At 38.0% G+C, this 525,589-nt stretch overlaps 2 protein-coding genes and 1 long non-coding RNA gene across 4 annotated transcripts; 2 read left to right on the top strand and 1 right to left on the bottom strand.

Moving 5' to 3' along the window:
- Positions 1-39,021: 39,021 nt before the first annotated feature.
- On the bottom strand, positions 39,022-517,103 carry CACNA2D3 (calcium voltage-gated channel auxiliary subunit alpha2delta 3). Of its 2 annotated transcripts, XM_026096289.2 has the most exons (38): positions 516,912-517,103; positions 516,193-516,274; positions 416,767-416,883; positions 374,870-374,929; positions 340,600-340,762; positions 318,974-319,105; positions 317,200-317,260; positions 316,952-317,102; positions 308,324-308,398; positions 293,034-293,123; positions 285,427-285,540; positions 216,349-216,427; positions 207,626-207,759; positions 180,430-180,447; positions 169,627-169,698; positions 168,767-168,847; positions 164,142-164,216; positions 150,102-150,185; positions 144,069-144,140; positions 143,771-143,832; positions 141,892-141,959; positions 139,887-139,932; positions 139,644-139,741; positions 138,733-138,826; positions 136,884-136,979; positions 135,477-135,598; positions 134,805-134,885; positions 89,513-89,574; positions 88,072-88,116; positions 81,723-81,785; positions 77,892-77,962; positions 68,683-68,758; positions 64,824-64,876; positions 63,164-63,219; positions 59,189-59,300; positions 41,380-41,492; positions 40,469-40,551; positions 39,022-39,436 (listed from the first exon to the last, which is right to left on the bottom strand). In XM_026096289.2, exons 1-38 carry the CDS (start codon positions 517,028-517,030, stop codon positions 39,344-39,346), a joined length of 3,273 nt encoding a protein of 1,090 aa, XP_025952074.1. In that variant the 5' UTR covers positions 517,031-517,103; the 3' UTR covers positions 39,022-39,343. The 2 variants fall into 2 exon arrangements, with proteins under 2 accessions (XP_025952074.1, XP_064374981.1); XM_064518911.1 differs by lacking the exon at positions 180,430-180,447.
- LRTM1 (leucine rich repeats and transmembrane domains 1) lies at positions 115,422-122,324 on the top strand. Its single transcript, XM_026096243.2, has 3 exons — positions 115,422-115,497; positions 118,313-118,909; positions 121,873-122,324. Exons 1-3 carry the CDS (start codon positions 115,422-115,424, stop codon positions 122,304-122,306), a joined length of 1,107 nt encoding a protein of 368 aa, XP_025952028.2. The 3' UTR covers positions 122,307-122,324.
- Positions 517,104-517,762: 659 nt separating the features above from the next.
- Positions 517,763-521,577, top strand: LOC112980992 (uncharacterized). The gene is made up of 3 exons (XR_003258571.2): positions 517,763-518,071; positions 519,857-520,003; positions 520,690-521,577. It is a non-coding gene; the product is annotated as an uncharacterized LOC112980992 (long non-coding RNA).
- Positions 521,578-525,589: the final 4,012 nt, after the last annotated feature.

Genomic DNA, 525,589 nt, shown 5'->3' with positions numbered 1-525,589 from the left:
CATGGCTACAGATGGCTTATATTATTTGATAATTACTTTAAGAATTGAAATGAATGGATATTTTTTTCACTTCCTTTTTGCTAAATATGTTTTCCTGGGGGGAAACATATTTAACATGAGATGCTGTGCGGGAAAGATAAGAACAGCAAAGAAGTGGTGATCGCCTTGGCTCTTTCTGGCAGTAATGCTACTCCATCTCTATAGCTTCTCCTTACAGAGGGTTCTTGGTACCGACTGCAAACTCTGGGGGTGTAAACTGTTTAATAAAGCAAAATTGTGGTACTTACCCATTGACAATACTGAGATTATTGTGCTGATCTACTGCTTTGGGGGAAAAAAACATGGGGAAGCATTTGTTTTCAGAGAGCTTCCCATCCTCCCCAAGGTCCTATGCTTGCCCTGCAAGATGTTAAAGACATGGTTTCTTATGGACCTTTAGTAGCAGTGCGAACTACCACTGTAACCTGTGGCTGCTTCGGTGCCCAGCACCGTGTCTCTGGCCACAGCCAGCCCAGCCCAGTCGCTGCCTGGAGAGCTGCTCCAGAGGGAGGAGAGTGGGACTGGGACAGCAGGAGCCTTGCTAGGGCCCATAAGAAGAAAGAGGGACCAGGACCAGGAGAGACAAATTTCATGTACATATAACTGCTAATATTCTGCAGCTGTTAGAAGAAATCCCATAGAAGATTAAGAAATCACTGTACTGTTACAAACCAGTTCTGAATTCTGTCCATGTGCACTGCACTCGGTACTGTCCATTTGAAATGAGAAGAGTCCTGAAAAATTGATATATAAAATAACACTTTATGGTTTCAGTCATATTAATGTTACTACCAAAACTAACAAAAGCCAAAGGTTCCTGACACATCACCCATATAACTCCTAGCACAGTGGAAATAAATTCACCCTAGTATAAAGTTATATGGATTGCCAGCTGTAAGCCCAGCTTTTTGTGGGCTAATACTATTCAAATGTGATATTTCTTCTTAATTATCATGCCAAGAATAATATTTCTTCCATTATATAACACGCTGTTGCCCAGAGAAGGAAGAACTCTTTGTTACATGTATATTTACTTTCTCACACATACTGAAGACATTTAAGCTCAGCAAAATTCCTATGAAAGTGCTTAGTAGGATATGCATTTTGAAATCTACTCTGTTTGCTTGGTGGATTTTACTGGGAAGGACACACTTCAGTGAGTGAATAAAGCATGTTATAAAAGCACTACCTGAAAACCACAAATAGATGGTCATTCCTTGGAAACAAAATAAAGGGGAAGTTTAAAGAGGATTATATGCAAATTCCTCTGTTGAAATGAAGCTCGTGTGTGTCAGAAATTACAAAACATTAAAACTAGACCTTCACAAATTATCTGTAGCTGATATTTCATACGACAGTCACAACCCCTTTTTCATCAGCAAACTATTTCCAAGTCAACTTTAACATTTTTTCACATTAATTTCTTTAAAATTCTCCCCTGTTGGTTCAGTCAGGGTACAACTCCCCTGAATGACTGCTGAAAAGCCATGTTTAATGGGCAGTGTTTCAAATTAATTGTGTGACATCATTGTCCACCTGAGTCACAGGCTATCACTGCCTTCCCAGACTAGATAGTACATAATTCATACACAGTGTCCAAGACAAGCAGACACAGAATTACAGTGTAAATATTTGTGCCTGTACATATTTACAGCCTTTATTCTTCCTAGCACTATACCTGCAAATGATAATAATTTAAAAATTCCTTTTATGAAAGCTTCAAGAAAGCAAATGAAATGGTTGCAAATACCAAAAGAAAACAAAGGAAGGATGGTTCCGGGAACAGCGAAGGCACCTATGAAGAGCAATGAGCAAGCCAGGAAGACCAGGAACGGTTTCAGATCCCTTCCAAGCTCCTGGGTTGTGCCAGGGTCTAAGGAAAATGCCATTGCCAGTAGTCGTTAGGGTATCACAATGGTTTGGAGGACAGCATTGCTATTTAAAAGGGTAGATTTTAAACTGTAGATTGAAAGAAATCACACATTTAGACTTCAATTTCCATTGCAAAGGTGCTGGGAACACTTAGCAATGGGTAGCCCACGGACAATGGAACACCTGTAGCGGCATGGCTTCAGAAAATAGTGTCTTTAGTATTTCTGCTTGTGGGTAGCAAGTATCACTTTTTGTCAGAAGTATCTTGATGAGTGGTGGTAGGACAAAAGGACTCCACTACAAGGAAAAAGCCTAGCTTTCTTTTTAATGTTGAAACTATCTATATTCTTTCTATAGCAATGGCAGAACAGAGCCACTTACATCATTCAAGGACATTTACAGGTACAGAACAAGCTCTGTCTAAGGCAGTCCCTGCATTATCAGCATTAGCTTATACTGTATAACTCCAGGATTTCCTCAGAATACTTCTAACGGTTCCTGCTGCTCCACTCAGTGGACAAGTGGCATATTAACTTGTCTGCAATATGTATGCGTTACTCTTGGTTAACTGAATATTATTGCACGTTGACTTCCTTCCCAAGTGCCTGTTTCTGTTGTATGTTCTTCTCCTAGCAGTAACTGATGACTCTGAAAGTTATCCTCATTTTAAAACTTAGAAAAATATACAGTTGCAAGTAATATATGTTTTTGTTTGTTGTTTGGGTTTTTTTCAGGCTTGTTCAGGAAACACTGAAATAAGTAGAAGTTAAAGGGTTTTGATCCTGATAAAATTTGAAAACAGCACATCGTCTTCCACAGTGCCTGTAAAAGTAAGCAGAAATTTGAAAAGTGTTAACATTCTTTAAAGATATTATTTCTTTTTTATAACCTTATACATTTCAGGGGTGATCCCAAAAAGTTAAGGAAAAACAAGTGACAACATAATCCTACAGTGTAAAATAAAAATGTAGATTCATACCAGGAAACTACAGACTATTCTATTTAACATTGTGTGGGGAAGCCTCAGAGACTCCAGCTTTTTTATTTATGGGAAGTACTTGGATGTTGATGCTGAAAACAAGTTTTGTGAATTTCCAAATAATACAGAATCTCCAAGAAGAGTAAATAAAGAACAAAGTTGTGAGATTAAAATCAACAACAAATCTCCCAAACTTTTCATCTTTAACATACAAGGACTAATGGATGAGAAAGTGTCTTTTAGTTTAGATAAGAAGGGCTGGCTCTTGGGATCAAATAAATGCACAAATGAAAAACCAGATTCCAGTCCCTAGCCTCTGAGAGGCAACAATAAAACTCTATTGACTGCAGAGGAGATAGAAAGGTGCCTTGAAGTAGTAATTGCCGAATAACAAAGGCATCTACTGAAAAAACAGGAATTCGACTCCTGGGTTGCATTGCTGTCAAAACACGGTGTATTAAGAGAAATAAGAACTGACAATACCCCTGCAGGAAAAATCACAATTGTCATAATGGGTCTTGAGTAGCAAGAAGAGAGTCAGTTCCTAAATTTCCAAAAAGATATTCAATATAAAATCAGAACTCTTTTAAATCATGAAAAGCTCAATCAATCTGCTTTGCAATTTTAAAACTCCTCTTAACAGTGAATTAAAAGATTGGCTGACTTGAGCGGAGGGCTTATATTAATCCCATCAATAATAATATGCACCAAAAGAAATACCTATTTGCCTTTTTGATTTTAGCTCGGCTTCATTATTCTAAGCTTTTTTTTTTTTTTTTTTTCTTCAAGAAAATAAGTGTTGGGTGCTCTCTTCCTTTGTTCACATTATTCATGGTATCTTTCTGTTGCCAAAACCAGCATGGATTTTTAAGGCCAAAAAGTGCCATTACAATAATTTCATTCATACTTCTATAACACAGGCCATATATTTCACACAGTGGCTCATGTCTCTAGGCCAGCATCTTGGAGATGGAACCCAAGCATAACTGTTCGAAAAATATACAACTTTGATGGTGAAACTCACAGTGGTAGAAAAACCTACTACATCCTTTGCTAATCTGCTTCAAATGCCAATTGTTGTTACTATTCCATGTGAGTCATCCTTACAATTGCAAAGAATGTTTTAAAACACTCTAAAGATAATTATATGGTTAAATTCTTACACCTAATACAGAAAAATGCCTGTTTATTTGCAGTAAGAGTACCTCTTCCCATTAGCATATTAAACTTGAGGTTACAGGTCTAAGAAACTTCTTCACAGAGATAAATGAACACCTGAAAAAACATGGGTTTGTTAAAAAATGAAGGTGTACAGCTCTGCTATGTGGCCCTGTGCCAATAATATGAAAAAGCAACTCGCAAAGCCTCCACGTGCATGTACAAGTTTTGATTTTAGCAGATAAGTGAGGGTGCATGCCACCTATTAAAGTTTTGGAGAAAAGCTTTGATCCCATTGACATATTATATGTGTGTTTGTATGTGCGTGTGCATAGGTGTATCTATTATATATATTAAAAAGAATTTTAATTATTCATGTAGGAGCCTTTTTAAAGATGCCATTCTGTTTCCTCAAGATTTTCATGTGTATCATTTAGTGATACCTAGGATGACTGAGAACTTGAGAAAGAGTAAAGGTCTATGGTTTGTAATTTTATATGCTTTACTGAGCAAAGCACCTGGAATGAAACATTTGTTCTATCAAAATCAGTGCCAAAATTTCCACTAATTTCAGCAGTGCCAGAATTTCAAGCCCAAGTCAAAAGGTCAGCTTAGGTGCTGAAAAGTTAAACATGTATTTAAGAAGAAAGGAAAATTCCCTTATTTTGGCTCAGATGCACAGACAAGACAAAGCAAGACACGGCAGATGAGGCTAAATAGCAGGCTGAACCTTCACTTGTCTCTCTTAGAAATACAACCATGATATACAATATCTAGGGCATGAATATATGGTTATAAGAAATACCAGAATCCCAAATCATTATTTCAGAAATAATGTGATGAGAAATTTACATAAATGCAGCCAATGGATCCAAACATCTTCATCTCCTGTCCAAAGCCCACCAGCTCCTGACCTGTTGGTCTTCTGCTGTGACTCAGGGCCAAGCAGCCCCAAGAGCTGCAGTGGACCTATCTCCTGGGTGTCACAACACAGGCCTTTTGTACTATGGCATATTTAGCAAATACTCTTTGCATTTTAGCGTCCCTTCCCTTCTGTGCTAAGATGATTAAAAAAAAGACACAATTTTAACCAGTCTTGACAGAGCTGGCCTTTTCTGGCTTCTGCTACTTCAGATACTTAAATCTTCAAAGCTCAATTGCACCCTTTAGTGGTTAGATTGCTGGTCTCTGCTGATCACTCCCATCCCAGGAACCAACTGAGCTACCTCCTTAAGTGAGTTATGACCCGTAAGATCTTCTGTTTGCCTCTTTTACAGTCAGTTCTTGCCAGGGGACTGCTGCAGGAACAAGAACAAAGTCAATTTACGTGGGCACGGTTCAGCCAAATCCCTCCGTTAGTAACCAGAGAATGGCAGAACTTCGCAACTGAAAAACGAGTCTTAGGCAATCTGTTTTATTTACCTATTAGTCAAGTGTTGATCCTCTACACTACACTTCTGAAAGCTTCAGTCATTTCATTTTGAACTGTCTCAAGCAAGAAGGCTTCCACGATGCTTTTAATGCTCTCAGTCCTCCTCTTATTCATAATGCCCGAAGTGCTAATACAACTCCACAGTTTCAAATGGTCTGCCAGAACAGTAGAAAAACAGAATTTCTTGCTAGAGAAGCCTTAATACTCAGAGTAAGATGCAGAAATATTTTCTTCTTATAGGATGATTCCTTTTATCTCCTCCTATGTAGTTAATGGCAGGGATTAGCAAACTGTATCTACAAGTAGACACACACACAAAAAAGCAAGAAATAGAGTCAGCTTTTCCTGCATACCCTCCTGGGTCAGATACTCAGATCTGAGCAGTAAAGCATTTAAGCATATGCTCCCCTCTATAAGTCTAGCTCCCTAATATCCAATAAACTTAGAGATGTTAGAGTGGAAATAGCCCTGGTGATGCTGCTTTGTTGGACAGCTTCTAAAAAACTGTATTTGAGTCTTACTGTGACAGATTCTTGTTTTCTCAGGCTCTGTTTGATCTGAACAGGCAACAATGATACTTCTGGCTTTCTTACCTCTGGCATATTTTCTTGGCACAGGTTCTCTGTAGCCCCTTTGGGAAAGGGGATCTTTTCGTCTACCTGCTGCCCTGTATCTCAGGGGCGGGCTGACACTCTCTTTAAACCCAGACTTCTCCCTAGCTAATGAATACCTGGTGATTCTGGTATCTTAAGACTTAAACTCAAGGTAAAACAATTCTCCTTTTCAGGGACACTAAATAGTAGAGGAAAATGGAGATAACCGATTTTGCAAAGAAATATGAGATTTCAACTCAGCAGCAGAAATCATAGGTATACATTTGCCTCCTTCAAGTTTCCTCATCATTTCCAAGCAATCTTTGCTTAAGCTAGAGTTTTAGTCCCTTTCCCTTCCTGCATTTTGCTTTTTCATCAGACCATTGTGGAAAATCAAACCCAACTTCCTCCTCTCAGACCAATGTCCTTATTTTTTGTTTGATCCCATGACTAAAAAAAAATCTCCTGTCCAAGATACCAGGCTTTCTTTCAGCCTTCCAAACTCATCTTGAATTTCTTAAAATTCTCAGTATTTCAGACGGTCCTTGATGTTTTCCTCTGCCTCTTCAGAGATTTTTCCATTCTTCAGATTTGCTGCAAACAACTCACTTGAGAGGTGGCCATCCCCTTGTTCCAAAGAGTGCACATCTGGATGGAATTCAGGAAGGTTTAATGGCATTTCATCATCCCCAGTGTGGGAGGCCAGGGCACAGCCCAGACAGCAGAGGGCCAATTCCATTCAAATAGGCATTCCCTGATCTACCAGTTCAATTAATCAGACTCATCAAAGTGTCATGGAGCCTTTCCTACAGTCACTCAACTTGTGTCATTCAATTTGAGGGCCAAATGCTATCATTTCAAACATTGAAGATGACTGTGGCTTAGGACAACATTCTCAGGACAGTAGTAGACAAAGCCACCTACGTGATGCTGTGAGAATCGTCAGGACACAGTCTTCCAGATGATAAGGACAAAACTATAATTCTGCCTATGTTAAAGCTAATGAAAAGATGTATCATCGGACAGGTTTTGCTGTTCTCTAAGAGGAAGATAAGAATTCCTTTGATGTACATAAATTCTTTGAGATTTGAAAGCAATGGTTTTGAGGAGTGCACAACACTTCTCAACCTTGATTTCAGAGGGGCATAGGACAGTATTTTTTCAGAGAATTAAGGCAAACTGTTCAACGACATTATTCACTGTGAATATTGCTTCTGAGCTGACTCGTATGTCAGTGGGGCTTACAAATTTATATCCTAGGGACTGGAAGAAACATTCATAACCAAACGGGCAGTTAAGTCAAAAGAACTTCCTTTTGACCTCATTAAACTAGGTCAAAAATATCTAGATTATAAACAATAGATTCTGGCTTCAGGAAAAACAATGGGAATTTTATTACTGGCTTCCATGGGTCAGGTTTTCACTACTTTTAAATATGCTTGCTGCACCTTCGTAGTTTTAAGCTTGAGGAAAGATGGGAAAGTGCTGTCATCTGAAAGTAGTTAAAGTGCTGTTTTGTTCCAATTACAAGTTGACTTTTTCCACACAAAAGAACCTTACATAAAAAGTCTCATTCAATGTACGTTCAAGGTCAGCTTATAATAGGAGCAATACAGTACATTTCAGTATTGGGATGTTAGATTTGGAATATCTCAGTATTTAACTTCCTGCTTCTGTGCTTTTGAACTAGTAGTTTTTTAAAACCAGAAATTTAAGTTACATGAAAACCAAAGGAACTCTTTGGCCTTTTCCTTCTTTTTAAGATACTGCTTTTTTCTATGCCCTTCAATCATTTCTGTCTACAGTTTCTTTAACTATCTCTTGAATGAATTGATTTTGCCAGTATTAGTAGTCCTTTCTTTATAATCTGTTCAATATGTGTATTTCCCTTTGGATGAAATACAGTAGTTTTGCATTAAGTCCTATCTGCTCCTAATTTCCTGGGATGTGCATTATGTCATCTTGTTTTTGGTTTTTTTGCCAGTGGGAAAAGTTTGTCTAGGTCAATTTTATCAGTCTTCTGCATAAAAGGAAAAGCATTAATTAGATCACCACAATGTGTCCTCTTCCCTAGTAAGAACAACCCTGTTTTCCTCAACCACTGCTCATTACTTAAATCTTCAATTTTAGCACGTGCCATGGGTTTTGATATCTGATACAGAGATTTAGATCCTGTCACCAAGTCACATGGAAAATTTGTGTTTTACATGGCTGCAAGAAGGACAATCAAAACTGAATCAAAGAACATACAATTCTTTGGCAATAACTCATAACTTTTGCTCCAAAAATAGAATTCCTAATTTTCACTATCTCGAATCTCATGGAAATATCACAAAGAGATTCTTGAGGCAAACACAGTTAAAGTATGGTTGCACTGTACTCTGAAAACTAACACGTTAAAAGTGGCAACAGGGGGTACCATGTTTATTGTCTCTCGGTGGCTTCCAGACTACGTTTGGGCTGTCAATGAGGCTTACATCATGCTTCCTAACCACATTTATTGCAATTTTTCTCAGTGAACCTAAGGCTCTAGTTTTAATAGAGTTCTCATCATTATCAATATATATATAACATAAAAAGGTATAAAATATACCAAAGGAAAAGGGGCAGTTCCATGATTCTTTTCAGTGATATGAGCAGTGAGCAGAGCACCATTCAGCATCTCTTTGAATAAGACAAATCAGGAGAAAGAGACCCTGAAAAACCTGAAAAGGGCAAGACAGGCAATACAGGATGAATTTTAGCAAGCAGAAAAGATTTCTTTTTCTCTTCCCCTGGCCAGCCAAAGAGAGAAGGGAGAGCTGATATGTTTGTCATTCTTTACCATCAGTAATTACAATGTTTGCCTGGGTGTTTTGCCTCTCTTCAGGTACATCTTACATGGAGGGGTGCGTTCTCCTTAGCTGCTTTCCAAGCAGGTAGGACCTGAGCTGGCGGGTACAAAAGCTGTGTAGCTCCATTACCCTGGCACTGATCCAAGCCTAGTCAACCCTGCTGTTTGCACTTCCCAAGTGTGTTAAATTTCTACCAGGGCTCTGCAGAAAGAGTTTCTGCGCAGAAATATTTGCTGATACAGCTTTTAGAAATGACTACTGCAATCCTGAACATTAATGATGGACTCACAAGTATTCCTAACAGCACTTGCATCCCAAATGCTATGCTCACCCACCTCACCAGAAGGAAAAAACTGTGTCCCCGATATCATGGACTGTGCATGATTTAACTATGACCAAATCAACAATTTATGTGCGTATTTATTTTAAATGACAAATATATTTGATCAGATCAGCTGTCCAGTAAGTTAATGGTATTGTTTCTAATTAACAACAGGAGGTAGGAAGCTAGAAAATGAGTCAGGAAAATAACGATGAATGTGTTGTTATTTACTGACTACATCCAGAACTGCCCCATTTTCAGATTCAATCTGTACCTGCCTTGGAGCTAAATTCTTCCTGGAGATCAATATCATGTAATTTTCATCTGCTTATGAGGGGTTCACTCACTATTGGCATATTCCTTTGTCTTTGATAAATGCACGTGTGCTGTCATGTATATTTTACCTACCATGGGTGTTGTTTTAATCTACCATGATAGCATCCGCAAACTAAAGTCAACTGATACATTGCCTCTTTTCTAATTTTCTTTGCCTATGGTTCATGGATTTTCACTTATCTGAATGTTTCCCCTACTCTTCTAAAGCTGCCCATTATAGATGTGAAACACATTGGTTTGTAATGCCCCTGTGTTCTCAGATGGGCTTTAAAAACTGAATAGCAATAGTCACTTTGTAGACTGCATGCACTTCTCTCCAGATAAGCAACAGTGAGTGTAGAATTACAATTCTTTTAAAGCTTTTGTAGTGTACAAATAGCGCACTGGGGGAACACAAAGCTCCCCATTCACATTTATTGCCTTCTCTGTGTCATTTCTCACTTACCAGGGCACTTTTTGGTGCGTTTTGACAAGCCCTGTGGATTTAAGCATTTTAAAAAATTCATTCATCTGCAAAGTAGCAGTTTATCTCTTATTTTCATTCTCTCAATTTGAATTTTCATTAATCTCTCTCATTTTTCTAGGTAAATGCTTATATTATATTCAGAGGCACAAATTCCAGGGTTTGTTTGATGAGTTAAATAGCCTCACTGCATGACAGATTTGCTTGATGAAAGTCACCTTCCTTCCTGCCCATGCAATACTTTTCCATATTCAGGAAGCATTTTTAAGAGGAGACAGCATTGAGGTAATTCTGCCCCTGCTTAAATCCCGTGACACCCATATCCGATACTTAATACATGTAGAGCTGAAAATAGGAGCTCTTTAAAAGCCTTGGAGTGAGGAATTACACACAGGCAGCATTTACGCCTTTTGCTTGCATTCTTGTCCTTCTTCTACCAGATGCAGCAGACAATTCTTTTCTCTTTACGCTGAGCAATGGAGTGAATGATATAGCACTGGAAGTATGCATAACACTTTTTCACTTTTTTTTGGTCAGAAAACAGACAGTAACCCTGACACATACAAATAGAAAGCTGTAATTTTGACCTGTACAGACAATAGCCTGCCAGATAGCTGTAATACAAATATCAAGCACAAATGAAAAAAGGCAGATATACAGTGAAATCCTGGCTCCATTGAAGTGGATGGGAATCTTGCCATTGATTTGGATGGAGCCAGGATTTCATTGCGAAAGCATCATTCAGCTGTAAAAGTTGTCACTTCTAGGTCTGTACACCCTCCTGCAATCAGTCCCAAACTCCTGATGAAAGGATTTGCAATTTTTCATATTGCCCAAATATTTTTTTTAACAGCTGACCCCTTCTCTTACTTAAACACAACCTCCTTTTCCAAGACATGTATTGAATGCTTTTGTTGATTTTAATATGACTTCTAGCAACTTTCCCACATTCCAGTAAAGCCTACTCGAGCTATTTGCTTCCACTCCATTCTTCTTCTTGCTCTTTTCACTTTTGTTAAAATCGCTATGAATACAATTGAAGCTAAAGGAAAATAATATGGAACCTTGTTGACTGTGACACTTTCTGGTTTCCTGACAGCAGTAATACTTCATCATTCTGTCTGCTTTTGTCCTTGGCAAGACATTTAGTTGGACTACTTATCTACTTCTATTATCTTTATTATCCCAAATGTTTAAGTTACAAATGTAGGAGAGGACATTTCGGGAACTTTCATGGGCTTGTTTTCATTGGAGAACCTTCTTGCTAGATGTCTATATGCTCAGTGTGTCTGTTGCCCTCACATCTGACTTTTGGAAAAGTAACGGTGTGTTTCAAAGAGGAAGAAGTAGTAGGTAGAGTGCAAAGTTATGCTTAACATAAAACATTCAATAATGTAACCTGCCATGACATAACATGATGTGACTAAAACAATTACAATAAGTTCACAGAAGAAAACGCTATTAAATTTTTCAGGACAGTTAATCTAAACTGCTAAAAACAAATAAATCCCCTAAACCAAACAAAAATAACTTCAAACAAAATAGCAAAGGTACAAGCAAAATATTTCAGAAACTCTATTCTAACAGAAGTTTTACTATCAATAAAGTTCTACACAGCATTATGCTTATTATAGATAACCTCCTAAGAATAGGAGACATCAGGGGTGATTGTTTCAGACCTGAGTCTTTGAAAATGGACACTCAATGTCCTGATCCAGGTTTTTCTCTGCTGAAATACAAAATTAGCAGGTGCAAGTAATCAGATTGTGTCGACACACAAAAGGGTCCCTGGCGGTCAGGTAGTCTGCATCTGCATTCGTTAGCCCCAAACGGTTGCTTATGGTACCTCTCTGACAAGCAATAGCCATCTGCAACCAACCCACTAGCAGAGGGAGGGCAGAAAGAATGAATTTTAAATGAAAGAAATTTAAAATGTGGATAGTAAGGCAGAACAGGTCAGGCGATAATAATTTGTAATAAAACAATCATTTGCCCCACCAAGCCTCTGAGCCAGGACATACTGGCAGAGCGATGGCCTGAAAGCAGGACGGAAGCAAACAGGAGGGCTCTGTTTTTGCTGCAGCCAGAACAGGTACAGTGGCTTTTCACCAGCTGCAGCAACCAGCACTGGGCAAAGGCCAGACGGTGTCTCATGAGCCAAAGGGTATTTTCTGGACAGTCTCCAACCCCCCACACATAACCAAACCGAACAGCAAGAGCCTGCTTCTGGCCCTACCTGAGTTTCTCGAATCTGAGCCTGCATTTTGCTGTAGCTGAACACTGTGGCAGTAGTTTGCTCATGCAAAGCCTTGAGCGATCCCAGATCCCGTTGAAAGCAGGCAAATGCCCTTGCCCAGGTGCTCTTCTTAAAGGAGATGCGGGCATGGGGCTCCTGCCAGCTTGACACCGTGATTGAAAGCTGGTGGTGGTTTTGTCAGTGTGACACAAGTAAGCCTGCGAAAGCATGCTTCTTAAGTTATATCCAAGAGAAACCTACAGTGAGAACAAGTCACGTGAGTTTAATAAACACATCCTTAAAATAGTTAACACTTTTACTGAAAAATCTTTGAGTGATCCTCACCCCTGATGGAAGTCTCATTGGGGGTACACCTACAGCTGTCAGAATTGACATATGAAATCAAGTTAATCTGCTTCAAATTAAATTTGAAGACAAAGAGAGTAAAAATTAAGCACAATTGGTTTAGAATGAAATGGTTACTTTGTAGTTCTTGACCCTTTTATTTATAGTAAATACTTGGCTTGCCTTGCAGTAATTTTTATTTTGAATGTCTGTAAATAATGACATGGTTCATTAGTTACAGGGAAGCTAATCTGGTTCTGCAATACAGTAGTTCACATAATTGTGGGAGGTAACTCATTCCACATGCTCAAACATTGTAATTTCAAAATATTTTCCTAATAGGTCTCAAATAGAAATATTTCTAAGTGTACATCGAAAACTGCCTATATCCAAGTAACATTAACAGAACATAGTTTAAGCATAACATGCCAAAAAGTATTATTTTTGGCTGTAACGTAATTGGTATCACATGTTGCTGCTATTTTATATGCCCTTTTCCTTTTTGCCTTAGCTTTCATTATTTTATTTGGGCACAGGTATTACCTGAGGGTGACTTTGCATTACAAGATATAGGTGTATGCTTGGTGCTGGAATTTTAGACATTTAGTTTTTATGTTTCAAGCCGCAACAAATATATGAAGCAGTTAATGACAATAATATAGCAAATATTTCCCCCTATACTTGGCAGAATGAAAATATTTCTATTAAGGCATTTTAAAAATCAATTTAGATAGCAAAGTGAAGCACAAGACTTAGAATAAGACTGTATCTGGAAGAAATGAACACAGCAAATAGAGCTATAAATTTCATTTTTATGTGGAGGTACTTCATTCTGATCCTGCAATACTTAGGCATATGCTTAAGTAGTTTAGCTCTTTGGTCCCCCTTACCTATAAGATCTTTAAAGACCTCATAACTTGTCATTGGTGTCCTAGCGCTGGGTGGGTCCTTACCCAATCTTTAGGGTGAATCATCTTCCACTCTATAAAAGTCTTTATATGTCTGCCCAGTCAAGATTTATCCCACTTACTCCATAGGAAGTTCCTCAATATTTGCACCCAAGCTGAAATGCAACTAGAAATCCCAGTAGGGAAACAGCTGCAAGGGATTATTCCCATCCCCTCTTGGAGCTGTTTAAGGGAACACCCTAGGGGGGAGTAGCCATGGCACAGTTAAGAATGTAAAATATTTATCTGTGTTTACTTTCAACAGCATTACTGTAGTGAAGAGATCTTTTGTAATCACATTGTTGTGGTGATAGTGGACATTACTGGTTTCCTAGGTACACAAGTAGGACTTGCTATGTATTTGCTAGCAAAAGTTTTTATAGACTTTTGGGCTGTACTTCCAAGTATAAAAAGGCTCTTTAGTGACTGGAACAAATGAACTTGCTTCCAATCCTGCAAAATAAATTAAATCATTATGTGACCCAGTTAGTTTATGTTTGAGTCTTCCATGACCATACAGTAAATGCAGTAATAGCCCAGCTTGACTCAAGACCTGTTTGTTATCAGTGCTATCATACTTTCAATACCTAACGTTTGTATCAGTAGCCAAGCCTGAGCTCTACACTTTGGATATCTCATTTAAGTCTATAGGAGTCTATCCATGGACCTGAAGACCAAGACACTCTGTGGCTGCTGGTAGAGTGGGTTGAGTGAATCTTGCCCTGAGGCGGGCACCTGGTGGGGTCGCAGGTCCCCAGCTGGGTACAGCAGTCCTGACCTGAGGTGGGCACCCTGGCCGTGCTTCAGGTTCCCAGGTGGGCACAGCTAGCGTGCTGGGACAGGAGCCAGGCATGAATCAGGAGGGCAGCCTGGGCACTCCCAGGAGCTCAGGATCAGGGCAGCAGTGCCAGGACCAAGAGCAGGACCTCAGGGGTGACCTGTCCTGCCAGGTACAGGTGGTCTCTGGAATCAAAAGCAAAGTTATAGACCTGGGAAACTACCAGTATGTTCAAATACTTTAAACATATACTTTTTGCACACAGCTGCAAATTTGCTTCCGTTCTGGAAAACTTAACAGCAGGAAAGTGATGATAAGTGTTGCTTATGATGATAAGCAGCTGCATTATTTAGGCAATACGATTTTTCCACAAAACAGGACTGGGATAAAACCATCAACAGCAAGAAAAAACTAAATGCTTGCACTCCTGTGATGATGTATTAAAAAAATCTGTAAGAACAACTAGTTTTTTTCCATTGATTTGAGAAGTGTTTGTTTGCTTGAGGAAAACACCATATTTGGTTATTTTCAGGTTTCACTGAACTGTCTTATTTAATACTGAGGATCTGGAGTGATCCTTCCTGTGGAGCTCTGTTTCTACTTATTTCTTTGCATATTCCTATTATGCTCAACATAATATATTTTGGCATATTTTTCACAGTGGGGTTTAATTTCAGTAAGTATTCAGAGACAAATTAAATGCTGTAAAAGGGAAAATATTTATTTTTGAAGTAGTTTGATGCAAAAAAGTTATTTCTGCAATGCAAATGTTATCAATTAGAAAATTAGTTTAAATGATTTTTTTTTTGAAAAAATCAGAACTGGTGTATATCGAATTTTATTTTCATATTGGTGTAAAGTACAAATTTATTCCTAAGGGCTTTTTAAAGTAAGTATAACTAACAAGAAAGATACTAAAATTAGGACCTATTTTTATAGCTGCAAACCAGTAATATTTACATTAAAAAATAGTAGGGAAATGTAAATTATAGAAAAAATATTACTGATGGCCTGCTCTCCAAAAGCTTATTAATTATGTGATAAGATTTGCTGCGATTATTACTTCTTTATGTTATTTCATGGATTCGAATGTCATTAGGTCTGTCTCATTACAAACAAAACAAAAAGACAATCCTTAACCAAAAAAGCTGATCTCGTACAATGATGTAACGGAGAAGTTAAAAAAAGGACCAGTCAAACTAGAACATGTGACATGAGTTTTGCCATTGCCATATGTGCAGCAGGATATGTTAATTCCTGGGAAATACCCGCAAATGTCACCCCTGTAACAGCAAAGCAATGAAGAGCATAATTCACCGTAAATATTCAGATAGTTCTAAAAAGTCTGACTAATTGTAAGAACAACATGATTACGTATTTTGCTGACTGGGAGGTTTCTTGAGAACCCATAACACCATCTGAAGTTAGCAGCATATAAAAATCTAGTCTGAGGTACAATTAGTTATGTGACTTGTTCCAGTCAACATTAATAAATCAGGCGTGTTTGAAGCAAAACAATTCTGATTATATCACTCAAAACAATAGGATATATTAGTTGTAAAAGCTTACAAAATGCCAACATGTATAAAATTAAAAAACTCTCATGTTGACTTCATACTGACTTAGTAGGGACCTCCTACACAGCTTTTAAAGCCACACAGATTTTTTCCTTTTTCACATATTTTCAATGTAATCCATCTATCTCTTATTTGAAGTAATAACAATCTGTACTTCAAACAGAGGTAGTGTTGTTAATTCATAAAGAGCTCTGGCAAGCAATATCCTCAAATATATTTTAAGCTACCATTCTGAGTTCAGAAACTATTTTAGAATGTCTAACAGCAACATCAACAACAAAAAAGCTATTTTGTGCGTGCCCACATTAGCATTTTTTTTTGGATCAGATATGTACCTGCTGAAGCAAATCTCCCCCACTTGCTGTGCTTTGGTTCATGCCATGAAGCTGTCGAGGGACGCACCGTCTGGATCCTTTTTGGATGAGGCTAAATGGGAAGATGTGCTTCAAAAGCCAGGCTAAACCTCATCCAGAGCTAAACTCCTGAATTTATGTGTAGGTTGGGATGTCAAATCCTCTGTGCCAACAGTTTCATGTCACAGATCTTCTGCCGAGCATGCTGCTTGCTAATGTAGATGCAGTCTATGTTTTTCACACATAAAAGATATAATTTTACTAATTACCAGTGATCTGTTTCCAGAAAGTCATGTAGTTCAACAGGCAATGGATATCCTCCTACAGTGGATGGACTGTGTTTTTCAGAAGGAGACCTAGTGGGTTTTTTGCCGTTGCAAGGTCCTAATAATTCAGAATTGATTTGTTCTACGGAAGAACAAAAACTTTGCCAGAAAGCACTTTTAGGTATCACAAACAATATAATTTACTAAAACCAAATAAAAAAATTAAATAGAGATGGAAAGAGAGCCTTTACAACGAAGGAAAGAGAAGCATAGCTAGATTATGCCTAATTCGCCATGATTTGCGGTTGCAACCAAAACCCTTTGATATCAGTAACACAAGTTGTTCTACTTATGTCAGTTTGTTTTGGATTGGGACTTTTATTGCTTAGGAGGGGAGTGCTAAACCATGGTGTTTCCTAACTCGTTTAAATCAGTGTTTTTACAGCTTCTCATGTTTGATTCGCTAGTGCTGAAGTTAATGGAACTCTGTCCTTGGGTTCCATGGGAGCTGATTCAATGGTTACCATTAAAAATGTCAGTATAAACCCACAGATACTTCATAAGAAGTACCTGGGATTTGGTAGTTATGTCCTAAGGCATGTATAAAATAAGATTTAAAATTCAGAGATAGCATTGTTTAACTGTTGGGAAAATATATATATATTTTTTTTTTTTAATGGAAGTCACTGTGTATAAAATCCAAAGAGTTGCCTTCTTCTTATCCATATTTATGAAGGAAATTCTCCATTTTAAATTTCCTGGTGGAATCCAACCATTTGAACTGATTTTAATTTCAGAATGGATTAGGCCTGAAAACTCAGCTGGCTATACCAAGAGAACAGACTTCCTTGTATTTTTTTCCCCCCTAATTTTGGACATATTGAACATAAAGCAAGACAGACAGACAGTCATATTTACTTACAGCAGAGACATTGCCAAGTTTATAGAAACAACCTTTATCAAAAGTTTTTTTGTATGTTATATTTCTCTTCCAGATACATTTTGAATTTTCATTTCTTTTCATATTCCCTTAGATACTTTGTTGATTTTTCTGTCTTGGCAACATAGTCTATCATTATATCTTGTTTTAAAATGTGTTGAGTGATTAGAGAGGAGTCAGCACAAAAACAGCAACAGCCGTGACTGCCTGTGTCTGACAGCAAATACCCAAGCCCGGCGTGCTTTCAGACACACTGAGCTGGTGAGGCCACTGTACACTAATTTCAGTGCAGAATTAGTCTTACCAAAAAGCAGTAGAGCAATGATAACAGAGCATTAGCCAAATTAGGTACTCTATCTCTCCTTATTCATTTCTGTTGGGACATGTCTAGTCAAGAAAAAAATCCAGTTATCCATCCTGGGTAAATTACAGGTGAGAAGCTCAGGTCTTCTTGCCACTCTCTTCTGCTAAGCATCTATTCCCAAGTGGGGGGAAAAAAAAAAAAGACGGATAAAACACTTTTTGTAACTAACTTTTTCTTTATCATGGATATTTGCTGGCAGTGTGTGTATCTGCTACCCTTCATCTGTTTTTTGCTTCTGTCCTTCAGAGCAGAGATGATGTATTTCTGTTTTTGACTGAATGGCCCACCATCTAGAGACTTACTCTCTGTCTTAATGCTTTACCATAATATTTAATAAACAGCTGGCGACATGCACTTCAATGATGCTTTGACAATTTACATCAGGTGATAATCTTTTGCCCCCCCACCCTCCCAAAAAAAAGGAAAAAATCACAATTGGGCTTTTCCCACCAAATCCACCGTGAGGTAAAGAACATGTTTCCTTGACATGTGCATAAGCTATCAGTCATAACCTCATTTCCCCCTCGCCCAAATCTATTAGCTTTTCTGCCTTTAAATGTAATTGCAGATTAATTTTGTTTTATTAATCATTTTGGATCCCTTTCTCATAATGGAATTCCCGTCATGGGCTTTCTAAAGGTTTCAGGATAAAAGGAAACCAACTACCACATTTTCTTGTAGACGAAGCTTTGTATCTTGGCCAAAAGCCATTTATAGAAGGAACACATCAGTTGGAGGCCTTCCTCTGCAGTCTAAATGAGAAATTGCTCCTTATGTTGTCTTTCATCTTTTAAATATGTTCCGATCTGATCTGAGCAGCTGTCTATGTTAGATTTATTCCTCTCCTTGTTCACTGATGTTTTCATCTATGCTAATCACTCTTCCTTTGTACATCTTAAGCATTATCTTCTTAATCAAGTTTATTTTCAAACCCCATTTCTTGGCTTTCATGGTCCAGTTCCTGCATTAATTCTTGTAGATTATTTGAGGTTTCTGACCATCATGATAGCAGAAAATCTGATTTATTTAACTGTTTTTCGTTAATATCGAGCATTCATTTCTCTCATTCTAGACATTCCTGTTACAGCTTTAAAATACTAATATCACATCATTTTAATTTTTTCTCTCTCTCCTCCTCTCTCACTATAAATACATACACACGCACATACACATATAAATAATCCTACATGATTTAAAAATGTGGTGGATGTTTCACATTACTGTATGCTTCCCGGAGGCACAAAACAGTGTAACATTTTTACGTGCTTAAGCTTTTCAAAGCTCTGCCTTTTGAGTTTTTTTCCAGTTGAATAGCTGTGTTCATGCAGTTCACGACTGCCATACAGAATAATCAGTTAGGTCTATACTTGTTCTCCAGTAACTCATTAATCATTTGAGTTTTATCCATTACAAAGCACATAGAAAAAAAGCCGATCTGTTTAATGAGTCACTGGACTGTGGCAATTACTACAAAAAGTATCTTTACACATTTGACTTCTGCAAGGATTCAACCCCGCCAAAATTTTCCTTAAAAGCTTCTGTTCTGGAGCATCACTGAAACAGACTGCAGTCAAAAAAACCCAGCTTTCAGCAGTAGGGTTTCTTTTTGCTATGCAAATGATTCCTGATTCAGCTTTGTCATTGTGATTATAGAAAAAACCTGTATAGAATGAAAAGGGATAGATAGGCATCGATATCACGAGGCATCGACACTCACCCGAGCCCATCCATAGCGATCCCTACCCAGCCTCATGAAAAACAAACAGCATCGATTCCTCCCCACAGACACCACCCTCGACACCAATGGCCGTATCGCTCGAGAGGCCGGTGGGCTTTGAGAGCTATCACCGGAGAGCGGCCGGGAGGGCCGGCAAGGCTTATCGATGCCTCTCGATCCCTCGGGAGAGCAAACCCCATCAAGAGCCTCAAGAGCTAGGGCAACTGATAGCATCGATACCTGTCAGGATGCGGAGCTATCGATGCAGACCGAGAGGGCTCCACATCTCTGGATGGCGTTCCCAAGCGACACGTAGGGAAATCCATCCTCAGCAAGGGCCTGCGACCCCAACAACGGTCAATGTTGACAGGCCTCGGGGCCTGCCCAGAGCAACACGGGGCACAGACTAAAAGCTCTGCATGCCTCAGGAGATCGGCAGCGATCGACGCCTATCGATAGGCGTCGATATCGATCGGCATCGATAATTACCCATGCTGTTTTGTTTTTTACTTGTTCTCCCCAAGAGAAATCACGCCAAACAGGGCTAGGTGGCCGTTTGGAATGAACCCTCATTACTAAAGAAGCAGATGGTTGCCCTGGTTAGTAGCTTTCAGGAGACAAAAGCTGTACTACTGGGGTACACTGGACTCCTCCTAAGAAGGCAGGGAGAGTGCTATAAAGATGTTGATTGTTATAATCCCAGGCCGGCCATGCCTTTTGCAGCAGGGACATCAGGAACATTACAATTGGGTATAGGTAGTGGGCCAGAGACCATCTTTTTACCTAAATCAGGGTAATCACCAATGCGATACAGATACGGAGTATGTGGCATTGAACAGTTAAAACACACTCGACCTTGGAATATAGGCTGCGCAATTGGAGGATAACGTAGAAGGTAATGGTCTTGGGGTGAAGTGGTGTCAAAATTAATTAAACAGTTCCAGGTATGAGTTTTCTTTGGGAATGTCCACGAGGTCAGGGGTTTCCATGGGGTCCTCTGGGATTGTTAGAGACAACCATGCACAGGAACGAAATGCACATCCAAACCCATTTCCCCAGGTGCAATCGGTACCACAGTTTTTGTTGAAGTTCACTGTTCGAGGGTCTCTGGGGTAGTCTTCGGTAGGTATCATTATTATACTGGTAATGGCATGCACTTTCACAATTCGAGCCAAACCTGGAAGGTCGCTCTGTACACCAAGGTTTGCTATCTGGCATTGTTGACCCCAGTACAGATGATCCCCTCTGTCCCAATCACTAGTGTCAGCTGCTAACCCCCAAGGGAGGGAAGAACAAGGTCTAGAAACCTTAGTACTAAGATAATCGTCAGTACAAATGGCAGTGTCATTCCAGCGGTGTGCAGGCCAGGAATATTTACTGTTAGCTTATGAGCTGTAAAGGTAAATGAGCCAGCCTTCTTCCAGAGGCTGAGGTGGCATTCTCCCCAGTCAGAAGGTGGATATGCATGGATTTTCAGTGCTGCCTCATCCACTGACCCAGGTGTATGCAGGCAGGCTCCTTGGCAGTTTCATTAATTAGTTGGCCAAATTTATCAATTTGTTGTAAGATTAAATTATTTTCAAGATGTTGGGTGGTAGATTCACTGACATGGCTGGTTGTGTTTGACAACACACACCCCAGACACATCACTGTGTTAATTTTGAGAAACAGTATTCGAGGCCCAGCACACACATTGCTAGAATTACCAGAGCAACTGTTAGTACCCATTCCCATCCTAGCATCAGCATTCGGAGTCCTAATTACGTTTGTGAGGGGGATGGTGCCAGTGACCTTTCTTCTTGTGCTCGAACATGAGACCTGAAAAACAAAAGAAACTAGGTCTTGGGGAGGCACATCCAAGCCTGTAGAACATGAATTTCCTTCCCTCCTTCGAGGGCTATTATCCAGGATTGAGGACTCTTAGGTCTCTCTAAAATACCTTCAGCAGTCCCCACAGTCAGGAGTTGGACTTGTACTTTGGCACTCGGTGCTAAGCAGGTGGCAAGTTCCAACGAGTTTCTTTGGGGAAGAAGCTGTTCTGTCACAGGTGGAAAAGCCAGCTACCAGCAGGCCCAAGTCGCTGGTTCAGGATTCTAACAGATGTCCAGAGCCTATCACCCCAACAGACATTCTTTAAATGAAGCTGCCGCCTTAGCAATCCGTTTGCTCGCTCTACCATTCCACTGGCCTGAGGGTACTCCGGAGCATGGAAGACCCATTGCACTCCATTCATTTTGGTCCATTCTTTAACTAGCTCATTACGGAAGTGAGTGCCATTATTGCTTTGTATGGCCTCTGGTGTAGGCAGACTAGCAAACCATCAGGTTAGGCCTTGACTGGTTTCTCATCCAGTGGCATGGGGACAAGGATGTACACATATTAGGCCTGAGCAGACTTCCACTTCTACCAAAATATATTTCCACCTCTGGACTGTTCAAAGGAGAGGTCCAATGTAATCTACCTGCCAGGTAGACCACAACCCTTTTCTGTCCTTAAGCTTTAGTGGCTGAGCAAGCAATTTAATACGATCTTGAGTCTTAACTTCACATTCTGGGCAATTGGCTACAATATCCCGTGCTGCTAACTTACTTAAAGGCCATCCTCAAGCAGTTGCTGCTCGCCAGAGGTCTTCTGCCCCAGAATGTCCCCTCTTATTATGGAGCCACTCACCGAATCTCCAGAATTCTGTATCTATTGTTCTGATTCGAGCTAAATGATCAGCTTTGGCATGCCATCTAATAGTAGGAGTCTCACCTGACTGATGTGCTGGAACTTGACCTATTTGAAGGGTTCTCTGATGTGCAATTTTAAGTAATTCCTCCCAGTCTGATTCTCTCCACACTTCTCGTCCCCCAATTATCCAATTCTGATGTTCCCATTCCTCTAGCCATTGGGTGGCCTGTAATGATCACACAAAGAAAATAAGGCACTAAAGGGGTTCCTAAAGCAGCAGGCAACAAGTTCATTCATTCAGCTGCAGGGCTGAAGGGTGGCTAAGCAACCAGATCTCCCTGAGCCTCACACAAGCTGGAAGAACTTCAGCCAAATAATCAAGACCTTGGCATGTCCTTGCTTCATCGTACTTCCAACATCTTCTGCCCTCTCCACGGCAGAAGAGAAATGTATATCCCTTCCTCTGAGGCAGGTTATCTCCCCATCCTCCCAATATTGCTGATGAAAGCCCTTAGCAGTCATGCAAAATCAGGTGGGTGCAGTACAAACAAGTTCAGACATGCAGGAAAGGGTAGGGCAGCAAGATGGCTGTTAAATGCACACAAGAATGGTATTCACAAGCCTTGAGACTTGGCCACAGTCTTTCCTTTCTCTATATCCCAGCAAATGAGCAGCAGGAGTAGAAGAAATTCCCATCCTTCTGTCTGCCTTCTCTCTCTCAGGCCATGTTTCCACAGGACTGCAGGCAGGAGCAAGGATGGGAAAACCCCATAAAAAACAGTTTCACACTCACCTCCTCTTCAATTCCTGCATTTAGGTTCTCTATTCTTGCAATCTGATGGACAAATTCCCTGCTAAGGGGAGGAAGGTTATAGCATGGCAAATGGCTTCCTATAGTAGGCTGCATTTTTGCTGTTAAGACTCTCCAGGTTCTGAGCACAAGTATTTACCTACTGTGCAGCTCTACTGCAGTGCTGTTTGGTACGTATGCTCTCTGAGCTGTTCCTCTCGTGCCACCATTCACTGTCTCATCCATACCTTTTTCTTCATTCAGGCAGTCTGCTTCTTTCCCCCGATTCTCTGTTTCAATGGAAATTGTGAGGGAAATTTGTCTCCATGCCCAGGATCCACAAAGATCCCATAAACCATTTCAGTTTTATTACCTAATCCTGATTACTAAGCGTTTTGCCACTTACCTATAGTTTGCCGGGGCTTTGGTCCCAAACATGAGGCTTAAATAATGCATCAGACCTTGGAATGGAAATGAGCTTCTCCCTTTCTTTATTGAAAGGAAAGTCCTGACTGCTGCCTTTAGCGCCTGTCATTCCTCTGACGTAAATGTGTATTTCCTCATAAACTCTAGTCTCCTAGTAAAGATCATGCAAGTCACTGCTTTTATGAGATTACCATACTACACAGCACTATAATGAAGACCTACAAGGCAGCTTAAACAAAGATGAAAAATGAACAGGCTTTCTAAAGTCCAAAGTGGCAGCTACAAGTCAAACGCAGTGGGTGGCTCTCACCTATCCTGCTCAAGTGCCACAACAGAATTTATTGCAGATTCACTTAGGGTTGCAGCTCAAGATGCTGTTCTCCGCTTTCACAGTCTGGGAGCTGTGTGCTTTGAGATTACTGGCATGCATTTTCCTTTGATGTGTGATTTGAGGTCAGGTAGGATATATGGTCCACTGGGGTGTCTGTTTGACGAGGTGAGCAGAAAGCATGCTCTCAGCAGCTAGACCTCAGTGCCAGCACTCTGTGCCCTACCTGAACCTACATTGCATCAGGTAAAGTGTGGTGCATGCTCACTTGCTTCCCTTATAGAGGAAGGAGAGCTTAAGAGATGATTTAAAAGAGGACTTTGTTTGCCTGCATGGAACAACATGGGGCAAACAGATGTTAATACTGAAGTCCCATTGTAATTTATTGTAGGCTTGCCTAGATAGTGTTCAGTTACATACATGTGAAAAATAAATAAAACCACATAAGCACACGTCTGTTACAGCTCAGGCCAGTTAGTGTCAGGTCCTTTGTTTATTTTTTTTAATTAAAGATGCTTAGGCATTTAATAATTTCAGACAGAAAGAGATCCCTCCATTGGCTTGTGTTCAGGCTCATTTGTATTCAAATCCACATTTTGGAACAAAGAATCCAAAATGAGCACATACTGAAGTCAAATAATGCATCAGTCACTGAGCACAGCTCTGGAACATATTGTGCATAGGATTTCTACATAACCGGGTTTGTAAAGAACTGTGCTTCAAGGGGGTAAAGTCTCTTGCTAAATTAGGCCCTGCTCCAGAACACATTTATGCACATGCTTAATTTTTAGCAAAAAAGCTGTTCTAGAAAAGCAGATGGAGCTGTGCATGAATCTGAACAAACCTCCTAGTTTAGTGCACATTGGTTCAGGGTCACTGACTGTTACACTGCAATGTGAAGGTGAAAACTTCTTGATTAGAGAGAACATTTTGTTTTAGGGAAGTGTCTCATTCTTTTTCTGCTTTTCCCAATGTTAATTATCAGACAGATCTGAATTATATTTCCTTATTCAAACATACTACTCATCATATACACTTAAAATTTCATGTAGTTCTAGAATTTTCTGCTTGGAAAAAAATGAACAGGCAGTAAGCAAAAAAGCAAAATTTTTCATTCTAATAAAAATTTTCACATGAAATTCAAAATAACACACTTTTAGTGCAAAGGAAACTTCTTTTTGTTTCATAACATCTGTTCAAAGTGAACATTTTTGCATTTTACACAATTTTTTTTTTCTGCTAAAGAAATAGTATTTTCCATTGGGGGAAAAAGGTTACAACAAAACCATACTAAAATTTTCTAACCAAAAATGTTGACCACAACTTAACACAATTTAACAGCTATCCATATTGCTGTACAACTGCCATCAGTGTTATTTCTGTGGCAAGCATTCTTTCCTCAAACTCTATTGAGTCTTTTATCTGTTATGTGCATAAATAATTTTAAAGCAGTAATGCACAGTGACAATAGCCAAAATACGAGCACATTTATTATGCCTTGACACTTAAAAAGACCAACAGCTTCTTAGAGAGGTACTATAACTGTTTTTCAGAATTAAACAGGAAATAAAAAGCTAAAATGTACAGCGTATTAAACATAATTGGCCAATCATCAAAATCACCAGGTAAGTTCAGGCCTCAGTTTATGCGTCAAACAGAGGTAAGGAAGTGGCATAAATTAATTAAACTTCTGTATTTTATTTTCATTTCAAAACATATAACTAGAGCTGTAAGAGCTTGGGAAAAAACAGCCTGGCAATACAGACTTTCCTAAGAAACTCTTCAAGCAGCAGAGCCTAGGGAGAACTTCATTAAAGCTACTTTCTATGGCTTTTACATATGCCTCCAACTTTGGTTCAAGAAGTCCTGCCTCTGTGTGCCAAAAGCCTAAGCAGGCATTTTTAAACAAACAGTTTAAAATATAAAAAGAGAAGGTTAGAGAGCAGTTCTCATCCCAAAGGATCCTGAAGCACTTTACAGAGCTATCAGCTCCACAACTGTCTCACACCAGCCACGTTTGTGTTACCTCCAGCGGGAGTTTGGCCTGTGCAGAGACAGTTAGACTGAGGCCTCACAAACAGGCAAGGAAAGAGGAAAGTTTGAGACAGTAAACAAACTTGTGGCTGCAGAATGAAATAAAATGCATTGCTGCCCACAGAACAAAATTTAACCCAGTTGTATATTACAGGCACTTCTGACAGGAGTGGAAAATTTCCCATTGCAGAAGTGACAGGCAGATACCGATCATCAACCACCAGACACAGAAATTGTCTCATTTCAAGATGTTACTGAGAGAAGCGATAGGAAGGTGAATTAAAGCATTAGCATCAATCTCTGTGATTCATCGACTGCATGTTTCTCCTCTCTTTGAATCAGCAGAAGATATGGGCCTGATTTATCTGCTCTAGATCTTATCCATAAATGTTGCTACAGTTTTTATCTGGTTTCCCCAATTCATTACTTACTGTCTGCAGCACTGGCTGAATGTGATTAGAAGTCCCTCTCTTCTGAACGTGTAAAATAATGTAGAAGCTTTATTCACTTTTTTTGGTCTCTATTTCTGAGAGCTACAAAGCTCTATTGATCTTTCACACTTGTTCAGGGACCAAAGTCTAATATTAGAAAACCAGGGTTAGAGTCCTAAAAATATACAGTCCTCCAGCAATTTTCTTCTGTGCTTAGTACAACGCTTATTCCTGAACACAAATCAATTTGTAACTAGGAAATACTTCTCAAAAATCAAAGGGTCTGCCATAACAGCTAGCTCTGTAAGTGTATTATAATCTCTATATACAATTTATTATACTATTCTATCCACAACTAAAATATAACCACTTTTGAGGTAAAAGGTTACAAGTGCATCTGACACAGTATATGTTTAAATATTTATATAAATTGTCATAATCAAAAAATGAGCACTTACCCAAAACCTTTATGTACCTCTTAAAATATCCAAGCAAAATTTAAACATCCACATCCTTCCTTACAACCATCAGAATTAACCCTATGCGAAACTCCCCCACCTTTCATCCCTTACAGAGCTCTACTTTCCATTAAAACCCATTTGCTCCAAAATTCACGGAAGTGTATGCATTTTGCAGCGTGCCCTGAAGATCAATATTCTAAAGCTCTTTTAGGTAATGGATGGCATTAACAAAAAATGTGTAGACGCCTGCCTCCCCTCTTCAAAGCGAAAGGGGAGATGCCTTTGCTCATGGCAATTATGACAGTACAGCACAAGAAAGTCATGCTTTCATATAGGGACATCCAAAGCTGTTTGGAGCTTTGTAATCCAATTCAGTATCTTACATTCAGTCTGGGAGCTAATATCTGTAGACGATGAAGCAGCAGGACCTCATGCTGTAACAACAGCATCTATTAAGTAGGTGACAGCCGTCTTTATCAGGCTCCTCTGCCGGCACTACGGTCTAACAGAAGGTGCCCTGCAGCAGCCCTGTCTGCAAGGGGCAAAGACTCCTGGGCCCCATCAGGAGGAAGCAGTTAATCTCTTTGCCAGGCACAAATGAGACCCATAGAGGAATCCTGACCAAGCACCCGTAAAAAAGGTGGGAAACACCAGACTGGCCACATCATCTGCTTTTTCCCCCCACACTACAACTATACTTTCAGTTATGTCAGGAACAGGTTTCCACCAGTAAAGGTCTCCCTCTGACCTCAAACTTACCCCACACTGAACTAGGCACAAAATGCTACTGCTGAACTGGACATGGTGTGGTTTTAGAGCTGGGTGGCATTAGCCAACTGAAAACCTTTCAGACTCTACCTCCTAATTAAGGGCTTGTCTACCCTGGGAGATTTACCAGTAGAGCTAGAGTGGCTTAATTATAACTGCTGTAATTGGGATGTAGATATAACTCTCTATTTGGGCATTCATATAAGGAATATGAGCGCTTATCTCTGGTTTAGCTCATGTCACTTTGCAAGCTGTCTAAGGAGAAAAAGTTATCTTTATTCCATCCTAAATATATCCAAAGGAGGAGTTTTATTGGGCAAACTGGTGTAATTACAACTGGTATAATTATATCAGTATAACCAAGCCAGAGAGTTTTCCCTGCAGACAATCCTTCCTAGCAGACTCACGCACATGTTAACAGGATGAGAAAGCCGAGGGAAGACTGTGGGGTCCTTGGGAAGGAAATGTTCTTTATCACTTACTGAGATTGTGCAGCAAGGGACAAAGGCTGACAAATAAGATAATACTTAAAATTACACTGAGTGATATAGGTAGCACCAGCTACAAATACTTTGAGTTGGCAGTCATACTTGTGCAAAGTGCCAGCATGCAATGATCACAAGCGATCAAGAACTCAAGTCACTTCTTGGTGAAACAGCAGCACTTGGAATAGCTCAGCAGCCCCGGCGCAGAGCAGGGACGCATTCCAGCGAGTCCGTACTCCTAGAGAGACCTCAGAGCAAAAATATAATGTTACACAGTATACTTAGGAAGCCACTCTAATATGCCACTTCCTTTACTTAGGAAGCACCTATAGTGTGAATCCAACATCTTTATCATTCATTTATTTCCTTCACTTTTAAGTTCCTGGCATGTCAGCTTCTCCTGTACAGATATGATGCCATATAAGATTAATGCTGTGTTTCATCATATTGACAGATGTACACAGAAATTGGAATCTTTTCAAACACACGGAATATTGAAAAGCTTATGAGAACATTCATTCAGATTTTTAAATAAATTTGTTTAGACTGACATTTCACTGTGCATTTTCCATTCATATTTTTCTCAACAGACACATAGTTGTGGTAGCAGTTTTAAGTGAATAATGAAGAATAATGAATGTATGCAATACCCTGTAATCCTTTCACAGACAATTAAAAAAATTTCAGGATGTGATTTGCTGTCAATTATTTATGCAGCTTTAGCTCTTTGAATGTTTATTTTTATCTCGTTGGACCAAATAGATCTCACCTGGTAGGGAACTCTTACTTACAGAAACAAAATTTACTAGACTACATTTCAAAAACAGTAGGGTTTCTGAATCACTTTCTATTCTGAAGCCATTTGCTTATTTTTGCATGATCTCAGTTGCTTTTGATTGTTAAAATTTAAGAACTCCAACTTAAAGCAAATGAATTTCAACCAGGCAGAAACCAGTTCCACATGGAATGGGGATAGAGAGCCCATGCCATGGGTGAAGATAGAATGACATATTACTAACTTTGGAAATCCAGGAAATCATCTCCTGAAAACTCAGGAAGATTTACGCCTTTCTAATCCAATCATAATTCACTTCCACAAAATATGGAATGAAATCCACAGAGAATCATCCAAGGAAATTCTTCGAGCAGACATATGGGAAAATTCCTCAGTAAAGGTAAAAGGTTATATATTATCTTGAGACAACTGAATAAAAAAAAGAATAATCAGGGTCTCCAATACTATAAGAATGGTCATTTTATAAGAACTCTGCAGGTGAAAGGAAAGGGAGAAAACATAGAAGCAACCACAGATATAAATAGTATTTCTGGCAATCATATGCTAGCTAATAGGTTAAATTCACTGAAGTCAAAAGGGTTATCATGAGAATAAGCTTGAACCAGCAGACCATAAGAAGAGACAGGAGGCCAACACATAATTTGAAATTGTGCTGAGAAAAGGAAAGCTCTAAATTGCAAGAAACCCAGAAACAGCGAGTGTCCAGCCTCCACTGGCCACTCCAAACTCCCACTACCGTCAGCGGAAATCAGGATCAGGCCGATGTGTTCTTTTTTGCATGCTGAAATTCCTTTAAGTGGGAGCCATTGGCCTTTTCCAATACAGGTTCAAGAAAACTCAGTGGAAACAGAAGGAAAAAGAGCGTCTTTGTTATTGTCAAGCCTCGAGATAAATCCAATTTCTTTTCTTTCCCTGAAACTAAATGGAAGTTGAGTTGACAGGTAAATCTTGAAGTGCTATTCTCTATATTGTGTTAAGAACATAATTTTAAAGTGCACCATGAAATTCAATTACCTTTGAATGCTCCTGCCAAGCCACTCGAAGTGGGGCATGAATGGTTACACCTCTAAACAGCCCATTATGTGAACATATAAATAAGAACTGAAGCTAAATTTCTCCAAAATATCCTTGAAAATTATAAAATTAAAACAAACAGAAGTGGGAAAAATACTGTCATTTCAGGCTTCTCAGTAGATGCTCTTTCCTGGTGCTCTCCCCGGCCCATACATTAGATGCTTTAGAGGCAGTCCGTGTAGGGAGGACAGATGTAACGAAGCGTCAGGCTCCTTGTTGTAGAGTGCATGGGTGGAAGGAATGCTGCCGCACTCCCAAAATTCATCGGGGAGGGAAAGGAGACAAGGATTTACATTCTCTGCTGAAGACTGGACCAGGAGATTGTGAGAGAGTTATGCTGTCACTTGAGAAGCCAGCTTGAAATATATGTGGCCCATAATATTCCATGAGTTATTGCACTCCAGTGCATAGGTATAGACTAGGTTAAGAGGGTGTAATCAGAACCAGAAAGTAAGGATGTTCTAGGATGACATGCTGCTTATCAATATCTGAGTAAGTAAAAGAATGCTCTCTACAACATAACCTTTTTCCTGAATTAAAATGTATGTGTGCGTGTGTGCATGTGTGTATTTATCCCCTGTAGTACTATGAAACTGATCTTTTTAATTCTCATTGTAGCAGATTATATTTAAAATTCTAAAAAGATTCATCAAGGTCTTTATCTTCTTGGATCTGATGCTACGGTTTGGGGGATTTGGGGGGGAAATGCATGGAAAAAAGTTAGTAGGGATAGAAACACAAAATGGAAGAGTTTAAAAGGACCTAGAGCCCTGTAAGCTGTAGCAGAAAAGATCCATCATGATAAAACTATGGAGAAGAAACAGATGTGGAGCACAGCAGTCTCTAAAGACTGGAACAAAGAATGATATGTCAATTTTACATCCATTTGCTTTCTCTTTTCCTCTTCATGAATGCTGTGATTGTATTTCTTCAATGATTATTCACCTACTAAAGAAAAGGAAAAACTAGTCTACTGGAAAGTCAGAGCACTGTCTGATTGAGGAGTACCTGTTTTTTTCATTTATGTGAGACACAAAATCTTTTCCAGAAGACTGTGGAGGTGACATAAATTCATGTTTGCAGAAGTTCAGAAACAAACGGGCCAATAAGTTTGTGGGAGTATTTCGTAACGTCACTGTGTTACTTAACTATGTTAAGGCTTGTAACGTAGTTTAACATTCTCTTCTTCCAGGAAGCAGATCTTTAGGATATTCTGTCAGGTTCAGATGACAATCTTATATCATTTGCAACACATAGGAGATTTGATAATCAATTTCTTTTTACATGTGCATTTCAAGATCAGCCTACCATACCTCAGGATGCCATAATTTAATAAACTGAGTGTGAAACTGGTAAATAAAAATTTTGGAGCCATATCTTTACATCAGTTGTGCACAGCTGATTGAATGACTAGGCTCCTGAATTTAGATTCTCAATTTGATCAGCGTAGCATATTTGTGGGAAAGTATTTATAGCCCAGGCAGATGAAGTGCTAGACTACTTTTATTTCCCGATTTAAATATGCATGCAGTATCTCCTGGGAGTCATGTCCTGAGCTCTCTGCATTTCCATCTCCCCAACTGTCAGATGAAGACAATATGGGAGAAGAATTCCAGTAGAAGCCTCTGCCGAGCCAGGACCAAACCTAGTTCAGGGGGTTGCTTGTCTTTTTGGTTTTGTATTTTTCAGAATTTAATTAGAGCCAACTTCTCTTCCTCCCTCCCCTTCTCCTCAACTTCTTCCTCTTTGAGCCTGTGCTGTGCTTAGCTGTGCTCACTCTTGGATGGCAAATGAAGCTTCTCATAAGATGCCTTGCTTGTCACAAAAAAAGCATGTACCAAATTGCTTTTTCTCCAGTGTGGCACCATGACACTGCATCCGTGTTTTTCAGTTGTGTCCTGTGTGAAAGCTGCTAATTTATACTAAAGTCATGAAAATGCTGCCCAAGCAAAAGCCCTTTTCACTCTCTAACACCTAAAAAAGTCGAATCTTATATGCTTTACATATTCATAGGTAGTTTATTAGAAGGTCTACATCAAAGCGAGGATATTTCCAAGAACATGGGATGGATACCTCTCCTGACTGAGACAGGAGGGAAGGAAAAATGTGTCATTCTTCCCTTTCAAGAGGCCATAATCTCTTTCCAATCACGCTATGTTACAGGGAGTTCATTTCCCGTGTATAGGATGGAGGCAAAAGCTGCAAGGGCAGGGAAAGGTGTGTAAAGTTTGTGTCCGGGGGTTCCTGTTTATTTTCCTGATAGAGTACTTCAATTTTTACATAGGGCATCCAATCTATACTAATCTTAAATCTGTCAGAGCTAATGAAGAGAGGACTGCTGTATATGGAAAGGAATGGGCAAGACAAATTTCCAGATTTTCTGCCATGAATATCAGAAAGATAAAGCCTTCTTCTCTCAAGTGAAACAGTTAAGAAATTCATGCTTTGTCCTAATCTGAAACAGCATTGCCTAGAGGTCCCAAATGCAGAGCTGAAAATATGCAACAATCTTTGGTGCATTAGGAGTTGTAGATCATTTACATGCTTGGTGAGGCAGTTTAAGATCATTGTTTACTGTTAAGAAGTTCTCAAGTGATTATTGAAAAATATGTCAAACGTAAAACTTCTAAGTATCTTCTATTAGAAAAAAAAATCTTTCAAGATAGGCAGATGCAAACACATAATGATTGCCATATGTCAAAAGGATTTCATGGTTAAAAAATGGACTTAAACAATGCCTTTCTAAGTTCCCATAAAACCAAGTTTTTAGTTTTTTTAATAAATTCTGGAGGTTTTCTGCCAAGAGAGGCTTTATCAGTGGAAAATAACAATCCTTGACCTTATATCTCACAGAATATTTATCTTCCTAAAGCGATCTCTGCTTATATCATTATTAATGGAGCTAAAGGATATTAATTAAATACCCCTTATTGAATCCATACTTATATGAATTCAAGTGCATTACACTAACTTCAGGTTTTAAGCTGAACCCAAAATAATCTTTGTTCACCACTTCTCCAGAGGATAGATTTCCTGGGAGTTCTTGAATTATCTGCGCTGGGACTCTGAAAGACCGAAGAACAAAAAGCAGAAAGAATGTCTGCTTTAAAACAAAATGTCTTTCTGAAAACCACAAAGATCTAACAATGGGAAATCACAAGTCTCCATCACAGTCTTTATCACTAGGTTTTGTGTTCTGCTTTTTAAAGTCTGTTAGAGATAATGAAATTACAAATTAATTGCGGCTCTGTTTTGTTTTTGATGCTTGGGAACTAACAATATAATCACATTTTTTTACCCAAGATATTTCACTCACATCTGTAGACATGAAACAGATGTACCTACACAGCTTCATTAACTATAACTGATAATAAAATATTGACAGGAACTTGGGATTCTATCTTAACTATTGTACATATCACATTCATGTCTCAGAGGTGGTATTAGAAGATCCAGGAGTGCAGCTGGCTGCTCACAAATTAATTTTGCCATTTTTTTTCACAAACAATCTTGGTAAATGAAAAATAATCTTTCATTTTCTAGTTAAACTGAACTGACCAGTGCCAAAATACTAACAAAGTACTGAAACAAAACAACGCTTTATTTCCTGTCTCAGGAGCCATCTGCACATTTGCATGTTTGCCAAAAGCATTCTTGATTAGTTCAGCTATCCCAACTAGTCTCAACTAGCTATTCTCTATTAAACATTTAGCACTCTTCATAACACATTTAAATAGTTCATTCAAAACACTTCTTGCTGTGAACTGAAATCTGATCTTCCTTTCTCCTTTAAGTGGAATACCCAGCGTGTTAAAGCTGCAAACTAAATCCTAACATAGTCAAACAAACCCAGCATTAACCACTTGAACTTCTGGTGTTAAGGTTCAAATTTAACTCAGAATTGTCAAGCGTAAACCTTTCTTTCAGGGCTGCTTTAAACATATATAAGTGCAGTTCAAGACCACATCTGGAGCAAAAAAGCCAGCTTTAGAGCTTGGTCCTGCTAGCTGTCAACTCCTTATAACCCTTTGATAAAGGAATTCAGTAACAGATAACCAGAACTCTACACTACTTAAATGAGCTGAAGCTCAACTCTTCAACACCAATCTTGGATTCAGCAGCACTCCGGCATAACAAATGGGAAATTCAGGCTCAATTCCAAGAACGGGCTTCCAATTAATTATGCAAGTATTATCACCATGAATACGGGAGCATTAGTATCCCTTATTCTGATACTGCATTGATTTTTTTTATACTATTTTGTCAATTTGGGGGTGAAATGGCTACCAATCTGCACAGACAAGTCACCCCCATATGCTGCCAGGAACTGTTAGCAGCAGAGCAGAGAAAAGTGAGCTTTTGACACTTGCTGAGGTGTTAGAGAGTAGCTTGGCATACCTGGTTGTTTCTGTCAAAATGATGAGCAATCAAAACAGTTAACACTGGTGAAATAAAAATTGCCTTCTTCAGGTTTCAGCATCTCATCATTTGAATGGCTCGATCAGTTCACACCTCTACTGGCTACTCCCAAGTAAGGCCACCTACAGACTTAGGAAAAAAACATTTAAAAATTCAACTACCATCCTCTAATTATTTTTCCCTACTTACTTAACGGTTCCTTTTTAAAACTAAGCAATTAAAGGAAGTCTCAGTAATTACACATTTAACATATACACATGTGGGAATGCAACACCTTTGCAGTGAAAGAGTATGCCTTGTTTACACTCACCTCAATTAGATCTAATTCAGCAAGAAAAGTTTCAAGTTCTTAAAATGGATGATTAATCAGCCCTGTAGCATTTAACAAATATTATGAAAGGTGTAATTTTGGGGTTTAATTTATTACACAGATTTTGTTAATACTATCTAGTTACTGAAGAGTAATATGGCTTTGTTTTATTGTCTTTAACCTGGATCTAACTCAACTATAATGCAAAAATGCCTCTTGTTCTAACTCTGATCCAATGAAACTCAATGGAAAAGTCAACTTATTCTTCCAAGATTAACAGTGTGGTTTTAAATTCTTCAAAGTGTCTGTTAGGTAGAACCGTGCACTTATAAATAATTTAGACTATAATTACAAAATAAAAAATAGCATTTGCTTAGTTGACCACAGTTAATATGGGAAGAAAGAAAAAAAAAGTCTAAAAGAGATGGAAACATATCCTCTCACTCAGGGCATCATGAGAATACCACATTGCTTTGTGCATCCAAGTTATAACATCAGCTCCAGAAGTATCATGGGGAAGAAATGTAGCACCAGCCTTTGAGGATGAGGTAAATCCTCCTACAAGGAGCTAAAGTAAGAAAATTAATATATTGGCAGAAATAGGATCTGAGCCTAATGACCAAAGCCTAAAGAGGAGAGAGAAGAAAATTGCCCTCAGACTGCATTGTAATTGATAGCCTCCAGTGAGATCTTCTGAAGATGATGTACATGGAAAGTATATCTCTCTCTTTTAGAAGATATATTGGAGCTAGGCCTGTCGGAAAGGGAACATTGTCATAAAACCGGTAAACGGCAAGTCAGATACTTGAAAACTTCAGAACCATGTGCAAGAACTTGGACCAAACAGAAAAAAAAAACCCCACTAATGGAAGCATTTTGGAAAGTTCAGAGAATAAAATTTAGGGTAGGAAAATTAGGTAGAAGTTCTGCAGAACAACTTTCAAATGTGAATGCCTATTTATATTAAAGAAGCATGAGTGGACATTTGTAAGGCATGGAAAATGCTGAGATCTAAAAGTCGTCGGAGGCCCTACAGGGCTCAGGAGGCCAGGGGAAACAACCCGGCTGTTCTAGCCTCAAACCTGCTGAGCCAAGCTTCTGTCCTGCCTCATGAACCCAAGGGGCTAAACAGGCCAGTGCCTTGTTCTGGGGCTCTCACTACCAGGCGAAAACTGGAATAGTCTCTTGAAGCCATTTACACAATGAAACAATCACTGCTGCTTTTAATATCTTCTTGCCCTAGGCAACCACCTGTTTTGCCTAGCACATACATTGCAGAATTGGCCCTGGCAGCAAAAACCAGTGGGTCAGGCAGTCCCGGTGTCACAGAAACAATGAGAGGAGATAGCACAGCTGCAGAAACCTGCCCGAGGCTCTCCGGCTTACAGGATTTTAAAAGAGTGTTTGCAGCACAGACAGTTACGCGCAGACAGTTTTCCCACACAAAGCCATTAGAAAATGGTGCGTCCGCGTCTGGTCCTGAGCCCTGAAACAGCTTTTTCTGTATCAAGATTAAAGGAACACTAGGCAGCTGGGGTTAATAAGTTGCAAATCAATGCCATTGCCAGAGAGAGGAAAAAAGAAAAAAGAACCCAAGCCCTGCAGAAGCAGAAACTTTCAGCTCTGCCTCTTGCTGTGTAGAAATGTACTGTACAGTTGTCAGAGTTCAGCTTGGATTTGGCCTCAGATTTAGGAAGATTAAAAATATGGATGATATCTGAATTTCCTGTTTATTAAAAATGCATATAGTTTTTGTATATGCAGCTGTATATATGCTCATGCACACATTTGTCTGTCTGTCAACTACACCAGACTTTCGATAAGATCTTGCATGATATTTTCAGGATTTGAGAGGAGTGGTACCTAGGATTAGTAGGGATATGAAATTTAATTCCACCCTCTATGACCTGCCCCAGTGTATGACAGTGCAGACTCTCTTCACTGTCTCTTCCCACTTTCTCAGGGTTTCAGAGCTAATGGCTACAGGTTATTAAATTTAACAGTAGTTAGGAACATTCCTATGCACTAGGCTGAGATTAGCTTTTCTGCGAAACTGTTTTGAATAGCTCTTGGCATGCTTTCAGCCTGTGTCAGCTACCTCTGTCCCAAAAAACTCACAGTCATGGCTTGGGTGTCAGGACCTAGGCAGTTTGTATGCAGCTACTCTGTCTCACTAGCATATACACATGCCACTCTGAGCCAGCTGGCCTCAATGCCCAGAAATGTTTCCAGATACACTTAATTTACTCGTATAGATGCAGCCAATAAGTTTCAATAATTAGAGATCTCACAGTATTATCACCAGCCTATTGTTGAGCTGTTTCATGTACTCTTGATTGATGGACAGAGTTCAGAAAAAGCAGCCAGAATGCAATCTAATGAACCTACTCAACCGAGTATGAGGACCTGCACAGGCAAGAATCCAGATTTCTGAAGACAAGGCAACATCTCAGCTTCTCCTAAACCACCGACTTTACAAAACTGAAACCCTGCAGCAGAAAACAAGTTCAAAAGGAATTAATACAAAATTAAAAAGCAGTCCTCATTAGCAAAGAAATAACAACTCAGGTGAAATATGGTTTTACACTTAGCAACCTCTTCTTTTGATTATTCTGTTTTACACACTAACTAGTTTGTATACACCAATACATTCTGCCTTTATAACTTTGTCTGAATGTGTAAAAATGGACTGTCTCATTTTTCTGAGCAATATTAATTTATACATTCATATTTTAATGTCTTTAACAATATTAATTTAGACTGCCATATTTTAATCTTTCCTGTTACTCCCTTACTCTTTTCTAATTACAGAACTACTTCTTTCCAAAATTAACAGTGAATTATTACTAGCCATATTCATCTGGATTCAGTAGAAAACAATTTTCTCCTTTAATGTATTTCTTTCCTTTGTAAGAGCAATAATGATTTACACATCAGACAGGATAGGTGTTTGTATGCAGAGATTTTCATTGCTGCTAATGAGAAAGATTTTTCTTTTCTTTTTCTACTAACAATGAAAAATCACCTGGTCTGTGTTGGTTTATGAATATTTCACATTTAAGTCCTACTGAGAAAAAACAAGCTTCAGACATACAGGAGCATTATGGGGCCTGCAGGTTGTAGAACTATGCATTCTGGAAACTCAGAAAAAAAATCAGAATCCCAAATACTCTATTTATAAAATATTGAGACTAATTTTGGAGAGAATGATGGAGGGTAAGGGGGAACAGTGCTCAGAGAAAACCCCAGCAAAGAGCTGCAGGCTGTCTGTATAGGCCCAAGTGTAGAAAATGCCATGAATTCCCAATTACCTCAGTGAGCAGAGCATGTCACTAGGACAACAGATTGACCTGGCATCAGCTAGAAAATTATTCCGCTACTGAGTGATTGAGAGACCAAAGAGGAAGGACAGGGAGGTCTGCAGGGAAACACTCTTAAAAAGAGGTGAGAAAAAATTATGAGTACAAAGACCTGTGTGATTTCAGAACCAGAGGAAGTAGCAGTGCATCTGAACCCATTAAAGCATTGAACTAGAAATTTTATTTTACCAGTCTTCCACTTACAAGCTGGATAGTCTTGCTTAAGACAAAGCCCCTCTCTCATGGGTTTAGCTTCCTGTTCTCACCTAGGATATACAGGAAATTTGCTCAACATTTATCTAATGTTAAAGCATTCTTTTTCCCAGTTAGGAAAATTCATTCCCACAGGTAGGAAACTCTACTTTTTATAAAAACTCCAAAGATCTATCACAAGATTATCATATTTCAAAGAGTCCTCAGCAAACACATCCACAATAAGGACATCACCACTAATTGCAAGAGGAAACTCATTCTACTAAGGGAATATCCCTTAGTGTATAAATCCCTTTTTGTTTAGAGTTCTAAAAAAAATCCAAAATATTATTTTCTTCATCTTCTTCTTTCCCTTTCACAGGGGAACGTAAGGACTAGCATTAAGGAGTACTGGCATTAATCTACGCCCCCGGAGGGTCAGGAACTTGCCCTCACTGACGCACAGTCTGTAGGGCAGAACATGAACAGAACACTATCATCCTTTTATATCAGTTATTTTATGGATCTTCCCATAAATTGTAAAAGATGAAAAGTATTTAATTTTGCCATCTGCAACCAAAGCAACCGACTTGATCTAAGGCTTGCCCAAGTTAGGGAAAAGGCTTTAATGCCGCTCACTTTCTAAATGTGGTTCAAATGCTTTATGGCTATTTCCAGAAAGAAAAACTTTACTATAAATCAGCAATGCATATTACCTGTTCAGCTTCATACATGTGCTTTCTTGATTTAATTGTTAATAAGAGCTACTCTGCCTTGTTATAAAAGCTAGCTGCGTATTTTATCCTCTGAATCTTTTAGAAATAGGCCAAGAGTATAAACAAACATCTTCCACTTATTTTACTCCCTTCCCGTTATTAATTAATGGAACAAATACATTACCATACTTAGAATACGCTCTGAAACTGTGATTTTAATATACTTTATTGAAAAAAAGTACACAGTTTTAAATTATTTTCAATGGGACAAAGCAATGGTCACCTCTGTCTACCTACCAAGTCCTTTTCTTATGAATCATGACTACCAAATGCCAAATTCACATCTGCATGACTTGCAAAGTAAAAAGATCAATCTTTTTTCAACATGTCTTTAAGAATTTACATCACCAACAGTTTAAAATCATGAAATGCTGATGCTCTGACTATATTTCATGTCCTTAATGTTGCACCATTTCCCAGTTCACAGTTTATCCATGTATTAGCATGCCAATTGTACACATCAGTCAACGTCACCTTGAGAAAATTGTCAAAAACAGAGGAAGAAGAACAAGAGGAGGTTTAGCACTAAGGCCTAGGACACCACCACATTCTCTTGCATTTTCCTAAAGACAAAAACAAAGGAAAATAAAGACAAACCATTACTCTCAATTATGATATATGAACGTTTAGCAAAGTACACAGGCAGGAGAAGATCATGCAAAGAACCAAAACCATAAAATAAAGACAGAAGTAATACAGGTACTCATCTTCATTTGAACAAAATTAGACTGTAAACTGAAAGTCGACAGGATCAATCAGCATTACACAATCCCCTCCTCTTCCTCCTATTTTAGGTCTCATTCTCCATTGTGTTACAAAACCAAAGGCACTAAATGAAGTTATTCTGGAGTAAAATTTTGTCTTTAAGAACACATGCCATACAAGCTACTGTAATCATGTCCAGGTCTCTACCAGGTCTCCTTGGCACTATACAAATAAGAGTACTATGCAGAACACGGAGTATTTAACATGCCCCACGTAGTGATTCCTCCCAAGCAAATCTGTGTGTAAACATAATGACTATAGTATGACAGTTAAGATACTGAAGCTAGTTACTGCTTCAGGAGCTAAGTTTTGCCCCTATCCTATGGACATCTCTCTTGTCTGCCGCAAGGAAATAAATATTAGTTTCCCAAATCCTTGGTATGTTACATTGGCCTCAACCTATAGGCTATGTTCTGTGGGGTCTCTTTCTCCTCTCTCTCATTTCAATTTTGACAAATGGATCTTTTCCAGTGAAAAAAAGCATTACAGCACAAAGTTCCTGACCATCTCTAATGAGGAATCTTGTGGCCAGTGCCACTGCCAGAGCAAACTCTCCGATGCTCCTGGCTGCTGGTCTGTGCTCACATCCTATCACACTCTCTTGTATGACACAAACCGCCTACAAAAGCAGCAAGACAAAACACTGTCTACAGGAATACTAGAAAAGATTTGCAGCACTTGCTCCCCTTACTACTGTCTTCTAAGCGTTAAAAATATTTCCTGATCTTTCATCTTAGAAGATACCTTTCCTTTTTTTTTTTTTTTAATAACACAGCTACTAGCATCCAAAAGGAGGGAAAAAAAAAAAAAAAAAGTAGATAGAAACTTACTTCAGGGTGAAATCCATGACAAGATTCTGGGCGTCTTCTAATCTTCTGAGATTTTAGACGTTCACATTTAAGGGATTCATTATGTACAAGGTAGTTAAGGAGAGATCTCCTGAGCATTACATTTAAATGTCCTGAGCTCATCTGAGTGCTTTGAAATGAAGATACAGCATATCTTTCAGCACCTTCCTTTTCCCAGTCCTTCAAAAACCCAAGGTGTTGTGCGTTGTCAACACGAGAAAAGGAAGGTAATTCTAGTACTTACTTCCTAGTGATCTTTACTTTAGACCATCTCATTTGCACTTACAGTGCTAACCTGGCCTTTGAATAAGAAGTCTACAATAAAAACACACTCCAGGCTACTTTTGATAAATTCTAACCTATGCAAGGAAATAAATCCTGAACTACTGTACAGAATAGAATAAAAAGTGCTGCAACTAAAAGTCAAGTGCTATATGTACTTTGCCACACACTATATTTTAACATTTTTTGAAAGCAGGATTCTGAAACATTTTCAACACCCCAGTCCAGCCCTAAAATATAAAGATGTTTGTATTGTAGGAAGTTCTAATGTTAGGAGCTCCATTTTCAGAATGAATTTACATACTTAGGGCCCAGTTTGAAAGATTTCAACTATCTAAAGATGGGCATAGTGACATTAAGGTACTTAAAGATGCATATAATTGTGTTTACTTAATTTGTATTGGCTGTTCTGAACACCTAAAAATGTGAGGTCTCCTTGTAAATAAGTAAGAATGCATTCTCAGCTGGCTCAATTTCAAATAGCAAAGCCATCTATAATGGCTGATGTGTGCCCTTTGAATTCTTGAGTCAAGTCATATGAGGTAAGTTTTTACATATTCAGTATTTGCATCTTAAGTCTCTTTCTGGCAATTTTACCAATAAAAGGATATACCTTATCTCTATAGGTGCCATGGTAATTGGTGGAACAGAATCACAGAAGCATTCATTGTCTACTACCACCATGAAGAGATTGCTGCTTGGGATTTGCTGAATAACGAAGGACCTGCAAATTAAAGAGAGAACAATCAATGGTGATATTTACAGTATTTCTCAGCAACAGACTTTGTTTGGCTTGTTCAAACATGTCAACAACACCCGTGTTACATTCACAAACCTTACTGGCTCTAAGTCATACTCTATGTCTACAACTTGCAGAAGCAGAGAGTCTTAGGCAATGCTCCGTCAGCTCATAAAATATTGGTGTCCATTTTGAGATGTACATGACGCTGAAAAGTACATAGGTGTAGCAGCATACTGCTGATACGCTAAAGCCTGTCATCTGGAACTGGGACTTAAGTGATTTTTTTTTTTTTATTTCAGTACTGAATCTTTGCTCCATAATGAACGCCTAGCTATGTAATTATGATCTGCAATTTTTAAGTAAACAGGAAACATCTGAAAAATAATGAAGATTCTTTCGCAGCCAGATACTGCTAACTCATGCTCCCCAGCTTTTGCCTCCAAATCACATTAGGGGCTTTATTCACCCTGGATTTTGCATGAAACAACATGAACTACTGGAAAAGATCTCAGCTTTCATCTGGCCTCTAGAGAGTCATTACATTACTGAGCCAACAAAACAGAGATTAAGCCTCAAAATCTTCCTAAGTGGGAGGAGATTTATTTTAGAGTAATGACAATTATATGGTACTAATATGGTGATAACTCTGCACCACATTTAAATTAAGACAAAGTAGGCAACTCAGAAGGAGACGGAGGAACAAGGACATTGCCCATAAGAAGGAGAGCACCCGAGGGAGACCAGGGAATGAACCCGCAGGCACAATCCAATGAACCTCACAGTTTCAATGAACTGGACTCTTAAGTGCATGCAAGAAGGAAAAGCGGGTGGAGCTAGAGCCAAATAGACACTATTTAGCCCTTTCTTTGAAATTCAGGATGCAACAGAAAAAAAGGCTTTACCGCTCAGACCCCACCCTTGATAATTTTTTCAGACTTTATATCAGGATTTATACATATCAACAGTAGAGAATATCACTGAAATCTGACACTTCCAGGAATGAGGTGTTTTTACCAGCATACCACATGGAAATGTACAGAACGTTAAGTGAGGGTTTGAGCACCAATAAGATGTGGAGAGAAAAATATTTTCCTTCAGACATCTTTTTTTAAAATACATATTGTCTTACTAAAATAACTCCCCACTTTTTCCAAAAATCACAGAAGATGAAATACTGAAGGGGGTGGCGAATATTTGAACCTAGCTTGTAAAAAAAATAATTGGAAAACCCGCTGTAAAAATGTTGCCAACGGAAAGATTAAACACTTTTCAGTATTTTTTAAACTTACTGAACCTCCATTAAAATTACACTTAGAGTGATCTGCAATATGTTAGCTTTATGTTTATACATGAAATATACATTTATGGCATAATGTAAAAGGCTGAACTTTATAAATGTACCTACAAACAGCTGGAGCATGTAGCAAGACTGACATCATTGTAATGGAGCATCTGTGGCTTTGTGGATTTGTGTGTGGAAGAAATGGGGCCAATAAAAGGAAAGGAGGGAAAATCTTTAACAAAGAATAACATCAAAATTGTACTGCATGAATTTTCCCCCAAAAAGTTATGAAAAAAATGAAACCCCAGAGGACAGAAAAAAACTATTTCATTTTATTCTCAGAAATTGCCACAACTCGGATTTTATACGTTCTGAAACTTATATTTATTGTATCTTTAAAACTAGCTCAGAAAAGGACCTGAAAGACAAAAACTGTTGACACAGTTACTGGTTGCTAAATGATTCGTTCCTCTTTTTGGGGAGCAGGGAGCAACCATTCTTCTCTCATACCTAAGGTCTGCCTGACCAAAAGTCCTTTTGTGGCCCCCAGGGGAACACTGAAGCCTGTGAGAAAGCATGCACCAGATAACCAGGCTTAAAGGTGATATTTCATGAAAGGTGGACACATTTGCCATTTAATTCCTTTTTTTTTTCTATTTTTCTGGTATGGCATACAGGCTGTGCAGTGCAGGATATTACTTCCCCAAAGAAGAGAGAAAGGAAGGATTTGGGAGTTTCTCCTACCATTTCACCCAGCTGGGTTGAAAAAAAGAAAGCGCTTTAAACCAGAAGAAAGTTTTCACTAAAGAGCTACGACGTTGAGTAGATGCCTGCCTGGCTTCTTTGACTATATAGTCAGAAGCTACAAAGGTCAGTGGGAACGAGGTGCCCTAGAAAATATTGCTAGACTTAACAATTTGGAGTATTCTCTACGTGCCTGGATTTATGGAAATTATGAACTAAAGGAACTGCAAGGAGCCATATATTCAGTTAAAAGTTTAAAAAAACCTTTCCATGTTTGTAATTATATGATGAACATCTACCAGTTACACTGGTTCAGTTTACCAAAAAGTGAATATTCATATAAATCTACAGTCTGTCTGTCTATCTACTATGTTTCTAAGGTGCCTAGCCTTATGGTAACTGCCATACATGACTGTCATCTAAAGGGCCATAAAAAGATAAAACTTCTAGCTCACTGCAGCAGTATTTTCCAGAGACATAATAATATATTGACAAATGTCTTGCAAAAAGGAACAACTAGCTTCTCATCCACCATATTAAGGGTAAACTCAATAGGAAATGTTATCTGCCACAAGCAGTAAATGAATGTAAAACAGACTTTTAGAAAATTAGTAAAGCAGTTAAGAATTTAATAGGAAAACTTTAATTTATCTTATTTAACCCTTTTTTTTCATAGATATGCTTCAAAAAACGTTTTCCCTTTTACAGGTCTCAGACCTGATCTTGAAATTAAGTTGTGAAGCCAAGTGCATGCCTTCACCAGTCATTGACTTGGGAGATCACAGGCAAAGGATTAAGATGTCATCATCAAGTGAAGGCAAAGGATTGAGGACAGAGATTGAATTGAGGAAAAAAATGGGGAAAAATTCATGTCCAATTTCATTTTCTTTTCTAGTAGTAGAATGTACACAAGCAAATTATACTTCCTTCAGCTGTTGTAACTTAAGATCATTTCATAGACACTAGGTATTCTTGCCCTCACTGGATCAACTGCAAACATGTTTCTGCCAGTCATTAAGTAGCCCAGTTGCTCTGTGACTAGTTGGATAATTCACACGGCACTGTTTCCATGCCCAAACTCAATAAAGTACACCACTATCCCAGCAGCAGGGCTTCTGTTTGGGTTTAAAATTCAGTTTCCATGGTCACATGTACATGCATCTTTCAAACTCACTTTGAGAGAACGTTCATGTCAGCAAGTCTCAGCAACTGAACATTCACAGAAGACAAAAGGTGCATAAACACAGTCGGAACAGTCTTTGAAATATTGAAATATTCAACCAAAATGTTCCGTTGCATGCGCCAAGACTTAGCTGTGAGGGAGAAAAACCTCTAGCAAAACAGCTTGCATGGCTGCAGTAGGAAATAAGAAAGTTGCTGACAAAGTAACAAAAATGGTCTTGTCCTTTAAGTAAGCTCCACTCTGAGTCAATAAAGTTTGTATTAAAATAAGCATTTCTGAACTACCTGCTGGCTTCAGCTGTCATTTGTGTCACCGGCGATATGGGAGCAACTATCAGTGATAGTGTAAGGGTTTTTATTGAACTCTATTATCGGTTTAACAATCAAAAGAAAGCCTATGTTTAATCAGATATGTTTAATATTTATGGAGAATGTTTCATGTTTAAAGGGTAAAACTCTTTTTAAGTCAAGTAATGTAAATCTTTCGATCTGAACCTTTTCCTTTACAGCAATATCATCATCATCATTTGATAATGACAGCATAGAGAGCGCCTTGCATACTTCTCCATATATAAAATGTAATAAACTGCTGTGGTTCCTGCTATATTGAAGCCACATTGAATCAATAAGAACCTTATTAATAATTTCTACTCCATCTTTCATCCATTCCTCAACTGGTTTGGTTTATTTAAAGTGCAGGTCCAAAGGCTCAGAACAGACTTGGACACAAACTGCCTCTTCACTTTGCTTTCAAAGAGAAGGTGAGGAAGGAAGAAATTTAACACTTGAAGGGGGCAGAGAGAGGAGAAAGAAAATCTAGTCATGCCAAACTATTTTGTTAATCAAGAGAAAATTAGAATAGAGAGGAAACCTGCAAGAAAATCTGCGCTTTGAGTCACAGCATTAGACAAGAGTGTTCTCAGATTGCACACCCTTTATCTGTTCCTTTCTAGCCTATTTCTGTATCAGCCCATATTAAAACATTTGCACAAATTCCATACAAATAGGTTTGAAATAAACCGCTTCATGTTTTATTTGAAAATAGTAAAAAATTGCTCAAAAATGCAAGTATTTAGTAAACTATCCCTTGAAAATTAACTTTTCATTGTGGAATGAGACAGGAAAAAAGTCAGAATTCAAGTACAGCTGCATTCGTAATTATATTTGCTAAAGCAGTGCTTATGAAGGCATGATAGTAAAGCACACTTTTAATAAGTGAGTTATTATTGCATTCACTAAGGTTTCAACAGCCCGTATGTCTGGCAGCCAAATGAGTCTTCCCACAGAGAACCAGTTCTTTCTAATTTCTTAGAATAACACAGAATTTGGCAGGTATCATAACAGGGCTGTAATACACATCTTGGAGGGCAGTCACACCAACTACCTTTATGCATGTAACATAGGTGCCTCATCATCTCCAGCTCTGAACAGGCCACATGCAGAGGTGCAGGCTGCTCGAGGATAACTCAGAGCATGAGCCTGGCTTAGGTGAGCTGAATCCTCCTCTGCAGGAGTCTCTCCTCCTCTCTGTTTAATGGCTGTATAATGGCCCTGCAGAGAAAAGCATCCTAAACTGGGCTAACTTCAGTGCCTAAAGTTAAGTGCAGACTACAACACCTGTTATAAAAGTCTAGTTTCAAGACTTTTAGACATTTAAACCTGAAATTTTAACATTTGAATCTCTTCCTTTTGCTTGTATATAGCAAAGTTTTCATACAGTTATATTATATGTTATTACATTATATTATAATAATAATAATTCCTTCCACAAACTATGGTTTAAGACAAACTCATTTCAAGCTTGTCAACTCTTTCTTTGGGTGTAAGATTACTTCCTCGCCTACGGAGGAATGGTTAGCACATAGCCTCAGGGCAGTACAGGAGCAGGGAGGGAGCCAACACTGCCCCTGCAGCTCCGTCCTCTCTCTGCACCAACTGCTTCTCTCTCTTCCCTTCATCTTCTGGCTTTTGAACCTCTGGGTGACAAAGTGTCAATAAGGCACTGTCAAGAACATGGATGGGCCTCCCTGGAAAGGGGGAAAGGGGCAGGGAAGGAAGGAAGTTATTAGCTCCAGCAAAGGGAGTTTGGCTCTGTTGGTGGGCCTCCGCAGCCTGTCCCCGCAGGGATTATGGAACATCTCCCACACCAACGAGAACGGGCACAGCGGTAGCAAGGCAGAGCTTTTTCATCCTGGCTGCTCTAGTCATGAGGTTGTCACATGGCCTGAAGTAAGACAAATTTATCGGACAACTTAAATATCACACACTTCTGTAAGTCCCTTATTTCCATCAGTCTTTAATGCAGGTTAGTGCTTCCCTGTAACTACCTGAGTCACAAGGGGCAAAATCAGTATAGGCTAGGTTCAGTGTGGTGTCTCTGAAACGCTGCTGGCTTCAGATTTGCTTTGCTAACACAGCTGGATCCACAACAGACAAAGCTGAGGTAATTCAATTCCAAGCATGCAAGAGATGTGTCTTATTCAGCTAAACTAACCTAACCTTTAAGCTCTTTACCCTCTGTTGTTTAACTACAACATCTCTTATCAAAGGAAATCAATATTACTGTCAAGCAACTTATTCTTTGCATTTCCATGCAGGAAAGGTAATCCATTTCTTTGTCCCTTGGTATTAATTTTGGACAGGACACAAACTGAATACACAGACCTGAGGTTTCCCTACTTCATAAGAAGCCAGTTACACAGCCACAGGCGTACCCGCACCCGGTTTTAAGGAAACATGCTGAATGCAGCATATTTTTATGGGACTGAAAGTGTGCCAGACGGCTGTAGGAGGATAGTGTCATGTCAGACTACTGAAACCGGGGATCCCAAATGCCATCATTTCTTGGTCACCTGCACGAAACAGTTTTCCTTTCCCTGGCTTACAACCATGCTGCCACTAGCTGGTGGCCAGTAACATGACTCCTTTCAACCATGAAGAATGGTAACACACCTCCAAATAGCATTCAGTATTGTCTGATTTTCAGATCCATTTTCTCCTTCTTGTTTTTCAGGCAATAAAGGCTGAAAAGTGTTTGAGGGAACAAAATGAAGGACAAGCAATGAGGAATGCTGAAAGTACTTCTGGGATAAGTCCACACCTGAGGAGCTAAAAGTTTGGAGGAAATGCCTTCCCCTGATCTGGCAGAATAGAAGATATTTCTACGTAATTTTGGAAGGACTTGAGTATGGCAGAAGCATTAAAACCATCTCAACTTATTTTAAAACACTGCTGAGCATTTCTAGTTAAAAATCAGTCTTGTTTTGTGACAGAAATACTGCACTCTTGTGCATTGTTTTAAAGTACACACTTTCAGGAGTAAGAATTACTGATCTATATGGGGTATTTTACAAGCAACTGATACTTTTTTAAATTTTACAAAACATGCTTCCATTATATCTGCGCTAATAATGGCACATGCTAAGCAGTAGAGTATGTGGTCACAATGAACACATGGCTTAGGTAGGATTTTAATCCTATAAACTTTTAAATGGCTAGTCAGATTCATATTTAATTTTATGTTTGTGAGCTTTAACAGCCTGATTCAAGAAAAAAGAAATCCAGATGTGTATTCTTTTTTTTTCCTCTAATGACTGTAGGAACTCTTTTACACTACTGCTTACTGCAGCAGTGATGACTGTTGGACTTGGACTCAAATTATTAGAATAATATCCTGTTGTGGTGTTAGCATATGTCTCTGCTGCACATATACAATCATATCAATCATTATTTGTAGGAGGCAATAAAACCAAGTTTTTAGCTACCAGTTGCTTTGCCCAAGCAGATAAATCCTACTGGCAAAAGCAACAGTATTACCATTGCAATAGCATTATTTACAAAGCATGAAAGAATTTCATTGTCACTAGTTGAACTGAAAAAAACTAAGGGCAATATTTTCCAATTGGCAACCTAATTTCAAGACTGCAAAGACTTCAAAAAATAGCCTGAATTTCCACAGAACTGAACACAGATGACCCTCACTGAGAGCTCTGACACTTGAGCATCTGTGTAAATTCAGTCGTTTCCTTCCAGGCACTTCAGTGTGTTTTTGAGTGCAAACCTGAATTAACCAAGTTTGAACATTTTAGGTTAAGATTAGTCGTTACTTTGGGATTACATTTCATATCTGTCAGTTTTGATCGTTCCCATTTTTTAAAGAAAAAAAGAAACATACCAGCATCAGGACACAGTAAATGGAAAATGTTGTGCACGCTACACTCAAATATGTTACTCACATAACTACTGGTTGCAAACGTTCAACCCTAACAGTCTGGAACAAACTTCCCCCATTCAACTGAAGTGCAGATATCCGCTGTGCTGTTTCCCAACTCCTATCATGTGCTTTCCAGGCTGCTGGCTATGTTTCCAACCCACATTTCTCTCACTTATCACATTTTTTAAATGAATGAATGAAATGTTTATATCACAGTCATAAATTGGGCTACTTGGGGTTTTTTCAAATAAATGGGGATGGAGAATGGAATATCTTTAATGCAATTTGTAAAAATAACACATATGCCAATAACAACATTTTTGAGAGTTAGAACAGTTAAAGCCTCAGAAAAAAGCAGCTAGCGGTTCTCCCCTATAAAAGGGACAGATAAGCTCTGGGCCTCAGGCCTGTAACCCGACCCCACACCGGCAGGATCTCGCTGCCACTACAGCCTCACTGACTTGAGCACAGCTCTGCCTCGGTATAAACATACCTGCCCAAAGCAGAGGGCAGAAGGAGGGGTTTAAACGGGCCGTATCCTCTGCACCATTCCCGAGCACGCGGAAGGCCTGATACCCAGGAGAGGGCCGCGGCAGCATCGCCCACTGCTTTGTTTCGCATAGGAAACCCCAGAAGCGCCTTTACTCTTTCCTTAACTACCAGGGAATGCTTTCTCTCAAATAACCGTCGCTCAGATAAAAGTACTTTACCCCCTGCATATTAGAAATGTTACATAGCATCTAAAAGCTTTGAGTATGCAGAATTTGGGATGAAGAAAGTACTTTATGTAATGAGGAATTTATCCACCTTCCTAAGCTTTGTGGTCTCGTCACCCACCCTTACGAGGACAGGAGATAGGTTTAAAGTGGGCTGCAAAAGTTTTGCAAAGAAGCCAAGCTCAGTAATGCCACAAACTTTAAATATCAGTCAAGTTTCATAGCCCGAAACAAACACGAGCTCACTTCCGAGAGCGCAGCGTCGCCGGGTCTCCAGAGGCAGAGCGCCTATCTGATTACCTGACAAACCGCTTTGTACCAGAGGGCGACAGAGGAGGTACAGTAACTGGCACAAAACAGATCACATCAGAGGTCTTTCTTTGTACAGAAAGCCATTTTGCAAGTATAAACAACAACCTGCCAAAATGGCCTGAGAGTAATTTGCCAGTGTAGTTCTACTAGAGAGTAATTTAGATTGCAGTATAAAGATTAGAAAGCTACAAATGCACGAATGGTACTTCTTTGGTTTAGTTTAGTCTTATCTTGACAAATCTGTATCCGTTTTTTAATATTCCTAATCAATATAACGATGCCAACAAAACTATGATGACAACGGGATTGCATAGTTTCTCAGTTATTTTAAAGAAAAAAATGCAACAATTGTAGAGATTTCTGGAAGTGCTTTTGGGCAGAGACTTTTTGCGCAGCAACTGTGAAAATGGGATTCTAGGCATTATGTACAGACTATAATGATAGCAATGATAGATAAATAATAAATACTATTTTTTTCACAGGTATTTAAATATTTGTTCATAGATCATTTCCACCTGTATTCTACAGAAGCGAGAAATCCTGATACTATCATTTAGTAGGACTACAACCATCCGCAGACTACGATGCTGATCAGTGCCAGCCAGTCCGCGTTAGCAACTAAGGTGGCACAATAAGAACAGATCTGAAAAGCAAAAGAGTTGGTACTGAAGATCCAGTGACCACACTGGTCACACTTTTGGGTGCATCTCCGACTAGCTCTTGTCTGGCCTCCTGAACTGAATAACCTTTAGTGGTAAGAGTACATTCAAATTTTGATTTAATTTCATCCAAAAGGAGTCCAGCTAGCAAGCTGCAAGACTGCTATGCAAAGCAAACCAAGATATGAAAAGCAGAGGTGATCAGGTGATTCACATCAAAAGCATATTTAATGTTAGAAGTAAAATGCTCAGTTGATGTGTCCACAGAGTGCTTTGCAAGGATGTTATTAATTTATTTGTGTAAATATAAATTTCAGCAATGATTGAGAAGACCACATCTGAAATAATTAAGTATACTGCATGTCATCATCTCCATAGCTAGTCAAAACTCTATTTTAAGTAATACATAAATTTTCTCTACATGGCACTCAAATTTCTTAAGATTCATATTGTTTTTCCAAGTTAAAGGCTATCAAATAGCTATTCAACTCTGAAATCCTTTATAAAGAGAAGTGTGAAATGAACTTCCTTGCATTAACAATTCTTCACAAGTGTGCCTGGCTTTAAAAATTCACTGCCATGTTTTCCAATTTTAATAAGTTTTCCTATTCCAAGACATCTTTGATATGTATATTACTACTCAGCTGAATATATTATGACACTCATACAACATTTTAAATCTGTCATTACAAAGCATCCTTTAACTTTGTCAGCTACTATCTATCATTTGCTTAATATTTATTGCTGCCTGTTCAAAATGGAATATTATGTTAACTTTTAAGTAGTGGTATATTTACATTTTATAGCACTACTGAACTGCACTGTGCACAGTGAATGGATGGAAATCACCACCTTCCCATGCATCGTTTCTCTATTTACACTTCTCAAGCAGTTCAGCTCTGGGCTATTTGGAAGACATGAGAAGGGAAGTGGGGAGTTAAGAAAGACTGTCCATTGCACACCACTTGTCAGGAAAATAAAAATAAGACCGTGAAAGCTATGAAAACATCAATGAACTGAGTTTCCAGGAAGCCACACACATGCATTTCCTAGGCCTTCGAGTACTTACAGGTGCACTACATGCTCAGTGCTATGAGGTCTTCTAATGAAAGAGTTGCACACATCTGCAAGAAGAGACCACTGTGCATTTCCTCATCTTTCTCTTCCTTCTATAGAATTCCCTGTCTGGATCCCCTGTCTCTTCCTCCTACAGCATCCTCCTTTCTCATTTGACAAATATAACACAAAAGTGAAAAGGCCCACTCTCACGAATGTGTTCTGCACAAAGTTTTCTTTAGATTTGATTAGGGCAGAGTAGTTGTGGACTTTGTTGCCGCAGAGATAGGTAAAGTCTGCCCACAGACTGACGGTGCTGTAGTGAGTTTCCAAGGATCTTTTCCTTTTGGAGCATAGTTTGATACCTCCAGCCTACCTAACCAGAGAGTCTCTCTCCCCCCCCCCCCATTATATATGCGCAGATTATGCATGAAATAACAATTTGCACATGAAGAGTCTTAGCTCAGAAGAATAAGAAACCCACTGCTTTAGATAAAATTATTTCTTCAGAGACAGCCCCCCAAAGAAACTCACTCCAGAACTAAAAAAAAGAGAAAAGCAAGCTTAGGCATGGGCACTGCAAATACATTTAGTAATATGTATGGTATTAAGCCTCTAAGGTATAGGGTGAAAGAGTATACATGATTTACACTGAGTTAAAAGCAGTTTCCTTGGTATTATTTTATTTTCCACCAAGACAATCTCATTACAATGTTTGTCATATCCTTGCCTAGCTAAATAATATAAGAGATAGGGCACGTTCCATGTTGCAAATTTGTAGCCTTCAGGGTACTATTGGCAACTAAACACATTCCTGTAAGGCTTCTTTCCCTCACTTGGAAAAAAAACAATTAAGCAAAGACCATCTTCCCTGCCATTAAAAACGCCTTTTGAAAAAGATTACTATAGTCATAATTTTTTTTGACTTTTAATATACTTGTCATTCTCCGATCTATAGTGATTCTTTGGTTCTCTAGCTTTTTTATGACCCTTGCAATGCCAAGCAAATGGAGAGAGAGAATCTGAATTATGAAATACAGATTTGCAGGGCTTTGTCAGCTAAGTAAAGAAACTCCAATGAAAGATACACGCAGGGGATAAAAAGATGGCTCGCCAAGGTTTAGATGTCTTTTGGCAAGTTTTGACATAAATGGAAACTCAGAATAACGATGGAAAACTATTTTCAATGTAGGTTGGTATTCTTTGCATAAGTAGCTACAGCGCTTCTGAACCCAGCACACCAGGAAGGTTCCAAAGCAACCAAGGAACGCTGCAATTCTTTTGCCATTAAAACAAACAAGCAAACAAACAAAAACCACACTTGAAAACTGTCCAAAGGATTGTAAAACTAATGACTGGTGGGAGACCTGCCTGGTATCTGTTGCTGTATTATTTCATATATCTACGTTCTTGAACAAAAACAGTAACTTACCATGCTTCCGGAACTAGCCATTCAAAATATAACTTTATCTAAGGGTAGAGATAAAATTACGTATATAGTGACTTTACACTGCACCTGTGTAACACACTATAATCACTGTTGCTTTTGGAGAACAGAGGAAGTTACTTCAGCATACAATTAGAGAAACTTGGGTAGCACATGGTATAGGAATTTACAGTAGTACAAAGACCTTTAACAAATGGTTCTAGCAGTTTGGATTGTGTACTTGGATACTTTTTAAGTGGAAAGTATAAGAAGAGAATTATTTGGGTGTTTTGTAGAGTTTTTGGTTTTGGCTACGATAAGTTTCTACCAATATTGCTGTTGCTCCAAGCATAAACACTCTCTAAAGCTCATAAGTATTCTGCAAGTCTGGAAGATTTGATTTTCAAAACAGAGATGCCAGAAGAATACATGGACTCTAACAGTAACTGTGATTCTGACTCCTTGAGACCTCAACGACTAACTACTAAGGTATGCAAAATGCTAAGTTTCTCCTGGAAGATGCTGCCTGACTTCAACGCACATCTAAGTAAAGCTCCCGAAGATTAAGATCTGTTCAACATTGCCAAGATCAGCAGTGAGCAGTGTGACTATAGCACACCTGTGGCTCAGTATGGGCACAGGTCAAAACCATTTATGTGCGTGGTATCACATATGTACTTGGCATGGTTGCTGAAAAAGCAACCATGTAAAAATACACAGTCTAAACAAAGTATGGCAAAATATAGAGAACATTTGCTTTTCCTCAGGGTCCTATAAGATGGATACAGTAAAATGAATACAGCCCCAAATGTCTTCTAGAAGACTGACTATAATTTACTGCTCAAACTACTCCAGGAAATCTATAGGGATATTCTGATATATGTACATAGAGCTCCAAATGAGAAGAAATTGGCCCTTGATGCTTTGCTTGTTTTATGTGGCAAACTGATTTGTTTAGGAGTAAACTAACTACATCTGAAAAGGCAAATGATTATTTATTTCATGGGAAATTGAACTGCATATTTATTTACACATTTTAAACACGATCAAGTACAGCAATTTGGCAAGCTTCTACTGAGCAACAAATGCAGAAACATCTTAGCAAATGATGGTATGTCTTCTGATTAAGTGGTTTTTAAAACCATCACCATTTTAATGTCTATACAGATTGCACTATTCCTGACACTAATATACTCATGCCCTGAACAGTCTGAAACTAATTTGCGTTGTTATTTATCTGTTACTGCCAAATAAGCACACTCAGTGGACAAGTCTTAAATTTGCCATCATAAATCCACATGAAGGGTTCAGTGTCATCCTGAACTATAATTCCATTGCCATTTACCTCTTTTTATTGACAAAGAACAGTACACAACACACGGTGTATAAGAAAGCAAGAGAAGGCATCTGGTTTATAGATGATTTTCCCAGTTAGATAATTGTCCACTTCTCTCACGGCTGGAAAATAGTGGTACTTTCTAGCAGTGCAATAGGCCAAATAGATAATACATTGGACAGTGTTTAATCAGCATAAGCAATTCCTATCAATTTAACAGGTAATTGTACATGTGATACACAACAAAGTAGAGGGAACACTTACATTTCATCTTGTGTAATTAAAAGACATGCCTGTCAGTCTCTCCCTGATTTAGAATGACTGTAGCTACATTCTTCCTTGCTTCCCTAGCGAGACTATAGCTTTCTGGTATTTACATTTCTCTTTATTTTGTGTCTTAAGACTGGGCACAAAGAATTAACTGAGAACAAAACAGTTTCTTCAGGTTTTTGCCGTTGACCTTATGGACCCATAAGTGCTGTAATTAAAACAGAAGGGGTTTTTTTGCCTTTCAGGTCACTGGAAGTAAAGCCAGACTTTTGATCTGAATCCAAACCCAGTATGTCATCATACATGAACAGGAGAGGTTAAAAGGGCAGCTTTTAAAATATTTGACTATGCAACTGCTGCCCCATTTGTATACCCATAGTTTCTACAGTTGTGTGCGCAAAATTGGGCAACTATGCATTCAAATGGTTCCCTGCAACTTTGAAAATTCAAAATATATACTTAATATTTCAGTAATGACTAGATGAGTAAGTTCCAGTGTCTACAGAAAATGATATATGCCCACCTTTATAGAAGTCTGAGTTAATGCCTCATTTAATTGTATTTTCCTAAATGAACTTAAAAATGTACTAGAAAAAGTCAGGCAACTTTCTCTGATCTAATACCATACCAACCATTGCTCTTCCCAATTTATAACAACTTTGTGTTTCTACAGATACTTTCCTTAACAGAATTCTTGATGCTTTTTAAGCATCAGCAATTAACCTGTACGACGAAAAGAGCAGCAGAAGGCAAAAACTGGTAATGTAACCAGTGAGAACTGCTGAAGAATTTTGGTTAACACACGTCCATTAAAATTTGGCTAACACATTGGCGCAATACCTCATAAAACCTGCAAACAGCAATGAGATGCTTATTTAGCCAAAGACTCCAAGTTAATGTCTAATCAAAAACACATCTCCAAGCAGAAGTATGCCTTTAAAACCAGTAACCAAGTGCCTTTGGCATTAGTGTCATCCTGACCCAACAGACAGAGTGACACTCGACATTGATAGGAAACTATTTCTCTTAAGTAATTAACTATTTCCAGTACTGAAGCTGCCACGGATTATTTAACAATCTATCATCTGAGTTTTCAAAGACAGTTTTTTATTTTTTTTTTCTTTGCTATAAAAAGGGATAGCTTACTGGAAAATATGAAAGCATTTCATATTTAAAAAAACCAGTTTTTCTGTCTTGTTGACAGTACTTAGAAAATGTGGGTTTACTTGTTTTTGATTCCTGTTTAAATAACAGATTAATTTAATAATCATTGGGATATTGAATGACAACAAATTATGGGGTTGGATAGCCAAACCCTGACCCTAATGACATTCTTATGTTAATTCTTATTTTCTTTCAGGCTCCTGCTTTCTTAATAAAACCTATATTTTTGAAAATCATTTTTAAACATTGCAAATTATCCCAAAGTAGCATTTATTTTTTGTTAGTAAGAGATAAGTTTACATATACAAAATATATTCTATATGTCTGTATACATTTAGTGCTTAACTCTAAGTCCACTCCAGTTGATAGCTGCCCTTCCATTGATTGAATAAGTTTTCAGAGACAGCTGAAAAGGTAAGTCAACTATCTATAAAGTAATTAGCATGTAGTCCTTCCTACTGACCGTGATTTATTTGTGAAGATACTTTGATTTAAATCCAAGCACCCATCATTAAAAATTATGCTTGGAAAGTTTTGTAAGAACGAGGCTCCGTTTTCATAGCTATAAGTCGGTCACTGTTTCCTTTGGATTCAGCACTGTGAAGTGCTGAGTATTCCTGTAAGATCAATAACAGCACCTCCAGCCCTGAACAGGACTGAGCCTTTGACCTTGTTGATTATGACTGTGACTTTGTTAGCAATAACACAGTATTTGTGCTCCAAAATGTCTTATCTAAGTAACATTATATGGTTTGTATTAATATCAGTCATCATTTTGACTTCTACTGTGAGACTGCTTTTAATTCCCCTTTTCAGACAAGGACTCTACAGTGCCCTACACTGTATAAAAGACAGACAGTGACTTGAATGAGTAACTTGTATCACAAGATTTCTTGCAGCATAGTATTTGTACCATTTGTGTTTGCAAATATATTCACAGTATATTGACTTTTCCAGAGTGTCCTTGAAAAGAAATGGTAAGTTTGACATATTAGAGTGAATATACAGCTAAATATTTACAAATATGTTTTTCCATTTGTAATCCAGATTTACATGGATGTATCATAAACAGATTTGTTTATAACATGTTCCAACAAATATCGGAGGGCATCAAAAATAACCCTACTAACTCAAAGGGATTGAGTTGAGACCATAGTACGCAACAGGCAATGTTTAACCATTAACCATTGAAAACAGCACTGGTTAAAGACTCTCACTGCATATGTGGTTGAACCCTACTTTTGAGTGATTGAGACCATCATTCTTAAATTACAAGTATTAAGCAATACACGTGCTTGTAAAAATATTTATTGGTACTGAGGCCATGAAACAAAAAACTGGGTCATAAGATGTAGGTCTACAAAGGACTTTGGGTCAAATTCCTTAGCTGTTTTGCGGGAAAGTGTCCTGGGTTATAACAAAAATATTTGGAATCCAATGCAGCCTGCAATCTTAGATGCAATTTGTAGATTGTTAATGACAGTGGGTAAACGGTATAATGAAGAACTTTCCCATGAGAATCTAAGAGTTCTTCTGGATTATTTCTTTAGGTTTTGCCATTGCTTGTGGAGAAAAATAATGGGTGCCTTGAGATCAGTTTGTAACTTACAGGGCTTTCTTGTATTTTTTTGTTCCACTGTGGAACACAAAATGTTTTTCTATGAAAAAGATCTTAGCGCATTATTTTTGAAATACTATAATTTTCACTAAATTCAGTTTCCAACTTACTGCTGTCCAAGCATTGCAGAATTGTGTTATTTTTGAAAGTTATTTCCTTTGACCTGAAGTTACCTAAGAAGACAGACTGGAATCTGCATTCCTTTGAGAAAACCTGGTCCTGTTAAATTAATCTTCTTTTCATAGAATCATGTCTGTTTGGAATATTTAAACATAAGAGATTCATGATAATTTGTTATATAACTTCTCAGTAATCCTCTGCTAAATAATCATAAAATAAGGCTGTTTGAATTCTACAAAGCTGGCATTAAGCATCCATAGCAGTGTAACATACATTGTATTTGGTATATCAAGTGGAAAAGTCATGGTTTGATTTTGTTGCGTCTGTGCCTTTCAGGCAGTGGGACCTATTGTTACACTTAAAGAGTTCCCTAGGATTGGTTTACAAAGCACTTGGGTATTTCTAGCTCACAAAGCCATATAAAAACAATACTTCATACTAGACAACAATTATTTCCTTACAATTAAATTTCCTTATATGTAAAAGTTGGTCAGAAGCAAACTAAAAGTGAATATTAGCACTTAAAATGCATCTCTAACATACTTACTCGTATTTCCTGTTTAAAACAATGAAGATGTTGGAAAGAAAGTTTAGGAGCAAGTTCAGAAGCATACCTATTGACTTCAAAGGGAGGCATTTTTCACCTTTATTTGCTAATTTTGCACATTGATTTCTTCTGGAAGGGGAGAGTTGTCACAACTTTTGTTTGACTTAAGCAATTCTTCTTGACATTTATATGATAGATAAAGCCCTGCTGTAAATACTGATCTCCTTTGTGATGATGAGCTCTCAGCACAAGGAAAATCTAATTAAAAGAGACATACTAAAGTACAGAAATTTGCATAAACTATATTCATGTTCAAAACCTATGCAGTTTTTCCGTTACAGTATACCATAACAATAGTAAAAACATCACTGAAAGCAGAGAGGAGGCATTTTCATTTTGAAGGAGGAAAACTAGACTGAATTCATTCCTTTCTTTTAACCCTATGAGGGACAACTTCCCAGTGGCAATGGTAGAACTGACGAGGTTATACCACTGACATGGTAATTTGTTGTTATTAACTCAGCTTCCCAGCACTGAAAGTTTGGAGGATAGACTTAATCCTCTCCCACTCTTTCAGCCTAACAGTTCACAGCAGGAAACACTGCTTGGCACGCAAGTCAAACAACAGCTCACCGTACCACAGGGGAACTTCGAACCTATCCAGCAGGGTTTCCCATGGGTACAGCAGAGCTAGCGGCACTAACTTTTTTTCACATCTAAACCTTTACACAATTCCCTCTTCAAATGCTGCCTGCACCCAGGAGAAGACTTAAAACATTCACTATTCTTTGGAATTAGCAGAAGCCTTCTACTGGTTTTAGATTTTTTTTTTTTTTGAGGAAAATAATATGTACTGCTTTAATTTAACAATATCAAACTTCAGATGACCCCTGTAATAAGAGAAATGACACCCTGACAGGGTCATTGTATAAGACAGAACGTAACAGACTTCTACATTCTTCAGCATAAACTTGAATAATTCAGTTTTACTGCTTTGTCACAAACAGTTGTATAAAAAATTGAAAGGGCTTACTTGAAACAGTCATCGCAAGCAATATTCCCCATGGTCTCCTTTATAGTGCGTTCAGAAACAAAAGCTGGATATTCAGTATCACAGGGCTCTAGGGTTTGTTTCAACCTTTGCGCTATAGGCACAGGAAAAAATATCTCGATGTTAACATGGGAAGAACAGCATACAAAATTCTGAACAACACAAGATGCTGTATTACAGAGCTCACAGAACAGAAATGTTACTCAGCTTCTGCCACCCTGTGAGATTTCCTAGGCAGTGCATAACACTTTACATTTCAATTAAAAAAAAAAAAAAAAGTTTATCCATGGAATGAAATTTTGTAAGACATAACCATTAAACCAGTTATTCATGTTTTAGCCTTTGCCAATCAATTTACACTTACGCATGAGATTTTATTCTTTCTCTGTAGATTCAAGATGGACTTACTTCAGTGCTGCTGTGCATCACTAACTCATTAAGTATGGGTGTTTACATTTATTTGCTAATTAATTTGTGGCACATTTTGCTGAAGCCAGAATACTTTTTTGCATTATGATTTGGCATCTTTGCAGTGTTTCACCGCGTAAAATAAACTCTGTGGATAGGAGGCAGAAGTGTTACCTTGCTTATAAATATTGCTTGTCATCTGCTTCCCTAAATAGTAATAATGAAGACTTTATAACACTCTTCCTCTGAAACCCTGGCACTGTCGTGGTGCAAGGGAAAAGAACATGACACTACTCGCACCTTAAAGATGGGGAAATTGAGGCACAAGGAAGCAATGTGCCTGGTGCAAGGTCAAACTACAGGACAGCAGCAGAGCTGGGAACTGACTCTCATGCTGAAGTATCTATTGGGCAGTGCTCTCCCTAGTTCCCTTTCTTTTTCCTCCCCACCCCTTCATTCTTCCTCAACACAGAGATACACTTGCACATCAGCACAAATGTTAAGCCTATCTTAAACTAATTGCTAAGTGAGAAAACAAGATCAAGTATGACAAAAATAGATTACACTAAACAGGCTCCTGGATTCCACAGATCTTACATTCAAGATAGTCTTTTTTAGAAGCAGTGGTGCATCTACTGCGCAGTGCCAAGGAATGACCAAAACTGCATTTGCAATCAGACAGTAGGATGTGTTCCTGAATTGTCTTAATTTTTTTATATAATTCAAAGATAAATATTCCCCCAAGTGCACTGAACTTAAGGAAGGTACTAAAGTTAGTCAGAAAAGTTTTGTTATGTCTGACATGTTTCCACTATGCTCACGCCCTATTTAACAATTTGGCATTTTCCTAAAAATTGTCCGGCTAGCTCTATTGCACCTTCTCTCTTTCTCTTCTCTTCTCCTCATCTGTTGTCAAGAATGACTGAAAATTATCTCATCTGTAATTTGGGGGTCTACCCTCACTTGTTGATACATATGGTCCATGTAATAGAGAGGCTGCCAGAGATTCAAGGGTCTCAGATTTCCAGCACCTCCTCAGAGTCAAGAAGATTACTGGGTTGCCCAAGGCTTAGGAAGCCAGTTTCTTCTCTCTCATTTACAAACATGACTGAGATCACAAGACCTTGTGTAGGAGTATTTTTCCTAGCAGGGTTTGTAAATTGGCAGGTGTGCAGGGAAGTTCTAGTATCTTCAGCAATGCATGCTGCCCTATTACTGCCACAATTTGAGCAGGAAGAAATTTCCCTATTAGAGAAACTGAAAAAAATTCTGAGGTTTAATAGGCATTGTTAAGAAAAGTGAAAAAACCCTGCAAATTCATTCATTTTAATTTCAGGAGGTGTAGTCATGATTATTACAATGTTTAGTAGCAATGTAACATCAACATAAGAGCACACCTAAGCATGTGCTTCTCTGGCTGAAATCTCTATGTGAATTGTCTCTTGCTTTTGCCTTGCTCATACCTGATGATTTACAAACAATCATCACTTGCCACCTGATCATATTTGAACAGTGCAAGCAGTACCACAAAAGTGATGCTATTCCAATGAGCATGATGAGGGAGTATTTTCAATGTTCTTACTCATCAAGGGAATGGAGCAATGAACTGTGTAACTAAAACCTCACTTTCAACTAAAACATGAATGGAAATCTCTCAGTCCCACTGTCTATCAAAGTGATGTAATGATAATGTTTTGTATTTAAGAAAAGAAGAGGCTGCAAGCTAATAATGCCTGTCTTCTGTAGTTAGTATGTGCCTAAAAACTAAACAAACGATAATTTCCATGACACAAAGACAGATGCTGTCTTTAAAGGACATTTTCCCAAACTTATAACACAAGTGCCATTGGATGTCCCATGTCAACAAATATTAAAACATATTTGTACAGTACACTTGAAAAAACTTTGGAAGTTCCCCATTCCCAACTCTGGCTGCTCTGCGCTGTTTCACAAACGCAAAGCACAGTAAGACTGCTGTAGTTTATCTGGCATTCCTCTTCAGATGTAGGGAATGGTATTGCATTTCCTGGGGCTGGCACAGCAAACCCTACCATCCTTCATAGCCATCAGTATAAGAGAGACTTTCCATCGTGGTTAGAGACATCACTGAAGAGTTAGTCTCGGTTTTTAGAAGACCCATTTGGCCTCTTCTGACTACAGCAGCTCTAAAAGCAAACGGTGCTTGGCTCGTTCTTATGAAGCTCCATTTATGCACGTGCCTGACATCCACACACCGCTCATAGCTGACGGAGCAGAAGAACTGGCCTTAAGTGTTGCAATGCAGTATGTGATTTACATCAGAACAGGAAAGGCTCTAATATGTTGACGCACCTAAATTTCCAGAAGACACTTCTCGGTGTCTACCCCCTGCAGACATCCATCTCGGCCTTCCCTTTGCCTGCACTTGCATCGCACCTGGCAGCCGTCTACTCGGGCTCGGCCGCTCATTGCCACACTGCCTGCTGGGTCCAGGAGACAGCCTTTGCTGGAAGAGCTCCTCCATCTTTTTACTACAGGGGACACTGGAACAGTCCAGGGCATCAGTATGTTCTGTTTTCCCCATACTTTAACTTTTGCCAGGATCTTATTCCGGCATAAAGGCAGTCATTAGACTGCCAGGCAATGCAAAGATGAATTAAAGCCTAAAGTAGTACTTTTATCCCCTGCTTTACTGTGGAATATGCAAATCAGGAACGTCGGCTGAAGAATTCAATTTAAATTACTACACCAATAACTGGCATGGTCTACAATTTGCCTATAAAATAACCAATTGAAGAGCAATCTTCCTGAAAATTATCCTTTTACTTTTGAGCAATACTTCTGAAATGTCGTAAGAAGTCTGGTAAAATATAAGACAAGAGTTGAAATGCAAAACTTCTAATTCTTATGTGAACTGTTGAAATTTGCTTTCATTATTATTTCTGATGAAGCCTCCACATTTCAGAATTTATTTTGAGTAAATTTATTTTTCATTCATCTAGGATTTATTTTTAAATGTCTGTTTCAAATTTTAAGATAGAACAAAATACACCTTAAACTTGTTTAAAAATAAAAACATGAGATTTATCATCTAAGCCTTAAAAATCTTTTTCTATGAACTTATATAGAGATGATCAAGCTCCTCTGGAATTATGATTAAATGGCATTTTCCAGCACAATAATCCCCTAAACACGACAGCAGCTCTGGAAAAAAAATAGTATTAGCAGAAAAAGGCTAGTATAATTGTTTTACTCATAAAGATTATTTTAGAATGAAGGGAAAATTTTCAAAAAAAAATAATCTACTATTTTAATTTTTCCTTCATACAAGTACACTGTACTCTCTAGAGTATACACAAGCACTTTCTGATTATTCATAGAAGGTGATCTTAATTCTCTCCTATTTTGGGAATGACTGAAAAAGCAGAGGATGATGATATAGAAGATAAACCTATTATTACCAGAAGTTTATTAATTAATCTAAAACATTTTACCTACATCTGAATTTTAAAAATCCAATTTAATCTAGCCATTTCTGCCACTACAGCCAGGAACAAAATTTACACTTACCTTTTGCTGTTAGATCAGAATGCCACCAACTGCATAGATTAAACTCCACAAGGAACCTAAACAAATGATTTTTCATATTATCTCACAATGTTTTCAAAACACTAAACTCTCAGTACTCCAGTACCATTAATCTTATTTTAAATAAAAGCTAACACAAAATTGACACTCATATTGCTGGTATGACTCAAGGGTTATTATCTTTTGCTGTGGTCACATTTTTACCGGGTTGTATCTTACCACAGAGAAGTTATTCTGAAATTAACCCTATCAATAAATCATAGATTTACCTATTATTAATCAGAAGCTCTTAATTAAAGTGTCCATTAAAATTTTCAGTGCATGGCAGCCTGCAGTGTTTTCACTGTTTACCATTATTTATAGCTATTTCCCATTATGCAGTATATTCTGACTCTAATATTTTAATATTTTATTATATTAATATAATAACATATTTTTAGTATTTTTGTATTTTTAAAATGCAACCTTTCCTGGCCATAGTACAGAAGTACAAAATATTTTCTTATGTTACTTCTGGATCTAAAATAATAAATAATATTTTATTTCTATTAGCAGCAAAGGTTTGATTAACCAGTGTCTAATCAATTCTAACCAGTTGCGTAGCAAATGCATGTTCCCACTGAAATACACTGCAAATTCCCACTGAAATACACTGCAATTTACTTTAAAGAATGGACTGAAACATATCAGTCAATCAGTTATCACTGTAAGTAGAAAGAATGTGAATTGAACATCCAGTTTATCACATGGACATGAAACTACAATATATTTAAACACAAAAGGTTTATTACAATTTTGAAACTGTTATGGACAGCAACAAAGTCTCATTTTAACATGATTTCTTTTCCTGATATATATTTTGAAAGTTCAATTTCAGATCAATCTCTGCACACTTGCAATAGCCATCCAGTTAATTTTCCTTAAATCTTATTCCAGCCTTTCTGATGAAAGGTCATATAATTTGCAACTAAAACAAAATGGCTACAAGAAAAGACTAGTTCTATTTCTGGTGATAAAATTCACTTAAATCTACAATTCTACTGTCTGATAAGAACAATAATAAAATGTATAGATTAATAACACAAAATACATTTTAAGGCTTCCTTCTCATTGTATGATCTTTCTCAGGCAATCTGTCTTAAAGGTAACGCTCATTACCTGTTAACTTAAATTATTTGAACTATTAGAGAAGGTAAAAAATCCAACAGCATACACAGAGTGCACCTTGATCTGGCACACGCTGTAAAGGGTCCATCTTGCAGAAATTTATGAAATCACAAACACCACAATGAGTCACTGTGACGGTTTGCTATATTGACAACAGCCCACCCAAGCAGCATTACAAACAGCCAGACATTTATGTTAAATTTAACGGTAACCGCAATAATAAATTTGGTTTGTATATAGCAAGCTGCTAGACTTACTAAGCAAAGACATACGGATAGAAGTGATGACCATGAATAACATAATAAAAGTTGCAATTGTGCATTCATACAGTCAAAATTTTCTCAGATTTTAGCAATGCTAAATTGGAAAGGAAAAAATGGAAAAAATATTACTAAATTTAAAATAGTATAACAGAACAGCACAGTGTAGGAGAAAAGAACAAATACTCATTAAGTTTTTAATAAAATTTACTTACAAGACAAGCTCAGTCATTATCCATTTTACTGCAGCAAAGAAGGCATTATAAGGCTGAAGAGAAGCAACTTATTTAATAAAAAGGCAAAACATGCAGTATCTATACCTTAATTGAATTCTCCATGTAAAGACAATGTTATGGATATTCAAATGCATGGAAAGCATGAGAAAAAGAACAGCAGCTTTTTCTTAGAGAGTAAAAGAAGGAAAAAAATCATAATTATTGTACTGAATAATAAAACACATTGTCATGAAATTTCCTTTACATATGGTCCTCTACACGGATTATCATTATAAAAAGGAAAGTTTTGCAAATGATTCTTAAATATTTAACCTCTAGGGGTTCCTATTTCCCAGGCTATTGCCGGAGGAACAGTTCTGGTAGATAATTTAGGCTGCAGTTCACAGACTTGCCTCTCTATAATGTAAATCTATATTCATTACCTCAGTCTAATTAAGCTAGGAAAAGCTCCTGAAGTTTTAATTTACCTAAATGAAGCTATCAGTGTCATACTGAAGGCCCAGCTGTAAGCAGTGTAAGTAGTTTTTAAGATTCTTCTCCCTTCCCTCTGATTTTCCAAATAATACCAAATAAAGCAAATACTTTAAAAAATCTGTGTTTGGAGAATTTCTAACGTATGTGGAATATTTTATCTTTTAAAAGAATACCAATCGGATTATTCGTTTTGAAAGAATCTCAGGCAGAAAAGTCAGCCTCCATAAATCTGAAAAGAAAAACCTATTCTTGTTTCCCTTACTTGTGGTAGGGTCTTTTGGCTGCCTAAAATTTGCAAGTTTATCTTTCAGATCCTGCATCAACACAGTATTTTAGTGCGTAAAAGCAGTCGTATTGACTTTAACAGAACCACTCCGAGGTTTAACATCACGTAAGGAGGGGGTGAATCAGCACCTCGCTGAGGCAGAGCGACTTCACGCCGCAGCAGCCGGCCGTGCGCGGTTTTCGGAGGCCCGGGGGCTCACCGGCTCGCAGAGCCGACGCGCTGCCACCGCTCAGCGGCACGGGCGGCTGAAGCAGCACACCGGCAGGACGCGTGAAACCTGAGACGGTCCCGTTCTCTCCTATTAAGGACCGTCTTACAGGAAAAGATAAGCCACGTTATTATACCCATTAGAAAAAGGTATGGCAAGTCTTTCCTAGAGATGAAAAGAGAAAATTTCAGCTCTTTGGGACATTTTGTTTATTTTCTTTCCAAATCAGAAAACTTGAAATCTTCCATACAAGTAACTGAAAAATTTGTTCTGAAATATCCAGAATTACCTACTTTGAAGATGTTGCATACTTTTGTTTTGGTAATGGCAAATGATATAGTAAAATAATATATATTTAATGTAAAATATACTACATTTTATAAAACTAATGCTTTTAATATGAGAGCTAAAACAAAATGAAACAAACTCTTTCAACAAAACTGAAACAAAAGATTTCAATATTATAGGACACAAAGTGAGAAAAAGAGTTAGTTTTGAAATTTTAGTGGAAAAACTTTTCATGACATTGAAATCAATGGATCCTTATGAAATGTGATTTTACTGAGACAGCATTTCCCACTCAAAGACTGTTCCCTCAAAAACTGTGACCAGTTTTATTCTCTGTATATACTTAAAACAACCCAGCCAAAGGAATTGACCTGGGTGACTCTATGGCACTAATATATTTGTAACAAGGTAGTTAGTAGATTTTAGACTAATTTTAGTAGATGTTAGCAGATTTCATGGAAAGTAATCTAGGACTTGAATAAATTAAAATGAGAAAATATGCTAAGTAGCAAAGTATCCAGATATCTTTTAAGAAGCAATATCATAAGGTAAAAAAAAGGGACCAGATTATCTACAACTCTTGTCCATGTCTAACTTATCTTTTTAGTCCCACAGCCTAAAACTCTGTGATAGAAACAGGAGTCAAGCCCTGACTCCTGCTTTGCACAATTTTAGCAGAATGTTGTGAGATCCCCTCTAAAAGTCCTAGTCTTTGATGCCTATGCTCCACTTCTAGACTGTTTAAAATGAGAAACAAAATATTAGTTTCTTAACTTTTTAAGGGGTCTCAGTTGTGTCCCTATATCTATATCTGTATTTGTACAGCCATAATTCTGAAATGGAAGGATAAACGTCTCTGAACGAATATGGTGCTTATGCAGAAAATGTGCTGAAAGCTGCCTAATAACCTGATCTACACATGTAAAACATGGAATAAAACACAGAAACGAATTACTTTTGAGGAATCTAGCCCTACCTGTTTTTATTGCAAGTTGTCTTTGTACTTTCTCTGTAGTCATGATTAGTAGAAGTGAAGGAATCAATGGAAAATAATAAACTATAGCTCTCCCCACCTTTCAAGCTGAACCTGACAAAAACTCACTTGAGGTTTAAAAGGAAAGTTTTGCTATCTTCAAAAATATAAATAAAGAACATGTTCACCACGTCTCAGGGTATCCCACAATCACTCCAGAGTTTTTTTTCCCAGTAAACAGAGCGTGGGCAAAAACTGAAATGGTGAAAATCTCTTGGATAAAAGCCCACTTGTAAGAGAGGGGTACTTCAGCTCTGCGTGCTGGGTGCTGCAGACTGAGCTGAAGTCCCAAGCCTTGGGCTGGAAGGCTGTTACTAACAGTTTTAATATATTTTAAAATTTTCCATGCAAATGTGATTCACAGCATCCTGTATTATTTCACTGAGAGTTAAAGACCCATTGCACAGCCTGGAACTTACAATACCGAGATAGTCAGTCTTTTTTTCAGGTTCAGGCCTTAGCAGATAACAGACAGATACATGCAGTAAATCCATATTTGCAGCTATTTCAAAAACACATCGGATCATGTAAATGAAAACATCCCAAAATGCACATGGTTATTAAACAAACCATAGAAGCTCTGTATTTATATATAAGTATAGACCATAGAAGTTACATATTTATAGATATTTGGAAGTTGCCAGAACTAAGATATTTATCTAACAATTTACATAACTATGTGTAGACTTAGTTTTTCTAGCTGGAGCCTTGTGCATTTAAAAATATCAAATGCTAGATAACTTTTCTGACTTGGTAAAATTGTTTGAGTATTTTGGTGCTGCCTTTACCTACAAATTTTTCATGCTAAAACAGTCATATATTTGTTAAAACAGTTTCTTTTTAATATGCAAGAACTATAGTTTATCTAACATTTTATCAGTTAAAACTGATACAGTAGTCTGTACAAGGTATAAGTGATTATAAAATGCCCTTAGAGTTAACAAGTCCAAGTTATTAACTTAATATATGATCTGGCAACAAGCAAGTGCTACCCTTGCCAAACCCAGCTTGACTCTAATCAGGCCTTGCAGAGGGACAGGGTTTGTATTCAGAGCTAACTAGAAGACAAGGGACTAAAAGATCGCTGAAATTCTACTTTAAACTATGTCTTCTTTAAATACTTGGGAAAATGTGTTAAAAACATTGACTTGTGTTTGCTCTGTAAATGAACCAATCCTTTCATATAACGAAACCCTCAGTTTTTAATTTGAATTGCGTATTTCCATGTACATATGTGTTTACATACTGAAAATGTATATTTGGTTCCAGCCTCCCAAACATGAGCATCTGTGTGGGACAAAGGACATTCTGACACTGCCTCCGAAATGGTGGTCCAGCGTTAAAAATGACTGTATAAAGATTTGAACTTGTAAATGCTTAACACTTTGCATTTATTTATAATAAACCATTCCTCTTATGCACTATGATAAACGCAAGAGCTGTAAGCATTCCAAATTAAAATTATGGGCTTACAATGGCCATGATATATTTGCAACAATTTTCTTTGATGATTGCATGGAAAGGTGCTCAGAAAATTAACTATACTTACGTCCAGTAAGCTATGGGCACTGTCGCTACTCTCTTTGTTTGTTCTACACATGGCCTGGTAGTCATAAAGTGTAATTCTACAGAGAAGAACAGAAAACTGCTTGACTAAAAGAAGAAAACACACTGGAATAAAAATGATGTTATGGAATAGTCTGCCTACAAAGTAGACAGGCAAATAAAAACTGTAAGGGTGGTAGGGAAGAGAGGGAAAGGGATCATTAAAATGCTTTATACACAAAGGAGAATAAAGGTAGGAAACAGTGTGGAAACTTTGTAAGGATTTTATCGGACTGTGGAACAAAGCAAAGGCGTAACTGGGAAAGAGAAAACAGGGAGGATACACATACAGTGTAACACACAATGAGATAAACAATGCAAGGAGGAAGAGAATATACATTCAACATGATGCTCAAACAATTGGTTCTGGACTGAGAGCAGCACATTTAGCCCCAGAAAGTGAATGAACCTATGCATTTGAGGGGCTTCTCCAAGAGACCACACTTGAACTCCAAAAATGCAAGAAGACACTTCCACTGTTCTAGCATCTCAGTGCATAACTGATTCGTAAACACGGCGTTTCTTCCAAAGAAGAAAGAGTGTGAATGTCAGCATATTCATTATACAGACAATTGAAACAGGATGGGTTTCCTTTTGCTTCTTTTCGTGAGGGCAAAATATTCCACATCAGATAGCTGCTATAACTAACATATGCTAGAAGCCTCCTCAGATGCATAGTCAACGGGGAAATTTCTTTCTGCTATTGATTTTACTCATCATTGACACACTTTAGAGATCTAAATGTAAAATCCAGAACTCAGAGATAGTATATGGAAATGTGATTATTTCTCTAAATCTGTCTGTCCATAGAACAATTAATTGATTATATCCATCCACAGAAAAAGCATTTAACATCTGTAATAGATGTAGAATAGAATCTTTATCTGATAAGTTGCAACAAGTCTAAATATATAAAAGTTACTAGTATCATTTGAACATATCCATTTGACTTTTGCATCATCAAGGACAAGGAAACACAACTAGACAGAAATGGTTTTAAATGTATGAGATGGGACTTCAATGTTTTGTGATGTGTGCCTTGCTTCTAAGTGAAAAGGAAAGGAGAGCACACAAATTCGGCTATGGAAAGGATGTCCCAGAAGCTGCCAAAAACAGGTCATGAAATGCATTCAGCATCACCAAGAGGCATTCTGCACTGCATGCCATGAAACGTTGCAACCTGTACCAATAAAATGTTGTAATCCATACCGGTAGAAACTGTATATTATTTTTCTGCTCTAATTTTGTGACAGCAGCCATCCCTAAAAGCTTCTTTATTATGCACTACATTTTATTTTTGGCTCACAGGCACAACATCTAAATATATCGGCTCTTGCAGCTTCAACTAACCATTTAGTACATGGTCATACTGCTTACATTATTGACTTTATCTTATATTCAGAACAGAAATGGCTAAGAAGCCATTGTTTTCTGGACTGGCAGAGAGAGGCACATGGTAGACAAACGCATAACTAGAGACCTAAACATGGGTGTAAGTTGAACACTGACCATATTTGGCAGAATCACGCCCACAGCCAGATCCGCGCACACAGATCTGCCAAGACAAACAGAGCAGTACATGGTGTAAGCTGTGCTGCCCATATGGCATGCAGTAATACACCACTTTCTCTAGCTTTTTTTTTTTTCCTCCCCTTAACCATGGTCAGAATCCAGCCCCTGAAAGGTAATCTCTCCACCTCAGCCTTTCCACTCTTGGTTTTAGCTCCACTATTTTATTCCTCTAGATCCAAGGACCATGTTGTATGTCCACAGGACCTCCTAGCGATGGCAGCAATTGGTTAGTGCATGGGCAAGGACAGTTCAAAGATTTTAACTTGCTCTCTGCAGAACAATCAGGAAAAATCTATGTTGCTTGAATGGTCCCATCCTGCTTGATTCACTATCTAGCGTTCAGAGTAGAACAGCATTTGGTTTAGTCCTTATTCTTCACAAAAGATTTTTCAGTAGAATAAGTTTGGTGACTATTCACTTGGTATCTGGAAGTGCAATCATTTTCTCAACTTTCAGTTCCATACACAAGAACAGCTCAGTTAATCTGTGGGCTTCTTTATTCTATTAAGAGGTATTAATCAAATACCATTATAGTGTGTCATTTGGAACATCTGTTATAATTTCAAAATCACTTTTACATATTGGAAAAAGGCTTTTCCCCCTCAGTATTATTATTTGTTAGTATTACATTTATTGAGATACAATAAATAGTTTCTTTAAATGCTCAAAGATAAAAAGTCATAAAAAGACTGAAATATGTACTCACACAAATAATCATGAACACAACTAATACTGCACCCAGACATGCTATATTATATTCTTGAGGATTGTCTTATTGTATCGTAGGTGGTATACAACAATCTAAGATTGCATTGTGAATAAGACGAACAAAAATATCAAAACATGTAGTTAAATACAATTTCATTTAACAAGGAAAGAAATACTAAGCTTTAAAGTGATGGCAGAGGGGAGGAGTTATAATAAAAAACTCAAAATCATGGTGGAACACTGCACATTTGTTGTTGTTTGGCTACTTATGAATGTCAGCAGATGACAGTACAATGAATTTAAAGTTTTAGTAAATATATCTAAAGGTTTTGCCAGTGTGAAGATTCTGTTTCAGGAACAAACCAGAAAATAGATAACACATCTGCGTAGAAGAAAAATGGAGTGAATGTTTAGGAAGGTTCATGCCAGGCATGCATTTCTTCATAACAAAAGTCTGGAATAAGTTCTGCTTTTTGAACAATGTATTCATCATCTTAGTGATTTTCGAAGTGGGTAGGTTCAACACTTATCTGAAACTTTCTGAAGACGATTCAAACAAGTACAACACAGGATGTGCAAATTATATCAGCAAAAGCATTACTGCCAAACATTCCTACAAAGACCTGATTCTTCCCCACTCAAAGCAAACAGGAATTTTGCAACACACTTTCAAGATCAGTGGATGAAACCCATAACCGTGCTGAAATCTGAACACTGCAACATATTGAATCAATTTTGGACTCTCTGTCGCTATGAACAATATTAAAGCTCTGTATAAATGGGTTCCATGGCATTTACAAATTCAAATACGGTTTTGTTTTGGTTTTATTCTTGGAAATGTAATAGAAAGGTAAAATCCTTCCAGTCCTATTCCTTCTTAAGGCTACTGCAGTATTGGTAGTCAAAACACTGGCCTCGGATACTGTGGTGCTTCTGTGTCCAGGTGTCATTTCTAGAGTGCTATTTTATTGCTAATGTCTTTCTGAGATGTTATAAAATAAGCTTTCCTATCATTCAGACAGATTTAACTAACTGTTGCAGAAAGAAAGGCTTCCAGATGACCCTTTTTGAAGTGACTGCATTACAGTTTTAAATACCTGTTTGCTGCTACCTGTATCCTGTTCAGCTGACTCTCGTTAGTAAACACGATAATGCCTGCTTCCCATGATCTAAATTTAAGGCCATCTACACGCCCTAGTCCACGCTGTGCATTACAGCACTTCACAGGAGTGCTTTACTCCCGCTACAGATAACACGCTCGAGACTTTCTGACATCCCCATGCTGTTAACTGCCCCTTTTTACATACCTCATCACTTGCTTTCAAAAGCAGTCATAAGACAGATAGGGACTATTTGCAATAATCTTGAAGTAATGGGAAAAAATGGAAGAAAAACTTTCCAACAATTAAATGCACACCTCCATTGTATGCAACTTCAGGGGCCAAATACATTTTAGTGAAAATCTTTTTATAGCCAGTTTCCTGATACAGTAAATTCCAGTCTTGTACTTTGCAATGTACTTACAACTGAGTACAAATCTGGTTCAAGAAAATTAAACTTCTAAGAACTACTGGCAGCACAGCCTATATTAACAGATGTACTCTTCTGCTTTCAGCTAGATTTTCAGCATACATATGAATTTCTAGTTGGTGGCGTAAAATGTCATAACTGACAATTATAATAGCAAAAAGATCTTCAGTGCATAAATTTCAAATATTTTTTCATCAGTTCAAGATATTTGGGGAAATTCATAAAATTTGTAGGAATATCGAGCTTAATATTGTTCTGTCTTATCATGGAAGAAAACCTCAATAACATAAAAAAGTAAGAAGGGCTCAGGAAAACAAGCATAGGAAGCTGATAATAAAGGAAATCTTGCCCTAATTATTGACACTATCCTTTACTCGTTAGCCTAAGCAAAAATGGTGAGTATAGCTAACTTCTGATACACAGATGTTCATTAACTCAAACACGGATGGGCAACCTGTCGCACATTCTCGCAGTGGGAGAGGAGGAGGAGCAGGAGGGACAGTATTGAATGGTATCAAGAGTAAACTAGTGTCTTAAATCTTGAGAGGGTCCTTGTGGGGAGATAGCAGGACACTGTAAGAAAACCCACGCTGTTGCTGCCCTGGTTCTCCCACCTTCACTGACAGATAGATTATTACAGTGTCCAGAAGCTGTCAGTCTAATACCTTTCACCACCACTAAGATCAAGGAAAAGAATAAAAGTAAATTACAGCATTTGACAAAACAGATTTGTCATCACTTTTCTTTGACTTTAACATTCAACTATTCCTAATTGCCAAGATGCTGCAAAGCATCATTTATAAATCATTTATAAAAATGACAACTCAACCTGTTATTTTCAGCATATAGAAGGACGAACCGTTTATACAGCACACATCTGGGGTCCTCTTTAAATGGGTAAAAGTATTCCCACATAGCTAATACACTGCATGAAATTGGTAGTAAAATTTACAGAGACATAACCTTTAACCTTCAGTTCTGTAACAGCTAATTTTAGATGTCACATGGACAAAACACGAGCAGAGAACATGCCACATAGCAGTGCCACAGTTTCAGAGCATAGGTACAAGATGTGCATCTGGTAAACGCAAAAAATCAGAACAGGGCTCTTGTAATTGGTAGCGTCAACAGGGAAGCGACAGCCTCTATTCTGTTCTTCAGTACCTGCAGGCAGTGTGCAGTTAGCAAGGAGGTCTACTTGTGCTAGACAGTCTGCTGCCATCCTTTCCAATACTTATTCCATTGATGAGAACGGAACATCATTCTTTAGGGCAGTACAATAAAATATTATTCATTTAGAGATTAAAAATCAAGGGCACAGGCCTCATACATGCTCTGCAGTGCATATGATGATTCATATAGCAGACAATTATTGGAAAGAGTCTGCTCATTTTCCTAACTTGAAAGTCTTCTGCTCACCCATGCCAAAAATAAAATGCAAATTCCTGTTCATCTACCTGACATATTTTTGTGATATTTATGTCATAACCAGTGGGTATATCTTGGGCCTACTTTTTCTTTTACTAAGTAAATCACCACTAAAGATAAGGAAATGTTGTATTGTCTAAGAACTGCGACATCACAGTTGGATTTATATAGCTGAAAACAAATCCACTAACTCCATTCTGAATTGCCCCTTCACTCAGAGCACCGATCTTCTGCAGAGAACACATCTACATTCATAAATATTACCAAATTAAGGGAAAACAAAGGTCATTAGATTTTTTAAAGATCAAAACAATGACTGGAAAAATCCACAGCAAAAGAAACAGAGCTTCTAAATATAGCAGTGTCCATTTAATACCTTGAAAAAGATTCAAGAACATTTACTTAAGAATTTATGCTTAAATACAAGGAAGCGACCTAAGTGACCACAGAAAAATATCCTTCATTTGAAGGCTGTGCTGCCTCAGTGGAAATTAGGAAGTTGTTGGTGATCACACAGTTACCGTTTTCATGATCTGGCTTTAATAACGTGTTGCTATATGCAAGTAGCTTAGCAAAGAGTTGAGAATTTTTTTTATAATCTTCTTATAACCTAGAGGCGAAACACTTGTTAGGTTTTGCTTCTAAAGCAAATCAAGACAGAGAGATGAAAGTCTGCCCCTGCGTGTGCTTATTTTTAGAAAACAGGTGAGGGATTTGGGATGCTGTAAGGGGGCAGCCGGCATGGGACGTTCGCTAGGAAGCGTGTGAGCAAAGGTAAAGGAACAGAGCGAGGAAAAGCAAGAAGCAAGGGAAGCTCTCAAAGCGACCAGAGCTTATTTGAGTGAGCCTTAGAGGGAGGAAAAGCTGGGATCAAGGTGCCCACCACTGAGGTCATATATCCCGACAACATGATTAAATATCAAAGCACAGATCCTTCTACGGGGGCCCAACGATGATGCCTGGTGGAAACAAAACTGGTGAGAGGAAATGCTGCTGCTTCCATATTTGCCTTGTATACTTACTTAGTCTTCCTCCTTGTAGAAAGTATGGAGGTGTATTTAGGTCAAGGTACATTCAATTTTCTCCAGATTTATTCAGTTCATTTCTTTTGGGATCCCATTGATCCTATAGCCCTTAATTTTCTGATGTTAATGTTTTTCTTTTGATTTTCATACTTCCAGCAATTGAATAATTTTTATGTGCTAGTAAAACTACAAAGAACTACAATGAAAAGGTCCTTTTTTCTAAGCTACTATGTGCAGCAGATACTTTCCTTAATTAATAAATGAATCTTAATTTATTTAACAATGAATTTAAATCATATTTTAATTACTGGACAGTGGGCTATTCAGGATATAGGATAAACGTTATTTTGCTAAATGAAATTCCAAAACATGTCACTTTGCTCCGGAGGAACTGGTATCATGTAATTTTTTCCCTAAATATGAAGCCCCTAAAGTAACAAAATATGCATACACAAACATATGTACATATCATTCAAAAGAAGCAAAGTAGTGAGCTTAAAGAAATTAAGGGGGGAAGGAGGTATTTTAAGTTCACTTTAAAAGATAAACAGCAAACATGAAAATTGAATTTCAGCCTTGCAGGATGAAAAGCAATATAGTCAGGAGCAAACAACCCCCTTTTGTTTAACACTTCCAGCTCGATCCTAAAAAGAACTTCTGTATCACTGCAAATTAATAGTAGCTGAGAGAACTCATAAAGGAGTTATTTCATTCTTCTTGTGGACAGAGAGCCTGAAAGCTGGCATGAATCAGGGAGATGGCAGAACGTATCTGTACAGCTACCGAGATTTGGGGTCCGAAAGGAAGAAATGTCTCCCAACCCCGTGGTTACCGGGGACGGCAGTAAACTCCTCTGCAGTGAAGATACAGGCACCATGCAACCTGCTACTGCTCAACTAAATGACAAAAGAGCAAAGCCAGATCAAACAGGACAATGCTACATAATTCACCTGCTGGAATGTAGATGCCATGTAAGAAGCAAATTGCAAGAAAGGATGGCTCTGGAAATCGTCAGAATAAAAGCCTAAAGATCAGAGCTTGCTTGCTGGTTTGGTCTCTGTAGTAAGAGAAGCAATGACAAGTATAATGCGCACAGTATCTATAGTAACTGCTTTGTTGTGCTCTCAGGGAAACGGTATTGGTAACACAGATTTTGTCACTGCACCATTCACTGCTTTTTTTTCTTATTCCATATAAAATAAATTTTGGAGAAATGAACAAAAAAAACCTAAAAAAAATTAATAATCTTTAAAATACAGTACATATGTCTGATTATTTTTCGTTAGCCACTAAAGATTTCTTCATATGAGTGAAAGAATTTATTTTAAAGGCCGCATCTAGCACAGATCAAAGAACGCCTGTTTGCTGCTGCACTGAGCTATCTGCTGTGCAGCCGGAAAAGCAGGTGGCTCATTTAGTGCAATTACAGCAGTTTGATTCTCTCCCATTTTTAACTGATTGGCAATGGCCACTTCATTGTGTTTAAATAATTGGCTCACTGTGTTTACATTTTCTTTCGCGTGCCGCTCCGTTGCACGGAGCTAGCAGCTTCGTTCTCTGTGAGTGCCCCAGAGCTCCTGCCCAGTGGAAGCACGAGCCAATGAGCCTTTCCAAATTGGCACCCCCATAGCCTAGAAGGACTACTTGGGCAACGCATCCTTTGCTTTCTCAACTGTGGTGCCTACCATGATCAGTTGTCCAGCAGATACTCTGCTTAGGATGCCTTGCTAGGCAGGACAGGCAGGAAAGCGGGACAAATTAATGTGCTATCCCTTGATTTTAACTGCATGTTTTTGTTTGCATTAAATAAAATGCTTCATCTCTTGTATAAACAAGATCTTTTCACTACAAAACCCATCTTATAAATAGGTATTACTTCATGTCCTTTAACAGTGTATGTGAAGAACACAGTGCTAAATGCAAAAAGATTGCCACCCTCAGAGAACGAAGATTTTGGATGGTTCGCTGAGTGCTAGATCTTTCCACTTCAGGCCAGTCATTTATTGGGAATGGTATTCAGCTACAATGCACAGAGGCAGCACAAAAAGCTTTCTGCCTTTGAGAGACTGAGCTTGTTTGTAAAGGAAGCACACAAACCATCTCTCTGGAGAGCAGCTGAACACACCCTCACATGCAATAACTAAATTCAGTGATGGATGGGAACAGCGATGTGTCATCTTTATATACTAGAAATGCACAGAAAAATAAAAGGGAAAAGTATTAAGTGTAGGTACTGCAATTCTCTCATGCTGTTACACAAGCTGTCAGAGGATGGAGGGGTAAGGAAAGGTACTTAGGACTGTGTGAAAGCCATGAAAACTCCAGTACTGAATTAGAGGTTAAAGGGAAGAGTCCTTTCTTACTTCCCCAGGATGCATAATTCATTTTGATAGACACACAAAATCATCATCAGTTTTTATTGCCATCATGATAACACCAGGTCAATAGTCACAGCAATGTTCAGATGTGAGTTAACATGTGAGGGAAAATGAATTAGTGACAGATCATTCTTTCCTTTTAACAGTAGGACATTTTGCACTGCCTGGTTTGAGCAATCTCCAGCTTTTACAGGTCAAAATATTAAATATCGCATAAATGACTTGCTTTAGAGCCATTTAAAAAAACTCAATAGTACACATGGCCCAATCCCATTTCCACCTGAGCACAGGGGGAACAGGAGAAGCATGCAGTTTTAGCATCATACACCAATAAACTCTTCTTTTACCAAGAAACGCACTGCAGGCTGAGCCGCCAATACCCTTGACATTCAATGTGCATGGCATCAAGTTACACTAAGATCATACGGAAGAGATGTTTTGATGTGACTTTGGTTTTATTTATTTTATTTCAGTAAACTTTTTAAGGGCTAGAGAGTATAATTAATTCTTACCTCTTGAAGGAGCCCATGGTTAGTAACTTGTTCATCACAGCCCCTTCAACCTCACCAAAAAAGTAGCCAGTCTGCAAGGAAAGAATGCAAGAAATTACCAGAAGTGCGGAGAAATGGCAAAACAACACTGGATGCAATTTAAACTGGCGTATTTTCGGATCTGACAAGAGTGGCTTTGACAGTTACATAGATAGGTTTTCAGGACTACTGCTATATAAAAACTGAAGAGGACTTCTCAGTCATAGCAAGTTATGGAGATTACATTACTACCACTGAGCAGATGTGAGAGCTTATACAATAGATTGAGGTACATTATATAACATCTAATATCAGACATAAAAGCCATCCAAACCTAAATCTCGTAAAGGAAACACACTAATCTGATCACAAACCCTTGTGATTAAAATGTTACTCAAAAAAGATATAAACAGGTTTTGAAAGGATTTCATAAACAGTCATAAAAAAGCATTGTTTATAATTCCTGCATGACCTGTTTAAGGAGCTGGAATAGTATATTTCATCAATCCTATAAATTTTAACTCCATTCAGAGTCATTTCATACTTAAAACCACTCAGCCTGATGAATTACCCATTTTGTCCTTGTTCAGTAAATGTGGACTAATAAAAATAAATCTCTGTTGAGAAAACAAACATTCATGTTATGAGTTTGGTATGTAATGTTGAAGAGACTCCATTATCTGCAGTCATTCATATGACATTCAAAAATATTGCATGTACAGCGTTTTTTCTAGTTTGGGAAGACATTTTTTATTCTAGGGCCTCAACTCCCAGAAGGATTGGGCATGTTCTCTGCATTGTTTAAAGGGAGAAATCCCGCAATTTATGGGGGGAAAGGGCACCACGCTCTCAGACTGCACGGATTCCATAGGCTTGGTATGAACTAAACCCCAATTCCATTACGAGGAACTTAGCTGACCTCAAGTATGCACCTGGGACTTCGCAGGCAGCGAAGCTGCTGCTCTAGCCAGAAAAAGGCATTCCTCCATCTCAAGAGCAAGTATTCTCTTTTTTACTCAGGGGAAACTTGGAACATTCTCCAAAACATGCGGGTGTGTAAAGTTTCCTAGAAGCAAGAGGAACATTTGTAGTTTATATGACTAAAAATACTAACTTCAATAGCCCTAACTGACTGATGAAGAAAGATTATCCTAACTATGGGATAAGCAGTCAGTTAATGTCAAAAAGCCCAAACCATAAAAGACTAGTATAACTTTAGATAGTAATAAACCTGATTTATCAAGTTGTGCTTCAGTCTTATAAGGATATTTCAGTGACAGTTCTCTCCACAGAAGCTCCATTTGTAAATACTAGTTCTCTCCAAAACCATTAGTACTCAAATTGTTATTAGTTTTCTTACTACATCAGGATTTAGTTATAATTCAGATGAAGAATTACATTGCCCATTTTCAGGAAAAAAATTCCTAGAATGGTTCAGGTCATTTTTGGCATTTCCACAGAAATGCAGTCCAGAAACCACCCTAGACAGGTGAGTAATGAATAATGTTTCATCCTGCTTCCCCACCCCTTCCTCTGTTCTGAATAAATATACAGTGTAATACATACATACATGACTCTGTGTGTGTATATATACACACACATATATATATGTATGCCTACATATATGTATGTACATAAGTATATACACACACACATATATAAATGAACACATAATTATAAAAATATTAGTATAATGTTTTATAAGCATAATTACAGAGTTAACTTTAATGACCATCTGAGGCTTAGAGACCTCATAATTAATTGCTGAGTTCAGCAGCAGTTAAGGAGATAAATGTTTTTAAGGAGCTACCAGTGCTGGACATGGCAGAACCAGGAAACAGGATCTAACTGTCTCATTCTGGGAAATGCCAGGGAGGTTTTCTCACTAAATATGTGCTTTGGGAAGCACTGACATACAACCCGGAGTCTGCAGATCTCGCCAGTGGGGCTACTGTAAAACAGACATCGCCTGTTCCTTGTCCATCCACCAGCATTGGGTGATTCTCAGCTGTTTTCCCCTTAGCCCAGAAATCAGATACAAGCACGGCTTTTTTTCTGGACTCACGTGCGCTCGATGCTGTACGAGCCCATGGGCAGGAATAGACATTGCTCCAAATAACTCAAAATCTACGTCATGACACATTTCTAGGCTAGTTCTGGTCCAACAGTTGTCCATACTATGTTCTTCACAGGAATATGTAATGGCTAGTATCAGGTAACCTACCAAAAGAAAAATTTCTTCCTAATCCTGTTTATTACCTAAATCCAACTACCAATTAGCAAATCAGTTACCCAGTCAGAATTAACTAATTGTGAAAATTAGTTAAAAAAAGGGGGAGAGGGGGTGACCAGACAAAATGTTTAAAAAGGATCAAAATTATTTTACAATGAGAGTTATTTCCAGGTCATTGCTCACCTATGTAGAAAATACAGGTTTGTTATAGAAAAAAACAAAAAAACAAAAAAAACAAACAAAACCACAGCTGTTTCTAACATAGTGCAGTTAATGTTTAAGCAATGTTACATTTTCAGTTCATATTATTTTATGGGTACATCCTAGAATTACATTCACAGCGTGCCTGATGTTCTGCAGGGACGGAAGCAATAAATTTAATAAAGTAAAACAAAATAATCAGTTTCAGTCCTCAGTTATGAAAATAAAAAGACTTAAATTGTGAAGAAAGATTACTGTATGACACGGTGCAGCATTTGTTTAGCAGTTAACGTTCTGGTACGGCATTGGAAGCATAACAGTTTCAGAAAAATTGTACTTGCCTTGTTTATTGCTTGCTAATAGACTTTTTAAAGTCTTGACAAAAATGTAATATTTGCAGCAAAGGAGAATGGGAGCATGAGGAAAGGTTATCCAGATATTTTTCAGCTATGCAAATCTGAAAAATATCTGTATTTTACCTTCAGAAGTATCAGATTTCAAGTTGCATTAATTCAGGCTTTTAATTTAAGTGAAATGCTCAGTGTGGCTTATTTTTTGACATTCGCTTAGTTTTTTACTTCCTCTCTGATCACTCGTTTAAGTCACCCAGAGCTCTTTTTGATAGTTATGTTTCTCAGTAACCAACCCAGTCATAACAAATTTAATCCACCTAAGGCTTAAGCAGGAGTATGGATATTCCTGTTCATAACCCCACAACACAGAAGTTCAACTTCAGTCAATTCTGGCACAACTGGGGCACAATCTCAACAGTTCGCAGGGAAAAGCTAATGAGGATGGTGGCGGTTTCTTCATAAGGTTTGTGGGGTTGAGCAATTATACGTTCACGTTTCACTCGTTTGTCTATGTTGTCAAAGCAAATTCACGTTTTGAATGACCTCCACTTTAATCGCAAACCCTACTGTAGTGCTGAGTGCTTAGTTTTAACCTCTCCATGACTGTAATCCTTTGCAGAAAAAGAAACTCATCAGCAAACAGTTCTGTCAAATGTCATTATTACAAGTCTGAATGTAAGAGCTCTCTGTCCCCGGCCGCCGCCTCCTCTCTCCCAACCTTTCCATGTGGTAAAAAGGCCACCGGGAATTTTTCTTCTTGGGGTAAAGATTTCTTAAGGAAGACAGACACTTCTGCAGCAAAAAAGCCCTTCAAACAGAACATTTACGAGTTCCAGAGCTGACCCTGCCCACAGGGAGAAAGAAACTGAGCTGCTCTGAGACACAGCTTAAATTCCTCGTTGAAAGAATATTTTGAATCTTATGTTACTAATTCCTTAACATTTTAAGACAACAGCCCATTTAAAAAACAAGTAACTTTATATAAATGTGTTACATGACACAGTTAAATAAAAATCTTTCACTTACCTGTCTATAGTCTTCAGACACTAAAATAAATCCATTGTTATCTATCAGGTAACAATTGATTGCCTGAAAAATAATAAAAATATAATTTCAATTTTTAGTCTTAAGATGCAACAATTTCATTACATCTAGGTTACTTCAATCCCAAGTGCCTTCTAAATGGATAAACTTTTAGCCTTCAAGTTCTTTTAATGGCTCGCATAACTTCTAAGTGAATGTACTCTCAAATGACATGTTATTTCATTTAATGTTTATGCATTTAATACATGCAAAACAAAACAAATATGTGTATAGAAAAAGAGGATATAAGATAACCATAAACAAGTATAAAAAGAACCAGGTCAGTGTTTTTATAATCCATTCTTAAAAGTATTTCCTTATAACAAAGTTTGGAAAGGTAGAGACCCTTGTTGCTCCTGATGGCTTATTCTGTGTTTGGAGAAAAGCATCAGTACAATGTCATTACACTAATGATGTATTAATGAAAACACAGTGTCAGCCTGGAGGACCAACAGGGGACCAGGAAATATTTTTTAATTTGTTCATAGGGGGAGGGGACCAGAAACTTCTGTAAAAGAGGCCCCATAGGTCTCCTAAAGCTTTTCAAATTGTGTTTTTAATTGGGAACTGGCTTCAGAGGTAGGACTGTTAGCTTTTCATAGGTCAGACTTATAAATTGTATAAAACAAGGCAAACCCAAATCAGTGCTTCCCTCCATACATGCATGCACTATTTAAACCTCAAGTGAATTACTTGCTACAGGCAGAGTTTTAATTACAGCACTTCAGAGTTTGAACATAAGGTTCAACTCAGACCTTGATATTACGCAGTTTCTCTTCATTATTGCTAAATACCTACCTCAGTCTTGAATCTCTAATGCATTTCTATCATTGGTCTAAATCAGCAAATATTTTACGTTTCTTAAATTTTCTGTGACATTAGTGAAAAAAATTCTGGGCTTTCAGCATAGCAATTCTCATGGTTTTGCTTTTAATTTAAAACCATTCTTGGCACAAATGAACTGAACAGAGACAGGAAGATATTGTTTTCTACTGTATTCTGCATGTCCAGTAAAATATCTCTGCAGTTTTAGAGAGGAAAGCAGTTCCATTGCAGTAGTAACTGGGCAGGACGTTGTGAAAATGCAGCCTGATTGCTCAGGCGACGTTTAGATGTGTCTGATTCCCATTCTGGCCACCTATTAGTGCTGCGCTGTGTGACCAAAGAGGGAGTTGAGGAAATGCTGGCTTGAAGTTTAGCTTTTTTAAAAAAAACAAAGAAACCCAAACCAGGCAGAAGTTTGGAATGGATATTATTCCCCGATGGAAACGCAGAAAATTCATTCTCATATGGGAACCTAAGCTACAGACACTCCCAGTGGCAGAAAACCTGTTGAAAAGGTAGTTCAAACAGCTCATTATTTCCAACCTTTGATCTTCTTGAAAGTCAGAAACTGGCAAATGCAACCTGAAAAGCTGAAGATGCTGTCTAAAGCTCGAGCAGAGCTAGCACATTCAGAAGAGGCAGAGATCTGACCCGGGTGGTGTGTGAGGGGTGGCATTTCAGGAGGACGCTGTAGCATCAGGATGCTGCTCTCCTGAAGTCCACCATAAACCTCCCACTGTCTTTAATAGGAGAGGAGCTAAGTCAACAAGGAGCTCCATGGAAACTCTCCTCCTCAACTGTTTCTTTGCTATTAATTAACAGGTAAGTGTGGTACAACTTAGGGGATGCATATTCGCAATCTTCATGCATGAGAAGTCAACCAAACAACAGTGCTTTAGAAACAGTATTTCTCCACAGCTTGTAACAAATAAGAGCAGTTATGCCGGACAAGAGAGAGACTAGGCTTCATTTCATAGCTTATGGACTACATGCAGTTGGGAAGACTGCCAGGGTTCAATAATTAGTAGTCGTGTTTCAAATCTCTAAGCCATAGTTATTTGTTAGCATTGTTCAAAATTTAAATAGATATTAATGGTTTGACATTACTATTGGAGAGGGGTATAAAGCAATGAGTGGGATCTATAGCTTGCTGGAGGTGTGTGAAGATAACAGGATTCGTATTTCAACTCATTTTAGAAACATTAACACAAGGAAAATGTTCATTCAGGACTACATTTATCCACCTACTTGCCAGTAAGATAAATAACTTTCTTTATGCAGCACTACATTAAAGAAACATTTTGTAAATGAAATTTAGCATTGACAAGGGACAGCAGGGTGCATTTACTTGTTCAATACCTTAGCATGAATATTTCAAATATGAGATTAATTCATGGCATAATAGCATTTGCATAGGGTAGAGCAGTGTGAAAGAGGTTTAACTCCCAATGATTCACAGGTGTCGGAGGTGAACTAAGCGCTGCAGGTTTGCCCAAAGGTTCAAGTCCAGTGAACTTGAGATATCAAGGGGAACACTCCATAGGTGGAGAGTCCCTGAGATTGTAAAATAGAGTAGGCATGAAGTCCAGAATAAACAGAGCAAGAATGTTGACTGAGGCCTCAGAACACATTTGGATTACAGTAACTTTGATCAAGTTCAAGTCCTCTACGTATTTTTCGGAACTCTGGTATATAAGAGCAGTAATGGAATATAATAGGAATTAAAAAACCAAAAATGAAAAAGAAAACAGAAAATTAAACTGTGAAAAATCAGGAAAACGAGAAGAAATGAGCAAACACAAAGCTGTCCAAAAAGAGAAAAAATGAGATTTGCAAGGAATTTTAAGTCTGCCATACCACTGCATTTTGGAATTAATTAATTCTCTGCATGACTACTGTGCTATTCCATTTTCATTATTTTCATTTCCTAATACCTGTAAATTTGTACAGTAACCATTCAGCAGATATCTTCTTGCCATTGAAAAAAGATAGCTTTGAAAGTTAATAGATTCAGCATGAGGATCTGTGACATCTGATAGAATCCTATCAAAATACAGCATGTTTTGTCATTAAAAACAAAATTTTTAGATGTTCTAAATCATCAAGGTTCACACTACTGCTAAATTTCTCCTATGCATATGTGGCTCCTGTTAGTGTCAAGTGAAAATAGCTGAAAAGCCTTTAAACAGTTTGTGTTTTGTTTGCATATGCATGTAATACCAACAAAACTTCTGCCTGAACATTTAGGAAAACACATGCCTATTCTTATTAACTATCAATGTGATTAAAAAAAAAAAAAAAAGGATCATGTTTCTGGCTGCTGCCTTGTGGAAACTTTAACAGTGTCTACTCCCTTCTTAGTGAGGACAGACTAAAAGCATTTTTGCAGTAACAGTAATATGCCTATAATTCCTGTTTTGATGAAGCAGATGAAGCCCTTGCAGCAGAAGCATGCTTAATGCAAGAAATTAGGTACCACTGTTACTCCGCCACAAATGCTGTTGCAAGCGAAGGAATTAATCCCTGCTCAATCTTTATTCCCTAATGCATGGTGGTTTATGCTAAATGATGCCGAGATTGTACACAGCACTCCAACTTTACTCAGGCTACCTGTGGTTATACTTCGCAAGCTGGTTGGCTGTGAGTGGAAACCCACTGATGAGAAAATTTCAAGGTGCTGGAAACAATTCAAGGTAAAGTTTGCACATTAAGTCTACAGTAAGCTGGCACAAATCTAAGAGTGAGGAAAGGCCAGGAAACATATGAAATTTACACTTCTACAGACCTCGATTTTCAACAGATGCTGGCATGCTCTTAGGAGGACGGGGCAATAAACATTGTGAGCTCAACTTAAAATTCATTGAAATGCAAATGACAGCGTGGAATTAGACCTAAACAAATGAGCTTGAAGCCCTAGCAGGAACTCATAATACATGCATGGAATCTCCTTTATTTTTTAAATGCTTTAGATTTGGAAAATGAAAGCTCACTGAACGGTTAAAAATGATACAAGCTTTAAATGGAAGAATCTTTATATCTGGAAATGCAAAAGATTCGTTGGTTCAAAAGGTCCATTTCATTGCCAAAGATGGCATAATCATTGGACTTTCATGTTTTGGCTTTCTACAAATACCCTTTTCTTCTTTTTATTGCTATCTCTATCCTCCATCTGTTGGATCCCAAGGTCCTGGTAAATGAATTATAGCTTGCTGTATGATTTGCTAATTTGCTATACTGAAGAAATTAATGGTGCTCCATTCTTCTAACTGCTCGTGTTTTAAGTTCTGTCTTTGTCCCCAGGATGGTTTTTGTGGTCTAATCTCATATGGAATAGTCACATATTATAAAAACCTCTATCACTGCACCTATATACTGGATGCATATTTCAATAAAGCATATACGCTTCGATGTCACAATAGATGGGGATACGAAATAGAAGCCTTGAGGTAGTATTGCTACGATCGATGATGTACCTTTTAAACTTTTTATAAATTAATTAAGAGAAAAGTAATCCAAAAATTAAAATAACATTGTTTGCTTTAAAGAACTAAATACCTAACATAATAATGGCAAATATTAGAAAACACTCCTCAAACACATTCATGATCTTTTCTGGTTAACTACCACAATTCTTTGTATTTTTGAATTACATATCCTCAGGAAAGCCTCAACACAGCTTAATTGGCCCTGCACAAAATATCACAGAATAAACTATTATTGTCCAAGTCTGCTGTCCTGAATAACCCTGGATGAACTTAGTGCTACACAACACACAGCAGACTCCAAATGAATTACTGTTGAACAAGCAGAGATACAGCCAGCGCCGCAGTGCAAGGGGTGGCCGGCGCGACATTTCCTTGGCAAACGCATGAATACAGGGCACGCCGCACCTTCTCCATGAGAAGTGGGAGTCTATTTCAAATGCTGGGGACAGTCAAAACCAGACTGCAAGGCAGGACTGGAAGGAAGATATGACAAGACAGCAAAGAAGGAAAATGAAGACTTATGGCATACCACAAATCTGTGTTGGCTGCGACTGTAAAAAGCAGTGACAGAAACTTGTGAGAATTTGAAGATGATCTGAGGAAACGGCTTCAGAGAGCAAGCCGAGAAGCAGTTGTCCGACCAGTGCCGGCGAAGGGGGCGGGGGGCAGCCGCTGCCTCGCTCGCCTCGCTGCGAGCACCCTGTCTCTTACGCTGTGTTGGAAAGCACGTAACCGGCAGCAAAACCACGTTTGGGCTGACTGCTGCTGCCGGGTGACGCGGGCTTTTCAGGGAGGTGCAGGGAGCAGCTTCCCTGGGAACGACTGAGCACTTGTGAAAAACTGAGTAAAACTGTATAAAAAATTGTTATCCCGCTTTAAAAAAAGATTGCAAAATACTGCATTAGCATTAACTACAGAGGGAAACAACCTCTAGCTCCTACTATATATTTCCTATAATGTATGTTTGGTACTAGTCATTCTGGCCACTGTATGAAAAGGGGATCTCCCGTCCACCTGATTCTCTACTACGGTTTTCAAGCCTTATTAAAATCACTGCTTTCCAGGCTGGTGTCCTTGAATCACGTGAATATGGCCTACAATTTTTGTTTCCAGATGTATGAATTTACATTTGATCATACTTAAATGCATATAGTTTATTCAAGCAGTTTATCAGGTGATCCACATCTGCTTGCACTATTCCCTCAGTTTGGAGGAGACAGATGTTGTCAGTAATTGCTTTACGTTTTCTTCCACATCACTGATAAAAACTATATGCAATACAACATCTCAAACCCAACTCTGTCCGACTTTTCTAGAATCTTGTAGCATCTTTCTAGACTCATGCCTAATGCCTCCCTGGTTATCCTTGAATGTGCTATGTTGGCCACTTTTTAATCCATCTGATTTGTGATACATTGATTGCTTAACCAAAATATCATGTGGTATAAAGTCGAATACTTTGTAAAAAACTATGCATAGAATATTCAAATTACTGTTTTTCTCTACCAAATTAATCACATCATGAAAAGCTATCAAGCTACTTCCAGAAGCTCAGCAAGCCACACCGACTCAGGTTACTTCTTTTTTCGTCCTTAACTGTTATTGGGGAATTAATTCTACACAATTGCAGGCCCAAACTCACCTTTAATTCTAGTGTGAACATAAGAGATTAGCGTCTAAGACGAACAATAAACAAGTAAAATTGCCTTAGAATACCTTCACACCATTTCCAAAACTTGATTCATAAAGCACATTATTATAATGCTTATTTGAGATAATGCTGCTGTTCTCATAATTAAATAAATGTTGGTAATCAGTCATAAAAACATGCCTCGCTATATAAACTGCATAATACTTAGAAGGTGACTCCAAATTACATCAGGATTAATTTAGTCTCAACATCTCATTGTACACTATAATCTACTTTAGGTTCTACCGCAGTGGAGGTATAAATGAAAAAAAATAATCTGTTACATACTTACATCATCATCACAACTTATAGAACATCTGCCATCAAGAGATGCACACTGGAGGGGACACCAAAAATCAATAAGGTATTTTCATTTCTAGTGTAATGATTACAAAAAATGGCATTTTAAAACAAAGATGAACACAGTCGTACAGAAGTTGGTATCGATTACGTTTTAATCAAAGACAGCAATTGCTCTAAGAACGGCAACAGTAGGAAAGCAATAAATCTGCTCCCTAAGCCCATTCTGCTACTGTTCGCAGACAAAGGGTGCATTCACACTGCATCAGTTTCAATTGCTTTAAACACCATCCTCTCCCTCACGTGTCAGAAGCTTGGAGATCTTCCACAGGCACAAATACAAGATTTTCCAATAGGGGTGGGGTATGACCAGCATTTTAGCAGTGCTTATTCTCCAAATAGTGCAGTCCCAGATAATTCTCAAAATAGGGATGAAATCTCCTAATCTTTAGAAATGATACTATTCTGTTCCATAAGTAAAAATTCTATAAATTTTATAAAAAATATATTTTAGATACAGTTTGTTAGAGACTATAAATGCCAAGCATGATTCAGTAACCTGGTTCAGCTCATCAGTCAAACTGATACTTCAGTCACTGAGTGTTAGAAGATAGATCCTAAGGCAGAAAGCATGATTCTGCTATCACTGAAAACGCCACAGAATTTGGTCAGCAGTTTCCCCTTTTTCTTAGGGAGAAAGTTCACGTGTCAGGCCAACGCACTAACTTCTTTCTTTACATTAGTTTTGAGTTTTAAAGGGGACAAAGTTTCCCCTAATTCTTCTCAAACTGTTCTAGACTGAGCAAAGCCACCCGCTCTAGGCTGTTCCTGTTTTCTCCCAGTTGCAACTGGCAGTGCAGGCAGCCTGTGCACGTGGTGCCCAATCCCACAGCAATGGCAGGGGCCGGAGCAAACAGCCACGGTCATCCCCTTAAAGAAATGCCTTGGAAGCAACTGAGCAAAAATGGTGTCCTTTGAAATTACCTATTATAAGAACTTTAAGTAAAGTCATTTTTGTATTAAAAATATTGCATCTCATCATTATCAAAAAGTGTTGATCAGCGTAATAAAAGCACCAGCATTAAGGAAACATGTTTTTATATTTTTCATGTCATTACTTTGGGGATATAGAAAGTTAAATGGACCTATAGTAATTTTTCAGGGTTTTAGTGTACATTGGCGGTCTAAAATTAACAATCTTTCTCTTTGCTTCCACAAATGCCGGATCTACCCCCTGTTTTTGACCAAGGAATACTCTTTTTGTAATAATGAACTGAAAGGCAAATAAGAAGAGCTTGCCATTATACACGTATAATAGCTTGTTTGATTACAATAGTTTTGTTTGTTACAAAAAATTGCAGATCATTATCATCTGCACAGTTAGAAAGTTGTTGTGGATTCAATGGCAAATTAAACAGGAAACTAAAATATACCTGTCTGCTTGCAGTCCAAAATTTCCTTTGGAAAAATTCAAGCTTCATCTGGATACCTACAGCTGGGAATATATAAATGGAAACAGTGTGTTAAAATTTTAACAATGTGTTAAAATTCCTTTAAAATGATTATTTAAAACTATTCAGAAGGAAAAATGATGATAATACCTATAATAAAAAGGCAATAGTAATTAAATTGAAGAGACCACACAGTCACATTTTAAGTCATTTACAGTTTAAAACATGAACATATTGCTAACATAACATGTGATAACAAGGCAAACATTATTCAAATTACATGCATCTCCACACTTAACATAAAAACCCAAAACCTAAACATATTTTTATGCATGTCTAGCTCAAATTTGTATTTTACTGGAAGCAATGTAACAGCTGTAGGAACATGCACTACATGTTTTGTGCAGAAAACTACTGTTGGTTACCATTTCAAATAATCATTTGTCATTGGGCCATTTGATCCATGAATTATGAGTAGAATACAAGAAGTCTATTTCAAACATAAGCACCTGTTAAAAATTTTTGAAATTAAGAGCATTACATGCAATTATGTCAAATGAAATTATCAGTTAAACATTACTAGTTCTGTTTTTTTAATTTCCAGAAAAGATTGATAATGACAATAACTTGCATTTTTTTTTTAAAAAAAAGGAAAAGATTCATCAAGATATTACCGGTTTAAACAATGTATTTCCCATAGCTTCGGGTGGGAGTTTGCTTTTCCTTGTATCAGTAAACCTTTCTTCTTGCCTAGTCTAGGGTTTATATCAGACCTAGGATTAGCATTATACTGCTGTTCAATAGGACATGGCTGTCTGCACTGCACTGTATTGCTGTTCAGCAGGAACCCCATGGCTCACATAAGCTCCTAAAGCAGATGATTCTTCTGATTACGCATGGCCAGACTAAGAGAATGACAATGTCTTCACCTCTTTGCGCCGGAAAGGTCTGGATTAGCTTCATTAAGAAAATAACATGATGAAAAATAAGTCACTAAGAGAGGGACGGAGCTGCTGCTCTCACTGCTGTTGCTGCCTCCCTGCACAGGACCTGCAATACTCTCGCCCACTCCAAGAGCCCTCCTTGTGCCAGGCTTTTCGGCTGAGGTTCTTCAGTGCTGGCCCTGTACCAAGCGATACTCTGGCTGTTCAGCACAACGTATCAACAGGTTCCAGCTGAGTACCCTGCAACCCTTTTATATAGCTTAGAGCATATATAATGGCTAGGGTAGAAAGAATGAACTGGGCCGTAATAACTAATCTATAGCCTTAGTATAATGTTCCCTGCTAGATCTTCCTAAAAGCTACAGTTTTTAAAGCTTTGCAAGACTGAAACCCTAACTTCTAGAAAATTCACTACAATAACCCTTTGTTTAAAACAAGCAATGACTTAAAAAAAAAAATCAGTTGTTTTGGAAATTTGGAGGAAATTTCATTCATTTATTTCATTCCTCTAGGGTCCACAGCAGGCATCATTTTAAATCATATTTACATTTTTTGTGATATCTTAGACTACCGGTACTGGTTTTTGCAAATGTACACATACTGCTGTCATGCATATATTTTATTTTGTGTTAGCAGGTAGGAAAAAGTATGTGGTATGAAATCCATAATGAACTGATACAATGTGATGTGAAATTACATAAGGAATTTTCATATTATAGCAGTTTATAAATAGTTTTTTGCTATCTGCATCTCACGGACATTATTGCTTAGGAGACTAAGTAGAGAAATTCATTTCTCCTTTCAAATAAACTCCAGAGGAAACTCTCTCCAGCTACATTTTATTATCTAGTAATTTATTTTATGGCCAACGAGGAGATGCTATCTGACAGCCGTGCAGCACATGTTTTCTTCATCTGTTGTTTGCCTTTAGGTTTATGCCTAGCACACAGGTGATCTGCACATTCTACCCCCTTTTTTTCTGAAATAGAGGCAAAACACACACATTACCAGGAACTTTCCACAAGGAAATCACTTTGCTTCCCTATCCTGTATCAGTATTTGAAATTTCAATCCCATATTCCATTTGTATCGATCCATTTACTCATATACGAATTAATACAAGAGGATTTATATCAGTGGAAGTCTTCTTCATCTCAGCAAATTATTTGTGTGCCTTGCTTTCACCATGTGAACATGCCTACTGAATTCACCAAACAAAGCTGTGTGATCTGTATTAGATACATAGATAGGTACCTTGCTGAATAAAGGCCTAGATTTGCCTCTAAAAGCCAGATCCTCCAGCCTGCAGAGAATGTCATCTTTTGCAGACTTCAAGTGAAACTGATAGCTTCTACCATCATGCAGGATCAGACCTGTTTTGCAACTGATAGGGAATAGACATGCTTTTCTGAGCATTATAACGTGATGTGTAAGGGAAACTGGAGTGAGGAACAGTTGTCCTTACCCTGCACTGAATAAATGTACATTTTTAATTGTTATACATCTCTAAATGTTTCTGAGCTCTCAACTTAAAAATAACTTTGCAGGAGCTAGTGGAATGAATCTCACTTCTTAGCTGACTCATAGCTGTAAGCCAGTAGGCATATAGCCCTAGGGAAGAGAGGAATGAAGACATATAGACCCATGGAGCTGCTTCTTTCCCCAAATGATTTTATAATGGCATCTTTGGGATAATCTGTGTCAAACTGCTGAGTTTCTGAAAACCAGATTTTCAAAAGTATTTAGATTTTTCAAGAGTTAGATTTTCAAAAGTGCTTAAGCAGAGTTGGCATTTACTCCTACTGATTTCAGTGGGAGTTAGGTTCCTAACCTGCTTAACTTTCTATAAACCATTCAAAATGCTTGTCTCCACCTCTGAACTCCCAGATGCCTTTAATATTCTGTTCCTCAGTCATTTATAAACACTAACAACTTTAACAGCCTACACTTACTACAGAGTACCTCTCAACAAAGAATCTCAAAATACTCAATAAACGTGGTTAAGTCTTAATATCCTCATTTTATTGCTGGGAAAATGATGCATAAAGGAAATGAATATCAGAGTTCACACAACAGATCTGATACAGAGAATCACAATAGCGGGGTTTAGAGCAAAACAGATCTGTGATCTCCAAAGCTTTGTTCTAACAGTTGGAAATATTGCTATTTTTATACAGCACAGATAAATGGGTTGTGGTTAGATATAGTTCAGTTAGCGTCCTCATAGAGGTCAACTCTAGGAGCTCAAGCTCTTATTAACAGACACCATTGCCCAGAGTAAAGAATGAGCTGCCAAAGTAAAATGGGCTAAATTATCAAGTTCATTATCTTGATGATGTGAAAGAACAGAGCTGTTATCAAACATCAATTTAAGGTTTAAACCTGTAAGAAACATTTATTAGGTTTCAAAGAATGAATGTAACCATCTCTTCCATTATGTGCTTTACTATGGCTAATAAAGTTGTTGCTTCATTTGAATTCAGCTTATGGAAGTTCTCCCATCTTTGTTTATCTATCCAAGACACACAAACCTATAGCATGTCTAAATTGTAAAATATCAGTACAGGTTTGTTAAAGTGATACTAGAATAAAAATATTCTGAAATATTTCATTACATGTTAGCAGTAAAATAGATCTCTGTAATTTAGAGATTATTTTATTTGCTGTGGCTGGCCTGTTTAAGATACTTGGCAAAGCAACCTTTGTTTAAATTCCATTTTTGTTCTTGTAAACTATTACTGAAAGTATAGTAAATGCAAAGGAACAATTTAAAATATTACTCTCCTGCACTAATATTTAATGTATACTCAAATTTGAGCAGGAGAGGTTGGACTAGATGGCCTCGCAAGGTCCCTCCCAGTCTGAATTATTTTACCATTCTATGATTTGAGTGTAAATCTTTTGCAAAGAAGTGCTAAATAGACAGCATACAATCCTGCTTAAATAAAATGAGTATGTACTGAAGGTTTGCTAGTATCCGGTAGAAATTACTTACCACATAAGAGGGAACCTGAACGAGTAACAAGGTAATGATGACAAAGCCCACGTGTAAAACCTTCCATGTGCCCATTTCAATGAGTTGCACAGTGCAGTGCTATAATGTAAAGACAATTGAAATCCTGGGACTAATTTCTATGAAACACAGAACATCCCTCTTCATGAAGCTGAGAAGAGGCAAGCAGCTGCAGTTCTGTTTTTATTAGTATTAGCTCTATGAATGTCGATGCTTTCTTGGACAGACTGCAAGGGGAAATGAAGGATCAGGCAGAAACACTAGGTTTGCTCCTACTCAGGCAAAATCCCATGATTTCAACAAAAGTGTAGTTTGCGTAAAAACTGCAGGGCCAGGCATTACCAGTTTAGTTACTATATTTCTTACTGTTTTCAAAAGTGATTCAGGTCCTTTCTCTGCCTTTTAGCAGAGCTTTATCACTTCTCTCTGAGGTACAATACTATTGAAGAAGGTAAAACAGAAATATATCTTAAACTTTAGTCTACTCTGGCCAAGGTCATAGAGCGTTATAATGGCAACATTTTAAGTATAACACATAATAGATTACATATTTCCCTTGTGAAGTATTTCCTCAATTAGAGTTTTGTAATCCTTTTACTTGTTTTTAAATAATGAAGTGCTACATGATGTATATCTATGTTGCAAGATAAGAGAAGAAAACACAGCTCCCATAAACACTGTATGGTGAAAGCAGTAATAGGCAATTTTAATAGATTTTAATCTCACCCTTTTAGTTTCTTTACATTTTGTTCCATGCAATGTCTTGAAGCATTCTATATAGGAACTTCCATGTCACTGAATGAATAAGTTCTAAATATTCTATATCCTATGTGATATACAGTAAGTGGCAATTATGAATATTTCCTACTTTTCATATTATAATCATTTGAAAGAACCCATATTTGAAAGAATTAATAGTGCTAGTGGATGGAATAATAATTTTCTTTTCTACCCCTGAGGTAGTACTAAAGCATTTTTGCAGGCTTTTCCCTGTGCTTTTCAGTAACACTGTTACTACCACAGGATATTTTTTTGGTCAGGTCATTTAATGCCTTAAGAACTATTCAGATATACTTCAAAAGGTTTTAGAGTCAATATGTTCTTCTGAGCAATTCGTAGCCCTTCAACATTCAGAATGAAATATTCATGCTCCAAGCCACTTTATATTTAAATCTGTGTTTTACAAATTGCCTAGATGTTTTTTTTAAAAAAGGTATAAACTTCAAAATTATAGCTCCCATGTCACTAATTCCTTATTTAGCCTCCTTGATGTAACAACTACAGCAGAGAATAGAGAAAAGAGCATAACTGCACTGCAGTTTTGTCCAGATAACATCCACATTTTTACAAAACCCCTATAACTGATCTTCATATGGAATATAAATATGAATATAAATTTACTTCCACATTTGCTGATTGAAACAAAATGGCCAAGGGATACAAATTATTTTTCTTCAGGCAGGAAAGAATGAGTGTGTGAAGACAAGAAGAGAAGGTCTTGTGTCCACTGCTGCCTTTTGGTTGTAATGCCCTCGGGGAGGGTGAGCTGAAGCTGGAGTTGGAGGTGCATAGGAGCCCTGCTAACAGGAGCTGATGGGGGGAAAGTCAACCTCTTTCTCCATGCACCTACCTCCATCTTCTGTGCCACAAATGTGCCATTTCAAATGAATATTACAAATCCAAGTGCTTATGTAAACCACATTAGCAAACTTACTTAAGTGATCCCCATAAATAGCTTTCATGCTGCCTATGGAAAGCAGACATTAACCCCCTGAGACTTTTTTTCTTCATTTAATAAAGTGGTTGCCATTCTGTAGCACATAACTTGTGAAATAACAGGTGGTTGAGAATTACAAAGTTAAATTCTTGGCTCAGTGATAATTTTTGTTAAATAACTCATTTCCTTGTGTGTTGATACCACAATTGAGGGTAATATTTCACTGTTTTACTGGGATGCTGTGAGTATAAAATCATTAGTAAGTGCTTAATGTCTACAGAGCCAAGGGCCTTTAGTATCAAGGCAAAAATGAAGGAAAAAAAATAACAACTCCAGATAGAGCTGCGGCTTGTGTTAATTTCAAGATCTACATGGTTAAGCAAGTGGACAGATAAGCAAATCCTTTTCTCTGCTTTTGTGTGCAGAATTACAAAAGATCCTAAACTTTCAGTAAAAAGGACCAACTCCTACTTAAAATAAGTGAGGAAAATAGATTAAACTGATTTATTTCAGGCAAAAGAAATGTTGAATCCTCCTATAAGCCTGGCAGAGCGATTCCAAATATAGAATTTAGGAAATGTAGTAAAACCTAGAAGGGTTTCCATTCTGTGGAATATCCATTAACACTATATAAAAGCACTGATTCAGGAGGGCTAGAGAAATATCTAAGGGTCTCCATTCCCTTTTCCCACAGAGAATACACTGCAGCCCAAGATTCTCTCTCATACATAAAAGATCCTCAACATTTTGAAATGGAAGATACTTTTCTTCTGGTGCTCTGGACTGCCTACCTCTGATGGAATTATCTTAAATGAGGTTTAACTTGGCTTCAAGATAAGAGACCTTGGAGACAGATTTGTACCAGGACTAATTTTTATATCTACATTGCCTTCCTGTATTAAGCTTAGGTTCCTTCTTAAGATTCCCTTTCTGCCAACTCCTGTTCCTTCGTATTACTATCTTTTAAAATATCTAATAACCAAATGTGAAATATTCCAGAACACCCTCAAATACTTGCAAAAAGTTGATTACACTACTTCTGTTTATACTCTAAATCTCTGTTTCAGTTCAAAATCTCACTCTTTGGTTTTTAGCTTAGCCAAAGAATGAGCAGCTGAATATTACCCCAAAGCATAATACTGAGCAATGAGCAATATACGTGCCAAAAAGTACATCTAGTACAGATTAATGGAAGACTCCCACCTCCAAAGCTGATGACCTTCAAAGTATTTATAAAACGTATGTTATGTACTGTAATTAAAAGAAATTTACAGACATTTTCTCTCAATTCCAAGAAGTCTTAGCTAATAAATAAGAGGTATTTCAACAGGCACTGTCTTATAGCAACATAATTATGCTCCAATTTCATCTAACATAGCTATATTCCCAGAGATAGTCATTTTTTCATCACTGCAGGATATATGAAAAATACGAAGGAGGACTCATCAAATACGCACTTCCCACAGTGCTTCTAATCCCAGTTTCAGTCTACTTGCACAGTAAAATGCAGTTTCATCCTTCCAGACTTCACACATCATTCAGTTTCCTTCTTGATCTAAGTGAGCTTTTCCGTTCTACCCATATCTTCCTCTTCTCACCCCACCCCTGAAATGAAAGATCACCAGAATTTTCTTTTCACATGAAAAATATTAGTTTTATTCTCAGGAATGCCTAGACCTGGGTCAGACACCCAACATAGAAAATATCAGCCATATAATTTAAGTCTGGCAAATTCTTAATATACTGAAAACAAGAGCTTATAACTGGAAATGCTGGGCAACCTCAATAATTCATGGTGACACCAGCCATCTTTACAACGAACTATTATATTTGTAAGTAGCCTGTGACAAAAGAGTATAACTAGCAAAAAGCTGTACCAAACCACTGAGTTCTTCCTTTTGTTTTTCTTATAACAAAGAACACTTTCTACCCTAGTGAGAACAGAATACCACTATCAGAATATGCATTTAGATAGGATCTTGTTGGTATTCACAAACTCTGTCCTCCAAAATGTGTGTTATTTATCTACTTATTTAACTCAGTGAAGATTTTTAAAGTGCTTTACATCTTTTCTGGTGGCTTCTCCAACATGAAGCCTTCTTGCCTGACCCTACAAATATGGAGCTCTATTTAGGGGCCTGGTATTAATGTTGTTGCATAGGTGAACTCGCCAAACCATGTTAAGATCACAAATAGGCATGAATCACAGAGCGAAACTCTCCCTCTGGACAAGGAATATTGTTTTATTATGCAGATACGATCACTCTAACTTCTATCGTTACAGTACTATATGCATCTGCATAGTCCATACTACACAAGAAATTCAAGGATTACAAACCATTGCTTAAAAATGCTTAGCAAAAGTATACCAGATCTGAAGAGCACACCAAGTTCCAACACTATGAAAGACTTTCTCATCCTTTACTTTTTTTACCAAATTTTTTCATGTTTACTCACACTTCCTTTTCACTGATAAACAACATAAGAAAGACTTTTTTCTCAACTGAAAAATATCAAATGATAACATTACATAACTGAAGGGAAGCTTTGAATCTCTCTTGGGCTCCAAATGTAGTGAAAAATACACGTTATCATTTAGGTGTCTACTGCATATTTAGATACCTTATATTATTTTAATATTAAATCCACGTAAAATTCATGTAAACCTGCATCTACCTTTTCTATCTAAATCTGAACCTCAATAACACTTAGAGATTCCTTTTCCAGATATGAGTCTCTTATTAACTAGAAACAAAAGTAAAATACAAGTAATTTCAAAGTCTGAGTTATCACATAGCTTTGACTTCTAAACAACATTCAGAAAAAAACTTGGTATCATGACCAGCATCCTAACTTTATTTTTGTGTGTTCAAGTAAGTGGAATGATCACACATACATCTAATTTGTAAGTGCTATATAAAGTCAGCATCAAATTTAGATATAATAATATCTATACATATTTACATACATATATTTAAAATTCAGTTTCAAAGCTTTTTTATTTGAGACAACACAGTTTTCTTAATACGTCATAAGTTTTTAGCTAACTTTCTTCATTAGAACTATTAGGATGCTACGTGTAAATGTGTGAATTCTTCTTACAGGGATAAGAGAAAGCTGAAGTTCTGCTGCTTTATTCACAGACCTTAAACCTACTATTTTCTCCCAAAAGATTTTTAGAATTAGTGGTGGAAGCAGTTGTCTGGATGAAGACTCCCAAGATGCGGGGAAGGCAGTGGCAACTGGTATTTCCTGGAGGCCAAGCTCAAACAGAAAGGGAGGAGATATTGGGAACCTGATGTGAGGCCAAGCTGAAAGGGCAGCAGGATGATGACTGCTTAGAGGCCTAAGTTCATCCAAACTCAAACCACCAGGGAAAGCTGAAGGACTTGGTCTGCAGCCAACCCCTGACAACCTGAACAGTGGAGGGCAGTCTGTGAACATCATCATAAACCAGATTCCCTTTGAATCCCTGACACATATCTTCCTTCTGGAGGACTAATGAAGTAGCAGCAGGAGCAGGAGGAAGCACAAAAAGGATATAAATTGAGTGAAAGCATAAAAAATTATAGAGGTTGTTGACTGAAAGTACACTACCTTTTCAAGAGGCTTCATTGAGGAGGCTGGAGGGAAACAGGTTATCTGTAAATTATCATTCAGTCATGCTGTATTTCAAACTTTACAAGTTACTAGTGGATGTGCTGCCAATACTGCAACAAAGAGCTCCCACAAAAATCTACTCTTTTACCCCATGATAAACTTTGTGTACCAGGAGCACAGCTCAAGGAGCTACTTGGGAATCCATCTGTAATTTTTCCAATAAGAAGAAAAAAAAAACACTCCCATAAGCCCAGAGGGAGGTAACCACTTGGCATGTAAAATTACGCTAAGTGCACTATGCTGGAAAGATACATACCTTGCTCCTGAGAAATACAAGGAGTACATTGATAGTACAAAATAGTCATTTTGGCTGTACAAGTTGAAGGGGTGAGGTGGGGCACAGTTAAGCCGTGTCTGGTGTCTGCAGTATCCTCCCTGTGATTTTCAGAAAATCCCTGACACCTGGTTCATTCCATTAGCATTAAAGCAAGCAAAAATAAAAAGTGGGTTGGGTAGTATTTTTATTAGCCTCAGGAATGCTTCAGCAGCATGCAGAGAGAAGGCAAACTCTATCAACAGCATGAAAACTGCATTGGTGGCAGAATTTTTATAAGGAGATCCTGTGAGCCTTCAGGCACCTTCTTCCAGCATCTCCCTGCATGGCCACTAGTCTGACAAATATTCCTGAATTCTGATGGTACCAAAAGCATGCAAAGATGGAAATCTGACCACAGTATGACTAAAATAATGAAACTGTGATTGTATTTTAATAACTCCCAAACGATTTCCTAGTTTTATAGGGTTTGCTCTCTCATTTTTTGGCAATATTCAAGTACATCCCACGACTGGAACAAAATGTAAGAGTATATATTTGTAAGTACATTTATAAATCTTAAGGGAGGATTCATGACATGCACTGTTCTCAAGAAAAGTTCCATTAGTTTTACTTACAACCAGGTCCTAATCTCGGTAGTTAGTGTAGCTTAGCTGGTATTCCTTTCACATCTCAGTCAAAGGGCTGTGGTTTCAAGTTTGCGATTAATGAATCTCAAGAGGCACAGAGTTCAGACAAACATCCAGAAATTAGGATCCTTATCTGAACTCTTAGAGGCTGTGATCAGATTCTCTTAGGAGACATCGGACACTCTGCTTCCAGCTGTAACTAAAATACAATGTGTGCAAACTTCCTGATAGTGTTTTTTCAGATTTGATCCTGGCTACCAACTGGGTTGACAAAAAAATTGCTGTTCAACATTTTTCAGCATCATGAGAAAGGCGGATTTCAGAAATGGGTGAAACGTTAATTGCTCTAATTTCTGAAGAGGTTTATTCCTCCCAATTTGAAATCCTAACACAGCAGAAGGGCTACAAGGTATCATATTGTTAGATACAGAATTCTTTAGATAAGACATTAAAAGTAAAATTTATGGCATCCACTGCAAAATGAACCTGTGATGTCTCCATCCAGTTTCTGCCATATACAACTTACTTCTCTTGCTTTTCCTCACCCATTCCACATGTTTAAACGTTTTTTTCCCCTAACCTGCAACTTACCTTCAGTTCAATGCCTTTTATCAATGCCTTTTATCTTTTATCTGCGTTGATCTAGAAGCCAAGACGCAGAGCTACTACTACTACCTACCTTAGCCAGGAGGGAGTAAAAAAGACTCACAGAACTCAGTTCCCCCTGCCTCCAGGACACACTGACTACCAGCTGCTTGCTCTACTCAGTTGGTATCATAGGTACTTACTTGCATACAAAGTCTGTGAATACAGGAAATCCTATTAGTCAAAAAGACTTGGGACCCTGAGTGAAAAAACACCAGCATTTTATCAAATCATATCATTTGGAAACAGTTGTGGATCTCTTATTCAATAATAATAATAATAATTAGTGACACTTTGTGTTATATTGCAGTTAGCAAATTGCTCTAAATTACTACAAATATAGGCAATATTATTTGAAGACAAATAATACATTAGGCATATCTGATCATGAATATAAATTGCGATCCTTTCAACAGGGTTTCTATTGGTTATTTTGTAAGTCAAATACATATTTATTTTAATGTTCCAGATTAATTTTCCTGTTCTTATTTTTCTAAGACCACTAATTTGTTTAACCATATTTTTGATGTTTAATCACATGGTGATAATCTACAGATGTAGAAGGGTACATAAAAATGTATGTAACCAAAATACTTGGAACAAACACCTCTGTGTGTTTGAAAATGACTTGAATAGCTCCATTAGATATTTTGTATTTGCAAATATAAAAAAACCCAGAACTGATGGACTTGCAATCGCCTTATACAAATCATCTTGTTTGTGGTTTTACTGAACTTTTGAAAGAGACAGTGGCAGCAAAAGATACACATCAATTTTCCATGAATACTGATATCCACAAAAGCAGGTTTGCTTATTTTTTTTTTTTTTTTGAATCAAAAATGCATTTTCATTTGATCTCTATGCAGAAAAGAGCAGAGTTGACTATTTGTTCAACAAAGATATGAGCTACCTACAAGCTAGTGATCCTGGAATATCCTAAACGAGATTTAAGTTATATCATAATAAAAGATAATCTTTATAATTAATAACACTAGAAGATTCCCCTGTACACTAAAATGCAAATTCTTCTTTTTCATATTCTCTTACTTCTCCTTGCTTGAAGTTCAGATGTGTGAACTGCAAAAAATAGGTAATGTGCAACTAACAGATCAGGTATTATGGGGTAGACTAATAGCTTTCTATTTGATTTGTCTACTTATGACATTTCAGGAGAAAGAACAAGGTAACAGCTCCAGAATTGTTACATAAGCCTACACAACCTTTAGCAGAAATGTTTGCTTAAGTCTGATCTTGTGCATATTCATGAACTGATAGAGACCTTCATACTACTGAAAATTAGGCAAAAGCTTATTTACTTCATTCGACGAAGCTCACTTGTGATGCCACAAAATACAAAGAACAATCTATTGACAAATTTTATGGCCAAATACATATTTAATAAGTGTTTTGAATGGCTACTCCAAAAAAACAACAAAGGAAGAAAATGCTTAAAAAATATTGAGACTGATAAAATTAAAAGGCCCTGGCAGAATTTAAAAATTTCTTAATAAAATACAATCATTGCCTGAGACCTGTGTGCCAAGTTATGACTATGAGTGAAACTCTGTGCGAGTTTTTAACTTCTGGAAACAGTATAAGCACTGACATGACTGCCACAATAGCCCTGCAAATGTGCTATACTTAAATCATATAAGCCGTTATCCAGATGCTTCAACAAGTAGTACGTTACAATTTATACCCTAATGATTAGTAGGATTTAGCTGTCAATACAGCAGTAAAGCATATTTTAGAAGTATACATTAATATTTTGTTCGAGGGAAATCAATATCATGGATACCAGCTGTAATCCTCTCTAATGGAATTGCTTTGAAATAAATCAGGAAGGTTTGCTGAAAGGTAGCTGTCTTTGACATTCCATTAAAATACAGATTTATCATACCAAATAGCTTCTGCTTCTACTAAGTCGCAAGATAGGTGCAAATTCATCTGGGCCTTCCGCCTAGAAGGTGTTGAGCACTGCTAGTGCTCCTAAGTCTGTGAGAGTTAAGGGATGCTCAGCATCTGATAAGAACACTTAGCACCTTCCAGAACGGAGCCCTGGAGGATGCAAAAAGCCCTCAAACCTACACGCAAAAGGACTTCTGGCAAGAACTTTCAGAAATGACGTAGTCATTTAGAGGCCAACCTATTACTGCCTTATAAAGAAAGCTAGGCTTCCAAAGGCCAGATTTTTGTAGCTGTTATGGCTTGTACCGAAAGTAGATGGACAGTGATTGAATTTCCAGAAGCCTTTATCTCATATGGCAATCAGTAAAAGTTAGGTTTTTTTTCTGAAGTCTCTACTGTGTTCCTTCCAATAGCACTAGGCAACAAGATATCTTTGAAATATCGCTTTGCAAAATGCCAGTTCTAACTGACAGAGGTCCTCTTGGAAATGCTACTATATTGCATTTTATAAAACATTTTTAATTTTCTAATGGGGTCAAATTCAATAAACTCTGCATTTTACTGCTATCTCTCAAACAAGGATGCCAGAATCCTTTTCAGAATTTACAAATCTTCTCAGCTTGTCTGTAAGGGAAGCAATGATTATCTTCTTTTTTATAGTATAGAGCTGATATGCATTACCCCAAGGGAAAATCCCACTTTCATTAAGAAAGGAAACCATATACAAACATTAAAGATTCAGTTAGCTATTACCAACTTCAGTAAAGTATTGTTGATAGATTTATTTTAAATTCTGATCTTAAATAAATTTTGCATTAAAAATGGTTAAACTAACCACAGTAAAAAGAGAAGAGTTCCACTCAAAATTCCCTGCTTTATCCAAAATGCAGTTAGAAAGCATCTATAAGGACAGAAGACATATGACTTCTCCATGTGTAGAGATACTCTTATAGCATGCTGACTTCATGACTAAGATTCTTTTTCATTTAATTCAATCAGATTAGATTATGGTACTGATTATGATCATATCCACAAACCAGCATTTTAACTGAGTTTCCATGGAAACACTATATGTCCCTGTTTTCTTTTTAGACAAGGCCATGCCTGTTTAACAACTTGAACAAGTTTGACGAGGACAACATGTTTTGTTTAAGTTACATTAGCTGGGGCCAATATTTCCTAATTGCATTACCAGGAGAAACATTTACAGCAGTACTTTTACCATGGAAAACTTTCCGTAGTTCAGTCCATTTTAATCTCTGAAAAACAGGAAATAGCATTGCCATTGCTTATCAAACTTCAAATGTGTTAACTGGCCTTATATCTGTAAAATAATCTCCTTGATTAAACGACAACCGTGGTCTTGCTTTGTAGCCTTCTTATATATGTGCATTACCCTACAGCATCTGGATTCCTGAGAAACTCCCACCAGAGAACACGTGCCGAGGAAGACAGGGTGGTCCAGTGGCTAAAGCACTGAGCAGGAGTCACAAGGGTCAGGCTCTGCTCCTGGCTGCACTGTTTAGCTGCACTGTGACCTTGAGTAAATCACCTTACTTTTCTGCACCCCATTTCCCTGTCTGCAAAACTGGAGGATCCTATGAAAAGTGATCTGAATTTTATGAATGAAAGCAGCAATATTTAAGTATTCTTACAATCATATGTATCGACTGGGGTGTGACTCAGGAGCAAGCATGACAACTTGCATGAAGCAGTCTTGGGTGAGAGAAATATGGCAGGATCTGATCTTTAAAACTGTAAAACAGAATGAGGAGCCTTTCATCCAGAAGCCAAAGCCCCTCTTCCTAAAACATTGGGCCTACTGTCCTATACAAATTTAGAAAATAAGAATTTTACCAAAAGATATCCTCATCAATTTTCAGTCTAAAACTACAACTAGCAGAAGTAGCCGCTAGCAAGCTTCTGCCCTTCTTCCCCATCCCCCCAGTACTGTACCTTCTAAAATCACACAGTGGGAGCTTACTGACTCTAGCAGAAGTTACCCATGCAAGCATATAAAATTTATAGCAAAAAATACTATGAGGTCTGTACATGTGAAACACTAGTGGAAGCTTGCAAAAAATCGGCAAAGACTAGTTTAATTTTACAGCATTAGGCACCGCAGCAGTAATCCAAGTGGAGCAATATGGGTTTCTGCACACTGAAGTAGACTGTACTGTAGGAAAGAAGTTTTTGTTTAAGATACTAGTCTCCGTTCACAAACCCGTCTTCTAAGTAGTTCTCTATTGTGAATTACGATAAAATACAGGATATATTTGGAAGACAGCACAGGGATCCCTTTAAAAGGCATCTTTCTCAAAGCTGGTTGAAACAAGACAGTTCTGTGTCACAGGAGATTGCAAATTCATTTTCCTTCTGAATTGATATCAAAGTAGAACAATTTCTACATAATAAATATTTGTTGTAAAATTTAATTAAAATTGATAAGGCTATGGGAAAAAACAAGTTTCACATGGGAACCATTTTTACAGAAAGCTTGCAACTCTGATCTGATTTACTGAATTTACTTAATTGGTTCTAATAACTCACAAAAAATTTTCTCTCAGATCATTTAGTTCTTAGTTTTATTTTATAAATAGTCTGCTTAAAATAGCAAAATGCAGATGCGTAGAACTGTTGTTCAGAAGGAAATTCTGGAGATCATCCACCCATCTCCCATTCGAAGCAGGACTATCAGCAATGCTAGCTCAAGTCAGCTGTGGCTTTGTCAAGTTAAGTCTTGAAAACTTCCAAGAACAGCAATTATACATGGTAACCAGATTACAATCTCTTCCATCACTGCACTGCCTTCCTGGTGAAGTTTTCTTGATGTTCAAAGTAGATGACCTAATGGCCAATGTCCTACCGCACGGTGCGCTTAGGATTGCTGCATTTCTGCCTGGGACTTTGGGACGTGTATGGATATGGGTAAATGAGCTGGAGTTACTGTACATTTGTAGGCCACTAGTACAACACACACACACACAGTAGGCCCATGCACCTAGAAAGGATCATATCCGCTGTGCATGCTTGTATGCAATCCACGTATCTCAGACTTATAGCTTCCTTTATGAGCAGTCAGAATTACTGCTCCTAGGGAAAACATCTCAAATACTCAAATTTACCCCAGGTTAAATGTCTAGGTGGAAGAAAAGAGGATGTGCACAGGGGACTCAGGAACACAGTAACACTCAAAATGATACCTAAACAGAGGAATAAAAAAGAAATGGGCAGATCAGAGAAACACAAAGAGAAATCTAGAATAGCTGAGCTAATGAAACTTTTATAAACTACCTCTCACTTAACAGATCTGGTTCTTTGGGTGAATCTGTGATTGACCAGGTGAACTGGAAGACAGAGGCAGACTGTGACTGCTGAAGCACAGTACAGCTTCATAGCACCCCATTGCAAGGTGGTTATGAAACTATCTCAAACTACCAGACACTAGATGAGTCTAATGCCATGTTAAATAGCCTTATGCCACACCAGGAAAAGTATTGCCTTTATTGAGCTAAACTGGAACTCGTCCTACTCCAATATTTTAGTGTGAGCTCCATCATATACGGTGTCTTTTTTGCAGCTTCCGGACCTGGATTCTGTTTAGTTCAGAAGAATTTCAGATCACAAACAGAAAGGTTATTTTCTTATTTGTGGTTCCAGAGAAAAGCTTGAAGGTATGAATCGTAAAGGTCTGAAAAAAGGGACAACCCAGCATATACTTTTTTTCAGAACACTACAACTTTAAGGTCCAATTTGCTAATTTTGAAGCTTCCCATGCACACTGCCGGCAGATATAGAAGAAGTACACTCCGTAAATGCTTTCCTTAATCTAAAGGCAAACATCACCCACTTCAATCTTCTCTCTAGCTGTCTCTTGCCCTCAGTGGAGAAGTGTCATATTGATTACAATATTTAATAAAATTTCTTGTCCACCACAATTACGTTTGCATCCCAATTTATCCTAATTATCAACCTTCAAGACACTGTAAGGAGACCAGCAATAAAAAAAAAAACCCACAACCACCCTCTTAATTCAGAATCAAACATTTTTCTTCACATGCTTAGCTTCACAAGAACTTTAGGAATCTAGTTTTGACAAGCACCATCATCTGTAGGACAGAAGAGGGCAAGGAGGAAGTTTTCCAAATGAAAAATGAATGGAGAGTCACTTTCTCACCCCTTCATTGGGTGAAGAGTGGAGACACTGCTATTGCTCATATATAATTACTGCGCTGTAAGAAAAAAGTCTGCCCTTGATAACTTAGTCTGGCGCTCATCTTTAATGCAGTGAAAGATCTTCAGAAAGGATAGGAAATTCTCATTAAGAGGCAAGATTCACATTTCCAAAAAGTTTGGAATCTGAGTGGTCCATTTTATTCACTGCTTCACACTATTCTTATTCAGAAAAACAGAAAGGTCATACCATGCCTACACTTGCAGTTCAAACCAATATGTTTGTGAAACTGTACACTTCATCTTATTTCTGCTGAGCTCAAAGTTTGCCCTAAGATTTTAGGAGGGGAACAAGGCCCAAACTCTTCATTAGGAATGCTTAAAGCTGCAACACATGCTTTAGGAACAGTACTGTGATACTACACTGAAGGGGGCTGCAAACTGGAGAAAAACAGATTTTTGATTTTTGCCATTTAAATCTGCACTGTACTGTAATGTGCCTGAAATGGCATTCAGAGGGACCAGTTTCAGCCAGGTTCCACTCGTATGAAGCATCACACACAGAATCAAGAATTACATGACTCTTTCAGACAGGTTGTTGTCTACTTCTCTCTCAAAACTGCCTTCAACTTCAATTTGAGAAAGTTTGCAGAACTGTTCTTCATAAACAGGTACCCCTTACCTCCAAAATTAAGAGAGCAGCAGCATGTGAAAGTATGACTAACTAAAGGCATATATTAAACTAGGTGTTTACCTTCCACTGAAAAGCCTGTATTGCACACTACTGCTTCTTTCAATTGCCCCCAAAATAAATTTTTACTTAAGTGCCTATGTTTGGAACACAAACCTGCCCAAATCATCTCTGCTTTTTCTTCTCCCTACTGGGTTTAGAGAAAGCAAACTCACAGCAGTAACTAATGAAAAGCTATCTAAGATCTCACTGATGCTACAAAACAGAGGTATGGAAAAGATTAGTTCGCTAAGCTAACAACATGATGCTTAACTGCTTCACCTTCTAAAAGCAGTAGCCTACTTTTTCCCAATAAATACTTTCAGAAACAGAGAAGCCAGTAATACAGTTCTTTGAACTCATCTACTCCAACTCTGCTGAAACATAGGGGTGGAGAGAAAATGGACACTGAGCAACGTACTGTCATTTTGAAAAGGGAAAAGGATAAAAGGTCTCAGCCGAAATATGAGTAACCAAGATCAGCCCTGCCATTATGTTCAAAAATAACATACTACAGAAGGAAATGAAAGCAAATAAAGATGATCAAAATATGTCCTTTTTGACCAAGATAGTTATAGCTATTCGAACAGAAGAAGCCCAGCTAGGTAGGGAACTTTTGAGATCATGTCCTAAATTAAAAAGTAGTAAAATAGAAGCAGCTTTGTATGAAATCCAAAGGGGAAACTGGAGGGCATTAAAATGTAATATGCATTACCTGAACACTTTAGTATCATTCACTGGTGATGAAGCAGAATTCTGATATAAATGTTGAAGACAAAAAGATGAGATTGACATTTAAGTGTTGCCTCAATTTTAGGGGAAATAACTTGCTTTTATCCAGCATTATTCGTTATGCTTGCCCACAGGCATTCCAACTGCTGTCATAAATTTGTTATCCTCTCAACTGATGCATTTGCTTGCCCCAGAAAGTTCATCCCTTCAGCACACTAATAGCATCTTAGGTGACAGTAAAATAGAAACTACAGTTAAAAGCTTGCAAATAGCTTTGATTAGCACAAACAAAAACTACACATGGCTCAATATTATGACTGGCAGCACTTCATCATTTATGCCAATCATACTAAAACATTTTCTTTCTTATCTAGCAGACAGCATGTCAGCCATTTGGTAAAATCCTGCTAATAGCTGTACGAAATCTCTGTAAACTGTTTTCATTTTTACTGAAGTCAATAAAAGGAAAGTACTATACACTGTAGGTATTTTAGAAATTGTAATTACGATTGGAAAATTATATTCTAGTAATGAGAAAGGGAAACACAGAATGAGGCCCTTTTGTAATCCTGCGCATAAAAATAGGAAACCAAACCAGACATATGGAAGAACATATAGTCTAAACAGACAAGAGAGACATGAACAGGTACTACAAGAGAATAAGAATAGCAAAAAACATGATCTTCCTTAAAGATTTCAATCTCAGTGTCCTTTATTTGCCATCGGGTTATCACAGTCAACTTGCTCTGTTAATGCTGGTATAAACTGCAACCCTGTATAAACAGACTTTTATTAAAGCTTCTTTCTGTATTTCATAGATATAACTTTTTGCTTTATTTAAGTGCCTATTGTTTTACTCCTGCATAAATCTCCTCCCAGGGTATCTGAAATCCTTAATCATCATCCAAATTCTCTCCCACATTACACTTTTAGAATCAAGTTCCATGACTGTTAAGAGTTATGCTTACGTCAGTGGGATCAAGCGGTTTAAATTTCAGTACCTATTAAAGGAATTTAATTATCCTACCAGTTCCATTTGGATACACTGTTACTGTTCTTTGCTAATCTGTACCAGATTTTCCTGTATTGTAATTCTCATTAATAAAATGTGCTCCATAAGAGTTTGAATTTTTTCTTTTCCTCTTTTGTTTTAAACAAAAAAGATCTCTCAGTGGCCTATTTTAGAAATTCTGAACAGAAGCATCATTATCATTTATATTAGCTAAGTTTCCCAAGGATTTATCATATCAGAAAACAGCACAACTGCATAAACTTCAAGGGAGACAAGTTTACCCATATACCTTGCTTACCCTGTCACTTCATTTAAAACATTAGGTGGGGAAAAAAGAAATTTAAAAAACCTGCTTGGTGTTTCAAATCTGCTTACAGGGTAATAATAATAATAATAAAGGATAGCAGCGTCCCATGTGATCTCTAACATGCTGTAGTGTACAGAAGACTTTCTGTGCCTGCTGCGACATCAGTTAAAGCAGTTGGCATGACCGAAATTCAGAGAGAACAGAAAAACAAGAAAAGCAGCAAACTATGCACTGCCTTGTAACACAGGTCTGCTCTTGAAATGAAGAACATCAGCAGCATGTATAGGTATCAGGCTCATTCTTGTTCATTGGAATCATATGGAAAACGTTTACAACATCCTTACTCTATTTGTGAAATGGTCCCATTAGTAATGAACACTGATGTTCCAGTTTCTATTCATCCATCATATTCAGAGGCCTGCCAGTTATAACTGCTACGTAACAGTATTGAAGAGAATTATTGTCTGATATTATAAATGCTACAATATAGTAGATGGTATATCATACTTTACCTGCTGCAATACACGTAAGATTCATTCTGGAGCTATACAGGCTTCAAGCTTTTCTCTTGCAGAAAAGGGATACTCCACCAAAGTTTGAACCTGAAGTTATTGCGCATATTGTTCCTGATCCAACGGAGTACTTAAGTATTTGCTTAACTTTAAATGCACTGACAGTGCTGGGAGACAGTCAGGCTGTTTAGTACCTTGCTTAACTTAATCACAAGAACTCCCATTTCCAAATAGTAAATTTTCCAATTAGGAAAAATACAGAAGTGTAGTTATTTGAATTTAACTACAAGAAATATCATCCCTACTGCAAGTTCTTGCATTCATGTGACTATTATATAGATACCAGGGCAAAGAGAAAAAGCTTCCTTTTGCTGTAATGTACCCCTGTAAATACAGGGTTGCCAACACTTATCAAAATTTTACTTAACTATAGAGATAACTGCTTGTAGCAAAAGTGGGAAAGGAATTAATGAAGTATGAATTTTATTTTGTAGCACAATTGGTGAGCAGCAGCTCAAGAGAGAAAAAGTAACATTTACTGTATTTTACAACCTTTCTTCATGAACCGAGAATGCCTCAAAATCCTTTTACAGTAAATTGTTCAGGAAAAATCCTTCCCATTCTTACGAGAACTGACATAGTAAATCAACCATTCAGAATCCACAGGAAATTTATATTTTGTTCCCAAGTTGGAATCTAGGGTCAGCTATAACCATAAAAATAAATTCTTGTTAAATATAAAAATATGAGAAGAAAAACACAAAATAAAAGCTTAGAAAAGGAACTTTTTCTTTGGTGAAACATGAACAAGCAATCTAGAATGATAGTGAAAATGATCTCATTTTAAAGTGTTTGAGAGAGGACAAAAAGGATATAAGATGGCTAAATAAAACAACATGTACACCCTGTTCTTGATTTTAGACATAATTTTCCAGTTCCTAGTTTTTGATCCTTTTGTTTCTATCACCTTATGTCAAGCAGCATATGTTTCTATTTACAGTAACAGCAAAATGAACTCACTAATTAATTCTAATCATACTTATTGGAGATACATTTTATCTATATATACAAAGATGTTCGGCATACACAACAGGCCATTGTCACAAGTCAGGAACTGATTCAGTGTTGAAGGGTTTTTTTTTTAATCACTGCTGTTTGAGATGGTAACAATATAGCTGCACACACATAACATTTGATTTAAAGGCCCCTAGCTGCAACTTTATCTAACTTGCAATTAAGGTAAAGTAATCCAGCATTTCTATTCCCTGTGCTTATGCTCATTCTGAAGGCTTTGCATCACATGTAATAAATTTTCTATCTAGTAGAATATACTGTAATGCTGGTGTCTGACCATTTTCCAAGTAACCCCTTCCCATCTTCATATATCCCTGCTCCCTTAGTTATGGGAAAACAGGTTACGAGCCAAACCAACTCCTAACTACAGTACTCTAGACTTATAACATCACGACAAATTGCTGACTGATTTTCCTACTGAACTGAAAATATTGCATCACCTTAGTGAGGTAGAAAACTGAAAAATCTGCAGGCAAAGGACTGACCCAAACAGCCATCTCCAGACTACTAGCAAAGACTGGATATCAGCGTTAGGAGAATTTTCCAGTCCTAACCAGGAGAACGGTCTGGGGATGAGCACAGTTCTGACCCAAACTGAGAGGGCCTCAGCTAGGCCGCCCCGAAGCTGCTGCCCGACACCGCAGCTCACGCCTCACCAGCCCGAGTCTGCTGCAAAGAGCAGGGCGCGAGTGCCCCCAGCTACGCAGCTTCCTGCCCCGGCTGCAGCCGCGCACCGGGAGTGCTCGTCCGCGCCGCCACTGCATCTCACACACCGGCCTCTTCTGGAGGTGTCAGAGGAAGGAGTAAAAATTCCCATAAATAATAATTATGGAAAAACACTGCCCACAGGGAAAGGTTTTTCTCCATAACTGCTGTCATTAGTGGTTGATTAAAGCCCATAAGTGTGAAAGTTTATATCCCTTCTAAATGATTTTTTTGTCCCATGAGGTAACCACGGCTCCAGATTATATATGAATCCTACTAATCTTCTGGCCCAAGGATAACTTCCAGCAACGCGTTTCAGAGATTAATTACGCATTGTATAAACAAGTACCAGATGTATCTAAGCAAGGCAAAACAAGCCACTGAAAAGAAAAGAAAACCGTGCTCTTGCCCTCAAAGTGAGTGATCCAAAATACAAAAATCACAACTGCCTGTTTGCGTCCTCATTTCTAGAGTTACAAAATATTTTTTCTCACCTTAAAGGGTTACGACCAAACAATCTGTAATGACCGCCAAGGGCAGACATGAGCAACCTTTCAGACAGACTGGTGTCGCCTTACGCTGTGTGATGACCGAGATTTGACGTCTTTAATCTCCGGCTGGTATAATTCTCCCTTTATCCCACCTAACCGCTGAAGTGTCTGAAGAAAGAAACCCACACTCGCACCTCTCCTGGGAAATACGGCCAGCTATTTCAGGTTAAAATGTACCTCAAGCCAAATTTGGCTAAGTTCTTAGACTTCTCTCCTGAAAGGCAGGCAGGAATAGGCTCCTTGGCCTTACTCTAATTCTTGTCCACTTTGGAAAATCTAGTTGCCTGCTAGGCACAAGCTGAATGGGTCCAGAGCTCTTTAAGCACAAAGATTGTCTTTGTAGAAAGAAAAACATGAGGAATTCAAGAGTTTCTTGTGTCTTCTCATCTTTATTTGTGTTACATCCTGACTCATAGCTGGGAAAAAAACAAAATCTTTTTCCATGATGCAGTACGGCATTTTCTTAAGTGCCAGTTGGGGGGAGGGAGGGTTAACAATAGAGGCATGGGCTACTTCACATAAATTATTTTGTTTCCTAATCCTAAATGAAGAGGAGTCTGCATTGCCTGGAGTAGCATCTAGAGTCTCCAGCAAGAGTTTAGCTGTTTTACTAATCAGGAGACATACATTAGTAAGGCTAACACTCATGCAATTTCCCTGTAACTTGCATCTTTAACACCTTCCCCCTCGAAAGCAGAAGGAAAATAAATCTAATAGAAAGCATGTACAGGAATTGTCTGTTATGGTTTTAGGAACTTTTTTTTTTTTTTTTTTTTTAAACTAAATGATGCCTGCCTGGACTTGATATACAACACAGTGGAAGAAGAATGCTATAGCTTTTATGTATTTGAATTATTTTTTTAAATTGCTTCCTTTCTGCTAGTTTGTTTAGTTCAGGTGATGTTCTCCCATAAAAGAGATGACTGTAGTACATACTTTACCTTCAAAATAGAAGGCAATAAACTGCTGTAACAAAATGTATGCTGGCAAAGCAGACACTGAACCGTCCCCACCAGCAAACAGGGATAGGATATTAGTTCACTGGGCTGTCTTGCCTATTGCAATGGGAAACATATCTTGTTACAAGAAGACACAAGTTAATTTAAGCAGTCACAATAACACAGTTGCTGCACCACATTAGACAACTGAAAAGAATTCTGCTGGTTGTTTAAGAGGCCAGAAGTAGAGTAGATTTCATGGTTATTCTGTTTCTGGCAAATCTCTACCTGTGTCACAACTATAATTTTCACCACATCAGACTTCTCGGTCATAACCAAAGTATTATTACTAATAGATGGGAATAGGACATGGATTATAGGCTGGGCAAAATTCTGTTTACAGAATATGTGTATTCAGAGATCTCAATACAAGGAAAAAATAGCCACATCTACATGAAAAGCAAATCGACAGATTTAATCACACGTTTCCAAGTTCGAACTCAGCATGAAGACTAAAAAAAAAAAAAAGAAGAAGTAATAATTTCTTATACCACAATTCAGAGCACATAAAACAACCTCTGCATTATTGTTGGAAATGAACCTCACACAGTGCTTAACTTTCAATGACCTTGTCCTATGAACATCTATTTAATATGGTGAGTGCTAAAAATAATACAATTGTAGCAGCGAAGGATTACCCAAAATAAGAAAGGCGGTTGAGGGACATTCTTTAAGGCTTCCATTCGATGACACAAAGTGCTGTGAGAGCTTGCAAACCCACCTGGTCAGCAAAACTTCTTTAAAAAGGAACAACAACTTAAAAAAGAAACCCTTTGAATCCATGAGCCAAAATACAATTTTAAGTCCATGGAGAACACGGAAGTGTGAGAAAAAATTACCACAGCAGAAAACAACAATAGAAAAGCTAGTACATCCTATAATGTTGCCAAAAGTCATGAAAAGGCTTATTATTGATGCAAAGGATGAGTCCTTATTACATTTAGTTCTATCTTCATTAAAATGATTCACTGGTACTATTTAAGATAGGTGTGTTCATATGTTTGTATGTGTGCACACATACGTAGGTTAGGAAGGGAAATGTCAGATAAATACATTGTGCAACAAAGAGAGTGTTTTGCTTTAACCTGATATTAATATAAAGTATTTCACAAGTGATCTTTAAACTCATGTCTCTTTCCCTTGGAAAGTTGGAGCTATTTAACATGGTGCTGGTACTGAGCAATGCATGTTTATGGGATTCCTCTGTACTAAATTGCAGCCTTTCACCTGGTATCAAGACGATGTGCCACTCATCAAGAGTGTGACGAACAATATGGACTGCCATTGGCAGCAATAATCCCGGTGGCCTCCAGATGAACAGTCATGTTTACTTTCCACAATGTCACTTGTTTCATGGTCTCAGTCCCTGTTCAGCTCTGCTCACTGTTCCTTTAGGTGTCCTGACTCGTGTCAGAAACAATTCAGCAAAGCATACAATAACAACAGTTCGTTACAGCACACAGTTGCTTTTACAACGTGCTCCCTGAGCAGCAGCTGCAGCACGCTTGGCTCCTCCGGCAGCCAAGGAAAGGGGATTAAAGATGCCCACTGGAGTGGGCTAGGGAGCAGGCTGAGGGACAGAGCAGTCACCAGGGACAAAGGGACAGAGGGGAAGGGACTGCACGTTGAAGAAGTGATGGGGTGAAAAAGGGAAAACAGGTAGATGAGATCACTGGTGTGGGCACAACTCATGTAAGGGACAAAAGGGCCAACCAGAAGGTTAGGGAAAGGACTAAGTCTGGCAGGAAATAGTAGATGTAAGAGCTCCTCAGGTGCCAAAGGGCCAAACCCAACTCTCTCAGTAAACCTAGCAGAGTGCAGGTTTAACTGTCATAAATCTGCACTGCAGTTAGCACAGGGAAGCCAGCTATGATCACATAGATCTAAAATGCATTACAGCCCCCTTTTTAAAGGAAAGTCTGATTATTTTAGGAAGCAGTGTCAGGTATTGGAGATGTAAAGATCCCCATCTTTTATCTTGTGATGTTGGCAGCATAACTTTAAGAATTACAGTTTGGGGAGCAGAAGGAGGTGGACGGCATTGCTATTCCTCCTTTAGCAATAATCCTTGTATTGCACATACCTACATAGGAGAAATTGCAGAACACATGACAGTATTTTAGTAGATATTAAATACATAGCAAATTATGTGAGGGCAGGGTTGGCTTTTAATCTCTTGGGAGCTCAACTAATGAAATTACTAATCGAAAAGCAAACTGAGAATCATTTGGAATGGGTTTGTTTAGGCTAGAGAAGAGAAGGCTCAGGGGTAGGGGCAGGACCTAATCGTCGTCCTTCTGTACCTAAATGGTAGCTACAGAGAAGATGGAGGCACTGTCTTCAAAAGGAGGCATGATGACAGGACAAGAGGTGATGGGCACAGGTCAGGGGAAACTCCATCAGGATATAAGAAATAATTACTCACTCTGAGAATAACTACACATCGGAACAGGGTGCCCACAGAAGTGGTGGAATCTCCCTCACTGGAAACATCCAAGTCTCAGCTTGACAGGGCCCTGAATAAGCTAATCTAAGTCCCTGCTTTTGAAAGCAGACCACAAAATCTCCAAGGGACCCTTTTAGGCTTTTCTGGGATTCCTTCCATAGCATTTTATATAACATAAAAATTTTGCCCTAGAAAGTCAGCTCATCATCATCTTTCCATAAGCATCTAAAAGCAGAATTTGGACCCAAGAAAAGCTACATTATAGGTAAGAAAGCTAAAAGCTTTTAATTACATGACTTCCTCCCTCATTGTAAAGCTAACAGATGAAGTGATCATATGACCTTGAAAGACCCTATTATAGTAGATCACGTTTCTTTAAACACCTATGAGTTCCTTCATAGTCGCAGGTCAACAATCCCTTTATCGTTGTAACTGCTACAGTATGAATGGTTTAAACTGAAGAAGTAACAAAGAGACAAGTCAAAGCACCATAAGAATTCACAGAGTACTAGTTTAATACCACCTGCCAGTTATTTCCAACAAGTTTGGAAAGAAATAGGTTTGTTCATTACTCTTGATGACTACACAAGTGTGCATGCCATTTTTACTGAGGCACCAGTTTTGTGTTCCCATGCAAGAAAATCCTGTCAGCACACCTAATCCTTTTGGATGTCAGAAGAATAAGCTTAGAAGAGCAAACAAGTGCACTGTCAAAACCATGTCATCAACATACAGGCCTATTCGTAGTGATATTACACACTCTGTTGCCTCCAGTCACAGCCCAGGATAATCAGAATCCATGGCCTGAGTCATCTGATCTTGCAGAAATCGACACAGCATGGCTAATAATCCCCCCCGAATTCAGAAACTATACTGGATTTAAGAAGGGAGCTTTACTTTTGTGCCTTGCATTTGAGGCAGATTAAATGATCGAAAAGGCAGGGCTATCAGGTCATGATTTGTATGTTACAGCTGTCCAGTTAGAGTTGACAGACACTCCTTGCATGGACATTTGACTGATTAAAAGAGGCAGAGTAAGCATCTGGGAGTCATAGATGGACAGTGGAAAAAAAGATCACAATTGAGAAAAACATTGAAGGCTGATGGAGTAACCCACAAGAAATAGCTACACTTCTATGCCAGCCACAGATACTGTCTAAAAAAAAAGACACAAAGGAAACCGGATGGGCACGTTACAGATTTGACGTGGGAATTGGAACAAAGTGTACGTTACTCTTCTGCTTCAGAAAATTGGACTGAACTTTCTGCAAGGTGGAGAGCAAACAAACAAGCATGAAAGGTGAGATATTGATGCATTTACATTAACAGTGAAATTATTCTGTGCTCTAATATTGCCTTACCAGCCAGTGTTTATTTTTAAGTCTACAGTGAAAGTTGTGTCTCAGTTTCTGGAGCCAACTGTTGCAGAGCAATATAATGAACTGAATGTATTGCTTATCTTGCTTGTATGGATATTGAATTCTTTCAAGTGAATTCTACAAAAGAGGATTGAGGAATTTCAGATTATGTATAATTTTCATTTAAATACAATTTCTTTTTAAGGTGAAAATTAATGAGTAGTTTGTAAGTTAAATTGTAGTCTTAAAATAACTTTCATTTATACATTCGTCATATTCAATGTTATACTCATACATGGTTGTTCCTCAAGAGGCTGATCCCTCTTACTCATTAATGTTTGATCTGTGTAAGTCAATAAGCTGTTTATCCTTTAATTTCTAAAAGGTTTTAAGTAGTAACTGAGAGTGTTTTTTACTTTAAATTAGTAAATAGTAGCCACAATTTGAGGCATCTGAAAAACAATGTTGCAAAAGGATTTATCTGTCTGATTCTCAATCAGCTCTGATTTTCGTTAGCAAAAGAAACTCAAATTGAATCATTCAACATCTGATTTTTTAAACTTTTATTTTATGCTATGCATATGAACATAGCTTTAAGCAGCACTTTGTTTTCAATGTAAGATTGTTAGCAATATATGAAGGTAAAAACTATTATTTCTTCAATTAAAGCTGACTTGAATACCAAGGAGCAGACAATAATTGTAAATACTAAATTTTACTAAGTACTCCTGTGACCTCATTTATCTTTTTAACAGCTTCTTGACAAACGTTTTTTTAGTGTTTAGAAACTCATATCTGTGGGAAATACAGTTGGCATTCAGATAAGAGAATTCCAGCAAAAAGTATAAACACAGATATTTTAAAGAACAAACCTACAGAATCTACATTGCCGAAAAGTGCTCTTATCTGTTTTTATAGCAAGGTCTTTGAAGCTTGTTATTCTTTTGACAGCACATTAACTTAATTTTCTAGGTAGCACAACTAATAAAAAGGCAGCAACTCTTCTGGCATAAGATGCCTCAAAGTTATTATTGCTATAGAGAGCGAAACACTACAATGTAATAGCTTTAGAAACTTGGTAGAAACATTTTCTTCAAGCTTCATGGCTTTGCTGATAGCAAAACCTGATGAAAGCTATTTGTACTTAAGATAAGTAGGAAGTACTTCACTTTAAGACCATGGAAGCACTGACTTAATTCTGCATTATAAAATAATTTTGGTATCATATAGGATTTACTAATGTAAATTAAAAATGAACTTTCTTTTTGCTATCTACATTAATGTTTATTATCAGACTGTACATCCTTTGCTTATTTTACTGATCTGTGTATTAAAAAAGACACAAATTTTAAAAGGATTTCACAGCATTATTGCTTCTTTCACTTGTGACACAGGTAACTGGCTTTTGCTTTTGAGCATCATCTTATTAATACATGTGGCTCATGGATGCCCTGAAAAATGTCTCTGCTATCCAGCATCAAAGACTGCAGACTGCAAGAATAGAGGACTTACTGAAATTCCTGCCCATTTACCTCCTGAAATTCAGATACTACAGCTGCAGAACAACCGTATTTGGAAAATCAATCAAAATGCATTCACTGGAACACCGTTGCTCAAAATCCTAGACTTGTCTAATAATTCCCTCTCAAGTTTGGCACCAGGTGCTTTCCAAAAATTAAAATACCTACAGGTTCTAAATCTAACCAGGAACTTGATCCATTATATAGAAAACAAGACTTTCAGTTTCCTCCCACACTTAAAAGAACTGGACTTGTCATCCAACAGCATAATACGTTTGCCTGAGACTTTGGGAAACAGTACAGGGAATATAACACTATTGTCTGTGAAGCACAACAAACTTCAGAAAATGGACAGAGTTCTGCTGGAGTCACTTCCAAACCTGAAAGTGGTTCTCTTCAAAGACAATCCCTGGCAATGTAATTGTAATGTCTTTGGCCTTAAACTTTGGCTGGAGAGCTTTTTATACAGAGGTAAGGAACTCTTCTCATTAGATACGATGCACGTGAGGAGAACACACAGCTAGCATCTAACCGATCTTCACTGCTATGGCTACCACGAGTCACCTCACACTTGAGAACATCCCCTCTAACAAGTATACTAAAATCTATTCATATGTATATTTTGGAGTACAGCTGCTTTCATAATTACAGGTGGCAAATGAGAATTATAGAGGAACTTTACATAAAAAGAGTGAAAGGAAGTATATACATATACACGCACATAGATAGATAAAGTGTGTGTAGATATGTTATGGAAATACATGTATGTGTATATATCCATATCCATAATAAGCACACATGCACAAACACACGCACTTGCTTTAATTCTGCCAATACATTTTTGCTAGAAATCAACACTAACTGTCCAGAAGCTTTTTACCTGGTATATGAGGGTTAATATCAATCCTGACATCAACATTGATTTAACTTTAGAGAACAAAGAATTGTGATTTCTCTTTAAGTCATGATACATATCACACAACATTAATATTTTAAGAATATATTCTCTGAGAATATATGTTGCACCTTGGGCATGTTTACACTTGTATAGTACTGTTGCTTAATTTGTTGTTAACTGAAAGGTACCAAATTCATTGACCATTTCCTGACAGAAATGTGCAATACCATCACATGGGAAAAAGTGAAATTTATTTTAAAAAGTAGCCTCATTTTTTGGTCACGCCTGCTTTTAAACATATTCATGAGTTGCTCCATGTAAAAGAGAGTATGATTCAATTCTATTTTTGAGTATTTCAGAAGTTGTCTTTTTTCTTGCATTCAGAGAAGCTTTATAATCAAATGTGATTTAAAAAAAGTAAACAAGCATTCATCATCCCCAAACATTCTTTCTCGTATCTATTTCATCTATAGACAATGTAGGAAGAGAAATGATTTAAGCATTAAAGGAAATTTCTTTCTTTCTGCTGGGAGATATATTCAGACTTCAAGAATTCAAAAGAGGGGCAATCTGCTCTTCTCTAAATCAGGCTTTGATGCTTGAATGTGATACAAATTACCGACTTCCTATCCGTATACCAAAGCGACACAGAGCGTGTTACAACACAGCACATGTGAAGAGGGCCCCTCTCGCCTGCATCTCGAAAGGGCTACCGTGATCAGGCATCAGAACTCTACAGGCCAGCTGCAAAACACTTACTGGCTGTGCAGGGACGCAGTCAGTACAAGAACAGTCTCTGCGTTAGGTAAAGCCACTGCCAGGGAGCACCTTTTCCAAACAAAATCTTAATACTTCAGATTGGTAGAATATTACGTTGTCCTGGGGCTTTTGTTGCATTCTTCCCTACAACCAATTCCAGCAGGGTTTCTGACTTCTCTGTGCAGAAGGAGGTAATGATCCAAGGTAAGCAGATAATTTTAATTACTCTGCCAGTAGCACAGGTTCTGTAGCTTATTTCAAAAAAAAAACCAACATTGTTTAGAAATTCAGTGGTGCCCTTCCATCTTTCTGATCTTTTCACAGATTAATAAAATGTAGTGATATGGAAATCACAGATTCATTTTGGCAACAAGTTTTAAAAGAAGCCTCTAAATTATGTGCTCTTCTAAGTTTATGTTCCTCTAAAATTACTCATGGGAAATCACATGAAGAAAAATTAGTTACACTACACTTTAATCTTTCCTATTACTTATATCATATATATACTTACGGCAAAACAGTACAGTGGCTCTACAGATTTCTTGCAAGCCCTAACAAAACATTGCTAGAGACAGAGTATTGTCTGAGTTTAAAATAAGTGTTCAATGTCATGTCCAATATGACTCTAAAAGGTTTCAATAGTTCTTACCTGAATTCAGGCCAGGCAATTGATGCATATTCTTAAATAATTACAGAGAATGCTTCAGTTCAGGCAGAGCTCCAATTTTCTATTCCAAGCACAGGTTTTTTAGTTACTCATAACCATAGAAGGGCCAGAGTTGCAGGATTTGGAGCTTTATCCATATCTACACTCAAACTTCCAAGTTGGGGATATCAGGATCCAGACTTTGCGTTTGGCTACTAAAGACCAAGAGACTAGCTGCTATGCTATTACATATCTTGGAATATCAGCAATATTTGTAATGAAGGTAGTCTCGAGATTTTGTTTGGGGCCCATCTGTGCTCACTACTTTCCCAAACAAATTCTCTTCAAAATGAAAATCTCTCTGTTTGCCTTTAGCTAAAAGGTACTTTATTTCAGATAGAAGAGAGGGAGAAAATTGAGCTGACTCAATTAAGATGACTTTTTAAATTACATAAACATTGGTTTTGGCCTTGTTGACTCCTTGACAGGCTATGACCCGAAAGCTGTGGCGTACTCTCAGCATGTCCCTCTACATGCTGAGGACCAACTGCATGCTTTAGCAAGACTGAGGTTTCCTACTTCACTTTCCTTCACACTAAATACATCCTTTGGGAGACAGCAGAAGCTGGTTCTCAACAGTTATGAATTCTACCATTTGAATGAGCTATTAGTAACCTTAACTCCTTTAAACCTGTGAATATCATGAGCCTTGTTTTAAAAACTGATTCATGTATGCAACTTCTTGAACTTTCTCTTTGCATCATGACAAATATTAGCATATGGTGTCAGAACAATGACTACTATTAGCATATGGTGTCAGAACAATGACTACTTCACGAAATATTTCTGTCAAGTCCAATGGGATATATTTACTAAGTATATTGCTTCCATTTTTGTGTATGAAAACAAGTAATGGTATTTGCTTATTTTTATACCAGTGGTTTTTTTTTTTACTTTGATAGGCAAATAATTGTTTACATGATTATTAAAGTGTAATCATCTTACCTTTGATCTAACTGGAAAAAGTACAAATTCAAAACTGACTCCAAATTTCCTTAAGTTTTCTGTTACTTTTACATGAAGCTAACTCAGAAAACCCCAAAGCTCAAGACCATAACGTGTTCTTTTCAGGAGGAATAAGCGATGGCATCATCTGCTCAACACCAGGGATTCGGAAGGGAAAAGACCTCCTCAAAGTTCCTTACGAGCTGTTTGGGGCATGCCCTCTTACGACAGCTCACGTGCATCTGGCCAGCGTTCATCACCACAGCTTTGAGCACAGAAGCTCTCTGAAGCACACTTATCACAGCGAACATGGGGAAAGCAGCCGTTCAAACTGTGAACCTAAACCAAAGCCAAGGCCTGTTAGCTTGCGTCATGCGATTGCCACTGTAGTAATAACTGGAGTTGTCTGTGGAATCGTGTGTCTAATGATGTTGGCAGCTGCTGTTTATGGTTGTGCCTATGCTGCAATTACTGCTAAATACCACAGAGAACACTTGGCCCCAGCAAGACAGCATGGGACTCCTGAGGAAAAAGAGCCATTCGATAGTTCCCTGGCTTGAGTTACTTTTGTCTTTGGTTTCTTGAAAATAGAGTCCTCCCTTCAGTTAAAAAGCCTGGAATCTAAACAGGATTGGCTTATTAGTTCCTACTGCTTTTCTTTGCTTTTTCATATTAAAGAAGTTTTATGTAAATATATGTGTGTGTGTGTGTGTGTGTGTGTGTGTGTGTGTGTGTGTGTGTGTGTGTGTGTGCGCGCGCGCGTATTTCCTCCTTGGAATGGTGTTACATTAAGATTTTAAGTAGACAAATTAAGTTTACTTGTATTTTGTACACATATATTCTGAAGCCACTATGGAAGGCTGAGCATATGGCATAATTTAATCTTGAGGTAGCCACTTTCAAGTATTCCATTCTCCATTACCAGCCATTTATGCAATATTAGTACAACATAGGAACTATGGTGTAGCTACAGCCAGTAGCCAACATGAGTGAGCTTTCTGCAAAGAAAAATGCAGAATAATTATAAATGACTGTATTATAAGTTCTTAAAACATGCGGTACATATCCAGAAATACAATTCACAACCAGTTTTAGAATGGGCCAATCCATACACTTCTGCTGATCACTTGGAAATCCTGCCAAAAACATTTGAAAATATTTTTTCCACCTTCCAATCTGCCCTACAAGACAATAATAAAGCATTTCTAGCTTCAAAGACATGAAGCACCTTGTTAGCTATCACATTTCATTTCTAAATTACTTACTAGGGAAGAAGGAAGACAGCTGAGAAAACATGCAAGAAGGAAGAAAGGTTACACTGTGCTTCAGGTACAAGCACTGAAATAAGCATACATAGGGCATACGAAGAGACGCGACCCGTTCTCCTACGAGTACCCATGCTTGCTAAGGCATTCCTGAAGCTTCTTATTCACAAATCCACACAAACGCTCCATTCTGCAGATCGCGTGGCAGACGCAGCTCTCATCACAATGCTGCCTTCAGTACGGAGGATAATATAGTTGCATGTTTACATGCTCTCCTACTCACAGAGAAAACATTCAGCTAAATTAATCCAAGGATCCACCCTAAACTTTCTATGGCACAATTTTACTATCAGAAGAGATCAGAGCCAAATCCATTTGAGCACCATAAATTTTGAACAGAAAGAATGTTTTGAAAGTGCAGAAGTATTTTTCAAATTACTCCTAGAAATGATAGTTTTAAGAGAACCAACAGAGGCAGCTACTCCATCTCTCTTTCTGAGACCCGATTAAGAACATCTAGACTATTCCAAACAGATGTTTGTGTAATGTATTTTTGAAACCTCTCCAGTGATGGGGACAACAGACTTGTCTAGGTAGCTGATGCAGAGACCAACTATGCTTACAGTCTGTAGATTTTTTTCCTAACATCTCTGCTAAACCTGCTCTGCTGCAAATATTGCGAGTGTATTCCTTCAGGCAGAAGGTTTGTGAGGGCGATGGCTGAGAAACAGTCTGCTATAGGGGCAGAAGGAAGCCATCCCATGGCATTCGGAGACCTCCACTCTCCTTGCAGTAGATGGAGTCCAAGACTGAGCTCTGCAACTATTCTAAAAACAGCCTCAACTGAGTAATGGGCTACATGGCAGGAGTCACGTAACCCTTGCTCTTATCTACTTAGTAATAATTGCAACTCGACTTTTAAAACTCATTCCTGCATCTGGAGTTACTTTCATGTCAAGAAAAAAATAAGCATCTCAGTCTTAACCTGTATCTAGCAGATATGAAACACAATCAATTACTGTCTTTTTTTTTTTTTTGCCTTTATTTTTTTTTAAGTAACTAAGTACTTTAAAATTGTTATTAGGATCTCTACATTCTTCTCTGTCCCAGACTAAACAAACTAAGCTGTTTGAAATTTTCCTCTACAGCAGAATTTTCCAAACTTATTTTTTTCCTTGCATTCTCTGGAACCCTTTTCAGTTTGTCTACACTGTATTTGAAGTGTAGTACCCAAGACTGGGCACATTACCTCAGACGAGACGTCATCAACACAGAATGTTACAGAATATTCATATTCAGGCTCTTAAATCTGATCTCTTGAATATGTATTTCAGATGGGAGTTTGATTTTTTTCTCTTGAAATATTTAGTAAAGTTTAATGAATAATTTATTTTCAAAATTAAATCACTAGAGTGTGGAGATCTAAATTTTCTATTCTTTTTTTCCCCCATTTACTGTAATAACATATTTCAAAGCAAAAGATAGGACCTTTTGCTGGATATACTGGATAGGATCTTTCTGTGCATGGTCCCAAAGATGAGTTCAGAGCCAAGCCAAATTGCAGTGCTTTCTTTAGGTGACCACCTAAAATGAGCACACTTGTACTCACACTGCAGATCCTAAGATGAAAGCTAATAAACCTCCAACCTCCATGGGGATTTCAGCTACAGTGTTTCTAAGAAGCTCAGCTGCAGCACTGCAGCTTTCATTATAAATAAGTTCACACTTCTGATGTCTTCAAGCAGAGGAGAAACAAGAATTGACTCGATATTTTCTAGTAAGAAATAAACAGAATATCTTTCCAGTCTTTAAAAAAAAAATCCAACCAACAAAAACCTTTTAGACTTCTCTTATTGTAAGAAAGCAAAAAAAAAAAAAAAAAAAAAAGAGGAAAAAAAGTGAGAAAGGGGCAACAAAGGGCACAAAAACATTTAAAGAAACTCTTTCCAAGTCACATTTAAGATGCTTTGGGGATTTTCATGCACACATAAGGCTGTAAGCTGATACAGAGTTCTGCCAGAAAGGAAAGTATTTCATACTTCCATTAGTTCACTCTGCTATGGGAGCAGAGCAAGCCAATCCATGAAAAATTTGATTTACACTTTATAATTTGCTGTTTGCCACAAAAAAATAAAAAGAGAAACATCACATTCAACTTTGATAAGACTATATATCTTTACAAATTTGTTTGCATTTACAAATTCTAGTAATTTATGATGATAAGCTTACACGAGACAGTGAATAGAGAAAAATATTGATTCACCTGCTTAAATTAACAAATACAAAATTTTTTATTTTGCAGTACAGGAAATAGAACGTTGAACTATTGTAAAACAGAAATAAAAGGCACAATTTGCGGTATATTCCTTTACAAGTGGAAGACTGGATCTAGGGATTCCCCACAGATGTGCCCTTAATTTGTAGAGCTTAGCAATGGACATCTGCTGCTGAAATAAGAAGTTGTCTCTAGAGATTTATTTTTCAGATAAAGGTTGCTGAGAAAGCTTTGTTGTTTTTCAGCAATCCAGTGAGAGGTATTACAGTAAATACAGTATTTTTCTCCTAATCTCTGTGAAAAGCATCCCTTCCCACAAAGTCAACAAAACATCGGGACATGTATTCTGTAAGCTATTTGCAAAGACAGAGAAAGTATGTTGTGTATTCCTATATTTCAAATATAGGCTTACCATCCTACTTTGTTTTCAGAAACTAATGTGGAAAATGGAGATGGAGAAAGTGGTCCTCTAAAATTTCAGTTTAGAACAGAGATTAAAAACTGTGATACGCCAATGTTCTTTTCAGAATATGTCCTTAGTATCCATATTGAAGGAAACAAAGCTGAACAAACTAAACCATACTACTTTGCTGTATGTGCCTCTCCATCCAAAACTCGAAAAAGGACAATCAAAATACAGCCTCATTATCCCTTGGTAATCTAACGTCCAGCCAGAAGCAGGATCCCTCTTCTTGAATATCAAAGCAGACAGTTTAGTTATATTACGCATTGCTCATCTATCATTTAAAACGTTAACAAAAAAAAGACCAACTGTTGCCTACTAATAACTATCTATCTTTGCTGGCTGGAAGACGAAGATACACAGGCTTTAGTTAAGCATCCAGAAAGTATGCCCACTTCAACAACTTCGATCTTCAAACCTGGCTGGAAGTGTCATAGTACTAAAAATCATAAACAATTCTTGATAATTCCTAGGTTTATATTACCTGAAATATGACTGTGTGCTCCCCAGGTAACACAGCCAGCAACATCAATCATCTAGATGCGGGAGTAACCCCCCCGCCCCCGGGGGAAAAGAAGCTGGAATTAGAAACCCCTAACACACAAACCAATGACTATACACTACATAGCTATCTCCAAAGAAAGTAGCAGTTGTTATCTCTCATCGGCTACAGAGCAATCCCCCAGTTTTGGGGCTACGCACACTGCAGGTTGAACTTTTCGCAGGAGACTTTCAAGGAGACAGTAAGCTACGAGAAAACTGTCAGTGTTTGGAAATACAGTGTTCCGGGGAGAGGAATTAATTAATCCATGGCACTTAATCTGAGATTAATGTATTCACATCCTACATAACTGCAGTGAATCACTCAACAAAGTGCTTTTCAGCTTTGTATATGCGCAGTATTACTTGAAATTTAAAAAGAATCCGACGGTTTCTCTGCTGCCTTGTTCTGCAGTCAAGGATTTATTTTGTTAGCAGCAGAATTATTTGCAAACTAGCCCTAGAATTTGATTGCTCTTAATCACAAGACCCATTCTCCTACCAAAGCTCTTGCCCCTACCCAAATTAGATAGCACTCAAAAAAAGAAAAAGCTTAAGTGAAAAATAGAACGCTTTAAGAAATTTACTACAGGATCAGGATACCGATCTAATCTATCCATCAGAGCCCTGGATTCCCTGACAATAGGTGCTGAGGAAAACACAAGAATACATAGGTAAAAAGGGGTTAAATTCTCCAAAGGACACTAGCAGAGAAATATCTCCAAGTGCCACATCATTTAATTTCTGTAAGCACTAACTCTATATGGTAAAATGAATCGAGAACAAATGCAAACGAATGCAAACCTGTGAATGGTGGCAAATATACCCTCTAAGTTGAGATTCCGTGTTCAGGCACTGCAGAGGGGCAGGATTTTACCACGTGTTCGGAAGCATTTTGCGGAGGATCCTGCCCCTCTCCATGCATTACCTGCAAAGCATGTTTCCTGACCAAGTCGTGGCTCCTAACCTAAGTCAGTCAGTCAGTTGTTTAAAGCTAGACTGTGCAAACATACTGATTTCCCTGAAACCGAAAGCATTAGTTTATATACCAATATTAGATTTATGAATACAAAGATAATATTCAAAATGTACAAGAAGCTCTGGAAAAATATAAACTAGTGGTTTTCCACCAAAGCATGCAAGGCATTTTGAGGGATTTACTAAACACTACTGCTGAATATAATCTTCTGTGGCTTACAAAGGGGAGTAAAGATTAAGTAAATCACTGTCTTGCCTGACAAGGAAAACATCTATTTTAGAAAGCTTCAAACATTTGCCTGGTGTGTCATTATGATGGCATATTCATTTTCCCTTAGGCCTTCATACTAAAATGCAATTTTATAGATGGTGTCATATTTTTCAGGACTTTGCAGGAATGCAGTGACATTTGCTTGAATGTCTTTGATAATATAGTAATACCAAAACAGTTCATGTGGCAAAAAACAAACAAAAAAACCTATAAGCAGTACAGAGCAGTTTACAATAGATATATTTACTCTGAGTGCTGTTGTAACCATAAAAGACTTAACTGTTTGTTAACATTCACAATATCTGTCATTCCTAGAAATAGCAGTACTTCAAACTACTTTTTTTCCTTTTTGGAAGATAATCAAATTATTGGACTTGACTTTTTTAAAGCATGTCCTGGGATCTGGCTCAAAGAGATCTGTGCATGAGAACTTCATTCAAATTCTCTCCCCAAAAATCTAAACAGTGTTAAGGTAACACAATACAATTACTAACATACCAAAAAAATAAAAAGGAGAATGAAGAATATATTTTTAATAATATAAAGGCAGTTAGTTTCAGATAAAATGTGCACATTTTCCTCCACAAAACTATAAAAGAATCCTGCCTGCTTAGAGCCTCGATCACCAAAAGTCTCAGTTACTGGAAACTGGTATAGCCACAATTTTTTCTTTTAAACAACAGTTCTACAAACACTAATTCAAACAGGAAGTTAAAAAAAAAAAAAAAGTATGACCAGCCTCAAAAGACAGAAATTTATATTTCAAAAGCAAAATGAGATTATGAGTGATTTCTTTTTTCAAGGCACAATTTGAAATATCTTCAACAGCAGGATTTTCAGGGTTAGCTTCCTGTGGCCAAAAGAGAAGAGTCATTTTTAACAAGCTAGTGATGAAATTAAATTTTTGCCATATCTTCCTTATCTTACAGATGGGAAATAAAAACCAGAACCTGAATCTTCCAATTCTGTCATCCAAAGTACCTAAAGATTTTTAGCAGTTTAATGGGGAACTTTTAACACTGAATAACTGAACTTCTTGTTATATTCATGCTTGTTCTTAAAATGATACAAAACTGACAACTATTTAGGTGATGAAAGAAAAGATTTCTAGAGAAAAATCCCTCTTTAACCAGGGCTTGGAGACAGAACCCTTGAACTGGATGTGGGCTGGCTATAAAAATAAAGGATCAGGTTTGAAAAATTAGATACTAGAAGGGGAAAATATCCTGGTTTTATTTGGGACAATTGGTTTACAAGTATAAAATACAGTACTCTGCCTTTGCATAATAAAAATTTTAATAAGAGAATTTAAAACCAGTCAGTGAGTAGAAGAGGGATAGACTGTCTTTTCTTATATGTAATTATACTTCTTACATCTGATTACAAACGTCCACTTATTATATATTTTAAATATATATTTTAATGTACATATAAAAATTAAAAATAGGTATGTAAAACAACACTTAAAGATGATCCACAGTTTTAGTTTTTTAGCAGAAATTAACAGTACTATTTTAAAAGGTATTTCTTTCATTGTGATAAGCTGTGTAAAAATGTTTCTTTCTAAGAAATCTCTTATGCAAAATATTATTTCTATCACTCTCACATATCTGCGTGGCTGAGGAGAGGGAGTAACCTAACACTCACTGTGCCCTTGTGTTATGACACCATCCACTACAGGATTAAATGCACCTGCCATGTGCTTGAAGGACAAATTCCAGGGACCCTTGTGTGTCACGTACCTATGGAAAGACAATATGCTATCTAAAGATATGAATCACGGAAAGCACCTCCCATCTTCTTTTCAGCTTTTACTACTTGGCAGCAGAAAATAATGCCTATGCAAAAAAAACAGGCCATTCTTAATCATTCTGAAAAGTAGCAGTAAGTCTCTTCTCTTGGAAGGACTACTTACAAAGCGTAACTACTATTCAACATGCTCATGAATGGCAGAATCTGACCCTTATGGGTCTATTATTCTCACAAGAGCTATCAGCTTCTTGGTAACCTTCACCACAAAAGACTCAGTGGTTGATCTTTAGGCCCTCTGTATGAGGAATACTTAATGTACAGAAGAAAAACAAAACAAAAAAAAAAACAACAAAGCAAATATCTTGGAATAGTGAAGGAAACCAGGGTTCTTCCACCAATGATTTTTCTCTTCTGTCCAAACAGGAATTACTGTAATCTTTTTTTTAACGTATATTGGGCAAAAAAAGAGAGTGGATCAGGGAAAGAAGAATATAAGAACACATTTATTTTCTTTACACAACCACTCTGAATAAGAGAAATGTTCAGAATACTTTCATTTTCCTCTAATTTAGCTACACTGACCTTCCATTAATCTAGTATTCCAGTTAAGTTGACACAGAGCAATCAGAGCTTGCCTCTATTCAGAGACTGAAAGTCTGACTTTACTGGTAAAGCTCTTGAGCTTTTAAAAATGAACAGACTAAAATACTACTTGATTTTGATGAAGAGACCTCGGAAAATTGCGCATGCAGTGACGACTCATTTAGCATTTTTAATGTCATAATTTTGATTTTGATAAATAGAAATTCCAATCCAGAATTGATTATATTTAAAATATTTTGGTAGAAAATGATTAAATAAAAACAATCCTTTTAGGCATTCCTCCCTCATGCTTTGGTACCATGGAAACTAACAAAACTTATTTGCAATTCTACATTTTTATCAATAGGTGGCAACAGTAATAAATAAAAACACCTGTTGTTCATATAAGTTACATCTAATAATTATAAACTATTCTCTACTGCAAGCTTTCCTTTCTGGAAAGAACGCACTGATGACATTCAAACCAGGTTTTAGAGTAGTATCATCTTTCTATATGCTTGCCATTCAAATTTATGGACTTAGAAAGGTCCTTTGCCACTGACAGCACTGCTGTTTGTTAAAATGTTAAAATAAGACTGTGATATACAGACATTCAGTTATCTTTTTGATCTTTAAGATGACTCATGTGAACAAGGTATCATGCTGCTCCTGCAATATTAGAAATGCAAACATATTTCATGGTCTTTCTGTGACTAGATTTGTATACCTTTTTGCAGCATGGACAGCATTCATGTATACAACTAGTTCATACATAAATATAACGAATAGGAACAAAAGAATTAAAGAAAATTTGTACTTTATTTGCAAATTTTTCAGTAGCCCTGTATTAAACAAAAAATAAGACTACTACTCCTCGTCTCCCCCTAACTCTAAATTTCAAATGCCTACAAAGACTGAGGGTGTGGACAGTTTGATGTTTCACCCTTCTGACTAGGTGTCCAGAGCTTTTTACTAAGTACTGCTATGGCTTCTTTTCAGTGAGGTGTGAAGTCCAATATTCTGTTTGCTCTGTGGAGAACCCTAAGAGACCTTTATCATTTCTGAAATCATCAGAAGTTTTCTTCAATGTTCTTTGATACAATTTCGCACTAAAGAAGACTGCATCAGTTCTAATATCTTTAGTCATACACTGCAAACAGCTAATGTTCATGTTATCTGAGAACAGCGTTCCCCTCTTTTAGTATGAAGGGCTTTATAAATTCCTATATCATACTATAGTTTTTGAGCCAAAATGTGTCTATGGAGAAATATGTATCACAAGGTCCAAATCACAACTCTCAGAATCTTTAGACAGATGCTTAGTAAAGTGGGCTCTATTCTGAATATTTGTAATTGCATAGAGTCTGTGTTATTCAATGATGGCTCAGTTTTGCTTTGCTTGGTTCCTCTTCATCTCTTGCCCAGAACCATCTAGGTGAGCAATAACTTTAAAATTTGATTTTAAACAAAATTATAATAAAGATACTGATGAAAGTAACACTTTTCCAGAAATAAATTGGAAATAAAAAGAAACATGTACATAGCATACACAAATCCTGTGTTGCACTAATCCAGATGCCCATGCATTCACGTGGAGGTAGAGGTTCACATCAAGGACCTGTACTGAGTTCACTCATCAAGCAATATCAAAGAATACAAAAATATAATACTAAACTCTATCACAATTAATATGAAATCATGAAACACACAGCCTTTCCTACAAGCCGCAGAAGATGAAACTCAGTCCAAATCTGATTCATTTGTAACAACTAGATTGCTACCTAGTTCAAAATTCCTATATTGACACTCTTCATCTGGGTTACTGAAAGAAACATTGGTCTTACATGGCATCTCATGGAACTTCAAGACTGAGGGTGATTCCACAATTTTTAGATGAAGCTGAGAATAACAAAAAATAAAGCTCCACCTCCATTCATTCCCCTTCACATTGTAACATGGGCAGTTTGAGGAGCCTGACTGTTAAAACGTACACTTAATATAGTAGGCATGATAATAAAGAACACTAAGACAAAGCAACTGTGAGCATAAATGTACTTTAATTTCAAGAAATCTGCTATCATCCCTGTCTCTCCTGCAAAAAAATTAAACTCTCAATGCATGAATAGTGATAAATATGCTGATACTACACTTAAATATTTTAGACTTATCTCCTGCTTACACACTTGCTACAGAAATTTGTATTCACTTAAGTGAAAAAAAAAAATCACACTCTCAGTTGAAAGAGACAGAAGTGAATTAAATTTTTTTTTTTTTTTTTTTTTTTTTTTTGCAAATAAGGAAACACATTCTCACAGTGAACTAGCATTAATAGATACAGATGGTAAAACAGCAGCAGTGGCACTTAAATTCTCTGTCTGGAGATTCACTGATTTTAAGATTCCCTGCCTAGATTCAAGGGCTGAGTCTTCCCTACTTGCAGTAAGCCTTAGTGTGGATTTTAATATGAAGTCTGTTATGACCATTTTTCTAAATACTACTACTAATAATAATTTAAAAAGAAAATAGAAGAGACTGCAGATTTCGTAGTAAGGGTTGGTTTCTGTTCTTTTTTTCCCCCTTGACGACAGGTCTAACTCAGCTTTACATTTTATAATCATGTTCTAGTTTCTCTCTGCCTATTTTAAACTCTTTTATTCATCTGTAAAAAGCAGCATTCCGGTGCAGCTTTATTTTCAGCTAAATCTCTCTTAGGAAGAGAATGGTATTACAGCAAACGTGTATCCAAGCCTGCTGTTTTCTGTAATCCACTCACACCAAATGTGAAAGTGCAATACTTACTTCACAAATTAAAATGATATGCTTTGGCCAAATTTGAACTTTGATTTAGGTATGTGAAAGTGTTACCCATAATTCTATGTTAGCCTCCCAAATCTGGCTAACGAAACTTCAAATTCTCATCATTTGCCACTGCTCCAGTTTCTGCCTCCAAATATGTTTTGCTTAAAACAGAATAATGCCAACTTTAAAATAAAACCTAAAAAGTTAACTAGATGTTGAGTACTTTGTTTCAAGTTTTCTGATGGAAAAAGAAAGACTGACGAGGCATATTTATGATCTCCAGCTGAAAGAGGACAAGAATAATGCATATACTTGTTTGCCTCTGAATGGCTGTGGCTGACTGAGTAATACTTTCATGCAAAACAGTCCTCACAGATGCAGAGAAGAAAAAAAAAAACCAACTCCAAATCATGCATGGAGGATGAAAAAAATTATTCAAAGCAAGTTCTTTCAGAATGCTTTGTATTGAAAAAATCTCCATCACACAGTTTCTAAAGGTTACAGACAGAAAAGTAAAAAGCCCCTGGTATGCGTAGGTATGTTAATACACTGCTCAGATTTTTCATGGCATTATGTATTTACAAATACTATGAAAAACTGTTACGCAATTCAATATCAAAAAGCTCTGAAGACCCAATCTTTATTTTAGATAGAAAGTATGGGATGCAAGTAATTTTCAATGCTTGATATTAAACATAGTCACTAGGTAATTGGGAGCAGGAACATCTGCCTCTCTATTTTACAATTACTCCAAAATACAAAGCTTGTTGATAAAGTCCTAGAGTTGTTTACGTGTGATACCTCCCTCAAGCAAACACTAAAGTACAAACACTACCAAGGAAAGAACAAATTTTAAGATCTCTATTAACCTTATGCATTTTCACAGACGATGATAAACTGCACTTCATGAGAAGCTTTTTTCTAACTCCATCTGTCAAAGAAGTACTCTAGAAATAACATGTCAATCTTCTGCATTGTACTACGAAAACTCTTAATTACATCTTCAGCAATTTGCAGATATCTAGGTTGACATTTGTGTATAAATGCTGTTTTATGGTTTAATAGGAGGAGTATGAAGTCATAATTAAGATTTCCTGTTATATTATAGAAGGGTTCAATGAGCTATGTATAATGTTATTCACATAAATTGGAGTCAGAGTCAGAAGGGTACTTTTCTGTTGACTTTGTAAAATCTGCTATTATCAGTGGAGATATTCTGTGCTTGAGGAAACATTAGAGGTTTCTCAATTATTTGGCATATTCTTGCTCTTTCAGGATTATGTTAACTAGTCTTACTGCATTTTAAGTCATATTTTAAACATGAGAAAAATAGGATGGCTGCTGTTTCATGTGGTAGCTACCTAATTTTCCCTGAGATAAGAGAGCTTGGTTTCCTGCATAGTAAGCCATGAAGCTTCTCTGAATTATTTCCTTCTTCAAGGTCAGTAACTATTGGAAACTAAAGCAAATTGTTCAGAGAAGCAGCTGAGGGAGAAATATCCAACAATTTAACAATTAATTACTCTAATTTTAAAAAATATATGTTTTGTATCTAATCTGTGTTTGCCAAACTTCACTTCTTAGTCATTAGATACTGTTATATTCTCATATATATGCTCATAGACTTCAGACCTTAGTTATCCAATTTATATTCTCTGATCAAATCACAGTTCCGATAACCTAGACAAACCGAATGCTTTGAATCATTTGTTATATGACAGGATTTTCAAACCTGACGCTTGTGAGGAACTGTTGCACATCAGACAGTCCTTTCTTATATTTCCTTCTGCTTAACATAATATATTCTGATTTATGATGATACAGAATGAGCTTCTACTAAAGAAAGCTTCACTGATAATGGCTGCTATTTCTATTAAGTCAAACTCCACAGCTTACAGAAAGTTGGATAGCCAACTAATAAAGGATCAAATTCTTAGGCAGAGGAGGCATTAAGTGTTTTCCACATGAAGGCATTCAATTACATCTTATAGGCACAACTGCATCCTTCTCTCCTCCTCTGCCCTCAAAAGATTTATTTCGATGTAAAATTTTTGCTAACCTAAAAGAGAAAGTGAAGAACTGATACACTGCTTCTAAAAAATGAAGAAAATAAATAAACCACAACTATTTTACCTGCAACCACTGGAGATTTTCTGTCATCCAAAAGCTGAATAGCAGTACTAGCTGTCACGACATTGCTTTTGTTTGCTGTTTCTGCAGGGTGTATTAAAGGAAAAAAATATTCAAATTGAAATAACATAGAATGATGAATTCAGCTGTATTTTCCAGTTTGAAATACAGTCAAATGTCCACATGAATTTAGTGCTCAGAAAATATGCTAATATGACAACCAACACCATAGACCATGTATGCACAGAACATATAGGCGCCAGGCACTGGCATTTCAAACTTCCCCAGTATCCCAACAAGCTTAAAACACTGACATAAGCAATCAATTCTTGGTTTCTCTGCTAAAAATGGTAACAACGGTGAGAACCAGTAGGACTTCTCAGTGATGTGGACACTTGCTCTGTTGGACTTTACTTATTTAAAATTCTAGGCTGTAAGTTCAACCTATGCAAACATTCACTGAAAATTGTTGTGCCACATCTTGGGATTTTACTTGGAGACCTGTAAAAGAAGCACCTGGACACAGGACCAGTGAACTAGCTGAAAATGTCAATGCATATTTTAGATTAACATTTGAGATTAAGTTCAGAGCCTACTGCTGCTCTGACTGACATATCTGGAATCTTTTCAGTATTATATATGGCTCAGCATTTAGAGAATGACGAAATTACAGACCTGTACTAAAGGGGATCGAATAGACAAAGCTCCCAGGTATTTGCTCAGCAGCTCTTCTGTACCAGAGTGGAAAATGATCAGCGTTAAAAATGTTCTCCTTGTCTTCAGCTGTCAGAAAATCTCTTGAAAAAGAAGAGAGAAAGAAAATACTTATTGTTTGGTGCATACCATACAGTAGTTTCTAGCTGGAAAGACAAGGCAAAACAAAATTCAATCCTTTGGGAAAGAAAATGACTTTGGATGATTTTTCTATATCATTTGTACAACAAAAGGGTTAAGCACCTAATAATTATTCGTTACACACTTGCGATTGCTTTTTGTGTGAAGGATGGAAAAGTAGTAAAAAAAACCGTCCCTCTAATTACGTATCACTAAGCACATTTGTACTGATGTGTGAAGTAAAAATGCTTAGTCTAAAAAAGTTTTCTTTCCTGCAGCATAATGTAAGAACTGTGAACTGTACAATGTGGAAAACATACTGGAGGAATGGTAGTCTGCTGTCATTGGCTTCCATTGTTAAGAAAAATGTAATTAACAGTCTACTTTCCAAATAATACGTAAGGGGAGGCAGTAGACAACATATTTTATTCTCCAATAATTTCAGGGAAAGTTGAGAGAAGAAGGTTAACGTGAGGGAAAAGATCAAATATGGTCTCCATGCTATTGCTCTGGTTTACTGTTTGATTATAACAAATTTTAATGCTCTTGATCTCATTTCTTAGGCTACTCATAATTACTACAATATTTCGTGGTCAGATAAGCACCATATAATTGTATATTCCATAAACTTAATTTATCATAAATATCCAGAGCAGGTTTTTGTTTACACAGAACGCATATAGATTTGCCGTACACTATATAACTGCTGCCTGAAGAAAGCGTTGTTAATGAGGGGACCTTGTTTCATATCTCTCCATTTTAAGAAACATGTATCCGCACTACACTGCATCTTCAACTTTTGAAAGGTGGTATCTCCTGACCAAACTTTCACCGAGTCCTCTTCTGTCATTTTCTTTTATTTCTATATCAAAATATTCCATAACAATAAAGTAAAAATCACTGAAAAAATGTCCCAAATATTTGTTTTTACATAGGATATTAAAAGAAATTTGTGCAGCCCCTGCAGATGCAGTACCTCCTGAATTTTACTCAGGAGAATAAATATGTGGGACTAACTCCAGAAAGGTGAGGGAAAAGTAAACGTATGGGCTACAAGTATAAAATAGCTCACTGTTACATGACGTACAGTTGAAGAAAGAATCTAAAGGATCTTGTAAAATACTTCTAATTTGTTCTATATATTTCACTGCACAAGTGTAAAACCTGTAAAAAAGTAGATGTGCTTCCTAAAGTAATATTTTTTTCTTGCTTTCATGCATGCCTGCCAAGCATAGCTTTGTTACTTACTGATTAGTAAGCTGTTCTGGCCCCACAAACAGGTTGATACGAGATAGGCCCGTCCGTGTCCCGAGGAAGGCAACTTCCACTCCCTTGTCAGAGTTTCTGAAATAGAGCAGAACACAAGCAAAGATAACGTGTGCAGACAGTAAACAGATAAAGCTATTTTACTGGTCACAGAAAGTACAAATATACACGTTTTGGAGAAAGATTATCTTGGAGCATAGTTCTCTTATTCTTCACATTTTTAAAAAGTTGGTTTTTAAGTTAAACCCATGTAGGCTTTGGCAAACATGCAGTGTAAGTGCTATTTAGACTGAGATACTAAAAAGCCAAAGATGGTAAATTTGGTAGAATTTGTGTGGCAAAATTACACTGAAGCCATTGCATAAAAAGGCGTGGCGTAGCTATATACCAAGCATTTAATGGCCACTGGCACCCAGGGGTCCAAGACAGGGGCAGGAATTCCAGATCTTATTCCATGACCATTACATTTCTATGGTGCATTCACACTTGGATTCATAGGTGCAAAATCCATAGGTCCAAATTCATAGAAGCAAAACTAAGCTAGATTTAAACCACCTAGCTCAGAATCAAACATAGTTGCCATCAAGGTAGGCTTTAGCCTCAAGACTCTACGACAAAAATGTGGCAGGTATCCCAAGCTGACCTCTGTTGCTGCACTGTTATCAGTACCAAGCTAGCTGCTTTAAAACTGGTCCTGGTATGGCTACAGGAACTGTGACTATATTTTCACAAACCCAGGGACCACAGTCTTAGCCCGCTTATACTTCAAGTCTTCAACATTCTTCAATAAATGGCCTCTCTTGCTAGTGGAAAACAGGATATGAAAGGGGCCCAAAAGTCTCCCACTAATATCTCTCCATAGCTGTCTTCCTTGTATTTACTGGCTCTGTTATTGTTTCATTGTGTACGATTCCAAGAAACCTTATACTTCTATATAAATTCATCAATGCCTAGAATACATTAACATGCAATAATTTCTCATCTCCTAAGAGGAGACTGGGTAATCCTTAGTTTGATGAATCAGATTTTATCACATTTGATTTCGCTTATTCGGTATGTGTTTTTACAACAACTTATTTTTTAGTTTAACCTTTAAAAAATTGGTTCCAATTTAACAAAATCTAATCTGGACAACCTCCAGAACTGCCTTTCAACAATAGTATCACATAAAAACTCCACTAATCAGATAACCTGTTTTCCCTAACACATATAACATCTTGATTAATGTTGCTTTATGTTTTAGTATATCATAACATAAACGAATTAGGTGAAACATATCTACTCTAATAAAGACCAGCTAATCTCCTGTTAATTTGCAATGGGAAACTAGATCCTAGTTAGTACTGGAAAACCAAAGAAAGATTAAAAATTATTTTACCAGTGCAACTTTTTCTGCATGTAACTTTTTCTTGCACAAATTACATACTCCATCAACTTTTTTTGTGTGAATCATGCATTAAATTCCCCAATTATTCTGAACTGTTTGTTAGAAGTACTCACAACCGTATGCTGTGGTTAATGTATAGTTTCATTAGCTATACATTGGATAACCTTACAACTAATCAACATGATGTTCACTGCAACATAAATACTCAATATTGAATTCAAAATTAACAGTATTTAGGATGAAATGGTTAATAGTTCTTTTCATGCATTTTAATACAGTTAGAAGTTAAAACTAGCAAATGAACTGAATATGTCACAAAATTTATTCAAATATATCTTGATAATTTGACAAAATGTTAGAATTTGTTAGGTATTTCCTCAGTTCTCGAACATAACTATTAAAAATTCATCCATGATTATAATGACTGATGCAAAGTTTACTTACTCTGATTTATTTAATGCTAGACTGGTCCAATAAGCTTCAATTGGTGCACTCACCACTGCATCAAACAGAACTTCCTGGATTAATTCTTTATCACCTATTATAATATATTAAAATCAATATACATGTGTGCATACAGAGAGAAAAAATGTGTTAGCTGAATAAATATTCATTATTTTTACTGTACTAATTTTATCTGTTATATGCATTCAGAATTTCCACAGAATTAAACATTTACTATGCAATATTATATAGTACTTTACTACAACTGTAATTTTCACATATCATCTTATTGCACTAGCAAAAATTTAGATTAAAGAATGAAGAATGCATATAACATGTCGGTTTAGGCATTATTTCATGCTTGCATTTACACGTGATATAAGGTTAAAACAATTAGGTCTACTAACAATCACGAAGGTCTGTATTTCTATTTATATCTCAAACAAAATATGCACTTATCCACATGCACTTTTTTATTCTTCACTCTTCAGAAATGCTACTATCATACATATTCTTCCTAAAACAGTCACAAAATATCCAGTACATTCTTTAGAGGCCTAACCCAAGGCCTGATTCAGAGCAACCCCACTTAACTTATAAAACCTGATAAAACTATAACATTACATTGTATAGCTACAGTATCTGAACAGAAACTTAAATGTTTGGTTCAGGCATATTATCTACAGTAAAATTTAGAAATTTGCAAGCATCAGTATCTTGTTTGATATTCTGAAAAAAACTCAAAACCAAAAGAAATTCCAAAGTGATACCAGCCAATAAGCCAATCTCAAGTCTACCGCTGGTAAAACTAAGTAGCTTTTCATTTTGTAGAAGGTTCCATATAAGGACTGCTTAGCTGGGGTAACGTTTACTACTTGTATCTCTAGAAATATATTTAATGAGATACTTGCATTGGAGCAATGGCTCTTTTCCTGTAAGGTAGCGTTTAATCGCTTCTAACTGAGTCATTTGACGGTGTTCAGGATGTAAGTCAGTGTTGCAATAGGACCTGTGAACACGATGCCAAAACATTAAAACGTTAATATTTATAAGCATGATGTCTTTGAACATAAAGAGTAGGGCTCAATAAGCACAAACAATATGAAACCAAGAAGGGTAACAGACACCAATTTCATGCTTTGTTTAAGGCTTACCATTCATCTGCTAAAGATACATCAGGGTGTTCTAAATCATGTAAACCTGTAACAGGAAAAATAATGGGTTATTTAGGGAGCAGTCTGGGTAACAGATGGTTATTTACAAATACTTCATAACATAAACTCTTCCGTCTTGGAAAGTGTGTTATTACCACAATATAATAAATAACACTGCAAACTATGTTCAAATACGTTTTAAGGAAAGCCAACTAAATCAGATCTAAAAATGAAAAGGTAGAAAAAAAACCTTTTGTTTATGCTGGTATGTTTAGCTCATATAAATAGCTCATGTGACACTTGGAGTTTTGAGGAAAACTTGAGCAAAGAGAAACAGTCAAAGGTATGAGAGTCCTCTTTGTATTCTCTTGCTGTCGTCAGCTAATAAAGTTCTTATGCTAAAACACAGACTTCTCATTTGATGGGAATTGTTCTCTTTTTGCTTCAAAAATTATTTCTTTAAGAAGTACAGCTCCCCCCAAAACCTAAGCACACAGTCCATGAACACAAACAGCAGTTTACAGCATTGTTCAGAATAGCTTTATTGTACTAACAGGTCAAGCAGATGCTTGTAAATAAGAACTGTATCATTAGTTATATAGCACAATAAAAATGTACTTTGGCAATCTTAAAAACTCTTAAAACACATATCAATAGACAATAAGCAAGCAGGGTTCAGAATGGAGGCCCTGGTTTTAACCCCTGAGTACACAATAAACAATAATAGAGCTATGGTGGATAAGAAAAACAAGGGAGTCACAACTAGTGCTACGATTACAGTTCTTAGTGATAGGCAGGACAGTGATGTGGCAGTGACAGAGATCAGTGAAGGAAAGAGTGGGAGAAAAGGAACAGTTGGTGATGGCTATGTTGACATTTATGGTGACACTGAAATATCCAGGAGGAAACATCAGATAGACAGGCTGAGATGTGTGGCTGGATTAAAAAAATAGGGCAGAGGTATGTAGGGAACGGTTTGGAGAGAGAGCAGCTCCAAGTCTCCTGCTGTGCTCTCTTTCTACCTAGACACATATTTGTTGTGCAAATGACTCATAAACCTTAAAGCATTTCTTTTTACATCTCCCCTTGGAATTGGAAAGTATTCTTATCCCCAACTTACAGCTGAGGAACGAACACCTGAAGAAATTAACTAACTTAACATCACTGATAAACCAAGAAATAGAACTGGGAACAGTGCCTTAACCATAAAATCAGAAAGCATTCCTCTTCTGAAGCTTTTTTTTTCCTTTTCTTTTCTTTTTTTTTTTTTTTTTTTTTTTGCTTGGTGCCTTCTATTTTTGGCAACTGCTAAAACTTCTCAACCTCACAGCACAGCGCTCCTCCACGGGGGAAGTCCACCATGCACACATTGCAGTCCTGGCTGCCACCGAGCTGCTCCTGTGGATCCTTCTGCCTGGCCACCTTCTGAAATGTCTCTCATCTTCCTTCATCTTCTGGACCCTTTGCTTTAAACTTCTTGTTAAACAACTTTATCTATTAACACTCAGTTGACTCCACTCATTTTATTACTGGACTTCCAAAAACTAAAGCCATAAAGAAGAGGTTTCCCCTGCTTACTTTATACTATCATTACAAAAATTCAAAATGTAAATCACTCTAAACCATGCCATAGGTAGTTATAGCTCTGAAAGACTATAATATGTAGCCTGTGAACAAAAAAGCCATAGCTATTACCAAGCTCTCAGTGTTTCCTTCATTCAGAAAACACCACAAGTTATAAACTCCGGGCTTCGAGTGATTCTCACCACTCGAACACGGAGGGAGAATGAGGGGAGATGATGTCCCTGTAAACAAGATTCACAGACTGTTTGACTATGCTTAATATTAATGAGGAAACAAATCCCATGAAGTAGAAGGTCTAGAAAAGATCTAATTCCCTTATGGAACCTGCAGAAAAACATACAAGCTTTTGGTGCACAAAAATCTACACCACCACCACCACCACCACTGCGTAAGCAACACAAGAAGCAAGAGAATACCCTACCTTCCTCTACAGTTACATTCCCTCTGAAGAAATATTTTCCATGTCCTCTGGAGAGAGCCACACCTAAACTGTGCGGAGAAATAAAGGAGACCTTGAAATCTGTGCTACAAACAATAACAGACATTCAGACTTATTTTCATTCCTAACTTTTCCACCTAGTGTACTATGATTAACTTTAAAGCTGTTTCCAAAGCCTCACTGATCGTATTTATTGTTCAACTTGCTACTTCAATGCTGTTTCAGTTCTGATGTGCCTGCGACAAATGGCTGTGTTTCTGCGTGCTGAGAGGTGCAGCAAACCATTATTCTCGAGCAAACTGCCAGGCGAGCCCTCCTGCGCTCACTGCTGTTCACCCAGCATGAGATCCCTTCAGCCGCGCCTTGCACATGCCCGTGGCCTTACAATGGAGGAGACGATTTCTTTTAAATCAGACTGATTTTTCGAGAAACTCTATAAATGTGGGAATCAATGAAGCTATTGAGAGGAAAAGAATTTCATATGTGACAATAGCATCATGGCTCCACTTGGGAGTAATTTTTCTGCTATTCATATCTCCAGCCAGTTTAACTTCCTTGCATTGACTTCAGCGCTGTAAACCTTTAACAGCTAAGCACTTGTTTGGGTCTGTTTTTTTAATCTACCATTTAAACTATTCAAGTGTAATGAACTGCCTGGGGGAATCCCTACCTCTTTCTCTCTCTGTTGAATTCGCACACAGGACACCTTCTAGCAGTCACTCACTTAAGGGGATGGCATTGAGTTAGGAAATTGCCAGTAATCCGTAAGACTGACAACGTAAAGGTTGGTATTTTAAGGACATGAACAGGCACAAAATCCAACAGCATGCATGCTGCAATCCAACAGTTCAGTCTGGAAATGGGATGTACAGTAAATATCTTTGACATTACAGTGTATATTTTTAAAAACATTGCCTCTGCTGTCTGAAACTATACTTCTGTCCCATCAAAATAAGATACAGACCACGCTGAAAAAGGCAGGACAGATTTCCTGCAGTATTTACTTCTGCCCTAAAGATCTGAACTCATGCCACATACATATATGTTGCCCCATATCTATTTATTACATAGGACAAGAATGATACCACCACAAAAAACACTGAGTTTTGTTACCCAGGTGTGAATTTTAACAAGAATAAATACATGCATCAGAGATCAGAGAGAAACGTGCCTATATTTTCTCTGTCTGGAAATGTGATTCAAGTTCTGTGAAATGGTTCCATTGAAGAAAATTTCAGTTGAGTATTGCAGCTATCAGCTTCCTGCTTTAAGCATAAGGTACAGTTAATATTCTTTTACTAATGGAATATTTCTAATTCAAATATGAGCATTTTAAAGTGATTGCTTTTCAATTATTATACTAAGATACATGCCAGAATAACATGGCTGACTTACTCAGCTTTAGTTATACAAATACACTGAAGGTAGTTCAGAGAAACAAAATATCCAAACCTCAAATTGGAAGTGAAATACTATCTCATTTTATATTACATTTTTGTTGTGGAAAAAAATCAAAATGGGGCTCAATATGTAGTTACTTAAACGGATTATAGTATTTATAGCTCTCCAAGTACATGCGAAAGCCTTTCGTTCAATGTAAACCTCAACTGAATATTTTTTTAATGAAACGTAAGCCATGACAAACACAGCGAGTTTGCCTGTATGAGCTTGCACAAACTTTCCATCCCTGGAAAAGCTGAAAGGAATGCTCGTAAGCTCCTTTTCCTTGCTATTTTCAGCATTGTCCAGGGATATTTTATTGTGAGCTTTTGCTGATGAGCTTTTAATGGGTTCGCAAGCTCTGTACAAATGCAAGTCCAATGAGTCTGATGAAATGCCCATTTATTATGGTCAGCTCTACCTGAATGGAGTACCCTTGATGTCTGTATAATAGTAGTCATTTGTCATCACCAATACCCGTTTCTAGATTCAGAACAAGAAAGTCAGAAGAGGAGGGGGGAAAAAAGTTTGTTATAAGAAATGCATAAAAGATCAAGTGATTAATCAATGATAAAATTACAAGTGATGTATAACTTCAGTGCACGAAAAAGACAAATATCATAATGAATCATACTTACGGCAAACAATCTTAAAAGTTAAATTAAAAAGATTAACTGCTTGCTGTATACATAGTGGGAAGAATATTTTATATGTTGTACCCCTTTGTCCACGGTCTTCTTCACCTCCATGGAGAATTTTCCTGTTTTCCGATTGACCATTGCATTTCGGAGCTGAAATGAAGAAAATACATGCCAGTTTCTTTATTTGCATTTTCTAGGATTCTTTCACCTGATAATTTCGTTTGGCCTCAGCAGTCCTGTGTTTTCACTTTTCACTAGTTCTTGCTACATGCTAAGCTACCCTCTTACAGATTTGACTACAGAGCCTGCATAGGCCAAGACGCCTGCCACCCAACTTCAGGCAAATTGCTGTGGTAAATAAAGTAGGAGCTCTGAGCACCCTTCACAGCAAGAAAGTTCCTCCACATAGCAATCTGTATCTTATGTGGGCTAAACTGAGTAATTGCCTACTACTCTCCACTTTTTGTAGAGGAAGCTAAAGGAAGTCTAGGTTTCCAGATGGACTTTGTACCTAAAGTTAGCCCGGGACACAGTGTTTAAATACATAAGCAATCATATATATAACAATGAAGTGACAAAGAGAAAACCCCACCTATTTTACTCTTCCTTCTGCTTCAGCTTGGTACCCTACATTGGGCTGCATCCTGGACTAGCATCAGCGACTGCATCCTAGCTGCATCGGAAACTAGAACGAGCATAAAGCTTGGCAGGCCGTTTGATCAGCAACCTGTTTCACTGGGAACACACAGCTGCGGCGCTCTGCGAACCACTCGGGCTGTGCATCGGTGGCTGGGTGCCCCTTGACCGGCAGTGACTTTTACCTGTTTCTTCCTGTCCTCTCTGAGGCCTGAAAGGCTTCTCCCTACTCCTTTCAGTAACTTTGTCCCAGTCTCTGTGTGAGCTGCAGGCTCCCAAATCTGCACTGCAAGTCCCTTACCCGTCACCTCGGACATGCCTTTCCTTAGCATGCCTATCTGCTCCCTGGCAAAGGGGCAGTCCCTCTTTTCTTTCCAGAGGACTGCAGCTCACGTAGCCACTCTTCTAGGGGAAAACATCATGATCGTGAAAAGAAGAGTAAAAAATGACAACCGTTCATCGGAACTACGAACCAAAATGCCCTGAGGTCTCTCTAGCAGTGAAGCAAGCTCTACACTGCCACAGCTCTCCTCAGCAGAGGGGCTCTGGGCTCAAAATGATGAACGACAAGACATGCTTTCTGAGAAATCCTCAGACTTTATACCTTGCACTTGCCCATCTGTCCATTCAACACTTTTGGGAAGAGATGAGAAGACCTACTGCTTAGCATTTATACCAGTAATATGTGAAAGAATTTTGGAATTTAGGACTGGAGGAAGCAACTTCTTTTGTTTATATTTTTAATTAATGTTAGCGGTGCAGAAGATTTAGAGATGGTTGTTTCAGGATGCCTCCAATTACAAAGTGAAACTGCTATGCTTGTGGGATTTTGGGGTGTAAGCAGCATCTGTAAATGTCTCTCAGCCATAATTCTCATTAGAATCGAAGCGTTCCACTATTGCTAATAAATTCACACCCCTTCTTCAGAGATATCCAAAATGCAGAATAATATTGACAAAACAAGCACTTTTATGTCTCTTCTATCACTTATCTATCTGAACACAACGTTGGACATAGTGTTCTTGCAGCATAAATATCCCCTGCTCTCCAGTACACCTTATGCCAGATTGGGCAATTCAGTCAGATTTTCATTAAAACTTGTGAAGATAGTCATATCAACAAACTCTGCAGGCTTTTTGAGTTAGCTAGGACTGAAAAGGGAATGCAAAAACTTGTCAGTGAAATATCTGGTTTTATTTTCATGAAGTTGAGCATGGCTGACCTATCAAAAACTGCAAAGTTTGCAGCTCTTTAAATTTAATTCTGGGGCATCCAGATTTGAATTAACAGTCTTACTCTTCTGTCAGTGAGTGTAAAAGAATAATTTTTAGCTGGAGGCATGTATAAAATAAAGCATATATTTTACTGTAGATTTTTTTTAACAATACATAATAGGCAATTCTGGAAATATTTTCCCATTTTAAGTTTTGTGGTTTTGGACTTGGAGAGCTGGTCTTAATTAACCATCTACTTTCTAACATTTACAGAACAGTTCCATTTATCTTTAACATGGTTTTCATTTTTCTCCTATTGGTGCCTGGAGTTGTCTAAGACCCATTCCTCCCACAAGCCTCAGGCAAGTCATAGATTTACTGAAAGGGCCTCCAAACTCTCAGTAGTGTTTAAGATCAAGTCTGCATGTGGGATTTGGAGTTTTACTTTTCTTCATTTTTTTGCTTGCTGTGATTACATTTCTTGGCTTTATAATCTGGTTTCTCAGCTCTTCTGCAGTTTCATCTCCCTTCTCAAATGTATAAGTACTGCCTCATTTGGCTTCAAGCCCCAAAACATTCATTCATGGTCTCTTTTTTTATTTGAGAAAGAAAAAAAACCCCTTCATTCAGCTAGAAATTATAGTAACAGAATTTTAAGAAGTGACTTAATGAGAAAAAGGTTTCTGTCCAAATTGAAACTTCTTGTCTTTCGTACTGTGTATTCCCAAATTTTGCTGGAAGTCACTTTTTTCCTGTTAGTGTAATAAGCTGATGCCAGGATTTCTATTTCTAATAAAATGCAGTGAGATGAAGATAGCAGCTACTGTAACCTAGGAAATGAATTGGTGAATATATATTTCATGGTGAAAAAAAATTCCAACCAATTCTGCCACCTTTTCTTTATTGGGTCACTAGAGAAAATTATTTCTTCTCTACTTCAGTGATTTGCATTACTTTTTCAACCAAATGTCTTCCAATCTATTGCTAACAACCCAGTTTCAATGCTACAGCATGAGACCATTCTATATCCTTGGAAAACTATGTAGCCATTAAATTGATGTGGTAACAAGTGAGAAACTATCTTTATCAGCTTCAACAGAAGTGTTTCATGGGAGAAAAATATACCAATGGTACTCCATGTTATTAAAAGCACCTATATGAATACACTAATTCTTTTCCTCTACAGTTGAACAAGCAACACTCTCCTACCCAAGTTGGAAAGAAACAAGAGCATAAAATCCGAGGCTTTGGGTGAAACAGAGTGGCTTGTAGCTCTCAAGTCAACAAGTTTCTCTGCAAATTTTTAAATATCCAACACAGTATCTACCATTTTCACTCAAAATTAATGTTAGCCAGGAATTACCTACTGCAAAAGATTTACAAAAATAACGCATACTTTTTGAACACTCATTTAGATCCTCACATCAAAACAGTTGAATAGAAGGACAGACTCCATTACAGTAACCCACAGAACTCCTTCAAATCAAGAAACTCCATTCTCTCTCCAGATCTATTGCTAATAATGACTCTCTCTGTAGCTCTAATATTCCTTTATATCAAGTTTCCTTCTTTTTTATTCTTTTGTTAATATTTCTGATCATCAGCTGTTCTGAAGGTCTTCGTAACACAGTATGAATGACTCACATATATCTCATTTCACACAAACAAACAAACAAAAAAAAACTTGCAATGGTACCAGGCTCACTTCTGAAAAAACCTGTAAAAATACTATTTAACATGGTATATTTTCTTATTTAGGCATTCATATGCAGGTCGCATTAGGAACTTTAATACATTTTTCTACAATATTTAACATGCTGTCTTTTCAGAAAACACTCATTAACTAATCATCAAATAGTACATATGTATGCTGTTTTACAAAAAAGTACCTTTTGAGGGGATTATCTATGACAGAGTACCTGCTTATTCAGACATGCACCCATGAATTTCAAGCAGTGATAGATGGGGCTCCTTCAAGAAGCCCCACATCTCTATTACACATGAGTACTGAAAATTGTGATTATTATTGCTCCAGAGTTACAATACAATAACTATATATTTTTAGTATGTGTTATATATTTATAAAAATTAGTTTCATTTATCATTCATCTATTTTTTATTCTTACATATTGGGCAATGGGCCTGGATCTTTACTACAAATGTAATGTTCAATTTAGTCTATAAGTAACGCAGATTAACCTTTTTCTCTCCTTCAAAAGATGAAAAAATTGGAAAATTGTTTGTTTCTAGGTTAAAATTTAAAAATATTTTTTAAAAATCCTTTTTATTGGTGAAAGAGTGGAAGAAAATGTATGTGTGTATCTTTCCTCAAAATGTGAAACAACCCTTTTTGCTCTGGATAGACGCAAGTTAGATTTTGGCTAGAAATCTCCAGAAAATTTTGTGATGGATCTTAGGGGTCTGAAAGAAAGGAAGAAACTTAGAAACAGCTGTATTTGGATTTTTCACTTTCACGTGCATTCAGAGAGAACCACAATTATAAATAAAGCTTAATTTTCAACATCAAAGAAACAGTTCAATGCTACAGTAACCAAACAACTGAATTTCTATTAAGATTAAAAATGAAGGACTAAACTATATAAATTAAGAAGGAAATGTTGGAAGAAATCAAAAGGGAAAAAGCAAAGAGAAATAAAAACAAATTTATGAAGGTTTAAAAGCTGCACTTAACAACAGCAATAACATTTGAAAGGAGAGAGTAAATTTTTAAAGCTCAATTGCAGATGAACTGATAGAGTAATATGTGCTTAAAGATAACAGAAAAGGCAAAGTATAAAACATGTAGTCAACCTGACTGCCAAGACTGCAAAAGGCAGCTAGAGAATATGAAAATGTAATGAGGAAGTCTTAGATGGTGCTAGCGTAGAAAACAGCACAAAGCTATGGAAGAAACAGCTTAAAAAAAAAAAAAAAAAAAAAAAAAAAGTTGAATGTGCACTCCAGCACAAAAGTTTAAATAAGGAGGTAAGATGGCCTCTTAGGAGGGTATGAGGACAATCTATCACCAGATAAAACAGACCTTGCTAAAAACATAAATGAATTGTTTCGCTGTTCACAAAGGGGGCGGGGAGAGGGAGGGAGGGTAGATATATATTTTTCAAGGGAGAAAGAAAATACAGACTTATGTCAGAACAGGGATCAAGAAATTAGTACATCTGAAGACTGACAAGACTCTAGGGGCAGTTGTACGTGATCCATCCCAGATTTTGGAAGGACATGACAAAGTAAATATGGGAACCTTCAGTGGATATACTCAAAACCTCTCTGGAAAAGCAGAGGTATGAGGGACTCAAGAGAACCTAATGCAGTACTGATATTTGAGAAGGGATCTAGGAAACATCTATGAAAAATACAGACATGCAGTCGTGACTTTGGCAGTGGGGAACTTATGGGAAAAACTAAATTACAGGACAGAAAGGGGAACACCTGGAAAGTTACGATTTAATTAAGGACGGTCAGCATGGATTCACACAAAACGAATCATGCCTAACAAATCAGATTTATTGAGGAAGTAACAGAAAGACCAGGCAAAGGTTAAGCCATGGACATACGGAAAGCTTTTGATACAGTACTGCAGAGAAGGCGAAGCCTGCAAGGTATGAAAGAATAAGACAAGTGAACTACAGAGTAGATGGAGCACTGAAAAATGAGTTTAGCGGGAAGGATATTGTGCATAACAGCTAATAGAGACAGAATGAGTGGTTTTGCAGTTACCCATATGTCTGAAATTAGGAGTTGGGAGTGAATCTTTGATATGTGTGAGCTGAACCAGAGGTTAGAGTATCCAATTCATTTATTCATCTGATGTTTTTTGATTTTGTTCAATAGGGAAAACAGGTCTCATTATTTCCATTAAGAGAAGAGGGATCTCATAGAGAGAAGTTAAACTCACTCCTTAATTTCTGAGTTTCAGCAGATGTGCGGACCAGCCCTCTCTAGCACTGTCTTTGCTATCCGGCAAAGATATCAAATGGGATGCACAGAGAATGCAAGTTGGGCGATGAGTTTTACTGATGATACAAAGAGCCTGTGTGCGTGCGTGTATGTGCATGCTTGTGTAAGGGAGAATCAATACAAAACAGGAGGGTAATAAAATTCTGAATAAGGTAGAAAGGGCCTATTGTCTTTCCCTTCCTGTGAGCGGTCAGGTTACCTCTCTGCTGACTACTTGAACAGTTTCCAGGTACAGTAGTGGGATACAAGACAGTCTTCTGACAGCGTTTTAAAACACATCACTTACCACGTCATCTCTGTCTTCCCACTCAACCTCAGAAAGATCTACACTGCTGTAGTTGGGCTTTCTTCGTTTCTTCCCTTCTTCATACTGGCATAAGAAAAGGTGAAATGTTTAGCATATCCTGTTTTATCTGCACAAAGATTGTGTCTCAGAAGATTTTTAGGACTTGCTGGATGGCTGTTGATTGCACGCAATACACATAACAGTAGGTAGCTTAATTTACATAAAGTGAACCATATTGCTGCATAAATATTTTCTCTGAACTAAAAACCTACTTCATACATGAGTATTTGCATGATCTTTTGCCATGAGACAAAGATTTTCTTGAAGGGCACGTTGAGAAGTCAGACTCAGCAGTTGTACCTTCTTTTCCCAATATGGAAACTACAGGAGGCCTTCATCGTGTAGTTTATGTTAAATGTCTCAAACTAGCTCTTTCAGCTGTACAGGAAGTTATATTTACTACAATCTTATCATCAAAATGTTTACACATTTCTCTTCAAACAAGATAAGATGCAAGTCCTGGGAAGTGTGGTGTTAACATTTGCTGATACTATATTTTATCTACAATTTCATGGGAAAAGTAATATACTAATAATGATAATTTATAGTTTTTTATCACGAGTCACCATTACACTGTAAATCTCACATTTTAAATAAACATCACTAATGACAAATGGATTCTACATTGGGGTGTTTATAATGTGGGAAATTCTGCCCTCTGCTGAACATTCAAAACCAGAGAGCCTATTACTGTACGAACAAAACTCTTGATTTGTGGAAGATGACAACGTATTTGGGAAGATCTGAGAATAAATAAATTAATCCAAATGGTTAACCAAATTTATGGGAATATATTTGAAAGATTCACATTTGGTGAGGTCAGCGCATTGTGAAATTTGGCCTTTTAACTTCTATGATACATATGGGGGGGGGGAAGTCTTTCTGTGAAATGTGACAGGATATTGTGAAAATTCTCAAAATCACCTTTGTAACTCACCAGCATAGCATCATAGAAGTATAGAAAACGTACCTTTAAGGCAGTATATATAATTGATTCTCCTCCCCCAGGGTAGGACCAACTATACATAAACCAAACCTGTCAGTGCTTGAGACAGCCCATTCATCACTGGGGCTAGTGCTGCAGGAACTTTCAGCTGCATTCTGCAGATTGCAGAGGGATCAGACCGGCCAAAGAGAAATCTTGCTTTCTGAACATTAAGAGGTTATCCCTATCCTGACTTTTTCCTCTTTAAATTAAAAGACTCGCATGTGAATCCCACAGTTGCTCTCGCAGGGTCACAGTATTTAAAAACAGATATGACAAAATCTTCCTGAAGAACAGCAAACTGTTTTAGAAGACTGACTGCTGGATCCTAATCACAAAGAGAGTTTGAGATGCTGGCAGCATTGTCATGTTTCTTCTAGCACAGGCTTCACTGAGCCTCCTTAATTTTAATCCATGATGATTCAGATACTCCAGTCATTTCTATGGATGCTCCTTCTGGGCATCTATGTGGGATAATGTCCTGAATCAATTCTCATTCTTCTTTTTGAATAAGAAAAATTCTCACCACCTCTGCAGGTGTAACCCTTAGACTGGGTTCTGACAACTTCTGGAGATACTATTGAAGAGTACATTTGTGCACTTTTCCTGCCCTGCTGCTAGAGGTTACCATTCTCAGAGCAACTGAGGTATCTACTTCTGGGCTGATGCTATTCACAGATGGGTAGAGAGATGTAAAGAATTTCTGCTTTCAGCACATGCTCATATACCAGATTGTGAATTCAAACAGCTCAGTGCTCTGATTCATTCTTCCTACATGACTCAGCTGTGATAGCTGAAGAGATAACTATACCAAAGTATGGAAGTACAAAACTTTGCAACCACTATAGTTAAATCTCACAGGAATAAAAAGGAGAGGATAATGTCCAGTTTACTAGCAGGGCTTGATTTTTGTAGTTTTCGACATTTTGCAAAGGTCCCATTGTAGCTGCTGCTACAATACTATTAAGATATTTATATGGATGCATCAGGCATATAATCTTTAATCTTTACAAGGAGTAACTATGTCTACTCTCAGTGAGCACCAATTAACCAAGCACAGCTTTGATTCAGTCATACTGGTATAGACAGAGTTGCAGTCAAGCTCTGAAATACTGAGAGCTGAAAAGTGTTATACAGAAGTTTACTGGGATCGTTTGAGTAGAGCAAATGTGAAGTAACTCCTGTACTGGTTCCAATCTTTAATTATATCCTCACTCACAGATGTTGAAGAGCTTCTGGGCTATATCGCATTTTCAAACACACGCAAATCTTTACTTATGACAATAGGAGTTGATGTTGTGTATCTGACAGCAGAAGTGGGCTACAAACAAATAAAACCGTTTGCATCTTTTTTTAATTTTAATCATGTAGAATACATATCTGACACTAAAAGAGCCCAAACCAAAATCCAATAACAACCAAAAAGAGAGCTAGATAAAATATTCAAAGTTCTGCCACAAAGCCAGAATCAGAAGTATTTGTGTGTTAAAAATTCAGACAGGCAGGAAGAAAACCAAAATCCCAATGCTAAAGCAAAGGGTAGACTTCATAAGACCCCAAAAGAACTCAAAATGCAGAACCATTAGGACAGGAACAGGTAAAGTATTGAGATGCCTAACCGCTCGTTACATTCTTACACTTTACGGGCCAGTGTTTAGTCACCTACAAAGGAATTTGGTATGTGAAGAGTGGACTTAGGATATATTTCAGGGAAGGATGGCAGAGAAAACATAAAAACCAACTTCCAGCAGTGACTGGATTTCTTCTGACACCAAAACTAGCAATTATTTGTATACCTAACTTTTGTATAGGTAATATTTGTATATTGTATAGGTATTGTATTTTGTATAGGTAATATTTGTATAGGTAACTTTGCTTATACATCTAACCTTCATGAAGATACTAACTTATTCCTAGCAGTAAATTTACACATTCATATACTTATGTAACTAAGGCCTGAAACATAAAGACAAGTAGATCAATTATCAAATATTTCACAACACTAGTGTTCAACTGGCTATTCTTCTCTAGTTTCTTTCTAGCTTTATTGCTTCTCTAAGTTTCTTTCTAGCTTTATTGCTTAGCTAATTTCCATGGACATGGAAGCAATTCATTAGCTTTTAAAAATGGCATTCACCTATGCCTTTTTCTCTGGTAGCAAACTGAATCTAACTTCACTGTTATGTCTATCTGAGACTCCTGGATGAAGTACAAAACACTGATTGAAGGCTGAAGCCAAATCCATTTGCAAGATTACTATAAAGCACCAAAACAAATTAGAAAGACCCACTGGGAAAGATAGAAACTAGGAGCCCTACCAAATTACTCTGATTTAAGTGTATGAGGAAAAGAGGTAGATATAAACTGTGTGCTGTTAATCTACTTTGGCCAATATAAAATGTGTGGTGATATTATATAGTAGTTAACCCCTGCAAAATAAATAATGGGCACAAAATATTTTAAATATCTGGACTGGGATACAAGAATCTTTGGGTTTGCTCAAAATTAGCTGATAGCTCCAATGTACTATTGTTTGTGGAAAAAAACAAGGGCAATGATTTCCTTTGGTAATCCAAATGACTTTTATCGTATTCAGTATCTTTTATTTGAGGTTTGGCCAAACTGATAACAGCACTGGCTGATTCAAACAACATGTGACGTGTACTGTTTAAAGACTGAATCACATTTTTTCACCACCCCCTATACAACCATTTACATGTGCCGTTATTAAACTCTTCACTTTGATTTTTTTTTTTTTAACATACGCAGTCCCAAACCATCTGCATTGAATATGACCTGCCACGTGTTTATAAAGTCAGAGTGTGGCAATCTGATCATGGAGGGAGCAAGCTACATCTTAACAGCTGCAAGCCTCGGGTCTAAGGTGATTGGAATTTCTCAGACATGTGCTTCATGTGGATAACAGGGTGGGGGGGTAGGAGAGAGTGAGTTGCTGTGATAGCAGTTCTTGAAAGTGTCAATAGATTTCGGTGAACTAGCTTAGGCACATTTGTGAATCCCCTGTGAGAAACCGTGAGAGCAAAAACGTATCTCTCAAGCAACAACCAAAGGCTGGAGAGGTAAAATAATGTCATGGGCAAGCTCCTCCTGGCCATACCACTACCCTAAGTACCAAAACAGGCAATCAGGAACAACAATAACAGCAAAAAACTCTTCCAATTTAAAAACATAGCATCAGTTGATTAAGTCTCATCTTTATGGATTAGTACTTCAGAATTAGGACAATGTATTAACCTAAATAGAACTTCAGCATGATCCTATTTTTTTTGCTTAAAGGAGACAAACGTTAACATACACAAATATGCTTTGCTGAGCTTGAATTCTGTGTAATAAAATACGCAGTAAGATTCCATGTATAACTACAACTTCTATAATTATATCAAGCATATTAAGCCAGCCTTTAAAGATACACCTGTCTACAAAGTTTGATAGGATAGGTTGAAAAAACAAGTACTCTAGCAAAAGAATCATCAACCAAAATTACACACTTCTCCATATTGTTTTAAATAACTAAACACTCGGACTGAACAGAGTGTCATTACTGCAATTCTCCAGGCTAGGCGGTTATTCAGTGACCTCCCTTCTTGCAGATTCATTATCACCTACTTATCGTCTTGTGCAGTCCTAACTGGCACAATGCAAAGACTGCAGCTGTTTGAATGGCAGCTGCATTGAACCTGACTTTACCTATATTTGGTCAATATAAGGTCAGAGAGACAGACCTTTGTCAGCAATCAATCCCCGTATAAATCGCTAGAGTCACACTACTCCTGTAGAGGTTACTGTGCCTGAGGCATGCCTGGGGAGCAAGTGATACGCTTCTGCAAAAAGAGACACACCACTCTGCCATACGGACTTGCGCAGAAAGGAAGCGGGGGGAGGCATGTCCTTCCTACTTCACAGTTTGGAATTATTACAACCCCTGCCAAAAATATCTGCAAATATGTAGTAAGTCCTTCAGCATTAGCCCATTGATAAGATAATGCTTCTATCCTAAAATGATTAGAGTTTAAATACTATGGGACAAAGACAAGTGCAAATATAGGCGAAGATGGTGAGAAGACAGGGGAAAAGATTGCTTCAGTAGACTGATTCACACTCTGAGGTCTAAAAAAGCAAAGAAAAACTCTCTTCTCTGCTTCACCTGTTTAGATATAACCACCCACAGTGACTAAGCTATCATTCACCATGGACTACACAGCTCCAAAACATTCTGCCTGGCAATGTGTGTGAAGCTGCATCCTATCTCAGTGTTAACCACTACTGCTTGGCTTTTAAGCTCTTTATTTCATTTAAAATTATTCCTGCTCACATGATCCTGATTTGATTCTTGTGATACTTTTATTTCATGACTTGCATTTATTTTGTGACCTCAAATGCTCTTTTATTGCTCTGCATTTAGTCTCGAGTCTGTACAACACTCGGAGGTGTCCAAACTTGTTTGCTGCACAAAGCTCCTCACGTTATTGTTAAGAAAGATGTAACATCTTGATTTTCTTAGGAAGAGAGGAAGAAGAACTTCCCTTTTCAAAGACAGACTTTCATGATAAGCCTATTATTTAAGACTTTAATCCAGAAGTTCCTAGGTTATGGTTGGCAGTGAAAACCAGTTATTTTGGACTGATTTTTCATGCCAGATGGGAGTGAAAAACTGCCACACTATAAAATTTCCAGCAATATTGCAGAGAAAAGCTGACAACAGGAGACATGTCATTTGCTGGGGAGGAGAGAAGAAGGCAATTCTAAGTTTTCAGGCAGAGAAAAAGTAGATGTACCACGTATACAGCAAGAACCATCTAGCAAAGTAATAGAAGAAAACAGTTTTCATGCCACATCTGTACTTCAATGGCGCTTTCTCCTTACAATCATAACATATGTGTTTGCATTACAAATAACACAGTATCATTTAAAGTAATGACACAGACAGCATGGAAATATTCACTTCACAGGGTGAAGTGAAAGCCAAGGAACAGAACATAGCGTTAGGTCACATGCCTACAGACTGGACAAAAGCACATTGGCTGCGCTCACGTTTTCAGGTGGATTGCAGTTGATTAGCAGTGTGACATGCATGCGATTTACTCCACTGAAGAAAACAACCCCTCCATTTAGGATTTTATCTGCATTCTCAGAACCTTATCTTTTGGGATTATGTAAAACTGGCAGCTGCTTATAATTATTTGGGGTTTGAGTAGAAATAATTAAAAACATCTGCCTTTATCTTAATACTACCAGACTTAAACCCATGAGCTCGGGTATACCTAACTTCAAAGCTGAAAGCAAAGAATAAAAGAAAGCCTCACATATTGCTAACAAATTTTCAGTGATTCATTTATATGTACAACCAGTTATTCAACAGCCTTCAAACCTTTAATTATCTTTTAAATATATGTAATTTTGCACTTCTAATTAGATAGCAATTTAATGCTCTCACAGGGATTCAGATGGGCTGTCTTTTTTAAAATGTAAACTCCAATAGGAATAATCATTGGCATTCAAGTGATTGAATTCTTCAGTTATTTAAATGAACGTGAGGCATTTACACTGTTCAAATCATTTAAATATTCTGCTGTCAGCTACAGCTGTAGAGTTTTATGGAGTCGCTGAATAAAGCAAGGGTAAGTGTAGGTTATCTTACGTTCCAGGCGGGACTCCCCAGAGAGAAATGAGATTTGCTGCTTATGAAAGGCTAACACTGCTTAAGTGGGGCACTAATGTTTCCCCCGAGACTTGAATTTCTCTGTTTTTCTATATTAGGAGAAACAAATTTTCCCAGAATTTACCGCTACAAAAGACTCAATACTGGTCTAGCAATCTTTAAACACAGCAGGTCCTTTAGCTATATGAAATATCCCGTGACAGTCAGCATTCTAAATTTACATTGGTGACTTACTCTGGCAGCTAAACCTCCCAAATATTGCATGTACAGTATTATGATATATGCATGTGATTTGTTTTCTGTGTATAACTTTCCCTATTAAGACTGTCCAATTACAGGAAGATGTGCATCATTTAAAAAAAATTATCAATTGAAGTACAGTTTATAGTGAGAAAAGGAATATTCACATATAGCCATTCAAAATATCACCATTACTAGCCTTCCAGAGCTTAAACTGAGAGCATGAACATATGCCACAGTTTCCTCAGGGAGAGAGAGGAGCTTGATTTAAACTTAGAAATACTATAAAATCCTCAGTCATCATTGATATTATTCATCTATAAGTTATAACACATTCCTAATCTTATGTTTATCAAAAAATGGTTGAATCTGAATAAAAGATACTTCTGACTGCATAACAAATGCATTTAAGTACATATTTTCTTCAGTTAAGGAACCTGAGCTCCCTGGTCAGGAACTTGGAGCATTCTACCCTACACGAACCTAATAATTACTGAAAACAAAATCCCTCTTTATTCTGTGAACAAAAATACAAATTCCATTGCCAGCAATGAATCAAAAAAGCCACAGACCTTACAAAATCCACCAGGAACCTTCCTGTTATTCATTGAAAGTATGTGAAAAGCACCTAATATTATGACTGAGGGGCAACAGTACAAACCCCTAAAACTAGGTAAGATTCACAAAGGTGTCAATCAGTGACAATTGCAGGCACTACTCATTCAGTGGCATTCCCTAATTTCTCTCTAATCCTACCACTCTTTCTTCATAAAGCAGTTTTCTTTTGACATCTAGATATAATAAACTATATGATGACAGTTACAGCAAGGAGAAACGAGCCACAACTGATATGGTGATCGTTATTAAATGCATGTAAGAAGTACACAGTATTAGTTTATTAGCCTTCCTTTGCATTCATTGCACTCATTTTCTTGGCAAACTATGACATTGTCATGATATATTCTGCATCTTGACATTTAACGGGGTAATACCTAGCACCCTGCAAGTGCTAAGACAATATTGAAAAATATGCACTAAAATCTGACATAACTGAGAAAAACTTTGTCCTTATATGCACATTTCAAGTATGCATGCATTTCAGAAAACAGGAGCCGTTTCCTTGAAGAAATCTAAAAATTCACTTTTTTGAATTCCCAAACAATTCATTTTTTCTTAACAATAAGTTGTGGTTTTTAATTAGATATAAAATTCAAAATGACATCATACAACTGAAAAGATCCTCTCATGCAGAATCAGATATTGTGTTCTGTAAAATATAGGGACTTCTAATCAAAATGCAGCATAGAGGAGCACTCGGACATAGATGCCCAGAACAAAAAAAACAAATGAATTTAGGGAGAAAACCGTAAGGAGCACATTTTTCACCCCATTTATCATTGTGCATTATGAAAACAGCAATGAATTACCCCCAACTTACAGTAGTAAAATTGGACTCAGGTCTAAGAACTTTCCTAATGAAAAACATTGCAAAGATGCTATCAGTAGCTTATTACCTATATCTGTAGGGGGTTTTGTTTGTTTTTGTTTTGTTTTGATTTTTACCTAGGGGATTCCCAAAAGGTTTTACCAGTTACGGCTACATGTGCCTACAAGTGAAATGATAAAACCTTGCAGTGTTAACAAAATCATGTAGCCTGACTCATGGAAGAAAATAGGTTATTTCATCTGATCAGACTTTAAATTACTTATTTACAAAACTTTTGGTATTTAATTTTGGACACCTATCAAATGTTATTAATGCACTTTGAGTTTTAAAGACATTTCAGAAGGGGCAGGTTTTTTTGCTTAGTGTTGTACCACATCTGATAGCTTATGCACAAATAAAAACCGATCATACAGCAGAATCTGCCACAGCTGGATGAAACTTCAAATATAAATCAAAGTAATAAATGTAAATTATAATAAGAAAATCAAAAATAATTACTGAAGAAAGCCATGAACAGAATATTACTTTCCAAGGAAAACAGATGATACAAATCGCTGCATCTTATAAGCTTGCTTGTTAAAGCCTTTGGTTTGGAGGCTGAAGTTCCCTCTTTGGGACAAGGGAATTTAAGTAAGAAAATGAGGTTGTTCTCAACACACTACACTTGTACAGTACAATGCAAAGTACATTATGTTATCTAAATTAAACTTGCAGAGGGTGCAAGAGTATCTTTCTTACCCCCCTGCTATACAAAGCTCTGGTGCATGGATTTGGTTCCCCCTTTACCCTTGATGAGGTATGCTATTAGCTGTCCTGTCGTGGCAGAGAGGAGATTTTCGTATACGTGTAGCTATAGCACAGTACTCTGCATCAATATTAAAAAATCCGGACGTGTCATTACCGTCAGCTACAGCATCTCGAATTACCACTGCAGTTTTTAACGGGAATTCCCCCTAAAATAGGCGTAACGTGTAAAAACAACATGCTAAACCTACGAAAGGCCCCGAAGCGCACCAGAAAGGGGACAGAGGGCGATTTTCTTATTCAGGACTTGAAATAAAGAAAAAAATCCCCGCTGAGGGTCCCGCCCTGCCGCCCGCACCGCGGGAAAAGCCCCCGCGCCGCGGCGCCCCGCAGCTGCCCGCGCTCCGCGCTCCCCCGCGCCGCCGCGGTGCTGGGGCGCCACCGCCCGGCCGCGCAGTCGCGCCGCAGCCCCCCCCGGCGGAGGCCGGATTCAAGAGGGGACCTCGGGGAACATTTCCCTCCCGCTCACGCAACTGGTAATGCCTCCCAAGGTGGTTTTTTTTTAATTCTCCAGAAGGCATTTCCAAGCGCTCCCTTGTTCCCCCGTTATCATGATTAAGCTGTTTCTCCAGACTCTTCCCTCTCCTAATGTCTTTTGGAGAAAAGCCTAACTAGAAGATCTTTTAGATCCCGCCACGGCAACAGTAACTGATGAAAACTTCCACCAGACCCTGAGCTGGGAGGGCTGGTGGCCACGGAGCAACTGTGACAAAGTGCCACCTGGACCTGCAGCTCAGCGAAAGCACCTCCCTGCCCTGCCCTCTGCAACTTCTCCCACCAGCTGCACAGACGCAGCCGGCCACCCTAACTGAAAGCCAAGTTTATTCCAGAAACGGTAGAAGAAACAAGAGAGGAAATCTCCAAGAAAAACATTTTAAAATATAAACCCAATAGGATAATCAGCACATGAAACATAGCTAGCTTAATGATTAAATATGCTGCTCAGGATGAGATAAAAATCTCGTGCAAGAGGAAGCACTCTTCCTCAGCAAGCGTTTGCTATCCTGCCTGTCTTTGCAGAGTCCCATAAGACAATTTCTTAGAAAGCAGTATGTCAGCTGCAGAACTAACAGATATGGCCACTGGGGATAGCAGCGCAGAAGCCTAGTAATATTCCAGCTTCACATCACCGCAGGAAAACATAATGACAACATAAGCCAGTTTGGAGCACGTCAGTAATCAGTGCACTTGAATGTAAACCCCAACGCATCTAAATAATTTTAGGTAGTATCTTTGGTGAACTTCAGTTTCAGTCCTGCATGTCTATTTGCACATACGTCTTACCACAAATTTCAGGGAAGTTTTGCCCCTGGTTATAATGGTATCAGGATTCAGCCTGTAAGAGTAATCCGAAGGCGCAGGCCAGCAATCACTTCACTCTCAAAACCTGCGCTGAAGTCCACCGGAGCCTCCCATCGTGCACAGCTGACAGAACCCAGAGGTGGACGCGACTCTTCCAAGCTGAGCTCAACTGAGCACACCATGAATATATCACAGCGAGTTCCCTGCCGTCGACAGCTTATGGGCTGCTGCCCAGCGTTTTGATTCTAAAGACAGAGACTGTTGTATAAGGTAATGAAATAAGTGTCTTCAAGATGTACGCTGGGGCTAGGGATCGTAACATAAAACCACCTTTTCCCTCATAAAAACATGCCACCACAACAGAAATAAGGAAAGCAGATAACACCCTTTGTCAGTCTAACTTAAATTATGCGCTATTCCTGGATTTCATTACTTTCTGTTTATTAAAGTACTATTTTTTGGAACAATCCTTGAGGTAAGTAATTTGCCAAAAGAAAAAGGGACGGTATGGTAAATGCATGTATTGTAAAACTCCTGCTATGTAAATAGGGAACTTTCAAATATATATTCCTATAGCTTCCAAATATAGGCTGTTAGAGGTACCTATGAAGAATGAGAGAGAGATCTTCAAAAGCCCTTTTAGGAATCAAGACAAGGTGATGATTTTAGTATTACTAAGAGTGGGGAATGCTATAAAAAGCCAGTGCCTTTATACCTAACCTAGAATAGGATATCAAAGAAACATGAATTTTAATACATACGAAGAGAAGAAAAAATGTTGTGAGGGTAGTGGCTGATCATGGACTAAAAAAACAGTGCCATCACATTTCCCTTAGCAACAGCTGAAGGATTTTGAAGGTAAGCCCACACTGGCATTTCCCACAAAACACAAAAAGCTAATATACAAGCTTACATAACAGCAGAATAACATTTAAATTCAACATTTTAACAACTGAGGATAATTAGCATTACTAAACCAGCATAAATGCTTAAATAGCAAACTGTACGACAAGACAAGAAATGCTATGACAGTCAACTCTCTTATCTAGTCAGTGTGCTCATAGCGTTGACTCTTTCCAGAGATTTTTAGGATATGTCCACGCTGCAGCTGGATGTACAATAAAAGCAAAATTAGACAAATACTCACATGATCTAGTCTAGCCAGCTGAGGTAACAAAGCAGTGAAGATGCAGCAAAAGAGACCTCAAGGTGCATTGATAATCTATGTATGTAATCCACTTTCTCTCCGGTGGTTTGGACAGTCCCTATTGCTGCCTCTTCTCTGCTACGGTTACCAAATACAGCTCAGTAAGCAACTTCAGTCAGAAAAGCAGAGAACATGGATGAAAAGCTAAATAAGAGGTCAGAAAAATGCAGAGAATATGAAACAAAGTGCAGAAATGCAGAAAAGTAGGAGTTGAAAAACATTACTGCAACATTGAAACAATCATTGATAACAATCACAAATTATTACAGAAAGTAAGAAATGAAAAGGAAATATAGGTCAGGAGCTTCTGCTTTCTATATTCATAATATAAGAATTACTTTTAATGAAACTTAAAAATTGAAATCACAACTCTTCTTCATAAAATGGTTACAATATGGAAATCATTGCTATGAGAACTCAAGTAGGTGGAAGAGTTAAAAAAAAAATGAGTAAGATGTTACTATGGATGACATAAGCGTCTACCTTAACGTCGGTCTGAATGGTAACGTACCAGAACAAGACATGTAGAAGACAAGCAGACAAGAAGACAAGCAGAATCCTATCTGAAAATATTAAGAGTTGCCCTGAGTGCTGCAAGGACAGACGTTTTCCACATTCTGTTCTTGTTCAGTTCCTGAGTCCGCCTCAGGAACACCTAGTGCCGGAGGCTCTGGACTAGATGGGTCTGGGTGAGGTGAATCAGTCTTGTAAATCCTATACTTAGATACTTCAGAAGCCTGTACTCTCTTGTAGAGACAAGACACACTTTGGCTGACAGATGAAATGTTGAGGTACCAACACAGAGCTTGCTATCTTGCTTAGGAGTAAGATGCATCTACTGAGGCTGGAAGTTTTTCATTCCCTAATCTCTCTGTATTTGGGTAACAGAGGTCCTACTTTCCATAAAACAAGAGGTTACAAATTCATCATTACGGGAAATCATCTGTGGAGAGTGCAGAGCTGAAAAAAACATTTTAGGAAAAAATAAAGGTCACAGCAGCATGTGAATTTAACTGACTGAGATCTGAGCTAAATATACCTAGACATAAAGCTTTAATGACTCATCACTGGGATGGTGAAAAACAATGGGTTCATTCGCAAGAGCCATTTCTGAGAACAGTATTGCTTATTGCTCAATAATATGCCAAATTCTCTCCAGGTCTTGCTTTCCATGTCTGTGGAAGTTTCCACCATCCAGAAACATGCGTTATATTTATACAAGAAAAATAATAATCAAGCTATTTATTTTAAAATTCTTTCAAAGATACTGTAACATCCATTTTGCCATTTGATTGGCTGTCTATTTCTACAGTGATGTTACTGAGAAAAAGTTTTCCCATTCACCCATGAAAGTCCCCCTGCTGAACTTTTCATTTACTCTACTCTAGTTAAATAATAAATAAGGAAACAATAAGCGCAAATACAAATGTTAATTAAGTGTGTAATTCCTAGCCCAAATCTTAGAAAGCCAAAATGCCTTTGCTGACTGAAAATGTCAGATACGCTAATGAGTTCATAAATCATGCTTTTCAATAATTTTATTTTTATATGAAATTATCCATCCAATTAATATTTCTGTTTTCTACTAAAATATTGTTGAAATCAGACGTTACTTAAAGTGGCTGCATGAGAAATACATATGGCAACCATGTGTGTATGGCAGTGAAATCATTAATACGGATGCTTTGCTATGAGTTGATAGTGATGGAACGCTTGCAAGTGCTGTTCCTAAACAATGATGCAATGAGGAATGTACCCGATCTCTGGGGTGTTAAGTTGATAAACATTCGGGTAACAGGCACTTCTATTTTTCCTACTCTGATTAATGCAAACAGGACGATAAGGGAAATAAACGTAAATTTGCTGTTATTTCTCTTTTAGTGAGAAAATCCCTTGTGCCCCTATTCTGCTTAAAAATATGCTTTACTGAAATTTCTGCACATATTTTAAATTAGCTTTAACACTTTAACATGACAAATAGGGGTTATTACATAGCAATAGAGCATTCCGTTTCAATGTAAAATGAACATAATTATAGCAATTTTTGGCTTTGCTATTCTGCAGCAATGGAGGTCTGCATCTTTTGCAGAACAACATGTATATTTTATTTTTTCTTGGATATTTTCATGCTAACCTTTGTTTTCAGAGGAAAATAGTATTATACTCAGTAATGTGTTCAAAGAGTTGTTCCTGAAAAAAAAACACTGCTCTGTTGTATTTACATTTCTTAACAAATATTACATTTTTAACAGCAAAAGAAAAACAAATGCAACACATATAGCTAGATAAAATAGACTAGTAAACAGAATTCTTACCAAAGGCCTAAGTTCCGGATGAGTCAAAATATATCCATTGTTTGTAATTGCAAAAGCATATCCATGAATACCTAACTGTAAGAGTAAATGAGAAAGAAATACTAATTAGCATGGTCTCCAGTGATTTCTGAAAGAAAAAACCCAGCCAAACATTTAGTCATCTATGGCTTAAAGCTGGCATTCATAAGCCTTATCAACACCGCATTTCATTATAATGTATGCAAAGCACTGATCCTTGGCATTTTGTGAAAATGAGAACCTGTCATTGCGATGAATTCAGCATATAGCACAATTTTAAAATGTCACACACCCTTTGCTATCTAGGGCACTTATTTCTATGTGCTTTAGAGTGAATTAAATATATATATGAGACACCAGAGCACATACCATATGATATGTGCCAAAGCAAAGGGATACTGGAATTTAGTACATTCACATATTCGCAGGAGTGGCTAGGTTCAGCTTACGTCACTTGTGCAAGTGACGTTGTGAAAGATTCGTTTAAATCAATGCTACTGAGTGTATAGTTACGCTGAGCAAGCAGTGGCCTGTCATCTCTGGTATTTGCATCTACCAGTCTTAAAGATATTCTACCTCTCTGTTAATTCAAGCTTATTTGGATACACAGAACAAGGCTTATTTCTACTCAAGAAACTCATGCAATTCACATATTTGTAGCAAGTATAACTATGGGAGATCATGAGAGCAATGAAATGCTTTATGAGGCCTAACGGTGTACATAATCAAATTTAGCACTGTACTTATTTAAATAACAACACTACCATTTTAACAATATGCCTCTTGCACAGCTGAGTGCACCCACTGACTGCAATAATGGTACCTTCCATTCATTCGTGTGGTCACTCAAACATCCCCCAGCAGAAACTTGCTGCTAACAGAGACTCCTTCTGCAGCTTCAGTACATAACTGACTTTTACCATGCAAAGAGTGAATTTATGTATCTCACTATATTTTTTCACTCAGTTCTTTCAATTCTGAAGCAACATAATATTCCATATGTGTGAAACTGCTCACTGAAAATGTGATTCTGTTCCAAGAGCTATACTTTTATTTGAGCATCTTGATATGCTGAGGTATTCAAAAAAATAAAAGCATCTTGCTTTGATATTTGTTTCACATTTTTTGCTATTAACAAACTAAGTTTTATAAAAATATTTTTTCTTATTAAGGATCTGATTGAGCAAACTGTCCTTATTCAACAATGTGCTTAACCAAATGGTTTAAATTTAAGCAAATGATTAAATTTTTATCAAAGACGGATGGAACTTCAGTACATTCTTAGTACTTTGCTGAAGCAGGTCCTCAGGAATTTGTCTGACATAAAGCAATGGGAGCAAGGTTAACAAGACAGAATCATTTCTAAAATATAAGTAGGACAGCAAGTCTGTTAGCTTCTGTAATTTTCTGGAAATATAAAATACAATGTGATATTATAGCAAGGTGACAGAGAAAACGTAACCAGGTGAGATTTATGACGGCTCTCTCCTGTGAATGATTGGATATCATTAACTATATCTGCCACGTAGAAGATTGTTTCATAAATTAGCAGCTTTCCTAAAGCAATAAACTTTAGTGAAAATAATAGAAGGTGATATGTTCTTGGCATCTCTTCATAAAGGAAGGAGAACCAAAATAATAACAGTGGAAATATTTTACCTATTAGATTAGGAGAAGTGAACCAGTTGTTGGCTAAATATCAGATTGCAAACGTAATTGTTGATAACTGCAGAATGACATCCAAACAACAGAAGTCAGGTAAGGGAACAAACGTGGGTGGTAGACTTCTTAAGAAAAAATATTTGCCTTTTTGAAGTGTACCCACACTCCAAGTGTAGCATTTTATTGTGTTTTCATTTGTTGTACTTGAAACAGTACACTGTCTGTACCAAAAATGTTTTGGTTTGAAAGATACTACTGCTTACAGCAGTATTGCCGTTTTAAACCTTGAACTCTCTGTCCAAATGATAGACCAATTCACAAAGGGAAAAACTTTTCATGAGGGCTGTAAAATGCCATGTGAAAACTAAATATTACTGTATCCAACCCTACTTTATTCAGGACAAACTCCCACTGACATCTGGGGAAGTTTAGTCTGGATAATGACTGCTGAAAATAGCTCATTGTTATTATTCATCTTCCTCTGCATAAAACCCATCTCATGCAAGCTGAGAGAATTCCAGGTCAGCAGAATTTGATTTCCAACCAATCATTTTATATCCTTGTGCGAATTTTATTTCACATGCTGCCTCTACAGGAATGGGTCCCAAGGGTGATTATGCTCTTGCAATTGCACGGTATTTTTACTGTTCAGAAATGTTTATAGTACGTGAGACTGGAAGTTATAACTTCAGTGATTTTGCTAACCTAACTGTATTGCATGATATTGATGCCTCTTGCAATAATCTTCTCTTGCATTACATCCTGTGATATAAAATGTACCTTCAAATAAAAAGTCTCATATTCAGAAAGATGATCATATATTACTTGCACCAAATCAAACTAAGTCTTTAAAATATAGTAATACCATATGACAAAACCAGAATTTTAAATCTGCCTGCCTATCTTCTGCTTTTCTGAATCACTCTAAATGAGTCTGCTGTGATACCTATTGTTCGGGCCCCGCACTCTCTCTAGGTTCTCTTATTCGGACTATGTCCAGACCTTACAGATACCTTCCAAATAACATCTCTATGATTTGGCCTTTTCTATCCAGCCATGCACAGCCCGACTTTCACTGGTCATATCTTCAGTTACTACGACATCATTCTTCCTTCTCATTACAAATGAAACTTGCTCTGCCCGTAGCTCCTTAAGAGTGCTGTTCCAACAACTGTTTCTCTAGACCCAAATTTGGCCCAGATAACCCTTTTCTCTGCCACCTTGCACTGGTTCTGCATTTCTGCATACACAAAAGCACAATTTAATTGTCTGTCTTTTCAAAGATTTTCAGACCCCATCACACCCTGCTTAACATGTTCCTCACTACCATCAGCTCTCATCTCCAATCGGTTGGGCCAGCCTCCCACTGCCTTGGTTTCAAATAAGCACTCTCTGCAAATATCTAAAAAGGCTCCTTTATCTTCTTCCTTCAAAATTCTCACAGCTCATAATGTCCAAAAACAACTGCTTTGATGGTTGTTGCATCAAGACTATTTTTTGTTGTTTATCCTGACCAGTAACGTCTCAGGGTTCACTATCTTCTGATATCAGTGTATATTCATCTGCTGCCTCTTGCCTTAGTCTGTCAATGTTTCCCAGCTGGTACAGCCTTTCTGCCCTGTGTTTGTGCAGCATCTAGCCCAGTGAGATCCTAGTCCCGGGGAATTATTGCAATACACTTTATCAATATTACTGACAGCATTTCACATCAATTTTCATCAAATTCTCATTTAATTTAAACCTACCAGTTATTGCATATTGATCTGCAAAATTATGTGGTAAATGCTAATGCATTCAAATTATAATTAAAATGGATAAGGGGATTTTTCTTCCTAGCTAGAATTACCTACAACAGTATCAAAGAATATTCAAAGATAACTCACAAGTCAGCTCATTCCTCCACCCTCTTAGAAATCAGTAAATAAGAGCATGACAGCCAATTAAGAGGCAAGCGTGACATACAAATTTATCAGTACAGTTACATGTCAAAATGCAGCTAGTCCAATAGTTGGCCTCTTTAGTGAAGGCTGCCTACAGTGTCATATTATGTGCTTGTTTGTCTTACAAATAAATTTCCACTAGAAATTAACTGGAAGTCATTCCTTTAATTTTCATTTGTGACTGAAATGGGACTACAGTAAAGCATTTAGAGATAGAGAAGTAGTGAAATACTAATGTACTGTATCGTACTTAAATGAAAAGTAATTATATCTTTGCATTTGCCTGAGATTTACTGAGTTACAAACATTTCAGAATAGATCAAGTGTGACAAATTTTGCAAACTTTTTTCATAGATATTTTTGAAGAATTTTATAGTACAGTTGTCTCTGACTTGAGAAAACTATGTGGAGGAGGAAATCTAGCATATATTGTGTAGCAGAGATGGAACTAGTAGTCTGGTTGGTCAGGAACTTGTCGAAGTTCCTGAAATGTGCCACTCGCTTTAATTCAAGGAACCTACTTTGGGATGTGAAATTGGGGAAGGAAGTGCTACACACAGGAAGGAAGCCTCAAGCCATGGTAAGGACAGATCTTTGTATGGTTTCAAGGACAGATATTTGTATGGTATTCTGTTGAATGGGTTCACTTTTATTTTATTTATATGATTTTATTTATATGATTTTATTTAAGATAATACTTCATGTATAATACCTGATAGAATACATTGTGAAATCTGAAAAAAACAGAAGATCAGGCCAGTCATTAATTTGGATATTGGAAACCTGGGCTTGATCTCCGGACTAATGGCATTTTGCCATGAGAGACTACAGAGCTAAGATTCCCAAAGAAAATGAGTGAAATAATGGAGCTACATCAGTACAAATATGGACTTTGCCCTCTAGGTTCCATTATTTTAATAAATGTGCATATGTAAGTTAATATGCTAAATAAATGTAAGATATTATACTGAATATAATGGAATATAATCATCATTTTTAAATTACCTTGTATTTTGGAATAGTTTTTAGAAGTTCTTTAACTGGGACATCTGTGCCGACTACTCCCAGAAGAATCCCTTTTGATCTCTGAAAAGAACAACAAAACATGCACTCAGAACCACTGTGGAAATAATAATCAATGGTCTAGCTAATTTCACCTTGTAGCTACTCTACAGAAACGAACAGATAACAGACAAACTATTAAAAAGGTGTGGGAAACAGAGTCTGGTACAGCTCATCTGATCAAACAGTCATTTAATCAATAACATTGCTTCTTTTTCCTTAATCTGCAATTCAAAACAAAAAGGCATGCAACCTTTCCATAGTTATGGAGTCCCTCAACAGAGAACTTCTACATGCAAAGTAGTTTTCAAAGGAAAAACTACTGATCAAAATATGTTATCCTCCCACTTCCCAATTTCCCTGCCATTTGGTACACAAGACAGAAAGATAAAGCAGAAAGGGAAAAGTACATGTCATTTTCTTTAATAACCTGTTAAATTATTAAAGGTAAACAGATATATGCATAATATACACATATGACTATATGGGGGAGAAAATAGATATAGATTATTTGCTGTAAGAAAGATAATCTAGAATAAAGAAAACACTAAGGCCTAGCATCATCTGGCATTTTTCTCTTAGACATCGGGTTTTCTTATTTTATTAGTTAGAGTAGAGCATAGTTATTCAGGCTTATTTGTCAGCCACATTTTTATGCTAACAAAGGGATACCAACTGCAAACAAAGTAAGAAGGAAAAAGGAGGAAAAGTTTTAGGGTAGGCTAAAACCTTATTAGGCCCCTGAAAGTGGCTTCAGTGCAGTCACCTCATTATCGCATAATAAAAATAGTCTGAGTACTTACAGTCTCATTTTGCTTACTAAATACTGGCATGGCAACAGTTGTCATCAGCACCAATCCCTGATCATCAGCAAGCTACGTTTGAAAAAGAAATATTGTCTCTAAGAACTAAGGCACAATTACAGATGTGATTACAGTTTTCAATTACATTTTCTTCTTTTTAAATGAGATAAGGCAATTTATCTAAATGATGCTAATGTACTTAGAACTGCAGTCAGTCCAACCCAGTCCAGCCCGGTCCCATCTCAATTATATCAGCTCTGCCCACCCCAACAGCTGCATTGGCAGGAAAGATGCCTCATCTTCATTTCTATTGCAGTCTCCCATGAGAGATACCAAGGAGTTGAAATGTGGGTTGTGGAAGCAGCATGTGCAGTAGCGAAGCAGCTGGAGCTCCGTTCTACATCTTTCCCAGTGTCAGTTCTGCCAAGATTGCCTCAGGCTGTTTTCTCCCAGCAAGGAACAAGAGGTCATGAGTGCATGCACTTTGTTTCTGGTCCAGACTGAGATCTCATCAGCTAATGCTGCAGCAGAAAGGATGACAGCCAGTTAGGATCCCAGGAGCATCTTTGCTCCATCTGGTTTCAGTTTGCTGGACTAGGTGGTGGCATAAAGCATTAGCTGATTCTGCACATCAGTTTTTAATATATTTCTTCAATTTAGGGAGAAAACAGATCTCCTGACCTTGGTTCCATTCAAAAGAAACACGTAGGCCGCTTTATCATTGACCACAGAAGAGCGACATTGCTCAGACAATTGTCTCCTCGCTCTTCACGCCCTCTGGCCAGACTACATCTTTGCCACGAGGCAAATGCTAGCAGGGCAGGCCAGCTGCGGTGCTCGGGGAACGACGAGCACTGCCCTGTGTGCCAGTGGCTCTTCATCATGTACGTATGAAAGATAACTCAAGCCAGCAGTTGCGAGTTACTGTTAAATTCTTTTTTCCCCTATAATTTTGGAAGATATTTAAAGTTGACGAGGCTCATGCAACTGTTAAAAGCATGAAGTATCCAGCTATAATTACAACTACAGATTTCTAAGCATGATTAACGTCTTCTAAGTTACATCTTTGTTTAGCCAAAAGGAGAGAGCAAGAGGCTGATCTTCCTGAGGAATTTTCTAGGTGAGTTTCATGCCCAGTTGCGACTGTGACATTGTCTTACAACCCCTCCATCAGTATCACATCTTCTGTACTCAGGCACTATTTCCAATACATTTTTGGAGAATCACTGGAATTTTGATTTTTGCTAACAATGCTTTTGTTATGAATTAAGCAACAACTATCAGCTGCCCAAATTCTCAGAACACAAGAGTCATATTATGATCAGGACATTTTATGAAGCGTAACTCACATTAACAAATCAAGCTAAATCTAGAACGTTACATGTCCTGCAGCTCCCATTCTGTTTCAGGGGTGTTTCAGTTTCCCAAACAAGCATACTTCGCGAAGCATGGCCTTATCCCAGGGGGAGGAGGAACATTTGCAAACATCAGACAGGAAGACAAATGGGTTTTAGCATCAAAAAAGTTTGTATATGATAAGGAATTGATAAAGACATGAGGTGGAACCAGCTCATGATCGTTTGCTTTTTTGTTTTCTTTTTTAAAAAGAACAGATGTTTCCAACCCTGATACGATCCTTCATTTATTAAGCAATAATGAGTCTAAAAAACAAAACAAAAACAAAAACACTGGGTATCTAGGGCTTGTAGTTAAAGTTAACTGTGGCTGAACTAGCTTAAGAACTTACTCTCCTTGGCCAGAGTAGTACAGTCAAGCACGCTGATACGATTTGTATGGAGAGAAGCCTTCTATGGTCCCAAATACATGTACATCAGGAAGTGAAAAAGCATTTGCCGATTATGGGGTGACAACTTGGAGAGTTCAGAGATCTTATATGATTGCCCAGGGTTGTTCATCTCTGACATTATGCAATTGTCAAGTATCGGTATGATACTGTTTTATAACCAGTGCTGTCTTAAGAGATGACTGGAAACAATTTATTGGGTAGGATGCCAACCAAGTGACTGTTAAAATCTTAGGGTGTTTTACATTTTTTTAAATGGGGGAAAAAGCAGTTTAGAGTTTCTGGGAAACTCTGAGAGAACAGATCATTAACTCTCAAAATTAACTACGGAGCATGCAGAGAGTGATTACCTTGTAAACTGTGATATCTGCAAGTACCACCAAGGGCTGGCTGCTGTATTCATTTTTATAGAAATGTGAGCTTATAGTTCAACCTGTTGTTTTTCTGGTAGATGAACAGATTGTTGGCCACTTCTTAAGTGCAGTCAGCAAATAACTGGCTGATAGATGACTCATATTTGGGATGTTTCACTGAGTTATCCACCCAAGCTGCAGTTTTATTTGCATCATAAAAATTGTTAAGACTGTGAGGAATGATCTTTTTTGGGAGGAGGAGAGGTTAATTCCCTGGGCAATGACATTTTAGAAGAAATACTTTGAAATAGTAGAATGGCAGCCACTGGGTATTTCCATTGAAACGATAAACACCAGAGCCTGTGAATAAACTGCAAAGGAAGCCATGAACTAGGAATTTTGCAATGTTGCTTGTTAAGTCTGACAATTTCTACATATAACAGAACTCTGATAGCTCAAGCATTTGAAAAAAATGTAGTGGATTCTGAGGAAAAAAAAAAAACAAATATGCTGTCTAATCACTGATAAAACTTCAGCTTATATTTGTTGTATTCAGCACCAGCACACATCACTGATATCTATGGAACTTGCTTAATTAGAAGTTAATGTTTAATGAAAAATGTTAAATATCACAAACTCAGAATAACATAATCAATATATAATCATGAAGCCTCTGAAAGTCTGGACTTATTTTCAATGTTCATAGTATTGTGCAATCAGTAATAGACACTTTGGTTACTCAAATTTTGATTTTTTCTTTTTTTTTTAAACAAAAAAAAATACAGACAATCCTTATTATTCCCAAACTCATCAACTAGACATCACATAGTCATAGGCTCTGAAAAGACCTATGTAGGCATCTAAAAAAGGAAATACTGAATCAAACATTTCTTACAAGAAACTCCTTGAAATGTGAACAACTTTTTTTTTTCCTTCCCTCCATAATCATGATACGCGTGCTTTTAAACAGGTAATAAGTAAGAACTTAGGTAACATGTAAGAATTAGGATTTTTTGGTGCTATTGGCAAAGAAATAGAATTATACACATCCTAATATAATGTAATAACGTCACCGGATGGGTGGTTATTAGTTGCATACGGTGGAGCATCCTTGGGTATGACGGAAACGTGAAGCTGCATGAATTTCATCTCAGTCTCTCAGTAGGCTGTGCCTTCTCCAATTTTGCTGTTCTAGTCTCTTAGGAGTAACTAATACTAATAGCTATTGGCCATTTTTATGAAAGTATGCTTTATGTGACATAATAATTACCCATATACTGTGCGGTAATTCAACACTGTTTAAAGACACATGCTAAACTTGCTTGGTTCATCTTTACTAACCCCTCCGTGTTCAGGAGGAGGTTCATAGGAAACAAAGAGTTAGCTCTGACAAAAATGTATTCACACAATATCTTTTATGTACTTGGTTTCTGCTGAAGCAAAATGTTGCTGTTGACCAATTTTGTTTACAAATAAGGATTAATTTGGACCAAGGCTCACCCAAAATTTGGAACTTCATCTAAATTAATATGCAGATGCACTAATAACTCTTCTTTCCTTCCAGCATTGTGTTTTAAAACTTTGTTCTGTTCTCAAAGAAAACCCTATACTTCTTTTCTTCCCCTCTATTACTTCTATTGCTATACTTTTCAATACTTAATCAAACTTCTTTACACATCAGAGTCTAAGTATTAACAAATCAAGCTCCTTTCTGTTTCTTCAATCTTTATATCCCTGATAAAAGTCTATGCTTATTCTCTACCTGGGGCACCATATTAGTCAACACACACAAGGTGATGTTAGAGCCCTGCCTTTTCTTATTTAGCAGCATATCAGTTACCACATTTTGATTTCCTTCAAGTGGTTACATAACATCAAGAAAAAGATAAGGAAACAGAAACTGCTTCACCCCAAACCCTCCAGGAAAACACAAATTCCACTGGCAATCTCCGATACTTGATGTTACTAACAGATGTGCACTAAGGAAAAGATACGTGTTTTAAAGTGCTTTTCGAAACATTTTTTTGCACAGTATCTTTTGCTATAAAATTAAGCAATGTAAGATGCAGAACTCAAATGCACCTAAACACTTCTCAGATTCAGCACATCTATCATGGCACGAGATGGAATACGGAACGTCAAAGCAGAAAAAACGGATTCAAGAAACAAAAACCACAGTAAAACTCAATTCAAAATTGGTGGCATAGTACAAAAATAGTATCAAATAATGTTTTTTTCAGGATAATGCTGCCATTTCTTAGGGATGAAATTTTCACAGGAGTTTCAGGAAGTTTGGTTTCCAAATCCCACTGACCTCTGCTAGGAGATGGGCATCTAATTTCATTAAGCCTCTGAAAATTCTGGACAGCTAATAATTGTTGTTCCATTTTAAAGGAATAATGGCAAGATAAAAAAATAAAGTAACCAGTGAATAACAGTTTAACAGTTTTAAGCCAGTGATGGCAGCTATGTGCTAATTAGCTTAGAATTTTGCTCTATCTGTATGTATCCGTGTAGGCACGCATGTCAAGCATGCCTACATTAATTTCCAAAGAATGTATTTGCAGGTTTCAGGAGTGGATGTGGACTCTAGTTTTTTCAACTTCTTGGTTTTGGATTACTGGAAACAGGAGGAAACTGGCACAAATAAAAGATGGGCATTCCAGAGCCATGCTTAAGGCACTGTCATATGCTTCAGTTAGCAATGGACTCATTATTAGCCAAATGAAAATAAAATGACAAAATAAATGGAAGGATCCAAAAACATTGGATAGAAAAATAAAAATGGAAAAAATGGAAAGACATACAATAAATTACTCAAGGCTTTTTTTTAAAGGTTTTATAGGTATAATCACTTTCTTAGTGGAGAGTAATTTTATTAAAGATGACAAATAGGAGCAGGCCTGTACTATATATATATATAAATATATATAAAGATACTGTACTGTATTACTTATGTTTATTTATAGAAGAAATATTTATTGATATTTATCTATATTTACTTATATTAAATTTAGACATACATTTATAAAAGGACTATTTTACTCTTTTTGATGTCTGACATCAGCAAGTCTCCACAGTTGCAGAACAAGGCATCTTCAAGCTACACAATAGAGAGTCCTGAATATATGCATATCCTTCATTTCCTCCCTTACACAATGCTTAGCTAAACAAAATAAGGAATGTTTCTTACAATTTGTTTTGTTTTTTTTAATATATTCATCTATTTTGCATTTACTTTGGACTGCAGTAACTAGAAAATTTCTGCAGAACAGAGTATCTGTTGCTGCAGAAATATATAAAATGATATAGCCATTTAATTGATTTTATTTTGAAGATGGACAGTGTGTATGCAACAAAAGAATCCCAAACATCAAAAGCAATGACAAAGAAACAACTGCTTGTTAAATAAGCTTATTGCATTCAAATGCAGCGCCTATCCATATTTTAATTAAAAAAAAAAAAAAATCAGGATATCGTCAAGTCAGATTCATCTCCATCCAACTCTGGCTCATAGAAATATCAAATATCAAATAACCACAACAGTGCCAAAAAATCTTCACAGACTAATCTCTCAAAAATGTTTCTTTGAATTGCAATCTATCTCGATCTACGGCGTTCCCATTTGATTTTCGCCCTCCACCAACAGGGGCTTTGATTTCCACAAAATTTAATTAAATTACCCACAGGTTCAAATGCAGAAAAATTCCAGACACTGTTGCCTCTAGAGGACAGAGGACAAGATTGGAGTTAACGTTCCGAACCAAAACTGACGCAAGGTTAGCAGATAGGACGGGGCCAGGCAGAAGCGCTGGAGCGAGCGTTGGAGGAGCACCATGCAGCTATGCCGGCGCAGAAAACTTTGGTCTGTGGTCTGGAAGGAAATATGGCTCGAGGGAGCTGGAAGAGGAAGGAGGCCTGCTGGTATTGCCCGTCCGGCTGCACGGCCTTGTGCAGAGGGAACTGAAAGGCTGAGGTGAGCACGTTGCTGCATCCAGGGGGCTGAGAGCGGGGTGAAACTGCGGGGCATGGGAATGCCGCAAACCCCTGGACAAGGCGCCAGTGTTGAAAGCGGTTGCCACAACGCTGCTGCTGCAACTTTAGCCACAGCAGACTGCAATTCCTTAGGGACATACTGAATCTGAGGGTTTCGTGCAGAGGCTTTTGGTTTTTCTTCACCACCCTGTATAACCTTCCCAGCCCACCCCTTCTTCCCTTCCGCGCTCAGCACAGCCTTGCTTCACCCTCACTCCTCCTCGCCCTGTGACAACCTTGCCTTCACGTGCTGAGCAGAGTCCGTGAGGCAGGCTGGAAGCACCAGAGAATTGCCGTTTGGCTATTTAATTGTGTTTTATATAGACTACGAGACTAAGGAATAGCTATTCTTTTGTTTTAAATTCAAACTATCGCTTGGGACAATATAGGAAGTTAGAGGGACATTTCTGCATTTAGCCACGCGGAAACGAAACATCACAAAAATCCTTATTTTAGCAAGTTTACTTAGTCAAAGTTGGCAGATCACTGGCCCCAAAATACTAAAAATTAACTTGCTTGTTGATGAGGGTGTGTGATAAATTTGGAAACTAAATTTAAGATTGCAATTAACATGTAAATGAAAATTTTAATGCAGTTTTCTTAGAGTCGCTCCACTTTGCATACATTATAAAGGTAAAATTTCCTCTCCTGACCAGGAAACAGAAAGAAACAAAGGAATGGTAAATCAGGGTCAAATGCAAATGTTTACTACATGATTATTTTGTACTTCATTAGATTCAATTTAACAACTTCTATAATTTTATAAAAATGTTAAAATTACCAGTCATGCACTTCAGTGAAATAGCACCTTTGCAAATTTTCTATTTTCTACTCCCAGTGACAGTTAATTCAACACTTCAAAGTATAAGAAGGTAAATGATGCGAGGAATGATAAATGATGCTCCCAAATGGCTGAAAGATGATAGCGTTAAGATAAAAGGAGAGCAAAGCACTACTTACAGGAGTTAAAGGATAACACAGAAAGAAAGAAAGAGAGCTGTCAGGAACTTTGGGGTAACAAACATTATCAAAACATTTCTATATGGACAAAATATGATTCTCTTCAAGAGAAAGTCATTTAGAAAAGCCTATATTCCTACACACAACTATCTGCCTCTGATTTGTCTGTCTAACGTACTCACTTCCACCTCCTCACACAGGCTAAGTAGAACAAAACATCGCAGCAGGAGTAGGACAACAGCTCTTGAACCCTGCTGCGTTTGTTCAAGAAAGCAAGGAAAGCTTTCCTACTAAGAAGCAAAACACCCTTTTGGGCTATTAAAGGGTAATAGCTTTTATTCATCTATGAATATATAAGCTGCTTTTGAAAAGTTTTTGAAAGATAAAAGTCATTCTGGAAGCCAAAGAGAAAAAGTTGGAAATTTTGCAAATCCGAGTTATCAGTTTATTTTATTATTATTCTGTCAATTCTTTGGAATGGTTACCTAAAAATGTGCAGAAAATCAACATATATAACATGAAAGTCACATGAATTTTTTCCATTTTTCTGGATAGTAGCTCTTTCTTTTAGACACATTAGCTTCATATTTTCTCCTGAAAGCTATATAACCATATTAAAAACAGCATCTTTATCATCTGCAACTAATTTTAATTTTTTGGTTTTGAAGTGTTTTCTATTTTAAGTATAGCGAATACTACAAACATCTTTTCGAGACATGTGTCATGGTGCAACAGACATCAAACTCAAACCTCTCACACTTCATTTCATCTGCATTCCAATTCTGAATTTGCAATAATTTGACTTATAGTAGACAGCATAACACCCTAAAGAGGTTTTAATTGGTATTTAACTGCCTCAGACTAAAATCTAAGAGTCTTCAGGGTGGATAGCTAATGACTGTGACCAAACTGAAAAGACTGTACCCAGAATGTTTCATACAAAAAAACCTCACATTTCATCAAGATGACCAAGTATTTATAATGGATAGAAAATAGTAAAGGTAAATGCGGGATGCCACATTTTTCTTTCAGATCATTCAGAGATTAAAGAGAATATGTTTAGAGAGACATGCCTGTTTGAAATGTTTATAGAGAAAACATTTGCAAGATGACACACAGACTCCAACAAAAATACAGTACAAGTTCAGACACCATATGGCAAAACATGTACACTAGTGACTAAGTCATTCATAAAGGCATATATCAGCCCTATGCTGCTGCCCTTCACCCTGCAGGTAGCAAGGGATTCGCTGGTCTGGAGGTGTTTGCCGTGTTCTAGTTTGCTGGAAGAATGTCTGGATATCAGGCATTTTCTTGTGTATCATGTAATGGGGAAAAAACCCTGACCAGTCACTGAGAAAGCCCTATTTACGTCTGAAATTTCACATTGTGACTCATGTTAACCAACAAGCAGATTTTCATTGCTTGATGTAGAGCTGTGGCAAACTGTTGGCCAGTCAAACACTGATCAGCAAGCCCTTATAGCTGGAGGCTGACCTTAAATCCAGATGCACTCAGCTGAACTGTCAGGCTTGTACTCGTGTCACAAGAAACTCAGACAGGGTATAAGACGACGACAGATAAGAAACATCTGCTTAGGGTTAGTTCATAGAAGAGAGGGAAGAAGATTGGGGGTAGCTTTAAACATAAGTTTTGAGCCCAAAACATAGCTTTTATGAGCACACTGCCAGAAACTGAGGATCTGCAAGAGAATCCAGGAAAAAAGCACAGAGATCCAAATCAGGTGGAAGTGGAGGCAAGGAAGAAAAGAACTCCTAGAGAGGGGTAAGGCTTTGACAGTCATGTGTAAGGTGGCCTCACAAACATCAATGCATTAGGGAATAAGAAAAGTCTGTCAGTTAGGAATAACAAACAGTCTATCCTGCACCAAAGTCTACAGTCTTTATAAAGCAACCAGGCTATGCTTAAAAAAGGTTTCTTTTACCTGAGTTATTAAAAGCCCTCATGGACTACTTGTATCTGCCCTCTTTCTCCCTCCCATTCATCCTTCCCACCCCTCCCCTCCTTCTCTACCTGAAGGTAGCACATAGTTTAGTAGACATAAGCACACACACACAAAATATGTGGCTTTAGATCTGCATTAGTTTTCTCAATACACTGAAAAAATGGCTTTTGTGGCCTCCCATGTAAACTGCGTGCTTTTTCACTGACCTAGAACTAGTAATTTATCCCAGACTGTTATTTAATAGCTCAGCATCACAAACATCAGAACATATGACACAACATCGCGTGGCACAATCTGCTAAACAGCCTGATGGGTTAAACATTTCTGCACCAGCATATTATAACCTCGCCCTGTCTCCTCTTTCTGCAGACTGTTAAAGAAGCATTTGGCATAAACTCTTAGACAAGTGAGTTAGCATGAAAAAGCCAAAGCTAGCCAATCTGGCCAGCTTTTTATTCCTTGCACATATCCAGGAAGCTATAAGAAAAGAGTTCTTTAAACCGTATATTTCCAGAAAAAGAACAATTTTTCTTACCATAACATCGCATTTGGTACACTGTGCAACCATCGGAACACAAGAACAAAACTATAGACCATAGTCTAGTGTCATAGGATAGCATGTTACCTGCAGATTAGAAACAGGATTTTCCAAGCTCCATGAGCAAGGAAATCTAAAATATACAGCATCATAAAAATAAAGGCTCTCATGCTCAGGTTTCTTGCTTTTTAAACCAAAGAGCGCATGGGATACATTAATTACCCCTTTTAAAGTATTGAGGTCTGTGGATGCCCCAACCATTCCACAAAAGCTATTCATTGAAGAGCACTTAACCTATAGCTTTCATTAAAAACTGTACTTTTATCATTGTCCAAGACTGTTATTAACAGTGATACTTAATTGCTATGCATAGCTTTCCATACTAAAGGTTCTTTACATGGCACAATAAGAACAAATCAGAGGAGTGGGTATTGCTGTTTCCCAGTATATCCAATTAAATTTTTCATTCTGATATTTTGCACTGCAAATCACAAAAGCATCTACATTTTCTGTTTTTTGGAAGCTTTAATTATATTTGTGAAACACACAAGAATGATGCAACAAACATCAGGCAATTCTTTGAGTTTGCCACAATCATTGCAATACCATGATGTGCAATGGTGACTCTGGTAACATACCAAATCAATGCGGAAGCTGTTCAAAGACAAAAGCATATTATGTGAAACTGTAGGCAAGCTATTAGAAGTCAAATGTTGGATGTATTCAAAGGTGTTTCGACAGACACAGTGGGGATCAGTGAAAGGGCACCAGCCATACCCTGGGTTCCACAAAGACAAGAGGATCCAGAGAGGTTTCCCACGGACTAATGGGGAGAATTTCTTTTTTTCTTATTACTATCTTCAAATTGTTGATGGAATGGCTTTCCTGGTCTTTTCAAGTTGTAGGCCAATATATGTCCATTATGTGCAAAAAGCTGATACGTTTGACTAGCAGCCCTTAGGACGCTCCTCAGCTGGCCACAAGGCACTGCTTTGATGTCAGCTTTGTTTCTTTTGATGCTCCACTCCAGAGCTCTGACACAGTGAACTGTTTCACTGATCACTACTGCGCCATGCTCACAACACCATGGACACATGAAGCACTGGTGACTACTGCGAATGACTGAAATTTGATTAAAACAGTTTACCTTTTGAGCCTGAGGGAGCTGGAAAACAACAAAATAGAACAAGCAATCATTATACAGCTACTTTAGCTGTTGAATTAATAAAATCACAAATATAATTAAAATACTGTAAAAGAAAGAAACTAGAGAAACTAAGTTTACATTGCCAATTGATTCGACTTACTGAAGGCTTATACTAACTTAGTTTGGTTTGACAGCTTCTCTGCTAGGTATCACAGAAGCACCATGCAATTTGTTAAATACCACAGTGCTAAGAGGGGGACTGTTTTGTCATCAGATATGGTATCACCCTTGAACTGTGAAGCAGTTCCATCTTCCTGTACACAAATATAATTCAACATAGAGATAGTTTTAGTTTTAAAATCAGCTATTTTTGCTTCGTAAACGTCAATCACACACTTATTATGAACGCATATTGCGTTCAGAATGCATATTAAGGGAGGTCTGTCATTTTTAAACTGAAGATTGTGTTCTCTATGACACAAGAAAGTAAAAGAAAATGGTAAGTACGAGGAAGTTACAGTGATTATGCAAACATCTTACATATGTATAATATACAACAAAGTATGCATAAAAGGTATGTCTGTACTCTAAACACGTAAGTACGATTACGTGTGCATTTATGCAAATACAAGATGTGTTTTTACGAATACATGCACACTTGCATCACACAGATGTTCTTACGCAAGATCACTCATGCTTGGTTGTATGCACAGTATTTACTGTGAACAATAACTCACATAAAAAGGCATGGGGAGCAGGCAGTAGGCTCCATTACATATCAAACATCTTATTTATCAGAGTTGGAAAAATGGGTTCTGTTTTCACTTTAGGAAAAAGAAAACCCATTGTAAGTAGTGAAAAGGAACTCACAAAAATAAACTACTAAAAGGCACAATAAAATGTTCGTTTTTTCTAATTGCATCTCCTTTACTTTCAAACTCTTAGAGAAACTCACCATTCATAGCAATCTAACCTTGCGCTAAATCTACCTTTCTGAGAAAATTTCTTTTTCCAATAGAAATTGCGTCTTTACTGGAACAAGCAGGTGAGCCAACACCAAACGCAGAGAGACCTTCAAAATCTCAAGCAAGTAAACAGACCTTTTCTCACTGCTCAGAATTAGAACAGATAACAAAACAACTTCCATATAGTATTCTGCTACAAGTTGATGTCTACATTAGCTAAATATCATGAAAGGAAAATGTCACGCATGATCGCTAACTCACAAATCATGAAAGCAACCAGCCACCATCTTTCTCTGTTTTCACAATATAAAATGTAACAAAATTGGGTGCAGGGTGAATTGGTGTCAGTAAAAATCTGCCATTCTAAAATCTGATTGCTTCAATAGCAAAATACAAGAGATGATGACATTCAAGTATGATCTATGTATGTTTGCTTAGAAGCCTGTTGTTTAAATAATAGATTATATTGAATGGTATACAAGGGCTGCTGCAAAAATTACATATGTTTTATAAATTGTGAATATTAGAGCTAAATCCTGCATAAAGGGATGGAGCACTAGTTAGAGAAGTTTCAAGCTTTTCTGAAGATTTATCTACTTACTAGTCTTGGACTCAGCTAACTATGTCAACTGTGAGAAGTAGAAGCTTTCTTTCATTCAGAAAAAAAAAGAGAAAGTTGAAATACGAATTTTTGAATTTCCTATTGTAGCACTGAAATTGGTTTTCTAACTCTGCTTTATTTAAAAAAAAAACTAACTTGTATTATGCTTGTAGCAACGACAAGCATTTGTTCATTGGTATCTCAGATAAAGACAGATGCCATAAAGAATGGTGCCCAAATTTCCACCTTCAGTGTAAAGACTGAAGAACTCCACAATTTGCCCAAGCCGCTACATATAGCCAAATTATCTGTTTTTCATAATCAGCTAATCTGTATGTCACATCCTCCAAAACAGTACTTAAAGTACTGTCAAGGCATCCAAGGCAACAGATGCAATGCAGGTATACAAGTATCATTGCAGAAATGCTTACTTCCAGATAACATTCAAACTAAGTTAGAAAACTTATAGCCAATATACAGTGGAGAAAGGTTCAAGTGGAAAAAAAAAAAAAAAGAGAAGATTTCACAAAAAGGTCGAAAAAAGAGCCCCCACAAATTCTCACACACACACACACACACACACTGCCCTGTTGGAACTTTACATATAAACCTGACATGAATGTCAGCAGTCTTTGACAACATTTTTACTAATTGTGTTCAGAACTTGAATTTAATCCTATTTGAGCACATTGATTAAGAATAAGAGCGTCAGCAGATGAGATTTAATTCCATCAACCTTCTTCCTGGGCTGGTACTCTTGTCACTTTTCACCTAGAACTTCTAAGTCCAAGTTCACCGTCTTTTCCTCAAAAAATCTGTCTTTGTTACAGCCAGAAAAATCTTCATTCTGCTGCTGGTTTGAGACTTGACTGCTACGAGATCTTATATGTCAGCGATTCAGTATAATAATTGCTACAAATTCCTTTGAAATAAACTGTGGAGGCTCGCCTGACATTACTCCTTCTGGGAGGCCATAGGAAACAAATAATTTTCCTAACAATAAAAGTAATAGTCCTCTGGTCTGACCCATTATTGCAGAGCCTAAAAACTGGCTGACTTTGTGTAAAACCCAGCGGGTGCCTCTGATTCCTGTGGTTTGCTTTATACACTGCCAAGAGGCAGCTTTTCAGTAAACTATGTGATCTTTTCCCGACCCTCAAAAAACACTGCAGAACTTTCTATTCTGCTTGCACCTACAGCAAGCAGCACCGTTTGGGTATCTTCTTTCAGCCCTAACTATAGCAAAGTACCTGCTGTTTCTATTTGTTTTCGTTGTTAGTAGCTCTTCCTCCCTCTGGTGATTGTGTCTGAAAGAAGATACGTGATAAGGCACATGTATGTTTTACTTGGTCCTCAGCTTACCGTCTGGGAAATACATATGTCTTTAAAATGGCCGTGGCTGAGGCGCCGGGAGGCCGTGCGCCCATCCGCTGCCTTCGGGCTGTTTCGGGCTGGGGTGGGGGAGCCCCCCAGGAAGGGCAGAGCCCCCCTCCAGCCACACAACTGCTCAGGGAGAAGGAGCTGTGGCAGCACTGGGTGGCGGGGCCGGGGCCTGCAGACCCAGGAGCAGCCAGGCAGCCCCGGGCGGATTCCCTCATGGGAAAAGGCAGACTACCAGAGGGATCCTGACAGAACTGTGACAATTTCCCTGGGACCCAAGATAACTGATAAAGGGCAAAATTAGAGCACAGGGCCTTGCAAGGACACAGTGAAGAAAAAGAAAGGGAATTTGTTTTCAAACCCTTTTCTTTTTATCTGTCTTTCCCAGAAAACCCCAATCCTCTTTGGTAAAGAAATTTTCTCATTCTATTTTGTGTTCTAAAAACTGTCCTTCCGAGAGTGCGAGCCCTTTGAGGCTCTCCGTATGCCCGGCTCCAAGAAGGCTTGTTGAGAACTCCACCTCCAAACCCGGGCCAACTTGTGGTCTTCTCACACTATATAACACAGAACAAATAACTGTTGGAGGTTTTTCAATACTGCTATCACACACTGTCATGCTTTACACATTTGCAAAAAATCAAGCCCTTCAGGGAAATGTGTTCAGTATTATCAAAAAAGAAAAATTACAGGCACTACACTAAGGTGGTAAAACAAACCAAGAGATGCAAAGGAGTTCAACATTAAGGATGTTGTACTGTTTCTTGGATCAGACACCTGTGATGCCAACATGAGGAAAACAAACAGAATCAAAGTCAGATATATGTGAAATAGCGTGTTGAGAAGCAGGAGGTACATGTGAGGGGACCAGTAGTTCTGCTGAACACTCCTTCGTGCCAGACCTCATAAAAACCTGTCTCTTCTCACCATTAAGGGAAGATGCTCAGAAAGACAAGGAGCAAAGAGTTAGCAGCAGCTTTGCTTTCCTCAAAATCCTGCAAACCTATTATAGAAGAGTTCGCAGTTCTTTAAAGAGATTCATGCATGTGTTAAGAAAGGAGAAATGGGCAGCAGGATTGTGGATCTAAATGTACAGAGCTGGAAGTCCATAAAAAAAAGTGGTCCTAACTTCCTAAATCTTGTAGTATATGAAAAGGAGACAAATATCTCTGTTACAATTAACAAACTTTTAGCTCTTCTGCCCAATAGCATGCCAGTCTGAGAAAGCACTTCTGAAGAAGGCACATATGGTGAAGCATCAAAAACAACTGCTAGCAGTGTTGAAGCAAACTCGAATGAGTTTCTTTTGGGAAGTTTCTTTGTGTCCCAGATACTATAGCATGACTGTGAGTTTAATATTTTTCTTCAAAACCCTGGAATAATGACCTTTTATTGATTAAAATGCAAAATAAAGATCAATCACTTAAGTATACATGCACAATATGCATATTGCCACAATGATTTTGTCAAATTAATCTTCAAACTGACAAAGTGCAATTTGTCACATGAGCAGCACTCAGAGCTCTGCTTTACAATCATGGAAAATAAAAATCCTTTTTTCAAAAATCAAGGACTCCTGCCATCAAGAAACCCAAAACTCCAAAAGACAAGACAGCACAAGTGAATAAGAAAAGGAAGAAAGGAAGTGATTGTATAAACGAAGTGTCGAATATAGCTGAACCGCCCACCAGGAATGGCAACCACCGCTGACCCCTTGCCTCAGATGGCTGTTTCCTGTAATGCATTAAAACAGTCAGACTCGAGTTTTACAGAGGAATTTTAAACTTGTTAACATAACAGAATCATGTTCCCCAAAATATTACCTCATATGGAATAGGGGACACCTATGGCATTTAAAATCTCAAAACATTTCAGTCTTTAGATTGACTCTAAAGTTTATTATCAATATTTTAAGGCAGCATTTAAGAACATCCTAGTAGATTTTCTCGTGATGCAACTATTTGCAATATTTGCAACGCAATTTTATTTGTACGAAAAGTGAAATATGAGTTAAGTGTTTACGGTTTAGGCATGTGTTAATTGACTTCAGCACTCAGGGTCTGTGTAGATAAAGTAATCCATTTCATGACATTTGTTTGAAAACCTAATTAATAGCTGAAATACATATTTCTGCTTTTACTTTATCAAAGGCTTCTCTGCAAAATGAGATCGTTTAACATGCTGGAGATTTCAACCAGACAGATTGCAGCAAGTTCATCTGCTTACTCATATAGTCTGTAGTATGATGGCTTCCATTAGTCCAATATGCTGTCAGTGAATCAGTTTGTTTGTAACTATCTATTTATGCTGCCAGAACCTGAGCCAGACTTTTCCTTACATCTGTTTTCAGGTAGAAAGTAGGCCGGCAACCTACACATCATTATGGTCTTCTCTTTGGGTTACTACAAATCCTTCATCAACATGAGTAGGCGGTCAGAAAGTGAAAATGTTGTTAAATACCTTGCACGACAAAGCTGCCGCTCTCTCTGAAAAGGAGTTCAAAGATTTAGGGGGTGACTCATCAAGATCCACTACTTTACCAAAGGTTACTATTTTTACTCCTTTGATTCTAAATCCTATTTCGTCTGTGTTTTTCTTTTCTAAAAGGAAATATTTTTGACTGGTCAAGCCATACAAAAATTGAAGACAAGAGTTTATTTCTGACATTATTTTTTTTTCAGAATGCTACATAGTCAATAAAACCTCAACAGTTAAGAATGCAATTACTTTAGTGGGTACAGATGTCGATTGATCCTTGGAGAATTTTAGTTTCCTTGACATCTTTCCTAATAGCCAGTATAAAACTTTATCAGATGAATTAACATTTTCTTACTAAGCTCTCTCTCTGCAAGTGCAATTGCATATTCTTGATCTTTTCATTTTATTTACATTTTTTCTTCATTTGTGTGACTTCTCCTTACAACTTTATGACAACAATCATTACTCTCTCTTTTTTTTTTTTTTTAACTCAGCTTGAAATGTCTCATTTGCTAATTGTTTATTCTCCAGCTACAGATTTGCTCCTTATCATTTTTTGACAGAGTCCACAGTAAGTGCAGTAACATCACAGGGCATCAGTTACTGGGAAGGTGCTAATCAGTGATATCTTTCAGACTGCTCAGAACCTTTCAAGAAAAACATGTTCAGAGAACCCCTAGGTTTTGGATCTTTTAGTTGTAATGCAAAAGAGCCTTGATTTACAGTGGCTATGAATTCAATCACATTAGCAACTATGAGAAATCAAGAATAATCTCATCACAAACATGTCTCAGGTCTCCTGCAGAACACGAAGTGATTTCTTTTAAGCGGTGGAGAAACTATTAACGATCAAACTGTACTCATATTTTGTAAAGGTGGCAAATATTTGACCCGCTGATTAAATAAGGGGGAGGGAAAGAATCTCAATTACCTTGACAATCCTGATTTATAGTAAATTTATACTAGAGTATGAATTCCTTGAGTATTCTTTGAGCAAGAAGAATCTCAGGGTCTGATACTTGACTGCACCTTTACTTGAGAATATAAATTTTCCAAATGGATTTCCAACATAGGCTGACTTTAGCACTCTACAACTCTTCCAATATGAATGTGATAGATGGTAATGACATTAGCCTTACAATTTTCTTTCAAAGCTACAGTATATTCTTTTTTCACATGAAACATATTTCTATTTCAACTACATCTCACTTATTTTCATTATCGCAAAGCTAATTATCCTCAGGGTCTATAAGTTGCTCATAACTTAACTATTCAGATTATTTTTAATTCTAGTATATTTTCCAATAGAAGAGCCAACACTCTTGTACTCCATTCCTGAAAAATAAGTAAACTAGCTTGGACACTTCAAAATATTCAAATATAGTAACTGAATTCTAGCAGAACAGCTTGGATTTAGGCAAATACCAACACCGATGATTTTGCAAATGACTCCGTGCTAATTCCGAAACAAAAAGACCATACATTTCTACAGCCACCTCAACAATGTATTCAAAACGCTATATAGCTAAATTCAGTAAATTTTCCAGAAACCAAGAAGCCTAGAAGTCTTAAAGGAGAATGTACTAGAATTATATAAGTTACTGTTCAGTTCGATCAGAAGTCAATCTTATGTTTGTATGAAAAATATAAAGGACCCTATTGCCTGCAAGACTAAATTACACTCAGAATTTTCTCGCTATACTAGCAAACTGTGATTTCTATCAGAGACACAAAAAATAGTATGTCACTATGAAATTAATGCTTAGTTTTTTATTTTTCTAAGCGTAACATGAAATTCTGATCATCTTTGTCCAAAAATTATACCAACTACAGCAAAGTATTTAGGTTAAAGTATTCATAAATAAAGCAACAATTCTGATTTTATATTCAGAGATCTCATTTCCATAAGCCTGTTTTCCTGTCAAACATTTCAATGTGATCAGTCTCAGAAAAAGGCTAATATTCCTAGTGACATGATTGCTCCACAATCATATATAATACAGATCAACTGAAATTAGGTACAAATATGCTGGTAAATATTCAACAATTATAAATATAGTTTTGATGGTACAGTCATTTCTGTAAGTAGAGTTTCTGTGCTGAACCAAGCTTAACACATGCATATTCTATGGTGGTTTGACTGCAGTGTTCAGACTCTTCCTGCACAAGTCACATACTGACCCAGAACTTAGCATTGAATGTTTGTATCAGAACTTCTACTTTTTGGAAATACACTTTCAGAAAAGATGTGAAATATTGTGGCAAACGTAGGTTCTATACTATAACAGCACAGCACAGGAAGAAATGGCACGTTATCAGTGAAGCTCTTCAGAAAAGAATGAGACAAAAAAAGAACAAACTACTTAATACATGCAAGTGCCAGGTAATCTACAACACAGGTCACTTGTTTATGGTACCAGATAATATAATTAAATGTGGTGATTGGAAAATGGTTTATCTACTTATATGAAGAACTGCAAAGCATGTTGTACGTTGCTACACAGGCTTCCACAGCTCTTCCCCAAAAATTATAGCAAAAGCTTGAGAGATCACAGAAGGAACAATCAAATTGTCTCTCAGATATTAGCAGAAAACATGGATTTTCTGCTTCAGAGTTTACTTACTTGGTTGCTATAAGATATAGCATTTAATTATCACAATTCTGGCTTTTTTTTTCTTTTTGTAATCTATACATTTATTCTAGTCTTCTTAGGCCCATGTAACCACTAGAGACATCATGGAGAATTACATGTATACAGAGAGGAAGAAATAAAATTCAGCCTCCTCCTGGGATATGTTCCTGATGTCAAGATTTCGGTGTAATATTAAGAGGGTGACATTATCCTGCAGCTTAGAAGGCTAACATCTGTGAGGAACATGCACTTGATATTTCAAGCAAATCTTTGTTCACACAATTCTTTTACTGTGCTACCACCTATTTTGCAGCAACTACAGCATTTCAGTCAAGGACAGAATGTAAATGTTGCTATGTAGAAAAGAGTCATAAAATATAGATGAAAACTATAATTCAAGTTTTCTCTTTAAAAATAATTCTATAAAGATAACAGGAAGAAAAGTTAGCTCTTCTGAATATGCAAAAGAGAAAACTCAAGAGCTACAAAGGTAGCTCTTGATTGGTATTATGAAATAGCAAAGCACACTAAAAAAATGACATATTTATTCCAAACATCTTTGTCATAAAATGGCTCAACCTTTGGAAGATTTTACACATTTTCTAAAGTACCTGTTTAACAACGTAAATGGATGAATAATGTTTAATGTACTCTCTAGCAATCTTTTTCTTTTCCAAAGAAAATCACTAACAAAAAAAAGAAACATCTAAGTATGCTCAATTTTTTACATGGTTACTTAAGTCACAGGTATGCATCTGCTCATTGTCCTTCAAGTTGAAGTAAAAAGAAAATAAATTCATAGTGGCAGTAAAATTCTTTTCAACTGTGAGAGTGACTGGGCAAAACTGGAACAGGTTGCCCGGAGAGGTTATGGAGTCTCCATCCTTGGAGATATTCAAAAACAAACTAGTTGCACAACGTCCTGGGCAACCTGCTCTAGGTGATCAGGTTGGACTAGATCTCCAGAGGCCCCTTCCAGCCTACACCATTCTGTGACTGATCCTTTTAATTGCATAAAATGACCATTCTCTCCTTGTAATGAATGCAAAATGTTTATAGAAAGACTGTATTTAAATTACCCAGAGTGGTTACTTTAAATGCAGAGTTTGGTTAGAAACTTTAGTCATAAATGATTATCCTTTTAAAAAGAATTACGCTAATTTTACAAATAAGCCACAAGGTTAAAGGTGGAAGTAGCAGAACTGACTCATGAAATGAGACTAATTCCATACTCCATGAACAAGATTTTGGATTCATGCATATGCGTTTAAAGGGAGTGCATTCTCTTTTCATTATTACATTAATAATGAAAAACTTGTTACTGCAAAATAGATGTTCATGATTAATGCTATTATATATGCATGTATATGTAGTTATTACTATATTTAGATTCCCATATAGAAATTATTTTTACAGTCATTCTCTTAGCTGTTATACAGTAGATATCTCTTTCCTAATAAAAAACTGTGTAGATATTCATGTGTGGAAGAAGAATATTTTTCGTAATAAAGCCAATCTGAAATAAAATCTGATGGTTGAGATACAGATCATGTAATGTCGACTGTCAAAAGAGATACTGAAATCTGGTATTTTAGCTCATATAGAAATAATTGAAAATTAGCAACACAGTTTATAAAAATAGAATCAGCAATATTTAAGTCTAACAGCTAGAGTTCTACTAACAGTAGAATAATTAACGACAGTCTTTTCAGAATTTTAACAATCCAACTATGAAATAGTCTCAAGTTTTATATTTTGAAGGTGACCTTCTTCAGGTTATGGAGAGAATTATTTCAATCGCACTTTGACTGTTGACAACATGAGAAAGAGAACTGAAATATACACTGTACATTTTAATTCCACCTAAAGAAGCGTCACGCTGTTTTGCGAGACTGTAAGTTTTCTTTAAAACTTACTGTATTAGGTTGTGCTATCAGGGAAGAGACAGACCCAGCTTGCACAAAGTGAGATGATGTTTATCTTGGTGGCTGGGGGTTTTGATAGCTCTTATTATGTATATTATGTAGGTCTTGTGAACTGACTTTACATTTCTCCAAGTTATAGTTCAAGATGTTGCAAATATTCTGGGCTACAAGCACACAAAGGGGCTGAAGCTAACCCATATCTTCTGTAAAGTCCTCATGAAAGAGGAGGTCTATCTACAACTGACTGTAAAGGGTGGATAAACAGATGGGCACCAGTGCTGGAAGAGCTTTCCTCCAGGATGGTTTCCTATGTTTATTTAAACTTTGTGCCTGTATTTCACTGTTTACTGACACTTGAACTGCAGAGGCATTCTGGCAGTGAGTGGTTTATTAGTAGGTTTTTCAAATTCATACAGTGCTTGAAATGTTTCCATCTCAGATCACAGCTTCAGAACTAATTGCTGGATCCAACAGCACTGCACAGGTCACCGTATGTTCCTGGCCCTGAAAATCATCAGAAACTCAGAACCTGCTTAAAACTGTGTCATTATAGAATCTGAAACTTTTACACAACTTAAAAGACATGACTGGTGATAATTTCTGTAGTTCCACTAATATATTTTATTTTAATTTTAGTGAGATAATAGATTTTTTATCAATGCTACTGGTCAGTCTGTTGCTTTATATTACCAGCAGAGAAATGACTATAGCAATAGAGACTCATTCTGAAGTGTTACCCTAATTCGTGTTCATACTGAGAAAATCTATAGATATGCACAGACATTATGTAAAATTTTATTAAAGATCATATTTTACACTGTACATCAAGTTAAACTGAAAATTAATAAAGGAGGTTTTCTTCTGGTAATAGAATCAAAATTATTACAGACAAAAACCATCATGTGTCTTCTGCTGCCCCCAAATTATTTTATTTGTGCTGCATGTTATTTATTATATATTCTTAACTACTGTTTTCTTTCTCTATTATATAAGTAATATGGCTGTATGATGATTTAAGCAGACAATAAGAATTGCCTGAAATCAAGCATTTAAACTTATATTATACCATCTGTGTTTAGTACACAGACGATAGTATGAGCTTACTTACAGTAAAGATCTCATTTAAGGAACATGTTGAAGATACAGGATAAATGGTATGTAAATATTTTTCTCTTAATAATATAGCTCCTTTAAAGTATTTACTATGCAGCTTCCTTTACTGTGTTTGATTCTAGCATTAGCTGATTTGGTAAAACACTATAAACAGTTTAGAAAGCTCACATTCTAAATCACTTAAATTTGTATACAAAGAATGAAAAATTATTTGAATCCCTGGATATTGAAAAGGTGTAGGTAAGTAGATTAAGAACTGGATATGGATTGTCAAATGCTATCAGTCCTTTATCCTTTTTGTAGGAATTTTTCAACTCCAATTTATAGGCACATTTATCTTGAATATTTAAATAATAGCCATCAAAAAGCTTTTAGAATACACAGAGAATAGCCAGGGAAGACTGAGGAGGGTGCAGAATTGGACTAAGGCAGAAATTGAGAAAGCTTCTGATTGTATCTCCAAAGTCCAGTAAAAAGACTCAGGCTACACTACCATTCATCATTATTCCCCTTAAGAGCATTCAAGAGGTATCACATTGTCTAACACAATAATCCAATGTCCATTTTGTCTACACATGCAAGAGAAAACTGATAACAATATGTATGCTCTGACTATATTCTAGAATATGGACATTTTGCTTCAGGACTGCCCTTGCTCATAATTTCTCAAGGAAAAGCAAATGTCTGTAATTAAATGTCATTCAACATGAGATGACATCCAACATATTTTTAAGATTTATAAGACTGGTTCTCCTCCATGTAAAATGGCATCAGATTATATGGTTAGGCTCTTTCTCCTCGTTTACTGTTTTCCTGTTAGTATTTGTTAGCTATTGTACCATCACTAGAAGGAGAGATAGCGTAATTTGAATTACTACTGATTTTAATTATTTCTAAATGAGACATTCCAAAAGACTGATGGGAAGGTGAAAGATAATAGTATGAGAAGAGAAGTCATTCTGGCAAGAGGAAAAAAAACTCCCATACAGTAAAAAAAGAGTAAAAAAAACATACTTGTATTCAAAGAAAAAGCAAAAGCAAGGTCTTTGAACTGGAAAGATTTGTTCTAAACTACCAGGAGGAAGGGCAGGTGGAAGGGGAAGAAAAAAAAAACACCTCCAGAAGGTAGGTACATATATACATATTCATTGAATCACACATATGTATCCTTCCATATTTGGAAAGAGGTCAAATTCTCTGACAGTCCTCCTAGAAATAAAATATCATTTTTTAATCACGAAATCTCTTAGAAGCTAGACAAACATCCTCTTTCTCTCATGAAAGAATCCACTCTGATCTCAAAGCAAAATCAAACAAGGGCCTTATCCGATACCTATTATAGTCAATGAGATTCCTTCTGAGTTCAGTGGGCTTTTGATCTCACTCTAGATTAAATCTTATTTGCTCCATATATCACTGTAGGATCAACATCTAAAGGTAATCACTTTCTGAGGAGGGATGAAAGGGTATTTGCCTTAATGAATCTGTAAAGGCAAGTCAGAGTCCCTTATAAAACTTATATTTACTAATTGTATTTGGGATTTTTAATATATTACTCTGATTGCATTAAATAGGATTATACTTCTAAAATAGTGTGTTTTTCTATAGGCTATTTTGTCCATCTGGCTACTGTCCAACACGCTCTAAAAGGGGAGTATCTGTGCCAAGAACTTCTCCATCTCTTTTTATATAGTACTATTTCTTCTGTATGTCCAGAGAGCTGCTCTGCCAGAAGTGGTGGTGGCTGTAGCAAGACTCTGCTTCCATTCACTGACCCTCTCCCTTACTCTCACAATCACGGCAGGCATGCTGGGGGAGCAGCGCAGAAGGGAAGCCCCTTCACCTCGCTGTAGTCAGTATTCACCACCTGACAGGGCTGAAGGAATCGTACTGTCACCGAGGGAATATTACTACCCGACATGACAAAAGGCTGTTATGACCTAGCCTTGAAAGTTTGCATTAAGCACAACTCATACCAGACGTTCAGTTTAACCTTGTGGAACGTGGATTTAATAAGGAAAAGGAATCTTTTGGTGACATTTAATCTATTACATGTAAACAGCATCATTTCAAGATCAGTATAGCTTAGACTGTGAACACTAAACATGCAGTGAAGAAACACATTCTAAATTACTTGATGTCTAGCAGCTTTCTGCAGAAATCAGCATTTCCTTATCTCAGCTGCAGGGGATCCTACTTCCAGGTATGATGGGAAAAGTGACCTATTGAAAGGTTTATATATCATTTTGCATCAAAAAGACTAGGTCTAAACAAAAAAAAAGATTATATGCTGGGTAAAAACATGCTCTGACATCAACAGACTGACAGAACACATCCACAATGCTTAATGCAACATGATTTTGCTTTCTCTTATCTTTATATAAGTTTCTTCTGTTGCAGTTGTTGTCTTTTCATTTATAATGAAATAACAAACAATTGAGAAGGGAAAATTTTGGCCAATGACACCAGGACAAAGCCAGGCACTGGCAAAACTACCATGCAATGTTTAACATCCAAACACATGGGGGAAAATGGCAAAGTCTTGACTTCAAATGCCTGGAGTTCAATATGCAAGAACAAAACCAGAAGAATCAGGCACAGGGAAGAATTCAGCACTGAAGATCTCATCGGTAAGACTACACACTCAATAAAAGTAATATAGCTATCACAAAATACCTTAAAGTTTAAGTCAGGAAGCCACTGGCTCAGAACTGCTCCGAATGGAGCAGTGTGCTGGAGGGCATAGTGAGGTAGCTACCATATACTCGTAAGGTTATTTGAGCTGATAAACGATGGGGGATACATTTGAAAGGAAAATGTAGGCACAAAATCGTTAGCACGATCTCATTTCATGAGAAGAAATCCACAGATACGATGCAGATCAAGGACACTAGGAAGCAGGCATCTTATGCACAACTAAGAAATGAAAAGCTCCAGTTTTACAAAGGAAATCACCTTTTCTCCCTTTTGTCAATTTACCTCTGGACGGGCAAAACACCAAGGGATCCACCTCAAGACATATCTAAGAAAGTTCAGATGAAGCATACAGAAAAAGGAGTAAACTGTGTGTGAAAATACTGCATAAGTGCAGCAGTCAGAAGACCAGAAACTGAGCTTAGATAGAGGTGTAAATGTACTGTTTTGCTTTCTGAGGAAAGGTGCCATACTCCCTAAACCCAGCAAATCTCTTCCATACACATTCCGTGCAGGCTTTGTATGAATGTTTGACAATCAGATATCCAATGCATATTTTGGAAACAATTTCACAATATGATGAAGACCTCTAATCGCAAGGTGGCCATTATGCATCCCCAAATGAGAAACGTGTGGTTCAGGTTTGCATGCATAAGCAAAACAGCTGATTTCATTAGCTAACAGACATGTACAAGATCAGAGGGCAAGTTTAAGTCTCTGTGACGAGCATCATTTTAAAAACATATCATAAAACAAAAGAACTAAAAAATGAACCTTAATAAAAAGCTCCATCATCTAGTATCATGAAATCTCTTTGCGGGGTAAACCCCTAATTTAATATTATGTTCTTTCTTTTGTCTAATATATTTATACCAGTTTCTGGGAAGGCTGGTATTACAGATCTGGTTAGGGCAAAACCTTAACTGATAAAATGGCACAATCAATGCTGCTTCTTGTTCATTAGCTCTGTTCTGAGCAACAAGATCATGTCTCCATACCCTTCTGATGAGTATGTAGCTAATGTATCTCACCTTTCTAGTTTTACACTGAGATTTTATAGCTACACTTTATCAAAAAAGCCATGGAGCATTTTATGGACTCTTCACACTGCAGGTCAAATTCATCAAGCTGTATAAAGATTCACTCAATGCCTAGGAAGAGCTATATTTCTCATACTTTTTTAATTTAGAAGAAGCTTTCTGTTGTTACTTTGCCCAACTTGAGACTTCAAAGCTTACTAAAAAAAAGCCAATTTAATCTGATGGTCAACAGCTAGGACTCTGCTATGCTAGAAGACAAAGAATTTAAGAGCATTTTAAAATGTTCTAAGCTAATTTTAAAAGTGTAGTTTCCCATTGTTTAAGACAATCCTTGTGAAATCTAGTTCCCTAACAGAAGACAGAATGGTTTTGGCCTGAGGCAAATTTCTTCATCTCCTGCTGCTGCCTTCCCCTCACTGCATTATCCAGTTGGTCAAGAAAATTTTACCCCTACTCCATTCCTTCAGTTCCAGAACTCACAAAGGCGGCACTCAAAATTGTTTCAGCTATCTCAGAGTTAGAACTGTTTGCAGATGTTAAGGTCATTTGTAGGTATGTCAGGACCTAAAATGTGATAAATCTCACTATCTTGAAGTTGGCTATGTAACAAAAATTTCATAAACGTAAAAAGCTGATTATTCCAAAATCATCTTTCACTGTATCTCCATTTTCTCAAACTGAACTGTAACACAAAAAAGATGAGGTGAGGGAGGGAAGAAAAATTAAACCTTTTTTCCCTAAAAAGACAACTTGCTGTTCACTATAACTCCTGAATTTTTGAGGCTTTGAGGCCTTAATCCAAGAAAGAAAATGCTGGAATTGTTCTATCTGTCAATAGAAGTATAATCCAAACCCATTAAACTGAGATTTAATACAATGAATCTGTCTTCTATTTTATATCAGTGTAACTCCAGGTACGTAAATGGAGATACTACTGATTTACTGCAGAGTAAATTGAAGAAGAAGAAAAATCAACAAATGTAACCCATATGGAATGCAAGCATACAGCAGACTTAAGTAGTTTACTTTCTTTTCTTTTTTTTTTTTTTTCCTTTTTTTTTGGACAGTTCTCTGGAATAAATCTAACATTATTGAAAACTGAGGCCTTTATTATTATACAGAGGTCACTGCAACAGAACGGAATAGCATTAAAAAGCACAATAAGTAGGACTGTGTCTTGGTATTGGTATACTGTTTCTAATACATATTTCCTTGTAGCATTTATGTGCCACTAAATAAACACTATTGTAAAATGTATAAAGAGATGATAATGTTAGGCTCCATTTAAAAGGAGTCCTTAAATCAAATGGCCACGTACGCTCCTTTAGTCAATGCTCAGTGCCACAATCCTTGGGGACTTCAGTGGTTTACCTAGAATTAGGCAATGTAAAATCATATTTAGGGCGATTAAATTTTCCTCCTGAAAAATCTGACATTGGTGCAGGTGAAATGGCTCTTACAAACTCCAAAGAAAACACTTAGAGGTGCTCTAAGTTTCCTCCTGCTGCTGTTGCTGTTGCCGAAGATCAGGCATCAGTTTTACCGATTGGATGGATCATCTTTGAACTAAACACCAAGGTAAATGCTTCTTCTGGATGATCTGATTTGACAGAAAAAAATGGTGAAGAGAAATGTTCAACATCTTGTTTTCAAACAGCAAGGTCATCAGTAGGAAACTCTACTGGAATAATAACTACCTAAGTGCACATGCAATGTGTGTTTTTCTTCATGCATAGAATATCTAACTATGCTTTCTCTAACAACAGAGTTTATAGCTACACATCAGAATTGCCAACTACACTGTGCCTTATACAGAAAGCTATATTTCTGAATAATTTCTTCAGAAATTAACTTCAAAGTAAATATTAGTCATAATGAATGTGACAAACATTAACTTTAATGTGTATACTGTATTGTGTGCATGACTGAGCTGTACGTGAAATCTCCTGCTTATACAAAGAGGAGGGAGCTATAACTAACAACTTCAACCTCTACAGAACAATAGACAAAAGAGAACATTACTTCCCTTTATTCTCACTCTTCCTCTGTTCCTTTTTGCATTTAATTCTGCTACTGCAGCAAAACTCAAATGAACCAATAATTTAATAAGTCTTTTCTTATTATTTCAGGTTTTTACTCCAGTAGTGCAGATAAAGTATATTTTATCTTCACTGCCCTCTTTCTTCCATAAAGTCAAAGAATGACACATATGAGATCAAAGGATGGAATTCAGTACATTATACTAAATTCATTGCTTTCCTACATTATCATTTACCCTAAATAATCCGTTGTGTAAAAACCAAAGGCAAAATAGAGGGGAAAAAAGGTTATATATCTGACAGGATAAATGCAATTTCCTTATAATTAACTCAATTTCACTCAGAATGGATGTAATAAGATCAAAGACAGACAAACAGTTATCAGCTGTGAATGTCTTGAAGTAGCTATTTTCACTAAGGATAGTCATATCTTTCCTAAATGTTGGCTTGAACATGATACACAGAGATCTAGAAACAAGTTCTCCCTCTAGTTAGTGACTTGTCACCTTTTATCTCCAATTCTGTCTCATAACAAAAACAGAAAATTCCCTGTGAAACAAGCTGGAAATGAAAAGCATTTTCTGTCCCCTCACCTACAGGAACTGTGTGTCGTTGGCACACTGCAGCTGGAAATGGTCCCGAGCTGCTCTATCTCTAGTGTGCAGGTGTCTGCAAATGAGACCGGTACCCTCTGGGCGTGAATATGCCTGTTAATCAAATTCAACAGCAGAGCAATTCTCTGTAATTTGGTGTAGTAACTGGTGGACAACATCCAGCAGGTGAAATGCTGCAGACATTTGTAACTCTATGAATCCTTTTTAACATGCATCCAATCAGTTTTCATATAAGAAGAAGGAGTATTTCCCTGTAAAGCAATCGAGCCACAAGACATGCTATGCATACAATAAAAGCAACAAATAAAAACATAACAATTCATGACAAAGTCCTAAAATAAGGCTTTACAGCTCTCAAAACAGCAAAATGTGTTCATTTAACATTTGAATCTAACTGAATTTTCTGATTCCTAAAATCTAATCACAGAACGTGTTTCAGGAATGTAACTTCTTTGAAACATCATTACAGCTGTAAATGGTAAACCATACTGGGCTGCCAAAATACTTCCATGAAATTAAACTTACGAAGCACAGGGAAGGACTCCATGACTTTTAAGACGCAGACAAACAGCATTAGTGTGGCAACACTGTAGAGGAGAACACCACGTTTGAAAGCTGAGAACCTGCATTTGTGCATGGCCCTCCCCTTGAGAGGAGATCTCACAGACAGATCCGTGCTTATTGTGTTGACCCATACTGTCTTACTGCATCCTTGTACTCCTCTCTATATCCTTCCTAAACACCTGGTGACTCTTACCTAATACTTTGAATATAAAATATATGTGGAAGGTATATCTATCTAATCCTGCCTTCACACATCATCTACCACAGCAAGATTTTAGTGGCCTTTTTTTTTTAATAGTTTCTAAATCTTGGTAACAAAAATCAACAAAAGCAATGGAGAGTGAAAATACCGGAGTTGAAGTTAGCAACAGGAAAGGGGAAATTCAGAGTAAAAAGGTCAGAACAATCTAAAAAGCAAAAGAGACCTTAGAAAACAGAAAAAGATGGCATGGATGAACACAGAATTCAGTAGCGAAGGAAACAGAAACAGAGGACCATTACTGAGTGCTACATTGTAGGAGAACAATCTCATATGGTTAGTTGTGAAACTGAGATACTCTTTGAAAAAATTGTGATCAAATATGACATGAAGTTAATAAAAAGAGTATTTTGGTTTAAACATTAGAATTTATGCTTGTAGAGATGAAAGAATGCTAGAAAGTTGCCAAAGCACTACAGCATCTACAAAGGTAAATTTACCCTGCTCTCATTTGAAATACTATTTAAACCCAAAAAGTAAACAGTACTAAAACATTCCTTTAGCTATCAAATTCTGAGAATATTTCAAAAAGAGGTGAGGTTTTACTCTGTGTAAAGCAATGTTTCCCGAGGAAATACTCTGTTTTAAAATTAGATATATAATCTCTCGGTGCTCCCGTGATGAAAGATGAGCAGGTCAAACAGTAGTTACCCTATCATATAAAATACTAGAAAAGAGAATCAATGTAAAGCTAAAAGTGAATACTTAACACTGCTCTTATATCCTTTCTGTGGTTTAATATGGTGCTTGTCTTATTTGGGCCACGTCAGAAGCGACGTTGCTTAAGACCTAGCTTTGTTGCGGCGTTGCAGCTGCTTGCTGATGTCGCAAGATAAAAATAAGATCTGCATCAAAGCCCCGAAGTCCAACGAATTGTAAAATACATTTGAAGAAATCTACCACATCTCTGAAAGTTTGAGAAAGTAGGATTTGCATTCTGCATTCCTCATGTAAATGTACACTAGCAAAAATAATTATAATAGTAATCCATTTCAATGGAAATAAAGTACTGTAATATTTATAGTCTGTGCCAGAGTTATAATGACTGTGGGGCGAGAAGTGAAGTGTCTCAGCATGTTCCACATGTTTTTAACACTGTTTCTAAAGGCTCTGGAGGCTATTAAATTTAATGAACCCATCTGCTATGAAATAGAGGTCCAAACATAATCAGTTTTCTCAGTGCCATATAATACAGATGGCATTCCATGTTCCACATCCCCAGCAGGAAATTTTATGTTCCTCTTTAAGTGCAAGACTTTTGTTTTTGTTTTTTTAGATGTTTTAAACATCTTTTTGATGTACAGCATATAGCATTTTATAGTGTAAATACCATATAAAGTGATACACATGAAAAGTGTTAATTCATTAAAATAAATATTGCTATTTCCTTACAACATTTTTCCTAGTGGCTTTGACAACTAGCAATTAGCTCTATGTAGTAGTATTCTGTGCTTAATGCAATCGCTGAAAATTGCCCTAACAGCGTAAGTTCCAGCAGGAGCAGTGGAGCAAAGCAAATGTGTAATTTATCAAACATGAAGGAACTGACTTCAAGAGCTGAAGGGTGCACATGTGCACACATACATGTGCATAAGTGCAACCTAGGCTTATCCGTGTCTTTATTTTTGTATGATCTGTTTCATGCAAACACAACATTCTTATTATTTAAAATATCCACATTCCCATTAGATCATTGTGGACTTTATTTTCCTGTGCATGTTCCCACTTTTATTTCAGGGGTCTCAACTTGTCTGTTTTATTGGGACATGCTGCACAACGACTCTTGTACCTGCATTGCGTGAGCAAGGGCTCTAAGCTCAAATTTAAGTGGCACAGCGTTCCTTGCACTGATTAGCACCCTGCTGCCTAGCATAAGTAAATGAGATGTGCATTTGCTTTCAGAAAAGAACACCATTCATTGTTATTTTGAGCTGCATCTAAAAGATAATGAATGTGCATTAATTCTATTCAGTAGAGAGGTTTATTCATTCACTATCTTGAGCATTCATTATGTTTTGACAGTTGACACTGATCTTACTGAATTTTAAAAAGTTAATATTGTTAATGGTAATTCATTTATTCTAGATTCAGCAGTAAAACAAACAGATTAGAACTGTTTAGTAGAAAACTAGAATGCTTAATTATGGTGACTGGAAATTTTGAGCCAGAGAACTCATAAAAGTCATGGCTCACAGCTTTTTTTATTGGAGTGTCAGTGAAGATTTTCACAGATGGCCCGCTAATCATCAGCCTAAAGTAATGTTTGTTTCTGCACCTACATATGAGTATGTGAAGCTCTTTTTTTGTTTTTCTGTTGTTTGTTTTAAACCTTTGCAGGTAGCTGGGTTGATCACCATTGTAAACGTTTTAAGCACCATCCCAAATCTATCAGATCCCAGTGTAAATACAGCAGACCATAACTATTGGAGCAGAAGATCTGCATCCTCAAACTGAAATCATTCTCTTACAGAAGCTTTTGAAAAGATAAGGTAGTTGGAGCAAGTATATATTTCCAGGAAAATTAATCTAAACTGAAGAGCTGATGAGAGGCATTCCCTGAGCTACTCATTTTTTCACATATCACCATTGTGAAAAGACCTCTGCAGATCTGTAGGAGACAAAACAGTGCTGAAGAACCTTATTCTAAGCACAAATCTACCTGATGGAAGCCCTGAAATTCATGCATGGAATTTTCCCTCCCTGACTGAAGTCACTCCAATATAGTTGGAGTAAGAAAAGGAAATTCTCATGGGAACCTCTGAGTCAGTCAGTGGTGATGACCTGCTCTGATAAAGGGCAGTAAATTATTAGAGATTAAGAGATGCTGGCCACAGAGAGAGGGTAAGAGCATACAATCCAGTCCAAAGTGGAGCTGGAAAGAAAACAGCATAGATTTAAGAGTTTTAAAAACTGACATTAAAAAACCATTTGTTGCCTATATATAAATTTTCTTCTCACAGCTGCTGATTAGCGATATTTCCTGACATTCAGTTCTGCAGTGATTACCAATATTTACTTGCTGTGGACATTCATGGGCGTTTGGACCCTCTGAGGCAGTTTAATGGATTCCAGTGCTGCAATCTATAAGTTAGTTTTCAAATAGAGGCCCTGGGAACCTTTTATCATGATAAAAATGCTAATTACACCCACTTCTTATAATAGCACAATTAACTTGTGCCACCAAAAGTGTTTGAAGATATCTCTGGGAATAGAAGCTAGTGGAAATAGGGTACTATTTAATTTTTGTTACTCCATAAAAGCTCTTACATGCACTGAGCACAAAGAAAATTGAGTGAACAGGAGAAGCATTGAGGAGTGTTTTAATGATACCTCCCCCTAAACTCTTGAAAGGGAAAAATTTCCAGAACAATAGCTTTGAGCCTGTAGGAGTTTCCACTGTACCTCTGCACATTACATACACCACTTCATGTATACAGTTTCACTGGAATTGCCCCAAAATTCATCCTTTGACATACTTTGACATTTAAAACAGGTTGATTCTGGTGTGACAGATATCTCAGAAGTGTGAACTTCCTGTACTTCCCACTTCATTTCTGCAAAGACTGAACCAGAATGAGAATATTCCTATATACTGCTTGATTTCTTTTTTAAGCATGAAGGTAAAACAGTTGAAATTGATTGTCCGTACGAAATAATATAATTGGTATTATCCATTGTAAGCATTTAAGAAATATTTGTTCCAGGCTTTAGCTCAATAAAGCTACCTCAATTCCTGCCCCTATAAGAGGAAATAAGGTTCTCAAACAGGTTGCCTTGCCAGCAGGGTATCAGCCTCTTGGTTGGAAAATATTTCAGAAAAATCCCTGCTTAAAAAAAGAAGAAAAAGACAGAGAGCCATTCTTTTAACAGCTATTATAGAATTAAACTAAAATCCATAATTTGATGCGTCTGTGAGAAGGTGAGAACAATGTGAATGAAGGATGAACACACAGTACTTTAACATGAAGCACAGTATAAAGAATAAAAAACACTCACTATTCATGATCCTTGGAATCATATTGAGATGACCTATAACAACTTAGAAAATTTTCTGTTTTTTAATGAACTCTCAAATTCAGAAGCACTAGATAGTCATCTCCAAACATTAAATGAAACAATAATTCGCCCTTTTCAATGCAAAGGAAGCTTCCAGTTGGAAGCTGAACATAGCCACCATGGTAATGTATGCCTGAATCTGCTCACAGCTTGAAACTAATAGCCTGAAGGCGATGAACTCAATAGTGCATCAGATCCACAGAATATCTTAAGGTACATTTGTAAGAAATAAATTTCATCAGGAAGAGGCAACAAAGGTCCAAGTTGGTCAAATTACACACTCCAATAAATAAATTCTCAGCTGCAAGCAAGCATTTAAACAGTGAAAACTTAGGTGCCAGTCCGGGCTTTCTTTTTTCATTTCCCACAGCTAAAAGCAATGTTTCTCCACATTCCAGATGCTATCCAGAAAAGGATTTAAGGGCTTCTGTACTTCATAGGTAAGTATCCAGATCCCAAAGATCCAGTTAGTTTACTAGAATATCACAATGCCCAGGCACTTTTCCCACATATGTCCCCTTGAAGTGACTTGCTAGAGCTGCACTTATGTTTAAAATAGTCACTGACCATTTAAAAATTGTTCCCTCCCTCAGATACTTCCATATTTTTATAAACCATATCTACTCAGGAAAGAGTAGCTTTCAAAGCTTGCAATTAGACAACCAATTCTATTTTTAAGCACCCACTAAGATATTCTGTTTTCTGAAGTACAAAGTACTCTTAGGTCCTAGTGAGGTTGAAGCAGCAACATCAGACCCAAAATCTGACACCTAGCTTTGAGGCAGAAAGCTTATATTGAGACTGGTCTACTGGAGTGCTGTCCACGCCTCACCATCTAGGGCCCATCAAATGGATGGCCCATCTACATCCCTGCAGCAGGCCCTTCCAGCTATCTGTCTGACTGTGGAGCAAGACAGACTCTCCTCCTGTTAGATTCTGGAGTCGAGAAACATCTGCCCATCCCCTCACTCTTGACAACCCACTCTTTCCCTTAGACCTGCACAGATTCAACAGAGCTCATGCACCTTTAGCACACATCTAACTGCTGACTGGACAGGCACAAACTGAAGAGAGACCAACCTTCGGTGAAAGTGTGAAATTTGTAACCACAAGACCCTGAATCAGGAGACTAGACACTGGTTGCCATGTATCACATACTTCAATCCCAACATCTCAATCTAAAGGTATAGGTAGCACTTAAGCTACTAGTCTATTATAGGAATAGCACTACAACTATTGTGAAACTGCTTTTGCAGTTAGCCCAAGATAAGCCTGTAAAGACTATTTCTCAAACAAATGACTGTACTGAGCTGAGTCTTCCCCAGACCTTATAACATCAAATGATTTTGAAAAGAAAGTCTTTGGTGGACTTAAGAGGTGAGTAACACCTCTTAAGATTATATCCCTTCTTGAGTCTAACGACACGCTTGAAAGACGCAGGGCTCTGAAGCATTGATAACAGCCTGTTTCCAACATGACATTCTGGGTTTAAGGGAAGAAGCAGAAGGTATTTTGAGATGGAAAGTCACTAAAACTGACCCAGGAGTTGGCTGGTTACGTCTTTAAAAAGGCAGGAAACACTGAGGAGAAAAAGGGACAGGCCAGTTCAGCTGCCTGCCAAGCTAGCAGTCACTCACACAGCCCTAGTCTCAGTTGCTTTATAGTCCCTTCAGCTATCAAAGCTGAGACCAGTATGTTAATTCTGACATTACCAAAGAAGCGGCAGACCTAACAAACATACAGATTTCTCCAAGTTACACCTTCTGCATGTGATATCCTGCCAGGTCTTTCCAACTCTGGAAATGCCTTACCTTTTTCAAACAGTATATGAAGCCTTTTGTCTTTCCTCTGAGTGTCAAGGCTAGGCTGAAAAGGCTGCTGCTTGGACATTTTGCAGACATCCTCATATGGGAAAGGTGAAGAGTTGCAGGAATTAAATGCTTTGTTCTAGTAGCAAAATTCTCCTGTGGATGTTCCTAAAGGAAATGGTATCAAAAACTTAAATGACCTGACTTCTGGTTTTCATAGATGACTTTGTCCTAAACAAAAATGGGATAAGAACAGGCTGGGGCACCAGGGAAAATGTTTTGTATCCTAAGACTATTCCTGTCCAGTTTGTCCCTGTCTGGGTCCTTGTGTATTCCAGCATACTGTTAACTGTTCAAAAACAGCACAGCTGGCCAACTAGCCTCTGGTATTTGGTGAGAAGGGAGAGAAGGAAAGTATACTCCATGCTGTTAAGGCATAATGATACCAATTACACCCATGTATATGACCCTGGGAATCTAGCCATGCTGTTCTGACACAGCTGGATGATAAGAACATTTAAGTTGTCTGGCAACACATGCCTCGCTCTTAGCTGGCAATGTCCAAGCAGCAGCCCCAGCGGGCTTTCACATCTCATCAGCAGGGAAGATAAACTGTCTGTGAAAATCCACAAGCTATGCGATGGAAAGGATCATTTAGGTGGCACTTCCAATGCCAAGACACTAAAGATGGCCAGGGAATCTGAAAGTATCTGTCTTTGAAAGTAGCACTGAGGCAGATTTAGCAGAGGTAAAGGCACATCTGGTTTGTTATAATGTTTTCTTCACTGCTTTTTCTAGAGTTTTACATATGATTCCCTTAATGTATCCTGTTCCTTTGTCTATGATTTTTGGGGGGGGGAGGGGGTAGGGGAGGATGGGGGAATGAGTAGAAAGATAGTTTGCAACTAAACAGATCACTGTATTCTATTTTTAAACCTTTATTTAAAGCATCTAATCCATTAGGGCCCCAACTGCTGAGTGGAGCTTTCACACACTTCCAAATAGAGGGGTGTGTGTGTGTGTGTGTGTGTGTGTACTGACATTAGTCTTAGGAGAGTGAAAAGAGAAGAGAGAAAACTGAATAAAAGCTGTTTTACTACAGTCAAAGTACTTCTAACTTCTGATTTAAGCAATTCCTTTATTCAAGAATGTAACAGCTCCATTGTTTTTTATTTTTCCTGTTTTCTCGAGATTCCTTCCCTACACTCCCTCTAGCGTTCTTCAGTGTGCATTGGCATTTACTCACCCCTGCTGTATTCAGTTAGCATTTCACACAATATTAAGTTGTTCATTTTGCTTTGACTTTCCATCACCCAGGGGAGAATTACTGAAAGTTAGACCAACTTTTCTGAATGTTTTTCTCCCTGCAGTGATCCAAGAAATACAGACTAACAGAGAGGAAAGAGAGTAAAGCGCAAAATTAATTCTGAAACAACATTTTGAACGTTGTTGATATGGGAGGGGGAGGATTGGTGCTAAGAGAGGCAAAAGGAGCAAGGTTTCATTTGCGAGGACACTTTTAATCCAAGATTGAGAGGCCAAAGACAAGAAGGAGAGTTACACTAAGATGCCACTTACATAGATCTCTCCCTGCTACTCTCTCTAGGAGATAGATGAACTCCCCTCAAACACACATACACACACCGATTACTTCAAGCAGAAGAAGACAGAAATGAGTGAGAGCTAGATTTTCCTATTTTGTCTTCCCATTTCATGAGATACCCTGAAGAGACAGTGAAAAGAGGTAGTTACTGTTCTTCTCGCCATTAGGTTTCAATAAAAGAAAGAACGAAGAAGAATATATATATATTTTTTTAAAGCGGGAAATAAAAATAAGTAAATTCCCTTCAAACCAATATTTCCAAGCAAATTTTTGTTTCTCCTTGGTAAGTGCAGTTTTAGCATTTATTTTACATTGCTGTACCCTTGACCACAACTGAAGTATAGAAAGGAAACACTTAAGGAAACATGAAACTGAAGCAAAACTACATTCTCAATTGTTTTTTTCTAGAACATTTTTGTGTTGATTTAAAACTAAACTTCCTAGAAGTATTACAGCCTTTCAAAACTAAAAAGAACTTTAAAAAAGGAAAGCGAAGTTGATGCAGTTTTCCTACCTTGCCTCATTTTCATGAAGGTAGAAAGTTAAAATGCAAGAGAAGTAAACAACTTTGCCACTAGTGATTTGTGATCTATTCATTAGATTAATACAAGTGGTGCTAAGTATTTAAAAGACAGACATGGCTGCAACCTCTAGTTCTATAGATAATACACAAAACAAAATATTTTAATCTGATAACAACAAAAATAGTTAAAAAGCTATTTTAAATCAACCAACCAAAATGAACAGTCTTTATCTGCAACACTGACTATTTACCACAAATGGTTAAAAAAAAAAAAAAAAAAGGAAAGGAAATAAAAAGGTATTCTCAGCCACTGCAGAACAGATAATTCTGCACCAACTGTCACGTTTCACAGATATCAACTTAATATTGGACATTTATGGCAATTTTGTTAACAGATCACCAACTCAACGCAATTTAAAATACAGAATCTTCTCACTACTATTCACACTAAGACATCGTAGTGGCCCCCTAGCTTTTATATACTAAAAATATTGTTGTCAACCTATGCTTTCATATTGACAGATTCATCAACATGTTTTAAAATACTTAGAAAAAAATTACTCAGTCTAATCAATTTCTGTCTACTGTCCATTCTTGACAAAGAAGGATGCACACTTGGAGGTCATAAATTCAAAAATTATGCTGTTAGTCATCATGTTTGCCTTATTAATTTGTACTAATTTGTATGTTTTCACAGCATATAAATAGCTGCTAAAATTCAGTCATCTTGAATTATTTACTTATAACATATACTTATAACATATAGATATCGACTCCTGAATTCCGCATTCCAGTGATACAAATCAGACACACACCTACTGCTGTTAACACAACAACAGTTTTGATCCTGCTTCCCCATTATATGCAGTAAGCCTATATTAATTGCTTTCTCATGCAGACTTACAGTGCTGTCAATATACGCTTCAGTCCATACTACATCGTGCTCTTGGTCAATAACCTTTGGTCGGCTAAGAACGTGGAGATATTCCATGACATTCTCTTGAACATCAGCTAAGGTAGAGATCTGAGTAAAAAACCCTGCGAAAACACACAATTCCAAGTTATAAACCAGAGAGAATAAATGAAGGAAGATTGCAACAAGGACTATAATGTGTGCTGTATCTTTTAAGTTTTCTGCTTATTTATTTCCAGAGAAATGTAAGGAGGGAACATTTGATAAGAAGCAGTCTCAAACAGTACTAGCTGGTGAAAGCACAAGTCTGAAACCGTGTGTCAGTCTTGAAGGACTGAGTTCTCAAGACTGCTATAGACAGCAGCACTGCTAGGTCTAGAAACTTTTGATGTTTAATGGTAAAGAATTAGTTTGGGGATATTTTTTTTAAAACGGTACATACTTCAGAAATAAGAGCTGGTATTAAATGTGTATAATGTCTCACACAAAGCCTGTCCAGCTTCAAGGAACATTACAGATTTGAACTACAGTCACAAAACAGTAGTTGCATCAGAACAGTAGTTGCATATGCTCTAAATTGCCCATTCTTGTAGAACACGGCTAAACTTCAGATAACAGCAACATGTTATTTACAAACGGCAGGTCACTGAGGATGGAGGCTACACCTAGAATTGCCTGGCTAAGTGATCACAACTTTGTTAATCCTTTAAACCATATCTCCTACAACCTGACAGCAGTGAGAATGGGAAAAGCCAGAAAGGCCATTTCAGCTGTCACCACCTCCTTTTCAGTGCTCAAATGTCAAGTACCTTTATACATCATGACCTTGGTGCCTGGAACCCACGTCACGCAAGGGTGAGTAAGGACTGACAAATTGCAAGGCTATATCAGGCCTTATTTAAATACATCATTCCCCCTTCATATGCATTCTTCTTTAACAAGAAAAGACCAATGTGCAATTTTCGTGAAAGAGACCTTCCTACAATTTTTTAACATGATCACATCTTCTACAGGGCTGGAATATCAACCTTTAGCAGAAAAAGTGGAAGCTGGGAAGAACTTCTGAGCTGTGTTTATTATAGAGAGATAAAACAACTAAGCTGACTTAAATCTTCCATCAAGATTCTAAATAAACCTTTCTGACTTTCCACAAACCCAGCTACCTTTCTTCCCCCTTAATGGCTTTTACTAACTCTTTATGTTTCTTAATTTATTGCAAAACCAGAAATATAAGGCTGGAAACTGTGAATATGTGTTTCTTTGTGGAAATCACCTAGGTATGAGTAGTATATTCAAATTAATGGGTGTTTCTCATTTCTGTAGGCCTGGGCCTTAGTCTAAAGTTTCAACTTCATGTACATATACTGGAATTTCCTTATCTCACAGAATGCCTGTAAGCATATACCTAGTAAAGCTCAGATGACACATTGTGTCTACATGGTGAAAGGCTGTGGCACGCTGATAATATGATACCATGTGTCCCAAAACAAGACACTCAGGTAGCACTGTGCCTAATACTGTCCCAGCCCAGGGCGGGGGTTGAACTTCTGTAGCTTTATTGCACTGCGCTATGTTATATAGAAACGTGCTTAGAGAGCACAGTAAGGGTCCACAAGAGTACTATACACAGTTGTCCCAAAAACCTGAAACATTCAGTTTCGCTATCCAGAACATTATCCCAGTGTTAATCATAAAAAAACTAGAACAGATTATTCTTGTATGGAAAATAATGAACAAGCACACGAGGGAAAGGCTGCAGATAATGCACTAAAGCAGAAAGGAAGTGGAGGCAACCAGAGTCCCTCTAATCCTTCACACTTGGAAGGCAGGGGAAAACTACTCTGCTGTCCTAAAAGAAAGATGGACAGAATTATATTTCTTCTTGCAGTCTGGTGGCTGATTTTTGAATTTAGCTTATTTTAGTCCTAAACTTCCAGTTTATTTAGTTTACCGTACAATGAAGTACTACATTGCCCTTTGCTCCAGGTTTACTACGGGTTAGTGGTACTACACGTGAACCGGTCCACTGTGAGGAGTTAAATTCCCATCACATTTACCTGCACAGACGGAGCAGGAAGACAATGCAGAAGGGATCCTAGTCCTTACTCTCCTTTTCTCTTTGTAAAGGGCCAAACTTTGCAATATGGCCAGGGTGCTCAGTGGTCTGAACGCTAGACCATCCTGATTCAATACACCAGCCTATTACTTATGCAATACAAAACCAGATGTTTCTACATACACTCCATCTTAACCCAGCCATAGCCTTACCTGTATGAAGTAAGTCTTAGTATAATGATAGATTTTATAGTAGCAGTCTACAAAATGAAGAAAGTCATAGAAGTAGTTTAATGCACGTTTTCAACATCAGAAAAAGCAGGGTTTTTTCTACAAAATTAATTTGATTATACTATTAATTTTTATCCCTTCAAATATTCAGTATTCTGAAAATGGACACTGTAATTTTACTACCTAAGGAGTTTCACTTATTTAAAATTTTATTTTTATTTATTAAGTTCAGTATCGTGTGATGAGGTTAACTTGCTATTATATATAATATTATGGATTAACCCTCACTTCCTAGAAGTATTTTTGTCTGAGTTTTTAAAAGCTTTTTCAGCCATAGAGTAAAATGATTGACATAAGTTTGGGAAACTTGTACTTGAGAAAGCTACATTCTGTGTATATGGTGGAAAGAAAGAAAATGATAATGTGCTCTCATGAATTATTGGCTTAGAAGACTTTTGAGGAAAAAAAGCAATATATACATTAGTCTTTCTGAAATGCTTCCTGCTCTAGTTTTATGGCTGCTGAGTCTCACAAGTCAAAATGTGGGTTTTCCCCTCCTGTCGGGACTAAGAGATATTTCACCATGTGGTCCTTTTCATTTGGTGCAAATACCAGTGCATAGTCAAAATACAATTATTTGCCAATATGAGCTATTCATTTACACACAGTGCATAGTCAAAATACAATTATTTGCCAATATGAGCTATTCATTTACACACTGTGGTTTATAATGCTTCTAATCAAGTATTCAAAACATTTCAGAACTGTGTAGATCACTTTCATTTTTCAGGAGGTGATCTACATTTTCTTAAAGCCGTTCAGAGCACCTGAATCTTGGGATGCCTTATGAGAACTTAAAAAAGAACCAATATTCAGAGGCAATGTGTTCAGCACTGTTCACGTTTCAAGTTACATACTCGAAAACACAGGACACTCACAGAAATTTAGAAACGTGAAACAGAAGCATAAATAGACTAATAGACCTTTTGCCCTTCTTCCTCCATCTTAGACTCGTGTGTAGCAGCTACCAGTGAGGACTGAGACCACTAAAAGCAAAGAGCACACAAAATCTGCTCTTTTCTCGGTAGGAGATTCAAAGCAGGGAGTCTCCGTGCACGTCCACATCCCCTTTTCTCCTCTGTTCTCAAACCTATCCTTTCAATTGTCCTCATGGACAATTTTCTTAATTGCCTTTAAGGAGCAGGCTTCGGTATATTTTTGTGTCAGTGTTTTCTACGCAATCTTAAATCATTACTCACATTTTATCTTTTCTGTTGAGCTCATACACATTTCAGTGCATATCATGCCAGTACTTACACTTCTAACAGTGTGCAAAATTATAGTTGGAGCTGAGATCCTGCTTGCACTAAGCAGTGTACAGAGAACAAAGGGACAACCCCTGCACTTAAACACTTTTAATATATCTATATCAGATTATTACATAATGGCTAAAATTCAGAGGAATTTAACTACTAGGAAAAAAATACTATTGAATTTAAGGTGATGGACAGGTCATTTTTACCAAATAGTGTTTTCTTACCAAATAGGTTGAAATCACGATTAGTTAACACTTACCAATGTCATACCTCAGTTAAAATCAAAAGTTTAAAGATTCATTTAAGAAGCTCCTGCATGTTTACGCCGAGAGAATTCTATTATCACAGCCTATACGCTACCTTTGAGACAGAAAATACTTTGCTGTAAAATGAGCATAAACTCTGATTGCCTTCTGAAAGGTTTTTATGTCAGTCTTTCAAGTGAAAATACTTAGCTTGATTACTCAAGAAAAAAAAGAATTAAAAAAGAAAAAATAATGAAACAGAAAATGAGACACAATCTGAAACAATTCAATGTTTATGCCATACAGGTTGTTACCTGTACAAGATACTGGTAATGGCAAACATTTTTCTGTTATTTTTTATTTAGAAGAGATCCATTTGAACCATATGTACAGACAACACAGGGAGAGACACCTACTTGAACAAGTTATTTGTAACTACTTTTCATGTGGATGTGCACTACATTAGGTATTTCTCTTTGTAGCATTTTTAAAATGCATACTGTCATATCTCATATAATAGCCTACATAATATCACAGAACTCTCCAGACACCATATTACATGCAAAGCATTCACTTCTTGTTGTGGTACTTGGTGATATTGCAAATCATATCCCTAAATGTTGCAATAGAGCAAATAATTTCTAGCCTGATTTTCTAAAACTAAGAGAGACTGCGCTTAGCCTGTTTGATTCAGAAAAACAATTTCAAACAAAGTTAGTAAAGAAATAAAGGTCTCAAAGACAACTGAGTTCTGTGAAAACCTGTGGCGACCCCCAGATTGGAAGAAGTGACAGTGAGAATCCTGTTTGGAAGGCACTAGATGGTTAATTCAGCACGTGAATACTGGCAGGCATGTGCTTCCAGGCTGGCCATGCAATGCTCCTTACCCCGTGAGCAGGGCAGCTAAAGAAGCCAAGGCTAGCAAGTGGAAGAAAAAGGGATTAATATGAAAAAAAAAAAAACTGTATTTTTTATTAGTTCTGTGTTTCACAGATTTAGTCATATGACAGGCTGCAAGGGATGGAAAATTGAAAGAAAGAGTGTATTAGAGAGATTACAAATTTTAATCAGGTAGCTTCAAATTAGTGAGTTTACTAAAATATCTTTAGAAGCAATTTTTACAAGACTTAGATGAGGATGGTGTCATAGGGCACAACCATATGCATTCTCTTTGCATTTTTTTAATGTATTCTCAGAGGTGGGTTTGATTTGTAATTTTTTGGAGAAGTTCATTTATTGCATTGAAGACCTTTCATCTATTTGATCTCCTTATAAGTATGGCTTGTGCTTTTGAAGCTCATATTAGAAAACTTACAATGACTTTATCATTTCCATGACTCATAATTAACATGAGAAATTAGCTCTCTTCTGTGAATTTATGGTTCATCTCTCCTAAACAGTATTGATTTATTTAATTTGCTTCTATAAGAAGTTGTTTCTCTTAAATTTTAGATTCCCACTACAATAAAGTGAAAGAAATTGCAAAAGCTACTCAAATGATCTTTCCCATATTTTGGATACCTGCTATAATGTTTATTTTTACATTTACTTCTGTTGGGAAGCCTCTACCATAAGTTACAATATTGTAGCTAGGGACAGCATTAGGTGACAATCTCTTGGTTCATTTCACTGAATAGCTAGACTTTTTGATGATTCCTGTGTTCATAGCTACATGTAACAAATGTCAAACCTCATAGGAATTAGCTTCCTGCAGTGTTAAATTAAACTCTCGTATCCAGGGATCAGAGGTACCCCTTTGATTTCAAAATCTTACTCTTCATACATCAAGGTTTAACCATCAGGAAAAGACGTGCTCTGAAGTTCTTGAGCGCAGCTGCCGAGGCCATGTAAGCAGCAGCAGCAAACCCATGCCTTAACTTTCACAGTCTAACACCTGCTTCTCCATTCCCAGGCACGTGAATTACGGCACTTCGGAGCCCCTTACAGTCTGCGCTGCTTTTTCTCTCCCCAACGGGAAGAATTTGTGAAGGAAACAGGTAAGATCTGGTAATGCCAAGCATAAGATACATACAATAATGTGGTTAATCATGAACACATGTGCTCTGCAAGTTAGCTGCCCTTCCATGTTACACAGTCATTGCAAACCCGTGTTTTCAGATTGCTTGTTTTTCTGTAAATGTGCACCATTAGACACAGAACTCCTCAAAATGGCTCCATCGGATTTCTAAACAGAGCGCAGTGCGTCTCATTTTCCGGACACTATGCAAAATGGATGCAATACTCTTGCAACTAATAAAATACCAGAATTAAAAAAATCCTCTCTGGGTAGGAACGAAGGAGGGAATTCATTGTTTCCCTGCAGCTGTAAAGCTCCCGTGGAGAATACCCCCTGCCGCAGAGGCCTCTCGAGCAGGTGAGCAGTATCCGTCACTGGCCGGCTGCCACTCCCCACAAGAGCCCGCAGCGCTGGAGGTGCCGGGGTCATGCTGTTAACGGGGATGGATGTGACTGCGCTTCCTGTACGCAGCTCCTCTCCCCTAGTACAATAGGCTATAAGCCGCTACAGCTGGGGCACAGTTTGCCTCGGGGCCGATCTGTCCTCTGCTGGCAGTCAGAGCCCACGCTGCGCCCTCCGCTACGCAAAGCCTTCTCCCCTCCCTCCCCGCCTCTGCCCCTCGGCGGGGATGAATCCCCTCCTTTGTCCATTCTGCAAGGTGCCAGCCACACTGATGCCGCGTAATTAATAAAAATAAACAAACATTCGAAAGGGAGGCTGTCATAATGCGATAGAGACTTTTACTGAAAAAAAAAATGTTTAATACTGGCTGTTTTGTGAGTAACTAAAGCATAAACTCCCACCTTTATTTTTACAGCTTTCTGATGGAAGTGACCACTGAGGGAAAGGTAGTAGTGCCTGCTTACTTTAAAATCTGGCACAGTGAGCATTAGGAAACTTTTACCTTTGTTCTTTTGAGGATCTTAGTGAATTTTTTTTCCCCTTCATGTGCACTTGCTTATGATAAAGAATAAATCACTGCAAATTTCACAAACCACTCTAGAGGGACTTTGGGGTTCTTCCACATTTTAATGTATTTAAAATGGTTTGCTGTTTTGCTTCATTAAGCCCAACTCCCTCTAGATATGCCCTACTTACACACAAAAATGTAACAGAAAAGCATGCTTGGGGGAGTTTCATGGTTTCACCATTGGAACCTAGAAGCTAAAGGAGTTTTGCAAGGTGGTATGAATTTCCCCTGTGACCCATTTTGAAGGAAAGGACTGCTGTCCACCATCCAGTCAGCTGGAAACCCTGCACACAGCCTTCATCTATGTTGTGCTTCCAAGGGGAAAATCACTGCAAGGAAAATTGATTTTAGAGCCATTGACCCTCAGTGACAACAACATACTTTGGCCCACCCAAGCAAGAAGTAAACTGCAGTCCAGTCATTCAGCCAATCTTTAGACCAGCTTTACTACACTGCTCAACTGTCTGTGCTGTAATCCTTCATTTCACTAAAGGACAAGGCTGGGCTGTGGCTGAAAACTGTAAGGAAAAGTTCTAAATCCATACTGCCTGAGATGATGACTTACGCTGCTTCCAATTGTGATTATAAAGACTATAAAACAAGTATTTAATTACCAATCAGAGATAAAAGCTTTTTTCATTGTAAAATATCAGAAAGCAAGTATTATTACTGTTAAACCAGAGATAAAATTGCATAGAAAAAACAGTCATTAAACTTTTTAATTAGGATCTTACTCATATGAGTAAGATTCTGGGCAAAAAAAACCCCAAAATAGATTAGCCAGGTCCGATTGATTCAAACCCTATTTACCTGCTGCTAAATCAAATGCCCTTCACCACTATCCTCAGTTTCAGACACTAGAAATACTATAATTCTTCATTAGGCTTATACAACAGCAATGTGCTTCTTAAAAGAACAAAGTAGTCCTGAAGAATGACAAAGGTGACCACTGTTCTCCCTCTGGGAATGAGGAAGACGTGGACCAGATGATCTACTGAGGCAGATTTTATTGCCTGGTCCTAATTTCTGAGCTGCTGTACTTAGATCTTTATGAATCTGTAGTGCTGGACTAAAAAGCTAAAAGATTTTGTTGATTAAATTGTCTTCAAAAAGATGCTTCAAAGGATTCTTATACTATTACTAAAACTAAATTATGGTGTAATATTAGCTGATTAAGACAAGACTTCAAACTGAGTAATTTCCATCAGCTGGACACAACAGTAGTTAAGCAATAATGACTAAATGGATAGCACCTGATGCAATTCATCATAACATAATCTGGAACAAAGGAAAAGAAGCAAGAACTTTTTCTTTTTCCAAGAGTAAAGTTAAAGGAAAACCTGAAGATTAATCTTTTCTTTTTTCTGAATCATTCTTACTTACATTAGCCAATCCTTTTACTGTAGCATCTCAGCATCTTACACGTTTTAATGCTCCTTCCTTACAGAAATAAATCTGTTTTTTCAATTACACTGTCAGTTCCTCAAGGGACAGGATGTCTGGTGTTACATACTGTGCCTAACTCAACAGGACTCGTACCTGGGGTTCTTAGGAAACAAACTAATTCTGACTGAGTAATAACAACTATAATAGCACAAATGGTTTGAAATTACAACTTGCTCTCTGAACAAAAATTGAAGATCACATCATTAAAAAGCTTCATGCATGTTTTAAGGAAAACAAAATACATTTCAAACAGTTTTTTTGCATTTTAAACTCATATGCTACAGATAAATATGTCTTTTCCTTCCCTGGAAAAAACAACCCATGGTCTCTGCTTAGTTGTCAATGACACCATATGTGCAGATGTCAGATGTGCAGGAAGATGTGCTCAGTAATATACTTTTGAAAGCAAAGTTTTCAGTTGAAGATTAACCAACCTTTGTTAGCACAGGCCATCCACTTCAGGTTATCAGCAAAAGCAGCTTCCCTTCCAATCAGATAGGTAAAAATACGAACCTGAAAGTCCAATGCAAGAGATCAAGTCAATTAACACCACAGTCATTTAAAACATGCACAGGGGAACTTCAGATACAGATGTGCAGTTCATATGGATAGACTCTCTCTCAAGAAGTGTGACTGGATAAACAGCATGGAAAGTTTAAAAAAAAAAAAAAATCTCTCTGCCAGGCAGGTCTTCATCGTAAAATACAGCTTTGTTCTATTTAACAAAATGGCTTATCTCTTCAGATGTTTTTAAAATCTGGCATTTAACCTAAGCCATGGTTAACAATAACTGAGAATAAGCTAAAACAATCAGGCCACAAGAAAAGCTATATGTTTCAGACAAATCTGTTCTGCACTCATAAATTCAGAAAATTGCTTTGGTTTGGAGGAAGAGGCACTTAATTAGTAAATCCTTAATGTCTGTGAAACGACTGCGCAGTTTTCTGTGCATGTATGCGCACGCACACGCACAGGGACTTTTGTCCAGAAATCCCAGAAAAATGATCACCTTTCTTAAACTCTGCTCAGATAAAGTTTCTTGGCAGAGAAGAAGGGCATACTTTGAAAAACTTGGATGCAGGATAGCCCTTGCTATATGCTAAATGCAAAGACTTGTTTCTCTGCACTCCGCAGTTCCATTTTATAACACTTATACCCAAAATTGTCTTTTTTAACAGCCTCAGACTGCTGCCATTTAAAAAGCAAAGGAAAGTTTCCAGTGAAATGTTTCACTCTTTTGTATACCCTTTTCTCAGCTCCTCCCCATCTAATAGAGCTAGGTGCAAGGTTCCATTATTTTACAAGCCTTGGAAACAACCGCAAATTTATCCTCACAGTACACTGACGAGGCAGAAAATGCTACGAACCCTGTTCTATACACGGGAAACGACAGCAAAGAGAGAGGACTGGTTTACAGACAGGTGAGCAGGAATGGGAAAGGAACATGCTGCCCGGAGGTTTCCCGAGCTCGCTAACAGACGCCAGCGCGGCACACGTCAGCGCACTCCCGGCCTCTGCTGGGGCGGGGGCTGCAGCCTCCCATGCATGGGAGCAAAAAACTCCCTAGCCCACGTCCCAGGATGTGCCATCTAGAAATCCCACCCAGTTCCTCACCTTCATCTACCCTCTGACGTAGCTACCCCACTTCACAGCTGTGTAACCTGGAGCACGGCAAGCCGAGCTGATGTGACCAAGCTCCCAGCTTAGTCGCACTGGGAATAGCCCAAGGGCCCCGCTAAAGCCCGTCTCCCACCCACCAGGGGACGGCCCTTGCCGTGCTGAGCCTCACGTCTCTCTTTCCATGCGCCCAACCTCCCACAACAGTTTGCCTAGTCCCTAACACTTTGCGGTCGCGTCTCCTCAGCAGACGGGTATAGAGCCTTTTGTACTCAATCCGAGTTCAGTCGTAACAGCAACGTTTTTTGCAGGTGCTCAGATTTGTGACCACCAGAAAAATTCACACAGGGAAGACGACACCAGAGCACTGCTTGCTGCTTAGGAATATGAAACTGGAATGGATCTCGTGGGGATATCCCGTCACCTCCCACACCAGGATACCATCCTTTTCATGTCAAATAGTCTTTTCTGGAAAACCAAGGGACTACACTGTAAAACGAGATGTGTTTTGACTCCGCTGCTTCTGCTGGAAGGTTGCTCTGGAACCTTCTCTCCTAATGACTAGAAAGCTGCTTCTTATTTTCTGCCTATCTTTACTTGTGAACATTTTTGCTACATCTATCATTTGTAAGCACTTTTCTCAACTTCCTATCAAGCCAAAAAAAACTGGACTTAAAACAGTTTCCCAGGAACAAATGTTATATATTATACTTTTACTTCACAGCATTTTTAGGCAGAAATCAAACAATATTGAAATGTTGGTTTTCACAGCCTTAAAGCACTTTCATGGATTTTAAATTATAATTATCAAAGAAAACATTTTACAAATATTGGTTTAAAACAAGGTGAAATAACTCCACCCCTCAAATCCTGACTGGCAACTGTCAGGATTTTCTGAACGCATTTTTTTCAGAACAATCAACTACACGGACCTCCAAAAAGCTGCTATTACAGCAGCACATGAAAAGCATTCAAAATACTTGCCTAATAAAGCCATTTTCACTTCAAATAGAAATATATTAAGGAATCCTTCAAATCCAGCAGACCAACCACACCTTTGGCATATTCACCACCGGGCAGCACCTGTCTTATCTGCGTGGTCCAACTTCCTGCTATTTGCCTTTAAGACGACCGGGGGAACTAGATGTCCCCGCAGGGAGAAAGGCTGCACCCCCTCCAGAGCGGCCGAGCCTGCTCGGTGGAGGGAAGGACTCAGCACCTGAAAGGTGACGCAGCAGCTAAGGCCAAAACAGTCCCATCGCACAGAGCATCCCTGCAGACACAGGTCTAGGACAGACACCTAAGCAATAAACCTATACCACTCTAGTTAGTGGGACTGTTTAATTCACCCCAGTAAAACTAGTATACAGGGGCAATCAATAATTATTTTAAAAATACAAATATAAGAACATCTCTACTGCAGATAGTCTCCTTCCTTTCCTTATTTCACTTTTGTTATGCTTTTGTGCATTTTTGATTGAATTTTGCACTCACAAAAACAACCATGTTAGCATGAACAGGATGTAGTATAGTCATCAGTAAGTATTGCTAAAATGTCTGTGCATTGACTTGCGTTATCTCGGCTATATAGTTTTCATTAACACAGAGCACTGATACCAAATTGCATGATGGTTTTTGCAATCTGATGCTCCCCACATACCCCTGAAGTACACTAGTTTAAGTAACTAAATCCAAGATTAGTGTTAGGGGTTTTTCTTTTTGAGGTTTGATCCCACCTCAGATTTAGCATTTGGTCACCTGAAGGTTTACTTTATAACACCACCATACTTATTTCTTCTCAAAGTGTCACAGCTGTCAAATTTGTCCAACATGCAACATAAAAGTACATGGAGTTAACATTTAGGAGGAAACAGTCCAGCACTGTCTTTCTCTCTCTCTCTCTCTCTCTCTTTTTTTTTTTTTTTTGGCATTATTATTAAATTTTGTCATTATTATTTAATTTTGGCATTATTACTGCTTCTTGGCTTTTTCATGAAGCTCAAGGGCAGCAAAAGTTTTGTAGCTGAGGTGTTGCTAACTGGAGGACTCTGTTGTGCACTTCCAGGGCAAAGGAGCTGATCGAACAGAACTCAGCTGCACCTTCTACGGTCTACTGCTGTAACTTCTTATAACCAAGTAAAACCATGTCAACACACACTACAAGAGAAAATTATTTTTCCAGAACACATTACAAAAACTTCTATGCAAGTGAAGTAAAATAATGGGATTTGGTGTATAAGACTTAAACCTTTGACATTTTTTATGGTATTGTATTTTTCCTTATTTTTTATTGATGCATTTCTTTACACCATTCTGTGGAGACATTAAACATTTTTAAGGGATGAAAAAAGTATAGTTAGTACATTGCAGATGATCTCCTTCAAATCTTCATTCTGGCCTGCAAGTTTCAGAGGAAATTAGATTTATATAATTAAGGCCATGACTTCCAAGATGTTAGCAGTGTCAGAATGGATGCAGGAAGAAATTAGAGATAATTTTAAAGAATGTTTTTTTAAGAAAAGTTATTTAGCTCTGCCCAACACAGAAGATTTGCACTTAGCTAAATAGTGAGAGAAATAAACACTTCTTTCTAGAGCTATAGGAGAATTTCTGAGGAGGGCATTATTGTTTCACAGCCAGTCATTAAACTGTTTGTGTGTCTGCTGCAAAATGCAAAAGCAAGTTTCATGTTTTAGAAATGAAGAAAAGCAACATTGTGCTCTTCAAGCCTCCAACAAGAAAAAAGAGCTTTGATTCCAAGGTGTGCAAAGAACGTAGTCAGATAAAAATAAATAGGAAAGACAAACATTTCCAGTAACAGGCTCATTTCAGAGCAACGGTTGTTTCATTTTTACGTATAAGTATATTCACACAGACCTACACACCTCTAATCTGGAAGGCTCAGTAGCAAAAAGCTTATACAATGTCAAAAGACTGTTCTTCTAGAGTTACTCATTACAACAATCAGTAGTTTGCTCACAAATTGCCTGAAAGTAGGAAGGGGCATACCCACTTGTTACCATTAGAGGGAATACTATTATGAAGAAAAACTGAAGTCTAACCTAGACATTATGGTACAGAACAGATGCACAAGTTCCTGGGTGATACCAAACTGGGAGGAGTGGGTGACATTACAGGACAGGACTGCTATTCAGAGACACCTTGACACGCTGGAGAAATGGGTTGACAGAAACCTCAGGAGGTTCGACAGAAGTGTATACAAAGTCCTTTATCTGGCATGAAATGACCCCACACAACAGTACAGGCTACAAGGCCAACAAGAAGTGAGCGCATGAGGTGAAAGAGGCCAACTGCATGTGAGGCTGTACTAGCAAGGGCAGGAGAAGTGATTATTTCCCTCCGTTCTAACGTAATGCCACATCTGGAGCGCTGAGTACAGTTTGGGTCTCCCCAGCGCAGGACTGATGTCGACATACTGGAGTGAGTCCGGCAGGTGACCACCAGGATGGTCGGGGAGTGGAGCACAGGATGTGCTAGGAAAGGCTGAGACCTGGGCTTGTAGAGCCTTAATAAGAGCAGACCAATGGGAGACAGTATTGCTGTATACAGCTATAAATGGGAAGGTATGAAAAAAGAGAGATAGACTCTTCTTGAAGTTGCACAGTAGTAGGACAAGATGCAATGGACAAAAGTTGAAGCACGGGAAGCTCTGATTAGATAATAATAATAAAAAAAAACCTTTTCATTATGAGGTTGATAAAATATTAGAAAACATTGCCAAGAGAGGTTGCAGAATATGCATCCTGGGAGATACTCAAAATTTGACTAGACAAGTCCCTGAGCAGCCTGATCAAACTGCACCTGCTTTAAGCAGGGGGATGGACAAGATGATTTTCAATGGTCCCTTCCAACCTCAACGATTCTATGAAATCAGCAATGTTTTACACAACAGGCTCAAAATTTCATTCATTTCATAATAGACATAACTGCTTCTACATTTTGTGGAGTTTGAAAATAAAATAGATTAAGTTCACGAACAGAAATTGACATTTTGTAGCTGAATTATGAATTCCATACTGTAATACTAGGAATTCCAACTATACCCCGTATCACATCCCTTTATCTTTTTGTCAGTACTCTTAATAGGACTTTCCAAACTTTTCTACAGGTACTCTATCATAATCATTAAAAAGCTACACAAAACAAAAAATGTTCCAGAACATTTTATTCAATCACTAATTTGGTCTCACATGTGTCTTTACAAAGCAGATACACTTAAATTATACATAAAACTAATTAAACTCAAAGGAATGTCAAGATGTGAGGAATTTGTGAACTCCAATTTAATTCATTTGCAATTAAAAAAAATCAAAGAATTCAATTTCATACATTTTTTCAATTAGCAATTCCTTCTCATTTGCAGTGAGGCAAAAAATGATTTGTAGAATATCCCAGCTTTATGTTAACTTCACATAGGGTTTTTTGTTTGTTTGTTTGTTTTCACAAAAGTTTTAAAGTGTTTTTGGAGGGTTTCTCTCTTTACTCTCAATTGTGATACTTTATTCCTTTTGGCCAATTTCTTAATGGCCAAATCCTGTTTCTGGTCATACATAGTATCTTGCATTATTATCACACCTAGAGACAAGATCTAAATCACAAAATGTTGTCCATTCTTTCAGAGATAAACTGTACACAGAAAGCAATCATGCTTTATATCATTTAAAAAGTATACACACTGATTGTTTAGTGTTGTTAATTAGTTTCAATCAGCATGCATAATCCTATTCTAAGACTCTATAGAATGTAGCATTAAAAAAAAGGTACTTCCATGCTTTGTTGATGGCTACCAAAAGCATTAATAAACAAAATCTTTACTCTCTAAACAGAAGTGAAAGGACGCAGTAAGATTTATACCCTCAAAATACAACATAAATCACTGTCACAGTTTATCTTCATGAAAACAATGCTAGAATACAACCTATGAAGAGACTGAATCCATCTGAGAGATTTATATCTAATGATTTGCTTTAATCTATAAAGAATCAAACTACAGTGTGTTCCTAATAAAAGGAGAACAGTCTTATCTGAAAGAATGAGTGGTAAATATGATAATAGGCTTAGTCAGCAACCAAACTCCATTAAACCTACAAATAATAAAATTTCAACAAATAGGTATCATAGATCATCATGAGGAATGGACTGTCTTTGGTACTGTTGCAAGGATTTTAATGATTTTTCTCTGAGTGTATTTTATACATAGAGTTTATGTGGTGTTTGCAGTTTCTCTAGAAAATATTTCAAGCATCAGCAAAAATGCTGTTAATTGGCTGATGCTACTTGAAAAAATAAAAATAAAAGCAATACTATAGAAGGTTTGCACTGAAGAAGAGTGATCAGAGTTCATTTAAGTGCTGCTTTCTTTCCTTTCCTAATGAGTGGTGTGTTTTTCTTTACAGTCGCAACGTATATTGTATAAAAGATGTTTACTAGTTTCACCGTGAAGTATAAAAGCAAAAATCATTTCTGTCTTTTATAAAATGAAATATAAGGTAACCTATAATTTTAAAATATCACTTTCCGTAATGTCCATTACTCAATATAATTGACTTATTACTTACAATAGCTGGATAAGAAAATAATCATACGACGTCACAGAACGTTACTTTAGTTAAAAAATAAAAACATCACTGAGAAATTAGTCTTTCATTTTGATTTTAAAGATATATGTATAGATTTTATGAATATTGTATAATACTCCATTCAGAATACTAAAAACAATCCTCAAAATCAGCTCTGACAGCAAACAATTCTAATTATCGCATTGCTTCTGAAAGTTTTCATCTTATCTTAACTTACCGTTAATCCACTTAACCCACTGGTGTAAATTTAATTTACCATGAGCTTGCAGTGGGAAACGCTCATTAGTGCCTAACCATTTAGTGCAGAAGTAATTTTAGAAAACAAATGCTTGCCATGTTATTTTTTGCTGTCAGAGATCACAGCAATGGCTTAAGTAACAAATGATTAAAATTGAAACTTCAATACATGCCTGAATAATTCTATAGTCTAAATCCCATTTTTCAAAACCAACTTGGATCCACATACCTCTTTTATGCTAGTTTTATTCTTCTTGATAGGTATATGGTTAAATTTTATGTAATACTTTTAGATGTATCGGTGTAATCGATGGCATGATACCAATACACTGGGATAAGGCAATCTTGGTTATCTAGGTGTTTTCTACATCTACTTAATTCAGCCAACATTACAGAAATACTGCATTATCTCTGCAGAATAAATTCAAATTAGTTCAACATCTGCACATGTGCACAAGACCTATGCACCAATGCCCTTATGTATGCTGTTAAAACAGCACATAGTGCCTGTATTACCTCTGAGAGTGTCACTGCAGATAGACTAGACATTTGGCACCAGATTTAACGTCTGTATCCTTAGATGTCACGTAAGATAAATGTTGTGAGGCACAAACTATTAATAGTGACCACTGTACTTTCTTCTTTGCATACCTAAAGAGGAGTAACTTAATAGTGAGCGGTCCATGGAGAGTGTGTCCATGCACAGTTCTCTGAAGAATGAACATATGAAATGTCTGTTTTGTACGTCTGGTATGTAGTACATTGACAAATATATACAGTATTGAGGCATATGACTGAAATCTCTATCATTTATAATAGACAAGGAAGGAAGAGAAACTGCAATGTCTTAGATAAAGTGTCTTGTTCTGAGATCTGTACTGTTAGTATGTATGGACTCTACATAAAATATCAATAGAAAGTATGAGTTCAGGTATGTATGCACGCATGCCGATACATCTGTATTGGTACAACACTTAATATTAGACACTAAAAGTTCATGTGACTCCATATGAAGAGAACATTTTAATTAAGGCAAACTCAATAAAATCAAAGTTGTTATGGGTTAGTCCCAGAAGATCCAGTAACAACATTTACATAGTCTATGTATGCCCAGGCTAATTGAGTATGAGCCAAATGAGAAGAATACCTTTCAATATCCAATAGCCCTGACTGAATCAAGGGACCGTTTCCATCTGAGGAGGAGTTTTCTTCGTCAGACAGAAATAAGTACCTCTCTGGCAAGAAGCATATGACAGAAAGACAATTTTCCAGTTCTGAGAAAAATTGCAAGCTTTTTAGGATGTTTGAGAATCAAATAATCAAATAAAAATTTTCAGTTTCTGACCTGCAAAATATAGTATCAACCACACCAAGGCTTAACATAAATTGTCAGCTGTGGATGAAGGAAAATATTCTTGGGCAGAAACACTAGTTTTTAACCGTTACAGTCTATCTGCAAAACTGAAAACTGTAGATGTTATCAAACTCACTGAATGTAAATATTGTTCCAGGAGCAAAAATTTTTGTCTTTGAAACTTTGCTATTTCTGCACAGTATGTAACTCCTACAGATGTGCCATAATTATTTCTTTACGCCAATGTTAACAGAAAATGGGAGGAGAGCTCTACAGAAATGCTACAGAAACTGAGGAGACAGTAGGATTAGAATCTTTAATAGAGCTTGTGACTTTCTCACTCTGTATTTTTCAATATTTTTCTAAAGTGGGTGTTGAATGACAAAGAATATCATTTGAGATTGATGTATTTTAATTATCTTTAAAACAGCAGCCGTAGAAACTTCCCATATATTACCTTGTTATTACGTCTCATTCCTGACCTAGAAGGATCAGTTCTGGGATAGAACATTCTCCATTCAGTTACTATTCTTACTAGAAGATTGCTGCATAAGCCCAAGTGATTCTGAACCATATAATCGTATTTCTATTCAGAAACAGACTAGTTCCAACAGTGCATTTTATGAAGGTCAGCTTCTGTGTGCGAGATTGTGGTCCAAACCAGCAGCCCATGGTAGTGAGGAAGCACAATATATGAACAGTTGTAGCAACAAGTTGTGCTGGTAACTACTCTCATTAACACAGCAGAATTAAATAATATTAAGGTGTCGAATCACCAAGTTCAGTAGTTCAGACAAAAATAAAAACTTCTAGCAACAGAATAAATATATAAATAAGAGTATATATTTAACTGCATATATTCTCATTGTTTTTAACCTATTTTCTCTCTGGTTTTCCCCTCTTTGTTTTACACTCTTGTTGCTTTACTGGGCACAGATCATCTATTCTTTACTGCATCCCCTCCCGTTTTGAAAAATAAGAGAGTATGGTTAATAAAATTTCTTGCTCTTACAGCTGGGGAAAATTCTGAGGCTGAACCTTTAAACTCTGGACAGGCAGTTTATATATAATCTCAGGGCCGCATACACTCAACCATTAGTAAGGAAAACTAAGAATGATGATTTAAATGACAGCTATTTCAGTGCTAACCACTTCATCTGAAACATCCACTTAACAATCTCATCCATTATGCATGGAGTAATCTGCAGTCCCTGAACTGTCCTCACCTCTACAGCTTCATTCAACTAGCAACATAGAGAGGAGAACAGGGACCTCTTTTTATCTGTGTTAAGCAAGACAAGTCAATCTGCAAGATTCTACTCACTGGAATTGTGAAGCCATATCATGATGCCAAACAGCTGGTAAAATAGTATTTCCAGAAATTTAAAATACTGTGTGGAAGGGGAAATGGGACTTCTGCTCGCAGCTGACAGTAGAGACCTCTGTTTGCAGCTGCAAACTATTTCATGGACACCTTTAGCAAAGTAGCCTTTCCTTTCTGGCTCACCAAGAAATAACAAGTCTTGCTGCAAGACCTGTTGAATTTAAGTTATAAATGGAATATAAGGATAAAATCCAAGCTTGTTCCTTAGTTATAATTTACGGTGGTCCAGGAACTTCCCAGCTAGTCTCTGCATAGATTAGCAAATGGACTGATCAGAGACAACGGACCAACATGAGACTAGATGACTGACTGAACACCTAGCTAGCCTCACCAGGGAGAATTGGCTTAACTGTTACAGTTTTCCAGGTGGAAGTTCTGGACGGTCCTGTAGATCCCCCCAGGCAACTTCTGCTGTGTCTAGACCATCTGATAGGCACTACTTGTATACTTCAATGTGTTGACTGACAACCTGGATGGAGAATCTGGCCACCCCACACATTCCTGCAGGCAATCCTTACTGTCAAACTGACCAAACTGTACATAGATAAGACACTTGTAAGTAGTAGAAAGTGTCAGAAAGAGTCACATAGGACAGTCTTTTGAACATACTTAAGATAGGAGACGATTTGTACCTAATTTAAGATAATCAATAGCAATGAATGCATGTACTGGAGTGGTCACATATACCACAGCTGGAAATAAGAATTCAGCAGAACAAGTTTGGGTGTCTCACCCAACTCAGCTGAAGACACCACTGCAAGGACCCTTCCAACAGAGACTCATGTCATCATCTGGACAGCAACTGACTATCCAGTTCAAGATGTTTGATTTCCCACAAGAGCATTATCCTACACCAAGATCCCAATAGACTGGTTTAACACTCTATGTGCAACAGTCTCAATGGTGGACCAATCAACATTTTCATATGATCAGCAGCTAAGAAAATGGCATTAGGAGCAACCGAGACCACAGCCAGCCTGGATCTGATTTACAGGCTAAAATTCAAGATTCATAAAAGCTATTCTATAATTGCCTGAATTTTGTAAACCTAAAAATGAAAAAGGTTGCCATTTATGTATTTGTGAATAGAACTTCAAGAAGGAAAGAAAATCACTGGTCTCCCTTAAGCATATTTTAACCTGGGCTGCATACTGTCATCTGAAAAGTGAAGATGGACATCCAGGAAAAAGATGACTAATTTTTACATAGACACTTCTTTTCCTACTCTGCTTAAAATATATTCTTGTGTTATCTAAGAGGCACTAAACACACACACACATCAGAAAATAAAAAACATATTGCAATGTTTATCTTTGATTAAAAGCAGAGCAGAATGATTAATAATTTTCATTAAGGAGCTGGTCTATTGCCACTCCTGTAAATACAACCCCCAGAACTACATTCTCAGTCTGTTGCAAACAAAAAGCCAGTTCTGGTTCACTCTTTTTGAATACGACTAAGAGCAGATAAGAAGAAGGCAGGGAAGAGTAACAGAGCTTAAGGCAAAAAAAGAAAATAAGAAGAATGTTCATTTTTGAAATTCTCATGTGCATTTCTTCCAGGCAGATCAATTTTTCTATTCAAAACAATATCATGAGGCAGGTTCCCTATTCTGTAGAAAATCTAACCAGAGGTACAAAATATAAGTGCAAGTTAACTTCATTGCAAGTTTACCAGGGTTAGCTTCTGATTCTATTCTTTTGCTATTTCAGTTTTATATTGTAAATTGCTTGTCTCTTCATAACCAGTATCTCTTTCTGCTGATTATGAATTATTCATGTTCCATTTCTTCTTCTCCCTTGTTATAGTGTGAATATTTTTAAAATTAGTTATACAGCAGCTTTTCTCTTTTTCATAAGCTCTTCATCCTTTAAGCATTAGGAACTGACATTTCTTCTTCGGGGTCCTGCTGCTTTATAATTTTCTGAGCTGTTTTTCTGGTTCAAACTCCAAAAGTACGTAACCTACACTATTTTTCAAATTAGAAAGAGCTTGAGGTTTTATTTATGCTTCTACCGCAGAGAATATTCCCCCTCCCAAAATTACACCGTACTAATTGCTACTTCAAGATTAGGCTTCAATATCTCTCTTTCTTACCTAATCACATCCTCCTACTCCTTTCCATTCAGCAGCCCTTTATATAGTTCTACCTCAGAAGACACCATCAGGCAAAGAGGCAATTGAGGCTGCAGTTAGCCCCTGGTGGTAAGAAGACAGCATTACTGTGTCGCACTTGTCTGAGAGGAGCAGGTCTGGATGCAGTTATTAAGCTTGTTGAGACCCATTCTGGATCCATTTAGAACTGCTGAGATTCACATTCAAAAAATTTTAGCAGGCTACAGGTCTTTGTATGAGAATCTTTTTCATATCCCAAAAGGCAACAATGGTGACTTTGTAAAACATGCATTTTTGCAACGTATTACGGCTTCTAACTTTAGCCTATACACATAAAGCAATCCAAAAATAATACAGGAATTCCAAGAGTGTATTTCAGTGCATCTGGTGGTTGTAAAGGGTACCACATATAGGCAATAAACAGGCATGCGAAAAGAGCAGTAGAAATATAGTGCAACTCTAGAGATATCATCTTATCTCTAAATTTCTTTCTTGTCTTTTTATTTTAGTTCACTTCTAATACAAGGGGGTGGAAAAAGAAGTTAAAATAAGGATATATTTGCATTGATAAATCATCAGGAAATAACACAAAATTCTAATGCTGAGGGTCACGAAACACTGATACAATGCAAGATAACATTACCACAGTGTCTTCTATCCTATTATAGACCTTTACCCTATAGGGTGCTGAAAGACTCAGCTTATGCTGTAGTCAGTGGGAGGAATCCATTACTTCATGAGAATGAATCCTGAAACCTTAAATTAGTCAAGTAAAAGGTTCTGCGCTGTTAATTTTTTCCTTTAATATTAAAAATGTCCCTTTTGGAAAAGTCTACATTGATACATTTCTTTATATTTTCACCTTCCTGTAATTACACGCTGTATCCAGACAATAATTTTATAGCCATGTTTTCTATTTCCTTGATACCCCAAATACTCTGTAAACCAATGGGATAGTGCAACAGAAACAAACCCAAATAATTAATAGGTCTATTTAACTGGAAAACAAGATGCTGTAAGCAAAAACCAGCAACAAAACAGAGCACTTCCTTGGCCTGGGGATCATCAAGCAGCTGAGCCCTGCTTTCCCAAACATCCGCCTCTCTCTCCCCCCAACAGCTCTTTGTACAGATCTACCTCAGCAAATATGTGCAGCAAAGAGGAAATTGATGCTGCAGCTAATCCCTTGTGCTGGGGAGACAGCATTACTATGTCACACGTGCCTGCGAGGAGCATTTCTGGATCCAGACAACAGCACTGTTGAGTCACTTTCAGAAAATTCAGACAAACTACAGGTTCTACACGAGAACGTCTTTGGGGGGTGATGGCGTGGGGGGTGTTTGTAGACTCCCAACAGAACGCTTACACGGAAAAGTTACAAAAAGTTTCAAAAACCTGAAGCACCGAGACAGACTGTTGACATCTTCTGTGGATTCACAGAAAATTGTAAGGCAACTCCAGATTTATGAAGAAGGATTTCTCACTGTCAAAATCCCCCCGCTATGTTTGAGAAAAGTCTTGGCAAAGCAATACGAGATTATGTTGTAATTTTATACTGTGCAAGGATATATATCTTGTGATCAGAAACTGTCCAAAACCGCATTAGCACAGGCTTATCACTTCCCTAACAGTTTGATGCTCGATACGATTTTGAAAGGAACAGGACACCTGAGGCTTTTTACACGGGACACTAGTTCTCGCTGCATTATACGCCTTAAATTACCGGTCTCAGAGAACTGGGCAAGATCCATTCCCTAGCAGGCTGGTGAACTGCCTATTTTGAATAGCACAGCAAGAGCTTAGCACTGATGAATTCCTTGTAAAGATTAGATAGACAGGGCAAATAAGGTATATTAAATAACCTGTTACGTTTTGTCATTTAAAAACAAAATAAAAAATGCACAATATGTCTAAGGAGCATGAATATTTTCTAGTTTGTCTTTCCTCCCCAGTGTGCAGTATGTGTTAATGCTGTTACATATGCAATCAATAATGTACAAGGTGTAACACAACCACAACAGTGTATTTTCAATGTACTGAATTCTTCTTAGCAATTTAAGAGTTAATTTGGTAAAGGAAATTTCCACAGATGTCTGGAAAATTTCATCCCACAGTCTCCTTTTCAAAAACTTATGATTATTTGGGGAAAAGAAATACCAAAATTCACTGGTTATCTTCACTAAAAACTTTCAACTTTCAGCAAAAGCTGCAACATTTCTACCATCTTTAGAAATTACTTTGAGATCAATGGGTTAAATGTGCTAAAAATATTTTACATCTATAGAGTGCGAATAAAATCTTTATACAACACCATCAAATGCTGCATATATATGACACATTTTTTACTGCAGAACTATTTTAGAAATATTTTACTGAGTTTTAATAAATTTTACTCATTTTATTCTTTATGTCCATCCATGGGTATAGCCAGCCATGGTATGACAAGTTCAACTATATGGGGCACAAAGGGATAGAAAAATTTAAACTCACACTTTTATAACTTCGAGACATTACCTAACATAGGTTTTCTATGATAACAGTGTCACCATTTTAAAGTAAAATATACTATTTATTAGAGCTAGGAACAAGTTCTGTGCCCTCATCTGAAAAGCTAAAGACATTTCTGTTTTTAGTCCTGATGGGTCCTGAAATACGAGATTCCACATCTGTCGTCACAAACCATTAACAGCCATCTCTAGATAAACTACTTAAACCTAATTCAACCATCCCTATTATTGCCATTCTTCAGAATGTTGCTGGATTTGCTGAAATGTAGAACAGATATTTTCTTCCTTAAATGCAAAACACAAGCCTAAACAAATTAAATTGTCTGAATGGAGAGGAGGGGAAAGGGATTGCAGCAGAAACCATGACATAACCAAGTCTTTTGGATTTAGCTGAAGCTTCTGTGGAAAGAACAGACTCTTCAATTTCTGCTACTATGCTACTTAACTTTCTTGTATATCAATTAATTTCTTTGCAAGAATCCATGAGAAAAGATCAAAATCAGACTAAATTCTAAGTAACCAAACACTGCCAACTTCTCCACTTAATTTCTGTTATTACACAGTTCCAGGATGTAAGGTAGAACAACGGTAACACATTCGCAGCGCACTTCACTGCGCACAGTGCAGACACAGATTAGAGGATGACATAATGGATAAAGCACTGCTCTTCCCCCCCGGGAGTTTGTCCAGCCTACAGTCCTATCAGATAATGAGTTTGGCAATCTCTGCTAGTCTCTTTTGGACACTAATCCCCATTACAGAATCTCTATAATTCATCATATAATTTAATACACCTGGCAGCCTTACCACCAGCTCATTCTTTTGTTACGTAATAGCCCAGAGTGAAGTCAAGGGTGGTTAATGCTCTGACAACCAGCTATTATCTCCCGTAACAGCTGATTTTGAGGGGATTATTGCAGCCATAAACCATTTTATAAAAACTGGCAACTGGGAAACCAGTGTAACAAAATAAGGTGACATTTAGAAGTTTTATCACTGATTTTCTACCAATCTATAATGGAGTTCCTAGCATCCAAAAAATGCTGGAGAGGAAACTTGAGATTAAAGGCACAGCTCATGAGCCAAGAATCTGAGGCCTGACTAAGCTTATAGCCAGAAAAGTTTGACTATTTTGAGGTTACAGCTGCTTTTTTTGTCTTTTTCTGTCAACTATCCAGTCTATTTCTTACTTAGTCTTTAATTAAAATAGAAAACAGTTTTTCTCTGCCATTTATCACCATTCTTTCCTCTTTCCTTTGAAGTATTTCATCACTCTTATTACTCCAGTTTTAGATCCACAGTCTTGTTCACACACAAGCAAGGGACTCCACTGCTGTCAGGACCAGTTCCTGAGGATATTAATTGAACCTTCAGGCAAGACAAAAGGAGCTGTACTCAGTTTATGGGAGAAGGAGTCAGCTCACGGGAACTGTGGGAAGGGTTAGGAAGAAGAGCTGATGAGACTCCAGTCTAGACTAGAATATCGTTAACATACAGACAGAAAAAACAGTACTACGATACTCACAGCCTAAGGAATTAGTATGCATAACTCTCACTGGAAATAAGAATCAGTTCTATAAAATTTGTAAAAAGCCTTTAAAAAAAATCTCACCAGGAGTCCAGCTAAAATTTAACAGAATTTAAAGTTTGCAAAAGCACTCAATTCCGTTATCAAAGACAGAATGATTTGGTAGATATCAAACTGTAAAAGGATACTTGCAAAGGACATCAGATGCAAGGTTATTTATGCTTTCTGATATGCCCACCCAGTTACACTTGTGTTATACCATTTTATATATATGCATATGCTGCTGGATAAATATTTAGCATCCAACTAATGCTGTTAACTAACAAATAGAATAAAATTTACACAACAACAAAAACAAATCAGTAAAACAAAGGCAGGAAGATAGATCCGAGCCATAGTCACTCCTGCTAATTCAGGAGCGTTACTAAAAATGTCCAGTTGCTTAAAATATGATCAGGAGATACTTTCACATGTGGTGCTTTAAGATACGTACATATCTATTCCATGGAAGCTTTAAAAAACTCTGTTTAAGTAGGCTTCTGTATTTAATGACCCGGGTATGCCTACATGTCTTTTTTTCAGGCAGATTTGACTTGAGCAATTTCTCCTTTATTAGGATTAGATGCAAATCACTCTGCCTGTGTTAGAACCAACCATTTGTAGGTACAACTTAGCATGGTGCTGGGCTCAACTTTGCGAGCCCATATTTGATCCTGAAAACAACTGAAATATGAGTTTTCAATCTCAAGCTCTAGAAACCCAACCAGCAACAGCAAGGGTTTTATAATCTAGCACAGAAAACTGTAGTGAAATCTTCACACTGAAAGCAAGTATTTTGAAAGTTACAGGCATAACAGAATAGAACCGAAGACTTTAGTTACAGGAACAGGAAAACATTTGCCCACCAAACATTAAGATGACCTCATTAATTAATTGAAAACAAAAGTCAGACAAAGCGAAAGAGTTGCAAATGTAGAGACTTTTCTGATGGAACAGCACAACCACTGTTTGGCAGACTCTGGTAGGAACGTGTGCTTACTGCTGGACAGCCTAAGAGTGGTTAATCAAAAGCTTCTACATCAAGAAGCACTACTGTTTCTTTAAGGAAATATTTCCAAAATTGCTGAGTTGGCAGATGGAAAAATAAATGAGATTTTAAATAAAAACTGTCTGCCAGGCTGAAAATCATATAATTCTTCAGATACAGTGCATATAAACCATGAATTGTTTGAACCGTCAAAGTGTTACAGCAAGGACATTAAATAGACATTGTATTCCTTTATCTTGACATTTCAGCCAACTGGAGGCAATTGCTGCTCAGACTGTCAAAGTATACTAGTCAGTACTAAAATTACTATACTGCCTCTATGTTTACCTTTGGTTAAAAATTAAATTTAGCTCTCCTTTATCAGTTTATGTAGCCCCACAGCATCCGTGTGTTCTCAGAGTTAAATCGAGTCAAACTAAATATTTAATACTCTGTTCTAATTAGCTACAAACTATTACCTGATTTAAGTCTGTAAATGAATGTGAAAAGACTCTGGAGGCCTAACGTTAACCTTCATCCACTCTGGTTATATGAGAGAAATTACAGGCTCTAATTAGACTCTTCAAATTGCTAAGAAATAGAATTTTCATAACCAGCTTATTAAAAACCGAAGGCTCCCTTGGGACAGGGCAAATTGCTTCTACCCTGATCCGCTTATCCTTGTACAACACCATACAGAAGACTCATGTTGTCTGACTTACACAGCTCATATTTCTCCCAAATTAATGAGCACACAAATTATTCCAGCTGCCCCCTTGGCACAGAGAAAAATTGAAAATCCATGGCTGCCAAGTGACGTGTATAACCCAGCTGCTAAATAAAATGTGCTTAAGGGGACACAGCTGTTGAGGTGCCTATTTACATTAAAATAACTGAGTCCATGAATACAGAACAAATGCCTAAAGACAGCAAACAGTGTAAAACATTTTATTTAACCCTTTCATTAAACCAGGTCACAAAAATTTGCAGCATCATTTATAGTCTAGATGTAAAAGCATGGCCTTCTAACCTTCTAATTTGTCTAATCCTGGAAAGTTTCTGATTTTCTTTTGCAGTACTGGTAAATTCAGAGGAATCACTTTAAATATTTCAGTTCACATGTCAACAAGGGTAGCAGATTTTTCAAAATGAATGTACTTGGGAAAAACACAGAAAATTTAGCTCCATTCCTTACTCTCCAAAAACGTGTGCAATGAAATGAGAAGCATTATCTTCTAGACATCAGAAATTCTGAAAATGATATTTGCTGACGTTATACACAGACTTACAGAGTCAGACCAAAAGGAGACTATTATATTTTTGTGCCTTAACCTAAGCAGGCTGATGACTTATTTCCGCATGAAATTGAAAGTACTAGATTTTATCTTTAAAATGATAGATGGTGTAGGACCTCTGTTCCCTTAGGATTAAACAATCTTCCAAGCAAATTCATGATGCTGTTATCCATAAAACACATTTTTAAAATGTTTTATAAAACACGATTTTAATACATGACTTGAAAATTACTATGCCCATTGAGAAGCCATGGAAATAATAGGGCCCATATAGTGTTTCTCTTTACTATCCAAGAACACTTAGCCAGCAGATGCCTTAAATCTAGCACCAAAATAGAGTTTTTAATTCTCATGATCCAAAATGTTTATTTTATTCAGTAAGTATGTATGAGATCCAAGTCATAAAAGAAGTGTGTATGCAAGAGAAGTTTAACAAGAAGTGTATAAAAAACAGCAGATAATGTAAGGATGGTTCAAGTAGTCAATGGTTTATTTGTTTCAGCCTTCACCGGAAAGCTTAACTGCGAGCAGTCACTTGACACAAGTATTTTTAACAATGGGATTAGGAGCTGAGATCATATTTGGAAAAGAAGAGTAAATAAGTCTGATGTGTTCAAATCAATGAAGCTTGTCAAAATTTCCCATAAAGTATTCAAGGAACTAATGAAATGAATCTTTAAACTATTAGAGTATTTTTTTTGAGGATCTGTGGGCAACAGGGGAAGTGCCAAGGACTAGAAAAAAAGCAAGCGTACCACTAAATATTTAAAAAATAATAAAAAAAACCTTGTAGAATTATTTCCTAGACTTTGCTACATAGACAGGCACTAGAAGAAGTGATTAACAGCCAGTCCACAAGCATGCACAAGATAAGGTAAAAAGAATCAGCCAACATCAATGTAAGATGCCATTTTGCCAAACCAATCTGATAACCTTTTATGAAATGTATCTTTTGTAGTATGTAAGAGAAAGGGGAAGATACACACTTTGGCTAAGTTCTGTAAGTATTTTTATGCAAAGCATGGTCATCAACAGAAACCTGTGGCTCATGGCCATGACAGCTTCCATCCTGTTTATTGTCAGAGTAAAGCAGAAGTTTTTAATGGGGACTGACAGAAAAACAAGCCACAGCATGTTATCTGCTCAGTGATGTTGCCTACCTCTAAGGACTACTAGCCTAATGTAATCAACATAAGGTGGATGCACTCTTCAGGCAGCTGTGCTCTCAAAGTGTGTTTATTATTGTCATATTAGGAAGGCGGTTTGGGGGGCGGGGGTGGAATCTGGCCTGGATCGAGTGTAATTTAGCAATCTGATCCAGGATTTGGATGACACACTAGAGAGGACACTTCAAAATTTGTCAAATGGTGAAGCTGGAAGGTTTCTAAGCACTTTGGAACAGAATTAGAATTCAAAATAATATCTGTGAGCAAGACTAAACAGTATGAAATCAACATAAATAAATTCCATTCGAACATGTACAAAATTAGGAAGAAAAGTTCTAATGCACTGACAAAAAATGAGGCAAATGGCTTTGCCAGCAGAGCACCAGAAAAGGATCTAGGTGACAGAAAGAACCACAGATTGCTTATGGGTCAACCACGTGAAGCTACTGAAATAAAAGCAAGCACCAACCACCATGTGGCTGCAAGAAATGGCAATACGTACATGGCACGAGTGTAAGATAAAGGAGGTAGTTACTCAGCTTTACCTGGGGAAAAGAAAAATGGAAAAAGGCTTTGGCTAGAGTGTGTTCAGCTTTGGGCCTGAGACTGTTAGAAAGGTCTGGGACAAAGCGAGAACCTTGCATGTCCCTGAGAACTTGCTTTAGTTCTCACTAGCTAACTGAGTTAATTTTGTAGGCACTCTAAATTAGAATGTCATCCAATATAACACACACACTTAACACAAGCCCAGTTTCATTATAACATAATGATCACCTTAATTAATAAAACATGAAATACAAAAAGCAGATTTGCTTCATCAGACCTGATAATTCTTTACTAACTGCATATTGAAGCAGTCATTTAATGATTTTACCTGTGGCTGACATCAGCTATTGCGGTTACTGAGCTACAGGCACCTATGTCTTATTAACCCCCTTATAAAGTTGACAGTACATTAGCTTTTTACTTGCCAGTTTGAATTCACTCATGCTCCAACACTTCTTAAATATCAGCAATAGCAACTGAGGCGTTCGGAAGGAACTACTTTGACTATCTGTTTTAAATTTGATACTAGAAAGAACGAGGAGCAGAAATTCTCTGAACACTAAATACGACAAACGGCTTAGTGAGGTTCATCCTTCGCGTTCAGAACTGCAATGAGCCTTTTCTTTAACGTGACTGGCGAGCTATACCCTAAGTTCTGTAGTTAATTATAAAAACACGCTGTTTGCTCTGTCCATTTTTACCACTGGTTTTGCATTGTCCAAAGCATATAAAAAAATATGCGGTGATGTCACCATGTGTATCACGGACAAGAAATACAGACGAATACTCTATAAACACTCTTTGCTCCTAGAACGTGTAGCCTAAACAAAGGGCTTCCTCCTCCTCTCAGAGGAGCATGGGAAGGATGAGAACGGAGAAACAAAATGAGGACACCCGAGCGTCAGCACGCTTACATTTGACACTGATTAAGAAATATAGGAAAGTTAAGTTAGCGGTGAAAGATGTGGAACTCCACAGCGAGAAGATAAAAATAATTGGTTTTGCTGAAGAAGTCTTGTCACTGAGCGACCGACTTCTTTGAAAAGCTCCTGGCACACTACATCACTGTATACATTTTCCCTTGTGGAAATAATTGAATCTACCCAAATAGCATGGCTTTTTACTGCTTTTTACTGCCTCCATCACTACCTCAATTACAAGGTTTAAAATCATATCAGTGAATCAGAACTGCGGGACATTTTAATAGGTAGCACAGTTTTAAGCACCTATAAAGCTTCTGAACCTTCCGGATTTTTCTAACACAGTCACCTGGTGCTGCCCTTGGGGCCCAAACACAAATAAAAACATTTTACTCACAAGTCGAACGACAAAGGCCTGCACAGAAGAAATATTTTCAGAAAGTGACTCCCTTCAGCACACAGCAATACCTACATATGAGCAGCAATAAATCTGTCAAGAGGGGCGATGTCGTAACGCAGCTAGCGGAGGAGAAAGTCAGCCTGAACTGGTGCCTGGCTTTCGGCGGAGGACGAGGCGCGGAGGAGAGGGGGCTCCTCGCGTGCCAGCCGCCCCGGGCGCAGCGCGGCGCGGAAACCATCTCCCTGCCGGGGCGCGGAGGGGAAGGAGACTCCGCACCCTCCGCATTCACACGCCGTGGGGGCTAATAACGCTTTTACGCTGCGGAGTAACATCAGCTAATGACGAAGGAAATACTACTGAAATTCAGAAGGGCTTTCAGCGTGTGAAATGAAAACACAGGCATATCACATCTTGCATGATTTCCTTAATTAAGTTAATTTCAGCCGATCATTACAGATGAGCCAGAACAAACCACCCACAACCCTGCCGTCTCCAGAGGCATTACAGGAGTGCCTTTTTGGTGAGGCAGCTGTCCGCAGAGCACAAATTTGTCCCTAGAATCAATTATCTGGAGTTAAGTACAAAATAAGCCCTTAGCCTTTAGTATCCCTACAATCACATAAAAAGAATACCTCAGAAATAAAAAACGGAGATGAAAAAATAAAGAAGCTGAACAGAAAAAGAAGAGGCGATTGGAGCAGGGAAGTGAAGACAGAAGAACATAAAGTAAAACTCCTCAGTGTCAAGAAGAAAAGAGAAGCTATAATGAGAGCCAAAAAGCAGGAAAAAAAAAAAGGCTCAGCATTAAAGGAGAGAATAACTTACACCAACAGGAAGACATAACACTTTCTAGAAATGAAATACAAAACCAAGGGCACTAGAGTAAACTGCTGAGTTTTCACCGAAACAGGGAGTAACAAACTAAGGAACTGCCGCGACGATCGGCACCGAAAGCTCCTACTGTCCTGAAACAGATCTCATGCTCTCCTTAATGCAAAAATGTCAGGCGACACAGGAAAAAAATGCCAGATCCAGAAACAAGTGAAAATAACAATACTACTAATAATACATATATATTAGAAAGACAAAATACGAGCCTAGTATCGTTGCATCCAGTGATCTAGTAAAAGGAAAACTATGACCACATAGAAACATAATAGCAATAAGACATGCAAAAATATATTACGCTCTCTAAGGAAAGAGGTTGTGCACGTGTTTACGCACGCATGCGTACGTGCTTGTGTGTCTGAGTATAAAGTGATAGGTCCCTCTGTAAAAGTATGCTTCAGGAAAGGGAAATCTAACATGCAGCAAATTAAGACAGAGATTTTATTCAATCTTTAAATGAGACAGCCCAGAGAGAAGCAGGGGTTATTCAAAGGCAGAAGTAGGTTAATTGAGGCAGACAGCATGTGACCCATGGAGTTAAATCCCTGCCCAGCAGGGCCCGAGGGCGCAGCAGTCCCGCGGACCCCGCGGGCAGGGGCAGCTGTGGCGGAGGGCTCAGTCCCAGGGGCTGCGCCTTCATCCCCACGGCGGCAGGAAAGGACAGCGGGGGGTAGCGAGGGCAAGGGGAATGGCCAGCTGGGGACAACGAAGCTCCAGGAACCTTAGCTTATGCCAGAGAGCAATAAAACAAATAAACGTAGCCCTCCGAAATGGCTTGCCTAGATGTCCGTAACTCCCTTCCTGCCCTCGTGCCTGACCCCGCAACACCTCTGGGTTAGCCACTGCCTTCCCCTTTGGCAGGAGAAACACTTGGAGGCTGTACTATTTCCTTTCACCACCACACACAGCGTCTAAGGCCTGGCTGTGCTGAACCACGGATTTGGAGCAAGGCTGAGTGACCTGGAACACCGCATCTGTTCTGGGAGCTCCACGGGCGGGCGCTGCAGCCAGGGCAGGCATGCCGGTGTCCTTTCCCCTTTAATCTCTTTGCAAGACCCAAGGATGGAAATACCTACATGCAACATTCAAATACTCATTCAGATTCTTAAGAGCTTTTTCTCAATAATGCCGTCTGTGGGTTAAAATATATGGTACTCCCTGTGCAATGCATAATCCCAGATATGTCAGCTGCAGGGAGAAGAGTGAGGAAGAGGAGGCTCTCCTCCTTCTTGGACAGAACAGAACCTGTCTTATTTAGCCTTTCCTTTTGGCACATTTTACCCTGATACCAGCCATTTTGTTGAAGTAAAGCACACAGTTTATGCTACTACCAGAGTCACTGAAACTAGAATCTGGACTGACCTTTTCCTAAGTTTCCAAGATATAGGAAGGTCCTAGAAAATTCTTTTTCATTTATTCATAGTAAAATACTGTTTTTCTTGAACATTATCCACATTAATAAACCTTTTATTTCCTTAATCTATGTACAATAGGCCCAGCATGCTGAAATCTAATCAATGACATGCAGATAAGGTTAATTTTTCCTCAGTAATAACATACATATATATATATATATATAAAACTAGTTCTAAAATCTTATAGAAGAATAAATACAACATTTAAATGACAATGCATTCATCTGAAAGAAATAACACAAAGTTATCATCATTTCTTGGTTCATAGCTATCAGCTCTGCCCATTCAATTTTCATTCTCAGATCAACTCAACAGCCATATAGATAAAGTTTAGAACAGATATGAACTGCAACCTCTGTATTCAAGTGACACCTGCTTTAAATACAATCTACACACGTCTGCAACATTCTTTGGCTTTTCCCTAGTCCTTTTTTTGCTAGAAGGCTATTTATGAGCCTTTACTCCCAAACTCCTACAACATTTCTGTTCCTACCTCTGAACTTCATTTTTCATTGTTATTTGGTGAATCTTTTATTCACTGCCAGACATTTTCTTTTTTAAGTCAAGGTAACTTTTTGGAATTATATAATTTCCCATAATAGCATAGCTCCCTTCAGAAACCTTTTTCTGAAAGTGCAGTGATAAATTGTACCAAGATTCTTATTTTAAATCATCACTAGAAGTAGTTAACATATATAAACATAAAAAATAGTTCAAGGTATTCCTTAGACAAGAAGATGTTCAGAAAGGCTCTAAGTGTCTGGAAAATGTTAGTACTTCAGACGCAGGGAACTTTACTCTCATGTGGAGTTCTGAAGTGCTCTTTGATTTTTTTTCCTCATTTACTGTGCACATGGAGCTGTTAGAAGAGTTCATGAGTAGATACAGGCTGCAGTGATCTCAGCCTCTCCAGATCCAGCCAGTGCTATTGATTATCTGGGCCACTGTCAGAGGGAGATTAGGATAAGGCTGACAGTTAGCTGGCTGATGTTGAATCAGGAGAAAACTCAAATGATACCGGCATAGCTGAAAGAAGCAGTCAGCTGATACAGTGAAAATGATATCCTTCAACAAATTCACACAGGCCGGAAAAGAGTTTGTTGTTTTGCTGGTAGCTTAATATTGTTTTAGCTATTTATGCAAGGTTGCCTAAAGCCTTATACTATTATTTATAAAATAAAAAGTAATGCCAAATTGATAGAAGGCCAAATAATTGGATGGGTGAATTCATTAATATTTTGCCTCAGGAGATAGTGGTTTAGCTTTTAATGTAAGTCACTAAGGAAACAGTGTTTGTGTCTGCCACACAGACAACAGTGAATAATGCAGGTAGACATTCAAAGCCCTGAAGTCTATTCCTTTCTCTGCCAGTGACACAAAGTGATTTTTTTCTGTGCTTGCCTAATATTCCATTTGTAGTCTGACTTCAATAGTTAAAGTATAATTTTTCCAAGTCAAGGATTATCTTTTCCTATGCATATGCATCGTGATTAATAACACAGAACAAAAAAATAATATGAAAGAACCAGAACTTGCTGATTTCTACCAGGAATGTTTTGCACCACAATAGCAACCACAATGACATTACTATCAAAATGAATGTATACTAGTCTGACATTACAGCCGAAGGAGAACCAGTGGTCCTTGGTGTTATGTCTGCTCATCCCCATGTTATCAGTTGCTCCACTTTCATGCACACTAAATACATCCAAAATAATAACTATCGAGATTTGTAAATAACTGTCACTTCAAAATTAAGCCGCTCATATTCTTCATGGAATAATTAAAGAACACAGTTTCACTCGAAACAATTTAAGGAAATGACAATAGTCAAAGAAAAAAGCTCCTCAGAGTCCAAATCTTTATAAGACTGTTTACATCCAGATCCTGCTACTGATCTCAGTATTGTAGACCTATATATGAAATGCTACATAACAGTTCACATTCTTTTGTATTGTATTACTGTGCCAGCTATTTAATGTAAAGAGTCATGGATACATGTTATTTTCTCACCGAGACTTTGTTACGCTACCAATCAATAATTTTGTAAATCTGAGTTCCATTGAATTTAATAGAGCTACTTTTGATTTCAAACTATGTAATAAAGCAGAATTGAGCTTACTATCTGATTGTATTTTGGGTATATCTATTCCTGAGCCTTAAAAGGAATTCTTCCATTTATTCTACTTTTCCATATCTCACCGCCTTTTGTTCATTTGCAGAATCTCGCAGCAGACTTTTTAACCTCATCTTTTGTTACCTCTTTACAACTTTGCCTCTGTCCAGTCCATTCTATATAAAACTACTACCTCTAATTTTACCAACAGAGAAAGACTTTACAATTACTATACTTCTTAATCTATCTGCTGCTTTTATTAGGACAGATCATTTTCCTCACCTATGTATTTTTGCTCTAGCTCTGCCATTCCACTTGTTGAAACCCTTTTTTCAGAATCTTCTCAGATGATTCTTCTCTGTCAGCAGTCATAGTTCTGTCAAGGACCAAGCCAGGTGGGCTACTTATTTGCTTAAGTGTTTGCTGTGCCAGCCTGGGCAGCACTCTATAGTACTTCACAAAATCAAGTCCTAAATGGGAAAATCACAACAGTACAATATGTCTCACAGTGTAAAACTATGGACAAATATCTTAAGGTCTTTTAGGAATAAAATTCACAGTCAAAATTATACTTCTCAACAATATTTTAGATTCTGAAAGAAAACCACAGCAGGATTATCAAAAATCAAACAATGCTGATAGCATAAAGCAAAACAAGTGATAATTTTTCAAGTATGCATTTTCATGTCAAATTTTGTCTTCTGGATTAAAAGCATCATTACTGTTCCCGGCAAACAACTTCTCCCCTCTAGTGAGCTATGTAATATTTCCATAGTGAAAATATCCTCTGGTCCAAACTATCAGTGCTTTTAACTTACCCCCCCCCCCCCAAAAAAAAAAAAACAACAAACAAAAAACCCTCACATACTATAGAGCCATTTTATACTCAAAATGTGTAACAGATTTCACTCAAGGTTTTACTGTTGATAAAACAACTAAAACGGGGGAATTCTTTGTGTGTAAGGGCTAGAGAAAAGAATGGTGAATGCACTAGATTTTTCCTCTGTCAGTGTGTTGTCTATTCCTTTTAATAAATCCACACTTTTTAATCTTTGAATTTTATTTAGAAGTGTGGGATCTATAAAGGTAAAATTGTATTCCTAGTTAAGACTACCACCTAATCATGACATTTCGCCAAGATTTATTTTATTAAAATAATTCAAAATGTGTTTGAGTAAATCGAACTGTGTCTGATCTGAAACTGAAAGAAAGGCTACATCACCACATCTCCTTACAGTCTATAATTAGCACCGAAGAATAATGAATTTTAAATGCTCGACCAATTCAAAAGCTACATGGTTAAAAAGAAATGAATTGCTGAAGACTTAGGAGAGTCTGTTAAAACGCTGATTCCCCAAAAAGAACTCAGTGGGTGGATAAAACTTCAGAATCTCTTGTGATTAAAATGTTTAGGTTACGTCTTACCTTACAAAGATGCATTTTAAAGCATCCTGTCCTAAAAGATTTAATTGATCTATCCCCTGCTCAAACAGCAGTCCTCACTTTCTTGCATACTTTGGCATAGGTTGGGGGTGCTAAAACTGTACCTTTCATGCTCCTCTCCTCAATCAACACACAACCCATTATAAACATCCCAAAGTCCAGCCTGGCAGTTATCCCAAATGCTCCAATCAAAGAGATTTTGTTCAGGTTTATCCATTCAAAGTCATGTTTATTTTTTTTTTATTATTTTTTCAGTCATTTTTGTCTTTAGTAGCAGTAGAGGTCCCAGAATCAAGTGGCCACCAGTCTAAACCTTAAAGCTATCTATTTATGAGTTTTCCTATTACATTAGGACTCATATGCAAAACTTTGCCTACACTGAAGCAGACTACATATACCATTACTTTTATAACAGGACAGACCCTCCAGATATTTCCCATTCAAGCAGGATACAACGCAGTTAAATAGAATGAATTTATGCAGACAGAATTCAAAAAAGATGGAAACTTGCTGGATTTATTAATCCCTCTATTTGAAAAAGCCAAGATATGCAAAGCTCCAGGGATCTAAGCAGACTCCTAACTGTTGGCTTTAAAACAAGGAAGGAATAGAATTCAGAACACCTCATTCTTAAGCCATGATCTTTCATACCTTTTTTAAAAAAAACAAAAAACAAAACAGTATTTTAAATCTAGAGCAGATTTCATGTACAGGAATATAAATTGAGAGATTCACATGTGAAAATCTAGGTTGCAATCAACAGTATCTGGGTCAAATGCAAGTGAGCTATGTGAACAGAAGTTAGTTTTCCATGGAAAAAAAATAGTTCCTCAAAACTAACTCTCCTGGTAAATTTTAGTGCAGTTTACTCCAGTCAAAGCAGATCACAGTAATGCTGCATCACAGACGAACTTTAAAGAGAATTCTCTCTAAAAATCTACCAGTTGTGGTTCCTGGCTCCTGAATAATATTTATGATATCAATATGAAATTATTGGGTACCACCACTGTCATACTACATGGGATGTCAGTCTAGTGCCATACTCTATATACCTGCTGTGTTTTCGACCCTCTTTTTGCTTTCTCTACCTAAAAATTGGACAGAACTATTACATGTCCTTTCTGAAGAGCTGCTACTCATTAATGATCTCAGGTGAAGAATAAGCAAAGAAAGGACATTAGCTGGCCTAGACAGTCTATATTCCAGGGAGCTGGTGGGGGGCGGGGGGAGAGATCCCACCACCTACATCAATTTACGATGCAATCTCCATGCTGGGGGGAGTCCTGTAGAGATGGCTAGCAAGTGCCCTTGTCCTGTCAAGGGGCTAGGGAGGCGTAGGTTGTAGAGGGAGTGAGAAACTTTAGCCTTCATTCATAGTTCCCTGACACACACAAACTTCTGTCCAAAAAGCTTCACTAGTGTCAGAATATTTGTTTTTTCTGTAATGTGGAAGATTCAAGTGGTTTCACCAATAGGTATCCTCCGTGCACTGAATATGTGAAGCCAGATTTGATCTGTAGGCATCTGGAGCCCAAATAAAATTTAGGCTGCTTGTGAGGACAGTGAGAACACAAGGTGTCGGGTCCTAGGGAGTTCTGCTTATGGAAGTGGCAAACTCAAATACAAGTATATAGGCATGATCCCTGAGATCCAAATGCTTTTCAAAGACAACTCTATATTAAGATATTCCCAGGGCATAAAGTCAAACACATACTTAAGTCCTTTCAGGAACATGGCTGCATCTTGGCAAAAATCAGAAAGCAATGTCAAAAGATAGGAGAATTAAAATAAAGTTGAAACTACCACAATCACACTTACTTTAGCATTTAATATATGCCTCAGAGTGGTTGTTAATGATCATTTGTAGTTAATGTGTAATGGCATTTCTCCTTAAATTACTTGCTAATTGAATTTACAGTGGACATATTAATACCTCGGTATTTGGTAATCTTCACTGTGTGCAGCATTGTTGTGCCTTTAAAGACAGAGATATTTTTACCACATCTTGGATTAGTGAATCATGAGTTTTTAATGGCATCCACCATAAAGAGTTCTTGATTACTATATCTCTGAATAAGGCCTTCTAAGCAAAACAAATATATAAATATTTAATAACTGCTTAAAGTACATACCAATTCTGGTAGAAGAAAAAACTTTTAAAGACCAAATATGTAAAAGTCATATGAAAGATAAAGAAGGAAAGACACCCGTTATTTTCTTGTTCTTGCCCACTCTAGCACAGGAAGAGATTTTCCAGTAAGTGAGAAGGAAGAAAAGAATTTGGAGGCTGAGCTAAGATTTAGTGCCTACCAGCATGAGTGCAATCTGCAAATGTCAAAAATGACCTGCCTTTAAACTCTAGAACCCTTTTCACTACTCTGCAAATCCCCTTCACTTCTTTCACATTTATTATGTAACAAAATACTATTTGTTCCACAGACAGTATTTACATGATGACAGACTTGTAGATTAAAGAATTAGCAGAATCATTTTGTATCCAATCACAGCAACATTATTTTGAGAAAAATTCCTGCCAACTGCGTTTTTCATTGTCACATAAATCTTCTGCAGTTAAAGCTTTTAGGCAGAGAGGATACCGTTCGCTTAGTTTAGGGAGCCACTATAAAAATGCAGTTCTCCCTCCACCCCACAGTATTTAACAAGTTAAATCTTAGCAGGTTTTCTGAACAAAGCTCTTCGAGGATGCAGCTTCCCATCAATGCCTGCTAAGTACTCACCAGGTCACTTCCTTCTGCCCTCTTATTCCTTCAAAGTGCCAAATGTGTGATGTAAAGCTTGAGCTTCACTTTAGTAGTACAACAGTAAAAAATGATATAACATTATATTCAGTTTGGGGAATCTCCTTTGCTCTGCTCAACAGGCTGTATTATCCTCGTTCATTATCAGGGGAGTGCAATGACACCTATCAATTTTCACTTGTTGTGATGGCATCATTGCCATACACTGTATATATACTTTTTAGATTACAGCCATTTTCAAAGGTTTTCTCCACCAGAAGAGAAATAAACTGTGCAATGGAGCAGCAGACCATAAAACCCCAATCTGGACTATATGCAGTTTTCTAAAATGTGGCAGAAAAACAGCAGCCAGAAAAGATGTGGAGCGGTATCACAGGGCTTACAGTAGCTTGTGGAAACTACCCAGTCAATATCTGGACAGTTGGCGTGCTCAGGGCTGCTCATGAAATGCAGTGTGCTGACTGTAGTGCATGTGAGTAATAAGACGGCATTAAAAAGTATTCCTACATTGATCATCAAATGCATGACAGTTTCCCCTTGAGTCTTGATTGCTAGAGCTTACACAGTTCACTGATGTCAACTCAAATTGGACTGAGGCACTGCATGGGAATGGACTGTAAATCTGTTAGAGAGAACAAAAAACCTGTCCTCTGGCTGCAGCAGAGAAAAATCTGAGCTTAGGCCACAAGTTTAAAATACTGACACACTGCATGCTGTACTGTAGGAGTAGTAAGAAAGAAATTATTGCTAATAAATAAACAACCCTTCCCCCAAACCTACAAATGAAATAAATGTAAATCAAGATTTTCAGAACATTCAAAATACTGCAAACTCACAGAAAGTAACTCTTAAAGCCTTTGGGCCCAATCAGATTTACAGATATAGCTGCCCTGTGTTTTTAATAGAAGTAAACATAGAAAAATACCTGTCTACCAGTCATCTGCCCCTCTGACATCTCTCTGCTATAGCTATCTTCTACTAAATTAAAAAGTCATCACAAGAATCAAGAGAGGAAGAAAAACTTTCCCAGAGTGTTTTTATGCTGCAGGCACAGGAGAGAGCTGCACATTGACAAAAATACTCAAGTACTTTCCAAGCTAAAAAGATCAATGCACAACGATAGCAAAGACTGGTAGAGGCATGCATGCAGACCAGCTACGTGAGCCACCCCCAGCCTCCACATGGGATCCGTACCGCCCCACTTCGCTCCACGTTTCAAACCCCTGCTGCACACACAGGCATAACTGTGCCGGGGGAAGGAGGCTCCTCACCTGCCTTTCGCTGCCAGGCTGCAACGCTGCCACTGCTTGCGTCCCTTGCACAGCGTCACACCTCCCCTCCCGGTCAGCAAGGATGCCATGGCCATGACACAAGGACCGTCGGTGACATCAGCGTCACAGCAGGGAAGCAAGTGATGGAAGTTAAGCCTTCCCTTGTCACTGTGGCAGGTACTGTCGCACCCTCTCAGGAGTTAGGTGAATATTTGGGGTAGCTTTGCTTGCTCCGGCAGGACAGCTCCTAGCTGTGCATGACTCACCTGTAAGCAAGTTGTTGCAAGGGAATGGCATGCCTCATCATTCATCTCTCCACTGGTTCTGCATTTTTGCTGTAGGCACTATACAAACATCTTTGTGCATATATATGCTTATTTACTTAGCACTTATAAATGGTGGCGGTTGCAGGAGGAAAGATGAAGCATGGCCTGTGGCAAGGCAAGTTTCTTCATGTTGCTTTGCCAACGTGGTCCATGCGGAGAATCCCTATTTATCAATAGGAGCAGAGGATATTTTAAAAGTGTGTAGAGAGAGGGAAAGCAACTTGAATGTTAAGGAGTATTGTAGGTACAGCTCAATAAGGATATAAATTGCCACGCTTCAGTATTTTTTCCTGTATATTGTCTTCAAGTTATAAAAACTTAAATGTAGTCTAATCTGCAATCAACCAGTCAACACAATACGCTAAGTATGCTCTAGAAACAGCAACATGTAGAGAGAAAATAAACAGAAAGAATAAAGTAATTTAGAAAACCTTGCAAAAGCATTGCATTAGTTAGCAGTAGAGAGAAAATATACTTTAAAAAGTAAAGCTGAGACACAGCAAGGTCAATGAGAACTAAGAGTTTATTCTCTGCATCTGACTAGAGCGCTCAGGATTGTCCATCCACATCAAAGCATAAGATTAAGGGGAAAAAAAAAGTCTTAGCACCATCCTGACATGGGCACAGTGCAGCTGTAACAGATTCCCCGTGTTAATGGGGTTTCATTAGTCTGCAGGGCCTAGTGAGCTGGAGGACTGAAGCCACACAGTGCACGTGGAAACAAGAAGTTACGTAGAAGTAATGCATTTACTTATACAGCTACCCTACATTCAGGACTATTTTCTCTGTTCTTTAATTTAAACTGTAGTCACATTGTATAATTATCTGTATTATCGTTGAATGATAAGTACATATGAGATGTGACCCTGGCTCTCTTAGTGACCTGTGAATTTTGAACAGAAATTATTCCACCTCTCTGCAGTTTGTTTTCTCTGTCTATAAACCAGGGATAGCAACGCATTTTGAGGGCTACAGATGCAAAGCTTTCTGTAAAGGTGAACTGTTATTCATTACTGCCACCTTCACCTGGTCAATTGTAAAAGTTTCAAAAGCAATCAAACATTTAGAAAATGTATTTTGTGAAATTTCTCGTAAAAGCCTACAGTGAAACAAAAATGTTTCTAATACAAAGGTATAGTGATGCACAAAACTTCAGTTGTACTCAGAATATAATTTCAATCACTGCATTTCAGTGTTCTTTTAAAAGAACGCTGTTCTATGACAAATGGGATGACACTCGACCAAAGAATTTCATTTTAACATCCCTATTAAAATTTGAAGCATTTGACTTTTATCGCTGATAGGCCTCTTACAATATGTTTCTCTTTTAATGAAAGTGTATATATCAAACATGGACAAAATCAGAAACATGGCAAAGAATGATGGTGAGCCAAATAAAACATATGTTGGTACTGAATATAATTGTAACATTATGAACTAATGAAAAACAAATATGAACTGGAAAATTCTTTGACAGTGAGCAATGTTTCAACTGTCATACAAAAACGCGGTATGCATCCAGAAATAATGAGGAGGCCTGTCCCTACAACTTTGACCACTTCCCTCATGAATTTAAATTTGTTTCCAGCCTAAGCAAATGCAGAACTAGCTCTAAGGTGGCACCTCACACCAGTTTACTGACACAGACGTGCTACCTGTGGCTAGTTGCAAACCTTGTGCTATCCTTTTGCTCTATACCACAATACAACAAAATCCACTGCAAGAATTAAAAGCATGATTTTAATTTAGGAACAACAAGAGCATACAAAAGAAACAAATCAGTGCTTTCTTCTACTGTGCAGAGAACTAGAAAAGTTTAGCATTCACCAAGTAAAACTGTTTTGAACATACATATATATATATATATTTATGTGGATATAAAAATTACAGGAGTAAAAGATACTCTTCAATCTTGTAAATTACAGGATTTTATAGACTTGCAGCCTGATCTACCAGAAGTTATTCCAGTTATATGCTAGTGTAACTCAGCTGATTCAATCGGTTTCTAGCCAGCAAGAATGGACAAGCAATTAATTATGACAAATGACGATTTGTCACCTCTCTCGACCACCCACTATGCTCACTAGTCTGTTCATTTTAAGTAGGAGCATTTCTAAGTTATAAAAAATAAAAATCTGACTTATTGACTTTATTAGTGACTGCATGGTTGCATTGGTGCAAAAAGAGGCATCTCTCTCTCAGGATTTCCCTTGATAGCTTTCTTGAGTTAACATTTTCTGCACACTACCTCATCCTCGCCCCTCATATTCATTCGGAATAACAGGAACTTCTCGTAAAGAAGACATTTGCTTTTCTGTAAAAATGTTTGTCAGGAAAAGATGGAATCTATTTTTTAAATCCTGATTTTCCTACAGTTACTTCTGCTTTTGCTAGTGTATTTTCAAAATCTAGAAGGAAGGAAACATATCACACTGAACATCAGATTCCTCTAAGCAGAATCCTCAGCATATTACTAGCAGGGTGCAGGGATTTTTAACCAACCTTTCTCCAGCAGACCTAGCAACAAAGTAAATGGAAAGATTATGAAAACAGATACCTTCTGCTGCACTCTACTTCTTTGTGTCAGATAGCCATTCCTTTCAACATCTTCAAAGACGAAGTGAATTGTGACTTATCCTTAAATCTACCCCCAAGCCCCCTCTCCCTCATGTTGTAAAGCAACCCATGTATGTCAAACGTTAACTCCTCCTTTTGCGGATTTTTAATATTAGAAGTTATTGCAAATAATTTAGATATTGCCTCTGGCGCTCCATTTGTTGAGTTTCTGGTACCTTATTATTTATTTATTTAGCTTATATCCACACCCCAGTCTCCAGTGAGGGCCAGAATCAACAGATAGATAAATTCTGATTTGCAACTTATTGCTATAGTATAGTTCGTCATGGTAAAATTATACCATAAAATCCGTGATATTACATATACGGTTGCTCACTTTACTACACTTTACTTCACTTTACAGCGAAGAAGTATGATCTGCCGAACAGAAAAATATTATTCTCCTATTCACTTAAGCGCAAAGAAAAAGGCTGCTTAAGAACATGAAAATATCTGAATCTGCAAGTTAGCTGCTACAATTTCAAAGCATTTAAGAAAATACTCTCCTCTCTCTACTTGTCTTCCAACAGTAGTTTACATATCTTTTAGAACGTGTCACTTGAACAGACTGACAATAGCTCTCATATACTCAAAATTAATTGGCCACAACCATCTTTCTTCCCAGGAATGCATGAAAAATGAGTAAAGTCTGTGCTATTTATGTTCTTGAAATCAAGGGCAAACAAACACACATGCATGCATGCACACGCACAAAGTGTTTTTAGCTCAACTCCAAAATATTTATTTTAAGAAATATCCATGACAATGGGTCAAAGATATTGGAGGTGCTGGGAAAACTAGCCATATGCTAAGTGACTATTATCCATTACCTAAAGTTGGTAATGACAAGTGACTATGATGCTTGACAAAAATTATTTTGCTATTGGACTGAAAATTCTTATTAAATTTTACATGTAGACATGAAAATAACACCAGAAAAATATCCTCCTTCAACAAAATACCTAATTGCTTCAAGTTGGAAAATCTATAGTTTTTTTTTTTTTAAAGTTCATATTCTCCTTGGCTTTTAAAAACTCAGTTTAAATTAGAAGCATAAGATATACAGCTAGGTCTTGAGATGCAGCTGAGACACAAAGAATGGTGCTTAGGTATGACTGTGCAAGGGTAGAATAAGTCACTGCTCTGGCCAAAATTAATCCCTAGTCTCAAATCAGAGTTCCATAAAGGAATAAAATCATTTTGGTGTGTTCACAAACACATATAAGGAACCAATCCTTTGCCACCATTGGCTCAACATAGGGTTGTACTGCCTATATCTTTTCCACATCAACTAAGGTCAGTTTTCTCTATTTTTGTCAAAAAGAGGAAGAGTGCTGTAATAAAATCCCTTCCAATTCTATGACACACTGATACTCCAACAAACTTTGTTAGACTAAGGTAAATAGGCAGGTAGATTTTCTTAGTAGTACTACCAATTTGTGCTATGACACAGAAAAAAATTCCTTTAGAGGTTATCAATGCTTTACCTGTTCACAGTTCTTTAAAAATAGTAACGATTTGCTCATACAAATACTAACAATTACTATGTAGTAATTTCTAAAGAATTCCTACAAATAGTAACTTAGCAATGGCCAATTAAAGCCATTTTCTTGAAATAATTCTCTAATATACAGATGAAAAAATGGACACAGATGCCCTGCTTTTGTATCAGGACTAAAATGAAGTTTGGCCATAATAAAATAGAAAATAGAAAGGAGCTATTTTAAGCTGGTGGCACTGCTAGTATCACCATCACAAACCCTCAGGCTTGTTAAGAAGGTTATGAAGAGGAGCTGTACTCTGACACATCCCTTTCACCAAACCCTCAAAACAAAAAGCAACAAAAAAAAAGTTACTTTCATCCACCACTTTTGCACTGCTGGTCTCAGTGCAGTAGCAGTCCACAGAGTCCAACCCAGAAGGACATAGTGCAAGTGATTTTTGGAAAAACACACACAGAGACATCTAAGTAAAAATGACGGTCCCTTTCTTAATGCATCTTCCTCCAGGTTTCTTGCTTTTTCTCTTGTTAATACTGCACAGATGTGGCAGCTTGAGTGGAATTCTTCCTGTATCTCTCATAATTAATAAAGTAATGAATACATGCCCAATCCTTCTCCCTTTACAGTCATCATGAATCTTTTCTTCCCATTTTTGGATTCTGCTCTCTTTTTCCTATCTCCACACTTCTCTTCCAACTTTTGCATAGCCCCTCCTGTCAGTTTCTAGCACGTTTAATGCACATATTTGCTACTTGTTTTAATACCTAGCTTCCTATTACCACACAGTAGACTTAGATAAACCCCAAACCAAAACAGAACTCAAAGAAACCTTGAATATTCAAACTCATTTTTTAAATAGCATGTGGTGAGGTATGGGATTTTCCTCTATATTATGATACTTTCAGAAGAGGAGTAGAAATAAGCTGCTGTCAATTAATACATTATGATGTTACTATAAACAATTCTAAAGTACGTTACAGAAAATCAAAACATTGGCAGAGTTAAAAATATGCGAGTGTCTTAATCCTATGAGAGGAAATGAAAGGTTTTTTTTCACTTAAATTAGAAGAGAAAAATGCAAGAGAATAAAGATTTTCCACTCTGAATTAAGAACCACTTTTCAAAAGGCACCTGAGCATGCAGGTAGGCGACTTCTGTGACTTTAAAAAAACACATCTACTGAGTGAAATTCCTAGGAACTTTTGAAAATGCCACTAAATGCTCACCAGAGGACTAATCAGTCACTGAGTAGAACTGTGAACATGTTAAGCATTTGCAGTTCCTAGAGACTGTAATCTCTGCATCAACATAGCTGGTCTGCATAGTGCTGCTGGGAAAGTCTGTCCACAGGCTTAGTTAGGCCGGGCAGGTTAGCCCCCGCTTCTAGCAGGCCATAGAGGAGTACTTCTGTCACTACTGCTCTTTCCTGATGTAGCAGAGGGAAGGGAGCTTAATTAGGAAGAAGGAATAGGGGCAGGACAGCTCTGCCTCACAGCCTTATTTGGTGTACTTTTGGCTTCTGACATCTCAACGGACACTGAGATGCCTGAATCATGCTGCAAATCTGACCCTGGCTTAAAACTGTATCAGCTGCAGCTGTTGACGTTCCCATTATATGATCACAGTTATATGACAAAGCATCGTCCTACAGCTTGGAGTATGGTTTTGTGAACTCAAAAACAAAATTATTATTCACTTTCCTTCAGGACCCTTGCACATTGGGATTGCACTTTATGGTTAATCTGGGCTCTGCATTTAAAAGGAAAGCGCCTGCCAAACAAAATGGAAATCAGTAAAAAAATGTAAGATAAGACTACATGCTGAGAACTAGCAACCTGTCAGACTAATTTCCTAGACTTCCAGACATTTACTGCACAGCAGTGCTCTTACAGAAATGTGCTTGACAGCCACATTGAAGATTTTCGTCGTGCACAGTGGCACTTCAGCATGCTGACATCTGAGTCTGTTACCACTTCTGTAAGCATCCTCCACTCCAAAAGTTAAGGAAAATGGGAAAAGCTTGAGGACTTCCCTATTTAGGCAATTCTTTACAAGTCTCACAGATGGGAGATAAGAGATAACATTCTTACGTGAAGATATCTGATAAAATTACGATGCTGTCGTCATGTGTATTATCTGACAGTCAGTGTACTATATTTGAAACCCTTGGCATTGGTTCTTGCTCTATTTTGTTTTATGAGCTAGTCCCAATGTTGAATTAATGCCTGTCTCTTACAGAGGACATAATGCAAAAGAAAAAGGAGTGAAATCACTGATTTATAACAAAAACTGGCTGAAGGACAAGGTTTTTTGTGCACAAAACTTTCCCCAAACTTGGATAATATGAGAGGGTACCATTTAAAGAGAAGTACTGGCTTTACAAGTGTTCACCTGAGCCAACAGGAAAAGGAGGTGGCAAATCTTTCCCGTTTAATATGATATAATCCAATAATGTTTTCGATGTACTCTGAAGTGGGAGGAGAAATAACAGAACTTGTACATATGTTTTGACAGTCAGTTTTGTGTTCTTGGGAAGACTTGCCTTGGCTTCATGAGTATTTATGTTTCTGTCCCAGGGTCACAAAAAAAGAAGGCAAATTAAATTTATATATTAGCACAATCTTTTGAACTACATAGTGGTTTATTTATTGCACAATTTAACTTTTCACTTTAGCATGCATTACTCATGATGATCATGAAGGTCTGCAAACCAAAACCAAACTAAACTCATCTAAAAAAAGTTATTTGGATCCTGCAAAGAACTAAAATGTTGTTGACTGAAAAAATGGCAAGCAAGGAAATGAACAGAATTGCACTTCAAATTTTGAAGAGGTATTTTAAAGTTTTCACATACAGGTAATACAAGAGTAATTACACTTCTATTAAAGTTAAATCAATGCTTCAGCATTGAAATAATGTTGAGATGCACACAAGAGAAAACCCAATAGAAAATCTATTCGAGTGTGAACATTAACAACTTAATGTGCACGAGTGGATTTGTTAGTAGATTAAAATTTAAAAAAGCTCTTCCAACTAGATGCAGCACTAAGCCCGCCATTACACAAACAGTGCATCTGCCTTAGTGTATTCACTTCTTCAATTAATGTTATTTTAACATATGCTTTGAGCTAGAGATTATGAGGATTGATTTTGGGAAAGTTTTCTTACAGGAATATATATCCAGCCTCCTATTTTTATATAAAGGTAATTGCCAAGGAAGCTTAAGTTGCATATTCAATACATAACACGCATCTTCCTTTTTATTCCAGGCATTTTTGTAGTATTCCTCTACTAATAAGGACATTTATCCAAGACATCCTTCACCCACTTTAGGTCATATTCAACTGACAGCTCAGAGAACATGTAGCTAGCCAGAAACTGGAAATAAAGGACTTGCATGCTTTTAAAATTTTTGTAAAGTAGGACTGTAGGACCAAAACCTAAAATGGCAGGCCATGCAGAGTATCAAATCTACTACAACTAATAAGTGCAACACCTAAGACATCTACAAATAGCAGGTGCACATGACATGATGTAAATTCATCTTGATCACAGTAAAAGATAACTTTTTTACCCCTTACCTTTGTGAAACCTCGGCATGTAAAAGCAATTTTGAGTACCAGGAAGCATTCTGGGAAGCATTCCTGCAGTGTGGCTTCCCTGAGCTGGAATTCAACTCCCATTTGTCGCCCACACCTACCAGCCTCTCTATCCTATATTCTTTTCCCAGCCTCACCTTTTCATTATGAGTACTTCAAAGGAGGGATAGGGATGGTGACACATACATTGTCTTTGCAATAGGGACACAATCACTGAAAAAAATATTCTGCCTTTTGCTCCATTTTGGAGCCTTTTGTGTCTCCAGACCAGCATCCAGGGAGGAAAAGACTCCCTCCTCTCTGTATTATCTTACACAGTTTTTCATGAATTATATTACTGAGGGGTTTATTTGATCTTCCACATATTGAGAGATGCTTTCAGTATTTTAAAAAATGATTTATCTCATGATAAAATGTTTAAAAACATTTTGTACATGTACAGTAGTAGCATCATACATGTGCCCCTTTCATTAATGCCTAATTATTCAGACAGTATTTCTAAAGGTCCAAATTCAACTTATAAATTTAATGGAACATTTATGCATTAAAAGGCTGCCAAACCTGCCCACACACATCCCAGTGCTTTCACCAGACAGCATATATTAAAACCAGTGAAAGAAACTTGGTATTTTTCTGTCCTGGAAGAAATAGAGGCAAACAATTTTCACTTTTCACAAGCAGGAACAAGTTGTTGAAATGTAAGCATAGGAAACTATGTAGTTATCATAACAAGCAAAAGCAGAAAAGGAGAAATATTTTTAAGTTGCCAATATTTAAAGTTAATCAACATTTGGTCTTAGCTAGCTTTATTTCAATTACTGCTTTACCTAATACTAATTTTCCTGTCATCTCCAAAGTATAATTAATTGAAGCTATTGGCTGTTTGAGAACCATTACAAGAAGTATATCATAATGTAAAGGACATCGCAAACATATATTAAAAAGAGCTCTTGTCAGCATGCAGCTCTGAACACAGAAGTTTCTCCATGATCTAACATGATTAACCTAATGCCCTTAAACTCCATTCAGAATTTGGGCTGTTAGATGCATGTTTTAATTATATTTTTTAAAAGGGTATTTGTTGTTAAGCAAATACTGACATCCTGATCTTCTAAAGATGAGTGCAGTGGTTTTCCTGCCAGAAAGCACTTTAAATAGAGTATACAAAAATGTGCTGCTGTTGTCAAAATCTTTGCATACATTTCCAAACATTCTTACAGTGAGACTTTTGTTAGACAACCACTTTATAACTTGGAATAAATATCTCTAATAAAGACATACTTAAGCCAATGCATGTTTGAAACAACAAAAATATTAGGACTAGCATTTCAAAACATAGATTACTATGATACAAACCTCTCTCAGAAGGTCATATTATATAAATCACGGTAATTTAAATGGAAGAGGTATCCCATGAACTGAGCAACAGAACTTGGCTTCTGAAACCAGTACACACTCCATTTAGTATGTAAATTTAGTAGAGTACATCCTACTAATATTTAGCATATGTTTTGAGGCGTGTTACCATTTACGTACAGCCCAGAAAACCAGGTTTGAGTGCCCTGTTAGGCTAATGTCTGTGAGCATCGTAATCACTGTGACTTGCACTGACAATTGTTTCTGAACTCACCTGGGTATGCCTAGGGATATACCTCCTCTCCCTCTGCACTAAGGCATAAAGGTGACTCCTAGTTATCTGTGGAAAAGCTTGCTTGTCTGTCAAGAGGAATTGCATAAAGTTATTTAATCTGGGGGTGATAAGGTACCTAATTTCCTATGAAGTGGGCAGCCCTCAACCCAAGCTGAATTCACATCCTAAACCAGGAGGTTCTGCATCTCAATCCAGGCAAAGGGAATTGGCCCCTGCAACTCAAATATGGTAAAATGATAAAGGATATGCACTGTCAATAGGGAAGAAATCTGCGGTGAAAAGCAGGTAAAGTAGTTAACTCTTCCATGGAAGTCGGTCCTTAGACAAAAATCATTCAGAGGGTTAAAACAGTTGTAACCCTGGAACTCTACTGGAGGCAGTCTCAATTAGTTTAACAGGAGTATGCTTTCATTTTAATCCATCTTTTTTGATTCTGCAAATTCTGTACTGTATTTAAGGAGTTTAAGTCAAATTAGAGTTTTACTGTTTTTATTTCATATTTTTACAAGGTATGGGTGAACAGCAGTTAAGCAGGACACACATACAGTGCAGGTGCCCAATTACAAATATAACACAAGGGAAAAACAATTAAAATTGTAATGCTCTATGGTTATGCCAAGCAATAGCTGCTCATTTTGGGTACCAGAGCTAACATGGATGCAGTTAGGGTTATGACCTCACATTCAACATTAAGCCTTTCGCTCAGCACTTTTAGTCACTTTAGAAATCCTTGGGGAGATGGTTTCTGTTTTCTGTCCTTTTGGTGATACTGTTATCTGTGAAATGCAGTGCTTCAGCTGACTGCTAAAGGACCAAATTCTAATTACTAACAAAGGCTGTAGCCTCTGGATAGACATCTAGTCAAAGCTGAGCAACACTAAAGCCTCCTACCTTTGAAAGTAAAGGCATCTTTTAGCAGTTGCAGTCACAGAAATGGGGCAGACATGATGTGACAAATGAACAGAAAGAACAAAACAATTATTACTGCTTGGCCTTTACACAGGGCAATCGACTGAATGAAGCATTGTAGTATATTTGATTTCAGATAGCCTCAGTTTTATTTGACTACTTTGGGGAAGGGAAAAGGGGTAAAAGAGTAGAGGAAAGGAGGCAGAAGTGGAGAGGGGAAGGTGGACCTGGATCAAGTTGAGTATTCAGGTAGGAAGGTTACTAAAAAGACACAGAAGGATGAAAAAATTCTCACCCAAGAGCCAGAGTGGCTGCAAAACTGTATTTTGTCACATGCAGTAATTGCAAACCTTCAGTTTTAGATGCTGTTTCTCTAATATGCCTCTTGCTCCTTAGGCAGAGGAATATTATTCCTGGACTATACATATGGTGACCTGTAGGGAAGAAGTGCACTGGTATGAGCACTCCTTTTAACCTAGACTCCACACACAAAAATAATCTTGCTGGGGCACAGCTTCACACTGTAAATCACTTGTAACGATCTCAGATACTTAACAAAATAAAATCTGTAGTCTTTAAAACAAAGTTCTGGTTTTGTAACAGATCTGCATATTAGACTTGCATAAATATCCCTCTGGAATGACTTCCTTTTAATTGTATTCTTCGTACTAACTCTAGCTCTACAGCTGATATTATAATGAAATGTAAATGATGTCTTTTTTTATAAGCTGTAAGAAAAAAGTATTTTATGATGTAGTACTGTAAATTTCAGCAGAATTCCACTGCATTATTAACCTGAAAGTGTAACAATTTTGTCTTGAATAGTAGCAATAAACAAAAAGATCACCCTAGAAACTGGCTGCTCACTTTTCCACAAACAGATGTATAAAGATGTATTCTCTAAGTTTAGAAGAGTACATTTACTGGTTTTACAAATGAAGCGAAACAAAACTTGAAACTGTGGGTAATCTTTTCTGTTCTGTTCCATTCAAGTGAAAATGCAAAACTTAGCCATTTCTTGAAGAAAGAATATCAATTTTTCTGAATTATTTTTCTCTTTCTGCAGATGCTTTTGAATCTTCAGAAATGTTTATCTTCTGCATGAGAATGAATGTAAGCATTTTTAAGCTTTTAATAAAAACTCAGGGCAGATTTGTTTCAGAAGACATGGCAACCCTGTGGTAGGGCCCTGCAACAAGGATACAGCAGATTAAGTTTCATGTTTCTACTCCATCAGACCAGAGAAACCTCCAGCTATTTATATACAAGTGAAGTGCACTAACTGAGAGACCACTGCAGGTCCTGAGGAGGATGTCTCAATCACTCCTGTTGCTGCTGACTCGTCACTTTCTATAAATGATTAAAGTATTTCTTGGAGAGGAACTCTAAATCTTGGTCTCCTGCTTTCAAGGCACATGTCATACCATTAAACTGTAGTCAGACACCGACTTCCTCATGATCCTTTTCTTTTTGTAATACAACAAATAATTAATTGTACAAAACAAAACAGCTCTAGGAGTGATGATTTAGCAAACACTACACTGGTGTCTTGTCTAGTCCCTAGTATACCTGGTTTAAATCAGCGACTTGAATTTCAGTTTAAAACACCCAGGACAAAAATCATAGTCACAAGAGTAGTAAATATTCTAAAATAGGTGAGTTTCTCTCTCACACGTCCCTTTCATACATTCTTGCAAACAGGTTCAGCTTCATCTAATTTTGCACCATTTCTTAGTGACTGAATTAGGAAATTCCAAAATAGGTCAGTTAGGCAACTGAAAATACATTTCTTAGCATCAAAAGAACTCATGGATTCTACTTTACTTTCAGGTTTTACAGTATAAAACATCTCAACGCAACGGCCACACATAAAATCTTCTTAAGTCAACATGGACATTATTAACCTTATCAGCGGACAATTACTGTTTTCAAAATCATAGGCTGCCATGCTTAATAATATACTCAAGTTAAAGGGCATCCATTACACCTGAAAAGGACTACCAAATTAGTGTGTTTTATACACAGAAGAGGCTAAGATGCTTTTCAGCCACTGTATTTCTTTAAACCTTATGAATTTTATTTTAGAAATTAAAGAAATTACTTCTTAAAATGTAAGTGTACTAATGAATCCAAATTTATGAATGGGTACATTTGAGTCACATGTGACTGTTAAATAATGTGACTCTTAAGTGAAAGCAAGATCAAGTTTACAACCAATATCACTTCCACTACAAGAAACTCCACCCAGTTAATAGCACCATATGATGACATGGCTTTAATTTCCTTGTCTCATTGTTGCCAAGCTGTATACTTTGTCACACATGTAATTTACTCAAGAAACTAAAAATAGTAAAAAGATGTAATCAACACAGACAAAAACTAAGGCAAAAAACACGTGTTAATGAATCAGGTTATTTATACTAAAGCCATTTTTGTTAATTTTTAAATCACACTAACTGTGATATGTTGTGCCACCCTCTTCTCTTTTTATGCTGCCATGCTTTTTCTAAAATAAGACTTAAAGGAGGAAAGTTGTTATTTTAAAGCAAAAATTCTCAGAAAGGTTCCCCAAAACATTTTTTTTGGTAACAGTAGTCAGTCAAATATATACATTTTTCTTGGCACTAGAAAAGGGCTTGCCTACATACCAACATCCCAATGAACACTGCAGCTTCTTACCCGGAGGAACGTTACTGTCACTGGTAAAGCCCATGGCAGGTCACTGAACAGAAAAGCTTTACAGGGAGAAGGGCTCCCCCCACCTCTTCTTCCCTGGTCCAGCGGCACCTCCCCGAGAGGCTCTGCTGACCTGAGTCCATCGGGTCGGGTCGGGTTCCCCAAGGCGGCTGAGCCAGCCCAACCACCTATCAGTACCCGTGGCTGCTGCCTGGTGCCTACCTCACGCTGACTCCGGCCTCCTCGGAGCCCCGAGCGAGGCAGCTCAGCGCTCCGAGGTCCTGGCGTCGCTTTGCAGGGCTTGTCACGCCCCTGCTCTGCCACGGGAACGAGCTCCCCGAGCCAGCCTGGAAACGTGGCCTCGTGGGGGAGACCAGGGGGTGCATCTGCCCTGGGACACACAGGCGCAGCCAGCTACTGCCCACCTGCGTCCGGGGGTACGTCCTGGGCCTGCATCCCCCACAGCTGGGACACACAGCTCCTGGGGGACACAGCTCCCCCAGCACCCACGAGCTACCTTCTCCCTCCTGCACCACTGCCCCCCTTTCCTGCCCCCTCAGGCCCCACACGTTGCTGACAGTTAAATCAGCTCAGTTGTCCCACAAAATCTCACCCAGGAGCATATTGCAATAAGCTTAAGGTAGCTTTAAACCATTTTGCTACACTTTCATGTTCTTGCCATCAACCCCCTTGTGCTTTATCTTTGATCTGATCAGTGTGAATACTAATATTTTTTAGGTGAGTGGCCACACAAAACTAGTGACAGTAAAATAGAGGTGATTACCATACAAGTGGTACAGACCACCGCACAGTGAACGCAACTGCTGGTGGTACTGCACATTCAAGTGGCACCATGGCCTTAGACTGGTTTAAGCTGCTCATGAAACAGTAGCTAGACAGATCTTTCTGGATTACACCTGTAAGAGACATAGGCACATCAGCAAAATCTGCAAGCGTGGAAAGTGCAGACTTAAAACCACAGGAAGACCCTTGACACGCACCGCAGGCAAGCGTGGGGCTCCAGGTGTGCAGCCCACAGGAGAGGGGTTTGCTCTGGGGTGCTCCCCAAGGGTAAACGAACCCGGGTGCGTCACGGCCAGTGCCACCCCACTGCGGGGTTGCTGCAGCCTGGAGGCACACCCTCCACAGACCCCGTGATTGACAAGTCCGGACAAGGGAGAGGTGACACCGCAGAGCCACACCACAGGCCTCTCAGCGCTGCGGAGCCTCTCCCCTCAGACCGACCCGCGGAGCAGGGCTGCGGGCCGAGCAGGAGGTCGCCTGCCGACGTGCACGCCGTTACTGACTAGAGCCACGCGGCCTTGGTACGGCTGCGGGCTGGCGATGCTCTGACTGGGTATGAAGGGCAGTAAGCCACATACGCTTGGCGTGGGCTTGGACCCACGGTCAGCTGGCCTGCGGACCCGAGGACCCACCCGTAAGCAGGGACGCCCCGATGTCACCTGCGTGGTGAGGAGAAACCGAGGAAAACTCGACTGGAAGGGTGGCCCGTAAGGGGCGAGAGTGTTCGCTAAACCGTGCACCCATTGCTAGAAAAAACAGGGAAAACTGTATCAGAGGGGTGGCCCTCCAGGAAAGGGCAAGAGGCGTTCATGTATCGTGCACCCATGATTGAACTGTAAAGCTCGCACGTGTATATGTATATTTTCAGTTCTGTTGCATTTCTAGCTTTGCTACACTGTTAGCCTTGTTACAACCTCTTAGCTCTAATAAATTCTCACATTTGACAAATGACGCGCTCTCGAGTTCAGTACAACTAACCCCGGAATCGGAAAGAATCCCGGACGCCCCGCTGGTGGCGCGTCACGGCCCTGCAGAGCTCAAATTTATTCCTTCTATATCACACCAGGGAAAGCAAAATATGTTCAGCTGTCACCCAAGATCAGTGACTTCTAGGAGAAACATCAGCTGAGTTAACGTATGCTCACTGTGAGATACAGTATGTGAGAAGGAAGAGAAGAAAAGTGAGACTTGCTTCCGATTTAAAATACTTTTGGGGAAATTCACACTGAAGAACTATTCTTAAGGATATGCTCTTTCTTTAAGGCAACAGTGTATCATTTTTCAGAATAAAAGAAACCAGATTGGAGTAAATAAATGGCAACACTTTGGTCAAAGCTGGAAAGATATAAACCAAAGGGATTAGCAAAATACTGATTTTACTGTCTCTGACTCTTCTTTTGACTTGATAACTGAAAGAACAAAAAAGAATAACTGAATTTACACAGATACTTCACGAACAGCGTATTTCACGGCTGGTGAAATAAGCACCGCTAATTCCATACACTGCACAAAGGACACCACTCTGTCACTCAACCCGTAAAAACACAATGATCACGAGAAAAAGCAGATTCAAATGATGCTGCAGTATGAAAGGTAGCTTGTATGTCAGCAGTCATCAACGTTGTTGCCATGACACAAAAACTATAAAAGTATTTTTCCCTGCATTTCAAAGAGTCTGGCACAAAACTAGTGAAAGTTTGTAGCAACTCCCATCATATGACAGACAAAATAAAACCCACAAATAAATACCTGTCAAGACACACCAGCTGAAAAACCTTTCTACTTGTCAGTGCTCCTATATGGAAAGAAAAAAAGGATAAAACCCAAAAAGCACACAAACAAATAGCTTAGAATTTGTACATTTGATTCTTGTTCTTACAGAACAAGAAGGTTCCTGAAGCTTTTCTCTGCATGGATAAAAAAAAATTGGGAGAATTTATATGCTGCTACTAAAGGAGTATTTCAGCACTTTCCTCTCCTTTTGTCCTGAAAAAAATATTTTGCTTTGAATAAATTTGAATCTAAACATGATTGTTGTGGGTCTTCAGAACATGAAGCTTTTTAGGCAAAACAAAGAAGAGGGAGCTTTTGTGGTGAACTGAATCAGAAAGGACTTCCCAAATACAGATAGTAGCAAGGAAAACAGGAAAAAACATGTAAGAGAGGATTAGGAATCGATGTGGAGTTGGGCAAGGTGGAAACGGGATTCAAACACAATGAAACAAGAAGAGAAGACTTTATCAATCCTTGAAAACAGCAGTGAGGAGTTCAATGCACAGACAGCGGGATGAGAAGGCAGTCGGTGAACTGAACGCAGGACAGTGACGATGAAGGCAAAGAGGGTAAGTTTGCAAGCAAAGGTGGAAAGGAGCAAGACCTCTATTACTGGTGCAGTGCTTTATTCAGTCTATCACACTAACTATGCCATCTCTATTATTTCCTCAGAACACTGTCTCACTTTTGAAAACAGATGACTTATTTCACCATTTAGATTCAAGTTTTACCACATGCAACAGAAGTAGCACAGCACTTGCTGTACATAACACATTCCACTCTACTCATCAGGTCATCTACCTTTATCATCTCAAGTAAGTGAACAAAAATATTTATTCTTTTAAAGTTTCGTATTCTTTTTCTTTTGCAATGTAATTCATCATTTCCTCTCTAAACTGTAAATATACACCTAGCTTCCTCACTCTTAGATCTTACTCTTCACAGATTTCATCTACCGGCACATCTGTACACTATATTTCTCCTTGCATCTTAATTATTAATATTTTTCTGCATTAACATTCCACAGATTACATTTTCAGTTGTTTAATTTTTTTTGCATCAAGATAGCCCACTGGAATAGCATTTGATCAAAAAGAAAAACTAGCAAGAGGTTCACAGTATTACATAAGCAATCTCCAGGGGTATTTTACAGCCAAATTCTACAATTTTCTGCTTTAAACTCTTTTGTTATAAGCCTTCTATCATGAGCAGATAGCTAGTACTCAGGGCCTTCTCAGTGCTTCCTTCTTTCTTATCTTTTGGTACCCTGATAGTTTTGATGTCTTCTTTTCTAGTCATTTTTCATCCTTCTAACACAGAATAATTCTCTAAGCAACATATCCTTAAGGTGGCATTTAGTTTCCTCAGCCTATCTGGTTCAAATATTCCTCAGATGGTCTATGATTTTGTTTCTCATGAAGCTATTGATAAGAGCTAAAACTAAGCTAAGAGATATCAATAGCAAAAGCACTAGTAGAAATAATAAGTCTCCTTGTTCCAACATATGTTTTGACTTATTTTTTTGTTTCTGCATTCAGCAGGTTTAATACATGCACATTATTGCCTCAATACTATTACCAATTCTTCATTATTTTTTTTAAGGCATAGAACCGTGACCCATTAAAAACACAATCCGCACTAGCAGCCAGATGACCAACAACTTAGTTTTAAAACGAGTATCCCAACACTAGCAGAATGGAAAACAAGCTGCAAGTGTTTCTTGCAACAGAAAAAAATGACAGAGATTTATGTGTTATTAGTTAATACCACATGCAGAGCTCCTGCTGGCCACCTACCAGGACAAAGAGGGCTCATCACTTTTTTTCTCATGCTTTAGCGACAACCTGCAGTCATCAACAAGAGACTGCGATAGAGCACAGTGGTGCTCCTGACAGGACAGAAAAACCACTAAAAGGCCTGGCTAGTGGGTTTTACTCTTTCCTCAAGACTAACCAAACATCAGATTTTCCTCACATCAGATTGGACAGGACCAGTGGTGAATTTCCGCCTGCCTTTGTGGCACACTGAACAGACTTTTTCCTAGGATCATTTAGATGTTTTCGCTTAACAGTCCCACGCAGTAGCTATGACTCTAGAACAAAAACTGTTGCTTATCTCCCTTGCCCTTCTTCCTGTGACACATGAGCATTTTAAAGCATTCTGGTATTTCACAGCGAAACTTTGAATTTGTCAAAGGATTATGCAGGCTTTCAAATGTCTGGGGAGGGAGTTTCCAAGTACACGTTCTTGCCTGTTCTTCTGACCTTTCTGCCACTAGGCCATCACAACCTACTCCTCTTCACCATTCCCCTAGCTTCACTCCAGGAGACCACCTTCCTCAACTCTTCATCTCACTCAAACTGCTCCCCCTCGGGCTCCTCTCCCTTCCCTACAACTATCCCCCTTGCTTCCGTCTACCACACCACCAAAACTCTTTGCCCCTTTCTCTTCCTTCGGTGGCTCCAGAAGGACCACAGGGAACCTGGACTAGCAGGCCCAGAAGAATTTATTAATTTGAGTAACATTTGCCTCTAAAGCCGGCATGTTTCACAGGTAGTGAATCCGGGATGTGTTAAATAGTTGCCTGTTTTTGCATTAGCTTGGATTCACTGAACCAAGCTGTTCCTTCTAGACCCATAGTCCTACCTTAGGATCAAATATATTTTACAGTATGTACTTTCCATGTTCGGTAGTTTGTAAAGAAAAAGGAATACCACAGATAATAAAAGACTGACCAAATAGAAATTAGTGTTGCAAGAGTAACAAAAACAAGTTATGAGTACAAATTTGATAACATTAGCATGGAATTGTCGTGTTGTTGTTAATAATATAATTACGTAACATTATAAAGGTTAAGAAAATAAAACTGAGACTATACTTACCTGTGGTTATTAAAGATTCCTTTGCACAAGTATGTTAGTGTGTCCACAGTCTGGACAGATTTGTACTCACAGACAATTACATTTTGTCTGCATGAAATCCCCCATGTGAAATTTTAACTGTAAAAAATCATTTTAGACTTTCCCCCTAAAAAACCTGTTGTGTAGTGCTGTTGGCACAGAATGAATACTTGCATTCCTGAGATGGATGAGTGATCCCTAAATAAACAGCCTGTAAATAGGAATTCTTCCAGATGAAAGGCATTATGTAAATATAGGATGTAAAGTTGTACTGTAGGTGAAGGGAAAATTAATACAAAGCATGACACATTTCAGAAATTTAACATTAACTTACGTGCTTCCTCTTCTGACAGCTTGTCAATTTACTGCTCAGTTATGGCTACACAAACGATACAATTTCAGAACTAGAAAAAAGTCAAGGCAGAACAGTGAATACAGACACTTGGATAGTCTAAAGGTTGGGTGCCAGATCAAAAGGCAAAGAGCGATGGGTCACAGGAAAGCTCTAGGTAACATCTGCTGGGTGGCCACTTGGTGGCGCCGTTAGGAACGTCAAACACTTGGAACACTGCAATGACTGTCCAGGATGCCATTTTTTGCACGGAAGCAATGCCGAAGAGGAAGGAAAAGGGCACAAAATAAGTCAAAAATATAAAAGTAAATTAATGTATAGCAGCAGTCCTGAACTCCCCCCAAAAGAAGAAAAAAATCTTTTTGGTTCTATTGTTTGATGCAGTGTGGAAACCCTACAGTAAACTAGGCCAGGAGAAAATACTTCATCTGACCAAAAGGAAGAAATCTGAAACAACGGTGGTATCAAGCAGGAAAAAATAAGACAAGAAGAAATATGGTTTAAAGTGGAGCTGCTTTGTGACAGTTTGTTAAAGGTAGAGCTGGGGAAGTCCAGAATGAGGGCAGATATCTGCTAAGAGCCCTGGAAAAAAGTTCAAGGATACTAGGTGTGTATCGAAGTTTTACGCTACAAGGACTTTATTAACAAATGAATAGTATTACAACAAAGTCAGAACTAAGAACTGAGGCTTTGAGAACAGGTGGAAAGATCACCTGCTCACATACCACCACAGGCAAGACAGCAGGCCTGATGGGCCCACTGGCCAACCTGAGATGACATAGTCTGTATTTCTGCCATATGTTCCTAAAGCGCTTCCACACCGCAGTGATCATGTTTAGCTAATTTGTTCATAACTAGTATATATGGCATCTTTTGCCAATTTTGGCTCTTTTAAGGCAGTAAGTTTGTAGAAATCCTTTTTTTAAAAAATCACTCTGAAAAACAGAGCTTAATAATACTATTTTAATGGTTGACTGAGATGATTAAATCAATTTCTCTGTAATGACTAACCAACAGTCCTCCAGATAATCTGCAGAAATCAGTCAGGGTAGCTTGCGATGCAAGAGCACACAGACTTGGTAGAAGGGTGGGGAGAACTTGGCAGCACAGCTAATAAATGTAATTATAATGATAAAAGCTCATAAATGGCTTCATTCTACACTGTCACTCACAGCACAACCTGCTATCGCTCACTCCTGCTGCACACAATGACCTTTGTCATGCTTGAGAAAACAGCTTCCCACTGTGATTTGACTCTTACTGAGTGGCCAGATGGGGCAGTTTTGCTTCATTATTTGTGCCTGTGAAGTGGAAATGCCAACAGAAAGATTCATTACTGTCAAGATCATCTCTGCAAAGCTCCTCTGATTTATTAGGGCGTAAACTGCTGTACTGGCTGTAATGAGACATAAATGTTCTGTAAGGCCTATGAACTCAAGAAGGAAATACACTGCCATCAAGAGGCTATGGGCCTCATTTATTAACAGCTTGTGCCAGTGCAGTCACAGAAAGTCAGATGAGCAGCATCTACGGCAGCAATTGCAGGGAAAAATGTAACAGATTAGCCAATGCAATGTTTACATACTGGCTTTCTCTCCTTTTTCTGAAATTGTACCGTACAGACAGGTGAAATGCAATGGAATTGCTAAATACATTAAAACATTAATGTCTTTCAAATTAAGCTTAATTAATGTTGACAGTATGACCCAGACTCATAAATCACAAGATAAGAAAAATTGTCTCAGGGTGACATTTATTGCCCAACTTCAGAATATTCTAGATTTTTTTAAGCCTACATTTTATTAGTCAGTCATGTCTCTTCATATCACACGTTTTGCCTACTGTTGTAATTAAAGTAGTAAAGTGCTCCTTAAATATTACAGTCAGTTATGATGATGAACAAGTGTTAACACTAATAACACCTTATTTGTGTCTGCTATAAAGAGTATGCATTGTATTAGAATACACCAGTGATTTTATTCATGTTACGAGTATGTAAAAAAGCACTTCAGCAATACAGGAATAGTTTGATGCTACCTTGACAAAGGGCTTCTAGCGTAGCCACAAAGCCGCTAGCAAGGCTGCACCAGCAATGGTACAGTTTTGCTAGCACCTCCCACAGTCTTGGCTCGGCAGCGCTCAGACTGGGTCAGGGCTCGACAGGAGGCTGCACTGCAGCCAGCAGAGGCCCTTTCTGCAGCGCTGTCGCCGAATGACCTTACGCGCAAGCTGTTGGGTAGCTACTGGAAAGGGCACGTCCTTCTCTTGGCGAGTAAGCGCTGCGGGGCACGGACGCTGTGGAGGTTGCACTAAGCTACAAGACCAGAGACACCACGCTCCGGCGCGAGGTCTCCCCCAGCACCAGGGGAAACCCCCGTTGTCCCTACAGCCCTCAGGAGCCGACGCTTGTCGGTCTCAGGCTCCTCCGAGAAAACATGAACATTTGCACAGCACAGTTCAAAACTGAATCCAGATCTGCAACCAGCTGCAGCCAAGTCTCTTCTGCACTTCCAGAAAGAACGTAACATATTACGTTCATATTCAACTAACACAGTTTAGGATAAACATAACATTCATCTTGAGGTACTGAAACACCTAGCTTTAAATTTACACATCTAAACATCAATTGTGCAAAGTTCCCTAAAGAAATCTCATTAAATAATTTATTTTCCAAGTATTCTTATTTTAAAGTATTTCACCTCTTTTGAAATTCTTAGAGATGTATGCTCACAGCATAGATTTAAAAAAAAAATCTCATTTCAAAATTTTGCTTCAAAGATCTTTTTTATAAGCTATGCATTGAAAACAACTTCCCAAATGGAAGGATGAAGCATATCACAATCCGAGCAGTCATGTACATAGACTAAGCCTGTGTAACACTTTTTACTCTGGAAATACCAGCAAAATTAATTAAGCAAATTAAAAGTAAGATCTGCTTATGATGACATGGTAACCTTGCCTATGCCTTTAATTTAATAATCCTGTCTCACTCAGAGGGCAAGAACAATTTGTACTGACACAGCTCCTGTGAGCAGTTCTGCGTCTTGTAGATACTGCAGCGCTGTTAGCACTTGATTAAATATTAATGTGGGAACGAAGGCCAGGTTCTTTTGCCACTCAACAACCCATTAATAAGTCACTCCGGAGAAAGGAGGAAAAGGTAGCTCAAAGACACATGTTTTGTTGAGCCACTTTCATTTGGGAAGTCTAACCCCATAAGCTAGTAGAGAAAAATCAGTTCATTAGTAGTGTTTTTAACATACTTATATGCCTGCTTTACATTACTATTCCCTTATGCCTATTAAATGTCCCGATATTTAAAAAGCTGTGAACTGAACTATAACTAAACCAGGTGTTTACTCATCTATTTCTCAGTATATGATGGAAAGCTAGAGTGCAACATCTATACGTTATTTTAAAGTTTATTATCTGTTTAAAGCTGTATCCCATAAAAAGTATTTTAATTAGATATAAAAAATACAGAACACAGTAACAGAATGCTGATATAGTTATTACATTTCCTTCTAACTGTGGATTTTCTATTTATTTTTAGTGATTTAAAAGAGAATATGCCTCTTTAAAATGCTTTTTCACTGATACACTGCATCGTACATGTTTCTTGAATGGATAATTTGGCATCAACTGTTCAGTGCAACTATGACAAAATTACCAATTTGCCTTATAAGTAAAAAGAAATGCCTTGTTTTTAAGAGCTGAAAATAACCTTAATCATTCCTTTTCTCCATAAGGCAAAATGAAAATTGAAGTCGTCCTTGTAGTTTTTGACTCGGAGTATTCCACTGAGGTTTGGCCCTGTTTTAGAGTCACGGCTTCCCAGAGGGCACACTAGTGAGCACCTATTTCCAGAGACAGCAAAGCTTTCCAGCGCTCCTTGTTGCAGAGAGGGAACACAATTGCCACAGAACTCCTCTACAATTTATCCTCAACTAGTATCCTTGCCAGGATATTTCAGGATACTGTGCACCCATGGAGCCAGAGAGGGAGCAGTTCCTGTACCAATCCTGGGCAGAATTTATACAAGAAGGGCCAGTAATATTAGGATTTTATAAAGGCAGTGAAAGATCTTAACTTCACCAGGACATGAAGCCCATCTGCCATCCTCCTCCTCCTGCCTCCACGTAAATAGAGCTCAATGACACCAAGACCATATTGCCACCTCCAACCATTAACATTTATCAGAGAAATCCTCTCATAAATTAAAAAAGAACCTTTAAAAATGCACAAGAGATGGCAACACTACTATCCCTAAGAGGCTGAGGTCAAGCTCTCTTTTTTTTTTTCCCCCCTTCAGCAAAAGCAGCAGAGGAGGGAGGTTTCCTCAAGTAGTCATGCGTATAATAAAAATGTGACCACTGGAGCAAGGCACTTGCCTGCTGTACTCCTCTCCTTTCCCTGAGAGTCACGGCTGGTTTGAGTCATGCAGAGATCCTGTCCATCCCTACCGAGCAGCTAGTCCTACAGTTAATACTCCATATTCACAGAAGTGAGTAGCTGGCACTGGAAAGCACGTCTAGGAGCTGCTCTGGTGCAGAGAGGCAAAATGCTTACCAGAATTCCCTGGGCTGAGGAGCTTGATGGAGGAATTTGGTGTTTTAAGAAAGAAATTGGCTGATTCCCTTAAAGGTTCAGGATGTGTCACCTGAGAGGGTTTCCCTGGCTGCCTAGCACAGATTAATGTCTCTCACCTCCCTGCTCCGGAGAAGGGACACAATTCTGAGCAACCTTTCTGAAGGCTGTGGAGGGGGAAGAAAGACATTGCGTACACCCTTGCTTCTGTGACCAAAAATAGACTAACCTCAGTTTAGTCATGTCTTCTCTTATGGGGAAAGTACATGGGGATTTTGTTGTCAACCAGATTAACACTTTGAAAATTATTTTTATTAATTTCACCTTTGAATACAGTCACGTATTGTATATAACATCGTGACATCCATAGGGAAACACATCGATTATACTGATCGAATGGCTTATAAGATGGCACTCTTGCTGCACACAGACATAGAGCCAAGTGCATTCTTCTGGCTGAAACTACACAAACATGACGTACCACAAAGGCATCCTCAGATGTTTGGCTCATCTCTAGTTTCCACACATAACCTTTTAAGGAGAATTTAGGTCAGCCTAAATAAAACAATGTCTCAAAATGGGGTGCCATATGTCAAAATGTACTTAGCCAGCCAGTATCATTCTTAGCCAAAAACTCAGTATTATCAGATATGGCACTAAAATCTCTGTAGTCACAAATTTCTCATGCTGTTTGTGTACACATATGAATGTTTTGCACAAATTTGGTTTTGGTCGTTTAAATGAATCAAAATATTAAAAAAAATACTATGATAGTTATTACAATCATACTAATGATTTTAACAAACAATGATATCAGTAAGTGATACTGTTAAGTTTCCATTAATACTGTTTATGGACTAAGTTCTGTCACCCTTTCTAATGGTAAATGGTCCCATTTGCTGTACAGATATTGTGGGTACTACTCATCATGAAATCCATAACTTAGGGACATAGTATCAGGATAGAAGACAACTCCCATTTTGAGAGGATTGCGTGGAATAACACCCAAGAAGGTGCCATAAACCACCTTTAATTAAAAAGATGAAAACTGATTTCATGAGGCATCTAGCAAGCCCCTTTTTCTTGGCAATTACTCTTCCTGCATAGGAGACAAAAAAGAGAGACGGAAACTCCTAATGGTCTGTTAAGTGGGGCTATTTCTAAAGTAATTCTCTTCTGTCCGGGAGTAACATGACAGTATTGTTACACTTTTGCTCCCCACATCCCAGACTTCCAGGGTCAGTGCTTCTGACAGTGCAGATTTTCTACTAAAACAAGATAAACCCAGCTATTGGATGCTGCATGTCCCCAACACAGACCCAGCAGAGGCAGAAACACTGTTTCTCAGCTATACTAAAAGCCTGAACTCCTCTGAAGGTAGCTATGGCCGTGAAGAGCGATGTCAGATCATTAATCCCTATCTGCCACACCATGACATGATGCTGTCACTATCTATGTTCCCAGCACTGCATAGCACAAAAAAATGCAAGTAGTACCAACACTGTGGCTGAGGGATGGGAAAGGTGAGGGGAAGAGGGGAAAATACTCTCAAAAACCCCCCTAGTTTCGGAAGGATGGGCTGGTGTTGCTTCTGCACTACAATATAAACTAGAGGATCAGACTCAAATTCTCTGCGAGAAAACAATGGGAATCCAAGACTAGCCACGCTCCCCAGCCAGGCTCTGTGGTCCCCACTCAAAACCGCTAGCAGTACAACCGCAAGAATGCTGTACTCATGGAGTTCCCCAAAATCAGTGACTGATGAGGGACTCTTTTTCAATTACAAGTGACAAGAAATGGAACGATAGAAAGATAATATAACCAAGACCATATCTGCACACGGGATGAAATTCATCATTTGTGAATTTTTCTGCCTATAAAACTTGACAGCATGTATATTTGAGGAAAACTAACCCCAAAATGTGGCATAAACAGCCAAAGCAAATGTTTACAGTTTTCACCCATCTCTATTACAGATGTTTCAGCAGGCACTATTTAGACAAAACTCTTGTTTTACGGAATATTCAGCCATTTACTTTTTTTTTTACCATGAGAGCAAAACTAATAAATATATACTCTGTTAATTTCATTTTTGGAGATGGAAATCAATAGAGTAGACGAACTGCCTAGGGATTTTTCCTTTCATTTGTGAAGAGAATTAAGGACCACTGCACATCTGCTGCAGGGTAACTTGCAATATAGTCATTTTCTGGCTGGTCAAGCACATTTGTTATAATTCAAAATCCAGGGAAACTAAGCACCTCAGAATGGGCAGGCTGCAATCTTGAATAAGCAACATGCCATAACATATAACCTATCATTATACAATGAGTACTTCACATACTGAAGAGCGTAAGGGACAACGTAAGGGGAGGTCAGCTGCAGCCCTGAATTTTATAATCAGTTCATTAGAAACTGCATTCAATGGCAAAATCAGCCCACAGCTGGGCAATACTCTTCTTCCAGGCTTGTGCGGATGGGTAATTCGCTATATACTTGCTCTCTGCAGCCAGCCTTCCATGCAAACCCACAGGAGACTTTTTTCTTCCCTGTAAGGAAGATATTCCTGTAGGACAATCTGACAAGTCTCCTTTTGATTCCTATTTAACTTTATTTCTCCAACGTCCTTCCCTCTCCCATTTTTTTCTTTTATATATCTCCCTATATTTTTGGCTCGATTTTTTAATTCTAGGAAGGTCTACTAAGGAGATGCATCTAAAGAATGACAGGAATCAACTTTCAGATGGTTTTCTGTCATTTATAATATGTTGTGTGTGCCTATTCCTTTTTCACTTGAATTTGCTCTGTTATTCTGGGAAGACAATAAAGTCTAAAAGAATAGGAGGCAGAGGTTCTTGAGCTGAAAGTTTACTCACATCTTTCTACCTGACATACTGAATCTTTGAGCTTATTTCTTGAAAACGTATAACTGGTTAGTAAGTGTTAAAGATTCAGACTGAGCCAAAGTGACTGAAAGATAAATGATTAATTGAAAGAAAAGTATTATTCTTTTATCTGTATGCTCAGTACTTAAGAGACACTTTTCACAGTTCTGTTAACATCTTGTATTATTAAACCCGCTAAACACCACAAAAACACACCATAACTGATGCTACTTTTGCCATTATTCAAAAATGAAATATACTCCTTCACCAGAGGCCGAAAACCAGAACCACACTATGGAAAAATTCTGAGAACTGCTGTATTCCACAATACTCATCAACTACTGTTTTCAGTGAGAGGAATGCCATGAGTTTGCCTAGCAGATATGGCTCTTGGCTCCACTCATGCACGCCTCCAAATTTTTCTTTAGCCTTCCCAGCAACAGAGATAAGTCATCTTTCTGAGGGTGTTGGTGGCAGTATTTTTACTTAAACAAGGATAACTGGTAAATATTTATTTTTAAAATAAGTGAACATAAAAATGTTACCAGAAGGTGCTGAATATATTCTCAGATCCCACTGAAACATAGGAGATATCGAAATTTACTGCACAGTTTGCAAGAGACGCAGTTCTCCACAAAAACAAACCCTAAGTGGCTTTTGTCTTGAATTGTCTGGAAAAGCCAGAAATAAAAAGCAGAAATTCTTACTCGGTATCCAACATACTCTGGATTCTCTCTCTACATATATACATATAATTTACACACACACACTCTATATATACATGCACACACATGCAAAATGATTGAGTTAAAGAAATCTCTTCCTCTAAAAAGCCCTGTTCAATTGTTATAAGCTACCAAAACAATATAGAAGAATGAAAATTCAAGCAAACAGTAAATGTTTCTAAATTCTTTTGTTAGCTCTATAGGTGACCTATTTTATGAACCTCAATATAAAGCATTTTGAAGTTTGTGTTATAAGTCAGTATTTATAGCTGCTTCCATTTTCTTAATGGCATATTGAACAGCAGCCACTGTGACACAGACTCTGCTATTACAATGCATTTTAAAATCCTCTTCGACAATTCAAAATACAACTTTTTTTCAAGATTTGATGGTCTAATGACATAAGGTGGTAGGATAAGAACCGCTGTATTCTATGGCATCCAACAATGCCCTGAACTTAACTTTAACATTAAAATCCAGGGAAAAGGTTTCAGCAACTCTTAAGGGAAGACCTCTGTAACCAAGCTTAAATCTTAACAGAAGTCAATGCACAAGTGTTATCCCCTAGAAACAGAACGTATTTATTCAGATGTGCAAATCTCTGTCAGTTTTGCACAGACACATTTACGGTAAGGATAGTAGAGAGGATTATGAGATGACAGTATTTGGAACCTTGCAGAGAAGAACGGGGGTTTTGTTTTTAATCATTTTTTGCAGCAGATGTCTGCACATGGGAATGGGGCACAAATTTAAGTCTACAGAGACTATCACATTTTTCAGAAGTTTAAGACTATAGGTAATGCTGTTATGCCAGTTTAGACAGAATAGATATAAATAGAGTGAGATAAACAAACAGTGCACTCTAAACGCTTATTCTATAAAATACAGAAGACTAATGTTAGTTAGTCTTAATGTAGTTTAATGTAGTTAAAGATTCAACCGCTGGGAAGGAATCAGCAGACCCACAACAGAGTTCTAAAGAGGGGAGTGTTTGGATAACTTCTTTAGTTCTTAATTCAGTAAAGCACTTTAATGTATGTCTGAATCCGTTGCTTTGGTTAGCAGGGATGTAATAACTCACATATGTAAGTCCTTTGCTGAAATGAATACTAAATGACACATATATGATCCACTGCATGTAATGAATCTTCAGTAGAGTCTTGATATATGTGCATGTATTGCAGGATTGTTCTATAGCCAGACACCACGAAGGATAACAGGGAGGTACTCTGGGAAAATGGTATATATGAGTAATAATTTTATATATAAACAATGTCTGTTACACTTCCAAACCAGCAGAATTTGGCCTCTCAGAGCAAAATGAGCAAGAAATACCATTTACTATATGTAATGGGATGCCAGCAAGAGAATACTACACCAAACATTTAACTTCCTCCCTTTGTAACATTCCCCTTCCAAACATCTCCTGAGATTTGATATTTAAACATGCAATTTACCAACCTTCTCAACTCAACGTAAATATCCACCAGAAGTTAACTGAAAGCCTCAGTATGCAACGAAACAACACACACTGACTTATTTTAATTCAGTTAGAGTTATATAAAATAAAAGTATATGAGAATGTCATTAAAGGAAAAATGATCCAAGAATGAACTAAGAATGGACCATACAAACTAGGTAGAAATACACTTTGGCACCCAGATGAAAATGTCTGAAAATAGAAAAAACATTTCTTTGTGTTGGTCTGTATTTTTCCAGGGTACTTACCAATTACTTACAGACTACTGGAATCACCATAACTCATCAGACCAGCAATGGATCTGACTCCTTGGTTAGGAAAGATACAATAAACCACTTTTACTATTTAAGCCTCACCTCGTTACATTGCACTGTCTCCTCTACGTGTATTAATACATGTAACTGTGGATGTTCTTGTTAGTCATAAAAATGTCTTGAATCCTATTAACGCGTGCCCACAATATAATAATTGTGTCGGAATGTGGGTTAATCATGCATTCTATAAAAACTAGAAAATTAAAATTTTATTACAATATATTCTAAAATGTATTAAAAAGAGGCCAAAAGCACCATAAATAGAGTTTTTGAACACCTACTCTGAACTATGAGTGAGGTTTTCACTCAAGCAAAAGTTTTCACTTCATATCTTGTACTCTACAGAACAGAAAGTACAGTTATAAGGCAAGCAAACTTGTAGATCTACTCTGTCCTTCATATTTCAGGCTGCAGCTGGGAAATAGAGATGACTGAGTATAACGCTAGCTCTGTCTCTCTCACTAACATATTTTTCACCAAGGCTGTCCCTTGCCCTGGGCAGCACACAATCACAACCCAACCCTCAATATAGATTCTGATAATTTCAGCTACTTCCAGAAGCCAAACTTCAAAACAGGTAATTAATGAAGACCTTCAAGCCAACATTATCTTCAATTTCTTCTTGTTTATACTTTTTATTTATTAATCCAAATGAATTGTTTGAAATACTGTGTTAACTTTATGTCAAACACATTGGACTAAACAGGTCTCATACACAACTATAATCACTTTTTTGCTGGGTTACTCACTATTAACAATATACATTCCTAATATTTTACAGAGTTTAAGCTACCCATGTAAACCAGAAGAGGTCTAGTGGAGCCTCTAACATCTCTGTTCAGCTTGGCTTCTCAGAAGATGCATAAATTATAAAGAGAAGCAAGTAAAAACAAACAGACTAAGAACTGTATCCTGGCTTTCAGAACAACTGCAGCACTGTCCAACTTAAACCACAATAACTAAATACAGTTTTTATCATGTTGTTGAAGAACTTCAAGAAATAAACAATCTCACTATTTTCCTTAAATGGCTGATATAATTCTTCACAAAAGCCACTACCTCAAGGATAGACACAGAATGAAACAGGCATATTTGTGCAATTACAATACCTACCCTAACTGTCTTGCATCTGGCATAATTACTCCTCAAAAAAAAGAAAAAGAAAAAAAGGAAAAAAAAGTAAGACCTTACAGTGCTTCAAATGTCAGGTCACGTTTTATTATATTCACTTTGTGGATTAGTAAACAGAATCCCTAAGATGTCAGGTTCTTATTATGAGATTTACTTACAATACTTTGGTCTCTCTTGTTAATAATGGCTTTCAGCCACATATTTCAGTGATACAGAGTTTATGCCAGATGCAACTAGTGATTGCTTGTAGTCATCTAGGCATGTCTTACATATACATATTATATCTTAAATTTTGGAACTCTTTCTTAATGTCTCCAAAATGCACTACATAAAAATGAACTTCTCCTGCTAGTAAAGAGTATACGATTTTTATGTCCTTGATACTCATGAGTTCCTGAAAAATAGTTTGGACAATCTATTTCAGATTGCAGTTTATCCTCCATTTTGACTGTTCAATGTTTATTAGCTATTCGGTATGACTCATAGGTAATTTACTCTTGTATCTACTCTCGATTACATGACAGACGTTAACAGGGTAATGGCACTTTGGATATACATTTAAATTGTGTATAAATGATCATCTCAGCTAAAATTCCTGAAACATTCAGAAAGCATTAGCCACTATATGATTCTAGCCAACCATATAACTCTGCATATGAGAGGCAATAATCCTTCCTTTGGCAATCCACATATACCCAAAGGATAAGGTTCAATTACCCTTATCTTTACAAAAAAAACCTTTACTTTTTGGGTTTAAGTATTTCAGAAAAAAAGTTTTTTCACAGTAAATTAAACCAAGACTGGCCTAAAAACGAATTCTTAACCTTGAGTTTCATATTAGAGAATACAAGTAGAAACAGATACCTGTCTCTTTCTCTCTCTTCTTTAACTAAAAGGGAAAAGTAGTAACGTGAGAGAAACTTTTTTTTTTTAATTCTTCCAAATATTGCAGATGAGGCAGGAAACTACAACTCAACCATTTCTGCAAGGAGTAGCTTCTCTCTATCCCAAATCAAGAACTTTTGTTTGATCTCTTACCCAATCTTTCATCACACTTCAGGGGAGCCTAAAAACATAGCTAATTAACATAAGTTATGTCATAGCTTGAAAGACCTATAACATGCCTGGACCACCACCACCTTTGGTTCTTGAAGAGTAACCAGGTATCAAGCACACAGTTTGTATAGCAGTAATATCATTCTCCTTTAAATTATTTCAGTCTTTTCAGAGAAGAAGGATGGATGGAAGAAAATCAATGTAATAATATCCAGACGACACTGTAGGGAGGGCATTCAGTTTGCTGTTCCATGTTGCCAACATCAGCAGGTTCCTAAACTACAGAGACTTGGTTAAAAATCTGCAGAGTGCTTTGTAACGCAGGTGATTTGTCACCAATATGATGCCATGATGCAGCTACCCGTTTTCCTGCAGCTTCCAGGTGATTTCAGGTTTGCCTTTAGGATTGTTTTTAGACAATGCAAGTGAAAATGTGTCACATTTTTCATCCTCCTTTGCTGAAGGAGGGTAAGGAAAGAGTATTTGCCCTTCCTATTGCAGAATCTAAGTACTTGTGGAATTCTACATATACCCAAAACTCAGACTCACATTTCATATACAGCAGCTCAACAGACCATTGGTGTTCTTTACTAACTCCTTAAGCAGATTTTTAGAAAAAGTTAAAAAAACCCCAGCATTTTAAAATTAAATATTTATTTCACAGATCTCTACTACTATAAATCAGCGTATTGAAATAAATGTCTTCAGCAACCAAGTCGCTGGTAGTCACCAGTACTGACCAAATATTTTATTTAAGAAAACATAATATTGTATATAATTAAATGTACTATAAGTACTGATCCTGTATTAAAGTGCCACATAGCTAAAGAGTCACCATGTGATTATTATTGTCTCCTAAAATAGAATACTATAAGGAAATAATCTAAATCCAGCATATTTGGGGGTGATAATTTTTAGTTTTGTATATAGGCCCAGAGATCTTCCACACTACAACACTTTCATATAAAGCAGCTGAAAAATCAGCCTAAAATGCCCTTAGTTTCCTGATTTTTAAAGAACAATTCTATTTAGCTTATTTGTAATTTCAACAGTTCTGTTCAGATGTATTTCAGGCAGCATTAGCTGATTTCTGGACCACAGTCATTTAGAGGTAGAAATCAAGATCCCATTGCAGTATTCTTTACATTCACCTTCCTAAAAGAATTCTTAGCCCTGACGGAAACTACCTTCAATCTTATTGTACTAGTTCACAAGCAGAAAGAAGAAGACGAAAAAGTATTTCTCTCCCATACAAAATGAACTCTCCCCAGAGCCCACAAATTTCATGATTTGAAATTTCACAAAAATATTTGCTTATATACTTTAATTACATTCCTACTGTCCCTTAGTCTCAATGGCATTTTAAACTCTTCCTTGAATCATGGTCATGGAAGAAATACTTTAGAGGTGCCCCAGAGCAATGGGGAAATAGGCTTTACAGAAGTCTAGAACTTGATAGTAGGACAAATACAATAGGGAAAAAAGAGAGAAAAAGACCCCCATTGCAAAATATCCAGGCACTTGATCATTTTAACTAGTGGCAAAAAGGGATCATGAGGCTTCTTGGAGGTGCTGCCAAGTCACTAATGTTTTAAGGTGTTTCTCAGCCATCTATATTAAAGGATTTACTAGAACATTTTCCTCTTCAGTGTCTCAACTTACTGAGAACAATCTTGCTAAATTTAAAATATCAAAATATGTTAAATATTCTTTAAGAAGTTAACTTCTGTTCCAAGTTTATTAATTCTCAATTACTGACTAAAATGATTTTCAACAGAGCGCATTATAATATCCCTGATCTCATTGTAATTTAGTTATTAGATGTGCTATAGCATTTTAGCAGGATTTACTAGGTTTAGCATCCAGAAATTTTCCATGAATGCCCTCCTGGAATCTTCCAAGTGAAACGAAATAGCATTGTGTTATTTAAGAAGACACAATTAGTGGTACTACTTACTTCTTGGGAGCAAACCTGAAAGAATATCTTTTCCTATTTTTTTTTTTTTACCCAAACAACAGTCTCTTTTCATGCTTTAAATAAGGTACATAGTGAAATAGGTAAGAGCAGTATCTACATGGCAGATCTGCCATAAATGCAATGCAGAAGCTTGAAAATACTGAATAAAAGTTCCATGAATGAGAAAAATTATGTACATGGCATGAAACTAATTTACAATGTGTGAGATTCTAGCTGTTTCAAGTGCAAGTTTCCATGTAAGGACTAACAAAAAAAGTAAATAGACATTAACAACTTAGTGCCTTAGCCATACAAATAAAACATGGTGTGCTATAGAAATAGCACTACGAGATTTACATTTTAAGGAGAAGAAAATATGGAAAGAAAATGGTAAAGTGATTTTTTTCTGGTAAGGAAGACAGAAGCTCATAAAACAAACAAACAAAAAACAGTATATTGAAAATGTTCCCTCTTTCAAAAGAGCAGTCCAGAAAGTAATTTTGAATAGCCTTTTCATGGTCATAATTCTCTAGCTCATAAACAAAATCAGTCCAATGTCCCAAAATAAAGAAATGCCTTCATTTCTGCTACATATAGGAGCCACAGAGTTCTTTTTTCAAAATTTAACACAGCAAAATTTTTATTATTAGAAAGTAGCAGCTCTTCTGCCAGTTGCCAAGCAGAATATATCTACAAGGGTGTGTAATGAAGTGGTCTCATCCCTGATTACACATCTTTTTTAAAAAACAATACCTTTTTCAAAGATTTGGATGGCCTGGGAAAAAAGAAGAAAATTGAATTTTTTTATTTACTCAATGAAAGTATGTTTTCACTCGCTTCATTTTTAGAGATTGTCACTGACAAACTGGCAAAGTCTTCACAGTTATACAAAGATTTCTGTCAATTGTGTTTATAGAATTTGTTCCTTTCTACAAGTGACAAGATGTTTCTGCTATAACTAATGATAGCATTTTTAATATTATATAACACAGAGAAAAATACAACTAAAACAGGTGCTTAGCTGACATGGTAATTGAGAAAGGCACAAACTTAAGAACTTTTCTGAATTAGAGCTATTACTCTGTCCATCACCGTCCACCACACTATCAAAGTGACAGGAAAAACATAAATGATAAGAAAGACGACAAGGCAATGTAGACTAGAGGAAAATAAAAAGCTAGAAAGGAAAACTGCTACACAGCTCAAAGATGTGATTTACAAATATTAAGGTGGCTTTAGAAAGAGGGCATCCTGCAAATGCAAAGGATCTTGAAGTGCACTGCATGCATAATTTTTAGGCACAATGGCATTGCAACATTCACTTATGGAGGATATTTCATTTTCAAAAATTCTTCCTTTCTAAAACAAAACAAAACCCACAAAACACTGAAAGTTCTCTCGCGTTATCGCACCCACAGAAATATTTTTCAAACTGAAATACTTCAGGAAGAACAAAAGACAAACTGATTTGAATTTTTTATCCACTGTATATTTTCTAATATAAAGTTTAGAAAACTGTCTAATACATCTAATATTTTATAAGATTTGGGTAGAATATTACATATTAACTAAAAGCTACTCCTTGCACACACTGTCCTCTTCTACAGTGCGCTTGCTGTAGAAGGTAGGATTCTTCCTGCTACTCCTTGGCAGAAGAAAGTGTCCCCGAAAGGAAATCTATCCTGCTGCTCATTGCAACAGCTGTACTATGTATTGTTTTTTCAGATATAACAATTCCCTTGCGCATGGAATACATAGTACAAGGGTTTGTGAAAATAATCAGCTGGACTGCTTCAGAAAATTCTTTCCTTATTGATTTCATATGATACGGAGAGTTTCCCTCTGTTCTCCTCCCCTTCTTAAGAGAGGAACTAAATCTATGGTTTAAGAAAATACAAGACCTCAGAGTGCAAGGCACATTTGTCCTTCTGAGCAATTCTGTAGATCTCTGTAGAAGTCAGTGTTTGCTAGATGTAGGAAAAAGTTATCACGAAACCCTTGAAGACTTACAACGGGTAATATCCAAGTGAGTAAGAGAGGAAAGACTGGCCACGAGATATGATTTTTAATAATTTTCTTTTTTACTCTTAAGCTTCATTTCCAGTAGAACAAAATGGGTTATTTTTGCATAAAAAAGAACCAGTGCTGGTCTACAAAGTTAATCAATTTTACCAAAACTAGAAAACAGTGGGGAGGGAAATGCCACAAATACTCATTCAAATTCCAAAGATAATGTAGATTCAGTCATATTCCTCATATCTGCCACTTAATTTGTTTAAATTCTGTAGTTTATTTAAAAGCTTACTGAAGTTGAGATATTTATATATTCCTTGAGTGAAAATTCTTCATACTTCATCTGATCAAGAAAATCTTGCACCATTACAAGTTTTAATTAACTAAAAAATTAATAGCAACTATTGAATCATACAGCTAAAATTAACACTTCACAGACCATTCACATCAGGAGAAAAGTGTCTGCTAACATCTGAGAATCAAAAAAAAAAAAAAAAAAAAAAAGGAAAAAGCAAGCGTTTGCTGTGTTTTATAAACGTTTGTAGTCTGAAGAAGCAACAATTAAAATAATTAATTTCAGACATTAGAAGAGAAGTGTCAATACAAAGGACAGATCAAAGAAGGATTTAAGAGATATGCTGAGACTATATTAATATCAGGCATTCATATGAGCACAGCCAGCTGATACAAGATGTATCAAAGAATTGCACTCATATTCTTAGGAAGTAAAAACATAACATATGACCCATCTAATAAAAACAGATCACATTTTGAATATTTAAACAGCTGGAAAACAAGTTACAGCACAAATATGTTCTTCTTTCCAGAAATATTTGGTAAGTAATTTCAATTGACAAATACATTTTATAAAGCCCTAAATTTCCATCCAATTCATCAACAGAAAAATCAGTACAAAATGTTTCCCCTGAAGAGCCACTTATTATTGTTTACCTATCTTCAATAACAAATACAGTATAATAAAGGTAGGAAATATTTTTGAATAAATAACAACAAATAACTTAACTGAAAAGCACTGAAGAAAATTAAGGAGAAAAAAATCATAGGTCAAGTATTCTCCTCCTGGTCTGACTTGTACATAGCTTATCATCCTACCTCAAGGAGATACTTCTGCATGTCACAAAGTAGAAATAAATAATTCTGTTTTATTTTAGAAACACTGACATTGCCAGTTGAGATGTGACCCAAACAGGTATAATAAACACCAAAGCTGACAACTCTTGACATCCAGTGGAATATCCTTCATAATATCTATGTCTACATCTAAATGCATCAATTAAGAAATAGACTTCTTCATTCCTTCCACTACACAAAAGCTATCATCAATTCACATGAAAAGTATCACGGATCTCAAAACACACAAATACAGAATGCACCCTTGCATTCTGTTGAAGATGAAGGACTTGCCAGCGCGTTGTGGTAAGAGCACAGAAAGAGTGAACTTTCTTCTTTTAGAATGTGAAGTTACAGGAGTTGAGCAAGGAGGAGAGAACAAGGTCTCTGAAGAGAAAAATACATCTTCAGACTGCAGTTACAGTCATTATTCTACATTCTCTGAATAAAAGGTCTTAGCCATCAGAAAGTGAAATAGATGCATGTCATTTTTACTACAGGTAATGACAGTAATAGACATAACATTTTCAGAAGATCAGTAAAAAGTCACCAATTTCCCATTTTCTTTTGCTCTTTAATTGCTAATAGATGATGTTAAGTTCAAGTAAACAAGAAAAACAAAAAAACACAGAAAACAAATGCGATTTTATAAATGAAAGAAACGTCACTAAAAAGTAAAAGCTACTATGTTTTTCCGCAGAATACTGAAACCCCACACTGCACTTGCATATTAATCATTTATTTGCTCAAACAGCATTTAGAGCAGTGATGTTATTTGTTTCTACGGGTATAAAACACGGCAGATAACTCAAAAGACAAAAGCTTCCTGAACAACCCACATTTGTTTTAGAGGAACAGAAGACAAAAAGTGTAGAAGGAAATGAAACTGTTTCACATTCAAACAGGAGACCTATCAGAGCCTCTCTTATCACTGAAATACAGCAAGGCATTGCTGCATCAGCACATAACATCCACATGTCATGTAATGAGGTAGATAAGTTCTGGACAAATTTCTTCATATAGTTTGATAGAACCAAATTAATTTTTAGTAAATTCTCACTAATTGCAAACTCTACCTCTCACTTTGCCAAATGAATAGACATAAACCAAATATACCAAAGCACTACATCTGCTCCTTCTGTAGTCATAGTAAACAATTCACATATCATGATCCATAGTACCTACCCTCTTTAGCTTCAAAAAGCACTGAATTATTAATGAACATTTTGGGAGCAAGCAAAGGAAAATTTTCCATGTTTAATGCCGTCTCATTAGGGAAACATTATAGAATGGTCAAGAACATACCCTGGAGAGAAAGACTTCCTTAATATCTTATTATCCTAAAAAGTTCATTATTACAGTAAAAGGCCATATCTACCCTCAAGCAATACCATATAAGTATCAATTTTGTTGTTAGAGAAGCATCCAGTTATCCAAAATATTTTTAAATCATTAGGAAGATTTTTCATTAGGTATACACTTTATAATGGATGAGAAGCTTTCAATTTTCCATCAAATAAAGGAATAATGTACTTACTTTTCTATCTGGCCAATTATACTTTGCAAATATTGTATCATATGTGTCCACAGCTCCATCAGTAATCAGCATTATGGCCTGGCTGCAAATACTTCCTTGTCCTGTGTGATTGAACTGTGAAAGGAAACATTAATTTGAGTACAACACATTCCTGTTAGATGGAGATAGATAGGAAGAGATTAGATAGACACAGGTCTTGTAGAATCTCTACCAAACAGAAGTAGGAGAAAGCCTCAGCTTGAAAACATTTCATCATCATTACTATGCAGCCACTGAGTTGTAATGTGGATTATCTAAGAGCAGAAGGATTCATTATATATCTAAATTCTATCAGCTTGAAAATAGCAGTTCCCCAAATTAAAAGTATATGTAAAGAACATACAGAATCCATACTTTTCCCATTTTGGATAGATGGTATGTATTGATGTAACTACACATGGTTTGCTTTGTTTTAAAATAAAATTTTAAAAGGACAGAAGAAGAAATGAACCGCTGACCATTTTTTGCGAAGTACAGAAGGTACAGCACTGATATAGAGACGTGTGACTATTCAGTGGAGGATTACAGCCTATTTGTTATTTTTCATAAAAATGTTTACCTGGGAGAACTAAGTTAATATTTATATATTTTCAGATTCATCTATTACTCAGAAGGGATACACATAAGTAATCCAAGCTGCAGTACCAAAGCACAAGTATTTAGACAGCAATCAACATATCCATTGGAGTACAGAAAGAAAGTTTCATCACTGCACAGAGAGATGTGATTTTCTCATGGTCAAAGAGCAAGTCAATTGGACTGAGCCATAAACTAAGCCTTGATTTTTTAATTCTGTAATTGGTGCGTTAAATTTAAATCCGTCTTGCTCCATTTGCTCTTATTCCACAATAAGTTCTTGTTTGTAATATTTTCTGTATTCTGCAAACTTAACACTGGTGAACCATCTTTTAGCAACAAAATAAAAAGTTGGCAAATTATCTGATTTTTAATTACTCTGTACAAAACATTAAAATAAAATCTGTGAAAAGACCAATAACCTGTGATTTCAGCACAAATGCTTTTTTCTCTGTGTTCGGCTAATGCTTAGATAGATTCTAAGAGCTGAGCAATCTGCTTTTGTTCTCTTCCTATGTAATTTTCTGATACATTAGCAAGTCTGAGGTCAGACAAGTCTTCATCCTACCATCCTTCTCTTCATAACGAGGAAGCCCAAGTGATAGTTCTCTGATTATCTTGTCCCACCTCATCAGCCTACCTGCACTGAACAGTGCCCAAAGAAATGGTGATTCCATTTGAGAAAAAAGTATCTAAATTTAAAGCTGAATTACCTTTCAGGGTCTCTGACTGCTTCTGGACTATTTTAGCTAAATTTATTGGGAGTATTCTAGTTTCATGTGGGCCAACAACTGCTATGACTTCAAGGTTTCTTCAGTCTAGTTGCCCTCACTTACTCTTCACTGTTCTTCCCATAACATTAAAGACCTTTTTCTAGAAACAGTTCTTAATGGCTAAAATCTCATCTTTATACACACATCTACAGTAGGAAAGAGTGGATGATGGGTTTCAGCAGTTTCATTTCTACATCTGTGTAATCTTCAGCAACCACCTACATCCTCTGCAGCACTCCTCTAGATCAGTTTCCTTTTGCACCTCAGCTGATGTACACTGGCTACAGGAGCATGTTACTTATAGGGAAACAAATGTGGATTTACAGCAAATTAGCTATATTCTGATCACTGCCTTTGTGAAAACTCTTACCTGTGATAACTGCAAGGTAGTCTACCCTTAAACAAAAATTGTTCAGTCATGTCAGTTTTTCCAGTATTACCCAGACCCAGAATGATTAAGATAGGATTCCTTCATTAGTACGATCTTAGATCCAACATTTCCTCAAAGATGAAGTTACTTTGTCAAGGGATATGCTCTTCATATGGACAACACATTTTGAAAGAGGCAAGGTATATTAAAAAAGGCAATTAACAGAGTTGGAGTGCCTTCATATATTTATTTTAAAATATTTGTATGCATCTGTATTATTCTACATGTTTATCTGTTGTTTGAATATTTTGAAGAATGTGATTAAATTCAAATGCTTTGATGAGTAATATCTTCTCATATTTGGCTAGAACTTTATTTTTATTGAATAGCAAGAGTGATGTAAGTGTTTTCCATAATAATAACAATGACAAGGGCCTTATGATGAACTACAATTAACTCAGTGATTCATCAGTTAGCAGCAAAAATCTCAATGCATCCTGACATTTAGAGCGTTTGGTTGTGATTAACAGTCTTTGAAATGTCACAGAATTTTATTTAATTGGCTATGATTTTTTTTAAAGGTAATCACTGCAAAGATCACATTTATTGCCAAAAGAGATAATTGCAGTTGTCACATGATATAGTAGGTGCCTAGCTACTGTACCAAGCACTTCTATATTCTTTAAGCAACTAATGAAAACTGCATAAATCAATGGCTGGAAAGAAGTTGGAAGTGGATTTAAAATGCGCTTTCTAAGACATCAGTATCAACATCTTCAGGTCTTAACAATCTAGGCAAATACTGAAACTGAAATGCAGGTAATTGCAAGACAAAATTAACTGAGTTTAATTACCCTACCCCTGAAGCATTCTGAAAACCCAACCAGAATCTCAAAAGACTATTTCTGAGAGAAAGCTTTTTTCTTTCTCCCCTTTTTCAATTGAACGTGAGACATCCTTAGCTAACCTGCAATTCACAAGAATAGATTAATGTCACATAAAGGTCACATACTGTAGGTGAAAACAGTTAGTAGTATTCTTTTAAAGAGAGATTAAGTAGCCTTTTTTCTTGGCTACACCACTTAAAAGCGGTTTTCAGCGACTTTGTCGATATGCCTGTCTGTAATAGAAAAGTTTTTACACTGTGAATTCCTGAAGCATATATGCAAAAATGCTTGAAGCTATTATATTTCCTTTTATAGTATAAATGGAAACAGTCACTACTCCAGCTTGAGCAGATCTGAGCATACATGTAAGCATGATCCTTCACAGCCTTACAGATCAAAGCAACTCCTTCACCATAAGATAATTCAGTATGTAGTACACGAGTTCCCTTTATTCCCACAGCTATCTGTTTATCTAATGAGACTTTTATACCATATTCATCATTATAACATCAGTTGCCTCACAGATTAAAAAAAAAAAATCCTGACTTTCAGGTTTTCTTGATCACTGACTGCAATATTTTGTTCAATTTACACAGATTTGGAGGGCAAGTCTAGGACATGTTTTGTGCTGAGGCTGGTTGATATTTATTGTTGTGTATCTGGTCTCTAAGTCTATATTCTCTGTCCACAATGAAACTTTCAATATCTCTGTTCAAAAAAGCTGGAGTGCTCATTACTTCCTGCAGCTTTTCCCATTGTCATTTTTGGCATGTTCCACAGTCTGGGTGAACATGTGGCCAGTGGGTGGAGGAAGGTATTTGTCATCTTTTCATCTTACAGAGTAGATTTTATGCCGGGAAAAAACAATCAATATTATGCTTCAAGATGAATACAAAGGAATTGGAACCATTAGCTAATCCATGTATACATACGGCATAAAGACAGCCACACTTTTCAAGACAAGCCCTTTGGAGAATATTTTGTTTTGAGGTCTTATTTGCAAGGTGCATCCTTCAATTGAAAGACAGTTTTCTACTTGTCCTAGACAAGATTTTTTTTTTCCCCAGCAAACTAGTGTTTTTTTCCAAAAGGAATGACTATACTTAGGGAAAGGCTTTAAAAATTTTTCACAAATATTTGCTCAGTTGACAGAAGGGGAAAGGAAGAGACTGAAAGAGACCAGAAAAAAGAAAAGAAAAGAAAAGAAAAAAGAACAGGGTTTTATCTCATTGTATTTGTGATTTTAGTAACATTTCTTTCCAAGAGGACCCTGGTAAGTGTGAATGACAACTAATAAAGTTTCTAAATATGTCAGCTGGCATAGCTCTTTTTTCTGTTTTCTGTTAGCTCACTGATTATGATTAGTTGCTCTGGATTCTTAAAATCCAGTTGAGCTTAGCACACATATATTCTTAAGATGCATGATTTTTAAAAATGGGATCTAATAAGGCTAGTGAAGCTAAAAAAATAGATGTCCTACAAAATGTTGGGCAAAAAGAGAAATTAAACTTCTACACTCATGACATGAAAAAAGCTCTGGTCAGAATATGCCCATATTACATCTTCATTAAGGGTAAAAATGGAAAGCAAAAATTCTTTTTCAACTTTCCTTACTAACGCACAAGAAGCAACTAAGTTTAGTCACAGTGAGTTTTACTGAATTTAATTAGTGAGACAGGAATTAATTCCCTGGAACATACCTTTACACTGAAAGAAAGGTATCTAAGTGTAAGAGAGAGAAGCTGCAGTCTTTAAAACAGTTTCTCTTTTCAGAGCCATCAGTTTGGCTGGAGAGGGAGGGTGAATCAATCCCCATTTCTAATGGACGTATCCCTGTCAGCTCTCCAATGCCTTGTTCAAACAGAATGACAAAGAAAACTAGTTCTGGATCTGAACTATCAAGCAGAAGGACAGGGGTCTAAATTGTCATCCTACACTTAAGCTACCGTTCTGTAACACACTCCTGCAGGTCAAACTAATAGTAGTTATTTGGTGCCTAAAGATACAAAGTTTATAGATTTCTTGGAAATGGATCATACTAGAAAGTGGTGAGCCAGAAATACTCTCAGTTTGGCCCACTGAGAAGATTCACTCTGGAATCTGTTACAGTTCAGGAAGTATAAACACTGTGTGGATTTGTTTATTTTTGTAATCCTGTTACTAAACACAGTAAACTTCTTTCTGAATTTTTAAACTTGATAAATAATACTAATTTATGTTTTTAACTTTTCTGGATATGAAGTCTGAAGCTATAAGAAGGACAAATTGTTCTGAGAAACATGTAGTGTAATCAGAAATACTTGGAATTAGCCATCACTACCACTAATTTGAAAAATGTCCTTTGCCCTTCCTACCAGCAGCTCAGCTGTCACCATACCACAAGAGATCCATCTCTACTTGTGGACATAAACTGGGACCCCTTTGATAAGCAGCAGCAGGAGTTAGAACAGCCTAAAAACACACAGAACTATACCTTCATCATAAAAAACACCAGAAATTTAATAGAAGAAACATTGCTGATCACCTAGAAAATATAGTACATACATTTCAACCCAATAATTTGGGCATCAAATTACTATCTCATGTTTGAATTGTAGGCCAATCCCCCTTTTTCTGTTGTTCTGGAAAAGCTTTTAAAAGCCTTTAAACAATCTCGATTCAAAGACGTAAAGCATCAGAAGATCTACCAAATCTTGTGTAATGTATTTTAACGGTTACTTAACCATTAAATGTCCACATGATTTTTGTTTTCATTCACCTGCCAGCCATCTGATGTTGCTCTGCCTTTGCTAGATGATCCCTCTCTCTTCTCTCAAAAAAAAAAAAAAAAAAAAAAAATCTTTCTCCATATGTAGGTGTTCTAAATCAGGATAAAGTTGTCTCCTAATCCATTTAGATTATCAGAAAGAAAACATATATAATCTTAAAATTTTTTTTTAATGAAGGAAAAACTTTTCTGGAAACACCAAAGCAGTTTTAGTCTTATTTTAAACTGCTAATATTAGCTTTAAAAGAAAGCTATCAGAAATGTTTTAACAGACTGATGATGCTTGCTTGTAACATCTACCCTTCTGGCAGGAGTTGTTCCTGTTGGAAGGTGTTTAGTTGCTTTTCCTGACTCTCATATGCAGCTAAATGGTTACCCAAACAAGCTATAAAGAACAAGAGGTCAGCCGTCTTTTAAGAAGTGTGAACCCTGGGCCAGATGGAGCGTTCTGAAAGAATCCACAGATATAACCTGGCCTTAGAAAATGTTAGGTGGAGACTACATGTAGCATCATTTTGAAATAAGATGCAGCTAATATTCCAGCTCTTGGAATGGGTATGCCCTGAGAAAAGACTTCAAGTTTTCTTCAGGTCTCATCGATCACTGATAGCTAGTATTTCGCCTCTGGGCTTTTGGCACTTGGACATAAATGAAAGCACCCATCTTGAACGAGTTCCCCGTTAGCCTTGAGACCGAGGAAAACTGAAATACCTCACATCTTCTCCCTCCTTAAAATCTCCTCCAGCCTTTGACATCTTTGGTGTTTCAGCCTTTTACAATAGCATTTGCTACATATGTCTTGCTTAATGAGCTTTGCTATAGCTTTGTGATGTAACAGTTTATAATTTTATAAGTATTCATTAGTGTAGAGATCCTGGAGAAGAGAGCTGTTTGTAATTAGTTACAAAAAAAGCTAAAACCAGTTTCCCTTACAGAAACCTTAAAACTAGACTCATCTTAACAAAAGTTATAAGCAGAGGCTTTACTCATAAAACACCATGTAGAGCTTTCATCATATCACAAGAAAAATTTCATAGTACCATTTTATTTTCATTGGGTTTCTTCCTCATACTATTTTTCTTTCATTATTACTGCCCTTGATTTTTCTCCTGTTTTCCTTACTTATTCCAATACACATTCTCAGGGAAGCATAGAGTCAGTTGAATCAATATTTTTAGCAATATTTCAATATTGCTAAAATTATTCTCTGCTGCAATATACAGCATAACAATATACTTTATGTTTGCCAAAATTGATAAAAAAAAAACCTCTGAAATATACTACATAAAAGCTTTTCATGATAGCTATTAAGACTGATGTACGCCTTGTGAGGAAAAACATGTCAGCAAAGACAAAAGGCCTGATTTTAATCAAAATATTCTTTCAAGGACAGTATCCTAGAGTACTAAGAATGCTACATTAACTTTAAGTGGAGTTTGGGAGGAAAATTAGATGCTCTGCACTGGATTATCTCCATTTTCATGATGTTCAGATTGCAATGACTGACTGCCTGTTCATAGACATTATTCACAGGAAAGTTGAAACAAATCAGAAGTTGGCCTCAAGTTTTGGCAGATAAATAGTAAAAATAATATTAATACCTCTGAGCTGAGAAAAATGATTCCAAATGTTACGTTTTTAGGCAGAAATTCTATATTTCTCCTACTATCTTAGAGTTTTTGAAAAATAAAGTTTAAATAACGCCTTTCATGTAAGCTGTAAGGAGTATTAATTATCAGGCCAAAAGTCAAAGCAATGAGCAATCATTTAGTGATTGCAATAATTGTGTGTATTTTTTAAATGTTTATGAAATACAGCAACTTCTGTAATTCCTAAAACATTGGCCCTTCCAAAGGAAAAGGAATCATCTAAAAATGGGAAATCTGAATCTTACCGATATTATTTAACACCTCCACCAGCTATTTAAATAAACTTGATTTAATATACATGTATGTGTAGGTTTATACCATGCATATACTCACACAAATATATAAATATAAAGTCAGTAAATATAAAATGTCAATTTGCTTGCATCTTGCATCACATATAGATGATTTACAATTTTGTTCTATAAGGCAATACTTTATCATCATCCCATTTTTGAATCAGTTCTAATTTATTATCTTACAATTGCTAGTAATTGCTAAATAGCAGGAAAAGTGTCAGCAGGTCACATCTAAACAGCATCAACTTACTTCATTGAGCATGTTGAAAGCTTCATTTAAAGCAATGTCCAGCATTCCAATTCCTTTTGCAAAAAGCTTGTCAAGGTGTTCCCTGAAATGCTGAAACATGAGCAAGAAAGTTTGTTTGTCAGTATACTGCAAAAGCATACATATTGATATCAATGATTAAGGAAACTCAAAAAAAAATGGCATTCCTATGAGATACGGGCAAAACAGGCACGTTAAACTGTAATTTTTGAGAGAAATTTTAAGCTGTGAAGTACTAAGTAACACATTTTCAAAACAATAGTAGTACTTCACTGGATACTTCTTTCTGAAAATAATACATTTGGATAAGGAAGTTAAGTCTCTTAGATTTAGAAGAGCAATATATCCTTAAATACAATATAACAAACCATTCTGCCATAAAAGGACACCATGTGTAGAATCAACAAGAAAACAAATCATTCCTCTAATTTTCTATGATGGAAACTTTTTTTCTTTTTGGAAAATAAAAAGATATTACAGCAGTATGTTGGAAAGCAGAGTACTTCCTATTTCATTATTAAATTTCAGTAAGCTGGAATGGAGAAATTTGCATCCTATCTCTATGCAATTTTGAAGTATACACTACTGCCATAGAAAAAGGGCTGCTTCAAAAAAATTAGTTAACAGTGACCTAGTAAATATGATTCATTGCAGCTCAATACTTTGAGCAGCCAAAAGGTAAAGTCTTGCTACTCTAAATTAGTAGGGATAGTATAAACTCACATACAGCTGAACCAAAAAATGTACTTTTTTTTCCCCTACTAAGACATATTTCATTTTAGTAAACACTAGTCAGTATCTGCATAGTACTAATAATTATTTTAGATATTACTTTTAAATATAATAATTCATTTGGAATAAGAAAATGAAGGCATAAATGGTGGGAAATGACAAGCGAGACAATGCTTTTGTCAGCAGTTATTGTAGTCTCCACTATTGGATGAAAAAGTTTGCTCAATAAATAGGTATAGAGATGGTCTGATCCTTTAGAGGAATACTAGCATACTCATACAAAGAGTATGATACATCATACATTTTTCTTAAAATATTATTATATTCAACAAAATCAAATCTAACTATGTTTGTATTGGAATTAAAATACTATTGTCCCTTAAATTGTGCTCTTCATATTTTTACGAGTAATAATAAAAATGGGAATGAAAATAAAATACCCAAATATTCGATAAATGCATTGATATTTTCCTCTGTTATTTTGTATCCCATTTTTCATTTCAAAACATCTCTGAAATTTAGGTCTAAGTTGATCATAAGCCACATGACCATATTCTTCATTTAATGTGTGCTGGAAAGTGAGAGCGGAATGCAAAGGCGGCAGCTTCCCAGACTGGGGCTACTTCACCGGCCAGCAGCGCAAGGCAGTGTGGTTTCCAGCGCAGTTTGAAACACAGTAACAATCAGACTTGAAGTCCACTGACATCAATACTCAGATTGGCTTCAAAACATGTGGCCATTAATCCATACACAAAAGATTAACCAAAGTACAGGCCAGTGAAACTCAGAAAATACATCCATTTTCCAGAATAAATATTTAAAGTTCACATGAATTTAAAATTTCTCATTGGAATTCTTTACAAAATTTCTCAGGAAGCATCTTAGCAAAATCATTTTCACATATAACTGATATTTTAAAACCTGAAAGTGTTAATGGTTAGATAAAATACAGAAAACAAGCAGTTTACTATTATTCATTTCACTGATGTCAAAAACTGTTTCAAAACATCAAAGTTGTGTATTGACCAGAAGAGTTCAACCCACTGAAAGAGCCCTGTGCCCTTCTCACAGCCCTTCTCTCAGACACGTGGGACTGAGGTTAGTTGACAGCTGTCACAGATGCTTCTACACTAACCAAGGGTTTCATACCAAAACAGAGTTCTCTGAAAACTAATAAAGCCATATCTTATAGTGGAAATAAGGCTCTAATCTTACTTTTTCATAAATTGGATATGTTAAGTATTATTACAACTTACATTTCTCTCTGAAATACATTACTATTCAATAATTAACCCAGAATTATTTTGCTATAAAAAAATGAGAGTTTATACAAGCTCTGAACATTTCATAGATGCTGTGGAAAGTTTATGACAATGCATATACATTATAACATATGAACATATGGCATAATACTAAAAATTACTAGTAAACTGCATAATCTCTAGTGTATAATTCACTTTATGCGATCTGTCAGAAAAACAAATATTTTCTTTCTCCGTAACTACATATATATGTTCTGAAAAATATATTGTTGATATATGCATAAATGTAATAGTGACGTTTGTTTGATATACAGAACAGTAAAAATGTTAAAAATCGATTTCATGCACTATGAATTTTAACAAATCAATGTTCTCTGCCTCTAGGCTTCAGAGAGAACAGATGCTACCAGGTGATTCTGCAACAGGACTGAACTACTAAAACGCATTTGTGCTTTTTATTAAGACTCCATTCTCTATCTTTGAAGGATTTTCAATCTCGTCTTTGTTGTTTGAATATTTCAACACTGTATTTGTATGTCCACTAGAAAAATCACACGACAGCATGTAAATTAACATTGCTTTAACATTCCATTTTGCTTTTTATCATACCAGGTACCCTGAATGCATGGCATTAATTGGATCCATACCAAAAGAAGTCGTGTTGCATTTTACAGGCAGCACAAAGACGAGCTTCCTCAGATAGTTCACGCTACATCTAGCTGAGGTTGTTAAACAATCAAAATGTGCTATTGCCTTCATTGCTTTTTTACAGAGAGACTGTTTTTTACTCAATAACAAGAAGTAACACTTTATTCTGACTTTGAAGAACATACTGTTGACACAGCTATCATCTGCCATGCTGGACCATAATAACTGTTATTTTAAGAAAGATTTATGGGAAAAACCCAAATCCCTACTCAGTTTTTCCTATTTTACGCACCCAGTCAGTACAGCAATGCACTCGTGGTCATGTTTTAGCATCCCTTCTGCGATTAGAGAAGGCAAGTTATTTTCAAAAGCATTGTCTCATTTGTATATGAGATACCAATGTTTCAGCCTAGTATGCGCCTCTCTCAGAATTTCTCTACAACTTGTCCACACTTGTATGCAACTTCCACTCCATAATTTGGTGCCTTCCACATGCACTTGCAAGCTACAAGGCACTTCAACTCCACTTGTACTGAGTAAGTGTCAGGTCACTGACTCATCAATTTAAAAAAAGATAGATTATCATGAAATGAGGCTTTATGGTAACACATCTCAGTTCCCCTTTAAATAACCTTCTAATCAAACAGATCCTGGAAAGCAGGAATCCCTTTGCTCTTAATGACTAAAAAGGCCATTAACGTGTTTAAATTTAATCTTTACATCTAAAATAGCTCTTTTAGTAATAAACTACACAAGAAGTAATATTGGTCCAACTCAGCTCTCTTTGCTGTCATATTGGAGGCCTCGCAGATTAACATCTGAATTACCTGGGTTTGAATTGGATATCTGTTCAACTGTGTGCACAAACATTTGCATGCAACTGTATGCCTAATTTCCATGTGCAATTACCAGAATGCGCAATATCTAATTGTGGACTCAAATATCTAATTGACATGCATAAGCTTGGTAATTCTGAATGCAAATTAGGCACACAATTATGACAATCAGACTCTGATGTCTGATTACAAAATTATAGGTCCAGAGCACAACAGGGGAAGTTGTGTCTTCTTGCAGCAAAGAAACATGGAGTCATTCAGCTGCGGAGGTATCTGTGATCCATTTAGAAGCGGCTGGAAAACAAAAGATGAACACAGCAAGGCCACAAACCTACTCGTGCATGTCAGTCCAGGACAAGCTCCTCGAACACCTCAACCCAGAACACCAGCGATGCATACGTCTGCGCTTGGACCTTTGCATGCTACTGACTTTATTTAATAACATTTTCCACTGGCAAAAATAAAAAGTCCCAGTGATCCTAAGATCTGATAGCGATCCATGCATAACCCTAAAAGCTTTTTTCTCTTTTTCTTTTTAAGCTTTGTAAAGTTAGTTTCACGGTACCTTCTAAGGCAGAAACAAACATATTTGCAGGACCTAAAATCAGGAAAGGTATTCCTGTCCTAGGTATAGTTACAAATATTCCTGGTCGAAGAACAACCAGGTATACGGAACAGCCTGGGGTACACAGTCATTGTTTTACTAAAGATGAAAAACAGTATTCGGGGGCTGTCAGAAGCCTGCTTTAAGGTCAGGTGGTCCAGCTGTGTCTCAGACTACATCAGGACTTAAATGAGGATGCACCCAGAAAGGTTTTCAATTGTCTTGATATTCTATGCTTCATGGGACAGTAATATGGAATATTAAAACCCACCTCTGTTGCATATGGCTTTGGCATAACTGAACAAGAGGATAAATATATAACCATTTCTCATGACAGAACTTGGAATTTCTCTTATAACAAGATTATTGAAAATGTTTTTCGGTATGCCCGGGTGTATTCACCTTTTTTAGCCTCAGAGCTTAATCAACAATTGTATGGATTTTGGACCATACTTGGTTGGATGACTACGTTAAATTTTCAGACTTCAGGGATTAGGCTAAAATTGTTTGGCAAAATATGCTAGCAGGTCATATTTCTGTTGATTCATTTTTCAATTTCCTACTTCTGATTTATTAGGTTTTAATAGCTAATAACTTAAAATAATTCAAGTTAAGTAATTTATTTCAACAAATCTGTGTCTGGGAGAAGACATGTATGATTTTGCAAAGATTCAGACCACTCTCTCAAACTATTCATGAGTCAGAACATTGAGTTACATCATGAGAAACATTAAATGAAAGAATTAGGAAGATGCAGGAGGCTAACTGAATACAGGCAAGAATCTGACGTTCCTTTCATATTTTCAGGTTTTTGTGGACAATTGAAAAGCTCTTCTGTCAGAGATGAAGGCCAAAGGACTTTCACATAACTGAACTCATTTCTGCACTGAAAAAATAGATACCATAACCAGCTTACTACATTTTCTATGGAAAAGAGTGGCCAGAAACATTTGGGTGTGCAGAATGTTACTATGTAGCAGTTATAATCTTTAATTGGCCAAATTAATTTTGCATGGTGGGTCACCACTGAGAGTTTTTCTTTCTTGGCAGAAGCTCCCGGCTTTATAACCAGAATGACACACTAATTTATCTAGTGCACAGGAAAACTGACGGATGATTTAGTGATTTGGAGGCAATTTTGAAGAAATTTTGTGGTGCCTCTTTGTATCAGTCTCTCTCTTACAGGCTGTTCTAGTGGCTTCAGATGGCTTCCTCTTTGATACTATAAAAACTGACTGGTATCCAAAATCTCAACAAGACAACAGGTTTTTACATCCTGGAAGTAAACAGAACCTAGTCACGCTCCAAACAAACCAAAAAGACTTCTGTGTCTGCACTACAGTCAGGGTAATTTCTGGCATCCGTGATGATAATATGATGATACTCTTCAACCTTCAAGGTTTTACCCCTTTCAAGAGGAGAAGAAAGTGTTGCCATCTTCATTTGACAGCTAGACAAAAACACCTGAAAACAATTAGTGATATACTAGAGCAGAAAACTGAGGTCCAGTTCCCCAGCTGCCAGGGGTGCCCTGGCAACCATGCCATCTCAGAGCTGTAGACAAGACAGCAGACAAGTTATCAGCTAACATAATTCCTGATATCTGGCATTCCTGTTTTGGTCCTTTTTACACAGCAGACGTTTGGAGAATTTCACTGATAGATTCTCCCGTAGGATCATGACAAAGCTAGGCACAAAATGGTGCGCTTGGCTAAAGTTTTAATTGCCACACGGCCTACAAAACTTCACAAGCTGTTTTAATGCCTCTTAACATGAGGACACAACCTGAAGCCTCACAGACAGAGGCATGTCGCCAAGTAAATAAAACTCGCTATGGCTAACAATAGCAGATCCCTGGTTCTGGAAGACCCGAAAACCTGTTTGCCTTTATATCATATTTCTATACCGCTGACGAGATTGAAGCACACTGGTAGTCTGTTTACAGTTGTAAACTTCTGACCCAACGAAGTCCCCTCCTCTTATCTTCCTATTTACCTAGCTAAGAGAGCTTCTTCCCCCCATCCCACACCAAATTTAGGGCTTCTGAATTCCTTACTTGAGTTATGTTTAACTTTCCATTTATACAAAGTTTCCAGCACTTTGATTATAAACAACTATGTTTTGAGTTTCCTGTTGGTGAGACGATATGCTACATAGTGGCCCCAGTCCCCTCTACCTTTTATTTACCTTTTATTTATTCTAGTTTAACTGAGATTACCAAAAATAATACCATTACAGAATACCATTTACCATAAATAGGAATACCCAAATTAGATGAGCTTACAGGACCATGGATTCAAGTCCAAACATATTAATAAAGCATTTTCCACTGATTCCAGAGGGAAGTAACAGCTCACAACTGATATATGCAACAGTTCATACAAGCATATTGGTGAAATACGATATTTGCTATTAATTGCCTGACAAGGTGAGCTCCCTACAGAAAAACACATTGTTAGTGGGGTCTACAAGACTTCTCAGTCAGGTTTAGCGTAAGTCTCTGCTACCAACGGTATTAGCTCCCATGCTTGACCATGTGTGCTGTACTCCTAATGCTCCTGAGACATACTTTCCAAAGATTTATCAGATTTGAGAGGATGAACTACATCAGGATATGAACCAATAAAAAGACAATCAGGAGGCGTACGTGTGAGGTGGGAGAGTGATGTTTACTGATATGTCACAGAGAAGTTTACCCACACATACTAACAGCTGATAAATCTGCAATCACATCTGTAAAATGCATTTAAGCATCTTCCTATTAAACATTCATTGCCGGGGCAATTACAGGTTAGCTTGCTGGTGATGATTATCATTGTATCCAACCATTTGTGTTCCCCTAGCACATTGTGCTGGGGGACTACAGTTTATTCAGAAAAACAAATACAGAATATGGAAAGCCAGAAGCTGGTATGCTGAACAAAGAGCTCGAGATTGAATATACCCAGATGAAAAACAAACTCTGATTAACCAGTTAGTTGCCTGGGGCTGCAATGGCTAATCAGTTAAAAAAAATTGATTTCACAGAATGTGTGCGTTTTTTCTTCTTTTTTTAAAATAAAAAAAAGAGAAAAAAAAAAGAACAGTGAAGCAATGCAGTCACTCTTTTGGGGGGATCTGACAGAGGTAGATGGATAAATATATACTTAAATAATTCTCTTAAACATAATTCAGTATGCAAAATTTGTATTTACCAACCTCCTCTTGGCAATTCCAGTCAGCTTCATTGCTGAATCAGTCTTCTGGTTATTTAATTTCTGGTAATTACATACAAAAATAAAAGCTCATTGGAAGTTATTATATACTACATCTTGTCTATTTTTGTCATTCTAATTTACACAAGGGTAAGTTCTCTATTTAGTTTGAGTTACTGTGCCTATCTGTGCATCTATAAGATGATATATTTCATCTGGAAACATTTATAGAGAAATGTACTCAATTCATATATAGTACATTAAAAAAACATATAAAAGAGGAATGTATATTGTAATATTGTTACTTTAAATCTGGAGTTACATTAAATCAGATTGTCATCCGATTCCTTTGGGGTAGGTAAATTGTAACATGGAGTTTCTCAAAGATGAAAACCTCTTGGCCCAAGATAACTAGTATTAAAATAGGCAGTTCCACATGTTTGTAATTTGTGGAGAAAGTACAGACGGTGACAAAATAGTGTCTGAACTATTTCCCACTCTTTTTTTAAATTTGTGTATAGCAAATTGATACACTTCAAGGTAGCAGCTGTTTAATGCTAATGCCAAATTATAAATTAGTCTGGTACAATTCAAATAATATATATTTTACATTACTAAACCACATTTAGGATCACAGATTCATTTCAACCTGATTTATGCTACCTAATGTAATTAGAGATTTAATCTTTGTGATAAACTAAACATGAAGCAAGTTTTGTAAATTATGGATAGTTTCCAAGATCCTGGGAATATTTCTCCACAAATCCACAGTGAGCCTCAAAAGGCAGGCAGGTGCCAACACAAAAATTTTATGACAAATGCTAGGTTATGAAATATTTTAGAAAGAACTGGATACTAGTTGATGCCTGTTATACCACCTGTAAGTTATAATTATTCTAACAAAAATTACTATATTCTTATACTGTAAAAAAATGAAAGCAGAAACACGATACATTGAAGCAGCTTAGGACTGGGATAGCTGATTTGCATCTTAGTAAAACTCATGGTGCATATATTAACACCATTCACATCACTACCATATTTGAAGTTATATGTTTGCCTTTTATAAATGTTATAAAATCTGATGTGATTCAATCAGGTTTCTCAAACGGAGTATGCTTTTAGAAGTTATATCTGACAGAAATTCAAGGTTCAGTTAGATCCACACTCCTTGAAAAGCAACACGTAACTTGAGTTTTTGCACAGTCAACAACTGTGCAAGCAGAAAAAATGCTTGATCAAAACAAGTGGATATTCCTAAACATTTTATATCATTATCTTTTCCTTGTAGTTTGTTGCTACCATTAAAAAATAAAGTTGTTGGATGAAGAATAACAAATCAAGACTGCATTACTTTGCTGTTCTTGAAGCTGGCAGGGAACAGGCTTAGATGCTTGGAATCATCAGTTGTTTCAATGTATCCTCACTCTTTCTTAAAGGAAAGCATGTTACCTCACCAACATGTTGGAGACCCAGGGCTGAAAATCTGCTTTTTCTCCAACCATTATTCCTTTCCCACAGTCAAAATGCATTAATATACTTAATGCTTAAATGCTTAGTTATATTAAGCATATTTAATGTCCTTTAAAAATCTGGGCTGTAATGCACTGGACAGATATTTATTAATATTTTAATCAAGGAGTGACCTTGATCAAGTAACTCTAGCAGGTGTGATGACAATACAGAAAATTATGTTCTTGTCAGAAAAATAATTATTCCAGCTTTGCACTCTGCCAACTATGATGAAAACACTATTACTCTTCAATATATGTACTTGGTTAAGCTTAAAGCTGCAAAGATGAAAGTTCTAGCTTCCTCATGCTGTTTTCTTTTCAGTCTGATTGCTCTCCTCACTCAACAAACCAACGCGGAATCAAGAATCCTCTGCTAATTTGGGTCCTGTAACATCTAAGTCAACAATTAAACCTAACTTTTCACCCCTTTATTAACAAGGTTGTGGGAAAAGAGACCCAAGCCATCAACTATAATGAAAAGCAAGGGTCATACGACATAATTTAAGAAAAGATGCAAATTTAAGGAAAGATGCAACCAAAATAGATTGCACATTACAGAAGAAATGCAACTCCAACAATGAAACTGTCTTGGTCTGGTTGTGACTCCAAGATAAATGCAACTTCCTTGCTCTATATGCTGCAAGCACTTTATACAAACTTACTCAGTGTCAGGCCCTCTTTCCTGCCTGAATAATAGAACAAGAAAAAAAATGAAAAGATAAATGCAGGCTTTAGAAAAACTTTCCTGACACTCAGAAGAGAAAATTGAGCTGCATTACTCAAGGTAGAGCATATTGTCACCACAGGGTCAATATAAGACTGCTGTAGTGCTTTGACTGCTTCTCCATACTTTAATGTGACTGGATTTCTGTTGTGTAAGTAATTCCCACAGTGGTTCAGAAAAGAATGGTGAGTGGTCTACAGCTGATGTGTGGAAATAAGTGTGTTTCCAATAATGTTTTCCATAAAGAGAGACGATAAAGTCACAGTGGTTCACAAGCAATTTAAAGGCCAGCAGCACTCCACTAGACCTACAAATTTTGAAGCCCTTGTTCAGAAATAATTCTAAATTTGTAAAACTTGACTTAAGGATAATGAAAACATCTCTGAAATTCTTTTTATCCTAATTAAGCATGGTGTTAATCACATCAAGAAGAAAAAAACCCATTTTTTCCATACTGACACATTCTGGAATTTCACATTCATTTCATCATACTGTTTCAGTCAAAAAAGGTAGGGACAATTGGGGGGGGGGGGGGAAATCACACTGGTTCACTGAGAAAATGTATAGACAAAAAAACCTGGACAGCTTTTTTGTTTCAAGATTGACTGTATTTTCTGAAAGTCTGGCTCTTTGGGAGCCTGTTGCATTCCCTGGGCACTCCGCCCCATAACCGTCCCTGACCAGGAAAGGATGGGCCAGCAGAGGCCGGTACATTTGTCACCTGTGACTCCCTCCATTGAATACTCGGCATCAGCACCCCGGGGCTTCCCAGGCTGCTGTAGCCCTGAGTCTGAAGCAGTCTCCTGCAGCCTACCAAAAACATCCTTACGCTCCGTTCCCTGACGATGCTCCCAGGCTTCCTCTTACCTAGGGTGGTGGTGGAGCAGCACATGCTCGGGGTGTGGCCCATCTGCCCAAGGCTGCTGCTGGCAAATTAAACCGTTTGACTTACGCCCACACCTTGGAAAGCCAGGCTGGCTGCCACTGTGGCTGTGCAAGAGGCCAGGAGCGGGGCGGCATCTGCACTGGTGCAGGGGAACCCTGTGAGCAGAAGCAGTCACCACGCTCAGCCCTCCCCACCAAAGGAGGGGTTCAATCTCTCCCTCCGTCCAGCCCCGGCCCATTTGCCCCAAGTGAGCAGAATCCAACCCTCTCTTCGGCTGAGAGGCTGGTTTCCCCTTTAATTCACTTTGAATGAAGCTCAAGTGATAAGGAGAGCAAAATTCTAGACACTTTTTTCTGTTGCTTTTTTTTTAGAATTTGGAGTTAAAGGAAAACTTTGAACAAATAAAGACATTTAGCATGTTTAAGTGACTTCCTCAGAGTAGGAAGATTCCATTTGAATCCCTTTGAGCCTTCTATAAAGAGAGCAAAGTAGTTATTCAATAAATACTTGCAAGATGGATGTAGTCTGGGGTACTGATCCTTTGAAAGCAATTTTTTTGTAGTTACTGAAACAGCTACTTTCCCCATAAGATAAAAACCCTCAAACATCTCAAAGTAATTACCTATCTCTGATTCTAAACAGTGTGTTTATTTGCTACATGTGATGCAGTGAGGTGGACCTAGCAAGAGGTTTTTGTTGTGTTTTCTTTGTTTTGTTTTGGGGGTTTTTGATTTTTTTTATTTATTTATTTTTTTTTTTTAAAGAAGAGTGTAGTGGGAATTTTTAATACTGGTACTAACATACTACAGCAAAAAACATACTGTCAAAGTGGCAGAAATTACAGTTTACTCAGCATAAATTAATAGCTTGGTAAATTTGGCTTAATGTATGCTTCCAATGACAAATTTTGCTCCAGAAAAATACCTGACCTTACTAAGATCATTCATATAGCAGTACAAAAGATCAGAAAATGGCAAAGTTAACTGTTAACAATTCAGTCCCCGCAATCATCAGCAACATACATTTCCTCTTTCCACATAGGGGAAAACCAGAGTGATATCAAATACTACTACAGCAACTTCTAACTGCTTCTGTTTTAGTTTAGCATACGGGAACACATTCGCTATCCTAAGAAAGCATGTTCTAACGTAATTTAAAATATTTGTATTTATTTTGGTACTAGCAGACTATATAGCATTAGTCTGCTAATGCTTGCTCCCATTCAATTGATAAAAATATTTGATATTAAAAGATTAAGAACATAGATTTCTGGAAAGAGTAGATAGTTACTTCTTCTGGCCTATGTCGCATTTCCAAAATATCAGGCATATAAACTGAAACAACAGCATATATGGATATATTACAAAACACTGCCAGTCTACCACCTGCCTGCTTTGTCAATACAGTGACTCATGATGATAAACTAATAGTTGCTGCAAAAATACATATTACAGTGTTGTTTGTGGTATTTTCCTTGTTTCTTTTTTATCATTTAATAAACAAAAGGAACAGCTCTTATGTGCGATGAACATGCAAAAGGTTATTTATTTCATAAGACGTGTTGAGCAAACTTAATTTCATCTACTTTTATCTGATATTGGAATGGACGCATTTCAATTGTAGAGGAAAAAAAGACAAAAGCAGCACAGTAAGTCTACAGAAAATGAAAGTATCAGCCCAAATGACTGAATTCTGATGAGTAGTTCCAAAACAGCTAAATATTTTGATACATCTATATTTTGACCAGTTTTGTTATGTGCATAATAAAACATTTTAAGATGTTGTTCTTCTATGGACCTGACCAAAAGAACCAAAGTCAAGAAAAGTTTTTCCAGAAATTTCAGTGAGCTTTGGATGAGGCCTCATATAATTTTGCTCTGAGTATATTCAAAACACACAGGTATCAGGTCCTACAACAATGTCAGACAATTCAGAAACCAAATTTGTAACTGTGAATTCATTAGCATGACAACTGAATTACTCCTTTAGAATTAAATGGTTGTCCATCTACTTGACAGCCCTTTACCTTATGTCCTGGGCTCATCTCTGGACAATAGTACTTTTGTGCCTGCCAGTATTCAGGCAAATGAACTGTTAACTTTATTACACAAAGTAGGACAATAGTAAAAACATGCAGTTAGATTCTCCACAGGAACTAAGAAACAAATTAATTTGATTGACAAAGTCATAGTGCATTAAAAAAACACATAGAAGTATGACATGCTACATATCTCAAGTTTATTCTCTAGTTCTGGCCTTTCAGGGAAAGGGTAACTAGCTTACTAACATGACTTTAACTGGAAAAAGGTCATATTTAGTTATCCTCCAAAACCTTGAATGTGTTATTCAGGGCACAATAAAGCACAAACTGATTCCAGATTTAAAAAAATGGCATTTAGCCAAATAGAAATTATGTTGAAGCATACTCCGAAGAACAAAATTTGAAATCGTGCTTAGCTATTTTGAATAATTAAGTACTGTTCATAAAATCTGAGCATCATCTGGGTGGCATAAAAACTTTTTGATCAATTAAATTAAATCAAATCTGATATTAAGTAACATATGGGTACATGGTAATCTGCATTTTGATCTGCTGCAGAGTGATGGAAAGTTTAACAGTAGGATTAATTCCAAACAGTACATCTGGGCAATATATCTGAATCTTTAGTTTTAAGTCTTGAACATGCACAGCTTTCCCATGGCTCATTGGATGCACCCACAATAAAGTGCTCATTTTGGAAACTGCATCACAGTTCACAAATAAGGGTCTTCAACAGTAAATGATTAGAAACAATTTGTATCACTCCACACACTAACTAAATGCTATTTAGATATTCTAAAATCAACAATGGAGAACATCAAGAATATTAAACAAGCGATCCATGAAGAATGATTTCTGTAGAAGATGTATATGAAGGTGAAATGCAAAGAACTCATCTAATAGTACAACAGAGTGAAGTACAGCATAACTAGATAAAATTAATTTTGTTTTGGCGTACATGTGAAGGTCTGACCTCAACACACTTACAAACATGTTTTCAGAACCGTTTGCTACTTCCTGTAAGATCTCATTGGCTTCTTTAGCAAAAATGAACTACCACACAAAATCTCAAACAGCACAATTCAATGTGGAGCTGAAACGCTTCTGGTTTGCTTTTAGTTTAAAAAAATAGAGAAAAGTATTTAGACTGCTGCCCTCTCCTGCCATAAGCAAGACCCAGGATAAATGGATACGCCACTTTTAAGAAGACAGGAAGCTTGACCAGGGAAAAATTCTGTAATAACAAATGTAGCTTACTTTAACAGGCTTTCAATCTACAAGAAACAAAACATATTTCAGCAGAAGGAGAAAGAAATTAACAATAAAATTATCAGATTTTTCTCATGGGTTTCTTTTTCATCTGGTCACTTCTTAGTTTTCATTTCATCTTCCACCATCACAAGGAATCACACGAGATCTTACAACAGAAAAGACGAGATTTTATTTTGGAACCTTCTTTTAATATTATGGGATATATGCCAGTTTTTTGTACCACCTCTAATGTTAAACTCTCTGCTTCTCTGTGTCACCCATATACTAATCCCTGCTTATGTAGCTGTTAACATTACTATCCTAAATAAACATATTTTTGAGGGAGAGTATTACTTTTGCTATAATACTGTAAGACCTGAAATATGTTCTTAGTGATTAAGCTAGGCCATGATATTTAAGTGCACTATTCCATTGCACTGTTTTCTTAAGGATATATACTGTCCCCTCCACCAAAAATTAAAATATGAGCAATTAATTGAAGAAATATCCACCTTTCCTATTAAATGTTCTACAAGTTTCTCACTGTTTGACAGGTCTGACAAAATAATTATTGATCTGTGGACACTGCAAAAAAATATATTTAAATCAACCTGTGTGACACATTAATGCCTGGCAGATGTTTGCTGAATTAACTATACTCATTTAATACATCATTACTATGTTTCTCTCTTCCCTTATTAAGGGAAACATTCTTTCTTTGTAACAAAATTCTCACCAAATTATTAGCCCTAGATTGTTCTAAATTTATGGCTACATACCATAATCCATTTATTTCCAATTTTTTTTTTTTTTTACATATTCTAATAGATGCATTATCTTTATCATCAGTAGGATTTCTGTCAGACAACTTTTCAGGTTCTTGAGCTTAATACACTATTTTCAATCTCCAGTCATCAGACCAAAATAAATGACAGCCTGTGTAAACAGCCTCATTTTGTTTTATGGAAATACGTTTACATTAATTTGAAGGCTATTCAGTGGCCTGATCACTATAGCATCAATTACTAATTAATAAGTACATAATGAAATAAGGTAGCATTAAATCTTTCAGTAATTTGTCATAATTTATTTTAACTACATTTAGCATAAGCAACAAGTTAACTCTCAAAAATAATTAAAATGAAATGCCAGTTACAAAGCTATGAATATAATCTGCTAAACCACGGCATCATCAAAAGCTTCCTTCCAAAAAAACATTTGAAAAGTTGTCAAACAGCATTTTTAAAGGAATTCTGCAAAAGGTCTTAGTAAATCAATACAACAATAAAACAATAGTTTAATTTAAAGCAACTACAGCATTGAATTTTGAAAAACAATTACTAAATTTTATTAACAGTATATTTGCAGTGATTTCTGCAGCTTATTCAGTCAAACTAACTAGGTGGATGTGTCTTTTTCTTCCTGCTGAGTCACATAAGACACCTTTGAAATGGCATAAGGAGAACAATTAATTTAATAAATTCTAATAACGGAATTCATTTTATTAGGGAAAGACCTTTAAGTACACTGTTACGCATTGCATCCTATTTCTCTTTTGTTTTGTTACTTCCATTCCTTACCTCTTTGTTGGCTCTGTCTGCTTGAACTAATGTTCCATTCAGACATGGCTCTACATAGTGAAGTTCTTCATTATACTGTAGAGAAAAATTAAGAATATGATGAAAAATTTAATTAAAAGCTTTGAAAGATACAATTTAATTTTATGATTTAGAACTACAGTGAAACATGCACATAAAGCAAAAACAATTGGACTCAATTCATTTTAAAAAATTTGCCATAGTATTATTTCTTTTACATGATTCTTAGTATTTCAGAGGTTCAAACTTCTTAAAAGCAGCATTCAATTGAATGGATGCCAGCATGCAGGTGTGGTTAGTGGGTACTGTGTACAGTAGCTGGCAAAAACATCCTTCAAGTTGACATCTGGATAGTATGAAGAATTTGGGTTTGATGCAGTCACAACTTCCCTTTCTTTGCTATATTAAAAAAATATATATACTGACAAATATTTGAGGCAATGGCTAACGTATTTTGGGAAGTTAATAGCGGAAAACTGCACCGAAGAGTCTGCGAGCTCGAATCAATCCTGGAAATGCCTGACAATGGTTAGAATTGCAGTCAAAGTAGCTCATTAGACAATACGTCAGGAAGCTGTGACACTTCTTTAAAGTACTCCCCGGTTATCTTGCGAGGCTTAAGTAACTTAGACAGCCAAGTCCCATTGTCAGAAGCACTTAAAGAACCTGAGTTTCACCTGCAGTGAGTAGATCTTACAGACTCATGAATGCTTAAGTCACTTCTGAAAATGGGACTTGGTTATTTAAATATTTTAAACCTTTCAACACAGGACATATTAATAGATAAGGGCCCTCCAAAGAAGTCTATATTAGTATTACAGATTCAGTTTTACATTTATTCCTCTTTTTATTTGATCTGCCCTAAAAGTTATCACAGGTTAAAGCATGAGGCCTTTGCATCTAGGCCCTACTTGGTTTCACCCTTTCACAGGCACGAAAGAAGACAACAAGTTCAGCCAAAAATAATCAGGGAAAGCATTTCATATGATTAATACACATATCCACTCCATCCTTCCTCCATCTCAGTGGGAATAAAAAGAGCCTTACAGTGATTCATTGCAAAATGCTGCTTACACAAGGCTCTTTGTCACTGCAAGTTCACATTGTCTCTGTCCGCCTGCACCTCTGAATTCATTCTACTCTCTCTTCAGCATAACACAACTCCTTCCTCTGCACATATGCCTAACCTTAGACCCCTGCAACCTGCTCCACATTGGACATCTGTCATCACCATTCATATGAACAGTGCAGTATGCACCAACACTCATTAATTACATAATTATTACATAATTATTGTTGCATAGGGAAGAGTGTTTAATTTGAACTGCATCAAGTTATTCTTGAGGCATTGTGCCAGACTCAATCCTCAGTTATAAAAAAATACAAATCCAGAGTAACTCTACTTACTACAGCTGGATATATAGAGTATTTACATCAGCATCAACATAGTAATTGGTGCATAAAAAAAACATATGCTAGAAGGTTATTTACACATCCTTTCTGCAGCAGATTTGCATGCTTCCCTAATCATTTTATTCCAGTCAATGTTAATCCAATATATGAGTGCCTGAGGACATGTCTATTGCTCCAAAGGTCACATGAAAACACAAGACAATGACATCTGGAACACTTGCGAGTCACTGGGAACGTCCTGTGTGCATCTCAGTGTCACAGCAGTTTATTGATCTGATAAATGATGTGCTTTACCCTGCAGTTTCTCTTTTCAGACTGCTTTCCAATCTATCTCCTGACAGCCATTGCAAAATAATAATGCTAAATCTTCACAGCATTTTGTATTATAGGCCATAGTCAAGACCATCTTCCTTTCTGACTACTGTAAACAAAAACTAAATATCTAACAGATGCTGGCTCACTCGCCCCTAATCTCTAACCTTTTACTACTTCACACTATTTTTTTCAGTATATTCTTTAATCAATACACTTTTTGGTTAAATCTGGGTGCTTCAGCTTGATTTTTGTAGCCAACAGTAGAGACTTGTTAACATATTTGTCCTTATATGACATCAAGCACATAGTCTGTAATCAGTTAGCGTATAACAAAATACTAGAACCTGCCTCATGACCAGTTTCCAGTGTCTCATGTGTGCAAGCAAAATGAGAATTCCCAAATGCTGCAGTAATAGCAAAAATTTTTCCATCCTTATCACCACGAGCAAGTAGATGAAACAATTTCCTACTCTATCAGAGCTTGCATCTAATTAGCATAATTTTAGTCTGTTAGATTTCTATAAGATTCCTTTTCAGCACTATTTTGAATAACTCATGTCATTAGGTATCCCCACAGACATGCAGCTTGCATGTCTGCCAGCTGCATCACAACGCAGACAGATTCCCAATAGCTTCCTACAATGTGTCTAACGTTATACAGTCGTGTAGTATAAATGACACCCATACTTTTAGGGAGGACAGGCTTGAAGTCCCTTAGCAATCCCATTTTACAGAATCAACCTTCTTAAAAAAAAAAAAAAGAAAGAAAGAAAGAAAGAAAAAATTCGTTCTGGCATAAGCAGCATCGTTACCTAGGCAGCATACGGAAAAAGCACTCTTCATTGTCATTATAATTATAAAAAGACATAGATATTCATCCTTCCACAATCCAGCCAAGTTGTGACACTGTTTGAATTTGTGACTTCTAATTTACCTTGGGAATATCACTGTAAAAATATGGAAAGTAATCCGCTATGTATTTCAGAAGAAACTGTATTATGCCAAGGTATGTAAACAAACTTTTTATGTAATGGTGTTCTGCTGATAACAAGTATAAACTGAAAGTTCTCTTTCAGTTGGCAGTTCTTCCTCTGCTATGTGGAAAGAGCAGAATACATAGTAAACTTCGTATAAAAAAAGGTATAGCAGCTTCTGATAGTTTGAATTGTTGCAACGGTATATTATTATGATCTATTTTGATGATCAGTGACACATTAATTTTTATACTCTTTGCTAAATATATACACTTTCTTTTCCTTTTTTGATCAAATCAAATATGAAGACATGGAAAAATGCACTGGACAAAATTACATCACTTCACAAAAGAAATTCCCAAAATAGTGAACATCTCCCTCTAAGTCCCTGAAAACTGAAGAGCTCTCCGATTCATCACGTGCCACCAGTCAAGCAGTGCTTGCTGCCTAAGCTGGCACATCTACTTGATGAGACCTTCCGTACAACCATCGGCTTCTAGTAAAACGCCCAGCTGGGGCTTCAGAGCACACTTCAGATCTCCTTGTCCTTTCCACGGGATGTTCTGCAGTGTCATTAGTGAGGCCTTTCTTTTTACAGTGCCAAACTTTTAAAGTAGAAAAGGGGAAAACCACTACCAGAATTTTCACAATCCCCTCCCACTAAATTATTCAGCAACTTGAACTCAGCTCTCTGGCTTTTTTCATAGCATTTAAAATTTTGTATTTAGTGAAACAGCTTCCTGATCTTGAGCCAATAGCCTTGTTCGTAACTGCTGACTTTCCCAGCAACATTTGGTATAGCTCTATTGTTATCTGAGCAAGGAGATTTTAAAAGCAGATTTCTCTTCTTTAAAACTGCCACCTTTCACCTTTCCTATTGCAAAATTAATGCATCTGAGTAAAAGACATTCTGTTTTTCAAGAGTCTTGCATTACATTCAGTTTTCATATGTTTCCTAGTGTTACTTACTTCCATACCCCCAAACTCTGGCCTATGGCACCTTTGCATATTACAGTTGTGATAGTAGTGATGCAATAACTGAGATAGTTAAAATAGCTGTAGAATAGCCTCCCCTTTGCTGAAGGCGGGAGGAGAGAAGTAAAAACCCATCATCATCCTTTCTGAACTCCTCTTCCTAAACCTCTGCCTACTTTCATCTGTCTTGTAATCTCAGCATTTGGCAAGACCTATTTTCTTATTATTTTATTTTTACATTATACTTATATACCTTTATCTGTTTTATTAGTTCATTTTATTTTGCCACGCTAGTTAGTTCTTTGCAGTACAGCACAAAATAAAATGTGTGGGCCAAATTCTGAACTAACAAACAGGAACCATATAGTCAGGTAGAGGGCTGCTGACTTATATTGCACAATCAGATACTATCCAGATCCTTAAAATATGTCTTGAGGTATAAATGATTCCAGCACAGCTAAGCAAGTAGTTTTGCATTTACCTCTGCATTTTTCATATTTACTCTTTGTCATATTTAAGCTCTCTGGAGCTTAAGGTTCACAGAAACAAATTAAATTCACCTTTTGTTTTGGAACAATAAATGGATAAAAAATTTCACACTACATTAGGCATACTCAGAAATCCAACACAGCCCAAGCTAAGACTCAACAATGAAGTCAAACCAAAAGAGCGACTGCAGAAATCTGTATTTCTGAAGTTCCACTAGTTCTGGCGTGCTCAACAAGTGGCACGCAAGCATAGTCTACAGGTTCAAGCAAACGCATGGAGATTCACAGTCGGTCAGCCTACCCGTCGGTGCTACCCGCGCAGAACCTGACTGATCAGGCAGGCTGAAAACCAAGTTTATCCATGATCTATTCCGGATGAATACAAGAGCCTAAAAAAAAGTGCCTATGTAGAAACTGTTTATAATGGAAAATTCCACACACAAAAAACAGAGAACTACAAAACTGTGCTTTGAATTAACAAATAACACTCTTCTAGTCAATTTTGCTAAAATGGTGTAACCAGAGCATTAAAATTGATTTAACGATCTCAGTTCAGTTAATATTTTGTTCATTTAATGTAGAGTTTATACTATTGTAAAAGCATTCAAAAAAAGTCAGCATTGGGCAAAATTAGCACTCTTTTTATGATAATATTGTTAATTTAATGCATGACTTGGAGTTATACTTGAAAGTGAATTGGAAAAACATGCCTTTTCTCCCATTGTTGCTGACATCTCTGTTCATGCACCGGTGAACTGACCTTAAATTTTAACACAGACAGCACAAAATCACTCCTGTATTTCAATATTTTTTTTCCTAATTCAATCATCTAGTCCATCAATTTCAGATAGATTTTGCAACAACCTACCCATGAAAGCTAAAACGATTTTGAACATTATCTTTTTATGTTTATTCTCTGGAAAGACCTGCACTGAATACTTGTGTTATATATGCATACAGATATAGTTAGAAGAGTATTTAGTAAAAGATGAAATGGAGCTAACTGATATGAAAGAACCCAGCCAGTATACTGCTAGTGGGGTTTTTTGCAATCCTACTGCATACTTGTAAGTGTTAATTGAATTTTTAATGATGTTAGTGTGTAGTGACCATAACTCCCATTACATTTAATGAGAATCTTCAGCTTCATTTTATGTGGAATACTGAAACTATAACAGCAATTTGAAAAGCAACTTGGAGGGCTTTTAAAACTTTCTGTACTGGGAGATACTGTGAAGGGACAACAAAAAGCTAACAACAAAGCTGATGTCCACAAATTTTGCACGAGTGCTTTTCAGGCACACTTGAGCTTTGCACCCTGCTAAGCTCAGCTTCCTCTTCTTCCACTGACCCAGACACTGGTTTGCTCTATTCCTTTTATCACTGCCCCCCACTGCAATATCGAGTACCGGCCTACCCCGTCCACCTTGGATGCTGAAGAACCCCCACCACAAAAGACCAGGCTGAGCTCCGCTATAGGTGTCTTGTGTGCCATCTTTGGCAGCCGATTGCCTTTTATAAGGCAACTTGCTCCCATTCCCATGATTCAGCTCTACTCTCTAACTTATCAACCCCAACTTTTTTTTTTAAACAATGACTGTCTTCTTTCAAGAGAGAAATTATCAAAGAGCTTGTCCTCCTCTAACCTCATCTTCTCCCTTGCCTACTTTAAACGTGCTCTTCCCTCTTCCTGCCTCAAACACAAGAGTTTCTCATCTGTTTGAGTAACCTTTCCATGTGCTTCATCCTGTCTGTTGCTCAGCTAAGTCCTCTCTCACACCTTTCAGCACCGCTCTCCCTGTATTTTCTTCCCTGGCTCTTTTCCTTCAAAATGCAGGTGTGCTTTAGGGTCCCCCCCACACACACACACACAAAAAAAACTCAAAAGAGAGAAAACTCCCTATTACATGTGACTCCCGATTCCTGCCCCGTTTCCTCACATAATGCTTCTTTTCCCAGTACTTGTTCCATTAATCGGCGCATGTAATACAACCATACTGCCACTCAGGCACAAAACTTGGCCTTCGTCTTTCAAGTGCACTGTTTGTCCAAATTTCCCCGTATATAGCTCTCGTTCTGCCTCATATTTTAGCTTGGGAAGAGGAAAAGGGATCTGGTTGTTTGTCCCAGAAGGGCCGGTGCCAGCGCGGGAGGCAGCGGGAAGCGCTGGGGCGCACGGGCCCGCTCGGCACGCACCGCGCGTCTGGCCAGCTCTGGACACCGAGACTCGCTCCGTGGGCGCTCGCACTGCGGCGGGGATGTCTCACACCGATGGAGATATCCTGTCTTCAGCGGAGACCGCTCTCTTAGCCCTCACGTCACCAGGCTGTTTCAATAAGAAAACTTGCTTCTGTTTACAAACGTTTGTCTGCAGATAAAACCCACGCAGACTTGCAGCAGACACCACCAGCGGCTGTTGAGGCCGGAGTCACGCTGCTGGAAAGGCTGGAGACGCCATGGGGAGGGGGCGTCGTGCTGGTGGGGACACCCCTGAGAGAGGCTGCGCCCGCGGCACCCCGCAGCAGGCAGGGACACCCCGGAGGGGAGGGCAGCCGTGGGACACCCCGTGGCTGGGTGGGGACACCGCGATGGGGAGGGCGGCCATGGCTGGCGTGGGGGAGCAGAGGTGCTCAGCTTAAGCTCAGCTCGGGGAAGGGGGGGGAGAGAGGCATTTACTTGAGTAAACACAGATTTAAATCAAAAAAGTAACAGTTACTTAACTTTTTTTCTTGAACCGAAATATTAATATTCGGTATGCCACTACATTCCCTACTATTCCTATATTGCTTTGAATTCTTTGCCACACACACTTTTACATCCTTTGTTACAGATGAGCCTTTCGGCTTTCCCAAAGTAAAAATTTCACTTAAGAAAAAACATCGATTTTTCTTCCTGAGTCATTTACAGAAACTGTCACAAAGACTTGTGAGCACAGTGATTATACACTGAATACAAATGTTCAGATAGCAATCACTTAGTTGACACATTTTTGCTACTTAGAAAACTTAATTACAATTTTGTTGAAGGATGGTAAACCTTTTTTTAACGCACAGTATAATTATGCTTTCCTATTACACAAGTTTCTGGTAATTATATAATAAGCAATTAAAGATTAATATGAAAGATATTCTGAACTGCCTGTCATCTGTTAAAATACAGTAAACGCTTGGATACTCCAGGCATATATATTTCATTCTCCACACAAAATCAAAGATTTGCCTTGTTGTCGAAGGGGTCATCTATTTTACTATATAAAGGGCATTTCTTCGTGCCAAAATCCTCCTTACATTCAAGAGTTTGAAGACATTTGGGGGATTTATATATAGGGTAGCGTATTTATAATACATTAGCAAAAGAACTTCAACAACAGAAAAAAGTTATAAAATCGTCAATCTCCCCCAACCAAATAATAGTTGGGACACCAGTTTTGGGTTTGCTGAAGCCATCCTTGCCTACATGATTAATCCCACTGTGCTTAAGGACTGTAAAACTAATCTCTGGTCATATATTTTAAAAAAGTGCCTGTACTTTGGAAAACTAACTGCCACACACAAATAACAGAAACAACTATTATCTAATTTATCAGTGTTAGTAAGTGCTGGTAAAATGTCTTGGTGCAACTTCACAGTACCCATTCTGTTCTTTGAAAAGTTATGTCACATCATAGAATCCATATGGAAAATAATACCCTAGAACTTCAACATTTACCCTGACTGTGCCTTTAGAGCTAAGCCCCGGCCTCCCGGCAATGATATAGACCATTGAATAGCGCTTTTGGAGAGTGACATGTAAATTAGGCAATATAGGAAGTTGCATTATAAGGACAAGAAAAAAATGTGACTATTAGTAATAAAAGTGAAAGATTTAAAATGGATCAGTAAGGTGACAGCACACAGTAGATTCTTAGTTTTCTTCACTTGCTTTATAGTTTCTTTTTGCAAGCTTCTAGCATATTTGAAACTCAATTAGCTAGATACATGCATACCACATCTCAGACTCACCCTGAGGAAAGCATGAACACTGAGCAGTGTCCAATTTTATGCAAACTTCAGCATGAGCTAATATCTGATTCTATTAATTCTTACATATTAATTGTTCTGAAATTTGCAGAAATTGTCAGAAAAAAAAAGGAAAAATCCCAAAGTTAAAAAGGTAACACAGAAAACTTATGCAAACTAATAAACAGAGAACTATTATTTGCAACTCTCAAACTCATGACAGTTTATTTAAGGGTTTTCAGATTGCAGCTCCTAGAAAAACACTCTGAAAACACTGCCACCTGAACAAGGTTGCAGTGGAAATGACAGGATCTGTCCAGTTGGATGTCTTCTTATATCCATCACCTCCCCACAATATTTTTCAAGTGTATTGTGTAATGTAAAACACGAGAGAGAGCAACAAAAGGTGGAATCAAAAAGATGGAAGAAGAATCCTGAGACACTCACAGCAATTATATTGAAGAAGTCATCATCTCCAAGTGTATCCAGAATAGATGATACTGTCTGTTTAGCAATAGTCAAGCGAAGCCCTTTCATACTGCCACTGACATCAACTAAAATGACCACATCTTTTGGAGAAGTAGCTGCCTGAATGTACCTAAAAGAAAAGGCAAAATACATGTTGTTCATGTAAAAAATGAACTTTTCTTCCTTCCATATTTCTTTAAAAACACTGATAGTTGTTTATTACCTACCATTTTCTATTTCTGCAGTCAAATGCAATGACTCCATTCTCATCAGGTTCCCATTTAATTCCTGTTCAGAAAAAAACGAGAAAGATTAAAATTAAAACAACTTGCACAGCAGCTGCTTAAAATGCATCTGAAGTATTGGGACAAAGCAGCATTTAAAGGAGTTTCATATTTTATCAGTTGAACAGGCAATGCTATTATAACATACCATGTCACCAATCACACTGTGCTAATGCTGGAAAGATACTGTTTCTCAGTCCTTTCTAGCCTACTGTAAGGTGAAATCCTCTTCAAGCCTACCTTGTTGATCACAGCACTGAGTGTCACTAAAGTATTGCTATTCTTGGTCACTTATGTGGAAACATAAAAACTGGACAATAAACTACAATTAATTTTCTAAGTGTTCCTGTATGTATCAATAGAGCACGCTATCAAAGTCGAGTACTGTAGGAAGGTTCTAAATTTTTGTCCTCCCTCTCTGCAGCCTCTTTCAGAGTAAATTATTTTTCATATAGATAGATGTGAATATTCATATATATGAGGGGGGATTATATATATATATATTTATATATATAAATATATTTTATATATATATACACACACACATACACTTTCTGTATTTTATCAGCCAGAGAAACTGATCAAGTACCTCTAAGTAATATTGTAGAATTTTAAGGGATAAGAAAACCACCTTCAAGAAAACCAATCTGTCTTCCTAGCAACAGACACATAGAGAAAAGTAGTCTGAACTTCAGCTACCCATATCTGAAAATATATATGAATTTTACTGGTTGCTGACTGTATTGTGAACCAAAATTTATCTTGTCTCCAAGACAGATGAATAGAGACTGTGCTTCATTAATTGGTATCTATGAAGCAATTATGAGCTGACAAGTTTTTGTCAGCTCATATTTAAGTTAGCATAGATATAATGGGCATGAAGTAATTGCATGCACTTAGCACAAATATTGAATAGTTCAGCCACTCCAAATTTATGCTTTTTATTTTATCTACATTTTATTTGTAGTTGTTGGACTATCTGCCACTTCAAAACACTTTTTTTTAAACTAAAACTAATCTTAATCAAAAATTCAAATCCTAAGAAATTGAATAATATCTTATATGGTGCGGCATCAGCTTTTATTATGATCAGTGAGCATACTTTCAGTACTGGAAAACCTTCTACCCCTGCCCCATAGTTGCTACCAAACTCACATCTTTTATTTTGGTGTTTTGGTTCTAGCAACCATACTCGTGTACTCGTGCGAGGTACACAAGAACCAATTGCTAGAATCAGTGGCTATTAATAGCAAAACCATCTCACTTAGCAAAGTTATCACAAGAAATAGCAAAATCATCTCACTTCAATTCTGCCCAAGTGAGATTTATATTCAGAATATTATATATTGCATTTGCGCTGAAAAAACAAAATTAATAGCATTACCTGAATCTCTGTAGTCATTTACATTGTGTATTACCTTCCTGTTCTTTTTTCACTTTCGTTTTTAATATAAAGAACAGATAGAACAGAAAACTCGATTCTCTAAATAAAATAACAACAAAAAAGTAACATCTTGGGGCTTTACTTCCAAACAAAAATTGGTGGAAAAAATCAGAATATTGAAAATCTTGATTAGAAATCACTTTCTCTGAAAACTAGACAAAATATAACTGAACCCGCAAGTATCTGCGAAAGTTATGATTTGTGACAACACTCAGTAGAAACTTGCAGCCACAGCATTCCTTATTGCTTCCTGGGAACTTGCGTTCTTCTTACCTGGGTATTGTCTGAAAAATCCTTTTGCACTTCCAAAGTACTGCCAGATGAGAGAAGGGTCACGATCAAAATTATCAACAAACACCTTATTTAAGGATTCAGACCAATAAACACCATTTACAATGGCTGGATCTGGAGAAAAAAAATAGAGAAAAGTGATTTTACTTAATAGGATCCCTTGAACTCTATCATCTTCAGCTTATTCAGCATCCAGAAATCTAGCAACTTTTGCAGACCATCTTTTGGTTATTTTGTCAATTAAGTGATTCAAAATAAATTATATAGTTACACAATGAAAGTATGATTAAAAATAGAGAAGAGAGACCAGGCACATTTTGTAGATAAGAGTGAAAATTGCTAATTAGCCCATTTATTTGGAACTACTGTATCACTTTATTCGGAATATAAATGAATCATCATCACAACAGATTATTATTTACTTCAGTTTACTTTCCCTAAATCTTTGGCAACATTGTCTCTCCCTTTTTTTCTTTTTTTTTTTTTTTTAATTCTTTAAGTTGATAAAATCATTTTCACTATATTTGAAAGCTTACTGTGAGAACCTCTTATTTAAGTGAATTATGGTAAACACCCAAACAAAATCTACAAAAGTTAATTAGATAAATGTATAACAAACAACACTATTATTTGGAAAACACTGGGCACAGATTTCACAATAATGACCTCACACTATTTCTGATTCCCATACAGAGAGAAGCAGAAATTAAATCTTGCTGTTGAGAATAAACTATCTCTATTCAATGCATCATAATACCTCCACCTAGTAATTCCTAAAAGCCCAGCCAGCCCAAGCTTTTATGCTTTTATGCTGCAGAATGGCAACTTAGTTTGATGGTGGCAAACCAGAAATAAATTAACACAGCTAAAAAGCAAGTTATTCAATCTCAGATTGTGATACAAAATGCAGCTGACAGATGAGAAACAATTAAGATATTTTATATTCCCAGTTCAACCTATACATGAAGTCAGCAGTACAGAAAGGAAAAACAAAATTAAAATCACAGCTGTATTATTTCATTTGTAAAAGTGTGCGTACATGCATACACACTAACAGTCATTCAAGCATTTGAAATAATGCTTCCATTAACTTTTAAAAGAATGGCGCTGAATTGATTTCAGAAGACTGCTTAGAATGTGATTTTAATGGAGTGGAAAAAAGGTGAATTGTTATCTTTCTTTAAATTCATCAAGACAAACAGCAGAAGAAAAAGGGAAACGTCTCAGTTGCACATCTCTGAATGTTGCTTTCATCTAAATATTTAGGTTTACAGAGAGGTGCTGCTGAAAAAGCAAGGTCAACAAAACAGATTTTGTTTTTAAAACATGTCTAGCACAGTTACATGTTTCTCTAGAAAAAGAAATAAACATTTAAAATCCGTCCAACTAGACACGTATCAAACAAACCAGTATCACTAGCCTGATGGCACAACACCAGTCTCGCCTGGCTGGCAAGAGCCACAGTCCTGGTGTTTCCAAGTTTACAGTTACTCCAACGACAAGCTGCAACTGAGACACCACAAATTAACTGACAAGACTATCCTGTGATATAACAGGAGTTTGTAGAAATATGCTCCTGTTTCAGCCTCCTCAAAACACTGGCTGGCGAGGATCAATGGCTCAGCATGCAGCCACTGGAGAACAGAGCGAAGCACCAACATCAGAATCACATTCTCGGTCACTCAGACTTTCCAGCACTGGTTCAGCTATTGATATGGTGGTTCTGCTCCGATACACAAGTTTTGATGGAAAATCTGAATCACTAAAAAACAGTGGTATTACTGGGTCAGAATTACAGTACTGAGATAAGGTGATAGAAAGTTCATATTTGAAAAACAGTGACGTATTTCAGAAGGTTTTTTTCTTCTCTTGGAAGTTGCTCTAGAAAGGTTTCTTTAGAGGACAAGCAAAGAACAGTCCTCCACCTCCAGAGGACAATAAATTCTTGGTACGCCCTTCACCAGTATTAGTGAAAAGCCAAGCTGGTCATAAATGGAGTAATTCCATCTTAATGCATATTTAACCTAAACTGTAGTGTTTCTTTGCAATGTACATTCAGATCTCATTCCAAGACTGAGCATGATACCTTAACTTTTTACAGTATCAGTTCATCAGGTATCTTTTATCCTGAATTCCGCAGAAGCTAATTTTTAATGCTCTTTCTTACTGAATTTGTGTCATGGTGCCACTGATCTGCGCAGAGCCTCCCCAGGCAGGGATAACGTCCTTTAAGTTCTACATTAACTCCAGCTCCATAACATCATGAGACAACTGCAGCTATCCAGGCTGTTAAGCTTTAATACTGAACGTGAAACACTTCCACTGGCATTTGAAAAAAAAAATTTATATGAAATATCACATGCAGTCACTTTTTAATCGATGTATGTGAAAATCCATGACTCTACAGTAGCGAATTACTTTTATTAGCTCATCTCTGAACACCCACTTAATGTGTTTATATATCTGTACTATGGATGAGAGAACTCTGCAGAAACACAACGGGGAGAATTTTTCCTGAACACGATAGTTTGAGCCTACATTCTGCATTATGTTGACAACACTAATCATCCAAATGCTGATCACTTAAAGCATTAATCCACTGACTGAAACTAATAGGAATTTATAGCTGAAAGGAGCATTAAGCAGGGCGTTTTAAATTAGAGGGCACAATTAAAATGCAATCTATGATGAGACAGGTTCCTTTAAAATGAATCCTGGTGACAATTTATTACCTTCCTACACCCTGCATATCTATTATGCCAGCTGTAATTTTTGCAGTATGGCAAGAGTGACCTGTAAGCTACATTTTGCGCATCAACCGTTTTTATAAAAAGGCAAATTAGGTCACACTCAGTTTAATCCATACACTGAACATAGGAAAGTGAAGTGGAAAAAAAGATATATCCACAGTACCAAGCTGAAGGTCTATAGCCTACGAGAGGAAATTGGGTATTTTTATTGCCTTCTGTATCTTCAGGCAGAAGGATCTCAGACCCGAGCTCCTCACCGTAAATTTGATAATGACTGTTACGGGGATGCAACTCTATCCACATATGTCATGCTAAATACAACCGAGTTCCTGACTACTTATGCTAAATAAAAATCTAGAGGCTCATCTTCTAGTAATAGGTATGTTAAACTTGCTGTTCTGGCCAACTTCCAATTTTAGTAATTACATTTTGCCTAAATCGTCCCCACTACTTTATTTAGAAACAGTATTCTTAAATTTTTTTATTGCTGGTGGATGTTGCCTGCGTCCCCAAAGCAGTGACATTTCAATAGCAGGTAAAGAAATGCTTGTGAATAATTGGGCAGGGAAAAACAAAGGAAAAAAGATAAAAACTTAATATAAATGCAAAATCATTAGTGTGACATTAGGAGTCTGATTCAAACACAATAAGTGTGAACAGCTTCTGCCACAATTCTTGAAACATAGTTTCTGCTTCTGCTTCCTGGCAATAACGGCTAAAAACATAATTAAAATATTCTTTTCCTCCTGCCTTCTAGATGGGCTGGCTTGCAATTATATAGGATTTTGTTCCAGTGCTGTTTGTGTAGATGCTATCTGTTTTTTATTGATATTTAATATAAAACCAGCCTCCAGAAAAATAGGTACAGTGACAGGAATCTGAAATATAATTGCCAAAGAACAGTACAAACGCATGTAGCAATTAAGTTGCTGTCACAGATACTGCTGACCCTAAGAAATAGGGCTGAAGACTCAACCGAGATGTGCAGACTGAAAGATGTACAACAGCATGGCTAAGGCTAGCACTGGAATGAAAAGTATTTTAATTCACGGAAACCACAAAAACAGCTAAAGACAAGACTCTGGAAATAAACTAATATTTACATATTAATAATGCATTTTGTCTTCTAATTATTCCAGCAAGCTTTATCGGAAATAGGGGATAGCTACTGAGGAATTCAGTGACTATGAAGGAAATGCAAGATATTTCTCTCTGTTCCCATAATCTGCTTTAATACCAAGAAAAAGTGTTACCAGTCATCCTTAGGGCTTTTCCTTCTGTTATATTGCATGTGTAATATAATTATTAATTTTTCCTGGAAAACTGTCAAAGATGCAGACATCCAAAATGGTGCTCCTTCTTGCAACAGCTGACCTCACTGGCAGCCCCCAGCATTGCAGAGCAGTAATGTCATACAGCAAAGCAGCATCAGCACAGCCCATAGGACCAAGCACAGGAAAGGAACACAAAATCCAGCGCCCTTTTGGCTCAAAGATGGCAACAATATTAGCTTAGCTTTGATGGCATTGACAACGTATTTAGTCTGGTCATATTTTAATAACAACAAAATCACATACTTTGCTGGGACATACACCAGCAATCTAATAATTACACCGCTCCACACTAATATGAATGCTTTTCAGGGTGGTCCAGCATTTTCAAGACCTGGGGCTGGATGCCAATTTTGGCAACTGCCTTTGCTTTCTTCTCTCTTCCCCTCCCTTTGGTAATGTGGATGCATCAGCTCATGGATCAAAGCGTCTGGCCATCTGTATACGCAAAAAAAGGTGTTTGCCTGTGTTGCTTCATGTGCTGAGAGCCATTCACCAGTGTCACGAATCGCACTCCCCCCTTGCACGTATATTGGGTGGCAAAGGCTTCAAGTGCCTGATCGCGTAGAGGCACAGTAGTAGATAGCTCCAGCATCCAACTTTGCCCTAATAGAATTTCCCTTCTCCTTTGAAGCTGCAGCAGAAGAACTGGAGTATGGCCAGATACACTTATTTTCAGCCTGAGTTTCATGACAGTTGGGTTTTTGGGTGTTTTTTTCATCGTTGTTTTTTTCTTTTAAGTGAACCAGGTGGTCTGAATCTCAAGGAAGTCTGGAACTAAGCTTTATTTCATTTGAAAGCCAGAATTACAGCTGCAAAGTCCTCACTAACACCACTCTGGGATAGAGATTCGGCCCTGACTCTCAGAATAGCTTGCCACCTAATGAATTATAAAAGACTTCCTGCAGCAAGTCAGAGTACCTTCGAGGTCACCCGTTCCGCCACTGGCCTGATTTGACCCTGCTTAACTTCTCAGATACAACAGCTAAAAGCAACCAATATAAGGGCAGATGTGGCAAGTGGTTGGAGCAAAGCTCTGGAAACAGGACTGAAGCAGGATCTATGAAGAAAGACGGTGGCTTTCTTGAATTGCAGGACAAGCTGGAGCAAAAGTCTAAGGCTTCAGCTTCTGGCCATCCAAGGAAGAACTGCAAATGCTGCCTTAAATAGATCTACTCTCCCCCAGCAGCCAAGGACACAGGGCAGCTACACCTATCACTACCAGCTCAGGTCGAAACCCAGTAATCCTGACAGATGATCACACCATAAATTGATGTGACCACAGATAACAGGATACTTCTGTATTTTTAGAAAAAACATACTATTAATTTCCACATTTTTTTCAGGATACTAATTGAAGACTATGAAAACGGAAAGATAGGTATCCTAAGAATATACCACACCACAGAGCTCTAGGACGCCAAGGTAATGATTGAGAAACAGGGAGAACAACATGGAAAACCAATGCTAGAAAAAGTTTTCCAGGTAGGAAAGAGAAAACAAATGCTCAGATCATAGGAATAAACCAAACTGAAAGGAGACCCTGAAATTCATCATAGAAGCAAAACTAGTTTTGAAGAAAGAGTCACTTCTGACACATGGCAAGAAGAAATTTCTGTGCAGGCTGGATGGAACTGGGGCCATCAGCGACCAGGAAATCTAAATCTGTGCAAGTGACAGGGGGGAAAAAGTGTTGTGACGAACAATACAGGAAGCCAGTGGAACATACTGCGAATTATAGGAAAAGAAAGCAAACGTCACTGCTGCTAAAAGAAGCCAACTGTGCCATAAAGTATTTAATGCACAACATATCAAAAGAGGCAATTTTAGCAGAGCTGCTGTCAGTGATATATGACAAAGAAGGTACAGCCTTGGAAATAAAAGTCACACTCATGGAAATTGCTCAAGGATAGACTTGTTCACAGATCTTTTCAAAAACTGTTTTAAGACAAAAAATAACGACACATTAAAAAACAAGCCTAAACAAGCCTATGCAAACCTGTAAGTTAACATTTAATGATAAATTTCTAATTACTATTGTTTTGATATTCAAAGAGAGACATGGACTTAGAGAAACAGGCCGACTCAGAGACGCCATACAGTGCAGGAAGGTATTCCACACTGCACATCAAGAGGGAGATGTTAAAGACCTAATTTTCCCCACCATATCATGCCTGATGCATACAGGGACAGGGAGGGGGCATCTGAACCTTTAGAGAGAAATATTTGATCATGTAAAATGCATTACAGTCACACTGAGCTACAACAGGCTATGTAAACCTCTAGCGCTACATTTGTAGGATTATCAACACAGTGGGCACATACGCGGTCCGACAGCATGCTGTTACTAGTCCATTTGCACGACACGTCATCAGCGCTCACCCTCACAAGCCATCGGCCCCTGCATGTCCCGCTGCTCTCCAAGCCTCGTGTAGCGCGCTGGTCTCGGACCCTTTGCGCAAGTTCAGGGGAACCGAAGTTCTACTCGGACAAAAGTGGCTGGAAAAAGCCGCACCGATATGAAAATGCTCAGCTGCTTCAAAACCTCTGAAACTACCGTTAATCCATACAGAAACAATGAGCAGATGCACAAGCGCATCTTGGGATGAACACATCGCAGAATCAGTCACACATTCTTCAACACTATTTGCTCCTTTACAAAAGCGCCAAGCTGCAAGAAAGACACCTAGATAAACGAAGTACAGACAGCCTAAAAATGCCTTCGCAGGTTTTCAGCCAAACAGTTTTTTGAAGCAGTTTATACTCCAGCCAAGTGTGCTAATACTTGACCAGAAGAGCAAGCCGCCTTTTTTCCCTCTTCACACAGCACAGATCCAAGACAAATCAAAGGAGGGTCTGTGTTATGTAGCAGGATAGAGGCAAATAATTACTGTACTCTAAAATAGTAGACAAAATGAGTAAAATACAGCTTTGGATAAGATGTATATGATTCTCTGTGTAAATGTCAATCTTCTCTGCTCCATACTAAACAAAAGCTACAGTTTTTACATTTGCCATATAACCATTTCATCAAATGTTTTTGCACAATTCAATCTTGAAGGTTTTCAGAAACCCAGAAGTATTCTGTCAGTTACCAGTAAGTTTAGAAATTAAGAATGCTTTCCCAACATATTTCAGGAGGGAAATAAGGCCTTGAAAATGTTTAAATAAAATAAAGCAAAACAAAAAAGCAAATGAAACTCCCCAATACATTCCCAGCACACGAACTCAATCCTTATTAAATATATATATATACTCTACACAGAATTATGAGAATTTTTTCACTAATATATTTCACACTGAAAACTACCCTGCATATTTTCCCCTGTTTTTTTTATTTTAAGTCAGTAACAAACAAATACTGCTTGTTTTTTCATATTAAAGTAATGGAATAAACACAAGTAAGGAAATTTAGCACTCCAGAAGAGGACAAACCAATTATAATTCATTTTCAGTATACATATCCAATTTATTTATTTAAGTATATTACTATGGGAAACAGCTTGCATTCCAGAGGTTACTGATTAAAAAAAGCCTGCATGAAATTCTTTCCAGACAGGTAGAAAGTAGAAATAACTGCTCTCAAAGAATAGTTAGACATATAATACCAATAATATTCTCAGCATTATACATATTTGGACAAGCTCAGAGGTTTTTTTTTGGGGGGGGGGTAACAGAATGGTTAAACAAAAAGGGAAGAGAGCAACAAGAAAGCCTCAAAAATCAATATTTTTCCAGATTCAAAACGCAGAGGATAAAGGTAGGAAGGAAGACACCTTTTATGTTTAAAGTATTTAAAGTTTATTTGAATTTTGAGTCAGACAAAGGCAATTGCTTTGGGGACACGACAATGATGCCTTTATTAAAAGTTTCTTAAACGTGCTTGGGTGTGATTTATTCCTATTGCTGATGAAGCAAACAGAATCCTGAATTTTTTTTTTGCAAACAGACACACTGAATGAATACCGCCTGGCTTCAGCACTGATTTCTGCTCCAAGAAGGAAACTGACCAGCAAGGCAACAAAAATCCACTTCCTTTTGATGAAAAGGAGGAGATGTTTTTATAAATTATTTTTGAAGACATTTAATTTCCAAACATTTTTAAATTTAAAAATGCACACGTAAATGATAATTCATACTGTTCAGTTCTGATCCTACAATGCAACTTGTATTTCTTGTAAAAGCTTTGCAGCACTGCCTCCCAGACCGGCTAGTCAAGCAAGGCGCATGTTACAGATAGATCAGTAACCGCCCAGCACAGCAGGATGAGGACACAAATTAAGCCAGTCCAACCTGCTTCACCGTCTCCTCCGTGGTCCTGCAGCTGCGAATGTCTGGGGACAGATCTCACACCTCAGCACTGACATGCCTGAGGTTTTTTTTTCATTCAGTAATGCTAATTGTAAACAGGCCAGGAGAGAACTTGCTGCACTTGAGGGATGCTTTGGTAAAGCAGGTAATTTCCAGGATAATTGAAAGTGGAGCTGAAATAACTTATCAGAGATGTAGTCAGGTAAGGACAAGCACCCAAGCCTCCAAGCCAGAGGTGCTGAGAGCATGGCGAGTATAACAGGGCTCAGGTTAAAACCTAGTTAAGAGAGGCTGAATTAACTGTAGCTTCAGAGGTAGTCGGTCCAAGTTCGGTAAGCTCCCTGCAGTTCAGAAGAGGTTGTCTTTGGCTTGCTTCTTATCCCTGCTCTCAGCCTAGCAATGCTTCAGCTTTTGTGCTTCATCTACCTCATTCTCAAAGAATTTGTCTTTGTAGTTCACACTCCTTCCCTGCAGTTCAAAGGCTTTGGACACCAGTTCTCCCATCAGTCATTCCCACATAACATCCACTGAAGTAACAGAGTTGAACCGCAGCAAGAGAGGACAACGTTCAGCTCGAGGACGTGAAGCCGAGACGTTTCCTCGCAAGATAGGCAGTGGGACTCAGGAAACCTAGGGCAGCAGCGACGGCCGCACTCGCGCCACGCACAGTACCTACACGCAGACGCCAGCGCAGAGCAGGGCCGCGCTTGGAGACCACGTCCGGCACGGGGCTTCGCAGAGCCGCGCTGGCAGGAGCCCGACAGCAGCGTTGGGCACCTGCGACTCCACGCTCAGCAGTGGCCTTTGCCAAGCTCCCCGCTGAGCTCGCTGGAGCGAGATTGGGGGTCTCCACGCTGCCCTGCAATCCGTGTGGGGGACCCACGTGGGTCACCTGGGGCAGGGGCCCAAGGGGAGCGGGGTAACAGCATGGAGTCACTGCTGCTTCCTCCCCTTCATAAGGGAGGTGAAAAACCATCTCCACAACCTCTAATCACTCCTCAGTGAAGTCAATACTCAGCAGAGAAGTTAATACAGAAAAGGAAAAGATACGAGAGGAGATGCAGCAATTTTCTGCTGTTGTAGGCTAATGGCAAATTGTTCTTGGCCCTGGAAGTGGGGGAGGCATCATGATTAACAGACCTATCTCGGGTCAAAATGCCTCTTCATATTGTATCTGAGCCAGTGCACACAACGCACCTTCACTGGCTCACACGTGTCAAAAGGCAACCCAGCCCCGAGTAACCAAGCAACAGCTGCTGAGGAAGGAGAGGTGCAGAGCAGAGGGCTTTTTTTTATTTTCTTCTTCTTTTTTTTTTTTTTTTTTTTTCCAACAGAAAAACTTCATGTTACCATGTAGCTTGTATCTGGCATCTGGTTGCCATGGTGATGTGGACATATTAGAAACATATAGATTAGATCCACAGCCAGAGACAGACAGACCAGGATACAAAAAAGATAAAGCACAATACACATCTTGAGTGATGATGCCAACATTTCCAAAAGGCTTGTTGTTCAAGACAGAGGACTAAGAAAAAAAAAGAGAGAGAAAGAGAAAGGGAAAAAAATCTGTGAAGCTAAAGCCCTTTGCAAGAACAAAGCAGCAGCCTGAGGAGACGCTGGGAATAGGATCTGAGGCAGGATTTGAGCAAAACCAGATGGAACAAGTGGAGAATTCTGCACATCTCTGTCCAATAGCCAGCAAGAGTTAAAACAAAGAAATAAGGGAAGATAGGAAATTCCTGCAACCTTGACTAAATCAGTTAGACTAAGAAAGTTCCTTTTAAATTAAACAATGACCAAAGTTAGGAAGACAGTGCAAACACTGTGCTAAAGATCTTAAAATGTGAAGACAAACAGTTTAGGGGAAGGATTTCAAAATATAAATATAGTGGTCCAGGACAATATGTGGCCATGACTATTTAAATAACAACTCCAGGATGTTGAATTTTCAGAAGGCCATAAAATCACATACGACAGTGACGGACAAGATTTTATTTCTTAATTTCACACCTTGCAGGAAAAGGGTTTTACATATCTGCTACTTGCAGATTATAATCTTTCTGCATCACCTGAGAAATGAATTTTTTTAGTTCTAATATTCTAGAAAATAGGTAATCTCGATTTGACAGCCCCTTGGAAGGAGTTGATAGGAAAGTATGACTGAACGATATTCATAGCTCCTTTTAAGTAGCAAATTGAAAAAACTCACTTAATCAAAAAATGGCTGTGGTTCATCACATTTCAATATCTTTTAGAGAAGGCTCTATTACACTCGGTAGATTTTTTTTTTCCTATGCAAGCAAAACTTTTGATTACAGTCTGCATTTATTGACTTGTCGTGCATAAGCTCATCTTTTAACAAGCAGCGAAAGTCATGCTATGGAAGTGGCATTTGACACAGGCGATATTCTTCACCAGTCTACAAAGTGTTCAAGCAAACCTTAAAGATAAGTTGTGGAGTCTAAGTTTAAGATCTACGTTTGCAATGCTTCTAGTGTTAAAGAAGCAGACACGGATGTGGAAAGAAGGAAGCTCAGACTGGTCTTGATGTTTGTGTTGCTAGTGACACAGAGCAAAATTATTCAAGGCTACAAGGGTTTTTAAGGCTATTTTTTTTTAATCTTTTCTTAAAGTGTTAAGTGATGCAGTTAATTATGACAGAAGGTAGGAAACAATTATGAGTAAAGAAAGAAAGAAAATGTCTGCAACCCCAAAAAAATAATGAGAGGAAATAACTGATTGCCAACTTTCCATAATAATCACTAGAAAAACAAAAGCTTTTAAACAAAGATTTAAGTCACACGATACACTCTATACTTTCAGCAGCCTGTAAATGATTCGTGATAAGAGGGACAAAAAGTGGCACAAAACACAGCATGGACATGTTATAATTAATCACATCAAGCCCAAAGCTCTGAGAAGAGGAGATAAAGCCCATTTCTGCACAAGAGTATCATAAGCTTATATAAAGACCACCAAACCAAAGAGGCTAATAAATAAAGCCATGGAAGAATGCTAAGTAAAGGCTTTCAGCCTGAAAAGCAACTGAACTATAAAAATAATGATAGCACCACGAAAAATTGAACTGCAATTCATAGGAAAACAGCAGACATTTATAGTCTTTTCTTTGAAACAAGTGAAGTCCAAATATACTTTGTGACTTGTAAGGTACTTTTTAATCACTTCTTTTAAAAATCCATGTTGACTGGGAGTGATTACTGTAACGGAATCAAAACGATTGCTAATACTTGAATGTTATTCCATCGCAACAGCATAGAATTCATGTCAGTGCAGTATTAATGCAAGAGAAAATGTATTTTGACTACTATTAATCAAGATTTCTTTAACTTTTTACAGATTATTGAACTTATAATTGTATTTTATATTCACGAATTATTACTATTTTTTTTTAATACTGATGACACAGCTTGAGACTCTCCATAACATACTGTGTGCCTTATGTTTGTTAGTCAAGTTGACGTAAACCATATCTCCTGTTGACAGAAATGTTTAAAAATATTCATGGACTTCAGCATCCATCACAGAACTCTGCAGTTATGGAAAGCCCTGATAAAATCCCTCCCTGTACTTCAAAAAGCTCAGCACAACAGCTTTAGTGTGGTGCGAGAATGGAAAGGAGAGAGACCGAGACAGAAAGGGAGCGAGAGAGCAAACGCGAGAGAGAATGAGCAAGAAAGCACACGTAAGAGCCAGCACATGAAAGAGAGAAAAAGAGAAGAAAAGAAATGCTTCTCTAGATTAAATTTTGATATTACTACTTTCATTCTTCAAGGCAGCAGATTAGCTCTTGGACTGTGTAACACTGACCATTATGGTTCATTTTCTATTTTAGTTCTTTTTTGCCAGTAAATATATAGCAACATCTTATATTAAGGCTACTACTTAGGCTACCTGTATTTGACAACCTGTAATCCAGACCACCCTATTTCAGTTAACCATACTGCCTCAAAGAACAGCTTTTTTTCTTTCCCCCACCCCTGCAAAACCTCAAACACTGAGGATTTAGAGAAGAGGAATTGTTTGCCTGCCCACACCCACACTCTTTTCCAGCTTCCTTAATACAGCTCCTCCCTGTAACACGCATACATTTTCTGATTTAACAGCAAAACAGGCCTGATGACATAGAAGTAACTTTGCTAGGCACCTGCCAATTTACGATAGCAGAGATTTTATAAACTAACCAGTCTCTGGGCTGCTGATTGGTTTGTCTTTGTCAAAAACCTATCTGATAATGAGGAAGAAATTCCTTCCTGGTGCCAGGAAGGCAACCAGCAGAACGCACACCACCACTGCAATGCCAGGGGGGTGACACAGGGAACTGTTCCCACGCAGAGATTTTAAGAAGTCAACTATGATTACGTGATTTAACCCATATCGTCCACCTGCTCCCTTCTCAAATACATTACAGTAGAGAAGGAAGAGTTATTCAGTCAAAAAATTCACAAAAACATGAGTGCAACCCTAAAATGTATTTCCAAGTCATGTGGCAGTACTATGAAATACAGCTTAGCTGGTGTAACAAAGGACAGGAAAATTCTGTCTTTTATACTGGTAGCCATTAATGAAATGTCAGACAAAGTTGTACGAAAATGCAAACAGAAATCTACTCAGTATAAGTAATGTCAACATTAAAAAGTAATTGGTGTAAGCAATGTGCTAAATGTTCGTGTAGCTTCCTTAATTTGAAATGTACTCATATACAGAAAACGTTGAAACACGCACGGTATACAATAGTATAAACCCAAACCTCTGTTATAAATGAAAGCTGGAGAGTAACTTTCCAAATCCAACATTTTCAGATATTTTGTCCTTTATTTTAGCATGATATCATTAAAATCAGTAACTGATTCTAACATATTCTCTTCTCCTTGCACAGAGCACACTTCCTCCTTGGAGTCCATCATCTTTTAGTTGGGGCAGTTATTGATATTGGGTTTCTATTTTAATACATGTTGAGCAACAAGCAGGAGAGCAGGAAGATGCCTTAAAAGTGCCTTCCTGGATCAGAAAGTTATTTACGGAAGACAGTCATTACTGCAGATTTTACTGTATGCAAAATCATGTAATGTGCTGCTTTTGTGTGCTGCCCACTGAATCCTGCTTTTCTGCATACCCGGCAACATTTCACCAGGGGCACTTCGCAGGCACTCTCCAACTCTAAGGATTCCTCCAACCCAAGCTAAGAGTGGGCATTTTCCAGTTCAAACTAATCTGATATTAAGCTAGGAAGAGACATTTCTAAAACTGAGTCGGTTGTTAAGAACAAGCTGACTCACTTGTAGCAGTATTGGGCTGCTGTTTGCGTGCACCCAGAAAGACTGGCATTAAGTCTTCACGCATTATTCAACCCAGGACTCTACTAGGAGGAAAGCAAGAAAAGCCAAGCTGGAATATTTTGATTCCAGTTTCACAGAACTTTTAAACATCTGCTTCGGTCTATGCCCACAAAGGGCAGTAGCTCAGCAAGCGTTTAAATTTTAAGACTGAAAGCCAAACCGTTTGTGCGAAGGTAGCTAGCACGTGGTGCTGCGCTGAAGAGCATCACACTGCTGAGCCAGACCAAAAACTCTAGCAGTGGTCACAGGGCACAGACTGAGAAACTGTGCCCTGGGCAATATAACTGAATCCTAGTGGAAATAAGCTATGGGAAAACAGGCAAACACTATAATATTGGGGTACAAAAACTACGTCTCTCAAAAGTATGTCATGCATTGCACAAGAGGACAGCAGAGGGATGCAACCTAGCTATCTCTGAATGGGAGGCAAAATAGAGACATCAACCTTATGTTGCACCTCAATAATTTAAACTTCTTGAGGTTCAGGGCTTGGTCCCTCAGCTACAGAGCCATGCTGGCATAGCTACCCTGTGTTCACAGCATTTCCATGCAATACTCCAGTGAATCATGCAGATATATCACCCCCCGCTTTGCGCAAAGAAAGGGCTCCGCATAACTCTCCACCATTAAGCATAGATACGCCTATGTGTCTTTTCCTCTGACATTTGTTACAGTGACGTACGCAGAAATGCATTATAAATAATTAAGAGCACTTTTGAGTTTGGAAATCTGTAGTTTATCTGGTAATAAGTTTGGACTCTTTCCTCAGTTTCCTCAAGGATTTGTAATAAATACCAAAAACTCACTGGATAAGTCCTGCAAAGCTATAGGATGGTTTTAATTCCACTGTCAGCTGTGTTAATAGGATGAAGGTTTATCCTCTAGGAAATATTCCTCCATTATAAGACTCAGTGAGTAAAACAAGATTATATATAGTAAACTAGAAATGAGCACAAAGGAAAAACTCCCATTAGCTTAAATCAACTTAGCTAAGCACACTTTCTTTCTACTGCCAAGAGAAATTTTCATCTCTCGTTTCTTTTCAGGACAAAGTCAGACATGCTGCTCAAGCTGCATCTGATCCCAGCAAAGATACTACCTGTCCCCCAAGCTAACTCCATTTACACATGTCTACCTCCTCCATCTCTCAGAGACTACTGTCCAGAGCTGGCAGATAAATTCACTCAGGGTCACTTCCACCCTGCGTCCCTCAAAAAAAAAAAAGTGACCTGATTACTGATCTGAATGGGGCAGAGGGCAGTAACTCCTTTTCCCCAAAAGCCTCCAGCTGACATACTTCCAATGGTGCCTTGAGACACTTATCAACTTCTTTATGGGCGTTAATCTCCAAAAAAATGGTACAGAAAGTACAGAAAGACTTGCCATACTAGTTCAGACAAAAACGGAGATATTAAGGTCAGTGTTGGGGAGGCCTACACGGGAAGAAACAAAAACTCTGTGCAAGGAGTCAACTATACATGTTCACCAAACACTGCAAAACCGGGCCCAAAGATGAACCACATGCATCTTTATGTCTTCTTAGGAAGACAAAGTTAGGAAACTGAGGCAGACAATACCCAAAGAGATAAGCAAAACTGCATTTTTATTTTTAATTAAGAACATTTGGTGACAGTGTGTGTGCGTATTTCAGTCCAGACTGAATCTAGAAGTGGGCATACAGTACATATTTTATGAGAAATAAGGTTTGTAGAACTCAGTATTTTTACAGTTGCAAAAGGCTCTCAGGCACAGAAGTCTGTCTTTACATCAAAATGTCTTACAGCGAAGCAATGACTGCACTGAGCACATTCATTCTAAACAGAGATTCAATAAAGACAAATTGTGTTCTGTATCCAACTGTGATTAGAAACAATTTAGCTTTGTTATTCTGCTTCTACTGTGAAAAAGCCTGCATCACTTCACTTTTTAGTGTGTTTCTTTGTATCTAAAAGTCTGAGTCAGATCTTGTTTACCCACATGTAAACCAAAGTAACCATTCAAGGTAATCAAATTATAGAGGCATGCACTTAAGGTATCCTGTTTGGTCTCTTTCTGAAGATCTTGTTGTCTACTCTTGATTCCTAACCTGTGGCTATGGGCACACAATTTTGGATTTTAAGAAGTTCAGACTACTTCATTTTGGAGGAAAAAAAAAAGTGATTAAACAAAAGGCTTGCTACTTTGGTTTTACTGAGAAAACATATAGTACATCAATTGTCCTTATAAATCACGACAAATTCCTGCACCTCACAAGTCACTGAAGACATCCTATCAGTCCAAGTCCCAGGAATATTCAAGCAACACAGAAATAATTCCCCAGAAATGGAAAAGTATTAAAAAGCCTTCCAGGTGGGCAGATGCCTGCTCTGGTGCATCTTAGTAGCTGCCTGTTTGCATTCCAAGAGATGCCAGAGGCGACTGTGGTCCAACACTGATTTTACAATATGATGTCCTTGACTTCGAGGATCCCTAGTTTGCACCAGGACTTTAGATAAAGGGGAATTTAGTGCCAGCTCTGAATTAGTCAGTGAATTAGCCTAACTCTTGTTAAGAATGAGAATGTAAAATGTGCAAAATATAAAGCCTACAAAATGTTGAAGAGCTAATGGAAGACAAGAAAGGTACAATAGAAAGACAGTTTAAAAGACAAGGAGAAAGGCTAGTGTCTGGATGTTTCTGAAGTATAGAATAAAAGAGAACCTGGGATTTTCCCCTATCAACTACAAACGTAAAGTTTACCTTATTATACAAACAAAGACTGACTGCAAAAGCTCAAAAAATAGGAGCTGTTTTCAGTTGATATTGAGTTAGTGTATTCACCAATATCCTCTTGAATTTCCTAGACTTCATGCAACACTAATATAATATACGCATATGAGATCCTGCTGTGTGTCACTTCTGGTACTGTGCTGTGCTATACTTCACTTTTCAGCAGGTCCCATATTTTAGAATTTTCTGAGTGTACGTCACCAAGATGCATCCACTCTGGCTTTGGTTTTATCTACATTCCTCTGAAATCCAGAAGATTAAAGAAAATATTTCAGACGGTATCATATGCTTCAGTCAGATGTTCATAATCATCTTCCAAGAACGGGAAAAAATGTTGAGCAGATAAACTCAATACAGGCAACCATGCCATTACTGACCATAACTATAGGTAAATAACATTACGTGACAGAGACCTAGAAAAATAACACTGAAATTCTTCAGCTCAGCTTCACCACATGCTTTGGACAAAGGATGTAGCATTTTACTAAGTAAAGACTACCTGAATTCTCACACTAACAAAGAATATATGCTGCTCTGTTTTTATTTTAATTTTATATGCTATCAATACCCGTAAGATCATATTTTAGTGTTCTGAGGACATCTTTCATCATCTCCTCATGTACAAAAATCTATTACAGAATCCCACTTTTTTCCCAGTGGCAAAGCTACTGCCAGAAACCACCTTCTCCATGGACGGTCGCCAGAAAGCCCTAGTCCGCATTCCAACTGCCTACTTTATACTCACTTGTCACATCCCCAGGTTCTTCCAAATACACTACTAGTATCTCAAAAAGCAATGAAGTAAATGTTGAAAACATGTAAGCTTCAAATCATTAATCACTTTTCATTATCATTAATATCTCTTCTGTGATAGCTGTTCAAAACTTGCCAATCAATATACAGAAAAGCGTATCTGAGTTTATTTGGAAGGTATATCTATGGAAGTATATATGAAAGGTATGTCTGAAACAGGTAGCCTACCCCAAATCACTTATATACTAAAATAACAGGAGAGAGTTAAAAAATGGAAATATAAGATATGAAAACTTGCTTTCATGACAATACATGATCCATGTAAATTAACTTTATAAAAATAATAGCTAAATTAGACAAAGTCTTATATACAATTATTCTCACACCTGAATTTCTGTCTTGGTCTTGCATTATCCAAATTGGATTCAGATTGATTCAGTAGTTTCCAAAACTGTAAACTTTTATGTTAAAATGAAAGCAGTAAATTTCTTTCTCCCTCCCTTCTCCAGCTACAAATACACACATATGATACATCTGTTTAATTCACTTAAGAATTTCTCTTTTTTTCCACTTCTGTCATAAAACTGTACACGGGATGATAACTGTAAGCTGTCAAATCTGTGGAGGGAAGAAACAGTTACTGCTTGCTAAGAGAGTTGTCACATAACTTTTTACTTAATCTCTATTTATTCATTGTTTAAAGGGATACTGCCTTGCAAATCCTATGGCTATAGACAACAAACACACTTTGCTTAAAGAGAAGTCATAGAATGAAATGAGGGATTTAGAACAGATTTAGTTTGCTTAAATGTTTCAAAAGCAAAACGTTATCATAAACAGTTATTTTCAAGAAAAATGAAGGCGGCCTATTTCATCAGAATGTTCTGCGGTTTAAGTGACTCAATATGCCAACAGATATTTTTTGCAAAAAAATGGAACGCTAACCTTGCTGCGGAACAGCTTAGAGCTCAGAGCCGTCTCTGTGTATTGACATATAAATAAGCACACTTTTCTGTAAAGCACGATCATCCACTTCTTTTTCTGAATTTCTTCAATATATGATCATTACAGAAATGCTGAAACAGCACTTTCTGAAACGCATGCCTTTATAGGCTTTATCTTCCAAAAATCAGTATCTTTTTGTATTTGTAACATTAGCTGATGTGCCCTACGTGGTACGGAGAAACTGGGGGGTGAGAAGAGAGAGAGGCACCAACACAATGCGAGACCACACAAGAGCACATCAGTAGCCAGACCAGCTCTTTACACTTTATAATGATGTCAAAATTAAAAGCACTGTAACTGCAAATCTATGATTCTTTATTAAATTTACCATTTCACTTTTTCCTGTACATTTATGTATATGTAATCTGTATTCAAAGATGGCACTGGAGTTATCTATAGGCTTACAAATTTGCTTAGTTTTTAGTTAGATCTTTTGGATCTTGTTTTCCTCTTTAAGATATTCCATGCTAAATTTTAATATCAAAGCTGTGACATTTATGGTAGTCCAGCTTTCTTGATTTCATCACAAACATCATGAAATTTCCTTTTTCTTTTTTTAAAAAACTTTTTCAGATTCTAGACTTGATAGTTTCCTTAGAATAGGAAAATTTAGTTCTGTTGCTATTTAGATTTTTAAGCTTCTCTGTGCAGAGGCTGAAAGAGCCAGAAAACAAAAGAATAGCAGTCATATTTAAGTCCAATGATTTTAAGCCAATCTCTTTCTTTCAGAACCCAGTTAATGACTGTGACATTCAGTCTGGCAATTCTGCAATTAATCTTTCATAGATTCTACAGCTGGGAGGGATCATTATGATCATGCAATCTGACCAGGCCAAAATATTTCCCCAAAATAATTCTAGACTACATATTATTTCAAACAAACAAAAATCTGGGCTTGATTAAGGGCTTCTAGAGGAAAAAAGTCACATAGTCTATTGTAAATTGCTTCAATAATTAACTGTCTAAATTAAAATAAATAATAAAAAAACCACAACTTTATTGAGCCCAATTTTGTGCAATTTGCTCAGTAGCTAAGCCAAATTTCAGCCATTGGATCTTTTAAAAATTTTAATGGCCAGATTAGAGAGCCAAGTATTTATAATTAACTAGAGATCAACTAAGTCACCCTTTAATCATCTCCTGGATAAGCTAAATGGACTGAACTCCTGGAGTCTTCGATGAGCAAGTCCTGCGATTATCCTCTGAACCTGTTGCAAGTTATCAATATCTCTCCAGAACTTAAAAAAACCCAAATCAAGTAACACATGTTAGAAGCAGCTTACAAATACAGACTTCATTTTTCTATGCTGAATTGAGCGCCTTGTGTTTAAACAGTCAATGATCATACTAGCTGTTTTTCACTGCACGTTTGGGCTGTGGTTTCGCCTACTAATTCAATAAAATAAAACATAACCTGGAAACAAACGACAGGCACTTTCCAGAGGAATGGTGTTGTGCAGATACCTGTTTGTAAAGCTATCAATATCTACTGCCTGTGCCCTCAGGCTGGGATTTAATTAACTTGTTATCACACCACTGCATTACAGAACTTGCGAAATGGGCACTGAAAAAGCTAAGGATACAGAGCTCCTCTTCCCGCTAGGAGTAACGTTTCCAGACATTGTCAGTCTCCAAGCTGAAACTATCATGCCCGTGTGTAAGGAAAATGTCAGCAGCAAACGAGATTTCAGCACTTGGAATACATTTGAATGATAAAAAATGTGTTTCTGCAGCTGCACAGAGTGATGATTTTGGCTGGTTTGAATCAGACAAAGTGGAAACAGGAATCATCACGGTGCTCTATCTCCCCATCTCTCTAGGCAGTCCCTGCATTAGAGGCCAAAACAAGATGAAATCTCTCTGACTTTGGCCTTTATCTGTAATTAATTAGCATATAAAATGGACTCTATACATAGCAGTGCTACATATCACGTAACTGAAGGTTCTTTCATTTTACTGCTGTCACTGTCTTCAAATATTCAGGTTAGTTTGCTCCTTCAGAGAAATACGATTGCCTGGCCATTCTATACCCCTTTGCAACGACTACTTCTCTTTTTGATTTTATTTTAATAAGAAACATAATACATACATATGTCCATTCTGGAATGAATTCATTACTTGGAGGTTCATTAAATAAATATTAGCATTTCTATGACAAAAATGATTTGGTAGTTTTATAAGTTTTAAGCATTTTTTAAATCTCTTCAAAATATCCCATACACACCCCATTTCACAACCTTGTAAATACTCCCCACGAAGCTTTGTTATTTTGTAATCCCTAATTTAGGACATGACTGTACAGCTCCTGGCTTCTCAAGATTCTCAAGTCTGAATCATGACTTAGAAGAGAAACTATCATATTAATCACTTCTAGCAGCCCAGCTTATTTGAACTACTTCTCTTCCCGTTTGTGATTACACAATATCCTTGCATGAACTACCACAATTGCTAGCCTGGAATATATTATGAGGAAAGCATTTAATGTATTTTTAGCTGTCTCTTAGTATAGTTAAAACAAGGAAGAGGAACCAGATAATGAGATTAGGCAGCTCTCTACAGACCAGGGACAAATGCCCTGCAGGCTTCGTTTGGAAACTTCCACGCTTCCTTTTTTATCAGGAGCTTCAGAAAAATGAATAGATGGGTGCTGTATGAGCACAGCAAGATCTAAATTGTGCTGCCTGATCTAATCGAAGCGACAAAGGGAAAATGAGCAAGTGTTGCTGAGTTAGATTCGCATTCCTTGCTTTTAGACTCGAGTACATCTCTTCTAAACAAATCTAACGTAGTTATTTGTTAGCGTTTTGTGCTATACCGTGCCTATGACACATTGCCAGGGTAGTAGATATCTTGATATACTTTACTCCTCCTAAATACTAACTGAAAACTTACAGCAGCTGTGCATGCAGTCATATGCAGCTAGGAGTATTCCCAGAAGCTTGAGAGCATAAATCTGACAACATATGCCCTGCCAATCTACCCTGCCTCTTTCAAAGGTTCTTCCAGCTCAGGTAAGCGACAATGTCAGCCCTATTCAGCTGATCTAGAGATTCTGGAAAGTAAGCAAATATGTTTATTCATTTGAATATGGCAGAATTCATGTTGCAAGTTTAATATACAAATTATTGACCATATTAAATCGTGAGAGATTTTGCCATAAAACAAAAGAAATTACAGAACTGTTTGCCTTTAGCATTCCTTGTCTGAAAACTGAGCATAATTGCATCCGAAAAACACACAATATATAATCAATAGCTTCATTTTATAAGAAAAAATGTTTCTAATTTATGTTTGGCCAATGTAACGATGAAATCAAACACCTCTTATCTTACCTTTATTGTACATATTGGTTGGTACTTGGACATCGCTCAGACTGACATTCACAGGTAAGTTATTGAAGTGGTCATTTGGCACTAGAATAAACTCCTTCCCCAGTTCCAGATAGTTTCCTTCTTCATCTCGCTCATTTATGAGCACAGCATTGAAGTATTCATACTGCAACAGAAATCCACATGCAGTATTCAGAATTCACATGCAGCATAAAAATACAAGGAGGTTTGAATGCTGTAACATATGCGTCTATCCACTGGTTAATGTTTACATGCATCTCCATCTAGAATAGAAGGTATTTTTATGATCTCACAGATTCCCTCTTCACTGTCTTACTAGTACAGGTATATTTCTGAAAACAGTTAGAGATTCATCAAAGCATCTCAAGAAAGTGATATATTGCCTCAGATCTCTGGCTGCCCTGCAAACATGAAGAGAAGCCCAGCTAACACCTTAAACACAAAGGACACACAAAGTTCTCTAGATTTAAATCATTTGCTGCACGATTATTTAATAGCGATCTCTCTTTTCAGCTTAATATTTCCATCAGTTCAAGAACTGCTATCAATGCTGAACTTAGGCCTTGACAGGCTGAAGGGTTCTTACCTCACGGGAATATTACCTAAACCAGTGACAGCAAAATTTCAGAGGCCTTTTTCTCCAAAGCTGCTATTGCTCACCCCAGTACTGACTGATATTTCTTGTAGAAAAACATGTATTTATTTCTTGAGGAACTTTACAAATCCAAATAATAATCCAAACAATAGCTTTTCTAAAGTCACACATGCTTGAATATGGACATTTAAACTTAGCAGTGACTCAGTTTGAACGAGAAATCATCATCTGCCTGTTTACAGATTCCCGATGAGTATTTGCCCTATTTTGGACAGAACCATAACCAGATAAGCAAAAGCAATTTAGATAAAATTATTGATTTTTTTTTTTATGACCTAGTTCAACCAGAAATTCTATCAAGCTCCGAAGGCAAACAAACAACAGTGAAGACTACTTTTTAACCTCTCAAATATCCTTAATCCTTGGCAATAGTTTTCGTGATGTGTTTCTTAATAGCAGCAGACCAAAATATAGTGTCATTGAAGTCTCATTAATTTAAATCTCAGTCTCTGCCCTAACTATCCATTTGATCATAAACATTATTTAAACATGAATCTATACACTTTTTACAAGGGTAATTATGATATCATTTACGAGGCTAACGCAGACCAGCAATACTTAAAAGGCTTTTCACAAACCCCATTTTTCAATTTCGTATGTAACTAGTTCTACTCAACCAGAATTAGCCAAAATCTTACTGTCTATACACTTTTACTACAAACCTTGATAATTTAATCAGTATCCTAAATGAAGGCGCACATGACAAACTTTCTTTATACTGCTTTTATTTTCGAAATGGCTAACCTGTGGCTTAGATTTTAGATGGAAGTAGAGTCCAAAAGAAGTCACAGTATCTTAACTAGATTTCGAGCACCTTCTGTGCAAGAGATGGGACTATTCAGACACACTCAAAGTTCCACATACCATTGATAGCAAACAACAGACTGAGATATTTGAAATTCAATTTAAAATCTTCTGACATGATTAAACATTTGACCTTACAGTCATTTTCCTTTAACTGGTTTATACCGAGACAAGCCAAAAAACCTGCCACATGCATGTCATGAATATATAAAACTACTGAATCCAAAATTCCTTGAAAAAAGGAGTCTTTTCTTTGCTTCGGGAGCTTTGGGTAAAGAAAACAGCAGAGATGTCACTTAACTCAGCTCCAATTTCTTTAAGTAATGCAACTGGAATTACCCAACACCCTACACGTCACCCGTCTCTCCTAAGATATACCATTTGGCGGATGCCACCGTTACACACTTGATTCTTCTTATACCAAACCAAGAAGGATGAAGAAAGGTGCTCACTTCCAAGACACTTCAGTTCTCATCCTATTCAGGAGATGCCTTCTCCCCCATTTATTATCCAGGTTTATCAAGGATCGTTAACTGTCTTGCGTGCCTGCAGAAGATGCCAGGAGGCACAGCAGCGCTCTCGCTCTACCCTTTCTGCAAAAGCCAGAGACGTTCGGCAGAAGACTGAAAGCCCAATTCTCATTTCCCACCAACATAAAGCCTCGCACTAACGACTGCTGTAAAGCCCAAACCTACTCCAATTCCAGGCAAGGCAGAGGTAAGCTGTACAGCTTCTCCCTGGAATATCATACAGCATCTCAGTCAGGAAGAAAGGCTGATAATCCATCCCTTGGGAGTACAGCGATCAATAAAATTACATTGCATACTCCTTTCTTGCCCACCAGCTCACTCTCCCAGCCCACCAGACAGCTACGCTCCAGCAGGGTGAGGGTGCCTGCACCGTTCTTGTCCCCCTCTCCCAAAAGGCCTGGGGTTGTTTTCCTACTCCTGTGCGGAGCATGACAGCACTGCCACAACTGCTGCGGCTGCACATAGGCCCCTCTGTTCCTTTCATCCCTGTCACGGGGAAATCAAAGCTGTTTTCTGATAATTTTTAAAGACCACCATTGAAAGCGTTCATGAACACCTCGCTCAGAATTTTAACATAGAAGTTATATTTAAATATTACACTGTTAGGAAAAGGTGAATACATTTGTGGAGAAAAGATCCTGCACTAAAATCTGTAGCAATAGAACTCTTCCGTTTCATTGAATTTTAGTTGTGTATCATGGGATAATTTCTACTGTAATTCACCTACGAGCTTAGCGATTTCAAGGACAAAACCAATCACCTGGCCCACAGCTTTCATGATGCTTGGAAAATGGTAGGAAAAAAATGGCCAAATATCAAACAAGAACTTCAGAATATATTTTGCCACGTAAAGCACAGCAATCACCCCTTAAAGAACATTATTTTCTTTCATTCACTGGGTTATTTGTTTTTCCAAAGGAATTAATTGATAGACATCCTCCTTCATCATGTTCTGAAAGCGGCAAGGCTAGCCAAGTATTAAAATCTGTTACATTCTAAATAAATTAAACCACTAGTTTCACAATTAAGGGCATTTACAATTGCTTGTTTCTTTGGCTGATTTACTATTCACTGATTCATTGGCCTGAGTCTGTACTTTCCCTTTTCAATTTATAAGTGTGTATATAATAATATTATTATTTGTCTATTATTTTTAAAGCAAATTGTAGCACAAAAGAAGTCCTTATGACATTATAGTTAATTTATATTTCCCTGATCTTCCCTTAATCTTTTTTGCAAATGAGAAGCCTACAAAAAAAACATTTAAGACACAGTCCTGCATGTTCTAAGCTTTAAATGTAAGGTAATATATACAGTTCAAAGACACTACTTCTGAAAAAGATCAGAATTTATGCAGAACTGTTATATAGTGGGTTGGGTTTTATTTTTTTTTTTTGGGGGGGGGGGGGGCGGCAGCATTTTGCTTCCAAGGAATTTTTTGAGCATGACAGCTGAAAGGTGGTAGAAGGAAAATTAATAATAAAAAATTGGATAAAAAACGGTAAAGTAAATCCATCTGGCATTCTGACATTGCATTTGAGATAATGCCCAGGGGAAAGAGGATAAAGTCCTATTTACTGACAACACAGATACTCTACCTGCTAAGCTCTAAAAGAAAATGACTTCAATTTAATCTTGTCAATGGAGGTCAATCTTTGATATAACCTTAACTAGAGGAGCTTTGATTGTGCACAATATAACATGCCAAAAACATATTAGCCTAATAAATAACAAAATAATTACTTAGGTTGGGAATATTGCCAGGCTCTACTGTGACTTGGCCAGCAGGCAGGTTTACGCTAACCTTACGTATAGGCTTGCACAGTAAGCGATGAACTGGACAGAAAGCATTCTACAGAAATCTCATTCGTGTAATCTATTACATGCACCTTGAGATGTGAATATGCACTTTTTTTTATATTTTAGTGCATTTAAATCTGCTTTTAAGCAAATGAATTGTATTTTATACATTCCTTAACAGCATCTGCATCACTCTGAATGGCTGGATCATTTTGAAAGCCCCTATTACACAGTAACATGCTATACTTGGCCTCAGCAAGACCATAAACATTTGGGAGAAATAGGAAACTCAGCTTTCATGTGATACTATCCTCTTACCCTTGCAAAGAAGCCTTCCCAATGCAACCCCATACAAACTGATTGGGAGTGCTCAAAAGAACAAGCACCTGGGCCATCCTTCCTCAGCAAGGGGCTGACTACATTTGAGAGACATCCTGAAGAACCGTATTACTAGCAGTCTGCAAAACCCTAGGTTGCTCCAGTACAGTGGTATAATCACAGTAGACAGACACTTCTGTGGTGGTTAGGAGCTGCATCACAAAGTTGTTTTACAGGTTCATTCCAGCTGAGCAACAAAGGCAAGCTCTATTTCAAAACACAACGAGAAGACAAGCTTCCAGCCACAACCCAAGTGTGTGCTGGCTGATCTCTTCGGATGGCCACCACAGGCATACATTAACGGCCATAAAAATTAATCCCTGCAAAAGGTAAGGCAGAAATATTGTGTGGAAATACACAATTGCGTACAAAATTTGTGGGATGCAAAGGAGAACCACAGGGTTAGGCTGGGGAGGAGAACCGAGCTACAAGGCAATGAGCAAACTTTGAAGCTATCTGTTCCAGTTTAGCCACTTATTCTGGCATAATGTCTCGATTAAACAAGCATCTTGATTACGATGGATACCTTGCTGAAACAAGACACCAGCAATTTCAATATAGTACTAAAAAAATATTACGAATGTCTTGCATTTTTGCGGCATCGTACAAACTGCAGCAAATGAATGACTTTCTCTTTATTTCTGCCTATATTTATCTCATTGTAAATAGATATCTTGTGATGCTTAAGTTACTTATCAAATATTTATTAACATTGTAAACAACATATATTTCTTAAAATATAAATATTTACTTTTTGATTTAAAAGAAGATACATTCTGATGCAAATTTCCCTTGCAACTTAGAGAATACTTGGCACATAACAGTAAACACACATTACTTGGTTCCCATAGTATTTTAAAATGAAAAAAGTATTTTCTTTTATTGGTACAAAGCAATGTAATTCACAATTTTAATTTGATAAGCCATTTTCTTCTATAGTGCAGAAATGATTTTCCAAGACAGCATTAGAAAACTCCCCTTCACAGAGCTATGAGGACTATAAAGGTGTAAGAACACAACTGGGAAAGATTTGAACTAATGGGTCAGCACTATCGTAGTATTGGGGGCATGCTGATAATTTTTAACTGGCCACCATGCAAGAACCATGCTTAGGGTGTTTCTGCAGCCACACAGTTCTTCTAATGGCAAAGCTGGAGGTCTCCGGATACTAAATAAAGGAAAGTTTATGGCATTCACACTGAACCTCAAAATACTGGCCCACCAGAGAAAAAATGAAATAGCAGCAAATAATACGGAAACTGAAGGAAAAAGAAAAGGCTAGTATTTAACAGCAGAGATGGTCAGAAATGAACAATAATTTGAATATCAATAAAGGTTTCAATAAAATATCTACTACCATAGGTGTGTTTAAAAAGAAAAAAAAAAAAAAGGAGGGAAAGTTTCTTGAAGTTTCTTGCAAGTCTGACAAGCAGAATACACCTGAGAGGCCACAAGCGTTCCTGATACGTAAAAACCAAAATGAGAGAAGTCCAATAGAGGCCTTCCTACTACAGGACATGCTAACAACAGTCTCCACCCTGGTCTTTGTGTGTGAACGAAGAGGTAGATGTCTGTATATCAGCTTCTAAAGCTCAAAAAAGTCTCTTTGACAGCTGTCCAGTAAGGAGAGTTTATGTTTTTAAGCAAATGATTAAAGCTCTTGTATTCAAGTACTTAGTCTGATATTTAGCGAACAAATATGAAAGGTCATAAAAACAAACTGCCTCATTCAATAAAAACTGTTCTGAATTTTAAAAAGCTTTTAAATACGAGGGGAAAAAGAGGTATCTCTTCTGTTAGATGATACAATCTTTACTGTTTCTGCTTGTTCCCTGAAAGGTCTAACCTGCTCCTCTGTAAGCACTTCCAGAGCTTATTTTATTTTTTTACATCTTAATCCAACAGCATGGCTCAGAAAACACCTGGGATTTGAACTGTTATGATCAGTCCCACTCTCTCCAATTATGGAAGTAGTACAGAAATGTTACTTGCATCCTTGCAAAAACAACCGAATTGGTTTTCCTTACAATCAAATTAAGCTGACCCTTCCCCAGGCTATCCATTCCTTCCTGATATGATTACCCTATTACAACTGTCTGAAAATAGGATAAATAAATAATAATTTATTCTAGTATAAAATCAATTATAACAGCATGCAAATTGATAGCACATCTCAGAAATCTTGTAAAGGTTAGTTGATTCACTGAAAGTGGCAAGTAATAAGTAATCATGATGGCTATTTGAAATTATCCACTGAAGTTAAAAACGGAAAAATCACTTAAGTCACAAGTTTCAGATGCAGCCTCCTTTCCTCTCTGCAGACAAATAACTCCAAAAATATCTACCTGTATATACAAAAGCTTGACCATATTGAAAGATTTCTTTCCCTGACACGAAGCTGAACAAAAGCCCTTTGGTGACTTTTGAATCCAGTGAGCACAAGCAGCAAGGAGAAAAGGCTTTTCTTCCTGTTTCGGCATTATGGTTTGAAATTCGGGACACAGCTGCTGTAAAAGCCTTACTGGAGACCCAGCGTTCTTCCCCAGATCTAGAAACGCAAGTGTTCAGAGCGCTCATTTTCAAATGCTTAAGGATCACCACATAAAAGCCTCGGGGGAATACTCTGTTGTAAGCAGCAAAACAACTGCCTCCCCAGCAGCACCATAATTTCTCCCTCCTCCCAAGTCCAGGGATGCACATGCAAAAGATACCAGATGCACAGATGAGTAAGTTAAGAACTAGTTACCATGCTCTTAGGGAGAAAGCCTTGAAGGCAATAAACTGAACATTTTTAGAGCAACTTTAATTGAGAATTTTGTGACTTAAGTCACTCTTACAACCACAATACAACAACAGCAAACTCCACGTATTTAAGGGCAATGGTTTCAAAACCACAGAATTAACACAGATACCTGCAAGCCTAAATCCCAGTCAACGAGCTTATACTCTAATACTCCAAAACAACAACAGGGCAAAAATCCACAACCTGGTAAATCTACCAGTATCATCGTGTGGCCCTTTGATAAGGCTTATCACCTCGTACAGACTGCTGAGTGCGCAAGAGGAGACTGCTCCCGGAGCTGGGGGAGCTCCGTCCTCAGCCACCTCGGCTGCAAAGGAAACAAGCCCTCCTGCACCGCAGCTCCAGGCTTAGCAAAGGCAAAAACAAAAAAAGGATTATTCCTTTTTAGCAACTGGTAAAAGCAGCAAAAAATCAAAGGCCTCCAGCCTGCATGATTTACAGGATTAACTACTGAGTCCTCCTGGCTGTGCTCAGAGCATAAGGTTTTAAACTTGAACAGTATTTTGAAGTAAACTTGTCACATTTAAAAGCTGTATCAAGTGTAATGTAAAGTTTATTACATTTGTCTTCACAGTCCACTTCTGAAACGACTTCTTTTCTGTTGTGTCTTACGCAAAATTAAACCAAAAATCAATGGTCTCCTTCTCTACAAAGTCCACTAACTCGAATGCTTTTAAAGCCAGCTTTAGAGGCCTTTAAACCTTTTTACACAAATTCTTTCATTTTTGAATCTTTGAAGATGCAGAAAAGCAAGACTCTGCCTCCTATTTAATACTATTTACACTACTAGCCAGAACCACCGGCCTGTATCACTTCTCTTTAATCTCCTGCAGATCATATCAAGCTAGGGAACAGGCAGGATCAACAGTTTGTATAAAAGAAATCTGTAAAAGAATATTCTATAAAAGAATACAAAAAAGACAGACTTGCTTCAAAATCAATGTAGACTTATTTCCTAAAGGTCTCCATCTTACCACAAGGTAACCAATTAATCGCTTTCAAGACAGGATGCAAAAAACTCCACACAGTTTAAAATGTGCTGTAGAAATAGAAGAGCAAACTATTTCACAAGCAGGTAAGCTGAAAAGTTTTAAAATGAAATCAGTATCATTCTGTGCATGTTCAGCTCCTTTGACATGGGCAGGCTGACGACAACCTCAAGGCTGCTTCTACTTATCAGTGGAGCTGTATCTGATTTATCTGTACCTTTCTACAACCATACACCCTAAATGCCTCCTTCCTACTTCCACGTAGGAGGAAAATAAGATTTTTCAAGCTCTGCATCTTCTCTGTCTCTCGTGAGAAGCAACTTAAACCCAGATCCTTCACAGGCATGCACATAATACACTCAGCGAGAGCCGCACTGTCTCCTCAAGCAGATGCAGGCGTATAGACAACCTGTGTACAGTGTTTTGCTGGAATGGGGGTTAACAGCTATTCCTAATAAGACAGAAAGCAACAGGCAGTTCAAACCCAGCAGCCCACAACATTTGAACACTAGCTGTGGCTCTGAATGATGAATTAAAGCATACACTTTACCAATCTTTTTTCATACCTTCAGGGACAATCAAAATAATTAAATACTGAAGAACTAGAACAGAACAAAATTTCATAGTGCTCACTGCAGTCCACGGTTTGTTTTGTTACTCCCAACCACCCACCAAACACACAGGAGGTTGAATTAATATTATTGACCACCTAAAGGAAAGCAAAGGAACACATGCACCGTTATTGAATTTATTTGGGAGTAAAGTGAGAGATGAGATGTTGAGCAACTGAATGTACACAAATCCTCTTCAAATAATTAATGACTCTCTCATGCACTATAGAAATTTGGTCAGCTAAGCCTGCAGTTGGAATAACAAGACCACAATGATGAGTTAATTTAATAAAAGAAACACATGTTTCTGGAATCACACAATTTGGAGGGGAAAAAGTAGAACTGCATCTATTTTATTCATAAAATGAATCTGAAATGCCTAAAAATTTCACAAAGAAAAAAGACCAACGTGAAAATAATTATTCCAGAAAAGAGGGGGAAAAAAGCCCTGAACTTAGAAGCAGATTTTGCAAACTGTAGTTACGTGCAAACATATCAGACAATTACAAGTACTGTGTCTCTAAACACGTGTTTTAACTTCCAAGTTACGCTATGAGGATGATCTGCGAGTTTGAAGAGTTCTTTAAGTACTGCACACATACTTCTTACTGGTTATAGCCAGTTTGGGATTTCCTCAATTGCAAATATCATCTCTCCTATTCTTACGTGTGCTGCTTTATGCTGATTGTATTAATAAAGCTCAAAAAAAAAAAAAACTTCCTAAGAAAATAATTGTGAATTTCATACTTTTAATATCATTTCTTGAATTCATTCATCAAGCATGAGACCTAGGCATGGAAACACAAAAACTGCATAAAGCAGCTTAGGCAGATTGGCCTCAATTACTGCTTCATACTTGGCCTGGGAGCTGGGCTACTATTGATCTAGTATTGTTTTTTTTGTCTTTTTTTATTATTATTAAGAACTTAGATACTGCAAATTACCTATGCAGGTAAAAGGAATACCTGTATACTACTCATTTCCCAAAACTTGTGCAAATAGGTGGCAAAGTCTAAGGGTTAAGATTGTAAGATATAAAAAAATATTTTTTTTACGTTTAAGTTTTAAATATTTTTCACATCAAGCAAAGACAGGCTAACAGTGATAAATATAAGAGCAGCAATAAAGGAACAGATTTTATAAACTCAACTTGGCAGAGCAACATCATGAAACTATCTGGAGTCTGTACTATTATTTCTTCTACTCCAGAACATGTGAACAGCTATGGTTGCTATATTAAAATCCCATATACTCGTGGAGCAGTTCACTAGTGTGATTCCTGAGCTGTAGACTGTGTTGTCATTGTACTCTTGCACATAACTTCAGAATTACGGTAAAACCATAGCAAAGTGTAAGGCTCTGCAAAGGCAGCTGAAGAGGCAATTTACATTTTCAGAACACAATACCATTTTTCATGTTCCAGCTGTGGTTTTTGTGGCATTTTCATCTCTTCTGAATTAAAACAGATTAACACTTTCAGAAAAGATGGTCAGGCAAATCAAGGCTACCAAAGGCGTGAAATTCTAGTTTGAAAACAATCTGGGTGATGGGATAACTGGCAGTTTGATGAATTATTGACTCCCTCAAATCCAGCTGGTTTCCCGGTCTCACTTACAAGCAGCAGAAGTGCACGTAAGAGCGGGGGAGAGCAAGCATCTCCCAAAGAGTGGGAAGAGGCCGAGCAGCGCTCTTCCGAACGGCATCGCGGGAAGCTGTCCTACAGAGGAGTCGGGAAGCCAAAAGCGGACGATGGCAGTCCAAGCTGGGTACACGGTTACTTTCTGTTTCCTTCAGCTCAACAGGAAGGATCACACACGGAGAGGCCTCTCAGCCATCTAAACAAATTAAAAACTATTTTGCAGCTCTCTTTAGTTACTCTCTCTAAACATCCTAATTTCCTATTTCACTGCTCCCTTCCTGTCTCTGGTAAAGAATAAATTGGAAACAACAAGACACGAGAGGGAATACAGTATCATTCAGTCACAAGCGAGTCTGAAATGCTCATCTAGTGAAAAACACAAAGAACCCCTCATTCCTACCAGATGTGTACCTACGATTCTGCTTCTCTTGTTACCACAGCATCATATGAAGAGTGACATTTTTAAGGACACATATATATCAGGGGGTTTTCCTCACCTGTAATTATCTTTTTAATGGAAAACATGTGCCATTAAGTGTGCAGACATATAAACTCCCCTGGGTGCGACTACATTGAAGGAGAAGAACTGAATGTGAAAAGATAATATAAATTGTTAATTGTGATTCACTGGAAAATTCTATATCATCAGATATTTACTGTAGAAACTGATTATTGTAGCAGAGAAATTTACAGATTTATCAGTTTTGAATATGCTGGCTCTAAGCTTACTGCCACAGCTAAAACAATATTCACAAAGATGTAATCATACCTAATGTTTTTAAATTGCTCTTCCAAGGGGTAATTACTATAATTAATATATCTTGCTATTGCAATTGCTTCATTTCAAGTCTGTGACAATAATGACATGCAGTGCCAATATCCTTCCCTGAAAAATAGAGGTCAGAAGCCATTTAACTGCTGCAATTCAACATGGCCTCCAACACACGACTTAACCAACAGGTGAAAGTATTTAAACTAATGAAAAGTTTGTGAGGCTGACCCAGAGGTCATTAATTCAGGCTTCCTGGACATAAGCTTAGTCCATAGATGACTTACTATATATAGATTCCAAGGGGGAAATTACACTAGGTACTGTTACACTGTCCTTGGATTGCCAGAAAAGGGTCCTCCCTCCTAAATAAGGTGCCATGAAAGCACTTCATTAAGCAACCAACTTGTCATTAGCTATTTCGTTGAAATAACTTATAGAGCGACTAGACCTCACAGGGATCCGAACAACAATGCCTACAACGCACCGCGAAGAAACCCTGAAATGTAATACACATTGCAACCATTTAATCATCTGTAGTTTAAACAAACACAGAGACCTAAACCAGACTTATAAACTTTAGTGACAAAAAGTATTTTCAAAGACAGAGGTGCTTATGCTAATGGATAACATTTCAATGCCTAATGTAACACAAATCACGCGGAGACAGAAATACATCGGGGATAATTCCTCAGCAAACTTTCAGGTGCTTAGAGCACAAATACAAGCTGTACCTGTGCTATATGCTGACGCTGAAAATTTGCAGTTTGTTTATAGTTAAGCTGATTGGGAATAATGAAACAGCACCCCTGTAATCTTTCCAATTCCTATTTTGAATATTACTGTATTAAGAAAGAGTTTTACAACAGGAAGACTTATTGTTAATACAACATTATTTTCTAATCAGAAGAATGTCTCCACTTTTGTATATCCTGTGCTTTAACTGCTTTACAAATTACATGCAATTCATCAGCATCTTCGGTTCAATTAGTGATAAGCTCTGAATACTTCAAAGAAATGAAACATATGCAAGAAAAAACACTCTTGTCTCTGTCACACCTATGCAGAGACTTTGAACTCAGCGGGCTGGTGGCTGCTGCAGTTGGAAACAACAGCTATCTCCTCATCTTGAAACGTACACGCGACAAAGGAGCTGGTCTGCTACGACACCACTCGTGTGCAGGAGAATTAAGAGGGCTCCAGCCGCATGATCTAAACTCCCAGAAGTCCAGTGTACGTGTGCGCACGGGAAGGCGACATGACTTTGAACTTCCACACTTCTTTGCTGCAGTAGCTGATAACAGCTCCCAGGCATTTATAAAAAGTCAGCAGTACCAAACGAGCAAAATGTCTTCCTGATCTCCACTAAGGACATTCAGAAAGAGAACAGCGGTGCTGACCGCTTAATCCAATAAAATTTCCTGCACTTCCAGCTCAAAATATTAATGCACGCCACTAGCATCTTCCTGCCAAAGCTCAAGTGTGAATTTGGGCTGTCTTCTAGCTGAGCCTCACAGCAGTTATCGAAGGCCAAGGCTTCTCACGAGCCAAATACTAACCTAATGGAAAAGAAAAGCCAATCCTAAGAGTACAGCCAGCCCTCTACAGTTCTCCACAGAAAGCAGTAAGATTGGCTTACCAACATTTTTCCTGGTTAGCTCCAATGTTTATGTTTCTTGAAGCTTCACAGCATTTTCAAAGGCATTATTTGTATATCCCATCATACTCCTAATCAGTATTTCAGCAACTTGCTGAAGGGATTATAAGATGATGATGACAGGTGAAGAGCTTCACCCTCTGTTTCTTTCTAATAGCTATTCTGCCTAAATCTAATTCATATAAAATGTGGATGAATCCAAAATATCCAACATACTTATCATTAGGTTGCTAGAAGTAAAACTTGAGCAAATCAGATGAAATGAGAAACTTCTTACTTTATACTCATCATGCTGGAGGTCTTAGTGTTTGTGGCTCTGCTATTAACTACAAATAGTAGGTTAATGAGGTTCAAGCAAGAATTGCGGAATTCTAACATGTCGTTTCAGAATCTCAAAGAAATTTTTTGCCCAGTTCCATGAAAACAGCAGTTCCTTTTCCTTCAAATTAAAGAACAAATGCACATGTACATTTCTATAACAAAATCTTGCTAAAAATGTTGCGATTTTTCAATAGATACTGATCTTTAACCATTTTGCTCTAAAGAGCAGAACCAAAAAATCAACACTATCTCTCAGGGAAGAAATCAATCTCTCCCTCACAAGGATAAGGATATTATTTAATGTTCTAAACAGCAAAGGAAATAATAACAGCAGCAATGGAGCCCCTAATAATAGAAGTAAATACCTAGTGATTTTTAGTCCATCTTTACAGTACAATGAGAAATTGGGGATTGGCACATACTGCGAGTACCAACATTCCCCTTAGTGTTAACAACATTGTTCCAGACTACCTTGGCAAGCAGCAACAAGGGCAGTTTGGTGAGAAAGAGTATATCTAATTGTGTGAAAAACATCACCAGCAAATCTCTGCTGCCAGCTTGAAATCGGAAGAAAGGAAAGCTGCCCAGAAAGTGGTAGCGACCACCTGACTGCAAGGAAGGAACCACCTTTGCTCTGTTCCTGGAAACAGCAGGCGTAGATTGAACAGACATGCTCATTGACTCACCGGTTTTCACCAGGTACCTCATTTCCCTGTCTGTAAAGTAGAAATAATCACACTTGTCATTTTTGCAAGATTGAGACTGACTGATAAAAGTGTTCCACAAGAAGAAAATATTACAGTTACTATGACATCCATACCAACAGACCCTCAGTCTGATATATACTGCCGACAAGCACACAGATAGCAATATTCCAGATACCCTATTCGAGCACTTAAAAGACTATACTGAAAAAATCCTGTTCAAACTTGACATTTGAGTGTCAGCATCTGCATCTAGTGATCATGCTAAATAAGCAGCTTCTCTTTGAATGAGATCTTCACACAGTAGCTTGCATAATATTGTCTAGTTTTAGGCAATAGCAACGCTAGAAATAGGAAGAAATTACATCTCGCTCTGAATTACCAGCCCAAATAATGATTTCACCACTATAGTTTGTTCATAGTTCTGTTTTCAGCAGCAACACGATGACTACCTGGCTCCTTCTCAAAGCCTGGAAGGAACTGTTCATTTGACCTAAGGTTTACAGGCAAGCTGATCAATACAGGAGATCCACTGCTTATTGATGCAGAAAGATAATAAGATAATAATAAGACAGATTCCTAAGATATTGTTAGTATCTACCAGTCACAGATAAGATGTAAATGTTTCTTTTCATTGGTGCCAATACAGACCAGAAGACATTCTATAATGGATTAAAAAAACATTTCTTACATCTTCTACCAAGTCAATTGCTTAAGCATGATGATGAGTCACAGAGGTTGACTAGCTTGTGAGAAAAACATGTTGAAATTATAAACGTCAAATGGTTGTGATTCACTTAAATCAAGGGCCTGTGTTTAATTTATTTATATTAAGCTTCCATATTTCTGAGACATTGTTTCACCCAACTACTTTCCTAGAAGTGTAAATCACCAAAGTACACAAGAGTAAATCTGCAGAGTGTAACTGGGTTTGAATATGATGCACAGCAAACAATTACAAATGCACACAGACAGATTCATTGTCAAAACTGCTCCAGCCTTGGAAATGGCTTCACATTTTTCCACAGTTTATGCAGGAATTTAATATGTAGCAAGTATATAATTAGTATGAAATGTGATTAATTCATAGTGTGGGAAAATACAGAAAGAACAGGAATAGAGCTCTGTGAGTCTCCTTCCTTTCTCTCCACCCAAACTGCAATCAAGCAAGTGCCTGTTCAAGACTCTGAACATCATGCCAGAACTCAGTTTGGGGAGCTGGCTTTCTTCTCCTCGAGGTTGCAATAATGAACGTTTCATTATTCACTGTCGCACTATTTACCACCCACACGTTTTAGTCGTATCATTTCACAGTATGGTTGTAGGGCCGATTGGCTCACAGGTTCTTTGTACCTATTTTCCTTCATTCTGTTTCTCATTTCTTTCTCACAAGGCTTTTTGCCAAATCTTGTTTGCCTGTGTTTGTAAAATAAGCATGAACTATTATCAGCCCTTTGAAAGGCACAAAATAGAGTTCTAGGAAAAAGCTACAGTTTTAATCTGTGTGGTCTGAGAAGAGTCAGTTTGGGTTTCTACTCTGGTTCACTTTGGATTTTCATCCGAGTTTTGTGTCAGGATCAGGTATAATATCTTCAAGGTGTATTTGCTGTCATGTTGAAAACACGTGAAACCAAAACCTTTTTAGCATTTGATACAGAACAATAAATCAGTCCTCAGATTAGTGCAACTGGGCTAAAGCTTGCTATAAGAGTTTTGCAAACCTTACAAAAACTCTAATGGAAATTTTGGTTTTTAATGATAGCTGAAGTCCATCAATGTTTGGCATGGTTCCACAAGTTTTAACATAAGGTTTGCAAAGCTTTGGCAAGAACTTGCTTGTACTAGTGTTTACTTACCTGAAATAAGAAAGAATAACACAATCCTACATAGCAACATTCTGAATTTAGTATGCATTTCACCATACTAAAATTAAGTGAAAGCCAAGGAGACAAAATGGTAAATGATATCAAGGATAAAGCACAGGAATAGGAATTAAGACTTAGGTCCCCAAATTGCATGTGCCTCCTGGATAAGATGAAAAGCAAAAAGAGAAAAATATATGCCTGAGTGACTTACATATGTAAGTCTAATTCTCAAATCTTGCAGGGTTTAAACGTGACATGTCCTCTCCTGCGTTTAAGGGCCCCTATGCTGTACAACACTGTCCAGGACAGAGACACCTTTATATTCAGAGAGCAAAAAAGTGGGCTGGAAGCTGTTATTACCTTGCCTGCACCGTGCTAAGCCTGAGTTAATTAACTCTGATAAGGGAAGAGGCTGTCATCTCAGGGGCAGCAGGGTACTGCACAGACCTCCTGCTCTCTCCGAGGCACGCTTCTCATCCGGCCACGGAGAGAGACCAGCAGCTGGGCCCGCGTGCATCAAGAGGATGCTGCATGAAAGCTGGACTTGGGGTTTTCTAGAAATTGCACCCAACGGCTATAAGGCTACATTTAAATTGTCCTGAGGTGCCATTTTCTTCTGTAGTCTATTGCTATGTGGTTCCCTAAAGAGAAGCCATTTTAAACACTGGTATCTTAGGGGGCAGGGGGGAAAAAAAAGAATATACAAATTATAATTTTATAAATGGTATACCATAATGCCAAAAGTTATTTTATAACATGCTTGTGATTTCTAATCATGATTTCCTACTCTGATAATAAATAATTGTATTGATTTTATTATAAAAATAATCCCCAATTCTCTATCATCTAGGTTGTTGCATATGCTGGCTGAAAAGCACATAGATCATTGATTGTATACATCATCATCAATTATCATATTGTTTTCATTCTGTAGTAAACATTTTTAACCAGGTTCAACATATTATGAGAGTGCAAAGACTCTGAAAACAAAATCTGGCTCTTAATCATATTTGTTTGCATTTTGTAGTCCATGTTTAGCTGACACTTACTGGCCTCGGAGTTATATACACACACTAATGGCAGAATAAACCTCCTTGTATTAGCATTTACTCAAAAACATTTGGTCATGTATTTTTCCTTCTTATATTCATTGTATCATACTGTATTTGGCTCTATTTATAAAAGATTATGCTTACCGCAAATTCTAAGTCTTAGAACAGGCTTTATTAGATTACAGCTAATTTCCTCCAAAATGTCTGCCCTCTCCAAGCCGAGGAACAGTCCGACCCAATATTCTGAGGGGAGGGAAAAACCTGGTTAATTAGGGCAAGAAATAGGCACCACCCCACAGGCGGCCTTTTGTTCTCGCATAGCACAGTCGCCTCGTACCGCACCCCCGGGCACACACACAACACACACACCCACGACCTCCGTCCAAGGGTCGCCACGAGGCAAAACCAGAGCTGGCCTCCTGATAGCCCGTCCTCAGGCTTTGCCGTCCCTGTAGGACCCCCCGAGCTGATCACGCGCTGCACGTGGCTCGCTCCCGCGTGCTGCCTGCCAGCCACGGTCTCGCGCCTTCGCTTCTCCAGGCTGCAAGAAATATTACAGGGTTTTGTATGGAAAACAGGATTGGCAGTGCCCGTACCGAGGTCTGTCCCCTCTCCCTTGTAGATCACAAGAGGACGATGACAGTAGCATCAGCAAGGCCTGGACTTCTTGCCAAACTAGAAGTTTCCTCAGACAGGCAACACCAACTGGGGGAGGAATGACTCAGAGAGGATCGTCCTTCACCACGGAAAGACTGCCCCGGACACGGAGGTGTTTTAAGAACAGCCGCGGACACGGGAGGATGCCGAACCGCAGCACACACCCATTTTGGAGGGGCTGCGGTGGGGCGGGCAGCAGCGCTCAGCCGTGCCCAGGAGGGAGGCCGTGGTGCCTGCTGCCGGGCCGCCGGTGCCGCCGCGCAGGAGCCGCTCTCCCCTCCTCGGGGCAGCTGCCCCACACAACCCCCATGGCCTCCCCCCCTGCTCGGGGCGCCGCGCGCAGCGAGGCAGGACGCGGCTGGGAGCGCGGGCGCAGCTCCCTCCTGCTCTTCTTGCACTTGAGCAAATCAGCAAGCCCTTGACGTGGGCCTCCACCCACAGGAGCAGAATTTGGGTGAGCAAATATGGCTTTGCAAGAGACATTTTCTCCAGATAAACTAAGGTGAAGGCATCCTTTAAAGAAGCTGGCAAAAGACTCTCTTTCACGACCTCCACTAAATACTCGTAGAGAAAGCAAGCAAGGGTGAACTTACCGAGAACACATCGTCAAGGGGAAGATCTGCAAGCGGCAGGCAATGAATCTAGCATGACCTTTAATACCTGCTGTGGTCCCAAATGAGTTAATAAAATTGCAGCCTAATTTAATCACATCCCCTCGACTGGCCCGTCAACAACGGCATGGTCAAGGCAGTGTATACAAACCGAGGGGTCAGCGTTTGCTCCTGACCACAAAGAGCTGCCTGCCTGCCGCGCTGCAGACGGGCCGCAGCCGCTGGACGTGCGTGCTGAGTCACGGACCGTACTCTGCCCTGCATGTGTAAGGCATTACGTGTTCATCACAGAAACGTAAATAAATTAAATCATTCCATTTCAAATGACAAAAAGGGGACTTTCAAGTTGCACAGTTATTATTCAGAGATATGGAAGCAATAAAGTTAAGTTTCCACATGCATCCCCTCAGCTCTGTACTTTGGTCTACATGCAGCGTAGCTGTTAACTACGTAAACCACTTATTTTTTTTTTTTTTTGGAAAAGAACAGAATAATACTTTGTTGTGCACACAGTCTACAAACTCTCTAGAAAGAGAGCTCTACTTTTCTTTAAATAATCCAATCTCATGTTTACTGACGCATCTTTATGCGCCAAGATCTTTTTCCTGCACTTACATAACTCGACGCTCCGATCACATTTCTCTATACGGGGCCTCGCTGGCGAGAAGCACGAGCTGTGTGCATGCCTCTAGGAACCTAGCTCTGTCAGTGGGTTTTTCCCCCCTGGTTTCATATTAATTCATGGTACACTCCACATAAACTGGAGAGTACGCAGGTGAATCTAAATCAAACTTAGCTGAGTATCTAGAAGGTCTTTATATACCTGTAACTGTCCATCGTTACTCAGTTTTGTTATACGTAGGTTGTTGCAGGTTACTTATGAAAACGTATACTATGTATTTTTCAAGTCTGACTTTCACTGACTCTGGCTAGCATACAAATAGTTTACAGTACTAGAAGCTGTCTCGCATACACACTTAAAGTTGCCATAAAAACATTTGATGTTATGTGGAAAACAGCATAAAAATCACATAATTAAAGGCTATACCATAATTCGCACAAACAAAAAGAGAACAGATTCAGTCCTACCAACAAAAGGGAACACATTTAATCCCACCTTTGATGCTTTTAGACCTTCGAAGGCTTGTTTGTCCGATGTCACTGACATCGTAACAATTTCCTTTTGGTTTTGCTTTCCTTGCGAGACAGGCAAGTTTGGGGCAGGCAAATTTTCTTATTTAATTTTGAGTTATAATTTTAAAAGAAATTCCACAATATGAAAACATTTTTCTAGGAACAATTGATCACTATATTCCACATAACTTATAAGATGCAAAAAGGAGTGATTCTCATCCAAATCTTCAGATCTGCGCTATATTTTCTTTATAAGATTTCTTTCTTTAGACAAATTTGGAAAAAAAAACTACTATTTTAATTGTGTCTCCATTTGGAGTTTCCACAGTTTCTTTCATGAGATTTAACAGAGAAATTCAAATGTACTATCCAGGCCAAGTTCTGCATTATGCCTTGTGTTGACAAAACTTAGAATTTTGTTATGCTGAATGTTATAAGGAAATTGTTTTTTTGTCTTTTTTTAAAAAGCTTTTTCTGTTTTGCATCAAAGAGCATGAGCATTTTTATACTTATTCTTCACCAACTAACTGGCTAAGAAAAGCCTGAAAGATGCAAACTAGGAGATAAGAATATGCAGACAGGCAACTGGGATGAAAACATCATGCTAATGGTAGTACAGTGGTTCCCATTAGTAAAACCTGAATGTATAAGAAGTTAGTACACTTAAGATTCCTACTGTATCTATATAGAAAACAACCACAGAGATGAGATACTTTGCAGAATTAAAGAACTAAATTTAGAGCTTGTTGCAACATAAGGACCTGCAAAATCAGTCTGAAAAGCAGATGAACACACATGCCAAAAGCTTGTGAGTCCCACCCAAAGATAGAAATGATACATAACACAATATCGCTATGCAAGAGGCGTGCGACAAAAAAAATTGTCTGGGGATAGTTCTGCAATATTTATAAACAAGTGTAAAATGACTAAGAAAGAAAAAACTACTATAAACAATAGGGTCACATTGTAACTTTAATTAAAAAAATGCAAGATAGCTAAAGCACCAAAGGAGCATCTTTAAAGGAGTCTGGGGGTGGGAGGGCATAGCTGGGATTTTTAAACAATCATAAATACTCTCAGACTCGTCCTGGGACGGAACAAGAGTGGCACCTAGCGGCCAGCAGCGTCACGGGGCTTGTCCCCATGGACCGCCGGGATATGTTCCAGACCCGCTTTTCTGCGGTGTTCATTACAGTCATCTGGACTGTAACTGAGTATCTGGCGAGTATCTTGCTAGCAAAAACTTGAAAAAAAGGTTAACTTTTAAAGGCATAAATAGAGAGGTATTATTCTTTGTTTAACTGTACTTTGTTAGCAACTTTGCTTAGAAGCAAGTAGATAAAGAACAAAAAAATTTAGGTCTGGCAAGGCAAAATGGAATATGGCCTCTAAGAAAACATTTAGTATAGCTTGAGATTACTAGAGATCTGTTCTTTATGTATGCACGTTCGGTTTCCACTGACTTACAACTAAGAACAGTAATAATGTACTGTGACTCACGAATTTTCATACATCAAATACATACGTTTGGTGACATTTTCAAGAATTCACTTACTGCTGTTCTATGAATGGCTTATTTTTACTGTGAAAATATTAGAAGTAAGTTCTCCACTTGGGAGTTTTGAAACTTCCTCATGAGAGGAGACAATACATTTGTAGGAACAGATTTCCTGAGAGTCATTCAGCTCCCCCAGGGCAATATCACTTTGTTTGCTGAGGAAAGGGTACGGCATCATGCTATTAGGGAAACTTGATGAGTATGTGATCCTGCTTCTATTTTCATTACATATTATTCATCATTTTTTAGCTGGAAAAAACTAACATTGTCTATGCGTAACTATGGAGGAACTTTTTTTTTTTTTTTTCCCCCAAATTAAGGAATTGTTTAGAGGTTGCTTTTGAGGTGTGGAGGTTTAGTTGAGAATACACAGCACTATAGCATTAATTTTACTTCACAGTTCAGAAATCGTTCCTCTAGAAAGAGGAAATAAATGAAATGGTGGATTACATTCCAAAATTAGTGTGAAATACTACAGATATTCCTGACCTTTCAAATATTACCACCAAAAAGGCTATTAAGTAACTTAACCTGTCTTGTATTTGCAATTCACATCATTTCAAAGCTGTTCCTATGATAGTAAAAAAAAAAAAATTCTATTATAGTCACTGCACACAAAACCCAAACAATCATAAGTACATATTAATTGATATTACCATTTCTGCCTAGGATAATGAACATGAATGCTACAGATGCTGCTATTACTATCAGTTCAGAACAGCATGCAAGAAAGATCTGATTTACAATCAGTCACACACAAAACAACATTTATATTTAACTAATATTTAAGACAACTGAAGCATTCAATGTTAATGCAGATACAAACAATGTCACAATTTAAGAGGTAAAAAAAAGTAAGCATATGCAATAAAATACAAAGTCTTTGTGTGGTGCTAATTTTTGAAATTAATTTGCCAAAGTGTCTAGATATGTTGAAGTGACTATTTTTATTTTCAGTTTTAAAACTGAAATTTGAAATTTAAAATTAATGCAGATTTTTTGACAGGACCCTGGGTCTGCCAAATATTGATATTCATGAATTCCAAACAGCAATTCATTCTTCCATAAACTTTTGGTTCAGAAAGCTCACTGGCTTAATATTGCTAATGCTGTAAAAGCTTGACTCTAAATCACTGTAAAATAAAGTATTCTGAAAAGGCGGGGAGGGGAGGGCCTAACACCTACAGAGTTTCCACAGTTTCAGTAATGTAGCTGCTAACTTACAATGCAACAAGATTTGCTGCTACAACTTGCCAGAATCATAAGCTTTAAGGACAATCCTATTCTCAGTATAGAAAGTCTGAAATACAGGCAACTTTGAAGCCTTAGTCAGTACGTATCTACTTCTAAAATATATCACCAATTCTGTTATTGTATTGTTCTAGCTATTAAATTTCCTATATTTGTCCTTTGAGTATTTAGAAGAAAACAGCAATAATTTAATACACCCCTAAAACTCAAATTTTAAGTTAGTATTATATTTTTCATGTAGGCCAGCTATACATGCTAGAACACTTATCAGTCCTTCCCTGTAGCTCTTTGGTTAGAATGGGTCATATGTCCCAGAGTTAAAAAGTACAGCTAAGTGGCAATTGAATTGCACTATTTAAGTAAACAGCATGTAGGAGTGGGTCATGGAGCAGGACCTAAATGTGCTAACTGCTATTACAAACACACGCATGAACATGCACACAGAGTAATCCTTGCTCTAGAATCTTTAAGCTAAACACAAGCTGAGAGATGTATACAGAGAGGAAACACCAGTAAATAATTACACAATACTGATCAAGAAGATAAGCAACACTTTCAGATCATCAACCACCTTCATTGTCATCAAGGACCTTTGCAGGTAGGAGCATCAGAGGACAATTTGTTGAGACAGCACAATCAAAAAAAAATTAAACTGAAACATTTAAAAACATTTAAAAAATAAAAATAGTCTACTCCCAGCTATAATCACCCACAAAACCTAAATACAATACGATTGTACTGATCTCTCGCAATACTGTCTTTTGCCAACTCCTAGATGCTGAAGGAACTGACCATCTGCAGAGACTTGTACGATATCTGCCCTGAACGCACAAATTATCACTTTTGTTGAAGACAGAGGCATGTTTTTAATTAATGCAAGACAGTTCAATTGGTAAAATGTTACTAGATCAATTGTATATCAATATACATTCTGGTATCAAGGCAGTTACAGTTCAGCATGTAGGGTAACAATAATGAAAAACAGAACTTGCCATTATGTATCATTAAAGTATAATCAATTACAGGAATCTGCTAATGCTTTCCTTCAGAGAATCAATCATGAGGGAACACAATCTACTTAAATGCACAGATAACAAAAGGAAATGATTTTTAAAACAAGATGGTTAGGTTAAAAACATTTTTAAAGATAAAGTTTAACAGATTTCCTGACCTCATTTTATTAATGCAGAAGTCAAAATAGACAAAAATCCTGTTTTTCTCTTCCACGAATGGAATGTGAAAGTTTCTATTAAATCTGGGCCTGGAACATACTTTTTCCAGCCAGCATCTGAGGTTGCATTTGCTGTATTCATCATTATAGATTTGTATGTATATACAATGATGTCACTGTTTGTGATCACTATAAAGTCCAATTCAGAAAACGCAGCTTTACACTGTCCTCCTGGAGTTCACTTACACACAAGCAGAAGTGCAGCACTCAGCAAAATCGCAAGGAAATGTCCAGGATGACCTGGAAACAGGAACACACACATCTGTACACAGGGGGGCAAACATACACATGTACTACGAGTTTAGCAACCACAGGAAAAGGTGATGAAACCGTCGGAAACATCCTCAGTCCTGCACAGGAGGATGTCACTGAAAACATGCTTTATCAGTCAAAAGAACTGAACTTCAGCCTCGAGAGAAAGGGTAAGGAACAGCTGAAAGCATCGTATATCCTACGAATTCTCTGCTTGTGTCTCTGCCCAGATTTACCCTGCTATCCCAGGGTCATATGTGATTTAGAGAAGTAGAGCGGGTATAACTTACACATGTAGGACGCTATAAATGAATCGGTTGGCACGCTTCAGACTTGGCAACTCCGATTCCTTAACAGCAATCCCCCCTCCCAACTTCGCCTTCTAACATGCAAAGGGCAGACAGAAAGAGGAGACAAAAACTTGTGATAGGAGGATAAAAAAGCACAAATCTTGAAACATTGCAGGGGAAAGAAAAAAGAACACCAGTGGATGGGGAAAAAAGCTACACGGGTTGCATAGTTTGTTACATCCAGCTCCAAGGGCTGCTGAATTATTATATTACCTTTTGATTAAAGTGAAAGCAAGCGAGGTGTAAAACCTGCATTACCAGCCTTCAGCGAAGACTGCAAGGGGCCTTTGTTTAAAGCTGCTTTATCTCCACCACGTATTGTTCTGTTCCTTGCAGTCTTTCAGCCGAATCTCCTTAATTACCATTTCATTTCTGCACAAGCCTAGCAATTCCCACTCCAGAGGATCGCTGGCACTGCCACTACCGTAGAAAGGTCAAGTATGGAGACCTTATTTGGATGAAATATATAACAAGGTATTTACCAAGAGACCATCAGGAAAAAAAAATCTTTTATTTATCTATGCTAATTAGCTGTTTTCCAAGGAATTTGGTGCAGAACTTGTACCAAAATGATGAATATTTTGAGATTCAAGTATTTTATAGTACATCCTATAATTTTTATTTTCTAAATTTCAACTGATCTTTAAGAGATTTCCTCTTCTATAATCTGAAACAGATCCCACAGATCTGTGGGATTCTGTAGGAATAGAGATCCCATAAAATCAACGGTAGATTCCAGTCCTGAAAGATGGAACGCAGTGGGGATGAGGAGTGCAGAAATTGAGTATTTTTCAGAACAATTCCATCTTCTGTTTTGCCTCTTTACTACATCTGTTCACAACACTGACACTTTTACAGGTAGTTAAAGTCTAGAAATTTGGGTCAGTATTGGGGGAAAAAAGTCACTTCTGAAAAGTACTTCAATAGCCATTTACCCGTAAAGGAATTTTTCAGTAAAAATGAAGACAATTTTCAAAAGGCAAAGCGGGACTTATCCTTTCAATGAGACGTGAGCACTTAGCTCATCTTTGAGCAGCCCTACCTCCATCATTAATTAGTGATGCTATACTCCATGGGACTATTAATTTGCTTAAGTGTTTGCAGGAAACTAACAGCAAAGTAAAATCAGATCCCCAAGTACTACCTGAATGCGCTCGAAGATGTAAGGCTTGAGTCAGGACAAGGTTTGCAGGGATCTGAGGCAGCAACCAGTCTTGTGAAAAATACTACATTGCTTGCCCCAGCAAGAATGATTAACCTCAAATGACCTCTTTTCACACCATTTTACCTAATCACAGTCCCATAAACACATTTAAAAATCACAAACCCGTCACAAGCCCGCAGCCCTACCCGCTGTACCAGCCCTCCTCACCCCACGGCTGCCCTCTGCCAGCCCTCTGCCCACCTTCACAGTCCTTTCTGACATACCACCACATGCACATCCCAAATCTCATCTTTTTTGCTGCAAAATTCAGTTTCGCACACAATGCTGAAAGCTCTTGAGCTGGCCTTGTCAAGAGGAGCCTCACATAGTCACAGAATATTCAAAAAAAAAAAAAAACCCTAATACCTTTAATAGGCACATTTTGGACCCACAGTGATATTTCTCTGAACACATGCTCCAAAAGCTAACTTAAACATCCAACCTGAATAGTCTGAAAGCTTTAGCTGTACAGCAGTTAGATCAGTATATTTCTTATTTCAGTTTGTTTGTTTTTATGAATGGCGAACAAAACACTTGAAACTTGGCCTTTGTGATTTTTCAAGGAAAGTACCACCAGTTTTTTTCAAGCTTTTCCCATAGACAAGTACATCCTCTATCTTTTATTTCATCTGTTTATCTGTTTCTCTGTTGTGCTTTGTTGCAATACCCCTGGGCCTGACCTTCGAAATGCTCTTTGCCAGAGAATTATTTTTAAACAAGACACATACTATAGACCATGACCCACAACGCTAGTGATAAAGATTTGCATATCAGGCAATATACACAGAGCTGAAATGCAAACCATTGAAAAAAATGATTAAAACACAAATACTAAACTATATATGCACATAAATACACACAATTATTTCATATGATTAGTCACATTCAAAACTACACTAGTATGTAGAGATTAGCTTAGAAGCCTCTACTTTTAAGTGTGAGGTGTTTACATGTCATCATAGAATTAAGATATTTTGTATACTTCATTTTTACATTAAAAAGACCTGACAGCCCTTAGCTGTGGCCCTTGACATTAATTTTCTTTTTCAATATTTGTACTATTACCTATTATACAAGAAAAGATGATCATTTTTATTTTTCCAAATAATTTCCACAAAATCTGAGTTTAAAAGTCACCAGTGATCATTTCACTTACAGAAAGTCTCAACTATCTGTTAAACAAATATGCAAATATATTTTTTATGATTAAAAATCATAGTTCACTGAATTCAGACAAATCCTGTATATTATGGATCATCCAACCACACCATCAATGAAATGATGCGTGAAAATAGTGGTAGAAGCAAAATAACCTATTTGAACTCAGAAAATTTTCAGACAATAATCATTACCAGCTTTAATTAACCTCAACACAAAAGCGGGGGCTCCTTCTGTTTCAAGTTAATGAAGCTCAACACGCAGACACTACGATTGGAGGCAAAGCATAAGTCTAAAGCAAGTTGTATCTTAAGATACAAGCAGTACGTATAATACTCTGGCAATATTTCCTCTGTGATCTTCTACGATTTATTCACTTTCATACTGTACAAGTCAGAAATGTGACTTCACCTAAAGCAATGAACTGCTTCGTGCCTTCTATCTTGCCTTTCTCATATATATTCATCAAATCTTTATCTATAATATTATTTTTCCCATTGAAATTGATATTTGTATAACAAAAAAGCCACTCTCTCACAAAAGTGAATAACCCTAAATTACTTCACCCCTTTTCAATAATTTGCCCATTCCTAAACACCAAGTTGGAAGAATATAAGACCTTTAACTTAATCTCATCACCAAGCACCTCCAAGAAAAAAAAAAAAAAAAAAAAAAAAAAAAGCTGAAGAAGAGAAAAGATGGTCTGCTATTTATTTCTCCCATTTATAGTTTATTAAACCAAAAGATAATAGGAAAAAGGTGGAAAAAAAGCAGAGCACGTCTGGACTGAAGTATCAGATATCATTACTTATTACTGGCTATCTGCCTAGTAATCATAAATCCATAGGGTAATATTCTAAAATCTTTTGCTTTTCAGGTAGGTGTGAGCCAAAAAGGAAAAAAGTTTAATTTTCTACGAAGAGCAGAAAACAGCAAGCACAGCACAATTGGGTACCAGGATGCATAAATATTCCTGATTACAAACCCTTTCACATAAAGCAAACAGGAAGAGTTTGAAGCTAACAGTGTGTACATCATGCAAAAGGTATCTCTGTCCCAAAAGATAGATATCACAGAGACTATGAATGAACTGCTCCAATAAATTATATTATTCCTCAGAGGGGAGAGGAGAGCAATGTTATAAACAGTGACTTCAGAAAAGTGAGAACAATAGGGCATTGAATTTTGCAAGAGTGAATTTAAGGACTTTTTTTTCTTCCTGGAGGGGAGCTCAGTATCACTGACCAATGAGCCTTATAAATAAAAACATTAACTCCAACGCTGCCTGCTCCGCTAAGCACCCGAGCACCTAGTCCTTCCCACATCCCAGAATCTGAATGTAAACGCAAAATACACACGAAGACATACAGAATTAAACAGATGCTTAAAACAGATTCTTTAGAACGTACGCTGCGGGCAGCTGAGAAAGCACGCGATGGTGACCGAGCACCCGGCCCCAGCGAGGCCGCTCTGGCGACGCACGGGGCACCAGCGGCCTCCGCCCCTCGCGCCGCCTGGCAGGCCCTGCGCTCCACCGGCACCGACAGCTAGGCCACGGCAGCGTTTTTCCACACGCAACTTGATAGGATCGAAACCCCCCGGAACTGCCATTTGCCTTTGACGTTGCTTAAAGCGAGGCGAGCGGTTTTGGCAAAGCATTCGCAGAGGCCTTGACGGGACCACGGGTGGCGGCTGCAGCGAGCGCAGACCCCACTAGCCAGGCAAAACACGCCGGACCCGGACTTCAAACCACGGAGCAGCTGATATTTTCTGCAGCAAAATGTTAAAAGCTAGTGCTGAAGAGCTTTCAGAGGCTGACGTGCTCTCTTTTTTTCTAAGGGAGAGATGATCATTGATCCAGTTTCTAGGAAACTGCTCTCAAAAACCGATCGGAATACTGCACACTGTGAAATAAACATTTAATCCTAAATTCCTGCTGGCCACCACCAACACTCCAAGCATTAAGCACTGGCAACCCTAACTTCATCTTGCATGGCCATTCATTCCTCCTTTTCTCCGTCGCTGGTTCCTCAGTTGCCTTCCCGATCTGTTAGAACTGGCAACTGCTACTCCCATAAATGCCTACTGGAGACATTTTTTTTAAGCATGTATCACCTCTGTCTGCTTTGACTATGACGACACAAGCTTCTCTGAGCATTATGACAATCTCAAGCAGGTTTTTTTTTTTTTTTTGTTTAAGAGAAAAAGAATACTGTGACATGTCTCCTCATTTTCTATGCAGCGCTGCTCCTTCCCTCGCTGTGCACGCTCCTCCTGCCAGAGTTCCCTGAATCCTCTTTTTAAATTGTATGTGAACGTTACCTACTTTTATTCTCTCCAAGGCTTTCTTTTGTTTTCTAAAGAAATTTATGTGAGACAGTTTCTATATACACAGGATAAGTGTGTCCTGTTCTGCCTTGCAGTTCTGACTCACTAGGCATATGCTTTTAAAGAGTAGATAAGATGGAAGCTTTTATTGCCCTTTTTCCTTCATCCTAGCCCTCAAATTGCAGTGTAATTCTTAAGAGTTTGGGGGTTGTTTTTGTTTTAACAACAGTGGGGAATTCTGTGTTGACAGTTTTTCCTTCATCTCCCTTAGCTTTTGACCAGCATGGAAAACTGAGCTACTCAGGAAATTCAAGAGCAACAAATTCTGCAGGTCCCAGCAACTTTCCTGTATCACTTCTGCATCACAGCTATATTCAGATTGTGCCTTCAGTTGGACACACACAAACTTTGGGAAGAACCAGCTGCAGGGTCAGAAGCGTTACAGGAATACAGTGACCAGCCCATCGAGCAGGTGCTGGGTGAGGCACCTCCAGCTCTATTTACAACTGAATAAACCGGCATATGTCCAGACACAGTAGCTACTTCAGCAGGAGTTGCACAGGACCATCAGAACCAGCTCAGACTTGTGCTAGCTAAGGACCTTTGCCTCATGCTTTCCTATGAGGTACAGGTATACTTTCCACATGCAGTACACACAGTTGAGAGTAATTAGGGCTGCAAAATAATTAAAATCACTACAAAAAAGCCAGATTTTCGGATCTCATGTTCGATTTCCAGGCTTGGAATTTAGACAGATTGATTTTTGAATCAGAAAGCGCTTTGGATAATTAATCCATGAAACGCATCAAAATCCAGATGCTCCATTAATGTTTTAAATCCACTTTTCAAAAAGTCATTTGAATAATTGGTTCTGAGTGCTTGCAAGTCCAACAGATTTCCCTCTGAATTGTGGATGTTCAGGACACCTCAAGAACAGATTTAAGACTTGTCAATATAGTTCTAACAGCCAAAAAAACATTAATACCAATAGAGTGTAAATCTAGTTATCATGTGCTTCATTCAAAATTACTGAGATAATAAATATGCAAACAGACTTTTCTAAAATACTAACATGAAAGTAATGCATGTGTTATAATAAGAAATTAATAAGATTATGTAGAATAGCAATTCTCAATTATCTTTTGTCCTTGTATTTTCCAGTAACTGATATCAATGTAATTACCATCTATTTGATTAAATTTTAATTTAATACTTCAGCATTTAACAATGCATCATTATAATTTTTTTCATGGTATCATTATGCTAGATAAACATAGAGGTCAGAACTTTAAAAAGTAGCAGCAATTTAAGTTATGCTTTTATGTCTATATTTACTCTCTATATCTAGCAGTTTGAATTTCAAAATTGAGGTAAGTCAAGAAACTCCCCTTGAAAGACAACAATAAACTATCTAGTAGTATTGGCAGTTGCAGGATTAGACCCAGAAACTGCAAAACTTAGGGACTGGACTAATTCTGTTCCCCAGCCCTCTTTTGCTAATTCTGCTTTCCAGTTAAAGCTTTGGAACACATCTTTCGTAGACTTCCCAAGATGGTCAAATATGTTTTAAAAAATAAGAAGTTCAACCTGGATAAACCACTGGAAACCCCTTAAATATGTGCCTGCTCATGTCACCAGATGTTTCTACAGTCAATATTACCTCTGTGAGTGAGGATAAGATTTTCAACACCACAAAGTGCAATCAGGAGTGAACAGCCAGTGAAAGCTGAGAGACAGGTACCTAACTCTGATGTAGTTTTGAAAACCTCTTCCTTATGACTTTATGATATATTATGGGTCTAAAAAACAAAAAATAAAAAAGCAGCTTTATAACATTATCCTTTTTTATCCCACTATATTTGTAACGTTAAGAGTATTTTTAGAAGAGAGTGACACTTTTCTAAAAACTATCTGATCAATCCTAATGTATCTTTGTGGCAAAAAACTGAAATAAACTCAACTATCTTAAAGGATTGCAACTTGAACCTATCCTGTCCTATCCAGAAAGTGAAAATACAACAACCTGAAAAGGAAACAACTGACAAGTATCTGTCTAAACTTCTAATAATTCAAGTGACATCAACCATGCACTAGCTTATATTCTATTACAGATAAATAACCTTTCTCTCTTATTATCATATCACACACTTGCACAGAAAACTCAGTAGAAATATACTGCAAATGAACAGATGTGCTTAGTCAACTCACAGAAAATAGAAAGAGCCACATAGCTAATGTGTATAATGGAACAGTTTTGCAAATGAACAAATAGTCAGAATGAAACAGTTTATCAAATGACTTCCTCCTGCCACTGGTGTCAAAGATATGAAAACTGGGTAGAATTAACAGAGAATTACAAATCTTCATTGATCCTGAAGTTGTTATACTTTTTTAAAGTTTATAAGAAACCAGATGCAAATTACTTTTATTCACCTATCATGAACTCCAGCCTCAGTTCCACTGCTGATGCATCCACCTCCTGAGGTCACTGAAAACCAGAAATAATACAGCACTATAATAGATCTTATCCTGAATTCTGTTCAGATGTCAACAATACTGTACTGTATTTCTAGGGCACCAAAAATATCCTAAGGGCAAGCTCAGATACTCTCATGTAAATATTGTGATACTATAGAGAACTTAGGCACCAACACAAACCACATCTTTACATGGGCTTTAAACACCTTAGGTAATAACCACATAAAAACAGCAGCTTGGCATCACATTGGGGCGATTTCCACACCAAAATCTGCCCCGCTTCCAGTGGTTTCAGAAAACGTGGTGGGAGAAGGGAACCTCTAAATCTGCGTGGTTGTATGGACTGCACATGCAGCAAATCCTTAGGTGTACGACGGCTCTCTCAAAGAATTTCCCCCATCAGAGCCTCTTGCAGGGGTCTGAACACAAACTCCACCATTGTTTCAGTGAATCATAACGAGGAAGTTTACATCTTAAGAAACACATACCCAAGCACAAAGTAATTAAAGGATTAGGAGGCCAAATTGTGGTTCTTACCTGAAATGATTACAAATAATTTAAAATTTCTTTTGAATGAAAGAATCCCTCCTATGGAGAAATATTACTCTCTCTTCTTTCTCCAAAGTATATTTCTCTGGGAAGCGTTAAGTCAACAAAACTAGAAGATAGCTGCAAAATCATTTCAGAACCTGCAACATCCAGTTCTCTTGTTGAGTCTGTGCTTGGCAGTTGGTCCCTGTACAGCTTTTTTCATCACGTTAAGCCACAAGATTTGGGAGAAATGGATCATACCTTACTGCATTTTACACAGACGCAAGCACAGAGACAGCACCCAGAATAAAGCAAGACAAGGGATCCTGTAAGACTAGAAATATTGTGACAAGGCAACTTGCCATAGTAATAGGAATGTTAATATATCTAATATCCCTAAATACACTATTAGGCATGAATAAACATACTTGCTCCACTTAAGAACAATTTGAAAACAGTCCTTAATATCATCCTATACAGAATAACTTTGAAACCATGTACATCCAGGATTGGCTTAAAGGTTCAAATTTAAGTGATATTTAGAAGGTCATTTCCCCACAGCTTGCAATGACTGCAGCTCTTGGTTCAAATCCCTGAGAGAAACAAAGGCCAAGCCCAAATACTGCAGGTTAAAGCTTTAACGGCAGATCTCTCCAGTTCTGAGTTTGGCCATTACTCAAGCTTGCAATATATAATGCTGATGAGTTAAACATCATATCAACTATTTTGATTTATTTGTTTCAATTCACAGGCAGTTTTACTTATGTTTCTAACCACAAGGTATTTGGTGGTGGTGCCAATAGACTCATTGCCAAGGACAGATACTTGACTGCTGACATCATTAAGCAGCATTACAGTGTATTGATTAGAATGCCTATAGAATAACTAAGGATAAAAACAAAAATGTTACTGAGAAAAATACCCATAAGGGACCAAGTCTGACCTAACTGAATGATATAATTTCAGCATTACTGAAGAGAATACTAACAGTCTAACAGATGAACTCTTGCAGTTATTATTTTCTTTAAGTCAGTGTTCTTTCACAGTCAATAAAAATATAAATATAATTTTATTTCTCCCTTATATCATTTTTATGTATTGCCACAATATTATCTATACTCTCCTCCAGACATCAGAGGTGATTTTGGACCAATAAAAAGCACAAAAGCAGTTTCTTTATCTGCTTCCTATTTCCAGAATATCTGAGCACAAAGAGCGCAGAATGGTGCTGTATCACATACCATTAATTCAAAGCATTTCATCCTGTCTTCTCCACCTACGCCAAGGCAAAAGAAACTCTACAAATTCTTCCTCGATAGCAGAATTATATCGACTGTATATTGTATAAGCCTTCTGTCCCCCTCCACTTCCATGCACACTATCAAATCATTCTGGCCATTATTTTATATTGAGCAGATGGTATGATGAGATTTTTGATAAAGAACAACAATCACCCAGCAAGGGTTGCAAAGGGGTCGCTCAAACCAAGATTAGCAATTGATTAGCTTTAATGGACCGTGACAGTAATAAACAACAGAGCTCTACACAAAGATTTGATTGTCCTGTTAATGCTGCTGACACAAACGGCTTTTAACTGGCTTCCTGAAAGTGTTAATATCTTCAAAGCTTCAGCAAATGAAGGACTTTGTCAAAGTGAGAACTATCCTGCAGTGAAGAAGCACTTACTCCGGACCTTTAAAAATCTTCTATAAGCGTCTTTCTGATTTATTCAGACAAGAGCCCCTATTTCTTCAAGGTACAAAGTTCAGAAAATGAAACTCAGCACACCTCTAAAACGCTGGGATGCAATAGAGCTCTAAGGCGTTTGAATACAGAAGCCAGCACTCACTGAATACAACAATAATATGAATAATCATTTTCAATGCTCTCATTTTATCCTTACTCCAATATGCACTGATCTCGACATCACAGCCATCTAAATCCATTTTATCATCCTTAGCTCTGAAAATTTCACTCAGGTTTTTCTCTTTCTGCAAAGAAATCAGTTATTTGCACCATCTTTTCATTAAAAGAAAATGTTTTTTTGATTACTGGAAGTAACCATGGTAAATTCTGTAAACAGAACTTACAATTCTGTGTATTTCTTCAATACATGTATTAGAAGTAGTCACCAGAAGCAGAAGTCTCTGTTTTCCATAATGTTTAAGTTCAAAATTTAAGCAGACAGATGACTGATATTCACAGAAAGTTTTAAAATTAGATTTGGATAGCTAGAGTCAAAGTAAATAAAACTCCACCTAAAATAGCATTCAAGAAACCAAGGATTTAGGAACTCATTAAAGGCACAAAGATACTTACTCATTTAAACTTTCTATTGTTAGATTTTTTTTTTTTTAACTATGTCTTATTTTCTCAATGGTTTTTCTCTTAAACATTTTTCACTGTGTGTTGCCACAGTGCTTCACCCTCCCGTGTTATTCCTAGAAGCAACATTTTGAGACAATAGCGGTACGGCTCTAAGGGCTTTAGGTAAGGGGAAAAAATGGTGTCTGCTCTAGTCGCAGATCCAGACGCAAACCATTTGTGCAAAGCCAGGTCATCGGGAGCCCTGTGGGTTCCCACCCCATCTGCAAATTCAACTCTCTGTAGAACAGTTCCTTGCCAGGACACTGCAATGATGAAACATGCTGCTAATTACTGTGTTTAAAAATCTTGACCTAAGCAGACATGCAGGGAATTTAAATGAAATCTCTCAAAGAGTAAAATCCACCTACTAGGTCTCCCAACGCACACGCACTCAATGCATAACCTGTCAAAATACCGAGCCAGGCTTCATTAATTCCATTTTCTGTAATCAGCATCCTTCTATTACTCACGTGCTTGGCTTTCTGTAGCAGTTCAAGCTAGCTATTGTATAAACTTTTACAGTACACTCTAATGATAAATATTTAAGAAAATATTTACTAATTACCTGCAAGTCAGCATCAAATTCATGTTTCAAGTAAGCATCTTCTGCAGCTTCAACAAGACGCTGAAAAAAAGAAAATAAGTGCATTCATTAGAATTATAGATAACATCTTTAAATCCAAGTGTTTCTTCCAGTATGATAACAAAAAGGTATTGTTTGAGAATTGCGTAATTCGTTGTCACCCCATGCTATCTGCTATGATACTTTATTAAAAAACAAAAAAATTAAACATAAATAAATAAGCCAAACTTAAAAAAAAAAATTAACACCAGATTTTTTTAAAACCTTCAGCAGCAATGATTGGTATAAAATTATCAGAAGAGCTCAATCACTAATTAATAAAGAAAAAAAAATGAAGGTCATTTTTTCAGGAGTGCTCAGCACCCTGCAGCTTCCATAGTGATAGTGACTTTTAAAAGAAACAAAACCAAGTAAAGTTGTTCAACATTCAGGACATTATTTTGGATGCAGGGGCCCTTTTCAAATCTTTCTTCAAATTAACATGAGAGGTATTTCCTAATAATTTACTAATTCTTGATTGCAGGCAATGGAAATAAAAAGGAACTTCTACATAACAGTCAGATATAAAAGATTAGAAAAATACAGATGAGATTCATTTACTGAGCACATCTGAAGTGTTGTATATACTGCCTTTACATGGTAACTAATCACAACATGATCTTTCTGCTGCAACAGAAGTAATATCTACTGAATGATATCAGATCTCCCCAACAGCTAAGGAGGAGATGAACGGTTGCAGTATTTTTTCCTCTTAGCGATAATATTCAGAATTCTCTGTAGTAGCCTTCCTTACTACTATCTAGGAGAAAAAGAACAACAAAAAAAACCCAAAATACACACAGCACAGTCACTGCTTCCGTAGGGCACTTGAAAGGTGTAATTCCTGCAGGGGTTCGGCGCAGCCATTCGCCCGTGAGAAGACACGACATCCTTCTTGTTCTACGGTTCTTTATAGTTCTGAATATTTTAACTATGAAAGTAACTCTTTCTGATTTTTATTTAATCTCACTGAATGTTTATGTATGTACAAACAAAAAGTAATCAAAGCATGATCCATCACAGAGTGCTCAGATCTATTACTTTCAATGCTCTTTCATATACCAGATACCAGGGTGCCCATACTTACTTTCAAGTGTTTTGTACCCCGAAGTGTTAACCACAAGCTCTCATTAACGACACTCAGAGCTGGGCAGCCTGGCACAATTTTGCTCCCCTTTTTAGACGTGCATGCATGTGTGTTACACATCTTTGGATGAACCAAATTGGAACTGGAATTCATATTGATTGCTCTTCAGTTTGAACTATAATGGAAATTGAACCATTATATTTTTTTTCTTTTATATTTTTTTCCAAATATTTCTGGTTGCCAGTTCAGAATAAATGGTTCAACAAAAATCTGGTTTTTCAGCCGAGCCCTGTTCTTTAGTATGTTCACTGAGGCCTGCACAGCGGCAGCACATCATGGCCTTTTCTTCCAGGTCCCTACCTCCTGGTGTGACCCACCAACGTGCGAGCACGAGCCCTCGCTAAACCCTCCACCCCGCACAGCGCTTCCGTGTCAGCCTGCCCTGCAGACCCCGCGGGGAAGCCGTGTCACACCTTGCCCGTACGGCAGAGCCGCGGCTTTTCCCCAGCCCATCAGTCCCGGCTGCCGGAGCCTGGGAGCGGGAGGAAAGCTGGAAGCACTGCTGATGCCTCGGCTGGTCCAGGAGAGCGAGAGAGCAGATGATGTCCATCCGCACAGAGCCCCGCACTTTTCCACCATGAAAACCCTGCCCCAGTAGAACCCAGCTGGTCTCTCCAAACCCTTTTCACCTAAACTGGAACTGAACTGGAGCAGTTCCAGTTCGAGCAGAGCCCTGAAAAATGAGCTGGCTCAGCTTCCCGCGCATACACGTGCAGGCAAAAGGACACAGCAAGTAATCCTGAGCCACAAATCACAACAGGCTACGTGAGGGTAAGCCATCTACCTTCCAAAAGAGGAAAAGCCACGAGAAAGATATTTCAAATGAAACACTGAAATTCTAGGGAACTGCGCCAACTAAACAATAAACTTCAATGCATTTATTTGCTTGAGATATGCTTATATTCTAAAAGTAGTAGTTAAAAAAAAAGTAGCAAAAAGATCTTGCAGTTTGAAAGGTTATGAAACGTTAATTTGACCATAAATGTTTTGCATTTGTAATTTAAAAAGAGAAGTACCCCAAACTAACTATCCTGAGAGGCAAGCCTCACAGCAACTGTAACAGATTCTTAAAAAACCATTGAGTGATCCCAGAAGCCCATCTTCAGCATGCTAGTGACCTGCTGAAATCATTTTTACAAATCCAGCTCTCATTTAACTATGGAAAGGATGCGTTTCTGCAGGTGTGTGCTCCTTTATATCAAAAGCACGGTTGCATTACTACTCTGTGCACATGTAACACAAAAGACCATTACTGTGATGAGTATTTTTAATTAAAAAGTGAGTCAACAAAACCAAAGAAGGGTCAAAAAACTTCTTCATACAAAAATGAATAGAGAGGAAAAAGAAACATTAAGTGTGTTTTTCTTTCCATGATGAAATATTTACTCACCAGAAGAAAATTATTCTAGTATTTCACAAGATACCAGTGCCTCCATCTTAGTACCTAGTGGGCTAGAAAAATAATTCATAGCTTCCTATATAGCTTGTATTGATCTCAACGTGTTTCAATTACATTTTCTCCTCAGTGAAATACATTTAAACTAAGATTTATCCCCATGTACAAGAAATAGCTAGAGAAGCATAAGATGGGTAACAGTAGACACAATCTGGTAAGGAGGACACCACAGAAATGGAAAGTACTGATTAATAACTTACTGATTTATTCCCTATTTAAGATTTCAGTTATCATCTCTGTTCTTTCAAAAAAAAGCTATGTCCCACTCCAACACACTTCCAATGCGACATTCTCCACAGGAGGTGGCACCACAAATAAGTGATCTACCTATATATTTTTCCTTGGACAGGCAGACACAAATATACATTCATGTTACGTGCTTCAACACCACCACACCAATAAGAACTTAAATTTTGGTACACTGAAGGTAGACAACACAACCATACGGTGCATTTTTATGTAATACTCCCTAACCAAAACGTTTGCTTTAAATATCTCAGCACCAGGATGAAGTAGACCGTGAGAAAACTGGAATAACTATGGAAAAGGTAAGCTAGTAATAAGATTAAATGCACAAAATGACATATTAGTGGATCTACACAGATGATATCAGAATGAATAAATTGTATACAAATGAGTTATTTTTTTTATGAAAGTCCCCAAAGGGATAAAGCATGATGGAAGAAATTCCTGAAAACTCTAGAGGCAAAAATATAAAAACCATATGTAATGCTGCAACATTTTTATATTAAGGCCAAAAAAAGTTTTAAAAATATTTTAATGACTGAACAGTTATCTAGCAATGATTGCTTAACACTTAGCATGATTAGCGATTTTAACTTAATAGTTTATAATGACACTCTTTATACAAATGCCAATATATTTTCATTAGAGTAAACATGCTGTAAAATCACTGCTGTAGCAACGACTGCTTACCAAGCCCTGGTTGTTCTGAAGGGAATTGTGAGTTATCTATATGCTTTTGCACAGAATGAATTACAAACTCTGAATGAGCTATTGTTGGAGATGCACCATTTAAGGGCGTACATTTTAAGAGCATATCTAACCATACATGTGGAAAGGTGTTTGCATCTGTATGCATACACAAGTCAAGGACAGCATATAATCTGTAGATAAAAAACAATTTTCATGTTCTACGGCACAGTTCAACTGAAGTTCCTGGTTGATCCTCCTCATGTTCCCAACATGTGCAATTGAGAGAAAGAGCAACTGGCTTGTCCAGTATCTTACAGTGCAGCATGGATAAAACCAGGGCAAGCGCCCAGGAGGTGAGAGAAATGTCAGACCTCAGAAGACCAAAGCCGTCATCAAAACACAACTTGCGTAACTTTAAAAGCCTGTCTCCCAGACTTTTATATGTGAGATGAACAACCTTGTGAAATATTACATTATGTAAAATGTTACATTTTGTAACAAGTTTTCTGTTATATTACCAAACAGAAATCAGTAAGGCTCTGCATGTAGAAAGTGCTTGAAACTACCAATAGTTACCCTTTCTCAGGTGACATACTCAGTGCGATTTTAATAACCTCTATTATTGATTTGAACATCTAATTTCCAGTCAAAATGTGCAGTAACTGAGCTGTGAACATACCAAAAAGATTTGCTAAAGTGTGGCCAGATAGCTAGTTAATATATAGTTCAGCAGCTGAGTACAGTCTTAGGAGAGAAACCAAAACTTGTGTTTCAGTCATCAGAGCAATTTTCTCCACTGACTCCTTCATGAAAAGCCTACGCTGTGCATGTGGGAGCATTCAGCAGTAGTTTACTGAACTAAAAAAAAAAAAAAAAAAAACCCAAAACATGTTACCCAGGTACCTTCCTATGATTTCCCCATTTTGGGGTTCATTTCAGAAGTGAAAAAGGGATTTCCTTTCCAGGAAACCTGTAAGGCTGCAGATGCTTTGCAAACTTTTGGAAAGGCTGGGTTGTCCCAGGAAAACAGAAGATTTATGAGCATGAAGTGAGCTTAGGTAACATTCTGGCCTAGGTGGTACCTGTGCTGCAAGCCCTGCTCAGGCCCATCAGAGCGCTGGGCTGTGCTCGTTTCACAGCTCATTTAGTGGAGAAGGGAAGAAAGCCAACAGAGAATATTGGATGTTGCTCATCAGTATCCCTATTATTTTCTATGCTTGAAAACAGTATCATATAACACGGCAATGAATGCACCAATGTGCAAACAGGCCTCTCGGTCTCACTTTTTTATTGCAAATAGCTCTGCACATGCCTGCTGTAACCAACAGAGGAGCAGCTTTGGATATCGGAGACTGATGCTGACCTTGAAGGAATATTTGCAACCATCAGAAACACACAGGCCAATGATGACAGCCTTGCAATTTTGCTTTTTTAGGGGGGAGAAGGAGAAGGGGAGAGGGAGGAGGGTGAAAGCAAATCGTTTCCTCTTTTCAGAAAGCCTAGCAGCTTATTTTGCTTTCCCACTCTCAGTACTCCTCAGTTACGAGGTATTTTCTAGAAGCTCCATCACTAAAATTGTCACTGCTGCGCCTAAGATAAACTGCAAATTATTTAACTCCTGTTATCTTGATATTGGAGATCCTACTGCTTGTGGCTTAAGACAGATTACAATCTTGCAGCTAATGCTATACAGAAGATGGCTGTAAGACTCACACACCACTACAACAGCTAACTAGACAATGCTCAGCCACACTAAGTGATGCATCAAAGCACAGTCCCCTAAAACTACAAATAAAAAACAAGAACAAATTAGAAGCCTAGAACATGCAATTCTTGTGGATAACTTCAATTATCCCCCTGCATTCATTCAAGACTGGCAGTTTTTCAGGTTCACCACTCTTAGAGTGTTAGCTGGTTTTTTGAAGCAATATAAACAGTTCAACTTACTAAAAATTTGGACATACAGAAATGAAACTGTAAATGGATTAGTTAGGATAAAGTACAGGAAACGTGTGTGTTGCATAAAAGCAGCTAAGATGATCTTGGTGTAACTAGATGCATTTCTAACCTAACTAGGTCTGTACTACATAGAGCTCGTGGTGCCTGGAGATTGCTGCGGCATGGAAGGAAGACTGCAGACGTTTGTCTTATACTGTGTTCTGCTGTGTTCGAGGCTGTGCAAAGCCAAAATAACAGATACAAAATACATAATTGCCAAATCTGCTGCCACTGTGTTACACCTTGCACAGAGCAGAGAGAAACAATGTGCTAAATACGGTTTTATTCTATTCTTTCAGTTCCGTAAGTCTCAGCTATCAAGGACTCAGTTTAACCACAGACACATCATAAAGTCACTTCAGGGATATTTAAATGCAACTTGTCTGCCTGGGGAAGCAACGCCTCCTCCACGGCTTTCGAGAGCATGACAGTGACACAGCAATGACCAGCTCCTTCAGCCACCTCTCCTGCCTCTGGGCAAGGAGAAAGTTCTTCAGCAGTTCACACCATGCAGGTATTTGCCCAAGGTTAAGTAATTCTCCGGAAATACCTTTACATCTCTTTTGAATTTTGCTTGAAATACAGCATCATGAAGTGTAGTAGAGAACTGCGGATGTTGGTTTCGTTTGCCATTAATAATTCACGACTAGTGTGCTGCTCTCTTCCGCACAACTACAAGGATCTATTTATAATGTCACTTTGTAAAACACCTTCCAAAACCAAAGGAAGCTAGCATGCGCGTGCAGCCTTTGCTCCTGCTTGGAGAGTCTTTCCACATATGAGAGCTGTGAGGACTCGCAACATGTCTGAGTCAAAACAGTTTGTCTGCTGCTCCAACAGCTTTCAGAAGCATTGCTGGACGTTTAGCAGGTATTGCTGAAGGAAGGTTTGAGATAACTGTTTACATGTGAATAACACGCAAAACCGGTAGGAATCATCTCACCTAACCTTAACTATTTAAGGTTAATCATTTCTCTATGTTAGTTAACTAAACTTCCTCTATATGTAGAGACAGAAACTCCAAATAGCAGCTCATCTCATTCTAACATAAGACATAAGATACTGGGATGTACTTTAGATCAGATGTTTATGTGACTGAAGTTAAGTGAGATGAATCCCACACCATATGTGCAACACAAATGAGCTAAGGAAAAAGTGGAAATACTCCCATGCTCACAGAATAGGGGAAAGGAGTTCGGGGGTATCGCTGTCCTGCCAGCAGTCCTGGGACTAGTCACTGTGTCGTGGTGTTTCTGCCTCCGTTGACATTGAGAAGCACCAAGTGAACTGAATCATCTCTTCTTTGTTCTCTCCCTCAGCTCCTTTCCTCACCTCTGCACTAAGGCTCAACCCCCAGGTTAATTCAAATTCAACTTGCAATTTGTCGTCCAGTTCAACATAATCAAGTGTGATACACAGTCCTTCTTCCTGTTTCTAGCCAGATATTATGACACAACAAAAAATAAGATTTATTACTGAAAATAAAGGTCAGCTCCTGAGTTTGCAGGAACTTATTTCCATTGCCCAGCTCAGCACTCAATCACAAGACACCGAGCCTTGTCTTTGCTTTCAAATCAAACCAAGCCATGAAAACAATAGGGATTACTCTGTCTCCAGTGAAGTCAATTGGACTGTTCTTCCTGACTTTCCACGGGGCCAGGATTTCAGTTGCTGGTAATGACTAAACTAAAAAAAACCCCCACAAACCTCAAATGGAGTTTTCTACTAAAAGCTTCCCATCTTCATATTACAAATGGAATAGGTGGTAAAAATGTCCTAAGCAGATATTGAGAAGAGCACAGTAACAGTGTGAAAGCAGTACTTCAGTACTTTCTTCAGTAACTGAAAAAAGTAGTACTTCATGGAGAAAGTGGTTGGGGCAGGCTGTCTCTTCAATACCTGGTGTCAGTTCACAGCCGGGATAGAGTGAGGATGCTGTAGCAAACATCCCACCTTTTGTAAGTGTTCTGAGCACTTCAGCAATTCAGCATTAGCGATCTTATATTTCTGTAACTGCATGAAAACGGTGCGTCATAAGCTTCAAACACTATTACAGATGCAGAGTCAAACTTGCAAAAGCTAGGAAATGCCAGAATTAAATTTTTTACTATCTTTACTTCCTATCTTTCTATCTTTACTAGATTTTACTATCTTTATTGATATGATATGTATCATTTTTTTCATATGACTTAGCGAGGACTGCAAAGGTTTGTTCGGTTGTAACACTTAAAATTACCACATAATCTAACAGAGTAAGTGATGCCAGTAGGTATTCATTTTTTTATATGTACTGTCAATGGATTTTGCAAGCATTCACTCAAGACTCTGAAATTCAGTGCCACATTTCAGGTTATGCAGGCACAGATTCTTCTGCTCGCTTCAATGCTAAAATGCACCCCTTTCTGCCTTCAAACCCTACCATGTTTCAATCCTGTTTCCACCCTACCTCACCACAGCCTAGGCCTACTCCTACTCCTTTCCTACCCTTCTCTCCGTATCCTAAACTCATCATCCTCATATTGCCTGTCCTGAACTCCTGTATTAGGGTTTTTCACCTTATTCACAGGCTCTTCTCTAGCACCTATCAATTCTTCTCACTGCTTCTTCACATCAGCCCTGGCTTCCACACTGCCAAGCACATTCTTCATGTCCAGTCATCTCCAGGCCCCTACCAATACCTCAGTCCCTTGCCAACCTATTCCCAGTTTCCCCCATTCCTTCTATAGCCTCATTCCCCCCACTCAGAATATCTTGTACCATTCATACTGATCTGTCCCAATGCTTCTCCAACCACCCAGTTCCCTCTCTGTCTCTGCCTTCGACCACCTCGTTATTCTCCATCCCCCTTGTCCCAATCATCAGCCTTCCTTAAACCCATCTACAGACTCCCTTAGCTGCTGACCTTCTGTTTTCCAGTTCCCTCACCCAAATACAAAGAGGAATCAGACAAAAAAACATCTTTCCTTAAGCCTCCTGGGCCTAGGAGATGCCTGGGAGCACTGACAGTACCTCAGGACTAAAGGACTTTGTTTTCAGCTCCACTGCCTGCTGCTGGCTCGAGCCATAACAGACTAATGGTGCATTGCAGGAGAGTCTTGTTCAACCATGTACTGAAAATCACAGTGCAAAGAATCTTTGAAGATTTTACTTACAGAGAGTTTTGCTCTGATACGTTTCTAATGGCCATATGCCTCTGTGCAGATTTTCCAAATGATAACAACTTGATCCAGCTGGAACAGATTTTCAGAGAAAAACCTGTGTCAGGCCACACTCCTGCCAATTTCAAGACTCAGTTCCCAAGCACAGGAGTGCTACAGATTCTTAGTGAAAAGAACATCAGAATTATTTGAAAAAGAGAGTGAAAAAATGCATTTTTCTCTAGTCTCTTTCTTGGAAACAGCTGAACCACAGAGATGAAATCCCTTTTTTTTTTGGTTTCTTAAAAAAAAAAAAAGTTATTGACTCACAGACCAAAGACCATACTTAGTCATTTTGAAGACTTGATTACTGTTGAAGACACTGATATTAACTGCAAAAACAAATTTCAGACCAAATGATAATTTAGTCTTAATAATTTTGTATACTCTGGAAGCCCTGGTAAGAAAAAAAGAAAAAGGCTATATTGAAACACTCTGGTCACAAATATATCTAGCTTCTTAATCCCAGGATCTTACATCCACACTTGGTAACTAGACAGAGGTTCCAAGCACCTAGAAATATCTTGCGGCATGCTGCGAATTCACGCTGAAGTCACAGAATGATGTAGGGGCATCAATTTTCAAAACCATGCCTATATACAGATTTAGAAGCCTAGAAGCCTAAATATACATACTGTCTCTATCCTATCTATACGCTTAATTTTTTAAAAAAGTCTTTTTGTAATAATAATCAATATTTCTTCCTCTTTCTTGAGAACAGTATTAAATTGTCCTTGTAACTAAAGGAACATTTGCAAATTCCCAAACCCACAAGCAAAGGCTGCGCTGCGTAGACAATAATGTATCTGCTTTACTTTGTAAAGGTAATGAGTTCAAATCCAGTGGGGGCTTTGTTTTATTAAGAAAAATCTTGTAACTTTTGTTCTCTTAGTATCTGACAGATTGCTGTACTTTCACCTCTTAATTAGTTTTTATCATCTGAAATGCTCAGCATTTAATTATCGTACTTGGTTCTGTTTCAAAAAGAAAATAAAATATGCAATACAGCACCTCACTTTCATTAAGCTTGGCACACCTCTAGATTTTCTTGTGACCTAGGGAGCTCATTTCATAGAACATTCTCATTTTTCTTAATAATTTTCCTCTCGACTCTCAAAGTATTTCTAAATGCAATCAGGGAGCAATATCTGTCTTCACAGAGCTAACCAACACACGCAGGTTCAAAAAGTGACAACCAAAGACTGTAACCAAGTCGATAAAAACAAATACTTCATGTTTGCAAAGATGGTGAATAAATTACAAGTTTTCTGCTTATTTTGGATTATGGGACAATAATGAACCTTCCCATCGTGCTGGCAAGGCTCCCCCCCCCCCCCCCCCCGTTGGCTGAATAACTCTCTCGCCCATCACCACTGGCTCTTCAGCCATATGGACAACTTAATCAGCAACTCGCATCCAACCTTCAAACTCCTGAGGAGGGCAAAAAGCACTAGCATCATTAACATTGCTACAAGCGGTTTCAACTCCCAAGCAACCCAGATCCTGCAAAACATGTGCAGAGCGCACTTTTTCCTAACAAACCATGAAGCCCTAAAGACTTGTAACTGCTGGTGCTCCTTACCTTCTCTGTTTTTCCAATCTGAGATTGACATGCTAATGTAGAGGAATCACAAAAATGAGACACGAAAAGGAGGAGGGAAAAAATACAAGTTAAACCTCTCCTTCTGAAACACATGGACTGCTCCCTTAAATGCTGACCCTGTGCAGACCGAAGCCTCTGGGAACACCTCGGCTTTGCACGCTCCGCCAAACCCATTGCCGGCGGTGGCGATGACACTGCCCAAGCGAGGGAGGAGAACGCGTGCCACTTCCTCAAGCTCAGTGTCCGTGCGGTGACAGCGTGAGGCTACTCTAAGCAAACAGAGCATCCAGGGCCAGCCCTGGATGTTAACTCCAAGTAACCCCACTGATGCCAATGGAAGGGGTTTATGATAGATGACCTAGAGGATTTGTGTAGTGTTTTTAGACTGTGAAATTTCTCATGCATTGCCTATTAAATCTGTGGAGCAATCGGTCTCTCAAAGACTTATTTATTAGATTTGGCTTCTAAATAGTCTTTCATGCCCTTTTACCAGATACAATTCATTCCATAATAACAGTGATCTGCAATTTGTCATGAAAAATATGGAATATTACTGAAATGAAGAATGAATGAAATATGTTTTATAGTTTTTCCCATTCATTTTAGCTATATTTCTGTACCAAACATTGTAATTATTATTTTTATAACATCTGGATACAATGATGAGTCAAACATCCTCAGTAATTAGGCTATTTCATAGACCCTTAGGAAAAATAAACACCAGATTAAACGATAAAGAACATTTTTATGTAACACTAAAATGGTTCAGAATGAGTTCTCACCAACTGGATTTTATCTATATCTGGTACATGACATAGTCCAAAAAAGATAAACTAATATTATATAACTTAATTATATATTATTGTTGTTATAAATTAAACATTAATATATAATTTATATTATACTACTATATATTAATTATATCAAGATATTATGCAACTTATATACTTTAGAATAAAAAAATAAGACAAAGCAATGACTTCTCGCCTGTGAAAATTTCACAGTGGACTACTGTAATTATTAGTAGACTACCTGGAATTACAATTCACTGAAAAGCCCCGGGAATAAGATTCAGTATAGCATGATAGTCCTTCTTCATGTTCAACATACTTTACAAGTAGTACCCAAGTCTCACTACACGTACCAGTGCAGTAAATAAAAAAAAAAAAAAGTAAGAGAGAGTATTGTGATAAAAATACTCAGTCTATCCACCCAGCAGAACCTGTCCGAAGAGGCAGTCATTTTTATTGATTTTAATAGATGAACCTGATACAACATAGGTCAGTAACGCAGGCTCCTGATCTGGTATCTACTGCCAATAAACAAAGAAACTCTTTCAAAAAGGATTTCTACGAGAGATGCTTCCTTTTTATATTCAGAAAAGCACATGCCAAATAGCCAAAGTTTATCTTGTTTACAGGATCTTATTCCTGCATGCAAGAGGGAAAAAAAGTCTTACGCAGAGACTTCTGGAGTTGAGTGCCTTGTCAAAAATCTGTCTGCAAGTTGTATGCTGGCAACCTCTATCTTCTCATTGCTTGAGTATGAACAAATAACATCTATTTAAACACGGCTACTTTCTTTCCACTCCGCAAAGCTTCAAACAACGGATAAAAGTTCAGCTTTGCCTCACCCTTCAGAGAGACAAAACAGCTCTGCAAAATGAGGTACCAGCTTTTTCCCACCCAAGCCTGACACGGGTTTTGGAGACTTTGTGAAACGAGGCTTCCTTAACGCCCAGCGCGGCTCACAGTCTCTCCCGAGGTCTCTGGAGAGCTTCCACAAAGTACAGTGAATTTGATTTAATGCCTTGATCTGCTGCAGTATGGTACGTTATTTCTGTTTCTATAATCCTCCTAAGTCTCTCCAAGCCCTTGGCTCTGGCCAGGCACGCGTGCCACCTCCTAAGCCACGCGCCGTTTCCGCTCCTCAGGTAGAAGGACAAGGCACTGCAGGGGCCGCGCTGCTGCGGCGCAGCTACCGCCTGCCTCACCCGCCCCGCGGTTTCCCCACAACCGATGCGAGGAGCTGCCTCAGGTAAACACCCATCTTGGACTTCATTACTGCTGTTGACAAAAACAGTAAGATATCAGACTCTAAAGAAACGTCTAAATTTTCCCTCTGGCTTACTTCTACTCAACAGCGTTTTCAACCCTCGGGGCACTCAGCCTTCCCATAAAATCATTTCCTATTTATGAAAAAGGCTAAAATCTGAGACTTCATTTCAACACCCCTTTTCAAAGTACTGTTAAATAAACAGTATGTACCTGACTTTTTTCTAAATTCAAAGGTACAAACAGACGAAGAACATAATGATATTCATTTTCTTGACCACCTGAAAAACAGCTGATGAACACTGTGCATCCCATGAGATAACTCGGCCCTGGAGATTCCCTCTACACCTGCACCACTACCAGCTGCAGTCACGTAGCGCGTGTACAAACTCGGTACGTTTGGTCCATTGCACAGTAAAATTTCATGTTTTGAGGGACAGATTTTGCATGACACCAACAGGCGCACAAAAGTGTAGCAACTGAATAAATCCCAAAAGAGTCATTCCAAATATAATTTTTTTCTAAATATTACGATTTTTTCTGAAGTTCATTTTAATATATCACAAGTGTCTGCTTCATTCTCTTCTTTAGCCTCTGTGAGATTATGCAATACTAATGTGAAGTTCTAACGAAGGTGAGTACCATTTTCAGGGTTCCTTCTATATAACCCTCTAACAATATTTTTCATTTCGTTTTCTGCCTCTAACTTCCTAACACTTGAAATCTGATTTTGTTTGGTAATTCAAAGCTTCCTGGGCCATCAAAATAGATTTTTAAGAAGTTCAGAAACTCCTTCTACATATACACTGCAACATATGTTATATATAAATGCTTATATACCACCTATTTGTAGAGTGTGTGTATATACAAATACACATATTTATAAAGTAAATTACAGCTCCATCAGTTTGCCAGTAGTTTACACCGTTTCTTCTACCATTCTTTATCTTCAGCCTGTTCACGAGCATTTTACTTGTCTGCCGTATTACTGAATTCTAAGTATTATATTGGTAAGTTCTCCTAAAAATTCTTAGTCCTCTTTACTCTTAACTCAGCAACATTAGGTCTTTAACAGGTGTTGCTATCCAAGCTGTCCAGACTACCCAGATAGTCCCCAGACCACGCAGAAGGATCCCTGCTCCCTGCCCTCTCCGTGGAGCCCGCTCGCCGCTCCCGCAGAGAGCGGACAGTCCGCTTGTTGGCAGCTCGCTCTCTGCGAGGAGGCTCCAATACGACGCTATCTGAGCACGGGGGATTTTTCCAACTTTTGATCTTCCTTGATCAGGTCTTAAACATCCAGCGTTGTGCACGCGGCGCACACCCGCCATCGCTGCATCACGGCTGGGTTGCCGCCAGCAGCGTGAGAGGAGCAAGGTTTGATCCCAGCGCGGTGCCCAGCGGCAACAGGCACCAGGGCTGACTCAGGCCTCCGTGCGGCACCAAACAAGACGGACCCGCGTCCGCAACTCTCCCTACTACGCGCACGCAGCGCATACAACTGCATACACAACATCACTGGCCTGAACTCTCTTCAGCAAACACACTACAAGTTTTACCTGTAACCATCAACACCACAGTAATTTCACACCAAAACCTGGTTACGGTCCAGTAATTTAATTTAGTATTTTAATAGAGTATTTAATATAGTATTTTAGCCTTAAGTGTCTGTATATAAATACATATATATATATATATATATATATATATATATATATATATATATATATATATATAAAAAAGGTGAGCATATATTTAAACATGGTTGCAAGGTTGTAGTCTTTCTAAAATTAATGCAATCTTTCTGCTTGAGACCCTCCACGACCACAGAAGAACTCAAAAGAACTTCTTAAAATGCAAAATACATAGCCAGATTTTTTTGCACGTTTTTAGCAAAGGTTATTATTTATCATCAGATACATTTTTACCCTAATTGTTAAGGAAACAAGCTGTGCTTTCCTGCGATTTATCTGTACACTTGGAAAGGAAAATCAACTACCGTACCATAAATGTTTGTCTGCTAAGTGGGTTATTTCAACCCATTTCATTGTGTTGACTGATGAACACAGCAGTCTACTGATCTAACATGCCAGATCATAACATCATCTCCAAAAACCAAAATACTTAAAGCACGAACTGAATCTGAAATAAGTAGTTCTTGCTCATTAGCAAGCTACTTGTGAAGTACTCTTTCCCCATCACTGCTCTCACTTCCAAGCCTGGTTATTTAACATTCCACTATCAAAATAAAATATAACTATAGCCATGTCATCCTTAAACTTTCAAATGTAGGGTTTTTTCCTCAATGTCTACTTAATGAGTAATTTTTATTATCAAGGGCAGCTAGATATAAATTATGGTTCGCATACATAACATTTTCCAGAAACGAGACAGCACAGAATTTTGGGGAGAAAGACTGCCACCTTTTGGCAACTGTCTATAACAAAAATTGTCTGTTCTCTTATGCAAATTAAGAGCCTTCTGGTAAACAATTTTATTTTTTATTTTATTACTTTGGCAGCTAATATCCAGCAAACAAAGTGAAGAACAGAACATAGGGTTCAGCTGAGGGCAACCAGAAAAAAAAAAACCCTACTCTTGGGATTGCTGTGTACAGTGGTACAGTGCAAGGCTTCTTAGCACACATTTGAGAAATCACAGCTAGATTTTTCCAGGTGGTCATTTTGAGTAGATAGCCCTGGCACACAACGTTGTATACTGCAAATCCCATTTGTTTAAAGATAAAAAGATGAAGGCACATATGAAATTTTTATGCACACCAATTTTCTTTTCCACTCTTTTACCCGTAAAGCAGGCCTGTTCTGTGCACTAGGTGAGAAGACCTACAGACAAGAAATGCTTAAATAATTAACAATTGCATCATAATGCAAAAAATACCAGAATTAGGGATGACAATGTATTTCACACATTTTCAGTACTTCATTGTGGAAACAAAGTTTTTAATTTAGGTTTATGTGATTTCTCATCATTGAAATAAAAGGGGTTAAAAAAGGAAATAAAAACGGGTTCCATCGTATGGCCCGACAGACAGACTGGCACGGTTTCAGTGGAAAGACCTGCAACCTTTACATTGATATTTTGCCTTTAGAGCAAAGTAACTGATACCAGCAGAAGACAGGGCCACCATCAGAAAAGGAGGGGCCACTTCGCAAAGGGATGTGCTGCAGCCTGGTTGCTTGCCGCCCTGTCCCTTGCCGATGGCAGAGGAAGGGTCAGGAGTCGCACCCGCCGTCTCGCCAGAGCTGTTTCACCATATTTAAAGACTTGCACAAGAATACCAAGACAGGTATCCAGAAATGACAAAAACATTAATACCTGGAACCAAAAGAGCTTTGGGTGACCTTGGTGACTCAGGATAACTATCCTGGTAGAGCAAGGCGAAAGGCTTTACTACAATACAGAAATGAACAAAACAGATGAGCATTTGGATTTTTCTAGGGAATAACAAACAAAAGGCAGAATTCTCCTTCATGGGCAATACAAAATACAAAAAGACAAATCCTTGGGGAATATCTAGGAAACTGTTTGAGGCTTTAGAAGAGTGCCTAGAGGTTTCAGAAAATAGTAGTACCAAAAGAGAAACCATCATAAATGCAAGGGAGAAGGTTGAAAGGGATAAGAAACACCCCAAAATATAACAGATGGCTTGAGGAAATCTGAGAGTCAGAATTGGAGAGAAAAAAGATGTAATGTTATTCTTCTTTTCACAAGAGAAGTGAAAGTCAGAACTTGTGTGGAACACTGGAGAAGATTAAGACAGACAGTAGTAAAAATGCAAGATGAATTTGTCAGGATATCAATATATGGAGAAACTATATTAACGTAAGTTAAAGAATGAACACAAGAAAGCAGACGTATCTTTGTTAAAACAAACAGAATTACAGAAGGGTATTTTACTGAGCTCCTCAAAGCCGAAATTCATGAAAGCAAACAACAATCGGCCTTTTTCCAGACAGCTGAGCCATTTGTAGAAGAATCAAATTCTGAAGAGCATCAAGAGGCAATCAGAATATTGAGGAGTAACAAAAGCACCAGGTGTGAGTAATCTTGCTACTGAATTATCAAGAACAAGTGGGGATAAGAAAGTCAAAGACTTTATGAAGCTATTCAGTTTGAGTTCGGGAAAAATTTTCAAACCTAAAAAAAGGTTATATCCTGTACCATAGTTTTAAAATTAAAAAACAACAAAAAAAACCCACTCAATTTATAGAAAACCAACTTGATACTGAGTAGTAATAATTGAATTTTTTTTCCCTAAAATGGTATTTTGGAAATCAGTTCTGTTATAACAGCATGATAAATGTGTATATTCTATGCAATTTTTAGAGGCTTTTTCTTTTATTTTTATATATATATATATACACACATATATACACACACATATTTTATTTTTATATATATAGATAGATATAGATGTATAAAAACATAAACCTTTTAACACCAGGAACCTAAACAGAACTCTGCTACTGATTATAAGAACTTAAGCATCCTCACAGCTGATAGCTAACCACTCAAAGGCTAGCTATACTGAAAACAAGAGACCAACCCCATGCCATATGGAATTTCACGGAATTTCAGTAAATTTCTGCTTTTACTAGTGGGAGTTACGAAGACAGATGAAGGGCAGTGGAGCACAGCAGAGCCCACTCTCTGTCTGGCATGGGACCCATCCTGCACTGATGGGAGATAGATCTAGTGCAGGCTTCCACCTGGCACAATTTGCAGCTCTTCTGAGCAGCATGACCATAGATACCACATAAAAAGCATTTTGCTGCTGTCAGCAGGATGTCCATATGGAGGCTGTCACCTTCCCAATACACATATTATGCCCCTTGACAAAGAATGCACTAGGTCAAAATCATGTCCTGGTTGTCAGGTTTAATGTCTTTAATATCCTTCCCTTGCTAATTTTTAGATGACTGAGATCACAAAAAAACAAAACAAAACAAACAAACAAAAAAGCCTGCACCACACTTTTTTTTTTTTTTTTTTTTTTTTTTAAAGGACTCTTAGATAGAAAGCCTAGGCATGGTAGCACGGAATAGTATCATTACCCTGGTAGCCTCAGCACTGAATTTCCCTTTTTTTGTTGCACATGGTGCTTAGCCAGATTCTTCAGGTTATTTGAGCCTTTTTTATTTTAATGGTGTTTGGACTGTTTGGAAAATAGAATTTAAATAAAAATATGTATTTAAGATGTTCCCCATTAAATAAAACTTTAAAAAGAATGAACATGGGCTAACAAAGAAAGCCGTAAAATTTCTTGCAAAGTCCATTTTATCACACAAATCTGCAATGGATTATTTAAAGTGTAATTAAATCTTCACTCTTTTGAAGTTGTGATAACACTTACTTCTTCAGATACTCAGCAAGGATTTCCAACAGTAAACAATGAATCCCACAGACCTCCAATGAGATATCTAGCAAAATATTTCAGTTCCTCACTTACACAGTCAAGCAGAAAAATGACAATGCTTAAGCTCTTATACAGTAGTAATACAATAGTCTCAGGTAGAAACACAGATCTTGTTGTGCTAAGTGAATTCAGATCATATTTTGATATCAAGGTCACATTTACCGACATCAAGCTTAACTATTTAATGAGACAAACTACATGGAAAAATCATAAAATGTCTTAATTATACTTTACATAGGTGTATCGTAGATACCTATACACCTATTCTATACTTCCAACATCTGTGTAAAACACAGAATTGTGATTCCAACTGTTTGTCCCCTAAAGCCTATTTAGGCAGGCCATCATACAGAGATGTGTTTGATGGTCACTAAAGTAAAAAAATTTATTGCTGTATAGTATTTTGCCAGACAGATAGCTCATCTTTACTTCTATTTTCTTATCCTGATAAAGTGAATCAACACAACAAACCCATCTCTAAGCAATGGTGTTGAGAAAGATAGCTAGGTTAGAAGCTAACAGAAAATCCAGACGTGATCATTTTGAACACTTGCAGTCCCATCCACATAAGTCATTTCACACAGAGTATCCGCATTTATGCAGAATATACTGGTCTGGGACACAGTTTGCCAATTCAAATACATTTGTGAGGGAGGGTTGTAGGTTTTGGAGGGTAGGGGGGTGAAAATTTTATCTCGGGGGGAAAAAAAAAAAACCACACTAAGTGAGGCAACACATAAATGTGATCATTGTTTTGTTTAGGGCCTCCATCCTTTTGCTTTGTATTTACCATTTTTTCTGATGCCGCCATAGAAATGTCTAAAGATATGTTAATGACTAGCCATAGTGGCAATGACAGATAACATTTTAAAGGTGAAATGCATAATTCTCAATAACCTTGGTAGGACAGTCACCTCCCCTGAATCATGGTATGGCAAAAAGTCACTTTTTCTGCATCACATTACTCAGCTTCAGAAATGAACCTCACTAGTCTTTTTTTTTTTTTTTTTTTTTTTTTTTTTTTAACAGACATAGAGCTAAAATACATTTGGAAGTGTCACTTCTTCAAAACAAGTAGTATTGTGTTTCATGTTCGACAGTGTTAAAAGGAACAACTGAATGAATATAAAAGATACCTTAGCACTGTAAGACAGCTAATTGCTTTCTGCAAGTTTATTACTAACACTGTACAAAAAACATCTTCTCAACCACCTTAAACTGTAGTATTAAATTCTTTTGACTTTTGAATGGCAATTGTTAGGTAAAAATATTGTTTAGGTATGAAAATTAAGCCTTGAAAAATTATGTGGTTTTGTCTGCTGAGTTGTCTAACTATTTACATCCCCAAACTAATTTGAATCATTGTAGGAGTCCTTTACTTCTCAGTTCATTTAACAGATTTTACACAGATTTTTTCCACCTCAATTAATATTGCCTAAAAACACTAAGCTGTGAAATTCTTTCCTATTAGAGAGAAAACAAATATTAGAAACATTTCCAACCAACTTGCATCTAAGAACTATCACCTTTAAATTATAACATGAAATATTACAGCTGGCATCATTTCATATTTTAGATGCAGAAAGCATATTATTTTACTCAGTATATTTTGTGTCTGCACAGCACTGTATTCAAATTTTTTTTTAAACTTTCCAAGTTTTTTTCAAGTGATATTATTAATGATTAAGATTTCTGAAGGCCTGCAAGAACAAGAAGTTACATGTATTGATAATTTGTTTTGAAAAAAGAAAAGATTTTAATAGAGTTAAATAGCTTATTTTCAAATATGAATAGGCTTGAATTGCACACTGCAGACCAGCATTGGAATATTATGCTTTTCAAATTTGGTTGGAGATCTATTTTATTCCACAAATGTTCTTATACCACTGTTATCATACAGAAGGACTGTCAGTACACTAAGTTCCAGCAGCACATTAGCCTGCTACTTGTCACAAATATGCCCTTCTTTTCCTTTCCCGAAAGCAGATGCATATACAACAGTATTTTTTTTTAGTTTTTGTAATGTTATTCAAGCTGGTTTTGCTTTTTATCTATAACTTTTTAGACATTCATATGCTTTTTTTCTTAACATGCACATTAACATTACATGCAGTAGAGAAAGCAAGGACAAAGAAATGTACTGTGTACTCGGAGTGGACAAAAGGAAAAAGGCTATTTTTCACACATTCCTCTTAAAGCTGATTCTACCTCTTTCAAAGCTCCCACAAGCTTACTTCTATGCATAGAGTTCCCTTGCACCACAGAAATGAAGCTGTTAATGATGCTTTTCACTCAGCAATTGCATATTTGTTCACACCCATGTGCAAGTCTCAAAATGATAGTACAAAACCTATTTTTCCAGAGTCCTCAAGTCTGGAATTTGCTCAGGGATCCCTCTTGAACTGTATAGGGCAGAAGCCAGATTTCACCACCCCAGAAGTTCATAAGAATACTAAGTGGTTAGTATCAGCTACAACACATGTTCAGACCAAAAGTATAAATTCATTTTTTTGTCCAAACCAGGAAGTTTGGGAAGAAACAAACAAAAAAACCCCACCAAAACCCCCTGCTAGCTCTGGGTCCAAAAGAGCGATTCTGCCTGTCTCAAGATTCACTCTGCCTCAGCCCAGCTCCCTGAACGTCCAACTCCTCTGTCCCGGGGTCGTTCCCCGCGGCCGACCCGCCGAAGCGCCGCCCTTGAGGAAGGGTCACTGCTCCGAGGCCCTTCAGGAAAGCCAAATGTGCTCTCAAAAAAGATTGCAAACCTTTTGTTTTTGAGAAACCCCACGCCTGCACCAGGCTACAGCAGAGGAACCCGCAGGGCTTCGCCGCACGGAGCGCGCCGTATCGGCAGGCTGCACCGCAGTCAGCGCACGGCTGCCGGAGCGCACAGACAATTCTGGACCTAATTCTGTACCAAACGCCACGATTGCACAGATTTTAAGTTTCTGTGGTGGACAGACGGGTGCACTGTTAGGTGCAAACTGCAGTCTTTTTGGAGAATTCTGTTAATTCGCTTCGTCCATTTTGGTTCCTTCAGGAGGTAATAAGTAAATAAATAAAGCCTTCAGCGTATTTTTATGCACTACCAGGATAAAAATAATCACCTGCATGGATGATTTAACAGCCCTGAGAGGAGCCAGTCCTGTCAGAGACATGGAAATCATCCCAATTTACCTTTCAATTGCACACCGCGTGTTAATGGAGGACTTGAGAGTACTCCCCCAAGACCCAGGCAGCAGAGCTCTGCTTTCAGACAGATTTCCCCCTCCACGCAGGCTGCCTTTCACAGGCCCTCCTTGCAAGTCTGTTACGCAGAGTACACGTTTGGGAACTTCAAAGCCAATTAAGCCTGTCCTTTAGTCAGAGAGATGATCACAAAGCTTAGTGTCCTACCATCTGACTGCGGAGAGAGGAAAACAAAGCAAATCAAGCACATCTGCCCTTCGGGTAGCAGAGAAGGGACGCGGGGCAGGGGGAATTAAGGAAGCCTATTCCTTGCTCATTAAAATGTAGAAAGATTAATAGTCCAAGTAAGTCTTCTGTAGTTGCATTCACGGAACCACCGGCAACCAGCAGGACAGAGCCAGTGCAGAAGCCGTGCGGATGCTTCCCGGGTGCAGGAGGACCAGCACCAGCTCCAGCGATGGAAGGGGCCACCGCTCCCAACCCTGTCTCCACACCAGGCAGCTGCTGAAACAAAGCAGCATGCCTACAGGGAGCGAACCCTCGTCTGGGCTGCCTTATTATTTTCCTACTTGAAGTAATTAAACCAGCCAGGGTGGCGTTTCATCCTTGATGTTTAAGGTTTATTTTCAAATCCAAAGAAAATGAAGCTGAGGGATGCTGTGCACTCAGACTGATAGATTTCACACAGCTTACCCCCAAATTAATAAATGCCTTGGCGGTATTCCTTTCTTTCTTTTTTAATTAAGTTACTTCCAGACAAAGTAGATTGGCATATCAAAATAAAGGATGAATCGAACTGTATTACTAGTTTCACTGCTCTGCAACTCCAATAAGAATTTCAGCTTTTCTAAAAGATCTCTGTATTTCTGCTTGGTTTCTGTGTTGTTCTGAGGCAAATTCAATAGCAGTTCCGTAAGATGGGGGAAAGGCTACACCTAATTTATTTCAGCTGCAATTCCTATTTCAAAGTATCTCTTTGAAGGTAGTACATGCAGCAGATTTGATATTCTCAGAGCATATGCATCACTGCATATCTACTTTGCCTGACAGTTTAAGTGAGACATTTACATATTCTTTCTTGATTGCAGTATTCCACATTTCACCAAGTCCCACAAAATCTTCTGCTGTCACCATTTCCCTCCTATTTCACGCGGTACATATCAAGACACATCCTGAAATGTAAGGAATGTCCACAGAGCAGAAATATTAGGTATTCCCCTACGGCAAAATTTGGATTAACTCCTAAAATGAAAAAAGACCCAAAATACTGCCTGGGGACCACTTTGCAACAATATCTTTTGCAATTGCCAGGGGCAGGTTTCTGGGAAAAATTGGTCTTTCATAACCCCTACAAACTATCAGTACACATGAGCTGCACATACATCAAAACTGCAGAAAAGAAACTAGCCCTGAGGTTTTAAAATAGAGTTTGATTTAAAACAGGAGGAAAAAAAAAGCTAGCTTTTGTAAGAAGTTAAAGTTGATTAAAAACTCAAGTATTTTGTGTGGGAAAGAACAGCACGGCAGTTCTAGTAAAGAGGAGAGACCCTTCACCCTTCAGCATACGTGGCAACCAACCGGTGTCGACCCTCATCCGAAGAGCTTGCACTTGGGCCTTACGCATTCCAGCAGAGCGGAGCTGACCTCAAGAAAAAACGCACACTCCCAACAGAAAACAGAGAAGTTAATCAAATCTGATTTTTTCCTAGCTTAATTAGCTTTCTGCATAGAAATCTAGCTCCCTGCCAGCAAGCTCCTATGAGTCTGGGCTTTTCAGGCTGTACGGACTCTAGAACTAGACTATACACCTGAGAGCAGGTCTGTGCGCTCAGACCAAGCGGTCCACCTAGCCCAGCACCCAATTTCCAAAAGCATCCAGGAGAGGAAACCAAGGAAGCGTGAAAGAGCGGTGTAACTACACATGACAATTCTCCTGCGTATCCTCCCAAACTTCCAGCCATCTGCAGCTCAGGGGCTTCGTGTGGATTGAGAGCCCCCACACACACACACACGCTCCATTCTGGTACAGAAGAAGAAAGCAGCCGATTGCTCTCCATAGTCACAGTACGATTTATATATTACTGAAATTTAAAAAGAGAAATTTAAAAACTGAATTTTGTATGGAAATATTTTAATTTCACTCCCCCCCCCGGCATTAATGGGTAAGGAGTTGAAGCAGCAAAGGGAGACAGAGCACTGTTAAGACAAACGAAGCACGGAGAGGGCTTTCCATGCCCAGCAAGAGTGATGGGGAGACCTCCAGCTCTGTGTTAAGCTACTGAAAGGGGTAAAGCATGGGCTGAGGTCCATTTCAGCTGTGTGATATGTGACGTGTTAATTTAAGCCAGCTTCTAAGTTATAAAATAAAAATATCATTTCTCTCCCTTTTCCCAAAAAGTTTGAACATACTGAAAACTCTGAGGTTTGCAACAAGTTCTGCGATCTTTAGGAATGAAATGACAAAGCAGCGTAATTTTAGCAGAATGACTGAGGAACTTAGGAAAGCTGATAATATCAGCTTTATTAAGAGGATTATGTAAACTTTACAAAGTTCAAGTCTAATGCCACTTCTTTTCACTTTTAGAGAGCAAACGCTACCCAACTAACTGTGGCACGAAGTCTTAGTAGAGCACAGATCTTTCTCATAAAAACCAAAACTCTATTTTGCTATGAACCTGCCCTTACCTGTGAAAAGCCAAGTCTATTTACCTTGGAATTTGCTAGGACAGTGGAGCTCCTACGCAGAGGCTGCCAAGTTATGATTCACTAAGCAGAGCCAAGGTTAGACCAAGATGCCAATAAAGATTCATTAAGTATGAAATACAGTATCAGCAATGTCTTTGTAATGACCTGAACACTAATTTTGGCTCAGAGTACTTGAAATCCCCAGTGAAAGAAAGGTAAAGTGGAGCGATTTAACAGCTTTTAACCACAAATGTGATAACACAGAAAACATTAAAGAGGAGACTCGGAGCTATATAAAAGTGAAAGACAAACGATATACAACTTTGCAAACGTAAGCCAAGGGTATTTACTTAGTTTTTTTCTGTTCATTCTACTCTAAAGAATGATTCATTTTTGTACTTATTTTAAAGTTATTGTGCAATTGCTGCATCAAAAGAATATAATAAAATGATCTGAATCACTTAGTTCATATACCATGCCACATCAGAAGGCTAAAGCAGTTAGCTAACACAATAGCACCTACAGAAAAGAGTAAAATTCATGCATAGATATTCTATTCTCAACTCTTCATAAATAAATAGCATGAGAAATACCTAACTAATAGAAACAAAGGATTGGATTTTCAAAAGAAGCAGAACTGTGTGGAAAGAAACAGTAGGGTTGACAAGCCTTTTTTTTGTTTTGTTTTGTTTTAAGAAAGAAAATGGAAATAAAATAAATAAAACAAGAAAAAAAGAAAAATTTCAAATCCTGTTTAGTATGATTGCTAAATTTACAGCCTTATGTTTTGATTAAATTTTAGAGACTTTAAAAAAAAAAAAAACAGTAGGATTTACCCATTTCTTTCCTAAGAAGCAGCATAAGCAACCACTAGTGGAACTGAAATGATATTCCATCCTGAATTAAATTTTATGTTCTTTTTGTTTGGACTGAAATTAATTGTCAGACCACTTTAGACTTCAGTGCTTTTAACTTTTGGAGTAACAACCACCATACTTCACTCTTATTTCACTTTTTAAAATATAAGTTCTTTGTCATATAAATAATTGGAACCAATTAGTTATAGATAACAAAGTCTTTATCATAGATAACAGTCTTTTCTCCCCCAGATCACTTTCCTATATTCAGTCCTCTACCAAGCTACCATTGCTTGGTCCTCTGTGAAATAAGTTGGTGGTCCTAATAATTTCTTACTGGACAAAAGCCCACATCACTTGGTAAATATTTTATATTTGACAGACTGAAGAGTCTCCTTGATGAAACACTCAACATTTACAGTTATTTATAAAGCATGCATCTTTGCTTGAATTCTGGAACACAGCTGTGGAGCTCACACCTGCGCAGCCGCGCATCTCCCGAGGCTGTGTTCTACAACGTAAACGGCCCTAGAATACTGTAAGATCAAAGAAAGGACTGTTAAAAACCTTGATTTTTGTCTTAATGACATGAGATACACTACATTATAATGTGATTATTAACTTTTCTGCTTTGGAATGAAGCTTTTTAAGACCGCATTTAAACCATGCGTTATATGTGAAAGGCATTCTAGATGAACTATTTTAGTCATTTCAGACAGAAGACCTAGAGTTTGCGTTGACTACGTCTTATACCCTTTATTAAAGGGAATCCTCTGCATGGGCAGCTGGACTTGTATGATTCTGCCTCTCCATATAAGATAATGTTTTGCCTGTACCTGCCATGCACTCTAATAAGATACCAGCAGTAAAAATGTATATGCCTACAGATGGATCTGATAATACTTTACAGTAGAAATATTTTAATAACACGTAATCTATAGGTCACTTTATTTTACGTTATTTTTAAAACATTTTATAAGTAGTCTCTGGGTTTTTGTTACTCTTGCAATAAGACTGTTTTGTGCCATTGCCTGGTTGTATCATCAGGGACCACGCTGACCCAGCTAAACTTTTCACCTATTCCATCCTGTAGCCCTTCTACGTGTACACAGAAAGATACATCTTGCAAAAGTCACACTGCACTATACCTGCATGATACAAACTGACTTTCAAATCTTGTCATTAGCTAAATAATTTTTAAAAAAATATTTTAATAAATTCATTTAATCCTCCCCTCATATCTTCGGCTGTTATAATGCCAATGCTTTTTTTCATAAAAAATACTGAACTGTTTCACAAAGACTTTTCAGCCATGCGGCAGTAGAACTGTTACATAATTCATATTTTAAAATGTGTATCAATATACCAGAAGACTGCAAAACCAAATTAAGATGACCCAGTTCTAGACACATAGAAGCAATAGTGACTGGGACCATCCCCAAATTTATGAAGAAATTTTTGAGGATTAGGCTCTGATAAAAAAATAATAAAGCTGATTCTACCAAACTAAACCAAACCACCATAGCTTAGACCTGAGTATTTCACATCATAAATACTGAATATCCAATCTGATTTCATTTCAAACATCATTTCTAGCACTCTGAAGGGATAGAAGTCAGCCTTCTCAAACCCTTACCTTGAAAATAAACATCTCCCTTAAACACAGAACACTTGTGAATTTTTAATCTCTTCCATTGTTATTGACTACAGTAAGTGTTCCAGTTATCTTTTTTGTTTGTTTGTTTTTGCAGGGAAAATATCTGGTCTGCCAACTCATGCATTGAAAGCAATGTGCAGCATAAGGGCTTATAGCCATTGTTTTTTCTAACAGGCAATAAATTCAGACAATAAGATTCAAAAGAGAAAGCACCAGATGAAAATTATTCCTGGAATTCCACCTCAGGGTAATCACACAAGAATCATTTGTTTTCCTTATCTGGTGGCAATGAATATATAATTCCAATGAGATATACTATACACAAAAATAAAAATAGTAATAATAATTCAAGTTTGAAAAATAAAATTAAACACTACTAAAAATTATTGCATTGCCTAATGAAATTAGGCAATGCAATACTAATTTCATTAGATTTGCAGTAGCAAAGATAAGTAAGAAAGTTAACAAGTAGTCCAAAACTAAAGGTGCCCAATAAAATAGCAGAAAAGTGGTAGAAGTTCTTCTAAAAGCAATAAGCATGTTGGCAGGGAATCAACTAGACCACAAGGGGATTTGCAAAGGAAGCGACAGACAGTATAGATACAGTACAGAACAAGTGAATTAATTACCTCAGTTCAGTACAAAAGTGATCAGGAACCATTCTTTTGGATGAGAACATGAGTGTTTAAAAAAAAAAAAGAGAGAGAGAGAGAGAGAGAGGAGAACCAAGGCAGTACAATCATTTCTATGAATTCACAACCAGAGCTACGATAGCTTCTGGCTTAAACAAGACTATCAAAGGCACTGATAATTCCTCTGGTGCAGACTGCCATCGGAATAGCCTAAGCTAATTTACTAATCTCCATTCTTAAACTTTCTCAACTACACATACTATCTACTTAGTCAGGAAAAACAGCAAACAAGTCTGTGAAGTGTTTATATCACATATTGCATTATAGTCATTAGGAGAGAAATGGAGTGATAAAATTTATTTCTACCAATTAGTCATGTCTTCAAAAGGAGGACAGGGTAAGTAAGAAGGGAGTGCAGGGGAGAGTTCAGAAATGGTAAATGGTAAAAATAAGTATCTTTTTTGTATTCTGCTGTAATCAGTATTAATGGTACTGTATGTAACAAAGCTGAGTTTCTGTGACCAAAGCGAAAACTGAAAAACCCGAAGTCCTTAGACTATTTTAAACTGATGGCAGCTCGCTGTTTTTATGCTTAAGACTCATGTTGATCAAATTTGGAGGGATTTTTTGCTTCATTCTTGTCAAACAGTATAATGAATTTCTCCTGAACATTACTTTGGCTTTGCTCAAAGAGAAGACAGTCCCATATTATCTGCATGGCTCGCTTGTGTCTTTGGGCAGAAAGGCTGAGGATTCGGCAAGAGGTCATGATGTCTAGTTTGGGTGACACCGTATGAACACTGTTCTGAGCTCAGAAAATAGATGGAAGAATGGGGAGAAGACAAAAGCCAGAAACATGCAGCATTTAGTGCAATAAAATGCAATTTTCTAGTGAAAGATTATAATCAGCTTCCAAAGAACTGTATTGTACACTCAGCAAGCTACTTAGTTTTTCAAAAGCACAGCACTCATCTAGAAACATTTTTAGTTTGGCTTTTTAAGAGATTTACTGAGTTACAAGAATGAGTCTAGGCTATCATACTATATAATGTTACCACATAAGAGTCATACCAAAGATAGCTTGGAAGCTCTCCCCAGCAGCGCTCAACAGCGGATACTGAGGATAAAAAACATAGGAAACAGCACAAAGAAATTCTCTTTTTAGTATGCCATTCTAACTTAAAGCAATCAGTGTTTTATGGGTTTCCTGTGCTAAAGGTTGCCCATCAGCATATTAATTAGCCACCTATGGACTTATCTTTTATAAATTTGTCTAATTCCTTATTGAACTTCCGTCAAAAATAAGAATCAAGAGGCTAGATAATTACTAGACCATGCGCATGAAATTATTTAAAAGCAAAAGGAAAATAATTATTCCTATTTCTTTAATGATTCATGGTGACATTTAAAAAGAAAATTGCTTAATTCAAAAATCAAGGCAGTATTTCCACTTTTATATGTCAAAAACATTTGCATTAAAATAGGATAATTTAGTCATCTTAAAAATCCATCTTAAAAATAACACTATAATAATATTTTTCAAATGTAAAAAAAAAAAAGTAAAATCCCATAAATATCCATAAATGTAACAGAATTGAGATAAATGCAAAATTAATGACTACAGAATCACTAATTTACTGGCATATTTACAAAGTGCTAAATTACCATCTCTCCACAAGATATAGGCAATGAGTAATAAAAATCTGATTTTCCTGACAAAACTCAGTTTTTTTTATTTAATGAAAAATTATGATATAGGCCAATCCTGTTTAATTAGATTTGATTCTAGTCCACTCAGGGTTTTCAAGAGGACAAAATCCCCTGATTGTGCGGGTCTCAGTGGGTACACATAAATAAATAAATAAAGACACTTCTGAAAGATGCTGAGGTGCAAAGCAGCAAAGAAAGAGGTTTTTCAGTTTTCTCCCTTTAAGTGTCCTCTGCCAGGGCTGAAGGTTTGACAGGATTTTGCTCAAAGAGAAAAAGTGCTTTTAAAAGAAGTATCCTATGCTTACACGTAAGAATCGCAGCGTTCACGTCAGCTCTCCCCCCAAGCTCTGTCGACACGCAGCAAGCGACGCCGTTCCCCTTCGGTGAGGCTCCAGCGCGTTGCTGACGGCAACGGGCCCGCTTGGGCCTCGCTACCTGCTCTGCGCTGCTCTGGCTGCCGCACCCCTGCTCCGTACTGCTTCCGTGTTTCATCGTGCTCTGGCCTTTTTCCTTCACTATATGTCTCCTTCCCCACTACGCTGCAGCCTTCATGAGGAGGGCATTTACGGCTTTTACATTGGTCAAAGTATTTTCCTATACAAAAAACACAAGCTGTTTCCGAGATGCATCACCTATGCTTGAAATACTTGGTGTTTTCTCTGCCTCCACACCCCTAACAATTTGATCTCAGCATATAACTCTGAGCAATATCAATAGCAAATCAAAAAAGTCAGTTAAAAGAATCCGATTATCAGATATCGAGACTGATCATTAACTGTTTTACAACTTACATCATTAAACATAAGAAAATTTTTAGATGGAGACAGATTATGAAGTTGGTATTCTTACCATCAATCACGGCACAGCATTATCCTTTAATTAAGTGCCTGTTAGTTTGGCATGAGAATAAACAAGACAAATCTGGAAAGGCATAAGAGTAAACAACAAAAAGCTGGGAAGCGTAATGTGACAATATATAATATCTTTTTAAGTGCAGAGTTTGAATTCTTTCCTGCAGCACAGTTTGTTTCTCCAGTTCCAGCTTGTTTTAAAAACAAATAAACTCACAGGTACAGAGCAGTTCTTCCCTTTTTTCTTGCATATAATGTTTTTGGTGCACTTTTTCATCTTGTTGAAACAACCCCATAGAACTACAGGGCACAATATTGTTCTGTAATGGGCTTCAGTGATTGCTGTAATTTAACCTTAATAACAAAAAACAGATTCATCAATAAAACTTCAATTTATAGTATTAGTTTGGAACTGTTTATTTCTTCCAATTTTTTTTTAATGATTTACTCAAACTGTCTGTCCTCCTGGAGCACTTGCACAGCATTGCCAAAAGCAATCATCTGAGATACGCTTAAAGTACAGAGAAATGTTTGTTTGCTGCAAGAATACATAGCTTTATTCCTATGGACAGTAAAATGAGTTATAGTGTTCTCTGTGATTTATTGTTTATTCTCATCACTGTAATTAATTTTAAAACATATGCTAAGGTTAATGTGACAATATTACATGCTGTTGAAGACACGATGCTACCTGAAATAAATGACTACACCCTCTTGAGGTACTACTGCTATCACTACCAAAGACAAAATACCAAATGGCACATAATATTGAAGAAAAAGACATCCAGCAGTTTAAAGTTTTGCAATATTCTTCCTTCCAAACTTAAAGCATTGCAAAAATAAAAATCACACATCTGCTTCCCCCCACCCCCAAAGATTTGTAACTCTATCATTTCAAAATAGAAAAGCCATCCCAAACACCGGTCTCCTGCCCCACCTGCTCTTACCCAAACGCACTGCAGTGCTTCTTTACAGAGCTGGGGTCCTCTGTTGTTCTTTATACAAACCCTAATGCTATAAGAGAAATGTTTTAAATCCTCTTTTCTGCCTGCATGGAAAGAATTGCCTGGACATTTTCAGGAGACCCCACATTTACAGTCTATCTTTGGAAATGATTTGAAATCTGGTATCAGATTATTTTGAAGCTTATTTTAATCAATCAGTCAATCAACACTAGCAACAGCAATACAGTGTTTTTAGTACAATTCTTCTTCCTCCTTGTAGTATCCCTAAAGCTGGTTTATCTCCAGTGACAATGACAAAAGTGCCATCAGAAGTTGAGCACTAGAGATTTCAGGCTTCAGTGGATTTACGCTGTTCCTGTGATGCTGCCCGTCTGCCTAGCAAAAGCCTGAAATCTAACTGGCAACACGCTCGTTTGTGAGCCAGTTTCCTTACGGCCAGAGGAAATGAAAGGTTGGGTTTTTTTCTCCCCCTCCCCAAGCTCTAGAGATTCAAGCTTCTAATGTGAAGCATCTACATTTTAAGTCGGAAATCTACAGTTTGAGCTGAAGAGCCCAGCTTTGTGCAGCCAACACGTATATCAATTTGATCCCGCAGGATGAGGTTAGAGTGGGAGACGCTAACCTAGCGGCATGGACGACACCAGTGAAACAGTGCCCACAGCTACACGTACGCATCGGACTTGTAGCACCGGATTTACACAAAGATGATTAGACAGTTTCCTGGAACAGTTGGGCGGTCATCAAGAAGATCCTAATAACCACCCAAACCATTAGAAAGATGGCTCAACTTGGTTTTAAACCACCACTGTGACCCCGCTCCCCACCAGAAAAGCACTCATCCTTGTTCATCGTACGCTACGACTCGCTCCTGCCTATCTCCCGCCTGCGCTTTGCTGTTACAAAAGCTTGAGATCTCATGCAATGAACTACATGAGAACCAATCTGGGTGAAAGACAGTCTCTCTTCATTTATTTTTGTTTTAGTCTGGGTTATTCTTCAGCTTTATTCTCAGACGTGATCCCACACAGCCACGCAAATGTTCATCACAGCACAGGCTGGAGGGGAAGGAAAAGTAACGGAGAAAGGGGACAGCAGCAAGCACCCAGGGAAGCCGGGTGGCGGAAACCTTTTGGAAGAGGCAGTGCCAACTTGCAAGCACACCAAAGTACAATCTAGGATCACTCAAGTGTAATGCTAATGCACAAAACTCAGAAGTCTTTTTTTTCCATATACTCATCAAAACACCAAAAATGATTAGCTTTAACCTTTTAAGGTTCTAGCTAGAGAATCAAATTTCAGACGTCATATTACAGTTATATTTTAAATAGCTGTTAAAACACGGTTCAGAACAGGAATGCTTGTCACACAAAACAGTTAACTCTCCAAAGAAAAAAAAGAACCAGATAAACAGTTTCAATCGTTCCCCTCCCTTTGGGTCTGCTTTTGTTTCCCAAAAGCTTTTCACATGGCATTAGGCCAGTCTCGCTAACCCTGCACCCCCAATTTCCTCAAGGGGAAATTGTGACCATCTCAAACTCAATGTCACTGTGAAGAGTCACTTTACCCCTCAACCGCATTTGAAGCAGTCTTGAAAGATTAGAGAGTCAGTGCACCTAAAAAGCACATTACTAGACTCTGTCTGGTTTTCCAGTTTTAAAGAAATTTTTCAACTGGGAGGAGGAGGAGGATGGGTTTACTGTACTTTGGTTTACATCTAAGAAGAGAATATACCTTTTGATATCAGGCAGATATCCCCAAACATATATATATATTCAAATAAGAAGATAAAAGTAACCACAGACTCCAGGGAAAATGAGATGAGCCAGAATAACTTTTGAATCAATAAATTTTAAAAATCCAAAAGGTGAGAAATACAGAAACTGCATCAATCAGCACTGTATACATTCGGAGTACATAATCAGTGCTGCCAGTGATGATACAACAAATCAGCTAAGCTGAAAATATTTTAGATTAAGCATGCATCTTCTCATCTAGCTACACTGAAGTAAAATAAACTCAAAGATAGGAGTGAAAAGAGTAAGTGGGGCATTTGGCCCTAGTGCTTTTTTTAGGAGGTTCTCTTCCAGTGGTGCTTCGGTGGCAGCACAGGCTAAGGTACCCGACCCGATGTGATGCGTGTCAGAAGCTTTAGGGCAAACAACGAGCAGGCTGAAGAGCAAAAGCTCCAGAAACAAATACTAATGAATTCTCTGTACAGCCCCTTTCAAAGTGTGCTTTTGAGCACTTTAAGAGCTCCTACGGAGGAACACTTGCAGCAGTTTCAAGTGGTCAGAGACGCTGCATACTACTGTCAAACTGTTTTGCCACCAGAGCTTATTCCTAGCTCAGCAGTCATTTTTGTGCAAATGGTTTGAAATCCAGCACTTGAGGACCTGATGTGCCACCTGACCCAGCTACAGGCAGAGTCAAGACAACAACTGATTATCTCTGAATATTGTGAGGTAAGTGTACGAACTAGAACCCACTTTAAAATGTCAAGCGGTAGCATACCAGGGCACCCCAAAGAGCACACTTCAAAGATCTGCTGTAATGAGGGCTGTGCCATTTTGTCCATTTTCCAAAATGAAGAATTACAGAGAGATGATCTTACCTCTCCTGCCCAGAACACAGGTAAGTGACCATTTGATAAATCCCTTCAAGAAAGCCATCAACAGCCTCCTCCTCAATACACAGGAATTCAACATTATTCTCCAGGCAGTAGGAGACAGCAGCCCGAGAAACCTCGGTGCCAGCACAGGTCCCCCAGATCGGCCCTTGCGCTGTGGAAGCATCACACTGCATATAAAAGTGATAGTATTTATAGAATTTGTGAATCGTTGCTACCATTCCTACAACAGATTTAGTGATGTGTATTTAAAATAGGACATAAGTATTGTAATTGATAACTGTACATGTGATAGATGTGCAGGTGGAGTTAAATATTAACTATAAAACATTAATATTTCTCATTATGATTTTAACAAAAATAGTCATATTGTCCATCTTGGTGCTCATTCTATGATTTATACTGTACTAGCCACTCCAAATAGTAAAATATGCTAATACCCTGAAGAGTGGTGAAAAGGAAGGATACATGGAGCTAATTTCTCCTAGTGAATTCTTCTTAAACTTCTTTACTGTGTTCTTCCTGCTGTGTGGAAAGCTATTTTATGTTGTCAATGATGAAGTCTGAATGTTATGTACTTTTGCAGTGAAGTCTGATAAATGAATCATTCTGTGAAGTGGCTGGTTTGATTTTTCTCTCTGCCTGTATTTTCAGATAAGTGTTATGTATTTGAATGCAATATCTTTAAATAATTTTCACTACTTTTTGCATTGCTAAAGATAAAACCTCCGTAATCATCTCCAGCAGCAAATGCTTTTAGATTTCCTCTGCAAGTCTTCATTTTCCCCCTCTTTTTCTTAAAAGCATTTTTGCTAAATTTGAACCTCCTAAAGAACTTCACTAAATTCTCTAAAACCTGTTAGACTGTGTGGACTTTGGAGCTTTGAGTATTAGTTTGCTTTCCTGTACAAATATGCCAGAGTTATAAAGGGAGCCAAAATTGAAAGTGTAATTCAAGTTGCTCTGTTTTTATTACATATTTACTTCCAGCTGTACCAGCACAAAGAGAGCTCCAAATTTGTAAAACCGTAAAAACATGTATTTAGGAAACAGTGGTTTCTGAATACTGCATATATCAGCTTATATATGTAACTCCCTGAAAATCCTGACAAATACCTATCTCCAAACTTCCTAAACACTATGAACGTGAACTATTGCCCTTCCTCGAAAATGAATCTAGCAAATTCTTGTTTCCTTTCTCTAGTACAGGCTGTTGCTTGGGGACTGAAAAGAACAAAATCACCCTGAGCAGAGGAAAAAGGTTGATTTATGAAATTCTGTTGATTTAAAGTCCTTACGATGAATGCATACCTGAACTGTTAAAAATAAGGCATTAAGCAGAGGTGAAAGAGCCCTCTGAAGGTTTTGATGCTTTTCCTTCTGTTCTCTGTGGAAGTTGAACAGAAATTCAGTCTGCATGAGAAAGGGCAAAAAACCCTTAGTTTTTCAGGGTTTTTTCCCCCACTACCTATTCAGAAAATAGCTTCTTATGGTCTCAGCTGGATTTTAGGACATATGAGTTAGATAAAGTTTAATCAATGTATGTAGGGTCCCTGCTATGATTCAGAGACGTCTACAGACAGAACTCCTAACTTTCGTAAGACTGCAGCAGAAGTAAACATTACCTACCAGGCCAAAGGGCTACGGGATGATGCTCAGGCTGTCCCATTTCAGACAGCAGAGGTGAGAGAGAAGCTGGCTGCACCTTTCTCCTTCACCCCTTTTGCACAGGGGCAACAGGAGTCAGGGCACTCGTATTGCAGTTATACAGAGGGAACGAAGGCTAAGGAGAAAAAAGGCCTACCTGAGATCCACGATCCAATAAAAGAAAATTTCTGATTACTTTTGCTTGTTCTTTCAGAATTCATAGCAAATATGCATGTTTATTGGAAGCTCAAAGTACTAAAAAGCAAAGGAGCAACACGTGACCTAGCTAAACTGCACTAGAATAGGCTCGCTGATACTTCATTTGAAGATCCTCATTTTTGCATCTTTGGCAAAAGCAACCATTGCGAAGTCCAAAGGCAGTAAACAAGAAAAATATCTGCTGTGCCTTTAAATATTGTTCAAGATATGACTGTCAAGGGTTACAAATTATGCTATCAAATACTCTGGGGCTGTCAGTGGGTTATTAACCATCTTTTCATTTTCCAGTGTAGTCTAATTTGCCAAAAGTAAATAAAGCTATTAATGTTTTCAGAATGGAAATTCATCACTTCTGTATGAAAGACTGGCCAAATTGTGAACAAAATTCAAATGATACCAAAAGTAACTAGCAATAATTATAGTTAAAATACTAAATGTGAACACAAAAATATTGCTGAAAACCTTTAATTTGTTGGCAGTAATTAACACAATTATAGCCATCTCTCTTTTATTCATTGTGTCTTTATTCTGTCATTTGAAACTATTTATAGTGACACTGGGTTGATTCACCATAATTTCCTTCCACCCGCAAGCATTTGCAGTTCCTTCATCCAGTAGATTCATAAATTTAATGTTTTTTTTAATTTTATTCTGCTGATAAAAAATAACTTTTCTTAAAATATTAAAAAGTTAGGGATTGGAATAGCACAAGCTGAAGAGCAAAGTTTTGAAGAGGGCATACCGATATTAACTTTCCTTCTAATTCTACAAATGCAAATTAGCTGAATGAGAGAAGTGTGTGGATAGTGGAAATGCGTTAATTACACAGCTAGAAATAGTGAGTTCAGCAAAGTAATAAATCTTCACATTTAAGACCTTTTTGTCTTCTATTATATGAATATGAAAAATGACTTATTTGCTTTTCTTTTTCAGAATGCCATTCCCAGTCCAGTCCTGACCAAAGTGATAGAAAAACAGGAAAAAAAAAAAAAAACCACAGTGTAACAAAACACACAGTGGCTGTAGAAAACAGTATACATTTCAAACCCTCCTTACTCAGAAAAAACAGCAGTTCAAAAGTCACTTGAGAGACTCCTCCCTGTTGCCTCAATTTTTCTTTGGGCATCGTGGGAAGTCACTGCTTCCCAACTTTTAAGTTAACGGAGCACAATCTAGATAGGAAACGAGTGATTGCATTCCAGCAATTCTTAAATCATATTATAGACTAAGAATTAAGAAGCAGAAAATTATGGAGATGGCTGGGGTTTTTTTTAAAACCCAAATCTATTTAAAACTGGAGCAGAAACAGATTACTTTATACATAACCAAATGCCTGCACCAGAGACAGACAACTGGTTGTGAGAAAACAGAACAACAACGGACCTAGGACACTGGCAAGGGCTTTTTCTGAACGTATACTGCAGTTGGGGATATTTGAACGAAAGGCATCGAGGTGATGAGGCCCCTGGGAAGCGCTCCAAGGGGCACGGAGGGAGCCCGGGAGCACAGCGGCGGGGCCGCCTCGGGTCAGCTCCGTAAACCCGACAGGCAGCCCTGCGGGTCCGTACTCCCAGAGGTAAACGCACCTTCAGTATAATACGCGTCTTAAATGCCCCTTCAATATCATTTGTAAATTTCAGTGAGATTTTTGAAATTCAACCGAGTAAAAATGGTATTTTCTCAACTCAACAGACTCACTCCCCCTGTGTTCAGAATCATCTCTGCTTTGGCCACAGACACACCGCAAAAGAAAAAAGAAAAACTGTTCAATGGCATTAAGAACATAGATCTAAGACTACTGAAGAGAAAGGAGTTTGTTTGGTTTTTTTTAAGTCCCAGATCAGGCTCCCGTGTTCCATATAACACCTTACCAGAGTATTTTTTGTCCCTACCCCTCTCCCATCAAATAGACCCGCCACAACACACACAGGTCCCTCCTGTATCGCTAACGCCCCTCCCTGCAACCTCCCCTCCACTTCTCTTGGACTGGCACGACGCTTGTAGGGATTTAACCACTGGCAAAGCCGGCAAACATAAATAGGGAGAAAGTCCCAGCCGAAGAAGGTAACAAAAATGATCTAAGGGAAAACAATATCATAATATAAAAACTTCCTTATCAATGAGCACATATGAAAAAATAACCCTGTGTTAACACTAGAGTTCAGTTTTATAATTTCATTTTCTGTGATTACTCTTGTGCCCAAGTTCAGTGACATCAATTGGAAGTGGCAATCTTAAAGCGAATGACTGCAATATCTCCTCAAATGCAAAGGCATTTAAATAGTGGCTAGGAAATTGGTATACTAAAGCATTTACCTTCAAAATCCTGCTCTAAATGCTACTTTCAGTCAATCAGAAAATAAAAACTACTCTCTGTAACCTATATGTCTGATCAAACGAGGGAGCATTCTCCATTAAGTTACACACCAAGAATTAGTTGAATATCAAATGCATCCAAGAAAACAATAAACTACTTGTGGCTAGTTTGGAAGCAGAGGCTAGATTCATTGCATACCTAATTCAGTGTGAATTCTTAGCTTTCAAAAACAAATCTGTTCAGAGCCCTGCAAAATGTTCCTATGGATAAAAATACTTTGCCCATTTAGGATTTGAATTGCTTGTCATTACCTCTGGGTTCATCCAGGCAAGTTCATTTTGCACTCATCAGCATATGAAAAACTTTTTTGTTATTATTAATAAAGATTGATTTATTGACCAGGACACCAATTTATCAGTACCTGCTTAGCAATATGTGGCTAGAGTACACGTAGTTTGATATATTGCTCATATAGTTAATGTATGGAAACATCAATAAATTGCATATATATATTACATATACAAACCTCAATATGTGTGTGCATGTGCGTAAAGATACGTACACACACATACATACACACACTAAAATCTGCAAAAGCATACATATGTATATAAATAAGCACAAATATTTCACAAACATACATTTTTTTATGCATCCATAAACAATATCATCCTAATATCTGAAAACAGCTTGAAGACTGGTGTAAAAATCATCAGTGGAAAAAAAAGCCATTTCTCCTCATTGTAAATGTTTGTTAAATGTAAATGCTGATATTCTGCTCCTTGGAAAAACGTTTCTCTGCATGTGGAACTTCATGATAAAAAGCTTTGAAGTCCCAGGTTTCTCCAGATAAACCCCACTGGCTTACTGATGCATGAATGCCCTGAAATTGAATTACTGTACAACAGCAATTACTTTTCACTGTACAGTTATAATGAGAGTCAGCTCCACAATGAACACCAGGTAGCTACAGTAGGAAAAAAATCTTGCATTTGCATTTTCTGCTGCAGCGATGATAGTTGCTTTACAGAAAACCAATCCTTAATACTTGATTTGCCATCTTACAAGTAAATTAACAATCATTTTTACAGGATTCTCTTTACTTCCAGAGAAATACTAATGAAAAGAGAAATTTAACTACATAGAGAGCTTTAAGAATAACCTGTAGACTATTCCCTAAGAGTTTTTTTTCCTTTCATTTCAGTTTCATCTTCATTGCCCTTGTCAGATATCACCTTTCACTGATTTTTCGCATTGCACCATTAAAAAAGCAGCAAATGAATAGTTTTAATTCCACCTCTTTTCTCCTACCCAGTTTGTTACGGTAACCATTTGGTGCTGACCATAACGTCAGAGTGCCCTATTCTCTTCGGTTTTCAAATGTGACTGGATCATAAGACCTTCTCAAAGAAAAGAAAATTAAACAAAACAGAAAAAGAACATAGCTAACTTTAAATGAAGACTGCCCAAACACTTACTGTACAAATGAAATCACTAAAAATCCAGGAAGAGCAATTGAAGGAATACCACAAGTGACAAGCTATACAAGGCTCTCAGAGTGATGCTTTGGGTTTGGCTGTAAAGCCGAAACCACTGTTGAACAGTTCAGAAAACATTTCTGCTTATTCCACCTTAGGGGCACTAAGATTTTTCCCAAACCGAATGCCACGGCCTTAAAGATAAATGGATAAATCTGCACTTGTCATAACTAGAAACAAAAGCAACTATCAGCAAGACTGAATCAAACCCACTCCTCATCGCTTTTATCTTAAACCATCTCGCAAACATTCCAAAACAGAGTCTGAAGTTGCCTCTCCGATAGTCCATTAAGTCTGGCAGTATTAGAGAAGAAATAGTTAACAGAAATATCTTGAACTGACATAAATCTGATGTAAACAGTGAACACTGGGGAAAAAAGTTGCTTGCAAGAGTTTCTAGCAGTAAGCAGATGACAAAAGGTTATATAATTGGTTTAGCACTTTCAATTTTCCATTTATTTTATGTATCTGACAGCACAAAAATAGGACTTTCTGTGATAGGATAATTGCATACTGAAGGGTAATTCAAACAGGGGATGAATATGATAAAAATCACACTAAACCAACTAATCACTATGAAAAGTGATGAGACAGAAACATAAAAATTCAAGCCAGAATATAAAGGGGGAGGAGGGAGAAGAGAGTTCAACAGTGATTAGTAGCTAAGAACAAGTTAATACATATGAAGATGCAAAGCAAAACAAAAAAACAAAGGCCTTTCCAAGCCATCCTATTTTTGTATTTCCAGCTCTTTCTTACTGCCATTTTCTACAAATTAAATGATTTATACTATGGTGGTTTTCTGAATAGTTGTCATGGATTGCTACATCTGCTAAAAGATGAAAATATGTTGATTAAAATGAATTACCTAAAAACATTTTAAATTGAACTATGCATTTTGACGGCTACATGAAGCAAATTCAATCAGTGGTTTAGGATACCAGTTTGGGGCAACACGGGAACAGCATATTTTCTCACGCTTTGGATTTGAAGCCTTTCAATGGATGCCCCCGTATTTTCTAGGACAGAGGGATATTTTGCATATTACTCTTTGGTGCTTACCCAAATATTACTGCCGGTTCATGGCAGCTCATGGGCAGATCATCGAAAGCATTATTTTGAATTCTAGGGTTTGGTGCTCCTAGTACATGTTTCTATCAAAAGTTTATGTCCAAATGCCATTGTTTTAGAGGAAGCGTAATGCAGCATGATTTTGTCTCAGTTTTGGAACAGAGGTCTTAGCTGCATGTGAACCTCATACCTTGTATCTCTTATCTGTCCAGATAGGAGAAAATGAGCTAGTGACATACAGAAGATGAACTTGTGCAAAAGCATCAGTGTACCAAAGGACTTTGTATTTCTCAGAATACATAAAATACTAAGCGCTACTGGCAAATTAAAGTCTTCTGCTTTGATTTACTACAGGAAAATGAAATTCATCCACTACCAGAAGAATAATTTTACTGGAATGTATGCTAAGCAGATCTATTTTAAAATTAGGTGACCCGTCCAAACCAAGCTTCTAGCTTCTTTTTCAAAGATTAAAGGAAAAACAAGGCATAAACACATCAGGAATTCTGGATTTCAGCCAGTTTTTTGTGGCACTAAAACCCTTTCTCACAATATTACACACATGCTCTAACCTCACAGAATTTGGGTTTCTTTTTACTTAGAGCACAGCGGCCCATACTGGCCCAAGAAGCAATTTTAAAGGCCAGAACAGTTCCATAAACTCTTCACAGGCTCACGCCAGAAAATATTCACTGCAAAGCTTTAACTGAGAGCCCCTCTGCTCTGCCTGCAGGACACCCCCTGCCTGGGCAATGGCCTGGGTGGGCAGTTTGCCAGGCACTTCCAGCTCTAAATGGCCATGTGCACCAAGAACGCGCTCTCATATTTTTATCATCTTAGGGCAGCAGTTTGCGTCTCTGCTCAGGAACAAGAAAAACGATCTCTCCAGAGTCAATATTCTGCAGGCTTCTGGAAGCTGGTGCGCACATCTTAAAATGCAGTTTTTCCTCTAAAGAAATGACTGTAAAAATAGCATTGTGGGGCTCCGTATTTATTGTCTTTCTGCACTTTCCTGCCAAGTGCACTCAGTTTACAAGCTGAAATATGTTTTATTTCACTGCCAGCCCAGAAGATTCAACCTCTAAAACATAGCCAAATTCCTTCCTTCCTTTTGCACCATAACCGAAAATAAAAGGCTGAAGGCTAAATTATACCTGCAGCTACACAAGTGGCATCCCCACCCTTGGGAGATGCCCCCAGCAATGCAACTGGGACTTTGACATCTTCAACTCATTTGAGCAGCCAGATGTGGTGGGAAGTAGAGCAGCTGAGGTAGCTATAGCTGATGTAACAGCAACAGCCATTACCCACAGTCACTTAAATTTCTAAATACAAAATGAAAACTGTAGCAGGAACACCTGCTGTTCTTTAGGATGCCTGCATTACAAAGAGCTCCTATTTGATAAAGCAGAACACAAAAGTTAGAGTTTCTTTCTTCACAGCAAAATCTAATCTAATAAAACACCAAAGCTATGACAAGTACCCACAAAACTGGGGTCAGAATGAAGATTCAAAAGAATCTGCAGATGTACAGAAAGCTTGACATAGCTACTTAATTATTATTAATAAACTGCCTTTACGGTGATATAGTACTTCTTGCAGTCAGAGGAATTTTGGATTTGGTCCCATTTTAGGCATCTGCATTTTTTTTTCAGGATATGAACTAAAGCATAGCTGTTGAACTCAGAAGATCCCTTCCAATACTAGTTTTCTTGCTCTCTAGTATAAAAATAAGTCTTCATTCACTTGATATTGTCAAGTCTACCATATTTTAATACAGAGCCATATGTAGTCACCATGTTTTACTGAACACAAATGATAACTTACAACTCCACATGGGAAACTGGTAGTCCAAACCTTGTCGCACACTGTTGCATTTATCTAATAATGATTTAAATAATTTATATCTATTCTCTTGAGAACTGATCCTAAAATACTTCTGAAGGCTTTAGCACTTTCACTTCACCACACTGAACCACTAATACAGCTGTCAGAGCCTAAATTCTACACTTACACCACAGAATGAAATAGCAGATTGATCTGCTGCTTACCCGCACAGCTTCGGACTTTTTATGAAACATTTCTTCCATGTTCTTTGCTAACTTTTTCACAAGCTGAAGGCCATCAATTTCTTCTATTGCAACATCCTTCTCATATTCTTTGTATTTCTGGAAAACAAAAAAGAATTAAGGGAAAGTTATTTGGGTGAACCAGCTGAAATTTTGATGACTAATTATTAGTTTCGTATTACGCTTTCCCTGACTTTCTCCATTTATTTGCTGTTTATTTGAGTACCAGAGGGCTAGTTTGTGCCAAGACACTGTCACAGAGATGGAAGGACTGGGTTAGAACCAGAACCCCACTACAAAAACCCAATAGAAGTATTTATCTCATTCACAGTGGGAAAATGATATTTCCCCCTCACAACAGTTAATTCCCCGCCCTCAGCTGAATGACAAAAAATAGTAAAATATCCTAATATACTATCCAAAATCATTTCAAACCAGTGATATACTTGGTAACCCACTGTGGCTTGACAGCCTAGAATCCTCCTCCTCTTTAGATGAATTTCTTTTTGACATCTACTTCATGAGCTTTATACAATATTTATATTATTAATACTTATATTATAAGCTTATCGAGACCTTCTTAATGTTCCATGCAAAGAAATCCCCAAACAAATCACATAAACATGAGTCTGTAACTGAATGCAATCATAAGACTATACAATGTGGATAAGCACTACCTTATGGTCTCTTTTCAATGTATGAAAAACTCACAGACTGACTAAGCATTCAAAATATATTCCAAACAATTTTTATCCTCTTTATTTTCTGCATATCAACTTTTTTCTTTATCAATGTTTACAATAAAGCTTACAAAAATACAATGCACATGAAAAGCATGATAATATTCTTTGGAGTCAATCTTCAAAACCTTTAATACTGAGAACATTCCTCCTTGCCATGTCATCCCGTTATAGTCAGTACTCTAAGAAGTGATGTTTTTCAGTCTGGTTATTGTTTGCTTATCTCCACTTAAAATATGTACAAGTTGTGGTGAACCAACCATTGCTCATTATCCATTTCTGAATTCTTAACTATTCACATAACCATACCTCCCTGATAGTATGAGGAAGATGAAAAACATAGCTGACTTCTGCCAGCTTTAGCCCTATTGGGAAAAGTCTCCCCCAAACTTGAAAAGCAGGCCCTTAGTCCAACCCATAGCACAATCCTTGAGTCAAAAAAGGGACCCAGTATTCTTAAAAAGATTTATCAATAAAATTTGCCCGTGGAATTACGATTAGCTCCAAGCCTCATTAATCATCAGACAGAGAAGAAAGAATAAGGGCATTAAAAAGAGTGGCTCAGAGCACCTGGGTCAACGCTTAAGGGAAGAGGAAGGTGAACAAGCCAAGAGCCAGTCATGCCCTGGCTGGTGCTGGAAGCAAGGGATCTGCTGTAACGGAGCGCCCCAGCCTCCGCAGATGGCCCCACAAGAAATTTTTTTCTGACAAAACTAATTTTCAAGGCAAAAATGATACTTTGGGCTTACTTTACTGTACATACTTCTCTGTAAGAAATTATTTGCAGGAATGTTTTGACAGGCAAATAACATTTGATAAGACATCACTGGCAGACAATTTCATAAGAAGGTTAAAAATACAAAGTTGTCAGTAATCAGTGAACTTCTTGGACACATTATAAATTTTTGATATTCTGTAGCTTTCCCATTCCAGTAATGATTTTTTTTTTTTTCTATTTGCTGTTATGGAACCGGGTTCCACTGGGGTTCCTACAGCAGCCTCGCAGTTTTTGGGAGGCCCCCGGCAGACCACCTGAATTTTGCCCCCTCCTTGGGGGCAGGGAAGATTCCCCCCCCCCCCCCTTGAATTGCCCTTTAATTGTAAGCAGAGTTTGGATTTCAACTCTCCAAGTCCCTTTCTACCATTACTAAACTCAGGCTCAAATTCTACTATTCACATTGATAAAATTATTATTAGGATAGCACAGTGATTCGTCTAGAGTAGAAAGCTACTATTTTTTGATTGGAACAAATAGAAGAACACAGTAAACAGACAGGCAAATGTTATTATAAAATATATAACTGTGATAAGAATTGTAAATTAACAGTAAATTTCAAGCATTCCTGGTTAATTGACGATGTCAAAGTCAGTTCACATCTCACAGGATTGAAGTCTGGAGAATTTAAAACAAGTGAAAGAAAAGGCATTGCCATGAACAACATTTATTACATTAATAGGTCCAAGTACAAATTTCTGAATCACTCATTTCAAGCTACACAAATCAAGTTCAGCATATCAGATTCTGATAAAAACAGTTTCCTTTCGAGCTGACCTTTTGAGTTCTTAGAAAGTTTTCTAAAATGCATCACTCCAAGAGACTGTTTTCAGGTTGTCAGATTTATTGATCTAAGCTTTGCCATCAAGTGAAGAATAGCAGGAGATTGGTCACTGTTGGGCGGAAAACTGAGTTGTATGGCTGAACTTAACACATTTTCTAGCCACAGAGAATACTACTGCACAGCCTATTAGGCTATGCTGAGAACACACTAAAAAGCCACACTTTGATTTCAAATAACAGGTGCGTTTGAGAATTAATAACAACTTTGCATTCAAAATATATGGGGGTGATTTATGCACTGATAATTCTAGAATTTTATAATTATGGTAGTTCATAATACATTCCTAATTTTCCTAATTTAAATATAGAAGTTCCATCACATTAAAAAAAGAAGGAAGAAGGAAATAGAAGATATTATTTAAGTTCTAATTAAAAAGATCACACGTCTTGCATAACGTGTCTAGCCAATTGTTAGAACCCTTTGAGAACATTTGCAACAAACTAGGAGTATTTACTTGATCTGTAGGACCTTGGCAACCAAGATGTTTACTTACTAGATATTTTACATCAGCATTTCATTGCCATAAAAATAGTTGTATTAGTTTTTCAGTTGTCAGTGGAAGGTTCCAAAATGAGAGGAATTATGTGGTTGGCAAGAGCGCCAGCTGGTTTTAGTATCCCTGTGCTCTAGAGATCACGTTTAGAGGGAAGAGGTGCCAGCTTAATCTGTGCTTGTCTACATGGTTCCTCTGCAATACGCGCTGTGGAGGAAGCTGGGAATTTAGATTGAGTCTAGAAAACAGTTGTTTTTATAATAAAACTACTAAAACAAGAGACCTGAATTGCAGCAGATACGTAAAAACAAAACCCCAATAAAACTGCGACAAAGGATGTCAAAATAAACAGTCTCTTACTTCCACTCCAGAGGCTGCCTGACCTCCAGGCTCTCATTATTTCCCCACCACTAGGTTTTACATTTTAAATTTGTTTTTAATTTAAATAAATTGGCTAAAACAAGACAGAACAAAGTTCATTCAAAACAGATTTGAAATACTTCTAAAATGTGATGATTTATTTTATTGTAAAGTAATCTTGACAAAACAGCCGCTGTGCCAGTAGGGTTGCAATTAAGCAAAATGCCGCCACCAACAGTGGTGAAAAAAGCCGGGCTTCCGGGTCAGGCCACACTCGGTATTCCAGATGCAAACTGCCTTGCAGCACTACTACTCCAAATGACCCTTTCAAGCAATGCCTTATCTCAGCCATTTTCCCTCCACTGAAAAAATCCAAGTTGGTGATGCAATATTCTTTTTAAAAACAGGCACAACCCTCCATGTCGCTCAGTATTCCCGAATTTGATGGCAGTAAGAGATCCTGAAAAATTCTCACCTGCATTTCCAACACTGGTACATTTGTACTGATACTAAAGGTGAGAAAACAGCCTTCACTCGGCCATAAATAAGTCACTAGCATAATGAAGACTAATGAAAAGTCAGAGTCGCAGCTGAACATATCTTTTGAGAAGCGGGTTGCCAATTGCCCAGAAGACCAAGTAGAAACAACCAAGCAACTTTCCACTTGCCGCACTACAAACATATTTGAACCACTGATGCTTTCTGTTAACAAAATCAGCGCTTGGTAAGAAACTCTCCAGGGAGACAAGGACATTTATCATTTGAGAAGGCAGACGCAAAAAGGCATTATTTCTGCAGTATCTGTTTTGCCAGACCATTTCACACAAGCGCCAGGGAAAGGCGGACAGTATTTCACTGTCAGAACCTTCACTGCTGCTCCCGGGTCCAGGGCTTTGCACCACCTCCGCCCCGCACGGCAAACGCACGCCTAGGAGTGACACCCCAGAAAAGGCAGCCTACGCGGCACTGAAGTCCGAAGCATTCAACGCAAGCCAAGTATCTGGCACTGAAGTGTCAACAAAAACCCACACACCTTGAGTGAGCAAGGCAGGAGAAGAAATGCCCTCTCGGAGCAAGACGACTTCAGAAAGATGCCGTATGTCAGCGGCAGCCTGAGATTTTTTCTCCAAGGATAAAATGTGATAGCTGTGTTTCGGTTTGTACTTGTATTTATTTCTGTCCTTTCCTACTGAAATCAAGATAATTGCTTTTATGTTGCTCCACTCAAATAGACAAATAAACAACGAAATATTTTCCAAAGTTTCAACTGTGTGAACACTCTTTAGCATCGCTCTTTCAGCAAGTCTGTGGGTGCTGGTACACATGCAGGACACCAAACCACTTATGACAAATATTCCTCTGCGTGATCTTCAGAGCCAGCAAACACCACTGCCATCTAGATTAAAGAGGAATATTACTATGCAGGAATTTTGTAATAATCCTTTAAAAATAATCTGTTAGTTTGGGTTGCATATTAGAAAAGGATATAAGCCTCTGTAGTGTATTCATAGCTATTTGTCTCTCATGTTTGTACGTAGTGCACAACTGCGGCTACTTGAGACAATGTTTTTGTCATATATATGCATGTAAGTGTGTGTATATATATATATATATATATATATATATATATATACACACACACACACACGCACGTGCATACATTTAATAATGAAAAAGACAGCAGAACCTTCACGGTAATGAAAGATCAAATACCCGCTTTTCTATTTAAAAAGTATCCTTCTATTCTATGCCATTTATTAAAAAACCAACAAAAAACAACCCAAAACCACCCCACCGACCCAAAAAACAACCCCAAACTCTTTCAGATGTTCACATCTCAGCACTGCAAATGCAAAATGAGATTACAGAAACATACATTTTTGATTAAATCCCTTAGCTTTGACGTCAATTAATATGCATTGCTTAGTAGAAAGGCTGTGCTATTCAATATATTTTTGCTTTAACTGCTTAAACTTGATTCAGGTAATCTGCCGTGTAAGTACTAACAGCGACTCCGTTCGGCACAGAAGTGCTGGTTCGAAGTGCCACGAGTTCACTGGCTTATTGAAAGTATTTTAATTCTGTATCTGAGATGTTCTGACAATCAAATGTAACCCATGAATGAGCCTGCAAGACTGCAACAAGCTTAAAGCTAATGCAATTTGCAGCTCATACAGTGGTTTCTTTAGTTATACAGACAAAAGCTCTGTCTGTCTTAAACCAAGCTCTCTCTCCATTTATGCTTAACCTCAAAGCTCTTGGATTCCTTCACTAATGTCAGCCTTCCTATTCAAAGTAACCTGTGATTTCTTTTAGTTTAAGATCCTCTAGAGTGCAAAGATCAGAAAGGTGGTAATACACTATGTATTTATGTATTAACAATGTCTACTTTCTAATGCATTCTTCATAGCAGTCCAAAAATAAAGCTTATTTTGATTTTTTGATGCCCTTCTCATTTAATAAATTTTTTTTATTGCATGCTATTAACTCCATTGAACAAAATTTACAACAAATGGCATTTATTCAGGGTGCTTTAAAAACACTTGTTCATTTTTATACTTCATTTTGCTTTTAATTGGATTAATCCCCAAACCACAATTGTTTTGCAGCAAACCAACTACATACTCGCATTCAGTGCTGCCTTTCACCCCGAACGAAGTACGCGCAGAGTAAGGCTTACTAGTGGTATGAAAATAGGACCCTTTGCTTTTGAATCAGAACTAAGAATATAAATCTGTCTTGATATGGAAAATCTACCACAGAGTTTTACAAGACAACACCGTTTTCAAACAAATGCCCTGTTCAAGCCTACTGGACGCAAACCGCGCAGAACCCAAGGCTCCCGGTGCCGCGGCTAGGGCACGGGCACCCCGCACGGCCGAGACAGCGCAGCGCGCGACGGAGGGCACGGCAACTCCCCGCGGCAGAGTTAAGAACACACAGCTCCGCCTCTGACTGCTTCGTTAGAAGTGAGGGCTCGCTAATTAAATATGCACTGTTGGATTAAAGCTGAATTTGAAGCCAAGGAAGAAGGAGTCGCCAGTATAACACGTGCACGTGAGGGGGAATGGGAGCTTTTCCACTGAGCAGAAGGGGACTCAGATGGCGCTGCCGCGGCAGAGACAGCAAATACACACAGTGCGCTCCCCTGACAGACGCATCTGTGAACCCTTCCTTAGTAAAAGATTTTGTATTTTCATATTATCTTGTTGAACCTTTTTTTCTTAAACAAACAAACAAGCGGAAAAAAAAAACAGTGCCACTGTTATGTTGTCATCTGGTCCCTTAATCAAAAAGGCATTTGATGGAGCAACTTTAAAGACTAACAAAATAAGCCGTATTAGAATTGACTTTACTTTGTGTTTGGTGGCTGGTAAGCATTTACAAACAAAACGATCTTAGTTAATATGTGGTATACAGTTTTTCATCCGCAGGTCTCCAGAGACATCCTAGAACAAGCACCTGCGATCAGCTCCCTTCTGCAGACGTGGGAATTGGGGTGTAGGGGCATTCAGCGCTGTGCCCAGCGTCACACAACATCCAGGGCTACCAAGAGACAGAGCTCTCCTGGCTCCTCTCCCGGCGCCCTGCCCAACAGACCACAACCGTGTTAGCTTCGGCCTCATCCGTACAAAAGAGGAGCCACAATTGCCTATTTCTCCTCACCTTGACATTAAAGAACTCCTTGATAATTAGAAGTTTGTGTTACACCACATTACACACTCCTATTAACCTTTACTGAACCTCTTTTTGTTGATGAAATTCATCAGCAATGACCAGTTGATGGCACATTCATTTTCTCTGCTGCAGAGCAATTTTTATTCACTTCCATCAAGTGACTCCAAGGAGCACTGCCCTGGCCTGGCACGTTTGACTCTTGCCACACACTGGTGCCTGAGGAACTCCTGTTGCCTCTAACTCCTGTTGTTTAGTTACTTCAAAAAATAATGTACACAGTGGAATGCAAAATATTTGTTGCACGTTATTTTATCATAATTAGGAATTTTCTTACCCACGCTGATTTTGCTAACAGAAAGCATCAGTGTTTCAAACGTTTTTGTAATGCTGCAAATGGAAAGTTGCTTATTTGTATCTACTAGATACAAATTCTAGAGAATTGGAAATTCATTTATAAAAGAAACGCTCAACTGTGACTCTACCTTTTCGTTACGCTAGTCAAAGCTGTACCTGGTATACAATAGCCGAAGTTCGGCTATCCTGAGAAATGCTATCACCAGCGGACTTGACAATGATAGTTACTGCTTTCCTTGCGAAATAATTCACATTGATGCAAGTGATTTATAGTCGTGATAGGGGCGCTATAACCCTAACATATTTAATCTTTGCAAAGATATTTATCTCTGATTTATTTTTTCCTCATTGTTATGTAAGTACTGCAAAACCAAGTCAATTAAAGCATTATGTTGACCACAGTTTCATCTAGAGACTGAACAATTAAACAAGACAAAAATCCAACAATTCCTGATTTGGCAGTGTTCCCCGATCAGTTAACCATACAAGCAGGGCACCTCTTCAGACCTTTGCAGAACCTGATATGGATAGGTTACACCACAAGCAGTAAAAACAGTCTTGAATATATGACTGGTCAAAATAGCTGAGCTGGTATGGAAGGGACTATAGTCCAGAAGATGCAGAGTATTTTCTCCAGTAAGAGAAAAAAGCAATTATTATTGGTTTTGCCTAAATTATAATACGCTCTAAGAAAAAAAAGATGAGGAAAACACACTCCCAGAGTTTAAGACTAAGACTTACACTAATTCAATATTTCTAACTTAAAAGTAATTAATAAGCCTGGTCCAGAATAACCGGTCAACAAAAACAGGATAATTTCAGTCCTATTTTATAAACAGACTTCTTCGAAGGCAGCCCTTCCTCGTTACACTCTGCTGCTGGCTCTACCTCCCGTTCCAAAGGCGGCTCGGAGCTTCTCAGAGTACAGGCACTCACAGCAACCGCTGCTCCCCACCGCAACCGCCTCTCTCTGGTACTGAGTGGCCCTGCTCCCCTCGCTCCTGCCCCGTTTGTTAGGACCATTGTACCATCATCCTCATTAAACTCACCATCTCTTGCTATTCCTAAGTTTGAAAACACAAGACATGAACAAGAAGCACTCCAGCAGTCACACTCCCTGGGAACACTTGCATCACAGATTTTCTTCCACATTGGAGGAAAGGGGTTTTTTGTGGGTTTTTTTTGTTTGTTTGTTTATTTTGTTTGGTTTTTTTTTTGTTTTGTTAAGACAATGAAAGGTCCAAACACTTCCCTTAGAAATATGAGCAAATTTTAGGCATTGGTCATGCAGCATTTGCATCACAGTGAAATGAAGATGCTTGGCAAAAGGTGTAGCGGGACTAGGTGAATTATTCTAAAACTGATGGCCCGACTGCGGAAGCCTTACTACCGCCCTTGAATTTCTCACTCCATAATTCCAATGATTTAACCAAAGTTACCGCTAAATAGGATTAAGGGTATCATCAGTTGGCCCTTGCTTGGAATTAGTAGGTTGAAGACGTTCATGTAGGAACTGTAGTTTAGGAAGAGAAAGGAGATCTGCTACCAGGCCTGCTGGATAATTTATCAAGGACTGTCATATATTCTTGTACCTGGAGTGTGGCAATCCAAGACAAATCTTACAAAGCCAGGGCCCTTCAGGTTTCTGTTCCCGCTATAGTTATTATTTAAGCTCTTCAATCAATCCAGAAAAAAAAAGAAAACAGGATTTAGTGAGTTTCTGAGTCTACAAGCTAATGAGGATTTTTCCTTTAAAATAACTTTATTTATCTACAAAGTAAAATAGAAATAATTGTGCTCTGAAAAGACTGCTTTTTCCTGCAGGTCAGAGATGATTTTTCTTTTTTCTTTTTTCTTTTTTTTTTGGTGCCATCAATTTGTGTAACTGGACACTGTTTGAGTTCGCATCCTAAGAACCAAGATACTGCTTGTAGCAGACTGGCCAAATAGACATGACACATTTCCTGCTCAATTTCTTAGAGAGTAAAAGGCACGATAATCGGTTCCAAAGGGTCGGAATATTCTTGAATATATCACATATCAGAATCTTGTTAGAACATATGATCAGCTAGGAAAAAAAAAAAGAAAAAATAATGAAACCATTTTCACAACCTCATGGATTTTAGAATAACTGAATGAAGTACTGTCTGTTTCTAGTTTCAGTTAAGTGGTTGCTCTTTAACTGGGAGACCAAACTGAACAATTCAATTTCAAATGATTCTAGAAGACTTAATTTTCAAAGCCTCAGATTCTCTACTTGCATCTCATTTTGCAAAGAAATGTTTCCAAGCACATTACACAGCATTTAGACACCCAAAGTACCTGGTCTCTTCAAATAGATCTTGACGTTATCATTTAAACTCACAGTATTGTTCCCATATTTACAAGCCGATTTAAATATCATGAACAAAATACCTCAAGAAGTCCAATTTTAAAAGGCAGTTTACTGTTAAGGAGGTAACCACACCTTTGTAATTGCAAAATTAAAGTCTACTGTAAAGACTTCCTCTTCCAAGAGGCGGAGAAAGGGACGAACGAGGACCCGCTTTCAGAGGGGAGCCGAGGCAACACAGCTGCAAAGAAAGAACCAGTCGCAGCACTGGGGAATTACGGTTACTGAACAAATCGATTTAGCCCTGCACATCACTGGTCTCAGATCACTTCCAGGGGATGAGATCCAAATAATCATCTAGTTAGCTGAAATACTTCTAAGCAGTCAAATAGAGGTCAGGAATATACTCCCTTGTTTCCCTACAACAGGGTTGCTCTGGGTCGGGGATAACCCGAGTTAACAAAAAAGCAGATTCTGGAAATGTCCCAGACTCCTTTTTCCATAAAGATGTAACTGCAACTGTTGAAACCTCTTTACAGTATTTCACATGAAGCACTTCTTTAAATAATGGAAAAACAAAAAAAAAAACCTTAAGTATAAATCTGCAGAACCACAATACGACCCAGAGGGCATACATATCCAAAGCAAAGCCCTTGCTATTATTTCCAGGTGAAGGTAAATATATGAGGAGCACGTATGTCTAACCTGTTCCTCACAGAAGTGTGAAGAAATGCTGGAATGCATTCCTTTCATCCAGGATCCTTATTCTGAGTCACTGAAGACCCAAAAGTAGGAAACCAGACAACTTACTATTATCATTCACTTCTCAGATGGGATGAGCTACTGCAGCATTTTATTTTGCTCACCAAACTGCATCTGTCTTCTCTGAAAGCCTTTACGCTTACTGGAAACAAGGACAACCAACAGATAGCTTGCTTTGTGCTGTAAGGTCACGGAGTACCCACAGACTAATTCCTTCAATCAGCCTTTATGTCTTTCCCATTACACTGCCTTTATCGCTATGTCTATCCATCTCTCCATGTCTGTGTCAAACTGTTCTGCCTTGTACCTGGTCATTGCTGTGGGTTTCCATATTTCTGTATGCTTTTAATAAACAATGCTTGTTTTCCAGCCCAGAAGAATAAATTAGAAGTAATCACTTGCCCACATACCATATTTCCCCTGAATAACAAAATAGGAGATGAAGTGGAGTAAGGACACAAAAACTAGACTTACATAGGAGAATCTTTGCTGAGAAAAAAAAATGCCTTAATGAGATGCAGGCCAACATTTCATTAAAATCGGGTGCATTCTGAAGGCAAACATTGCTTCATAAAAATCTCATCACGAGACATGGCTGAAATGCACCCCTCATCTGGAACAGCTAACGGCAATAATCCATCAGAAAAAAGAGCATATAATTTCACCTCCTCAGGAAACAAACTGTGTTCATAACTGCAGTGGTCTCTATAACCAACTTTTATGAGCTTGGATAATAATTCTAAACTGTTACACTTCGCATTGAGCAGACCTTCAAAATCAACTCTTAAACAGGATTTCATTGATTGTCACTACCAAGGACATGGCATTGATCTCTGCTGCTGTATTTCATCATTGCACTTTTCTGTATCCACCTGATAAAAGTATTTATATTGATTTAGTTTTTAGACGAGTATCAGGGTGCTACATATCAAAGTGAACTCTTGTGATTACAAGAAAAAGCATATCATCTGACTATCCGAACTCAAGCATCTAACTTGAGGCTTCTAATTCCTCACTCATTTCTCCCCTCAGTCCCATCAAGGCCAAATGTCAGTACGTTCTCAGCACCTTTGTAAAATCAGGGCACTTGTATGTGGTCTTTATGTAGATGTCTTCAGTATTCACCAGGCTAACGATAGAAACTGCAAGTCTGAAAACCGAACTATATTATTTGGCACTGCTTGGAATTGTGAAACCACAGATTTTTGTGTTCTTGCATCACAGGAATGCTGCATGACACCAATGCTTTGCACCTTCATGTGTGATTTTAATCAAGATAGAGCTTTGCAAAAGGTGGCACAGAAAGGCCTTTCTGTATAATAACTGAAGGCCCTGACAGACCACAATGATTTCTTTCAAAGCTTCGTAACAAACCGGTAGACACACAAGAAAAAAAAAGTTTACTGACTGCCAAATCACATTCAATCAAATATTTAATAAATGCCTTTGGAAAACTGTAATACGATATTAACTTACGTGCCGTACAACAGATCTTACTCAGATCTCTTTCTCTTTGGACGATTTAGCTATATTGTGTATGTTCTTAGACTGGCATACTGTTAACTCCCAATATGTTTTTTTCTCCCTCAATGCTGTTTTTACCTCTCTCACTCTTAGTTAAAAATGAAGGAGAAGAAGCTTGAAACCTAATTAAGAAAATGGACTGCGTATTAAAAAACAAAACACAAACCCCAAAACCACAGCCAGAACTCGTTATTCAGCTCTCGTTAGTTTTCTGAGAAAATCTGATGAATAATCTGAAGCGTAATAGCCCTCATCATATCACACCCACACTATACGATAGGTAGGTAGTCCAATACTTCACTGCAAAGAGTAAACACACACACTCGTCAGTTTAAAAGGTTGCCCAGAAGATGGTGAAGATTATCAGGTTCAATTTCAGTCTTTTTTCTGAAACTGAAAGCACAGGACGCCTTAGTAAAGTGTACGTAGCTCCCTTTTGATATCGCCTACATCAAACATGTCAACAACTAACCAGACTTGAGTCGTCCACTTTTAGAAATTATTATAGCATTATGTCTACATTACAGTCTTGTCTTCTCTTGCCCACAAAAAAAGCACCAAACAAGCAAATAAGTTGAATATCAAGATAAGGCAGATTTATACTTGGTGGATTCATATGTCAGTATCTGATCAGATTGGAAACATTTTAATAAAGAGCTTTGTTCAAAAGATTTTTGTAAAATTAAAAAATCTTTCCCAAATTTATTCAAATTAAAACTGAACCAAACCTGCCTCAAGTTAAGGCATGTTATTTCATTTACAGAGGTTTTTAGATGCAGTTTGTTATATCTCATGTACACAAACAGGGAGATGCTCATTCAGCTTTTCTTTGGTTCTCAAAGAACCAGAAAATCTCTTTGTAATTCAGGAATTGTTACATTGCTGATTAGAGTTCATCTCACCAAAAAATAAAATGCCTTGCATACAGCACCATGACAGGTGGCTTGCATATTGTACAGAAAGAAACAGCAAACTCCGCATCTATAATAGAATGTATACAATAATACATTCATCAGCAAAAGCGTGGAGCTTTTGCACTAAAACATACCCAGCAACAGCTTTCATTTGCTTGGTCAATAAACCACTATTAATGATAATGTATCTATGAATTAAAGATGCATCAATCCGCATAGCAGAGAATGGAAGCCATGAATAATAGCCAGATCAATACTATGGAGTCATAAAGAATACAGTGTGCTCTCCTTCAGGCTAGTGGTAATTAATTTCCTTTTCCTCCCTTCACACATGAGGAACCTAGAACAAGAACAGTTTAATCACATAAAAAAAAGCTGCTAATTAGAAAGAGAACACATACTGATAACTCCTTACTGTATCTTTTCCGTTCATATGTTTACAGCACTTTCAAAGAATTACTTTATTTGCACACATCTAAAAAAACCAGCTTGTGTTTTAGGAGCAAACACATATACTGACTGATATTGTGAAGTGTAACCATTTGAAAGTTTGCTTCTTAAATAAAATGCTTTGTTCTAGTTGGGATGTTCATTAGTATAAACAGTCGATGTCTAAAGCCATATTTCTGCAACACAAATAGTCTACTAGGGAACATACACCATCTCTATTGTACAATTTAAAAAAGAACAGGCTTAAGTGATCAGCATCTAATAGTGGCATCTCCTTCTCCTTGGAAAATAAAAAGGATTTGGTTGCCCTGTTACTTCGAAGGTTTGGCCCTAGACCAGGACGCACCTGGAAGAGTCAAGAGGAAGCTCGTGCTTCTCTGGTTCTAGAGGACCGCCACCATTTCCTGAAGAACAGGGTTGTAGCGGGCATTGTGTTTCCATTCGATTAAACCCTTTTATGCACAAAGTAAACTTTAAAACCTGAATTGCTACAATTAACAGTACATTTTTGCAAGAATATTCAAATTCAAGTTTTCACATAAAGATATATTCTCCATGATACCATTCAGCAAATTGCCATCAGCAGACTTATTATTTCACTGCTTAATAAAAACACACAGAGAAGCACTTGCGTTCTTCCCCCAGTTTTGCTAAACCTCAGGACAAAGCCACCCTAAATCACTGGATACTGCTAGTCGATCTATTGACAAATTCCTCTCGGCTCACCACAAAGCAACGACCTTCTTGGTGAACTGTATTCAAGCCCCTGAACCAGCAGCGTAATTAACACATGGATAACCTAAAATCACAAGTAGACCTACCAAAGTAGACAGAACAATTCACACTCTTAAAGCTGTTTGTGAAATAGGGTCCCAGTGGTCATTTCTGACTCACAACACATCTGTGTGTAATTTTCTTAAACTAATGTCAAAGTTCAGAAAAGTTAACTTCTGAGACAGAGCTTGAATGTTGGTGGTTTACCAGCAACTCCGTTAAAGATCCATACCGCACAGTCCAGTCTCCATCTTGTGAGCTTTCTCAAAGTTTTGCTGTGAAAGGACATAACGCACATAACCAAGGGCAGAACACAATTTCCAACAGCGGATTTCGTCATCTTAACCTACTGGAAAATACTATTTATTTATATTCTCGCCAAACTCTACCCAGTAATGTAAACAGCCTGAATTTATTCGCAGGCTTCCTCCTTCCACAAAAGTACAATTTGTCCTTTGTTATTACGAACGCACAAAGAGCCGCGTACATCAGTAAAACATAATTGTGGCAAGTGGACATTGTGTTTGCATTTGGAGGACCGGCCAAGCATGCGCTGCCTGCCCAAGACTGCCAGCGGCATACATCTGTTTGTGCAGTTCTAGTTCAGTAGTTTAAGGAATGAAGTATCACCTCATTACAGAGCTGCCATGTATGAGTGAATTTGTGGCGCTCGCCCTCCTCGCAGCCAGACAGGTCTAATCTCCTCGCAAAGCGCCGTGGCAGCGCCGAGATGAAGTGTTAAGCTTATCAGGCCTCATCTGTACCATCACCTACTTAGTTAAACCCAGGCCATCCATTTCTCTGTCATTTCTTTGTTCCCGAGGTGCCTGAATGCATAATAGCCAAGAGTGAAGATGCACGATATCTTTAGGGCTTCAAAAGAACACCAACTTTTTTTTTTAAGAGCAAACCGAAAACAATTCACAAGCGCAGTTTTAATTATAGGCTGCACAACCGGCATTTTTGCTTACACTAGAATTCTGCCTTGTACTATCACGACGCACCCCGTTACAAGACAACTACTCGCGTATTTTAAATTAAAAGTTTGCATAGAAATTCTTCATTCTGAAAAAGCCTGTGTCACTATGACATAAAGGATATTAAAGCTAGGAAGGGTTCTGGTAATTGAAAATGTTATGGCATAATAAAGATAACTTTATATACAACACTTTCTGGGCATCGTTAAGCAAATAGACGGAAAGTTTTGTCTCAGTCACAAAATAAGGATTGTTATTCAGCAGCTTTAAAAAAAAAGCACTAAAGGAAGGCTGTTCTCTCATATTAACAGCAACTCACTTTTTATTCACTCAAAATAAAGTTCCCTTTTCATTGTAGCAACATAACATAACTCTATTTTCCAAGTCACAAAACCTTATGAATTTTTATGTCAGGAGTAAGACCCAAAGCCTTAAACACAAGCATTTTTACCCACTACGTAATCCAAACACAGCAGAAAAAACTGTAAGTGGCTGCTGCTGACATACTCTGCCCCTGCTGAAGCCCTCTGGGCTAGGCAGGAGACTTGCCTTCAGCTCCTGGCCACTGCGCTGTGTCGGGACCAGAGCAGCAAACGCAGCAATCTCCGTGCGAGAGGTCAGACGCCGAGGATGTCCTCTCCCTAAGCGCTTTCTGGAGCTACGAACAGAGGGACCGACCTTCAAGGGTCCTTAGTGACCAGCTGAAGGAGCCTTTTCCTCCCTCTCGCAGTTATGGTGGAAGAGACAGGCGTGATGAGACTACTTAGACAGACCCGCCTGCCGCCACAGCAGCCAGGTGCCCCCTGCGCGCTCTCCTCTGGGTCTAACAGCTCTGCCAGGCTACCGGCACAGGTGCTGCTGCGAGATGAGCATTAGCAGACACTGATCTCATTGCACAGCCAGTGTCACTGAGGGTTATCACTGCGGGCGGGGGAAAAGGCTATTACAGTCGCGATGCTGGGAAGGAAACAAGCAGCACATCACTTCTCCCCTGTACAGCTCTGCACAAACAACATTTGAGCCCCACTGCAGCAGTGCTCTGATCAGCTTACACGTAATCTGCACCAGAACTCGGCTAAAGGGATTTTGACAATAGGAAGAGACCTTTTGCAGGAATAGCCAAAGCCTGCATGCAACACGTCACTAATTCCTACAGTCAAAAGAGCCTGTAGAGGCTCCTGAATGTTATTTATGCTGTAAGGGTATTGATGGTGCCGTCTTGTGTCTCTAGATGTCTCTAGGGCAGAACTACACTGAAAGATGCCTCAGTTCAAATGGGAATCTTCTCCAGACTTTTAAAAAGCTATTCAAAATCAATGATTTGCATTTGGCTCATTTTTCAAAATTTTCCTGTTCCAACTGGAGATTAAGAGTCAAAGCATGAGAATAATGCCAATCACTTCATCGCTAGCTCCTTGCAAGTTAGAAAAATAAAGTTTACGAGAGAGAGAGCTTTTATTGCAGTAAATTAGATAATATTGCAATAGCAACTTACATTAAATAATGTTAATTTAATTCCTGCCAGCTTTACAGCTTTCTGTCAATACTACATTTGGAAGAAAAAAATAATGTCAAGGGATAAGCATGAAGATATGCCAATCACACTATGGCACATTTGCATCCTTACTTCAGCAAAGAGCTTGTGGTGATAGCCTTGGAAGAGATGCATGGGTGATGGAAGTTCATTCCTGACAGTGAATAGATAACGGAAGGAGCTATGCATACTCCCCAGGAAAGCAGCACGGTCCCAACAGGAAGACACTGCTACTGAAAATAGTGGAGCAGATATATTGAGGACAGTGCAGGATATCTAAACGTGCTCCTTCTAATCTCTGGTACTCAGTATTAGAAGTGAAAACAAACTTCTAGCAAGCTAACTTTTTTATCATATATTCAAGCTTTCCAGTAAAAAGTAATTATTAGTTACCAGTTTTAGAACCGTTTGATGACTCTGATAGCTGGGAAAATATACTCCGCCATACATTCTGATCGGGTGCCAAAACAGATTGAGGCTACCCAAGTTACCACTGTGTATTTTTGAAGGGTGACTCATTTCACTGTAAACTGTTTATTCCACAATTAGCGGTTAAAGAAATCACCCATCCCCTATCACTTTTGGTGAGCCATTAACATCCCACTAAGAATACCAGCACTAGGTTATTTTCTTCTCCCCATCTGGTTCTGCTGACCCAGTGTGTAAGATTACTCTCTGGAAAAGAAAAGCCACAGGGACAGAACGAGGCATGCTTCTGGGAGGCCCTCGTAAAAGTCTCTGGTTACGGCGGGATGACGAGGGGAGATGTGCCAAGACACACAACGGCACAGCTGACAGGAAGATAATGTCCCGCTGCAACTGCTCCTGGATATTTTACTGTTATTGCTTCTGTAATCCTCATCTCTTTGTTCCATTAATTAGCATGCAGCAGCTATAATCCTGCCCAGAAAAAGTCTTTGTTCCCGGATAATAATTTCTCTAACAAGCAAAAACATTTTACAAATTTTATAACAACAAATGAGGCAAGGTCATAATCAGCTGCTCATCTTTGGCTTTCCTTGGAATTTTTCCCTAATCCAATTTCTAAATAATATTAGCTTACTACTGTATTTGAAGGGATCAATTAATTTAGCAAAGATATCTGACTGCATGACTCCTGGAGATGAACTCTCCTATCCTGTCCCTGAAGAGCTCACAGTCTCTTCCTGCTCAGGTTTAAAATGTCAGGGGGCGGCAGTATCGACGACTCTTTCTTTTTGGCTAGGCATCTATGGACAAAAGGAACAAACAGGTCATCTCCGTTTTAAAAAAAAAAAAAAAAATGCATTTGGTAATTTGCAATTGGTCAGAAAACCTCTTAGTCTTCCCAGCACTGCAGCAGACTTCAGACTAAAGTATTTTAACTTTTTCCATGTCTTCTTTTCTTAGAGGAATAGCTTAATGCTGAAATTGCTATCAGTCTTTGACAGTCTTTTATAGAAAGGATGTATAAACATTTAAAAAAACACTATTCATTCATTCACTAGAATATTTACCAAGATATTCTGAAGGTGTTTGAACCTCAGATCTTCTGAAACAGGTTAAAAGAACCCAGTATTAGCATATATCAAAATCTGAATAAGAATAAATAAAATATCCAGAAATAGTTACATTTATGTCTACCTCAGTACAAGCAGCACTATAACAAATCAAGCTGTATCTGCCTGTATCTGCAAATTGAGTTCCCTTGAAAATACTTTAGTAATTAAAAAACTAGCTTTTTTCTTTAAATGCCACAAACATCAGGCATACAATTTTTAAGTTTCATTTAATATTTCTATTTCTCTCCCAATCATTTCTAATAAATGTCTAGACTCCATTTATTTTTCTTCCATTTACTGCTCTTGGCTTGTTACCCTTCACTAAAACTAAAATGCAAAAAAAAATTAAATAAATAAAATAAATAAATCCTGTATTATTACAGGTTTAATGTCACAGCTTGCATTTAAAGAAGGTGCCACCATTTCACTCCATAACAGAACATTTTCTGCATAGGCAGCATATACTCGTGCTTCACTTTTATATCTTGTATATGAGGCTTTTAGTTCTTTAAAGCAAGATCTACAAAATAAACCAAGTCTGATGTAAACTCTCCCTCTACAAACACTTTCAATTTTAGAATATTTAACTTCATATTATGTCTTTAGAATTCAGCTCTCATTTTATATATGCTGAGAGAGAGAATGAATCAAGAATATCCTTCGTAGTTCAAATATTGCTGGGAAAAAACACGATTTGCTTAGCTTCAAGCAATAAGACAACCTGTAATATTAGGGGACAGAGAAAAGGAAATTTTGCAGACAACATAAAAAGCCTTAAAGTTTAAACTTAAAGACATTTTGGAAAAATCAGTCATTTTACCATAAACACAATGTAGTAATAGTCAAACAGATTTTGCAGAAGGACTTTTTAAATCCCTTCTTATTTGAAGGAAACTACGGAAACTTTAAGTCAAAAGGATTTTGGTTTTGCAGTAAAATTAGCACAAGTGAAATTGGGGGTTATAATAAGTAAAGGCTATATTCTTAGAGGAAGAATGGTCGGGTGGTTGAGATATTAACCTTGGACTCAGAAGAACTGGGCTCAGGTCCCAGCTCAGCCACAGAGTGCCGCATGACCTTGAATTAGTCACTTAATTTCTCAGCGCTTCTGTTCGCAAGGTATAAAACAATGAAAATAATATTTTCACAGTCAGCTTCACCTTGCTCTTAGACTTCAGCCTTGCAAATTGGGCGGAAAACAAAATCTGTTAGAAGACCTGCAGTCTGGCCACAAAACAATTTGTTTTAGAACTGGGAGTTAGTTTATATTCTAAAGATTTGCTATCAGCCCTAGTCTGCACAGCGTGCAAATCCCTAACACCATCAAAAACTCTAGGAACTACAGTAATAGAAACAGTCGATAACAGCAGCTTTCCTGCTTAACTACTACTCCTGCACAGCAATATTTATATCGCTTATATTGTAGGCAGATAAAAGGCAAAGGCTTAGTACATCAGTTGCTAAACAACCTATGAAGTTAACTTTAAAGCTAATATAAAAAGTCCAAAGAGTATCTTTTTAATATATTACTATATTTTCAGGTGAATATATGTCTATGTGTTTAAAAACAGAAAAAAACCAAAGAAATTCAAATAAAATTTGAAACTGGTGAAATAAAATATAATTTGCATAACACATATGCAAGGAAGATATACATAGACTAAAAAGTAATACTCTTTATGTAGCAACAGTAACTGTGAAATACCTGCCACAGCGAAGTACTATGATACATTCAGAAAAATATAGAAATCCTTTCTGTGTTTATCTACCGTGAACTGTTTGTGCACATCAGCTATTACAGCGTTTGTAAAAGTGGTTATCCACTTTTCCAGCACATGGTAAGTATCTGTCACAAAGCATCACAAGGACTCTGCATCATTTAAAAACAAAAACAGTACTTTTAAACATAAACATGTACTTCTTATTTTTCATCAAAGAACACTTACAAAATGTATATTATAATAATATTTCAAACTGTTACTTAACTGAAAACTGCACAACAGCACAAGAAATAGAGATTCAATTAACTGCAGTTATAATCACAAAACTCATTCTCTGTATTTGGATTCTACAAAATCAAGCATATATGCTAAAAGGTTTTATAAAACAAGATAATGTCAAATAATTTAACTAATGAGCAGTTACATAGGATATTTTTAAAAATAGCATTAAGAACATTCCAACTATAGTTTATATTTTAGTTTGTAGTAGTTTGAACCCTGAAAATGAAAGTATTGCTGTCTTTAACCATAAGCTTGCAAGAAAAAAAAAAGAAAATTGAGAGCAAGTGAGCACTGTCGCAGGAGAGGAAGAAGCAAACAAACAATTTGAAATGGGAAAGGAGATGAGGTCCGTGTGTTGAGCAAAGGAAAAATTCACATGAATTTGGAATTATTGAGCTCAAACTGGAATTAATTCCACTTCGGGGCTCCAGTGACGGAGCATCACAAACCACCCGAGCTTCGCATGGAGAGTTTGTGTCATCAGCAGAGCTCTGCCGTGGAACTACGGCTCTGTAATTCACCATTGCCGCTATTTATTCTATACATTATGGTTACCTGAATGTCATTTGTACAAAGCACGTACACACATACTCATTACCCCTGCACCATTATGCACTTACATAAATCATCTTTTTTTTTTTTCCCCCCCTCCTTCCAGACTACAGTGTGGAATCCATCCCAATGGAGAAACAACAAAATCTAACTGCATAAGCAGTTTTCTCATAGGTCAGATTTCTCTAGTCCAAAAATAACACAGAGAGAGTTCTACACAAACTATTCACTCCTCCAAAATCCCACTTAGAAATACAGAATATCCAGCTATACTCATTTTCTCGGAAATGATAATAAATAGATCAAATGGGGACAAAAGCTTCATATATTCTATCAAAATAAACCACAATGTTAACAGACTGAGCTTTTTTATTAACCATAGATTAACACCACCGTGAAAATGAGGAACAAGGGTATAGGTAATGTTATTAAAATGGTTTGAAAAAAATCATGACTTTGCTTATCATGTTTCATAATGCTAATGCGGGAAAAGAGGGGAAAAAGCAAGAGAAAATATAATTATCCATTAAAAAATTCATCTCAGGTACAAGTGGATGGGTTTTTTTCTTTTTTTTCTTTTTTTTTTTTTTTTGTAGAATTCAAAAGAATTTCTGCTTAATGTATTACATGAAAGTGTACTAAATCATTTTAAACTCAAGAAAATTTGCATACAGCATTTGATCCATTCCTGCAAAGCTTCCTTCCCCCGGCTGATCGAGCTGACGCCAGTGTAACTCCTACTTGTGCAAACAGGCCTCTCCGGAGCAGGAACTGCAAGACTGAGCTCTTAAATTTAAAAGAGAATATAAAATAGCATGAGATAAAGTCTCAAACGTTGTAAATATGGTGTGAATCTACGATTCCAAAAGCAGCGAGAATCACTTACATACAATTGCTAAAAGAGCACAGGACTATTTTAGACTACTCACAGCATTCCTTCAGCTAAAGTGAAGCCGCAACACCTGCAGAGGTACTGCAGCAAAGCAGTACTTTACAACACTTTATTATCTGTTCCTGTTAACCTTAGTAAATGTATTTATATTGTATGTCCCCCTTTGAGGTTTTTATTTACAGCAGCCTATGGAAAAGATGAAAGGTTTTAAAATACACAGTTATCCTATAATACTGTATAACCAGAGGGAAATTCAATATTTCTGCTGCTAACACTGAAAGTATACTAAACAGCGCCTTGACTCCATCACGATCATCAATTCCTACGAATCTACACAGAGAAAGCACTGCGCGAATCCCCCACTGCATTATATATTTTGCATTTGTGTTCCATTTAATCAAAACATAAAAAGTAGTTTTATCGCTGCTGTGAGAGCTAACCCAATAAGGAGAACTCCCTGGCGAAGAGCACGTTCTTCTCCGGGAACCGACGCGGCACTTCTCCTTCCTGCAGTGCCTCCAACGCTCTCCCGGGGACTTTTATTTGAGCACTAGCGATTTGAAGTGCATCAAACCAGTCCTCTCCCCGAAAATCACTTCTCCCATAAAACTCTAGCTTGAAAACTCAGTCATCTATATACAAACATTCATCTATATTTACTATAGGCATTATTGATCCAGACCCAAAGAAGTTACTAGGTTTTACTATGCCAATTTGGCTACCGTGCCTTCCCAATAAATCTACCACTGAAAAATTTTTGTTGGAAGCAAGTTCCCGCACACGCACCATGGCTGCTTTTCAAAACATAACCACCAGGTTTCTACATATAGTTTATATATTTCCTCAGATTTCCAGCGTAAATTGTCTGTATCGTACACCAAGCCTCCACGTTTTCCACTCCAAAAAAGGAGAAATGGTGAAGTCTGAGGTTTGGATCACATTTAACACTAGAGATAGAAAACACACCAGTGCGCTGGGACCTGCTCCACTGTTATTTCCAGCCCAGATACTGAGCACATGAACGAACTAAAAACTTTTCAACTCGTTTAGAGCTGAACACATCATCCGGGGCAGAGGATGCCTTCAGTTACACGCATCCAAACCTATTAAATCGAGGAGTATCCGATACTGAGCGGGATGAGGAAGCGCTCAGCCGCAGCCCCACGCGGGCTCCTGCAGCCAGCTGCTCTGCCGAGGGCGCCCGCTCCTCGTCGCGCGGGGAGCGCTGGGCCGGCTGCAGAGGCCGCCCGAAACCACCGCGCTGGCGCAAAGGCCGCTCGCAGCGAGGGCACGTCGCGGGCCGGCCGGGCGGGCGCTGCCGCCCGAGCACGTCGCAGGGCTTGGGAGGACGCCCCAGCTTGTCCGCGTTTCAGAATTACGTCACTCGAGCTTCACTCCCAAAGTGCTCTGAGAGGGATAAAGACAGACGACTATTAATTCCTACTTCCACGTTAAATTTTAAGCAGACGGGCAATTCTCAGGTGACAGCCAGTATTTCGTGGCCGTGGTAGACACATAACCGGTAGCTCTGAGAGACTGATTTATGGTGGCTACCGAGAAGAATGAAAGCCAAATTTTGATCCATCTTTCTAACTACTTTTATTTGTACAATGAATTACATCTGTTTATACTTGCTTACTGTTCAGCATGACAAAAGAAAAAAAAAAAGTACTCTTTCCCCCCCCCTTTTTTTTTTGTTTTTGTTTTTTTTTTTGTTTTTTGGTTTTTTTTTGCTTTGTAACATGCAGCGCTCTGGCTCACCTGGACTAAAGCATGTATAAGGAAAGAAACTCCAATTTTCTAAAAACTACAATTTCTACAGACTTGGTAACACCTTTTCTGTAGAAAAAGCACTTTCGACTTCAGAAATGGACACGGAAAGCTCACAAATCTGCCAATCTGATCAAAGCAGCTGTGTCCCAGGCACCTACTACTTCAAACGTGGCTCTTGGAAATGGACGCAAATTACTGTTTTTAAAGACAGCACTAAGTACATTTTTAATAGCGTACTCTTAGGTTTCGTAATTGCACCAGGTCCAGAACATCAATAGTCACAAAAAAGCTTCTGTCAAAGCAGTACCTGCTTGAGAGTACTCAGCTGTGCATCTGTCCCTTTACAGCTGCTTCCTTCCCTTAATTTTTTAAGGACCCTTGCTCCCGCTAGACAGGCAGCACGGCCACGCAGCCCCCTCGGCGCCGCGCGTCCAAGTGCGGCATGAGCTTTAGCGGCAGCGTTACCACGCGAGAGAAGCAGCAGCCGCGGTACCTCTACAAAGCTCACAGACAGAGAGAGAAACTTGCTTCTTTCCTCCTGGATTTGTCAGTTTGCTCTGGACATCAGACACAAATCAACACGGTTATCTCAATTTTGTTTTTACATAATGTTTTCGTTCTGGTGTATTTCAAATGGATAAAGATGTAGCCCTCACTATAGGAAAGTACTAAATAAAAGTAAAGGAGTATCTTTTTTCAAGTGTACAAAAATTGGGGAGATTTATCGCATGGAAGTTTACATAAACTTTTCACCAATAGCATTTGAATTAACACCAACTATGAATGATAATACAGAACTTTTACATGGTAAAAAACCCATTAAATAAATGCAAGTTTTTCACACCAAAAAAAATTAACGTATGAAGGATAAAGAGTTTTATAGGTTAGTCCATCAAGGTTCAGAAAACAGCATGCTGTTTGGTTTTGTAACACCTAAATTTGTTTTAATTTTCGATTCTCAAAAAACCTTAGCCAGTTTCTGTTAAAACAGTAAACATCAATATTTAGTAATGAATTAACACAACAATTTTTCATTTCTTAAAGAATATTGAAAAAAACCACACATATTGCTACATGCATATGCAAAAAAACATACATAAAGAAGAAGGTAGAAGTAGTAAGCTAGCTGCATAACACTGTTCAAATACATGACCAAAAGCGAGCATCTCAAAGAACTTCAGCTAATATCAATTCCCAGAAGACAACTCCTTTCTGCCACTCACAAATGAAAGCTTTATTTGAAATTCAAGGGCAGGGGTATTTGTTCTCCACACAGAAAATTTGTCTCGGGTGAAGCTGTCCCAAATGAAGATAAAGAGCTATTATCTGTGTCTTTGGGGCAACGACAAGGTACGGTCCCCTGCTTGGTCCAACCCACCCGTTATTCTGCCGTGCAAACCTCGCTGCTCTGACCTCTGCAGAGAAACCACGCACTTTGATTGTCTTTTTCTACTTTGTGTAACTGATATTTCTTTTGCCTGAGAAATTAGAGTTGTAAGACATCTATCAAACAAGCAAACCATTGAATTTCTTCTCCTTGCAATTTAATAAAACAAGCTAAAAATCAATACATGTAGAAAATGTCCTGGAACTGTAAGTGACTGAAGGTGCACTACATTTGATACAGTAGATAAAATAAAACCTGAGTGATCACAGATCACATACCATAACAGCAACAAAATAGACAGGATTATGGTAATTAAGATGTAGACAGATCAATAGAACATCTGCTATATTTTGGACAGTCAGCAAGTAATAGTTCCTTGTGTTCCCGACCTACAGAACAGGCTGATAGTCTGATTTTTTTTTTTCCCTCCAGCATAATCTGTCTTGAGCAAAGAGCTTTGTTGTGCATCTTGCCTACAGATGAATTAAAGATGGATGTTAGTTTAGTGAGTTCTTCGCCAAAAGAAAAAAAAAAAAAAACCCACACACCTTAAAGGAACCAGTCAAAACTCAACATATAATAATGAACTTCTAACTTCTGTTAGAAGAAGAAGAAGAAGAAGAAGAAGAAGAAGAAGAAAAAAAAAAAAAAAAACCTTACAGAGGCACACTAAAGATTATTACGTATTTTTAGGATAAAACAACTTCTGACAATATGCACATCTGAAAATTTACAGCAAAATACATAATCAATTGAGTTTCAAAATATAATTGAAAAAAATATACGATCCCTAAAAACTGTCTAGGCAAAAAAAACTAGGAAAAAAGTGAGTGTAAAATATAAAAATAAAAATCCAGAGACATTTTATTTGCTATTAGAGTTGAGTCACAGCCAACTCTGGGACTATCCCCACTTGTTTTTGATTCATGGCTACGTTCTGGAAATACACTGTACAGACTGGAGTATAAGTTTCAATCGCGTTTAAGAAGAAATAAGTTAGATATACTTTCAATTGTTCATGCCACTTAAATATTATTTTAATAATGTATATAGCACTCTTATAAAAATCACTTTTAAGGAAGCTCTTCTGTTAAAAGTAATAAACAGTCAACAGACAGAGCCAGGGAAACCTTGCAAATTAATCGTATGTTCACAGATCAAAGCTACAAGTTCCAAACTTTTTTCAAATAATCAGTCATCTGCAAACAAAAGCTCGCTCAGCTACACCTATGCAGCAAAATCACTATTTGGCATTAAATGCTTTGCATTTTATTAACTATAATGATAATCAATGCACAGCTAGTCCATGCAACAATGTAGAGCGAGTCGATCAGAAGCCCAGCCCTTATTTGTGATAATACTCATGAGATAACTGTACTCTTCAGTCTATTTTTTATCCCATTCATATTTTCTTACATGAAGTACTATTAATGACTACGGATACCAGCTTTGCTGTTAGACAAGCGATCCATCAATATTTTGTAAACACTTCCACAGAAAATGCCTTTTCAGCAAAAGTAAAGACACTTTCAGTCACAAGCAACACCCATCTTCCCAATCGCTTTATCCTACACCATGTTCCTCTAATGAATCCTTGTTAGCACAGATGCCTGCAACATCAAGGGCAATAGCTGAGAACTACTGAACTAGAGCATTGTGAAAGAAAAAAGTAGGCTCAAAATTTTAACTGGCGAGGTAGGTTAGGCAAGGATCGGGAATATTAGATGTCATTTCCTCTTCCTGAATCTCATTACACAACTTTTACAGCTATTCCCTCTTTGTCCCCATTTTCTGGCAAATAAAGATAAGTTAAAAAAAAAGAAGTTTCAAAATAGGACATAGTCCACCCTGTGTTGCACCCAACCTTGCACAGCTACACTGCCCACTCTTTGCTTACAGACAGGCTCTTGGCTTTGACTTCCCTTCTTGAGGCCTTTCCATTGACATTACAACCTAAATTTGGAGGCCAGATCTTCCAGATAATCAAAATCTGAAAACCACCCAGAAGCAAACTTCTGCCAGCCTCAATGCGTCACGTTACTCTGCAACGCTTTCGTGCCTCCCTACTGCTGTCTGCTGCTGCCTTTCTCAGGGCCACAGAGCCGCAGGGGCCAGCCTGACGCGAGGTTCGGGCTTCAGACAAGCCTCACCTCCAGCCTCAGCTGCTAGAGGAGAACACGGTGGCACCCGGCCACGTGAACACTTACGGTGCAGGACAGAGAGCAGAGGAGCTGGATGGTACGAGACAGGGCCAAACCGGATGACACAGCTCACGAAGACAGAGCGTCTATCAGCTAACGTTGCAGATATTGTGAGATTGCCAGCACCTAATAATTTTGGTGCTGAATGCATTAGAACAGCACGACAGGACACTGCCCTGCTGCTCATCGCTAACGCATACGGCACGACGTGAAGGCAGAACACCTAGCGCAGGCCATAGAGAAGGAAAAGAGGCATCAGGGGATCAATATGATAAAAGCTATCAGAGCACAGCTCCTTGAAGAGCCTTGGTGGGCAAGCAGCAAAGGTTTGTCTGGGCAGTGATATCTTAGATTCTAACGGACCATCTACGTGCACCTGCACAGGGTGCACTAAAAGCCTGTAGGTAGCACTCCATCGCCGGAGTAACCCTTGGGAATAGCATAAAAAAGCAGTAAAGTTATAACATTGAAACACGATGAGCAAGTCAAAGTGTTTAAAAACGTATTTTACACATATCTCTAAAGTACAGAAATCTTCATCACAAAAAAACCCACTAGATAAGTAGTATTTAAAAAAGACCATTTACTGAGCTAATGAGAGCACAGCAGCTTTAGAAAGGATTTTTTTCAATATCTAGAAAAAACAAACATTTGAGGAAATAATTCAGGGAATCAGTGCTGGGCCCTATACTACCGCAGGAAGGCTGCTCCCAGCTGTCCATAATGGAAATACTAGCATCGTCCTCACAAACATTTGAATCTGGCAGTATTAGAAAGAATGGCAGATTGCTAAAATACCAGGGATTTCTGTGGCTATTTCTATGTTTGCAATATGCAAACCAGTTCACTCATACCCACTTACGATTTGATTCTGTTAGATTTTAAACAGAAATACTGCAGTAGTTGTACACATGCATGGGTGCACGCGCACACACACCCCGTGATGGTCTATAATGAATCTAAATCGTCCCACTCTCCCTTCCATTAAGGGACAAAGCCTCATTTAAAAGAGTGTAGGAAGAAGAGTAAACAGAAAAAAGGTAAAAAAACATTCAGTTCAATATTTTAGCAGTATGCCTTATCCTGTAATGAAACAAAGCTGAAACAGAATGTGACCTTAAAGTAGAAAACACACAATGTGGTATGGGGAGGACAATATTGAGAACTGTACTAATCATCATCACATTATCACAACAACACCACTGTATAATAATACACACATAATAATACACACACAACACTCTATTACTCAGTTACCATTTTTTAATGAGCCACTTGCTCAGCCACCTATCAACAGGCCGGTGGTGTGGCACAGTACACCCACGGTTATGCTTCTGGAGATTTTCCGTTCACTGGCGGTACTCCCTATTTTGCCACCAAAGCAGCCTGAAGATTATAAACTGCCGGTATAAACACCCATGAAAAAACAAACTAGCAATGATGCAACATTGCAGATGAAAAATTCTGCTCGCAAACATGAGCATTATTTTGCTCCGCTATATTATTATAATAACGATTCAGGATTTTCTCATCTCAGTGCTTTTCCTACATTTTAAACTCTTCAGCAGCTTGCATCATAGAGCCAGTTTCTCCCTCCCCGGGACAGGCAGCTCTTGCTCAAAGCAGGGCCGGGGAGGAGCTGCGTCGGAGCACCTGCGTCACGAGCTCTGCCGGCGCTTGGAGGGGTGCAGGACTCATCCCGCGGGAGAGACAAAGCCCCCAGCCACCACACCCAGCCGGCGCCGAGGCTGCGCCGCTCCCCGCCTGCGCGCACCAACAAATTACTCTCTCAAAAGAAGAATGCAGGTCTTACATGAAGTGGAACAATTAATTTCACGCTTGTCAGCCCAGTCTCAATAGCGTGTTGATTTGAATCAGATATTTGTGGCGCATTACTGCATGCGGCGGACAGTCCCGATGCCTCCTGAGCAGACGCGCTGCAATGATGACTATCACTGTAAAACAATCCATCAATAAGAGTAATTACAGTATTGATCAAAATGGCAGGTTGCTTCGTATCAGAATCAATTCCCAGGAGTTGCCAGAAACAGAAATATCTAATGGACTATTCCATCACTGCAGCAACTGAAACAGCTAATATTCTGGAAAGCTCTTAATAATTACTCATTGACTCTGGATTTCTGCTTCAGTGGTTAACTATACCCTGCTTACTGTTGCTTGAAAGTCAGCCTTAGTGGCTGAAATACGATTCCGATGCAAATTTATAAAGTGCTAACATCTGCAAAAAAAATTCAAACACACCTTCTATAATTTCACTGTGTTCTGCTAATCGCAGAATCTAATTATATTTCTTATTACATTGTTTCTGGGTGAGAAACCGCATTCTGGAGGCAGACAGCTCATTTTACAGTGGCTGCTCTTACAGCACCCCGCAATGGGCAGGGTGGAAGGCATCAGGCTTCCGACTGTAAACAACAGAAAGCACCGTACCAGTAATGGGATATTTTCATGCGAGTGTCACTCACTAAATTACAGGTTGTGTTGAGGTAGCATCAGCTCTGAATGCTGCACTATAAACCCCAGAAGATATCTTCATAGCATGTTCCTCTTTCATCTCAGATTTGTCCGTCCTCACACCTACACTGTCGTACTATTGAACTTCGGCTAATTAAGACTATATAAAGATATACTTGCATGCTGATATAATCTTAAATTGCCAATAAAAAACATTTAAATTAATAAACTAGCACATTACACAAACATAGCAAGAGATGGTATTATACCCTTTCTAATAAAATACATTCACATAGCACATTAGCATTATCATCAATTGGAAATCACTAATATTTCCTCTGATGTTTGCTGAAGTAGCATTAATTACGCTCACTTTCTTCTGGTATTCATGTACCATCATTGTAATTAATTTGGAGTTTACTGAAGTGTGAAATGTTCCACTTTATAATAGATTTCCCAGGACTTCGTGCAGCAGTCGACCTTAAGTGTTCCACTTCTGCTACGGCTAAGCACAGAGGTTGAGTTCAATACTGCAGTGTCCTCAAGGGTAAAGCAGGAGTATAGGAAATAACTGCAGTCCAGAAGCTTTCCTCCCTCCCCTCCTCCCCCCATAAGGTTAGCATAAATATTTGGATAGCTCAATAGATAAAAAGGTAAGGTGAAGTGTGGACAGGCAGCCAACGCAAACTGAGTTCTGACTCCAGCGTGGGGAAAAAAACCCAGCACTGCCTCAATTTGTCTTTAACTGCGAAGAGTATCTGGCACAAATCACTGAAGCTCTTAGAAGTGAAGTTAATAATATGGAAGGTTTCAAAGCAAGGATGCTTAGGACAAAATAAATGACTATTTGCAATGCAAGAAGGGCAACAGGAACAATTGTCTTAAGTGACAGCTCCCATTCGTTCTCTCATTGGTGGCAACAGGGAAGCTCCACGAATTTATATAGGATCCATTTTACAGCCCACTGAAATCAAGAGAAATCTTCATTGTTTTCAGTGGGCTTTGCATCGGGCCTTATAATAGAGAGTCCTCCAAAAATACCAATACAGTGAGAACATTAAATAAGTATTTTATCGCGTATTTAGATATCTAAGTATTTTTCTCCATATTGTTCTATTCATGTCCTCTAAGGTGTACTCCACTTAATTTCACGTCATGAACGTTGCCTTCATTTTCTCTCAAAGGGATTATATTCCCACCCTAATGGTACTTTCAGAAAGTTAAAAATCTAGGCTTCTCCCAGATGCTTTATTTCCTGCATTTAACAACCAGGAATGTTTCGTAAGATTCTTGATAAAAAAAAAAAAAGGTCTATAAATCTCATCCCATGCTAACTAAGCTGCCCATGTGCACGAGCCACATGACAGCACTACTGTCAGTTTTATAAATTTTAAATCAGGAAAGAGCTATGATAGTTCAAATACTACCAAACCGCTTTTGATAAATATTGGCCTTAAAATAAGCACTGTTGTATTTTTTTTTTAAACCTACAATCATAAGGGTGAATGATCAGCAGTTCATACCACTGCGATTCATCTTGCTTCCTTCAGAAGAGCAAAGCTCAAAAAAGCTTTTCTGAATGGAATGCCTAAAATGCACAACACTAAGCTTAAAAAATATCCAAAAGAAACCTGGAATACAAAACCAGACAAAACAGATGGCATGTCTTCTTTAGAGAGCTGGTGTTTTCTTCAGTGCTCCCTGCACAGACACATTTATTCCGTATTAAGAGTGCAGAGTATGGTTTAGTGCCGCTTTCCTGCATTAGCTTTTACAAGTCCTGACACTAGATATTAGAATAAAAGCAGCCTAAACAAAAGTGATTATTCTGTAAGTGTAAAAATGTAACATTTTATGAAATAATGCTTTCAGAATATGACAATAAAGAATGTTTGTGAGATCGCTATAAATTATAGGACATTTAGAGTCCATAGAAAAAACTCACACAGGAGCAGGTCTTTTCTAAACCAGATGCATGCACTGCATTCAGGATACTCATCCTTATGTCTACATAATTTACACTTTTATTTCATCATGATATTATATTTTTGCAAAACCTTCCTCAAGCAAAAGCTATGCACAGCTGGTGAAAGAATGCCATAAAATCCTTGCCCTCCCATAATAACTGCCAGAAAAACAGCTAACGACACCCGAGGTGTTTGTGCGCCACCCTTAACACAGAATTAGTCCATCCTTTTTCAACATATGCTTTGAAAAAATATATATATATGCCAGAGTGACACATGCTGTTTGCTCGGTATGAAAAACATAAATATATAAATAATGTAGGAAAATTGTATTGCTAACATTTAAAACTACATTTTAACAAACAATCAAAAAATGCTGGCAGTCACATTTATTTTTGATACATGAAGACAGAAATTATTAAGCAAAGACTTGCACTTCTAGCACTTTGCAATTACCACAGGTTGTTACTGGGATTATAAACCATCCTGGCTATAAAGCGGGAAAGGAATTCACTCCGTTTGTTTCAAAAGATCTAAAGAAACTCTTTCCGCCACAGCTTTCCCCATTTCTGCCTATTTCAACCAGACAGAATCCCCTGTACATAACTAATGCTCAGAGATCGTTTCATAACGTTCTTGCTTTCCACTCTACCGCACCTCACAGAAAACAGCCGAGGCCAAGGTCTGCAAACAGGTTGTAAGCCACCTATGCACTTTTCCTAAATAAAAGTTTTACTAACAGATAATAATCCAAAGCAACAAAGGCTACAGAGCTCCCTGAGGTCTCCTATAACATGCCAAAGTATTAGCTTTGAGGAGCTCCCCTTTATAGTCTATGCATAACTGTGCAGGATTTGTGACATAAGCACTCGGAAAAACATTTAGGAATTCATAGAATTTTTTGAGTTGGATTATTATTCCAATTATTAATTATGCTGGCTCTAGAGATTTCATATTATTGATTCAGACAATACAGACATGGTCTAATAATTCAAGTTTTATCTTTCCACATTTTGTTGGTTCCACCTTTGTTTAAGGATGCCGCCCCTGCAGAGCCACGCATGCTTAGGCTAACTGCTCATTTGGTTTTAACGTGGACTACTCAACGCATTAACCAGTCCCCATCGATGCAGAAAAGAAGCTGGTAGAAACCACTTGCTTTCTTGAGGCTGAAAACATGCACTTAATGTCTGGCTTGTAACAAACACATGATGTTGGGACAGCGAGGCAGCAGGGCTCTCCTCAGCCACCGCACGAGTGACCTGAGCCGCTGGGAAACTTGCTGGCACTGCAACTGCCAGAACCCTAAGACTCGACTGCTCACCTTGAAAACAACCAGAGCAAACTACTCTGCTCCAAGATGGGGATAAAACACCGCTTATATGAGAGTTAAGCGGTGATAAAACGTTAAACACTCAGCACAGCAGATATGACACTGTCGTATCCGAGTGTGAGCATCTTCCCTGGCCTTGTTCCAGACGTCCAGGCGTACTGGACCACGACAAGGAGACAAGAGAAGGATTCAGCTGACAAGCAATACTTCCAGGGAACCAGGAAAGGAAAACACATTTAATATTAAAAACAATTACTTATTATTCAAATACACCCAAGCACTAAGACGCAAAGCCACTGGCAGTTTTCAGCATAGTCACCATTCAAGTCAAAACAGAGTGCCTATAAAGAACAAGCCTCAATTAATGCAACCAGCTCTCTTTTTCATCCAAGGGGGTGACATCAAAGGCTCAGCAGCATGCTCGATAAGGATATAGGTACTAGATGATGGTTACATGCATGTAAAATTACCTACCAACAGTTGCATTTGAAATTTAAACCACTGTTCTAGTTCTCTTGCCTATTCACAAGAGCTGAGGATGCAGAGCCGATTAGCCAGATCTTGGGACTAATGTTAAGATCTGCAGCATCTTAGCAGACTCTCTTCCAGTAACTCAGTTTTGGCAGACTTATCACAGATTTCAAATCAACTATATATATAGAAGGCATATAAATATTTGTATTAAAGAGTGGAAAGTAATGTTAAGAAATGCTCATTCCTCAGAGATTCTTGCTTCCTATACAGGCTGTTTCGTAAGCACACGCTGAGCCTTCTTGACAAAACCTGCTGCATGTAAAAGATATGCAGATTTTATTCCCTCCCCCCTTATGAAAGTTAACTAGGAGCAATGGCTACGAACTATTAAAAGTTGCTATGTAGGAACACGGTTGGGCCACGTGAGATTTCATTATACCCTAAAATTTGTTAAACACCATGTTCTGGATTCCCCTATTTCTTCCTATTGTTTCTCAAACTTCTACCTTTTTAAGAGCAGCACACAAAACTGCAAGAGAAACATCTTCTCTGTACCAACGAAGAATGGCATCAATTACTTTTAATTTTTTAATAAAATGATTACTATAAAACACACACACATTTTTCTTTTTTAAACTGTATCCTGCCTTGACCTTTTTCCTCATCACTCAAAAATCCATAAAGACGGCAGGTTCAGATCTTTCATCCAATTTCATTACAACGACTGGAAGTGCACATAATGCTCAGATAAATCTGCCAATTTTATTAATTACTCTCTGGCTATTACGGCAGTCCTTTGTAGTTATGAATGAAGAGCTTATAAAATCCAGTCTAAGCAAAAAGACCCTGGAAAGTAACTTAATAAAGTTAGCTTATCTACAAACAACCGTCGATGTAAACACTATGCCTGATTTCTAAGTGGCAATACATTTAAGACCTGAAACTGCCAAATTGATATTGTACCTTCTGTTTCAAAGCTGTTTATACACTTTTTTTCTTCCTTTCACTGCTGTCCACAGTGCAATAGCAGTTTTATAATAGACTATCTTTTAGTGCATGCATTAAATCTTTTCTAACACAAATAGAAAGCTGTGAATCTAAGCAAAGTGCAGAATTAGTATCTTATGCTAGGAGGTAACATTTTTCTCTTCCAATTGTTATCATGAACCTTAAATAAATAAATAAGGATTAAACTGATTCAGGATGAAGTTTGGCCCTGCATAGCTCTGACACAGAAAAATACACTTTTTCCCCCCCAACATCAAGAACATGAGACATGGACAACCTAAGCATCCATAAGCACTCTTCTGCTAAGTGCCGCATGCCATGTATGAGAGCGAAGCTCTCTCCATAAATTACTTTTTTCCCCTACCATACCTGGAGCATTACATTAAATAAGCTGTTCCATTACAGTTAAACCTACCTTTATATAATAAGTCTCTACAATTCATGTTTACATCTTATGTGTTACTGTAAGGCACACAAATGCACACCCTTCCAGCAGATTATCTCAGCTACTTCTTCTAAGGACATATTAAAAAAAAAAAAAAAAAAAAAAAAAAAAAAAAAAAAAAAAACTGTTTACTGTCACCTTCTTAAGACTCTTCTCAAATACATTGCCAAGACACTTCCCACCATTTCAGCCACCAATAATTTCTCATTTACCCATCTAAACAGAAGTAAATTGACACATAAGCTTTAGGACAGACAAACAGGAGAAGCTAGACTCATGAATATCTAATCCACTTAAAACTTGCTTCATGTTGGCAGGACAGCTGGTGTGCTGCGACCACTGCTTATTACCCTAATCACCACCGGTTCGCTCCTTCCTAGAGGCGCCTGGGCCACCGCAGGGTCCAGCTGCTCTCTCTCGTGTTATATTTAGATCTCAGACTTCTGCTGCTAGAATTGTCTTTTCGTTGCCCACGTGCAATGAACTGTGCACAGTAGGGGAAATGACCCTGACTGAGGACTCTGAGATGCACTAAAACAAACATATTAAAAACTAATAAAATACACACAGTATGAAGAGTTTATAATTTTCATTACATCTCAGATTTGTTGCTAGTATCATTATTCGTATCACAAAAGTTGTAGAAACAACAGACTCTTCAGTTCAGTGCCCAAACAAAAAAAACTTCAGCTCAGGTGAAACTGAAAAAGAGTTAGCCCCTCTTTTCATCCTTTCGCTTTGTAAAGGAAATATAGACGTCAATTTTGAAACAGAAGTGACGTCTAGAGACACTTTTGTGTTTCAAATACACTAAATTACAAGGTTTTGACTTTTCCAAAACATTCTGGAAATGCAAGAATTAAATGCTTTACATTAAGGACACAATCCCACTACTGAATTAATAATGCCCTGGGAAAAAGAGCAAACAAGTGAAATTCAACACTGTATAAAGGAAGATGATAGCAATTCCTATACTTAGCTTGCTTTAAATACTAATAAATGTTATAACAACAAAAGTAGTAATAATAATATAAAGAAGAAAAAAATCATGATCTTTCCTGTAAGAACTACCACCGCTGTTTGCTGCAAGCCATTGACATTCTCCAAGGATGAAAAAGCAGGCTACAGTGTTGTGCTGGTTATTGCTGAGATATTAAGTGCTGCTACTACAGGAGGAGTTTCTCCCTCCTGTTGCTCAGATCTGTCAGAAGTATTTTACTTTGTCTCTCTGCCAAATTTAATAGTAGATTGCAGCTTAAGACCACTACCAGCAGTACCACCGTGAAGGGCTTGGAAACGCTTAGGAGTCACCAGGGCAGGGCAAGAAGGGCGGAGCGCCCAGACCGGAGCGGGCCAGCAGAGCCGGCTCACAGCCGCAGCAGCCTCTGGCCCGATGGGATCGCCGGCCGGCTGCTTCCCGGGCTAAGCACCCGCGCGAGCCAAGGCTGCTACCGTCAGGCCAAAAGACCAAATACTCAGAACCAGCCGTTCATGTCCACCCACCACGAAGGATGTTCACTACGGGACGTATGCGGATCTGTTCAAAACTTTATCTTTAAAAACAAACAAAAACCCCCAGGGAAACAAGTGAACAAACTACACTGAAAAATATATTTAATTGATAAGCTTGAGCATTTGTAAACTAAGAAAAGCCTGATTCATAGTTGCACAAGCAACAACATTTGAGCTCACCTGTAAGAACGCTTTATGATGCAAGCTGTAACTGGGCTTGCAGCACTTGCTTCACGAGAGCCCAGTGACTCAGCGCGCAGGATGGGCGCTCAGTCTAACAAGCTAAGGTTTCAAATGCGAAATTTTGCAATTATAATGATGCTCCTTATGCAAAATTATTATATTTAATTGCTATTTTATTCCTATTCATTTCTAATGTTTTGCACCAAGAAAATACTCACATGGATGTACCAACATTTTATAGCTTCAGAAACAACTCTGAATCATTAAAAGTGCCTCAGAAAAAAACAGCTGAAAATTATTGGAAACAAAAGCTGAAGCCAAGTTCTACATACTCTTATAAGCCTGTTTTAAGAAAATATACTCCTAGAAGATTTGCCTTGCTTATTTGGTTTGCACAAGAAATGTGTTTTGATCCTAATTATGCAGATTATCTTCCACAACCTAAAGGGAATGGCACAGAAAGACCAACTTTCCGCAACCTCCACGAAGGTTACGGTGCTGAAGCTGACTTCCAAAGGCAAAGTGCACAGCTGAGAACGTAAAGGTGACTGAAAAGTGACTTTGTGCTCCTCAGCTCCAGCAATCACCATGCGAGCTGAGAGTGACCTAGTTTCTGGATGCTGTCTTTAATTCTGTGAATTCATCTGTGGTCAGCTAAAGCCTCTCCGATAGTTGTGCAGAACTGCACAAGAGGCAACCGAAAATTTTATCCTGTAGAGTACCACAGGAAGCGACACCAAAGTGACTTAGGCAAGTATGGATGCTCTCAAGATACTGTTGGAAAAAAATAGAGACTTACAGATTTCCATCCCCCTGACAAACTGACAGGGACAGTCATCTACACTGCATTGCTCAAACCAAAGCAAAAAAATCTCTGTGTTAATTAGATACATTTGGGAACTTCGGGTCAAACCCTACAATAGTTAGCACAGCGAAAAGATAGGAAACATCACAAAGCACTTGAGGGGAGTTCCTCACAACATTAATTTTTAGCCCGGCAGAATAATACTCATTATAAGATCCCACAGATGAAAACTAATGTACTGTGAATTTTATATCACTTCATTATAATTCAAATGACTTTTTCTTCCTTCTTACATTTTCATTGTTTGATATACTAAAATACCTCTGCTCTTTTTATATAGCATAGAAATAGTGTCAATGTTCATCAGATAATGTATTAAATAAGTAATATTCAACAACTATGTGTGGCTGAATATTACTGAAATACATTATGCTAAAAAATTGTCATTTTATATCAAAATATTACCTGAATAGCATGGCAAAGAAATACCAGCAAACTAAAGAGTCGAGTGCTCTTTAGTATAAAAGGGTCCCTTTCTCCCTTAAACATATTCATATACACTGTTTTGAAAAAAAAAATATGAAAAACCACTTCAAAACACTCCTTCCAACTTTTAACATTTATTTTCAAATCCTACCTATATCCTACCTTCATATCTTATCTATGATTTAATAAGCACATTCTATACATTAAATTGCAGACTAGTGTTTTTTAAGCCACTGGTGAAGACTAGCTTCCCACTACATTTTACACAAATTCACAGATGGGGGTATTGCACAAGGCATTTCTGGGTACTTGATATTCACTCAGCACCTCTCCTGTTTTCCCTGCAAAAGTTCAGTTTTGCTCCTGTGCGAGCAGCCTTGGGGTAGGCACCTCTGGAGGCAGGGAGCTGGCCAGAGCAGGCGTGAGACCATTTCAGCAGCTTCAGCCAAGACACTGCTGAGAGGAGGTCACGCTTCTGGAGTCTACAGATCCCTTAGGGAAGCTCATTATAAGGGGAAGCTTAAAGCTCTGACCCCTCAAGGCCACCAGAAGTCATCAGTCCTGACCTAATAGTCTAGATAAAACCATTAAGAAAGTCTTGGTGATTTGGGAGCACATCTGAGGGACTTGGGAACTTAAGTCTCACCAGAAGTCGGGGGCAAAGATTCCTTAGAGGCAGTTCCTGCCCTCGTTCTGGCTCACATCTCTGTTTTTTGGATCTCTGCTGCTGCTGTTGGGTTGGGGGGCAGGGGTGTACCACTGGATCCGAACAGGGGACATGCAGCGCGATGCAGAGGAAAGGCCCTTTGCCAAGGAGCCACGGGAAGCAGAGTGGCAAAGGCAGCCAAGGGAGGGCAGCAGGGGCAGGACCCAGCTCGGAGAAGGAGCTAAAAAAAAAAAAAAGCAGGGTGGAGAAGAGCGTGGACAGCACGGAGACCTGAGCCAGTGTCAGTGCCAGCTGAAGCAGGTCACAGACTGTGTGGGCCAGAGAAACATGGAGAAAGAGTTTAAGAATCAGTTGTGTCAGTATGTTCACAGGAACAAGTTACATCAGTCCGACAGCATCCATGCTAGAAGCGTGTCCTGCTTTTCCTCTGCTGCTGCTACAGCAGTTTGAAACTAGCAGTGAACACGCACTTCTCGAGGCATCACCGTCTGCTGCCTGAAACTCCTCTTCTCAGGACTTCCTTTTTCTGCAAATTCTTCTTGAAAATTTCTCTGGTCTGATGGAAGTGCCTGCTAGTGACACACCCCCTTTTTAAATATGCTGACCATGCCATCAACTTCATTTGCATGCTAATAGATCCCTCTCTCTCAAGGGACTAATTGCCTTCCCAACAGAGCCACGCAACCCGCCTGCTGCAGGTTCATGCTGTGGCGGGGAGAGGCCCTTAGCTGACTACGTCTCCTGTTTCAGCCTTTCAGATTTCTCAGCACTTACCTTTCGCATGCTTAGACACCTCTCAGTAATCACTGGTAGTAGGAAACAGAGATAAGACCTTTTAAACAGTTTATCCAATTCACCACTGGTTTATATTCTGCAGTTATTCAATTTACGATTTTTAAGAAGGATGGCAAATTAAATCATTCAATTAGAGCATTCTACAGAGTGAAAAGATTATTGCACATTAAAAAGTAATTGATTCACATTATTATAAATGTTAACAACTAGAAGTTCAAACACACCCTGATAATCTAGAACTCCTCCCTTTGCAGAAAGAGAAGTATACTGAGGCAGTACAATGCCAGCTTACTCTCTCACATAGGCTATTCTGAACTAAGACGTGATTAATGAGACTACACATCTGCAGTCTCTCCTACAGTCAGATAGGAGGACATTTTAAAGCATGCTTTCAATATACTGTGACTGAAATTATCTCAATATGCAATAAAATTCATTTGTACCAGAATCCTGGCAATCACAGAATTCACCATTTAAAATGAGAAAACATCTAGCAGACACAGCATTCAGTTGACAAGAGCTCATTAGTTAATGTGACACTGGCTATAGTGGATTTTTAATTTATTGCAGTAACCTGCAATATAAGAAGCCTCTTGGCAGATTTCAGATTCCAAATAAGCCTCTCCCAGCAATACCCTGTTTACTTTTCCCCTAAAATGGAATAAATAGAGTAAGGGGGAACGACTAGAACCCTAGTTTAGATTAGACACAGAAACCTTCTCTATTCCAAGCATTGTAATAACCTTGTATTTGTTCCAAAACTCTTGGAAAAATACATATTCTTCTCAGTTTGCAATCTTTCTTCAAGGTATTTTCCTCGTTCGCTCCCCTGATTCATTCTTTCTATAAAAGTGATCCAATACCAGACTAAACACTTCTCTAAATACACAGGAAGAATTTCTAGGATGTTGCTTGGCATAGTTGGAAATTAACTGTCTTTAATGACGTTCATCTCAGTGCTTTTTGGGCCCAAGGATATACAGATTATAGCAGTAGAAAATATAGTTAAAAATAACATAAATGAATAAACACCACTGAAATGACCATATCCTTTTCTTGCACAGCTGTTTCAAGGCTTCTACACTAATTAGGCAGGGCTTTGAGGAGACAGTCATTATAAAAACCTCCATTTTTGCTGTTCCAATCTTATCAATGAGCAACTTTGTTGCACTTTATAACAAAAGACCAGGATTATAATCAGCCAACAACAAAAGTTTGGTTACACTGCAGTTGGTATTTACTCTGGAGAGAACAGGGTAAAAATAGGCAAGGGACTGGTAAAAGATAAAGCACAGAAAGGTAACATTATTCAAGACATTGTAAACATAACTCTCGCTTCCCCTTCTAAAGCCCTACAGAGCTTGCCATTTAGCCTAGGGCTGTCCTGTGCAGACAAGCCAAGGACCGTTCTCAACATTTCAGGAGAAGAATGCTTACAAAAAACAGGAGGTGTCTTGCAGATTTTTCCAGGTAAGAAAGTCTGGTGCAGTCAAGAATCCTCAATGTAATCCTCTTTGTGAACAAAGAAGGGGTAAAACCCTTCCTTTGAGCACAAGAAGACTCAGAGGACACTATTCTTGCTCACCACTCCTTGCTCCCAGACTCGATCCATCTTCTAAGCTTTCCTCCAGAACATGTTCCTTCAGAGGATGGTCCTCTGCTCCTGTCACGTGCCAACACCACACACAAACTCTTCAAAACCACCAGCCAGTGCAGTTCCCCACCCACGATTTTCTGATTCCAGAATGAGAGATGCCAAGCTTCAGCGTTCGGCCTCCAACTGCTTCTTACCATTAGCCTAAACAAACATCCAGCTGCTATACTGGCACTTCAGTGAAGCCTGTCCCAGTCAGTAGAAATACGAACTGAAGCACGCTCAGCAAAGTTACCGCAACTCCATTCAGGCGAATGCTGCTAACACCATTTGACAGCACATAAACATTTAGATTTGCAAACTGAATATTTTCAGAGCCTTGGTACCACCCAGAGCTGATTCTCATATACTTCTGAGAAACTCAGAGACCCTAGTAAATGTACAAGTCGCACTTTCTTGTCAGATATTTGCGGAAGTCTGGCTTTTAGAAGGTTTTTTTCTCCCCTCCCTATTTGGAGGAGCAGTGTTTGACAGGCCATTTTTTCCTGCCCGGTGCACCCAGTATCTGTTGGTATGACTTTCATGCTTTGCGGGATGTCCCACAGTTGTTATCTGGAAGGATCCTAGGAAGGACTTCATAGTGTTTTAAAGCTGTTTTAAAAATTTGCTTGAAACAATATTACAGAGCAGCACTTGTGTGGCAAAAGGTTTGAAATTTCACACAATACTGGGTTTTATGGCTCTTAGACTTTCTGTACGTTAATTATCTGATTTCTCTTCGTAATTTTCACAGAAAGTTTTTGAACCCGGCTCTGGTTAACTTTGCCTATCACTCCAGCTTTCCACTGTTGACAAATACTTTTTTGTTTCATGACAATAAGAACAACATGAGGATATTTATTTGATTTGGGGGCTTACTCCATTATTTACATAGACAGTACAGCCTTTTATTGTAATAACTAGAACCTCAATGAATTCAGGGAGCTCTTCCCTAAATAGATTTTTATTTTTATAATTTATATTTTTATATTTGCACAGATGTTTCATATTTAGCAACTATAACAGTCTCAAAATAAAGTTGAGTGTGTGTTGCTGATTAAGTTCAGCACGGAAAAAAAAGGGTGTCATGTTGCACTTTATCGGTTATTAAAATAAAATCAACAGTTAATAAAAGAGATTGGTTGCAGCTCTCTGGAATAAAAAGTAGACTGTCATAGGCCTTTAGGTCCTGAGCCTGCAACTAACTGCACACAGGCAAAATACATGTGTAAAGGCACATGAAGAGCCTGCAACTCTACACAGATCAAGCAGTTCACCTGCAAGCAGGTAGTCACAAGATTGGGGTGCTTGGGGCAAATGAACCTGCTTACAGAAATTAAAATGAAGTTAGTTGTTAAAGAAAACATTTGGCAAATGAAGTATATCCTATTGTGAGGCTTTATTTCATTGTGTGAGAGGCTCAGTGGAAAATGCTCTGACTGGGACTGAATTTTGACATTGTAGTCCTGGAAGTGATTCTTAATATGCTGATGTATCTCAAAACATTATCTTAAACAAAAAAACCTCTAATGAAATGAGACAAACAGATACAAACTTAGTCAACTATAATGCATTTCAAAAGATTGTTTACAAAAAAGTGTGATCCCTAATAGAAATATTGTGTTGGGATATTTCCATCAGTAGGAATGTTTATAAATTTTATCAAGGCACTGTGAGCCAAATTCACACAACCCTTTGTGGCTTTACTACAACTGCAATTTCAGTAAAGATTCAGAAAGCCTTGAAGCTGCTGATCAAAAAAAGGATTGTAAATCCTATTAAAATGGATTAAGGGAAACACTGCACATTGCTAAAAATACCAAGCATAATTTGAAAATTCTTCAAATGTTACCATTACACTGATAACACATTAGAGAGGAAAGAAGTGGGGGAGGGAAGAGAGAGGAGGCAACCCAAGCTGGATTTCATTTTGAATATATATTTTATAGGGGCTTTATAGCATATATTGTCCATGCCGAGATGTCTTACATGCCTCCATACAGTTAATGTTTTAGCTTTAGCATTTACCATTTTCTGGTTGGAAACTCTCCCATAACTGCACATCAAAGAGTTGTCTAATGTTAAAAATACATGGTGACCTACCTGACATTGTATTATAATAGCATATTTCACACGGGGCCACAGATCAGTTACTCAAAGTCAAATAATCTGGTGAAAACTAGTAAGCCTTTGAGATGGATTCTTCTATCAAGACCCAGCTAATATACTGGTTTTCTACTTTTTGCATTTCCATATTAAAGAAACAAACACAAATAATACCGGCATGAAAGACTAAAGGCAATTCTGTAATAGGTTCACTTGGTTAAAATCAAATCAAGACATAGTAGGAACAATAATGTTTCTTGCTGTTTTATGTTGCTGTTCCTCACGATAGTGCCTACATTTTCAGCCACATTGGACTTTAGAGTTTTTGATATTTTTCAGGGTGAACGCTGTATTTGTAGTAGGGTTCTTTCCTAGGTGTTTTAGACTTTTTTTGTTTTTTTGTTTTGGGGGACTTGTTTTATATTGTAATATTGGTTAGTATTTACAGAGTACAGACATTTTTACATGAGACTAAAATGGTTGCCACTAACTTTTCCAGAAGCAAAAACAAAGCTGTAACAGATGTTTATGGTGACTGCAGCCTTACACTTTCATCAGTCAGCTCTTAATCAGTTTAGTCACTAACCCTCTGAACACTTCTAGTGGAGCCAACAGAACTATTTATGTTCAGAAAACTGTGTATGTTCACAACTGTTTGCAGAACAGAATTTAATATCTAGCAGTCCCAATTATCCTCTCATTTAAACCAGTGATGATCAGTATAAGTTTAAAGATTTGCTTACTCTAGCACTCTAGACACACTAAGTGTAGTTAATCAAGATACATACAATTATTTCATTGACATATGCTTTACATTCTTATGTAGTCAAAAACAACATCAGCACTAAAATAGTCTAAAAGTGCAGAGTGCAGCGCTTTCTGTCACCCTATGAAACATACTGAAAGCAGGCAAAAGATGATGATCACAAAACACAGACTTAGGACACTGAGGGCCAGGCTACCTTTCAGCTCGGCAAGGTTCTCAGCTTTCTGGTGGAGAACCGCCCAAGCAGCCAGTGCCTCCCCACTGCCACCCACATCCACCAGTTATTAGGATCAGCACTGCACACTGAGCAGGCAGAACTCAAGGAAGAGATGGTTGAAGTGACTATCGCTTCCAGCCGCGCATCCAACTCCGCTCTAGGGATGCTGGATGAGACATGTAAATACTCCTCGCTACCACAGTTTACAGCTCAGGATTTTAACATACACTATAAAACATCAAGTTATACAGGAGATTTTAGAGGTTACAGCACTCTACCATCTTGCAGGAGCCGTAATTTCTAAGAAATTTCTAAGGGCAGGGGGACAATAAACATTCGACATCTCAGTTTAATCTAGCTCTGTACACAAATCAGCATTCAGAGTAATTATGAATAGTCTTTCACCTTTGGATTTACTGATAAGATTCCAGTATCCAAACATGCAGTTATTTGTCTTTTAGAATTTCTACATTCTCTATGTATCTACAGATACGAAGAGTTACAAATATCTCTGAAACGGCATATTATAGTCTTCACCCTATGGGAGAAAGCAAAAATCTGTTATGCTTGCTCTTTAATTTACTCATCAGAAGGTGTTTAATCATTTATGTTACTCCAAACATTTCACTATAATCAGACCAGTGTTTAATTGAAAAAAAATATAGCCCCAAATCTTAAAAACCCATTGTGTTTTAAAAATGTAAAATAGTGGCATTATTCTAATACATAATTACTAGAAGCAATTACAAAATATTGTCGGTCATTCTCCTCCATAATAATGCTTTACATTAAAATCCACCAACTAATTTAACAGGTGCAAGTTAAAAAAAGATGAAAAATTATGTAAAGGTTTTGAATTTCCCAGGCTTCTAAGCAGTACTGAAATTGTTGCTTTTTGGACTGACTACTAGTTTCCTTGCTTTATATAATACGCAAAAGTATAGCTATGTTTCTTTCTATAATGAAACTATTGAAATCAAAGAGTTTTGTTACTGAATACAGTAGGAAGAACTTTATATGCAATGTCAGCATTCAACCAACACACAGAATAGATATGTGCTTTTATAAAGCTGTTCAGTAACTGAGCTTTGGCCACCTGCATAAAACACAGCGAAGAGGACCTACATACAAAGAGTTAGGTTACGTTACTTGATGCCCATTACAGACTTTTGCTTGAATATTACTACACTGATATAAGATAGAAGTGGAAAATTCAGTGTTCTTCAAGAGCTAACCGAGTGGTCTCAGCTAAGCAGTAGCACTTGCTCAAAAAGGTGATGCACTAATTTGAGAACTAACACACACGAACATTGAGAGCAAGTCTTCTCCCACAACAGCTAACAGTGTGGTACCTAGCTAGTGTCCAGAAGCAGCACTTCTCTAACTCACCTCCTGCTTAAATGTCTTTTCTACTAACTGCAAAGGCAGAAGCAGGTCATTTGTTTCCAAATGAAGGAGCCGATTCTGTAGCAATTATTCAGAAAATTACTCCACCAAACAAAGGATTTAGTTGCTTGAGCCTCAAGTTAAGCAGGAAGCTCATTCCTTTCTTTCGCGGTGATGAATGGACCTTCCCGGGACAAAGCGCCAGCGCTGCCCGCATGCCGGCTTTTGCCATCACTCACTTGGAGAGTGCCAGTGGCAGCCGAAGCCCAGAGACAGCAGGGAGGGGGCTGGTATTTTGGGGACCCTGTAGGATACCTGCCTGAGCCATGCCCCTATCAGGGAAGGAAACCGGGAATCACAACATTAGGAAGGAACCAAAAGAATCGAGTAGAGGAATGTAGAATAACGTAGCTTCCTTTGCGTCGTGAGCTTTATATTCATCTATAGGAAATATAAATGTGGAAGAGATTTTTTGAAAGCTAAATACCTAGCCTCACTCAGTCTCATAATAATTTCTGTTCCAGTATCGTTACAACAGGATGATTGTAAATTCAAATTTTTCCTGTTACTTAGGGAACACTGACAACATAGTACTATTTTCTGCAATCACCAAGTCATAGGGAATATGACAGTTAGTTAAATAGCTGCTAAATGCAAAGCCGAGGCAAAACAGGCTGCTTGGCTTTGGAGGCAGGGCACAGTGATCTCCTTAATTCAGCTAAGATTCCTTGAGCAATGCGAGTAAATAAACACATCTGTGATTATGGCCATGTGAACAGAACAGGAAAAAGGCTGTTATCGTCTCCAAACAGACTCTTATCAACACTTCCATTAAAGCACAGTAAACCGCTACCAATGATGAAATTACCAGTAAGGAATTGTAACTGCATTACTGATGTACTCTTGGGGCGGGCGAGCACTTAACCCTTTGCGGTAAGCATGAGTGTTAGTACTGAGCAAATGGGATGCCCCTAAGCTATTATGATTTTTCATTTAAAATACTAGTATTCTCATCTCTAGCCATTAATATGCATGTTTCCAAACTCATATCATACTGGGTGCCTTCAACACCTTTGTAAGTAAATGAAAGTTGAAGGCAATCAGCATCTCATGAGAAGGGATCCTCAGCATCTCACTGTATACAGTTCTTGTTCATTAACAGAAAACCAAGAGAGATTGAGAATACAAACTTGGGGGGGGGGGGGAGGTTCCCCTATAAACCAGTAAAAATATCACACCTCTTACAGGCACTTCCATTCTTTTCACCCAGAAGAAACTCCTTTGCCCTGAGCGTTCCCAACAGCAGCACATGCCGTTGCTTTTTGTCTTTGTAACTGTGCTTCTGTTAAAGCACAAATTAAACATGCAGGATAAATCACCATTTGTCTGAAACTGTAAATATTGACGGTTGTTTAGTTTACAAACCTTACTGTAATTATTACTTGGTGCTGTTTTAAATCACTATGCTCCCTAGGTCTATTACTTCACCGCTTAATTTTAAAATAATTTTCCAGCTAAGGCACCTTCTCAACATTTTAGAGTTTTCCTGCTAGATAAATCATTACACTAATTGTTTATTCAAAAGCTGCAGGCTGCCACAGAATTAGGAGAAAAACAGAGACTGTATTTAATTCTATTTGACAGCTCTTGAGTATACAAAAAAGGGGGGGGGCGGGGAGAAGAGCAAGCATGAGAGAGCAAGAGAACAGAAGTTCCATAGTTACATATACCTTTTAACAAAATTAAGACTTTGAGGGCCCACTTTTAAAATTTATTTTCTTGACAACATACAAATTCTATCAGGCAAAGTGTGAAATGCAACTAACTCTCTTAAAATATGGTACGGCCACACACTGACTGGATCTGAAGGACAGCTTCTTCAGGAGCAAACTTACACGCCCCATACGTTTTCTGGCAGGACACTGAACGTACTTGACAACAGGAGGCCGTTTAGGTTTTTCCTTAAGCTAACCTCAGAGTGAGGATCTAGAAATCACTCCAATTCATACTTTCTATTAAACCGTAAATGAAATTATAACCACAGTGGCTTTTGCTGGTCAGGATGCACTACACAGAGAGCCTCACTTGATTGTTACAGTTTCAAAAGGAGAAAGAAAGGCCGCTAAGTGAGGAAAGGAATTTTTTTCTTTAAACACAGTAAGTTAAGCATATCTGACATGAATTTCAGGAGAAACACGTGTCAATGCTATTTTTACAGTGCTTTTTTAGACTACTGCAACATTCTAACACACTTACTTCAAAGATCATCATTGCAAATTCGTCACGCTAACATCTGCTTTACCATCTCTTCTCCCAAGAATCACACGTGCTTTGCAAAAGCCACCTTACAAACTGCACAAACGTGATGACTGACTGGTTAGGAAAAAGGTAACTGGTGTCTTCTAAAACACTGCTCGACTTCTTTCCTCTGTAGCTCTAAAAGTGTGTTTAAATATAGTGTAGCAGAAACTAATGACTTGCACAAATTCTTTATACTAGTTGTTTTGAGCGTATTCATTTTCATATGTGCTCATCGCCATCTCATGAACATCATATTTTACCCTGGCTGGTTAAATTGATTTTCAGAATAGACGTGAAATGCCTTCTACCGTCTAGCGCATCTTTTAGTGTCTATTACATGTTGGTTCAGGTTTCATAACTGTTCTCTATCACATCTGAAATTTAAGCAAGCCGAGTTCCTGTGTTTATCAAAAGATCACTAGGAGTGAAAAACTTGGAACAGGCCAAGCAATGTGAATGTGCATGGACAAATCGGAATCTGTTCTCTTACCTCTTGGTAAATGCGTAGAGGAAGCAAGTCACTGCTCACCAAGTACTAAGCTAACTCCTCGTTTCCTACTTGGAGCAACTGGAGAAAGCCACCCGAACAAGCGCGCACAGAAACTAGGCTACGACACGCGCAGAGTTTGGAACATCAAACCGTATTACGGCTGCTTCAATTAACTTGGCAGCTCAAAGGGTAAAAACACAGACTTTAGACCGATATAGAAATTTAATTCAAAATTTAAATTGCTTCTCTTTCCCAATTTTCCTCACAGATTTAAATGTTAAACGTTTAATCCTCCACCACTTTAATAGCATGAAATGCACATATTAACATTATTTACAAGTTTTCCTGAAATAAATATGTAGCTTGGATCTGGTCATTATTTTTTCAATCACCTTTTATAGAACAAAAGGAAATACTTTCCAGTAAAAAAAATTTGTTCTCACAACACTTAAATATGTAAAAATTACATGCTTCTGAAAATACTTGTCAGGGAAAAAAAAGGTTTTAAACATTTACTTTTTCCTCACTGAATTCAGAAAAAAAGAAGGGGGAAAGAGAAAGTTAACTCTACTGAACAAGACACCAAACAGTAACAGCCTTCCAGAAGAGCCCAGGTGGGAAGTTGTCTTATTCTTAATTTAGCAAAATAGATGGATCATACAGATCTGTGGCAGAAATATATTATCCCTAAAATTTTCTAACCAAACTTTTTCCACCTTCCACCAGTTACCATGTTTTTCTCAGAGTTCACTCAGAAATACGTATGGCGAATGTGAACTGGGCCAGTGCTGCAAAACAGTCTTAAATATGTTTGCAGCATTTCTGCGTTCGCACCTCTTTTTGGGGTACTTTGCAAAATACCTTGTTCAACTAAGCATGGAGAAAAGTTTCCTGGAGTTCTTTGTCCCAAAGCTCTATATATCATATGCACATCTCTGGAAATTGCAATACTCACAGCAGAGTCTAAGAGCGATGCCCAAACAACTACAAAACAAGTGAATTACGCTAATTAAACCAACTGAAACGATAACAAAGAAAATGCATAAAAATGAATACAAATGGTTATGTAGAGCCTTAAAATCCCTTCAGTTTAAGTAAGTGCACCAACTCAATGAAAAATACTGAATGAGATTTAACCACATTATTGCTAGCCATGCTTTAAAGCTAGTACACAAGCACTCTCATAATACTGGAAATATATTTTGCATACTAAATAAAAATTGACAAAAGATGTATATGTCCACAATGTCAGCATGGCCCTTGCTGCCAAAAGCCAGTCTGCTGTCAAATAGATTATGCTCATTTGGCCTTTGGGAACTGCGGCATCTTAGAACTTCAATTTCAAAATATAATTGGAAAAAGAAAAAAAACAACAAAAAAAAGATTAAAATTGCTAGAGGAGGAATACCATGTGTAAAACACTTAAATCAAGATAAGAATTTTTATTTGGTATTTTACCAGTGAAGTAGCATAAACTAGCGAAGCAGCTAGAGGCCGAACCATTCACGCTATTATGCCAGTACTGCACAGAGCTGTTTTTCTCCAACACCCAAGTATTTCAGCGGAAATGAAGGTCATTCAGAGAAGATGTTCTTTACCACGCAAGCCAGAGCACAAGCTAAAGTCCAAAACTTTAGCCACAACATCCACCCAAAGAAGAACAGCCACACATACATGGAAAATCTTTATACTCATAATTACGCAGAGTATTAGAAAGCAAGTGTAGTGATTAAAAACAAGATTTCCCCATTTAGCACTCTGCTGCTCAGTTCTGCTTCTCTGCCCAGGTGATGACAAGACTATGACAAAAAGTAGCAGATAATGCACTGATTTTTTTTAGCTCAGAAAACTGAAAGGTAAATGTTAAAATATGTTTAAAAGAAACAAATGGCTTTAAGTAAATAACAGATTCACTTAACCAAACATTTTATTTCCTGTATCTTGAATAATTAACAAAAAGTGTTTACCAACAGTTATATAACAGCTTTTATAGTAACACAAGGAAGAGAAAAAACATTTAGCACTGACTCTCATAAATAATTCAAAAGGTCTAATTTACCATAATCATGTCTGGCATTTATCTTCAGTAAATAATGTATTAGGCATATACTGTGCACTATTTCCTACAGTAACTACTAAAGAGCATTAGGAACAAACCCATCTGTGTTTAGCATTCTGTAAATCAGGCCAGCTCTCACATGAATAAAATGATTGCTGATGAAGCCATTTACCTACGCAATGGATAGAAATGACATTTTTTAATGTAAAATTAAATAAAAATTATAGAAACTGCAACACAGATGAGGTTTTTCGTATACCATAAATATTCATAGCTTCCAAACTGACAAAGCATACCTCAGAAACCATAGGAACCGCTCTAGGAAAAGAGCTGGGTCTTCCACATTCACTATGCCACTGACAGGTTAATTTGCATAAGAGCAAATTAACATCTCAAAAGCCTCCTCTTTGCTAGCATTTTCAAGAAATCACCCACCATTACAGTAAAACCACTGCAGCTACCTGGGAATAGCAGAAGTGGGAGTTCTGGTGTAATCCAGACTCAGCTGTTTTTACCACCACTCTCCCAGCTAGTTTCATCTATATTGGCAGCTCCTGATTGCTAGTAAATGGTAGCATACATGCAACAAAAATAATGCTCTTTTTTTTTGGTTGGTTAGGTTTTGTTTTTTTGTTTTAAGTTTTAGATTCTTTCATTTTTGCCCATAATGTCTACAGCTTGTTTAGTCCCTTTTGGACTTTACAAGTTTTCAAATAATACAGAATTTGTGATAAATTCAAATTCTTCTTCTCCTTAGAATTGAGGAATGCTCTAACGCAATGACATCTGAATTGGTAAACCACATCTTTAGTTTGTGGATTACCCACCAGTAAGAATACAGAACATGGTATGCAATCTGCACATAAAACAAGGATTACCCTTCTGTTAAAAGCTCACTTCCCTGTTTTATTAATTTTTTGAACTTTCAGTTCAGTGTGTGTTTGACAGATATTCAAAGTCATGTAAGCAGAATCTTCCAAAATGCCATACACTTTATCACTTTGCACTATTTTTAGTGTTGCACTTGCACATACCTAGGACTTGGAAATACAATTCTCAGCCTCTGAAAAAAAAGTTCTGTTTTTTAATTTTATATTTCATATTAATTCTATAGTTTTAATTTCATATAACTTACGTGAAATCAAAAGCATGATTTCTTGCATAATTTATCTTCTTGATGTCCTTGATCTAAGTGAACTAATGAAAATTCACACAACTTCACAAGTGTTGTCCTTGAGAACCCCAAGGAGCATGCATTAAACATGCCATGGAGCAGACTCAGCAGAATTTACTTTCTGTGCTTTTGAAAGCACACTTCTATTAATCTGTTTAGATTCCCTTTCCTTTTTATGGTGTTATAATAAATACCAACACACATCACAGACCTGTATTTGTCCACTTACCTCCCAGGTTTATTTGCTCATTAAAAACAAGTCATTGAAAGCGTCATTTTTTAATTATGACCTGTATTATTGCAAGATACTTTTGCTGAGCCCTGGCACCTGAACAGTATCCTTTATTTCATTATTTACAAGATCTTCTATAGGGCGATTTCTAACCAGCTTGTGATTGTGAGTTACATACAAGGCCTTCCAGAAGCTATAACGCACAGACATCTCAAGAACTGTTATTTCTATCACATTATTTTATAAAAGTATATCACTGAAATTAGTTTTAAAAAAATCTGTGCAAATTGATTTTTTTTTTCATATAGGAATGTATATTCTTGATACCTGAGAGACCAGGAAAAAGTGGAATATGGTGTCCAACTGCCTCTCAGTTTCTTCAAAGCTTAGCTAGGAACAAGTCATTTTAACGTGACTCAGCCCACAAGGAAGAGTGTGCCCAGGTAGGGTTCAGGCCACCACTTAATGAACAGAGGAGTAAAAGGTAAAGCCTCAGTGACAGCCCGGCAGGATGGAAAGGCTCAGCCTGTTTGCACTACAAAAAGGATGTATGAGAGAAAGCAGCCGGCTGGATATCCCTGCAAACATTTTATGTGCATGCTTAACATTAATATTACAAGCTGTCTTTTTGACACCAAAGTAGTAAAGTTTCTGTAGGACCAAAGCAAGTGTCTTCACCAGGCTAAAACACCAGACCAAGGATATTTAAATTCAAACTGCTTAAATAAAAATATCAGAACGCTGGAATGCAGTAGTCATTGAAAAGTCACATTTTGAAAGAAGTCTCCCACCAGGGGAAAATAATTGACAGAAAAACCACTGTATTAACCAGAAAGAAATTTTAACTATATTTGCTTACTGAAATTTTTCAGTCTCCATAAAGAAATCACAGAAGGATACTTTAAAAATCAAAATAACTGTCTTCAGCAGTAGAACAAACAGAGTAAATGAAATAAACGCCTTCTGCATCTTGTCTACAATTACATCTGTGTTAAATAACATGTGGGGAGAGATGCACCTTCATCATGAAAGAGGCTTTAGAACAAACTTGAGAACAAACAAATATATAAATACACATGCTCCAAAAACTCAGTCAAAGAGCAAGAAGCACCCAGGTAATTTACAGAGATATAACGAAGGCAATACGGTTTAGACGATGCTATATAATTCTAATCACACAACGCCGTAACAAGGCTTCCAACAAAAGATCTTCTGGTCATGAATCTTAGCCAGCACAAAAATCCCAGTTAGTTACACCCAGTTTCTTAATCCTTACTTTTTAGATTTCCCCTTAATTGTCAATGCTGAGAAGCTACCATGTGTAGCTCAACCACTAAATATTAACAATGCAGAAAATATTTACTGTAATAAATATATATATATTTTACCTGGAGCTATTATTGATGAACCTTAAATAAAAATGCAAGAGTATTATGAATTATTACATGTGAAATAAGATGCAGGATACTTTTCTTCGTCAAGACTTTTTATAAAGCCAAAATAAAATCTCCACCTCCAGCTTCAGACTCCTGTTCAAAAAAGGAATCACTTTCACGCTGCAAATGCCTACTGTCATTTGTCAAGTCCAGATAAAACCTAATTTTATAAGCCATGAAGAAAAGGAAAAACATAGCAGGACCCCAACAACAAAAAACTGTACCATCAGGATAAGCGCCAGGCGCTAAGCAAGCGTGTCCAGGAAGACTTCACGCTGCAGACTGCTGATAGCCGAGCTGTTGCCATATTCTCCAAGAGAAAGACAAAGACCAACTACTGCGATGCCTAAAGAGCTCATGGGGAAATGGTGGTTAGAGGGGCCTTTCACCAACGCGCTTCCCAACCACCGTGGAAAGCTGTCACTAAGACCCAGCTAGTGAATAAAGTCCAGCAGCTCTGGGCAACCATGGGACATCATGTTCCTGGTTACTCTAAAACCTGAGCTAATCTGAAGCCTTCCAGCCCACAAATCTTTTTAGTTTCTCAAAACAGATTAAGCTGCCCTGAATACTGAGAAACCTTTGTATATAAGGACTTGGGGATAGAGCTACATATATATACATATATATACATATATATATATATATATATACACATATACACACACACATACACACACACAAATGCACAACAGTCATATTGTAAATGTTAACTGAGGAAGTAAAACAAAAAAAATTGTTCCTATGGTTACAGAGCAGAAGACATGCTCATAAGAATGGGTGCTGAAACCTCTGAAAGCGACAAATAGCAGGGGGTGGCATGGGCCACGAGCACGCATATGCGGCTTTTCCAGCAATCAGGCTAAAGGGAAAAGTCAGCCTTCAATAAAACGCTTTTGTCAGATAGCAAGGAAAAAATACAAAAATAAATACAGGCAAGAAATCCATGGCAATTCCAGCTCCGTGGAATCAACTTTCATGATTTTAGCTGTCACAAGGCTACTGTACAGGCTGGGGAGCTCCATACTGTCATGCACGATACAGATGACGACTGCCAAAGTCCAGCAAACAGACACCCAGCAAAACCTCCAAGTGAGTAACTCAGTATCACACAGAAAGCGTGAAATTAGAATGAAGCCAGTTCTAATACCTGCCTTTCCATAAAGCCATAAAAAAAGAGCACAAAAATGCACGTGATTGAGGATATTGAACTGCTACTCTTGCGGGAACCAGACATTGCAAAACAAGAGGTCGTCCATTGGGCAGTTAGAAATACAGTTTAATTTCAAGAGCAAAGTGGCCAGTAGCAACTGGAATCAGTCTTACAGAACCATTTCTTTTTGATCTACAGCAAAAATCTTGGTTTCAGTATCAGATTCATATCGGACCATACAATAATAACTGAACTGCAATATGTTTTTTCAGCAGGAACAAAAAGGGGGTTGGAGATCTGGCGGGGGGAGATATTTTTCTTAAAAAGAGAATATCTATTATAAAAAAAAAAAATGTGATCTATAAAGGCCAAAAACATCCTTAAAGAATTTTTACTTTTATTTTTAACTACACAAAATAAGGAATAGTTAGTTGTCATCTTTATAGCTGTCTTTAAATACTTTAGTTTTATACAGCAGATACATGGTAGACAGTTCATTTTGCAATTTTACAGTTATAGGTTATTTTTAGATTCTTACCATTCTATTCAACTAATCTTTATCCCTGATCACGCAGAGAACATACTCAGGCCACACTGAGATCTCCAACATAGCCGTTGTACCCTCCCAGGATACTAGAGAGAACCTAAGGAAACCCTGTATGTACGCGTGGACAGACGAAAAGATTCAGAGCAGCTGATCCTCCTCCAAATCCTTGTGAGGGCAGGCAGACCAGCTGCGGTCTTCAAAGAGCCAGGACTTTTTCCCCACGGGATCTAACCCATCAAATTACCTAACGGCTAATTCACACACAGCGGCTGCTTCCTCCGTCTTCCAGGTATGTGCTTCCTATCTGCCAAATCCACTCGCATCTTTTCACAGACTGAAACAGGCCCCTCAAATCATCTCTGCTGGGGTGGACACCAACACTCGTGTGGAAATTGTTGTAGAATGAAAAATGTGTGTTTTAAAGGACAATCCAAAGCAGAGAAAACCACAAGCTCCCAAAACTCACCTATAATACTACGGTCCATATCAGGATTGAAGCATACAGCTATTGTAAAATACAAATACACCTTTATCATACAAGACTAACTCAAAAACGGAATTGCTCATCGTATTTCTACAGCATTTTTTTCTGCCTATGGAAAATACTCACTTCACTAACAATTTTTTAGGAAAAATTATGATTTTGAAAGTAATTGCAACTCTAGCAGATTCTCAACTGAACTCACACTGTATCATGTAATTAAAAGTGCCTGTTTTGCTCTTCTGGAAGCTTTGTGTTTAAATATTCATGTATAATAAAATACAATGCAACAAAAATAATAGGTTCAAAAGTACAAAAACCTAACAATATTTGTTAAAGAAGTACATCAAAGAGAGGTGAAGCTGAGAACACAGTTACAGACATTAGGCCGTAGCAACAGAAAACATTTGAAAGAAAAAAAAAATCCTAAAAATCTGAGTTGAAAGACTGTCTGTATGCCCTGAAGACTGAGAAAAACCACCCACAAAAACTTCAGCTTTTGTTCCATCCTCCTTACTCTCCAAGATATCGATTACACTGTTGCTTTTTATTTTGTCATACGCATGCCACACACGTAGTTCGCAGCTGTTATAGCCTCCTTCAACAAGAAGCCTGTATCTTGAAAACTGCACTGACATTCAAACGTCAATCGACACGTATAACAGATCTGAGTTTCCTTTTTCCAAATGAAGTTCTCTTGCAGCACCACAGCCAACTCCCTTACTGCTCCCCGTGCACGCTGGACACCCAGCCGCATTCTCCTGCCTGTCTTCAGCCACTTTGGAAGAAATATTAGTACCAGAATTAGAACCGCGACAAAAGCGTTCTCTATCTGGCAAAATATCAAAGTAATTTGAGTATCCCATTGTAAATAGTTACAGCTGGAAAACAGTGAATATATTTCAGCTTATTAGTCCAAAAATATAGAGCATTACACAAGAACCAGCTTGAAGCATGCACTGAAGCTCTCTCTTTTGCAGAAAACACACGTGACCAAATGCACAGAGCTGCACACAATCACTGTGAAGAACACAAGCGCCCTGAAGGTTTCAATCTCAAGCTTATCATATATTTGTCTTCACCTTTTATCCAAGTCTCTGCGAGCTACCCATTAAGTTCTGTGTTAGAATATGACTTTGCAATACCAACAACAAGAGTCAGATAGAAGAAGCAGTAGAAAATAGTAAGACCATATGGTCTTTTGCCCAGCAATTAATATAATGCTTTTTTTAAACCTAAAGTAAACTACAGTAAGACTAACTAAGTAAGTATTTGTAACTAGTGTATCAGCATTCAGCATCTAACAAAATGTAGATCTAAAACATCACCTTCGAAACTCTTCCATAGTGGAATATTAACTCATTTATCAGTCAAAATTGAATTTTAATGATACTACATTCATAAAGTGAAACCAATAGTAGCCGTAATGTTTGGAGCCTTTCTCACAACTACAGATCACCAACTATTTTTGCATCATCAACTGATGATACAAAGTCATCTGATCAATGGCAGTGACCTGCTGAAAGCTTCAGCCAATATCGATAGAGGGGTTAGAGCATGTTTCCAGTGCAGCCCGTTACACCGCTTTTCTAAATACTTACATAGTGAAGAGTGCACTGAAGACTCAAGAGTGCCTGACATCCTCTCATTTTACTCTATTAACTTCCTTACATGCAACACACATGCACATACTCAGGTCTATTTGCTAGGATTTGAGATGAAGAGAAAAGCTGCAGAAATATTCTTACTATATTAAACCTATTGCTATTGTTTATTCATCTTTTTAATTATTGCTTTCTGACTTCAGCTGTAAAGTGATAACCATTATGAAACTACGGCAGGTCCTAAATAAATACGGTCTTCCACTTTAGTGTGGAGAAAGAAGTTAAATATTTGAAGAACACAGAATGAGTTTTGAAACAAGAATGTTTTTAAAATGTATTTTTTGCAGCTACCATAAATGCATAAGATCAGTTATTATCGATAACATGCCTGTATGCATCTGCAAAGGAGAATGAAAATTAAGCACATTAACAATTCAGTCATCGAAATACCTTGCTCACATAACCAGAACTCATCACCATTCAGAAAGCTCTGCAGATTGGCACTGCAGGAAGAGACCATACATTCTAAATGGGATTGACTGATTGCTCTTTTTATTATGAAATCCAATTTTATATCTTTGTCCCATTTAATAAGAAGTTTTTGATAAATATTGTCAACATTTATTATATGTGTGAAATAAAAAAAACTGCCTTCTTAGCAAGACATAGCAGTAAATGAAATTACAGAACTGATGTTGCAGCTCTTGGCTGATATTTTGCATCCAATTAGAGCCTCACACATTCTGCCTAGCTGTCTTAGGAGAGGCAGCAGTTAAATCAGACCTCAGGAGTTTCTGCAAGTTCCCATTGTATTAACATGATAGGTGCAATGAAAAAACACTTGCTCAAAACTAGTGACATTAGAGTAATGAGGGGAGCTACAAGGATTCAATAGTGATATGCTACTAGATATCCTAAAGATGACGGGATTTCAGGGAATGCAATTTATTTAATTAATGCTTGTGAAATAACAGACTAGATAGTTTTTGGTTTGGAACATAACTCAGATCCATTGCAAGTTTGAGGTAGCTAAGTTTTCTGAAATGTGTGGCAGTAAATTAGCTTTAATAAACATTGTTACTACACGGAACTCCTAGAGTTGCCACAACGGAGCAGTGTTTGCCGAACTCTTCTTCATCATTGCAAATCTCAAGCTGGTTGATGCCTTTTTAAACACTTCTCTGGAAAGAAGTTATCATATATAAATTAAGTTCTAATTGAAAAATATACATCCTGATTCTATGATTTTAGAGCAAATCCTGAGAATTGTTAACCCACAAGATTAAAAAGTAGACAAAGAGAGAAGGTGAAGTGCGCTGTTTATCTCCAGAACTCAAGTCCATCTCTTGCTTTCAAGGCAACTGTCTCTCAATTTTTGATTGCTTATGACTGGTAATTATTAGGCAATAAGGATATATTTCGTTACTGCTTGCTTGAGAGATCCAACAGATAATCTGCAAGACCCGTCACACTAGCAAGGCCATCAACTAAGTGTTGATTCTGCCTTCCGTACTGCGTATTTTGAAGTTTCAATTCCTCATCCTGCATCTTCGGAAACATCAAACGTTTCTCTCCCCAGTATCTCATCCAGAGCAATTTTCAGAGCCAGTTCTGCCACAGCTGGGCTGCGGACAAACAGAGCGAGCAGATGACTGAGCACTGGAGCACATCGATACCTTGAGTTTTGCATTATGTCCTGGAAGACAGGATAGCACAAAAGCGTTCCCTCTCAGCCAGTGCATGTACCAGTGTTAATGTTATAAACTGCCTTTCACACACTTTCACTGCATGAGAGTAACCCAACATTAGTCTGGGAAAATTAAGCAACTGAGAAAACTAAAGAAAACTGAAATTTTGATATCGGTACTGTTAGTTGTTTCCTTCATCCTCTCATTGTAGATTCAAAACAGAGTGGAGTAGAATATTTTCACTTGCTTACTGTTTTTCATGCATAAACATGATATTGCTTTGTTTGGACTCAAGATGCAGGGTACATTCATTTTTAACTGACTGCTTTATTTTATGATGATTACTTAAAGGTAATCTTCAGTCTCTCCCAATCTTCAGATTGCTTATTGTAACACAAGAAAAGAAAAGTAGTCCTAAAGACCCTTCAGGATTTAAGTGATAACTCTGTTTCTTTGGTAGCTTTATGCTGTTTTTAAAATCTCTCTCATTTGAGAATACCCTGTTAAGTAAACCGCTATTTCATTTGATAGTTTACAATTAAGAATATATCCTCATTTGCAATTTTCCCCCAAAAGGAAGAATAAATGCAGTTGAGGCTGGAACAGATGCTGTGGTCTAGTCTCTTTCGGTGCAGCTGTAATTATATAATTTTAGCAATTAATTCTGACTGGGTTTTTGCTCAGCTCTGGCTGAACGCTCTGTGCCTGACTGCTCAGAAAGCGGCCTCATGATTGGCTTCCTCTCTGCACTGCAACACTCAGATGGCAACATTTGCTTTCAGCACAAAAAAAGACAAGAAATCCTGAAAACTCTAGGATTCAAGTGATAATCTGAAAAGCACAAGCAAAGCAATGAACAGGGTTTGTACACAAATCCTGTTTTATATATATATATATATATATATATATATATATATGCGTATATATACACACACGTATGAGGCTTGAGGACAGTTCTGTATACATCAGGATAAAACTGAACTTTAGGTTTCTGCCACAGCTGAGAGCGCTATCTGTGAAAATATTGGAGAAGGTAAAGCAGTCAAACTGGAGGGAGTTTAAACCTAGCTATTTAGTTTAGGGCTCTGGTCATCCAATGGCTATATTTGCAGAATATTCAAAATATCTGAAATGAATGAGAATTAAATAATAAAGAGAAATTAACACAAGAGAAAGGCTTTAAGAAGCTAGGCAATGTTGGAGCAAAGCACATGTCCAGGGTCCCATTATTCTGGAGCTTAAATGACTTCATGCAGATCTTTCAAATACATAGGTATAAGATCTAAACCACCTTATGCATTTTCTACTTGAGAGGGAAGTGCTTCTTTTCCATTAATATTAATCATTTCACAGCTTTTTCTGAAAAATGATTTCTGAACCTGAAGATTCTCGATCTAGTTGCCTGTGAAGCTTTGGCCATTATTTTGTTCCCCCACCTCAGCTGTGAAGTGCACTCTCCATGTCAGCCGCCTGCATCATTTGGACAAGGCGTCTGCCTTGCCGTGGTGCTACACAGCAATAAAATACTGAGATCCACTGCTCTATAGTTCTTCTTACTTATGTCAAATTCATTACGCCACTCAGATTTCGTACAGAAAACTGTGAATTATAGAAAGTATAAGTCATGAAAGCATACTTGCCACAGAAACACTTCGGGGAGAGTTCCAGGAAATCTGCATAAAAACTGCAAGCCATGATGATGGCTACCACAATACAAGAAAATAATTTATAACAAAATTTATATTAAATAGGTTCATTAAGTAGATTTGTAAAGAATTCTTGTCTTATCACTAGGAAATATATTCAAATATTAAAGAATATATCACATTCCAGTCTTGTCATTTGGAAGCCTATCCTTTTCGTAACAAAAGTATATGATGAGAAATTTTCCAGCTCCAAAAAGAGAGAATCATTTTAAGAATAAACACTAGGCATATCTTTAAAATTAATAGTAGAATTAGCAAGAGAAAACAGCAAATGTCAATGCAATACATGCATCCACAGGGCACGCATGACTAGAATATTTTTCATCTATCTTACTTTCCGTTATAAGTGCCTCTAAGTTGAGAATTAAATGTTGCTAAGGTATCTCATCAAATGAATGTTTAAGACTCTAAAGCTCACAAAACTGTATATATGAATGTGAACACGTACACATTTCTTTCCCACAGAAGTTTAAGTTCACAGCCGCCGGTCCGTGTTAACCATGGATACAATGATTAATGGCGCCACAGTAATTGGTGTCCAGTGTCTATTCATCATAGGGGTTCCCTTTCTTCATGGGGTTCCTCTTTCTGTAATAAATATAAGACTTCCACATTGTACCCGACAGCTTGATTAATGATGTTACAGCTAGTCTCGCACACAACAAGCGTGGTGCAAGCGTTGTAAACGTCAGTTGTTCAGCCCAGTTTCAGGTCAATTTACTGCTGTTCACCATTAATAAAGGGGAAAAAAGAGGTGAAAAAAGTGTACCTACTGTGAAGTGTTCTTTTAAAATTAGTTTTAGCTGTACCCAGCTCTGCTATTTTAGCTACAAGTTAGAAGAAAAACCAGAAGAAGCTACTGACATCTAATCAGGAACATAGTATAACTTGAAATAGTCTATTCAGAGTAATAGACTGTAAACGACACTGATGACGAGTCAAAGATTTATCCTGTCAGCTTACAGTCTAAAAAAAACTTCCAGCCAAAAAAAAAAAAAAAAAAAAAAATCATTCCAAGCAATAAGTAGTAAAAAACTGCTGCAAAATGACACCAGAGCCACCATTTAGACCTGGAAGCCCGAGTTCCTGGTGCCTTCGCAGCGCTTCAGCATACAGAAGGACTGACCAGTGCAGGTCTCCCTTTTTCCCGTGTGAATCTATTTCTCTATGGCTACATAATTTTAACTGGCCTTTCCAAATAGTCAGACTCTAACAGATTGTTTTATTAAAGCATTCAAATCTAATTCAACAAACACAATCCACAATAACATGGCAAATTACCTGAAGTAGCAGTAAGAAGTAGTTCAGTGTAATTTATAGCAAAAAGGCAACACCTGCTTTAAATTCCTCCTCTTCTATGCATTGAGGATGTCACATACATTTAAAGAGATAAGCAATACAAATAAACCATTCCACTAAGCAAGTGTGTATTGGTCTCTTACTGCTTACATCAAAATGTTGCTAAAAATTACAATACAATGCTTAGGCCATACATTTACTCAGCAAAATAACTCTGACTTAAAAAATATCTTATAATGAAAAGCAAACAGTTATAAGAGATACAGTGATGCATTGCAGATTTATTTTTGTTCAGTGTAGGATATTACGCCTAGACCCCTATATTGTTCATTACCATCAAGCCAACACAATTTACACAGTCACCCATAATTAGCACTAATGAACAAGGTATTCTTTATGTAGCCTAGGAAAACTCATTACGAACATAAGAGCCACGCTGGATCAACACAATATTCACCTATGCAGTGTCCAGTAGCAGATGCTTAAATAAGCACACTATAAATATTAGCAGAAATGCTAATATTCTCTGATATATTCTCCTAGGCTTCGGTAGCCTGTGATTTAGGAACTTCCTGACACAGAACTAGCATCTACATCAGCTTAAAATTTAATACTCTTTGATAAACTCCTCTGTGCACGTCTAACTGCTTTTTGAACATATCTATACTTCGGTGTTGGTAATATCCCATGACAATGAATTACAGCTTAATTATGTCTCACAGAAACAGCACCTCCTTTCATGTTAAAACTTTTAGCTGATAATTTCATTTGATGCTCTACAATTGTTAACAGAAATGGTGAATGTTTCTTGATCGCTTCTTTCATGTGAGCAGTGATTTTATACAGCTCTCTAACTATCCTTTCTCCTCCTTTTGATTTCTTTTGTATGCTAGTCTGTTTAATTTCAACCTGCAAGATGATGTCCCAATTCCTCTTATATTTAGCATTTGCCTACTTTTTCTTATTCTACTATATCTTTACTTAGATAGAAAAATCAACACTGCATATTTTATTCAAGATTTGAGTCCAACATGGATTAATACTGTAGCATCATTTCCACCTTGCTCCCTATTCTGTTGCCCATAATTCCTAGTGTCCTCTTCGCCATTCTTGACTTCCACTCCGCATAAAGAATCATTCGGTAGGTCTCACTTGGACACCTACCCTAACTCTTCCGATGAAAGCTCATAGACAGTACGGGAACCGAAGGGACAAGAGACAATGAGAGGATAGTACATCCTCCCCTTCCGACGTTAACAGCGTAACTTCCCTTCCCAAGAGATACAACGTCTTAGTATTTCCCTAAAGACAGGAGTTTTTCCTCACCTGAGAGCTAACCACGTGGAGCTATGAGAAGGAAGGGAGCAAGATGGACCATATGTGTTGTCAGGTGTTTGTGTAGCAAAGCCTGCAAACCTCAGCTCCATGGTACGATGCTAACACTGCAACTTAGCAGACCAGAACTGTATCACAGCACCAGGTCATACTGAATGTATCAGAATATACTGGTTGAGTGCACAATTTATGTATTATGGCCCTTTCCCATTGTAAGGCACATAACCAACTGCACATTTAAAATTGCTCTTGGTCACATGAATATTACCCTATATAACTATACTCCCTGAAGGGGTTATTATTTTTAAGAGTAATCTTCAGCTCATGAAATAAAAATACCTGCTTTTTTCTATTTTTCAAGCCTAAGAACATAGTAATATTTGCCATCCTATGGAAAAGTACTTTTTTCATTTAATTTTTAAGCATAAAATTTGATGGATTTCAAAAATTAGAAGGGCCAAAGTAACATGGAGATACTTTAAGCTCATTTAATATATTTTCACATTTTCATTCACTAACTCATGCAGCTGTTGCAACTCAGCCCACAATATGACTAAGTGAAGTCTTACCTCCATTTCTATAGAAACACATCTTACATCTACAAATACATCTAAAAATATTCCAGAAAATAATCATAATTCTTTCTCTTCTCCATGTCACCATCTGAATGGATCTCATATCCACAGTGGAAAATAGGAAAGAAATAAGGATAACAGAAAATATCAACCCAAGAACAAAACAGGAAAAAAGCACTAAGATTATGATGGAATATGAAATGGCTAACGTGTGTAAACAGCACCGTTTCTTCATGCTAGTACAACTCAAACTCCAAGGCCGATGCAGCAGGAGGTATGCAAGAAAGTCTGAAAACAGACTGTGGTTCTTGGTAAGCGCTGCTTTAAACCACACTGGTATTCAGGTCGCATGTATGCTGCACTGCGGTCTTGAGAGATTACGTCTTAAATCTTAACAAGCAGCAATAGCAAAATTATATCAAGCAAACAGGATTTTTTTTTTTTTTAATTAAAGGAAACAGCTTAGTTTGCTTTTTAAGAAAGGCAAGAACAAGGAACCAGTGATTGTCCCAGGAACTATTAAAATCATGCTAGACTTCTTACTAGGTCATCAAGTTAAGACTTCTGAGGGTCCTCAAATTGTTCAGCTCCAGCATTCTCTGCATATGTACCATTAAATATTTCAAGAGTTTTTGCTCTGGTACACATTGCTTAACTTTAATCAAACATTACAAGCTTTTTGAGTATCTGATACACAATATGGAGAAGAGAAATAAGATAAAGTAGCATAAATACACTTTGGAGCAGAGTTATATTTAGGGGGAAAAACACTAGTTGATAGAAGGTAAATTTCAGGAAGTCCTATTTGAGAAGAACCTTAGAGGCTCTTTTCATCTTGAATCATCCTGGAGCCATAGAAATAAAATTTTTAGAAATGTTATCCCTGCCAAAGCTCTCTGCACCTTACAAAAGATTATTTGCATTGAAGTTTGCTCAACAATGATCTCTAATTACTACAATGCTATCCTCAGATGTTTGAGCCTATTTCAGTTGCTATAACAACTTACTTCAACCACTTTATTGCAGTCCTTTCACAGAAATATGAATATGCATTTTCAGAAAGAATAAAGTTTTATTGGCAAATCATGAACACTGACAAATGAAATGATTCAAATGAATAGTCTGCATTCTGCCCTGCAATTTCAAGTTACATCTCCTATATTCTAAAACTACTCATCTTCAATGCCAATGGCACACCAGCAATGATTCCTTGCGTTCTGCATTGCCCGTTAAGTGAAAACTCTGGTTTTCATCCTGTAGCATCTAAGAGCTCTAATTTCACATAGCAAGCACAAATTCTGAAAGGATAGGTTTCCTTCTGAGCATTAGTAACCCCCTTCTTACAAAGGAAGCTACCCTACATTGAGCCAACAACATACACCCAGCAGGTGCATCTATTCTGGAAATCCCAACCCTGTGCTACGAAAACCATTTTCTACCCCTTACTTCATGCATAAAGTGCTCTTTAAGTTCAGTCTTGCTTTATTTCTTGAAAAAAACTTGAGTATCATGATCTAAAATGTACACAATACTGTGTGAAGTGTTATAAAAAAAGTACTTCAAAAAAGAAATTGCCCTAAAACCTTCAAGTTCAAATTTGAATTTTCCAAAATTGAGACTTCATGCAGACACAGATAACACCTAAAATCTCAAAAAGTTGACTTCAAATAAAGAGAGTCTTCCCTACAAACCAAACCATTGTGAAAATACAAAATAGCTTAGCAGTACCTCCTATTTTATTTCTTAGGAGAAGTGAAAGGAACCATTGTTTGTAAGGCCCCTCTGAATACTATGTACAAGTGCTTAGGAGCTGAAGTTTACATAAAGGGATATGTCAAAATCCTGACTTCAAGTAAACACTAATGCCCTCTATAAATAATTTACTCTTTGCCAATTCAAATACATGCATATATTTCAATTCCAATTTGCATTGGCAGACAAACTGCAGTAAGCTGTGTTGCCAGCTTACAGAAAAACTGAAAACAACAGGATACCAGAAGTAAACCACCAAATGAAAGCCACAAAATGTAGAGTAAATATTGCTAAGCGTATTGCAAGGCAATAAAAACCTCACGATGGCAACACAAATGCTGTGACCAACACTAAAACCCTCTACTCTAGGGAAGGTAGCTAGAACTGGGAAGGCAAGCCATAAGCCAGGAGCTTTGGAGGCAGCAGCAGAAGAGCGATTGTAGTGAGGATTTCCACGGCTGCAGGTGTGACATGGGATCTCCATCACGATGAGAGGATTACAAAGACAACTAACTCAGAAAAACAAAACCAGTTATCAAGTTTAGCACATGAGTAAGAGTTCATGACAAAGATATTACAAGGAATATCTGATGATCATTTCCCACACACACACACACACACCAGAACTGTTCACCATACTCTAAATCTGAATAAAGTAAGTACTTATTTGTTTTTAAGCTAAAACAAGAAAAGAAAAGAGAAAGAAAAAAAGAGAAAGAAAAAACACTTTGCTGCTCGACTCCCCAACCTGATGAACGGGTTGAACAGACAAATGCTTGCATACTTCGGGGCACCAGCTAGCCATCCATTCTGTAATTCTAGATGCCCGTCCTGGAGACTTTGTACTGTGACACACTTGGAAGTTGGACTACTGTATTCCTAGACTTCACAGACCCTTTCAAATCTGCAAACAGTTCACTGGAAAATAAAATAACATGTAAATCCTGTAATAGAAAAAAATGCGAGTCCTATAAGTTAGAAAAGCTTTCTGGTCTTTGTAAGACTGAAGACCATTTCCCCAAGAGGTCACGGTCGGTGTCCAAATTCACTAGAACTGCAAAATAACTAACTTTGGAAACAGAGAGAATGTGTGTGCACACATACATGTGGACATGGGAAAAAGTACTAATTCCTTGAGAGAGGGGGAAAAAATTCAATCCTGAAATGGAAAGGCATAAAAAAACCCTACCACACACACCACCAACCAAAAAAACCGCTTCCCCCGCAACGTACATTTCCAAAGGATAAGCGGCCACATATATATTCATCTCAAAACATATCAGATATGTAGCAATGTGATGCTTTCAGACTATAACTAAATGGTACTCATAAGAAAAAAAGCACCAGACACGTTAAGTGGATATTCCTGAACCATTTTTTTCTCCTCATATATTGCCAAACAGGTGAGCACAAAAAAAAATTCAACACGCATTCAGCTGAAGCCTTCATCCTTTCAACACAGTGTGCTTTACAAAGGTAAACATGAGTATTCTGCGTGTTGGATTATAGCAAGGACTGCGCCAAAGCAATGAGATTCCTAGAAGTCCTTACATGCTACTTACATGCTAAATTAAACTGCTGCTGCTCCACTGTTATTCCCTGCACCTATGCCATTCTAACACAGAGAAAGAACTGACGGTCAGCGTAGAAGCAAACCTACATCCTTCTGATACGACTTTTTACTTCTTCTGTATCTTTACCCCCACTGAGTCCCAGAGAAAATATTTAGCTGATTCAAGTAAGAGCAGGATTTTGATGGGAGGCGAGCGCCTGCTCTCCCTGTCCCGCTGGCGATCCCCCCAGAGCTGGGGCGCAGGCCAGGGCTGGCTGGTGGCCAGCCGGCTTGAGTTCTCCGGTCAAACACGAAGCAGCAACTCACTTGTTCACTTACTGTCAATTAGATCAAAGCACAAAGTAAAAAATCATGCCCTAATCACACGCAGTAATGCGGATTAAGAAGGATTTTCTTCAGGGACAAACTACCCAAATTATATCACATTCCTCTCCTTCTTGCAATAAAAACCACAATGAGGAGGAAGCTGCTTAATGAACTGAAGATTAAAAGAAAGATTAATGCGAGTGCATTCGGTGGGGAGAGATGGGGTTGAGCCAGCCTTCAGAAGTAAGGGACAGGAGCTGGAGGCAGACCTGGCGCCGTGGCCAACGGACCGGCTGCAGCAGGAAGCGCCAGGAGCGGCCCGGGAGGCAGCCGAGCTCCCGCCGATCCAGCGGATCAAGCGTCCTCAGTTTTTTGTACTAGTCAGTCTCCAGGTGGACAAAGTATTTCACTATGTCTGAGCTACAGGGCAGTTGATGACTCCTTAAACCCATGCACAGTTTATGCCAGGCTACAGATACACCCATGTTACAACAAGGTTGCAGCCTCCTGTTTCAGCTGAACATTAAATATTCCCATCCTGTATTTACATAGTCAAAACAACATAAAGCTTGATCTGGTTGACTATGTAGGCTTGCTCACTTGGACTCAAAGTGATGCTCATCTCTTAGTTTCTTTATGACACTAAAATCTGGCAAAGTAGTTATGCGCCCATATAAAAGGGTACCAAGATAAAAGTCATTAAAATGCTTTTCATTTTCAAGAAATCAATACTACTTTGATTTTTTTAAAAATAAGTTTTCAGTTCTAAGTCCTCTAAGCTCAAGATTTTAGGAAAATCAAGAATGCAATTTCAAATAGGAAAATATTAATAAAATATATACATATTCAAACATTAAGATGTTGAATTCAACATTAAATTTCATGCACTTCCATAGAAGTATTTGTCAGGATTCTCCCCCTTGCCCAGCTTTCAACTTCCTATGAAATGGAAAGATACTGAGGCAATTTTTTTTTAAACTGTTTAATGTAGTCTGTTAGAGAGGTGTTAGCTTGAAGGGAAAAAAGGGAACAGCTCATTATTGATTGACTTAAATGCAGTAAATGGCAGCTACTTAAATCTGAGCATAACCTTATAATGGCAGAGCAGACGAGTTTTCATATAATAGAAGATAATCATGTGAGATGCTGATGTAGCTCAGCTTTCTCACCTCTCTGCAAAAAGCATCTTCGTAATCAAAACCACAGACGATTCAGCGCAGGAATCCTGCGCTGTACAGGCAAAGCCCCAGAAGAACCAACTTCCAACCCTGAAGGGGAAGCCTAGCTAAGTCTTGATGACCAGATATTGAAAATGTTAAAATGAATCACGACACTAATTAATTTGTCCCCTATCATCATATTTGTCCTATTATGGTCTGGCATGAAACAAGCATTAATTTACCACAGTCTTAAATCTCTCTTTCCTACAGGTATATCAGCAATCACTTTAATATCTTTCTCGGGGAAAAGTGGAAATACTGACATTAAATGAAGAGTGTTCCTTGAAGGACTACATTCACATTCTCCATTGAATTTAGGCATGCAATGCAGTGGCCACTTAAAAAAAACAAAAACAAAACACACGACTGCACATATCTTCCAGGATTTCTACAGAACTGAGTAACAGATAAAAAACACCAAGTGCTATTTCCATTTCTGTATGGAAGCTGCTCAGTATAAACATTGCTTCATTGTCTAATTGATTTCCAGAATAATTAAACTTTTGGGAAAATAAGCACGACATTTCTCTTTAAAAAGTCAACTAATTTTAAAGATGGAGGAAAAATAATTTCTAAGATCAGTCAATGACTTGCCTGTGTGACCAGATGCGTATTTCAGCAATGTCATACACTCTCTTATGTTCGAGTTTGGCCATATCATATTGCAAGATTTTACATGGACTGTCAAAATCATTTAGTTCTCTAATACAGAATAAATCAGGTATTTTAAAATTTCATCTGAATGCTTTTTTAAAGCAGCGGAGATTTGCTAGTAACCTCAATTTCCTTAAAACATCCAGAAAAGAACGTAAAGATAAATTTTGCTTAATATGAAATTAGGTAATAGCTTTTATTTATCCATCTAGAACCACATGGCTCTGCTCCACCTTTACGCAAAGGAATGGAAATGCAACCAAAAGGGCAAGCGTGCACCAGGAGAAACCAGACTGCGCGGAGTGAGCAATGCAGGCAGCACGGCACCAAAGAGACCAGCTTTGTACAGGGAAGGGCCTGCACGTGCTGCCTGCCGCAGCGCTCCCATCCCTACCGAGGCAGCGCAGCTCTGCATTTCGTGCCGCAGGTGCAGCCCCACACACTCCTTTTCAAGGATGCAGTTTGGAAGCCCAGCGGACATCCCCGGGTGGAGCTGTCGAAGGAAAATCTGGTGCTGCATGCTTTTCCATTTTGGAAGACTTGTAAAATTCCAGTAGGATTGAAAGTTTCATGACAAACTTTCTGCTCTTCTGCCTGCTTCCCAGGCATGAGCAAAAGCTCAGGGTCACTAATAGAAAAAATTGCAGTCAGACACACTGGTGGATTCCTTGTACAAACACCATGGAAACTGCGGCACCCCAGACTTTTCCCAAGACTTTCCTAAGGCTTCAAGAACCGTCAAGGTTACTGCCTGTTTCTTATAACCACAAACTTCTTTCCAAAGAGGGAAAAACCTCAATAACTCCCAGCCAAATTTGGAGTGCTGTTTTTTCCCCTCTCAGAATCCATGGAAATGGATTCAGAAGTATTAAATTTAAAAAAATGAAAGAATTAAAAGAAAAATCACTTTACAGAACTGGAATGGCATCCATTAGACACAACAGCATTTCTGGAGAATACTACTTTGGGAAAATTTCAAAAAATGAATATACTTGGTAATTTATGAGTTAGTCTAAATTGAGTATATCAAATATTTTTCATTAATGACACTGAGCTAACTCTTGATTCCCCCCCCCCCCCCCCAAAAGGGCTCTGGCCACGATTTATTCTTTTAAACTATGCTGCTCTGTCCTGCCTTCCAGCAAACTAGGCCAAATTTTGTACAATAACTCCAAATCTAAATAATGTCATAAGGGGAACAGCTCATGTTTCCCAAGAGAGTTAGCAAACCATAACTCTCAGGGAAGTCTAAATAGGCCCATCTGAGTGAGTACACAGATGCAAGTACTGTGTTAGCAAAAGGCCTGAAAATCCAAAATTGTGGGGATTAGTGAGGTTTAAAAAAAGTCATGTGCATGTTCTATTTATTTGTTTATCTTTAATAAAAGCAAGGGCTATGTATTCTACCATTCCAATTTTCTGATCAGCTTTGGATCAGGTTTTTAAATCAAGGTCTCAGAAGAAACCTCCTGTTTTAGTGATAATGCTATATTAATTATTACTGATAACAGACCTTTCTGTATACTCCAAAACACAAAAATAGCATATCAACTGCATATGGTGAAAGCAAGCTTTATGCTCTAGTGCAAAAGACAGCAAAAAAAGATGGCTACAGCTAGCTTTAAAAATACAATTGATTTGAAAAGCCTATTCCAAATTTCAAACTATGTTAAACGAGCTGAAACCGCCCCCTATTTTTTCAGGACTGATCCTAGCAGAGCGCTTTTAGGCATAATCCCCTCCTAAGACTAAGGCGAAGGATGTGAGAATGACTATGCTATCAGTGACGACCCCTCAACGGTTCAGAAAGAACTTTACAAATGTTTATCAAGGTATTTATATTCCCAGTACAGATCAGGAAAAACATTAATAGCCTGAAATAAGTCACTGTAACAAGATGTTATCCTTCTAGCTGAAGTTGGCATTCGCTAACTGTAATCATCACCTTAACTTCAGCCAAGAGACCCAAGAGGTTTTTCTGTTCTTCAGGCTCAAGACTGACCACTTCACCAGCGTCAAGAGGTCAAGAAAGCCCATGTCCACATGGGAAGAGAGATGGGGGAGCACCAGGGCTCTTTGGTTTGTGTTTCCTTTCCTCCAAAAACCACTTTTAAAGCAAGCGTTACTTCCCTCACCACTGAAAAAAAATATGAATGCGAATTCACAGCAGTTACTGTAAATTACTTATAAATTACTATTCTAATAGGCAGTTATTCTTGTACAATAAAACACCAGACCCTACAGTTGAAAGACATATATGATTCCATCCACTTACATCATCTTGGGCATTCAGCATCTGAACTTATAAATTTAAAATATGTAAGAGACATTACATCATTAAACAGAAATTAAACTACAAAAACAGAAAGTAACAGGAAGACTAGTTAATTCAAGGTTCTTGGGAACCAAAGAATCATTCTGCCAAATTTAAATCCCATTTAAAAACGCAAGCTCTAGATCTAAATAAAAGCTCAAACAAAATTCGATTTGAAGTTTTAACAGTAACTTAATTAAAATTATAGGTTGTACACCACTTATAAAAGCCCATGTTTCTGAGAGGAGTTCCCTTTTTAAAATATCAGTGATATTAACAAGTGTATAGATTTATCAGAATACCTTGAATTATGCTTTGAATCAACAGGCATATCCAGCATGCATCATCCTAACTTATTCTTTCCGAAGAAGATTTTGAAGGTTACTAAAGATGCTAAATTCTTCCTGTAACCACAACAAAATGATGCACAGAAGCTTCTATAAATTTTTTTCCTAAGAGTCTGATGAAATCCGTTAGCATTTTAGTTTCCAGAAACCAACATACAGTGTCATGATAAACTAAACAGTTCTTTTTCTCCTCCAAGCAAACCCTAAAATGCCTTTGTGCACGGCAGGGGTGGGGTGGGGTGGAGGGAACAACTGAGGAAGAGAAAAATATTCCTTCAAACTACTTAAGCATATGATTTGAGTTACTAAGTAACATCTAATCCAAAACAATACTTTAAATGACATCGTCACTTAATGCTAGACATCAGGATAATTTTCAATTCTATTCACAGCTTTTCAAGGTGAACAGCTAATAACCTACAATAATTTAAGTTACTTGCTTAAGATTAATGGCATTGAGTATTATAACTTAGCACTGTAATCCTTCATAGCATACATGGATGAATGAACATGATGAAAGAAACCTGCCAACGGTCTTTGGGACAGGCAGGTACACAGTACAAGGGAGTGACTTTTTTAGCCTTGGACTTGCCCTTTGGAATAAAAGATGATCAGTACAGAACGTATTTACGCATAGCATTTGCATTCACTTCTGCGCTTTAGATCGTCTACCCAGCAGCTAACAGCTGGGGAATGTGTCAAGCCAGAGAGAGCAATTCAGTACCAGTACCCTAAACAGTGCAGAAACGTACCTACTCCACTATTCTTAAAATGTTTTAAGATTAGTTGAATATGCTCAGCAATTCAAATGAATGAGATTATGATCAAGCAAACCTGTGACAATGTGACAAAAATTTAAAAGCCTAATGCAAAGCCCAGTCAAGTCAACACGATTTTTACTGGCTGTGATACCTTTGGATGCTGTGTTTCAGTTAATCTGGTTCGCATTTTTTGCGACTGCTATACATTTGAACTATTTATATGTAACCCACCCACTAACATATACATTACCAGCAGACACTTGTTTTCCTTCTTGTTTCACTGCTGTTTTTTTAGGGAGATTGCAGGCAGCACACTGCAATCATGCCCAGGACTCCCACACGCTAGGTGCTCTATACAGAGCCTTGCCCGTTGCTTCTGTAGGAGAGGCAGACTTGCCTCAAATTCAGCTCAGGAAGCGTTCACAGCGTTTTCGTCATTCATGATTCCTGCCTTCAAAGGGATCTTAGTACACAGACTTTGAAGCTTTGTAGCTACACTGCATTGAGATCACCTTTATGTACTGTTGCTTATTACCGTTAGATCTTTTAACCAAAAAGGACAAAATAAGCATTGAATTTCATTAGAAAGAAAAACTAAGCAAATTTCACTATTGTTATACCTCTTTCCAAATATGCAGAAACAGCTCTGTTAAAAGGAGGCCAGTAAGAAGATCTGTGTATGTATTTTTACTGCTCTATAATAAGTTGCACTACGCAGAGCCATTTTTAGTGAAGCAGTTGGTCTAGAATCACTAGAAATGCGAAGATTCACCCGCTGCTTTATTCCACACTTACTACTTTATGTAGAAATGTCTTGAGAAAATATTTTTGCTCCATTTCTGCTCACGGTACCACCACGGAAAAAGGAAAGCTCCCCAACATAGCCTGTTGAACTGCAACGGCATGATTTGCTAATTGCCATGATCTACAAGTAAAACAAACGAACGTAATGAAACCACACATTCTCTGCTATTCATTACCTAAGTGATGGAACTAATTACTTGCAATTTCTGGTCACTGCTAGCACAACATACAGGTCCTTGAAGATTCGAGGCTCATTTCTATGCTGCATAAGCCTCAGAGAGGAACGTGGCCACATTATCATTTGAAGAGGCCTAACAATGGTCGGGGGATATATTCAAATGCTACTTGTATATCTAATAGGCGCATTGTACGGCATCAATAGATGAAATTGTTCACATGTTTTTCTGTGAATACAAATATACTACTAGCAAGAACGTCAAACAAATTAGAGCTGAAATAACATTCAATACACAGAAAATGAATAGAAAGGACATGAACCACTCACAGAATAAAATGGACAAAGTAATAGAGTTTGTAAATGTAAATCTGCATAGTGAGCAGTATAGTTAAAGCCTCAAAAATTACTGACAGCTGGGAGCGCAGAGCAAGTTTGCTAAGATCTCCAGCAGTAGCAAAAAGCACCATACTGCTGTTTGAACTCCCCAGCAGACTGACCAGCACTTGATGGCATCTGGAGGGAGAACGCGTAGTCCTCCTCAGCAGCGGGGGCGTCTTCGGCCGATGCAGGACCGGAGATTATTGTGCAATTCTTTGATGCTTCCAAAAGGGCCCAGCAATTCCCAGAACGAAAGCAGCTAATAGGCATCACAGAATCAATCAAAGGCATTGTTAGCTTTGTGCCTGGTTTAGCTTTATGTGAGGGGACACGACAACTCTTCTTTTTAAGTGTTTCATAGCAGAGCTACTTGCAGGGGCAGATGAAGACCTGATCTAAAAGATGTCTGGAAGGAAAAAAAGATTACACAGTCAAAATCTTGCTTCAATGATACATGAGCACACGCATCATGCGGAAGTCATGGGAAGTCTAACATCCCCTCACTTATTCCCCCCTTCCATTGACAGTGCCACATTCAAGCAGTTCTTGTTCCTATGAAAAGCAAAGAAGATGCAGATCTCCATCTCTCGCACAGCACCAGTCCACTCTTCCTGCCGAGAGCTCTCCAGGAAACTAGCTATTCTGCATATACAAATAAATAAGAGATAGAAGCTACACAAACAGAGCAATTCTGCACATAATTTACTAGAAGTCTGCATAATTGATTTCTTATTTTGTTTACAGAAACTTCATTCCAAAAATTGTATCACCAGTTTTTGCCCCCAACCCAAGGAACGATGGAGTGACATTTTTCTTTTAAATGGCTTTTTTTTTTAAGCAGTGTCTACAAGCCTCTCAGTGAAAGTGAGGGTGATGCGCTTCACTCATCACCTTTGGTTTAAAAGAGCATGGGAAAGGAAAAGAAATTTCACAGAAGACATGTCCTTTTCCTCTTGGGGGGAAATTCACATTACAAGTGGTCACCTGCTCAATAGGCAACCCAAAGCCAACTGCCACAGCTACTCCAAAAGCTGTGTGACTATAATGGCAAATATTCCTCTTCTCAGACTGAAATTGCTTCTCCTGCAGGCACAGATGTACCCCAGCTGCTCTCTGCACCCAAGCCAGGTCATGAACCTCTCTACATGACATGGCTCTGGGCCATAAAGAAGCATCCTAGAATCTTTGATTTGAATCTATCCACGGTAATAGAGATAAGAATTCAGCCTGAAGTGCAGGCAGTTTTCAGGAGGGAGGAGGAAAAGGTTTTTCTTCATGTCCCTCATAATTTCAGAGCAGGAGTTGGAAGTTTGAATATATAGTTCAGAAGCTCATAGGTATAACAGTTAAGCAGGGTGCTAAACAGCAGAGAATATAATTCAGAGGAAATGAAGGCTGTTAAGCTTGCAGAGTTTAGATTTAAGTAACAAAAGTAAAAATTAGGAGTGCTAGGTCATGAACTGACGAAGGCTTCCTTCAGTTCATATCCCACCTTCTTAACTGTTAACTTTTAAGTTAACTGTTGCTTCAAGGATTAAGGCAAAAGACAGCAAGAAAAAACAAAAATCAATGCATCATTTTGTACTAGTCAGAACACATATGTACAGCTGCAAGAATCACTTAACCTCAAAAGCAGGTACTTTTTCAGCTAAGTAGTTTTAGGAACTCATGTATATTTTTAGAAGTGTGGGGTACTTCTGAGATACCATCGCTATACCTGGCACCGACACACCAGTAACAGTAGCTCTCCTACGCAATCCACAGCGATTTTGAGAGCGCTCTTCCCCAGGACCTGGCTAAGCCAGTGATTAAATACCTCCTCTACAAATGGGTTTGGCCCGCCAAGGTCTATAAAGAGCTAAGCTTGCCCACAGTTTGGGGACCCAGGCTTTGGCTCAGATGTAGCTTACGTATTTCATGCAATAGGCAGACAAGCCAGAACTTTGTAACCCGGCAACAAACAAAAGTTTCCAAATCATATCCAAGCATGCTCAAAATGAGCCATGGGTTCCAACCTGGAAAAGAAAAGGCTAATATACAAAATCTGAGTTCATACTGTTTTAAAAGCCGGACCCGAATCAAAAACTTTATCTTTCAAGTGAAAAGTTTTTCCGTTTCTTCCCTTCATAATTTACTACTTGGATTACATACTGAGGTACAAGCATTGGAAACTTAGACGCTCAGTCTTTAGGTTGCAAACTTATCTGACCCCTCATCACCTTGAAGAGCAGCAAGCTACCTCTGTACAAATCTTTGAAACATTTCAACACTCACAGCTATACCTTCTTAGGGTCTTACTCATGCTGCCATCCTGTGACAAAAAACAGTAAATGCAAGAACCAAATTCCACCAAAAAACACGGACCATTACCAACAAAATACTTGAGAAATTCATTCCTCTTTAAGCCTAGGGAGAAGTCATGTATTAAACATAAAATTTCAAAATACAATGCCTTAAAGGGCCTTGTAATTACTTTATCACTTTCACAGTAATAAACTGGCACTTCTCCTAGCCTCTACGACAGCAACGGCAAAATGAAGAAACAGTACTAAATAGATCAAGCTAATAAAAGCCTACTATGGATGCAGTATGATTTTTTTTCTGCTATAACAATGTAACAGGTAACATTTTCTTGAGACACCTCTCCTTCTGACAGAGTGTTAAAAGATTAAAACACTTGGTGAAACAGGGTACCCATCACACATGAAACAAGATAAGCAGGAACTAGGCTCTAAGGAAAGTCTACACAGGAGTCCAAGAGTTCCTGAGAAAGTAACGTGGCAAGCAGTTATTTCAAGTCAAAATAATCACAGAATACTCTTAAACTTTATTATTACTAATTGTGATAAATTCTAGAAAAATAAGAGAGTTCCATGGGATTTTTTTCCCCCTGTGCTGACAGAGCGCCAGGTTTACTGGGTAAAACAAGACATGATAGCAGTGCAAGTTACCTTCAAGTATCAGCATGCGAGCAGCAAGAGCAAGAGAGCATGAAAGGGACAAACGGTATTACTGACTTCAACCGAGTATCAGCGTCTGTCCATATTCTCCAAAGTCAGAATTGGTATCTGCTTGAAATGGGATCAGGACGTAGAGAAAGAATGCAAGCAATAGTTTTGCAGGGAACATCATGACAAACTTAACAGCAGGCTTGCACCTCGCACTGCAAAGGTCACAATGCCAGAAACTTACTGGGCATCTTCTCCGAGAGGTGACAAGCCCTCAGACCAGATCCGTAGACAACAAACCTGAATGTGCAGCTGGAGGATGCCTTTGGGACGATGGCCGATGTCACCTGCCTGCACAAGCCTGGCAGCTTTGCATGCAGTAGGATTTGGTCGCTCAGCACATTGCCTGGGACCTCCAGCCTGGCAGCTGCAGGCAGGCTGCTTTCCAAAGCAGTCACACGAACGGCCAACAAACAGATCGCAGAGCATGCTGCTCTCGCAGCCGCTCTCACGGCTCCCTGGCATAGGGCTATATGGACATAGCCACCGAGTCTTTGAGGTGACAGACCGGCAGCTAGCCTAGTGAAGCCACGGTGGACCGAAAGCTAGATTCGCCCTCAGAAACGGTCTACAGGTACCTCCGCTTGTACTGGAGAGAAACTGTCAAACCCCAAGAGCCACTAACCGGGGCAGAGAAGTCACAGAAGGCTCAGGCAACTGCAGAAATACTGAAGGGTTTATTTTTCAAAGTTAGGACAAGATGAAAGCAATTGCTTGAAAGTTTGCATCCGCTTGGTAGGAGGGAAAAAAAATTAGCAGATTTTCTTGAGTAATCAAAATAAATACAAAGTTACAAAATGAATATTGCTCGGTTGGTACAAAAACATCTTATGCATGTTAGCAGTTTCAATTTTACCAACTATTTCTGCTTATTATCCCAGCTGGGTGGGAGAGGCTCAGCGTAGAAAGAGATGCAAAACAACACAACTTCAAAGCAGGAACTTTCAGAATAGCTAATCCAGAGAGGAGCAGGGCTGGGGGGTTGCTTTTGTTTGTTTTGGGGAGGGGGGGGGGGTTGCCATCATTTTGATTCCACGTCTGTGACCTTAAGTTTAACGACGTCAAGAATCTGCTCTTAGACCACGTGTAGGCTAGATTAAGATTCACACACTGATGAGCCACTGCTGAAGCTATTAGTCTTGCTGCAGTCGACACAGCTAAGATTCCCAGTATGACTTAATACCCTCTAGCTCTTCCATGGTCTACCTTCTAGCATCAGCTGATTACCAGAAAGCCAACTGTTTACAAGAGGAAGATGGAGGGGGAAAAAAAAAAGTTCTAAAATTAAAGCTTCAAATTCTTAATGAAAACAAGCAATGAGAAAGTGACAGATAAAAAGGTGTCTCATACAAAATGCAATACTTTCGTTCAAATACCCATATATAGGTAGACTTTGACATATATTACTGAATGGGTAGGATACCCACAGAAGAGTGTAAAAGCTCAAAATTCCCCCAAACCCTTAAGCACAGAAGATCCCTAAAATCATGTCATATCTGAGCAAAGTATTTTACATTAATTAACTTCTTCTGCAATCTACACTTTCCTGTTTTTCACCTATCCTAAAAACATGTGAAAGCTAAAAATATTCTGAATATTTTTCCTATTCCTTTTGTGGTCATTTTTCTTTATAATATTTGGATACTGAAAACAAACCTTAAAAGAGGCCTATTGAGATAGTCACAAACAGCCCAACCACTAATTGATGATTACTACATATAGGGTTCCTGAAAACCGAAGTGCAGCCGAGGTTAAAAAGACACGACTATGTGCTGCAGGTTTTCAGAGCAGAAACAAAATGAACTGCACGAGGGTCACAGAATAACAGCAAGTGGCAGGTCAACTTTAAGAGCTAAAGACTAAGAGTCAAGAGTAGAAGGTCCCAAAAGGTTTAACCTTATCGGAAGTGAATCAACACCTTCTTGCTTTACAGCTGGTCTGGCAATTCCACGAGACAGGCTTTTCCCACAAGGTTAGACTCCAAACTCTGACAGAAATGTGGTAACAGCAGCCTAAACTGTAGCGTGCCAGTCCTAGACTCAGAACGAGTGTTTTAGAAAGCTGAGGGATTGAGGAATGAATACTCAACACAATATTCAGGTCTTTAAAACACACCTGTCTAGATGTCTGACACACAATGGGGAGCATACATCAAAAAGTATGTGATAAGTCATTAATAACCAGTCTTTGATTAAAATTTTAATCTTAATTTGATTAAACTTTTAATTAAAAGAAATCATTTCCCTTTGAGCACTTACGCACACTCTGATCCAACAGCATCTGGAGCAAAAAGGATCTTCAGAAGCAATCCAGAGGTGCAAAGAAAGATGGCAACATCGCTACAATACACCTGCCTCTGTACCCGGCTACAAGGCAATCCCTACAACTGAAAACTCTTTACGTTGTACTTTATGACTGTTTGCTTTTCCCGTATGTTTCCTCTTTGAGGTCAGCTACACTCCAAGTCTTAGTAGGTAGAAAATTCCATAAGCCACATTTTCTTTTCAATTTTCTATTTTAGTATGACTTTTTCTAAACTGTGTACAAGCAAAATGAGAACTTTACACACTTAGACTGCACAAAAAAGGAATGGCGAGGGGTAGGACTCTAAGAGGGCTGTCTCCACTCCCTTACACTACTATTTTTAGCCCTATTTACTTCTGAACATGTGATATAGTAGCAGCCCTAGGCTACACAGTTCCCTAGACACAATAGCTAAGCACTACTAAAATACCACTTCATGTGCATGGTTTATGTTTTAAGTACTTAATTGCTACTATGTTCAATAGTTTAATAAACTTTAAAGCTAAAATCCTTTTCAGAGCATGCTCTGGACAAATAACCCCCCTAGCGTTTGGGGGGCGGGGGGAGGTTGTTTTTAAGTTTTATGGTTTGGTATGGTTCATTTGAGACAAGCTGCAGCTGTACTAAGTAAATGCTGTTTTATATACGAGCAACTGCAAGAGGGCAGAGAAGACAAAACCCTACAGGTTGGAAGGGCTCTCTAGAGGCAACCTGGAGCTATTGCAAGGCCTCCACAAAGTTAAGCCACGCTCCAGGCTCATCCCCAAAGGCGTCAAGTCGTCTTTCCGGCTAGGGCGGCAGTGGCAGCCACGCACAACACCAGTCACACTGCTCCTGTCGTTAACTATGTACTTGAAATAACGCCTGTGTGATGAGTCATGTGGGCTTGAGACCTTCCATCTTCATCATTTCATGGAGAAGTATATAGATGGCTACGCATATACTTTAGTAAAGCAAACACAGTTAAGTGGGGGGGGGGGGGGGCACCTATCATAAGACAACTTGACTCCATCCCCCAGCAGAGCACTTTGCATGAGCCAAAGGGGAGACCAAGTTCTAAACAATGGATTCAAGACTTTTTTTTAAGTCAAATGTTTCTACAACTGATTAAAAGAAACCACATTAAAACTTTTCAGTCTATTTCAATATTCAGAATATTTCCTTTTATGACATTTTTGGATCATAGCTAGTTTTGCCCCCAAACCTTACAAAATTTTAATGTAAAGAAACAATTTTCAAGATGCACTAAAAACCCACATTATTTTTCAAACAATTTAACTCATGAATGGTCTATTTCAAATCTGATTTTTTTTCCTACCTATATAAATCCCTTTTTGGAAAGGGTTACACCGAGTATTTTTATATGCAAAGGAATTTTCCTTTGAAAGATCCAGAAAGGATCCAGAAGTGATCACGTAAGAAACAAAAATCAATCGTGCCCTCAGAAGGTCAGACTACGAGAGACGCGGCTCATCTAGCACGGTGAGCCGTGGTATCCAGTTTCACCTACTGCCTTTCCTTTACTTACAGGTTTCCTAATGGACTGACACGAATACCCAGAGCGCACAGCCCAGCACCTCTCACCCTCTCCACGTCCCGGAGAGGCAGGAGCAAGGGACACTCTCACGCCTCAACGAACAACACCTGCAATACAACAGCTTGCTGCAGTCCTCGGGTGTTTTTATCCCTGCACAGGTAGGGCTCTTCTTGCATAGAAAATGGAAACAGGAGGGGGGGAAAATACATAAATAAAGAAAAGACACACACCGTACTTCCCCCCCCCCCAGCTTTTTTCTTTTTCTATAGTAGCATGGTTATCCAGGCAACAAAAATTTAGTGCTTTGCAATCACTATCCAAAGTTGGGATCATATCAGTGTTGTTTTTGGTTTTGGTGGGTTTTTTTTTTTTTTTTTAAAGGACTGTTTTGGTTGATGAAACAAAGTATAGCCAATGCAACACTGTAGTGAATTTCACAATCTCAGGCAGTAGAGCATACTACAATGGTATTACACCTTTTTATAACTTCTTTTATTTAATTACATAACACTTCATAAAATTGTGTAACGTAGACAAACATAGTATAAGATTTTATGAGACTTATTTTTAAGCATGGTATAAGGCTGCTATGTGACATATATTAATTTTCTGTCAAAAGGTCAGAAGCAATAAGAAAAGATTTAAGATGTACATGGGTCAGTGAAATAACTTTAAAAAAATGCAATTTTAAACATGGAATAAAAACAGGCATGAAGCTATGCAAAGGCTATTTTTACCCCTTTTGAGTACAGTAGTTAGCTCAAGGTCATATGATTTGTTACACTTGCACAGGCAAATTGATTCAACCAGGCTTTAAGGGCAACCCTGTCCATTTACAGAATTTTCTTTTTTTAATAGGGCTCTGCAACAAGTGCAGGCTTTTTCACAGCTCCTCTACTCCTTTTGCTATGGACTTCAGTTATTTCTTATTTTCCTCAAATGTATACATGCCACTTCGCTGACATGAATTCAAAACCCAGAAAACTCTTCTGCAAGCACAGCTTAAGCTCCTAACTGATCCTGAAAAAGCATATTTTATGCAGTGATCCTACTGTTTCTGTTGTGTAAGGGAATTTTAATTGCGTCTAGCACTCATCCTGAATAAAGAATGATGCTTATGCTTCCTGACTTCAAAGTTTTACCCAAAGCTGAGGATAATTATTTTAGAAGGGATCCAGAAGAGCAGATTCTTGCAGAGGGGGGAGGGAAAAAAAAAAAAAGTGAAACTAAATTTTAAAAAAAGGTTATTTTAATAAGACTCCCATCCTTCCTGCATACAATCAATTGCTTCATTTAAGTCTCACCTCAAAACTAATCTCACTACTATGAATTCAAATGCTTCTATGCTTTAGCAAGTGTGCACTCACACAATATGGCCTATATGCACAGAGAGGGACAAGAATAAAGAGCAAGTTCTACGAAGAATCCTTGAGGAGAAGAAAAAGAGATTTTGAACTGGTCCCGAAATATCTGCAAGAACTCGAAGGGGGTGCAGTGTAACTGTGGGTTTTGCAGCAAGTGGCAACAGGTGACAACAGTGCTGTGTGTGAAGCAGCCTGGAGGACGGGACTGCAAGCCTCCAGGTAACAGAGCTGTAGTAACAAAAGCAAGTCAAGAACAAAATTCAGATAACACCGTTGCAATGGTTCAGCAGATGCAAAGTAGCAGATATTAGTACATAAAACAGAGCTAGACCACCTCAAAAAGGCATTACTACTGCAGAGAACCCAGGAAGGACACGAGAACCAACCAAACCATTTGCTCAAGGTCACCCAGCAGCCCCAGTGATGCCCCTGCTAACAGAAGGCAGGGCTCCTCGCTCCCGTTTCCTTCTTATCAAGTCAGCAAAGACACCATGAAGAAGTTCACATTGAGAGAAAGACAGGGCTCAGCCCCGTGAGCAGATGTGGAGAAGGTTTTCCCTACTTCGAGGCAACACGTGAGCCTGTGTATGTTTATTACAGAGGAAGACTAGTATAGTATGGCTGATGATGGAAATAAGTGTCAAAATGAGCACATGGTTGAAGAAGAGATGTAAAGATGAAGCCCTGAAGCTTATTTTTTCTTTTAAATTGTGTTAAAAGGAAAAAGAAAAGTGTTATGACTTTCTAGGATTTTAGTTACTGTTTCTTCTTTCATTTTCTTTTTCCTTCATATCCTAAACTCACAATTCTTCCAGCTTTGAAAAGCTTACAGAACAATAAATGAAAATCTATTTTCTCATCTTGCCACTTTTTCCACAACTTCCTTTGTCTGGAAATCTCAGTGAGGGCATGAGAGATTACAGAACGAAGTTAGAGTAACACAGCAGGGGAAAAACAATCGCTAGGAGCAGATGGAGAATCATTTACACATTCCTACACCTAAGGAAAATTTCTAGAGTACATGTAGGAAAAACACTAGGCACGTGAGAAGTAGAATAACACTGCTAGAGATATAGAGGTTCACCTACATCAAGGTTAGATATATTTCTAAAGAGACAGGTACTGGGAGATTTTAAAAAGTTGAGAAGGTACTAGTAGAAAAGGACTCAGAAATATGGCTTGAATAAGTAAGAGTGCACAAGTGTGTGTTTAAAGTTAACACACAAGAGTAAACCTGACAATAAATAGCATTAAGAAAAATTGTATTCCAAAAGGGCCAATTATCACATAATATCAGAAAAGTCTGAGGTGAGGAGAGAGGACAGGGGGAAAGCAAATGAAGGAAGAGAGGAAAAAAATGCTTCAGGCAGAGGGTATGTTGTATATCAAGCTGCTCCTGAAAAAGCAAAAAAGCTATTCCTTACACGTGACACAACGAAAGAGAAAAGAGCTAGTGCCTTAGAAGGATTACCAGCTCCTTTGGAGGGGAACAACCAGAAGAATTAGACAGCCCCTATGTTGAAATCACCAGGTAAGAGACAGCAGAGAGACTTAGCTTATTCTTCACCTAGGAGCAACATGACTCTATTCCAGTTACTTAGCTTCTGTTTCCTTGTTTAATTGCCTAAAAAGAAATCCTTCAATTCTAACCTCCTACCCACCAAGAAGGAAAAATAAAAGTCAGGCAAAGTACATACAGTTTTGCAGTTAAAATAAATTACAGTTTTACTTAATGTGTAGTCATCAGGGAGATTTAAAATTACTTTTCATATTTAAACTATATCATTTCTCCAGTGCACCCTTAAACGTTCTACCCTTTTTTTCCAATGGAATAACATCTCATTACAGTTAACAGTCTCATTACTGTGTATGACTATTGTGAATACAAAAAAAAAGAAAGAAAACTTGCAGATTGCAGATCTAATCCTTTTGTAATTTATACAAAGAGCAGCATTCTAAATACTGGTTTAAGAACTTGCAACAAGGTACATAATCATAGTACAGACAGATCTACTCATACATCCTAGACATGTATTGAAGTGATTTTTCACTTGAATGTGCCATAAACAGCTGCCACTCCCACTGCAGCTTCTTTCCCCATTCCCTTCTCCACTTTGCTTCAAATTAACAGCCATGATTTTAGGCCTAGGTACAACCAGCTATTCTTTTACAATATTTGAGCTACTCAACATAAAACTTATACTCAACACTTCATACTAGCACTTTTCATTAAAAGTAGGTATGCTATTGCCAAAGATGACCTTATTTTAGGTGCAATATGGAGCTGCTGATCACTTACATCAATGTAACTCCCACCTGCATCTGTCTCAGTTGCTCCTGAACTGATGCAACTTCAACTGTTGGGCTAATTAATTTATCCTTAAATAAGATTGAAATAGTAATGCTGAGCTTGCATTGTCCTGCTTTCATCTCAGTTTCATTCAAGTTCCTAACCCTTTGGAAACTGAAGATCTGTTATTCAGACTCCAGGGCTGTTTTATTTTTGCTGGGATCATCACCAGGTGGGAGGCTACCGATTCAGAATATTGACCTGTTCAGTCACCCAGCTCAGTCGTTCAACGTACACTGATATTTTACATTTGATGTAAGCACACATTTCATATTAAAAACAAAACAAACAAAAAAAACACATCCAAACAGAATTCACATTTTTAAATATGTGGAGCCAGATATATATCGAAACTGATTTACACAAGGTCAATCGACAAGTCAGGGGCACAGGTAGGAAGGAAGTTCGTTTTGAGTCTTCTACAGCATAAGGAGCATTATTTCACTCCTGATCGCATCAACTAGCCACCAAACACATTGACATTCACACACAACCATCCTGCATCAAATTCAAACCAGTAATTAAAATGTGAAAGTATCATCTCCGCCCAAACTACAGAGCTGTCTTATAGCATAGACAACTTTGCTGTTAAACGAGAAGTTCATGCAATACAAACCATCGTAGAGTCTGTCCCAATTTGTTACCCATCTAGTTACACCAGAAAGTATAGTCTTTTACTAGACTCTTGAGAGGAAAATATCTGATAGGCACTGAGAATTTGTGCGAAGAATGGGAATTTTGTACTTCAAGACACTACTTTTTAGGTTGAGCATCTTACTGAAGATTTTTTGAGAGCAGCTGAGTTAGCAGCTGGTTTTATCTGAGAATACATGTTCAGGATATTTAGAGTTTCTAGTTACATGACTCTTGCATATTTATAAACCAAGATAAAGAATTATGGTCCAATCAGACAAGCATGGCCATACCGAAATAATTCTATACACCACCATTTGAATTATTCCAACATGTAAGTATATGCAGGATTGGGACCTATAAAGCCATTATGTATAGTCCTTTCTCAGACCAAATTCCCTAGACATCTTGTAATGCTGAGGAAGTTCTCCTGAACAAACATATATTTACATTAATACCATGCTTAAAGTGGACTGGATAGCATTCGTGCCCAAGTTGTGAATGCAGTTGAACTTAATTCCTGTTCCACCAGGGCTGTATAGGATAAAGGCCTTCAGCAGAGCAAAATCAGCATTCAAATTTAAGTATCTGGGAAGCTGAGAATGAAAGTTAGAATTATGACGTTACCGATAATAGTCAACTTAAAAAAGGCTTCTGAAATTAAACTGAAATTTACATTTCTTAGCATATAATTTCCTCCACACTTTAGCTCTTGGCAAAAGTTCTGAAATCATGCGGTATTCATCCTTTTTAAAACAGCAAACTTGACTTTCTTAGTTTGGCTTTTAAGTTTTTAAATGTAAAAATACATATATACATGCACATGTAATAAATGATTTTTATATAATGTGTGTACACACATATTTTATATATATAATTTGTCAAAAGTAATCACCAGAAACAGGTGTTGACTGGCTTTCACAAAAATATATACTCCAATTGGATTAAAGCACAAAGGAAAAAGACCACTTTCTCCCGTCACTCTGCCTCCTTCCCCGGCGCGTTCTGTTCTCGTTCATCTCCCTACCTGCGTCCCCGGCCTCTCCTTTGTTTAAGCAGACTGCATTCGCTTCCCGATCCTGACTCCCTGCAATTTGTCTCGTCTTGTCAAAAAGACACTGAAAATCCACCTCCTCAGCTATGACAGAAGAGTTTCATTTAATTTTGGAGGGAATCATGATATGGTTTTGGAACATGCTATCCAAGGTACAGCTATAGCCTTGCACTAAATATATTGGCTGTTACTGGGGAAACGATAATCCCTTTCCAATAACGTTCACAGTGTGTAGCACGTGCTGACAGATCCTAATGTATTTATTCTTCCTTTAAAGCTCACACATTGTAATTTAATGAAAAGATATTTTAAAGGCAACACTTGTATTTGCATAACCTTCCCCTGCCCTTATGTATTAAAATCTTAATTATTCATTATTCTCATTATTCATTCTATTTCTGCATAATTCCTGCATAGTTTTTTTCAGCCAGTCAGATCCCTATGGTAGTGTTACAGGTGCATCTGCCTGTTTAACTGAAAACAGCACTAATGATGAAAGCTTCCAGACAAAAATAATCTGCCACCTATAACCGGATAAAGCGCATTGCCTTGTAACGCGGGGTAAGCGAGCAATACCGCAAGAAAAAAGTACAAGGGAAAGGAGAAAATAAATCTGCAAATTTGAAAATTGGTTTCTAATACCTGTACAGCATATCACTTTGTATTCAAAGCATAGGAAGAAGAAATCCTCTGTCAAGAAAGGGTTTGATTTCACTTGCAAGTAAAATGCTGCGTGGATATTTGTTGCCAGAGATAGATACCAAACACCAATAACAGAAATACAGAAATCTGTGTGTTCATTTTGTAGTTATTCGTGGCTATTCATTACATAAAACAAGTTATTTGTGTTTTTAGTGATAGAATGTGTTTTATTTAATGTGCTCTAAATTAATGTTTTGTAGTTCTTGGAACTGATCCATTCCATGTACTTTGCTTTAAATTCATATCCATGCTAGTGCTGTTCTTTGCCACCTGATTCTCCCCCATATGCTAAACCTTTTTTTTTTTTTTTTTTTTTTTTTTTAAATCATCTGTTACTCCTGATCCAGAATATTTTAAAATTTAGAAAGTCAAAAAGAATACTGGGCAAGAAACAGGCAGTATTGCTAAGCCCATTTTACAGATGTTAGGCAAAGATGCCTCAGCTTGGGAAAAAAATCTTGCTTGTGTCTAACTTTCAGTTTGAGGCTTTTGGCATTCTGGATGAAATCCTGCAACTGCCAGTGACTTATTTTCTGCAAAGTTCTGAAGTTTATATGCATGACATAACAGGTTTAAGCTACCAACATGCTTAAGGGCTTTGCTGAATTTTGGCCACCAAGATTATGGGACCTTATGAGGCCACACACACAGCCACCACAGACCTAGGAACAGAAGCCAGAGTTACCTGGATCTCAGTCCACTGCCTTGATTTCGATAGGAAAATTTAAAATAATAATTTAAAAAAAAAAGTGAGTTGGCCAACAGAAACACTCCAGTCTTATCTTTTTCTGTTCAGTATTTTGCATGCAGAATTCCAAGGGATGTCAGAACTCGTCTCTATTTTTACTGTGAGATTACGTTGCAGTTTGTACTGATAGGTGGAAGACCAAAACATTAAGCGAGTACTCAGACGCTTTGTTAAAGTGCCATCTATAACATACCATCTTTTATATTGGACTTTGTTGAAGTAATGGCAGAAAATATTGTAAGAGGCACAATGCATGTAGGGGGTAATAAATCTGCTGGATGCAGATAATCAGTGGCTGCAAGTCATAACATAAAGCTTTACTCCTAGCCTCCTACCCGTTTTCATTATCAGTGAAAATTTCTATTAATGTAGTATGATAGCATCATGTACAAACAGCTCAGCAGTCAGATTTTACACAGCTGTCATGAAATGATAGTCATTTAGCTTCAAGGTAAAGTTGAAGTTTGAATATTCCTGCTTTTCATCTTTGCAGCTTAGTCATTTTAGAAGATATTATCTAATTTCATGACCAATGAAGTGTGCCCAATAGATCAATTTTTAATACCCGTAGTATGTAGATCTTTTTCTTGTGTCTTGAAAAAAAGTGACTTAAATAGCTTGACACAAAATCTCGCAAGTATATTGGATAGCCAAACATTAAAATATGACCTAGAGGAACACTAGGAACACTATATGCTGTGGTCTTGACCAAAGTTTTCATAATGCCTTCCAAATAGCATTTTCAAAGTGCTTTTATCTAGCACGCTAGAGATAAAATTACTGTAGAGTTAGACTCCTGCTTTTTAGGGAAGCAAGTCAAATCCTTGTTTGTGCATAAATCCAGGAAGAAGCTCATTGCCAGCTACTGTAAAATAATTTAAAGTGAAAAGAGACAATGAGACAGAAAACCCACCAGCTGACAAATCTTCTGTACAACACTGACATCACTTAAGATACTGTGGTTGATAGAGAGTGAAGCAACTAGAAGACCAAAAAAGTTTGGTTTAGCCCTAAATTAGCAGGGGAATTCCTTTGTTACCATGACAAATTGAAAAAAGTTTTGCAATTCATACAATTAACTTTGTGCAAATTACTCTTGAGACTTCATAATTACAAGAACAATTACATTCTCCTTTGGAGAGAACCATGTCTGTGGAAGAAAGTCCACCCGAATGCTGAACAAGAGTTTAGCTTAGATTAAGAGCCTGCACTGTTAATAGAACGGATCTGATGTAGCAACTGAGAGATGGTATAACACGGTCTGTGACTGTGACCTAAGAGAGTCCTACAAAAAGACAGACAAAAGTATAAAGTGAGAGATAACCAACTTAATTGCCTTCTACAATGAAATGACCAGATCCATGAAAGAGTGGAGAGCTGTGAGCATCGTTTACATTTTGGCATAGTCTACCACAGCATCCCTGTATCCAAATCAGGACAATTACGGCCTGAACAAGTGGGCTGCTAGATGAGTGAAAAATCAGCAAGTCAGGCTCGAAGGGTAGTGGTTAATCATTCATACTGTACCTGGAGCCTGACTACAAGCAGAGTTCCTCAGGGGTACATACTGGGACCTATTGGTTTCAGCATCTTAATCTGGAGAAGACAGAAGACCCCCATCAAGATTGTGGACACCACCAAATTAGGTGAGGAGGTAGAACAGAAGAGGTTGTGGAATCTCTGTCCTTGGAGGTTCTCAAGACCTGAATGGACAAAGCCCTGAGCAATCTGGTCATAGTTATGTGTTGACACCATTTCAGGTAGGAAGCTAGATTAGATGACTTTCTAAAGTTCCTTCCAATATGAATTATTCTATGATTCCAGAAATTTTGAAAGACATTCAGAGCTCCATGGAAGAGAATAAGATAGCAGCACAAAGGAGGAAAGCAGATTCCCTCCCCCCCGCCCCCGAACCAGTCTGATTGTCTTCAGTGCCAAATGCTGACAAAAGTTAGCTGTAAGTTAGAGTCTAATAAGAGTTCTCAAAAATCAGTATCAGGGTATTCTGAAGAACATCAATGAGATGAGAATCTACTCAACTCACATTATAGAGGAACAGTCTTAATATAATATGTTGTCTCCCACCTACACAAAATTCAGTAAAGTCTGTCAACTACACCTTTTGAGTACTTGAAAGCAAAACATTTTATGAGGCTAACACAAGCCCAAAAGTCTTTTTCATCCTTTTACATTTAAAAAACAACAACAACACTGCTATGAGGAAACTACCATGAATTTGTTCAAAGGCTCTTAAAACCATTCACATAAGCAAGCTAACTGAATTAAAATTAAGAAACAAGCAACAGGGTCTGCATATATTAATGTGATATTAACTCGATACATTGAATGAATTATACACACATACTTCTCTTGTTATATACCCAACCTAGAGAACTAAATTAAGTCATTGTATGATGTGCTTTGTTAATAGACTCAAGAACAGTCTGTTCTTACATCTTTTACTTCCTTAACCTGGGTGATCCAACATCTCAAAGTCTAGTTTGAAGGAGATATGGTAACAGCTATCTTCTAAAATGCCTCCTGTAAACAGATTTATGCAAAACATTTGGCATCAGTCTCAGAAGAAAGCATCTCTCTAGAGCATCTGCCCATTTTAAAACAGAAATATTCAAATATAAGAGAAAGAAGGTGGTTTGGAAAGAGGAGGACAGGGAGAGGGGGAAAAAAAGACAATAAAACAGCATTTCAAATTAACAGAGGCAAGAGTATAACACAGAAGTAGGAGCAAGTACTCTGACAAAGAAAGCTCTAATACTTTAAAAATATTGTTTTGGTCACCTTAATGAAATATATTGATTTAACTCTTTATGGGTCTCGAATATGGAAACAGACAGAAATGGCTCAACACAACCACTGTCAGCAAACACTTCGCTCATGCAGGGACATGGTCAGAACTGTATGCTTTGATGATTCTGTCTTTATCAAACCAAACAAACAGGCTTTACTTAAGAAAAGCAAAAACTAGCAGGGGGAGTGTTTAGGAAAAGCTCTTCAGAAGAGTAAGGGCTAAGAAAGCACTAAACTAAATACAGACCATCACCAATAGCAAAACACTAGAACACGTGGTAGGCACATAAGGAACAAGCCAGGAGTTTATATCTAACTGGCTATCAGTATTTACACTGCCTTCTCTCTCATTGTATGGTAGCCCAATTTATTCTGTCCTACAAGCCCTAGCGGAGCTGTATTAGCTACATACTTGGTAGCTGCATTTAGATAAGAACATGTTGAGACACCTGGAAAAGTTAACCCTTTTGAAATCTCACAATGCAGTGGTTAGACTTCAAGTCAAATAGAAAAAGGCTGTTCACAGTCTCCATATTTTCTTTTATCTTTAATGTATTTATCCTTCTATAATAAAATCCATGTATTTTAATAAGGCTACTTGAATATATGCTTATTAAAAAACATACAATAAGCATCCAGTCAACCTGTGAAGTAATAATGACAGTGTTTTATAACCAGGTCTGCTCTGAAAGTTGGACTCCCCAGCTGTATCCTAAGGAGATAAAGACACAAAGCTTAACAGTGTATAGATGTAAAGATCAAAAAAGAAATAATTACTTTCATCATTTACAGTCCAAAAGAAAAGCACAACACAAAAAGAAAGGATCACCTAGCTCACCTTCCTATTGCAAGGCAATTCAACTAGATCTATATTATTAGAGGTAGATGTCTCTGCAAGCTGTTCCACAAAGCCTCCGTGTAAGGTTTCCACGCTAGTCCAGTGTTTCCTCACAGTAAAGAAAATTAAATTTTTGAAATAGGGAAAAACCTATTTCACTTCTTGCAATTTAAGGCTCTTTCTTGTGCTTCACCTACTGTGGCTATAGAGAACAAGTCTGTTCTTCCCCTGTTTTTCTGCATAGGAAGACTGTTGCCATATTCCCTTTCAAGTTTTCACTAGTTTTGTTCAAGTGCAGCTTGGTCCAAGACACTAAACCACTTTCTAGGGAAACAGCTAGTTCTTCTCTCTTCCTTCTCCCCTTCCCCATATACGTTTCTCCACACTTTCTTCCTCAGCAACAAAAGGAAATACAGATTTTATAGTTTATTTTTAAGGTTTTCTAGCTTATTTTTAAGGTTATTGTTTCTGCCACTCAGTGTACTCATCTTCATCACACACTGGAATTTTCTGAAATTAAGGATCAGTTGCCCTTCTCCATCTGTATGACATAAGAACCATACCTTTAAGGTTTCGAAGATTTAGAACATTTCTTATCTCATAAATAATAGCATGCATTCGTCTGACATGTGCTTATTGCACATGTTGTTTCCAGTCAGTTCTCAGTTCTCTACAGAAATTACGCATAGCAACATCAGCCACTTTACCAGAAAACCTGGCAGAAATGGAGACTAGGTAGAATGTGCTAAATCAGATGCATCTTTGAGGACAAAACATTCCTCATCTGCTCAGTATATTCACAGCAGGCACAGATACTGAGAGCAGCAAGACCACCTGGAGCCAGTGACCTCCTCCACTGACCCCTTCTGTAAATCAGCATCTTGACACTTCTATAATAGGTTATGATGGGTGGAGCTGCCAGCAAGGAGAAAGAAAGGAGGGTGGGGGGGACACAGTGAGGAGACCAGCCTTTCGCTTTTAACAAGTGCAAACGCAACCTGCCTGAACACAAAAGAAAGCTAATTTCTGCTGCTAGCATGCAGGAAGCCCCAAGTATAACAGGAAGCCAGTGCAAGAGTTCAGTCTCTCTGAGGGCATTTAGGCAAGATTACAAATGTCCACTTCCATAAATTTGTGTCTAGAAGTGGAAGCAACAATTCTGCCCATCTCTGCTTCCAAAATTATTGCTAAGCTAATCTACTTTCTTGCAGAGATTTGAAAATATCTTCTGTAAAAAAAGCCTTCTTCTGCATTAAAGATCTTCCAGAAAATAAATCTGAACCTCAGTGTACTTTAGATGAAAATCATATTCCTAGACAAACCATCCAGCAAAGAGAAATATTCAGAAATTTCTGCCTTCTTCTAACAGTGGTCAGCCATCTTTGCCTCCTCAAGCACCAACTTCTTGCTGAAAATTCCCTGGCACTAGGAGTTTCTCAGGTGTTCCAGTTTTGCAGTGTCATTTTGGAGAAAGAAAGGAAAAAAAGACGACAAATATACACACACAAGTCACCACCAAGAAGCATGTGCACCATTTGAACCCAGGCCACTTTATACCTTCAGGTATGCACCTAACACCAACCTCACGATAAACTTGCACCCATTCCTCCCTCCATTTTCAAAAAGCGCCACTACTAAAATGGCTTCATTTTACCTTTGTCTAGCTGAGCAATTGATCTTCTCTTAAACGTGGTCTCCAACAATTCTCCTGCCAACTGAAGTCTAGCCTGTTTTGGAATCGGACTTACTGTGCTAACTATGGCTATCACGAAGATCCCAGCAGAAGAGTGCAGGCAGCCAACTCTCTCCTGTAGCAGGGAATTAGGACATAACCGCTGCGCTCAGTACTCTACCCTGTCTGCTATTTTCTGTCTGCCCAGATTGATATGCTGGCTGTAACATCTGTACATCTGTACACCCCTACGCAGAGAAGTCTTTGTCTCTCCTGACCACGCACACTTTCCTCATGCCTTATCACAATACCACCACTCAGACACGATGCACTAGTTACGAACTGCAAGATTGATAACTCCATCTGTGAAGTCCTATAAGATCCGAGGGCAATACATTTTCAGAAGGCACCTGTCCCTGAAATTCACCACTTCTGGAAGGATGTCCAAGACCCTTCTCAAATTCTCTCAAAGCATGATACCAGATGGATTTTTGCATGGACTTTCTTATTAGCTGCAAATCTTAAGATTTTGACATTCGGTCTAGCTTGGAAAATATTTAATCTTTACAAATTAACTGGACAGATACTACACGGGGTAACAAGAACATTCATGTAAATTTGCAGAAGTATTATACATAAGAATAATGGGGACTTCATAAAAGCAGTATATTATCGAAGCATTTCATGAAGACCTCTCTGTGACACTTCTACAGCAGCCTAAAACACAGTCTATCCTATCAATACATAATTTGTGTTGTACAATGTGAAACCATTTATTATCAGCAACAAAAAATTGTACCCTACAGAACAGTAATGATATTTGAAAGTGTAGAGTATTGATTAGCAGTTGCTTAAAAGTGAATCACCACTACAATGCGGCATCTATTCATGGCTCTACGTACCTTCACTGTCAAGATAATTTGCATGGAGACTGGCTCTTTTAACCTTGAAATGTTAGCATTTTCCAATACAGGATACGAAAACAAACAGCCATAAATGCATCAAGCAAGGGAATTAGCATTCATTTCCTTTCAAGATCTAATGTTTTCCAGTTGGATTGCCCATTCAATAATTTCCGTATTAAAAGACATTATTGAAAGAATAATGCACATATCAAACTCACTGAAGCCATCTCATATTTCTATTACATATCAACAACAGAACATACTTTCAATAACACAAGAGAATCATGCTGTGCATGCCAAACCCAGAAAGACACAGACAGTATTGCAGAACGCAGGTAGTACTCATAGGAAAAAACGTATGAATTCACTGTGGCTTGAGACAGTGCTTTCCTTTTAGTTAAAAGGAAAAATAAAACGATGATTGATATTCAGGAAAATTTCGACTACATTTTAAAACATTACAAACGCCAAGAAACTATTACTTCTGCCATAACACTCGAACAGGAGGTGAGAGAGAGTACAGATCATCCAGGATGCAGTTCCAACTTCACCAAAGGCAACAAAAATTTTCCCGATTCTTCCAAAGACAACAGGAGTTCATTGCAAGAAAGAAGAAAAAAATTCTGTTATTGAGAAAAGGAGACCTCACAATTGGAAGTTGGATAGCGCTGTGATATTTTCCTATGCAGATGAATATGCTACCTGCAAATCAGTATTGCACCTAACAGCTTTCTCCACCTAGCACATTAGTGGCATATGAATGTTTGATTTCTTTTCTTTTTTTTAAAGCAAAAAAATTTAAAATGCCCATCCAAAAGAATTTACCTTTACGTCTCCACATTATTATGTTAAATGCCTAGCAAAACACCCTGCAACACTCAGTAACTAGATTAGCATGGAAAACAACCTTGTGAGATACATAACCCAAATCTTGTAGGAATTAAACGGGATGAAGGTTGAAGCTTTGTAAGTTCCAAAATATCATTTATGTGAAACATCAGAATTAGAATGTTTTAAGATTTGCTGATGCATATTACTGTTATTGTCTAAAGCTTGATCTCAATACTGCAATAAGAGATGCATATTTTATAGACTCCAAACTTCAGGAGTTTGAATTATAATGAGTTAACTCCAAATAGAGCTTTTGATAAACTTAATGCCATTTACCCAGCTAGCATTTTTTTTAATGCTAGTCATATGGCTAATGGTATTTTGATATTTTTTGATGAAAAAAATGAATATTATTATTGCAGAGTTAAAATTATTAGCTGCAGCTGGCAAAAGTTTAAATTGATGTCCAACAAGGAAATCCTTTCTGTTCTTTAAATTGTACAGTGCTACTGAACCTTCCCCTCCAAAGCAGACAGCAGTATTTGCAGTATCTTGAGCAAAGAATAATCAGCCTAAAAAACCCAGAACACGAAAACCAGCATACAGCTAAACAAATGCAATTAATGTCAAGATGATTAGACTAAGTTTCTCTAAGAATTTAAGTCACCATTATATGTTTTAAAACTAAAGATAGATGTACTGCGTGAATCAGACACACCAGCTGAATGCTAATTGATCTAAATCACCCCCTTATATTAATTTTGCACTGACATTTCCATATTGTAAGAACCTGACAAGGCAGAGCACCATGTCTAGCTGGTAAGAGAAAATGCAATTCTGAATCTTTAAAAATAGGGATGTTATAGTGATTGAAAGAGCTGCTTTGAGAAAACACAGTGATTTGAGAAGTTCTAATAGAAGCAAGCATTTGCTGGAAGGAGTAGGCATATGCATACTACAGACTGCTTGAAATTAAGGCAGTAAGTGCTTACATAACAGTGAAGGCTCAGTTAAATGCCTTACGTAAGAAAAATCTGCGATAGCTTTCAACAAGCTTGTTTTCAGTAAGAAGCCTCAAATGGCAGAACTGATGGATAAATGCCTATTTCTCAAATCAGAACTGCTCCTGTATTATTAATAAAATAACATTGGCTATTCTGGACCAAATCAAGAAATATCAGAGCTCAGTATGAAGAAAAACTCTCCCCCAAAGAGATCTGAGAAAGCATAAGCCACCCTGCATATTCAGAGAATCAGATGCTCTATGAGGTTAGAGAAACTTTACTGCATAAACATCAGCTTTTTATACCATGAATAGAAAGCACATTACCTGCATCTTCCTGCATGTATTTTATCACCACCATTGTTTTGCTACAGTGTGGAACCGAACGCACACACACTACTATTGGTGTGAACGCTGCGAGCGAACAGTAGCGTTCCCCAAAGTCAGTCCCTCCAAATTTCTACCCGTGGCAGCTGAAGCGCACATCTTCCTGGCACCTCACCCTCGCTTTTCATCCTATGCGTAAAAAGCCTGGCTTTGCCAGCAGGCTATGTGCCTGCATTTACCACAGTCCTAACTAAACATAATCACACTATTAAGAAAAAAGAAAAAAAAAAAAAAGACAGAATGGTTTACAGAAATGTCAAGATTCAAATAAAGCAAATGCCTTTCCAAAGTATAAGGGGAAATAATATTTTTTCAGTTACATTGCAGCGTACATCACATAGGAGATGATTCTAATTTCCACTGATTCCTAGGCCCCAGCAGCATTTGCTAACTAGCTGAACAGCATGCATGTCTCTACAGCACCAAGCAGCTTCCCGAACACTGCCAAATCTACGTGACAACTGCAAAGCCTCCCTAAATCAGGAAACTTTCAAACAATACTGTCCATTTTCTGCTGCTTCTGCATTTTGAACACTGAATAGCCTTCCTTCGCTTTGGAGATAAGTAGTAGTACTGCATTGTTAAGTGCTAATTTTCTTTAAAAGCAGATCATCTTCATTCCTGAAAGTCAGAAATACATACAGCGTCTGTGTTTCATCTAAAGCCAGGTCTGAGCAAAAATAACATACATCCCATATGTTGTTATGCATCCTAACACTATTTTTAGTTAAGATTATTATAACACAATAAATGATAACACATTCAGTTGAGATAAGGTAAACATAGTGGGGGGGATTTTTAATAGATAGCTTCAAGAAGTGATGAAGATATTCCTAAGCATCCTCCCAAAACTCGAGAGGCCAGCAATGCTGTTGACTCATTTTAGTGTTCAAGTATAGCAATATTTAAGAATGATTGTAATAACAAAAATCAATATTCACACCAATAACTTGGCAAAGTTAGGCTTTGCCGAGTATCTCGCATAACTTCATTTGCTCAATGAAATTTTAGTATGGGTCAAATGACCTTTAACGTGAAAAAGGGGTGGGTAGCGGAGCGTGGCAACAGCGCCGTGCTCTGAAATGCATTCCTTCCAGAGGCGACTGCTTACCACACGTGCTAACAAAACAAATCAAGTAACCTTTACACTAGTTTTTCATTTAGCAAGCCTTTATTAAACTAAACGGTGCTTCAAGGCAGTCTGCAACTGAGAAATCTGTACTGCCCAGGTACATCATTATATGCATGTTTTATAACCTCATCCATTAACAATGCTTAATTCGTGATCAGAGAGTACGCATTCATCCGGTAACGTTAAAAGTAGCACTGCTTCTAACAGAAGAATCTGGACTTTAAAAAGACACGTTGACTCTTATCGCCCAGAGGCTCATAGTAAAAACCAAACAGATTCTTGATGCCAGGCTAGTGGGGAGGGGGAGGGGGGCAAAAAAATACATCACATTTTCACATTTAGAGCATTACTGCACTATCACTGTCAAGTGTTATGACAACTTCTGCCACTTACTTTGTGCGTTGCAAGTACTTGCAAATCTTGAAGTTTAGTTTGTGCTTATTCACGCAAGCTTACAAAAAAACATATACTTAAACCATACAAAAAGATGGATGTTAAAGTCAGCTGTCATCCAGGCTCATTTGCCGCAGTCAGCAGTAGGAAATGCCAAACTTAAAAGAACAGATACACTTGGAACTTTAAATAAAACTAAAAAGCACTAATGGTTTCTCCAAACCACTAGCCAGATAAAAAGAAAAAACTAGGGGACGTGACAAACAAGTGAGGTTGCTCAAAATACCTGTCACACCTGCATTTTATCTTTCCCCTTTCACTCTTTAATGAAGTATCACAAGGAAAGCATGAAACAAAAATGAAACAGCTCAGAAGGAACATGTATTATCCACCTTCAAAAACAGGAGCACAGATTTGTTAGTGAAGTAGAAGGGATGCTGATGAAAAGCTAAAATGAACAGCTTCCAATCGCCCACAATAACAACCACCAATGGGAGGAAATCTTGCTCCTTCAGAGGGCAAATACATTACAGCAGGGATGACAGCAGTATCGGCTATGAGGAAAAGAAGAATGATTAAAGATTTTACATTGATTCTTTGTGGGGTTTAGTACTACCACAAAACACAGCACATTCCGTATTTTTCTAGTAAGTGTTGGACTATTTATGTTTGGTAGATGCAATTTCTAAAATATTTTTTTAGTACAGAAATTGTTGCACATGGAATTGTTCCAAAGTTAGACTAAACAACATGTTTGTTAGGTCCCAATTAAAACATTTTAACAATATTTGACTAGATACTACTCAAAACCATGCAGAACTGAAAGGTTTTTTGCTCTATGAAAAAAAGAGTTCACAAAAGAAATGTGATGATATACAACTACACAGACTTTAAAAAATACGAACTAGAAGTGTAATAAACACCGAGAGCCCAGATTTTCAAGTTAAAATAAAAATCTGTCAAATATATTAAGAGTCAGACTATCTAGTGGCCTTGGAAGGCAGTAGCAGACCTCAAATACTTTTGGTCTTAGCTGGTCTGTATTTTAGCCTAGTGAAGTTCGTATTTTTCAATCCTGAGTATACAACACTGAAAAGACAGATAGCACTAAGGAACTCACGTGTAATCATTAGGTGAGTTGCTTCCTTTTACATGGACAGCATAAGCTTTTTGTTTGAACTGTCATACACGCTGCCCATTACATAATTTTAAAATGGGATGAGGCTTTCAAAATAAGTGCTACAACCTGAAGGAATAATTTCCTCATAAACAGACCAAAAATAAAACGTTACTCTGGATTAAAGTCGCATCTGAATAGCAGCAGAAAGTTAACCTGTGGGTTGAATGAGTGGTCTTTGTAGTCTGGAAATGTCTCAGTCCTTTTGCTATTTCCATATTGCCTTTTGAGGATATATTAAATGCTGCAAAATTGTAATATTAGAATCTTTTTAAACATATTCCTCATTATATTTTTTCATTAACTGCTACAAAAATAAGCTGTCTAGAATATGGAACCTTAATATAGGTTGCATATTTAAATTAGAATAGATGCAGTCCCAGATATGTGTCTAATACTCAAATCTGCTTTCTCATTACCCCCCTGCCCCAATTATGTAGACTTAGACCAATCTCTCAAGTTTTTGCAATACTTCACTAGCTTATTACCCAGCTGTGCAGCTGAGCAGGAAGATAACCACATTCATTCCTCTTATCTGTAATGATGTAATACATCCCAGCACTGGGTTGAGATGATTGGGGAATAATGGGATTGTAAAAACAGCAGAGATGACAAACAACAGTGCAGCCTTCTCTTCCTGCTACAGTGAATTGCATGCATACAGCACAGGGTAAAGAGAATAGCAGAATATGCACTAAAATTCTGCTCCTTCAATGAAGTTAACATTTTTCATAAGCAGCAGCTGTTTCTACACAGAAACATTATCATCACAATGCAGCAACCAGACAAAATAGCCGCAGTCCTCGGTTCTTCAACCTCGACTTCTCAAGAAATAGATGTTGGAGTTTACTTTCTACTGATAAAAAAAAAAAAAAATCAACCAAAAAATAAACCAGTTTAATCCACGAGTCTCCAGATAGAGCAGTGCAATGCAAAGAGTCATCAGGGACCAGTATGCAAGACAGAAATAGACCTTGGACCAAAGGATGCACTGCTCTGCTTTCCTATTTAAAAAATTAAATCTGCCTCCATTTTCTCTGCTAAAAGCTTGCTTATCACAACTGAAGAGATCCTTACCTTCTGCAGGAGCTGCGAACCTGAGTACTTGGCTGCAATAGATTTGATCTCCCCACCAAACGCTGAGGCCCAGAGCTTCACACTGTGAAGGGGAGAGGGGGGAAAAAAAAAAAAAAAAAAAAAAAAAAGGGAGAGAGAGACAGGAAGAAATGTAATACACATGTCATAGCAAGCAACACAGACTGTAACAGCTTCAGCTGCACTCAGAAGGATCCAAGCAATTTTGCATTAAAGAGCTCACTAAGGAACCTAAGCACAGCAAAAGATTAGCGTAGCTTTTCAAGTATAAGCACAAGCTACCTGCTATGCCGACAGAAAGGCCTCTGATGAAACTACCCAACCTGCACTTTTTTAATTTAAAGAATCAACTTGTAAAAAAATATGCTTTGGTGCAATATAAACACATATTCATTGAGAGGAAACTAGCAGATAAAATGGCAGAACAGTTCCAGACGATAAATTCTCATACGAGAATGAGTTAAGGTAACAGCATCAACTTCAGTACATACAGGCATCTACAGCCAGGTACTCCACCAACACATGCTCTTACGATAAAACCAAAGGAGCGCCGAGTGCATTAAAGACTACCACTTTAGACACAGCTGACAGAGGACCAGAGGTGCCTTGAACAGTCAAATACCTGCAATAAAACATAACTTCAGCAGTCAAGTCCTAACCCTTGAGCACGATCCTGAGAGCAAAAACATGAAATCACTTACACAGACAAGGGGATCTGCTGCTCCGATCCAACCACATCCACTAAGGCTGTGTTAAAGGCTGTCCAGAAGATAAAGAAGACCCCCCAAAAAGCCCGAAGAAGATTCAAAGTCTCTGGCATGGTGTCTCTCTGTGCCTGAAAAGACTTGGGGAAATTCAAGTAAAGCCGATTTCAGCAGCGGTGGGGTTTTGCTTGCTAAAGCCTCTTTGCCCACCCTTACCCCCCCTCCCCCCCAACCAAAGCAACACTGGAAGAAATCACAGCTCCATCCTCATCCCTCCCAAGAGTGACCCTCTCTGGGTAATGGAAGGAGAGGACCAAAAGAGAAGCTGTAATGACTTGAAAACTATTGTGTCCTTGGTAACAGCAAAGCGGTTCCCAGCACTGCTGCAGCCCCTTGCATGTAGTTCTTTACAACTCCGCAGTCAGCAGTGTGCCGGAGTTACTTCAGTGACCTACTGCCGCTCCAAAGTGCCCTTAGCAGCACGGAAGCAGACTATTGATTCCAGCCGGGCGGCTGTCTTCGCGCAATTACTGCTCACTTGGCAAATGCAAAGCTGCCTAGAGGTCTCCCTTCCCTCGCCGGCAACCTCCAGCCTTCATCCCAGATCAAGTCAGCCAGTGCACTGGTTCGGCGGAGCAGGAGCAGCAGCCTTTTAACGGGATGGTGCGGAGCCGGAGCGAGAGGCAGGCACAGGAGGAGCCGGACCGGAGGGAGGGTGCCTGCGTGCGGCAGGAGCAGAAAGTCGGGAGCAGCCGAAAGTGGAGTTGAGCCCTGGCAGGAAGGAGCGGAGCGCGCTGCACACCGCCGGGGGCTGAGCCAGGCAGCGCCGGGGGGGCCGCGCACCCACCCCCCCCCCCCCCCCCGCGGCCGGGCCAAGTCAGGCAGGGCAGCGCGGCGTGACGAGCGCCGGGCACCCGCAGCCCCGGCGGCGAGCGGCTCCCGCACCGCCCCGCGCAGCCCCGCACCGCGCCGGCGGCTCCCTCCCGCGGCGGAGCGCGGCGGCCGGGCACCATCGCCGCCCGCGGACCATCGCCGCCCCGCGAACGGGCAGAGGCGCAGCGCGAGTGACCCGGTGCGGCGAGTCACTGGTCGGGCTCGCAGGGGGAGCCCCGCGGCGCAGCGAGCTCCGTCACGGAGAGCAGGAGGGACCGTTCCAGGTATTTCTGGTGTCGCTGCGGGTTAAAGCCTTCCCTCCCTGCTGCCGCTCCCCTCCGCGGCCCTCGGCTCGCTCCCCGCCTCCCCTCCGCGACCCCCGCGCCCCGGCAGCGAGCTCGGCGCGGCCGGGCTGAGTCATGGCCGCGGCGGCCCCTTCCCGCCCCGGGGCGCCGGTGCCCGGAGCATGCCCGGCCCGCGCCGCCCTGCAGAGCTGCCCCCGGGCTGGGCGCGTCCCACCGGTGTTTCCTTTCACATCACCGTTGCTGAGAGCACCGAAGGGCCCGCTTTAAACATCTAAGCCGCCAGTCAGCACCTGGCTGCTGAAAGCTTTCTGCTTTCTCGGAAAAAACCACACGTTTAAAAATACACACGCTGCCCAGGGAGGCCGCAGCGTTCATCGCGCACCGGGTGGCGGGGACGGTGACTAGAGCAGGCTGCAGCCGCGCCAGCACCTCTCTTTGAAGGGGAATCGGAAAGTTTTGCCAGAAGGGACTATGCTGCGCTGTTCTGCGCCTTCCGGAGCCATTCGGAAAGTGCTGAAGTCCGTGCTGTTCGTGGGGGTTTTTTAAGCAGCGCTTTAAGCACGCTGCCGTGGCACCAGGTGTCCAGCCTACCTACAGGCAAGAAGCGCAGGGCTGCCGAGCCGTGACTAGCGAATTACGCAGCCCTTTGAACGGGCGCCTAAGAAAAGTACCTTTTCAAAGCTAGGAATGAAACGCGGATGGGAGACTGCCTCACTGTCTCTCCTTTTTAGGTTTAACATGATTTCTAAACTAGATACCAGGAGGGATATTTGTAAGGCTAACTTGTAGGACTCGAGCTTCGTTTTTACATTAAAACAGACCTGTATCTGCTCCAAGTCACGGTTCACTGATGACAGGTAACAGCTTGCCCGATTCCTTGAAGAGTGGAGTCCTAGAAACTTTCTGAAAGCGCATACAATACATCTGCGTGTTTAATAGTCTGAGAAATTGCATATACCTTAAAACCATCACTAATTATTGGCAAAAAAGGATGATAAAGCCACTTGTCAAACCCTGACGTTATTTACATTTATTACACAGGCAATACTATGTCTCATTCACAACTTTTACACCTGGCACATGTAATCTACTGGTATATTTTACATTTCTTTAATACAAAAACTCTTTCTACTGCTGCCAGTCTCGGGAAAACATTCACTTGAAAGAGAAACCTATGCCAGACAGTACAAGAATGGCCTCCTCCTCTTGTGTTACCAGATGTTTATATTCCTTTATTATACTGGAGAGTGCTGCCAGCATCTTCCACTAATGCCCACCGGTACGTTCATGCAGTTATCTGGTTCCTTTTGCTATTCGGTGAATGGGAAGCAGAGAGCCACCTTAACAGTGGTGCAAACACGTGTGTGTGTAAGCCATTGAAAGAGGAGAGCTAACAGAGCATCCTGGCCTGACTGCTCCCGGTATGCAGATCACTGCAGTCGAGACACAGGGTTCAAAACCGTGACGTTATGGTTTTCAGTTCCTCCCCGTGTTGAGGAGACGGGGGAATGCAGAAAACTTGCCCTACAGCAGGCTTGCACGATGACCAATGAAAACAGAAGAAGAAAAGAGACAGACTGACCGACCGACCTGCTGAAAGGTTTAAGTCCTTAGTACTGCAAATATCGCAGTGTCCTTCACGATTTAGCGCTACCTGTGATACCCTAGAGCAAGTCAGAAAACTGAATTTCAGGGACGCATAATAATGAAATTTGTATTTTAGAAATAATGCTGCATTTGTTTCATGTACTTATGCTTTTATAGATAACTGCTGAATTTGGAAGACCCTTCAAGTGTCAGCCCCGCCAGAAACACGCAGGTACAAACAACTGAGCAGAAAAGGAAGACGCCTGCATGCCTAGGAAGCTTCCCTTCCGAAACCCCAGCGGAGTCCTCTACCAGCAAAGGCAGGTGAGTTATTAACACGCCAGTGGCCTCAGAAGCAGGGCTCCCCAAACTGATTCACTGACCTGAATTCCTCTCCCCACCCTGCCGTTTCGAATGGGACAAGTTGTACATGCACACGCGTATTTGCTGCTCTGTCTTTGACGATCAAGTACAATGGTACCTTTTAGTATCCTACAGAAGATGAAAGAAGCTACTTTCCCCGTGAAAGTTAAAATACAGTTTAAACACACGCGAATCACTAAATGTTGTAATAGAAAGTCATAGGCACGGTCAGAGAAAGTCGGCCAAGGCTCAGCGCTTTTTCCAGTGGACCACCTTTAGAAAGGCAACCAAGCACCGAGGAAACGGAGGACAGGTCAACTGCACAGAGCAGCGCGACATTTGACACGCAGGCCGAAGTAGACTGCCCAGGCTAAGGACGAGCCCTGTAAACAAATGCACAGGGCACCTTCCCCTGACCAGTCCCATCGTTCTTTCCTCTTCCTATCATCAAATGTATTTCCACTTATAAAAGAACAAGAACAGGGTCGTATTTGCATCACCACAGCACACTTCTGAGATCTTCACTTATCAAGCCCTAATAAAAATCAATTGAGAAGCATAGAGAGAAGAGAACATATGGTGCAGAGGAGAAGAGTAGGAGGAAGTGATATAATTAACACAAATGTTTATTGTATTTCTTTTTTCAGATGCTTCCTATCTACAATGCGCTCTACCCAGAGAGGAAAATAAATGCAGAACTAAAGTGCCAAGAGATATGCTGAAAGACACAAGCCACCTCTAGTGAAATTGCTTCAAAAATAAGAACAGAAGTACATCAGTTTATCTATATTCTACATATATTAGAAGATTCACACACTGCAAAAATGGACGAGCAATTCTTAACTGTACTCCTGTGGTGTTAATACTCGCTTTGTAGTATATTTCTCAGTAGTAGTAACCACTTAGATTATGATCCTCAATTATGTTCTCCACAGTGGTTTTGTTTTTTAAACATAAAATGAAATTCCCCTCCTCTTTCTGAAAGAATTGAGTTTCGAAAAGACCCTCCAAGTGACCCCTCAAATAAAGATAGTGAGAGAAAAAGAGAGAGAGAGAGAGAGAGAGAGGGAGAGAAAGGATACAGGTACCTCATGCAAAAACTGTAATTTAAAATGATATCCTGTACTGAAAAATCCTTCCAGCCCTCAACCCTTATGTGACTTTTCCCTTATTTCTCCTTTTTTCCTCCTTTCACATATACTCACACATGTAAAATGGAAACAGGAGAAGTAGAGCGATATAGCAGAAGTCATCTCAGTTTCACAGAGCACTTTGAGATTGTCAGATGAAAGGCAAAATCTGAATGCTCAGGATTTATTATTTGGAAACAACCCAGCGGTGGAAGGATTCACAGAGCAGTGTCTGCATGCTGCGAGAACACAGCTTTACTTGTTTCCGGTGAGCTGCACGTCTGAGAAGGCACAAGGGACTGCATATGAGACCTGCTCTGCAAAGACTTAACACGTGCACATGTAATCTTGGAATTTTAGGAAGGTCCCATGTGTAAAAAATAAAGTGTTTTATTGGTATAGAAATGCCTAATTATTGACCAATTCCATCCTACTTAGAAGCAAGATTGAGGTCAGGTAACATTATTCACTGGATTAAATTAACACCGCTTCACATCACACATGAGCAAGTGACTTGTAAAAATAAGATACTGCAAAAATTCTAACACATGTCAGTACTTCGCATGCAAGTTTTTAATACTATGATTCAACCTAAACAGAATACACAGCCAAGATCAAACACTGGTATTTCAGTTCATGAGAATATTAAGGCTACATGCAAGCTATGTTTACAGATATTCAAAATCTGTTACAGGAGAATAAATACAACCTCAACAAAAGATCTAAAAAACTCCAGTGTACACACACGCACAATTAATACATTGTGAGTACAGTATTTTTAGGTTACTGTCATGTTATCTTTAGCACAGTTCAACACCAAATAAACCTCACAGTTTGCCAGAAACCCCCAAGGAATGCACGGTTAATTTAGCGTTTACAGAGCCTATATTCAGCTGGCTTTAGCATCTCCACAAGGAGTTAAAATGTGAAAGAGGAGAGCGTTATGGCATCGCAGCCTATGAGAGCTCGCACTGCCTGGTAAGCTAGAATGCTTTAAGCTAATGATGTTTGTAGCTAACCAAATCCAATTTCAGCAGTCCACTGTAGCTCCAGTCTGTTAGTGCCATTTTACATAAGCTTCATTTATTTTGAATTTTCAACTATTAAGACAAAGTCTGCATTTGGTTTCTTTTGAGTGTCAGGCTAGGAAATGAACTCTTCTCTAAGCAAATAAATTACCTTTCTGCTCCCAAGGCTATTGCTAGGTTGCAAATGTTAACAGTTTCAATGCATTCAAAATACTTGAAAACTGAAGATAGGACCTAAAATGGAGAAACTATAATTGAGGGCTGTAACATAATGGACAGAATACGATGGAAACAAACAGCATTCTTTCTTTAATGTTACACTAAAGGTGACAAGATATTTTAGTGTCAATCTATTACTGTCTACACAGTAGTATGAACCCGCTAGCCACAGCTTAATGACCTACAAGTGCTCATTTAAATCTTGCAAATTCCTCTGACTAGGGTCCCTTAGATTGGCTGCAAATCCAAAATACAGACTTCAAAGGTTATTTAAAGCATTGCATTTCCTTCTAATTACTGATATGTAGACAGTGGGTACCAAAAATTGTGTTCAGAATCACGTCTAGAAAAAAAAAAAAACAAAAAAAAACCCCCACACACCACAAACCACACACTGATTTTAACCAGAGAAAAGTGGTACTGAGCAGAGTCTTTCAAGGAGAGCTCCTTTCACATCAATAAGCAAAGTGTCACTTATTGACCCATTGCCTTCACTGAGGTAAAGATTTCAATCTCAGCTGAAAGCATCCTGCAAACTTTAGACTAACATGTTTAGCTATTTTGAAAATACTGCCCTTATGATGAAGATAAAGAATATAACGTGGCATTTGATCAAAGAAACAGTTCTATGTCAAATAATTATGTAAAGCTATTAGGTACTTTAGAGATCTATAATTCTGTCATTCTCCAATTAATTCCTGCAACACAAGTATGAATTTCAAGGAGAAAATATGACTTTTCTGAAGCCTTGAATATCAGATCAAGAAACCAGTATTTTGGTCAATACAGCGCTACTTACAAAAATATATTATACAAAATTCATTTTGTATAGTTTTATGGCAGTTGCTACTTTGTGATCTATTTCTGCTCTATCATTTTGGTGTTAGGTCTTTATTTTATCATGAACTGATCCTGAAAAATCAAAGTTATCTCAATAGAATACTGGAAATAACATACATTTTAAAAAAGTGTATTCCACTAACTTGTTATAAAATGCATCAACACAAGGAAAAAAATAATAATCCTGAAGAGCCACTGTATCAGATTGTCTTAAATATCTGACTACAGCTGCAGAGTAAGACCCCAAATGATTACAAAGAGGCAAGCAGGCTCCTATAGGACTTAATAATATTAGGAAGCACTAAGTACATTTTTTAAGTTTTTCCACACAGTTAAAACATGGCTTATCTAACCATGAATAAGAGCAGGTAGGCAATTCATCAAGCGTGTTTAGATCACAACACCAACCTGATAAGGCCCATTTAAGATTTGCTGCCTAGTGCAAATCAAGTCTCTCTTCTTAAGCAGTTACTGTTACTTTGGGTGAGGACTGAAATAATGCTGGTGAAAGTGTTTGGCAGTCCTATCCGACTGCTTGTTGTGGCAAGCATCAGTTGAAGCCTTGTTGCCCCTACGCAGGGAAGTAGTCTGCTGTTAGGTCATTCCTCCTATAACAGCCTAAGTCAGCAGAAGTGGTGGACTTGGGTATGACTGGACAACTCTAGCATCAGACAGAATAATACTGTATCACAGAAAACAGCAAGATAGTCTTACTTTAGGGTTTCAAATCCTGACTTGTTTACAGCAGTTCGATTCTATTTTTATTTTAATATTCCAGCTTGACAGCTTGCACATTATGGAAAGCTCAGGCTTCACTTGCTGAAGAATAGCATTTTTTTATTATTATTTTTCCAAATACCATAAAGCAGGTTTATGTTTAAGACATGCAGAGTAAAAGCAAAATTAATATTCATAAATATACTAAATAAGTGTTAGGTAAATTATTTGCCAGAGCATGCATTTCTATTTTACAGGCTGTTAATATATCAATTTCACTAACACCGCAAAAAACCACAGACTACTATGCCCATTACTACTAAAACTATTACTACATTTTAAGCTGTAAGGCTAGCAGATTTGGGCAATAATATAGCCATTTTCATATAATTGTAAAGTCACAAATGCCATTTTATACTACAAGTCTACCTATAAGCAGCCAATATTAGATAAGCCATAGAAAAATATCAAACAGGAAGCATTGAGCCAAACCTGCCCAAATATTACAAATGATAGCCTACCACTTTTACTTAATCCCCCATTTGTATTAAAAAAAAAAGTTTATCTATTAAGAGGTGTTACCTGTCCCATGAGACTTGCCTTGCTTATATCCATAGATGATCAAGGCTACCAGACCATCACGATGCTGTATTAAAAGCCAGTTTGACAACCCTTACAGATTAGACACATCTTACACACCTATGAATAAAAAAGCATTTGGCTAATGTGACTTTTTCATGACATTATTCGATTTTCCTACCCAAATCTCATCTGTACCTTCTAAGTCCCACTTTTCCAAGCAACAGAACACTGCTGCCCACTTTCTCACAAAAGCACGTAACATCCCCCAGTTTGCTGACTTTCCATCTCTAGATTCAATATTCCCATCCTTCTCTATAAACGTACTAAAGGCTATTTCATCCCAAGCCCCTTTCCAACTCATGTGCACCGCTGCTGACAGTCCAGATTTACGGTCGTGAGAGAAGCAAGCGGCAGCCGCAGCAGACAGCTCTCCTCCGCGGCAGCTCAGCCCCCCGAGCAGGAGGTGCGGGCCAGCCCCGAAGAGGCTTCCCTCCAGTCATCCAGTGCCAAAGCGGCAAGCTCGCGAGAGCACATCGGCATCCAGCACTGACCAAGCCCACCGCCCAGGGCACTGCTCGCTGCCCGGGGGGTCACTGCTGGCCAGGGAGCCGCTACCCCGGGTCGCAGCCCAGCTACACCCCTTGCAGTCCTCCTCCCAAACAGCTGCTCTAGGAAGCTCCCCACGCACTTTCTAACTATTTCTGATCTAAACCCAGACCTTCTTAATTGTCAGCGCACAGGATCACTTTCCTTTGTCTTTCTTTTTTTTTATATTGTCATGGAAAAGGGATTAAAATAATCATCACTGCAAGACTTCCACAGCGCTTCCTGTGAACAAGTCTGTAGTAGCAACCAGCAGATAGCTGCGTTTGAGACGCTCCACAGCTACATACCTTCATCAAATGCTACCCAATACACATAAAGCGCATTTGTATTACTGATGCTTTATAATTGCAGTAGCACAGATGTCCACAGTTCACACAAGCTGATGTAGCGGCTGGACACTGGCAGTCATACGTAAGGCAGGATCT

This window comes from Dromaius novaehollandiae, chromosome 12 (assembly GCF_036370855.1).
Source record: "Dromaius novaehollandiae isolate bDroNov1 chromosome 12, bDroNov1.hap1, whole genome shotgun sequence".
NCBI lineage: Eukaryota > Metazoa > Chordata > Aves > Casuariiformes > Dromaiidae > Dromaius > Dromaius novaehollandiae.
This window is presented reverse-complemented; position numbering and strand designations above follow the sequence as displayed.

What these genes read in the sequence shown, in the direction of transcription:
- LRTM1 (XM_026096243.2), top strand. Translation starts at nt 115,422, where the DNA reads ATGGTAGCTACAGAGAAGATGGAGGCACTGTCTTCAAAAGGAGGCATG. An exon ending in ACAAGAGGTGATGGGCACAG is followed by an intron (nt 115,498 to 118,312) that starts GTCAGGGGAAAC and finishes CTTGTGACACAG; the next exon opens with GTAACTGGCTTTTGCTTTTG. An exon ending in GGAGAGCTTTTTATACAGAG is followed by an intron (nt 118,910 to 121,872) that starts GTAAGGAACTCT and finishes TGTTCTTTTCAG; the next exon opens with GAGGAATAAGCGATGGCATC.
- CACNA2D3 (XM_026096289.2), bottom strand. Translation starts at nt 517,030, where the DNA reads ATGCCAGAGACTTTGAATCTTCTTCGGGCTTTTTGGGGGGTCTTCTTT. An exon ending in ATCAAGGGTACTCCATTCAG is followed by an intron (nt 141,960 to 143,770) that starts GTAGAGCTGACC and finishes TTCTCCGCACAG; the next exon opens with TTTAGGTGTGGCTCTCTCCA. An exon ending in GAATGTAACTGTAGAGGAAG is followed by an intron (nt 139,933 to 141,891) that starts GTAGGGTATTCT and finishes TTCCTGTTACAG; the next exon opens with GTTTACATGATTTAGAACAC.